Source organism: Ursus maritimus, unplaced genomic scaffold, assembly GCF_017311325.1.
Source record: "Ursus maritimus isolate PB19 unplaced genomic scaffold, ASM1731132v1 scaffold_35, whole genome shotgun sequence".
NCBI classification, from domain to species: domain Eukaryota; kingdom Metazoa; phylum Chordata; class Mammalia; order Carnivora; family Ursidae; genus Ursus; species Ursus maritimus.
In genome coordinates, this window is record NW_024426119.1 from 23,811,093 (window position 1) to 24,232,931 (window position 421,839).

General features: G+C 37.6%; 6 protein-coding genes across 19 annotated transcripts in view; 3 read left to right on the forward strand and 3 right to left on the reverse strand.

The window, feature by feature from the left end:
* Positions 1–13,120: 13,120 nt before the first annotated feature.
* DTWD1 (DTW domain containing 1) lies at positions 13,121–30,747 on the reverse strand. 3 transcript variants are annotated; one of them, XM_008705946.2, is made up of 5 exons: positions 30,623–30,747; positions 26,604–26,922; positions 21,754–21,897; positions 20,829–21,078; positions 13,121–13,428 (listed from the first exon to the last, which is right to left on the reverse strand). In XM_008705946.2, the coding sequence occupies exons 2-5, from the start codon at positions 26,865–26,867 to the stop codon at positions 13,181–13,183; spliced, it is 906 nt and encodes a 301-aa protein (XP_008704168.1). In that variant the 5' UTR covers positions 26,868–26,922; positions 30,623–30,747; the 3' UTR covers positions 13,121–13,180. The 3 variants fall into 3 exon arrangements, with proteins under 3 accessions (XP_008704168.1, XP_008704169.1, XP_008704170.1); XM_008705947.2 differs by having other exon boundaries at positions 30,329–30,720; XM_008705948.2 differs by lacking the exon at positions 30,623–30,747 and adding an exon at positions 29,249–29,271.
* A 144-nt stretch (positions 30,748–30,891) lies between these two features.
* Positions 30,892–226,385, forward strand: FAM227B (family with sequence similarity 227 member B). 5 transcript variants are annotated; one of them, XM_008705942.2, is made up of 16 exons: positions 30,892–31,031; positions 35,478–35,615; positions 38,154–38,207; positions 44,239–44,470; positions 45,807–45,874; positions 50,064–50,099; positions 50,565–50,669; positions 54,427–54,525; positions 61,670–61,771; positions 65,945–66,071; positions 78,099–78,236; positions 181,117–181,214; positions 191,337–191,499; positions 218,906–218,981; positions 223,085–223,154; positions 226,069–226,385. In XM_008705942.2, the coding sequence occupies exons 2-16, from the start codon at positions 35,568–35,570 to the stop codon at positions 226,183–226,185; spliced, it is 1,533 nt and encodes a 510-aa protein (XP_008704164.1). In that variant the 5' UTR covers positions 30,892–31,031; positions 35,478–35,567; the 3' UTR covers positions 226,186–226,385. The 5 variants fall into 5 exon arrangements, with proteins under 5 accessions (XP_008704164.1, XP_040476583.1, XP_040476582.1 ...); XM_040620649.1 differs by lacking the exons at positions 191,337–191,499; positions 218,906–218,981; positions 226,069–226,385 and adding an exon at positions 224,845–224,905; XM_040620648.1 differs by lacking the exons at positions 181,117–181,214; positions 191,337–191,499; positions 218,906–218,981; positions 226,069–226,385 and adding an exon at positions 224,845–225,613.
* FGF7 (fibroblast growth factor 7) lies at positions 96,229–149,348 on the reverse strand. 2 transcript variants are annotated; one of them, XM_008705941.2, is made up of 4 exons: positions 149,133–149,348; positions 147,990–148,228; positions 98,694–98,797; positions 96,229–97,372 (listed from the first exon to the last, which is right to left on the reverse strand). In XM_008705941.2, exons 2-4 carry the CDS (start codon positions 148,171–148,173, stop codon positions 97,178–97,180), a joined length of 483 nt encoding a protein of 160 aa, XP_008704163.1. In that variant the 5' UTR covers positions 148,174–148,228; positions 149,133–149,348; the 3' UTR covers positions 96,229–97,177. The 2 variants fall into 2 exon arrangements, with proteins under 2 accessions (XP_008704163.1, XP_008704162.1); XM_008705940.2 differs by having other exon boundaries at positions 147,990–148,366; positions 149,133–149,347.
* Positions 225,846–331,026, reverse strand: GALK2 (galactokinase 2). 3 transcript variants are annotated; one of them, XM_008705944.2, is made up of 10 exons: positions 330,882–331,026; positions 315,391–315,479; positions 313,315–313,438; positions 304,444–304,534; positions 301,325–301,471; positions 262,674–262,772; positions 260,850–261,002; positions 251,319–251,529; positions 234,112–234,313; positions 225,846–226,770 (listed from the first exon to the last, which is right to left on the reverse strand). In XM_008705944.2, the coding sequence occupies exons 1-10, from the start codon at positions 330,899–330,901 to the stop codon at positions 226,563–226,565; spliced, it is 1,344 nt and encodes a 447-aa protein (XP_008704166.2). In that variant the 5' UTR covers positions 330,902–331,026; the 3' UTR covers positions 225,846–226,562. The 3 variants fall into 3 exon arrangements, with proteins under 3 accessions (XP_008704166.2, XP_008704165.2, XP_008704167.2); XM_008705943.2 differs by lacking the exon at positions 330,882–331,026 and adding an exon at positions 326,246–326,428; XM_008705945.2 differs by lacking the exon at positions 330,882–331,026 and adding an exon at positions 326,208–326,394.
* A 139-nt stretch (positions 331,027–331,165) lies between these two features.
* On the forward strand, positions 331,166–361,723 carry COPS2 (COP9 signalosome subunit 2). 3 transcript variants are annotated; one of them, XM_008705937.2, is made up of 13 exons: positions 331,166–331,386; positions 343,056–343,169; positions 343,957–344,034; positions 347,616–347,741; positions 349,768–349,878; positions 350,006–350,083; positions 352,603–352,777; positions 353,535–353,713; positions 353,837–353,889; positions 356,658–356,755; positions 358,104–358,186; positions 358,716–358,774; positions 359,628–361,723. In XM_008705937.2, exons 1-13 carry the CDS (start codon positions 331,333–331,335, stop codon positions 359,770–359,772), a joined length of 1,353 nt encoding a protein of 450 aa, XP_008704159.1. In that variant the 5' UTR covers positions 331,166–331,332; the 3' UTR covers positions 359,773–361,723. The 3 variants fall into 3 exon arrangements, with proteins under 3 accessions (XP_008704159.1, XP_008704160.1, XP_008704161.1); XM_008705938.2 differs by having other exon boundaries at positions 331,168–331,386; positions 349,789–349,878; XM_008705939.2 differs by lacking the exon at positions 331,166–331,386 and adding an exon at positions 336,971–337,056.
* A 59,607-nt stretch (positions 361,724–421,330) lies between these two features.
* Positions 421,331–421,839, forward strand: part of SECISBP2L (SECIS binding protein 2 like) — a 63,388-nt gene continuing 62,879 nt past the window's right edge. For 2 of the 3 annotated variants that reach the window (XM_040620652.1, XM_040620651.1), the window contains exon 1: positions 421,331–421,616. In XM_040620652.1, coding sequence (XP_040476586.1) covers positions 421,593–421,616 — 24 coding nt within the window. In that variant the 5' untranslated portion in view covers positions 421,331–421,592. The remainder of the gene's footprint in view (positions 421,617–421,839) is intronic. The other variant, XM_040620650.1, reaches the window with a different exon arrangement.

Genomic DNA, 421,839 nt, shown 5'->3' on the forward strand with positions numbered 1-421,839 from the left:
TTTATTTATTTATTTGACAGAGATAGAGACAGCCAGCGAGAGAGGGAACACAAGCAGGGGGAGTGGGAGAGGGAGAAGCAGGCTCCCAGCAGAGAAGCCTGATGTGGGGCTCGATCCCATAATGCCGGGATCACGCCCTGAGCTGAAGGCAGACGCTTAACGACTGAGCCACCCAGGCGCCCCACTGATTGGAAGATTTCAACTAGAAATAAGGGAAAGAGTGAATGACTCCACCTTGAAATTGCCTTAGAAATTTGTGGGGTTTAATTCTTTTCTTTATTAAACATGAAATATTTTATGTGGTTGCTTCTATTTGCATAATTTTAGAATGGCTTTAAATTTACACTGTCATTGTTCCATAGAACAAAACTGCTGTTATGGAGATAAATTGTTTGGAGGCAATTTGAACATGGGGAGGGGATAGGTTAATGTAGTCAAGAAACTTGAGTTTTTTTAAATCAGAAAGACCTAAATTTAAATCCAAGTTCTCTTACTTATTTGCTTAGGTAACTTTCACCAAATTACTAACCTATGTGCTTTGTTTGGCTGCTTTTTGTCATTTTAAGATGAGGATAATACATAATCTAGGGATGCCGAGAAAATTAAGAGATTGCATTTAAAATCCCAGGTGGATAATTTCTCATTAGATGGCAGTTTTTATTATTATTATTATTACTTAGTTTGTTTTATATAAGCTTATGTATTTTTGACAGTGCACGTATTGTAGAAAATTTTTACTCTTGGATCTCTTTTGCCTGGTAAATCTCATGTCTTGTAGGGAAGAATCAGATCAGATATTCTCTTACCTAATTTTCAGAAAACCAGTGAGGACTTTCTATAGCAGACACAGATGGCTGTCTACTCAAGTGGCTTTCAAATTCTTTTACTTTGACCAGCACTAAGAAATTCATCTGACCTCACACTGAATATACACACACATAACTGAAACAAAAGTTTCACAAACCATGTTAGCACCTATTAAGTATGATGAAGTTATAATTTGTTTTATTTTATTTTGTAAAATGTTGATTATACTTCACTAAATTGATTTCATGATCCTCTAATGGGTTGCAACCTTCAGTTTGAAAAATATTAATCAACCCAATAACCATCCCCTTTCTCCTTACCTCTCTGTTTAAATAACACAATGGGACTTCATTCAGATATGTACCACCTCAAGGAAGTCGGTCTAGTTTAAAGGCAAATATTGACTGAGCTGCCCTTGTCAATGATTAGTTTGAGGTGAGTATGTGGTGTAGTTCTGACCAAAATAAGGAGAGTTTATCCCTCTGGTTTCTTTTCTTATAAACGTACTATTTCCATCCATGAAGATTCCATTGTCATGACCTAATCACCTCCCAGAGGCCCCACTTCCTAATACCATCACACTGGGAATTAGGATTTCAACATATGAATTGGGGGAAAGGGACAGAAACATTCAATCTACCTTGAAAAGAAGATCTTAATACAGGTAGATTGAAAAAGCAGCAGCTCTTGATTCAAATTCACTGCCTCTGTTATCATGAAGAGCACTGTGTAATGTACAGAACAGTTGAATTACTATATTGTACACCTGAAACTAATATAACACTCTATGTTAACTATACTGGAATTAAAATTAAGAACTTAATAAAAAAATTCACTGGCCTAAAAGACTCTGATTGGTTATCATTTAATTACAATCAATTGTTCACCAACCCATAATCAAAATCTTTTATATAGAATGATATATATACTATAATGATATGCCTTGCTTTCTAGAAAACTGAAATCTGAAATATTGTTTTCTTTTTATTACTAATAGATGGATATAAAAAAGGTGATGTTCAGCAATTTGCAAACCAACTTCAATGAGCAACATGCTACTCACTATTTTTAATGTGCACATTGTATTTAAAGACCTAGTGTTGGCAATCTTGGGGAAAAAAGCAATGACTGGCAAACTTTCAGTTTTCTATTCTCTTTCTTTCTTTCTTTCTTTCTTTCTTTCTTTCTTTCTTTTTCTTCTTCTCCTCCTCCTCCTTCTTCTTCTTCTTCCTCTTCTTCCTCTTCTTCTTCTTCTTCTTCCTCTTCTTCTTCTTCTTCTTCTTCCTCTTCTTCTTCTTCTTCTTCTTCTTCCTCTTCCTCTTCCTCTTCCTCTTCTTCTTCTTCTTCTTCTTCTCCTTCTCCTTCTCCTTCTCCTTCTCCTTCTTTTTTAATGTATGCTCCATTCCCAGCATGGAGCACAACATGGGGCTTGAACTCACGACCCTGAGATCAAGACCTGAACTGAGATCAAGAGTTGAATGCTCAACCAACAGAGCCCCAGGTGCCCCTCCAGTTTTCTCGTATATGGTAAAAGCTGTCAAGTATGGCTACTTTCATATTACAACAGAATTACTGACTAGACAATGAAAAATATTCAGTCAACTACCTGGTTGCCTAATATAAAGGTTATGTGGTACGCAGTTTAAATATTTTCTATAGCTCGTTCAAGGGATGTTAACTGGGTTTGTTGTTGTGGCTGCATTCGGCTAGTGGTTAAGCTGAGTTAGAAAGTTCAAGAAGGTCTCTCTAACTTGCCTGGGGCTTTGGTGCTATTGACTGGGGTACTTCAATTATTCCCTATGTAGCCTTTCTTTTCACGTAGTGCCTCCAAGGATCTGCCACATCTCCAGCAGGATAGCTTGGATTTCTGGAGATACCATGTTCCAGCTTTAAATACCTCTGTACATTGATTTCATCTGAGAGGTAAAATCAATTTACTTTTGGAATAGCATCTTAACTCCCATTGTTAAAATAAATTGAGGTGTCCAGACTTAAATTTGGAAAACATTTTAACTTTACAAAAGTATTTTCCAAAAGTTACAAAGGCTTCTATTTTTTAAATACAAAAAACGTGTTTTCAGGGAAATATGTCTTGGAAAGAAAAAAGGATTTTTCCCCCCTTAAGATTATAAAACATTAGGCCACTTGGTTCAGTCAGTGTATTTTTTTTCCTTCCTTCCTTCCTTCTGGACAAAGTCCTTTAAAATCAGAACTTATTATGTGTTAAAGTATTAAAAGTTTCTCTAGGGTTTCCTAAAGTGTTGTGAAGTATTTACTTGAGAAAGTGGAGGAGAAAAAGAGGTTACAATAGCAAATGTTTAGTAATCTATCACTGTGGCAAAAAATCGCCTAAAATAAGTGATCAAAAGAAAATTAGGTAATCTTCTTTAGAATAGAAGAAATCTAGAATTGCTTTTATTCCATTATACTTACAATCCACTATACTTAGACTTAAAAAACTCTGAAGGTAACAAAACAATTTATTTCTCAGATTCAGGGTAGTTATAAAATTCTAAAATGTATAATGAGTTAAAAAAGAAAAAGGAGTCATCAAATTAGAAAATTTAATTCAGTAATTTAGACTCTATCTGCAGCATTGCCAAGGATATATATTTGTTAAAAGAAACCATTGCCCTTGATAATAAGGTTGTAAACACTAAGTTATTAATTTTGGGGAGTAAATAAGATAAATACTGTTTTGTAAGTATTTGAATTGTTTTTTCAACTTCCGGCAGAGAACCAGAGGCAATCAACACTTTCATATAGGGCAATCAAACATAAAATATTTCTTATGCTAATAAATAATTCACTTCCACGTTAAAAATTTCACCAGAACTTTCACTCATGTTCTTTTCTGCTTCAGAAATGAACAGCTGTTTATCAAACATTTCATTATCATGAATGTTTATAATGCACTTAATAACAAAATAGATATTACCTCTCAGTTTAACCTATATTTGTTTTAAAAAGTACTACTTTCATAGTTCTTTATGATGAGTCTAGAGAGGAAAGTAAAAAAATGTAGACGTCATATCCTCCTATAAACTCACAGCGCATCCAGAACAGCCTCTGAAGTATTCTCTACCAGTTTGATTCCCAACTTGACCAGCCAGAAAAATATTTTCAATGTTATAAATAGTCTCAGGGCAAAGATAAAAAGCCCAAGGTGCCAAAATTAAAAAATAAAACATGGTCTCAAGGTTATGATAAATCAGAGGCTATAAGTCCCTTTAAGATTTTAGAATGATGTCAAGCAATGCCTCATAGGCCCTGTAGGCTAAGAACACTATGAGAATGTTCCACAGCACCCTGATTCTCACTCAGCCCATGGCGGAAGGGGCCTGTCTCAAAGAGATTTACAGAAGTGACTTTTGCCTAATGGAGTAGACTAATTTGCTATAGAAGGCTCACAGAGTTTTAAAGAAAATTGTATAGATGAAGATACCACTGGCCAACTAAAGGGGACAGAGGCAGGTCAAAATGAAAAGTGCTCTCTAGGCCCCCAGCTTTCTATAGGTTTTTTCGTCATGAGTCTTTTTTTTCTTATCCCCTCCTCTACAAACAAAAAGTTTGCTGCATCAATTATCTATTGCTGTGCAACAAACCATCCCCAAAACATAATGGCTGAAACAACGATTTCTTTTTTTTTTTTTTAATGATTTTTTATTATATTATGTTAGTCACCATACAGTACATCCCCGGTTTCCGATGTAAGGCTCGATGATTCATTAGTTGTGTATAACACCCAGTGCACCATGCAATACGTGCCCTCCTTACTACCCATCACCGGTCTATCCCATTCCCCCACCCCCCTCCCCTCTGAGGCCCTCAGTTTGTTTCTCATAGTCCATAGTCTCTCATGAAACAATGATTTCTAAATTTCCTATGGTTCTGTGGATTGACTGCTGGCTCTTCTGCTCTCAAATGGCGGCAGCTGGAATCACTCATGTGGCTGCACAGAGATAGTAGCTACGCTGGGCTAGGAGGTTCTAAAAGACCTCTCCCACTTGTCTGGGGCCTTGATGCTACCGACTGGGGTATCTCAGTTCTTCCCTATGTGGCCTTTCTTTCCCTGTGGTATCTTTAGGGACTCTCCAAATGGTCCCTCTCTCCATCAGAATATCCTGGAATTCTAACATGGTGACTCAGGAAACCAAGAGCAAGAAAGCAGAAACTGTCAGGGCTTTCTTTCACCACATTTTATTGGTCAAAGTAAGTTACTTGACCAGCCAAGATTGAAGAGGAAGGAAAATGGACTTCACCCCTTATAGGGAGGAATGGTATGCTTATAGAGGAAGTGAGGAATTGTTTGGGGGCCACCTTTGAAGACTCTCTTTCACAGTCCACCCTCTAGCCACAATTCTTGCTCAACCCACATGCAAAAATATACTCACCCTATACCCTAAAAATACCATCCCATGATGACATAAGTTTAAATTCAGTATCCTATTGTCTCAATCAGGTTAAAAGTCCTCAGGATACTGTTCCTCAAGTGTAGCTGCTTGGGAGTGGCTTCTCAGTCCAGGTTTTCTAGGATAGAAAAGCCACACAGACACTCCCAGTCAAAAGGCAAGGGGCAGGAAAACAAGAGCTAAAATTGTCAGAGCACCCATACTAAGGGCAAGGGATAGTCCCTGATTGTACTTCAGTTCATCCCTCTGGTGGCGATTTCCTCATCCATCACTTGCCTTGCCTCTTGGATCCTCCCTTCAGTCTGCTCTACCATTCAGTTATACATGCTTCCTTTTCTATAAGAAATGACAAGTGCTGGGTTGGAAATGTTCTAAATTCTTCTTTAAAATTGAACAGTTCCTTCTTTAGCTCATTTCTCTCTTCTTGTATATTACCATGAGTAGGTATAAAGTTAACTGATAGGGCATCTGGGTGTCTTTAGCCTGTAAGCATCTGACTCTTGATTTTGGCTCAGGTCATTATCTCAGGGTCCTGAGATCGAACCCCCTGCCAGGCTCTGCACTCAGCATGGAGTCTGGTTGAGATTTTCTCTCTCTCTTTGCCTCTGTCCCTCCCCCCACTTGCTCTCTTTCCCTCTCATGCTCTCTCTCTCTCAAAATAAATATTTTTTAAAAAGTTAATTGATACTTTCACCACTCCGCCTGGAAATCTCCTTAAGAGATCTGTAAGCTCATAAGGTTTATTTTCTATCTTTTCTTCGGACAGGCAAAAGTATTGCTAAGCATTCCTTCATTGCATAACACAGGTCCTATATTTTTTAGCATTTGATGATTTTTTTACTGCCTTTCCACCCTCTCGGGTTCATTTGTTACTCTTCAAGCCTTTGCTAATAACCTCCTAACCACCGGTATTATCGTTCTCTTGCTTCTGTAGCAAATCACTACAAACTTAGCAGGCTTAAGCGACACAAATTTATTATTATATAGCTCTGTGGGTTAGAAGTCCAACACAGACCTCACGGGAATAAAATCAAGATGTTGGCTGAACTGTATTCCTTTCTGGAGGGAATCTGTTCCCTTACCTTTTCCAGCTTCCAGAGGCTGTCTGCATTCTCTGGCTTGTGGTTCTCTTCAACCATCTGGGTGGAGTCCTCGTTTTCTATCACACTGACATTCTCTTATGTATCCCTTTTCCTCTTTAAGGATCCTTGTGCTTATATTGGGCCCACCTGGATAACCCAGGGTACTCTCCCTATCTCGAGATCCTTAATCACAACTGCAAAATTCTTCTTACCACAGGAGGCAACATATTCATAAATTCTGGGGATTAGGATGTGAACATCTTTGCTGGGGAGGGGCATTATTCTGCCTACCACACTGCCTTTTCTGCCTCAACTAACAGTATTCTTGCCATTCTTCTGATCTCCACCTGCCACCTTGTCCTAAAGCCAATACCACGTGTTTCAGCTTTTTGTTGGAATACCCCACCCTAGATACCAATTTCTGTATCTATTACTAAATAACAAACCACCCTAAAATGTAGTGTTGTAAAATGATTCATTATTTCCCCCAATTCTGTTTGAAGGCTTAGGCTTTTTGCTCCGCATGTGTGCTGGGATCGTTTCTGCAGCTGCATTCAGCTGACTTCTCTCAGTCACCGGATGTGGCAGGGGCATGACTGGCTCTCTGCAGTTGAGGCAGACTGTGAAGAAGCTGACAGCTGGAGGCTGTTGACCTCCTTCCTTGCAGCTAGGCAACAAGTCTTTTCTTGACGGTGAATCTGGGCAGCATATCCCTTTGCTTACCACGGTCACCCCTTGCTCCATGTAGATCTATTTCTCCATATCTGTTTAGGGAGCTGCTCCTCCAGGATTGAAGGGGCCACTTTTCCTGAGGGAAAGATGGAGGCTAGTGGAACAAACTACAATTCCCACTGCTGCAGTCAGAGTGGAGAATACAATCAGTACTCATCTCCCCCTCCAGTATCCATTCTAGATTTCTCTTACTGTCCACTATTACCTATACTGTCCTCAATGGCTTCACTGGTACTGCAATTCAACCCTCATTCACTGAGAGGCCTAAATTTCTGTCATGCATTTTCAGGGTGGGGTTGCTCTACCTATTCATTAGAGTTACAACTTGGTAAGTGTATCACGTGGGCTCCACACTTACTCCTTCCTGCCCTGATTGTATAACAGGATCTCTACCTCCTCCTGATAATCAGAGTCAATTATCCTTGGCAAGATGGTCTTTCCTTGCCTGCTGGTCTCTAGACGCAAGGAGCCCAGGGTACCAAGGAAGCATCTGAAGCTTGTATTTCAACGTGATTTTTGCTATACTGACAAAAGTGTGTCCTTTTAGGGACCAAGAACTCTCACTATGCAGACTTCAGAACTGTCAAGATAGGGAGCACAAAGTACTCTAAGGTTCATTAGAGATAATGTAGTGGGGGGCACTTCTGCTTCCACCCCTTGGTTCCTACACCCATATTGTATGTATTGGGGCACAGTGCCATACAAAAATCTCAGATCCAATGCATATAATACATTTTTGAGTATGGCATCCTTGCAGAGTATTGTTTTGGAACTGGTGTTCAGCTCTACCTTTAGCTGGTTGTTCCAGTGGTGTCAGTCTGACAGTTTCTGGGTGGTGAGATACATGATATTATCAGTGGATCCTGTGGATATGGGTCCACTCTTATACTTCCTTTTCTGTAAAGCAGGTTCCCTGATATTATGTGGAATCCCATGTTAGTGAATCTAACATTTATATAAGCATTCAAATGGTGGTACTGGCTGAGATTCTGTGGGCTGAAACAGCAAACCCATACCTGTAATATGTGTCTAGTTCTGTGACGAGGAACTTCTGGTTTCTCACTGGAAACTCAGTCTTCCTCTCTGTTGCTGGGAGGTTGGGCCATTCAGCAGCAATAAGAGCTAAGTCGGCCTTCATGCTGTTGAACCCAGGGTCAATTTTCATCCTTTCCACAGTGGACACTGCATTCATGTGCTTGTTGTGCCAACACTGGGTATCTAATGGCTAAAGAAGGAAGGATGAGGTCAGCGGGGCAGTATGTTCAGTCTTCTTTATTGTTAGTGCCTCTTCAGTAGTTGAGCTCGCTGGTGGGAGTTACATGTAATTTCCCTTTTTACAAGAAGCAATGACCAATATTAGCACTACTGTCAATAAATAACTTTCCTCTCAAGGTTTTTTTTTTTTTTAAACACAATGTTAACATGTAGCTTATGGTTTCAAGTACAACTTTCAACTAAGGTAGGACTTTATTGGAACTTAAAATTTTCTATTCTTATGCCGTATTTTATCTTCCAGCTCTGATACTGCATTTTTATCAGTATCATATTTTTCAATTTACAGGATCTCTTTTTTGTTTAGTGTTATACTATCACACAGCTATACAATATAATTGTTTTTAAAAAGATATTTAGTGGGGTTTTTTTTCTTTTGTTAGCAGCTTGTCAGGTTCCTTTGGATTTTCCCCCCTCCTCATTGATTGGGCCCCCTTTTTTTATTTGGAGGCTTTCATTTCACCAAGTGTCTAGTGATACCTGACTTTCATTTATGGGTGTTGATTTTTTTGGCTGGTGGTCTTCATTAAACTCTCATTAAGTGGTTAAGCCAAATTTTACGAGAGTATTTGTTAGTATTTGGAGGTAAAATTATTGCCCGTAGTAACATGGAAGACAGAAAATGTACCTAACGCACTCATGGCATTGTGTGAGATTTTAAGGCAGAATTTTGAAAAAATAAGCTGGCTGCTATTAACTGCAATTGATAAAGTACTTACTCTAAGAAAGAGATAAGTTCAAAAACAAGGAGGTGGGAAAGCAAATAGAATTGAAATGGAATACAGAGCCTAGGTGGGCAGGGCTGGAAGATGAAATGGCTTTCACCAAATCAAATGTGTGATAGTTAAATGTAGCCTTAGGACAAAGACCAAATCCAGAATATTGGCATTACCATAGACTCAAGAAAAAGACCCAATAAAGAGTCTAACAATATACTCATTTTTTAAAGACCTCTGGAGGGATGAAAAGGGATGCCTTTCCCTTGAAGTAAAGAAGTACCTGAAGAGTAAGGGATTAATTAATTAATTAAGACTAATAAGAAGATTGATACGCTCAATATGCACATGTCTACAAACCAAGTCATGAGTACTTGGAAGATCTTGGGCTGACCTAGTTAATGACAGTTTCTCCAGTCCGTTTCTGCTACAGTCTTCCAGATCTTTACTCCCACAGCAACTTCTATATTTAGGTGAACCCTAGTCCCTTTATAAACCTCTTTATTCATGTAATACTTGTAATGAATCCGCTTTCCTCACCAAGTGCAGACTAAAACAGGTGCCTGTGCTAGAAAAGAGAGCCTAAAACGAAAGTTTAATATATTACTTTATTAGAAGGGCAATCCATGCTGGTGAAAGTGAGGAAAAGACAAGGCTAGCAAGGATGAGAAGCAAATGCACACTGATAAGTTACTGTACAGCACTTGGTTTCTGTTTCATCAAAAGGCATGAAGAGACTGCCACTCACTTGGCAAGTACACTTGCTTAGCTACATGGTATATTTCTGGGCAGGAGGTTGAAAAACTGGGCCTCAAAGCAGTCTATCAGAAGAAAAGAGAGAAATGGATCTGACAGCTTCTTCTAGTTCATTGATCCAAGTTTTCCAAACAGTTAACTTCATTGTTCTTCCACATACATCACCTAGCCCTTCTGACAGTCACTGGGGAAACCTTGGGGCATGATACTTCCTAGAGTGCAGAAGTGTTGGGGTGGTCTGGGATTCTGAGCATGTGGCTAGTTGACTTCAGGCAGAGAAATCACACAGCCTGCTGGTGGTCTGTCACTATCTATGCAGGGTGGTAGCCATGGCAAAGTGAGTGGCCTGGGAAACAGTAAGGCCAAGAGTCTGAGAAGGCACTTGAGGAAGATGGGTCTAATAATGAATCTAAAGATGAAGTTATCTATTGGCACAATGATGCTGTATAATAAACAGCTATAAAACTTCAGTGGCACAACAATGGACATCCCATGCTCACACATCTGGAATCAGAAAGGTGTCAGGTGGTTCTGCTGATCCCAGAGGAGATCGTTCACATATCTGGGGGTTGACTGGCTATCAGCTAATCTAGACAGGATTCAGCTAGGGTAACCAATAACTTGGCTCTGCTCCATGCATGTCTAACCCTCCAGCAGGCTAACCCAAGCATGTATGTGCTTATAACAACAGCAGAAGCACAAGATTAAGTAAAAATTCACTAGATCTATAGAAATAAGTATGGTCCAGAATCAGAGTGAAAGGGTACTTCAAAGGAGAACAAAAAAGAACCATGAATACGGGGTAAAGAATTAGGAACATTTTTACAGTCTATCGTACCAAAGAAAAACAAAACAATTCATTGTTCTAAAAGGTATTATTATTGTTTTCTTTGGAAAAACTTGAGATTTTATCTGGCCTTAAGTTATAAATTAGGCTCTTACAAAGTACATGGGTCATCATTTTTATGCCAGCTGTGAGATGGGGGCAAATCCCCTCCCTCTTACCTGTTATGTTTAGTTAGTTTGTAGAGCCAGTTAAATGGCAATAGATTTTGGCTCAGGGAAGTCCAAATTTAGCCCAGAGAAATCCAACTTTGGCCCTGCTTAAATCAATTCGGGGCTTCCTCTGTTCCAAGAGCCAAGTTCTAAACATGAAGAAATCCATTTTAATTCCATTCTTGTAAAATAAATGCTAAATAGGCAAGCCAGTTGATTTGGCTAAGACTATGGGACTAATAATGTTCAAACCTTATATAATCCACATTACTTTTTATGAAATAGCATAATAAAATGGTGACTTCACTGAACCAAATCAGAAGTCCCAGATGCTAGACCAGATCCTACCACTAACTAGTTGTTTGACCCATGAGCAAGTTACTTAATCTCTTTAGGTCTCAGGGCCTATACAATCAGGGGTTGCTCTAAACTGTAATGTTCCTAGTATCCTATATCGACAAGATATGAGTAGGGATTACTTATTCAAATAAGTTAAAGAAATACTAACTTATGGGGCGCCTGGGTGGCACAGTCGTTAAGTGTCTGCCTTTGGCTCAGGGCGTGATCCCAGCGTTCTGGGATCGAGCCCCGCATCAGGCTCCTCTGCTGGGAGCCTGCATCTTCCTCTCCCACTCCCCCTGCCTGTGTTCCCTCTCTCGCTGGCTGTCTCTCTGTCAAGTAAATAAAATCTTTTTTAAAAAAATTAAAAAAATAAAAAGAAATACTAACTTAAAGTTCAAAATGTTTGTTTCAAGACTTTTCAGCACTTTTAAGCTGTACCTTTTGAATCTCTAAGAGGGGAATATAATGTGCAGCAAACAAATTTCACCAATGACTCACTTTTTCATAAAACATGTTATGTGTTGCCCTGAATATACTTTGGTAAATGTGCTGTTATTGCTAGCATCCACATGGTTGAATTTATCAGTCAGGGTCCCAGAAAGAAACAGAGGACAACTTCACACAAGGACATTGGAGAAGAATATAATAAAATGACTATTTACAAAGGTATAGGCAGGGTTTAGGGAAGCCAACAAGGAGTAATGAACTACTCTGGGACTAGTTACACCTGGGAGCTGTTACTTCCTGTAAAGGGATGGAACAGGGACCTGAAATTAGAGAGAGTAACCAAGATAACTGCCTGGAAAGAGATGCCTGATAGGATGGTCTTCAGTAGAGGTACACAGCCAACCCATGGTGACCTGGCAGGAAAGAAGCCAGGGAAATAAATAACACAATTTCATTTTCCTTCAGCCTCCAATCTCTTGCCAGTGCTTTCAACTAGAGACCCACCTCATAGAGCAGAGAGCAGAACGGAAAAGGGTGCAGAGTGAATCCAAACAGAAGCTACCCCGCACAGTAAGGCTCCATTCCTAAGCAGCTAGATTAGGTGATTAAATGATGTCCTCAGGAGTCTGTCTTCTCTCTCCACTCTGCTTTCCTTCGCTGGCTTCATTCTAAAGCAAGTTCCTACCATCTGCAACACAGATGCCTCCAGTAGCTCTAGAGTTATAGTGTGCTTAGTTTGCAATTTCAGATAAAATAGTAAGTATTTTCCAGGTGCTGTGGAAAGCTCCTTAGATAACATTAACTCAGTTAATCCTCATAATAATCCTGTAAGGGAGCTACCATCTCTTTAGAAAAGAAGAAACTGACATAAGTTGAAATTTACATTCAGGTAGTTAGCTCTAGAGTCTGTGCTTTTAACTAATGCACCATATTGATTTAAAAAAAAAAAAAAACAACCCCTATCTCCTACAGCATTCATATCACTTATCAAAAAGGATGCTGGGTCATGTGCTCATCCTTGGATCAATCACTGGGCATTTTGCTTGCTAAACTGGGTCACAGGTCCACATGACTGCCAACAATTTCTCCCTAAAAAAAGATGTCAGGCAAATGTGAAAAGCAACAGATGTCCTTCACAGGCAGTATGGACTTAACGAAATAACCCTAGGGACTGAAGCCACAATTCCAGTTCTGCCTGTGTTTGCCACAAACCTCCAGCAAATTATCTATGACTTCACTTTCAGCAAGGAGATTCTGACCCATCCTACCTTCAAATGTGGTAGTGGGTACAGAAGGAAAAATATGAAGATCCCTAAACAAATATCTAATTGTATCTAATTACACAGATATAAATATAAAGTATTACATTAAAATACAGTAATAAAATTGAGATATGACAAACTTAAGCAAATAACTTCTGTAATGAGTTTTTCAGTCAACACGATCTCTGAAAATTCCTTTAGAAATAACTCCCTTTAAAAAAATAGATAAATGAATGAAGTCTTATTTTCAAGTGGTCTTACAGACACTATACATTAATATTTCCTAAGAAACGAAGTACAATTATAGGTTTATTGATTTTTAGCAAAATAAAACGACATAAGTAGCTTCTTAAAAACTAATGGATAAGTTTTCTTGTTTCTTTGTCTCCAGAGCATTTGGCATTCTTTATCAACTGGTACATAAAAGAGTAGAAAAATAAGAGATTGTCATATTGTCCTTGGTATTTCTCTTTTAATATATCGGTATGGTAGTCTACCAGAAAATAGTAAATGGCTTCAATTGTGGAAAGGAAGGTATCTGGCTTTCCTTTTTGATGGCGCCAAAAGCAAGTTTTTCTTGTTTTCAACTCAACTTGTAACAATCCTGCCAAAAACAAATAAAAAAAGTATAAATATTTCTTCTTAACCACAGAGTCTGGCACAATAATGATAATTTAAAAAACGATTTTTTTTTGTGTCGATGAGTTCCTTCAATCCCAATTCCAAATAAGATATTTTCCTAAATGCATTAAGGTATATACAGAAGCAATATAAAACACAGAACAAAATCTTATACATGACAGTTACTTGTCTATAAATCTTAGAACTTACAACCATGAGTTAAAAGTAGTTAACAATTAAGATGTTCACCTCTTTCTATCTTCTTTTTCTAGTGGTTTTTTTTTATTTTTTTTATTTTAACCAGTGACAGGACTAAATTCACCAATATTCAGATCCTGGGATCAAGCCCCATGTCGGGCTCCCTGTTTGGCAGGGAGTCTGCTTCACCCTCTGCCCCTCACCCTGCTTGTGCTCTCTCTCTCTCATTCACTCTCTCTCAAATAAATAAATAAATTCTTAAAAAAAAAAATAAAGCAGCCATTAAAAAGGGGCAGATCATTTATAAAAGAAAGGTAATCAGAATGACAGGAGACTTTTCATTAGCAATAATAGAGTACTGAAGACTATGGAATAAAATCTCCAAAGTGTTAAAAGAAAAAACTAACAACTTAAAAGTGTGTACCCAGCAGAACTATATATTAAGAACAGGAGTGAAAACATTAGTACAGAAATAAAAATTGAACATATGCCAACAGGAGACCAAATGAAAAGAATTTCTAAGGAATGTATTTCAGCAAAGACAGTCTGGGTTAAAAGAATGGTCAGCAAAGAAAACGATAAACATCTATGCAAATCCAAATAAATGCTGCCTGAATGAAACAAAAACAGTAATATCTAATTTGTGGGCTGAAGATAAAGGACAGAACAAAAATAATGAAGAAAAAAACAGCAACTTGGTGAACTAGGAGAGAACTGAATCAAACTTAAGTGTAGTAAATCCTTAGAGTGTTCAAAAGGAGAGGTAAAAATACTGACTTTGAATTCTTCTAAGTCACATGTACACAGTCCAGTTTTCTAAAAGAACCAAAATAGGAATATTAAAGAATGAAATAAGAAAAAAAAATTTAACTCGATTGATCAAAGAAAAGAAAAAAAAAGTAAAAAACAGGACAAACAAATAAAATTTTAGATGGTAGAAATATAACCAAAAATATCAATACTCATAGCTAATAGGAATAGATGAAACCTGCCATGTAAAAAGAGATTCTCAGATTGAAACACAAGGATGACTTCTACAGGGCTTCTGCTCAATGCACTGGAGGTCTTAGCTGACATAGTTAATAAAAACAATAAATTAATCAGATGTATAATAACTGAAAAGGAAGAAACACAATTGACTTTATTTACACAGAAAATACTTTTAAAATCTACAAACAAATTTTTAAAAATATATTATCTTAGGGTAGAGAGGATATAAACAAGACACAAAAAGTGTTCAACATGAAAGACTGATAAATTCTACATGAAGAACTTCTGTTCCTCAAAAGATACAATAAAGAAATTTAAAAGATGAGTCATAAACTGCAAGATGATATTTCAAAATATTACTATCTATATTCTAGTAGACATGAGGAATTCCTACAAATCAATAAAAAAAAAAAACCACTAGAAAAATGCACATAGGGATTTCACAGCATAGGACATGTGTGACCAAGTAGGTGAACAAAATGCTGTTCAATCCAATTATTAACTAAGGAAAAGGCACATTGTGATCACAATGTGACCCCACTTTATATCCACTATATTGGCAAAAATCAAACATTTGACAATACCAAGGTAGGAGGCATCATGGATCAACAGGGAGTCTTACACATTAATGACAGGTGTGTAAGTTTATATACCCACACTTTGGAAGACTATTGGGATTATCTTGTAGAAGTGAGCATTCTCATATGCAACAACCCAACAATTTCACATTTCAGTATGTTTCCTTAAGGAACCTTGCTCATGCATATATGTTCATAGGTGCACTATTTGTAAGAGCAAAAACTATAAACAACTCAAGTGTTTCATCAGCAGGAGACAGGATCAACTGTAGTATATTCACGCAGTCAGACAAAACACAGCAGTAAAAATGTAAACTATAGCTAATCGTGTAACAACATGGACAAACCTTAGAAACAAAACAGTGACTTTAGATTTCAGGTACCCAGGAATACAATATGCAGGTCAAAATAAAGCAAACTAAATTATATAAAGATTCTGAAAATAGATGTATATAATAAAACACAAAAGGAATGATAAAAACATAATTCAGGAAAACAGGTAACTGTTGGTGGGGGGAGAAGCGGAGTGGTAGAGGTGAGAACACAGGTAGATAAGTTATGATACAATTCTGGTGCTTGGGTTCTTAATTATTCATTACCTCACTATGTGCTATAACATTATATTATATATATTCTTTTACATGTATCATAATTTAGTTTAAAAAGTAATATAAAAAACACCTTTGCCTATTTATGGCAGAACTGAGCTAGAAGTCAGGTCCTGGTCCTATTCTTTCCATTAGGCTTACAACACAAATCTAATCATGTCAATGTCTGGCATTAAATTCTCTAATACTGCCACAGCACCTGTGGAAAAAAGATCAAATTCCCAGGCATGATATTCAAGGGCGTTCATAATTTGTATTTCTTCAGTTGCTTCTTCTACCATTCTCACAGTACATACGCATTCTACACCATAATCAACTTTTTCAGTCTCCTGAATGCAAAATGATGTTTTTATATTTTTGTGTATATGCTATTCGCCTTGTCTGAAATGCCCAACTCTTAGCCCTTTATCCATCAAGATTTCAACAGAAACAGTTAATCCATTCAGGGACAACCTGAATGGGCAGAGCAGGGTTGTGTCTCCTCAATGCTACCACCGTACCCAAAACTTACTGAATTTTCTTACCTGCTTACCTGCCTGCCTCCCACAACAGATTACATGGCAGACAATGTCTACTGTCTTCTCAATATTCATTTCCCCCTTCTCTCAATATTAACAAAACAATCCTGTTCAGTGTGGCACGTGTGCAGCTAAAAACAATTTCCCAGCTTTATGTACGCCAGAGTGGTCATGTGACCATTCTGGCCAAACAAAGAAAAAATGAAATCTCCTAGGTGGAAATTCCAAGAAAGCTACTATTATTATTACTATATTTATTTTTTAATGCAAGAGCCAGACTCAATGGGCATGTACATATTGACCTTTGTCCTTTGTCTTGCCTGGAATATACATGGGATGTCTTGGGACCTGGCGGCTATCTTACAAGTATGAGAGTGAAAGTGATGGAGGCAGAAAACAGAATGAGTCTGAGTCCTTACAGGCATTGTGAAGTCCTTGTAACAGCTTTGGACTACCCATTTCTGGACTTGAACCTGTAAAAAGTAAACCCACTACTTGTTTTCAGATTCTGTCTGGGTTTCTGTTTCATGCGGTGAGACACAACCCTAACTAACAGCCACTGTTATCAACTGGAAGATAGCGATATTGTTTTATTCTCCTTCATATCCCCCAGTCTAGAACACCACCTGTCCAGGAACAGGTATTCAACTAATATTACTGAATAAATGGACAAATTGCAAAAGCTTGAAAGTATTCTATCTAGGTATTTTGAAAATATTCCAATTTGAGTAATTTTGATTCAAAGATACACAAAAAGTTTTAACAACCCAAACCAGACCCTTTTGAACTTTTTGTATTGTTAATTATATCCAAGAAGTAAAGGCAGACATTTGAAAATATTTCAAGTAATTAGTATAATTAAAATCTTAACATAGGACTTGACAGCACATGCAATTTCTAAAAAAAAACCAGAGTAACTATTAAATGGTCCTGGTTTCTAATACACCTAATATGTTCTAAAATGTTAAAAATAAAAATCAAGATTTACTGATTATTTCCACTAATCCATCCTGTTTGAAACATTTGCTTGCAAGTATATAGAACCTTTTAAAACACACTGAAATACATAGGCACGGGATTTATTTTTTAAAATTCAACATATACATTAAAAAATTCTTTTGCTAGCATTTCTGGCTGTCAGTAACTTTACGATGAATTCAGCAAATTTCTTTAACAGAACTGTAAAGCAGATAATTATAAATGGTTTTCTCTTCAAAATTATTGCCTGAATTTCTTCAACTGAAGAGTGAGAATAAAAATCTTGAGCCATTGTCGTACTGCTCCTGGGAGGACTAAACGAGGCAGTATATGATACTGCATTCACAAACGCCAAGTACAGTTCAGGCAATGCTTTTAATCTGAAAAAAGCAGTCACTTTAAACATCGTTTCAATATAGTCAAAATGAAGGGAGAGAGCTGGCTAATTTTTAAAACTAATTACAATATAAATTCATTTTTATCATTTGGACTGCCTCCATAACAAAAAGAGACCATCCTTCCCCACCACATCCTCCCAAGGCTTCCTATAGTGAATCTTCAAGAATGTTATGTCCCTCTTCACTTGTACGTTCACATTTAATGATTAAACTACACAGTCAACCTTCAAATGTTTTATTTCAACAGCAGTAAAACATTCAGAGCTATTTCTCTGTAAAATGTGGCAAAACACATTAAGGGGATTCTTAACCTCAGCATTCCTAAGATAACAGAAACAATTTCCAATACATTACATTTGAGAGTTTTATCTGAGGTTTAGAGCTGATTTGTTTAGCTTAATCCCATTAAAATGTTTTAAAACCTGAAGACAATGATTTATAGCAAACATGGGTTGTTTCTTGAGGAAAGAACTTGGTTTATCTGGAACCTGGTATATCACATACACAGAGACTATAAATATGTGCAGAGCCCCAAATATTCCCTATGGTGCAATAAGGAGCCAGGAGGGGTAGGGGTTGAGGTAGGACATGCAGAAAAGACTGAATCTGTTTATTTCATGACTTTGAAGGAATTAAGAAATCCCTTCTAAAAATTTTCATGTAGCACAGAATTGAAATACATGATACTTACTATGTAATCTGGGAAGGAATAACAGAAATATTTCCAAATCTGATTTTAAGCCTTAAGCTCAAATATGAACACTCTGAAAACAGATTTTGAATTGTGCCTCAATAATTCCTTTTACAGTTTTTTCTACTGTTCTCACTCGTGTCCTTTCATTTGATGCTTTCAATTACCATTTATGGTAATTATAAAGAGAGCGGCTCAGAAAAACCTTCAAACTAAGGAATAAGTTGGTGCTGTAACCATCCAAGGTAATATTGGCAGGTAGTACTCCAAAGAGCAGGGCCTTAGGGTTCCCCGTTTCTATTAAACATCAGTCAAAGGTTCTTCCAGGTATTATGCTCTATAGTTTCTCTCTCCCTCTCCCTCCCACATTCCTTGTCCCCCACTGTCTCTCTCTCTCTCTCTCTCTCTCACACACACACACACACTCTTTCTCTGTCTCTTTCTGCCTATCTTTCTCACATACAAACACAGATACAAACACACACAAGACTAGAATGACAAGGCAATCTTACTAACATGTATGTTGACCTCAGAGTTATGAACTATGTAAATTAAACTAAATCTAGTACTGTCACTAACTTTAGTTTGGGATTACTTACCATAAGTTAAACTCCAAAAAGTGTCATAAACTTTCTTTTCTAGTTGAAGTGCATTTTTAACAATAGCCTGCAAAAAGCTCTTTGGCAACTGCCGAAAACCAACTGGGTAGCTCTCTTGCCTTCTAATCATACGTGGTATACATACAAGGCCATCAAGAGCTGGAAATAAATCTAACATTTTTAGAGAAACTACTGAAAAAGCCTGAAGAACTGAGTAAGGTACAAGTAAACAAGAGAGGTAACATGAGTTTCTGTTCTTCATATTACTAGTTGTGCTAATTGGGCAAACAAAGCAACTCGTTTAAACCATTTTATTAGAAACTGAACTTTTCACTCTAAGAGAAAGAGTACAAAGGTAAAACAAAAGAAAGAAAATCCCTGTAATGTTCAATCTTGGAATTGGAACTATCCATGTGAACTCATGATATATATATTTTCCTTGGCTCTATGCACTGAAGCAATGACATCCAAATTGTAATAAATTTACCAGATCTTGGTTTCTAATATCATTCCCCCCTAAAAAGAACCCACAGCTCTATGCAAATTATGATTTGCATAATCACTGGTTCTATGTCTGGGAGAGGAAAAAAGTACAAGTGAACTTGGGACATCCTGTTGTACCAGAAAGACTAATGAGGCCATGCCACAGAGGACATGAAGGGCTCCCACTGGCAAAATTTGAGACAATTTGGACATGAAAAAGAATACAATCACAATATATTACATATGATGAACTAAAAGGAAATCTATAAACCCATACTGACCTCAAAAAGGGGACGGAGGAGAGAGAAAAAAAAAAAGAAGGGGGGAGAAGAGCTCTTTACATAAGAATACCAGCTAACAAATATAAAAGACATAATACATTAAGATGTCATCATTTTGCAATCCTCAGTGTATTTGCTGACTTGGGCAAATCATCAATGAATACTAAAACCACTCAGTGAAAAGCAGCTGGGAAATAGATAGTTCATAGTCTCGAGGCATCACCCCAAAGATTACTACTAGTTTCAAAGAAGAAATGAACTTTTATAATAGAGAGATCTGGCAATCATCACTTTAATCAAATAATTAAAGTTATTACCAATAATGGAACTTTTATTATATGCCTCCTGATTTGATGCAGAAAGTATACAACTTGACCTATGAATAGGGTCATCATATAATTTATCAGCTAAATAGCATCATTTCTGAGAGTGAAAGGGAATGCTATGAATAATTATATCAAAACAACAGGTATAAACAGGAATTGTCATGGACAACCCTAGATTGATCCTTATCTCTAAGTATTCTTACAAAAACACTAACCTGAATCTAATTATGATGAAGCATTCAGACAACTGACCTGTCCTCTTCACACAAGTCTAAGTCAACGAACACAAAAACAGGGGACTGCTCCACATTAAAAGAGACCGAAGAGGTAGAGTAACTACATGGAATGTGAGTCTCCATGCTGCATCAGAAGAAAAAAGCTACAAAAGATATTTTTGGATCAATTAGGGAAATGTAAATATGAACCGTATTAGATATTAGAACTTTTGTTAATTTTCCCAGAGTGATAACGGTATTGCGATTATGCAGTTATTCTTAAAAGATGTAGAGTTATGTATTTAAGGGTGAAATATTACAAAGCCTGCAACTTACTTTCAAGTGGTTCAACCAAAAATGTATATAATATCTAAGTACACACACACATATAATAGTGAAATAAAACAAATGTGGAAAAATGCCTGGGTATTTGATGCAATTCTTCCAATATCTGCATGTTTGAAGTATTTGAAATGAAAACTGGGGGAAGGAACAATGCACAAAAATTTTGCTCTTTTACCTTGAAGTCTCTCATCAGTGAATATTTTGTTTGTTTGGTTCCAGGTGCTATCTATAAATATAATTTTTTTCAGTGTCGTGTCTTGGCCCTTGCTGTCATTCAAATCCTGTTCTTCAGTTTTCTTGCGTTTAATGAATGGCTTGTCAGGGTCATCATTTTTGTCTTTAACATTATTTTGAATCCTTTTTTGCAGATGAAAAGAAATATCTTTTATTGAGACAGACTTAGGTCCAGGAAAAACAAGTGCAACCTAAAGCAAAGAAACTTAAGTTAGCAGTGTGCCGTTATGATCTTCAAAACGAATAAATTCTGACACTTTTTCCTAGTTTTTTGAGATCTACTACTTTTCAACAAGGGCAATAATATATCACCAATGTGACAATTTCAACTATGTGAAAATCAATTTAGACTGTAGAAATGATCAAAGGAAGGCCTCTGAGCAGCCAAAAGATGTTACAAAGGCCATATTTTAAAACTCTTAATTCGGTGATAATTCTTGAAAATCCTTCTAATTCAGACTTTCTTTTCTTCTTTTGGAGAAATTCCACCAATGTTTATAATACGGTTTTTTAGTTTGTATCAAATTAGACCATCTAAATGTAGTTATCGGCAGGAAAGCGGAGAAGAGAGAAAGTAAAAGCAGGCACAGTAATATTGGCAAAGAGTAAAAGCCTGAAGAAATAACGCAGAACAACTATAAAAAGTGGGAAGACAAAATTCAAAAAAAGCCTTAACAATCTAAGATCATTTGATCTTCGAAGATACCAATGAAGTATATAAATTGTATATTGCTTAGTGTTACATAAAGATAATCCTAGGTCATTAAGAAAAATATCAAATTATGTTCAAGTAAGTTCAGAAAGGCAATGGAATTTAAAACTCTTTTAGGTTCAATGAGAAGAGTTGTAAAAAATAAGCTGCCTACTTCATGGTCTTTTTCTTCATATTCTGGAATACAAGGATATGTGTAAATATTTACAAATTCAGGTGCTAATAGTTTTGCATGTATAGCAGTACTTTTGCCATCTGTTTCATTTGGATGTTTAATGATATCAATCTTCAGTGGAAGCTAAAATTAAAAAAAAGAGACAAATGAACACGACAAATGTAACAATTCTAATTTTTATGTTAATAAAAATGATCATTAAAGCTTAACAAGCTCACACTAAGTTCCTATAAATATGATTTGAAAGGCATACTTTTCTAAAGCAGAATACTAGGAATGCTAAGAGTCATAAAGCAAACCTAGATTTCTTCCTCGATATTGTTTATCATGTAACAGAACAATTATTTCCAACTTATTTAACATAGAATCTGTTCTTAAAGTTTCAAGGCCATTTTCATTTAAGCTACACAGGCATTGAGACCAATTCTTTGCATTTCAGCAAAGAACATTTTTTATAATTCCTATAAACTTTAGGATTGTTAATTTTATGACATAATAAAAGGAAATATAAGTTTGGGCAAAAACTTCACATCTAAAATTCAAGTCGAAATTTTATTCCCTATACATCCTTTGAGATCTAAGGTATTACCCTTCAAAGGGTTCACCCTTTGTCGTGAACATCACGATTCTCATCAGTGGCCCTTAACAGCACAAATGAAATAATTATCAACTGGAAAAGTAACAGGTCTAGGAGGCGCACACTTTATATAAAAATTAACTCTCTTTAGGGGCGCCTGGGTAGCGCAGTCGTTAAAGCGTCTGCCTTCGGCTCGGGGCGTGATCCTGGCGATCCGGGATCGAGTCCCACATCAGGCTCTTCCGCTATGAGCCTGCTTCTTCCTCTCCCACTCCCCCTGCTGTGTTCCCTCTCTCGCTGGCTGTCTCTCTGTCACATAAATAAATAAAATCTTTAAAAAAAAAAAAAAAATTAACTCTCTTCAAAATCATTTGTCTATTTTCCTTTAAGTTTCATTATGTTATGAATTACATTCTGCCTCTTTGCAAAAATAATGTTCTCTTGCATTTTTGAGTTAGATTTTTCTATTATTTCACTGACTTATTTTAGTTTTCTGTATAATGCTTGCACAAATGCTGTAGTCAGCCATGATTATGAAAATGAAAGCTGAGTCATATCCCCCCCCAAATATATATGAGAAACTCTGAGATGGATTCCTCACTGCAGATTATAAATGACTTATATATTATTACAAACACGCTTCCAGCTCCCACTACACCCATAATAGGCAGGATTCTAGGTATTTACCCTGGGGCAAACTAAATTTACCCTGGAGTACAAAACTATTTTTGTTTTTTTAAAACAGCTTTAATAGATAAAATTGATATAATAAACTCCACATATTTAAAGTGTACAATATAATGAATTTTAACACCCTTGAACTCATCACCATAATTAAGACCCTGAACATTTCTGTCACCCCCAAAAGCCTTCCTATGCCTCCCTCCTTCCACTTTCCCCATCAACTACCACCCACAGTCCTTAGGCAATGATTGATCTGCTATCACTATAGGTTAGTTTGCGTTTTGTAGGATTTCAAATAAATGAAATCATATGGTATGTACTCTTTTCATCTGACTTCTTTCACTCGGAATAATTATTCTGAGATTCATCCGTATTGTTGTGTGTATCATTAATTCCAGAGCTGTTTTTTTAAGGAGCAGCTGCTGCATGTTACTGAATGATCCCAATTGCATATACTTTATCTTTCTGGATGATTGTGTGGAAAAAGGATGGTATATGTCCCAGAAGGGCCATAAATATGTATCCCAAATAGTTTTCACTCTAGGGTTTCAAACCCCGTATCTCCTTCCCGCCCCACTTATGCCTAGTGACCCGTTAGGGCCAACGGCTTTAAATCATCAAACCAACTTCTAGTTATAGAAAATTTACCATTTAAGTAGGCAGTTCACAAATGAATTTACATCAGTCTACTTCTGGCTGAACTCTACATCAGAATTTCCTCATGATGCTCAGTCTCAGTTGACACTACATTCCCTTTCCCCAGGGTCTCTCAGTCCCAGGTCAGCATTATCTTAGCCCAGGGAAGATAGGAAAGAAGAAAAAGAAAGCACATCATGACAAAGTATTCTATTACTAATAAAACTGACTTTCTTACATGGCTGATGAGTAGAACTGAAAGTTCCAAAGACGACCATCAACATTTCTCATCAGCTGGCTATGCCTGAAGGGTATCATTTATACCAAGGACACAGGACTGAGTGTTATTCACGTATTTAAACGTCACATACCTTGTCTACTATGGACTAAATCCTACAGGTATAAGACAATTATGCACAATTTGTGCTCAAGAAGTATTCCTGGGACCCAGTCTAGCTACTTTAGTTCTCCCTGAGCAAGCCTGAAATTTCTGACACTAGGAAACAAAAGCACAGACACAGATCAAATCACGGAAACATATGCTTGTGTTCGAGTTCACACATTTTAAAGGAAGATACTTCCTAAATAATGACAGGGTACAGAGTAACACCAGAAGCGTTGACCAGACACAGTTCAAGTAGAGACGTTCTGTTTTTAAACATAAAGAACATCAATCTGTTCTCTAACACTTTTATTTCCTAGAAGAGATTTACCAAACCTATCTGCCCAAATTTATCAAAATGCCATTAGCAGGAAGTGCTAAATCTTTTCCTATGTGACCATCGACTTTCCCAAAGAGAGTCTTTTGAATTTTAGGACTCTAAAAAAGATGAAGCTTTCTTTGACCTTGTGTTTTGTTTTTTTTTTTTTTGTTTTTTTTGCTCCTCTTTTAAAAAATACCAAGAGCATCTTTTACCTTTACTCATGCATTTTTCATGACATTTTTAAAAATCATATTCTGCATGAAAAAATCGATATTTATGAATTTATTCCACAGATTAAAATTTAAAGCTTGGGAGGCACTTACTCATCATGTAGTCGTCTTCCCTTCCCAAGCAGGCTATCTAAAAGCAAATGCTAAATGATTTGTAAAGATAAAAACTAGAAAAAAATTTTATAGAGCCTTTATACTGAGTTTTATATATGGCCATTAAAATATAAACACTTTTAAAAACTCTGCATGCTCTGGTAGGCCATTTAGAGTTGATCAAACATTTGGCGTGGTGTTTTAAGTCATTTCTATTAAATAGTGGACATTAGATAACTGATTTGGAAAACAATCCTCTATTATAAGATAAAAACTAGAAAAAAATTTTATAGAGCCTTTATACTGAGTTTTATATATGGCCATTAAAATATAAACACTTTTAAAAACTCTGCATGCTCTGGTAGGCCATTTAGAGTTGATCAAACATTTGGCGTGGTGTTTTAAGTCATTTCTATTAAATAGTGGACATTAGATAACTGATTTGGAAAACAATCCTCTATTATTAAATTTCTATGAAAATAAATTTCTATGAAAAGTCAATATTTAAAATACTGACTTTTGTTATTCTGATCTTCAATCCTTTTGAACACACTACATCTTAAGATAAAACTTTTAAAGGAATACTCTATGTGTTTATGATATGAACAGAATAATTGTTTATACTTCAAAAACTGTACTTCGAAATGTAACATTCTTACAAGATAACAGGAAACTTAGAGAAGATTATTTTCCTCAAGCTCTAAGTTTTTCTAAGGTAACTATGAAGATGATTAGATTCCATGCTTATTTTTTCTTGTCCAGTAAACTTTCCAACAGCTTGTAAGGGTGATTTTAGACACTTGAGGAGACCCTGGACTTGCCAAGATGACATATAAGCTAAACTGAATTTCAAGTAACAAAATATAAATATTAAGGTGTTTTACTTCAAATTTAAATAATCTTAAAATCACATTAAATATATTTAAATATAGTTTTCACTTATTTTCTTATTAGTAAGTTCTAATGAGTCCATGTATAGAGTTTAGTCTCTAGTCTAAAATCCTAATAGGCAGCAAATTTTATACATTATTTGATTTACTCCTGAAGTTCATGTCAATGTTAGACAAGTTGACATATATGAAATAAATTCTTTGATTACACAGACATCAAGGTCTACAGACCTTTTACCTATGCAAGAGTAGTCTTGGTAAGCAACAAAATGTATAACGTAAGCAATCAATTCAAATCAATTTTTAAAAATCTGGCTTGAATCACTATAATTATAATATAGCCCAATGAGTAGGTCTTACTCTTTTTTTTTTTTTTTAAGTAGGCACCATGCCCAGTATGGAGCCTAACATGGGATTTGAACTCACAACCCTGTGATTGAGACTTGAACTGAAATCAAGAGTCGGACACCCAACCAACTGAGCCACCTGGGTGCCCTAGGTCTTAGTATTTTTAATTTTAGTTTAGTTTTGGTCACTGACATGAGCTCCATCTCCATGTAGGACGGGGCTAAGTCTGTTCTACAAAAGCCCAAGCAAAAATCAACCCTAGTTCCTTTAGGGTACATTTTCTTAAAAAGAAGTCCAAAGCCCTGAGGTAGTTTTTGAAGTTCCTTCAGGCAATCTATACACTTGTCTCTTGTAGTATTCATGTTTATGCCACATTTTTTCCTGTTTTAGATGAATTATAATCATTAAATGAAAAAGTAATTGATTTCATTCAAAACAATACCATTCATCTCAGACCCAAGTGTTTTAGCAGTGTGTGTCTCTTTTTCCAGAGACAAGGAAAAAAAAATAGGTTTACTAGTCTGTAAGACTAAATTTTCTATTAATATTATTCATTTCCATAATGATGCTATTTATCACACTTATCAATTATATTAGAGCAGGTATATATGAGATGTCTTTTTAAAACTTTTTTTCCTACTTTCAGATAATTAAATTTCTTACCAACCTTCACAAGCGGCATCTGTTCAATAGGTACATTTTCAACTGGGACATAACATGTATAGCAATAGAACATTCTTGAACCACCACATTTGAGACATTTTGATCTTCCACTTTGCTGAGCTTTTTGAAGAACTTCTTGAGATGCTAAGCGTAAGTTTTGAAGAGGATCTTCTGCAGCTATGGAAGTAGTTTGTGAGTGTTGTATTTCTACAAATTTTGAATTATTTTCCTCCTTTTCTTTGAGAAATATAGGTGGATTGAGAGACATTTTTCATTCAAACCAAAGTTTAACATCTATTTCTAAGACATAAATCATAGGTGCACTGCAAAAGATAAAAAAAAAAAAAAGTGGGGGAGGGGTGAAATAAAGACAGGAAATATTTTATTCCTTGTCTCCACAAAGAAAATTACTCAATTTAATTCACAACTGCATGCTGTTTTTAGTATTTATTAACAAGTATTAATAAGCTTTTTAAACCACTAAATTAGCACAATTTAAAATACAAAATTAAAAAGCATTAAACTCAGAACAATAAATTACCCTTCTGAGCCATTCCCTTCATAAAAATAAAAAGGTGCTCTCTTAGAAAAACTATTTCAAATGTAAAATTTAGTACCAACAATCCATTTTTCAGTGACTCTTCTTTTGTTTTATATTAGGAATACAGTGTTTTAATGTTTGTATCAGTCAGGAATGTATTCAACCCTCTAGGCTCCGACTTTAAACTGATGTTATATGACATCAAATCTCAACCTGAATCCTAATGAAAATACAAGGTTCCAGTGAAATCAGTAAAATTAAGTTGGTTATGTTCTAAAAGACATATTCTTCTCCAACTTAAATCACACACACACACACACAAATATAACTAAACATTCATTAAAATAGGACAGACATCTACTACCAATTACAATTTGTAAAATTCACAAGGGGTGAAATATATGCCCAGAAAAATAAAGTGTGATCTTATAAAATTAAAAATTTTACAGAGTAATGTTAATGTCCATTGACTCAAAGACTTCATATCACTTTTTAAAAATATAATTCATTCAGATTCTTCCATTCTAGAGATAAAATAGTAAAATAACTTTCCCATTTAAATATTTTCTTCCAAGAAGAATGATGTCTGTCTAAACTGTTATTCAAATACTCTGCAAGCCCAGTATCTTTTGAGGGAGAAAAGAGACTGGGGCCCTTTTGATTTGATATGCATTCCAAAGCTGTAAAATGAGTCTCTCATTATAAAGCTTATGGCATTGCGGTGTTTAACTATGAGGCCCCAGGCACTCTGAGTACAAACACTGACAGGAGAAATGCTGTGACTGCAACAGGAAACTTTTTTGTGGTATCCCAAATAGAAAGTGAACAAAAAGTCCAGTGGAACATAATACACAACGTAATTTACCAACATGAAGTTAGTGATACTAATTTAATTACTCAAGAGTTTTTTTTTTATAAATCCCAGTAAGCTTGAGACCCAAATAAAAATGCAAAGAAAAAAGATGCTTGTCACTGAAGGAAAAATAAAATATACTGGCCAAATTTACTCAAAGTAAATTTACCAAGCTGTCACCTTTTCTTGAGTCTCAGATCCTTCTAAGATCATGTGAGTCTTGGACCTTATCTGCAGAAAATGCATACAGAGACATAATATTTTGTACATAATTTCAGATGGTTTGCAGATCTGTAAGAGTCCAGATCCAGGTAAAGTAATCCTAACTAAGATCAAACTGTAATTCTAAGGACAAGAGCAGTTTTAAAAGTCTGGGAAGAGATCCTATGAGTCTCCACATATCAGAGCTACAACTCTCCTGCCGGACAACCAAAGGTCAGCTGTCACAAGCCAAAAGAGGTCTCATTACTGCACTTAGGAAGGTGGTTAAGTTGCCCCTTAAGTCTTGGTTTGGGTTTGCTCTGGTGTTGCCTGAGGTCCTTACAGAGACATTTTTAGGTTGTAATAGTTTTGAGTTATCCCATCATGGGACTCATCCTAAAAAAGAAACTGGACTGGACTAATTCAACCTGACTCCACTTTCCTGGCTGTTCTAGTAGCTATTTAGGGGGTTTGCCTATGCCACTGAAGGCCTCAGGCAACAATGGGGCTGAAGTACACAGTTCCTGGGGATGTCATGAAAGTCAATGTGTTTCCTGACATTCAATGGAAAACTACTGATGAGTTTCTCTAGGGCCCTCAAAGTGCACTCTGCCTCAGAAATATTCCCCCCTATTTCACTTGGCTTTCCATCCATAAAGCCAAATAGATATTAGTGAAGTCTTATATAAATGTTTTTCCTGTACAAAAATCAAACAACATAAACACCTATGAGGCAGTGAAAGGGAAATGTTTATGGCTCCTTTCCCTGCCTCACCTATACACTCTCTCTTATGGCTGTGGTGGCCACACAGAAGAGGCCAGAAATAGTAAGTCACGGACAGGTCTCTAAAACCATATGACAAGGGCATCTGTTCTGACCTAGCCAATAGCCTGCCTCAAATGCATACAAATAGTTTGTTGCAAACGATGGTTCACAACCTTCGAAACATACTTATTAACATCAAATTTGTACAGGGAATACAAGTGGAGCTGTGGGAGTTACTTAGAACACATAAAAATAATGTATTCCTAAAGAACTAATAAATATTTTTACCTTGATGGTACATTCATCACTCTGCAACTTAGGTTGAAAACACATTTTTTACTCCCCCTCTACCCTCTTTTCCCAAAAAAACCAATTACTCATCAAGTTCCATCAATTCTACCTTGCATATAATCCTCTATTTGTAGTCTCAAAGTCAGGACTCGGGATGACCTGTGGCAATCTCTTACATCTTTTTATGTTTGCCACTTATTATTGGTTCCACATATTGAGCATGGAAAAAATCTGCTTTAGTCTGGAGTTGCCTTTTAGCGAAGCTATATCCCTCCTAGCAATCAACTCTGCAAGAGCAGAATTCTTTACTGATCTCACATATCTCTCCCGGTATTTTATGAAGGAGGAATTCAACAATTACTTATTTAATCAAAAACATTCTGAAAAAGAAAACATAAGTATGCATCTCCCTACTGAAGGACCTGACAAACCACCTTTATGGGTCCTCAGCAGCCAGGCACAAGTGGCAGCATGGCAGATCTTTTTTTTTTTTTTTCCCAAAACAATGATGTTAAAACCTCCAAGGTACAAGTCACTTCCCAATGGAATACTATATAATACTATGTATGGTAGACCAATTCAGTACTGGATAAAACCCACTTCAAATTTTTTTCCTGAAGTATTTTTAAGAACCTGGTCACATAATATACACAGGTCCAACATTCATTTTTTAAAATCCAAGGTGCCACCTTTTCCATACAGGACCAACGGCCCCTACCACATCACCCATCATTTGGTAGGCAGACTGTCTTGCCTTAGTTTTTCATGGTACACTGGGATTCAGACAGAAATAATCCTTAAATGCTGTGGTTTTCACTCAAGCAGAGATTTTATCATCCAGCTCCGTGAATTGGCATCTTAAAGTACTAATATACTTCCTTACTTATCTTACATTCCCAAGAAACAATTTAGACAGAAGAAACAGACTCCCTGGCTTATTATGTAACCAGTATCTTAATATTTTAAATACACTGCATGGCACACTATGTCTGTACTAAGCTTCTCCTTCTGTGATTACCAATCCCCCGCAAACGACTCCAAACACTAAAAAATAAAGAATAGCTTCTAGGGGACTACCTGCCAGAACAGACTTTCCTTAGAGCGGAAACCACTTGAAAATGATTGTTAGGGCAAAGAAAAATTTTGAGGAAAAATCTGGAAGCCTTTTTCCCAAAGGGCCCGCAGGATCCTAAAAAAAGGCAGGCGCTCGAGCACAGGGACCAGGGCCCCGCTCACAGGCGACACCCTGCACGACCTCCACTAGGGCCCGGCCGAGCAGCGTCCTCTTCCTGCAGCCGCACGACTCCGGCCCGACCACTGGTCCGCAGAGGGGCGCGAGACCCGCACCAGGGATCGGAGTGGGACTCAGACCTGCACTGCCCGCGGGTCCTCGCACAGCTCCACGCGTCTTCCGCTCCGCCCGAGCCTGAGGCGCGCGCCCGGCCGAGGTCGCGCTCGAGCGCGGCGGAGCGCTTTCCGGGAGACACAGGAGGGAGGAGCCCGGCCGTTGCTAGGGCCGTTGCTAGAGCCTGGCGCCGCGCAAGTCCCGCGACGAAAGTAACGGGCGGGGAGGGATTGTGGGGCGTGGTTAGAGGGGGAAGTTCCGCCTCAACCTCTCGGCGGCGGGCGGTGTAGCCCTTGCCCCGGGAGACGCGGTCCGACAGCGAGGCCGAATCGGTGAAGCTGGGCCTCACACCCCGCCAGCCCCGGGCTGAGTTCCCTGCTGACCCTGGCGGAGGCCCCTTAAATGGCACGCGGTTCTGGAAATAACACTCTCAAGGTGTAGTTGCAGTGAGTTGTGAAAAATGCAGATCCTACAGAACACTTTTCCATTTTACCTTTTCCAAAATTCTGTTTCGTCGTGAGAACTTGGTTCTGTTACTTTTTCTATGGCTGTGTTAAGATGTAGTAGTAATGAAAGCTATCAGAAAAATTGTGCGTATCTTGATGGTTTGGTTTGCTGGAAAACTACACACACGTAGAGTTGGAAGTACATTGTGCACTTTTCCATTTGGGAATCAAGCATAATATGTGGATAGATGATAAAGCCATTTTCCCTTGCCCCACCCCAAAGAAAATCCAAACCTAAGGAGTGCACGTTAAAACTGTGAGATTCAAAAACACAATGGCCAGGTACTGAGCTTTGTATTTATTAAATGCTTTGAATTTAGCATAGGAGGGATAAAGGACAGAAGTTTGCCCTAGGGGAGCTTAGGACATCAAATAATAAATTGTAGGAATTTCACAAGAGCTCAGGAGTGGTCAGTGAAGGCTTATTGGTTGGACTTGGGTAAGGTCTTGGAGAATGATTATGGCTTAGAGCAGTGCTTTCAAGGGGATTGTAGGGGACCCATTTGTGGAGGTCCCATTTGTAAGCAAGGAAATATATTGAGTCAAAACTACACTTTTTTTTGTTGTTGTTAATTTTTTTTACAGTAAGCTCTAATCCCAATGTGGGACTTGAACTCACAGCCCTTGAACTCACAGCTTGTGATCAAGCTCCATCTACTGAGCCAGCTGGCCCCCAAAACTACACATTTTAAAAATGAATTAGTGTAGTGTGAAAATGTCAGTGCATGGCACTTGGTAAAGTTAAGTATTGCTTCATGGAGTGTTTGGGTTTTTTTAGTTTTTTTAGATTGTATTTATTTGAGAGAGACAGGGGGGGAGAGAGAGAGAGAGAGAGTCCAAGCAGAGGGGGCACTAGAGGGAGAGGGAGAGGCAGACTCTCCGCTGAGCAGGAAGCTCGATATAGGGCTGGATCCTGAGCTGAAGGCAGACGCTTAACTGACTGAGCCACCCAGGCGCGTCACTTCATGGAGTTTTACGTTACAGATGATCCACGACTTACCATTGGTTTGACTTAGGATTTTTCAATTTTATAATGGTGTGAAATCAATATGCATTCTGTAGAAACCATACTTTGAGTTTTGACTTGGTATTTTCCTGAACTAGTGATATGTGGTATGAAACTCTCTTATGGTAATGGGTAGCCACATCAGGCAGGCCACACAAGAGTAAACAACCAATACACTTAGAACTGTTCTGTATCCATACAACCATTCTGTTTGTCACTTTCAGTACAGTATTCAATTACTTGAGATATTTAACATTTAATTATGAAATAGGCTTTGTGTTAGGTGATTCTGAGCACACTTAAGGCAGATTAGGCTAAGCTAATTCAGTAGGTTGGGTGTACTATATGCATTTCCAATTTAGGTTGGTATGTGGAAACATAACCCCATCATAAGGAAGGTCTGTGTGAGCATGTGTGTGTGTGCACATCCTTGTGCACTAGGTTGTGTTTATAAAATGTATTTCTTTTGTGTATTTCTCCTTAAAAAGCTTGAAAGCCACTGCTTTAGGAAAATGACGAGCTTTCTGGGTGAGAGAAGTGATAGCAAGTCTCCAAGCCAAGAATAAATAATTTCCACCCTTTTCTTCTTTAACAGCTTTAGTTCAGGTACACAGACCAGGAAAGCAAATGATGCTATTTATTAATTGAAGTGATGAGAGTTTTGGTTTACTATTGCTGTGTAAGAAATTACTCCAAAATATGGCTTAAAACAACCTTTTGATTGTGTTCATGAATTGTGTGTTCAAGAGGGCACAGAGCGACAGCTTTTCTCTGATAACTCAGCTTGGAAGTCTCTGAATGCTAGCAGAGATCATATGTGTAGCCTCTCCACGTGGCCTGAACTTCCTCACAGGATGGCAACAGGGTAATCAGACTTCTTAGTTTAGGCGCAGTGCTCCAAAGTCAAGTGTTGCAATGAATAAGGTAGAAACTACATGTTCTTTTCTGACCTAGTCTTAAGGAGTAACACAGAATCACTTCTCACATATTCTTTTGGTTATAAGTATATTTTAAGGCCTGTCCAGATTATAGGAGAGGGGACATAGACAGATGTCACTTCTCAAAAGATTGTCAAAGAATTTGTGGCCATTTCTTAAAAACCACCATAATGTCACAGACAACTCCCAACATTGCAGTGGTTTAATACAATAAACTTTTATTTCTCACAGGAAATCCATTGAGGATGTTACTAGTCAGATGAAACATTAGATTCAAGGATGCAGGTTGTTAGTTTTTTGGATTTTGTTGTTGTTGTTGTTGTTGTTTTTAAAGTTTTAGTGGTTCTACCGTCTCCCAAGACTTGGGTCCAACAGCTTATCTGACAAAAAAGAAAGCATGGTGAAACATACAAAAGGTTTTAGAGGTCATCCCTAAAAGTGACATATATCACTTTGCCCACATTCCAAAGGCCCCTGCTTTAACTGCAAGTGAGCCTGGGAAATGTAGAGAAACATATACGTATTGGTAAGCACCAACAGTTTGCCCTATTCTAGATTTTTCACCAAAACCCCGTAGTTCCCACTTCCTCCATTCTATTCTCAGTTCTTCTTTCAAAAGGACAATTCTTTCAAGTCTTTTCAATATTTTTTGTTATTTTATTGCATATGTCAAAGTTACTTATATTGTAATTTTTTGATTGACAATTTCAGATATTATCCATTGACTTTCTCCTATAGAAGTCAATGATAAAGCTCTTTTATAACACCTCTCAATATAGTAATATCCCAATTTTTGTTTAAATCAACATTTGTAAATGTCATTCAACCCCGATATGTTGTGTTTTCATTATCTTTCGTTATCATTCAGTTAGAAATTTCTTCCAGTTTTCTCTGTTATTTTTTCTGTGAGCCATATTTTACTTAGAAATGGATTATTTAATATTTAAGATTTTTCTAGATGTCTTTTTGTTGCTGTTTTCTCTCTTACTGCTCTTGTTGTCAGACAACATACTCTGAATGATTTCAATTATTAGTAACTTTTGAGATTTGTCTTATGGTACGGCACAGGCCCATCTTGTTGAATGTTCTATGTTCCATTAGTTAAAGAGAGTGTGTGTTCTGTACTTGTAAGGGATAGTTGTTCTGTAAATGTCAATTAAGTTAAATTGCTTGACTTAAGTATTGTTCAGATCTTTTATCTCCTTACTGATTTGTGTGTGTGTGTGTGTGTGTGTGTGTATGTGTGTGTGTGTACATACTGATTCATCAATTACTCCAAGAGGTGTGTTAAGATCTCTAACTGTAATTGTGGGTATTGCCTATATTTTCCTTTAGTTTTATAAATTTCTGCTATATGTATTTCGAGGCTATTTTATTAGATGCAAACACATTTAGCATTGGTATGTCTTCTTAATGAATTGACCTCTTATCACTATGAAATAACCTTATTTATGCCTGGTAATACCTCTTGTCTTGAAGTCTATCTTATCTAATATTAATGTTGACACAGTAGTTTCTTATGATTAATATGTGCATGGTTCTAGAATTGCCATTTGTTTCTTTTTTAGAATTTCTATTTCTCTTGAAATACCCCATCTCTTCTGCACCATAATCTAACCTATATTGTAAAATCTTTAGCATATTTATAACAGATGCTGTAAAGTCCTTTTCTGCTAGTTACAACTAGGTTCTCAGTGAATTGGTTTGTATCAACTGTGCTTTCTCTTGATTATGGGTCCCATTTTCCTTCTTGTAATTGTTTTATTGTGTATTAGACATTATGTGGAAAAAAACTGTAGAGGATGAAGTGTTATTTAGTCTTCAGAAAGCAGAAGCCTATTACTCTCCTTGGCATTCAAAGTGAGATGTCGGGGGCGCCTGGGTGGCGCAGTCGTTAAGCGTCTGCCTTCGGCTCAGGGCGTGATCCCGGCGTTCTGGGATCGAGCCCCACATGAGGCTCTTCTGCTGGGAGCCTGCTTCTTCCTCTCCCACTCCCCCTGCTTGTGTTCCCTCTCTCACTGGCTGTCTCTGTCAAATAAATAAATAAAATCTTTAAAAAAAAACGAAAGATGTTGATCTTTTTATTCCTCCTAGACTTGAGTTGAACTTTAGGGTTGGCTTCAGCTTTAACTGGATTGAGTTCACCTGTGACTAACCCAGCTTCTAACTTCCCTCATCATAGCCAACTCATATCTCGTCAATACTGAATTGGGTAAAGTTGGGACTGAAGTTTTTTTGCATTTTTGCTTCACCTTTGGAGTCAACTCTGTCAGGGCTCTGGAACCCAAGTACTGTCAGAATGTGTTGGCCCATATAAGTTCTCTATCTTTCCAGCCCCTCCTCAATTGCTGCTTTTTAGACAAAACTCAGAAGTGAGGCGTAGGGGTCTGGGAAGGGATTGTTTGTCTGACTCATTTGTTTTTGTATTTAGGTGTCTTTCAGACTCCAGTTTGTTCCTCCAGCTCACGCCAACGGCTAAGGTCCAACTGATTTCTCTTCATCTCTAAAAAGTTACTGCACCATGGCAGGCCAACACTTCCCTCAGTGGATGGGCAGAGCTCACTGCCGGGTAAGGAAGCTGCCAGAGCTTTAGGCTAACTTATAAAGAGAATATTTCTTTTTGGATTTCTGGTCACTAAGGCTTCCAGGTAGGGAGGCTTTGAAGGCTTGCAGTTGCATAGGGCCTGGTGATTAAATAGACCCCAAACTTGGCTTAATGGTCTCATGTCACCATCTTAAAATTCTTAATTTTTGAACAAGAGACTGCAATGGCACAAATGATGTAGCCAGTCCTGCTTACTGGTACCCACTGCTCTTCACCAACCTCATAGAAAAATAAGATTTTTATTTTGTCTGGGTTTCTCTTGTCGTTACTATGGAAGCATAGGTGTTTTGAATTCTTCTACATTATACTGAGAGCAGAAGTCCATTTAATTTATACCTACCTCCTTTTAACATTTACCTTAGAGAACTTTTGAATTTTATATTGAAATTATCTGAATCTTTCTCGTGTTTCACTTCCTTAATATGTTTTTCTAATTTCCTTTAATTGAAATGCGGGTATTATTTTAATGGATAAAGAAGATATCACACACACACACACACACACACACACACAATATGGAATGCTACACAGCCATGAACAGGATGAGATATTGCCATTTGCAACAACATGGATGGACCTAGAAGGTATTATACTAAGTGAAATAAGTCAGACAGAGAAAGACAAAAACCATATAATTTCACTTATATATGGAATCTAAAAAGCAAAACAAATGAATAAACAAAAGCAGAACCAGAACTATAAAAACAGAGAACAAACTCGTGGTTGCCAGAGTTAGGGGGATGTGCAACATGGGTGAAGAAGAATGGGAGATGCACGCTATGGAATGAATAAGCCACAGGAATAAAAGATCCAGCATAGAGAATACAGTCAGTGATATTGTGATAGTGTTGTATGGTGATAAATGATAGCTACACTTGTGGTGAGCAGAGCATAACTATAGAGTTGTTGAATCACTATGTTGTACACCTGAAACTTACGTAATGTGTGTTAACTGTACTCAAATTTTTAAAAAAAGAATTTTTTAAAAAGAAATTGGATATTATTTTTAGTGCTTAAACTAGAAATGGTTTGATAACCATTATAAGAAAAAAAAGGCAACATTTAGATCGTTTTAATTAGCCTCTTTATATTCCATGTATTTCAAAATATACTGATAGCTTCCTTCTAGCAAAACTACTACACTCACTCTTTCTGAAGATATTGTATCCTGAACATTTTTTTTGTCTCTAAGCATTCTGTGCACACCATCTCTTATTTATTAACCTCTCAATCTAGAGTCCCATGTTTTCCCATTAAATTTTTTTGACAGCTCTATGTAGCTTGCTTTTGAATACTTATTTTTATGATTGTCACATATACCTTTTATTTTGTTGTTATTTGTTATATATTTGCTTATATTCATCATATATTTTAAACTATTAGAGAATGAGATATTCTCTTCAACCTCAAATGTGTAGCTATTTTTACAAAAATATGGTGATTTTGTAATCTTGATCATTTTATATGTTGATGTGAAATATGTGTTTTAATAAGTTAAAATATACTATAGTCTTTTCAAACATGTCAATATCAGATCATTAGGATATTCTGAATTCCTCTTATTTTTGCCTTCTTCTCACTGGTTTTTCACTTTCTGGAACTGGTCTTATTATTCTTCTAAGTAACTACATATTTCTCTGACATTTATCTACTCACTTATTCATTAATATATACACATTGCAGGTAGTTATTATGCACTAACCTTGAGCCAGTCACTGTATGAAATTTTGACAGTTCAGCAATGATTATACCATAGTTTCTATCCTCATATAGATATGAATCTGCTGTGTGTCACAATAGATAATCTTTTGGGGGAACCAAGGAACACTTCCTAGAAAAAGAGCTTTTAATTTGATGTTTAAAATAAGAGTTAAATAGGCCAGGAAGGGATTGGAGGGAGAGGGTTTGGGACAGGGAGCCTTCCAAGCAGAAGAAAGAATGTGTACACAGTCTCTAAGGCAAAGAAGAACGAGATGTGGTCTTGATTAAAATTAATTTGTCTAATGAAAGAATATGTTTTCAACTTATGAGGAAACTACTAATAAAAAATGGGATTATTACTTATTACACTGAAACATCCAAATATTTTCACCATGTCACTAGTGTGGCCTTTTAAATACGTCATCAGTAAGAGGGGCAAGTTAGTATATTTTTGGCTCTGGATTTATTTTAGACACCATCCAGGATAGCCCAAAATATCTCGGAACTCTTGTAGGAATTTGAAATGAGGATATTCAATAGGATTCTTGTGGGTTTTTTTCCTAAGAGCAATATATAAGAGGGAAGCCTTTTATGGAATTTGGTTTGGAGGCTTGGGATTTAAACATTGATCTCTGTACTTTTCCAAAGTGCAGGGACTTTACAAAGTGAATATTTTACAATGTCTTATGGCTCTGAAAATTATAACTTAAACCCAGTATCATTTACTTAAGTAAATTATATATAAACATCATAAACAGTCTGATTTTATGTTAATTAGCAATATTGATTTTACTTCATTAGAAAATGCAAAAACCTCCAAGGAACATTGAAGAATTCTTAAAGTTTCAAAATTGGGTGAGTAGAACATCTATTTTATGTGCCAATACATCTTTTAAAATATCAGTTGTGGAGGGGCGCCTAGGTAGCTCAGTCAGTTAATCACCTGACTCTTGATTTCGGCTCAGGTCATGATCTCAAGTTGTGAGATCAGTTGAGCCCCTGCTTGGGATTGTCCCTATGCCTCTCTTTCTCTCTTCTCTCCCTCCCCATCCCTAAAAAATAAAAAATTTTAAAAAACGTATCAGTTGTGGAGATGTGGAAGGCTTAGGAAAAGACTTTAAGAATAGAAATTCAAAAAACTGCATTTCAGTGTGGGAAATACTTATAAATATTTATCTCTTTTCAGTAGGCTCTATGTTGTAGCCTTTCCCTCTTGTCAATATTCTGTTTTCTTTATGACTTTGAGAAAATTCTTGTTCTATATCCTATCAGAAGAATTATACAGACATTTTAAATAATTTTGCTAATATAAGGTGTTTGTCTTAATATACCTTCAAGAATATCTGATAATTATGAGTACTTACCTCATTTATCCATGTACCACAGCTTAGACTCACAGGTAATTTGCAGAGGTGTTCAGTTTCCTTGATTGTTGAATCAGAATGAAATATTCAAAATGTGTTTTCATGTTGAAAGCTCCAGTTGCCGTTGTTATTTGTAAATACTGACTTCTGGGGTTATTGGGCTTGCTACATACAAGCTTTCCCTTGGGTCTATACACTTGTGAGTCTGAAGGTCAGGTTTGTTTTGTCTTGAAGAATGTCAAGAGCTAGGATAAAGATGTTAGTATGGAAAACAGAGAGAAAAGGAGGCTTTTTTTTTTTTTATGAGGTATGTACATAGTTTGAGCAGATTGGACTTTAAATAATTTGCACCTATTTATGCTTGTATATAAAGTTTGCTTTGACTAAACTGTTGAGAGGAGAATTTCAAAAATATCTATTTTTAAACATCTATTTTCTGTTCTTCAATTTTTTTATTTTTTATTTTTTTTTAATGTTTCAGAAAAGCACCGAGTTCCCTTTAGGAGCAAATAGAAAATGAAAATATTCCTAGTTTATAAGAGTTTATTTCAGTCACTGTGGCAGAGCCTAACTTTTTAAACTACTATTAGAACAAGCTTTTTGCAATTATTTTGATTTAAATAATGATCGAAATGTGCTGTAACCTAATCACAATATTTGAGGTCTTTTAATGCCAAGGGAAAAGAATTATAATTAAAATTAAGCCAAACTCAGCAAATAACTATGGAGACATTTGGGCTATACCATCATACATGTTTAAGGATCTATGATTTCAGATGAAAATTTCTAATTATTTCGAATCGGAAAATGCATAATCACTCTGCTTAAGGATAATGCTAATCAAATCAAGATCATAGGTTTATGCCAGCCCTTCACCAAAGATAGAACAAAATCAAAATCAAAGCATGTCTTATTGATGGCAAATAAGAAGCACTATCTTTGTATGCATTTATATTGATAGTCTTCAGTTTTTATCAGATGGCATTTGATAAAACAACATATATCCATTTGTACCATTTTATCATTTATAGATTTATCTGTAAAATGTTTCTTATTGTCTGGATTTCCCAACCAAATACTTGTATTTTGTAATTACTTTTTTTAAGGTATGACTATGTGTATGCATTGCCAAGCTGTTGGATATTTGAAAACATCCAGGAATAAAATGACTGGATGTTTAATTTTTTGTTTCCTGGACAAAACTTTTGTCTAGAGGCATTGGTAAGAAGGTAATAATAACTTCCTCAAATTCATTTGAGAAATATTTTTGAGGGGCGCCTGGGTGGCTCAGTAGTTAAGCGTCTGCCTTCGGCTCAGGGCGTGATCCCAGCGTTCTGGGATCGAGTCCCACATCGGGCTCCCCGGCTGGGAGCCTGCTTCTTCCTCTCCCACTCCCCCTGCTTGTGTTCCCTCTCTCCCTGGCTGTCTCTGTCAAATGAATAAATAAAATCTTTAAAAAAAAAAGAAATATTTTTGAGTACCTATTACCTGCCAACCACATGAATAATTAGAATATACCAGGCAAAATCAGGCAAAGATCCCCACCTTCATGGAGCGGTCATTTTTTTTTTTTTTTAGAAATGAGGCATATGATAAACAAACAAGTAAAACAAAACAGAAATTAAAATATATTCTAAACTGCTTATGGCTTCCTGGAAAGCCTATCTATTTAATTTCCCTTTAAAATAAAAAAGCAAAGGTATGTATCTGCATAGTGCTGTGGTGGTTAAGAACAGAGCCTCAGATCCCAGCCCTGCTACTAGCTAGCAGTAAACCAGCACCTGGAACCCACATGTTAGCTCTTAGTTCCTCATGTCTTCTAATTGATCTTTTGTCACATCATCTAAAGCTTTCTCATTTTGGCTGATTCCTACCATTTTTATCTTTCCTTTGTAATTTTAATATTTTATACTTTCTACTCCTATCTTTCCCCTCTGCCTCTTATTATAGTTCTGTGTACTTTTTCTTTTTTTTACCTTCAGTCATTTCTCATTTATCTATCTGATTAATTCCCACATTCTCTTCCTGCTTCTTTCCCCTTTACTCCATCACCATTCTGTTTCTATTTTTATTTTTATAAAAATATTTTATACTCTATTTTTATAACAGGCTCTTGTTCCACTAGTGTTGCATTATTATCAATTTTCTTACTTTTCCTATTCATTCATTCATGTAATGATTTTTATTCACTACCTACCAGATCGCAGGTATTGTTCTGGACTCTGGAGATACAACAAAGAACAAATCAGAGAAAAATCCTTGCCATCATGGAATGTGCAACACCCTCCTTCTGCACTATTTCTCTTTAGTGTCACACTTTTTTAGTCCTTTTGAGTTCTTTAGGTACTGAAGAATGGAATTCTTTTCTTTTTTATACCTCACATTTGATCTTCCCTGTTATTTAATTTTTATTCTGTGTCTTGTTTTTCTGTGATTTTTACCTAGGAGTGCTTTAATCTCGCAGTTCATCGGTATCAATTTTCAGTAACAAGTCTACTACATTTGTAATCCAGACCTAGAGGGTACTCAGATTCCTGCTGTGCTTTTTCGCACAGGATCAAAGTAACTTTATGATAGAATAATTATTTCAATCCCATTCTCTTTGTTGAGGGAACAGCCTGTTTGTTTGTTGTCTGTCTGTTTGTTTATTCATCTCTCCATCCATCCATCCATCCATCCATCCATCCATCCATTTAAATCCCTCCTTTTATTAAAACTTAAGGGAAGAACTGAAAGTCACTTCTTCTAACCTTAGTCATTCTTCGTATTTCTTACCCTTTTTTGGATACCTCAGCACTTTTTTTAGGGCTTAGGACATGGGTGGAGACCTAACCATATATTTAGTAAACAAAATCTCTTTTCAAACTTCACGGTCTCTCTTGTGGCTATTAGGCTCCGTCTCTAGTTGTGTACTAGTATGCAGTATTTTGTGCTTCTGCCACTGCCAAAGTTTAATTTCAGTAATTAAAGTAAACATAACAAATACGTAGCCAATTCTTGCTTCACTGACCTTTTAAATAAGATCAATGTTTTCCCGAAGTTATCACTGAAGACTATAGTGCCATAATGGAGAATTTAACTCTTCAGGGAACAGACATTTCCAGCCCAATTCTTTTGTCTCTTTAGAATTGGAATACATTTGTTTTTAAATGACTATACTTGCTGTGGACTCTGGATGTTTAAACGCTAGTAGTGCTGATTTTCTCTCTGGCAGTAATGACTTCACTTTTGCCTGTCAGCTTGTCTGCTTATTGGCTACTCCTGTATAGCTTCCCTAGGTCTGGCTACACAAGTTACTTTCAGATGATATTCTATTCAAGGAGCAACTGGCTGAAGGCAAAATAGAAAGGAATAAGAAAGGGAAGGAATCAGAGAAATGAAGGGGAAAGGCAGGTGTGAGCTAGTACAAGATCATCGTCTGGTATCCAGTTAATCATGCAGCCACAAAGAAGCCAGTAAAAGAATCAGGGCTTATTTACGCATCACCTTCTTCATGTAAATGGCTTTGGGACACCAGTCAATCCCCTTATTACCTTGGGAAAGTACGGAAGACAGAGTCCAATCAGGCTTAGAGGATTTCAGGATATTTTATTCCCCTCGTAATATACTTCAATATCTTAGGAATACGGATTGCGTTCTCTCAAGTCTGGCATAAAGGATATATTTTCATAAAGGTTTGTGTATATTGTAAAATCCTGTCAAATGCCATTTCCATTTTAGCCTCTCTCCTCTCTCCCAACACCCCTAGCAATAGCAACACATGACCTATAAGGACTGTGTTTCCGAATGTGGCTGTCATTCTGACTTGACAGTTTGTCTCCAGGGATTGTATCCTGTGATTATATCTGATTCTTCTGAGGTATTTATTCTTTTTGGCATATAACATCCAAATTTTAATGCAGGAAAACTTCTCTAGGTGGTTGTATCTTGTTTAAGGTACACATTTGTAGGATTTGGGAGATGGCACTTCTGTATCAAAGTATATTCTTTTTTCTGAAGTGACAGGGGGACCTAGATATCTGGGAAAGTTTTCCAGAATTAAAAGCTGTGTATTATTTAGGTACCTGTTATTATTAGCACAATTCATAAATCAGACGTGTATGATGGGTTTAGGGAACCTTCTAAGAAAGAAAAAGGCAGTGGAATAAACCAAGGCATGTTTATAATTCCCATTTAGCTAAATTCCCAGACTATCTCACCCAAATTCCATTAAAGAGTCTTATCCTCTGCAAATTTTCTACCATTCCAAAAAAATATTCTTTTACTCATAAACCTTTAGTTATGTAGGCTAACTTTGTTTTGCTATTAGTTGATTATATTAAAAGATAATCTTATATTTAGATTTACAAATATGGTTATGATTCCCCTTACCTTCCTTTCCTTTCATTTCCCTTTCTTTTCCTCCCTTCCTCTCTTTTCCTGTCTGAACAACTTAGTCCTAAAGCCATTTAGGGGCCCAAACGAGGCAGGTGTCCATATTTGCACTGGGGAGGATATGCTGTCATGGCCTTGAGCAAGCTATATGAACTCAATCATGATGAGGGGAGTGTTCATGTGACACCAAAGGTGTCTGAGCTCAAAGGAGTGAGGTGGTAGCCACCTGCGGCTGGGGACAAAGGGTGTTTTTCAGGGAGGTATGGAGTTAGGCAGTGGCTTGTATGGGAAGTCAGAGCCCAAGTAGGGGTAACAAAGCTGTCCCTGCAGAATTGGTAGCCTGGGATTGGATGTCAGAGTCGAAGCAGAATGAAAAGTGCATCTGCATAGAAAAGAGGCTCCCAGTGGATAGGAGAGATTGATTACCTGAAAAGACTGATCAAATAAGTATGTACATTAAAGATAATGACAACTAGATATTTCACTGTTAGAGATGATAATTGTGATATGGAAGAGAAAACTAGAATGTTTGGAATTTGAATTTCAGGTTGCAGTGTGAACTCATGGTTTTAAATAGATGGAGGTCAAGAAAAGACTGGGAAATTTTTAGACCGAAGGAGACAAAAGACATATGAAGCCCAAACGTAATACGTGATACTGAACTAGATCCTTTTGCTATAAAGGGCATTACTGGTTCAGTTGATAAGACTTGACCAGAGTCTGAGACTTAGATAAGAACAATGTATAAATGCCAATTTCCTAATTCTGATGGTTGTATTTTGATTATGTAGGAGAATGTTTTTGTTTTTGGGAAATACTAATGTATTTAAGGATGATGGGGCATCAGTCAAGTAAGCAACTTATTTTCAAATGATTCAGAAAAGTTTTTTGTAAAACATCTGAAACGTCCGAAGTTTATGATTGTTTCACAATTTTTTAAAAAATGCATTTAATGAAAAGTAATGCTGTATTGTACAATATGTTGGGGACTTGAAACTAATGCAACATCGTATCTCAATTATACTTCAGTAATATAAAAGAAGGTAATGCTGTGGAATTAAATCTCAATTTTAGCTCATTGATTTAGAACTCTAGTATTTAAATTTATTAAAAAGGACTTAGGTTATGTTCTGTCACATTTTTTGCAGGATTATTGGCCAAGGGAAATCCATTTTGGAGATAGTGATGAGTGGTTACACACCGTGAAGCAAATAAAAGAAGATAGTTCATTTACTTCAATTTATACACATCTGTGGGGAACTGTCCCTCGAATACATGATGCAGTCATGGCCATGGAGACAAGATTAGGGGAATGTTCAGTCCTTTTGAAAAGCCATGCCTCTAAAATATTTGAGTGGAGGAGCATAATTTTTGATACAAGTAAGCCTTATTTTTTATGAGTAAAGTAATGGTCAGTTGTGTGTGTCTGTGTGCATTCTCATAAAGAATGAAATCCTAAGGTATAAAATATCTAAGAATACAAACATTATTTTATTTTTAACACTTCTTCATTTCAGCATAGTTTAATCAAGATTTTTAGTTGAACATTAACAGGTGGATTTAATGAAAGTGTTGTTAGAACAAAGCCTAAAACAGTTGTGAACTTTGTTAGGCTGCAGCGGAGGTGACCAAGTATCAAGAAAACAGGATTGGATCAATTCTGTATTGGTACTAGAGACAAGCATCAGCAAGGGTCAGAACATAAGAACAGAAACACGTAAAACCCAAAGTAAGTTGAGCTCCATGAGCTAGGTTAGCTTGTAGCAAGTGTAGAATTCAGTGGTGAAAAACTGCAGACTGAGGAAAAAGCGTATCTGCCGTAATGATCATTTTTACTTCTTTTCAGCATTTATATAACATTTTTCTTATCTAGTTGTATTTATTAATACTTCCAGAGTAGTTTTAGATACTACTAATGGTGATTCTTGTATCATTCTTTATGTAATGGGCAAACTTCTCATAATACAAGCCTTAAAAATAATAATATTAGTGGTACTTATAAAGTATTTTCTATCTATTAAGTGCATTTAGTTAGTTATATTACTTAAATATTTAATATCCTTTTTTGGACCTTGGTTTTTCAAATTCTGAGAATTTGTTTAGTATACTACTATTAAATTCTCACTGTTTTATTTTAAATTTTCTTACTGAATTTTTAATCACTTTTTAAATTTAAAAAATATTTTTGAAATTATATAAGCTATATATAGATAGAGAGGGAGAGAGACATAGAGAGAGTGAGTGAGCACAGGTGTGCACTTTCAAAAAGTAATTTTATATATTCTTATTGTCCTCAGTATGTAAATATCTGAGTTTGGACTCAAGTCTGGGTTACCTGACTTCAAAGTCATCCCCTATAAACTTTCACTAGGCCTTGCTCCAAAGTACTGTACTTTATTGAATTTAAGGTGACCGTGAAACACCCAAACATAAGTAGCTGAGCTTTTGAAAAACATGGGCTTGTTCAGTAGGAAGGGATTGAGGTAAAACTTTAGATTTACGAGTAAGTACCAAAGATATATTAGTAGGAACATGACATTTCTAAAAGGAGGAAACGGAAGATACAATATTTATTCATTCATCCTAAAGGTATGTGTGTCTAGCATTATGCTTATCAAAATAGTTGATCTCATTGACTAGTTTTAGATATAATTTCTTTAAAGCATTTAAATTTTTTTCACTTTAAGATATATATGTTTGTCTCATTCTTTTAAAGGTTCTAAAGGAAATTTGGAAAGATACAAGGCATTTCTAAGGAAGTATCGTAGGAGAAAGAAGATAATGGTATGATATTTGTTTTCAGCTTCCTTGAAAAATTATATTTTCACAGAAAATTATTATAATTTCACAGATAAGCACTTTTAGAATTTTTTAAATTTTCCTGTTAGTCTTTTATTGTCTATTTGTGTATTTATCTGTGTTTTTTAAAACAGCTAGATTCATATTCTTTACATACTCAATATTAGAATGTTGGCATTTTCACATTACTGTAAGTTACTTGAAGACTTAATTTAATGCATACATTCCAACCTCCAGTTATTTAATAATTTATAATAACCTATACTTAGTAGTGCAGGTTCCATAGCAGTCCTCTTCCTTTAGAAAAAATTAACAATTCTTTTCGATTACCTTTAGAATTGCTTTGTCAATTTTTAAAAAAATCTCTTTGAGAGTTTGATTAGAATTATAATAGACTTTGAATTACTTTTGGAAACAGTCCTTTTCAAAAATACATTCTAAAATTATATAATGTTAAAGCTATAAAGACTTTAAGTGCCACCACTAGTCTATCTACCCATTAAGTGTTATTTTTCAAATTTCAAAATTATTTTATTTTTTCCTGATTATGACTAAAGTAGTCATTTTAGAAAATTAGAAGAAATAGAAAAGCAGTAGAAAGGATAAGTATCCTAATTCTATCATTTATAGATAAATAGCATGTAACTATCTAGTTGTCACTTTCATTTTTTTCTTTTCTTTTCTTTAAAAAAATAATTTAGAAAATTCAGAGTAAATTATATATTTGTAATTCATTAAATGTATTATGAAATTTTAATTAATAAGTAATCTTCTCCACCATCTTAAAAGTAAACTAATGTAATAGCCCTTTGGTTAGACATTTAGGTAGTTTTCGTTATTCACTATAATTTACAGAGCTGCTCTGAACATATTTGGAACTAAAGATTGTGCTTACCCATGATTATTTTCTTAAGATAAATTTCCAGAAGTGGAACCACGTAGGGAAAGAAATGTAAAAATCTAAGTGTTTTGATATGTATTGTCAAATTGTTCTCTAGAAAGGCAGTACCAATTTATATTTGTAACAGTAGGGTTTGTGATTAATCTCTTATCCATTTCCTTGTCAACATTTAATACTATATTTTTTAATGTTTGCATAGTTGATAAGCATAAATGATATCAGTTGTGTGTGTTTTATTAATGAAGTTGATACTTGAGGTTTTTCTTAGTCTTTGTGTTTCTTTTACTGTGAATTGCCTATTTATGAAATTCGGCCATTTTTTTTGCCTGTTCTTTTTTTTATTTCTAAGAGCTGTTTATGCTTAAAAAATATTAACCCTTTCCGTAATATATATTTCTTTGTTGCTTTTTAAAAGGGTTTTTTTGTTATATAGAAATTTACATTTTTATGGATCTGTAATTTTCTATTGAAGTTTTCTGCCTTAAGTGCCATATTTAGGAAGACTTTCTTTGTCACAAGATCATACATATATTCGCTTGTGTTCTGTTCTATTATTACAGATATCTGTGTGTGTGTGTATTTAATTCTTTAATCTACCTAGTGTTTATTTTTGTGTAAGAGAGTGAAACATAAGGATTTTATTTTAGGTCATCAGTAAATTTGTGATTTTCTTCATATAAGTTCTAAACATCCCCTGTTAAATTTATTCCTAGGTATCTTAAATTTTTCTTACTAATGTCAGTGAAATTGTTTTTCCATTATGTTATTAAATGGGTTATTGTTGGCATATATGAAATTATTTTTGGTATATGTTTATTATTCAAGAATGTTAGTGGTTTCTCATCTTATCCTTGATTTGGAAAGAATGCTGGTACTTTGCTATTAAGCATCATTTTAAATGTTTAGATAGCTATCTCTTTTTAGATTAATGAAATTTGTTTCTATTCCTAGTTTATTAAAGCTTTGTGGACATGATGTAGATTAGATGTAGATCAGTTAGAGATCTAGATACAGGTATCGCTGTGCTCAAACACTTGAAAAAGAATCTTCATGGTTTGAAATGGAGAGGAAAATAATCCACTGTGATGATAGCAGAAGCTACTTTCAACCTTCAGTCTTTGCGGCAGATTACATTAATAACTTTTCCAAAGTTGAGGCATTCTTATATTCTTAGGGTATACTTCTTTATTGCATTACTGGATTTGATTTGCTATTGTTTCGTGTGAATGTTTGCATCCATGTTTGAGAAGATAGGATTTTCTTTTGGTTTTGGTATCAAAATTATACGAACCCCAGATAATGAGTTACTTAGCTTTATTTCTCTTTCTAGTCTGTAGACTATAGAGCATAGTAGTATATAGGGATATCATTTGTTCTTTGGATGTTTGGCAAAAGTCAGCTCTGAACTTCTGTTGATTATTATTTATATTTTGCAGAGGGTAATAGGTTGGTAGAAAAGCTGTGTGGAAGTTAACAGATTTCATACATATCAACTTGGGTAGATTGTCAAAACATAATATTGAGTGAAAAAAGAGCAAATTACCAAATAATATGTACAGTTGATACCATTTCTTTAAATTTTAAGAACACACAAGAAGTGTTTATATTCTTTAAATATATGTACACATATATGTAAAAGTATGTTAATGGAATGGAAGGAATGCTAACCAAACAAATAATAGTGACTCAAGGAAGGGGAACACATGAATAGAACTATAGAAATTATGGTAAAAGGGGAATCTGAAGTTTACACTTTATTATATAAATTTCACATTTTATTTTATAACAGTCATAAGAAAATACTAAAATGTCAACAGTAATCCATTCTAGGTTGTGGGAACATGAAAACACTGGTAATTTCTTTTTTTTTTTTTTAATTTTGAAAATAATTTCCAAAATTCTGACTTTTGAATTTTATCAGATAACTTTTGAGGATCTATTGCAATGACCTTTAGGTGAATTATACTAACAAAGGTTTTAATACTGCTAAATGTGTTTTATTGATTTTTTTATTTGGACTTTAACACATATTATTTATATTTTTGTGGTATCTTTTCCAGGTTGTATGATCCTGAACTAGTTTTGTGTTACTATTACTGTGCTCTTTGAAAACTTACAGTGTTTCCTTGCTTCCTGCAGAATAAAGTCTGGACTTTGAGATTAACATTAACATCTTTCTAAATCTGACCCCATCCTCATTGATTAATGATATCTGTAGCTCTCAAGCACACAGCCTTCTTTCTTATCACAACTGATTTCATTTTCCCTAAATAATCTTTCTTTTTCTATTCCTTTGCATACTTTTTTAAAATGACAATAATGTCATTCTCTTTCCGTTAGCAATCTGTTATCATTCTTCAAATTTGTTACCTGTGTCGTTTCCTCTATGTGTATCATATAATGTGTGCGTGTATGTATATGATTTGCCTGAGCTTAGTTATTCCTGGAAGAAGTGGGGATGTGGAAATTAATAAACAATTTATCAACATGTCAGATGATCAAAAACTAATGTATGTAGAAGGCTACTTATTCTCTGTGTAAAGTAGTATGGTGGACATAGAGATGCCCCACCCAGATTCCCCGTCAAGGAAGAATCTGTTGTCCTAGCTGCTAAGGGTGCTGTTAGTGGGGTACCCTTCAGTTGTCAGCCCCTTCAGGGTTGCTTCACCTACATAGAACTTCCTCTTCCAAAGACATACCCTTCCAGGAACGACCTACCTCCAGTGACTGATCGAGTTGGGGGCAGAAAGGCCTGGCTCTTTCAACCCAATGCAGGACACCTATAACAGGCCCTTTCTGCTGTAGAGCCCTTTTCAGAGTCCATTGAGGCTGTTAGACTTGTATCATAGCTGATTTCTCCAACTTCCCCATTATGCCTTTCCGCTTGCCTTCTGTAGATGGTGATCCCAAAGGCACTCCCAGTAGACATTCTGAATACCAGACTCCACCTCAGAGTCTATTTCCCAGTGAACCAAAAGTGCAATAAGTAATTTTATGTTTATTAAAGCCCTTATCTCCCTGTGTTTGTTTGTATATGTATCTGATTCCCCTCTTGAACTATGACTAGCCTGAGGGCAAGGATCATCTTTGTATTCCTACCATCTAGCACAGTGACAGTATTCTAGGCTTCAGTAGGAGATACACACACACACACACACACACACACACGCGCGCGCACACACACACACACACACACACAATTAACTGAACAAATTTACAAAATATAAAAATTTAATTTAGAATTTTAAAGATTTTATTTTAAATGTTTTCCAGCTTTCAGATCAAATGGAGACAAAGAAGACTGTAGAGGTATTTAAAATTTCTGTTCTATAAGATTATGCATCGGAAATATTATATAGAAATAAAGAATGTTTACAATAATATAAATGTAGCTATAAATATAGATGGGGCTCTAAGAGAGAGAGGTGGGAACAGGCATAGAAGCGTTCTCCTTCTGCCTAGTCTTTCTTCATGGGTAGTCTAGCAAAAATTCTTATCATTTGAGTTGTCAAAGTTGGTTCTGAAATATGATTTTGTTTTGCTTTTGGATCTGACATATGAATATTCCAGGGCTCTTAATTTGAGAGAATCAGAAAATAGGAAGATTTTTTTTTAGGTAGGATAAATAGTTTTCAGTTATTCTAATAAATAGAAGTAAAATAATTATGTTAATGATTTATGGTTAAATATTTATCTGTCTTCTGTAGTCCTGTGAGACTACTATACTGGAAAGGGTAAAGTAATTACTGTTGTGTGATATTTCCCTCCTTCTAGGGTTGCAGCTTCTCAGGATTCAAAACAAATGAGCTTACTCAACTACCCAGACATTTGGATGCTGAACGAATTTATCTTTTTATTTTAAAAGCCCATGACTTTGATGTACGTAAACATTATTTTTATTGTATGATACATTTTGAGAATATGGCTTAATGATCAGACTTTTATTTAAAGCTATGACAAATTAGGTGATAAGCATGATTGAATTTTTGAGGGGATTAAGTCTGGCAGGAAAAGACCAGTGATGTTTAATACCTTGATCACCAGAAAAGAATGTATTAGATTCCGTGTTACTGCCTCAGGGGTCTGAGGTTGCTCCTGTGCATTGTCTTGGCCTGTGACTATAACAAATGTTTTCCCCTCCCTCTATCTGCTTTATCAGCTCAAGAGATTTTAGTCTGCTTATTTTGACCCCAGAATAGCTTATGAGAACCCTTCTCCACAATACCACCTTTTAAGCCTCCAAGTGTCTGGGGAATTTTTGAGTAGTGTCCCTATAAGACAGCCAGTTGAAAAACTGCAGGCATAGGACAATAACTAGATCATTGCCCATTGTTTGCCAAGGGTAGGATGAGAGTTGGGCGGTACCTGATATTGATTTCCTCCTTAAATATTAGGTGGTCACCTAGCAAGATTTCTATTTCCTGCAGGCTTCAACAATGTTCCTTATACCCCAGGAAGATTCCTTCCAGATAGTTCTCTGGGATGGATGTGGCCTTGGAATTACCTAAACCCCTCCTAAAAGGGGGCCAAGTCCATCCCTCACCTCCCCATTCCTCATCTCTCCATCCCTCCCAATCCCTCACCTCCAGCCTTCCTGTACCTCTTCATTTCTCAACACAAAATCCCTGTTGTTTTCTCTCCTACTGTAGTTCATCGGAAGGAACATAATCAACCATTAAACCCCCTTTTTTTCACTCTCTTCAAGATGTAATGTTCCAAGAAGTAGAGTGTGATTGACCTGATTCGGATCTTCTGTTTACCCCTCAGTTAGTCAACTACAGAGCACCTCAACTGACAACTGTATCTATCAGTAATGATACTCTCTCTTATTTTTCATACTAATACAAATGTTTTTCAATTCTCTTTTATATTTTGTGGGATTTTGGTGAGAGTAAAGGCTTAGTCTGCCCCCTTTATACAATCACCTGATCCCATTTTCGTACAGAAAAACTGTAGGGTTGCCTGGGTGGCTCAGTAGGTTTAGTGTCTGCCTTCTCCTCAGGTCATGATCCCAGCGTCCTGGGATTGAGCCCCACAACCTGGGATCGAGCCCCACATCCTGGGATCGAGCCCCACATCCTGGGATCGAGCCCCACATTGGGCTCCTGGATCAGTAGGGAGTCTGCTTCTCCCTCTCCCTCTGCCTCTCCCCCTGCTCATGCTCTCTCTATATATGTATCTCTGTCTCAAATAAATAACTAAAATCCTTTAAAAAATTCTTAAAAAGAAAAACTATAGTTGCTAATTCTGGTTATACCTGGATCATGAGTCTAGTTGTTTCTCTGACTACATTTTCCACAATTTCCTTAGGAAAAAGGTTTTATTGTTATAAAAAGGAATTGATAAATTATTGTTAAAATAAGTTTCTAAATGTTGTTCTCGATAATCTATAATATTCTTTTTAACATTCCATGTTCTAAGATGGTACTGTATTTTAAATATGGATGCATGTACATCTAACACAAATCAAAAGGTGATCACATAATCAAGGCATAGATATACAGCTATGAGGAATTATCAGTATGGTTAATTTGGAGGATGCTGGCATTACTGAAAGAAATAGGGAAGTGAGGCATGGAAGTAGATATGGGTAGAGGGTGGGTGGAGTGTGACAAGCATCTGGGTATATCTGGGCATGGGTACCAGTGCTTTATTTGTTAATACCCCTACCTGATTTCAAAAAAAGAATTTAAATTGGCTTACCATAGCATGTAAAATGCAATGGCATTAAAATAAATAGGTAATGAAATTAGAGTGAAGAGCGTATAAGTGTAGGAAAATAAAAATATCAGGAAAGGTTATTTCATAGAAATGCTTATAGTTACAGACCAAGAGATCGAACTTACGGATCTGAAACTTGGAAAGAGAAGGTTATAGGTTTACTGTTACATGATTCAAGATTTGGGAATCCATGGAATTGATGAATTCACCTGAACCCATCTAAACACATTTCCGTGCATACAGTCATTAATTCAGTTCCTTGGTGAGATAAAGTGTACATTATCCTCTGTACCACCCAGAACAGAACTGTGACTACAGGTGATGCTCAGTAAAAATTTTAGTGAATTAAATGAGTGAAAAATGACCTATATTATGAATAAGAGGAGAAAGCTAAGCCACAAGCATACTGATATATAGGAATAGAAATTCAAGAGAAAATTAGAAGTAATTTTGTCCAACCTAGACTCAATGTTAGAACCAAGTTAGATAATCTAGGTTTTAAGGTATATTTACATTTACTTGAATCAAAAAATTATCACAAAGTGGGGAGGGGAGAGGAGAGAACCATTTAACTTTTTAAATTGGGTTTGGGGTTTTTTAGTCACTTTTCATTTTTTGGTGGTTTTGACTAAATATTGATATACTTTAAAGAATTTGAAATTTTACTGAAAAAGGAAGTTAGTGATACTAAACATAACCAAACTTAGAATAGAAGCAATTATGCAGTTAGTGTACAGTTAAAAGCATCTTTGCTTGAAATTTGCAAATAATTTAAACAAAATTATTCAGTTTTCCTCCTGTATTTCAATTTTCTACTTTTTTCTTTATGTACTTCACATACGTTCTTTGTAATGAAAAAATATTAAATCTAAGCTGTTAAGTACTAAGTACTAAATTTAAGCAGTTACCAATGTACTCCATACTATAATTAGTGGCCTATGGAAGATAAGTGTCCCCACAGAATACATGATAATTAATCTTTTTGGTATAAAAGTCTGCATGATGTCTTTTTTGTAGACACGTGTTAAGGAACAGGAATTCATGCCTATAGATTTCATTAAAGTAAATCTTGAACTCTATTGAATGTGGTATTTAAAAACTTTTAGTAAATAAATAAGATAAAAATGATCTATTGAATGTACCCATTCAAACCAAGATTTATAGTCATGGAAAATGGATTTAACCTTATGTGACAATTTTTTATCAATTTCTTTAAGAGTACACTCTGTTTGGATGGGGTCTAGACTTATGATGGGGCTTGTTGGGATAGAATTCAAAGATACCTATCTTTAGTATAAAAGGGAAATTGTAGCATGTACCTTGGAGTTTGCTGTTCTTTGTCTAGCCTACACTGTCCTCTCAATAGCTATTAGGCAAATGTAATTTTGAGTGTAGGAAATGTGGTTAGTGTGACTGAGATGAATTTTTTTTTATTTCTTTTAACTTATACATAAATTTTAAAACTAATACTTGATTCAGTTATTGAAAACTTTGAATTATGGCTGGAGCAAAATCACAACTATGTATTTATGAAGTCTGAATACTGATCTAGTATTTATGATGAAAATTTGTTCAAATTGAGATGTGCTGTATGTATAAAATATGTACAATATTTGAAAGACCTATTCCCACAAAAGAGTGTAAAATATTTCGTTAAGAATTTAATGCCCATATATTGAAATGATAACATTTTAAATATATTTGATTTAATAAAATGTCATTAAAATTAATTTCACTTTTTATTTTTATAAAGTGGCTACTAGAAAATTTAGTATTACATATATGGCACAATTCAATTTCTTTTGAAAAGTGCCAGTCTGTAACCACTGAATGCATACTCTTTATAAAGTCTGTTTGCATTAACATGTTTTATAAGGGATTTTAATTTGACCTCCATGTATCTTTTGTTCCATAGGAAAAGGTTTTCAAAATCTGGAAGACCCATTTTCTCTCAGAAGCCTCTATTGCTCTTTTACATGATTCCTTCTGGTGGTGGTTTCTGCATAAATTTAAGGTATAATGTTAGTTTTTTAAACTTCTTTTTTAAAGTTGATTTGTGGCACAGTTAATTTTTTAGTAAAGGTGGCACTGGTACAAAAAAAAAATATTTTTCTAGATCCTGTCACAGAACTTGGATTTTTAGTATTCCATACATGTTAGAAATCCTGTTAAAAATCTAGAGTTCTTTCAGAGGAGTTAAAACTTTAATATGGATTTCAAAGATCCTGCGTCTTCATTAATCAGAAAAAGACCAGTGAAATCAAGCAGAAAAAGATCAGTGAAATTAAGCAGTGTAATGAATAATAAAGTTGTAGCTTAACTTAGTACTATAATGTGCTGACAAACAGCTAAACAGAAAACCCACTGCAAATCAGTGACACTGAAGGAGGTTTCATTTGGAAAATTGTCTACAGAGCAGATGGAGAGAGTGTCTTTACTTGATTCAGAAAGTTAAAAAACTCTCATTAGGATTAAGAAGAGAAAGACATCTGGATATTTGGGAAGGGTATCTGGGAAACAATAAGAGAATGGAAATAAGTAGCACATGAGTCTTATGTTAGAGAATGTGTGAGCCCAGAAAAAGTGGTGAATACCAATGACTGTTGGGTGGCTTCTGGATCTGGGAGAGTGGAAGATACGAGCAACCCCAGGGATCACAGTCTTACGCCTTAAGAATGTGTGCCACCCCATCAAGGAAGCCTGAAAAGAGACTCCACTGTCCACCTTTCCCCAGCTCAAATTACTCACACAAATCTGCTTATGGGTTGTCACAGGAGTTTTACACCATGAAGAAACTGGGTGTTAACCAGTTTTATATACGAACCATTCAGTTAGTGCTCTATCTTAGAATAAACTATAGGTTAGAGTAACTCTAGGTTAAGAATATCTGTCCTATATTTCTGATATTGTTACGTTCTCTGGATGAAGCACAGGAAACAGTATATCAGTAATACAAAGATAATTACTGAGGGAAATTTGTGAAATCAGGAGTTTCATTACCTTAAATTTTTTTTTCTAGATCTGGATCCTGAATTTGTGTTTTTCCATGAAAACAGAGAAACATTACATCCCACGTAAATCTGTTGAGATTATAAAAAGTTTTTGAAGGAAACATAATCTAGCAGTGTTCTAGTTACTGTCAGGCCGTAATAGTATTTTATTGCTTTGAACAAACACAGATTTAACACAAAAATATTAATGACTCACCACATTTATAAGATTATTTTTGGAATAACAAGGAATTAGAATTTTTTATCATTTCTTTCTTTTTTTTTTTTTTTTTTAAGTAGGCTCCATGCCCAGCAGGGAGCCCAACGTGGGGCTTGAACTCACAACCTTGAGATCAAGACATGAGCTGAGATTAAGAGTTAGATTCTTAACCAACTGAGCCACCCAGGTGCCCCTAGAATTTATTTTCTTTAATCAAACCATTCTCTAGAAACTAGCTTTCTGAAATTAAAATGTAATAATTTAGTAATAATTTTAAAACATTAAAATTTAGTAAGATTTCTAGTGTCATGGTTTTTGACATGTTTTGAGAAGCAATATATTCAGCTGGATCATTGCTCTGCTAGTGTTCTAGGGAACTGAAGGGGGCAGTTTGGGGGTCCAGATCAAATTGAAGCAAACTTACCATGATTTAACTAGAACAGTTCCTCTTTCATCTGTTTAGTTCATTGCATTTTATCTATGATTTTACTTCTAAGGGGGTTTGTTGTTAAATATATACATATGATACATATATAAATATATATGTTAAAATGGTTGCAAAATACATAAATTCTATTTACTTTGGAAGAATAAATAATACTGACTTTATACCTGGAATATAGTAAAACCGTGTTCAATTTAGTTCAATTTAGTAACCAAGAGTATAATATGAAAAAATATATAATCATACTCTAGAATATAACATGCTTCAGTGTGGTGGCTCTAAAACTTATTTCAGTAATTGTTATATGATTAATATAAAACCAAATTTCCTTGTTTATTGCCCATGATTTAGTGGTAACTAGGTCTAGTAGAAAAAAATACTGAACTTGGATCCGGAAAATGAGAATTTTAAATCTAGTTTTCCCAAGTAGTTATTTTGAGACTTTGGGCTAGTCAAAAAATCTCTCTGAGCTTCACTTTCTCATCTCTAAAAAACAAAACAGGTAGAAAATAACATATACCCTGCTTTTTTCCCTAAGGTTGTTGTATTAAAGGTGACACGAATAAGAAGACACCTAGTAAACTGTGAGATACTATATAAATGTAATATGGGATTCGATGTAATAGAGTTAAGAGATCTGGCTTTCAAAAACAAGTTTACCCACTTCATATATGATGGGACCTAGAATAGTTATTTACCTCTCTAAATGTTTCATAAAATAAAAAAATCACCTACTTTACATGTTTGTTGAGTTAAATGAGGAAGTACATGTAAAGTTGTTTGTTTATATGGAGCTGCATATGTAGTAAGTGTTCAATGGATGTATCTATCATCACCATCATCATCACCATCATCATTATTATTATAATTATTATTATTATTAATAGAGAGAACACAGTGTTCCAAAAATTGATGGCCAATGTATAGGCTAATGACAAAAGTTTCCCTGATGATGTTTGACTAGAAGAGCTTTAGTAATGATATTGCAGTATGCTTAATGTTTTTAAAAATTGCCCTTGGGACTTGGGCTCCCAAAAAAGATTCAGAAAGCTGGAAAGCACATCATTCCCACCCATATAAAATAGAAAATCCATATAACCTATAAAATTATAACTTTTTTGAACTCATCAGATAGAGTAGATTTCAAAGCAAAGAATGTTACCAGGGAAAAAGAGAGTAATTGTATGATGATAAAGTGGTTGATTCATCAGTATAACATAACAATCCTAAATATGTATGCACCTAATAAAAATGCTTTGAAACACATTTAATAAAAACTTTTAAAACCTCAAGGACAAATGTGAAGATTCGTAAGTATACTTAGGTGTTTCAATACCTCATTCTCAATAATTGGTAGACTATACAGAAAATCAGTAGTGATATAGAAAGACTTGAGCAACACTGTCAACCAGCTTAATTGTTCTAATTTGGCATTTATTAAATATTCCTCCCAACAACAACAGAACACATTAAACATTTACCAGCTACTTTCTGGGCTAGGAAAACATCCTAATAAATTTAAAACACTGCAAGTCAAACACAGAATGTTTTCAGACCAAAATGGAATTATATTATAAATGAATAACAGAAAGCTATCCAGAAAATCCTCAAATATTTGGAAACTAAATAACACACTTCTCAGTAACTATGGGTCAAACCAGAAAACAATAGAAAAATTGGAAAGTATTTTGAATTTACTGAAAATACACATTAAAATTTGTGGGATGTGGGGTGCCTGGGTGGCTCAGCCAGTTAAGCGTCTGCCTTTGGCTCAGGTCATGATCTCTGGGTCCTGGGATCAAGCCCTACATCAGGCTCCCTGCTCAGTGGGGAGTCTGCTTCTCCCTCTGCCCCTCCCCCACTGTTCATGTAATCACTCTCTCTCTCTCTCTTTCAAATAAGTAAACAATTATCTTTAAAAAAATAAAATAAAATTTGTGGGATGTAACTCAATCAGTATTTGGAAATTTGGAGGATTAAAATAACTATATTAGAAATAAGTAAAGTTCTCAAAAACTATGACCTCAGCTTCTGTCATAAGAAACTAGAAAAAGAGGAATGAAATAAATCCAAAATAAGCAGAAGAAAGGAAATAATAAAGATCAAAGAGGCAACTAATAAAAGGAAAAACTGAAAAACAAAGAAGGAATTAGAGAAAATCAATGAAGCCAAAAACTGATCCTTCAGGAATCCTAAAACCAAGGTGATTCCAGAGGAAATGGAAGTTTTAAAGTCTATTTTGTCCTATATTTAAGTATTGCTACTCTGGCTTTCTTTTGACATCCATTTGCATGATAGATGTTTCTCCATCCCCTCGCTTTCAATCTGCAGGTGTCTTAAGTCTAAAATGTGTCTCTTGTAGACAGCATATAGATGGGTCTTATTTTTTTATCCATTCTGTCACCCTATGTCCTTTGATTGGAGCATTTAGTCCATTTACATTCAAAGTAGTTATTGATAGATATGGATTTGTTGCCATTTTATTACTTGTTTTGTGGTGGTTTTTGAAGATTTCTCTGATCCTTTCTTGTCTTTCTCTTATGTTTTGCTGATTTTTTAAGTGATATATTTGGATTTGTTTTCTTTTATTTTTTGCATACTTATTAGTGGTTTTGGCATATGGTTACCATTAGGTTTGCATATAACCTCTTCTGCATATAGCAATCCATGTTAAATTGATGGTTGTTAAAGTTTGAACCTATTCTTCCCCCCACCCACATTTTAGGTATATTGTGTCATATTTTATATCCTTGACTGTTTTTTACAGAAATATTCATTTTTATTACTTTTGTGTTCCCTACCTTTATACTGTCACTTTGGTCTTTCCTTTCCACTCAAAGAGTCCCCTTTAATATTTCTTGCAGGGCTGATTTAGTGGTCACAAACTCCTTTAGTTTTTGTTTGTCAGGGAAACTCTTTATCTCTCCTTATATTCTGAATGATAGTCTTGTTGGATAGGGTATTCTTGGCTGCAGATTTTTCCCATTCAGCTTTTTGAATATATCATGCCACTTCCTTCTTCCGGCTTGAAAAGTTTCTGTTGTAAAATTTCCTGCTAACCTTATGGGTTTTCCCTTGTAAGTTACTGACTTCTTTTGTCTTGCTGCTCTTAAGATTTTTTTCTTTATCACTATATTTTGCAAATTTAATTACAGTATGTCTGGCGTGGGTCTGCTTTTATTGATTTTGGTGGGAATTCTCAGTGTCTCCTAGATCTGGACATCTGTTTCCTTCTCCAGATTAGGGAAGTTTTCAACTATTATTTCTTCAAATAAATTTTCTGCCCCCTTTTTTCTCTTTTTCTGGAACTCCAATAATACGAATATTATTGCATTTGATGGAATCATTGAATTCCCAAAGTCTTTTCTTATTTTGCATAACTCTTTTTTCTCTCTTTTGTTCAGCTCAATTACTTTCCATTACTCTGTCTTCTATGTCACTAATTCATTCCCCTGCTTCTGACATCCTGCTATTCATTCCATCAAGTATGTTTCTCATATCATTTATCGAGCCCTTTATCTCCACTATGTTATTCCTTATCTCTGTGTTAAGGCTCTCACTCATATCTTCCACTCTTTTCTCAAATCCAGTGAGTATCCTTATGATCATTGTTTAAATGCTCCATCAGGTGTGTTACTTATATCTGTTTTGCTTAGATCTCTGGCTATGGTCTTGTGCTGTTCTTTCATTTGGGATAAATTTCTCTGTCTTCTCATTTTGTCTGTCTCTCTGTGTCTGTTTCTCTGTGTTAAGAAAGTCAGCTATGTCTTCTCCTCTTGAAATAGTGACTTTATGAAGGGGAGGCCCTAGAATACCCTGAAGTGCAGTGTCCCCTGTTCACCAGAACCTGGCACTTCAGGAGAGTATCCTATGTGTTTTGCTTATACCCTCCTGTTTTATCTGCATCACCTTTCCTTTCTGTGCAGTCATCTGTACTGACTCTGCCTGTTGTGGGCTGTGCTTCTTCTCTGTGGTGTTAGTGGGACTCAGGCAGGCCAGTTCTGAGGGGACTTGCCTGCTGGAGAACTTGGAACGGGGGCGGGGGAGGGTGCAGCAGTGTTAGCAAAATTTGCATTGGGCCTCTAGGCCTATGCTGGATCCCCCAAAGTGCTGCTGAAGCTGGGGACTGTGTGCCAGGGCAACCGGGAATATAAGGCTGGGCCCATGTGATGGTGGCCAGGGGCATGCAGCTAGGCATGGTATGGTGGCTGGCCGTGGCATACAGCAGCAGTTCTGCATCTGGCACTTGGACAGGGCACACAGGCAGCTTTAAGTGTCTTTATAGCCTTGCCTCCCGCAGGTATTTATGCTAGGGAGTGGGGAAGGAAAAGGCACCTGCCAGCTCCCTCATTTTTGGAGAAGTCCACCAACACATTCTGAAGTCAGTATGAACAGATTTGTCTCCCATTTGCCTGCAGCATTGTGTAAACTTGTCATTTTTATGTTGCCTCTTTGCACAGGCTGCTGTCCCTTTAAGGGTGGTGGTGACTCAGCTATCACTTGACCTCCAGGCTCACCTAGTGCTGAGTCAGGTGACTTTTCAAGTTCTAAGCTCCAAATACCACTGGTTGTACAAACAGGAGGAATTCAACCCTTTTAGTTTTTAAAGCCAAATGTTATGGAGATTAGTGCCTGTTGTGAGGGCCCATTGCCCTCTTTAGGCAAGCAGCTCCTTTCCCCCTGAGGGCAGTCTCCCTCTACCTTTCTGACCTCCCTAACGTTTCAGATGCAGTTTCTTCTCTAAATTTAGTTGTGAAGTTTTTCTGCCAGTCTTCAGATTGCGCTCTGGTTTACTATCTTGTATGTGGATGATTATCTAGCTGTGAATGTGGCTGGGGAGAGCTCCGGAGCTCCCTACTGCACCATCTTCCCAAGCTCATCCAACAGGACTTTACTATAATATTGACATTATTATCTATACACACTTTCTTCTTACAAAATATTTACTGTGTCTTAGTTTAGCCATCGTGTCACAATTTTATTAGTTCTGGCTGTGGTTGTCTCATCCTAGTAATGGCTTTAATTTCATCCTGAGTTACTGATAATGATAGAGTTGGAGTAGATGCAGGACAACAGAAAGTAATAGTCATTGATCGCCTCTACGTGACAGCTTTAATGCAGGAACTTTCAGTAACTCATTGAATGTTTGAGTTTCTTTCAGTAACTCATTGAATGCCAGGCATTGTGTTAAGTGCTTGAAATACAAAGTCAAACTAAACATGACCCTTGTCCTTATTTTACTATGCCACTATAAGGTATGTATATTTTATACATTTGGCAGATGAGGAAACTAGGACTGATTAACTAGCCCAGGGTAAAGCAACTGATGACTAACAAACCCAGTGTTCAAATGCAGGTCTGCATGACACCAAACCCATGCTCATTCTCACTGTAGCAAATGATCTGCCTTTTAAGAATAAACTTACTGACATTATGTGCACAAATTCCAATTTTAAATTGTCATATTAATGCTTTTAATTTCATACATGTTTTATTTTTTAAGCCTGACAGAGAAAATCAAGATTTCCTGTTTGACAGAATTTCAGAAAGTTACGTGACACTTTTCATGAGTATCCCCGCAAGTCGAAAAGATGCATTCCTCCAGGTAAACATAGAAATTAACTGGTTGCACGAAGCATTTTTAGAGCAAATGAAATTTAAAAAATAGTCATTTTATTTAAACATCTATTAGAACATATTTTGTTACTTTGAAAGCAAATTTCCTGAAGTAAAGTAAGTAATGGTCCTGTTTTAAAAGTTATGTTTCCCCCTCATGATATTGTATCCCCTTGCCTAAAAGTCTTACAGAATCTCCTTAGTGTGGCATAGGTGTTTCGTTTGCATATTGATAATTTGAATACTGTCTAATTCTGTGTGTATTCTTGATTTTTTCTGTTTACCTATAAAATTATCATTTTTCTTTTACTTTATAATGTATCTTTTGATTTGTTTAAGAGGACTTGAGAAGTTTATGTTATATGTAAGGACCTTTTACAGTTAATGACAAGGGATATATTTATAATTAAATGTTTGTATTATGTTTTTGTTATTATAATAACTAGTGAATAGGATTGATTAAAAGAATTTGTGTTCTTCAGTAATGTGAAAAGAAAATGTATAGGAATTTCATTAGATTCTTTTAAATTTAAACATCCAGGGGCACCTGGGTGGCACAGCGGTTAAAGCGTCTGCCTTTGGCTCAGGGCATGATCCCGGCGTTACGGGATTGAGACCCACATCAGGCTCTTCTGCTAGGAGCCTGCTTCTTCCTCTCCCACTCCCCCTGCTTCTGTTCCCTCTCTCGCTGGCTGTCTCTATCTCTGTCGAATAAATAAATAAAATCTTTAAAATAAATAAATAAATAAATTTAAACATCCAGCACCTCAAAGCAGAAGTCACATTCAAATCCTTTGTTGTGTTGACATCTGTAAATCAGAAATACATTCATATTTTGGAGTTGAGAACTGTTTTCATGGTTAAACCAAAAACAGTAAAATGTCCTTCACAGTGAAAATATAAACAAACTTACATTGCCAGACAATATGTTCAGTCTTTACCTTTCTTTCTTACTCACAGCCATATACATACAGTGTCTATAAAAGGAAACCAGTAGTGGACTGGTCCATTCTGGACATGTCCAGAATCTGCTACCAGTTACCTGGGTGATCTTGGCAACAAATTTAGTCTCTCAGTTCCATAGCTGGAAGAGGTCGATTAGAACTGTGATTCATAAATTGTCATTTTGTAGAATAGTGGTGTTCTGAAAGATGAACTAGGATTTTCTCTGCTAATATTAAAATATTTTTTCTTATTTCCATGTAAAAGTTAGTTAATGATTAGGATTTTTGGCAAATTGTCTGGAAGTGACAAAACAGCTGTTTCTTCTATCCATGATCTTTGACTTAGTCTGTCCTTTTGTGGTGAGTGAGCCTAGCCTACCTACATGGTTTGATGATATCAAGCATGCTTTAACATAATGCTCTTGAGAAAAAGATAACAGGCCTATGTAAAGTGGACAAAAAAAGTACTGGCACCATTGCATATCCCCCATTCTCCAATTTCTAGCCCTATGCTTTTGGTCCAAATGTTTTCCCCTGGGATGGATATGCCTTTTGATAGATGTTATATTTATAACCTTTCTCAAATCATGACTTGATTTTTTTGAGGGCCCTATTTTCTGTGGCTTTTTCTGAGGAGAAATAAGAAGTTGTTTAATTAAGATTCAAAGCCTCTTTGAGAACAAATAAGATGTACATCTTGGTGATTTTGACCCCTTGGCCTGGGTTCAGTCTTCTTTTAATACTCTCTCTTTGTTTCGATGCTTGAGAATGAGGACACCTCCCTATACATCTATCTCTTCCAGAGCTGTTTAAGTAGAAATAAAGTCTTATCTCTTATTGACCAATTTCCATTATTTTTAACTCATTCAGATAAGTCGGGATTTGTTACTGCTTGCTCATCTGATTTACCTTACCTAACAAAGAGAAATTTATTAATTTTTAAGAATCAGAGAGTCATTATCATGTCCCACTATTCAGTACAAATTAGCTGAATCTAAACATATTTAGTGTGACTTGTACTTTTGTTGTCTTCAAGTGTCATTCAATGATAGACCTTCAGAAATTTTCCCAACACAATTTGACACTTGATCTTAATCATGAATACGAGATATTCACAGAAAACTTTTAGAAGTTCCCCTTATTCACCTTGTTCAACCTCTTAATTTTAATAGTATGATTTTTTTATAATAAAATATGTGTTTGTCTCTGGTATTGAAAATGTTCATGATTCATTTCAATAAAATTAAATATACCAATATGTTAATGCATTCCCCCCACCATCACCACCAAAAAAAATCATGGAGTTCTTCAAAGAATATTATCACTTACAGCAAATATTATCACTTATAACCTGGAGTAGTAGTATTAGTTTCTTATTGTTTTTTTTGTTTGTTTGTTTGTTTTTTTAAAGATTTTATTTATTTATGTGACAGAGAGACAGCCAGCGAGAGAGGGAACACAGCAGGGGTGTGGGAGAGGAAGAAGCAGGCTCATAGTGGAGAAGCCTGACGTGGGGCTCGATCCCATAACGCCGGGATCACGCCCTGAGCCGAAGGCAGACGCTTACCGACTGACTGCGCTACCCAGGCGCCCCTAGTTTCTTATTGTTGCTATAACAAATTATCACAAATTTAGTGACTTTTAAGACAACAAAAATTCATTATTTTAGAGTTATAGAGGCCAGACGTCCAAAATGAGTCTTACAGGGCTAAAATCAAGGTATCAACAGGGCCACTTTCTTTAAGAGACCCTAAAGGCAAATCCACTTCTTGCCTCTTCTAGCTTCTGGTGGCTGCCCACATTCCTTGGATTCTGATATTACTCTAATTTCTTTTTCTGCCATCCCATTGCCTTCTTCTCTTCTGTAGTAAAAATTTCCATAGCTTTCCTCTTAAAAGGACACTTGTGATTGAGGCCCACTGGATAATCCAATATAATCTCCCCATTTTAAGATCTTTAACTTAATGAAATCTGCAAAGCCCTTTTGCTGTGTAAATGAACATTTACACACTCCACGGATTAGGACAGTGACCTCTAAGGGACACTTAGATTACAAAATTTTACATTTACTATTAAGGGCTAAATGTGATTTTAGATATTTATTTGGTTGCTGAGTACAAGAATAATGAATTAATTTTTTTTTAATTTAATGTAAAAATGTAACTTTTATGTTTAGTCACTTCCTAAGAGGTATTTAGTAGTTTAGGGATTTTAAGTCTAATAGAATAATGGTAGAACCATATATTTGTTGATATCTGTTCATAGTTTTCATATGTAAACAATACAATAGTAATTGCAATATATTAACTCATCTATACCGACTTCAGTTATTTAAAAATATGCTTGCTACTCTTACCACACACACACACACACACACAGAATGATAATTATGTGAGGTGATAGAGGTGTTAGTTAATGCTATGGTAGTAATCATATTGCATTATGTAAGTGTATCAAATCAACATGTTGTATACCTTAAGCTTACACAGTGTTATATGTCAATTATATTTTAATTAAAAATACATAAACATACTTTTTATTATAATGATCTGTATAGGGGCGCCTGGGTGGCACAGCGGTTAAGCATCTGCCTTCAGCTCAGGGCGTGATCCCGGCGTTCTGGGATCGAGCCCCACATCAGGCTCTTCCGCTATGAGCCTGCTTCTTCCTCTCCCACTCCCCCTGCTTGTGTTCCCTCTCTCGCTGGCTGTCTCTATCTCTGTCAAATAAATAAATAAAATCTTTAAAAAAAAAAAAAAAAAAAAAAAAGTACAAAAAAAAAAAAATAATGATCTGTATATATTACTTTCTAAAAGAGGATAACAATATCAAGGTTAAATGAAATAAATAATCATCAAACTTTATCTTAAAATATAATCATCAAACCTAATCTTCATCCTTTATCCAAATTAAATTTTCTAAATGAAATAATCATCAAAACTTAAAATAGAATCATCAAACTTTATCTTAATTGTTAACTTCATCTTTTTATCCAAATTGAATTTTCTAAAATGCCAACAAATAGCCAAATTGATTTTATTTTCAACTCTTCTTTGTTCATGTCCCTCAATTAGAGGTACAAAGAAGTTATAAGTGGTCAAACGCAAGCTATAAGAAAAAAGGTACATGTATATTTCACAAACTTAATCATTTCTTTGGTAGTTGATAGATACTATATAAAATATAAAATTATTCTAATATGACTCTATTTTTGACAGGTGTATCCTGATTGTTTGGCACAGGCCATTTATGCAACATTCCAGGAAGCATTTCCAGAATCCAGTAATCTTTTTAATGATGAATTTAAAGAAGATCTAGGGAATAATATTTTTCTTTGGTTGTCAGGTATGAGTATATCATTTACATATTAGTCATTATTTTGATACCTAAAACTTCTCATATACAGTATCTCGTTTACTCCAGCTAAAAAAATTGGTAATTCTTTGCCTTACGAAACATGCCATATTGATGTGTATGTTTTTCAAGAAATAACAATTATTTATTTTCTTCTGAAAGTTTTGCTATACCAAAATTAATCTGTTTTTAGCTTTAGAAGCCAAATAATTTTATAAACAGTGGAATTATTATAGAAAATTGAATTTCCATAGAAATAAAATTATACTATATATATTCATATTTGGAAGATAAATAGTTTATGTGTTTCTTTGGAACACTACTGACATTTTTATGGCAAATAATATTGGGTAAATTCTAGAGTTAACTGAGTTCCTTGAAGAAATATAATCAATCACTAATCAAGGAAAAGTTGTTTTTTGAATCTTGGTATATGTGTTGGTGGGAGTGATAGGACTGAAAGGCTGAAGGAAAGTGAAATTCTATCCTAGAGCACTTAGCTAGACATGTAGGTACTTGAGTTTAAAACTAAGGTAGAGTTTCATATTTCGGAGTGACCTCCCCAAAACTTTTTTTTTTTAAGATTGCTTTACTCTTGTGGACTACCAGAAGCTACTGACAATTTTCAAATAGTTCTTCTTGTAAATCTTTGTATACAAATTTTGACTGATTTTTTAAACTATTTTACACCAGTTCTTAGTAACCAAATCACTTCTAAAAGAAAATGTTTCATATTTTAAGAAGGGAGCCCTTGAGAGGTAAAGACTAGAAAACAGTCCTGAGAAACCACCCCCCCACTTCAATCAACACACACAGTCAAGAGTCTCCTAATTATAGAGAAAAATCCAACTAATTCTAATATAAGAAATAAAAAGGGAATGTACATAGCATTCATACCAAGATACTATACAAAAAATATGTGATGATGAACAGGACAACTTTCCTACTGACCTATTCTAGACCGTATTGTGTCCCCCAAAATAAACATGTTGAAGTTCTAACCCCCAGTACACCTCAGAACATGACTGCATTTCAATATAGGACTTTAAAGACGTAATTAGGTTAAATGAGATCATTTGAGTGAGTCATAATCTAATAGGACTGGTGTCCTTAGAATAGGGAGACATCAGGGATGTGTATTCACAGAGAAAAGGCCATGTGAGGACACAGCAAGAAGTTAGCCATCTATAAACCAAGGAGAGAGGCCTTGCAAGGAATCACACCTGATGGTACCTTGATCTTGGACTTCCACCCTCCAGAACTGTGATGAAATAAATTTCTGTTGTTGAAGTCCTCCAGCCTATCGCATTTTTGTTATGGCAGCCCTAGCAAACTAATACAGATTTTAATACTCAATAGAAAAAATTGAGCAAAAACAGATGAAATTTTTAACCCAGCAATTAAAAAATGGAACACAGCAGATAAAAATTATTATCCAACGTTCTAACAAAAATTGTTGAGAATTAATGAAACAATCATAGTAGTGAGGGGAGAATACAAATTGGAAACATAGGAAGTCCATGGAGCTTCCTATGGGAAGAACCCAGCTATACACACACATATGTATACATGAAATCACTATATTGATCAAGAGATAGAGCATATCCAGCATGTAGTTGCAATTTTGATTTCTGTTTTACCCAAGAGTCTTTTAAGATAATGCCTTTTAATGGCAAAGATTTTTGTGTTTATATTTTAGTTATTAATGTCTACTTTTTTTTGCTTTATGTTAAATACTGTGGCTTGTATCATATTTGGAGTTGGGAAGTTACTGAGTTGTTTCTATTATATAATGATACATAGCAAAATATTATAAATGGTACCCAGTGGCTTGAAAGCAAAGATGTATTCCTATTTTTCAGAAATAGAATTCTATATATTCTCTGTGTGGTTGCATAGACTAGTACACATGTGTGTTTCCACAGGATATTATTTGTATTTCCAATGGTTTTAATATGTGCTATATCTTTAACCAATTAAAAATCCCTTTTCTCCTAAAAAAATATATGAGTTCACAAAAGAGAGAAAAATTCTTTCTAACATAAATCTTCACCTGATACAGTTTAGATATATCTTTATTCTTAAATTTACAATGAATAATTTTTAGGGGTTTTAGCTACCAGTATTCTAACACTGAATCAATTTTATAGATACATAAAATTAGATTTTTTTCTAGTCTTTAATTATAGTTCTGTTACTATAGAGGCAAACAGATTGATTTGACTTCTACCCAATGTTATCTAAAAAGAAATTAATATTATAGAAAGAATCCCTTTACTCTTGCCATGACCAAGCAAGGATCTATAGATAAGTTTTAGGATCATTGTCTTAACTTTATTGAGTCATCCACTCATGAAAAGGGCATATCTCCCTATTTATTGAGCATTTTGTTAACTTATCTCAGTATATTTTCTATTTTCAGCATATAGATCTTGTACATCTTTTATTATTTTTCCTAGGCATTTGGCATTTTTGGAGTGTTATTAGAAATACTTTAAATTTCATTTTCTTTTTTTTTTTTTTTTAAAGATTTTATTTATTCGACAGAGATAGAGACAGCCAGCGAGAGAGGGAACACAAGCAGGAGGAGTGGGAGAGAAAGAAGCAGGCTCATAGCAAAGGAGCCTGATGTGGGGCTCGATCCCATAACGTCAGGATCACGCCCTGAGCCGAAGGCAGACGCTTAACCGCTGTGCCACCCAGGCGCCCCTTAAATTTCATTTTCAAACTATTGCTCATGAATTATAATTTACCTTTTAATTTGTATCCAGAGATTGATAAAATTTGACCCATAGTTTATCTGTACATACTTTTGGGTTTTCTACATACAAAATCTTATCCTCTGCAAAAAAATTTCTATTTCTTTGTTTCCAATTATCTCACTTCATTTTTCTGCATTATACTGAATCCAAATTTATCATTAATGTTGACATTCCAAAGGCACCTCACACCTGTCAAAATGACTAAAATCGACAACACAAGAAACAACAGGTATTGGGAACCCTCTTATACTGTTGGTAGGAATGCAAACTGGTGCAGCCACTGTGAAAAATAGTACGAAGGTGCCTCAAAAAGTTAAACATAGAATTACCCTATGATCCAGCAATTGCACTACTAGGTATTTGCCCAAAGAATGCAAAAATACTAATTCAAAGGGATATGTTCATCCACAGTAGAAAAATTATGAAAATAGCCCAAGTGTCCATCAACTGATGAATGGATAAAGAAGTGGTGTGTATATGTGTGTGTGTGTACAGACACACACACACACACACACACATATACAATGGAATATATATACATACATATATATATATATATATACACACACACACACACAATGGAATATTATACAGCCATAAAAAGAATGAAATCCTGCCATTTGCAACAATATGGATGGAGCTAGAGAGTTTTATGCTAAGTGAAATCAGAGAAAGACAAATGCCATATGATATCACTCCTTTGTGGAATTTATAAACAAAACAAATGAGCAAAGGGGAAGAAAAGAAAGAGGCAAACCAAGAAACAGACTCAGCTGTAAAGAACACGCTGATGGTTACCAGAAGGGAGGTGGGTGGGGGGTGGGTGAAATAGGTGATGAGGATTAAGGAGTGCACTTGTGATGAGCACTGCATGATGTATGGAATTGTTGAATCACTATATTGTAAGCCTGAAACTAATACTGCATTGTATGTTAACTAACTGAAATTCAAAAACAAAAACAAAACCTGAAACAAACAAAAATCTTAAAAAAAAAATTCAAACCCACATTTTCTTAGAATAAAAGACTGACATGCTGGTGGGAGTTTAAGTTAGTCCAACCATTTTGGATAGCTATTAGTTTCTGTTAGTTTCTTCTTGCTGCTGTAACAAAATTACCACTTAGCAGTTTAAAACAACACACTGTATTATCTTACAGTCCTGGACGTCAGAAATCCAAAATGAGTCTCACTAGGCTAAAATCAAGATGTTAGCAGAGCTGTATTTCTTCTACAGGTTTTGTGGAAGAATTTTTTTTGAAGCATTTAGAAGCTGTGTACATTCTTTGCCTCATGGCCCTCTTTCATCTTCAAAGCTAGCAATGGTTCATCAGTTTCAGATAGGAGCTAAAAGGAAAAAAAAAATGGCCAACCAAGAATACTTTAACAAGAAAAGGTGTCCATCAAAAGTGAAGGTGAGATATTTTCTCTAACAAACAAAAGCTAAGGGAGTTCACCAGAACTGACTTCTAAGATATACTAAAAGAAGTTCTTCAAGCTGAAATGAAAGGACACTAATTAATAACAAAAAATTATATAAAAATATACAACACACCAGTAAAGGTAAGCATATGGTTAGATTCAGAATATTCTAATACTGTAGAATGGTAGTGTGCTAACCACTTAATTCTAGTATAAAAGTTAAATACAAAAATATTAAAAATAGCTACAGCTATAATAATTTCTTCATGGAGATACAACGGAAAAGGATGTAAACAGTGACATCAAAAACATAAAAGAGAGGGAGTAAAAGAGTAGTTCCAGGTATGCAATCAAAGTTAAATTATCAGCATAAAATAGAATATTATATAAAGTTTCATGTAACCCTCACAGTAACCACAAAGCAAAACCTAAGCAAATTCACAAGAGATAAAGAGAAGAGAATCAAAGCAAGCCATTATGGAAATCATCAATTCACAAAGGAAGGCAGCAAGAGAGGAAGAAAAGAACAAAGGAGCCACAAAGATGCCATAAAACAATTAATGAGATGACATCAGTAAATCCTTACCTACCTATAATTACTCTAACTGTAAAATATGAACAAGGAGATTAAATCAGTTTTTAAAAACCACCCAAGAAAGTATAGTCCAGGACCATATGGTTTCATTGGTGAATTCTACCAAACATTTAAATAGGAATTAATGTCAATCCTTATCAAACTCTTCCAAAAAAGCTGAACTCCCAAACTCATCTTAAGAGGCCAGCTTTACCCTGATACTAAAGGCAGATAAGGGCACTACAAGAAAACTGCAGACCAATATCCCTAATGAATATAGATGCAAACATTCTCAATAAAATATTAGAAACCAAATTCAACAGCACATTAAAAGGATCATAAACCAGGATCAAGCAGGATTTATCTCTAGGATGCAGGATGAGTCAACATATGCAAATCAACAAATGTTATACACCACATTAATAAAATGAAGGAGAAAAACCACATGATCATCTCAGTAGATGCAGAAAAAACACTTGAGAAATTACAATATCCTTTCATTATCAAAAACACTCAGCACATTGGGTATAGAAGGAACGTACCTCAACATAATAAAGTCAATATATGACAAGCCCATAGCTAACATATTCAGTGGTGAAAGACGGAAAGCTTTTCCTCTACGATAAGGAACAAGACGAAGGTACCCATCCTTAACCATTCCTATTTAACAGAGTAAGGAAGTCCTAGCCAGAGCAGTCAGGAAAGGAAGAAAAAAATAAAAAAGCTAAGTAAAATGCATCCAAAAGGGAAAGATAGAAGTAAAATTGCCTTGTTTTGTAGATGATATAATCTTCTACAGGCATACCTCATTTTATTGTGCTTCATAGATATGGCGTTTTTTGCAAATTGAAGGTTTGTGGTAATCCTGCATCAAGCAAGTCTATCAGTGCCATTTGCCCAACAGTATTTGCTTACCTCATGTCTCCATGAGAATTTGGTAATTCTCACAATATTTCAAACTTTCTCATTTTTATATTTGGCACGATAATCTGATTAGTGATTACAACTCACTGAAAGCTCAGGTAATAGCATTTTTTAGCAATAAAGTTTTAAAATTAAAGTATGTGTATTAAATTAGACATAATGCTATATAGCACACTTAATAGACTGTAGCATAGTGTGAACAAAATTTTTATATGCATTGGGAAACCAAAAAATTGATTCAACTTGCTTTATTGTGATATTCACTTTATTGCAGTGGTCTGGAACTGAACACTCAATATCTCTTGTGTTATGCCTGTGTCTAGAAAACCCTCAAGACTCCACCAAAAAACTGTTAGAACTAATCAGTGAATTCAGCAATGTTGCGAGGTACAAAATTACTGTACAAAATCAGTTGCATTTCTCTATACTAACAACAAAATATCTGAAAAAGTAATAAAACAATCCCATTCACAATAGCATTAATAATAATAAAGTACTTAGGAATAAATTCAGTCAAGATGAAAGATCTGTATACTGAAAACTATAAGATTTTGATAAAAGAAATTGAAGAAGAGACAAACAAATGGAAAGGTATCCTGTGTTCATGGATTGAAAGAATTAATTTTGCTAAAATGTCCATACTCTGCAGAGCCATCTATAGATTCAGTATAGTTCCTATCAAAATTCCAGTGGCATTTTTTACAGAAATAGAAAAAACTTTACCTTAAAGTTTGTATGTAATCACAAAAGAACCAATCCAGAGAAATACCAAAGCTGGAAGCATCACACTTCCTGATTTCAAATTACACTACAAAGCTCCAGTAATCAAAAATAATGGTACTGCCATAAAAATAGACATATATCCATGGAGTAGAATCCAGAGCCCAGAAATAAACCCTCACAAATACAGTCAAATAATACTCAATACTCTCTTCCGTAAATGGTGATGGTTAAACTGAATAACCACATGTGGAAGAATGAAATTGGACTTTTTAATACCACTCACAAAAAAATTAACTCAAAGAGGATTAAAGTCTTAAAAATAAGAACTGAACGGTAAAACCATAAGAAAATATCAGGGAAAAATCCTTGACATCAATCTTGGAAACAATTTTTTGAGAAATGACACCAGAAACACAAGCAACAAAGGCAAAAATTAAAAAGTGGGACTGCATCAAACTAAAAATCTTATGCATAGTGAAGGAAACCATTAACAAAATTAAAAGGCAACTCATGGAATATATTCACAAATCATATTCTGATAAAGGGTTAATATCCAAAATATATAAAGAACTCCTACAACTCACTAGCAAAAAAACAAACAAGAAAAAAACAAACAAAAATCTAATTTAAAAATGAATAGAGGAACTGAACAGACACTTTTCCAAAGAAGACATACAGATGGCCAACAGACACATGAAAAGATGCTCAGAATCACTAAACATCAGGGAAATGCAAATCAAAACCACAATGAGATCTCATCTCACATCCATCAGAATGGCTAGCACCAAAAAGACAAGAAATAAGTCTTGGCAAGGATGTAAAGAATAGGGAACTCTTGGGCACTGTTGGTGAGAAAGTAAATTGGTGCTGTTACTTTGGAAAACAATATGGAGGTTCCTAAAAAATTTAAATAGAGCTACCATGTAACCGAGCAATCCCACTTCTGGGTATATATCCAAAAGAAATAAAAATATATCAAAGAGATATCTGTACTCCCATGTTCATTGCAGCCTTATTCAGAACCACCAAGATATGGAAACAATCTAGGTGTCTGTCAATGGATGAATGGATAAAGAAGATTGGTATTTACAGACAATGGAATATTGTTTAGCCACGAGAAAGAAGAAAATTTTTCCATTTGCAACCATATGGATGGACCTTGAAGGCACTATGCTAAGTGAAATAAATCAGACAGAAAAAGACAAATACTATATGATATTGCTTATATTTTGCATCTAAAAAAGCCAAACTCATAGAAACAGAGAATAGTGTGGTGTGGTGGTTACCAGGGGATGGGGGAAATGGGTAGATGTTGCTCAAAGTGTACAGACTTCCGGTTATAAGATGAGCAAGTTCTGGAGAACTATATATAGCATGGTGATTATAGTTGATGAACTGTATCATATACTTGAAAGTTACTAAGAGAGTAGATTTTAAGTGTTCCCACCATAACAAAAAACTGGTAATTATGTGACATGATGGAGCTGTTAGCTAACTCAGTGGAGTGATCATTCCAATATATGTAAATGTATCAAATAAATACAGTTGTATACCTTAAACTTACACAATATTTTATATCAATTATATTTCAATAAAACTGTAAAAATGGACATTAAAATAAGAAATTAAAAACCATCAAGGCTAAAGATAAAGAATGCCTTCATTTGGAAGTTGTGGTCCTATATTAGTGCCAGTTTTTGCAACAGTCAATGTTTACTGATCAATTTGAAATTCTTACTTGTAAGTAATGATAGGATGGTGAAAAAAACCAAGAGGCAGCCCACGGAATGGGAGAAGATATTTGCAAACGACACTACAGATAAAAGATTGGTATCCAAGACCTACAAAGAACTTCTCAAACTCAATATGCAAGAAACAAATCAAAAAATGGGCAGAAGATATGAACAGACACTTTTCCAATGAAGACATACAAATGGCTAACAGACACATGAAAAAATGTTCAAAATCATTAGCCACCAGGGAAATTCAAATCAAAACCACACTGAGATACCACCTTACGCCAGTTAGAATGGCAAAAATTGACAAGGCAGGAAACAACAAATGTTGGAGAGGATGTGCAGAAAGGGGATCCCTCTTACACTGTTGGTGGGAATGCAAGTTGGTACAGCCACTTTGGAAAACAGTGTGGAGGTCCCTTAAAAAGTTAAAAATTGAGCTACCCTATGATACAGCAATTGCACTACTGGGTATCTACCCCAAAGATACAGACGTAGTGAAGAGAAGGGCCATATGCACCCCAATGTTCATAGCAGCATTGTCCACAGTAGCTAAATCATGGAAGGAGCCGAGATGCCCTTCAACAAACGAATGGATTAAGAAGATGTTGTCCATATATACAATGGAATATTACTCAGCCATCAAAAAGAACGATTTCTCAACATTTGCTGCAACATGGATGGGACTGGAGGAGATAATGCTAAGCGAAATAAGTCAAGCAGAGAAAGACAATTTTCATATGGTTTTACTGATTTATGGACCATAAGAGGTAGAAAGATTGGCAGGAGAAGGAAGGGAAGAATGAAGGGGGGGTAAACAGAAGGGGGAATGAACCATGAGAGACTATGGACTCTGGGAAACAAACTGAGGGCTTCAGAGGGGAGGGGGTGGGGGAATGGGATAGACTGGTGATGGGTAGTAAGGAGGGCACATATTGCATGGTGCACTGGGTGTTATATGTAAGTAATGAATCATGGAACTTTACATCAAAAACTGGGATGTACTGTATGGTGATTAACATAATATAATAAAAAATATTATTATTAAAAAAAATAATGATAGAATGAAGTCAGCTCAACTGGTGGTTAATTTGGAAAAGAAGCAATAGAGAAATTAACTTGTATTAAGTGCTTACTATGGACCAGGTACTGTGTCAAATAATTTCACATCTGCCTTGAGGGTAGGCAAGGATTAAGTTGAATTGAATTTTGAGTCTCTTATGTCAAACACATAGTTTAGTACATAGTAAGCCTTCAAAAGTGTTTGTTGAATGTTACCAGGATCAAGTAAGTTTTATCCCAGAAATGGAATGATTATTCAACATTAGACTGTATTAACCATGTCTTTTATTTTGTGTTCTGATACCTTGACATTTGGGACCTTGCTTTACCTTGAAGGACTGCTCTGCCATACTTAGCTAATTCCTAGAGATATTAAACAACTCATCCATAAATGTACTTTTTGAAATGTGATTTTCAAATAAAACCAACCAATACAGAGCCCACAGGACAACACCTCATTTATTGGGTTCTCACACTGTAGACCTCTATTCCCTTATCCTAATATTTCCAGGACCAGGTACCAAACAACTACGGACAGCCCCTATACCCCAGAGCCTGTTGAAATTATTCAAATTAGTCAATTCTGAGCCAGTTTACCCTGCTTCACCCCTTCCTTCCTCGGAAGCCACAGTAAAGCCTCTTGCTCACTTTTCCCTTCTTCCCCTCTGACCAGCCACAGTGTTTCCATGTATGGCCCACCATGGCATGGTGTGTCCCCTCCTCTTGGGAACTGTGAGTAATAAGATGTCTTTTCAATGCCATCATTTCTGGATCTGTTAGCCTTACTATACCTCAAATTTTCTGTTAATACACTATATTTTAAAACATAGACAATCAAGAAGCATTCAAGTGAATTAAACTGAAGTCTTCTGCACATTTTATTAGGGGCAACTAATGTGAAATAAGTGGTAGCCTAATCTAAAAACACTTAGAAAATTCTAATTGACAGCCAAATATATATAGCAAGTAATCCTCATAGAACATTCACTACTGAAAAAATATTGGCTATATTTACAAGTATATCAATGTATAGTAATATTGATAATAGTAATATTAGCTCATATTTTTCATTTACTGAACACTTTCACATGTTAACTCTCAGAACAACCATATGAAGTACACAAAGGAATTTATATTGTTCTCATTTTTATTGCTGGGGCTATGTGTTTCCAGTGTAATTAAATAAATTATTCAACTGTACACAGCTTTTGGAACAAAAGTAGAAATTTTAAAATTTATTTTTGTGAAATAGTCAGCAATACTAAAAGGCAACCTATGGAATGGGAGAAGATATTTGCAAATGTCTTATCAGATAAAGGGCTAGTATCCAGAATCTATAAAGAGCTTATCAAACTCAACACCCAAAAACCAAAAAATCCAGTTAAGAAATGGGCAGAAGACATGAACAGATGTTTCTCCAAAGAAGACATAACAAATGGCCAACAGACACATGAAAAAATGGTTAACATCGCTCATCATCAGGGAAATACAAATCAAAACCACAGTGAGCAGCCACCTCATACTGGTCAGAATGGCTTAAAATTAACAACTCAGGAAACAACAGATGTTGGTGAGAATGCAGAGAAAGGGGAACCCTCTTACACTGTTGGTGGGAATGCAGACTGGTACAGCCACTCTGGAGAACAATATGGAGGTTCCTCAAAAAGTTAAAGATAGAGCTACCCTATGACCTAGCAATTGCACTACTTGGTATTTATCCAAAGGATACAAACACTGATTCAAATGGGCGCATGCACCCCAGTGTTTATAGCAGCAATGTCCACAATAGCCGAGCTATGGAAAAAGCCCAGATGTCCATCAACAGATGAATGAATAAATATGTGGTATACACAGTGGAATATTACTCAGCCGTCAAAAAGAATGAAATCTTGCCATTTGCAACTATGTGGATGAAACTAAAGGGTATTATGCTCAGCGAAATAAGTCGGAGAAAGACAAATATCCTATGATTTCACTCATATATAGAATTTAAGAAACAAAATAGAGGAACATAAGGGAAGGGAAGGAAAAATAAAATAAGATGAAATCAGAGAAGGAGGCAAACCATAAAAGGCTCTTAACTCTAGGAAACAAACTGAGGGTTGTTGGAGGGGAGGTGGGTGGGTGAAGGGGTAATTGGGTGATGGTCATTCAGGAGGGCACTTGATGTAATGAGAACTGGGTGTTATATGCAACTGATGAATCACTAAATTCTACCCCTGAAATTAATATACAGTATTTTTTAACTAACTTGAACTTAAATAAAAAAATTTTTTTAATTTATTTTTGTTACTACAATTGATTCATAAATATTACTTAAAAATATTAGGAGATACAGACAAGGAATAATGATGATAGTCACCTATACTTGGAAGCAATCATGTTAACATTTAAGCTACAGCTACACATACACAAGAGGTAAAAATTCTTCTTCACAAAAAACATATAATGAAAGCCTTTCTATGTTAACAAATATTTACAAGATAACTTTTAGTGGATACTTGATAATCCATTGTATGGATATACTCTTGTTGGATATTTAGGTCCTTTCCATGTTTTTGCAATAATTAACTTCCTCTTATGTCTATCAATTAACTTAGCTTATGTCTGTGAGTCAGAAGATGATATTAAGTTTTATCTCTTTTCTAATTCACTGTTTTATATATAAGGCATTAATATTTCTTACAGAATTTCCCTCATATGAAACTTGGATTGTTGTGAGGCTGAAACATGTAATAGTCATAAATATGCTTTGACAAATTTAAAGATATTTTCAAATGCTAATTTCCTTGACTAAATGTACATTTTATATTAACAGGTTTAAAGCCTCAGAAAGGTTTTTGGGCTCACTGGAAACTAAAAGAGCTCACCACAACAACCATACATGGTACTAAGAAAGCACCTTCAACATCTATAAAGGACAGGATTGAAAGGAGTCAGACACGTATAATGGCTGGTAAGTAAGTTTATTGTCAACTGCAGGATGAAATAGCCAAAATCAAGTATATTAAGGTATTGATTTATCATAATTTTTCTAATGTTTAATTCTTTGGAGGGTCTTAAAATAACATTTGATTTGTAGATTGGTGTTATAGTAGTATGAATATTGCTTCACATTTTAGTTTTTCATTATAAAAGTGGTATGTGCTTAATTATGTCCTCCTCCCATTTGCCTGTTATATTTTTATATTGATCTTCTATCCTACAATCTCATTAGTTCTAGTAGCCTTTTTATAGATTTCTTAGGATTTTCTGCATAGAAAATCATGTCATCTGAGAATAAAGAGAATTTTCCTTCTTCATTTCCAATCTACATGCCTTTTGTTTATTTTACATGCCTATGACTAGGACCTCTAAGAAAATGCTAACTAAAAGCAGTGAGAGTGGACATGCTTGCCTCGTTCCTGACCTTAGAGGGGAAATGTTCTGTTATTTGCCTTTAAATAGATTTCGGCTGCCAGTTTTTATGCCTTTTGTCAGGTTGAGGTAGTTTCATTCTCTTCCGGGCTTGCTGAGAATTTTTTTTTTTTTTTTTTAATGCATGGATAGATGTAGGATCTTAACAAATGCTTTTTAGCATCTATCGAGATGAACCTATTATTTTTTCTGTTTTAGTCTTTTAATATAATGAATTACAGGGATTGATTTTCAAATGTTAACCCAACCCTGAATCTCTGGGATAAATCCCATTTGGCCATTGTGTATTAACTTATTCATGTCCTACTGGATTTAATTTGATAAAATTTTGTTTTATTTTCCTGTACTATCCTGTCTCATTTTAGTAATAAGCATTATGTTCCCTCTTCTTTTTTTTAAAAGAATTAGTATAAAATCAGTATTTTTTTTTCCTCCTATATATGGGAGAATTCACTAATGAAGTCATCAAGGCCTAGAATTTTTTTTTTTTTGTAGGAAAGTTCTTAACAACAAATTCAATTTCTCTATAATGTAGAGCTATTCAGTTATCAGTTCCTTTTTAAATGAACTTAGTTGTTTTGTATGAATTTTTATTTTATTCCTTCAAATATTTTTGAGTTTTTTTCCTGGGATGCAATCCAGTTACTTAGAAATATTTTGATGTATTTTTGAGCCTTGCTTTCAAGCTTCATTAGGTAGAACCAGTGAAGTCTTTCGTCTAGGCCTAACTTGCTTCCCCTGATGAGGCAATACCCTGCTCAGTATTCTACCCCTTGCTCTGCGTATAGGTTTCCCATCTGACTGTCTAGAACATGACCTTTGTGTGAGCCCCAAGAAGTGTTCTGCCTGCTCCTTCCTGTGGGTGGCTCTTTACCAACCTCAGGCAAAGATTCAAGGATAACCCTCTAAGGATCTTCAGAATGCTCTCTGTGTGCATCTGTCTCCTCATATTTATACTGACCTATGAACTGTAGCTTGCCGTTGCCTTCCTGAATGCTAAATTTTACTTTCTCAACTCAGTGAGACTAATGGATTCTGTTTGCACTGTGGGGAGGAGACAATTGAAGGGCTCCTACACTTGTTTCTCTTTTCTTGGGGATTACTAACCTGTGCTGCCTATTGTCTAACACATAAAAACCATTTTTTCATGTGTCTTGTCCAAATTTTTCGTCGTTTAAGAGTAAATCCAGTCCTTGTTACTCCATAAGAGCTAGAAGTAGAAGCAATCATATGTATTTTTAAAAGATTAAGAGAAGACTTAAAATAGTTTTCTATATTTATTCATATATTTATCCTTCCTGGCACTTCATTCCTTATTATAAATTCGAGTTCCTTGTGGTGGTCTTTTCCTTCAGCCTGAGAAACTGCCTTTTGGCAGTTCTCATGGTTCATTTCTTCTAGCAGTGAATTTCCTTGTTTACATATCTAAAAATAGTGTTCCTTCTGCCTCTATTTTTGAAGGATATTTTTGCTGGGTATAGAATTCTGGGTTCATTTTTCATTTGCCTTTTAGCAAGATATTGTACTATTGTGTTCTGGTTTCTATTATTTCTAATGAAAAGTCAGACTTTTTATTCTTATCATCATTTCACCATGTCTAGGGTCAGAAACTTCTCCTGTGAAGGGCCAAAGTGTCAATATTTTAGGTTCTGTTAGATACATATCGTCTATTTTTCTTTACAATTCTTTAAAAACATAAAACCCTTCTTAGGTTCCAAGTGATGTGAAAAATAGGACATGGACTGGATTGGACCTGCAGGCTGTAGTTTGTTGATTTCTACTCTATTCAGTGTGCCTTTTTTCTTCTAGCTGCTATTGAGATTTTTCTCTTTGTTCTTGGTGTTCAGAAATTCGCCCATGATGTGCTGACATACTTTTCTTTGTCTTCATCCTCCTTGGGCTCATTAATTTTCTTAAACTTGTGATTTGATGTTTTTCACCAAATTTGGGAAATTTTCTGCCATTATTCTTCGAATAAATTCTGTTCTATTTCTCTTCTCTGGGATCCAATTTAGCATGTATTATATTACTTAATGTTGTCCACAGTTCACTGGGACTTTGTTGGTTTTTTTCAATCTTTTTTCTCTATGTTTTATATTTTATAGATTTCATAGTTTCCATTTATTTCATTTTAAGTTCACTGACTCTCACTCTTAATCCCAATAAATGAATTTTTCGTTTCATACATTGTACTTTTCAGTTAAGAATTCCCATTTGGTCCTTTTTTAGTAGTTTCTATTTCTATTCTGAGATTCGCTTTCTTCATTATGACCATATTTTCTTTTAAGTCCTCAAACATGTTTAAAATAGTTTCTTTTAAGTTCTTGTCTGGTAATGCCAACATTTGGATAACTATGAGATTGATTTCTATGACTATCTTTTTCTTGACTGAATCACAATTTATTGTCTCCTTTCATGTCTAATAACTTTTTATGTAATCTTGGGAGTTTGAATGAAACTTTGAGGATATTCTGAATTCTGTTAACTTCCAATAGACAATGTTAATTTTTGTTCAGGTACGTTACTTTGGCTGAGTTTGAAGTCCAAATGTTATGTGTTCTGTGATGGTCAGCCACTAAAATCTCCACTTAGAACTTTTAGCCACACAGCTATTCCTTTCTACCCATCCTTCTGGAGCTCCCTCTTCTCACCCTATGCATGAGTAATGCAGACACCAGCCAAGGGTTCAGAGAGAGCTTATAATATTCAGATTCTGGGTTTCCCCCTCTGCAGCCACTTTCTTTCCAGAATTTCTAGAACTCCCTCATTTTTCAGCCCTCTGGCAGTCCCAAATACCAGCCTCTGACTCCTTAAACCAATAATATTTCCACTTTATGTTTGAATTCTATCCACTTACATGCTATGATGACTATGTAGTACCATCAGCGAAAAACCTGCAACTGCATGAACACAAATTGCATCCACTAGAGGTTCCTTTCTTATCAGGCTCATCTCCCCTCCAGTTTCTACCTGCTCTTGGTCATTCTCTGGTACCTCCAAACAGTTGTGTTTTTAAAAAATATTTTCAAGAATTTATAACTTTTACCTGTGGAAAGTCAGACTGATGTAAGTTAAATATTTTATTTAAAAATTAACTTTATTTTACAATTTAAATATCAAATTTTCAAGTCACGTTTTCCCTTTAAAGTGTATATGTTGCTTCATTATCTTCTATTAATTAGTCTAGTAGAAAAGTCTAAAGCCAACTATTTTATTCTTTCTTTACAGTTAATTTATCGAATTTTGTTTTACTTTTCTGTTTAGTTGTTTCCAAGATTTTAAAAATTGTCTCTAAAATTGGAGAATGTCACTGGAATGTGTCTTGATATGAATGACAAGTTTCCTAATGATAAATCTAATTCTAATCCTTGCATTTCCCTAAGCTCCATTGCAGACCTAGTAAAGGTCTTAGCCAAATATTTCAAGTGAGACAGAAACTTAAATGGTCAGACTGAAGAGGGAGGGAGGGTACCCCTGTTTCAGAGGTACCAAAAAGTTTAACCAAAAAGTTTCATTCTACCGCTGGAGGGTATCCCCCTAACACTGAGGATATAAAATCCTCTAGGGAAAGTTTTTCACATGAAATACTGTAACAGACTAACTGCTGCAGCATAAAAACTGAGTATATATAGGGATGATGGGAAAAAAATAAGGAAAAGGCCACTAAAATTTGTTCATTTGGTAAATGTTGTATAAACCTAGAACAGTTTTCTATTACAGAGTAAAAACTGAAAGGGCTCTGGAAGTTAAGCTGAAAGCAAAAAATCAAGTTCCTAGGAAAGACCACAATTTTTTACAGTATGTCTTAGCTTTTTCAGGAGATTACCAGGCTACCAGGTGCTCCTGTACTGTAGATGTAAAATGACTTTGAGTAAAGCTTCTCACTGGTTTCCCAACCGAACATCTCATTTCAGTGCAACTTGTGCTTTCCTTTGTTCCCCCATTTTTAAATTTATTTAAATTTTAGTTAGTTAACATGTAGAGCAATATTGGTTTTTGGACTAGAATTCAATGATTCATCACTTACGTAAAACATCCAGTGTTCATCATAACAAGCGCCCTCTTTAATAGCCATCACCCATCTAGCCCATCCCCCACCCACCTCTCTCCATCAATCCTCAGTTTGTTCTCTATCATTAAAAGTCTCTTATGGTTTGTTTTCCTCTCTCCTTTCTTTTTTTTCCTCCCTGTATGCAATCCGTTTTCTTTCTTAAATTCCACATGTAAGTGAGATCCCATGGTATTTGTCTTTCTTTAACTGACTTATTTCACTTAGCATAATACACTCTACCTCCATCCACATCATTGCACATAGCAAGATTTCATTCTTTTTGATGGCTGAGTAATATTCCTCAGAATATTGGCTGAGGAAATCACCTTGGCTATTGTTGATAATGCTGCTACAAACATCGGTGTGCATGTACCCCTTTGAACCTTCGTATTTGTGTTTGTGTATCCTTTGGATAAATACCTAGTAATGTAACTGCGGGATCATAGGGTAGTTCTATATTTAACCTTTTGAGGAATTTTCATACTGTTCTCCAGAGTGGCTGCGGCACTTTGCATTCCCACCAACCGTGTCCTCATCCTTACCGACACCTGTTGTTTTTTGCATTGTTAATTATAGCCATTCTGACAGGTGTGAGGTGGTATCTCATCATGGTTTTGATTTTTATTTCCTTGGTGATAAATGATGTTGAGCATCTTTTCATGTGTTTGTAAGCCATCTGGACGTTTTCTTTGGAAAGCACGTTAAGCTTCTGCCAGTGGGCATGTGGCTCTCTCAAGACCTGCTCCTGCGTACTTTCCCTTCATGTGATAAAGTATTATCAAAGACTTTTACAAATTTGGTTTTATTTCATAGGTTTCAGATATAATACCAGTTTTAAAAACTGTGTTCTGGGGCTGATGCAGATTTTCCTATTTATGTTTCATAGTTATTTAACTGAGGGTTGGGAGATAGACTAAAGTAGCTGCGTTTACCCCACCGCCTTATGTAGAAGTCTCCTCATAGGTGTGTTTTTATTATTATATTTTAGGCAAGCATGCAGAACAGTGAAGAACATTTCCCACATGTAATAAATATTTGTATTTTTCCATATTTTCCTTACAAGCCTTTTATTTACAGGCTTTTTTGGTACCATTTCTAAATCTCTTTCCCCCTCTCCAAAGGTAATGAATACTGAAATTTGTGGGCATCCATTCTGTCTATAATATGTAATATTGTTTTTATGTTCTTTACATAAGCAAAATACATGAAACCATTTTACATTGCAAAATTTAACAATGATCAACATTCAATAATTTAAAATAATCAATAGGTATTAGCCAATTTTTTTTTACCAGTATTTTGACCATCAAGAAAACATAGTCAAGTTACTCTGTGGATAGTCAAGAAAGTTTTTTCTCTTCTTCTAGGAAATACTGTTTGTGAACTTTTATTTCAATAATGTTTATTCCAAACATCCCTTATTTATATGTTGCTTCATGATAATCCTCGGTTTTTCAGAAGTTATTATTTCAGTATCCATTTATTGCAATCTAACATGAAGATTCTAGGTGGCGAATTACAATGCTTGAAAGAGCTTTTATACTGTATGATCATTTTCACTTGAATAAACATAAATATTGTATTTGGTTCAAATACACTTGATTTTAATAATAGGAAATCTTGATAAAATGTATCATATATTTTATTTATCCCTAAATATTTGAAAAATACTTTTTATATTTGATTCTAAACATGACTAGATTTTTCTGTTTCTGGATGAGATCTTCTAAGTCTGGGAAGGCAGATTAGGGGTTTAATGAGTGTTTCCTTTCATATACTGGTAAAAATTAAAATTTAATAATTTGTCTTAAACTTGTATAACTCTTCTGTTTGAAGTATGTACTTCATAACATGTGTTAACTTTTTAGAGCCTTATTAGTAATATTTTTATGTGGCAGTTCACTTCTATTATCCCTTATAAAATAAGAAAACTGAAGCATAAGAAATTAAGTAATAACTTACCTAAGGTCACATAACTGATAAGTAGTGGAATACGAATTCATATCCAGGAATTTTCCAGCCTTAGAGTCTGAACTCATAGCCTCCTCACATGCTTCCTCTTAGTCATTTAATTTGACAAGCTTATAAATATATTAAGGCTTAAAATTGTCATCATAGGATAAGAGTTGTAACTTATAATTGTGGCCATAGCCTTAATCCTTCATTCATGACTAATGTCAATGAGTTTTTAGATCCTTTCCTGGGATCAAATGTTAATACATGAGAAGGAAGGAGGGAGAGATGTTAGTAGACGGGTCAGAAAAAGAGCAGAAGACTAGGGGGGAAAATTCACTTATTTCCAAATTTTCTATAGGGATTTCTCTAGAAATAGCAGTGGTTTGGGGAACTGGAAACCCACATTCTGGGCCCAAAGTAGTCCAGAAGTACAATGATGGCAAAGAGTTGGAATTTCTAATTCTTTGAAAGTAACTGAGCCACCACTGGGAAAGCACAGGTCTGCTATGTACTGGTGTTTTTGGCAGGGGAACTCAAAGGGCTGTTGTACCATTTCAAAAAGTCAAGAATTGCTTAAAGAGGGTTTTGGGTGTTTTGTTTTGTTTTTTTACAAAGTAGTTTTTTCTGTAAATTTCTACTTAGATTATGACTGTTACGAAATCTATGTGTTTATTTGAACTTTGAGGCTCTTATAGTTTTCTTGGGCCCTAGCCTACCTTTAAAGGTACCTTGTTGAGTTTTTATGTTCGTTAGTGGTCAATGAGTATCTCTCCTCCATGTAGTGTTTCAGAGATCCAGGCTATTCTGCCTTGTGGGGTCATCAACCTATAGAACTGCATAGTCATTAGAATTAATCTGCACCAGGAGAATATAAGGGAAATAGGCACACAACCTTAAAAGTCTTGGCTAAAGTTATACATTTCCAGTTATAAAATGAATACCTCATGCAAATGTAATGTGCAGCATAGTGATTTAGTTAATAATACTGTATTACATATTTAAAAGTAGGTTGGAGAGTGAATCTTGAAAGTTCTCATTGCAAGAAAAAAAATTTATAATGATATATGGTGATGGATATTAACTGGACTTATTGTGATGATCATTTTGGAGTATGTACATATATCAAATCATATTGTACACTTGAAATTAATGTATTCTGTCAATTATACCTCAATTTTAAAACGTCTTGGCTCAGAAGTTATCCACATCACATTCATTCTGATGTCATTAAGTGAAAACAAGCCACGGCTATATTTAGATGTAAGAAGGGCTAGAAAATCAAAACTCTGGCTGGCAAGCTGCTACATAGTGACAACTCTGTACTATGAAATGGGGAGCTGCACATTTTGAAAGACAGCTAAGTGTCTCTGCTACAGGAATTCAGTTAAAAAATAGTGTAGTAATCCTTATGTATGGAATGCTTTTGCTGTGGCCAATAATAAAATTTGAGTATCAAAGAAAAAATTTGGAGAACATGCTTCTATCACCATGATCTTGACAGTTTTTCGATACTTAAAGACTGCCTAATAAGTCAGTGGTGATATTAACAAATGTGATTTTTTGATATCATATAAAGAAACGTGTCAACATTTAGAAGATCTGCAAAACTCACTGAACCAGTATTTTTCAAATGATCAGTACATTGCATTTTTAAAAATAATACATGGATTTTAAAAATGCAGTTTTAGATTCCATATTGCAACCCACCATGAAGAAGCTACAACTTGTCAAGTTTTGGTGTAGTATCAAAGAATATTCACAATTATATGAAAAGGCAATTCAAATACTAATTTTTCCAATTATATGTGTGATACCATATTTTCTTCATATACATCAGTATACAAATATAATCTTAAAAAATGTATCACAACAGAACAAATGCAGAAGTAAATATTGGAATCATGCTGTCTTCTACTAAGGCAGATGTTAAAGAGATTTTTAAAATGTGAAAGCAGTGTTACTCTTCACAAAACTTTTCTTGAAAATAGTTATCTTTTTCTAGGAAAAAAACAAGATGTGGTATATACACACACACACACAAAATGGAATATTACTCAACTATAAAAAAAAATGAAATCTTGCCCTTTGCAGTGACATGGATGGAGCTAGAGAGTGTAATGCTAAGTGAAATAAGTCAGAGAAAGACAAATACCATATGATTTCATTCATGTGAGAAATTTAAGAAACAAGCAAGCAAAGGGGAAAAAAGGAGAGAAGCAAACCCAGAAACAGACTCTTAACTATAGAGAAGAAACTGATGGTTACCAGAGAGGAGGTGGGTGGAGGGATGGGTGAAATAGGGGATGGGGATGAAGGAGGGCACTTGTGATGAGCACCAGGTGATGTATTGAAGTGTTGAATGACTATATTGTGTACCTGACACTAATACTACATTATGTTAACTAACTGGAATTTAAAGACTTAGAAAAAGAAATAGTTAGCTTTTCTAAAAAGATGCTATTTATTTTAACATGAAATGGGTTTCTTACCATTATTTTTAATGAACTAATGTTCAAGATTTCTCAGTTTTAATTTCTATTATAGGAAATACTAATACATACAAAATCCATAGAAACAAAAGTTCTTTGGTGTCTTCAGTTATTCTTAAGAGTATAAAAGAGCCCTGAGACCAAAAAGCTTGAGGACTGCTGCCCTACAGGAAATCACTGCGGAGGGGCTTGCTCTATGGCATTTGAGAGGGGCCATATCCTGCTTGTAGTTTTACAGTATTTGTGTTGCTTGTCCCCAAGCTGGAGTCAGTAATCACTATGGAGGATCCCCTAAACATAAGACTCAGATAATTTACTAGGCCATAAGTATGTTTTGATTTGGAAACTTTTCTGCAGTTACTAATATTTCTTCAGCGCTGACATATTTAACTTGCACATTAAAGACTTAAGAATTCCTTGATCATCTTATATACCCTTGGGCCTTATGTTTCTACCTGAAAAAACTGATGTGATTAGATAATTTTCTATATTCCCCTTCTCTAACATTTTATTACGCTATTACTTCTATTCTTAGATGCTGAATAATCTTCCCAGGTAGTTGTTGACTATTGAGATGGAATTAGGAATAGAGACTGGTGGCCTAGATTTATTATTTTAGAACTCTTCCCCCTCTGTAGTTGTGTGCGTGCATGTGTGTGTATGTGTGTGTATCTTCTGTGTGTGTGTTGTGTGTATAAATATATTAATCTGTGTGCTAGAGGAATGCTAAGGCAGGTCTAGGGCAGAACTGGGGTAAAACATGAGTGTATGTATATATGCATGTGTGCATATATATGACTTTCAAGAAATAAAATAACCTGTGCTCCATGTATAGTGCTGTCTCAGAATTGCTGCTTCTAATCCAAAACATATTTAGACCATAATTTCTCCTTGACATTTGAGATACTTATTGTTATGTGATCTTAACTTTTCTCCAAAATTTTAAACTAAAAAAATGTTCTGTTTTTGTTTTTAATGAAATAGACAGCAGATAGTTAAAAATTGCCTTCCAACCCAAATGGCGTATCTCCCTTTTTAGGACTGGAATGTAAGCAGCTACAGAATTTCAGTATCTGGAATGACTCAGGATTTACAAGCCAGCTCCCCTTAACCAGTGTATTGTTAGATTATTTACAAGACTAAAGTTTTAATGTTCATTTCTCTTATTGTGGTACAACACCATTTAACCTTTTAAATTAGATGAAGATCGTTTTTCAAAAACTATTTTTATGCCTCTCTCCTAGTTTTTAAACCCAATTTTTTTCTCTTTGGACTTGAAGGTTAAAAAATTAAAACACTTCATGATTTTTTATAAACTGTAGTTTAAACTACACGCAGTAAAAAATCCTTATATTCAGTTAACATGTAACTTTTAAGTACCTATGTATATATCATTATACTTAGTGCTGGGGGAGATAAGGAATAGAAAAGAAACATAGTTACTAGTATACTAGTAACTAGTTACTCCATACACAAGTGCTAGTTGATATTTAGCAAACGACATGTTCCAGAAATAGTAATAGCCCAATGAACAATAGCCCAAATAGCTACTTGAACTTTAATTTGTACCTCTGTCAATTGCTACCTCTTCGCTGTCAGCAATGCTTGGGGACAATAAAAAAAAGAACCCTTAAAACTTGGAAATAAAGTAGCTTTCTGAGAATTAAGCCAGTAAAATCTCAACATTGTGCTTTTCATTATATAATATTAAAAGAAAACCAAGGAATTTGCATGGCTAAAGAGAGAGGAAACCCCAAAACACTAAGATGGCCAGAGATATAAACTCTCAATGTGGTAGTAATTTAGTAAGTTGTATTATTGTATTGTCATTGGTTATATTTTATACTATGTGGAGAAATACTATATGAAAAAAGTGGGATAAACAACATGTGGCACAAGATAGATGTAGCCTGAGGAACCAGAAACCTGCAGTGTTTTTACAGAACTATCTAGATTTGACCTTGTAAATTAGGTTTTTATAATAATTTGGATAATATATCTTTCAAAACCATTTTACCTCCCTTTGCTTTGATGCCGTGTTTACCAAGCAACTTCCTAATTACTAATTTAGCTTTTAAGACAATCTTCCATGGTCTGCCACAGGGTGACTGGCAAATGCCTCCCCCAGGTATGTTGGTTTGTTGATTGGTGGTAGTGGTCAGAGGTGCTGGAGAGCATGGGAAAAAAAGTGGGTTCTCATTGCATTATGAAATGCATTAACATTCTTTATTGAATGATATGAAAAAGCCATGCTAAGGTGAAGTGAATAACAAGGATTTAAATTCTTCTGAGAGATTAGTCACTGGTTTGAACAAAACAAGGTGGTATGTTTCTACACATTTGTAACAATTACATTTTATCTTGCTTAAATATTGGAATCATGCTTTGTAGTGAGGTAGGCTCATTATTCTGTCAATGAATTGGAATTGATTTAACCGTTTATTTAGTGACTATTTACTGAGTGCTTACTCTATGCCAGAGACTTTCAAAGGTACTTGGAATACATAAGTGAACAAAACAGGTAAGATCCTTTTCCTTTTAAAACTTATGGGTTGGTGAGGAGAGACGGGCAGTGGGACAAAGACAGTGGACTAAGGAAACTGTAAAGTCTGTGTTGAGCAGTGAGAAAATGGAACAGGCAAGGTGGAGCCAATTGTTTGACAGCTTTTTAAAAGAATTTAAATCCAATAGGCAATGAAGAACCAACATGGCTTCTTCAGCTGGCAACTGACGTAGTCAAAATAGTATTTTAGGAATTAAGAATTAGGTAGCAGCTGAGTTGGAGAAGAACTTGAGACAGAAGAATGATTAAGGAATATTGCTAAACTCTAGACATGAGGTCATGAGGTTGTAGAAGGATCACGAAAGAGATACATCTAAAGAGGTTGAAGAAGAAGAAGCTGCCTGGGTTTTGGTAAAGTAGAGATGAGAATAAAAGCTGACTAAATTTTTACTGTAAATATTAGAGAGAATGTTTGTCTACTTCCATGCATAGTTGGTTGGAGTATATACTTGAAAAAAGCTTTCTGAAAATCAGTTTTTCAATTTGTGTTTTTACAGGATTTTTTTTTGGTCTAATCATTTTATTTCCTGTAATTATCTTAAGAAAATAATCAGGGATGCATGGGTGGCTCAGTCAGTTAAGTGTCTGCCTTCTGCTCAGGTCATGGTCCCAGAGTCCTGGGATTGAGTCCCTCATGGGGCTCTCTGCTCAGCAGGGAGTTTGCTTGTCCCTCACCCTCTGCCCCTCCCCCAGCCCTGCTTGTGCGTGCGTGCTCTCTCTTGCTCACTCAATTTCTCTCAAATCCTTTAAAAAAGGAAAATAATCAGTAGAGTATATACCAAGGAATTCGTATTTATGTTAGTGAAAGGTTTGAAACAACCAAAATAACCAACAATAGATCAATTAAATAAGGAAGAGTAAAATAGAGGTGTTTTCATCTATCTAGTCTGTCAGATCCATGATTAATAGAAAAATTTTGTTAAATTGATATATGCATGTCTTCAATATTTTTTCTTTTACTTCAGACATAACAATGTGCTTCATTTATCAGATTTTATATGGGGCTATGAACTCTGAGTATGATTCTAATAATTATCATGCCCACTGAATATTTCCTACAGTGTACAGTTTGAGTTTCTTTAAAATGGACTGAGAATTCAATGATATCTGCCAAGGAATCTGAATGCGTAATTCTGTATTGTTATTGTTTTTCTTTTTCTTTTTTTTTTTTTTTTAAAGATTTTATTTATTTATTCGACAGAGATAGAGACAGCCAGCGAGAGAGGGAACACAAGCACGGGGAGTGGGAGAGGAAGAAGCAGGCTCATAGCGGAGGAGCCTGATGTGGGGCTCGATCCTATAACGCCGGGATCACGCCCTGAGCCGAAGGCAGACGCTTAACCGCTGTGCCACCCAGGCGCCCCTGTTATTGTTTTTCCCTGTTGTCTTGCCCACACCTAATTTACCATCTAAGTTTTAATCACTCACCTTTTCCATTGCCACTCCATAGGCCCCTCTAAAAACTTTGATTTCTGTCCTGAGTAATATGGGAAACGATTGCAGCTTTGAATAGAGGAATTGCATGATCTGAAATACAACTTAACAGAATCACCGTGGCTACTCTGTTTGAGAAAGGACTGTGGTGTATGTGGGGGTACCCTTTGCGCACTTTTTACCCCATAATTGTCTGAATGCAAAAACAGTTGTAGCTCTCTTTCTAGTGTTGGCATTTCCTTTTAGCCTCAACTATGAATAGCAAAAATATAGAGGCATCTAGGAAAGCCGGGGATCCAAGAAGCACTGTAGACTTTGAAATCATATTGGAAAATATGGAATTAAGATGGGAAGCAATATAAGGCTTTTCAGAGTGTTTAAGGAAGAAACAAAGATAAAGAACCAGGTATAGTTCCTAAAGGGATTTCCTTTCCCACTCCCACCCCCCATTTAGCTAATCGGTTCTAAATCGCATAGGTACCGTAGAATCTCCTAGGGAGGTTTAAAAATATCGTTGCCTGTGCCCCATCCCATATATACTGATGCAATTGGCCTGGGCTGGGGCTTAGGCTTCATTTTTCTTTAAAAAAAAAAAAAAAAAAAAAACCCAGGTGATTCCAATATGCATCTAGCATTAAAATCGATTGTTTTCAAGTCTTTTTAGGTCTTCTTATCCTCACATGGTCTTGCTGAACTTGTGATTAATTGCCTTACCATCTAGAATAAAACTCTCTATGGCTCAAGGAAATTTCAACTGGAATATATGATTTTATTCTCTTGAGGCAGGGAGGTGGAGGGGAGGATTTTCTTCAGGTTGGGTCTGAAGGCTGCGTCATTTCCTTCATATAGAGGCAAAGTGATACTGTTAGTTTTCCAGCTATAATAGGAGTTCTAAGGAGGCACAACTCAAGCTAATAGGCAGTTTAGACTCTGGTTCCAACCTTTGCTCAATTATCCTTGTGAGAATGGGCTATACAGTTTCTCTCAGGGAAGTATTAATAATGTTGCCACAGAGAATATACCTATTTTTCTCTGCTGAATGGCTCCCCAGAGAAAGCCATGAATTACTCTTATTAGGCCCTGAAGAATCCTGTCTTGTGACAGTGACCTTAAAAACATCCCATTTATTATTTGTGTTAGGCAGCCTTTAAGATGGCGTCTGACGATCCCTGCTTTTGGTATTTATGCCTTTGTGTAATTTCCTTACCTTGTATAAGCAGAAGTAATGTGATAATCACTGTCAAGATTAGGTTCTAAAAATACTGTGGCTTCCATTTTGGGCATTCTCTCTGGTTCCTTGCTCTGTAGGAAACAAACTACCATGTTTTAAATAGTGCTATAGAAGGGCTCATGGTGTAAGAAAGTGATATTTTGAGTCAACCACCACTGAGGACCCAAGGTGAATCCCTGTCTAAGTTGAGCATTGGAATAATAGATGTCCACAGCCCTGGCCAACATTCTTGATTGTAGCCTTATGAGAGATTCGAACTAGAGACAACTAGCTAACCCATGTCCAGGGTCCTGACCACATATGAGACAATAACTATTTGCTGTTTTAAGCCATTAAGTTTTAAGATAATTTGTTACATAACAATCTATAACTAATACATGGCTGGATTTGTCAAGAGAAAGTCCTGCCATCTTTAAGCTCAATGTTATTATTCATCTCATATTTCAATTGTTAGAAGTTCTGACGATATGAAAGAGAATAAATTTGTATAGGTTCTCATAAATTCAATGATGAGGATTTGGAAACCGGAACCACATAATTATCAGGAAGTAAAAGGAAAATGTAAGAGGCATCCTCTCGGGGGAGAGTAAATACAGGGATTTGGGGGAAGAGACTAGGACTTTATTACTTTTTGGTTCCTGTCAGAGAAAGTGACAGCCCAAGAGAAAGTGAATTTTCTTAACAAACCGTTCAAAGTTAGAGGATGAATGGGAGCACATGTGGGCCTGAAGGAACATCAACCTCATTGAAAGCAGCAGCTTTGTTGAATAAATATAGAAGTGGAACAAAGAGCAGCCTGACAACAATGCTGAAAGAGTTATAAGTTTTAATGAACTATTTTATGTTAAGATGAACATCAAGAACTCAAATCATAGAGACCAATTAAGAGATATTCTCTAAAAACTGTTTTAGAGTGTTCATAGAAATGGTCACAGCTAATCATCTCATACCCACAAGTCAGTCACAGCGGCCTGCATATTTTCTGATAGATCAGTGACATTCTAATTGACCAGTAACCACTCATACTGGTCGTTAAATATTTTTAATATCACTCCTATTCATAGTGAACTTTAGAGAAAGTTTTGGTTTTCTTTAGCCATGTGTCATCAGTGTGTAAAGTTGGATAAGACACGGTTCTCCTGTGTCTTCTTCATGCCCAAGTATCAGGCAGTAGGGTAGTGGTGTGAACAAAGCTGCATGACAAACCTTGTACATCTTTCTGATGTATCGCTTTTGCTTATTGGTGTGAATCTTAGAGCAAACACAAATGTAGTGTGGAGTAAAATGCAAAAATCACATGAGTTTTAAGAGAAAAAAAGATTTTCAAGAAATTTTGTGTGCCACCTTTGGCATTATTCCTTAGACTCTCATTCTCTACTTCTATTATTGTTATTTCAGTAGACAGTTTTGAGAGACACTGTTTTAGTGCATTTGTGGTTATAGAATCGCTTTTACTACAGTCGGGCTTGTAGTCCATCTGTATGTTCATTGTAACTCTAGAGAACCAGCAGAGAACCAGAGGAGCAAACTCTTAAGAGATAGAAACAAAGAATTTATCTCCAGCACCTCTTCTATCATTAGGTCAGTTTATAGCCAACTCAAAGGCTGATAATTTATACTTCAGCTTTTTTTTTAATAGAAAAATGTTTTAGTTCACTAATTGTTTTGAAAATATCTTTTTATTACTTCTTTTGTTAACAGCTCATATTCTTTCATTTAATTTTCTCCTTCCTTGTTGTTGGAAATCTATGCATTTAACCAATTTTCCCTTTCAAAGAACATTTAGAGAAAACCTCTGTTTATGTGCACATTTTGCTTACTGCCCCCCCCCCCGTTTACCTCCCCATAAAGAGGTACATGTAAGAGTAGAATAGGAAACAGGATTAGAAATTGCAGTCTTTCTTTCCTCCTCTTGAGTCAAATCATCACAGTATGGACTGATTATTGTGTATGAAGTGAATTGCCAAAACATAAGTTGCCTTTGCATGCAAACATAAAGATCATATCTCAATAGAAAAAAAATTTTTTTTGAGAGAGAGAAGACGAGTGGGGGTTGGCAGGGGCAGAGGGATAGAGAAAATCTTAAACAGGCTCCACACCCAGCATGGAGCCTGATGTGGGGCTTCATCTCCAACGCTGAGATCATGACTCAAGTCCAAATCAAGAGTCAGACACTTAACTGACTGAGCCACCCAGGTTCCCCTCAATAGAAATTTTTTAAGGAGGGAAACTACTAGCTAATAATCCTGATAATCTAAGCGTAGGAAGTACATGCTAAGTGACGTAGACTTTTGTGACATCTCTGTACCTAACCAGCTACTTTGGATGTATCACAATCTCAGTTTCCTTGTCTACAAATGAATACAAGGGACAGTTTTAAGATACTAGAATTTAAATGTGTGTAACTAGTACTGATTTTATTTTCTAAAATTTGCATGATAGATTTTTTAAAAGGGGACGGATAAACAATGAATTAAAAGTGTTTCTAGAAACACTACCAGATTGGATTTACTGCTAAATTTGTTTTGCTTAATTCAGCATTTCTGTGTAATTTGATTGTAACTCCGTAGACAAAGAGTATTTGGTCCTGACATAGTTCATATTTTATATTATGTACACTATTTCTGTTCAAATTTTATATCATCATTTTTTGCCCTTTTAAAAATGAAGTAAGATTAGTCTCAGTCTGAATTTTCTTTAATATTCAAACATTGAATGAATTCATATAAAAATTGATTATGGATAGACACTCTGCTAAGCACTAAGGAAACAAATATGAGAAACATAGTTTCTCCTCTGCTCTTGATATTTTCACAAGACTCCAGCCATAGAAGCCTGATCTAGGAACCTAGCCTAGCAAGGCCCGTAAATCAGAGAACAGTTCAAAATATCATTCATAGTACGTCCCGGAGTATATCTGAGGAAGGGCAATTCTTTCTAGCTTCCCTGCCACTTGAACATATAAGTGAGCCACAAGAATGAAATGAATCTGTTGTTCCTGTTGATTTAGCCTTTTTATGTAACTTTTGCCTATAAATGTATTAGTCGAGAATATTTATATAAAATAAAGGGACTTGATGACAAATATTTTGAAATTAAAACCACAATGATAAGCGGTCCAATAGTTTAATTTAGTTAAATGTTGGCCTCCAATTGGTGAACACATAAAGTATTACCAAATCTGCCAATCGAAGAATTATGAAGTGGAATTTATCTTTCTGATAAGCCTATTATCTGTAGCCTCATCTCAAGCCGTCATGACATTCAGGTCCTCAAATCCCTAACTATATGTTCTATTTTGGGCATTGTGCTCTTGCCATCTAACAGGAAAACAACGTTCCATGTGGCAATATTTTGAATGGCAGAAATTTCTAGACATTAGAAAAATTACTGACTCTAAATATGCATATTTTAAAAGTATGGCACTTTTCTACTCATGAACTCAAGTATATTCTAAATTTAAAATCCTTTAAGTTCTTGTATCTGCAGTGATTTTACTTATATGATCCAATTTAATTGACAATATGTGGCAAAACATATTTTACATTTTTGTATCGTTCCCTGTGGGACATCTATTGTAAGAATTGCCGCGGGCTGTCATTTTTGTCTGCCATCCAGGATTTGCTGGCCCAAGTGCTGTGTACTAGACTTGGTATTGGTCATGAGGGGGAGGGGAACTTGCAGTTGCGCCAGACGGTTTTGTTATTGCTTTAGAATTAAAAGCATATGAAACAGATACAGCTTATTAAGATTGTTGTTTTTTTTATAAATAACATAAACTTAAATAACAAAACAATAAAGTTCAAATACAACTTAAAATAGAGTTTAATGCTGTAACCACAGAGAAAAAGCATGATTATTTGTGGGAAGAACATTACTAAAAGTCATATTCCCAAATATGAATTATACAAAAGATAGGTTATATTACTTGAAAAAAACCTTAAAGCTTTCTCAATTTTACTTTTAGGGATTATAAGATGTTATTTTGTGGCAAGTGAGATGAAATACAGTATTATCATCATTATTGCTATGTTATATACAAGATTTTTGAAAACATCCTTTTAGCAATACCCTTTCAGTTTGAGCAGCATTAGAAATTTTTTTCTTGTTAATACAAGAAGAGTACAAGCATTTTCTAATATTATACTTTTGTAAAAAACTACCTATTTGATTCCATTCCGTAGTAGAATTTTTGAGAATATTCTTTCTCTTCTGATTAGAATTTAAGTGGATTATAATTTTTCACTAAAAAGTCTTTCAAATACTGCTCATCTTTCATAGTTAGTATTGGCTTGATTATCTGACAAATCATTCCAGCAGCCTTTAGGTCTGACATATCTTATATAACATCATCTGCATTATTATTATTATAGCAGCCATTTTATAAGCAGATAGGAATATTTAAATAATCATTATCAGATAATCAAATCTAACATACTCTTAAGGGTAAATTAATTTAAGAAAAAACATTACTATTACTAACATCATGATTGTACAACCAGTTTTACAATTTTTTACAACTTTTAGTTACTAAATCTGATTTTTGTGTATATTTTTCAAATCTTTCTTTAATGCAGTCTCTTAAAATAAACATACATGCGCAAGTCCAGCTTGATCAGTTTTTCAGTAGTTTTCCAGCCTTTCTTGGTTACTTAAAAAAAAAAAAAAGAAAAGAAAAGAAAAGAGAAAAAGAAAGAAAACAGTCCACTTAAAGAAATCTCCCTGCTGGAACTGGTTTCTTATATACCATATATGATTATGTTATTGCCATAGGAAGAAAGTGGGCTGTTTTTTGTTCTTTCTTCGTTTTTTTCCCCCTTACAGGAACCCCCTTTTGGTTTAAAGCAACAAACATTTCTCCTCCGCTGTGTGTCCATTTAGCTGATGCATATGTGTTGTAATGGTTTTCCAGAATTAATTCTTTGAAGTTGCAATCTTCATTGCATTCTTTCTGTTAAAACAACAAACAACATTATCCGAATGATTTTCAGAGGGACTCAAAGAGTAAACGGTAATATTTAGTAAAATTAAAACATATATGACCTTTTCTTTTTTTTTGAGTGGGCCTAATGCAGTCTGTTAGATATAAGTTAGCATATTTGCAAAAAAATTAGACATCTTAAAATTTTTTAAAAAGATAAAATGATACATATTTAGTTATGAAACATATTTCCAAATGTCTAACTTTTTGGCCATTGGTTGCTACTATTCTTTCGTATTAGGAGCTATTTCCCTCTAAGTAGCAGCTCTCATGTTACCATCCCCAAGTCACTCATTCCCTGACTGCTGAGATTTGATATGATTAGCAGAGCATCTGCCTCCCTCATTCAAAGGATGTATTTCACAACTTTGATTTACTACTACACTGCCTGCAATTGTGATAGAAAATTAAGCTTATTTTCATCCATCCAACTATTCATTCAGTCAGTCATTCATTCAGTTAAACCTATATTATTATGTAATTAGCCTGTGCCAGGTATCCTGCTGGGCTGTGGAAATACAAAGGAAAGTCGATTATATTTTTTTACGGTGGGATGAACTGTTACATATTTCACATTGTAATAAAGAGGGAACAACATAAACGCGCACAGTTCAAAGCCCATGACTGTGAGATTGATGTTGATAAACAAATGTCTGAATTTTTTTCCCAAGAATTTTCATGTCAGCAATGTACAGATTGGGTGAACTTTAACAAAAAAGAGCTTTAATACTCTCAGAAGGAAATTTTAGATTTTAAGTATCTAAAATGCACATGGACTTTCAGAGATGGAAATATCCTGAGAGGTCTGTTAATCCAACTCATTTTGCAAATGAAGACATCCAAGCCTGGAGAGCTTAAGTAATTTGTCCAAGGTCCTGCAGAAAACATTTTCTCAATGCTTGAATATAAAGTATTTTAATGAAATAATTAAATTATATAATTGGAAAGAAGTTAGTTTCATCTTACTTTTCAAAAAGGCAAGATGTTTTGGGGTGCCTGGGTGGCTTAGTTGGTTAAGTGTCAGACTCTTGGTTTAGGCTCAGGTCATGATCTCAGGGTCGTGGAATCAGGCCCACACTGGGCTCTGTTCTGGGTGTGGAGCCTGTGCTTGGGACTCTCTCTCTCCCTCTCTCTCCGCCTCTCCCCCTCTCCCTCTGCCTCTCCCCTGCCTCTTCTCTCTCTCTCTTTTTCTCTTTCTGTCCCTCTCCAAAAAAAAAAAAAAAAGAAAAGGCAAGATATTTTGACAAAAATAAGTTCAAAAAATTAAATCTAAATTATCAATTATCAATACCTTTGCATAGAGTTTTCCTTCTTTATTCATTGCAAGATAGTATTCACTTTCCACCCCTTTGATTGCCACAATTCCAACTGCCACTGTCCTGATTTCCATGATATCTGCAAGAAATCACAGAAAGATAAGTCAGTTATTCACTCAGCTTTGCAGATTATCCAAGAATGACCATTCGTTCTTATTTCTTTTTCAATTGGAAGTTATTAACATTATTAATTTGATTATTTGTTAGCCTGAGGCCACCTACCCATAATGCACATACTAACACCAGAGTAGTCCTTATTAAATATGGGAAGTGCAAACTATTGATTTTTTTTAATAGAAAAAGATATCTGGATTCAAAGAAATAGGTAAATATTTGAATTTAGCTTTTTCTTCCCTAGAATTACACTTCTAATTACTATAATAATAATCATCAGGATAACAGCTAATGTTTATTGGTCTCATACCACATTCTCAGAATTATTCCAAGGCTCCTATGTATTAACTCATCTACTCATCACCAAGGCTATGAAGCAAATACCCTAGTTATTCCCATTTTACAGATCAAGAAGCCCCCACACAGAGAAGTTTAATTTGCCCAAATTCTCTCAGTTGGTAAATGGCAGAGGTGAAATTTGAACCCAGACAATCTGGCTTTTAATCATCATATAGTACTATGAAAGTATATAATAAGCTAACGTCTTTACTTTTCTCTTAAACTTTCTCTTAAAAATTATTGCTAACAGAAAATCTCTTGAATTTACTGAAATTGAATAAAATTCATTTAAAGCAATTTTAAATAATGCTAACAGGACCTAGTGCCTTAAAAAATTAAATATTTTATTTTATTTTATTTTTAAAGAATATATTTATTTATTTGACAGAGAGAGACAGCCAGCGAGAGAGGGAACACAAGCAGGGGGAGTGGGAGAGGAAGAAGCAGGCTCATAGCGGTGGAGCCTGATGTGGGGCTCGATCCCATAACACTGGGATCACACCCTGAGCCGAAGGCAGACGCTTAACCGCTATGCCACCCAGGCGCCCCAAAAATTAAATATTTTAAACTGATGACAAATTTTTTGATACATGAAAAGATAATTTAAAACCAAATTATGGGGGTACCTGGGTGGCTTAGTCAGTTAAGCATCCGACTCTTGGTTTCACCTGAGGTCTTGATTTCATGGGTCATGGGATAGAACCCCAGTGTCAGGCTCCTCATTCAGCATGGAGTCTGCTTGAGATTCTCTGGCTCTACCCCTCCCTCCACTCATGCTCGTGTGTGTGCTTCTCTCTCAAATAAATAAGTAAAATCTTTAATAAATTTTAAAAAATTATGAATCCTGCTTATATATTTTTATAATTTTATACCTTTCTAATTTTTAATCTTTGTTGAAATTGTTTTTACAAAACATAGTTACCACAAGAATGTTAACCTTTATTTTCTTTTTTATGTATCTTTTCCTTAAGTGCTATATTTTAATGACTCATATAAATGCAGTAGAATCTCAAGAAATTTTTAAAAACAATGTAGGAATTAAAAGTTTAGTGAACCTTTTTAAATAACTGCTGTTAACTATACTTTCAACATGAAGGTGCAGCCATGAGACTTTCTCTTTCCTGTGCCTAACATAATGCAAAGAAAATTCCAAGTGAAAATTATCTGCATAAAATCAAGTCTCCAAAAGCTGTTTTCCAAAATATTCCCTGAATTAAAGGAAGATCTGGTTTTTTATTCCAAGCCTTTGCTTCATCCTCTTACTTACTCTTTTTGCTTTAGTTTTCCTATCTGGAGAATAAAATTGATACCCACTTCATCAAGATTAATGTAGCCTAGCTAATTTTTGTTATTTTTTTCACATATATGCCACATATAGGGCCATTTTCCCAGTAAACTATACTTAGCACTAGCCAGAGGCATCCAGTTGAGAGTTCTAGAGCTGCTCGTAGAAACTGAGGTCTATGAAGGAAATGCAAAGGAATGGATATTAATCTTTTTAAGTATTTATGAAATATTGTCAGAATGTATAAAACCTTAATGGAATTTGAGGACACGAATTAAGGAAAACAGCCCTGATTTCTGAACTTCAGAAGTTAATATCAAGTATAAATAGCAAACACATCTTAATTAAAAGAAAAGAAAACCTTTTGATTCTATTTGTATTTGAAGAATGTGGAGCATTAAAATTAGTTTTAATCATGAAAATATTTTATATTTAATTCTAATAAATTATGTATGATTTATGATTATTTTATTTCATTCTAAAATTTCAGACCAACAGGTTATTTGGTTTTAAACAGCACAATTTCTATTCCCTTTGTTAGAGTCAGAATAGGAAAAATTGCTTTCTTTTTGTGTTCAAGATGTAAACAATGACTTATGGATTGAATTATTAGGTGTCATTAAAAATTCAATAAACTATTTCATTAAATACCCTAATTTTACTAAAAGGCAGATGAAAAGTAGTCAAAGACCTCATAACAACTACTGGCATCAATGAATGAAATAATCTTAATTCTCAAGATTTTGGTCACAACTAAGCTATGCCTTTATAAGTAGTTAATAATAGCAGTAATATGATTGAGAAGCTGCTGGATAAAATATATTGCCATTATCTCTCAATATTTTATGATACTGGGAAATTTATGACTAGCAAATTCAAAATGAAAAACAATGATAAGGAAAGAGAATCGAGGAACTATCTATCCACATCAAACCAAAGAATTCTCACTTCCACAGTACATTCATAGAGTTCAGTGATTCCACTTTTATCAATAGAGGAAGGTAATAAGTGTAAATAATAATTATGCTTCAATACCTATCGTAATATCATTCCCACTAGTAAAATTTAAGCCCTGCATACAATCATAGTCCAACCAGAGCATTCTGACTTGCTACATCTTTTGAAGACCTCAGTATTGTGATCAGCACATGGTAACAGTGACATCCTAGGATGTGATTGCAGACAGTAGATTAAAGAGGGAAGCAGTGGCAGGGGAGCACATGTGAGGATACTTCAAGTGACACCTACAGATATTCCTCTTTAGCCCTGGGTGTTCCCAGTTTTCAGAGTATTCTATGTAAATATTAAATATTTTAAAAAGTGAAACACATTATCACCAAATTTTTAAAATCTGATATTTTCTGAGATACTGTGCTGCTATGCAAAACTATTTTTTATTGTTAACAAACAATTCTGTTAATCATACACATCTAGCACAGCTAGAATTTCATTGTGGATTTGGGTCACACAGTGGTTTGTATATGCCAAACTTAGGAACAAGATATAGAAAACTGCCATCCACTGGAGGAGATAATGCTAAGTGAAATAAGTCAAGCAGAGAAAGACAACTATCATATGATTTCTCTCATCTATGGGACATAAGAACTAGGATGATCGGTAGGGGAAGAAAGGGATAAAGAAAGGGGGGGTAATCAGAAGGGGGAATGAAACATGAGAGACTATGGACTATGAGAAACAAACTGAGGGCTTCAGAGGGGAGGGGGGTGGGGGAATGGGATAGGCTGCTGATGGGTAGTAAGGAGGGCACGCATTGCAAGGTGCACTGGGTGTTATACACAACTAATGAATCATCGAGCCTTACATCGGAAACCGGGGATGTACTGTATGGTGACTAACATAATATAATAAAAAATTTTAAAAAATTAAAAAAAATTAAAAAAAAAGAAAGAAAACTGCCATCATTTTCAACTCAGTATCTTCATAAAACTCAACCACATTATTAGTCCCAGCCAAGTAAAAAGAGCATCTTCTTAACTTTTCTTCTGTACTCATTCTCAAAATCAGCTAGGTTTAAAATGATGCTTGACTTTTCCAGCTCCTATCCTTATGCCTGAGCCTCAGCATCATTGGGCCTAGAAGTTGAGGAAATGGGCATAGCGAAAGGAATGAGTAAATGGGATAGAAATAATGTTGCTGTCAAGTATATGTTGAATATCTGTGTTCTATCATATTTGCTGCAAGCAGCTATGTTTGGTATTAAGGTGGTTCATTCCAGTATTATGCTCCACTTCCTAAAAGATTAACAAAATATAGAAGCAGGGAGAAGGGGATCAGCCAAAAAGAATTAAAAGAAATGCTTCCCGGAACTTAACAGCTTGCTGGGAAAAATTTCAGGATATAAGGACACCAAGGGAACTATTTGGAGTGACTTGGGACATACTTGTTGTGTTTGTCCTTCTGTCTGAATGGTCAATAATCGTGTAATATAAATATAAATTGTTTTTCTTGGCTAGATGTGAAAGTGAAAAAGCTTGAGATACTCTTTTCTATGCTACAGCTTATTAGAGAAGATAACCATTTTTAGAGGGGATAAAAAAAAAACTAATTCAGAAGGGAAGCCAGGAAGAAAAAAAAAAACTCAAGAGTCTAGGGAATCCAAGCTATCATTAAGAATATAGCAAAAGGAATAAATTGGGTAGAAGAGAAAGAAAACATAACTGCAGAGTGCTGAGCTTAGTTAAGTGGCAATAAACTGTTTTCTTTAGATGTGAATAGTTACGCTGTTCTAACCAACAGTGGTGAGTCTGGCTGTTCAGAAGCATTGGCAGCAGTATCACATGCTTTATGTAACAATAAGGAGAAGAGCTAAGTTGTTCCCTGACAGGAAAGCAGTCGAACACAGGTTTGAGACAGCTTCCTAGGGGGCTGGATATTCCTGACATGTATGTCAAGACACAAAGAAGGGTTGGGGCAGACTCATCAGGCTGAATGAATGCTGGCCATATGGGAATGAATGGCTGCACCCGAAGACACAGCAGATCCCTAGCAACACTGCAGTTCTGAATAGGAAAATGAAAGACATGAGAGCGCAGATGTGGTTTTTCATTTCTTCTTCTTCTACTTTAATCTCATGACTTTAGAAGTGGGGGAAAAAAAAAAGCTATGAAAGTAAACCCCTGGCTATTAACAATAGTGTTGAAAACAGGACTTGCCTTTTCCAGCTGGTACTTTAGAATAACTGAAAAAATGGGCTCCTGGAGTTTTATGTGCATTTTATAAAAAATGCATCTGACAGGAAAATGAAATTGAGGTGCATAAGTTTAGTTAAGACTAGGTTTGGTTTAAACAAAATGATTTGTTTCTGCATCCAATAAACATTGGGAGAAGTGACGACTTTGCTCCACAAAAGCATTTGGGAATTTCCGGGCCCCATTCAGCTCAGTGTTCCACCATCACTTTGTTCTTCTAAGACAAGGTAGAGCACACATTCCAGTTGGAGGATGGAATAAAGGAAGGAATGTGGGTAAAAAGGGATTCTGCTGGCTGCCTCTCATGGAAGATTTCTGGGAGAAGATTCCTGAGAATGTGCAATAGTTGCAGAAAATTTATAGCTAATGGTAAATTCAATGAGTTACTTTTGGCCAAATAATTTCAAAAGAAAATGTATATAAAATCTTCAAATAATCGTTTAATATTGTATCTAATGGGGGATATGGATGTATTTCAATGTTTGATCTGTATATGGTAGTTTTAGGAAATAATATACATTATATAATGGTGTATATGTATAGTACAATATATGTGTGTATACACACACACACCATTATATATATATATATAATATATATATATTATATATATATATATAAGATTTCCCATTCAACAATAAAGGCTTGACAGAAAATCATAAGAATCATTTAACATTTTTTTTAAAAAACTATTACTTGCTGATACCAATTCTTAGTTTTAATGTGCCCAAGAAAGTATATTTGGTCAAGGACATAATTAAATGTTCCGATTGGCCTAATAACCATTAAACCATTGCCTCCCTTCATTGTAAAACTTTAAAATAATTTTTAGTTATCATGCTAGCTCACCTATATTAATGTATATCCTCTCAAACTTTAAAATATAAAGCTCAAAAGGTTCAGGAAAAAGAAATATTAAAGGAACTGGGATGGGGGGATTTCTGTGTGATGAAACAAACTTTTTTCATTATCAACTCATGAAAAGACATGGAGGAAGCTAAAATCATATTACTAAGGGAAAGAGGACAATCTGAAAGGCTACACAATGCGTGATTCCAACTATATGACATTCTGGAAAAGGCAAAACTGTGGAGATAATAAAAAGATTAGTGGTTGTCAGGTTGGAGGTAAGAGAGAGGAGTAACTAGGTAAAGAACAGAGGGTTTTTAGGGCGGTGAAAAATACTCTGTATGATAACATAATGGATATATGTCCAAACCCATAGAATGTGCAACATCAAGAGTAAACCCTGATGTAAACTATGGACTTTGGGTGATAATGATGTGTCAATGCAAGTTTATTAATTGTAGCAAATGTACCACTCTGGTGGGGGTTGTTGATAAGGGGGGAGGCTATGCATATGTGGGGGTAGGGGTATATAAAAAAATCTCTGTACTATCCCCTCATTTTTGCTATGAACCTAAAGCTGCTTTAAAAATAAATTCTTAATAAAAAATTTTTAAAGAGTAAAGCTGAAACACCTTAAAATCATAAATGCTATTGGTAACAGGAACAAAGAATTAGCATTAATTATTTTTTTAAAAGATTTTTTTTTATTTGACAGAGAGAAACAGTGATAGAGGGAACACAAGCAGGGGGAGTGGAAGAGGGAAAAGCAGGCTTCCCGCTGAGCAGGGAGCCTGTTGCGGGGCTTGATCCCAGGACTCTGGGATCATGACCTGAGCCGAAGGCAGACGCTTGACACTTAACGACTGAGCCAGGCGCCCCACCATTAATTATTTTTAAAGATTTTAAAGATTTTATTTACTTATTTGAGAGAGAGCTCAAGTGGTGGTGGTGGGGGGAGCAGAGGGAGAGGGAGAAGCAGACTCCCTGCTGAGCATGGAGCCCAAAGCAGGGCTCTATCCCAGGATCCTGAGATCATGACCTGAATGCAAGTCAGATAACCGGTGATCCACCCAGGCGCCCAAGCATGAATTTTTAAAGTACATTAGGGGAACACCTAAAATTCTGAAAGTAGATGCTGGAGAATTTTTTTTTTTAATTTTTAAATTTAATTTTAAATTTTAAAAAATTTTAAATTTTAAAAAACAATAGCAATTTTTACCAAGGTTCCTCACTTACTGCAAGCGTGATAACAGATTTAAATAATAAATAGGCAAACATATTTAGATAAACTTATGAATGATTAAACCACAGGAAAAAAATAGGTAAGTCATTTTGGGTATATTCCCTAGTTTGTGAGGGTATTAATTGTAATTTGTAAGTAATTAATTGATTCTATTGTTGACAATATTATTGACAAAAATATTAACAAGGCTAAATGGCCAATTTACTTGACATATTGTTTCATTTTTCATGTTCTATTGTGTGAGCTGACCTTTATTTTTTTTTTAACTGTATCATTCTGCTACCACAATCATTATGTTAACAACTTGATGTACTCATGTAATATGTCTTACATCTTAGGGAACAAATTTACTGTCATTTTTACACATAACTTCTCTTATAAATCCAGATCTACAAAAAAGACAAACTCTTGTATTTAGTCTTATATAAGGCAATAAATATACTGTAGACCAAAAAATCGTGTACAGTAAGTTTGGTAGCTAACTTAATATGTGCAAGCTATATATTTTCATATTCTATTTTCTGAGCAACTCCCTGGCTTTTGGTATGGAGGTCAGGATTTCATAAGCTTGCATAGTTCATTCTTCCACAGATCTTTGTAAATCTATAAAAACATCACTTCCCACTCTGTACTTGAACAAAAGTCATTCTTGTGCTTTTCTGGAGTAAGAGAGGGTACAACACATAGGACAAAACAGATTAGAAAGTCAGGGTTGATAGGATACTGATTCTGCCGACGTTAATGCATTCCCAAGCAATCTACTTTTAAATCCGTTAATTTCCTTGTGAAAGATATTTTTGAGGTACATCAATTAAAAAATATTACTCATTCAGGAACCTTGCCATTTTCAAGTCTATCTTCATCACAGTTAGAGGTAGAACCTTCAAAGATTGAGCATCTTTTCATATACTTATTTACCATCTGTATATCTACTTTGGTAAGATACCTATCTGTTCATATATTTTGCCCACTTTTTAATTGGGTTGTTAAAAATTAAAAGTTTTGGGGTGCCTGGGTGGCACAGCGGTTAAGCGTCTGCCTTCAGCTCAGGGCGTGATCCCGGCGTTATGGGATCGAGCCCCACATCAGGCTCCTCCACTATGAGCCTGCTTCTTCCTCTCCCACTCCCCCTGCTGTGTTCCCTCTCTCGCTGGCTGTCTCTATCTCTGTTAAATAAATAAATAAAATCTTTAAAAAAAAATTTAAAAAAATTAAAATTAAAATTAAAAGTTTTTTATATTCCTAGCCCCAAAATGTGGAGGGATAAGATTAAAAATATTCTTCACTTGGGGCACCTGGGCAGCTCAGTCAGTTGAGCAGCTGACTCCTGATTTCAGCTCAGGTCATGATCTCGGGGTCCTGGGAGGGAGCCCTGGGTCGTGTTCCATGCTCAGCAGGGAGTCTGGTTGAGGATTCTCTCCCTCTCCTTCTGCCCCTCCCCCATTCATGCACTCTTGCTCTCTCCCTCTCTCTCTCTCTCTAAAATAAATAAATAAATCTTTAAAACACAAACAAAAATCCCTCCAATGTTCTAAACTTAGTGTCAGAATGCAGCAAAAATCTGGTGGGCAATGGATGGGCAGGGGCTAGGAGAAAAGTTTGGAGGTTGGACAAATATGAACATACTGTCATAACTGGACCTGAATGGGAGGATGTTTACATATAATTAACAATACATCTATCATTTAACAGTTATATTTTGTGGATAGTTGGTCCATAAAAGAAAAGCCAGCAAACATTACAGGTTTTATTCCCTAATTACAACTGAGCATGAGAGATACCCTAAACCTGTGCATCAGTATTCTCCTTTTCATGTGATGGAAAATATAATATTGAATAAAGGCGAGAATAGCAGGAGTAAAAGGGACCTGAAGGAAAGGAAAACATTGACTTCATACAATTTTACAGTGGTAAGATCTTTGAAAACCAACTACTCCATATGTCCTTAAATAGATACATTTACTCCATTTTGAAGTATTGCAAATATGTTGAATCAATGAATTTCTTCATCATTCTTTATTGTGTTAGCACAAATTTAACCTCATTGGATTTTACGGCAAGTTAATTTATTTCCCTTAGATCTTCCTTTAATGAACATGAAGAAGAGTTAGTTGCCAGTTACAGTGCTCCAGGAGGACAGGGCTTGTCTCTAAATTGAGCCTAGCAAGGATTTGGCTCACAGAGAAGATTTGTTGAATGTTGCATGAATGTATCAGCATCACATCCTTCATATGCTTGTAAGCAACTGTTAAAATTTCCCTTAGTCTCCTCTTCAGGCCTGTATTTTCCGTTTAATTTTAAGAGTATCTCTGGAAGAAGTAGCCGTTTTGTGTATAGAGAGATAGACGGTACTCTGAAATAAATGACATATTTACCTTTAACTGAGAAAGGGTTCTTTAAAGCAAATATGTTTGAAAGAAGAATAATATACGTTTCACATTGACCATTGTAGTTAAATTGCTTATGAGACAATGAATGCTCAGGTACTATTTAAATCTGTTTCAGTCCTATATTTCTTGTTAAGATAGTTTATGGGTCATTTGTTTTCTTGTAAACAGCTTCTATCATGAACTTTTATCAAAATTTCAAAATTATGTAAGATAGATTTACTTAATAAAATCACGTGGCTGCCAATATCTTATTTTAAGTTGCCCACCTAGACTATAAGGAGGTGACCTTTAGCAGTGTATGCGTATTATTCAAAATTGACTCCTTCAAAAGTTATAAGGAAACAGACAAACACCAAATTATCTTAGGTTGAAATAAATTTGTTCCATCATGTAAGCAGAGTGATTGCTTAACATGGAAGAAAAATCTCTATTTTCAGGCTAGTGTTGGATTAGGACCATTAGGTGGATATTCCGTGCACATGCTGGACTTTGCTGCCTGGAGGCAATGATTCACTGTTTGAATTGGGAAAGAAATGAGTTCACTTGCCTCACATTTCTTTATTATCTTTCACTCGGAGTAGGTGACACAAAGGCCTTTGTGGAGATAGAGACCTCCAGCAGGTCCAGGTTCTCTAACTTTTCCCACGAACCCTAGAACCCACTATTGTAAGATAACACAATTAATATATTTGGTTGATAATGCTAATCTTATCTTTGGATCACTCTACCCTTAAAAAGCATGCCCTGTAACTGTTAAATAACAGATCCAAGACAGAACCTTGGAATATACTAAAAGAAATTAGAAGACCAATGAAATCAAAGCCAGCAAGAAAGAAACACAAGTAGATAAATTATTACCGAAACCCAGGAAGTATAATTCCCATCAAACCAGCATGAAACTCAAAACAGTTACACATGATTGCACAATTGCTGGTATCAAATATAACTGAAATGTCCTGCATAAGAGAATTGATTCCACACCATCATTATCATGGGGGAAGGATAGGGAATAAATCAGTTACAGTTCTTATCAATCCTATATCTATTCTGTAATGATGTAAAAAAACCACTTAAGTGATTTGTCAGGTTAAGTAAAAAGAATCATCTCATTCATTTAGAGATTTATTCAGAAAACAAAACATTTAAAAATCTTTAGAAAGTACATTAGTGTGTGGTACAGTGATGGCAATGTTTTCTTTTGAAAGAATTTAAGTTGCAACAGCTTATTTCAGCAGGGTTAGAACCATGCCAGAATTAGAAACAAACTACTCAGTTGTGCAACAAATAGGATGATTCCAGTGGCGTATTACTAAAGTATGTCATGGGAACATCATTGAACTGTATTGAACAGAATTATATTTCTATGCCAATTTCCTGACCTTTTCCTTATCATTTATGGCCTCTCTAGAACACAAGGGGGCCATTTTCTCCTTGAATCAGACAGGACGAAAACTCTGTTTGCCCTGTAATCCCTGCAGATTCTAAATTATTCAAAAAGAGTTTTTTATCTGATCTTGTAGAACATTTACATCTGCTAAATACAACACTTCAGTACATTTTAAAAATGGCTCCAAAATTATCACAACAGGTGCAGATGATATAATCCCAGAATATGTGGGAAAAATATCTCTTACTACCACCTAGAAAATCTCTCCCCTTTTCTGGCTTTTCCCAAAGTCTAAAGTATCTTCTATAGGAAAGCAGAATTTTCATCACATAGGATTAGAGATAAGGTTCAAAATACAAATATACCTGGGAGAGGTAACATATAGACATAAATGTATCCATGTATACATTACATAAATGTGTACTGTGGTATAAGTGACTATATCTTCTCTGAAAGCAGAATTTGATTTTGCTTGAAGGGAATGAGCACAATGGTACCAAGAATGAAACTGAAAGTGGAAAATGGTCATAAAAGGAAGAAGATACCGAAACTTTCATTAAATTTTACTTACAGCTAGCTCTAGAAGTCAAGACATTTAGGCTTCATCTTATCTATAAAGATACCAGTTTAGAAGATAAACCACACATCCACTTCATCCCTCTATTCTGACTATTAATATGTCCTGTGAACTTTTGCTTCGTGGTAGATACTTAATATAGTCTTTCCTCTTTTCCTCTTTAACTTGTATTTAACTGTTTTGCCACCAGACAATAGGATAATTCTAAACACTTTGGTTTCAGATCTTGCTGGTAATCAGCATTGAAAAATTAAAGCATGATTTAAAGCCATTTTGCCCATTTGGTTTTCTTAAGAATTTTTAGGTACACATTCTTTGCTACCAGTCTAAACAATGTGTTCTAATGCAGAGTAGTTATATTTTTTACAGAAATTAAAGTGAAAGGAAAAAGAAGAGGAAATAAAACATCTGAGTTTACAGAGGAAATATTTAAAATGTTAAAAAGAAAATCCAGACATCCCAAACTCTTACTAGAAACTCCCAGTTGCCCTTTCTGTATTACCAAATATGTATCTAGCACTTCTCTTCTGTTCCCATCTGTTGCCATCACATTAGGCCAGGTCCTATTAATTGTACCTCAACTATTATCTCAGTTTCTTGCCTAGACTCTTGCCCCCCGGGAACACATTATAAAAGTTACTGTTCTGCTCCAAAACTTTCAATACACTCTATTAAAAGGCAAAACAAATTAAAACCTCTTGTACTTGGAATTCATAACCCTCCAAAATCTGATCCAGTCTACTTTTGCAATTTTCTCCCATTGTTCCTCTACAATTTGCATGAGCCACTGGCCCCAAAAGACACTGATTTACTCGTCTTCCTCTCCCAAATTGCCAGGCACTTTTCCTGCTTCTGCCCACCAATACCCGTAATTACATAGAATCTCTATTTCAGTACTTTCCAAACATTTCTTCATGGACTGGCTAAATGAAATCATGTGATGAATTCTTTTAAAAATTTTAAGTGCTCATTCCTACTTGTCAGAAAGTCAGATCCAGGGGCGCCTGGGTGGCTCAGTCGTTAAGCGTCTGCCTTTGGCTCAGGGCGTGATCCCGGAGTTCTGGGATCGAGCCCCACATCGGGCTCTTCCGCTGGGAGCCTGCTTCTTCCTCTCCCACTCCCCCTGCTTGTGTTCCCTCTCTCACTGGCTGTCTCTCTCTCTCCGTCAAATAAATAAATAAAATCTTAAAAAAAAAAAAAGAAAGAAAGTCTGATCCAATAGGTCTGAGGTGAGACTTGGGCGTGAGTATCTTAACAGCTTCGATTTACTGGAGTGACACTTTTCTTTCAAAGCCAAACTGAAATTCAAGTTTCTACATAATGTTTTGCAGAGTTTTCCGATCTGTCATCATCTATTTAAGGGCAGCACATTGCTATACTATGAGTTAGCCCTCACCTCTATTCTTCCATTGTTATTTAAAAGTTTAGCCCTTTTTTCCATCTAAATTATAAGCCATTTGAGGAGACTGTCTTGTACTTCTACAAATCCCTAGTACTTGGTATAGGATTTTGTATCTGTAAGGCTTTCATTAAATGCTGAAGTAGTTAGAATGACACATAAACCCATAGTAACTAGTGTGTCATATTATAAATCAGTAAATGAAAGTCATAAATCAGTAATTCCAGGATTAAAGAATTAATGAGTTTCCTAATCATACTAAACATCAGAAGAACTAAGATTAAAAGATTAACCAAAAGTATTTGTTAAATTTCCTTCTAATTTTCATTACTTTTTTGGAGTTTATCTAATTAGGTAAGAAAGCACTCAGGGAGCCTGGTTGACTCAGTCGGTGGAGCATGTGACTCTTGAACTTGGGGTTTGAGTTTGAGCCCCACGTTGGGTGTAGAGATTACTTAAAAAATTAAAGTCTTTTTTTTTAAAAAAGCACAAAATTCCATGGTTAATTCAAACAACAGTTCATCTCAGATTACATTTCATGATGCCAACTCAAAACAATTAAGACAAACTCCAAACATCTCTACTTCTCTAACCAGTTGTAGGTTTTTCTTTTTAGTTTTGGCTAAACCTTTCTTCAACCTATTTGTATTTTTAGCATGCAACACTTCTATGCCTAACAACTTTCTCATGTTTTCTGTTTGCTGTGTTATATAGCACATCTATTTATCTACCTTGCTTCTAGCGCATTAAGACTTTTAAGAAGTGCATGCTAGTCCTAATATTTCATGAGATGACTAACAAGTCTCTGTTCTTCTTATCCATATTATTATGATTTCATAAACATTGAATATGGTTCATCTTAAATAAACATTTATTATTCTAGATCATAGCCCCAATTTTTTAAGTCTGTCATATATGTCTTATATCATTCATTCATTCTAATTCCAAAATGTTTCCATTGTACTGGGTAGTCTTTATTAAAGCTAAGCAAAGAGGACATCTGTATTCCAGATGTAGATATATCATGTTGTTTACACAGAACTATTATATGTTCTGTTTTGTGTCTTTCTTTCTTCCTGATGATGCCCATTTCTTTATTTGTCTTTTGGCTACAATTGCACATTAAGATAATATCTTCAGGGAAACAGCCAAAGTGATTTCTTGGTGCCTTTTTTGTGAGGAAGTTATTATTCAGAGCCCTTTATCTTGTAAATATAGCTTAAATTTTATTATAAAATATACTGTACTCAAACTTGTCTGCCAGTTTTCTGCTTACCTATATATGTATGTTCTGTCTACCAGCATTTTATCATCATTAGCTTATTTCACTAATTTAAAGATGTTAACATAATCCGCAAACTTGTACTTTTCACTGTATATTCTCACCGTTAGGAAATGTTGACTTGGAAAAACAGACTAGAAGGAAATAGACTTTAAAAATGCAGGAAGTAGGGGGAGGAGCAGCATGTGCAGGGGAAGGCTGGCCTCACTGGATTAAACAACATCCCTCCTTTGTGGCCTACAGGATGCCAGCTATCAACCCTGGGTTTTGACATAGTAGAATTTGGTTTGGGCAGTAGTCCTTTAAAAAAGAAAGAAAAACCAAGAACAAAACCAAACAACTTATGCAAAGAAAACAACAACAACAACAAACAACTCTCTTCTTTGATATTTGCTTCACATACAAAGACCACACAGCTTTGACCTATAGTATGTCTCTTCTCAGGGCAGAAAAAGTCGTATTGCCAAGACAGAGAAACTCCACAGTGCAAGAGGGATTTTTACAGTGCTTTTACAAGTGCAAGAGGGATTTCAGAATTGTTTAATCATTAATATACATGACTGCTATCAAGAGTTCTATTTTTTTAGAATATAATGAATGCAATGTGTGTGGGTTAAAATACTTATTTTATGACTTAGCTGTTGCTGGAACATTTTTGAAATTCACTAATACTCCCACCTCGAATATGTGGTAATGATTGCTTGGACTGTGAAGAAATGTCAAAATATAAGTAGTAAAAACAAAGGAATCCTGGTATTACAGATTTAGAATTTGAGCTACTTTGAGTACATGCATTCCAGACTTTGAAGTTTACAGTCAGAAATTATATTTAAACACCAAACATATACCTGAAACAAGTAAAATATATTTCATTCCACTAAAAAACTTCACTTCCCATAAGCATGACAGTATGTGTGTCTCAGCACATTGTTATCTGTGTCGATCAGTGATCATGTATGATATAATTAAATGTACAGTTTATTTGTTTCAAGGGCATTGAGTTTTTCAGACTTTGTTTTTCCTTCCTGAAAGCTTCAGAAATAACTTGAGTAGGTACCAGGGAAAAGATACCACTTTTGTTCCTCTCCTCAGAGCCCGGGGCCTGCCTCTTCCATGATATGTGATGTTCTGGTCTGACTTTCTGTGCACAGGTTGCCATAACAGTAACAAAGATGTGCAGTCTGTTCTTGGTAGAGACAAAGCAGGCAGGGGTGAGGTGTGGTGCCAAGGGAGGAGGGCGATGGCTGTGGAAATTTCATCTATATGCAGTGGGTGTGCTTGTAAATATTTAACAACTGACTCTCCAGAAGAAAAGATTTATAGTATTTGCCAATTTCCATAGTGTAAATACTCCCACATGTCCAATTTCATACCCTTATCAAGCTACCAACATGGTTTAAGAGAGAAATGTGGAGCTAGAAAAAGATGCATACTGTTGGCTCTCAAGAGCCAAGATGAACCGGCTCCAGCACACCCCTGCCTATAAGCCTCAAGCACGGGGAGCTCTTGCCTGGCCTTGGCCCCTGAGAATGTGTAAGATCATTTTTTAAAATAATAACATACAACGGTATACAAATATTAGTTATAATTATGCCCCAAACTCTATGAATTTACTTCAGACCAAAGTTTGCGAAATAATAGAAGAGATGTAAAAGAAACAAGAAGATGTTAATATATTAATTAAGATAAAGATATAGGAAACTATAGCCCCTTAATCAGGAAAGGAAAAGCATTTACCATGATGCTGAAATGCAGGTTCATTTTTAAAATCACTTTTCACTCTTCCTCTCAAAAAAAGAAAAGAAGAAAATAGCTCTCTAAGAATGTTCAATACGTGGGTGAGGAGTTTCAGAAAGTGCGCTGAATAGATTTACTAAATATAGCTGTTACAATTCTAAGAGAGCTTTTGATTTTGCTGCAAGCTAGCGTGGTTGAGAGCACTGACGCAGGGACATGTGCATTGTGCCAGTCTCTCCTTTGGACAATTTACACCTGCAAGCCACCCGTGGTGTTGTAGGAGAAACACGTACACACACAGGGTCTCTCCTGGACAAAGACTGAGAGCACTTTGAAACTTCCCAGGAAACTTATAAGTATAAGTATAAGATACTTTATAATGTTTGTATTCATATCACCAAAGAAGGAGAGGATATGGTCCAGTATTAATTACGTAAGAGTAGCCTTTTAAAAATAAAACAGAAAATAAGGATAATCACAGGAATTGTCTTATGGATCTGCATAGCAGTGAATATTTTTTGCAATCAGTGGTAATTTTTCTCAAATAGCCCCATAAAAATTAGTTAAAATATGAATTAGTAATTTAAACTAATTACTAATTATAAATAATTAAAATAATCGATTACTTACAATACGAGATGTTGGGTAACCTAATAAGAAAATAGACAAAATGCTTGTGCAGGAAAAAAACCTTGGAATTTATGTGCAAGGATTATTTTTTTCCTCTAAATTGAATTTATAGAATAAATTTCTAAAAGACAAGATTTTAGGAACTTCAAAAGTATCCACAACTTTTTTAGGAACTTCAAAAGTATCCAGTAACTAATCCCATTGCTATTATGAAACACTATCATAAAGTTGATTTTGAGTTTTGTTGTCTGATGTGTTACATTTTCACTTAGTATGAGAGTCAGAAATTATGGGAACATAAAGTTCACTCTGATTTCTATAAAGACAAGAGCCTGGCAATGGTAAAAAGCCATTTCTAGTCATTGCATTCTTAAAGAGTTTCTTCTAGTGAATATTATCTTAAAATGCATGAAGTGTGTTGAATCTTAAATTGAGAAAGAGGGAACAAGAAAATCTTGGATGAAAAATAATCCAAATAAAATTGAAACCTCTAAATGATAATTAATTAGAAACACAAGTTAACTAGGCTGGAAGTGCATGTTTATGAGTTTAAATGACCTTTAAAGATGACTCAAAGCCAAATAATAGCTTATTTGTGGATTATGACTATAAAAGTGTACTGTTTTTTGGTTTTTTGGTTCTTTTTTCCTCAGGGAACCAATTGTTAGTAATTATAAATACCTTAACTTATCCGTCCTATCAAGCTGAAGCCGTATCTCAGCAGTTTTCACTAAGTTTTTAGGGAATTTTTACATATTTTATCTCATTTGATTTCCCCAACAACACTTTTGCTATGAGGTGAATATTGGGATTGAAAAAAATCACTTCAGAAAGTATTGCTTACCCAGAGAAAAATACCACCAGTAATAGGTTTAATACATTCGATGCTATCTTTAGCACACATTAATTGGATTATTTTAATCGTTAGGGGTTTTTTTTCTTTTCTTACTATTATAAACCCTTTCCAAAAATACATCACTTAATTGAGGACTACGGAAACTCCTAGGTTTGTTTAATATAATACATTTATGAACCCTCTTAGTTTTAAGTAATATAATAAAGCCTCAACATTCACCTTCTATTTTCTAAATATTGAATCAATAATTCATTGGAAATCTGTTGTTGGTACCTTGGGACCACTTCAGATACTCTGAAGATCACACTCAATTAATAAACCCATGTTCCTATACTGTACGGTTTCCTGGTCTGTACTCTGTGGTTTCTCTCCTCTTGAGAAATGGAAGTGGAAAAAGTTTCTGTGGTTTAAGGAATTTGACAATGCATTCATTCTTTAAGAACCTATTGCTATAGATTTTTAAGAATTGACATAAGTAGTTATATTGTAGCAAATTTCAAGTTTAGTCCTCTTGAGTTTCCTGTTTTAGTTAATGGCATCACAGTTTTCCCAGTCATTCAACTTTTAAATTTAAATGCTTTTTAAAAAATTCTTATTTCTAATCTCCCACATCTAGTTTTCACTCTCCATGAATTCCATCTATGGGAAGGTTTGCCCATTTTTCTCCAATTTCTATTACAAACACCGCTGTTACCACTTTTGGAATATTATAGTATTGATTAACTCTCTTCTCTTACCCTACTCTCTCCTATTCCAATCCGTCCAATAAAGGGCTTTCTGCTTTCCTAGAGAAACAACATGTTCTATAGGTTTTTAATAATTACCCACTGTCCATGAAACAAAATGCAAAGTCCTTGCCTTGCATTATAGAGTATTTATATTTCAGCACCATGTTGTAGTAGTAAAAAACAACATGGCTTTGAGACATGGCTTTAAATCTAGACTCTTCTACACCCCAGCCCTGTACTCTTAGGCAAGGTACGTAACTGTTTCAATTCTGAGTTTCCTTCTCTGTAATATGGGTGCAATCCTATTGATTTTTTAAGAAATTAAAGTAGATTAGATGATATATGTAATACACCTAACACAGCACCAAACACTTTGTGGGAATGGTTACCGTTCCTTCTCCAGTCTTATCACCAGTAACAAAGTTAGACTGTCACTGATTCTCACAACTCTAAAGCTTTTGTTCACTCGGCCTGCAAAGTGGCCTTCAACCTTACATTCTTCTGTCAACATCCTGTTCCTCTTTCAAAGCTAAGCTCAAGTGTCTGATCCTCCCCATTTAACCTTTTCAGAAATTCCCAAAATATATCTCTTACTCTTTTAAAAAAGAACACTCACCTTGTCCTGACTTAGTTTATAGTTACTTGTGTAGTTATGCCATCTTTCCTTTTAGAACCTTAACTTCTTGAGGAGGAAATAGCCAAAAAACATAATCCTTGAGTGTTTGATAGATAGATAGACAGATAGATAGATAGATAGATAGATAGATAGATAGATAGATGATAGATAGATAGATAGATAGATGATAGATAGATAGATAGATAGATGGATGATAGATAGATAGATAGATGATAGATAGATAGATAGATAGATAGATTATATTTAGAGAGAGAAATGATATATTAGTTTATAGTTACTTGTGTAGTTATGCCATCTTTCCTTTTAGAACCTTAACTTCTTGAGGAGGAAATAGCCAAAAAACATAATCCTTGAGTGTTTGATAGATAGATAGATGATAGATAGATGATAGATAGATAGATAGATGATAGATGATAGATAGATAGATAGATAGATGATAGATAGATAGATAGATAGATAGATAAGAGAGAGATCTGAATGCTTGCCCATGGTAGAAATGCTACATTTATTGAATGAATGGAAATATGATTTTAAGAAATTTTACTCCAAATATGTTACCTTCATAGCATGGCAGTTTACATTAACCTTTCTTAACCCTGTCAAGTAATTTTAATTGGCAGGTACAACTTGGCATACAAGACACTTTCCAGCTGCTTTCTCTTTCCATTATTTCTTTCAACTCCTAAATATAACTCTCCACTTCTTCTTTCACAAAAGGTGCTGTTATGATCATCAAACACATTATGGGGATTTAAGTAATAATTCAGGTCTCAGGGTGAAATAGGATTTAAAAAATGAAACTCTGAAAATAAAATGTATTCAGCTCTAAAATATAATGGATTTAGAATAATAACTTTAAAAATCGCCATAAAATATTCTTAACAAAAATAGAATGCTGTACTAGAGTCTAGATTCAATTTAAAATTTTAGAATATCTCATGGGGTGCCTGGGTGGCTCAGTCAGTTAAGCGTCTGTCTTCAGCTCAGGTCATGATCTCCAGGTCCTGGGATGGAGCCCTGCATTGGACTCCCTGCTCAGCGTGGAGTCTGCTTCTCTCCCTCCCTCTCTCTCTCTTTCTCTCTCTCACTCTCTCTCTCTCCCTCCTTCTCTCTCCTTCTGCCCCTCTCCACTGCTTGTTCTCTCTCTCTCAAATAAATTTTAAAAATCTTTAAAAAATTAAAAAAATAAAATTTTAGAATATCTCAAGTCTTAAGGAGTAGTTATAAAAGGCAAAAACACATCAAAGCACATAACAGCATGTTGCACTCTTATTTACGTTAATGGAAAGCTCTTCCAGAGTTTTCTTGATATTCCCCTACACAATATAGTTTCTATTCTGAAATAGTTCCCAACACATTTTAAGCTGTACAGTGAAAATTGGAAGGAGCATATGTCTGGGTACCAAAAGTAAAAAAAAAGAATAAAGCCATGGTTCAATAATCAATATTACCCAATGGTGAAAGGAGGGCATACTTGAGACAAACTGAAAATTTTCTCCTGTTGATTGTACCAAAAGTAGAGCAGTTCTCCTACGAGTTCATTTTCTTATTTCTCCGATGTTGAGCAAGAAAGTAGCATGCACATCTACTTAAAACACCAAAAAGCATTTATTTGTTTTAAATGCTACCATTTAAAAATATATATTTTTAGAAGTACGAAATGTTTGATAAGAAATTAAATGATTAAAAATATTTCTGAAGGACTTTTTTTTCTTTTTTTAAAAATTTTTTATTATGTTATGTTAGTCACCATACAGTACATCCTTAGTTTTTGACGTAGTGTTCCATGATTCACTGTTTGCGTATAACACCCAGTGTTCCATGCAATATGTGCCCACCGGCCTATCCCAATCCCCCAACCCCCTCCCCTCTGAAACCCTCAGTTTGTTTCCCAGAGTCCATAGTCTCTCATGGTTCATTCCCCCTTCTGTTTACCCCCCCTTCATTCTTCCCTTCCTTCTCCTGCCGATCTCCCTGCTATTTCTTATGTTCCATAAATGAGTGAAACCATATGATAATTGTCTTGCTCTGCTTGACTTATTTCGCTTAGCATAATCTCCTCCAGTCCTGTCCATGTTTCTGCAAATGTTGGGTAATCGTTCTTTCTGATGGCTGAGTAATATTCCATTGTATATATGGACAACATCTTCTTAATCCATTCATTTGTTGAAGGGCATCTCGGCTCCTTCCACGATTTAGCTATTGTGGACAATGCTGCTATGAACATTGGGGTGCATATGGCCCTTCTCTTCACTACGTCTGTATCTTTGGGGTAGATACCCAGTAGTGCAATTGCTGTATCATAGGGTAGCTCTATTTTTAACTTTTTGAGGGACCTCCACACTGTTTTCCAAAGTGGCTGTACCAACTTGCATTCCCACCAACAGTGTAAGAGGGATCCCCTTTCTCCACATCCTCTCCAACATTTGTTGTTTCTTGGTCTAAGGACTTTTCTATATATTTTTGTTTATCACTGACGATGGATTTAACCACAAATTCAGTTTAAAAAATATTTGTCTTCTATTTCTCAGAGTGTTGCGTTTAAGCACCTGTATAGTAAACACTTTACCACTTTAACATGCCCTTACTATACTTGGATTACTTAAGAGAACACACAAGTTGTTTTGAAAAACACTGGCTTTTGATGCTCTTTTTTAAAAAGTACATGGTGTTCATCAAAAAATATTTAAAAGATGAAATTGATGTAGAAATACAAGTTGACCTTGCTTTTCATGCTAGATGAATTTGTGGCAACTATAATAATCTCTATACATTAGGGATGCCATATTTGCCTGTTAAGCCTGTGTATTCAGCATCTGGCAAAATGATGACACATACATGAACAGGAATGTCACCTAGACTTCAAGTGCCTAATCTTTGGCATACATACAAATCACCTGAGAAGCCTAATACCAACAGAGATTTTTTGTTATTTTATTTTTTTATTCAGTGGGTGAGGAGTGAGACTTAGGAAGGATGCTTTTAACAAGTAAAATTAGTGATCCTAGTACAGGTGGTCTCCAAACTACTCTTTAAATTATACCGCTCTATATAGGGCCAGGGTCCTTGTTTTCAGTCCCTGGAATTGGCTGATAAGAGGGTGGTGCAACTGTAGTTGAGGAGTACAGTTGTTGTGGGGAATATCTAGATCTTGAGATCTCATCTCTATTAAAAGTGCAGATAAGGGGGCACCTGGGTGGCACAGCAGTTAAGCGTCTGCCTTCGGCTCAGGGCGTGATCCTGGTGTTATGGGATCGAGCCCCACATCAGGCTCCTCCGCTGGGAGCCTGCTTCTTTCTCTCCCACTCCCCCTGCTTGTGTTCCCTCTCTCGCTGGCTGTCTCTATCTCTGTTGAATGGATAAATAAATAAAATCTTTTAAAAAAAAAGTGCAGATAAGTTGCAGGGAACTAATACCTTCTCATTAATAGAGAATTTCAAAGAAAAACTAAAATTACTTAAGGATATGCAATTAGGTAAATATCTTCTATATAGAGAGCAAGGACTCGAAAAATATTGGCTATCAAGTGTCATTAGTAGGATTTGTACATAGGGTAATATTAGTGTTTCTTCTCCCATTCTGTCTGTGCACACTGCTTTTCTGGGATTAGACTGGAAATGGAGAAGAGGAGGAACTACTACATGGGAGAGACCTGACAAGTACCCCTCCTTCTGTGAATCTCTGAGTGATTTATGATACGTTTCACGAATTCCAAGGCAATGTATTTAGTCCTTATTTCTGATGACAACATGCTAACTCTACTTCAATATGATATGCCCTTTTTTCTGTAAAAGTGTACCCTATTTATGTTTTGTCTTCTTACTCAAAAAGAAAGGGGAAAAGATTAGCCAGTGGAAATATAGAGAAGTGTGGTGGGCCTTCCAGCTGGGTCAATCCGGTGAATGATGGCATAACTCATATGTAAGGAATACAAAACAAGACCAGATTTAAGAAAGAAGACTTTGAATTCATTTGGGAACTTACTGAACTTGCAGTGCTTAGAGGCTATCAGGACAATTATCTAGTAGCCATTAGATATACAGACCAAGAACTCAGAAGAGAAAGAGGAATGGAATTTCAGATTTCAGAATAATCAATATGTGAGTTATAATTGAAGTCATAGGTATAGATTCAATTATCCAGGACTATATGAAGAGAAAAAGACAATTATAATAGAGAATATAAAATGGGGATGAAACATGCTACAACTTTTCATTGACCTCAATGCAATATTTTAGGATGATTATGATTTTTTATAAAAACCACCACAGTTTTTAGAGAAAGTAAAAAGGTCATTATATTAGCAGCACAATTTTTTCACTAGAACAACATTTTATAAATTTGGGCCATCTAGAAAGAAAACCAGTTTAAACTGATAAAAATCCCAACTTTGGAATATTTAAAATATTCAAGGAAATTTAGTTTTGTCATCTTTTCATTAAATATACCACGGTAAGTAAGGCTTATAATGGCCAATGTTTATTGGGTGCTTACATGTAGTATACCCTTGTGCTGTGGTTCACATGTATTCATCATTTTAATGACCTTGTAATCCTGTAAGTTAGATGTTATTATCCCTGTTGCTCTAGTGAAGAAGCCAAGATTCAGAGAGCTTAAGTAATTTGTCCAAGTCTAATAATGTTTGTGTTTATTCTTGGATTTGAACCCAAACTATACTCTCTTTATTATACTTCCTAAAATATCATATCCAAGAGAGCTCTCTTTAAGGTAGTTGCTCAAATGAAAACTAACAATCCTATGTGGACATTTCCCTCAAGTGTCGGAAAATAATATTTCACTTTCTCTAGTAGCTTATGTTACTTATTAGTTTGTTTACCAAACATCTTTTTTTTCACAGATAGTATAAAAAAATGTGAACCAGGGATCATTTTAATTTTTATGTATCAAAATTAGTAAAGTAATTCGTGTTCAAAATTCTGACTAATATTATTAAATCAAATTTTGGATCCATGTCAAGTGGTGAAATAGGCTATCATATTGACAGAAAGTTTTCCCAGATACCTTTTTTCTCTAACGATTAAACACAATCTCTCAAATTCTGAAAGAATCCTGGATCCTGGACTCTTGAACCATGAGTTGCAATTGGAAGGACTATGTATAAAATAAGTCGTTACCTGAGATATTGAAAAATAGGTCTTAGTTTATTCTCCTAGGCAAAGGGTTTACTTAACTTCTATTGATCAATAGATAAGTATGGCTTTTAAAAGTTACTTATCAAATAATTGTGAACAGACTTGTTTATGGCATAAATTGTGATGACGATTTCACAGATGTATACTTATCTCCAAACTTACCAATTTGTATACATTAAATATGTACATCTCTGTACATCTGTGTCAGTCATGCCTCAATAAAGTGATTTTTTAAAATTATCAATCCTCAGGAAAGGCTTCAAAGTCAGAACATATGTTTCATGATTTGAGATATACTTAAAAATTAAGATGAGTTTAGGCTTATGATTATGTTTCACTTTAAGTTTACTCAAAATATCAATGTAAGTGAATCTTCTGGATAGGCAATACAGATAAAGGTAAATTGTGGAAGAATTATCACAGGATTTGGGGGAAAAATTACAATATAAAGACTCAAATTTCAATACTATTAAGATTTCAGAATTTAATCTTATTGATATTATGACCTGACATATATAACTGAGTTATGGTTATGGTTACAGTTATGGTTATGGTGATGGTTATAGTTATGTAATGGATCAGCCTTTGCAAATTTTATTAAACTTAACTATTTCCTGCAATGAGTAGACTTTTTCTAATTTGAATGTTGCATAAAAAGTATTTATTTTATCCTTGTTTCAACACTTCACAGAAAAAAAAGCTTCATCACTGTAGTACTAATTTTGTGCCTAATAAAACTATTTTGTTTTTTATGACTTATCTTCTTACAAAATGTTAGGTGCTATGATATATAATTATATTAAGAAATTATTATTTTGAATGTTAGAATTATGATAGTTACTGAATTTTTTGTAGAAATTGGCAAGATCTAAATTGGTAAGAATTCCATGACAGTATTATTCAATTCACATATAAGTAACCACACTCTTAGTTAATATTTTGGAAGCAAATACATGTAAATTCTACAGAAAATTGTTTTCTTATGTACTTTTTCTAAAAGTCATGGGATTACTATCTGGCTCTTAAAATTTTGGCACAATTAAACCATCTCTTAAAAAAGTTTTGTAGAAATTGAATATTTTTCCCCGCATGCAGATGGCACTGACCAAGGCAATACATTTTCTTGGTGTATTCAGAGGAGTTGATTAGCTGTAGATATGCTAACTACATCTTTAGCTGTATTTTCCAAACGTAGTCAGCCCACATGTGAGAAGGAATAACAAGATAGATCTCATGAACCTCGGCTATCCAGTTACCTATATCAGGTTTTACAGAAAAATAAAATGGGCCTTATTTTTAAATGCATTATCATAACAAGTTCCATTTAATTAACTTTTGGCTGAATTGGATTTAAAGATCAAGAAAATAATTGAACACCTATGGTATGGGATTCAAGAGGCATAAAGAAAGTTTTTCTTCTCCAATATACATCCTTTATCCACACTCTTGCCTGCTGCATCTCTGAAATTGCACTAATGGAAATGAATTGCTCTTCATTAAGCATCGTATCTCCTGGGGCACACAACTAAAGGGGAGATATTCCTGAGAAAGTTTATACATTGAGCTATTAATTATTATAAGATCTAACAGTGTGGTTGGCTGAGAGGGGGACCCTGAAAAAATGGCATTCATTAAACTCTTGAAGGATCAGAGTAAGGGAAAAACAAATCTGTAACAACGTAATTTGAGACAAAGGCTCAGAGCAAGGAGTTCTGGACAGTCAGGAGCCCAATAAAAGTTCCAAGATTTGGAGGAAAGGAATGGCCTATAATGATAGACAATTGCCTAAAGGTGACAAGGAGATCAATGAACATACACTTTCAGTTAATGTCTTCTGTCAGCTCTAAGTCTTGACATATATACTAAATTCACTTTCTGCCATTCTAATTTCATTATGGTGAACTGTCTTCTAAGAGAGCGTGTTTATCCTACAACTTTATATTTTTCATTTATTTCTGAGTCCTAGGGACTTACACAGCTGGCACATGCATTGCTGATCCATCCCTTATGAGTCCATGCAGCTGCATTTGTATGAATGTGCAGTGTCACAGTCTAGTTTGTGATTAAGCGTGACATTGTCCTCTTTCCATAAGTCTTTGGACTTATGTGATTCCATATGTTTCTAAAAAAGCCTGTTTCCCAACTCAAGAATTACAGTAGAAATTCACATGATGACAATATCTCTAAAGTTAAATAATCTCTAGGAATATATGACCTCTTTCACATGCAACATTGTATTTTTTAAATAATTGACTAGAATGTTGAAATGAAGGTAACAAGATAAAATTTAAGAAAGATAATGTTAAGCTGCTATAAATACAGGTTTGAAACAGCAATTGCACAAGAACCTGACTTGGTGACAATTCATTTGAAAGCGACTTGGAACTTTTAGTAGACAAGCTTAAGATGAGCCAACAGGATAGCACATTTTTTCCAAAATGGCAAGCTAGGCTGCCTTAATAGAAGTATAGTTTTGCTGAGGAAGCAGTAATCCTGCTGCTCTTGGCCTCACCTTGCTCAGTTTAGAGCATTGTGTTCTGGGTCTCTCATTTTAGGTGCTATCCAGAGAGGACTGGTGGATGGTGAGAGATTAGGAAATCATATTTATGAGTAATGGTGGAAGGAATTTACATGGTTTAGCCTAGGAAAGATAAGCTTAAACAGAAATATAGATATCTTGGGGCGCCTGGGTGGCTCAGTTGTTAAGCGTCTGCCTTCAGCACAGGACGTGATTCTGGCGTTCTGGGATCGAGCCCCACATCAGGCTCCTCCGCTATGAGCCTGCCTCTTCCTCTCCCACTCCCCCTGCTTGTGTTCCCTCTCTCGCTGGCTGTCTCTCTCTCTGTCAAATAAATAAATAAAATCTTTAAAAAAAAAATAAAGAAATACAGATGTCTTTATATACTAAAATTACTGTCCTATAGAGGATAACATAAGTATATGAGTAAAAAACATTTACCAATCTGTGGTTTTACTTTGGATTATTAGGTAGATTGACTTTATGATAGTTTTATTCCATACGGAAATGAATAACAGTAAATATTAGAAACTCAATATTAGCCTGTGTAGATGGAAATTACTTGTATTAGCAAGAAAAACTTGGACTTGGTAATACAGTCTGAGGTAGTGCTTTCTAGTAATAAAAGTAATAAACAATTTTGTGCAGACTGGAAATATCATTCAAGTATCTATTCAAGTTCCTATCTATTAGCCAACCCAGGATTTTAAATAACCAAAAACCACTGAAAATTTTATGGGAACTCTAAGATTTTACTTTAAAAAAAAAAAAGGTGGGGGAGGGCAGAGGAAGAGGGAGAAAGAGAATCTTAAGCAGGCTCCACACCCAGCATTGAGCCCAAAGAGGAGCTTGATCTCATGACCCTGAGATCATGACCTGAGCAGAAATCAAGAGTCAGATGTTTAACTGACTGAGCCACCCAGGTGCCTCAGGAACTCTTAAGATTTTAAAACTAAGATCCTAGCAATAAGCTGGTTTAATCCTCTTATAAAGAATAGAGACTGAGAAAAATTAAATGATTTGCATAGTTCATAATACAAACTACAGGTAGATCAGGAACCAAAATTCTGGTCTACTGCTTCCTGGTTCAGTTGTCAGGTTTGTTCATTACACTAGCAAAGTAATTATTTAAATGATATTAGGGGCACTGTTTTCTCTTTGCTGTATAAAATATTAATTATAAAAATTCCTCATTTATTTTGAAGTCACTTAACAAATTATAGGGAGTATCACCAGAAAGTATGCATAAAGGCTTGTAAAGCACAAAAACAGAAGTCCTAAAAACTTACATACTAGACTCATTAACTGTATGCATATTAGAAGTTCACTCAGGTCACTTATTCAGACATTAAGTCTATTCTAAGTTACCTAATCGTTCTGAGCTTTTATTTCTTCATCTGTAAGAGAAAAATAATAATGGATGCTTCTTTCGATTATTTTGAAGATGAAATTAGGTGTCATATGTGAATTGCTTAGCTTTGTGCCTTATAGCAAGAAAAGTCCCATAAATGTCAGGCATTATTACTATTCACTAGCCAGGTACTGGAGAAGTGACATGATGCTCCTGGCTTCTACAAGAGAACAAGAATGGACCTTTCCTATTAAGGTCCAGAATCAAGTAAGGGCCTATAACTTGTTTATGGCCAACTATCACCCATCCAAACAGTGGACAGTGATCCTTGCTTCCATAAGCGAGAAGTGGAAGTATTTTCTAACCTCAACATTGCTTACCCTACACAAAACAAATATCTACTCATAGAAGAAGGGGAAGAAAGGATCCGGGTCTACCCTAATCCTTACAACACCCTGTCACTCGTTTCTTGAAGTAGCTTTTGCATATTAACCAACTGTCCTTCACCTCAAATACATACACACATTCCTAAGCGTAAAAATGCTTCACATGAACTCTGTGCCTTCATATTGCTATACCATATATTAACTCGGGAACAAAACTTGTGCATAATGCATAGGCTATATGTTTCATTGATTTAACCACAACTAAGGCTCTAATCTTGTTATGGTGAAATTACAGGGGAATTATATATTGGTCGTGGTTTAAGTAAGTTAAGTCATAGAACATAAAACTTAGGCAAATATAACAATAATATTTTGTAAATTTATAGCTGTGTTTTATATTTTCTAAACTACTCTTCCAAACATGTCTTTTGATTATTTCCAAAAGCCTTTTCTCCATATTACTTTTTCAGAAAGTGTTATTCTCCACATCGTTATAATGGGAACAAGTACTGCCTTGGACTGCCAGAGCAATGGATGGATTCTGGTCTTGGCTCTGCCACCAATGAGCTTGAGCAAGACCCAGCATTCCATCTACTGCATCTGAGCTACACTGTCTATCTCCCTCTGACGTCTGACTCAGACTATCCAATTGTTTGAATTCTTACTGTTTCCTTATAGATAGAAGTCATGCCTTTCCCTCAATACCATATGATATTAGTCATATAATATACCTTCTAAGTGAGGCACAGTCACCTCCCCCATCACACCCCCGCAGGTCAGCAGCCCAGGAGCAGCATTGGTTTAGTTTAATCTCTTGGATCAGGCAACTTGAATTTGAATCAGGGCCTTGCCAACTACTGCCTCTGTGACCATAGGTACTTCTCTTAATCAATCTGTGTCTCTGATTCCTCATCTGTAATATGAAGATAATACTGCCAACCTCATCATAGTTGTTTTGAGGGTTAATACTGTACCTGTGAAGCACTTAGCAGAATTCTTGGCACATAACAAAAGATCTGTATATATTATCTCCTATTTTTATTACTGGTATTGGAAATACATGTGTTTTTATTCATTGAGTCATCCAGACATTCAATTATTCAATTAACATTTATTAAATATCTGTAAGTCGTTCTCCCAAGGATATGCAGTTGTAGAAAAAGTACTGTAGTCTATTTGTTGTAATTCTGACAGTCTACGTGAGAATACAGATTAGGATGTTATATGAAGTTTCAGATCTTAAATCTTTCAAACCCCATTTTAATATTTGAAAACCACTTTTGTATTACCATCTTTTTATTCTAGTGATTTTTCTAAAATGAAAAATAGGGAAACATTTTTGCGAACATTGTATTGTTTCCAGAAAAATTAAAAATAGGTCATTTAGAAGCCAAAATGATTCTGATATTGGTTACAGATCAGAGTGATTTGAATGTGCTAAGATCTTAAAGACCAACTGATAATTCTGAGTCATTTAACATCCCTAAATTCAGGCAAATGCACATACCTAACCACGGTGCTTTAAAGTGAACTTAGTATTGAGCTGTTTTTAAGTTGATCTGTTCATAATTCCCTCCTTCTTGTGTTCAAATTTTCCCTGACAAATTTCTGTATTTCTGTATTTATTTATTGTCATCCCCTAAGCAGTCGAACAAGGGTAACATTTTGTTGTTGTTGTTGTTGTTCTTTCTGCTATCCCCACTGCTTGGCCCAGTTAAATAGTCAGTAAAATTTATGAAATTCATCCATTCATCCCCTCGACAAATGATAATTGAGCACCTACTGTGTTCAGGCACCATTCTAGTTTCTGGATATGTAGCAGTGAATGAAATGCCTTTTTCTTCCAGTCAGGGAAACAATTTACACAGAAGATAAATAAAAACAATATAGAGTATGCCAGACAGTGATAAATGCTTAAGGGGAAAAATAAAAGAGGACAAAGGATAGAAAGTATGCATGTTGGGTAGAGGGAATAGAAAAGGTCTCAGTGAAAAGGTGGCATTTCAGTAAAAACTAGAAAGAAGTGAGAGAGTGAACTACCCAAATATCCAGGGAAGGAAATTCTTGTGGCAGGGAAACAGATGATGCAAAGGCAGGATCTTGCCTGACTTAGTCCTAAAAGCCACAAGGAGGCCAGTGCAAATCAGACAACATGAGCAAGGGAGATAGTTGTATTGTGAGTTGATGGTGAGGGCTCCAGATCTCTTAGGGCTTTGTGAGTCATGGTAAAAGTCTTAGATTTTACTCTTAATAAATTGGGAAAACATGGAGAGAACATTGGAGAGCTTTCTGAGCAGAAAGTGGCACGATCTGATTTTTATTTTGAAAGAATCCCTCGATTCGGTATTAGGAGTGCAAGGGCAGAAGCAGGGAGACCACCCGATAGTAGCTTAGACTAACGTGACAGCAGTGGGGGTGGCAAGAAGTGGTCAGGTGTGGAGGTGTTTGGGAGAGAAAGACAATAAGATTTGCTAACAGACTGAATGTAGAATGTGAAGGAAAGAAATATGTCAAGGATGATTTCAGAGCCCGGGGCTCAATTGACACAAAGACTGGCACTGTCATTACCATTTTTAAGAAGCATTGAGGGGAAAATACTGAGCTCTGTTTTGGACATGTTACGTTTGGGATACCTAATAGCCATCCAAGTAGAGACGAATTTTTGAGTCTGGAGTTTATGGGAAAGGTCTAGACTAGAGACATAAATCTGGTGGTGATTAGCCAAGAGACTAGATGAAATCATCAAGAGGTGAGTGCGTACAGAAAAGAGATGCATCATTTCTCTAAGTATCTGAAAGTCTTTTAGTGGTCATGTAAATTCATATGCAGAAAAACAAGAACATAATGAGAAGGGCTTAAATTAAAGCAGGGATAATTTCTCTAAATATGAGAAAGTGTTTCAACTAATACTGGAATGGATTGCAAGAGGTTCCGTTTTTGGAGAGCGTTAAGAAAAGGTTTGACAGTTGTATGTCTTGGATTTCTTAGACTGCTGGTGATTGGGGTCTTACCCAGTGTGTGACCGAAAGAGGATAAAACAACATAGTTTATTATAATTAAATGCATACCCATAAATATATACACATATGCTCATGATCATCAAAAAATGAGTATATGCTCATCAAACACTATTTGGACACCACTAAAAAAAAGTAAAAAAATTTACCTGAATATATCACTGTTAAAATCTAGTGTATTTATTTCCAAACATTTTTCCTGTGCATTTTGGTGAAGTTGTAACTATAAGTAGTTTTTTAATGTGATAAATATGTTATTCTTTTTAAATTTATTTTAAAATTCAAGTACAGATAACTTAGTAGCTTTAATGCATATTTCATCTGTACGTCAGTTCTAGAGTACATCTAGTTTAAGCAAAGAAATGGAGAAAAAGAGCTCAAAGAATAAGAAAGGAAGGAGAGAGAAAAGAAAGAGGAGGAAAAAGGAGGAGGAAGTGCAGGAAGGAGAAGTGTGGGGAAACAGGAGTTGGGGGAGCATCAGTGATGAGATGCCAGAGAGGTTGAAAAGGAAGTTTTAGTAATTTATGAGCGAGTTCCTGAACTAATCTCCGTTCATCTTGCCTTCCAACACCGTAACTACACACAGGAGCAAAATGTGTTGTGTTATATTTCTGCCCTTTGAACTTCAGATTAGTTTGTTAGTCACTGGTTACAGTTCTTTATCTGCTCTTCAGCATTAAAATAATTTTAAATACTCAAATCAATAGGATAGCTGAAGCAGCCTGTGAGTAGGTCATTCTTCTCTAGTTGCAGAAGCTAAAGCTAGATCCCTATAGGACAAGAGCCTGAGGGTTCTACCTCTGCCAGAGATATTAATGTGCATGAAAAGCAAAAGGCAAACCAGCTGTTCATTCAATTTATTCCTGGTCTCTAAGTCTTTGATTTTATGTTTTCTTCATCACATTGGTGGTAAGTTAGCTGAATTCGTTTGGAGTCATTAGTAAGTGAGGACAAAATCATTCCAACGTAAAAATTCTCTCAAGCACTAACAATTTTCCATGGACGGACTGCAGTTTTACCCAAGTCAGCTTTTTAAAAAACGGTTGTGATTGTTTGAAAGTATTACACCATAGAAGATCATTCGTCTTTACACACCCAAGATTCTATATTTCTCTCTCTCTCTCCCATTAACTAGTTTTGTGGCCTTGGCTTGCTTCTTAGGGAAACTCAAAATAGACGTAGCCCCTAAGTGAGCTCAAAGCGATGAGACCGTATTTTGCCAGCAGTGTACAAAAGGAATTTCTCAGTTAATATTCTTAAGATTTTACACTTGTCAAAAGAAATAACAATACAATGCAAGATTATTTGTAATTATTTACCATGGGCCTGGTGAGCCGTCTCCATAAATTATTACAAGGATGAGTTTGTGAAAGACTTTCATCAGAGTGGGAAACCACAGGCTTGCATATCTGACCTTTCGTGTGATTTCATTCAGTGACTAGGGTAACACCAGTCGGTTCACAGTCGATTTATTTATTCAAGAAGATAAATCCCCTATCCTCCCTAACTCTGGCGGGCTCTCTGATTATACATGCCAAGATCTCCGCGGACCGCAGGACGTCCAGAGCAGCCCTCTGCCTTTTCTCTCTCCTGCTCCGTGATTTATCCGTGTATCCCTTTTCCTTCTCTTTCGTGTTCACTCTCCCTACTGCTTCCTCTGCTTGTGTCTTACTTTGTTACTTCCTCACCTCCTTCCTTGCATTCTGTCTCCACCCTTTCACTCTCTTTTTGCTCTCCTGTCTTCTCCTTGCATAATATGAAGTTAAAATATGGTTTCAAGCATTTCGTTGGTTTACTAGCTCTGCATTACCACTTCCTTGCACCCTATACTCCAGGACTCACCGTTCTTTACAGTTGCCCTACTGCTTCCATGCCTTTTGCACGCTTTTTGTTTGCTTGAAAACTCTTCGCTCTCTATCAAAGTCCTCCAGCCAATTCCCCTTTGTTCAAATGCACTTTTTCCACGAAAATTTCTTCTCCTGATCCTTCTCCTCTGTCCTTTTCACCTCTTTGGGTGCACCCAAATGTACTCACTTTCATGCTTCTGAGCTCTCCCTTGCTCATATGAAACTTATTAGTAATTTTGAGAACTTAACAAATTATTTCGTATAAAAGCATATTAACTACATAAGTTATATTATTTATCTTTGTAGCCTTTATTATACAGTGTTACCTTGCATGTTAAAAGTGCTTCATAAATATTAAATTGACTTGCATTCTTTTTTTTTTTTTAAGATTTTCTTGATTTATTCGACAGAGATAGAGACAGCCAGCGAGAGAGGGAACACAAGCAGGGGGAGTGGGAGAGGAAGAAGCAGGCTCATAGCAGAGGAGCCTGATGTGGGGCTCGATCCCAGAACGCCGGGATCACGCCCTGAGCCGAAGGAAGACGCCTAACCGCTGTGCCACCCAGGCACCCCTTGACTTGCATTCTTAATTTAAATCCCAGGGAATTAAATCAAATTGCCTCCTAGCTCCATGTGACAGTTCAAATTTTCCATGATTAGTGGCTTCTGACTTTAAAAGTATTCCCATTTTGGGGGGGTGCCTGGGTGGCTCAGTCGTTAAGCGTCTGCCTTCGGCTCAGGGTGTGATCCCAGGGTCCTGGGATCAAGCCCCACATCGGGCTCCCTGCTCCACTGGGAGCCTGCTTCTTCCTCTCCCACTCCCCCTGCTTGTGTTCCCTCTCTCACTGGCTGTCTGTCTCTCTGTTAACTAAATAAATAAAATCTTTAAAAATAAAAAAGTATTCCCATTTTTATCAGAATTCTTCTTTAGTGAAATTGTTGTCAGCCTGCTCCCCACTGTAGTATATCCATTTCTTCATCTTTATTTTTAAAATAGTAAATAAAGTAAATTAATAAAGCATTGGTACTTTGAAATATACCATAGTTTTTTTTAAAGTGTATAAAAATTTAAATAAAAAATAGTCTTTATTCCAGTAAGTGAAAAATTCAGGAATTTATGTAAAATTATAATGTCACACACATTATATGGTTTCCTCTCTACCTTTGCAGTAAGAATGACTCCTAATGAGACCTTAAGCCAAATTAGCAGCTTCTGTAAGGACAGCTCTCTATTCTTCAGGCTGATTTCACAAATGTGTTGCTCTGTTATTGCTTTAACTTACTCTTTCTTTATACTTTGATTCCCAACTTGACTAAAAGGTCTTTAGATGCAGAAACCCTATGTGATAGCCAGCCTTTGGTTTGGCCTATAACGATCCCCACCACTTGGCATTCACATCCTTGTGTAGTTCCTTTCCACATTTTACTGTACGGTCTGCATGACAAATAAAATGACACAAAATGATGATGTCACACTGCAGCTTCCGTCTTGAACGTGCCCTCGCTCGCTTCCTCTCTTTCTCTCCCTCTCCCTCCTCACTCTGTCTGAGAGAGGTCAGTTACCACGTCATGAGAGGCCCTCATAGGGAAGAGGAAGTTTCTGGCAGACAGGCTCTCAGACAGAACTGAGGCCTGCCAACTACCATGGGAGAGAGCTTGGAAGCAGAGCCTTCAGCCCTAGTCAGGTCTTGACAAGACTGCAGCCCCAGCTGACAGTTTAAGTCCTGAGGGACCGTAAGCTAGAACCACTCAGCTCAGCTGCTCTCAGATTCAGGACCCTCTGATCCTGTGAGATAATTAATATTGTTTTAAGCTGCTGAATTTTGGATAATTTATTATATAGCAATAAACAGCTAATACACCTCTTTCTCTCACTCTGTTGCTTAGTACTCCGGGTAACATTTTACGGTTGAAACCTATTCAAACAACCTGGTCTAACCCCCTTTAAACAAAACAGAACTGAGGCCCAGAATAGTTAAGTACTTGCCTCAGGTCATTCAGTTAATTCCTGGAAGGAAAAGGATTAAAGCCCAAATCTCATAATACCTAATACAGTATCTCTCTCACTTTCTATTCAATCCAATCTACTCCTAGGTGATAAATAATATGTATTAATGTTCACACTAAAAGAGAACTATTGGTATGATAAACTAAGACTGATAAATCATAGTTGGATTGTTCAAACCTACTTTTCCTGCCCTTTGTCTTCTCCAATGGACAATCTAGTACATTCATAAACTCCTATAGCAGAAAGTTGATAGTGAAAAGTAATGAATATTAATTAACATGAATTAATTTTGCCATTTGTGGGTGGTTGTGGTAAGAAGCTTTGGTAGGAAAAGAGGCTAAATTTTCTAATAAAATAAATCTTCCAACTATTAATAAATATTAACCATCCAGGTCATTTTTGTGAATAATGAAAATAACTGACTATTTTTTATTAGTTACTGATTCTACATTCTTTTTTGATAGCTCCTCATTACCTGTAGAATAAAGTTCATGTTCCGCAAAATGGAAAATAACTTTGCAAGAAATGAGAGTTCACTGGCTACCTTGAAGCTGATATTCCAGAAACATTAATTCCCGTAATTCCCATACATACCTCCTGAAACATTACTCAGCTTTTCCTCGTGCGCTACTTTCCAGGAAGGGATGCCCTTCCTTGACTCCCTTCCCCATTCCCTACCCACTTCTCCTAGACTGGTTTACTTCCACTAGATCTTGAAGATATAGTTCAAACATCATGTCCTTCAAGAGTCTTGTTCAGCCTCTCCTAGGTTATGTCACCTGCCCTCCACTATGGTCCCTCCCTGAACATATTTTTATCACATACTTACCGTAGTCTATTAAAATTGAGTTTTTGGTGTTGGTTTCCCAAACAGACTGAAATTTTTCAAATAGTGGGTCTCTTCCTATACATCTATGTATCCATAGTACATAGCATAACAATGTATGCTCAACTAGTCTTCTAGTTGTTGAAAAGAGCCCCGCAACTTTGAGAATAAAAACCTTCTAAGATATTTTTAAGGTATTGGAAAAAAACCTAAGGCCAGTCAGGTCACAAATAATGTATATGTCTAGTTTTCAAAGGTACAATATGATTTACAGAGAAGCACAGAAAAATTCTTAAAAAATAGAATCCCAGGTATACTGTCTTTGCACTAATTCATCATTTTTGCCCCCTTTTTTGCCTCTTTTTTTTTATTGGGCAAGGTCCTAAAAGGATTAGAAATAAACTGAGAACATAGTAATCATGGACAAAAGAAAGAACCAATTTGCCAGTAAACTATTTCTCTTTCAACCTATCCTTCAGAAGTGCTTATTAGAACAAACTCTCTGCTGTTTCTTTTATTTATTTTTGTGTTTGTTCTGTTTGGACTGAGTGGCCTTTAGAGAGGGAAACTATTTGGCGGTACTCCTAAAATTGTCTGATTTGTTTTCTGAAATTAAATTGTATATATGTATGTATCCTATAATAATTATGTAGGCACTAGTGAACAGAAGTATAAATATTTTAATATATATCAGAAATGTGTTTAAAATACAACCAAATTAAATTTTGCAGCATCTTTAGCAATTTGTACACGAAATAAACTGAAAGTTTCTATGCCAATTCAGGGGAAGACAGATGGAGATGTTTTGTACAAGGAACGTTGGAGTAGAGTTTTTATTTAATAATAAGGAAATAATGCCAAGTACTCATTAGGTCATATTACAGAGAAGAAAATTTCAGCTGTTTATAGTTCTTCATATGTAGATTATCCCACTGCATGGTTCAAATTCATGTGTGATGTTTTAATAACACCGGTGATGGTATAGTGATCATGTGATGGTAACTAAAACTATGCTTTGGAATTGTCCCATCTGCAAAATGAGCATAACTGCCAATTTTATAAGTGCTCTGTGAAGATTAAATGAGGTGATATACCTAAGTGTTGAGCACAGTGCCAGGCACATGGTAGTGTCTTGGTCAATTTACCTCTTTCACTGCAAGAGAGAAAATGTTACTTAAAAATGCCTCAGTTTTGCCCCTTTAAAGTCTCTTAGTAACTTGTGTTGGCTCTAAGGAAACTGGAAGGTTTAAATCAGTATTCTGAACATGAACTTTTTACTCTTCAATATTGAATGATGTTAGTCACACAGTGAACTCACCAGGCTTCCTATTTAATATCTACTCTCTGTGAGTTAACTGACTACCCAAGAATTTCCAGAAAACGATCCAATCATTGCACATAGAGGATTTTGTTATAATCATTTCAATCATCAGCTAATTTTTTAACACCAATCTTTCTTAATTAAAATGAACAACACCTAAATAGTCCTACATATAATTTTAAAACTAAAAGTAATACATGAGCAAGCTTATTAGGCTGACCAATTTCCTAAAAGTCTTTCCTTTCTTTCCGTGAAATGAACTAATAGCATAACCGCAAGCTTACAGCAAAGAGGTATTTTAAGAATTAATTAGAATGGAATGGGGGCGCCTGGGTGGCTCAGTCGTTGGGCATCTGCCTTCGGGTCAGGGCGTGATCCTGGCGTTATGGGATCGAGCCCCAGTCAGGCTCCTCCGCTAGGAGCCTGCTTCTTCCTCTCCCACTCCCCCTGCTTGTGTTCCCTCTCTCACTGGCTGTCTCTCTCTCTGTCAAATGAATAAATAAAATCTTTAAAAAAAAATTAGACTGGAATGAAGTGGTGTGCACCAATTTCAGTATTGACATACATATTTTAAAAGAATTAACATTGTTTCAGTGATCTACTTAGTTTAGTCAGGCAATAAAAATGTTCCTGGTTGCACGTTGTACAATTTTATATAAACTAAATTAGAAGATTCATGACAATAACAAACAAAATTTCTACATTGTACAGTAATTTAGTAGTAATATTAATGTAAATACCTGATAAACTATTAAATAATCCTTTAAAACACCATGAATTTTAGGTCTAAGTATAACTTAATCACAATGATAGAGATTTATGCTCATCTTCCCCAGAGATGAATTATTATTCGGTATCTGATCAACTTTAAGCCAGTTAAGAGAAAATTTCCAGACTAAATTTGGCCAGAATGTTTTCAAAGTCGACAGCACCTCCTTATGTCTATTAAATATCCAACATTATTTTGTAATGCGTTATTTGTACAAGGAGTCGAGCACAATTTCTCAGAAACAGAGACACCTTGATAGGCTTATCTGAGTGGGAAAACACCTCGCTTCAGTGCCTGCTTCATGATTTAGAGGAAATAATGCTACGCACGGCTACGTGACTACTGAGTGCACTGCTTACATAATTATAGCAGGAGATGCAGCTCTAATGGTCGTAAAAGTTGGCTTATCTTAAAGAATGTGGCAGATAGCCTCCATAATTTTGTCCTTAAAAGACAAACATATGCCTCAAAACTGTTGTTTCTCTCACTTTTTAGAAACTTCATAATGATAAGGTAGCTTTTACAGTGAATATTTGTGGACACCTGACTTAAACAGGTTGCAATTATGCTCAAAGATTGAAAAAGCATTAAAAAGAAAAGTATGCAGTCATACAGAATAACAATATTACTCCAATCAGCAGGACTTCAATTATGCCTTCAAAAAAAGTTACCCTTTCAACAAAAATTACCCTTTAAAAGAAATAGTTATTTTTAGTAAACGGAGCAATCAAATCTGACAACTCATAAAGGGCAAATGTTCTCATACTTTTAATCGAAAAAAAAGGTTACTTTAGTGAGCTTAACATTGATACCTGGCAAGATACTAAGTCACTTTCCATTTCCTGGCCTTGCAATACTGTCTACACCCAGGTATCTCCAAAAGTATCTCCTCTGAAGGTAATATATTTGTCCTCTCTCTTTCATTCTGCTCATCCTTCAGGTCATTTTCTCCCAGAGAAGACTTCCATACCCATTTCCTCAAGTTGAATCAGGCAACCCCCTAATTGCTCTGAACTTGCCCCCTCTAACTTGTATTTCACCCTCCACCCCCAACTAAACCGTTAATTCTCTAAAAATATGGACTGCGGAATTGCTTACTATTGTAGCCCGAGCCTGGGATAGGGGAGGTATCAATGAATATTTGTTGAATTAATAAAAGAGTGAAAAAAAAGAAGTCATCTGTCTTTCGAAGTTTTGTATGATGTCTTCATTATTCGTGCAAACAAGGGAGGAAACTGTCCGCTGCCTACAGGTGATCTCCCCATGAAGGATGCCACAATATAAACCAGACCAACCAGGCTCTTATCAGAAGTACAGTTTGAGACACTACAAAACACCAAGATTATCCAAGGATCAGGCTACTGGCACTAAAACAGAGTATATTCACCAGCTTTCCACCTCTCCCCACCTCTTTCACCCTATACATACATATGTCTTCTCTACCCTTTGACACCAGTCAGTAAGTCCAGAATCAATCTCATATGTGCTACTAATAAGTAGGCAGATTTCCTATCCAAAAATTATCAGCCCACTGCTTTGTTTTACTAGTATAGCTCATTTAATTCTTAAAGACTTTTTCTCTCTGTATCTCCTTTTAATGCAGATATTCCTTAAACCAATATCAACTAATTATCATTTTTTTCCTGCATGTAGTTTTTGATATGCAGGAATTAGTTGACGGTCAGATGAAAACAAGAATGGGTGTTGAGGAGGCTATAACTTTTCCAGGATCGGTCTTCTCCATGCCATGTCAGTCATCCTTGTATTATCACCAGTGCTACCTGTGTCTGCTTAGATCACTGGCCTTTACAATTAAACTTTTCCACCAGTCCCTTGAAACTACCCAGAAAAACATTAAGTCAAATAGGTTCTACAGGCCAATACTTTCTTTTAATGATAGAGAACAAGAGAGAAGAGGGAAATGAGATATACTTCTTTTTTATTTCAGCAAACTTTTAATTCTTGTCTGCATTAAATTTTCATGATCATTTAGTAACCTATTTCTTATCTATAACTAATTTTAGATGTGTAAAAACTTAAGGGAGAAATATGTTGAATGACTGTCAGTCCTTCTCCCTTCTTCCACCTCTTGCTTTGGGCTAAGTGCTCCTCCTCTACCACTGGGAGACAAAAGGAGGAATAAGACATGATGCTTATCTTTCCATAACTTACATTTTTTTAATGGCATTGCCAAATGCGAACAGAAAGAATCCTAAGACAAGGTAAATGTGCAGTGTATGGCTGGAAAAGGCAATTCTGTTTAAGATCTCGAAGAAGTGATCTCTTCAAAGGGTACTGAAATTCATTCATTAAATTTGCCGTTCTCCCTTCAGTTTATGCTAAATTTCAAATTTCTAAATAGTTTTTGGTCAGTAAATAAAACTTTTTCTTTATTGATATAGTTGAAATAACTTCAAACTTTTGCTTAAACCACTTTTTTGAAAAATCGAACGTTTATTGTTTTTAGGAACATAAGTAAGAATTCTTCAGTCGTGTTCTAATCCTAAAACATTTTAGGTTAATGCATAGGAAATGCTTTTGGTTAGTTTCTAGGTTGCCTAATTAAAGGTATTGGACATCATTTCAAATTAGGAGAATGGTCCTATAAAGCTGCTCCAAACTCAGAAAAGAGATTCAAGCTAGGCTTAAATCTCATTGCAAATCTCTGGATTTCAGCCCAGCATGCATCTATACCCAAAATACTACACTAATTGTCCAAGATCATATTCAGGCTCCTGACTTTGGCACAGATTCTTGGTTCAAGGTTATTCTTAAAATATTGCTTCGGGTCCATTTGCCTTTTTATTTGGAACCAAAAAAATGAGGGGAAGCTTGGTTTAGTTCTTCACTGCACCACAGAGAGATGCCTAGGCAATAGTTTCAAATCGCAATTTTTTAAAAAGATTTATTTATTTATTTTAGAGAGCAGGAAGAGGGACAGAGGGAGAGAGAGCATCTCAAGCATGGGGCTCAATCTCATTACCCTGAGATCATGACCCGAGCCAAAACAAGAGTCAGGTGTTCAACCGACTGAGCCACCCAGGGGCCCCTCTCAAATTACAATTTAATGAAATTTAAGTGTTTTACCCAAATCAGAGAGGAGTGTTGGGAGGCAGGAGCATTGTACTCTGTTGTCAAGTAAGTTTGGGAAACTATATATAATCTCCTCCTGGAGTTTTGCAATTTATATTAGTATAAATCAGGCTCAGAGTTTTCTTACTGTGAAAACTTGTTCACTTTTATTTAACCTAATATTTCCCAGTCAATTAGCCACAGGAACTGTGCTGCAGGAAACACCATTAATATCTCAGGGGACACCAGTGTCCTAAGAAACAAAGTTTGGAATTGCTGCCTTAAGAAAAATCTGCATGCTGAGTTGATTCTGAATTTGTTCCAAAAGCAGTTGCTCAATATTATCTACAATTACATCTGAAGCTCAAATAGGCAGATAAATGGAAAATATTACATGATAATTTTAACTTGATAAGTATGGTATTTAAGCATATTGAAATACACCTCTTTTGCCCTGTCTTATATTAATCATAGAAAATAAACTCGTTTGCCTTTGGTCCTGATAAATAAACAAAGATTATTGCGATTTTAGGCACAGATTTAACTAATAGATTCAAACCTCCGATTTGACTATCATCTGTAATTATCTATTATTATTTCAACCCCTCTGTACACTAGTTTAGTTTGTTTTGATCCAAGAAGTTCTCCCACTGTATCAGAGTATTGCATTCCATTGCCCTTATTCTTTAAGTGCATCAAAAGAAGTTAATAGAGCCCTATTTTATGAGGATCTTTTGTGTTTAAATCCACCCTAAACTTAAAATGCAAAATCTGGGGTGCCTGACTGGCTCGGTTAGTGGAGAGTGCAACTCTTGATCTCAGGGTTGTGAGTTCAAGCCCCAAATTGGGTGTAGAGATTACTTAAAAATAAAATCTTTAAAACAAATAAAATGCAAAATCCATTTATTTTTATATAAAGTCCTTTTTTTTTTCCCTTTCCTCTCTTGCCAATTTCTTGTCCTGTTTACAAAGATGTTGCCATCCTATTTATTCTCAGAAGGACACTAGCTAACAGCTCTAGCAAGTATTCATACTCAACTCTACTAGAAGTGATTACATTCTTCTGCAGGGAAGTTGACTGGAACAGACAACCTCTAGAGCTTATTCTCCCCCTATATACGTCAAATCTTTTCCCTCTGAGAATGATATTATCTGCCTAAAAGGCAAATTTTACCTGGACGTGGATATTAAATAATTATTTTTTCTGCTTCCCCACCCTAAACCCTTTGTCTTTATATATTACTATACAAACCCTTTTGTGCAACTAAGGTAAATAGGTAAATTTGCTTTGTTAGCAAATTAGGTATGACTTCTCTTCCTAAGTCAGGTGCAGATATAATTTTAAATGTAGTAGATGTGAATCTTGGTCAAGAAACAGTTAAGTGTTCAGTGACTCTTTAATTTGGCTTTCTGAACTATGTGAAAGGCAGAGGATTTTCATTTTCCAACCTATTTCATGTGTAGAAAGACTGGATATGAACCTGGAGTACATTATGCTAAGTGAAATAAGCCAGACACAGATGGACAAATACTACATGATGCCACTTATAGGAGGAATCTAAAATAGTCAGACTTGTAGAAGCAGAGAGTAGAATGGTGGTTGCCAAGGGGTGGGGGTGGGGGAGGGAGACATAGGGAGGTATTAGTCAAAGGGTACTAAGTTTCAGCTATGCAAGGTGAGTATGTCCTAGAGAGATACTGTGCAGTGCAGCGCCTGTAGTTTATACTGTTGTTATTTGCTAAAAGGATGCATCTTATGTTGTGTTACTATCACAAAATAATTATAATAAATTAAAAGGCAGGAGGGCACTTTTGGAAGTGATGGATATGTTTATGGCATAGATTGTGGTGGTAGTTTCATAGCTGTAGAAATTGGTCAATTTGTATACATTAAATAAGTCCAGATTTTTGCATGTCAACATACCTCAATAAAGCGGGTGTTGCTTTTTTTTTTTAAGAAAGATTGGATATGGTTCAGAAAAGGAAGGAATTCATATGGAAGCTCATTTCATTTAATGAGTTCTTTTCCCTCCATATTATTTAGATATGCACAATTCCTGCCTTTTCTTCTGTGTGCCATATGTGAAATTAAAATATAGAAAAGTACTGTATTCTAGTAGTGATGTAAAAGAAGTTACTGTGCTACCAAAAGTTTTTGATACAGAAAAAGAAAGCTAGGATCCTTAGAAAAGAAAGAAAGCTTTGCTTTAATCCCAAATTTACAAAGAAAACCAACTTCTGGCTTCATATCCTTTTCACTAATCTGGATAGACCCTCTAGGCTTGTGTTTTCTTCCCCTATGGGTTTTCTAGACTTGAGGCTGTCTCTTTAAATCACCGCCTTGAACTCTGTGAGGTGGCCATAGGAGATGAGACCCTAATTTGGGGGCATCTGGGTTCATAGTCATAAGTGGCTCATTTAAGTGCCAAGTAAGCTGGCATTGATGTCTGTACTCCAGGTCCCCTGCTGTGTCACCACTTGAAAGTGCCAGAAGAGGTTCAGACCTGCCTGTCATTGTGAGACTGTGGCACAAGACCTATTCTTCCCTGCAATGAACTCATTTGTCAAAGAAGCCTTCTTACACAGTAGCTGCAGAGCTGTCATCGCATGCATTTGCAGGCCAGTTCTCCAAATGTTGGAGCCACTGAGATTTGTCAGAGAGGTCACCTGGACCCAGAAGAACTTCATCAATGCATAATTCAGAGAGTCATTCCTGATAAGCCCATTTTGAAATCCTCCCTGCTATAAGTTACCTATGGAGCCGTCTAAGGGCTCTAAAACATTCCTGGGACCTGAGGGGATCCAGGCTGAAATAGAACCCTTGGTCCCACTAAATAGTGGTTTTCAGCCTTATCTGCACAGTAAAATCACTAAAAAGCTTTAACAAACATTGATGCCTGAGTCTTCCCCACCTTCTCAGGATTCTGATTTAACTGAACTGTGATCTCCCAATAATCTGATGTGATCCTGTGGTTCTCAGTTTTGGCAGCATGTCAGAATTATCTGGGGAGCTTTTTAAATTCCTGGTGCCCAGGCTGCACCCCATATCAATTTAATGAGAGTCTTCGTGGGTGGGACCTGGCATCAGTATTTTTTTTTAAAGTTCCCTAGCTGATTACAATATTTAGCCAAAGCTGAGCAATAGGAAAACATGGAAAAGGGAACCTAGCTGACTAAAGCTGGCTTCTCGCATTCTCTCCAGTTCACTTGGGTCTCCGAATGCTCTAAAACTCTAGGCTAAAGAGTTCTAATACAGTCAAAAAGGAAAGTACATATTCAGATGCTCTGGGTTGTTATAGAAAAGGAAGTGATGGTCAGTTCAAATGAGGATTTACAAAATTAATAAAGAGACGCACCTGTGGCAATATATCATGTGCACTTTGTAAGTGCCAGACACTTGTATTAGCCAAAAAAAGAGGATGGGGCGCCTGGGTAGCGCAGTCGTTAAAGCGTCTGCCTTCGGCTCAGGGCGTGATCCTGGCGTACCGGGATCGAGTCCCACATCAGGCTCCTCCGCTAGGAGCCTGCTTCTTCCTCTCCCACTCCCCCTGCTGTGTTCCCTCTCTCACTGGCTGTCTCTCTGTCACATAAATAAATAAAATCTTAAAAAAAAAAAAAAAAAAAAAAGAGGAGAACTATACGATGAAAAATCATCTTTATTATTAGAATTCTCAAAGACTAGCTAGTATTTCCAAATCTGCTCACCAGCAATTTATCCATTTTCTATAATTTAAAGCCTTGACGACTTACTTAAGGGAATGCAGGTCGCCAGTTCTAGAGGATTGCATTTTGTCAGTAATGCTTGGATTTTGGTTCAGTTCCATAGATATGTTTCTCATTGTCTCTTTTTTTAAGGTGGGGTTGCCCTGGTTTTCTTATTTTTGTTTTGATAATGTGAATTATTGTTCTTTTATATAACTTGCTAAGAACTGTCTGTAGCATAAGCAAGTTTACCATCTCCATATTTGGAGGTGGTATGTATATTTGCTAGCTACTAGCAGAGATTATTGCTGAGTAGGATCTTATCCAAAGAATTGTTGACAGTTGGGTTGCTGAGGATTTTGTGGCCAAAGTCAGATCCCACAACGTTGTGTTTATTTGCTTTTTGCCAATTGTTAGGCCATATCCCGTCACAGTCTAACAATCCAAAAGAGAATATTGCCAAATCGTTGGCTAGTTTTCAGAATGGCTAACCCTTTTCTTGCTATGGAACTTACAATGCTTAATTCTAATAAGAGAGGCATGCTTTTGCTTGAGTCAGTGGCCTATCACAATCAAGAATTTCTTCTTAAAAGAAATGGGTGATATTGACCATCGTGGGGAAGAGCAAAACTTTCTAGTAATTGGATCCCCAAAGCAAGAAAATCGTCTTGCAGGGCTGAGTTCTTTGTTCCACATCTGTGTCTCAGGGCAGTTGTCAGTTGCCCAGTACACTGCTGCCATCTCTCACTTGGCACCTCAATTCCCAGCTTAAACAGCAGTGTTATTTCTGTCAGTGTGGAGTGATTGACTCTGTCTGTTGATGGAGTGCCTGGTCCAAAAATTATCTAAATTCACCCTCTCGCCCTTCCCCAAGGGGAGAGCTCTGGCAACAACAGAAGTATTGACCATCCATTACCAATCCCTTTACGATGTTATTAATGCTCTCCTTCTGCAGAGAACATGAATATTTATTTCATTTTAGAAGGGCATATTATGCTTTTATTACCCTTATTATTAGTTCAGGTTAGGTTCCAGTTTTGTCACTTGCAAGCCTACTATAAAGCTAAATGTGGAACGACTAGAGAGGACAGGCTTTCTTGCCTCCCGGGTGAGAACACTATGCAATCTGAGGACCAGTTCTCCAGTAACAGCTTCTCTTCCCTCAGCATCAGCAACGTGGTCCAGCATCTCCTGGCCTCTCATGAATTCCTACATTTACATACTTGGGTCTTACTTCATGTCTATTAGTACAAGTCTTATTTTTGTTGGGTTCCTTGGTGTGCTTTTTCTGCAGTTTACTCATTCTAGTCTAAATTTAAATATTTCACAAGACAACACTAGAAGACTGAAGTGAGGTCCTCACAACTCAGGATAGCTTAAGTAATTTTTTTAATTCCCTAACGACATGAGACATGAGCTATCATATTCACCTCCCTGCCACTCCCCTTCTCTTCCTCCAGGCCCTCAACCTACCTACCCTAGCCCAGTCTTCTGGAAACAGAATTGTATACCCAGATTGTTTACCTCTTCTACTCACTCCAGTCCATTATCTTAGCAATATCTTATAAGTCACATTTTTATGAAGAAGTTATCCTTCTGCTAGTAAAGTATGCAGTCCTTCAAAACCTATTCATTTCATCAGGTAACTTTCCCCTTCATTCCAAAACAAAGCCATGAGAATGAAGTGGGCACCTTCTCATGGTAATTCAGAGAACAACTGTGTCTCACACGAGCTGACATCTAACTTTTCACACAAAATTTTACCATCTAAGACATTTAAATCTATACCATCTTAAAATACCTCCAAAGAAGGGTGTGCAACAACCACTGAACAAATTTAAGGCATCAGAGTACAGAAAATGAAATGCAAGAGTTTGATTCTAATGTGTCACACTTTCTGAACTCTGCTGCATTTCACTCTAGTAGACAATCCAATTACCTTTTACTCTCATTTTATATAGGAAGGAAACAACTTTTGTTTGTTTGTGCATTCATTCAATTGATTATTGAGGTTGTAAATAGTCTTCATATTTATAATTTCAAGTTTTTATTCTTCTTTGACTTCTTAAACAAATTTTGTTGAGCACTTTCTTTGTACTTAGAGATAGTAGCTTCAACTTCACATGTGTCCATTTGCACATTGTATGTATGGGGCATTCACAATTAACATTAGTAAGGCTGCAACCAGAAATAATAGGAAATGACTACCAGAATTCTCTTCTAATAAGTTATTCTCCATTTATTTTTTGGTGAAGTATTTCCTTTGTGTCTTAGGATTTCCTAACAGACAACTGGGAATTAGCTTCTTTTTAACTATGATGAAACTTGACTGGCTCCTTCTTCAATCAGATAGCAATAAACCTGACAAGAATTTTAGGGTTTACTTAAAGCATCCCATTGAAAGTTTTTCTTTCCAAGAGAATTCACCATATCAAGAAAGTATACCTCTATATACAGCCTATGAAAAGCTTATAGAAGTGAAGATTGTTTACATGATATGTATCCTGTCTTTTAACTACATTGGTATTGTGACATTCTAATTAATGATATAGAATGAGTTTCTTTCTTTCTCTCTTTCATTTTTACTGTAGAATTAGAGTAGAGGAGGAATGGTGTACCAAATTGGCTTTATGGTTACTCAGGGTTAATGCTAAATTGTGTTTCAAACTGTAAAATAAGTTTGACATTTTGTGTATGTTTACAAACACCTGAGTTTCATGGTTTCAAGAAATTTTAACACAAAACACATATGTGAATGTGTCCCACTTGTAGATATTTTTTATCCCAAATAATTATGCATATGGTTCATTTTCACTGGATTTTACATCTAATTTTTCGATTTACATTATTTGACAAAAGCATTCAAGAGGAATTAGTTGGCATACAGAAAAATTCTACAGTGTTTAGGTTTGATAACCATATTGCTACAATTTAAAATTAGCTCTGACAGCTCATTTTATCCTTGAGATAATATTCACCTATCTCATTCAAAGTATGTGGTAATTATATAATGAGTGCTTAGATTTGTTCGCATTTATGTGATATATTCTATGGCTCAGAATAGGATAAACTGTAAGAACTAGAAGGTATATTGGAGATCATCTTTACATATCCCACATCTTAGAGATGAAAAAAGCAAGAATTGGAAAGAATTAAAAATTTTTCCAGAATATTCAGACAGGGATTAGACCTATGTGTCATAACTTCCACCTGGGCTCTGTCTCCTCTACCAGTTTCCATTATCCATGATAAATCTCAATAACTTTTTAAAAAATTGATTGCAATCCAAATTCTTTTGCTCACATAGAAGTGATTATCCACAGAACCTTCCTCCAAATAGTTATTTCTTTACCTAAACTTTAGCATAATCGGAACAATATTCTAAGACTAATGTGATAATTTTATTAATAACAGTAATGATTAAACTATAGCTGTTAATAATCCATTAAAATGGCCTTAGCATTCTATATCAATTACAGTTACAAAGAAGATCCTCTTATTTTATTGGAAACATAATTCCCCAAATTCCCACTTATTGGTTCATTAATTAAGAAGCCTAAAAACCATTCATTAAACAAGCAACAAAAGTTTCAAGTACTCACTGCAAGCCAAATGTACTGCAAGTACTTAAGCAAATGTTTACACCATCAACCCCATGCATTCTTTTTCAATTGACTTTTACATACATAATATTATAAGATGATATAATAATAACATTGTTCAAGTGCTAGTAATACAAACAACATTTATTTTCATTTAGGAATTTTAAATTCTTACTACAGATGTTGAGTATTTTACCCCATTAAATTTAAAACTATTGAAATTGTTTATTAATCATAGCTGCTAAATGATAAGTCCAACCCTGATATTTTAACATGAAAAAAAAATAACTGGGTTTTGAAGAAAATGTAAGGTACACTAACAGAAAATCATGGACATCACTTCCAAATCACTTTTATTTCCTCCTTCACATTTACATTTCTCTTAAAGTAACATAGAACTATGGCATAGAAGATTTAAAGAAAAGGTTAGGAGGAACCTTTTTTTTTTTGGCTTAGGTAAATAAACAATCTAATACAAACTCATTACAGTGTGAACAGATGAGGATACCACAGATTCCTTTCTATTTTATAACTGTATACAATTGCACAAGTCGCTAGAAGCATTTTTGAGCACAGATTAAGTATTTCACACCACAGAAATATTGTTTCAAAGAAAATCAAATTACTTTTTAAAATAAATTTTCTGTTCCTCAAATGAATAAGTAGGTTTTGGTGAACATTTACTGAGTACTCTTTAAGAGTTCCTAATGAATTTTGCTAGAAGACAATGAGTCACATTTCAGTTTATAAGCATTAGTTTATAAGCATTAGTTTATAAGCATTTTGAGCTTAGGACATGGGGATTATATTTTCAAATGGGCTTGAGTTATCAGTTCCAACTCTAATATTAGTAGATTTGACCTGTTGCAGGAGATGTTTTTGGAAACATAATTCAGTGATCCCAATTTAGAGAAACTAGAAGATGATAGTTAATTTTTTCCCCAAAAAAAGGAAACTAAGAAAGCCTGTCACTTGAAAAATGATTCTTTCACAGATTAAGGTTCATATGCAGTGCATAAAAAAAGGACATTACTTACTGTAACTGTTCTTCATCTCTTGGGTTCCTTTGACTTTGCCTCGTTTATCAATCCTCAGATACCACTGTGTTCGACAGAAGAGTCTTCTCACTCTTATATCCCCTCCTTCCATGTAATCATAACTTCTTGTATGTCGCTCAGGGCTGGAACAGTTCACATTTGTAGCCATTTGCTCTGGAGTCATGTCATTGCAAGCTAAAGATATAGTGCCCACTAGACAGATAATGTGAAAGCATGATCTGTAGAGCAAAGTTGGCAGGATCCATGTCAGTATCCATTTGCGCATTATAGTGTAGTGCTCCGGGTGTTCATGAATAACATAATGAAAATTAAATCTTGAGTTGATTGTTGCTCCTAGGTCATTGACCTCTTCCTATCTGTGAATTGTAGATTGATTTAAGAAAGAGTAGTTGTTGTTTTCCAAATTGTTATCCTTATCCTTTTAGTTCCTGATAACAATACAGGATTCCTCCTTAAATAACTCTCTGTTGCTATTTCCTTATAAAAACAGGTTGTAATAAGCTCAGTTGCTGCGACACTGTTTACTACTTGACTGCTGTTTGCAATGAGAGATTAAGAATAGGGAAGGGAAGGAGGGGAAGATGAAAAATTGTATAAATTTCAGTGGTAAATAGTAGTATAACATGCAGTGCCGTCTGTACTGTGAAGGCACATTTAAAACAGCTTTCACAGAGGATGTCAACATCTTCATCTCCCTCTATGTACATTTATAAAAGTTATGCATTACTAGAGACAAATCAGAATATGATGGTACCATTTATTCCAATGGCTGTTTGGTAGGAAACATCCTGCAGTTAGAGCTATTGATTTAAATTAAGTCCTAAAATCACTACCAACAAAGTATAAATGCTTTCCCTAGATTTGTTTGTATGCTTTTATGTTTGTGGTTAATCAGTTATTTTCTCCTGAACTACCCACATTTCTCAAGTTAAATGCCAGCATTGTCTGGAAAACTTCAACCTTATCTTTATGTAAGTTCTACAGCATAATTACTATAGATAATTACATGGCTCAAAAGTCTGGTAACTTTACTTTTCCCCTCAGCACTAAAACCAGAGAAAAGAGGCAAACTACTAGAAAACCATTCAGCATGATTTTTAAAGACAAATAACAGCAACTTACTTGTTCTGTTGATAACAGCTGGACGCACAAGAATTCCATGTCTCTGGTCTGCCTTGTGCAACTTGAGCCTTTCTACTGTAGCTACAAACTATTTCTCAGCTGAGAAATTCTCCAGCAGAATCATAATTGTTTCCATAAATCAACAGGCAAGAGGATTTGCTCTCTGTGTGAGCGCGTGTATGCTTGTGTGTGTGTGGAGCCTTTTTATTCAGGGCTTTTCGATAAATACCTTTGCTGACCTCATTGGAAGCAATTAAAACTTAACCAGTGAGCTGTTAGTTGAATACAACAGCGAGAATAAAGGAGGCTTATATAGTATTCATTCAATGGTCATGAGAGGGAGCTATGAACATGGTTTATGCCTAAATCTACCAGTGGGTACCTACTTTGTAGAAACAGATCTCTGATTCTGAAGCAGTTAAAAGGGGAAAGGGAAGTTTTTATACCATCTTTACGACATAGGAGTTGTATATAAGTTGAAAAAGATTCCTTTGAACGTATATAAAAGGGATTTTTGCTAGTTAGAAAGCTTTTTCCATAGCTTTATGATACATGCATTTCTACTATTACTTCTTTGCACTCAGAATTTTAGAACAAAACTAGCCCGTGTTAGTTAACTCACATCTTAGTGTTCTAAAGCACTATGTGGCCGAGTTAAGTGCATATCTTTTCATACAGAGGTATTTTACCGTGGTATATGAGTATAATTTTTAGATTTTATATTTCTAGACTGAAAGTAAGAAGACCTAGTTTCTTATCTGAGCTGAGCCACTAATTACCAGTATGACTTCAAGTCACTTGGCATTTCTGAGTCTCAGCTACCACATTTGAAAAATTACTGCATCAGTCTAAATGATTCTATGGTGCCTTATAGTTTTAAAATTCTGTGACTTTGACTTGTACTAACTACTAATATAACGAAGAGGATGCATCCTTTTAAAAATTATAATCCTTAAAAATTAGAAATAAAGAAAATGGTCTTATACTGGTTATCAGTGTTTGACTCTTGCTTCAATAAGAACATTGGCTCAATAAATAAATGTTTATCTAAGTATGGAATTATAAGAGCTCTAGTTAGCATAAATAAGAGAAAGCTATGATACTTTCCAACATGAGTTACTCTCTCCTTCCTATTCTGGCATATATATATATATATATATATATATACACATACATATATATATATATACATATATATATATAGTGTTCTAGTGTTTTATTAGATATTTGCTGCAAAATAATTGCATTGTTAATCGAAATCAATATTTAGGAATGTATATTGAAATTTTCTTTCCCATGTTAATATCCCCAACACACACACACACACACACACACACACACGCACAAACACACCACTTGAAATGCACTATTTTACCACCAGGTGGTGCATGTAGACCAAATAGGAAAAGGAAATTAAGTCCTTTCAATCAGATTATAGTGTATGTGATTTCTGTGCTTTGGGGGAATAGAATCAAGAGCATGGAATAGGCTAAATGTACCCAGTTACTCTTTAGGCACCAGATATTGAAATTCATAAGTTTACTAGAGCAGAGGAGGGTGGGCCCTTCTCTAATTGTATCTATTGAATAGGTCACTGTAAAATACTCTATCATGTATTTCTCCAAAAGGAGGAAGAGAAGGGAAAGAAAGTATGATGCTTCTGTGTTCCGAATCATAGCCCCATAGGCAACAATAAGGAACAGTGTCAGAACTCACAGAAGTTGGATATTCCTTATAAAGAAGTAAAAATTATTAACAGTCAGTTCACATGTATAGATATTAAAGAGCTACTAAATCCATCTGTTCCACACCGACCCTATAGATTTTAAACTAAGAAATCAATAGATTAAAAGTCAAAATTTCCTAATTAAATGCTTAAGACTTAAATAAAAGAAATGGATAGTTTGTTGATAAAGACTGCTAGTGCCTCCATAAAATCTGCCCTATAGGGTTAACTGTAAAATTGGAAACAAAGCACAAAATTGTGATCTATTCACTTTAACTTAATTAGATGCCATTGCACTCTGTGATTTGAAAATATAATCCCCATAATATTAATGAGTGACTTGATCTCAATAAAAGAACTATATTTAAATCTTTTGAGTATTAGAATGCCTAGGTGGCTCAGTGAGTTAAGTGTCTGGCTTCGGCTCAGGTCATGATCCCAGAGTTCTGGGACCAAGTGCCACTTCGGGCTCCTTGATCAGTGGGGAGTCTGCTTCTCCCTCTGCCCCTCCCCCCCCTCATGCTCTTGGGCATGCTCTCTCTCTCTGACAAATAAATAAAATCTTTTAAAGAAAAATTAAAAATAAATAAATCTTTTGATTATCAGTTTTCCTAATGAAAATTAATTAATTCACAATAGCCCCACAACTTGTTTCACTAACACCACAGCTGTAATGAAGACCTCACTTATGCCCTTGTTATAATTATACTTCAAGAGGTGTTCTCCAGAAACCAAGAGGAACCTTAGGTACCTCTAGATGGGGTAACACTCTGGGTTTTTTTTTTAATTTAATTTTATTTAAATTCAATTAATAATGTGTTATTAGTTTCAGAGTTGGAATTCAGTGCTTCATCAGTTGCATATAACACCCAGTGCTCCTTATGTCATGTGCCCTCTTTAATGCCCATCACCCAGTTACCCATCCCCCCACCACCTCTCCTACAGCAACCCTCCGTTTGTTTCCTATAGGTAAAAGTCTCTTATGGTTTGTCTCCCTCTCTGATCTCATCTTATTTTATTTTTCCCTCCCTTCCCCTATTATCCTCTGTTTTGCTTCTTAAATTCTACAGATGAGTGACATCAGATGATAATTGTCTTTCTCTGATTGACTTATTTCGCTTAGCATAATATCCTTTAGTTCCATCCACATCATTGCATATGGTAAGATTTCATTTGGTGCCCCTTCAGATCATTATGTTTGTATCCTTTGGATAAATACCTACTAGTGCAATTGCTGGGTCATAGGGTGCTCTATTTTTAACTTTTTGAGGAATCTTCATACTGTTCTCCAGAGTGGCTATACCAGCTTACATTTCCACCAGCAGTGTAAGAGGGTTCCCCGTTTGCATCCTCGCCAACATCTGTTGTTTCCTGACTTGTTAATTTAACCATTCTGACTGGTGTGAGGTAGTATCTCATTATGGTTTTGATTTATATTTCCCTGATGCTGAGTGATGTTGAGCATTTTTTCATGTGTCTATTGGCCATCTGGATGTCTTCTTTGGAGAAATGTCTGTTCATGTCTTCTGCCCATTTCTTGACTGGATTGCTTGTTTTTTGGGTATTGAATTTGATAAATTCTTTATAGATCTTGGATACTAGCCCTTTATCTGATAAGACATTTGCAAATATCTTCTACCATTCTGTAGGTGAGCTTTTGGTTTTGCTGACTGTTTCCTTTGCTGTGCAGAAACTTTATCTTGATAAAGTCCCAGTAGGTCATTTGTGCTTTTGTTTCCCTTGCCTTTGGAGATGTGTCTAGCAAGAATTTGCTGTGGCCGAGGTTGAAGAGGTTGCTGTCTGTGTTCTCCTCTAGGAGTTTGATGGATTCCTGTCTCACATTTAGGTCTTTCATCCATTTTGAGTTTATCTTTGTGTATGGTGTAAGAAACTAGTCCAGTTTCATTCTTCTGCATGTGGCTGTCCAATTTCCCTAACACCGTTTGTTGAAGAGACTTTTTTACACTGGATATTCTCTCCTGCTTTGTCGAAGATTAGTTGACCATAGAGTTGAGGGTCCATTTCTGGATTCTCTATTCTGTTCCATCACTCTGGGGTTTTTTAAAGTTCTTAGTGGTAATTAAATTGATAAGCATTTATTGTTCTAGATTTAACGTATATATAGTGATAGGCTAAGCACAGAAATACTTTGAAGAATTGTCTCTCTTGTTTCTGGATTGTGTTAACTTCAGCTTTCATTGGAAACCTCCAGCTCTTGAGCTTCGAATTTGTAAAACAAAGGTTTAAATCTGTAAAACGAAGTATTCTTGTATCTATTCCTAAACACTGGCTTTTTAGAAAAATGTCTTTAGAAAGTAAAGATTAGCATCTGGGATTCTTCAAAAAGAAACAGTACCTAACTCACCTAGTTTGATTTGGGAATAGAATACGTAAAAAGAATACAGTGAATCTATTTCAGTGACTATCATGAAAACATAAGTGGTCATTAAAGTAACGATTAACCACCATCTAGTTTTGCTTAAGCAACCTCCACTATATTCCTATTTCATAAAGAGGTAAATGATAGAAAATAGCTTTTGTTTAATGAATTTTACATTTCAATAATTAATTTTAAACCTATGCCACATTCATAAGTATGTATAATATAATCAGTAGAAGGGAACATCATTAAATATTTTCATTACATTTTTACATCCTATCCTGTTCCCCATCCTCTTGGCTCCCATTCTTTACCAAAAATATAGATAATCGTTATTAGTTTCTTGTGTATTTCCAGAGTTTTCTATGCATATATAGGCAAATTGAATACATATGTGTGTGTGTGTGTGTGTGTATATATATATATATTACTTTTCCTCTTTTTGTACAAAAGGTAGCATACCATACGCAATGTGCTGCATGTTGCATTTTTTACTTAATAAAAATAGAAGGTCTCCCCATTAGTATTTAGGAAATTTCCTCAATTTGTTTTACAACTGCATAGTACTCCATTGAATAGGACTATATCACAGTGTATTTGCCTAGCCTTCTATTGATGGACATTTAATTTTTTTCCAGTCTTTTTCTGTTACAAAAAAAAATGCTATGATGAATACAATTATAAACGTGTCATTTTTTTACTATGCAAATATATTTGTAGGATCAATTTCCAGAAGTTGTCCGGGTCAAATTGTATATGTATTTATTATTTAGATAGATATTGCCAACTTAACCTCCACAGAAGTTGTACTAGTTTTATAATCCCACTAGCAGTACTGAAGTGTGACTTTTTGTTCAGTATAGTATATTACTAAACTTTGGGGGTTTTGCTAATCTGACAGGTAAAAATGGCATTCATTATAGTTACCCCTTGCATTTCTCGTTTTATGAGAGAAAGTCACCACCATAGAGTACCATAAAGAAAAGTTACATGGTGCTATGAGTGTCCACAACAGGTGGCAGTAGGGAAACTTTCCCTGCAGTAATGCCAGTAGAGCTGCAATTCAAAGGGTGAGTGGGAGTTAAGCAAGTGAAGAGGTACCTGTAAATGTACAAAGACCCTGTATTGAAAGAGAACATGTTTCTTCAATGATGAAACACCAGTATGGTTTTATTAGAGGGAACGAGAAGGACTTTGGTGCATGAAGAGGCAGGAGAGGCAGGCAGGGTCCTGTTGGGCTATGTTAGGGAGTCTGATCCTCACCCTAAAGGCAATAGGAAGCCATTAGAGTATGTTAAGCAAAAGGGTGACATGATCTGAATCACACTCCCTACCTCTATCGTGGCCCAAACTCATTTAATTCCTATTAGCAGAATGAGTTTATGTAATATTAAATTATGTTCATGTATCTTTTTTATTCTGTTCTTCATATTTTCAAAAAGATAGACAAACTTTGTAATTGGAAAGGAATGATGGGGGAGAAAAAAGTCACATACACTTCCTGACTTAGATAAAGCCTGAATCCACTCACTTCACAGGGTTGTGCTAAGTACTGTGAAAGGAGCATAGAGAAGTCTATTTGGGGAGCCAAGCTCCTATATTTCTGGAAACACTGTAGCACACAGCAGAAGCAGCAAAACTTCAGAGAGTAAGGACTCCCTCATATGTCTAAACAGATGCGGCCATAAGCACCCCTCATAAAGATTTCCCATGTTTCGAAAAGAAATCTGAAAGCAGCAGGAAGCCCATACCTGAAGGAACTGTGTGAGCAGAGTCAGGGAACACCCAGAAGAAACAAAAGTAGACAAATGGCTCAAAAACCAGAGGGCCTTGCCTTGTCCCTGAATCCTACCACATCTTAAGGCAGAAAAGGGGAGCCCAGGAACAATGGAGGTTAAGTTTTTTATCAATGGGGGGGGAAGGGACATTCTCAAAGTTGAAGCAAGATTGATTTATAAACATAAATCATAAATTTATGTTATTTGTTGCATGTTTGAGATTATGGTCCAGGGTCTACTTCTACTATATTCCCACAGCTATCGCCACACTATGGATTTATCTTCATCTTTTCTCCTGTCCGTCCCTTTCCATAATTTATTTTCCATTCCATAAATTTAGCCCCAACTTTGGATCATGACGTACAACGCATATTACGTACTTCCTTGATCTACACACTAAACAAATATTTATCAAATAGCTACTTGGTGCCAGATGTTGTCCTAGAGTTTTGGAGATACAATGGTGAATACTCTGAAAGGAATATTCCAGGAGAATACTCTGACCTTACAGAGTATGCATTCCAGTGAGGGAACAAACATAAACACACAAATCTGTGGCGTAAGTTGGGGGTGGATATTAGGATGCAAAGAAGATATTCAAGGACATAGGGGTAAATGGGTAGAGGGACCTACTTTATATAGAAAAGGCCTATCTGAGGTGGTACATTTTAAGCTTCCTGGAACTTCCAAGAACTGAAAGAAGGCCAGCGTACATGAAGTACATGAGCAGTGGGGAGAAGAGTGAAAGATAAATGAAACTGAAAAAGTAGGCAGAGGTGAGACCCTAAAGAACTTTGAAGGTCATGGTAATAGGAGTTTGGGCTTACTCTAAGGGTAATAGGAAGTTGGAGTATAGGTGTGTCTGCTCCAAACTTGATGGACCTGGTCAAAGACAGTGGTTTAAACTCAGGAGTAAAATCTCAAAAGTAATTGAACAAGCCTGGGGTCCCTATAAATCCTCAGTTATGTAAACTTTGTGGTTATCCTTGGCATAATGCCCTAACATTTTAAAACTAATTGTATATAAGGTACAAAGTCTGAGTCATACGTTCAAAATTGTGGTGTGCCTATGACTCAACTATATAAATATCTCAGTTTACAAATGTAACTTGACATTTTGTGTCTCTGTCTATAAAAGTTTGTTTTATTTAATTTAATATTTATAAAAAGTTCTCTGAAATGCTAATCTAAAGTTAAAGTTCTTCAAAATATATTATTACTTTTCTGAATTACTATGCAACTTTAGACCTAGAGCCAAGATCTCTAGAGTTATTAGTTCTTTTTTGTTCAATTTGGAAATTTCTATATAATGAAGTTATATTATGCAATTCACTCTTAATTGGCTTGACTCCACTTAAATTAATGCTTAACTTAACAAAGAATCCGTCTCCTTGATTCAGTGCTATACATTAGTGCCTAGTTTTGACAGCATAGTGCCACTCTAACAGTTGAAAAGTATTACAATGGGTAGGGAGAGAATTTTGCTTCACCCCTAAGAGAATATCATGAAAAGCAACAAAGACCCTGGGCAATTAGGGTTATTACATTCTTTGCTTTAAGTTGTCATTCTTTGGTTCCATATTCATTGTCTACATAGCAAGGCAGCAAAATAAGGGGTAAAACTAGCAACAAAAAAATTTTTTTTAAATCTTTCATAAATGTCAATGTGTTAATAACAAAATTGGTTTATTTTTTTAATTCATTAGCTTTAAAACCAGGACTTTTTAGCAGCAAATGAACCTTTTTTTAAAAAGATTTATTTAGGGGCGCCTGGGTGGGACAGCGGTTGAGCGTCTGCCTTCGGCTCAGGGCGTGATCCCAGCGTTGTGGGATCAAGCCCCACATCAGGCTCCTCTGCTATGAGCCTGCTTCTTCCTCTCCCACTTCCCCTGCTTGTGTTCCCTCTCTCGCTGGCTGTCTCTATCTCTGTCAAATAAATAAATAAATAATCTTTAAAAAAATAAAATAAAAAAATAAAAAGATTTATTTATTTATATGAGAGAGAGAGCACGTGCACATGTGTGCAGGGGTGAGGGTGGAGGGGGAGAAGCAGAGGGAGGAGAGATAAACTCAAGCAGACGACGAGCTGGCACTCAATATCATGACCGTGGGATCACAACCTGAGCTAAAACCAAAAGTCGGCCACCCAACTGATTTTGCCACCCAGGCACCCCAACAGCAGATGAACTTTTCAAAAGTAGCAGAAGGAGGCAGAATAAAGATAATTATGATAGCAAAGAAGGAGAAGACTGTTATGGAGTTCAACATTTTTAGTATAAAGATACATCCATGAGAAGCCATGTATCCATTAAACCACAGGTTCTTATCAACCTAGTGCCTAACAAATTAACTCATGGATAAGAGAAGGGGGTTAATACTTCTCCTTAGGCTTCTCTTCAAGCTAAACATTCTTGCTATCTTTAAATATTCCTCGAATTTTCCTCTCGGTGGTATTTAATATTAATTTAGTCATAGTTAATCCTCCTTCTTCATTTAATCAATTCCAAGTTATCAATTCTTCCACCACAACTTCTTCCACACCTTTATCTTCCTATCAATTATCACCTTCATATCCTAAAGCAAGTAATTGTTTTTTCTCATGTCAACTCTATTCCTAAGTCACCTCCTTGCATGTCCTCCTTCTGACCTCCAATCCATTTTATGTATTGCTATCAGGTTAATCTTTCTAAAGCACAGTTGTAATCATGTTATTTTTCTGCTCAAAAGCCCTCAGTAACACCCCCATTTTTCCTGAATAAGTTTCTAGCCTTCTTTTTTTCATATAAAATCTGTTCCCAACATCCTCTGAGGTCCTCAGTATTCCTCAAATACTCCTCTCTCGCTAGATTTGGGGTGAAGGGAGATGTACCTGCTCCCTACTTCTCTTCTTGGTAGGGAAACGGACTAACAGAGAAGAAATCCTCCTCACAGAAGCTCTCTCTCTACCTTCTCTCCTCATTCTCCCTTCCTTCTTATTCTATCTTCAGACTGCATGAGGGATCCAAGAACGCTGTCATCAGATATTTCCTTTGACATTTTACATATTGAGTTTTTTCAATGATGCAATAAAATCCTTGATCCTATTTATTCTGTTAACTCAGCTAATTACCTCAAATCATCACTTACTATGTATTTACATAGTATGCAAATATAATAGAAGATAAGCAAAGTCCCTGACTTCATGGAACTTAAGTTATGGAGGAGGGGACAGATAAGAAACACATAAAAAGAATTCTGATGACATTGCAGGAGGAAATAAATAGGTTTCTATGGTAGCAAATAACACAAAAGGAAAGGGAAGAAAGGGGTTGTTGAAATCTGGGCACAGAAGGCCTTTCTGACAAGGTAACATTTAAGCTGAGATCTGAAAGATAGGAAGAAAGGAGAAGTGGCAGCCCAGGGGTGATTGGATAGCCCAGTCAGTTAAGCATCTGCCTGCAGCTCAGGTCAGGATCCCAGAGTCCTGGGATCGAGCCCCATGTGGGGGCTCCCTGCTCAGCAAGAGCCTGCTTCTCCCTCTCCCTCTGCGGCATAGCTAAGGAAGCCTGGGAGAGCGATGGATGGGAAAATCAGGCAGTTGGAAAGTCTAGCTAAGAGGAATGGTATAACCCAAAACTCTACTCAGTCTGGATCAGAGGGATCTACCTCTTACTCCCTTGAAATGAAAACAAGTAAGCATCTTACAAATCTATTACCAGAAAATGTGGAAGTAGAAACAGAATCTCTTTTTAAGGAACTCTGGTATAAAAAGAAAGCTTTTCTCATGGCAGTATTTAAGTATTTTGATGAAAATGTTAAGGGCCATCCTCCCTCATTTTTCTTATTATGAATGTTTCTGACACTCAAAATATCATAGGCCCCATGAAATGATCAGAACTCAAGCTATGTTATTGTAAAAGCCTAAAACAGTTTTATTCTTTGATTTCAGCCATAAATGGGTTTTAGATTTGTCAAAATGTAGTTTGGGTACAGTGTTCAGTCAATTCTTGTGACACTGAGAAAGAAGTGTGTTAATAACAAAGTTGGCATTTTTAAAACAAATCAATACTTAGTACTTCTCTGATTATGTTACCTAAAAGAAAATTGCTTCTATACTCTATATTTCCTTCTGTAGAAAAAAAAATATGCTAATAGAGGAGTGTTGAAGTAGAGTAGTTCAGATCAGCATGTAGATTACGCAACAAAAAGAGTATGTTAAAATTTTGCCTAATGGCAATAAAAATAGGTTAATTTCGGGGGGGGAAAGGGCAACTATATCATTCAATAGTGCCAAAAGAACAATAAAACAAGACTGATTTCTTTCTAATAGAAGTTTTTAGCTACACATGATTATAGCTTTGATTTCCTAGCCTAAGTAGCTTGGAAGTTGGAAACGTTGTATCATGAGTTTAGAAAGGTGCTGAATTAGTGAAAATCCAAATTATAGCATATTTTAAAAGCAATACTGTTTATTAATGCCAAGTACTATATTTGTAATAAATCAAACTGTTACCTGGCTTAATTGTATCCATAAGTCAAATATGGAAATAGCCTATCAGCTTCTGCAAATGTCGATATGAAAGTACTGAAAGATATTTGAGAATTGCTTTCTCTCTTAAATATTTTTAAATTTCCCATGATAACTGATTTCTTATTAATTTGCACTATCTTGGAAATTTCTGCAAAGCAAAAAGATAAATTTCAATCCAAACTCATTTTGAATGTTATCATATTTTGAATTTAGGGACTCCAAATGAATGAAATTTTACTATATTTTAGAGTATGCTGGGGCACCTGGCTGGCTCAGTTGGTGGAGTGTGTGACTGTTGATTTGGGGGTTGTGGGTTCGAGCCCCACATTGGGTGTAGAGATTATTTGGAAATAAAAATCTTAAAAAAATAATAAGGTATTCTAGGATAGGATGTTTTATTAGGATAACGTTCATTTTATTATTTTTCCCTTCAATAAATAAAATTAAAAGAGGATAATTCTAGTTCTCAGTACAACTAAAGGGCTAATTAAAGACTAATTCATAAATGGTAATGAAATTATTTATGATGTACTCCTCCCTTCCCTTGAACGCCTCCTTCCTGCCTTCCATTTCATTTTATTCCACTCAGAATGTTGACATATTATGGTAATAAAGATACTTTATTTCTAACAATCAAATATAAAACCAAGAAGCAAACTCAAAAGCATCAGAAACATTATTGTTCTTTTTATCCCTTGAAAAGGCAGGGAAGGGGTAAAAAAAAATATAAAATAAAATTTCTGGATTATTTTACTGTACCCAGATCATGCCTATTTAAGTTTAAAGGGGGATTTTTTTTCTTTCCACAATGGTCCTCATCTCATGAGTTCTTATTCCCTTTAGACTGAGAAACCATCTTACCCTGTTTTTTACTTTCTTAGTTTATAGGTGAAATTAAATTATGCTATTTCCTTGGTGATACCACAGACTTACAGATATTTCAATTTTTTTGGTACTTTTTTGAATTCTGAAACTGTTTCTTAACCTATTCATCCTCCTTCCCTTTCTCTCTGCATTTTTCTGCTCCACATTTTTTTTAAAGGTTTTATTTATTTATTTGAGAAAGAGATAGTGAGAGAGCACACGAGCAGGGGGAAGAGGGAGAAGCAAACTCCCTGCTGAGCAGGGAGCCCAATGCGGGGCTCCATCCCAGGACCCTGGGATCATGACCTGGGCCAGAGGCAGATACTTAACCCACTGGGCCACCCAAGTGCCCCTCTCCTCCACATTTTTTATTCTTTCTTTCCCTCTCTCTTTCTGTCTCTCACTCTTTCTCTTTCTCACTCAAACACGCACACACGCACACTTTTTCTGTAATACTTATGCTTCAAGTTTATGGAAACCTCCTTAGGTCATTCTTATATTAATTTTCTACTTGTTTATCATTTTCAGTAAAGTCCTGAAAAACACATCTGGTTTCTATTCTAATCATACTCCTCTGAGAATAACTTCGTATTATAGAAGACAAACAATTCTCAAATAATAACCCATAATGATGCAACCTCTGGTGATTTAAACTTTTATCCAATAATTTTAAAAGAGCTATTCATCCAGTCTTACTTGGCAGGCTTTTTTTTTTTTTTTTCAGGTTAAGTTTATGGAGGTAGGATTTGTATGAGCAATCATTTAAAGCAAAATAATATTTGGAAACCTAATTTTTCAAATGAGAAATCTTGGAAACTAAACATAGAAAATGATTCACTCTTCTCATTAGCAATTCATTTTTGAGTGTCCACAGCTAAATGACACATATACAGTGTCACGGGAGTGAGAAGATAGCAAAATCTGTGTACCAGTTACCAGCATTACACCCCATGTTCTCTGCTTTCCGTTCTGTGATCCTAAGTTCAATGTTGCATAGCACTTCACAATCTCACTTACCCCTCCAGTGACCCTATGACATTGGTGTTCACTGTCCATTTTACAGCTGAGGACACAGGTTCAAAATCACATTGTTAGAGAGGAACTGTTGCAGGTCTGTGTTATTTATCCCCTTGTTATTCAAAAGACAATTCCACAGACTAGTAGCATCACCAAACCTGTGATGTTGTTAGGCCCCAGACCTAATAAAGTCAAAAACTGCATTTTTAAAAGATTCCCAGGTATTTCTTATGTCCTTTGACATCTGAGGAACACTGCCATATTTACCATTCTGTTCTTTCCCATGTACTTTCAACTGTAATACAGTGGTACCAATTATTTTAAAAGTAAAATTGGTTCTTCGATCACATTGTAATAGCACTCAGTCTTTCTCCCTGAGGAAGTGTCATTAAAAAGGACAGGTCTTACCGAGGTACTAACTAATTCAAACCTTCCATAAATTCTATTAGTGTCCTGTGGTCTTGCAAATGAAACTTTTGGTGGTGTTCCTTTTCTTGGTATGATTGATTTGATTAAGTTTGGATTCAGTTAGTCCCAGCAGTCAGGGTAGGAGCTTAGTGGTAGCCAGTTCAAAGAATTTGGCATTACCAGCCTTATAGAAGACAATTCTTATTCTAATCATTCATTTTAACTATTAATTTCTCACTCACTTAGAAAGAGTTTCGTTTAATTAAAAACAGAACCAAATTTTGCAAATTTGATCTTGGGATATGGACTTATTTTAAGGCATATTGTTAGTGAGAACCCACCCATTGAAGAGGTTTGAGAGCCTATAATTTATTTTTTTAAATAATGGAGTAATATGTGAGTTTCTTTGTTCAGTACAGAAGTCTAACTTATAGTAAATGTTCTGATGGAAAGATTTTGGGGAAAGGGTGGGGAACTGACACTGCGTCACGAAGACTTCCGCGAGCATTTTTCCCGTTAGGGTACAATGACTGCAAACAAAGAGGAAATGATGTGGGTGACCCACAGCACCCTCCGCTTAACATTAACATGAAGAGGAAAACAGAATGAGCCCTTGCAAAAGTTTTCTCCCCACTACATTTGATTCCTCCACCCACATTTTGAAAGAAACATATGTATCTCCTATAAATCGCCCAGAACCCTGATCTCACCAAAATGTGAATTCTTTACCACTTTGATTTCATTACTTCAAGACTTTGAATTTTTTCATTAACAGTACTCCCCTTTATTCCTCTATAGTGACAGGTAACTATGCATTCCTTGGCTCCTCTTTCCCCCACCATTTCACAGCAGTAGGGTTGGTTCATTCTTACTTCTACTACAAAGGACTGCACTCGGCTAAAAAAAAGTTTGAAGCCCTTGGCAAACATTTAAAAATTATTCGATGACAATAAGTAAAAGAGACATAATTGCTTTCATCTTTGATAGGCTATCATGTTACCTTTCTTTTCTACCAACAATCTGTGGGGAAAAGAAATTTATGATAATTTGAAATAATTGGGCTCATTAGCAACTTTATGACTTAAAGGGTAAAACCACATCACTCACATTATTTGTTAAGCAACTATAGTATTTAAATGAACTTATAATTACCCACCAATTATTTCAATCATCCTCAAAGATTTGAGTTCAATGCCTTATTTCCTGACAGACACATAGTAAAAATCTGTTTACGCTAGGATAACCGCTCCATCTTAATCTCCTTTGCTCTTTTCCTTTTCCATATTCTCAGGACATTCCCCAAGGTAACCCTTTGCTGCAGCGAGGGTGGTCTTCTCAAGGTCCTGTCTAAATGCCTTGTTACCCGACCTCATCCCTGTGTACACTCTATTGGTCTGCATTCTTTGTCCATGCCCTGCAAATCCAATTAGTGTTTAAGAGAGCCTTCTCTGACAACCTTATCCCACAGTCTCTGTCTCATCCTTAAAAGTTTTATTTCTGATACAACCTTTGCCTCTTTATCTCATATTAACTTTTAATAGATGGTGAATTTTTCACAAGTATTACCTGCATATGTTTTATCAGCCTATTCGATCGTAATTGACGGCTGCAGCCAGGAATTGCATCCTTTGCTCCTCCGTGACCTTGTAGTATCTTTCTTTCACATAGGCTACAAGAAATATTTCTTGAAGGAATGCTTGAGTAAATGGCAAATAGCAAATTTAGTCCCAGGAAATCACATTCGTGTTGTTTGTTTTTTTTTTTAAGATTTTATTTATTTATTTGACAGAGATAGAGACAGCCAGCGAGAGAGGGAACACAAGCAGGGGGAGTGGGAGAGGAAGAGCAGGCTCCCAGCAGAGGAGCCTGATGTGGGGCTCGATCCCATAATGCCGGGATCACGCCCTGAGCCGAAGGCAGGCGCTTAACCGCTGTGCCACCCAGGTGCCCCCACATTCGTGTTTTTTTTCCCCACTTAATAGAGGTAGGTAGATTAATCTATCCCCTCATGCCTTTATTCATATAAATTGAAAAACATAACTTGAACATAAATTTAAAAACTTCTTTAAAGCTCTCACTTTTACAAATGAGGAAGTAGAGACTCAAGCAGAAAGTGGGTTGCTGGAGATTACATATGCACTTTGTAGTGAAATAAAACTAGAATTCAGATTCCTGAATCCTAATCCTGTGTTCTTCTGAAGAATCAATGAGCCCTAGGAAAGACACCAGAACAACAGTGATGTCTGAGCCACTAGGCCAGTTCAAGAAAAGCAAAAGTGAAAGATAAGGTGAAGCACCTTGCATATCACATGTTTCAATCCTTTTTACTAAAACATTAGGCAATACTTGTATATATTTAATTATATATATATGTCCATCTTTTTCCTGTAGGGATTTTGGTAACTTTACATAAGTGTGTTCAATATGACAGCATAAAATAACATGCTAAATAAGCAGATAAGAAAAAGAAGGTTTAAGAAAAATGAGATAGAACAAGAAAAGTCTGAGATGAAATTAGAATGTAAAATCCTACTGAGAGATCTTTTACTTTTGCTACACTTGGCTCACAAATAAGGTTGGCTTAATGCTTTCTCTCTGCCAAGGAAAGGAAATGACAATGTTGCTTACATACTTGGGCAATATCCATAAAATAAAAACAAACCATTTGTGCACACGAAGTAGATCTATTCCTTATACTAAGACTAAATAGTACTTTTTCCCCTGTGAATCCCTATATCAATCAGGATAGGCTATATTATGATGTAGTCTTGGTGGCTTATACTGACAAAGGTTTATTTTTCACTCACCTCGTGTATCCATTGCATATAGGCTAGAGTCTCTATTAGTGTAGTAACTCAAACATCCGAGCCAAAGAAGATTTTATCTCCATTCAGCATAATCACTGAAGCAGGGAGAAGAGAACTCAACGAACTGCTTTGGCCTTTAAATCTTTCTCTCAAAAAAACAAACAAACAAACAAACAAAACCCCACACATTATTTTGACTCAAATTTCATTACTTCATTGCTGAGAGTATGCCACGTGGCCATGCTTATTATTTGAAAGAGGGAAGATGTTACCATGTGCCTTGGAAGGATAAAAAGGTGAATATTTATTCCAAACAGCCCAATTGATTACCACACACTCCCTAGACAAGTTCTGTATACAATCTAATGAACTATGTTGACATAGTGAATACAGCCAGAGTTGAATCTATAACATTGTACTGTGTTGGCCAAGGACATAAAGACAATGCATAATCTGGTAAAAATGGATCTGTAGATGGCCAGAAAAATTCAGGTCTCATATATAGTTCTTTGTGGTCTATCTTAATTGGAGAATGTCTCCATTCTCTAATACAGAAATAAACAAAACTCAATCACACCTCAATATTTTCAATATTTTCTCTCAACAGAACTTCTGTAAGTATGAAGTAAAAGTGAGTTTGACTTCATACTCCTTAAGAAATAATATTGATAACAATATTTACTAACATTTTTGTAACCTTTACAATGTACCAGGTACTGTGACCTGCATATGTGATCTCATTTTTATTCAGTTAATAGTCTGTAAAGCAATTATTATTACATCCAATTATATTTGAAGAAACTGAAGCTTAACAAAATTAATTTGTCCAGGGTCACTTAGTCTACAAATGGCAGAGCTGGCATTTAAATCTGTGTCCATCAGACTCCAAGGCCTACATGTTTAACTAACACACTAGTCTCCTTTGGGAGTACAAGTTAAGTTATGTGTGTGCTTTAAGCTATTTGTCAAGTGGAAGGTAGATCTCCTATCCACTAGGAGAGGAGAAGACCTGCCCCGGATGAGAAGCCTCCCAAACTCTGAGTGAAATTGTCTCAGATGTACTTGTAGAGAGGGCTTATATACTTTCAGAGTGAGGAAAATCAAGTTTTCAAAATTCTCTGCCATTGGTGAAACATTCACAGAGAGCTGTGGCATTTTTCAAAGAAAAACAGGAGCCATGGTTTGAAAAAAAAATTTCTAGAATAATACAGGTAAAATATTATCCCAACAAATGAGTGTTCCAATAAATAAAAAAACACCAGACAGGATTTATAAAACACAGCAAGAAAAGAAATGGAGAAATATTTAAGAAAAATATTAACACTTCAGTACATACTATTGTCTTATTTTTTAAAGTCTCAGATCCAAAACCTAGCAGAACAGTTTTTTTTCTTTTTACTTTTTTTTTAATTTAAATTTTAGTTAGTGAACATACAGTACAACTTTGGTTTCTGGAGTAGAATACAGTGATTCATCGCTTACGTACAACACCCAGTACTCATCACAATTGCCTTCTTTAATACCCATCACCCATCTAGCCCATCCTCCACCCACCTCCCTCCATCAGCCCTCAGTTTGTTCTGTATCATCAGGGGTCTCTTATGGTTTGTTACCTTCTCTTCTTCTTTTTCTTTTCCCCCTTCCCATATGTTCATCTGTTTTCTTTCTTAAATTCCACGTATGAGTGAGATCATATGGTATTTGTCTTTCTCTGACTGGCTTATTTCAGTCAGCATAATACACTCTAGCTCCATCCATGTCGTTACAAATGGCAAGATTTCATTTTTTTGATGGTGGAGTAATACTCCATTATATAGATAGGTACAGAAAGATATAGATTATAGATATATAGCTATAGATATAGTGTATCTAATCTATATATACACACACCACATCTTCTTTATCCATTCATCAGTTGATGGACATTTGGGCTCTCTCCATAGTTTGGCTATTGTTGATAATGCTGCTATAAATTCAGGGCGCATGTACCCCTTCGAATCTGTATTTTTGTATCCTTTGGGTAAATACCTAGTAGTGCAATTACTGGATCATAGGGTAGTTCTATTTTTAAGTGTTTGAGGAACCTTCATACTATTCTCCAGAATGGCTACCCCAGTTTGCATTCCCACCAACAGGGCAAGGGGCTTCCCCTTTGTCTGCATCCTTGCCAACACCTGTTATTTCCTGTGTTGTTAATTTTAGCCATTCTGATCTGTGTGAGGTGGTATATCATTGTGGTTTTGATTTGTATTTCCCTGATGCCGAGTGATGTAGAGCATCTTTTCATGTGTCTGTTGGCCATCTGGATGTCTTCTTTAAAAGTGTCTATTCATGTCTTCTGCCCATTTCTTAACTGGATTATTTGTTTCTTGGGTATTGAGTTTGATAGTTTCTTCATAAGATTTTGGATTCCAACCCTTTATCAGATATGTCATTTTCAAATATCTTCTCCCATTCCGTAGGCTACCTTTTAGTTTTGTTGATTGTTTCCTTTTCTGTGCAAAAGCTTTTTATCTTGATGAAGTCCCAATAGTTCATGTGTGCTTTTGTTTCCCTTGCCACATGTCTGGTAAGAAGTTGCTAGGGCTGAAGTCAAAGGGGTTTCTGCCTCTGTTCTTCTCTAGGATTTTGATGGTTTCCTGTCTCACATTTAGGTCTTTCATCCATTTTGAATTTATTTTTGTGTATGGTGTGAGAAAGTGGTCCAGTTTCATTCTTCTGCATGTTGCTGTCCAGTATTCCCAACACCGTTTGTTGAAGAGACTGTCTTTTTTCCATTGAATATTCTTTCCTGCTTTGTTGAAGATCAGTTGACCATATAGTTGTGGGTCCATTTCTGGATTCTCTATTCTGTTTCATTGATCTAGCTGTCTGTTTTTGTGCCAGTAGCATACTGTCTTAACGACTACAGCTTTGTAATATAGCTTGAAGTCCAGAATCATGATGCCTCCAGTTTTTGTTTTTCAGAATTGGTTTGGCTATTCAGGATCTTTTGGGGTTCCATACAAATTTTAAGATTATTTCTTCTAGCTCTGTGAAAAATGCTGGTGCTATTTTGATAGGGATTGTGTTAAATGTGTAGATTGCTTTGGGTAGTAAAGACATTTTAACAGTGTTCTTCTAATCTGTGATCATGGAAAGCTTTTCCATTTCTTTGTGTCTTCTTCAATTTCTTTCATAAGTGATCTACAGTTTTGTTTTGTTTTTAGAATACACATCTTTTACCTCTTAGTTAGGTGTATTCCTAGGCATCTTACTGTTTTTGGTGCAATTGCAAATGGGATAAATTCCTTGATTTCTTTTTCTGCTGCTTTGTTATTGATATATAGAAATGCAACAGATTTCTATACATCGATTTTATATCCTGCAACTTTGCTGAATTCATATATTAGTTCTAGCAATTTTTTGGTGGAGTCTTTCAGGTTTTCTACATAGAGTGTCATGTTCTCATAGCAGAACAGTTTAAAAGGCATCTTTATACCACAGTTTCTTTATACTACAGTTTCCTTAGACTTTGAATGGTGGAATGAACGCAAAGCCAGTCTGGTATAATGTGACTTTTTGAGTGATTCAGAAGGATGGAAAACAAATTTTTTCCCCCAGTTCTTTGTATTTCTCAATTGATCTGCAACTACAAGAATCCCTGTGTTCTTGTGATACTTCCATCTTTTCTTTTACTATACCTCTATCATATTGCATTGCAATCATATGAGAATATGTCTCAGACTTATTCCCTGATCTCCCACACAGACAATAAGCCCTGTTGTCTTCATCTCTGTATCTCAGGCCTTGAACATGTAGTTGAAACTCAGTAGACATTTGTGAAATGAATGAATATGGGTAAGATGAGTGATAATTTTAATGCATAGCAGTTTTTTGTTAATAGTACCCAATCAGAGTAAACTACCCTGGAGAAACTGAGGAGTTAATCCAAGCATCTTAGTCAAAGTTCTTTTGGTTGTAACAGAAATCCACTCAAACTGTGTAATGGAATGTTAAAATGGAGACTGTTTCTGTTGCTTCTGAAGTCATAAAGACTGATGACATCAATAGATACATCTTAAAGACCTCCTTGCAGGACATTATCCTATCTCCAACCTATAAAAGATGGTGAGGAAGGAATATTGAAGAATCAAGAGAATCCCTTAAGAGGAAGTTATTAGAGTATTCCTCCTTCCCTCCAGCCCAGCGGGAAAGAGCTTGGGAAGTTAAAGAGATCAAGAAACAGAAGTTGCTGCCAACTTCATTCAAACCCAAGTGTCTCCTATTCTTGGGGGAGTATGAGAACTGATAGGGAAGACTGTGGCCCATCATTGACACTTGAGATTACATATGAGTCCAACAACATTGCACATTATCATTCTTTTTATTTTTCAATTAAAAAAGAGTATATCAGTGGTGTTGGAATTTCTTTGATTACTGATGCATTGAACTTTTTTTCAAGATTACCTGCCAATTTTATTGTTTTATGACTTTTATGTCCTTCATGCAGTTTTTAACTAAGATTTTTGTTTCATTTGTCATTTTATTAGAAATGGTTTTCCCAGGTTTTCTTTTGTAGTACTTTTTGGCTAGCGGGAGCTTCAAATTTTTACACAGCTAAATATATTAATATTTCATTCCACACTGTCTTCTTTTGTAGCCTTCTCTGCCACCTATCCCTGTATTTTCTTCTTCTTCATTTATGGTTCTGTTTTATTTTCTACATTCATCTCAGTCCATCAGAAATTTATTTTTTGTTGAGGTAATTAGATTATATGATAATGGGATCTTTCAAAGTGCTTGAGCTAAATTATGCTTTGCTGTTCATTGTGTTCTACATGTACCTAGGATTTTTTTTTAAGGTTGTGATCTCCCTATCCTTCTGGTAAAGAACCTTTATCAGCTAGTCCATAGAGTGCTTTCTTTATAAGGCCTCCGTCAAAAAAGAGAGCTCCATCTGACCCTAGTGCCAAGAAAAGGTAGAAATCTCCCCACAGAAATTCTTCTTTTTTTTTATCTCACAGACTTTGTAAAGAGTATGATGATTATGATGTTCTTGTTTAAGTTGGTTGTTAAAGGCTGAATAATAGTGCACTGTGTATATATACCACAACTTCCATATGCATTCATTCACTGATGGACACTTAGGTTGTTTCCGTATCTTGGTTCCTGTGAGTAATGCTGCAGTGAACATGGGAGTACAGATATCTCTTTGAGATAATGATCTCATTTCCTTTGGGTATATACCCAGAAGAGGTATTGCTGGATCATATGATAATTCTTTTTTTTATGTATATAAGTATAATTAGCATATGGTGTTATATTAGTTTCAGGTGTACAATTTAGTGATTCAACAATTCGATACATTACTCATGCTTATCGTGATTAGTGTACTTAATCCCCTTCACCTATTTCATCCATCCTCCCCACCTCCCCACCAATTTGTTCTCTATAATTGAGAGTCTGTGTTGTTGTTTTTTTGTTTCCTTCTTTCTTTGCTCATTTGTTTTGTTTCGTAAATTCCACGTATGAGTGAAATATATGATATCTATCTCTCTCTGAATGACCTATTTCACATAGCATTTTACCCTCTGGATCCATACATGCCGTTGACAAGTGGCAAGATTGCATTCTTTTTCATAGCTGAGTAATACTGCATTATATATATTTACTACATATTCTTTATCCATTCATCTATCAATGGACGCTTGGGTTGCTTCCATTTCTTGGCTGCTATTATTATTATTATATTATTATTATTACCATATTATTATTATTTACTAATAATGCTGCAATAAACATAGGGTGCATATATCTTTTTGAATTAGTGTTTTTGTTTTCTTTGAGTAAATATTGTAATGGAATTACTGGGTTATATGGTAATTCTATTTTGTTTTGTTTTGTTTTGTTGTTTTGCAAACTCAGTTTTTATTTTTTTGTTTTTGTAAGTTTTTAAGTTCTAGTTGGTTAACATATAGGGTAATATTGACTTCAGGAGTAGAATTTAGTGATTCATTACTTATATATAACACCCAGTGGTCATCAGAACAAGTGCCCTCCTTAATACTACTTTTAATTTTTTGAGGAACCTCCATACTGTGTTCCATAACAGCTGCACCAGCTTACATTCCCACCAACAGTGCATGAGGGTTCCTTTTTCTTTCCACATCCTCACCAACACTTGTTATTTCTTCTGTTTTTAGTTTTAGCTATTCTGACAGGTGTGAGGTGGTATCTCATTGTGGTTTTGACTTGCATTTCGCTGATGATCAGTGATGTTGAGTGTTTTTTCATGTAACTCTCGGCTGTTTGTATGCCTTCTTTGGAAAAATGTCTTGCAGATATTTTCTGCCAGTCCGTAGGCTCCATTTCCATTCTGTTGATTGCTTCCTTTGCTGTGCAATTATAGTGTTTGGTATAGCGTTTGATGTAGTTCACTTACTTATTTTTGCTTTTGTTGCTGAGTATTAATTGTCATATCCGAAAAGAATAATCGCCAAGGTCCGTGTCAGGAAACTTTTCCCCTACATTTTTCTCTAGGATTATTTTAGTTTCATGTTTTATATTTAAGTCTTTACTTCATTTTCAGCTGACTTTTTTGAATGGTTTAAGATGGGAGTCCAATTTTTTTCTTTTGCATGTGGATATCCGGTTTTTCCAACACCACTTATTGAGGAAACTATCTCTTCCCCACTGTGTATTTTTGTCATGCTTGTCAAAAGTTAGTTGATTATATATGTATGTACAATATATGATTGGGTTCATTTCTGAGCTCTCTTTTCTGTTGTATTAGTCTATGTGTCTATTTTTATGCTGGTACCATACCGTTTTGATTACCGTAGCTTTGTAATATAATTTGAAATGAGGAAGTGTGTGCCTCCAACTTTGTTCATTTTTGTTGAGATGCCTTTGGCTGCTAGGGATCTTTCGTGGCTCCATACAAATTTTAAGACTGTTTTTTCTATTTCTGTGAAAAATGCCACTGGAATTTTGATGGGGATCACATTGACTCTATATTTCTTGTTTAGTATGGACATTTTGACAATATTTCTTTCAGTCCATGAATATGAAAATATTTTTCCATTTACTTCTGTTTTCTTCAATTACTTTTATCATCATTTTATAGTTTTCAGTGGACAGATGTTTCACATTCTTGGTTAAATTTATGCCTAAGTATTCTTTTTGGTGCAATCGTAAGTAGGATTGTTTTCTTCATTTCCTTTTCAAGTAGATTATTGTTGGTGTGAAAAATGTAACTGATTGTTTTTGTTTATTTTATATCCTGCATATTTACTGAATTTCTTTATTAGTTCTAACAGTTTTTTTAATTGCATCTTTATGGTTTTCTACATATAAAATCATGTCACTTCATACAAATAGCTAACAGACACATGAAAAAATGCTCAACATCACTCATTATCAGGGAAATACAAATCAAAACTACAATGAGCTACCACCTTACACCGGTCAGAATGGCTGAAATTAACAACTCAGGAAACAACAGATGTTGGCGAGGATGAGGAGAAAGGGGAACGCTCTTATACTGTTGGTGGGAATGCAAACTGGTACAGCCACTCTGGAAAACATTATGGATGTTCCTCAGAATTTTAAAAATAGAACTACCTCCAAATATAGGGGAAGTGAAGGAAAAATAAAGTAAGATGAAAACAAAGAGGGAGGCAAACCATAAGAGACTCTTAACTATAGGAAACAACTGAGGGTTGCTAGAGGGGAGGTGAGTGGGGGGATGAACATTAAGGAGGGGACTTGATGTAATGAGTGCTGCGTGCTGTGTACAACTGATGAATCACTAAATTCTACCCCTAAAACTAATAATGCACTACATGTTAACTAAATTGAATTTAAATTAAAAAGTGAAATCAAATCAAATCGTGTCAGTTGCAAACAGAAATAACTTCACTTCTTCCTCTACAATTTTGATGCCTTTTATTCCTTTTTCTCATCTGATTACTCTTGCTAGTACTCCTAGTACTGTGTTGAATAGAAGTGACAATGTTAGGCATCCTTGCCTTGTACTGAATTTTAGAGAAAAAGTTTTCAGTGTTTCCCCATTGATTATGATATTAGCTATGGGTTTTTCATAAACAGACTTTATTGTTGAAGACATTTTCTTCTATACCTATTTTATTTAGAGTTTTTATCATGAATGGTGTTGAACTTATTCAAACGTGTTTTCTGCATCTGTTGAGATGATCACATAGTTTTTATCTTTCATTCTGCTGATGTGGTGTATCTCACTGATTGATTTACATGTTAAGCTAATCTTGTATCCCAGGCATAAACCCTACCTGGTCATGGTATATAATCTTTTTGACATGTTTTTGAATTTGATTTGCTAGAATTTTATTGAGGAATTTTGTATCTATGTTCACCAGAGATATTGGCTTATAGTTTTCCTTACTTTTGGTGTCTTTGTCTAGCTTTGGTGTCAGGGTGATACTGGCCTCATAAAATGAGTTTGGAAGTATTACCTCTGCTTCTATTTTTTGGAAGTTTTAAAAGGATTGGCATTAATTCATCATTGAATGTTTGGTAGAATTCAACCATCATGCCATATGGTCCTGTGCTTTCCTTTATTGGGAGATTCTTTTATTTCCACTCCAGTCTCCCTATTTGTTATTGACCTGTTCAGGCTATCTATTTCTTCTTGATTCAGTTTTGCTAGATTGTAAGTTTCCAAGAATTTACTGACTTCTTCTAGAGTATTTAATTTATTAGCATATAATTGTTCACTATAGTCTCTTATGATCCTTTGTATTTCTGTGGTTTCAGTTGTAATGTCTCTTTTATTTCTGATTCTATTTGAGTGAGTCCTCTTTTTTTTCTTGATGAGTCTAAAGGTTTGTCTATTTTATTTATCTTTTAAAAAAATCAGTTCTTAGTTTTATTGATCTTTTCTACTTTCCTATAATCTCTATTTCATTTATTTCTGCTCTGATGTTTATTATTTCCTTCCTTCTAGTAACTTTGGGCTGAGTTTATTATTCTTTTTCTAGTTCCCTGAGGTATAAAATTAGGTGGTTTATTTCAGATCTTTCTTGTTGCTTAATGTAGGCATTTTTCATTATGAACTTCCCTCTTAGAGCTGCTGTTGATGCAGCCCATACATTTTGGTATGTTGTATTTCCATTTTCTTCATCTCAAGATCTTTTTTTATTTCTCTTTTATTTCTTGTTTGATCCATCAGTTATTCAGTAGCATGTTTTTTAATCTCCACAAATTTGTGGAATTTCTAGTTCTCTTCTTGTAATCAATTTCAGTTTCATACCATTGTGGTCCTAAAAGTTTCTCGATATGATTTCAGTCTTCTTAAATTTATTAAGGCTTGTTTTGTGACCTAACATATGATCTATCCTGGAGAGTGTTCCACATTATTTAAGAAGAATGTGTATTCTTTTGCTTTTGGATGGAATATTCTAGAGACGTTTGTTGAGTCCATCTCGTCTAATGTGTCATTTACAGCCAATGATTTTTATTGATTTTCTGTCTGAGTGACATATCCATTGATAAAAGTTGGGTATTAAAGTCCCCTCTATAATTGTATTGCTGTCCATTTTCCTCTTTAGGTTTGTTACTATTTGCTTTATATATTTAGCTACTCCAATATTGAGTGCACAAATACTTACAAATGTTATATTCTCTTGTTGGAGTGACCCCTTTATCATTATATAATGACCTTTGTCTCTTTTTTACAGTCTATGTCTTAAAGTCTGTGTTGTCTAATATAAGTATAGTCACCCCAGCTTTCTTTTAGTTTTTATTTGCATGAAATATCTTTTTCTATCCCTTCACCTTCAGTCTGTGTGTGTCCTTACATGTGAAGTGAGCGTCTCGTGGGCAACATATAGATGGGTCTTATTTGTCTGTTTATCCATTTGCCACTCTGTCTTTTGATTGGAGAATTTTAGTCTATTTACATTTACAGGTAATTATTGATACACATGTACTTATTGACATTTTTAAAATTGTTTTCTGGATGTTTTGTAATTTCTTTGTTCTATTCTTCTCTTGCTCTCTTCCATTGTGATACGATGATGTTTTGTAGCGGTAGGCCTAGATTCCTTTTTCTGTATCTATTGTGTATCTACTATAAGTTTTTGCTTTGTGATTACTTTGAGACATACATCAAACAACTTATATATATTTTTAAAATTTTATTTATTTATTTGTCAGAGAAAGAGAGAGAGCAAAGGCAGGGGGGAGGGGCAGAGGGAGAAGCAGGCTCCCCGTTGAGCAAAGAGCCCAATGTGAGACTCAATCCCAGGTCCTTGGGATCATGACCTGAGCCGAAGGCAGACACTTAGCCAACTGAGCCACCCACACATCCCTAAAACAACTTATAACAGCCTATTTTATGTTGATAACAACTTAAGTTTGAACACATTCTAAAACTTACATTATTATTCCTCATATAATTGACATATTATTATGTTTTTGATGTCACAATTTTTTTACCTTATGTATCCATTAACAAATTATTGAATTATAGTTATTTTTAATACTTTTGTCTTTTAACCTACATACTAGATGTGTAAGTGATTAAGTCACCACCTTTACAATATTAGATTATTCTGAATTTTGCCATATATTTACCTTTACTAGTGAGATTTATACTTTCATATGTTTTCTTATTACTAATTAGCATCCTTTGGTTTCGGCTTAAAGAAGTCCCTTTAACATTCTTATAACGCAGTGATGAACTCCTTTAGCTTTTGCTCATCTGGAAAACTCTTTATCTCTCCTTCAATTCTAAAGGACAACTGTGCTAGGTAGAGTGTTCTTGTTTGGCAGGTTTTTTTCTTTCAGCACTTCGAATACATCATGCCACTGCCTTCTGGCCTTCAAAGTTTTTGCTAAAAAAATCTCATAATATTAAGGGAGTTCCCTTATGCATAACAAGTTGTTTTTCCCTTGCTGCTTTTAAGAATCTCTCCTTGTCTTTAACTTTTGACAATTTAATTATAATGTGTCTTGGTGTGGGTCTCTTTGGGATTATTTTATTTGAAACTCTCTGGGCTTCCTTGATCTAGATGTCTGTTTCCTTCCATAGGTTAGGGAAGGTTTTAGCTATTATTTTTTTCAAATAAGTTTTCTGCCCTTTTTCTCTCTCTTTTCTCCTTCTGAGACCCCTGTAATGCAAATAATATATGATCTGCTTGAGATTGACTCATAAGTCCTTTAAGCTATCTTTACTCTTCTTGATTCTTCCTCTTTCCTCCTCATCCTTTCCTCCCTCCTCCTTCTCTCCCTCCTCCTCCTTCTTCGTCCTTTTTCTCTTCTTCTTTACTGCTCTTATTGGATGAATTTCACTGCCTGGTTTTCAAGTTCGGTGATCCTTTCTTCCACATCATCTAGTCTTCTATCGAATCCTTCTATTGTATTTTTCAGTTCTGTTATTGTATTTTTTAGCTCTGTGATTTCTGTTTGGTACTTCCTTATATTTTCTATCTCTGCATTGGAATTCATGCGTTGTTTGTTCATGCATTGTTCTCCTCACCTCAGTGAGCACCTTTGTGATTTACTTTGAATTCTTTATCAAGTAAATCACTTATCTCTATTTTGTTAGGTTTTTTTTCCCCTGAGGTTTTAACTTATTCTTTCATTTGGAACATGCCCCTCTGTTTCTTCGTTTTCCTAGACTCTCTCTGCATTAGGTAACACAGCCACTTCTCCCGGTCTTGAAGGAGTGGCCTTTTGTAGGAGATGAACCTTATCATTGAACCCTGCCCTACCTCTTGGTTTTTCTCAAACCTTTGTGATTTGGTAAAGCAGCCTACTTTGTTCTTAACCGGCTCCTAGTAGTGAGGGTGTGTCAAGAACTACCAGTATCCCAAAGGGAAGGCTCTCAGTTAACACTTAGATTCAGGCTGAGTGGAAGCCAGAACCTCAGGCAGTAGCTTTGCAAATATGCAAATATATGTCTTTAAAGAGAACATTAGGAGATGGACATTTCTGTCTGTTCTCTCTGCACTGAGCCCTGGGTGATAGCCAATTAAGAGCTGTTTGTTTTTTTTTTTTGTTTGTACTGTCCTGTAGAACCCATGAACACAAACCTTGCTGGCTACCAGAACCAGGCTGTCAAGGGATGGGTCCTCTGGGTAGTAGCCACAAAAGTCTGTGCCCTAGCCTTCTCTTCTGTAGAACATTTTAAGATATGGGATGGTGGGAACATAGTTTCAACATACAACCCATCAATAATAAGTTCATATAATCACTAATCTGAAGAATGTAAAGAATTTTTATGACACCAGGCAAGACTGTCAAGGCTTGGTTATAAAATAAAGGTTATCTTAATTCCTTTTAATTTTATTGTTTTCAACAATTATACTTTGTATTACCATGTACAATAAAATTAGTCTTAATTTTTATATCTTTTTAAAAGTTCTTATGTAGATAAATTTACACATAATATGGGGGAAAAAAGAGTTTCCCAGACAATATGTTCTAATTTTTGCTTCAGAACCCATTTAGTAGTTAGTTTTTTAAAATGCTTTCCATTCTACAGGAAAGACTTAAAATTGGTCTAGGTTCTTCCAAAACACCTTTGATCAAATCAAGCTTAAAAGCTATTTTCTTTTATATTTGTAATGTTTGGCTCCACAGAGAGTTCATAAATATACTAGTTCCTTATTTCAGATACTTGTCACTTAGTTCTTTATACAAAACTATAGAAATATTTAAAAACTGATCACTTGCACCTATAACTTCTCTAAGAAATTATTTTGTCCTTAAAGACACAGATATAATTCATAGTAAGAACTAATAGAGGGGCACCTGGGTTGCTCAGTCAATTGAGCATCCAACTCTTGCTATCAGGTCAGGTCATGATCTCAGTCATGGGATCAGGCCCTGCACCAGGCTCTGTGCTCAGGGTGGAGTCTGCTTCAGATTCTCTCTCCCTTTCCCTCCTGCTATGTCTCTCTCTCTCTCAAATAAATCAATAAAATCTTAAAAAAAAATAAAAAAGAAGTAATAGAGAGAAGTAAACTCCCAAGCCAAAATAGAGTAATAATATTGTATTTGCCTTGGGAAACGAATGTGATATGGATCACTATCTTATTACACATAAAATCTTCATGTTCTTGAATATATTAAATTTAGCTCAAAGTTGGTGAAACCCAAGGATGCTAGGGATACCTTACATACATTTAGCACTTTATAGTTAACAAAGTATGTTTGTAGCACTTAAACTCTCTAACTTCTCTGTGAGATTATTCACGTATATACATATGTTAATATTACTAGAAGAAATTTAATTGTACATTAGAGCATTGTGAAGAAGTCCTTAATGTTTCATTTTGCCAATTTAAAACAAATTGCATATAGAGAGTTGGGAGGATGGTTCTGTAAATAGCTATGTAGACAGATATAACTTGTTTGAGGTCTAATATCTAAGCAAACCAATGAGTAGATCTGCAGATGCTAAGATTGAAGGGACTTGGGGAAATATTTGTATAGGGATATGAAAAAATCTGGGAAGCATGATAAGAAAATATATGCAATAAGACAGTTAGAACATACTCATGGGTATGCAATAACTTTCTTCAAAATAATTGTATCGTTTTCCTATATTACTGAAACAAAATTTTGTTTTATTTCTTATTTGCTCAGATCATGTATATTTTGCAGAATGACTACCTGTGTTTTCTCTTTCCTTTGTTTGCCCTTATACTTCACCACTAGATAAAAGTCTTTCTAAGAGTAATTCTAATTTAAGTTAGATATATTCTAAAATGGGCCTCTGAGTAACACTTTGTTTCTATAGTTTATTCAATAATTATTTTAATGTATATGGCCTGTATGATGTTTAATTTTGCCAAGATATATGAGTTATTTGCATCTCAAAAGGACTATTAATGAAAACTACAAAAGTGGATAGAGATAACCATACTACTTGCCTAAGTGTCTCCCTTTTAAACATCCCTAAAATAGGGGCACCTGAGTGACTCAGTCAGTTAACTGTCCAACTCTTGGTTTTGGCTCAGGTTGTGGTCTCATGAGTTGTGAGATCGAGCCCTGCTTCAGGCTCTGTGCTCATCAGGGAGTCTATTTGGAGATTCTCTCCCCTCTGCCCCTTCTCCTACTTGTGCATGCTCCTCTCTTTCTCTCTCTCCCTCTCTCAAATAAATAAATCTTTTTTTAAAAATCCCTAAAATAAAAAGGGGATAATTATGGGATTGAATTTTTTTCCAACATAGGTGGAGTAAGAGTAGACTATTTTGTCACTAGTGAAATTTCTGAAGCCTAGTGAGAACAGTTGAGACTTCTTTTTGAGAGGGAGAGAGAAAGAGAGTGGGGGTGGGGGAGTGCAGTGGGAGAGGGAGAGAGAGAATCTTAAGCAGGTTCCATGCCCAGCATGGAGCCCAACGTGGCACTAGATCTCACAACCCTGAGATCATGATCTGAGTTGAAATCAGGAGTCAGACACATAACCAACTGAGCCACCCAGATGCCCTGAGACATTTTTTGTTATGGTTTTATCAAATAGAGTCACTTTTGGTTTTTCAGATGATCTTGTTCTCAAGCTTTGAGAGCTATGAGCCATGAGAACAGAGGATATATATAAAAACTGTAATCAGGGGAAAATTAATATTCTCACCTAAAATAAATTATGGATTAGGGGACTATAGGAGGAAAAAAGCTAATAAACATAGTCATTTTAAGCTTATTCATTACTCTTATCATATCTGGGTGGGGTTTTTCTTTTTCATAGGAATTTTTTTGCAGATTTTTTCTTTGAAACTTTTACTCTTAAAATTTCCTTGCTTTGTGTTTTTTATGTATCTCTTACTTCTTTGTCTTTTGCTGTTACTACCAGCTGGGGATTTTTGCCTAATATTGATGTGTATGACGTTCTATTGACTGATTTTACAACCAGGGTTAAGTATTCTGAAAAGTAAGGTTTTTATTGTAGGGACAGTGGACATGAAGTAGAGGTCCTTTTATTATTAATATTATGTCTGTTCATAGAGACCAGAAACTAAGTAATATTACCTAAAGATGTATTTAAGAATGATTCAAAATTGAACAAGTTTTGTTTTTTTAATTATTCCTCCCAGAGAATATTTTTATTGGTTTTTTACTTATCTTGCCTGTGTTTCTTTATACGAATGAAGGCAAATGCAATATATTCTTATACTAAAGGTAGCATACTGTATATATTCGATCACATTATACACTCTGTTCTGCACCTTGCTTTCATCACTTAATGATATGACCTGTAGATCTCTTCAAATCAGTATAGGGATCTTCCTCATTTCTTCTCACAGCTGCATGGTATTCCATCAAATGGGGGTGCCTCAGTGTTTTTAACTAGTACTTTACTATTAAATACATGGGTTGTTTATAATCTCTAAGTTTTATATATTATGTCACAATCAGTAAACTTGTACTTGTGTTCTTTCATACTTACGTAGGAGATTGTGTAGGATATAATCTCAGAAGAGCGATTGCTGGGTCAAAGAGAAAATGTATCTGTATTTTTGTAGATATTGCCAGTTGCCCCTCTATAAGAGATTTTTTTGCTTTTGAGCATGTTTTAAAGGAAATAAATCATATGGTTTATTACATTTCTTGCTCCTAACTTCAACTTAATCTAACGTTGGTTCTACTCAAAATTTTAAAATTCAGATTCCTAACCAATTCTTTACTCTGTCAGAGATAAATGCCTACTTACCTCTAGCATTTCAGACTTATATCTAATATCTTTGCATGTCTAGTGTCAAAAATCAATCTGAGTGACTTTCCTTAACTCTTCAGAGCTCTATCTACAACCTGTAGATGCTATTAGTCTACCTGACACCTGATAATAAGTGCTACAATCTAGTACAAACCTCAGATTACCTATTTTCTCTGCTCTGTGTTAAGATACCCTTAACAACTAACTTGTTCTTTTAGGCTGATTGACATGATTAAACCATACAGTTCTTCTTTTCTTTAAGATATGGCAAAATTCCCTTGTTACCTTCATGTATATTCATGCTGGTTGCAAGGAAAACTTAGCAAGTCTTTCCTTATTTGGGTTTGTTGTCAGTATATGGAAAAGGTGGACCCTAACACGTAGAGGCCCAAGCCTCCTATTGCATTAAACTAGAGGGTCATGGACAAAGCTCTGGGCTCTGAAGCAAAAGACCTAGGCCTGTGTCTTAAAGGATAGCTTAGAGCTGTAGCTTAGAGTCATACAATTTCCTGAACTTAGTTGTATTACCTGTACATTGTGGAAAATCTTACTTAGCTCACAGAGTGGTTTGTGATAGTAATGTGAGATAATGTAAGTAAATAAGTTTTATCAATTCTAAAGCCCTGTTAAGTAAAAATGAGACGGTATATTTATTTCCTCTAACTGAGGCAAGCTATAACAATATCCTAACCTCTATCTCATCCATTTTGGGTTCTTTCTGTGCTTAGGGTACATTGCTAGAAGAAAAAAATATTACATATTTTTGTAAAGAAATAACAGTCAGAATTTAAGTATTTTGTTTTCTCTTTTAGCTGTAGACTTCAATATGACAAAAATTTTAAAGAACCCAAGAGCATATACAATGCCCACATTCAAAGAAGAATCAAGTGTATCAAGACTAACAATAAAGGTTTGGAGCATAGTAATTACTAAAAATGTTCTTACTTCTTTAACTTGCTATATAATTTGCTATATTTTAATTGCTATATATGAACAGCTTCATATATACACAATGTTCATTATTATATTTCTTTTATTTTAATATTCAGATTTAATTTATTAATGCAATTAAGCAAATCACAGAAACAGATAAGTAGAGATGGCAAATTCTTTTTTTTTTAATGTTTTCTTATTATATTATGTTAGTCACCATACAGTACATCCCTGGTTTCTGATGTAAAGTTCGATGATTCATTAGTTGTGTATAACACCCAGTGCACCATGCAATACGTGCCCTCCTTACTACACATCACCAGTCTATCCCATTCCCCCGCCCCCCTCCCTTCTGAAGCCCTCAGTTTGTTTCTCAGAGTCCATTGTCTCTCATGCTTCATTACCCCTTCTGATTACCCCCCCTTTCTTTATCCCTTTCTTCCCCTACCAATCTTCCTAGTTCTTGTGTTCCATAGATGAGAGAAATCATATGATAATTGTCTTTCTCTGCTTGACATTTCATTTAGCATTATCTCCTCCAGTGCCGTCCATGTTGCAGCAAATGTTAAGAAATTGTTCTTTCTGATAGCTGAGTAATATTCCATTGTATATATGGACCACAACTTCTTAGTCCAGTCATCTGTTGAAGGGCATCTCGGTTCCTTCCACGATTTAGCTATTGTGGACAATGCTGCTATGAACATTGGGGTGCATATGGCCCTTCTCTTCATTACATCTGTATCTTTGGGGTAAATACCCAGTAGTGCAATGGCTGGGTCATAGGGTAGCTCAATTTTTAACTTTTTAAGGGACCTCCACACTGTTTTCCAGAGTGGCTGTACCAAGTTGCATTCCCACCAACAATGTAGGAGGGATCCCCTTTCTCCACATCCTCTCCAGCAATTGTTGTTTCTTGCCTTGTCAATTTTTGCCATTCTAACTGGAGTAAGGTGGTATCTTAGTGTGGTTTTGATTTGAATTTCCTTGATGGCTAATGATTTTGAACATTTTTTCATGTGTCTGTTAGCCATTTGTATGTCTTCATTGGAAAAGTGTCTGTTCATATCTTCTGCCCATTTTTTGATTTGTTTATTTGTTTCTCGTGTATTGAGTTTGAGAAGTTCTTTGTAGATCTTGGATACCAGTCCTTTATCTGTAGTGTCATTTGCAAATATCTTCTCCCATTCCGTGGGCTGCCTCTTAGTTTTTCTGACTGTTTCCTTGGATGTGCAGAAACTTTTAATCTTGATGAAGTCCCATAAATTCATTTTATCTTTTGTTTCTCTTGCCTTTGGGGATGTGTCATGAAAAAGGTTGCTTTGGCCGATGTCGTAGAGGTTGCTGCCTATGTTCTCCTCTAGAATTTTGATGGATTCCTGTCTCACATCGAGGTCTTTCATCCATTTGGAGTTTATTTTTGTGTATGGTGTGAGAGAGTGGTCAAGTTTCATTCTTTTGCATGTAGCTGTCCAATTTTCCCAGCACCATTTATTGAAGAGACTGTCTTTTTCCCACCGGATGTTTTTTCCTGCTTTATCAAATATTAGTTGCCCAAAGAGCCGAGGGTCCATTTCTGGGCTCTCTATTCTGTTCCATTGGTCTATGTGTCTGTTTTTGTGCCAGTACCATGCTGTCTTTGTGATCACAGCTTTGTAGTACAGCTCGAAATCCGGCATTGTGATGCCCCCAGCTTTGTTTTTCCTTTTCAACAGTTCCTTGGAGATTCGGGGCCTTTTCTGTTTCCATACAAATTTAAGGACTGTTTGTTCCAGTTCTTTGAAAAATGTCCTTGGTATTTTGATCGGGATAGCATTGAAAGTGTAGATTGCTCTGGGTAGCATGGACATTTTAACTATGTTAATTCTTCCGATCCATGAGCATGGAATATCTTTCCATCTTTTTATGTCTTCCTCAATGTCTTTCAAGAGTGATTTATAGTTTCTAGAATATAGGTCCTTTACGTCTCTGGTTAAGTTAATTCCAAGGTAACGTATGGTTTTTGGTGCTATTGTAAATGGGATGGATTCCCTAATTTCTCTTTCTTCGGTCTCGTTATTCGTGTATAGAAATGCAACTGATTTCTGAGCATTGATTTTGTATCCCGCCACGTTACTGAATTGCTCTATAACTTCTAATAGTTTGGGAGTGGCTTCTTTTGGGTTTTCCATATAGAGTATCATGTCATCTGCAAAGAGAGACATTTTGACTTCTTCTTTGCCAATTTGAATACCTTTGATCCCTTTTTGTCGTCTGATTGCTGTTGCAAGGACTTCTAGTACTATGTTGAATAATAGTGGCGAGAGTGGGCATCCTTGTCGAGTTCCTGATCTTAAGGGAAAGGCTTCCAGCTTTTCCCCATTGAGAATAATATTTGCAGTAGGCTTTTCATAGATGGCTTTTATGAGATTGAGAAATGTACCTTCTATTCCTACACTCTGAAGGGTTTTAATCAGGAAAGGATGCTGTATTTTGTCAAATGCTTTTTCGGCATCAATTGAGAGGATCATATGGTTCCTGAGTCTTTTCTTGTTGATATGATGTATCACGCTGATTGATTTGCGAATATTGAACCACGCTTGCATCCCAGGTATGAATCCCACTTGATCGTGATGGATAATCCTTTTAATGTACTGTTGGATTCTATTAGCAAGTATCTTGTTGAGGATTTTGGCGTCCATATTCATTAGGGAAATCGGTCTGTAATTCTCCTTTTTGATGGGGTCTTTGCCTGGTTTGGGGATCAAGGTAATATTGGCCTCATAGAATGAGTTTGGTAGCTTTCCTTCTGTTTCTATTTTTTGAAATAGCTTTAGGAGAATAGGTATTATTTCTTCTTTGAATGTTTGGTAGAATTCCCCAGGAAAACCGTCCGGGCCTGGAGTTTTGTTATTTGGAAGGTTGTTTATCACTGACTCAATTTCTTCATAATTAATTGGCCTGTTTAAGGAATCAATTTCTTCCGGTTTCAATCTTGGTAGTTTATAGGTTTCCAGGAAGGATTCCATCTCTTCCAGATTGCTTAGTTTATTGGCATATAGCTGTTGATAAAAATTTCTAATAATCCTTCCAATTTCATTGGTGTTGGTCGTGACCTCTCCTTTTTCATTCATAATTTTATTAATTTGGGTCCTTTCTCTCTTCTTTTGGTTAAGTCTTGCCAGTGGTCTGTCAATTTTATTGATTCTCTCAAAGAACCGGCTTCTAGTCCTGTTGATCTGCTCTACTGTACTTCTGGTTTCTGCTTGATTGATTTCAGCTCTAATTTTGGTCAACTGCTTCCTCGTGCGTGGATTAGGCCTGTCCCTGTGTTGCTGTTCCAGCTTCTTGAGGTGAGAATATAAAAACTGCATTTTAGATTTTTCTATTCTTTTGAGTGAGGCTTGGATGGCTATGTATTTCCCCCTTAGGACTGCCTTTGCAGTATCCCATAGGTTTTGGACTGTTGTATTTTCATTCTCATTGGTCTCCATAAATTGTTTAATTTGATTTTTGATTTCCTGGTTTATCGAGTCATTCCTGAGCAGGATGGTTCTTAGTCTCCAAGTGTTTGAGTTTCTTCCAAATTTTTCCTTGTGGTTGAGTTCCAATTTCAAAGCATGTGGTCTGAGAATATGCAGGGAATAATTTCAGTCTTTTGTATCAGTTGAGACCTGTTTTGTGTCCCAGAACATGGTCTATTCTTAAGAATGTTCCATGGGCATTAGAATAGAATGAGTATTCTTTGGTTCTGGGGTGTAGTGTTCTCTATGTATCTATGAGGTCCAACTCGTCGAGTATGGAATTCACAGCCCTTGTTTCTTTGTCAATTTTTTGCATGGGTGTTCTGTTTCTGATAGTGGAGCGTTGAGGTCCCCTACTATTAACATATTTTTATCTATATGTCTCTTTATTCTGGTTAAGAGTTGGCTTGTGTATCTTGCTGCTCCCCTGTTGGGGGCATATATATTTATAATTGTCATATCCACTTGTTGGATACATCCCTTAAGAATAATATAGTGCCCTTCTGTATCTCTAACTATAGCTTTAGTTTAAAATCCAATCTATCTGATATGAGAATTGCTACTCCAGCTTTCTTTTGAGGTCCATTGGCACGAAAGATGGTATTCCATCCCTTTCGTTGAGACTGATTATTGAGAGATATGATTTTAATGATGCCATGTTGCCAGTAAAGTCTTTGTTTCTATAGATTGTGACTTTCTGTTCTGTATCACTCTTGGGGCCTTTTTACTTTTATAGAACCCCCCTTAATATCTCCTGTAGGGCTGGTTTCGTGGTTACAAAATTGGTCAATGACTGGCGATTCTGGAAGGTCTTTATCTCTCCATCAATTCTGAATGACAGCCTTGCTGGATAAAGGATCCTTGGCTGCATGTTTTTCTCTGAAAGAGCTTTAAAAATGCTCCCCCAACCCTTTCTCTCATTCCAGGTCTGTGTAGACAGGTCTGACGTAATTCTGATACCTTTGCCTTGGTACTTGAGAAATTTCTTTGCCCTGGCCACTTTCAATACTGTATCCTTGGATCTAATATTTGTGAATTGCACTATATGTGACGTGGCGTAGGTATGTCATGGTTGAGCTTGGGATGGGTCCTCTCTGCCTCTTGGACATGAATGTTTGTTTCCCTCGCTAGATTAGGGAAGTTTTCAGCTACAATTTGTTCAAATATCTCTTCTAGATCTCTGTTTTTCTCCACCCCCTCGGGGATGCTGATGATTCTGACATTGGAACGTTTCATTGAGTCAGTAATCTCCCGTAAACTACATTCCTGAGCGTGGATTTTTTGAGTCCACATTCTATTTTAGCTTTTTCTTCCTGTAACCCATCCTCCAATTCGCTGATATGTTCTTCTGCCTCATTCACCCTGGCCGTCAGAGCCTCTAGTTTTGACTGCATTTGGCTCATAGAATTTTTGATTTCTGCCAGATTCGCTCTCATTTCTGCCCTTAGAGATTCTATATTCTCATTAACATTTTCATTAATACTTTTTTCAAGTCTACACCTCATCTTGACCATTGTTACTCTGAATTCCATTTCTGATAATTTGGTTATATCCATATCCATTAGTTCTGTGGCAGAGGCCACAGACTCATTGTCTTTTCTTTGCTTGGGGGGACTTCTCCTTCTCGTCATTCTGATGAGGAGAGGTTGTGGGGTTGTCCAGAGCCCAAACTATTGACCGGGACCCAGGTGATGCGCCCTTGTTTTATAGGGATCTTAGGGATGTGGGCTTCTTGATTTTTCAGCCTGCCTTCTGGGGGAGGGGCCTGCCGTGCTGATACTTAGGCAACCCTGTTTGGGTAGAGTCTCTGTGTCCCCTGGGAGGGGTGATGGGGATGGGTACACTGTGAGCCGGTACTTCCAGGCTTTTGTTCTCTGGCAGCTTTCCCTGGCGGTTTGCTGTGCCTCTTCTGAGAGTCAGAGCAGCAGCGGCCGAATCTCAGCCTCTGTCTCAGAACAGAGGGATCGCGGACCGTTCTCCACTGATGTTCTGGCCACTTTAACTCTGTTTCTGTTGGTGCTGCTCAACCCTGCAGCGTCCCGGAATGTGCACCCCACACCCGGCGTCCCAGCCCTCACTTCCAGGGCCTGCCGTCTCTGTCCTTTGTGTTTCTAACACCGCCAGCCGCCCCCGTGCTCCCGGATCTCCCTGTCTCAGTCTGGATCCCGTGAGCACACCAGGATTCCGGAGTTCCGTGAGAAGTCTGGTGGCGCGCGCTCCCGGCTCACGGTCTCAGTCCGCTCTCTCGCGGGTGCCGTCCCCGAGTCCGCCTGCTCCCCCGTGCAGGTGGCTACCGCTTCCCGTTGCCCGAATGTGGCGGCTCCCTCCCCCTTCCGTTTATCTTCCGATATCTGTGCTTGGTTTCACGGCTCCCCGCTTCGTACCTCAATACTCAGCGCTGGAGATGTTCATTTGTAGAGATCCAGGTGTATCTTCCTGCATCTCAGGCTGATTCCGTGGATGTTCAGGATGGTCTGGTACCTATCCAACTCGACTCAGGGGACCGGCTGAAAAAGGGGTCCCCTACTCCTCCGCCATCTTAACTCCAAACCCATTATTATATTTCTGACATATATTTTAGAAGAATTTAATGATCAAAAGTGATTTATTGGAGAGGATAATCTTAATGCTAAAAAGTCTTTTTTTTTTAATATCCTCATCTCTAAAGAAAAAAAAAAACATAGCATTCATCTTTTCTCACACTTCTGGCACTGCTTGTCCTTGGGTTGATAAACAAACATGGCTCTGATCTCAATAAGTTCTAGTCAAGGTTGCAGGGAAAACTTCATAAGTGTTTTCATCAATGGCTGACCTGTCCCTATCTCTTAAGCCATGAGCCTGGGATAACTAGCCATATGTAGATACTATTACTGATAAGTTTCAGTTACTTAGTTTTTCCATGTTTCTGATGGTGCCTCCCTATTAGAGATCGTTATTGACTTTTCCATCTTGTGTTGCTTTAGCCAAGATTTGATGAGGTTACTGGCTTGATATTCTGAATTTTATCTCTTGTTAAGACAATTAGGTTTTAAATTTGTTGCAGTCTTTATTGCTAAAATTTTGTCTGAATTATCTATTCAAGTCTGACCATAAATTTTATGTTATGCCTATATAAAAACCACTTTCTGAAGTCAGTATTTATATATTTCCTGATCTTTAATAATACAGACATATAGAATGTTTTCCAGCATTTACAGTGCTTCCAAGGATGGTTTGTAAGTACTTAAAATAGAAACTAGTGATCTCTAGAAGTCAATTTGTGATCAATGATGATATCACACCATTGGGGGCAAGGGGCATGTACAATATTGCTGGATTTAGAAATCAGGAAATGTAATAGAAATTGTATATCTGATCTTCAGCACTCACTAAAAATGGCCCTTTATATCCTGTTTACAAATTGAAGAAATATGGACAGGTGGATTTATAACTGACTGAACAACCTTTTTCAGATGGCACTGTTAAAAGATGGAAAGCAAATTGCAGATACATTTTTGGTAATGCATCACATCACTGGCCCTGTCCTATGTAGATTATTTTTATCAACAACTTGGATAAAAATATGGTTGCCATTTTCATTAGATATGTAGATGTCATAAACCTTGGAAAAACTACAAATACATTGGATGATCAAAAGTTTACAACAATCGAGGCCTGGCTATCAAGTATCTTAGAAGATAAACTTTTATTATGGAAAAAGCATTAAGGTCCAAAATTACGGCTGCACAAGTATAGGATAATAAAGCCATGGTTAGAGGCATCTGAAAAGATTTGGGAATTGTCTTTTATAGTAAGCTCTGTATGTATCAACAGAGAATGTTGTTGGCCCCCAAATCTACTGCGTTGTTGAGCTATTTAAACAGACATGTGAGATCTACTCTATGCTGATTAAACAATTGTATATTATGTTCATTTTGGCGCTCCACATTGTGAAAGGGTGTAGACAAACAGAAATGTTCTGAATAGAAAATAATCAAGATGATGAAGGGCTTTGAAACCATATTTTTTGAGCAATCGCCAAAATATTTAAAGGCATTTCCACTAGAAAAGACTCTGGTGGCCATAATAACTGTTTTCAGGTATGTGGAGAGCTACTCTAGGAAAGCAGAATTAGGCTTCTTCTGTGTGGCTCAAAAATTTCTTTTAGCGATACAGACCACAAAGTTTTTATGTTTACCCATAAGTGAAAGCTATGGGAAGACTGTTTTCAGTTCGACATAAAGAATTTTCTGAGCACGGTGGTTGTCCAGATGCTGAATGGGTGCCTGTGGCTGCCCAGTGCCATTATGAGCATTGGCAGGACGCACATGCAAACCTCAAAAATCAAAGTTTCGCTTTCTAGTCAGCGTCAGCAATTATCCTTTAATAAATTAACCAAAAAAATTAAACACGAAAATCATCCCTTGGACTTTCTAGCTCATCTCTTGTGATGCTTCCAAAGTTTATAGGATTGCTTGGTTCTCAAATTTAGTACCAGGTTGACTCTTGGCTATGAAAGTCTTGTTTCATGGAATCTTTAAGTTTTCTGATAATATTCTGCCATTGTCTTTTGTGGGGTAGATGGAAGCAATAGAGCTTCTGCTAATTGTTTTGGGTATTTGGAATATCTCTAGCAAGAGTTATTTGGGCAACTTCAAACCTTCCACTTTAAAGTATCTAGTAAAATGGCTAAGGCTTCACCAAACACTGGATATGCATTTAACACATAGTTCTGCTCTTGTCACGTTGAACTACCCTTTAAAAATCAGGGGCCATTATAGAGGAAGGAGCAGGTATTAACTGAGGTTTTCCTATTTTAAAAAATGGATAATTGCAGAAAAATAACAGAAATGTAGGTTCTGTCTAACAATAGCCAAGGCAGAAGCCAGAAGGGTCATAAAACATCTTTCTAGACAGGCAGTATTTCCTTTTAATCTAGAAAAAGCTTGATCTGGTTTTGCATGCAATTTAAAGATTATTCAGCCATCAAAAAGAATGAAATCTTGCCATCTGCAGTGACGTGGATAGAACTAGAGTGTATTATGCTAAGTGAAATAAGCCAGTCAGAGAAAGACAAATACCATGTGATTTCACTCATATGTGGAATTTAAGAAACAAAACAGATGAACATAGGGGAAAGGAAGGAAAAATAAAATAAGAGGAAAACAGAGAGGGAGGCAAATCATAAGACTATAGGAAATAAACAGGGTTGCTGGAGGGGAGGTGGGAGGGGCGATGGGGTAACTAGGTGATGGGCATTAAGGAGGGCACTTGTTATGAGCACTGGATGTTGTATGCAACGGGGATGAATCACTAAATTCTGCCTTTCAAACTAATAATACAGTATATGTTAATTAAATTGAATTTAAATAAAAAACTTTTTTTAAAGAGAAAAGAGGAAAAAAAGATCAGGCTAGATATAACCTAATATGAATTTTCATGGAAGATTGAGATGGAGTAAATTATTTACATAATAGAAAATATGTCTGATTTTGACATTGAGTTTTCACCATCAAAGAATTGCTTTGGATTATGATAGTTCTACTGTTCAAAATAATTATGCAGCATTTCTGAAGGAAAGCAATGAAAAAGAAACACAAAGAGAACTTTTATGTATCAGTAAAAGCAAATGAGAATAAAATTTTATTTCCTCACAGGAAGTGGAAATAATAAATCTCTCATCCACACATTACAAAAATAGAGGAAAGACTTAATATATGAGTAGTTGCTATACTGACCTTGTATCCCACAAGAAGTCAGTAATAGAATCTTGGAACAATTCTATTCATGGTCACTTTCCCTGAGAGAGAATTCATGGTTGACAGTTTTTCCATCAGCACTTTGGTTACATTATCCACCTGCCTTCTGGCTTCCTTTGTTCTGATAAAAATTCAGCTTTTAATCCTATTGGGGTTCTCGTATATGTTGTTTTTCTCTTGCTGCTTTTGAGATTTTTCTTTTTGTTTTGGTCTTTCAACACTTTGAGTATGATATGTCTAGGTGAGTATTTTTCTACTTGGAGTTAAGCTTCTTGGATATGTTTTCCACAAATGTTTGGAGGTTTTGGTCATGTTTTTCTTCACATTTTTTCCTGTCCCTTTTTCTGGAGCTCTGTTCATTTTCTTCTTTCTTTTTTCTTTCTGTTCTACAGACAGAATAATCTCTATTGACCTATCTATCGAGCTGATAAATAAGAACGCCAGAAGGGCCTTACTGCATGAACTCATAGATTCATACTGTAGTAAATTTCTTTAATTAAGAAGATGCTTGGGGTGCCTGGGTGGCTCAGTCAGTTAAGCATCTGACTCTTGATTTTGGCTCAAGTCATGATCTCGGGGTCCTGAGATGGAGCCCCCCTGTGGGGCTCCCCACTCAGCAGGGAGCCTGCTTGGGATTCTGTCTCCTTCTCTCTCTCTGCCCCTCCCGCTTGTGCGCTCTCTCTCTCTCTCTAAAGTAAATAATATATTTTTTAAAAAGATGCTATAAGAGTTTCTTTTTATTTATTTTAATATACCAGAGAGTAACTTTATTTATAGTTACAATGCAGTTATATTTATTTACAGTTCTTTAAAAACACATAAAAGTAATAATTTACTTGATTTTTTTTCTTCCCTTTACAGTCCCATTATATTAGCCCTGGTCCAGAGTTTAACCGTGTGCTCTTCAATTTTGGAGGTCAGAGTCCACTGATTTTATATTACCTTAAGATGCATGAGTTAGCTGGTATTTCCAAAGCCCCTAGACAAACCAAGATCAAACTTACTGAAATATTGCGAGAACCATATCCTTTTTTAAGCTTTGCTTTAATGTGATCTATTTCTAAAATGTTCAAAACTTTTTACTAAATGTCACAATCAAGAAAAAAGTTTAATGCATTTTTTAACCAGTGTTTTTTTACTTAGCATTTACTTATATTCAAAACTTTCACAGCATGTTTAGCTAAAGTATTTTCTCTTTTAGGTCTAAGCGTGTGATTTTGCATGCAAGAGAAGTTAAAAAACATAAAACCCGGGAACTGGTATACGTAGCTCTTTAGTAAAAGACTTTTACTGTTCAGGGTTCAGTTTAAAGCACTTGTCAGACTGTGGAGCATGGGCTTCTAGGCTTCTCCAGAGGAAAGTTTCAAACATGTTTTAGCTGTGTAATTCTTTTTTCCGATGAAAATTTGTCAGAAAGGTTAATTATGTAAAATATAATAGAAATGAAATTGGAGCTCTTTCATTGCAGCAGGGGTGAGGGGCCCAGAGTTCTGTACGCTTCTACTCGTCTACCCCCTCCGCATAACCCATGCCAGCCCAGCCCCCACTGGGCCCTTGGATAAACCCCAAAGGGATCTAGGATCCTGGTCTCCAAACTGAAGTGGATACAGCTCTGGATAGAAAAATATATGTATATATCAAAACTCTTATTTATATCTATTTCTATCTTTAAAGACAAAAAAACTTAAACTTTACTAATATTTAGTAAGTGAGTACCTTCTTCACTCAGCTGAAGGATAATGATGGTATCTTTGCTCTTGTGTTGTTTTCTGGGTATCATGTGTTGCTGTTTTCCTTGGGTAAACAGATTTAGGTAACAGATTTTGGGTAAGCAGATTTATAGATTACATCATCTGGTTTAACTAAGGTAATACTCACAAGTGGACCAGTAGCTTTAAAAGGCTCTTGGAAAGAAACTTTAGATTGATGATAATATTTTTTTAAAAATAAGGAAAATGCCATAATGATTTTTCTCCTACTCCTTGAAGGAGATCCTTCTCGGCCCGCTAAGAAATGAAATTAATGGGGCACCTGGGTGGCTCAGTCAGTTAAGTGTCAGACTCTTGATTTTCAGCTCAAGTCATCTTGATTTCCCCTCAGGTTATGATCTCAGGGTCATGGGATTGAGCCCTGCGATAGGCTCTGCACTGGGTATGGGGCCTGCTTAAGATTCTTTCCCTCTCCCTCTGCCCCTATTTCCCCCACCCCTTTTTCTGTCTCAAGAAAAGGAAACGAAATGAAATAAATGACAAACCAATCAATTCTGCCAAGATGTAGGCTAAAAAAACAATAACTTTCAAAATGACTATTTGAAATGTGGATATACATAATTATTATAAACAATCAAGCACTAAGTATATGTTATGCTTTTCAGTATCAGCAAATGATTGTATAATGCCAGTTTAATTTGCAAGGCATTTATAAACCAACTATGTAGCTATCAATTCTCTACAATTGAGGATAAAAGACTTAGTATGCCATTAATAAATGTAATATTAAATTTTATTTTTTAAAATATTTTATCTCACTGTTTTCTATTTATAGACTGCATCTTTTATAATATGTATAATAGATTAATACAGATCGATATTACATAATTCATAAATTTAAAATTATACCTATATGGAAGTATGCTCACATAGCTTTTACTCATGGGATATATGATCAAAATCTGCTCTACCAGAGTCTCAGGACTCTTTCTAGGACACTTCCTCTCCCACATGTCAGTCAAGACAACCTCCAGTGCCTCACTAACCATATGTACATGGAATTAACTTGGATAGCTCTGAAACAAAAGGAGAAAGGCAAACTCCAGGGCTAAATCAGTCTGTTCAGGGACTTGTAAATTAAGTAATGATCCAAGGATTATCATCAACCTTGGGTTAGTCCAAAACAAAAATTTTAAATGTTTAGAAGTGAAATTTGAAAGGCTGTAGAACCATTCATAATAAATTGCTTTTAAGTAATTTTAATTATAATTATAAAAATGTTAGTCTTTGTGTTTACATTTCTGATAGGCATGGATTTGTCCAATGGCTATGCGAGGCTTTGTACCAGTCATTTACTGAGAATGTAGGGAGAGTGTGAGCATGTGTAGGGGTGGGGAGAGGAGGAAATGGATATCTAAAGCATGAAACCTATTAAGAGAGCATCTCATTCCATAACTATGTGAGAGAAATCACCCTTTGGAAAGTAAATGGAGCTTTCTGTGGTGCTTTTTGAGCTTGTAAAATGTAATGACCCCAATAAGAAAAAATATCCCTAGACCTAATGATGAACAAAATGAACATGATTCTTCGTTTCCATCAGCACATGGCAACTTCTCAAAGCAGGTATTGAACCCCCTGTGTATTATCACAGAAATGACCGCAGTCCTGCAGCAGTGGGCGTATCACAGCCACTTTACGCATAAGGAAACCAAAGCACAAAGAGTAATGATTTCCCAGGTGATTCATGCAGCAGAGAGAGCACCAGAATCTTCCACCATTTTCTGAGCTATGCCTGCTTTCCTGACATGGTGATCTAGGCTAGAATTCTGAGTGTGATACGAATGGCTGGTGGCCGAGCCCAGTAATGTTTTCTCCAAAATAATGATAGCTGCTCATGGAATTTCTGTCCAGACTTCCCATACTTATATGCAATGATTCTACAATCATTGAATTTTTCTCTCTCTCACTCAAATTTTACTTTGAAGCCATTCAGAATATAGAACATTTTTAATAGTTTTCCATGAGCTTATTGGAGTCCTGTAGCTTTCCTGAAGTGGAAAGATAATACTTTACAGTGAGTACATCTATGCAGAGTGAGGGAGTACAAAGAAAGTAGAGAAGGCAGAGAAGGAGATAAATAATAACAGAAAGATAAACATAACTCATTATTTTTGACGTAGGCAGACTCTAAGATGGGCCCCAATGATCCCCACCTTCTGGTGTCATAATTCAATTCCCTTCCATTGAGTGTGGGCTGAACCTATCACTTCCGTCTAACAAATGGGATATGGCTAACATAATGGTATATCACTTCTCAGATTCATTTGCAAAAAGACTGACCTCAGTCCTGCCTGAACTCTCTTGCTCACCCACTCAGAGCCCTGAGGCGGGGCGGGGCGAGGGGGGGGCCAGCTACCATGTTGTGAGCTGCTGTGTGGGGAAGCCCACATGGTGGGGAAATGAGGAACGCCTCCAGCCAACAGCCAGTAAGAAATTGAGACCTTTAGTCTAACAATCCACGAGGAAATAAATCTTGGTAATCAATAGGTAACTCAACAATGTTTGAGCAAAAGTCTGATGTAGATGAATCTCTTCAACAAATTCAAATATTTATCACATTGTAGTGTAAAGTTCACTTGTTTTTCTCACTCAGTAGAGAACAAAGAATCGTTTGCCTCTGTATCCCTGACATGGGAAAAAAGTATCTAGCATACAATACATGTTCAATAAATGTCTGATGGGTGAGTATAGTATGGTTTTATATGAAGATAAGGTCAAATTTCATTTTATTTTTCAAGAAAATTGACATTAAAGTTAAGAAAACTGAAGGACAGGGATAGGGATAGAAATTTGGGAGTTACTGGTACAAAGTTCATCTTTGTAGTCATATCAAAATGATGTTTTAACAAATTTAATGAACAGTTACTGTGTACCAAGCACTCTTTTAAGTACTTTACATTTATTAATTCATTCCATTCTCATGTCAACTTCCGAGATAGATACTATTATTGTCTCTATTTTAAGATAAATAAACTGAGGCACAGGAAGCATAACTTGCTAAGTGATGGCACTTGGAGTCTATCCTTGGTAGTCTGGTTTCATGGCCAATACACTCGCACTCTGGTACTTAATTGTCTAGCCGGGAGAACTGTGTAGTTCCGAAAGAAGATAAAAGTATATTCTAGTTTTCTAAGGATAATCACAGTTATGGTTTGGGGCAAGGATGGTAAGAGGCAGAGAAGTCAACAGAGGACAAAAAAGAAAGGATGCCATGGTGATGTTCCTAATATTTTAGAATAGTTATTTGAAACTTCTACAGTTGATTCTGTATTAAGTTACTTTATAAGTTTTTCCCCAGACCTGTAACATTGCATGACCATGCACAATATAGTTCAAAATCCTGTAAGTTATTTACTGAGAGATTTTTCTGATATACTTTCTTTCTTTTTTTTTTTTTTTTTTTTTTGGAGATTTGAATACTCTTCTTTTAATCATTGATAAAACAAGCAGACAGAAAATCAATAAGGCTACAGGAAATTCAAGTAGCGCTGTCAACCAGGTTGACTTGATTGACATTTATAAAAACATACTACCTAACAACAGAATCATATTCTTAATTTTCTTAATCTTAAAAAACATTCTTTTTTTACGTTCAGTTAGCCAACATATAGTACATCATGAGTTTCAGATGTAGTGTTCAGCGATTCATTAGTTGTGTATAACACCCAGTGCTCATCAAAGCACGTGCCCTCCTTAATAGCCATCACCCATTTACCCCATCCTGCCACCCCCCTCCCTTCTGTACCCCTCAGTTTGTTTTCTGGAGTCCAGAGTCTCTCATGGTTTGTCTCCCTTTCTGATTTCTTCTTATTCAGTTTTCCCTCCCTTCCCCTGTGGTCCTTTGAGCTGTTCCTTATGTTCCACATTATGAGTGAAACCATGATAATTGTCTTTCTCTGCTTGACTTACTTTCTCTTACTTCACTTAGCATAATTCCCTCCAGTTACATCCATGTTGATGCAAATGGTGGGTATTCAGCCATCAGAAAGGATGAATGCCCACCATTTGCATCTGATATACTTTCTTTTTTATTATTATTCTGATATGTTGTCACCATACAGTAGTACATCATTAGTTTTTGAGGTAGTGTTCCATGATTCATTGTTGCATATAACACCCAGTACTCCATGCAATATGTGCCCTCCTTAATACCCTTCACCGGGCTAGACCATCCCCGTACCCTCCTCCCCTCCAAAACCCTCAGTTTGTTTCCCTGGAGTCCATAGTCTCTCGTGGTTCATTTCCCCCTCTGTTTACCCCCTCTTCATTTTTCCCTTCCTTCTCCTAATGATCTCCCTGCTATTACTTATGTTCCACAAATGAATGAAGCCATATGATAATTGTCTTTCTCTGCTTGACTTATTTCACTTAGCATAATCTCCTCCAGTCCCATCCAAATAATTCCCTTAGCATAATTCCCTCCAGTTACATCCATGTTGATGCAAATGTTGGGTAATCGTTCTTTCTGATGGCTGAGTAATATTCCATTGTGTATATGGACCACATCTTATTTATCCATTCGTCTGTTGAAGGGCATCTCGGCTCCTTCCACCGTTTGGTTATTGTGGACAATGCTGCTATGAACATTGGGATGGATATGGCCCTTCTTTTCACTACATCTGTATCTTTAGGGTAAATACCCAGTAGTGCAATTGCTGGTTCATAGGGTAGCTCTATTTTTAACTTTTTGAGGGACCTCCAGACTGTTTTCCAAAGTGGCTGTACCAACTTGCATTCCCACCAACAGTATAAGAGGGATCCCCTTTTTCCACATCCTGTCCAACATTTGTTTTTTGCCTTGTCAATTTTTGCCATTCTAACTGGTGTAAGATAGTATTTCAATGTGGTTTTGATTTGAATTTCCTGGATGGCTAATGATGTTGAACATTTTTTCATGTGTCCATTAGCCATTCGTATGTCTTCATTGGAAAAGTGTCTGTTCATGTCTTCTGCCCGTATTTTGATTTGATTATTTGTTTCTTGGGTATTGAGTTTGAGAAGTTCTTTATATATCTTGGATACCAGCCTTTTATCTGTAGTGTCATTTGCAAATATCTTCTCCCATTCCATGGGCTGCCTCTTTGTTTTGTTGACTGTTTCCTTTGCTGTGCAGAAGATTTTTATCTTGATGAAGTCCCAAAAGTTCATTTTTGCTTTTGTTTCCCTTGCATTTGGAGACGTCTCATGAAAGAAGTTGCTGTGGCCAGTGTCAAAGAGGTTGCAGCCTATGTTCTCCTCTATGATTTTGTTGGATTCCTGTCTCACATCAAGGTCTTTCATCCATTTGGAGTTTATCTTTGTGTATGGTGTGAGAGAATGGTCAAGTTTCATTCTTCTGTATATAGCTGTCCAATTTTCCCAGCACAATTTATTGAAGAGACTGTCTTTTTTCCATTGGATGTTTTTTCCTGCTTTGTCAAAGATTAGTTGACCATAGAGTCGAGGGTCCATTTCTGGAATCTCTATTCTGTTCCATTGGTCTGTGTGTCTGTTTTTGTGCCAGTACCATGCTGTCTTGGTAATCACAGCTTTGTAGTACAGCTTGAAATCAGGCAACGTGATTTCCCCACCCTTGTTTTTCTTTTTCAACATTTCCTTGGTGATTCGGGGTCTTTTCTGGTTCCACACAAATTTTAGGATTGTTTGTTCCAGCGCTTTGAAAAATGTCATTGGTATTTTGATCAGGATGGCATTGAAAGTGTATATTGCTCTGGGTAGCATAGACATTTTAACTATGTTTATTCTTCCGATCCATGAGCATGAAATGTTTTTCCCTTTTTGTGTCTTCTTCAGAGTCTTTCATCGGTGTTCTGTAGTTGCTTTACCTCTCTCCGAGATATCTTATGGTTTTTGGTGCTATTGTAAATGGAATCAATTCCCTAATTTCTCTTTCTTCAGTCTCATTGTTAGTGTAGAGAAATGCAACTGATTTCTGTGCATTGATTTTGTATCCCGCCATGTTACTGAATTGTTGTATGAGTTCTAGTAATTTGGGGGTGGAGTCTTTTGGGTTTTCCACATAAAGTTCATCTGATATACTTTCTTAAGCTCAAATACAGAACAATATCAGATCACTATGCAATTTTTAAATCAGAGTTTTGTGAAACAGATACATTTAAAATAAATTTAACCTTATAGGTAATATTTCCTTTGATTTGGAGTGACTTGCCAAAGTCATAAGAGGAGAGGGAAGATTGCTTTTTTGTCAATGTTTTAGAATTCATATATAAATACTGAGAAGACTGGAGATGCTTGTGGAAAGGAGGAGGAAAGGGAACAAATGTAATTGTACTTCACGGGGTGCTCATGATTCTGACAGGATTTTTAATGTACATCCATAAGGAAAATAATAAACTTTTTTGCTAATGTATATTAAACAATTATTAGAAAATTTGAATATCTTTTATGAACTATCTTTGAATATTTTTTTAAACTTGATCACTTAGTATTAGAGTTAGGAGTAAAACAACAAAAAATTTTACTTCAAGGACTTCGGAACTGAATATGTAATGTGTCTTTAAATTGTATAGAATCACGTGCAACATATATTTGGAGCACTTACTTTTCCCTTCTCACATCATCTGTGTTTTTATACATCACCTCATCCTTTAATGTGCTGGAGTAGACTAACAAAAAAATACCTGAATGTCTGATATTTTTTTCCACGTGAAACACAAATTATTTTTTTACAAGATAAAGAAAACTCAGGAACACAGTGTTGGTGTAGTTGGTGTAGTCTGTGTCTCATTCCATTAAAAAGGAATGTCCAGAGGCTGTATCTATGTGTGGGTCCTGTTAAAAAGAAAGGTCAATAGACTGTAGTATCTGTATTTCTAACATGAATTTAGAAGGTTCACATTTTGTTGCAATTTAGAGAAAAAATCTGAACTCAGTGCAGTATCATAAAGAGTGCATTGTGTTACTACAACGACATGCTCCAACCTTCACATGTGACAAACTTATTAACATGTAAAAACTGTCCAGGGGCGGATCTACAATTGAAAATAATGTGGGATATAGCAAGACTTAAACCAACATAAAAATAAAAACCGTACAAAGAAATCATCTGTTGTGAATTATCTGTGATGTGGGAGAAGCAAGTAGTCAACAGTGGAAAAAAAAGGAAAGGGAGAAACGCTGAGATTCAAGAAAGGTCATCAGCTCTGTATAACACTTGATCTTCACACACTAAGAATCCAGTGGGAAACTCTTTAGAGCCATGTTCAACTTCTTTTCACTTTTATTTATAAAAACATTTCCAATAATCTTTGTCACATGTGCATACATAGATTTTTTCCTCTTTAATATGTAAATAACAACTTGCCAGTTGTTACTAAAATTATTATCAAATACATTTTTCATTTCAAGTCACTGGCATTTCAAGTAATTAACATATACTAAGGATTTGGTAATCACATTTTCAAAGGAATAAATTAGCTAAAAGACAAATGTTCGAAAAAACCTCTAATCCAGAACCTTCCCACCTAGTTATTTTTCTAGTAAAGATAAGATAAAATACTTTTTTCCCTCAGTCCTTCTAGAATTATCAGGGTGAAATGGATAGGAAGGCCTACACTGCTACAAAGTTTGTTCCATTATTTATGAGATTATACCCTAAAAATTTAACCCTCACTTCCCTTTAGCTTCAAAACTAGGGGTGTGGATATGACAATATTATCTTTTAATGAGACCTTTCAGATAATAGAAACCACATGTTAGCTTCCTGGAATGGGAAGTTTTTTAAAAATACATATTTGTTGAAAACACCCAGCCCTCAAACCCTGTGGCAACACAGACACACTCCACCAAAACATGATGGAGGACTGATCGTTCCTCTAGTTGTCTGTAAAGTGGAAGAACAGGGACAAGGTATTCCAAGGTTGGGGAAAGGAAGAGAACGAAGGAGGGAGACAAGGGAGTAGAGAGGAGTCCCAAAACCCTTGGTTGCACTGAAGGAATCTCTAAAATTTACTCTAATTTGAGCCCAGATTTGAGCTTCTTCTCCATCTGTACCAAGCAGATGGATTGGACTAGATAAATTTCAAGTCTTCTTGAATCCTGACATTTATGATTCTGTTGGAGGAATTTGACTTTCCATGCTGTCAGTGGCTAAACTAGTAAACAGCTCAGTTTTTTTTTCCTGAAATGACAACATTCTCATTTTGTCAACTCACTGTCGAAAGGGGTTCTTTGGAGTATGCATTCTCATTCTCAGCTGTCAGCTTCCCTAAAAGGACACCAGAATAACCAGTTGACCAAGTAAAGCTAAGACAGAATATCAACTTAAAAGAACTTTAGTAGTGGCTCATAATGGGTAAATTCATCGATGATATTTATAGGGTTTTAGGGCCTAAGTTGGATGACTTGGAGTCAGGCTATGCAAGGCAGGGAATTACTTGGGATTGGGCAGTGTTTAATTGGCTTGGTGGGCCCAGTGAAGCAAGGGTCTTGACGTGAGTTTTGATGAGCAAGTTACTGTAACTGGGGCTCAAAGTCTTTTCTTTCAGGAGAAAGCATTTCCTGGAGCAAGTAGCTAAGGTATTTTCATTCTGATTCTCAGCATTATTAAATATAGGGATGAAAAAAAGTATGCATAGTCCCCAAACTTTTTGTTTGGAACAGCTTAATAAGACATTCGTTAATCATTTTTCTACCACCTCTTAACAACAACAGTTAGACATCTGTCTGCAAATAAGAGTGCCTTTATGGGGAACTGTGGGAGCAGCACCACTCACCAAGAGAACTAAGGGGAGTCTTACCCAGCTGTGCATCAGGTAATAGGCATACAGACCTCAGTTCTGGCTGCAGGCCCCATAGTGGCCTCTGAACCAACTCTGGCCCCCTACAGTCTGGGGACCCTGGGAAGACATCTCACAGACAACCACCTGTGGACAAGAGGGCCTTTGTGGAAGTCCAGTTTTCCAGTAGAGAAGTTCCAGCATTACAGGAAAAAAAATTTTTTAATAAGTTTTTAATTTAGTTTTAATTACTTAATTTAGTTTTAATTACACACACACACACACACATATATGACACACTGGAGAGGGTAAGAACAGTTTGAGTTCACCCCTACCCCAAGGTGGCACAGCTTAAGGCCAAGAGAGATCCTCTCCGCCATGATATCTCACGTGGGAGAAAGTGAGAGCGTGTGAGTAAGCACTCAGCTTTCCTAATTGTGTGGGTTGCTGCCAGAAAGCCCATTTTTCTCTTACCCGATTTATCATTTATCACTGAATCATAAGCTACATGACTTGGGGAACAAGAAGAGACTGGAAGAGTGGCAGATTAGGACTCTCAGAGGGCGTTAAAGGGATACAGATTCTACTAACTGTCATAGACTCCCATCAAGAAGACTGCTGGGGACACATCACCCACAGATCTTCCCAACCAGCCCATGGGTAGACCACCCCTGCCCCCCCCACCCCCCAGTGCTCTTGTGCCTTACCCACACACACTCACACCCTGTGGACAGCTTCCTGTGCATGCTCCAAATGTCAGTGGTGAGAGCAAACTTTGGCAGATGCCTGGTGAGCACACACAGAAAACCTGTGCCAGCCCAAATCTGTGGTTCAGGGAGAGACCACAAACTCGAGCTTTAATCCACCTTTGGGAAAACAAAAGGAAGACTGTCAGCACTTGCCCTGGTATGCTACAGGATCAAGAGAAGGCATACAAGCTTAAGAATTCTGCCACAAGGGGGAGCAAGAAACATGGAGCGGCTGTATCCATAGAAGGTCTGAGAAAGCCTCAGAATCCCTAGCAGGGCTGATGGAAGGTATTTCTTTCCTGAAGGAAGTTAACAAAGACTAGAGGAGGTGACTGCTAATTGAAATGTGACGACAGCAACAAAAAATTTCAAGGTAGATGAAGAATCAGGGAAGCATGACATCATCATTAGCTCACAATAATCCTCCAATAACCAATCCCAAGGACATGGAGATCTTGATTTACCTGGTAAAGAATTCAAAATGCTGTTTTAAGGAAACTCAGTGAGCTACAAGAAAACACAGATAATTCAATGAAATCAAAAAAACAATACATGAATAAATGCAAAGTTTAACAAAGAGATAGAAATCATAAAAAAGAACTGAATAGAAATTCTAGAGCTGAAGATTATAATGATTGAAATGAAGAATGCAATACAGACCATCGATAACAGAATGCATCAGGCAAAGAAAGAATCTGTGAGGTAGAAGACAGGAATTTTAAAGTTATCCAGTCAGAGGAGAACAAAGAAGAAAGAAGAACAGTGAAGAAAGCCTGCTTGTTCTGTTTGATACTATCAAAAGAAATAATCTGAGAATTAATGGAGTTCCAGAAGAAGAGCAAGAGAAGGAAAAAGGGAGATTAATTAAAGAAAAAATGGCTGAGAACTTCCCAAATCTGGGGAGAGATTTGGATATCCAAGTTCATGAAGCTCATTGGTCACCAAACAAATTCAACTTAAAGAGATCTTCTCCGAGACACATCATTTTAAAACTGTCAAAAATCAAAAACAAAGAGAGAATCTTAAAAGCAGCAAGAGAAAGGAATCTAGTCACTTACAAGGGAACCTCCATAAGGCTGTCAGTGTATTTCTCAGCAGAAATTTTATAGGCCAGGAGAGAGTGGGGTAATATATCCAAGGTACTGAAAGAAAGAAAAAGCCAGCCAAGAATATCCAGCAAAGTTGTCCTTTAGAAATGAGAGACAGAGACTTTCCCAGACAAAGTTGAGGGAGTTCATCACTACTAGTCTTGCCTTATAAGAAATGCTAAAAGGAATTCCTCAAGATGAAATTAAAGAATGATAATTAGTAACATGAAAGCATATGAAAATATATAACACATTGGATGTATATTGTTTTTATACAGTGTTTTAATGGCATAAAAATAGACCCATAGGCCAATGGAATAGAATAGAGAGCCCAGAAATAAACCCTCACATATATGGTCAACTAATATTTGACAGGGGAGCCAAGAATATAGTCAGTGGGGGAAAGGTAAATGGTGTTGGGAAAAGTGGATAATCACATGCAGAAGAATGGAATTGGACCCTTATCTTACACCACTCACAAAAATTAACTCAAGATAGATTAAAGACTTAAACTTAAGATTTGAACTTGTAAAACTCCTGGAAGAAAACATAGGGAAAATGCTCCTTGATGTTGGTCTTGGTAACAATTTTTTGGATATGACACCAAAAGCACAAACTAAAAAGCATAAATTCTTACGTCAGACTATATTAAACTGAAAAGCTTCCGCACAGCAAAAGAAACCATCAACAAAATGAAAAGGCAACCTACAGAATAGGAGAAAATATTTTCATATCATATATATGGTAAGGGGTTAATATCAAAAATATATAAGAAACTCATATGACTCAATAGTAAAAAAAAAAAATCCAATTAAAAATGTGCATAGGAACTGAATAGACAGTTTTCCAAAGAAGACATACTGATGGCCAACAGGTACATGAAAAGGTGCTCAACATCACTCATCATCAGGGAAATACAAATCAAAACCACAGTGAGATATCACCTCACACCTGTCAGAATGGCTATTAACAAAATGACAAAATTTTACAATTAAGTGTTGGCTAGGATATGGAGAAAAGGAAACTCTCATGCACAGTTGGTGAAATATAAATTGTTGTAACCAATATGAAAAACAGTACGGAAGTTCCTTAAAAAGTTAAATATAGACAAATACCGTATGATTTCACTCATGTGGAATTTAAGAAACAAACAAATGAGCAAAGGGAAAAGAGAGAGGCAAACCAAGAAACAGACTCAACTAGTGAGAAGAAACTGATGGTTACCAGAAGGGAGGTGGGTGGGGGGATGGGTGAAATAGGTGATGGGGATGATGGAGGGCACTTGCGATGAGCACTGGGTGTTGTTTGGAAGTGTTGAATCACTATATTGTACACCTGAAACTAATATTACACTGTATGTTAACTGGAATTCAAATAAAAACTTTTTTAAAAAGTGAAGTATAGAGCTACCATATGACCCAGAAACCCTACTTCTAGGTATATAACCAAAAGAGACAAAAACAGGATCTCAAAGAGATATCTGTAGTCCTGTGTTCATTGCAGCCTTATTCACAATAGCCAAGATAAGGAAACAATCAAGTGTCCATCAGTGGATGAATGGATGAAGAAGATGGGTATATAGACAATGGATTATTCAGCCATAAGAAAGAAGGATATCTTACCATTTGCAATAACGTGAATGGACCTTGAGGACTTCATGCTAAGTGAAAGAAATCAGATAAAGACAAGTAGTGTATAATATTACTTATATATGAAATCTAAAAAAACCTGAACTCATAGAAACAGAAAGTAGAATAATGGTTGCAAGGGGCTGGAGGATGGGGGGGATAGGGAGATGCTGGTCAAAGGGTACAAACTTCCAGTTACAAGTTCTGGATATCTAATGTATAATGTGATTATAATTAACATATGGCATTATATACTTCAAAGTTGCTAAGAGAATAAATCTTAAACATCCTTACCACAAAAAAGAAATGGTAATCATGTGAGGTGATGGAGCTGTTAACTGATGGTACTATGGTAATTATTTCCCAGCACATAAGTGTATCAAATCAACATATTCATACACTTTAAACTTACACAATGTTACACGTTAACTACATCTCAATAAAGCCGGAAAAGGAAAAAGTTCTGGAACAGGAAAATATATATGGTGGATGCTCTGAATGCCCAGGTTTGCATCCAGAATAAGGGACTTATTTTTAGGCTGTGGGGGGTTACTATGGCAGAAAGCCCTCAGTTGCTAACACCTTACAAGGATTGCACCATTTAATGATAGCGGCCTCACTCAGTGTCCTGCCCTATGGCAGATTATATATATTTTTTTAAGTGGCCCCAACAGTATCTTCCTTCCTACACGCTGTTGTTACAATGTGACCTTGCCACTTGTCCCATCAAGAGGTAGCCCTTCTGTATTTGGGCAGACATTTATATCTTCCTCAACCAATGCAGTGTGACTTCTGAAGCTAGGTCATAAATGGCTTTACAGCTTCTGCTGTAATGCTCCGCCGTTACTCTTGGAATGCTCTCAGAAACATCTGCTCTGTGAGGAGGAAGTCAGACCACATGGAGAGGCCATGCTCCAGCTAGCAGCCAGAGCTGAGGCTGAGCCACAGTCATAATCAAACACCAGACATGTGAGGAAGCCTTTGAGATGGACTGCAACTACATGAGAGACCCCAACTAAAAGCCACTGAGCTGAGCCCAGTCAACACCCAAAACTATTGAGATAATAATAACAAATGGCAGTTATTGTTTTATGCCACTGAGTTTGGGGCTGTTTGTTATGCAGCAATACATAACTGTACCATGCCTCCTTTCAAAGGCAGCCCACATCCTTTGACTAATGTAATATATTAGTCGCTGAGGTTGGGGCCCCTTCTACCCCAACTCAGAATAATTCTGAGGGGTCATCCCAGCTTTGGAACTCCCTATAGGTCAGCTTAGACTTCCAGTGCGACTATTATCACAGTTCAAGCTCTCTCTCTGCTCAGTTTTACTTCCTTCCCTGGCAACCCAGAAATGTTAATCTCAAGAGCACTCCCTAATAAATCTTCTGCGCACTGATCTTCATTTCTTAGTCTGCTTCCAAAAGACCCACCTGGGATAGTATGTTTCTTCCCAGTATTACTTAACACAGGGGGAACAATATTGGCTTCAGTTCTCACCATTACAGCAAAAACAATCCATTGATTGTTCACTGTTTTTCTTCCAGATCCCCAGTAGTCCATGAAATTGAAGCAGAGAAAAAAAAAATGTATGGGAATTACATTTTTAAAAAATTCAGCGTTGTACCTTGGGTCTCATTTGGAACTCCTGCTGCAAGAGCTTGGGCAGAATTGACCAGATGTTTTCCCACTCTTCTAGATAGTTCTTTCTTCCTAAGGAAGGACTTTACCATGAGTGATTAAATGCTGAATTAGACTAACAGTCCCATATCTGGTAGTCATTTTTGCTTTGTCTAGAAGACATTTAAAACTCAAAATTTTGTGATCTATATAAGAATTGTGCAGCATGTGAGTGCCTACTGATACATAATGGCCTTGACAACGTGCTTTTAAGGGAAACGTGCAGTAGATTAGGACGTGTCTATCAGCAGTCTCTCCTTTTCACCTATTTATCTCTTGTCTTGCCCCTTGTCCGGCTTTCCTCTCCTGCCCCAATCCTGTTTTGGATTCTAGATGTGTGCCTGTTCTAATTATGATTTTCCAGATACTTCAGATCTTGCTTAAGTGTCTGATTCTGCCCCATTGCCTGAATATGCCTTCATTACCTGGTTCCAGACCCCAGACTGTTCCTTATGTCTTGTTTAACAAGAAAATCTATGTGCGAGGTGCTGTGCTAGGTGCTGAAGAGATGCCTGTCATCTCTGCTGTCAGGTAACTTATTGTCTACTGGATGACCTTGTCCACAAGCTTGTTGGCTTTACCCAAGATACAGCATTTTTCTAGCATTCCTCCCATGCTTACCTGAACAATTTCTGTTCTTCCCCATCCTCAATGTCTAAAAGCTACAGCACAGTGGCCTGTAAGAAAGATGACACCTTTAAATGTCCAAGAGAGCATACTTCCTTTGCCTGGAAAAGTATGCAGTCTTCAGTGAAATGGGTAATTTTTTGCTTATTGTGGAAGCAATCAGAGCAACATTTGAACGATAAATGACGTACTTAAGTATTGAACAAGGGTATGTTGAACAGAGACTTAGATGGAAGAAAATGGAAAGAAGGTTCACCAGGTAGCTCTTTTCCATGGAATGAGCACCGAAGGTGAGTCTGCTTCCTTTCTACAATTCCATTTATCTGTCTGCATAATCCAGTATTAAGACTTATGGAAATCCCACCGGAAGGGTGAAAAAGAAAGGGGGGAGTAGAATTGGGGAAAATGGAGTCAAAGAATGGAGCCAGAAGCATAGAAATGTGCTGAAGCAAAAGAGTCACCTATCAATGTCAATTTGACAGCCATCAAGGGTCACGGTAAGGGGCCAGTCAGCTCACTGTGTCTTTGGCTCCCATATCCTAGAGAGTACTGTTAGGGAAGGAAAAGACATACTCACCCTGAAGCAAATAAGAGAGAAGTTGCCCAAGTCTTGGGAATTATATAAGGCAGGGGCGCCTGGGTGGCTCAGTCTGTTGAGTGTCTGCCTTTGGCTCAGGTCATGATCCCAGGGTCCTGGGATTGAGCCCCGCATCAGGCTCCCTGCTCAGTGGGGAGCCTGTTTCTCCCTCTCTCCCTGCCCCTCTCCCTGCTCATGCTCTCTCTCTCAAATAAATACATAAAATCTTTTTAGAAAAACAAAGGAAAATAAGGAATTATATAAGGCAAAAGGTGCAAGAATTAATCAAGGTGAGAAAATGGACTCTGAAAAGGCAAAAGTCACAGCGCCCTCAGGGGCATTCTGAAGATAATTTATTTTCAAAGCTGGACCATTGGTTCTTACTCTGTATACTCAGTTTTGTGGAACTAGCCCATAAAGGATGGATTTCTTTTCCTCACTGTTCTTACGCCTTGATAACTTCTCCAAGTAAGAGTTAACAAACTGAGTAGTTTTGGCTAGATAAACATATAGTTAGAAAACCAAGAATAGATGCCCTTCAACAGATGACTGGATTAAGAAGCTGTGGTCCATATATACAATGGAATATTACTCAGCCATCAGAAAGAATGATTACACAACATTTGCAGCAACATGGACGGGACTGTAGGAGATCATGCTAAGCGAAATAAGTCAAGCAGAGAAAGACAATTATCATATGATTTCATCATTTATGGAACATAAGAAGTAGGAAGATCGGTAGGAGAAGAAAGGGAAGAAGGAAGGGGGGGTAAACAGAAGGGGGAATGAACCATGAGAGACTGTGGACTCTGGGAAACAAACTGAGGGCTTCAGAGGGGAGGGGGGTGGGGGACTGGGATAGGCTGGTGATGGGTAGTAAGGAGGGCACGTATTGCATGGTGCACTGGGTGTTATACGCAAATAATGAATCATGGAACACTACATCAAAAACTAGGGATGTGCTGTATGGTGACTAACATAACATAATAAAAAATTATTATTACAAAGAAAAGAAAACCAAGAATAGTATGTGATCTCTTCAATAGTATTTTACAATATTACATAAAGTGATAGTATATACTATTTAGAGCAAGATTGAAAGAAATAGATATATGTACATGAAGTTAGGTATTTATTCTGTTTTTCATAATTTTAGAACCGCACTGTCCAGTATGTTAGCCACTTGCCATGTGTGGCTATTTAAACCTATATTTAAATTAATAAAATTAATGGGGTACCTGGGGGCTCAGTTGGTTAAGCATCCGTCTCTTGGTTTTGGACCAGGTCATGATTCCATGGTTGTGAGATCGAGCCCCACGTCAGGCTCCATGCTCAGCAGGAAGTCTGCTCAAGGTTCTCTCTCAAGATTCTCCCTTTCTCTCTGACCCCCCCCCCGATAAATAAATATTTTTTAAAATTAATTAATAAAATTAAGTATAAATAAAACTACAGTTCTTCAGCTACACTCTCTCATTTCAGGTGCTCACTATCTGTGTGTGACTGTTAGATACCGCGATACTGAACGTTTCCCCCGTAACAAAAATGTTCTATGGCCAGCACTGTCTTGAGTAAGAAGGCAAGTTAAATCTCTTCACAGAACTTGAGATGTCACCTTGGGGTATCAGACAGCCAGCACGCACAGAACTTTCTTTTGCCTTGCCACTTGCAGCCTTCTAATTTTAGAAGTTCAGTGGCTTAAGATTACATATTATTTATTCATCCACTCATTACTCATCCATCCAACAAAATTACCAACAAAGTTAATTTCCCCTCATAGTTTTCTTTCTTTGGTTGGATTTTTTCCCCTTTTATCCTAGTTTTGTTTAATTTTTGGTTTTGCTCAGAGATAACTACTTTTAGCATCATGCAGAATTTTGCATCATTCCTCATGGCTTCAATCTGTAGAAGAAACCTTACCACTCTCTGTACAAGCCCCCAGAACAAGAACTTATAAACTTATTTCTAAAATAACCGAGATCTGTATAAAATTCTGTGATTGCCTTTTGGCGGTCAGGTATTTGATCCGTGGACCCCTTTTACTTAATTCCCATTGATGATAGTTTGTGTCAGTTACCAGAAGAAACTTGTAACTCCCCTGCTAGGCTCCCAAGGACTCCTTAAAGGACCAGGTTTTATATTTTAAAAAAATATATCTGACTCACTGAATAGAGCACTTTATAAGCAGAAAAGCATCAAAGAACATAGTAGGATAAACGATACCAGTATTTAAATTTTGCTCTCAGAAGAGAAAAGGAGGTTTTATTTTTATTTTTAGATGACTTTTAATTGAAGCTATTCTAAACTTTGTTGAGTAGGTTGCCAAGTTTCCTCCTTTCACAAACCCTGCCAGTTGAGAGTGTTGGCCAAGTTAAAAAAAAGGGGGGGGGTAGGGTAGAAAATGCACATCATACTTTTTTTTAAGAACTTGAGGAACAAAGGGGTTTTTGTTTTACATGAGTTAAGTATGTGTACGTGTATTGTAAGCATTTTGCAGCCACCTTGAGCCAAAGACAATTACAAAATTGCTTGTAAGATCCAGCAGTTTTTTTCTTTTTTTCTCATAGCCTCCATTTAAGTTCTCATTAGGGTTTTTCTTTTCCTTCCTTTTAATAAAATGCACAAGACACAAGCCACAATCCAGCAAACTTGTTATTAAACTAACTAATGAAATAAATAGAAGACTTTAGTGCCTTAGGTAATCAGGTTCTAGGGTGTGGGTTGTATCAATTTTTAGCCACAATTGGGATTTTAGATTATAAACATGGCTCAGTGGAAAATTAAGGGGAGGGGGTTGTGGAGCAGGAGGGATTTGCATCCTGGAGAGTTAGTACGAGTTAAGATTTTGGCTTTTTTTAACTTAGTATAAATGTGGTAAAGCTCAATTTATATTAAATAAGAGAAGAAAATTTCATTTTCAAACAGTTTTAAGTGATTTCAACCATTGAAAAAATGAATATTCTTGCTGTATATGTTACTGGTCAATTAAAAAAAAATCTGGTGGAAAAGCCATAGCTTTTTGAGTGCTTAGAATTTAAGACTAAAGGGGCGCCTGGGTGGCACAGCGGTTAAGCGTCTGCCTTCGGCTCAGGGCGTGATCCCGGCGTTATGGGATCGAGCCCCACATCAGGCTCCTCCGCTATGAGCCTGCTTCTTCCTCTCCCACTCCCCTGCTTGTGTTCCCTCTCTAGCTGGCTGTCTCTCTCTGTCAAATAAATAAATAAAATCTTTAAAAAAAAAAAAAAGAATTTAAGACTAAAAAGCAATATCTCAACAAATATAAAAATTGACTAGATTATAATTTTGTGTTCACCTAACCCACATCTCCTCCTAGAAGGTGGGCAGGCAAAGAGAGTGGACAAAACCCTCACTGTTACTTTGCATTCACCCCATAAAAATCACTGCCAGTTTATGGCTCCGAGTGATTCTGAGAAATGCTCCAGGATTTCCGAAAGTAGAAACCCTATCCTAGCTTAGAGCTGAAGTGCGCATATTTAAGAACAAACAAACTGGCTCCTTTGGTGGTTATCTCACATGCATTTGTTTCTGCTTTGTTACTAATAATCCAGTTTGGCCCATCGCAGGGGAATAGGGTCTCTAGAATTTCTATCTTTATAAGAGAGGTTTAGATATTCAATCCAGTTACAAGCAAGGCGCTGTATTTGCAAAGCAAATCCACAGTTTGTATGTTTATTTGCAATAGATTTGTGACTGGAGGAGGGGTTGATGGACATAATGGGGATGACTAAATTCCTTCCAAACAACCCTTGGAGCTGTCTCTGTTCAACGGCATAAATTATAAAAATCATGGAATCTCCATAAATCAAACAACTTGTTTATTCCGTCTTATCAGGGAGTGAACTGTTGCCATAACTGAATTTTCCAGATAACTAGAGCCGACCATCTAAACACCAAAATTTATGTTAACCACGTTAATGAAAATTTTCCTTGAAGTTACATCATACTCCCCCGATTTCTTAAACAATATAGCAAAAAAATAATTATGATGATGACAAGGCTTCTGTAGGTGAAGCCTATGATTCAGCTACACCAGGACACGGTAAGAAGGCTTGCTCAGGAGGCCAAGAACAATGAACACCTCCTGGATACCCCTTCCGTGCCAGCTGGTACCCGCACGAAGGTGCTGAGCAGCGGCAGACGGGAGATCGTGTCCTCCGCAGCAGAATCCTACCGAAGTTGCCGTAGCAGCACAGAGGCCCACCCTTGCCAATTCAGACCCTCTGCCCTAAAGTAGAACAGGATGCAAGACTTTCACAGTCTTTATGCCTATTTGTTATAGCCCTTCTGTCTTCTACTTGAAAACCTGCCTGTTGTTATTTCCCGTTCCTACTCGTTATTCCTGTAAGTCAAACACCATGTCTTACTCATCCCTGTGTCTCCGTGCCTAGTAAAAGCCCCAGCAGATTTGTCGAATGCTTTCCATTAAATCTGTGTATTTCTGGTAGCCTTATTCCCTCAATTTTCTCAACTATGGTACAATGTATTCTCATGATGTATTAAATAATGAAACTTACTGAAACCCCTATTTTCCACGTAGTACCAGGCCATATAGAATCTGGGTGGCATTCTAACAGTGGCACTGTCTCCCATTGGTAAGGCATAGTAATAACTTTTTTAAAAAATTTCTGGATACACGGCTGTGTTGTGGATGTTTGACACTCTTGCAAATCTGACAGTAAAATATTTGAAGTGTAAGCAAAGGTAAACGGTAAGCAGAAGATAACTGTTCTAAGATCAGTTTGGGCCCCATGCTGTTATTTTAAGAATTTAGTTTTTAGGATTAAGAATTAAATGAATTCTGGGGCATAAAGGAGGAGATTGTGGCCGCTGTTTGCTGCCTAGGTTCCTTTTATTTCTTATACAATAGCGTTAGGTGTGAAATGGATACTTAGGCCTTAAACCTGGTACTCTCACTAGCAATTCTAAACATCCTCCGAGGAGCGTATCTAAGGGATATGGGGTGGACAGCAAAGCCTCCTGCAGCTTCGTCCAGAACAGTACTTTTGGCAGACAGAAGCAAAATTTGCCCCTGGGACAATCTTTTTCGGAGTCTCACACATTCCCAGCTTCTCCAAGGCAAGGTACTTCCTTCCTAGAAGCCTCAGTTTCTTCAACTATATTATAATCAAATCGGACTCTGCAATTTCTAAGGTCCCTTGTTTCACTACTACTCTGTTTCTAAAGGGAGATCAAAGCCCCCCGGAGTCTAAATTGAGGCCTTTCGGATGTCTCCAGGTTTTAGTGTGTGGTATGCCAACCGCAGCTGTTGGGAAGTCTCAGAACAGGACTATTTTATTTGTACCCAAATGGCTCCTTCTCTGTTCAGCGGCTTGCCGTGTAAACTCCGTGTAGCGTTGCCTGAGAAAACGCAGTAGCGTGAGGTCAGTTCAGACAGCGGATTTGGAAAACATGTTGCCACAGACATCCCCAAGGAATAAAATATAGCCATTCTTCATAATTTGTAAGCTGTAAGTACTCTAATTTTCTACAGTTGGGGAAAATTGATGACTTTATGTATCTGATGAGAATAAAAATTAGGATATTCATTAACAGACATTAGCAGAAGTCTACCAAAAACCATCAGACTGAGCAGTGCAAGAAGATGCTGAGATCTTAGCAGCAACATCATACAGCCCAGATCTCATCACATAACACAAATATACCACTGTGACCCCCTTTTGTGGGCAATGAGAACGACTTTATAGAGAATGTTACCCGGTTCATTTTAATAATGACATATGTTCAAAATTACTAATTTATAAGAAATGAAACATAGTTCTTTGTCTTAATACCAGTAGTATGTAATGAATGTTCAAGGGAGAACATCCACTTAGTTCAGAGTGACAAGCACCATCTCACTCATAAATCCTTCATCGTGAGAACCATACTCAAGAGCACAGTGTAACTTTGTAGAAGGATAAAATCTTTGCAATTCTAGAAGGCACTCTGAGAGAGAAATTATATGTTACCAGGAAATAGCTGCATGCAAATTAAATTGCAGCGGCTCAAGACCGTGGACGCTTTAGGGGAAGCATGTAGTTAGTTGTGCTAATCATTTTAGAAGAAGAATGCTATTCAACTTTCTGTGATTTTTACTCCGGAGAAGATCTTAGAGTTTCAGTCACTAGATGTAGTGAGGAGAGCAAGACAGATGTTAAAAGTAGCCTGATCTCTTCAGGTGTTCTTTGTTTCAGGAAGATGGCAAAGCCTTCTCCTCTAAAGCTGCTGGATTTCATCACAGTCTGTGACAGGCAAAGGGGTAAAGGTGGAAATCTGGCATAACTGAAATTGCAGCTTCTTACTTATGTAACAAACAGGACCACAACCTCTTTTTTTTTTTTTTTTGGCCGTGAGCATCACACCAGTCCAAAGCCAAGCAAGAACCAGGCTATCTTTTCCCAGAACTCAGAGGGATTTGAATTTGGAGAGACAATAGGCCTCCCTTGCTAGACTTGAACGTGGGAAGGGCCGGAGGGGGATGTCACCCTGGAAAACACAATTGGGGAAGAGGGAGAAATTGATTATTTCATATAAGAAAACCCAATGAAATTTTTGCATCAGGGCAGTAGAGCCCTCTGGTACAAACACTCTGAAATCTTTTGCAAACATTAAAATAGTGACTATAAACCCTGGATGCATGGGAAAATTATGATAGTTGGGTAAAGAAAGTAACCATGCCATTATAACAAATAACATAAAATATATATTTTTATATGATAGATGGAAAGGCACATAGAAAAATGAAAATAGTTTTATTTTCTGGAAAGTAGAATTACGAAAGAATTTTTTTCTTTTGCTTACATTAATGCTGCTATAATAATCTTTGTACAGTAATATCTTTTTACTTTTATTAGATATAATTGACATATGGCATTGTGTAAGTTTCAGGTGTATAGCACAATGATTTAGACTTTTACGTATATTAAGAAATTATTACCACAGTAACATTTTTTAAATCTTGCTGAAATATTTGTCAAAATGAGTAGATTTTGTGAGGTTTCATTTTTCTCTGCTTTAAATATTTAAAGTGAGGCTTTCACCACTTCCCTTTTAGATTTGAGGACTGATCTGTCCCTAAAGTTGTCATTTACTGAATAGTCAAAAGTGTTACTTACACGGAATGAAATCTCAAAGCGAAAGTTTGAAAGTAACTTAGATCCAGCTTAATGAAGTTTTATTTTAGAATTTTACCATTCAGACTTGATTTATATCAAGAGAAAACTGTAGTTCATGTGGACACTTAATTCCAGTAATGTCAGTTAGAAGATCCCTGAAGACAAGGTAACTTGTACAGTGTGATCAGAACTCATGGATGTCTGTAATTCCTGAAGACAGTGCTGTGTTTCTGACCATAGGTTGGTTGCCAGAACAATCGGCTGAAAACAGGAAATTCCATTTGATACATTGGCTGTTCCATCACAGCTACTGTTTGGATATAACCTACGTTGCTATGGGATGTGTCTCCCAGAATAAGCCACACTGCCCTCAGAAGCACACTTAAAACTTGGGGCGCCTGGGTGGCTCAGTTGGTTCAGCGTCCGACTCTTGATGTCAGCTCAGGTCATGATCTCAGGGTGGTGAGACTGAGCCCCACATCAGGCTCCGTGCTCAGCGGGGAGTCTGCTTGGAATTCTCGCCCTCTGCCCCTCCCCCCACCCATGTGTGAGCGCATGCTCGCACTCTCTCTCTCAAATAAATAAATCTCAAAAAATAAAAAAAAGAACAAGAAGCACACTAAAAACAGAATTCCAGTGCAAAATGAGGCTCTGACGAGGAGGAGTACTCTTGGGATGTCCTCTGCCAGGCAACAAACAGGACTGTGTGGGGTAGAACTATTTCCACAGAAACAGAGACATGAGTCACAAGAGTCTCACGCAGAATTCCGGAGATACTCTAAAGATCCCGTCACAGTGTATGGCCTACACTGATATCCAACAAATGTTAATTTCTTTTTCCTCCACTCCATTTCCAATTATTGCCCTACCCCCTCACCAGTGCCTCAAATACAGTATCGTTGAGGTCTCTTAGTTAACCACAGTGTGTGATATACTAATCAAGAAGCAGGCTAACGTGGATATGCTGGTACAGCACTGTCCTGGGCCCGGGTGTTCAACTGTTAGAAGTGCACTGTCAGCCTTCTGCACAGGCATTGATTAGACCTGAGATAATTTGAGGGCTGGCCACCGGGCAGGACTCCCTGCCTCAAACTGTCACCCCTACTGCCAGGTTTGGTGCCCAAAATTGTTTTGTTAGAAATTCCAGTGTCTATTACATCTTTAGGATACCTATTTTAAAATATCCCTGAGTTCTAGCAGCTCTGCCTTTAAAACATATCTTGAAACTGTCCACCTCTCTCCGTTTCCACTGTTACGACCCTAGTCCAAGCAGCGGGACCCCTCTCGCCTCAGCTATGGAAGAGCCTCCAAAGAACGGCCCTTTTCTCCACTTTCCACAAGCCATTTGTCACATAGTCAAGACATAATTCAAGTAAGTCCCTCACTTAAAGGCTTCCAGCAGCTTCTTCCACACCATGTCGCCATGGACTACAAAAGCCCCTTAGAAGCTCCAGCCCCACCTAGCTCTCTGATTTCATCTCCTACCACTCTGCCCACGCTCACTCTGCTCCAGCTCCATTGCCCTTCCTCCTACTCAAATGTGATAGCCAGTTCCCATTTCTCCCTGATATTCAGGCCTTCTCGGGCTAATGTGCCCCCCATACACATTCCCAGCCACTCTCTTCTCATACACGACTTTACTGCCCTCACAGTATTTAAAAGAATCAGTTTCTTTGCTTCTTATGTCCCCCTTTAAGCAGGGGATTTATCTGAGTATAAATCCTTGACTTCTCTGCGGTGAATGGCTTCTGGAGGCTCTCGAATATGAGCCATATGAGAGTGGAAACCTGCTCAGTCTCCAGGGTCCAGACGAGTGCCCGGCACATAGCAGGTGCTCAGAAAGTAATTGTTGAATGAGTAATGGTATCACCCCATTAGGTGGCCCTTTATTGGTTTTCAGATTGACCTTTATGGCTTACTTGACCCTTCTTCTTAAATAGCTCCTCCTTTGGAATGTGACACTGTGTTATACCAGTTCCTGGCTCCTGCTCTCCTTCTACTACTAATCCCTAAAATCTTGTCTTCGGGTTCTTTCTTTTCTGTCTGCATTCTCCCTCAGAGTCTCATTCATTCTCGTTGTTTCAACCATCACCTCTGAAGAGAGTCCCTGTTTTCATATCTGCTCCCACCGATCGCTGTCTGCATTTAATGAGAGTTTATAATTGAACGTGGCCATTATTAAAATACCTTCTCATCCTCTGTAGTACATCCTTCGAATTGACAGACTTCCCCATCTCTGTAAAATGACTCCGCCATTATCCTAGCCACATTTGATCTCTCCTCCTCCCTATCTCTCATCCAGCCCCCATATTAGTAAACCAACTCTCCTTCATTCCTTTGCAAAATCTCAAATTCCACCCCACACTCTCTAAGCGTTTTGCCATTACCTTACTGATGAGTCTGAACTTCTGAACTTAAATAGGCTCATATTCTAGTTCATAGAAAATCAGAATAGGACAGGAGCCACATAACCGTCTAACTAAACCCCACACCTTACGGACAAGGAAAAGGAGGGAGGAGGCTACCATAGTACTAGATGGGGAGTGCTGAGCACAGTGCCAGAACCCAAGCTCAGTCTCCAGGATGGCATTCCTTCTATAATCTTTGGGAAATGGCCTCGGAGCGCCAGCCAAGAAGAGAGAAAGAGCTAAGAGAGTCCTGAAAGAAAAGCACCAAGAGAGAAGACGAGTAAAGGACATGAAGACACACACTCTGTTGACTTCCCAATTTTGCTTCATGCTGCCCTGAAGAAGGCTGTATCTTGAATGGGTCCTTAAAGTTAATAATGATTATTCATCCTGAACACATGCAGTTGTCACTACTGGTCTCTCTCCTAGAGGTGCCAGATGCTATCAAAGCACTGATTTGATTTTCACCTACACAGTACAAATCAACTTTTAAATCGTAAATTCAGGAACCATATGCCATTGTGACATTAAACAGTGAAGTCAGGCTCATCTCTTTCTTTAAGGAAAACCTTATTCTAAAACCCAGATATGATTAAGGGGAAAAAGAAATTTGGATTGTATCAATAAATAAGCTTCTCTAAAATTTATTTCAGAGAATTTTGATTCATTTTAGAGTAATATAGTCACCCAGATCCTCTCAAACTCCATGGTTGGTAGGATGGAGTGTGTTCTGTTGTCAACACGGCTTCCCTCCACAGTCAGTGATGCGTGTTAAAAGCCTGCTCAAACAGGTTCTGTGACCAGTGCAGAGAGCCTGTCTCTTCTGGCATTGCTGAGAAAGTGGTCTGGAGGGCACAGAAAATCAGGTGTTCTTTTCCTTGGTTCTAAGTCCTTGATGTTCAAGTTATACGTGATCGAAGATAATTCCTGAATGGTTTAGAGCTCCATAGGAAAGACATAAATTGTATTCAAGCTCATTGGAAGCATCTTTGTTCCGGAGCCGTTCATGTTTTTCGTTCTGGTTACCTCAGTGGGCATACTCAGGAAGTTCAGGTCATAAAGTTAAGTACCTATGTAGTCCCGCTCCAGGGACCAAATCCACTGGGCTGCTTCTTTCTTATGCCAAATAAATAAGATTAAAATGAGCATCGAGGACAGCCTTGAAATGGACCCTAAATTTGCATTCAGAGAAGGACAGAGGTAATACTGAAGTGTGCTTCAGGAGGGGAAGTGGGGCCGCACCAAGACAGTCTCATCTCATGATTGCAGAGGTGTAAGAGCTCCTAGTCTACCAGTGAGGGTCAGGTCTTCTTTTTAACACAAGCTGACGGCTGCCTCCTGGAGTCATTTGCCACTTGCTGTCTCAGAAGGGAAGTGTCTGCTTCGTCAGACACGAATGTGGGTGTAAGACCAGGGTTAGGAGCGCAACCACAGGCTGTACCAGAACCAGATGGGACAAGAGCTCCAGGCTCATTCACAGCACACTGACACCTACATATCATCTTTCTTCCCTGCAGTTAGAAGAGGCCACCGGCCTAAGGCAACCGGCATATACTGCTAGTCACCTCCAGAGCCTTTCAGAAGTCAAGAGACCTTGAGGTTCTCAGCATATGTAGAAATGAAGAAATGCCTAAACAGGGTTACAGAAATTTTGGTACAGTTTAAATATTTACAGTTAACAAACTGCTGCTTTTAATGTACACACACACGTACACATAAAGCACTTACACACACACACACACACAACACCACAAAAAAGGTAACTACAGACTTTATGAAACTATTAAGTCCTAGTGCACTGTGGGTGGGGTAGTCCAGTTAATGGGACACCAGTTTAACGTGGTCCAATGGGTACTGTCTTCTTTCAGTCCTCTCAGTGTAATTTGGATGTAATATTCATGTCCACAATTGAGACCCTTCATGACTGGGAAGCCCAGGCCAGACGGCCCTCTCAGTCCCCCTGTGTGGGTACTGTCCTCCTCTCCCAAATGTTCCTAATTAAAAATCTTTCCTTGACCATAAGCCAATCACACCACCTGCTCCGACTTACCGTGATATTATAAAAGAGGCAAAAAGACAATTCGCAAGGAACCAAAAGGAATTTCGGATGTAAGTTGATGCCATACTATTGTTAAATAGAAAATCACAAACTCTTTTCGAGCTGGAAGTAATCACAGAAATCGTCTACACTAGCTCCTTATTTTACCAATGAGGAGAGTCACTTCTGAGTGTCTAACAGACTCGGAGATTCTTTTCCGGTGAGTGTCAAGGATGTATGTGGGAGCCGTGGAGCCATGGCAAGCGTCAGGGATTGAAGGAAGGAAGAAAGCTTTGCTGCGCTGTGGTTGGGGGGATGCACCCCAGCATGGAGAGCCCAGAGGAGAGCTCCAGGGACTAGACACTAGAGTACAGTTTATTTACAAAGATGAGCCCTAGAAGAACAGCAAGGGTTGTTTGCTGCATGAGTTCCCTGGTGGCAGTAGGGGCGTATTGAGGAAAGCACAATCAAATACATCAGAGAGAGGTAAATGGGAGAGCAGCCAGGTGGGTCTTATCCAACAGGCAGGGCAAAGGTTTGAGCCTCTGCTTTCCAAGGGTCCCTGTTCCCCTCCCACCTCCTTCCAACCCCCCAACCCCCACCACACATGCACGTGCACACACAGCCCTTAGATTTCCTGTGCCCGGTGGGAAGAATGGGTACGGACACTTTGTGAGAGGGCCCCTGCGGAAGCAGCAAGGCAGAGTCCAAAGCATACTCAGGTGTCATGGGTGATGTCTTTGGTATACATTTATAGGAGGGGATGTTCTGGGGGGATTCCTCACACCAAGTAGTGCATGGGGGGGGTTGCTGAAGATTTAGTTTGTAAAGGACTTTTACTGATGTGGGGAAGTCAGTAAACTGTTAATTTATTCTTTCCCAATTAGAAATCCTGCTTTATTCTAAAATGTAACTCGAAATTTTGATTTTATAGAGAAAAGCACAGAATTAATGAAGAAATAAAACTCCTAAGACAGCGGCAGGAAAGAATTAACAAGGAGCTTGATAGGTTTGTTCCTTATTCAACTTCGTAGTGATTAAAAACATTTTAATTGAGGGGCACCTGGGTGACTCAGTCAGTTAAGCGTCCAACTCTTGGTTTTGGCTCAGGTCATGATCTCGCAATCGTGGGATCGAATCCCGTGTGGGGCTCTGAGCTTCCGCTTCAGATTCTCTCTCCCGCTCCCTCCCACTCATTCTCTCTTTCTCTCAAATAAATTAATGATCTAGGGGCACCTGGGTGGCTCAGTCGGCCTTCGGCTCAGGTCATGATCTTGGGGGTCCTAGGATTGAGCCCCACATTGGGCTCCCTGCTCAGTGGGGAGCCTGCTTCTCCCTCTCCCACTCCCCCTTCTTGTGCTCTCTCTCTCTCTGGCAAATAAAATCTAAAAAAATAAAAATAAATTTAAAAATCTATTAAAAAAACCTGTAAAACATTTTAATTGAACAAATGTGTTACATAAAACTACAATGGGCTTATTATGTAAACGTACATGAACTCAGATATCTGCAAAGAGATTTTCTACTTAACAGTCCCTCTGAAATAACTCTTTGACCTTCTTTGTCCACAGAACCAACGACTCTGCTAATTTAATTAATTGCTAAACATCATCATCTCCTTTACTCCTCCAGCTATAGGACTTAAGCTCAAGGCCTTTTTAAAAATAAACCCATAACCATGCCCTGCCCTAGGGAAGACGTACTAGAAAAACAACCTATTTAGCTGGTCTCCCTTGGGCTAGTTCTTTGTTCCCCTTCTGCCCCTACACACACAAACATTTTTTGGGGCACATTTAATTTGTTTATTTTACAAATTGGAGTGTAAAAAGGAAAACTATAAAGTATTGGGACTAAGCTACTTCTAGCATACCCACATGCACTAGAATGTGTCAAATGAGCACAGCCCTTCAGACGAGTGCCTTGCAGGACCACAGCTCTGCGCCATCTTCTAATTACTATTTTGGAACTTAAAAAGCTAGTTTCCTATAGAATTGTCAAATTGCTATGTTGTACACCTGAAACTAATGTAACATGATACGTATGCGATACTTCAGTTTGAAGGAAAAAAAAAAAAGGTAGTTTCTGGGCTCCTGGTTGGCTCAGTGGAACATGCAACTCTTGATCTTGGGGGTTGTGAGTTCAAATCCCATGTTGGTTGTAGAGATTACTTAAAAATAAAATCTTAAAAAATAAATAAAATAAAAATTAAAAAGCTAGTTTCCCAGTCACATGAGAAAATCCATTACTTTAGAATCTTATCTCACTTTTTACCAAATAGCTTATCACCCAAATTTCCCCTTCACAATAACCTAATTATAAGATCTGATTCCGGGGCGCCTGGGTGGCTCAGTCCATTAAGTGTCTGACTCTTGCTTTTTGGCTCAGGTCATGATCTCAGGGTCTTGAGATTAAGCCCCACATTGGGCCCCGTGCTGGGCATGGAGCCTGCTTGGGATTCTCTCTCTCCCCCTCCCTCTGCCCCTCTCTGCCCCCCATCCCCTGCACTCTCAGTCTCTCAAAAAAAAAAAAATCTGATTCCAGGTGGATTTTATAAGTTCCCCAAAATTAAATCTATATGGGACAGGATTTCTCATATCATATATCTGAGGATATAACAGAAGAATGTAGGACAGTAAGAGCAATGTGCAAGAAGCCCTCAAATATGTTTATGCAATTGGACATTGTTGGAGAAAATAAAGGGAAAATACTCGTACATATATAAATCTCAAGTGCCTGTTAAATCTATAGGCACGGCATGCACATTTCTGTCTGTAATCTTCAGAAAAGAGATGCTCTGGGAGAGGAAAGGAAAGATAAGCAGAACAATGAGGGTTAAGTAGCAGTGGTGGTTGCAAAACTGTGAATGTACTGAAAAACCACTGAATTGAACACCTTAAAACGGTGAATTTTATGGTATGAGATACATGTCAATAAAACTGTTATTTAAAAAAAAAGAGGCACTGTAAATTAAAAGGGTGAGCAGGAAGATGGTTTGATTTTAACAAAGTGAAATGAACCAGGGTCTGAATATGACTCGCATCTCAAGGAGATTCTAAGAGGGTGTTACTGAGAAAGGGCATGAGGGCTATTTTGGAGTGTGTTTAAATAGGACCATAAGAAAGAGACCCAAACTATGAGAGCCAGATTTGGGAAAAGCAGGAGAGACCCAGAAGGTAATCGTAAGTGAGGAGAAAAGCCAGTGGAGGTGAGAAAATGGGCAGAAATAAAGCAGAGAATGAGCGAGACCATCTGTCAGTGGCAGAGCACTAATGCGGGGAGCCCTGAAGAGCTAGCCCTCTTGTGCCCCCACGGGTGCCCAACACTAAATTCTAAAGATACCAAGAGGCCGCCTTGCAGGGGGCTAATCTAAACCTCATGCTTTAGCAAAGTATATTTGGAATTTTCAGAAATGTTTACTTCCTACAAATTCCATGGAGGAAAAATAATTTTAAAATGTCTCACTTGAAAATTGCCAGCGAAATGAACAGCCATATATCCTTTTTTCATTTTTGTTTCTCTTGCTAATGTTTCTCCCTCGTCCCCAGTTCTTACTGATCCTAGCCTTAGCCTAACACTGCCTCTTCCCTCATCCACAGATCTCTGGAAAGGTTTCTGCTGCCTCCTGAATTCAGCTATCCAACTCCTTCGTAATATTTCTTGAATGAGTACTTGATGACAAAAATCAGATAGGTTCCTGGATTCCTGCCTCCATGAGCTTCCAGACTTGTCTCTTTCCCCCTAGATCTTTCCCCTGCTGGTCCCTTGTACTCTTCTGTCCCGTGGACACTCCTTAAAGTCTGCGCCAGAGCCAGACAAGTGAAATCAGTTCAGCAAAAATTGTGCAAACCACCTCACTGAAGAGACTGCTTCACTCCAGTGGTTGAACTGAAGGCTTGAGTCACACTGCTTGGGTTCACATCCTAGATTACTTGCTAGCTCTGTGACTGTGGGCAGGTTAGTTAACCTTCCTGAGCCTTTTTCCTCATTTATAACACTGGATAATAGCAGTACCTACTTGATAAGATTGTTGTACGGGTAACTGAATGACTATCTGTAAAATGCTGGCAAATGGCCAGCATATTAAATTTTGTATAAATGTTAGCTCTTAGTTGGTGTCAGTATAAAAACAATTGGTTTGGCTACTGATTTTTTTTTATTATTATTTTTTTATTAGACTCCAGGCAAAGGCTACCAAAAAACCTTACGAAGTTAAGAATGACTTTGAGAAGTTTCTCCATAAACTGGTATGTTTCCTTTTTGAAGATAAATGAGAATGCTCTATGTAGCTTCTCTTATATGGACTGGACAATATTTAATAAGCAATATATGGTTTCACATCCAAGTTACAGAGGCAAGGTAGAATACACTATTCTCATTTAGTCATCCACATGCTCATTTAAGATAATCTCTGGTTCTCATACTAGTGACAACCTCATGCCCACTTATCTTCATCCCTGGCTTCCGACCACGGGCAGTTTATGCAACTGAAAACCTCTAAATGCGGTCAAAATTTCAAACTAATAGAAAATTATCTGTGTGAAGTCATATTTTATTTTCTGTTAATAATTCAACAAATATTGGATTCTAGTGACCATGTTAGATGAGTGGTCCCTGCAGAAACTGGAAGGTTCTAAACAGGACTCAAGTGAGAGAGAGGAAAAGAAGAAAGGAGCCTGCTCCATCTTTCCAGTTTTCTCTGTCCCCTCCTCTTACGCTCCTCCTTAACTTCTGGGCAGTTCTGTTAAATCTGAAGGTTCTTCTTCCCTTCCAGCAGGCAAGAACATGTAGAGAAAAAGGTGCAATAAATCTGGGGGTTGGGCAATCTGAGGTCAGGAACAGGAGAGAGCTTTTTATTTGTAGCATGTCATCTAGAATGATCCTCATTGGCTGCTGGTGTAATGTCAAAAACAGAGGTCAAATAATCTAATCAAATTCCTGTCTGAGCCAAAAGGTGAGAGAAGGGAGTAAAACACCAGTGTATTTAATATTAAACAAGTAGGACTATTCTTCACCTCCACACTAAAACATTCTTTCTCCCATTCTTCTTGGTCTCCCTTAACGACTACTACTAGAGACATGGGTTCAAGTATTTATGAAGTGTAAGAAACCACTGTGCCAGCGTGCTGGTGAAAGGCAAGGGACCTCAGCTGGTCCATGGTACATGCCTGAGTATCAGGGAAAGTGCGAGTTGTGAAACCTGTAGCACGCTGAACTGCCCATGCCTGTCTAAACAGAGCAGCTATACCGCAGCTCTAGTTCACGGCCATCCCCTAGCAGCAGAGGCCAGGGGAGAATCAGATCTCCTGCCATCAGTAATCCAGATTCTTCTGTAGAATTCCTGATTAGAACCCCAAAGTTTTCAATACTCTGGGGGCCAAACTAAATGTATCTGCAGACCAGATGTTTGCAACCCCTCCTCTAAATCCTAGACCTGGAGCTCTTCAAAAGCTACCTGTCTTCTCCTCCACTGTATCCCAGGGCAAACTCTTCACCCCCACTGGGCCTTCTGAACACTCCATGTTTGCTCATACTCATATATTCACCCATCTGCAGTGCCTACTCCCCAGCTTTCAACTTCTACTCATCCTTTAGAGCACTGCTCAAATTCCATCTTCTTCATGAAGCTTTTTCCAGTTGTCCTAACCCCATCCTTTCCAGAAAATTTTGGTATCTCTCATAATTTCTAGAATAACAGTGATGGTTTGAAAAATAGTTCTTTTCTTCAAGCCAGACATTGAGACAAATACACAGTAGATCCCTGGCTTAGAACAACTGTGTCCTCCAAAGCAGAGGGCACAATGGAAATTTTTACTCACCTGTTGCAAGAAGGAATCTCATGGTGGAAAATTTAAACAGAATAGCGAAGCAATGGAAAGTACCACATGTTTTGTTTTTGGGAGTTTGGGGTTTTTTGTTGTTTTTTTTTTTTTACAGTAATCCAGGTACCAACTGGATAGTTACGTACCAACCACAGATCTTCTGCGTAAAATGGAAAGGTATTTAAAAACAAATAAATATAATCTGGGGTACCTGGGTGGCTCAGTCGGTTACGAGCTGGCCTTTGACTCAGCCCAAAGTGGAAGTCAGGCTCGTCGCTCAGTGGGGAGCCTGCTTCTCCCTCTCCTTCTGCACTTCCCCACCCCCACCCTGACTTGTGCTCGCTGTCTCTCTCGCTCTCTCTCAAACGGATAACTTTTAAAATCTTAAGAAACAACAACAACAAAGAATTATTTAAAATCAATTCGGATTTTGGATTATCGGGTATTATAAAACTCAAAATTCAACAAATTTGACTTAAGCTTTCTCAAGTGTTTACCTTTCTTTTCCTAGTACTTTATAGGACTGCTGTCCTTTGAGAAATACTAGAACCAGCTTTGCCTTAGCCTCTCTGAAACTGAGATTCAAAATGATATGTCCAGTCTTTAAGTTGTACATAACGAGCAAAACAATCCTAGAATAATACAGAATTGTAATTTTCTGGATAATTCATACCATAAGACTGCTCCTGCTTCAGTTATCTGATAGTATCAGCAAAATGCTTTTTGGTCTAAATCTTCCTGTAATTCAGGAAGGCCCTCTTGCGAGAAAGCCATTTACTTACCATCGCCACATGGCCAAAAGTTTCTGACTACTTTGGATAACATATACAGGACTCCAACACCCCTACCCAATCCCAGAACCTACTCTTAGCCACAGGCCTGCACACCCGTCCCCCCCCCCCCCCCCACAAACGAGACCTGCTAGACGCCCAACCGAGAGTTGCAGGGCATGGGTGGGGTCGCCCAGAACAGTAAACATGCCTTTTGGATCAGAGCAGCATTTGAGAAAAGTTAGCATAGAGTGGGAAGTAAATTCAATGAACAAATGGAATTATCTGAATTATCATCCAGATAATTCTCTATTTCAATGGAATAGAGATAAAAATGGAAAGCATCTTTTATCTAAGTTTCTTTATTAAGTGATACAGAAAGCTCAAGGCCAAAAGAATTGAAAGTGATTATTTATGTGATATCACATAGTTTTTAAAAGTAAATGAGCCTAAATCCATCTTTGCTTTAAAAAAAAAAAAGTGATTCTTCTCATCTTGGTAATTGGTGTAACCTCACATCAGGTATCCAGGAAAATGTACGAATCTTTACTCATGTGTTACTTTAATAGCGCTCTGAAGCCCGAACCAAGACAGAGCTTCTGGCATCGCTCTCATCACCATCATCAACAGAAGACTACGACTATGAAGAAGAAGGTCAAGAGAAGCCAGAAGGGAACTGTGTTTAAGAATACTGCGTACAATGCAACTGTATCCGTTTAATTGTAGCAGTATGTTTAATTCAACTCCAATCCATGGGGTCAGTATTGAATGTCTTTTATCGTTCATCTTTAAAAATCTTGAAATCAATAAATCTCAGTAAATCATCCTTAAGAGATCTGTCCAAGCATAACTTTGGCTCTTATTGGTAGAAACATATTTTAAAATGGAAAAATAATCATTATGAAGCATAGAGAGCTTTCAACCGTTTCTTTGGAAATACATCTTGATAATAGCAACCGTTCATCATAATACAAAACAGAAAGAGGATTAATTTACTGTGGCATAAGAAGTTCTGCCAGTTCCTAAATGCCCTAAATAGTTTCTCTGAGATTTTTTACATTGTTTAGGCCTCAAGGAAAACCAAAGCCCCGCCTCCAGGTTTGGTAGCAAACAAACTCTGCTTCTCGAATGTTCCGTTCCGGCCGCTCCTCTGGTAATAGGCTTCATGCACGTGTGCTAGGAAGCTGGTCAGCTTGTCTGCAGGTACTATCGACACTGTGCAGCCTCCCCATCCTGCTCCAGTAAGTCGGGACCCCTGAGCCCCAAACTTCCTAAAACAATGAGAAAAAAACACATTAGAACCTGTAAATGAAAATGAGAGTGGTTTGCCTGGTGCTTATAGAGAACAGACAGCCGACCCACGTTCTAAGAAGCGAATGTGTGGGTTTCTTTGTTGGGTAGGGAGAGGGTAGTTTAGTGTGGCCAAACATTTTAGGACATTAGATATTTCAGAAGGTGATTTGAAACTTAATTGTATCTAAAACTGGGCCATGATGGTGGCTCTAAGCAGGGAAAGTTAGCAGGACTGTTTGGTGAGAGCTGGCAATAACCCCCCACATAGTCCTGATTCCATAAAGTCACCAATTTAGCACCTGTATACAGCAGGCTTACAGGTGATCAAGAAGAAGGAGTAAAAAGCAAACAGGCAACAGACATGATCGACAGGATCAACACTATGCTCCAAATGAGGTCCCATCAAACTCGGAAGTGCAAGGCTCCTGCAGGTGAGGGCTTCCGCCAGTGGCTGTTTGAGGCGTGTTCTTAAGGCCTGGCTCTTCCACATAAAAGAATCGTCCCCTAGAACAGATAGCCTCGATTTGTGCTGAATAAATTTATCCACAAAGAGCATGTTACTAACTCTAGATCAGTTTATCTGTTTAATCTCTAATGGGAAGTCATGCAGATCTTTCCACAAAAAGGACGGTGGCCTCTACAGGTCCATACGCATCTTCCCTGCACCTTTGCGAGCTGGTCCAACCACTGGACTCAGAATTTACCATTAGCCAAATTGTGTGATCGGGATGGAAACCCCTATTTCAACCAGCACACAAAAAGAGGTCATTTTAGTCACCATCAACAAGGCACAGTTTCAAACCTAAGATTTGTACCAAAATGAGAGGCCCTACGCAAAGCACAAGGGTCCCTCATCTTTAAAAGCTGTAATTTATTCTGATAATAAACGTTAACATGTACTTCCAATTCTTCCTAATAAAATTTACTCCAAATTCATAGCAGATTAAAAACTCCATAATTAGTTTAGCACAATTTTGTCCCCTTTTTTCCATCTAAATGAGCTACTTTACTTCCTGGAAAATATCAATAGAATATTAACCCTCCTCTAGGACATCAGATTTATGGCACATCAGTAATTCATTTTCCCCTCAATGATTTTCTCAATTGATTCCTTTTCATCGTCTGTTTTATTCATCAAAATATATTTTTCAAATGAAAATAGATGTTTAAGGAAGAAAACAAGATGCTTGCAAATAATAAAGACTACTCATCTCCTGCTGTCCCTCAGACATTCAGCTTATAGCCCAGTAACTCAACTAAGCCCAGACTCCTATCTTCCAGGCTGAAAAGTTTATCTGACTGTGGGATTCTAGGAGATTCTAGGATAATTCTGATTTCTCAGGCTGGCAAAGGGTCACTTTGCAACTTAGTGATTTGAAAGAAAAAGTTAAAAAATAAGTTGTGACAAGCAGTCACATCAGACTGTCTTTCCTGTGGAAGATGCTGGAAAAAAGGAGGTGTGGCCAAGGCATCTCTGGAAGACCCTAAAATCGGGGCATCAGAGCCAACCGGGGCATGGTCTAGAGAACAACAGGGTGCCCTCCTATGTGATTCTCTAAGATCCAAGCTCTGCCATTGTGTTGGACTCAAACCCACCAGGTCCTTTATGGTCTTCAGTGGACTTCCAGGGGTATTTTCTTACACTTTCTCATTTGAACAGTTTCTGAAAGCTGTGGTTTCAGAACTGAACCTAAAGCAAACTAAGCGTTGTTTCTAACTGGCTACAAAACCCATAGGAATTGTGCCAAAGGGCTTATTTTCCTCAGGATCCTGCCAGTTTCCAGAAAGCAGAAGCTAGAAGTCTTTCGAGGTAAATATATTCACTTTTGAGTCTCCAGAGGTGCTCTGTCACCACCCTGCCTGCTGCAGAAGAAAATGCACAAGGCTGCATGAGCCACATGATCTGAAATCATCCGGGCTCAAATGTCCCAAACAGAGAATGATAAAGGCTGTTATAAATAGCCTTCTGCCCCTGAGTCAGTGGCACTTGTGGTCACAAATCAGGGGGCTGCCCCAGTAGGTGGTCAGCAGCCTGCCCAGCTCTATACATTGACAAAGGCAGAAAGGTCCTGTCTGCAGTGTTCCAAACTGGTCCTTACTATGCTCTTTGGCATATGCCATAGAAATTCAGGGAGAAAGTCAAAAGTTAGGAGACCAGTACAAGCTTTATATTAAGAAAGAAAAGTTGGTGAGCCATGTTTTTCCCATGAGAACAGTAAGACATTAAAAATACAGATTCTTGGGGCGCCTGGGTGGCACAGCGGTTAAGCGTCTGCCTTCGGCTCAGGGCGTGATCCCGGCGTTCTGGGATCGAGCCCCACATCAGGCTCCTCCGCTATGAGCCTGCTTCTTCCTCTCCCACTCCCCCTGCTTGTGTTCCCTCTCTCGCTGGCTGTCTCTCTGTCAAATAAATAAATAAAATCTTAAAAAAAATAAAATAAAATAAAAATAAAAAAATAAAAATACAGATCCTTGAGGTATTGCACATCAGAGAAGCACTTCTTTGTGGTGACGGGAAATAACGCGGAAGGGTTAGTCAAAACAACACAAGCAGCCTCTGCCTTCTTATAACCATGATGTACAAAATAAAGGCTAGGGCAGATAAGAGATGCAGATTATTAAGAATGTTCCCTTTGATCCTTTTATCACTGAAAAGTACATTCATACAACTAATTTTCCGGGCATCTAATATAGCCCGACAAAAATGTCCTACTTTAAGTGAACTGATTGGACCATAAAACACTTACTAAGACACAGGCACAGAAAAAGGCAAGGGAGGGGGGAGGGAGCTCCAGTAAGACCCAACTTTGCTATAAACTACAAAGAGGGAAAGAAGCAAGGAATTGTACCTTGTGTTTCAATTCAATTTTATTTATTTCAAAATATTTATGTATCATACAAATGGGTATTAAGTTAATTATTTCAGCATATTTTGGATTTAGAGACGGGTTATATATATCTCTCTAACCCCAGCCCATCACAATTCCAGACATTTGGTAGCTTCTAATAAATGCTTGTTGGATTATTATATTTGTTTTAAAATATCAAAATATAAATCTAGGCTGTTTGTTATTAAATGTTAGAAAACTTCAATTATGTGAAACAAAGTATAATAAAGAGATGATGTCGAAACAATTATAAAATATCTCTTTTGAATGAACAAAATATGTATATTCTTAAAGATTTTATTTATTTATTTTTGCAAGAGAGAGAGAGAGAGAACACAAGCAGGGAGGGGCAAAAGGAGAGAGAGAAGCAGACGTCCTGCTGAGCAGGGAGCCCGATGTGGGACTCGATCCCAGGACCCTGGGATCATGACCCGAGCCAAAGGCAGACGCTTAACCATATGAGCCACCCAGGGGCCCCTGAACAAAATATATTTTTTAAGAAATAGCTAAATTTTAAAACAGAATTTTCCGAGGCACATAAAACAATTTTCAGTTATACGTGAGACAGCTCACATATGTATATTATATATAAGTATAAGCTGTTAGTAATATTTTCTATATGTGGAAAGACTTCTAGCTTCTGCTTTAAAGCCTAGACTCTTCTGGCTACAATCTCAGGAAAACAGACCTTCCAGAACAATTTCTATGATTTTTGTAGCCAAGTTAGAAACACTTTCAGATTGCTTTAGATTTAAGAAACCACAAACTTCAAATACTGTTCAAATGAGAAAGTATAAGAAAATATAACTACAAGTCTATTTGAGAAATGTAAGCCACTGAAGCCTATGAAAGACCAGCTGAGTGGGTTCCTACAATGGCACATATATATATATATATGGATGGTGGAGAGGACAGTGAGTGGAAGACAAGCCCAAAGAGAAGTGAGCCCCTAAGTGCAGCTGAAATGGACCTCTCCCTTTATTGGTCCGAGTGTGAAGATTAGCCTCACGTTCATGGGGGAAGGAACATACAAATATGGGTTTACACTTCATTCTTCCCTGACATGGTCAGGAGAATGGGCACAAGAGGCTGAGCAGCATAGCTGTGGAGTAAAGTTTGAAAAGACTTTAGGAAGACAGCAAATGAACTTCTGTAATCTTTGTTAGCCTATTAACATTGTCATTCATCTTCCTTAATAGTTTGGACAATGATGCAGCAATGAGGTCTCTAATTTCAGCAAGTGTCAAACAGAAATAAAAGGCATTAATTATTATTTCTTAAGTATAACAGGAGAACCGGTAACGAATGAGCTGTCTCACATATAACTGACTTGGTTTCAGAATTGCTCTGTGTTTTTCAATGAATCCTACTTTACAATTTAGCAGTGTCTTAAAATTTACATTTTGTTCATTTAGTAGAGTTATTTTATAATTGGACAAGCTTCATCTTTTTCTTTCATTATTATACTTTCACATAATTGAGGTTTTCTAACATTAATTTAATAAAAATAATAAACAGTCTAACTGCATAAATGTAGTTTCCTTCTCCCTCCCTGGTCCCTTCTTTGGATGCTAAACTGATTTTCTCCTAAAGAACAGTAAAAGGCTCAACTGAAAAAATGTCCTTTCTCTTTCCCCCTCTTCTCTCCACTTGGGTCACAGAGTAGCTTCTTACACATTGTCCTTATAGGCTAGCTACCTAGAAAGGCCTTTTGAATGTAGTCTAGCTCAGATCACATTAAGATTTCAGTTTGTATGACAGATGTTGGTGAGGATGCGGAGAAAGGAGAACACTCCTGCACTGCCGGTGGGAATGCAAGCTGGTGCAGCCACTCCGGGAAACAGTATGGAAGCCTTTCAAAAGGTTAAAAATAGAACTACAGTCCAGCAATCACACTACTAGGTATTCATCCAAAGGATACAGAAACACTAATTCAAAGGGATGCATGCACCCCAATATTTATAGCAGCATTATTTTACAATGGCCAAGTTATGGAAATAGCCCAAGTGACCACCGATTGATGAATGGATAAAGAAGATGTGGTATATATATCCAATGGGATATTATGCAGCCATCAAAAAAATGAAATCTTGCCATTTGCAACAACATGGATGGAACTAGAGGGTATTATGCTAAGCAAAATAAGTCAGTTGGAGAAAGACAATTACATATGATCTCACTGATATGTGGAATTTGAGAAACAAGGCAGAGGATCACAGGGGAAGAGAGGAAAAAAATAAAAAAAGATGAAACCAGAGAGGGAGACAAACCGTGAGAGACTCTTAATCTCAGGAAACAAACTGAGGGTTGCTGGAGCGGAGGGGTGTGGGAAGGATGGGGTGGCTGGATGATGGACATTGGGAGGGTATGTGCTATGGTGAGCACTGTAAATTGTGTAAGACGGATGAATCACAGACCTGTACCCCTGAAACAAATAATACATTATATGTTAATTAAAAAATAAAATAAAAAATAAATAAAAATTTTAAAAAAGAAAGGCGTTTCCAAAAACAAGTGAAATAATAAATAAAAGGTACACTTCTAAACCCTTTTAAGACATGGCCACTAAATCTTTCACTGGAATCACATTTTTAAAAATATATAGACCTGGAGTGCCTGGGTGGCTCAGTCAGTTAAGCATCTGCCTTCGGCTCAGATCACAATCCCTGGGTCCTGGGATCGAGCCCCGCATCTCAGGCCAAAAATCCAGGAGTCATCTCGATTCCTGTCTTTCACCTACACGGCGATGTTTTGAATCTTTCTTCAAAGTGCATCTGGCATCAGATACATTAGCACTTCACTGCCACCTTTCTCCACCCAAAGCCAGAGTCCTTCCGATGGCCCACGAGGCCCAGGTGGTATGCCTCCCCACTACCTCTCTTACTTCATCACTCCCCGCTACTCTCTCCTTCTTGACTGTCCTCCAACCTCACTGCTTTGCTCGCTGTTCCTCACATGTGGCAGCCACGTCCCCACCTCGGGGCCTATGCACTTGCTATTCTCCTTTCTTCACTTCCTTCAGGTTTCTGCTCAAACATCATCTCCTCAGAGAAGCCTTCTTCAACCAATTCCTAGAAAGAGTATCCGCCCAACCTTGGTGCTTTCTATCCCTTCTATGTTTTTTTTCATAACACTTATTACTACCACTCAATTTATTTTTAATTGTCATCTCCCTCTTTCCCCATGGGAATGTAGGCTCCAAAAGAGCAAGAGCTGACTGGCCATCCCAGGAAGAGAAAGTTCTTTAGGGAATTCTAGGAGGCTGGCAGATGGCCCTTCACTGACTTTCAGGTGGGATTCAAACTATCCCGCTACCATCCAGGCAAAGACACTTCTTCCTGATTTCTGCACAAATCATTCCACTTCCTCTCATTTCCAGAACTGAATGGTATTTGTCCCTTCCATTTACTGGGCCCTTGATACTTTTGGAAAAGAGCATTTCTAATGGAACAAGCTCTGGAAGGCTTTTTGGCAATTAGTGAGCAAACTCTGACGTCAGCAGAAGGATTCTCATCAATGCTATGTTCAAATTGCTCTGCAAGTTGGGTTATACACGCCATTTGTGATCACTGGAGCCAGCTGATTCAAACTTTTCAGGCTGGGAGTGTGGCAATGAGTGAGGCAAGCCATAGGCGCCAAGTGGTTAGTTATATTTTTATGACTAATTGCAGGCAATTCTGTATCATCTTCTCACAGTGGAAATAACATCTAGCCATCGGAGAGTTCTCCCAACTTCCCTTTCAGTTCTCCCAAGGTCAATGAAATCCCTTCTGGGTAAAGTGACCATTCTTCTCTATCCATTATCCCCATTCTCTAACAATTATAAGGAAGCTCTTCTCAGGCTTTGTGAAAGAGTTTTCCTCTTTACATTTCTGTTTCAACCAACCATTTATAAAATAGGCTTTCATCAGATCCTTATTTTTCCAAATTGCCTAACCTAAATCTGGAAGGCAGGAGATGCTGGCTTTCGGAGTAATTCCTTCAGCAACTTCCCCTGCCCCTGAATACACTTGATCGGGGTTGAGGCCCTCTCTCTGTTTTCTCCCTTCTTTTCAATAAAGCTACTAAACTCAGGACACCAAAGAGAAGATGCTGGCAGGGCCACCGTTGTAGTGGATACCACTGATGAAAATATGAGAGAGTCACAACAGGGTCCATGTCTCAGAAAAGCTCCCTGAAATACCAAGTCATCCCAAGATGTTAAGATGGGAAGAACAGATTTCCAACCTGGAGCTTCATCAATCTGTGGGGTCAGGGCTCCAATCTTTCTCCCTCAGAGATTTAAGAGGGAACAAGTTCAGCTCTGTACACAACCCCTCGGACAGGGAGCGGGGAAGGATCTCCTTTCACTTAGAAGGTTATGAAAATACTGCATTGTTTTCATCCATTTGGACAGTTTCTGAGCGAGCCATGCTGCTCTCTCAGCCTCACCGACAGATGTCCACCAGCTGGTCCAGCTCGGGGCAGCTGCACTCGTACAAGTCCCGGCAGCTCGCGTGGCTCTGGTTCATTAACTCCCCCAGCAGCTGGACCGTGTTGTCAGGTGCTTCCTCACATATCTTCTTAAACTGGAGCACCCGCGCGGCCTCGCTGTACACGTGCTTTGCCCGCTGGTAGAGTTTGAAGACTAGCACTTAGGAAGAAAGGGGACGGGGACCAAGGTTAGAAATATTTACTTGGGGGGCGCCTGGGGGGCGCAGTCGTTAAGCGTCTGCCTTCGGCTCAGGGCGTGATCCTGGCGTTCTGGGATCGAGCCCCACATCGGGCTCCTCTGCTGGGAGCCTGCTTCTTCCTCTCCCACTCCCCGTGCTTGTGTTCCCTCTCTCGCTGGCTGTCTCTATCTCTGTCAAATAAATAAATAAAATCTTAAAAAAAAAAAAATATTTACTGGGCAACCCAGTGCAAAGAAAAACAGTCATTGAGGACTTCCGTTTCTATCTTCATTATCAATACCTTAGACTTTAAATAGGTCTCTCTTTCACTGAAAGAAATCTTCATAGTCTACCTTTGTCCCTTTTCAAGTCAGTTTTACTTTTTTCTCCATACGGAGTACCGTCTCAGAAGTACACTTTGCACCCTTCATTCTACACACCCGGATGTGTGCGCGCACGCGCGTGCAAACTAACTCTCCCGCAGGGAGGGAGACGTAGCGTGTATCGGGCACCCCCTGCGCGTCGGGCCCTTTAGAGACACTGTCTCGTGTAGCTCTCCTCACAGCACTGGGGGGTGGCAGCACGAGCCCTGTGGAACAGAGAGCAGACTGAAATGACACGCCTACCGTCACACATCCAGAAACTGGAGAAGCAGAATATCAATCAGGATGTCTGATCTCAGGGCCACGTTCTTTCCACTGTGACCCACCTGAAAGGACCACTGAAAATGCTTACGCTGGCAATTCTATTTATAAAAATGTATCCTAGAGATAAGCATAAGTACCTACATATGTATACACACGTATGTACAGCAGCGTTATCTATCATAGCAGAGAATAGGGAACAACTTATATGTCTAATTAACAGGAAACATTTTAAAAATTAAGCTACATTCTGGGGCACCTGGGTGGCTCAGTCTTTAAGCGTCTGCCTTCGGCTCAGGGCGTGATCCCAGGATTCTGGGATCGAGCCCCGCATTGGGCTCCCTGCTCTGCTGGGAGCCTGCTTCTTCCTCTCCCACTCCCCCTGCTTGTGTTCCCTCTCTCGCTGGCTGTCTCTCTCTCTAATAAATAAATAAAATCTTTTTTAAAAAAAATTAAGCTACAGCCATTAAAAATCAAGTGAAAAGATACAAAACTGTATGTATAACTGATACTAATTTTGCATTCACATACATACATATTTATATAAATTTTAATTTCTAAAAATTCTAAGAAAGCACCAAAACATTAACAGTTATTATCTCTGTGGTACATTATGGGTGTTTTTATTTTCTCCTTAACACATTTCTATACTTTCTAGATTATCCACAATGACTCTAACTTCAGTTACAGAAACATGTCCTACGACAGTGGCTTTATCTAAAATGCTTACACACTCCCTTGAATAACAACTGGGACGTCCTTACCGTTTTCAGCCTTGCTGAAGTGGCTAGGCTGGTGCCGTGGGCCTGGGGAATTTGTGATTATATGGAAGCTACCTAGCCTACTGGAAAGAGCCAGAGCTGTGACTCACAAGTTCTGATTTCTTCTCAGCTCTGTGACAGTTAGCTGTACCCAGTTAACTGTACCCCTACATGGTTCTATTTCCCCATCTCTAAAACGAGGTTGAGAATTACTTCCAGGTCTAACATTTTATGATTCTATGAAAATCTCCTTCCAAGCCTCCTCCCCTCCCCCATGTTGTTAGGTGTTGTAAAGAGGATGCTGTGACTGTCACCTTCTGTCTGCACCTCCAGTTCTACTCTCTGCTCTTCTCTACACCGCTATCTGCCTCAGGAGGCTGACCCGTAGGATTACACCCTTGGGTTCCCTTGCCATCTAGATTAGGGAAAGGGAGATCACTGAGAAATGGGAGGGAAGAGAGCAGGTCAGATTTATTCCCCAGCTCCCTCTTTGCAGCTGGTTCCGCCACTCCACTGAAGGACAATGAGCGGCCATTCAAGGTAGCCTTTTCTACATGACTTGATCGTCCAGTGTCGGCCTCCGGGTTCCTCTCCCTAGACTTTTACTACTTTTTCAGAGGTGCTGTCACATTTCACTTACGAACCAATACATTTTATTAAAGTTTCAGGTCACATTTTTTTTTCCCTTCCACAGCACTGTCCAACTCTTGGAGACGGATAAAAGGGCAGCCATGGCTAAAGGAAGTGAAGCCATTCTTAGGATTTGTGTAAAGTTCAGTAATTACAAGGTGGGGCTACCTTTTGATAAATTAATAAAAAACTAAAGTTTTCTTTCAAACATTCTCAATTCAGTCATATTAGGGATACTAAACTTACAGTTAACTGCTTGCATCAGTGAAATGATGCAAAATTCATATGAATTTTCCTGTTCTCTTTCAAGGAGGACCAAATTCCGTCATCAAATCTAGTCAGTTCTTTTGCAACATGTCTTGTAATCATCCCTCCCTTATATTGCCACTGTCATCACCCAAATTTGCACTTTATTCCTTTTCCCACTTGAACTATTTTGCAGCCATTTCTAAATTGATATCGCTGTCTTAATCTCTCCTCCCTGCAACCTCCCTTGAGGACAACACTGCCAGACTGAGCTCCTGACACACAGCCATACTCCGTCCCAGCAGGAGGTCTTCCCTCCAGCCAAAGTCCCCTACTTAGAGTTACCCTAACACTCCTTGCTTGCTTCTCAAGATACTCGGTAGCCACACAAAAATAGTTCCCTGTCCTTTCTCTCCCTGTCAAAATTTCACCTGTTTCAGTTTAATTTTTTCATGCTCCAAGAAGCCATGATGGCCCCAGCTGGAAACACTCTCTTGACTCCATACCACTCTTGCAGTCCATCATCTCATATGCAGCCCATATTAAATTTTCCCAGTTGTCATTTAAATTTCAGTAGGTTGATACCAGGATCCGAACAAAGCCCACACATTATATTTCATTGTTCTATCTAATAAAGTCACTTTATTTTATTTTATTTTTTTTTTTAAGATTTTATTTATTTATTCGACAGAGATAGAGACAGCCAGCGAGAGAGGGAACACAAGCAGGGGGAGTGGGAGAGGAAGAAGCAGGCTCATAGCAGAGGAGCTTGATGTGGGGCTCGATCCCATAACGCCAGGATCACGCCCCAAGCCGAAGGCAGACGCTTAACTGCTGTGCCACCCAGGTGCCCCCTAATAAAGTCACTTTTAATCAAGAATTTACAGTGACTTTTGATAGTCCGGATTCCCAATGTCACGTATATAAAATACACACACATTTTAGGGCCATATCCTAGAATAAAACTCAATAGAGTCGATTAGGGACAGTACGTTTTAGTTTTTTTTTTTAGGATTACATAGTCCTTTAGGACGAAATATTCTCCACTAGGATTAAATATTCTAAAATAGAAACCGTCCAGAAAGGTGTTGTTTTTGTTTTTTTTTTTAAGATTTTATTTATTTATTTGAGAGAGAGAGAGAGAAAGAGAGAGAGAGAAAGACAGAGCACAAGCAGGGGAGGGGCAGAGGGAGAGGGAAAAGCAGACTCCCCGCTGAGCAGGGAGCAGACATGGGGCTCGATCCCAGGGTCCTGAGATCATGACCTGAGCTGAAGGCAGACACTTAACCGACTGAGCCACGCAGGTGCCCCCAGAAAGGTGTTTTATACTAAACCTTAAGACTAGTGTTTTGCTTTATGACAAGAAACATTCAGAATGTACCAAGCAGATGACCAGAACTTCACAAACCTGGCACCTTCTCGTATCTCTTCATTGCAGAGAGTTTCACACCGACTTCTGAATAGGAACATCTACTCCGAAGGTCTGCCATGCACCTTCAGAGCTCCACGGCTCACACCCCCCCAACGGTAGTAATTCCAACAACAAGGGAGAGGGCAGAAAGGGCATCTGGTTTCAATTGTGATATAAAACTCTTGCCAAAGGCTACAGCAGATTTGGAGACCACCCTTTGGGAGGAAAAGCAGTTCTGTGTTGGCTGGACATCACAGATGCTCTCTGGATCCAGGATTCTGGCTTGTTATGTGCTGGCAGCTCGTCAGGTCTCTTGTTACACAGATACCAAAAAATCCAAGAAAATCTGAAACTTTGTCCACAATAGCTTTCTTCCCTGTCCAGTTAACTTTAAAACCGGATGCTCCAACTGTCTATAAGCTCTTACAATCCTTGAGAGCAATTATGATATTAAAAGATGAAGGAAGTTGTCTCTTGCTATGTTCACCACATGCATGATTACTTCCAAGGCAAATTTAATTTAAGAATATAACCAGACACTATTAGTGTCCTATCCTATCATGGCAAATTCGAGGCTTCAAAGCAGGATATACCACATAGACTTTAAAAGATTGACTTTCTCCAGTGTGAATCTTAGATAATGACTGAGTCTAATCCTGAAATCATAACACAGATTCCAAGATCTAAAGGATCACGACCATAAACATTTAAACTGCAAAAGCCATTGAATAACTTCACTTGTATAATAATTCTGTTAGCTCTAAACTTCCCCTTCCCTCTGACTTCCTGGGTCAGTACACTGACCACACAGGCCCCGTGCGGGAGCTATTTTGTTGGCCTGGAATGCTCCTCCCCACGATCTTGACATGGCTGGCCCCATTTGTCATTCAAGTCTCAACTGTCACAGCTCAAGGAGACCTTCCCTCAACTCCAAGCTAGAGTAACTCCCTCACATACATATTCTCTCCATCCTATTTTATTCCGCCGACACTTAACTACCAGCTCAAGTATCTTGTGCATGTATTTGTTAGTTGGCTTGTGGTTATTTCTCACCACTAGGTCAGCCCTGGGAAAGCAAGGGCCTTCCTTATCTACAGAATTTCACTTCTATATCTTCAGCAGCTGAAATAGGGTCTGGCACACCATAGGGGCTCAATAAATGTTCACCGAAGGAATGGTCAGTTCCTTGTCTTTGTAGCAAAACCGCACTGAAACCTGGCAAGATAAACAATTATGGGACAAGTGCAATAGAGAAGACCTACTATTTTGGCAATTTATGCTTACTAGCACCTTCACCAAAAAAGTGGGAAAAGTTGACTAAAAGAAGGTTAAAAGAAAATTAGTAAGCTCCATGTCCAAAGTGTACCTAATACCCATTATCACAGATGGCAGAATTGTTTATATGGTGTTTTGCTTCACAGATGTAGAAAAAAGGAGATTTCTAAAACAAACAAGATGTGTTTCACATAAAAGGGACGGAAGAGAAATAGCTCATCATAACCAGTTAAAATAATTTTTTTCTCTTAGACAACCTTTGTAACAAAAACGGTGTCTGCTCACTTTTACCTTAAAAAGATGGCCACATAGCTTATGATCAGAACCCATCTATAATCGATGGATCTGAAAAGGGGAACAGATGAGTGGTTCTTTTGCGGTATCTTTAGTGAGAAAGGGTGAGAAAGAGCCTGTGACAGAAGTAACACACTAGGCACCATTTTCCTCATAAAAGCTCTAACAGCAGCAGGTCAATAGGAGATGGGCGACATGCCCATTCAATTTCTGAAAGAGCCCCCACTGATTCAATTTAATTTTATTTTTTTACTTAAGAGCCTTTTTATTACCTCATCTTCTACTACGGGTGATGACAAACACCCTGAGAAGATGGCCACCTCGCGTTCAATCAACCAATCGTTCTTATGGAGCACCCGCTATGTGCTCCGCACCAGGTCCACATGATGGTAAACACATGGGAAATAGAAGCCCTGGATGTGAGGAACTCAACAACTCAGGTAAACAAAGAAAACAAACTCTGAGCCCACTGGACAGTGATGAACTGCAGCAGATATCCAAGTGCTAGAAATGCTGAGGGTGCGCCACGATGACAGGGTTTGGTGGGGGAAGAACAGTACTGGGAAGGATCAAAGAAGAGCCCGAACAGCAGCGTTTCCTGGCTGCGAAGAAAGGATAGCCAAAGGCCTGAGCTGGGAACAGGCAGAGTGTGTTTATAGACCTGAAGAGAGCGAACGGACCAGAACCTGGGGCAGTCTCTTGAGGAGGCTGTCCTCACATCCAAAGTTTGAACATCCCTTGCTACACACGCTACACAAAGGTTGCAAACGAACAACGCACGTTCCACACCCAGCCACAGCGATGCGCTCTTGACCCATGTATTGTTTTCTAAACTGGGGATTTTTATGTAAGAATCTGGATGTCTGCTATTCCTTGAAAAACTGAAGTCTGGCAGCACTGAACCTATATTCTTGCACAAAGGTCGTTGACCTTTCCACACAGTTCCCTCCATTCCCAATTACCTGACACTCAGCTTGCCTCACAGTTTACATGCCTGCCTGGTCCCTGTAGGCAACTACATGAGGGACTCTTTTTCCACAAAACCCTCTATTACAGGAATTCTTGGCTAGAGAGGGAAGAGTGGGCAAACCAAGTGGGTCATCATGCCATAATGAGCCACTGTTACTAACAAGTACCACCTCTCCTCCTTTAGGTGCCTTGATAGCTCCATATTGAACGAAACTCTGTTCCAGTAACTTCTGTGTTTGGTCTTAGTTCTGCTCCCCAGAGATACATAAACACAGACGGCCCTTGAGAGATTTGAAGAAAGCTCTCATGTCTTATGTTTTTTCACACATTGATGAGGATACAGTTTTCTCTGTCAATACTGAGGGAACACTAATGAATAAGATGACCTCTTTACCCTCAAGAAGTAACAGTTCAACAGAAGACAAATGTTGGAGAGGATGTGGAGAAACTGGAACCCTTGCACACTGCTGGTGGGAATGCAAAATGTGCAGCCACCATAGAAAACAGTACAGAGGTTCCCCAAAAAATTCAAAATAGAACTACCGTTGATCCCATTTGCTCAGGGGCCTCTCCGAAGAACTATGTAGAAGGTACCTCAGAATAGGCCCATCAGCAGATGGGAAGCCTGAGGCATTTGTCCACAGATATGCCCACTGTTGCCCCCAAAGGGGGTTAACTTCTCCACAAAGATGTGCCCGGGCAGCGCACCTACTTCAGTGACTTTGGAGAATGCCCCAAGCTGACGAAGACACGCGCACACCAGCTGCTAATGTGACATGGCCTGCTGGCAAAGCTGGAATCAGATGACTTGGATGGAGCAGAGACTATGACCTTCACAGAAGAGGTGAGACCAGCTGAATTTAAACGATGAGTAGGTGTCCAGAAAACCAACTAAAAGGTGGGATAAAGAGCCAAGAAAAGCACTGGGAACTTAAAGCAGAAGGAACATCATGAGCAAAGACATGGATTAAAAAACATGAAGTGCTTTTAGAAAATCCACAGTACTTAGATGTGACCTGCACGGAACGAGGACCAAGAGCAGAAGCAACAGGAAATACAATGACGGAGAAAACTGAAGCAGTAGACAGAGGCCAGATCATCAAGGTTTGGTAAATTACCCTAAGTAAGGTATTTAAATTGTACCCTGTAGATAATGGTTCTTGGCCTTTTTAGAGTTACAGAAACTTTCAAGAATCGAATAAAAGCTAGAGACCCTCCCCCCATCTGAATGCACAAATATCCAAAATCCTACATGTAGCACAACAGACACGCAAGACCCCGTGAAGCTACCCTTGGTTCCAGGTTAGAAATTCCAGCTAGAAGTAAGAAATCATTACAGGCTTTTAGCAATTATGTCAGTCAGGATTCTTGTTTGTAAACAACGGAGACCAACATGGACTAACTTAATCGAAAAAGGAATTTATTTTGAGATATTAGAGAGCTCACAAAATCCATTAGAATGACAAGAAGTCCACATACTGCTTCTCTATTAGAACACAAGAAAACTAGGCACAAATGAGTCAGAAGCCAAGGGAAGAGGGCAGCAAACACTGTCACGGTCACGTCATAAGTCTCGATAGGACATGAGACTCGAGATACCTTATCAACAGACCCTGTGCCTGGTAGACTCAAAGCCCCAGACATAAGCACATGCCAGGACACCAGGAGGAACCGAAGGTGCTTGTCACCTGGTTGTGAGGTGTCCAGCCACCTGGGAGAGGTGTCAAGCCATCTGACCCTTTGGCTTCTACCATAGGAAGCAAGACCCACCCTCTCATCAACATGCACACAGATTTCCCTAAGAAAGGGGCCTGGATGCTACGAAGCTGAAACTATGGCACCCACCCCCAGCAGCAGGGAAATACCGTGACTCTATCAGCAGTGACATTTTCTCCTCTCCAGACCAACCACCCAGCTTCCCTCACATGATTGGACTTCAAGTCTCCTTCACTGGTCATTCCTTCTAAAAGGATGATGCCCCCAGTGTGCCCTAGGAGTCAGTCTGAGGAGTGCAGAGTACGGTTAGACCATGGTTTCCCTCACCCTCAATACAAAGAGGTTCTTCGTGTAGCCTCATATCACCAAACTGCATAAAGGCTGTGTGGATATGGATGAATGCAAAGCACTGGTCTTCGGCTAACAAGCTCAAACGTGATAAATATTTGGGGAATCAGGCCTGGGTAAAAACTTCATCTCAGGATCATTAATCAAAACAAAATAAATAAATACGCTGGTCCGGGAGAACTGGAAATCTTTCTCACGTTATGTATATAATTAATCTTTCTGAGACTCTCATACCCCAAAATACTTCCCCAGTGTTTGGGTGAGGGGCTGAAAGCAGTCGAGTCTTTAGTTGTCTTTGCACCCCCATGTAGCTGCACGCTACGGGCCAATTTCTCTTCAAAACAAAAGGCTCCACTGGGCTAACCCAAGAGTTGTTTTCCAAGAACAGCAATCCAGAGGTGGATGGGGAAACCACTTCAGAATCTACTCGGGAGACCTCTGTTTTCCTATGCAGCAAAGTTATAATAAGTCCCTGCTCTGAGGCATAGAAGCTTTGGACTATTTAAGCAGTAGAATGGAAAAACACTATATATTCCTCATTGAAGTTGGACTGTGGTTTCAAATTTATTTTCCTAATAATAATATTTTTCAGAAATGTGACGTTTCTGAAATGGTCAAACCCACAAAAAATGAACTGCTGTTTTCAGCCACATTAGCATCCCATTCCCATGCTGCAAACACTAAATTAAATTAGCATTTTATATTTAAGAGGAAAAAAAAATCTCTACCTGCTCTTAAAAGCAAAACCACAGATGAAAAAAAAATATATATATATATGCACTTTCAACACAAACCACATTAATCCATGGAAAACTAAATTCCAACAGTCATTTGTGACTATTTTCAAATCCACAGCATAATGCCATCGTGTCTGCGGAGAGTAAGGGCATCCCATGTGTTCATAACTTCCCTTGCTCAGACTTCCAAGAGCAGCAAGAGCCAGCATTGTGTGTGTCATACTAAACCCCGCCCCTCTGACCTTGAAACCTTCACCTCACTCTGCTGATGTCACCCTCACCTGCACTTTATACTGTGGCAACACACGAAGCCCTTGTTAACTCCAGGGCCAGTCAGATGACAAGACGGGGCCCATCGCTCCCTAATCAGTGTGTTCCCTTCTAATTACAGTTATCACATGCTGCTTTAGGAGGGCAAGGGCTGTGCTGTCTTCATCTTTATAGCCGTGAAGAACACTGTCACAGTCACGTCACAAGTCTAGATATGAAATCGGACTCGAGATACCTTATCAACAGACCCTGTGCCTGGTAGACTCAAAGTCCCAGACATAAGCACATGCCAGGACACCAGGAGGAACTATGGACTCTGGGAAACAAACTTGAGGGCTTCGGGGGGGGGGGGGGAATGGGATAGACTGGTGATGGGTAGTAAGGAGGGCATGTATTGCATGGTGCACTGGGTGTTATACGCAACTAATGAATCATCGAACTTTGAATCAGAAACCAGGGATGTACTGTATGGTGACTAACATAATAAAAAAACATTAAAAAAAAATAAAAGGACACCAGGAGGAACCGAAGGCGCTTGTCACCTGGTTGTGAGGTGTCAAGCCACCTGGTAGAGGCATATCTGACCCTTCGGCTTCTACCATAGGAAGCAAGACCCACCCTCTCATCAACATGCACACAGATTTCCCTAAGAAAGGGGCCAGGATGCTACGTAGCCGAAACTATGGCACCCACCCCCAGCAGCAGGGAAATACCGTGACTCTATCAGCAGTGACATTTTCTCCTCTCCAGACCCTAGAACCTAATAAAGAGTCTTGAATGTAACAATAAATTCTCAATAATTCTCAACTAATTCTCAATAAATGTCAACTTCTTGCTCCCATCCCATCAGCAAAGGAAAAATCTAAAGCTACTTCCCAGATGAGCCACATTTTTATGTTTCCCTCTCTTTCTTGAGGAAACTACTTTCCCATGAACTTCCCTAAAACTTTGTTCTTGGAAAAAGTGAAAGGACCAGGCAATTTCAAGTCATCTGACAAGGAGCCTAGAGAGTTGGAAAGGAGTCTTGGTCAATGCAGAACTGAGTGAAGGACTATGGAAAACAAGGGTCACACTTACCTAGAGCTGACCTGTCCTAATATTTTAGCATAAATGGGAATGAGCTCTTGTCTTTGTTTTCTTCTGTTAATTGAATTACCGAGGGGGGGGGGATGAAAAGGAGCAAAAAGGACGAGGAGAGGCAAAGGGAAACTCAGTGTTTATCTGAGAAATAAGTAGTATGTTTTCACCAGAACACTTCAGCATTTATTTTATTGCTGTCTTCCCACAAAACGCCGAGTAAAGGAGGCAAGGATTATGGCGGTCTTGCTGATACACAGCCCCTAGCTCAGGGCTTGGATAGTTGCCCTTCAGTCGAGTACTTATTGAATAAAGGAATAAACATTTACTCTTATTGACTTATATTACTCATTTATTTGCCATTATGATCAAAAGGTAGGAGTTGGCCAAATTACGACAATAGATGAAGTGAGAAGCTGTGTCATCCGCCAAGCAAGAGCCACTAGCTTGCACAGCTGCCGCCCAGCGTTCGCTTCTGGAAGGGATGCACAGCCCAGACCAGGAAGGTGGCCTGGGCCTGGCACAAGAGGGGAGAGTGAGGGAGCTCTGACGCGGGCTAAATGGGGCCCTCCCCTTAATTTCCTCGTGGCAAGTAGTGAAGACAGTAGACCCTCTCTACACCTGGACTTTCCAGAATGCGGTGTGATATTAGGGAAGAGAAAAGGGGCGCACTTTCACAAACATCTCACGAGATGTTCCTATTCTCGAGGGGCTTACAACATAACCGGTCATATCCTGCAGACAGATGAGGAGGCTGCTATTTCCCAGAAGCCCGCGATTCCACACGTGTTTATGGAGTGGAGCCCCCCGGGGACCAAGGTGGGAAGGGAATGCGCACGGGCATGAGTTGGTTTGTGGTCTGTGTTCATGTTTATGTGCTTGTCCATAAACCAGCTCTGTGTACATATCAGACTCTCTCCCGTTATCAGATTCTTTTTCCCTTTCTCTTTGTCTATCTGACGGCTCCCTTTGGATTACCATCCTCTCTGCCCCTTTTCCCCTGTTGGACTAAAATACAGAAATGAAATGTATACCTTGCTATTTGGTGTTGAGTAGAATTTTATATTCCTTGTTCTCAGAACATTTTATAGTTTCCCATTGAAACTATCACTGCTATTCCTAGCGAGCTGGTCTCTGGTCTTTTCTGCTGCATCAATAACCCAGCGGCACTAATGGACTGAAGGTGTTCATTCTTGTGCTCTCTCCTACCCCATTCCTGCCTAAAGACAATAGCTTTAAAACAAACAAACTATGCAGTGTCTCTGCCTTTGAATGTAAAGTGGTGCCATGTCACGTTTCTGTCAGGAAACCTGCAGCTTATATGAAGATCAATCAAGATCTCGTGAGACTAAAACTGTGAAGGTCTGGACAGATACAGTGGGTCATCATTTTGTTGTCATTACTATTAAAATTTGGCAATAACCCGCTCAAAGTCCCTACATCCATACCTAGTTACTTCTCCTGAGTCGTGGAAAAAAACTAGACACAAACTCATGTGGAGAGGAAGTGCACAGTTTCTAATTTAGAAATTCTTATGAGGAAATTTCCTACCACCTGAAGCTAGGTGCTCTGAAAAATAACAAGAGATGTTTCCCTGGACCATAACCTAAGATTATAGAATAACAGGCTCCTGAAAAGAGTCTGTGTGAACTCTATAAGACAAGGGAGAACCAAGAACTAGGAAGGATTTCACCAAAGTGCAGATAAAATGCCAGTATGAGAGAGATACGCAACATAAAAAGAGATCACAGTATGTCTAATTTTTAAGTGAAAATACTTGGAATTTGGTCAAGAACAATATTCATTGTCCCAGATGTCTGGAAAGAAATGCCAGCTTCATAATTTTACATGAGAAAGTAAATTAGTTCTCATCACTTAGATTTGACAGGATGAGACTCATAGCTACACAGCACAGGGAAGTGTGGTTGTCATTAGGGCTGTTTCCAAAATGTTCCCCGTGCTCTTTACACATGTTAAGACAGACGGCACTTCCCCACCCCCCCCCCCCCGAAGTTCTTCACGTTCACGTGACTTGCTTGAGCCAATGAAATGAGAGTAGTAGTGATGGTGTCGCTCGCTAGCGGATGTTAAAAGCCACTGAGTGATTAGCAATAGTCCCCTCCTGTGGCCACAGGAATTATGGACAGATTGAGATAGATGCCCCCCAAACCTAGGTGCCTGTATGTCTCAGATGAACAGACTCCTCTGCTGCTTTGTGTTGAATATGCAGAGTGGGCATGTTTTTCAGGGGTCAAGCCACTGAGACTTAGGACTTGTTACAGAAGCATAATCAGCCTGAATACACCAATATAGGAGATAATCACTTTGACCAAAATAAACAGATTTAACTATAAGGAAAGCAGCTTTGTATACAAAGAAAATATTTACCTTCATGGAAACCTAAAACTGTGAAAATGAAAGCAAAAATAGCCAAAAAGTAAAAGAAGAGTGGCAAGATGCTGTCCTCTTAGGTAGATGAAGACTATAGAAGGTGTTCTCTGAATCCAAACCAGCAGAGGGGCAAAACGGGACACAGTGAGACATCAGCTGTGGCTCCACGGTGGCTCAGGAGCCGTCATTAGCCTGGTGGGAATAAGGGGAGGTTCTGAGCTCTAGCCTACCTGTCAGTGGCATAGGCCCCGGCCCGTACACAACACGTATCACTGGCGTTGATTCCAACACACAGATACTGGGTTGTGCCTACAGAAGCTGAGAGTTTTAAGATGCCATGTCTTTAAAATCATACCTAATAAAGTATGTTCACATTCATGTTTAGTTCCTTAAATATCTGAAAAGGGAACGTAAACCAATGAATAGGGGGTATATAATATGCACACAGTTGAAAGAGGAAGAGGAAAACCCACAAAAGAAGCATTATCCCCAAGTGATCGGAGATAAAAGTTTTATTTCTAGGAAAAGAAAACCCTTTACTCCTGGCATGATCCTGCCCTCTGTGGCCAGATAGCTGAGAAGTCAACAGGAACTGAGCAACAAAACAGAGAGAGGGAAGAGAGGTATAGAGGGAAAGGAAAAAGGACTAAATGAAAGCTAATTTTCCTCACACTTGACTTCCAAAACAACTTAAAGCATATCTTTTGTGCATAACAAAAATAGCTACTTGATTTATCCTTCTAATACTGTGTTTCATAAGAATTTATTATAAAACTGAAAACAACAAACAAAACTGAAGGATTCATTTTATTTGGCATTATTAGAAGTCCATCACCAGATTGTACGGATTTCTGCTCAACCAGTATCTGTAAACCCTAGAAAGGTCTATATTATCCTTTGGAGTTTCTTCTAGACTCTTCATAGAAAACTTTTCTTCCAAAATTCTTACAAGAACAATTAAATGCATTGAGGTCATAGAATTTAGTGCCTTATATCTTATAAACTATTTTTAAATCCATTTCCTTAATATCTAAGAACACTTAATTAGAAAATGAAATTACTGACCAACTTTATATTTCCCCATCACATAAAAACAAACTACTTTTCTCCGGCCTAACTGAGATAATCTATGAGGACCGCACTTTTATCTACTAAGAAATTCCACAGCACTTCTCACAGTTCGTCTGTAACACAACAGCTCACGCACATGCTGGCTAAGTTGAGTTTGCTCCTTAAATTAAGCAAGCTACATGATTTTACACTTCTGAGGCCAAAGCACCGGAATCGGAAAGAGCCAAAAGGAAACTCTTTAACCACAAAGAAACCTATCTTCATCACCTCTCTTTAGTTTCAAGAAAAAAAATCAGAGCCAAGCAAAATAAAAATCCAATATTATCTGAGTTGGTGCAGGTCTGCTAAGGCCAGCTTATTAATATGCTGAGAAAAAAAAATCAATAGCCGGAAGAGAATTGGATTAAATCAGAAGACTAGGATTTGGGGTCTGCTTTCGTACTTACCACCTGTAAATCTTGACAAATCCTATAACTCTGTGACCTTACTTTCTTCACCTCTGAAATGAAGACAACCGTGTGACCCAGAGTTGTTGTGAGATTCAAACTATATGATGCAAGTGAAGAGAAATATGTGAACCATAAAGCAAATAAGTTTTTTGTTGCCTTTTTTACTGTAGGTGTCTTCTCTAAGAGCAATCCATGTCAGTGCCTTGTGGTTGCTCAAATGCCTGATTATTGCTCATGACTTAGGAAATCACAGGCTCCAAACAAATCAGTCAGCGACTGGCCAGCACTTTGTCAGCATATGGTCCCAGGCAGTTACTGAGCTCAGCACTGAGATTCGTGTCCACCCCAGCACAGTGCCTCTGAGCACAGGGGCCACCCCTGCACCAGCTGTATGCGCCCACCTCTCCTGGGTCTGACCACAGCTTCATCTTTTCCTCTTGGCCTTTTGGTTCACACCTTAGGAGACAAACCCCCCAAACCAGCCTGGCCCCTGAACTTCTAGAAACCCATATATCATATCACACCCTTAGACTCTTCCTACCTGTGGGCAAGGCCTGACAAATAATACTTAAATTACTCCTGGCCAGTTCCTAGTGATGGACTGTAGCCATTCTAAACAACGTCTAAAGGATTTGAGGATTTTCCTTTGTGTGTTTAATTTTAATGGCCTCTGAGCTTTCCAAATCTAATTATTAGAAATTTGGAAAGAGAAAACAACAATTGTACATGAGCCTTTGGAAGTCTGGCTGGCTTAGCAAAGGCTGCAAACCACAGTTTGATTATAAACATTTCTCCTTACACTGTCACCTCACAGTCCACATCTCCCAGCTCACACTCATATCCAGGTAAAGAAAGCAATTTTGGTTGAAAGAGAACATTGGATTCCATATCCCTTTGAGAAACGCATGGATCTCCCTGATGGGAAAAATTAGTTCTAGTCAAAACTAAGCATGTTAAAGTGTATGCACCTGGAATAAGGGGTGGAGGCACCCTCTAGAGTCCCCTGCTGGTGGCATATGTCACCTCTGCACCTACTCATACATTCTAAGTGCAGCACCACAATTAGTGAGACTCTCATCTTCTAAAGGGTTAAGAGAAACGTTTGCTTAAGGTCTTGGACCAACCAAAGCACAAACTCAGAAGGAACAAGGCAAAGATACAATAGGATCTTGATCCCCAAAGTGAAAGCTGAGTGCCAAGAGAATTCAGCTGGAAATTTGGCTGAAGTTAGATGGCTAGATTCAGAAAGTAAATCAAGTGACACGAATCTAGGAGATCCTAGAAACCCACAGACTGATTTATGTTCATAGGTTTGGTTTTGTTTTGTTTAACTTACTAATTCCAATGGCAAAAGAGGAAGAAACCCTTTAAGGATGGCAGAATTACAAAATGGATTCATTCATTCAACATAGATATATTGAGTACAAACAAAACATAAGTAAATTATAGCATTGCAAGTGGGCTAGCAGGGTAGTTATTTTAGATGAAGGGGTAAGATTAAGCATGCATCATTTTTATAAAAACAATGAAATCATTATTCTTTGGGGGAAAAACCTTAAATATGTACGTAAACAGCAATGCATGTACTATGATAAGAAAAGTATCTTTTGTGTTTTCCAGGGTTTTTTTGGAAATTAACTTGTTGGGGTTTTTTAATGCTAAAAAAAAAAAGAGAGGTTGGAAAGATGGGCAGATGCAGAGAAAAAGGAATGTGGATACAGAGAAAGAGAACAGCTGTGGATTGAGAAGGATATGGAAAAGGTAAGCATGACACTGAGCTTTTAAGAGAGATAGGAACCGCATTTCAGAAAAGAGGACAGGTCCCATCAGAAAAGGGCAGTGATGTTTAGGATGAAAAGTCCAGAGGCAAGACCAAGATGCAATCTGTAAGTGGAATGGTTCAGCCAAGACAATACAGTCCGAGTGGGCATGTATGGACTCAAAAGGGAGCCGGGAGCTGACAGGCTTAGGCCAAACTGAGGACAAAGTACACATCCCCGTTAAGCAGCTTGGGCAATGCACTGAACTGAAACAGGGCCCTGAGGCTGGCCTTCACAAGCTCCTACCCCAACTCTCCCTCCGTAGACAACTGGCTCTTAGGTAGATGTCCCTGCTCCCCAGTGCTGACTGCCCACACACAGATAGACAACCTTTACTTCTGAGAAGCCGCCTTCACCTCCAACCTTTCCCTTCATCTCAGGGAGCTGATGTTAACCAGTGTGAAAACAACATCGCTTGAAAGCGGCAGGCAAACAGAAAAAGCTTTCACACTAATGTGGGCAATAAGTTTCAAGCTAAGCAGTGACCTTTCTGGTGTTCCAGGGGGTGTCTGAGCAGTTACAAGCATGGCTCAAACCTAGACCTTTTTGTGTACATAGTATAATAATCAGAAAAATGCACAGAGGAAAAAAAGAGAAACATCCTGAAATAGGAACTTCTCGAGGGCAGGAACCATGTTTCATCCACCTTTGCCTCGCCAGAATACCTGGCATATAGCAGATCAGGAAATGTTTGTTGATGAATGAATCAATGAATTTAATGCAGCCCAGAATCTAGATAATTAAGTTTGCCAAAACACACACATTCTCCAAATACCCTCAAGTATGCTTCAAAATCAGTAAAATCCATGGGGAAAATGGAATCTTTCCAGCTGTGAGTAGAACAACCCAAGGTCTTCACGATCTTCTGCGGACTCACCATCTTGAGTGTTTGGACTCAGAATTTGGGTTCGAAGCTCCTGCAGGCTAATTCCCAGACAGCTGCAGACCTCCTCAGGGCTATAGGGTTCGGGGTGAAGGGCGTGCTCTGTGATCCGCAGCATTTCTTGCAGACTGACCCCGAGTGTGGCCTGCACCTCCTCTAGCCGCAGCACTTTATCCCACTGCAAGCCTCTGTACTTAGCCAGGAGCTGCAATTCGAACCAAGATAATGCTTAGCTTCCATTTCAGAAATCGACATGTACACTTTTAATTAGCCAAATTCAACTGTTTTCTTTTTTTCCATTCAACCTATCCACATTTCCCATCATTGCTTGAAAATGCGCACTGGTTCAGATGTTTGGAATTAAAACATGCTTGTGTGACACTCACAGACTAAACATTTTGCCTTAAAAAACCTAATATCCCGCTGATTTTTTTTTTCTTTTTTTTTTTTTTTTTTTTTTTTTGCCTGTCACCACTTTCCCTCAGGGCTATTGCTTTGAATGATTTTGTTCTTTTATCCCTATTTAGTTCATCCCTAATCCACCACTCTCTATAAAGTCTACAGAAAACTACTCAACTCTCATGTGATCTGGGTCCTGAGGTGGACACTGTATGCCCGATTTCATTAGGGCACTTCCTGTTTACCACATGCCTCTTTGAAAATGGCTAATGAATTTAAGTATCTGGGCATTTGGAGTAAAGTCCCAGATTTTAAATGAAAACCTCATTGGTGACCTTATGAAAAACCACTTCATTAGGTCGCTGGTAGAACTAGAGCTGTATGTTTCTCCACCCTCAAGAAAAGAGTTTGGCCTCCAACCGTATCCTGAGGCATCCCTCAGTCTGACGGAGAGGGTTAAGGACAAACAAAACTTTTGTGACCAGGTCCACTCATGGCAACCTCAATCCGGAATACGTTCCCGTCATTCTCCCCAAACCACTGACTGAGCCCTTTAGAGCAGGTGACCATCAAAACGTGAAGATATCTCTCATCCTGAGGTCTATAAAATTCATTCCCTGGGTGTGAGGCAGGTGCAGACAATACAAACAGCAAAAAGAAACAAGCAAAAGAAGGGAAAACTTGTCTCCCTCTTCGAGGAAATGTGCATCTGATTTACTCTCCTATTATGCTGATGATTTCATTTGCCTTTCTTTTAGACAGGAAGCAGGCTGTACCAAAGACCAGTGAACTTTGGTTAGGGCCACTCACTTCTGAAGAATGTTAATAACAGAAGTTCTTATATTCATTAATCCTCTTTTTAAAACTCTGGCTCATACATTTGAAAGGAGTTAATGATTTTAAGGCAGAACAGGGAAAAAGAGAAGAGCTGTATTTTTCTGTTCAATTATTTCCCAGAACATGGTACCATTCTTAAGGCAAGGACTAAAGCTCAGATCTTTCTTCTGACTTTGTTTGCTTAGCCCCCTTAGTGTTCACAAGCAGTACTAGACTGAGACCTCCACAGATCCGCTCGTTCGTTTAATTCATTCACTCATTCATGGTCTCTATTCTAATGTAGTCCAAAACTAATTTGAGAAAACTCATGAAGACATACATAAAGCAATATATTTATTTTATACAGAAAAAGAGCTGCAGTTGATAATTTCCTGGAATGATACTTTCTTGAAACACAGATCCAAACCAGATGAAATAAGCAATTGAAGCAGACGGAAGTAATCAATAGCTGTATAGTGCTGTATGGTTTAAAATGCGCTTTTTATTTCTTTTAATCTTCACCAGCCTTGTGAGGTGGGTATTATTACTCTACTTAAGAGGTGAGAGTAGATGACTTGCCCAAGGTCTAGTAAGAAACAGAGCTGGAAATCGAACCCCGGTCCTCTAACTCCTTCTGTCTTCCTCAAGGTCCCAGTGTCAGTGAGTTATGGCTAATACTTCTACGGTGCCGCTCACACTAGTTCAAATTGCCATTTAAGGCCTACAAATGGATTTCTAAGCACAAACTAAGATTTGTGTTAGAAATGAACATTCTAGTGATTTAAAAACAAACATTTTGATGGATAGGTTCCCTCTAAAAAAAAAAAAAAAAAAAGAAGGAAAAAAAAAAAAAAAAAAAAAAGAAGGAAAAGAAAAAAACATCAAAGAATGGCCCCCAAGTGATGACAGTGGGCTCTTCCTAAGAACCTTTTAGTCAACATCAGTCTTCAAGTTTCCATCCCCAGGCTCACTTGAACAAGTCACACTGCCTCAGGCATTTGATCCAAGGAAACTGGGCCAAGGATGTGTGAGGAGAAACTCTGGGAGGAATGCCTGCTGCCTACAAGGTTGTTTTTCAAAGGCAGCCTCCCTGTGTGCTTTCCTTCCACAGACAGAGGCACTAACATACAGAAGCTCACGTTCACTCCACCAATATCCCAGTTCGCTGTCAGGTCCACTTAGCCCCAGCTGGAGGGTCCACATAAGCCATTTGGTCTGTATTTCAATGGAGGCTGAAATGTACCACATGCCGTCAGTGACAGCTGCACTGCCAGGAGCCACTGAATAACAGCACACTGCACTGTGCAAGTAAAATAGGAAAGCTGCTTAAGCCCTTTGAAATCTGGCTCAGGAAACAGAAGGATGACTTGCAGATGAGGGAAGTGGGTGGGTAAGATCAGTGTCGCTCCAACACAGAACTTCATGAAGGAATTTGCCACTTGAGGCCTTGGTGATTGGCCTATTTCACTTTTGTGAAGCAGGGCTATGAGTCAGGGCGATGGGTCATTTCATCACAAGTTCCTCACTTGTAGCAGGGTGGGGAAATAAGAGAAAGCAGTTCTTTGTCAACATTCACCACTTCCTTTTTGCCACTGGATATATTAAGTATTCACATCAGATACCACTTCTGGGAGGTTCCTGAACCTGTTCCATGCTCTGTAGGCAAGAAGGCAGGCAACAAATGTTTTGTCCACAGACATGGAAAGAAGCAGATAAATAGTGCTAGGATCCTGCCTCAGGTTGGTGTCTCTCAGAAGCAGGCTCTGAGGCAAGGATTTAGGGGCAAGGACAATTCCAAGATGCTGGTACAGGAGTGGAAAGTGAGACAGGAACAGAAGCCAATGCAAGGAACAGTGACATGGACAGGTGAGGCCGGGCCTGCTGGGCCCTCTGGAACCTGTGTGCAAAAACTTCCGATGTGTCCTGCCTATGGGCAAGAAAGCTGGATTACTGACCCACGAACTCTCATCCATCGTCCACTGAGGGCTACTTCCAAGGATATTACCTCCCTAGCACGTCCAGGTTGTCTCAGGTGCAAACTCAGAGCTTGGCTGCTGCCAGAAAAAGCCCTCAGCCTGGGAGAGTTGCTGGAGCTCCCAGGAAGAGGACATGCTAGGAGAGCGCTCAGAAATGGACCCTAACTCAGGAGCCTGACTGTCAGAATCCACATCTCTTTGACTTTCCCATTGCATTTAGCAGTATTAACAAAGCAATGGGAAAAGGACCAAGTCTTGTCTTCCCCTGGCCAGCAAAGGCTAAAATTTCTAATCCCTTCTCTGAGTTACCTCTAAAAACAACAATTCATTCAACAAGCTGTTTTCCACACAATAAAAGTGGCTATGTTGTTTTTGTTTCTGGTTATATAAGTCACACATGCTTATTTTTAAAATTTCAAAAAGCACAAACCAGCTCAAAGCACAAAAAAATACAAAGTAAAATAAATCATCTGTTATCACTCCAACTCCAAGATAACCACCAACCACTATTTTCATAACTATACTATTATATATTTATGCAAACTTTCTGCAAACCTACAGACATATAGTTTGAGATAGATGTGATCATACGTAGTTGTTTTTATCGTGAAGACTTTACTTTTTGCTTATGTCCCCCATACCGTTCTCCAGTATTTCATAGTGGCTGGTGACTCCCATGTGCACGTTCTACTCATAACCATTATGAAAACACTACGATGTTGACCTTCCCTGATGGTCAACTGTCTGCGCTCAGTGTGCAGGCTACAGGATAAATCTGAAGAAACCTGCACAACTGTGCAGAACGGATCGACTACAGTTCTCACTGCTCCCTCAGCACATCCTGGCGTCCCCAAGCATGGTGTCTGGATCTCATCCACGCCTAACTCCCACGGGCACAATGGAAAGAGCAGGGGTGAAGGCACACGTGAACTCGTGCACTTACTTAAAACAGGTCACCACCTACCCCGGCCTGACACTCCCAGTGTGTAAAATGGCATACTTAAACCTACTTCACAAGCTACTGTGAAGATTCAATGAGATAACAATAAAAATATCTAGCACCTTGCCTGGCCCAGAAGAGGCACTTTTGTGAAGGGCAAGTTTCCTTCCCTCCCCATATTCCCCTGCCTCTCTAGCTAGTTCTCACCCACCTGACCCCTTTTTCCGTGCTTTCAAACATATACAGATGTCTGCTGTCTTAAAATCCTTAATGCTAAAGCTACTGGTCTTCATCTCTCCCACCTTTCACTAACTACCAGTGGCCCATAGTCTAGGCCTTCGGTAGCCACTCTCACTATTGAGTGTGACCACCCAGAGGTCTTTCCTTACCTCCCAAACCACTTCTGAAGCCACTGGAGTTTTCTCAGTCCTTTTAGCACTGAACAAGGCAGTGGCTTCTGGTACTCTTCAGTACTGACCTTCTTCCAATTCCCTGTTTTATTGCTTCTGTAGTCTTGAATTTTCCTGGTTTCTCTCTCACCTCTCTGGTCCTTCCACCATTTCCTTCCATGACTCGTTTTTCCTCTTTCATTACCTACTTCCTAATTAAAGTCACCTTCCAAGTTTAACCCCTGGCCTTCTGGTCTTTTCCTGACACATTCTTTCCCTCAGCAAACTGAACTTTAGCTCTTGGTTTCGACTATTGCCTCCAAATGAATACATCTGAAGGCTGTCCCCCAAGTGCACAGATACATGTGAGGGCCAGGGGGACAGCCTTCAGATGTATTCCTAACCACGGAGGAGAAAACTCCGTGGGGAAACGTCACCGCCTCTCACTTTCCTGTCACCTTCCATCCAACCTTCTCTAAACCTACCAGTGACAGCACTATGCTTTCTACCCCATCATTTCAGCTTGAAACTACAGCTTACCAACTCAACATTTCTCCTTCATTGATGCATGCCTGCATGCAATGAGTGTTTGCTGAGTGCCCACCACTCTCCAGGCCCTCGGCACACAACAGTGGATAAGCACACGTGGCTCCTGACCACAGTGAGCTCACAGCTTACCAGAGGAGACAGGTGTTCCATAAAAATTACACAGTAAAGAACTTAATCTAATTGTGGTAAACTGCTATAATGGAAAAATAAAGGAGGTGGTAAGATTACATAAAAGGACATTTAACATAACGGGAGTGGGGAGGGTAGTCAGGGAAAGCTTCATGGAGAAAGGAGGACGGATACCCAATCATGGAGAGCTTTATACCGACCCTTTACTAGGTTCAGTCATAGCTTCTCTCGTATCCCTCCCTTTTTATCCCATCCTCACTTCTCTTCCACCAAGGCAAAAATTCCCGCTGCCAGGTTAACACGTCTAATACCTTGTTAACAACATCAGCAGCTGCCCACTGCTTCCGGAACCGAGCCTGGTGGATCCTTAGTGCAGCACTGGAGGCCCTGCCACAACCTGGTTCCACTAAACCCATGGACACTATCCCCCACATGCGCTTTCTCTACACTGCAGCTCGGACCCACCACTCTGGGACTACTCCACACTGGAGTCTTGGCAAAGTGTGCTCTACTGAACCAACAGTGCTGAGCGAAACTGGCCGCATTCTTTGGTTTTCCTCCACTTAAACTCAACGGAACTGCCAAAGCCTTGACATTATGCCCACTTCTCACGTTCTATCACTAGACAGAGAATAAGTTCCATGTTGACCATTAAGTGGGAGGAGCTAAAAAAACTGGGTGAGTGATGGCCCCTGACTAGACAGGCTCTGTAAAGAATCACATTATAAAATTTCCTTGAAGTTCCAAAGGACCGCATGAAACTCTCTCCTTCATTGCTTCACTTGTTGCCACAAGGAGCTCAGGGTATGCAAAAGCAATGGAATAATTCCTCTTCCCTTTTTGACTTCCCATAATACTCATTATCGGCATCACACATTTTATCCCCCAATAGAATTAAGGGATACTCTCTTTCAAAGACATAAAACATTTCTGGAAAAGTTTAAGCCACTGAATGTGTGTAAAGTATGAAAAATTTGTGCTCATTAAAGATTTCTGGCCACTTTGTTAAATTAAGAACATAAAAATGTGCTTCACTTAAAAGTATCACTTACGTAAGTAACAATTATAAATCTCTACTGAGTTTGCTTTGAAATGTTCTTAATTTTAGTTCAAATGGCTCTATAAGGCTCTGACTTTCAATGAATCTGCATCAATTAGTTTTTGGAAGCTACTAGAAAGAGAGGAGGAGGGAGAATGAAAGACAGAAAGGAGACTTGAGGATATAGGTGAAACTATCAACATTAAAGTAAAACAAAAAAAAAACCGTATTTGTTGGTTCAGTGTACTTCCCTGTGTTAAGTAGATACAAAAGGTACTCATTTTCGTAAGAGGAGCTTGGAGAGCTAGGAGGAGTGGGAAAATAAGTGTCATTCGTTACAGTTTTGCTGTGTAGACCTCCATCTGATCCCTGAACTCTCCTGATCAGTCATGTCTGCCCTGACACTTCATTTTTACTGTCTGAAAACAGAAAGTTTGTCCAGATCAAGACAATGTTCCTTACCTTTTTACTTTTTACATGGGAGGTTTATTTCCCAATTTAATGAGACCATTTCCAAACAAATATTATATTCATTCACATATAAATAAAAGAATGGAACCATATTGGAAGGAAAATATGCTTAGCAGAATTCCAACCTATGTTCTTAGGCAAAAGTGTATTCTTTTTTTCTTTTTTTAATCTTTCATTCTCTTTCCTTCTTTCTTTCGTTCTCCACACCCAGCATGGAGCCCTATGTGGGGCTTGAATTCACGACCCTGAGATCAAGATCTGAGCTGAGACCAAGAGTCAGACGCTTCACTGACTAAGCCACCCAGGTGCCCCCCTAGGCAAAAGTGTAGTCTTAACATCAAGGTCATATTAGCAGTTTTATCTTGATTTATTATACAGAAGCTTGGATTCTAGTGGTTTGCAGCAACATGATTTAAAAAACATTTTCCATCTTGATCAAGTCTTTCACTTTCCTTTCTTCCCTATTTTTAAAGACAGCCAAATTCAGAGCATGCACCAACCGGGAGGAGTGTGCAGCAGAAAGCAAAATTCAGATGCCAACTTCACTGAGCAGAGTACCTCTAAGACTCATATGGAGCTGTCTACTCCTGTTCTTGAGAAGGTTCTGCAGGGGATTAGGGTTTCCAGATACTACTGCTCCCAAAAGAGATGCCTTTTTTCCAGTTAACTCTCAGACCATTTCCCCATCCTGATAATTTTCTCTAGAGATTCAGCACCACCACCACCGCATTCCTCTCTCCTTGCCTCGCAGGAAGACAGTAGTCACAGGGTGAACCCATTTCCCATGGCCTACTTGTTTGAGCCCACCCATAGATCTCGTAGAGGCTATCTCATTTCGTGATAAGACTCTGAAAACAATGTTGTGTATGCTTGAAGTCTCCTCAGGAAGGCAACACTTACTCATTAATCTCAAAAGTAAAGTCGGCACGAATAAGCCCTCAAACAAATAAGACACTAATTTCTTCCATCTCCTGAAAGAGGAAGGTTGTCCTAAAGGAAAAAACAGTTCACTGAAGCCTTGATGTTGAAAAAAGTTTACTGCACTACTTCTCATATATGCACTGATCAGACACTGCCAAGAGCTTAATATTAAAACATTTCTTTTACATAATTTTTAGAAATTATTTGAATGAGTAAATTCCAATTTTAAACACTTAAATCATGATTTTTAAAAAACGTTAATGCCAAAATTTCCAGAAAAAAAAAAAAAAACTTTTGTTTTTCTGGCTCATCATATCTCTACTCTCCCTAACTTCACAACTTCAGGGGGTGGGAGTAGGGTGAAGTGGCAAGTCAGTCACAATGGATGACACCACACCTTACATATGTCCAGAGAATTTAGTCCAATATACACTTTTACAATATTGTGAAAGTGAGCAAAATAAATACGACAGGGCAGGCAACACAGGGAATAGTCATTCATTTATTCAACAAATGTTTATCCTGTGCCTATTTCGGCCTAAGCACTATGCCAGGCATTAGAGTTATGAAAGTTAGCAAGATGGGCACAGATAAAACTGGCTCTCAGATAAGACTGAATCAAAAGGAGGAAACAGACATTAAACAATTGTGATAAATTCTGTAACTGAGAAGTTCAAGAGCTATGAAATATGAAGGGAGACTTACCTTAGTCTGGAAGTAAGGAGGTCAATGAAGGCTTCCTGGGGGACATTTAGGCTGAGACTTCAAAGAAGGCTAGGGGAAGAGCATTCTGGGCATGTGCAAAGTCCCTGGGGTGGGAATGAGCATTACGGCTGGAGTGCAATGGGGGTGGGGGATGCTAAGACAGGAAGAGTATGAGCTGCACAGGCATCAGATCTTGCAAGGCTCTCTAGGCAGTGATAAGGACTTTTACTTTATTGCAATGCAATCAAAAAGTTTTGAAAGGTGTAAAGCAGAGGAATTATCTGATCAGATTTAAATTTCTAAAGCATCATTCTAGCTAGGAGAAAGCACGGTGTAGCTCCTAAGCCAGAGCCCCCCGGCTCCCTGCCTTAGTTATCTCTAACTTTCTGGTCATACCATGTACCCTTCTGGATCCTCCACAACATTTCATTTCTGTGTCACTTTGGGAACACCTGCTTACATACCACCTGATCACATACTAACCATTTCCTATTTCACATCCTCTAATTTTAACTCTCCTCTCTACTCTCTCTATTCTTATATCTTACATCCTTTTGTATATCTTCATGCTCCTAGTCATACAACAGATATTCGAAGAATAGTTCCTAAGTAGCTTTAAGGCTTGACTGGCAAGGGTCTTCTAAACTGTGGAACAGAGAGCTGTCAAGACTCCCTTCTGGTTTCTGTTTCCTTTGCACACATGTAAAAGTCTTTTAGGCACAAGGGCATTACATCAAGCCTGTATTCTTAGAGTGACCAGTGATGGCCCACTACAAAAATGGTGCATCTGAGAGGACAAGCTGTTGAGGCTACCATCACATTTGTCAAAGAAACAGGATCAGTTATGGTCACTTCCCATCAATCTCCTCCAACTAGCTTTCTCCACCCTTACCTAACCCATTGCCTATGCTTCACAGACATAAACTATCCTCTTCTCCCCAGTGCCATCCTAGAAGACTCAACTGTGAAGTTCGTATAACTTCCAAATACCTTGAGGTTGCAGGGCACACCTATAGGTTTATTTATCTCCTGAGTTTGGAATCAAATTGCTCTCTATCCAAAGGCCTTCGTTTAGAATATTGCCGCAGTCAGAATGGTGCCCTAAGCTTCAGGGAAAGAGACAAAGTAGCAGAGAAAAAGGACAAGAGAAAGCCTACTCCAAGTTTCACTCCAAGTTTGCCAAGTTCATACCTTTGCAGCCAGCCGACACTCCATCACCCTGACATTGAAATGAGAAGTTGCTGCCTTATTCATTTCCACACAACTGTTGGCAATCACAAATACTGCTCCACTTGGGAGTTTCACATCAGTTGCCCTCAGAGGACTAAATTCTATCAACTTGGCCTGTTGGAAGAAAAATGACAGGTGAGATATAGTGTATTAGAATTCAGAAAATGTTTAATCATTTATCTATTTATTTACCTTAGCAAATATTCTTCGTAAAAATTCACTCATTCAATTCAAATATTATTTATTGACTTTCAGGCACTGTACTAGGCACTGGAGGTGCAACAGTGAACAAAACAGACACTATCCCTGCCCTCATAGAGCTTACTATCTAGCAGTAAAGACAATCAAGTGCATAAATACATTTCTAGGTTGTGTTACAATGGTAGCAAAGTACAGGGTATTTTATAGACACATAGTTGAAACATCTGATCACCTAGTGCAGGCTCCTTTGAAAAAAGGGAAATCTACACTGAGTTTTAAAGAATGAGCAGGAGTTGTGTAAACAGAGGATTTCTTGACCCAAATAGGATATCAAAAAGAGGGAAGAGCATACACAAGTTCAGAGGGGGGAAAAAAATGAGGTGTTAATAAAGCTTTGGGTATTGGGGCGCCTGGGTGGCACAGCGGTTAAGCGTCTGTCTTCGGCTCAGGGCGTGATCCTGGCGTTAAGGGATCGAGCCCCACATCAGGCTCCTCCGCTGGGAGCCTGCTTCTTCCTCTCCCACTCCCCCTGCTTGTGTTCCCTCTCTCGCTGGCTGTCTCTATCTCCGTCGAATAAATAAATAAAAAATCTTTAAAAAAAAAATTTAAAAAAATAAAGCTTTGGGTATTGAAATCTGTCTGGAGCTCAGAGTTTGAGGGTTGAGGGTTGGTGAGAGGGTAGAATGCAGAGGTAAAGCAGGAGCCAGATCATGAAATGCTTTGCAAGCTCAAAGAATTTGGACTTCGTTCAGACTCTATAGCTAACTTACATTAACATTGGCACTCTTGCCACCATGTTTGCTTGTCAGGTCTCATCCAAAACACCCAGAGTATTTTCTTAACATTAAACCACATTTCCTCATGGTTGATGTCTTTGGCTTAGAGGAATCAACAATAAAGATTCTTAGTAAGAATCTATCCAGGTGTGCTCAGAAAATAGCCAAGCTTGTAGGAATCTGATGAAAAACTAAGAAAAGATTTTAGAGAAATGTCTGCTTCTATTATGGAAATGGGCAGTTTATGGGCAACAACCAAAACCTCTACTCTGCCTAAGTGAGTTGATAGCCAAGGGGAAGTGGTATCCAGCTAAAGAATTCATCCCTGGCTTATTGTCAACATTCTTTTGCCCACCACTGAAGCCCCAAAAATGTTGACAGAGAAAAGTGATACCAAAGAGTAAATTATAAAAAGAGGGATTGTGAATATATGTAGTAAGAGAAGTTAACATTTGGGTTTAAAACCAACAAGAGATTATGAAAATGCCATGAGATGAAGTGATTTGGGACAAGACCGGGAAAGGTGGTCCCAATAACTAGGGAGTTGAGAAATCTCATCTTAACAATGAAGAGAAATAGAAGGGGGAAAAAACTAGGCACAAGAGAAAAAGAGATCTGAGGTAGGATTCTGGAAGCCTAAGGAAGAGGTGATCAACATGAAACAGGATGGGTGAACTGGCAGCAGCCTTGAATTATAAAGCAGATGATAAATACCATTTACAATAGAACCGAATAGAATTGACTGCCCAGAACCTCTCCAAATGAACTTTCCCTACTTGATATTTCCAAATAGCTCAGTGTCACATACAGTTCCTTCTTCTGCAAGAAATGATATGGACTGGTCCATCCCTCCTCCTTCAGTGCCAATATAACGCTCGCTCTTGGCACAGATTTCCGCAAGTTCCACCTGAAAAAGTAAAAATTGATTTGCACTGTGAGTACAGTCATCATTTACTTCTCATTCATTTCTTACTCCAGGTGTGACAGATAGGTTTGAATTCCAGTGCCAACTCTGATCAATTGACAAAAGTTGCCTGAAGCACTGTGTTAACGAGGACTCTAAGACTACCACTGAGTTCAGTAGGAAAACAAACCATGATGAATTAATGTTTGCAGTGGGATGGAATGAAATACTGGCTGTGCGTGCCACACAGCTGCTCTCCATAAAAGACTCCACAGGGCAAGCGGTTTCTTCCGTCTTTCTATTTGCTCCATCCCTCTCTAGACTACTATCCCCAAAAATCTCATATCCCCAAAAATCTCATATGGGTACTCACTCATTTCTTCCTTCCTTGGTCTTCCTTTGTTTCCCCACAGTGGACTTTTCTAGTCTCCACACAGCCAAAGTGGGGTCATGCAACTTTACCCACCAGTCCAAAAGTAATGCTGTCTGTGTGGCATTTCCATTAAATGTAAGAATCATCATGAAATTCTTGTCATTTCACATCCCTTTCATCAAGAAAGATCATGAACTAGCATCATCTCCCCAGACGCATCTTCCTCCAACCATGATGAAGAGACCCAACACACAAACACAGTTCTAATCCAAACTGAATATGTCAAAATATGTGTTTAAGAATCTTTAATGGCCTCCTACTGATTAATGAAATAAATTTAAGCTCCTCAATCTGGCATTTTAAAGCCTTCTAATCTGCATATGAAATCATATTATCTACCACCCTTTTCCAATTAGATTTGTTTCCTTGACCATCTCACACATTTGTGCAACCTGGTATTTCCCTATCGTCTTTCATACTAATCCTACAGCCAGTCAATACCCAGCTTACCAACTACCTACTATGGACAAGTCACTGGGCTGACCACTCAAATCTTTTCCCATCATAAAGTCTTCCTCAAATATTGTTCCTACTATGGCATCCCCTTTCTCTGAACTTCTACAACATTAACTTACAGTTAATATCATCCATTTACTCGCTCTACTATTCATCCATCCATTCATTCATTTTAGTTTCTTCTAAGACTTGATTCAGGCCCTTATTATTTCTTACCTGTTTTTGCTGGAAAATCCTCCTAGAGTGATCATTCTGCAACACTGATCATCATCTCTGGCCTGCCTGGTTGCCAACACCTTGATGCTCATACTTCTCAACATGTCTTTAGTCCATAAAGACACAATTTCTTTAACGACATCTCTCACTCACTTCTCCGGCCTGCTCTCCTACCACTAACCCCAGAAACCCTAAGTTTGGACTATCAGGAATACTGAACAAATACTATTCTTTATCACCCTTAAGCTCTTTCAAAGTGTGATTTTTGGTCCTCACTCAATACTCCTCTCTCCGGCATCCCCCACTAATCTTCAGAATCAACTCAAGCATTGCCTCTCCCTGGAGCCCACACCACCACCTAAATGCACACACACCACATAACACCTCCTCTACCTCCTTGTATATTAATTATTCTATTTTCACTTATCAAATCATGCTTTAATTGTGGGTTTACTTGTCTTTTTACCCACCAGTCTATGACAGCCCACTTAACTAATGTGACTGAATCACGTAGTGTTTATTACTGTTCTTTAATTGTGTCAGGTTTCAATCACATTTGTTTTCCCTGGAAAACTGTCAGTCTTATAAGAGACAGACAAATTCTGGTGTTTCTATTATGTCCCCAACTTCACACAAGGCTGAGCAACATAGTAAACAATAAATACCTGCTGCTTTCACTTTCTGAAATAGCTGCCCCAATACCATCTGAGAGATTCTGTGTCATAGTCCTTGTTGGTCATATGGATTCACTAACATTAACTTCGCCTTGTGACACGAGGTAAACTTTGGACTTTGATGTAATGGGCGTTGCGCATGGCCTTGCTAAACACACAGCCAGTGACTTGCCCATAATAGGCACATTAAAAAAGAAAGTAACAAAAGGGTCAAAACACCTAGATTTTAAAGTGTAAAGAAACAATATACCCAGGTGAAGATGTCCACATAGCATTTGGATAAGAATGATGAGACCTGAGTCCCTCTGTCACCCTCAGCCAGTGTGAAAAGTTACCCCCCCAACACCATCAATAACAGCCACATTTACATGCTAAGTACCTGGCATGATCTCTTCTGTGAGCAGTAACTCCTCTGGTTATCCTCCTTACACAGATGAGGAAAATGGGACTTGGAGACATATAACAGAATATGGAAAAGCCCTTTGAACCTCATCTGCCTGACTCCATAGCCTATACTCTTTTCACACTGGCGTTCATTAGTCCTCTCCTGGCCCCACCCCCCTGGAGATAATAGAACCTATTTTTTCACTATCTCAAAGGGATGTGAAATGACAAATGAGATCACCAAAAGTTAAGTATCCTCCCTTTTAAGAGGAAAGAAACTAAAGCACTGAGAAATATATGCTTATTGATTATTTTTAAAAATGTCTTCCAGGGACACCTGGGTGGCTCAGATGTTTAAGCATCTGCCTTCAGCTCAGGTCAATCCCAGGGTCCTGGGGTTGAGCCCCACATCGGGCTCCATGCCCAGTGGGGAGCCTGCTTCTCCCTCTGCCTCTGCCATTCCCTCTGCTTGTATTCTCTGGCTCTCTCTATCTCTCTGCCAAATAAATAAATAAAATCTTTAAAAAAATAAAAAGTAAAAAAATGTCTTCCATGTGGCAATAATAGGATAATATTACTTTAAACAGGATGTAAATTTTTCCAGACTATCTATCTGGACAGAACTCAGAGGGACCCCGAAAGCCCCCAGCAGCTCTGTGTCAAGGAGAGTCCACCTGCAGGGAAGTGGACATCCCTACGCTTTGCTGAATTTTGACAGATGGATCCCATGACTGGACAGACAATACCCAAGAGTTCTAAATGTGAGGAAACAAAAGAAAATGAAGATAAGGAAGCCAAAAAATGAAAGAAAGGGTGATTCATTTTACAGTCCCCCCAAAGCTCATAAGGAAATCAGTAGTAAACATGGAGGAAAAAAAACCAGTACCTCCAAACCTTGGTTAAAGCCCCAAAGCTCGCCAACTAGCTGTTGTAGATTTCTTAATTTTTCCAAGTTCCCATTTCTTCATATACTATTAATAATAATAATAATAATAATAATAGTTTTAGCAGTTAAGATTTATTGAGCACTTACTATATGCCAGGCACTGTTCTAACTACTTTGTATGAGTTATTTACTTCTTATAATGACCCTATAAGATAGGTAGTATATACTCATTTTACAGATGAGGAGACTGAGCGGGTTAATTAGCTGAGACTAAGATAGCAATTACAAAAGGTGAAATTCAAACAAATCGCCTAACTCCAGAGCCTATACTCTTAATCACCATGCTATATAACTTCCCATCTATAACACAGAGAAAAAGACCCACCTCCCTAGCTACAGGATTACTGTGCTAATCCAATGAATTAAATAAAAATACTTCATAAGCTCTAAATTTTATTTAAGCTAATAAATTTTATTATTTGTACATAATGAATAAAGAACCATTTGATTTACACAAGTAGCTAAGTCCCAAGCCAAAAGTAAAGACAGGTATCATTATTCTGGAAAACAGAACCATTTTTTAAAGTGTTTAGGAAAAGACAGAATGTAGAAGATTCCAGATGCCCCCAGGAGAACTAATTCAACAACAGGTAGTAATAGAGCCTGAGACAAACAGGAGAGTGTGTGCTCCATTTGAAGCAGTTCAGTCTAACTAGGGTTGGGGTGGGGGTCCCTGCCTGCCAAACAAAACATGTTTGTAGTAGGAACTTCAACCGCAGGCCTGCATGTTTTCCAGTGGCCCTAGCCCTTCACCCCCATACCAAAAGCAAAAAGGTCAAATCCAAAATGGTTATGACAGGTGAAGAAATCTTTTTAAATCTCAAATCCTGATTGGGGGGGGGAAATTGCATTCTTCTGTAAGTCCATAGCCTTAGCCAGAGACGTCATGACCCAAACTCAGAAACCCATTAATAGAGGGACCTTAACAGCAGGGGGTATAAATGGGAGCAGAGAATACCTGTCATTTTGGGTAATGTGAGGGATACATATGAGCCAGCCATGCCTATTCTGTCTTTGGGGACCCTGGAAATAGAACTATAAAAAAGTCCTCCAAAAGTTATAATCCTTGCAAAGAACTAAATCAATACTCCACTCAGATTTGAAGTATGATATCAGGAGAATAAAAAGGATCTGTCAAAAACACATTAACAAAGTGTATGCAAAGAAACCTATCAGAATGTCAAAGAAATGGGGCGCCTGGGTGGCACAGCGGTTAAGCGTCTGCCTTCGGCTCAGGGCGTGATCCCAGCGTTATGGGATCGAGCCCCACATCAGGCTCTTCCGCTATGAGCCTGCTTCTTCCTCTCCCACTCCCCCTGCTTGTGTTCCCCCTCTCGCTGGCTGTCTCTATCTCTGTCGAATAAATAAATAAAATCTTTAAAAAAAAAAAAAAAGAATGTCAAAGAAATATCAAATAGGATTTGAGGACACAATTCAATTTAACAAAGGATAAAGTTATCTTTTTCCTAGATGTTTTGTTTAAGGGATTCTGAGGCTCCCCCACTTCTATCTCCCCACACATCAAACACACAGACACACACACACAAGCCCTGAGAACCCTCAGGCAAGAATAGCAAAGCTCTAAGTGGAAAGGGACTCATTCCCCTCCCCACCAATGTATTTTCTCCTGCCCTTACACGTCAGTACTGCAAGAACCCCAGGTGCCTCCCAACTATTCACTTGTAGCATTTAGCTCCATCCCTTCCTGCAAAATACTAATGTCTGAGAATCATTAGGGATGACAATTTGATTGCCTGATGAACTTTTCCAAAATGTATAGCTAATAAACTCATTTGTATTTTGCCTCCTGCTCTCTGGACAGTTAAGAGAAACCTGGCATTATTCATAGACCCTCTTTTAAAGCTACTGAAGAAGGTTAAGCTAATTTAGCCCTTTGTGTGTTCTTCTCTTGAAGCAGCCTGGGAAAGAATCAAAAGTCACACAGGTTCCCAAATTAAACAGCTTACCCATCTGCTGGCCAGTGGGGCACTGCTAAGACAAGAAATAACAGGGTTAGTTAATAGTCACTGAGAAAGGGGGAGCACTTGGGTGGCTCAGTCAGTTCAGCGTCTGACTCTTGATTTTGGTTCAGGTCATGATTTCAGGGTCCCAGGATGGAGCCCTGCGCTGGGCTCCCTGCTCAGCAGGGAGTTTGCTTGTCTCCCCCTTCCCTTGATCCTCCCCCCACATTCTCACTCGCTCTCTCTCTCTCTCTCCCTCTTTCTAGAATACATAAATAAATCTTTTTTAAAAAGTCACTGAGAAGGGCTAAAGATTCATGAATGTCTAGCTAAATCTGGATATTTACAAAAACAACAATAAAACAAAGACTCAAGATATTAATACAGTAAATTCTATCTTTGTTTAGCACTGTTATTAATATGATTGTTAAAAGTAGAGTAATTCCACAAGCAGGAAGTGCTAATCTCTATGAGTCAGTTAGCCATGACTATGAGAAGCCTTGCGATTGAGAACACAAGACCTTAACCAAGACAGTAGCATCCAGCTATTGTTGGCCACCCCAAGTGCAACTCAAGATAAAGGAAGGAAATGAACAGTCCCATTCATTTACTCAACAATCCTTTAAATAGTGTCCCACATATAAGAGGGAAGGCCAGTGTCCCTCAAGGAGTTCACAATATTGATATTGTCTTCAGGTGAAGAAGTCCTTCAAAAGAAAGTGTAAAACTAGTGTGCTAGTCAGCTCTGTTTGCCCCTCTCGGTCTTCTGTGCAAACCACCTTCCTCCTGCTATCAGCCGCAGGAGGCTGCCCAGCATGAACTGTATCAAGAGGTTCCTATGAGGGGCGCCTGGGTGGCAGAGCGGTTAAGCGTCTGCCTTCGGCTCAGGGCGTAATCCCGGCGCTATGGGATCGAGCCCCACATCAGGCTCCTCCGCTATGAGCCTGCTTCTTCCTCTCCCATTCCCCCTGCTTGTGTTCTCTCTCTTGCTGGCTTTCTCTCTCTCTGTCGAATAAATAAAAAAAAAAATCTTAAAAAAAAAAAAAGAGGTTCCTATGCACTCTGCTTCCCATCGGGTTCTTCCAACAGAGAGCTCTGGCAGGAAATGGGAAACTGAAAGTGTGGGGGAAGAATAGTGAGGTCAGGTCCCTCCCAGCCAAGGTCACTTTCAGGCCCTAGGGCAATAACAACTCAGCTACAAGTAGTCCTGATTTCCACAGACCTGCCTTTGTAAATTGTCCTTTATTATTGAGTGTGCATCGAGATAAGGTGAAAATATTAATGGCTCCTCTGATTTTTCTTTATATCAGATATTTTCCCTGTTTTTCTCCCCCTGCAATTCTTTTCCATCTTAACTTTCAAAATACCTGAGTTCTTATGTGGGACTATTTTCAAATTATTCCCCAAACTGGCAAACCTATTAGGTAGAGCCCTGCCTGGTAGGAGAAACCCTTCATGAAATAGGACCAAGGAAACCCTAAAAGAGACTGATGTAGACTTGCTTTGTTTTGTAACATGGCTGAGGACCAAGCTCTAACTTGTAGACACTTTGGAGTGTTCTAAAAAAAAAAAAAAAAAAGTTTGCTTTAATTAAAAAAAGAAGAAAAAGGAGGAGGAGGAGGAGGTGGTGGCATTATTTCTTCTCCACATCTCTAACTCAAAGGGATGTAACCCAAAGAGATTAGTCACCTTCGCATTTTTTACTTCAAGAAAAGTTGCCTGGGGACAATGAAGGTCAGTTCCTAAAATGCACACAGCAGATGCATCTGACCCTGATGATGGTTCAGGTTAAAATAAGTTCCACTAAGTAATGCAGGGAAGAAAAAAGAAGGAGTTAAAATATTTAAAAGATCCAAGGTGGGGTGCCTGGATGGCTCAGACCTGGATCAACTCAGGTCATGATCTCAGGGTCCGGGGATTGAGCCCCACACTGGGCTCCCTGCTCAGAGGGGAGCCTGCTTCTCCCTCTCCCTCCTGCTCGAGCTCTCTCACTATCTCTCTCTCTCTCTCAAATAAATAAATAAATAAAATCTTTAAAAAAAGAAAAAAAGATCCAATGCTACAGAGAAACAACAGTGAGGAGGGTTCTCAAAAGTAAATCTGAAACCCTGATAAAATCTAGAACCAATGAAAGAATATGCCATAAGCACTCACAAGTGTGTATAACCAAAAAAAAAAAAAAAGTAGACTCCTCCATCTGTGTGCATTGGAGAGAACATAATCTAATAAACCTGGAGAAGGCTAGTAGTTGGAACACATAGCTCTAAAAATATCTAAGGTGCTTAGTGAGGGCAAAAGCATAGTCTTCAAGTCAACTCCCTCCAAACTCTAAAGAGACAGACAGAAAACTTCCCCAACCTAACTGACCTGCAATCTGCATCATGAAGGGACCCAGATTCAGAAAGGAGGCCATCAACAGACAGAAGCACAGTATTTTATGGAACACAGTTTGGGATCCCAGATTCACGGTGATTCTAACAAAATGCCTAAGATTGGTTTCTCCTAGACCTCCACCATCGCTGCCTATGCTGGAGGAGGGAGAATGCTCTAAGGGGAGTGATAACATATAGTCTTTGCTATTTCTCCAAATGATGATCCTAGAAGTGCATGTGTGTGGTAAGACTATTAAAAGACTAACAGGACTCTAAAAGGCGATAATGAGATTCGAAGGGAGGAAATACAGAGCTGTGCTACTGTGAGGGTCTCAGACACAGCATTGGTGTCACCTGGGGACTGATAAGAAGCACAGACTCAGACCCCACCCCAGACCCACTGAATCAGAATCTGTAGCTTAACAAGTCCCCCCCCCCCACATTAAATTTGAAAGCACTCCTCTAAATTATTTCCTACATTGAGGTTTTCTTAATAAATTTAACAGACAGAGAAGAATCAGAAGAAAGGGAAGGAAGCTAACACAGCAAATGTCTTCTAAGGTCAGACACTATGTGGGGTATTTTACATATGCCTTATGATTTAGTCTCCAAAACATCCCTGAAATATCAGAATTATAATTGCTATTTTACAGAGAAAGTAATTGAGACTCAAAGAGGACAACAATCTAACCTAAGATTCAGAGCCAGATAGATAGGTCTGGATTAAAGTCCACGAGGCGGGGCGCCTGGGTGGCTCAGTCGTTAAGCGTCTGCCTTCGGCTCAGGGCGTGATCCGGAAGTCCTGGGATCGAGCCCCACATCGGGCTCCTCCGCTAGGAGCCTGCTTCTTCTCTCCCACTCCCCCTGCTGTGTTCCCTCTCTCACTGGCTCGCTCTCTCTCTGTCAAATAAATAAATTAAAAATCTTAAAAAAAAAAAGTGCACGAGGCTACCTTGTTCCCCTGCCTCAGGCAGCAGAGGCAATGCCTGGATACTGGGCTCTCATAAGCAGATGGAGCAAAATTTATGCATACCCAAATTGAACATCCCTTCCGTTAGAATGAACAATGAAGTTGGCCATGAGCCCTAGGATGCAGACACTTCTGTGTTATCATAATTTCACTCCACTTTATCCCCAGAGGAAAAAAAAATCCATCTCATTGGATGGTCTAGAGAGTGGGGTGCGGGGGGGGGCGGGGCTTCCCATTATCCACCTCCAAATAAAATCCCAAGCTCCTCCTTCCCAAACAGCCTCAACCCAGAGTGATCTCAATATAAAGGCTGACATCTTGGTATGATTTCTGCAGCCTAATAATAATAGCAGCTAACGCACTGAGACAGACACTGTTCCAAGCACTTTTCATGTACTATCAAATTTCAAATTCGTGAGGGAGGTTTTTATCACTAAATCTATTTCATAATGAAGAAACTGAAGCACAGAGAGGCTAAGTAAATTGCCCAAGATTATTCAGCTACTAAGTGACAGAGTCAAGATTTGAACTCGGAGTTTTAGCTCTATGCTTTTGACCACAATACTATTCTTTATCCCCAAGGGGAGCAGAATTTCAGAGGTGGGACCAGAGCCCAAAATTCAGCAGCCCCCAAAAAGCCTCCCCGAGTACTTTTATTACTCACTAGCACAATTAATTCACCCCCTTTCATTGTTTAAATTCTAAAAAAAGAAAGAAAGCAGCAAACACATACCAAGTAACTATTATGGGCGGGGGGGGGGGCAGTGAGAGCACTGACAAAAAAAAAAAAAAAAAAATGTGGCAAGATAGCAGAAAGCAGAAGCCCAGCCAGATTGATGGAATCAGACAAGAATATGACCCAAGTCATTGCTACTAAATACCAAAAGGGCCTCCAATGCCTGTGGTAAAGACTGGTGTCACTCACTTGGCTGACAGACCATTTATTTTGGCTCTGACCTTTGAAAGACGTTAAATGATGATGATGATAATGGATGGGCAGTAGGCCGGCAATCTCTGTGGTTTGGCAAGTGTTTCCTGGAACTGCACGTCCCTTCCCGTGGTCAAAAGGACGCTCCCATTCCCCAAGGGAGGGTTCTTCCTACAGAGTTTGGAGCAGCACAGGCCTGTCCCAACCTCAAGGTCCCAACTGCAGTAACTCTTACTCTAAACCAATCTGCACTCTCTGGGAGAAGGTAAAGAAGAAGCCCGGGCATTAAGTATGATTTACACCTCCCTCCCAACATAATCATAATTGTTAAAATTAACACGTGTTAGTTTTCCTAGTATGACTCCAACTATACAGAAATGGGCCCAAACCGAAGATGAAAAAATAAGTGCCATGGATCATCACCAAAATCAACCAAACCCATAACTGGGTACACACATCTGCCTTGAAGAAAGGGCTCTATGCGTACAATATTCAATTCACAAAGACTATGATATGAAGTGGGAAGAATCTTTAGCGTCAGGAAATGGTGGAGAGTGTTAAAAGAGTTGTTATGGGAAAGTAAATTGATTTTACTGAATTGTGCTCAAATGTTATGCCAAGAGCATCTACTAAAGGTCAGTATAAGAAATAGTCATGTGAACATCACTGTTGCATTTTTTCAGAATGATGGAGAGGTCATTCTCATTATGTTTTGGGTGCTATAAAGAATCCATGTAAGAAACACGTTTTAGAATTTAATACCCCCAGAGAAAACATAGCCTTTTCTGAAGACCTGCAATGATTTCTGTATTCTGGTCACAAGACCTACATAACTTACCATGTTTCCTTGTTGATTTGGCTTCCAGGAATCTCAGTAAACTATTAAACAAAACCCAATTACATTAAGTAACTAACAGTTTTTACAATTATATTAAGTAATTAGCAGTCATTAACAGGTGTGTTTTCATTTCTTTCCTTTGCCCTAGTTTTCTGTACCTAATTTATCAACCTTATTGAATATATATTCTTGGTCATATAATTCTTAAGATTTTCTTCAAAATAAATAGGCACTTGGAGCAAATAAAAGAAAAAATTGAGACGTAACACGCATCAGGTGGAATAGTCATGTTAAGAGGGGCAATGAAAGACAATAGGACATACTAAGAAGGGAAAGTAAAAATAGCAATGAGGTCCAGTAAGAAGGAACAGTTGAAAAAATACTGGATATGTGACCTAAAGAAAGAGTAAGAGGAACCAGAAGAACTTCCTTCAAACATTGAAAGACTCTAACAGCAGAAGGAGAAATAGACCCATAAATACAGAGAACAAACTGGTGGTTGGCAGAGGGGAGGGGAGTGGGAGGAAGGGAAAAGTGGGTGAAGGAGAGTGGAAGATCCAGGCTTCCAGTTATGAAATGAATAAGTGAGGAGAATAAAAGGTACAGCATAGGGAATATAGTCAATAGTACTGTAATAATGTTGTATGGTGACAATGGTAGCTACACTTGTGAGCACAGCGTAACACATAGAGTTGTTGATCACTGTGTTGTACACCTGCAACTGATGTGACATTGTGTGTCAACTATACATCAATTAAAAAAAGAAAGAAAGAAAAAAGAAGATACTTGTCTTCTGCCAGTCCACTGAAAAAGAAGGAAAAAAGAAAAAGAAGGATAAAATTGGGGATTCAGATAGAAAGGGTAACTTGTGATTAAATATAAGAAAAATCTTTCCAATGACTAAAGTGGTCCAAGAATAAAAAGGGCTAATTCGTGAAGCAATTAGATCACTGGGGATATTCAACCAGAGGCTAGAAAATTGTCTCCTATGAATGCTGAAGAGCAAAATTTTGCTCCGGTTGGCAGGTGATTAGAATAACTATGCACATAGGACAAAACCTTAAATGACTGGGTTTAGAGAGCTTTGGGTTGGTAAACACATCAAGGTGCTGGCAGGGTGCACACCCAAAGAAAGCACAGGAGCTCTTGCCACCCCCACATCCCATATTTCTTCTATGCATCTCTTCCATTTGACTGTTTCTGAGTTGTATGATTTATAATAAACTAGTAATAATAAGAAAAGGGCTTTCCTGAGTTCTGTGAGTCATTCTAGCAAATTATTGAAACTGAGGAGAGGGTTGGTGGAACCCCTGAATTTAGAGCTGGTTAGTCAGAAGTACAGGTACAATTGGGAGTTGCAACTGGCATCCGAAGGGCGGGGCAGTCTTGTAAAACTGAGTCCTTAATTTATGTAATCTGATGCTAACTCCAGGTAGATTGGAGTGAATTGAATTGAATTGAATTGAATTGAATTGAATTGAATTGAATAGCACCCAGTTGGTGTCTACAGAGTTGGAGAATTGGTTAGTGTTAGAAAAAACCCATACATTTGATGTCAAAAGTGATGTAAATAAAAATAGTTCTTACACTCTTCCTCCAAGGTCTTAGCCACTATTCTTAGTCCCCTGAATTTTCTATACTATTTCTAAAACTCAGTGTAATGGACCCCTATGAGATGTCTAGCCACCTACTTCCAGTATCTACTGTTTTTCTGAGGGCACCATCCCCTTTCTTCTCCCTCTCATTCCCCCAACCCAACTTACCACAAGGTTATAGTAATATAACTCTTGAATGCTAGATTCACACACTGTAATCCCCCATCTCCCACCTCCATACAAACATCCAACCCCCCCACCACCACCACCACAGTTCACAGATCCAGTTTACTGAAGGAAAACTAACCAGATTCCCTTCTAGATTCTAGATTCCCTTCTCCAAGGGAATCTTCCCAATGGAGAAAGGGACAGTCCGTTCAGGGATATCTGGATCTGTTCTATATGATCTTAGGGGCTGTCAGCAATTTTTTTTTTTTTTTTTTTTTTTTACCCATAGGGACCAGAGAAGTACAAGAAGCTGGTCCGAAGATACAGAATAATGACAGACAGGCAACAAGAAAGCAAGGCAGTGACAGAGGCAAATCTAACAACATTCAGATTTCTGTCCATTCCTGAATCCCAGCTATAATCCATTATTGTAGACAAAATGGCCACAAATCCTTCTTCTCCCTATTTCCAATCCCTTGCAATGTGACTTTGCAGCTCCTCCCATAAAAAGGTAGAATCTATTTCTCCACTTTTTGAATCTAGGATGTAACTTGTTTTGGCCAATGGGATATGTGGCAATGTGACACAAACAGCTCTGAAAAGCTTTCATAAATGGAGCTTGCCCTCTTGCCGTCCTTGGAAGCCTGAGATCTTCATTTGAACAAGCCTGGGCTAGCCTGGTGGATGATGAGAGACATGTGGCCCAGTTGCCCCCATCATCCCAGTTGAAAACCAGCCAACCCAGAAGCAGCACTGCTTGCCTAGCTGTCCAGCAGCTGAGAGCAGATGTGTGAATGAGCCCAGCCAAGACAAGCATAAGCACTGTCAAGCTGAACCCAGCTCAAATGGTTGTTGTTTTAAACCACTAAGTTTGCAGAGGGTTACACAGCAAAGGCTAAGTGATAAACCCACCTTTGCATTCCAGCACACATCCCTTGAATGCGCTTTTTATCTCGCAAGCAAGAGTTTTAATATCTACATTTGCATTTGAAAATATTTTATCATCACAAAAGCCCAAAGAATATTCAACCATTCAAACAGTTTTAAACATTTTGTTTAAATTAAGCAATTAAACATAAAACAATCGCATTTTATCCTTTCCTGGCTCCAAATCATCTCCTTTTTAGCTTATCGATTTTTATTACATATGTGCTACCAAAATAAGTACCCTATTGTATTTTCATAACAATAAATTCATGATCTGACCCCTGCTTATTTCTTCTACCATAAGCTCTTGCTACTTTTATCACATAGTCTGTGCTTCTGTCCAAGTAAACTAATTTCAATTTCCTGAATATACTCTCTATGCATCTATGTCTTTGAAAATGCTGATCCACCTACATTCATTCAATAAATATTTATTGAGTGCCAGCTGTGGGAAAGGCACTGTTATAGGTTCTAGAAATAAAGCAGGTGAAGAAATGACACTGGAATTCTATGGTCTTCTTGTCTTCATAACTATGGCGAATTGCTCTTTCACTGAGACTAAATTCAAGCAGCAACTCCTCAGGGAAATTTTCATGGCCTCCTAGAATTGAGTTACATACTCTAACTCTCCACTCTATCATAGTACTTACTCAGTATAACACAGTGACTAAAGCATATAAGTTTCCTCATCTACAAAATGGGAGTTATAATAATTACCCACTTGATTGGATTGTTGCAAGGATTTTAAAAGCCTAGTACAGGGGCGCCTGGGTGGCACAGCGGTTAAGCGTCTGCCTTCGGCTCAGGGCGTGATCCCGGCGTTATCGGATTGAGCCCCACGTCAGGCTCCTCCGCTATGAGCCTGCTTCTTCCTCTCCCACTCCCCCTGCTTGTGTTCCCTCTCTCGCTGACTGTCTCTATCTCTGTCGAATAAATGAATAGAATCTTTAAAAAAAATAAAAATAAAAAAATAAAAAATAAAAGCCTAGTACATAGTTAATGCACAATAAATATTGCTTAATTTTTTTAAATTCCCCGTTGTTCTATAATGAGAATACATTGTTTTATAATAAGAAAAATAACTTTCAAGGAATCTATAATCATTTCTGATGAAATCAGGAAAAACCTGGAGTTATTAAAAATATCTTTGTACCCATTTAAGATGGTATGCTGTGTTTCCCATGTCTATTCATGATTCTAGGAACCTGCAGCTCATGAACAGGCCTCAAAACTAAAACTCACACTTGAAAACTATTTGTATTCCTACTGCCATTACTTTCAGTCAATATGTACAAATTTTAACTATAACACTTCAATTAGAAAATATTTTATTGATCTTAAATTCCTGGCCAACGAGCAAAAACTCTTACTTTACCACTTTACAACAGCTTCCTTTCTCCAGTGGAAAGAAAATTAGGAAGCAGAAAATAAAAAAAACAAAGAGCATGAGATTTACACAAGTACAAAGATTACAATTAGAGATAAAAAAGATATTTTCACATTCTTCAAGGGAGATTTGCACCTTTAGAAACACCACCATTTTGGGTAGCCAATTATGTATTATAGGAGTATGTCAGTTTCATTGCCTCTTTTGTTCCTTGAACAACTCCCTGTGTAATAACTCCTTTGCCTGAAAATGTAAGAAAAATGAAAACTCAGAGAATTCTTGTTGGAGCTCAAGAGGGACAGTGTTTACGTCCCATTAGTGTGACAACTCTATGAATATGTAGGCTTGGATTTATGGGACATGCTTTCACATATGTATATGACAGACAAAGCCTATTGGCACGTAGGAGGAATCCAGCACCTGGTGCAAATGCCTGAAACTAGGGATTATATTTACATTTTTAACAACAGTATATTGCACAGACTCCAACTACTCAAAATGCACATTAGCTATAGGAAAGGAAAGAGAAACGGTGGATCAGTACTACCTAGGTATAATAACTCTTAAATAAATGTGGATAAATGAATAAATCCCCTGGATTAAGCCTAATTGTCAAATTAATAGAATCTCAGGTGTTGATCCTAAATAAAAGCCTAAGTAATTATTTACATTATTGCCAGCAAATTATCATGTTGCAAATGAGAGCATGTTTTTTTTTCTTAATTCAGTTAGGCACCAGACTATACACTGGGAATCCAGAGATTTAAAAAAGCAATAGTCTGTCTCTGCACTTGAAGACCTCAAGACAGTCTAAGGGAAACATCTTTGCAATACAAAGTGAGAAGCACTATAGTGAAGTCAGAGGTTCTATTGTGGTCACATTGACAAGGGAGCTTTAATCAAGAGGGGGATCCACTAAATGGTTTTACAGATTTAACCCACAGTTCCAGTTGGTCATCTCACAAAAGCAAAAGCATTCCACTGACAGGGATGGCACTAAATGGGCAAACACATGTGAATGATTCTGCAGCCAACAATACAACTACCCATCTACCCAACTACCAAACTCACAAGCCAGGGACATCACTGTTTATCTTTTCTTTCCTGTAATGTACCAATTAGATGACTAGAAAAACCTAAAAGATTAAATGATCTTCTATCAACATTACCCACCTGGAAAGAAAAAAAAAAACAAAAAACAAAAAACCCAGAAATGGACCCTCAACTCTATGGCCAACTCAACCTTATGGCCAACTAATCTTCAACAAAGCAGGAAAGAATATCCAATGGAAAAAAGACAGTCTCTTCAATAAACAGTGTTGGGAAAATTGGACAGCCCCATGTAGAAGAATGAAATTGGACCGTTTTCTTACACTATACACAAAGATAAACTCAAAATGGATGAAAGACCTAAATGTGAGACAGGAATCCATCAAAATCCTAGAGGAGAACACAGATAGCAACCTCTTTGACCTTGGCCACAGCAACTTCTTGCTAGACACAGCTCCCAAGGCAAGGGAAACAAAAGCAAAATGAACCATTGGGACTTCTTCAAGATAAAAAGCTTTTGCATAGCAAAGAAAATAGTCTACAAAACCAAAAAAAACAAAAAAACAAAACCCTACAGAATGGGAGAAGGTATTTGCAAATGTCGTATCAGATAAAGGGCTAGCTAGTATCCAAGATCTATAAAGAACTTATCAAACTCAACACCCAAAAAACAAGTAATCCAGTCAAGAAATGGGCAGAAGACATGAACAGACATTTCTCCAAAGAAGACGTCCAGATGGCCAACAGACACATGAAAAAATGCTCAACATCACTCATCATCAGGAATATACAAATCAAAACCACAACAAGATACCACCTCACACCGGCCAGAGTGGCTAAAATTAACAAGTCAAGAAACAACAAATGTTGGCAAGGATGAGGAGAAAGGGGAACCCCCTTACACTATTGGTAGGAATGCAAGCTGGTACACCACTCTGGAGAGCAGTATGGAGGTTCTTCAAGAAGTTAAAGGTAGAGCTACCCTATGACCCAGCAATTGCACTACCAGATATTTACCCAAAGGACACAAACATTGTGATCCGAAGGGGCACCTGCACCCCAATGTTTATAGCAGCAATGTCCACAATAGCCAAGCTATGGAAAGAGCCCAGATGTCCATCGACAGATGAATGGATAAAGAAGATGTCGTATCTATATACAACAGAATATTTCAGGCATCAGAAAGGATGAAATCTTACCATTACATTGACATGGATGGAATTGGAGGGTATCATGCTAAGCAAAATAAGTCAATCAGAGAAAGACCATTATCATATGATTTCACTCATATGTGGAACTTAAGAAACAAAACAGAGGATCACAGAGGAATGGAGGAAAAAACAAAATAAGATGAAATCAGAGAAGGAGATAAACCACAAGAGACTCTTACCTACAGGAAACAAACAGAGTTGCTGGAGGGGAGGGAGGTGAGGGGATGGGGTAACTGAGTGATAGGCATTAAGGAGGGCATGTGATATAATGAGCACTGGGTGTTGTATGCAACTGATGAATCACTGAACTCCACATCTGAAACTAATGATATACTATATGTTAACTAATTTAATTTAAATAAAATCAGTTTAAAAAAAAGAAAAAAACCAGTTAATACATGTAAGAAAGCAAGCACATGACAGACAGTTGTCGGCTTGTGTCAGGCCACTCTTAAGTCCACCTGTTCTCTGCAGAAGCTCTGGCTTAACTCCAACATTTATCTAGACAGGCTGCAGTATCATTTTTACAGTTAGATATACTACTGATCAACCTCTTTTAATCTAACAGAAAGCTTTAAAGAATTAAGCCTGTGTAGCATAAACCTTTTAAAAGACTACAATAATTAGAGATACAGAGACATATAAATATTTGTTAGTCAAACCAAATTCGTGTTGCCTGGTATTTTCTTTGGAGCCGGCCCATGTCATTACACTGAAATGTGATATATACAAACCCTGAGTGACTGCAAGTGAAATAATGTGACCCTATATACACCGTGACAGTTTAAAATTACATTTGCTTGGGTTATTTTTATGTTAGATATTTCAAACCGTTTATTCCAAGCTGAGTACATTTTGTTTCCTAAACAAAACAATGAAGGAAAACATAAAAATAGTTAAATAGCAGTGGAACAGTAGAGGATTTTAGTTCCTTGACGAAGCTGAGGATCTGTGATTTTTTAAGTCATCAGTATGTTCTTTCATTCAACAAATATGCAATTAGCGTTGTGTTTATTAAAACACAGAATAGACAGCTAGATAGTTTATAGTATATTTTTCCACTCTTAAAGGATTTTTTAAACTATGTTTAAACTATTATTAACCATAAGCATGCCTTTATAAAAACGGATTTATATTACATACCTAAACTAAGGCATTCTTTTGGATAGGCAGCAGAACTCTCTACCTACACCTATGTATTAAAAAATTAAGTATAATGGAATAGACAGAAATCATATGCTGTGATTCACTGAGAAGGATATCACCCATGTAGTATTGCTGGGGGAAAAAGGTTCATCTCAATTTAATAATAAGACAAACATCTTGACAAATCCAAATCAAGGAAATTTGACCAAAAAAAAAAAAAAATCAGTCTGGACTCTTCAAAAATGCTTATGTCATGAAAGACAAAAAAGCTGGGGAACAGTTCTAGAATAAAAGAAACTAAAGAAACGTGACAATTAAATGTAATGATCAGGTCAGTAAAAATTTTAAAAGAAAGAAAAAGAAGAGAAAAGCTGTAAAGGACGTTATTATTGGGACAATTGGGAAATTTGAATATGGGCTGCATATTAGATAATTATATTGTATCAATGTGATAATTTATTCGGTTATGTTGAACAATGCTTTGTTCTTAGGAGACGAATGCTTAAGTATTTAAGAGTGATGTCTGCAATTAACTCTCAATGCTTCAGAAAAAAAGTAGAAAGAGCAAATGTGGCAAAATGTTTACAAGGATCTAGATAAAACACATATGCGTATTTATTGCCTATTCCTGCACTTTTTCTATACCTTTGAAACTTCTCCACAATAAAAACTTGAGAAAAAAGCTTTAAGCGCTACATTAACAATCAATCTAATTCAATATGTGATATTTAACACTGTTTCAACAAGTAACAGTGTATCATACTTTACAATTGTATTATTCAAAAACACTGAAGCAAATCAATGAAAACTTCTAAATATTAAGGCATCCTGCATCAAAACAAACTTCTGTGAATTATTCCTAAAGGAATATACATTTTTTAATTTTTTCTGACAAATTATTTGCTTTTTCAGTAAACTTATCACCAATTTGAAGGATTAAAATATCTACAAAATCTGACAGCTGGAATATTTTGTCATGAAAATAAACATAAATACAACTTAAATTATAATAATAAAAAGAAGTACTTTCACCTCTTTACTGGGTAGAGGTCTTTACAGCATGTAAAATAAATTCACATTTAAATTTTTTTTAATTTTGAATTTTACTGATTGCTTGAACTTTTGCATATACTTCACAAAAACACCCAAAATTTTATCAAAAGAAGAAATATTAATCACATATTTTCTGGATGCTCTTGTAACCACAGAAGCCATGACCAATTTTACCTTGCCTGAGCTTACTTAAATTATAGGTGATTATGAGCTTTGATGACCACACATAAAGTTCCCCAGAGCCCTGCTTCCACTTGATTTAAATAAACACAGTCAAAATTAACAAGTGTTTAATAGCCTAGAATGTCTTCTTATGTGGGATGTTACCCAAGATCTTTGAAACAATTATATTTTATTTCCATGCTTAAAATAATTAAATCAGCATATTAGTCAAAGAGTAACCTGGGTGGCACTCATTAAAATCCACCATTTGATACCCAAAAAAAACAACCCCCTCTTATATTGTCCTTAGTAAAAGCCTACCGGTGTTGATAGAAAGCAGGCACCCGAGTGTTAACAGCACACAACCTGGGTTTCTAGAAGATGAATTTAAAGAACTTCCTCAGTTCATTATAAGAAACAAAATGAAATGGGATTCACCACTCCTGCTCTCACTATTGCTCCAAAGAAATTATGATATTCCATGGGAAATAATTTAATTATGAGATATGTTACTTTAAAATGTCAAACTGCCAACCTGCCAGTTGAATAGTCTGCATACGTGAAATGAAACTTGAGCAAATGTTACCTTTGCCGTGGAGACACCCAGAAAGAAAACCCTTCCTTCTTTGAAAGGTTTTAATTCCTTAAAATACTTATTTTTGAAGAAATGTATACAGCAAAACAACAGGAACTCTGGCTTACATGATTCATTTTAGTAATTTATCGTGGGATCTCTTCACATAGTAAAATGATAACAACAGGAATACAATGACATCGTGAAATAAGGCTTAAAAAGCATAAATTATACCAGTCTAGACAACAGAATAGGATTTGATATAAAAATTACGTAACTTGAGGCACCTGGCAGTATTAACGATACCTAGTTCTACCGAGTGTCAAAGGTCTGAGACTTTCTCCAGCCAGCTCCAGAAGAGTAGCTTCACAATCCAGTATATTATAGAAAGGTAGGATCTTCAAAATACCAAGCAATAACTTGATTAGAAAATTCAATAGAGAGTTTTTCCTCTTTAATTGTTTTTTCCCTGAATGTTAAGTCTAATATTGACCATCTATGATTCCCTAGACCAAGTGAGACAAATGATACTCAATTGCTCCCCGTGTTCAGCTCCAACTGGAACGCCCATGAAAAACGGGTAAGGAGACATACAAAGCAAAGTCTGGAAACCCAGTAGAAGACCCTGATGCAGAAACAAAGAAGGTTGCCCTTGAGGGGTGCCTACTGACTCTACTTTACCTAATCTTAGACATCCCACAGAAAGGAAAGAAGCCCAACCTGCCAGGGCCCTGGAGTATCCCACTCTACCATGACTCTCTGCACCTACAAATGGCTCCTTATGGCAGAATCAGCAGATTGCGTCCAATCCCCTTAAGAGGAAAATTTTGCAAACCAGCAAGGTGAACTTTACCCAGAGAAGAAAGGTTCAGAATAGCTAACAGTTAAATGTTTAATATACTTCAGCTTAAATGTCAATCCCTACGTCCTCATGTTATTGCTGCCCACAATAATACTCAACTTTACCAACAATTGGTATTTGTTTTAATTAGTAATTTTTTCTCTTCCTCCCCTCTCTTACTTTCATTCTTTGTACTAATCACATAAGCTAAAGGAGCCTTTCTCCAAGTCATTCTCCATCTTTGCCAGACTTCATTCTCCTTATAGAAGTTAACCTTATGTGAAAGTACCTTGCCCATTTACTTATTTCTTCTGTCTGTCTCTCCCTTCTAGAATATAAGCTCCTTGTCTACTTTACTTTTCCAGCCCCAATTCTGGAAGAGTGCCTTGTTGAATAAACACTGTTAAATAAAGGAATGAAAAGTAAGGTTCCTTTTACTACCCTAACCCATTTGGGGTTCATGGTGTCCCTGAACCTCAGAGTTACAAGGAAAATAAAAATGCTTCCGATAAAACTAGCCTAATCATTTTCCAGAGATTCTCCCCTGTAGAGAAAAATCTACATTTTGTTAATTTAAATGAGAATTATAGATTCTTACTACCATCATCATCATCATCATTATCATTATTATAAAGTGAGGATGACAGTAATGATCCTTACCACTTACTATGAGTTAGGTGTCGTACTTTATATAATTACTCTAATCTTCACAACAACTTTACTGGGTAGATATTATGATCCTAATTTTACAGACAAAGAATCAGAGAGGTTAAGTAATGTGCCAAGTCACACAGCTCTTAAGAGTATAAACTAAGAGTCCAAGGTCTTGTTGAATTGAAAGGACATGATCTTTGTACCGTAACATCCTGTAGAAGGCTGAACTAAAATCATCTTTTAATTCCATCCTTCAGTATTTATGATCAGGCCAAATTAACTTTCTATCGTCTGTTCCCTTACAAATTAAGATACTACTAAAATTAAGGAATTACACCCATTCATCTAAATTCTGAATAATCTCCAATAGTACTCAAGTGTCTGGTAGGAGTGCCTGGGTGCCTCATTTGCCTGGATGTCTGACTCTTGGTTTCTGCTCAGGTCATGATCTCAGGGTCTGATCTTAAGGTCTTGGAATCAAGTCCTGCCCTGAGCTGGGCTCTGTGCTCAGTGGGAATCTGCTTCCCCTTTCCTACTCCCTCTGTTCCTCTCCCCACTCTGCACTCTCTCTCTCTTTCTCTAAAATGAATAAATAAATCTTGAAGAAAAAATAAAGTATCTGGTATACTCAGTAACCAAGGAAAACTTAATTTGTAAATTACTCTTTGTCTTGATCATTCATTTCGCGCATACCTGGATAAATATCATTAAATTATTTTTATATGCCTATCTTTTTCACTGCCTACCAGCTTCACTAAAATGTTCCAAAAATATATTCATTTTATAGCCTGACTCCTAGCATTTTCACCTAGGATTTGACCCCAGCCTCTTGCTTTTATAATCATCAAAGGCCTTAGAATAATTGCGTTAGAACAAGTCACAATATACTTACTAAAATGCATCCCAACTCTGAAAAAGTATTACTTATAAATTGCTCAATATGCTTTTAAGAGTGAGCTACTAAAAATTTAGTAGGAAAAAAATACTCAAAAGAGAAAAATAAAAATTATGTCTATAAATACTAAATCTAGAAATTAAATTTGAGAAACAGGAAAACTTGATAAATGAAACTTTCTTACGAGTTTTTATTAGATTTTTCAAAGATAGTAAATTAAACACAATCATTTCAAGGGGTGTGGGTATTTGCAAATTAGATCAATGCACTCAGTTTTAATGGCAGGAAATATGCAGTACAGCTTTGAAATTCTTCACAGTGATTTATGGTGTATCTGAATCCTTCCTTGGAGCCATGGAAAGCTGAATTTCACTCTCAGTTCTCACCCTCACTTTTTTTGTTCTTTTCTTTTTCTTTTCCTTTTTTACTATCTCATTTATTTTAATTAAAACTAAGCGCAAACTACCCAAAGTAAAAATATATGCTGTCAGTTTGAGACCTTGGTTACCTCAGTATCTCCATCTAGTGGACATTGAGATTACAAAAGTTTATTTTATTCAATAAATTCCTGAATGCCAGTTATTAAACAAAGTAATTATGAGAAAGATAACTTTAAAAAAAGGTAAGAAAAAAGGCAACAATCCCCCCTCCCCAGCCCAAGGGATGGAACTGTCAATCATCAATACAACCAGAGTCATATTACATTATTATATTATAACAAGTACCAAAACGGCAGTATTCCAAAGTTTGGATATAGCTTTCCCAAGGTTTGGGTTTTATTCCCAGTAATAATTTTCTTGTCACTAGGATCTAGAATCTTGAAAAATCCATTAGAAGATTTAGATATAGTATAAGCAATAATATAATTTTGATTATTATTAAGCAACTCCTCAAAAACTGACGATCTTAAGAATTGCTTTACCTCTTAGATTACATAATCTTTTTTTTTTAAAGATTTTTATTTATTTATTCGACAGAGATAGAGACAGCCAGTGAGAGAGGGAACACAAGCGGGGGAGTGGGAGAGGAAGAAGCAGGCTCCTAGCGGAGGAGCCTGATGTGGGGCTCGATCCCAGAACGCCGGGATCACGCCCTGAGCCAAAGGCAGACACTTAACCGCTGTGCCACCCAGGCGCCCCTAGATCACATAATCTTAGCACTAGAAGGGGCCTCAAAGATTTAGTGGTCTAAATTCACTTATTTTACTAGTGAGGAAGCTGAGACCCAGAGACAGACTTCCCCTCAGCTATAATAGAGAGTAGGAGTACCAGAATTCAGACCCAGGTCTGTTTTTCAGTCCCATACTCTCAGAATAAAAATAAATGTATTCTCCTGGGGCGCCTGGGTGGCACAGTGGTTAAACGTCTGCCTTCGGCTCAGGGTGTGATCCTGGCGTTATGGGATCGAGCCCCACATCAGGCTCCTCCGCTAGGAGCCTGCTTCTTCCTCTCCCACTCCCCCTGCTTGTGTTCCCTCTCTCGCTGGCTGTCTCTATCTCTGTCGAATAAATAAATAAAATCTTTAAAAAAAATAAAAATTAAAAAAAAAATGTATTCTCCTAGAAGAAGATACCACTGTCTTTGGAACAAGTCATTCATTTTATGTTTTCCTTTAACTCATCCAAATACAATACTAAAAACAGGGGAAACGGCTATTATGCAGATGATGGTAGTGGTGATAACTCACTAATTTAATCCAACCCAATTAATTGTCTCCTTTATGCCAGGCAGTATAAAGTTGCTCATAAGAAAATGATACAATCATCTCTTTCTTTAGAGCGAGAGAAAAGTTTTAAGGTTATTTACCATTTGCCAGACTGGCTGCCCTTCTTTTATTCTCAATGGATTTATATGTCCTTCAGAATTAAAAAAGCATCTCCATTGTCAATTACCAGTGCCTCACCCAAGCTCCAAAAGGGCTAAATGAACCTGGGCCCATCCACATAATGACTGTGCCCTCCAAACAGTTTTGTTGTGTTGTGCTGTAGTTGTTGTTGTTGTTGTTGTGGAATGTTTTCAGAGCTTAAGGGGGAGTAGAAGTAACATTAACATGTTCTAAAAGTAAAACCTGCCATATCCCTTTGACATAACATAAAGTACAAGTACATAATCCTGGACCTAGGCTCTGAGAAGTCTGAGAGGCAAGACTGTCCCATGAAGCTGGCAGTTGCACCTTACTTTACAGAGTTAAGTGGCCTGGCAAAAGGAAGAGTGTAAAGTTCTTTGCATTTCTCCAAGTACTAAACAGATGTTAATTGCATTATTCATAATTCAAAAGTATATATATTTTTTAAAGATTTTTTATTTATTTATTTGACATAGAGACAGCCAGGATGAGAGGGAACACAAGCAGGGGGAGTGGGAGAGGAAGAAGCAGCCTCCCATCGGAGGAGCCCGATGTGGGGCTCGATCCCAGAACACCGGGATCACGCCCTGAGCCGAAGGCAGACGCTTAACGACTGAGCCACCCAGGCGCCCCTCAAAAGTATATATTTTACTGCACAGATGCTATTCGGAAAATATTCCTGCTTACAATACAAATCAGTTACAATTTTAGTTCCTCTGAGTAAGCTTCTAAAGATACTATGTCAAACATGTGGTAAATCAGCCCTGGGATCCATTTAATGAAGCAGGTAGCTCATTCCTGAGAAAGTCTAATTAAAAAAAAAAAAATCCCTGAGTCTGTCAGGCTATTTTGATTCCAAGTACTTTACTTCAAAATGAAATGAAAGGGTATACAGTACTTTCATCCGAAGGAAGATAAAAGTAAATGTATACACAATGATACCACCCTATGTGTTTGCTTAAATATGACTAAAGAGGCTTTTGCTTCAAAATTATTAGTTTAGGGTACCTGGGTGGCTCATTCAGTTAAGTGTCTGCCTTTGGCTCACTTCGGTCCTGGGATCAAGTCCTACATGGGGCTCCCTGCCCAGTGGGGAGTCTGCTTGTCCCTCTCTGTCTGCCCCTCCCCTGGCTCATTCTTTCTCTCTCTCTCTAATAAATGAATAAAATATTTTTTTTAAAAAAAGCAAATATAAAATTATTAGTTTAGAGGCACCTGGTTGGCTCAATCAGTGGAGCATGCAACTCTTGATCTTAGGGTCATGAGTTCAAGCTCCCCACTGGGCATAGAGCTTACTTAAAACAAACAAACAAAAATTCAAAACAGAATTATTAGTTTAACAGAAGTCAAACAGGAAATTGGTTAGTAAAGGGGTGGATGTTTGCAACATATAATATATGAATACTTAATATATAGAGTTCTTATGGAGTAATATGAACTGAGTAGATCTATAACAAAGTCCAAAAGATGCAAATGACCAATAAAAAACACGGAAAAGATACTTAAACTGTCTAATCATCAAAGATATGCCCAAGAAAGAATCTGTCAGTTTGGAAATGATTTTAAAGATTGATAAAGTGTTAGTAAGGCTGTGGGGAAATGGACTCTCATGTAATGTTGCTGCATATTATTGATAAAATCTTTCTAGATGACAACTTGACAATGAATTTCAAAAGGTAAAATGATCAGGAACAAGTCAAGAATGTCCCCCCATCACCACTGCTTTTCAACATCATTGTGGAAGTCCTAGTTGGTTCAATAAAACAAGAGAAGGAGATAAAAGATACACAGATTGGGAAAGAAGAAATAAAACTGTCTTTGTTCACAGATGACATAATTATCTATGGAGAAAATCTAAAGGAATTAACAACAACAACAACAACAAAAAAAAAATTCCCGGAAGCAATTATAACAAGGTTGTAACATACTAGATTAATATACAAAGTCAATCACCTTCCTATATACTAGCAATAGACAAGTGGAATTTGAAACTTAAAATACAAGACCATTTACATTAGCACCTAAAAAAATGAAATACTTAAGTATAAATCAAATAAAACATGTACAAGATTTATACAAGGAAAACTATAAAACTCAAATCAGGGGGCGCCTGGGTGGCACAGAGGTTAAGCGTCTGCCTTCGGCTCAGGGCGTGATCCCGGCATTATGGGATCGAGCCCCACATCAGGCTCTTCTGCTAGGAGCCTGCTTCTTCCTCTCCCACTCCCCCGCTTGTGTTCCCTCTCTCGCTGGCTGTCTCTCTCTCTGTCGAATAAATAAATAAAATCTTTAAAAAAAAAAACTCAAATCAAATCAAAGAACTAAATGGAGAAATATCCTATGTTCACGGATAGGAAGACTCAATATTGTTAAGATGTTAATTTTTCCCAACTCGATCTATAGATTCAATGCAATCCCAACCAAAATCCCAGCAAGTTATTTTGTGGTTATCAATGGATTCTAAAGTTTATATGGAGAGGCAAAACACCCAGAATAGCAACACAATATGAAAGGACAAGAATAAAGCTGGAGGACTGACAGTTTCCAACTTCAAGACTTACTATAAGGCTACAGAAATCAGGACAGTTTGGTATTCACAAATGAACAGGTAATTAGATCAATGGGACAGAATAGAGAGCCCAGAAATCCACATAAATAAAGCCTGATCTTTGACAAAAGAGCAAAAGCAATAAAGTGGAGCAAAGATAGTCTTTTCAAGAAATAGTACAACTAGGCATTCATATGCAAAAAAAATGCATCTAAACACAGACCTTACACCTTTACAAAAATTAAACCAAAATGGATCACAGACCTAAATGTAAAACAAAACTATAAAACTCCTAGAAGATGACATAGAAAAAAACCTAGATGACCTAGGGTTTGGCAATGACTTCTTAGATACAGCACAATCCACAGAAGAAAGAATTAATAATCTGGATTTCATTAAAGTTAAATATGTCTGCTCTGCAAAAGATGATATCAAGAGAATAAAAAGAGAAGCCACCGTCTGGAAGAAAATATTTACAAAAGACATATTTGATAAAGGACTGTTATCCGAAATATACAAAGAACTCTTAAAACTCAACAATATGAAATAACCTGTTTAAAAAATGGGCCAAAGACCTTAAGAGACATCTCACCAAAGAAGATATACAAGTGGCAAATAAGCATATGAAAAGATGCTCCACATCATATGTCATTGGGAAAATGCAAATTAAAACAACAATGAGATCTTAGGACACACCTACTAAAATGGCCAACATCCAGAACACCAAATGCTGGTGATAGTGTGGAGCAACAGGAACTCTCATTCATTGCTAGTGGGAATGCAAAATGATACAGCCACTTTCAAAGACAGTTTGACAGTTTCTTTCAAAATTTAACATATTCTTTTCATACATTTCAGCAATCACACGCCTTGTAATTTACCCAAAGGAGTTGACACTTATGTCCACACAAAAACCTGCACACAGATGTTTATAGCTGCTTCATTCATAACTGGCAAAATTTGAAAGCAACCAAGATGTCCTTCGGTAGGTGAATGGATAAACTATGTAATATCCACACAATGAAATATTATCCAGTGTTAAAAAGAAATGAGCTTTTATGTTCATCTTTTAGTTATTTTCTCTGCATACAGTAAATGTGGTAGGTAAGGACTACGTACATATGTGGTATACTTGATATGATGGGGATTGTCCCAGTTGATTCTTTAAATACTAGATAACATTTAACTTATTCCCGGGTACAAGTCAAAGTTTGGAGGCCTTGAAACACAGTGACCTAATAATGATAAGGATCTAAAGATCACAGCAAAAGTTCAAACACAACCAAGGTATACGCATGAATTTTCAGCAATAATGGTTTCATTTGAAGCCACTTGGAAACAGTGAACCATATTCCTCCAATCTGTTGCTCCTTAATTTGTCTTGTTTGCCTTAGTTTATGCTAAAGGTAAACATGTATTTAGCCTAGTAAAGGAAATGGAAAAAAAGAAAAACCAGAGGTGACCTAAACAACCTCTGCAAAGCAAGGCTTCTAATCTGCAAATAGCTTAGTCACGGCATCGAAGTGAATCCAAATTACTCACAAATCCTACTCCTAAAAAAGAATATAACGAGCGATACAAACACAATGCTACATAATTGAAAGAAACTTGGGTTTTTTTGATAAAATGATGTGAATGGTTTTATATTTACATATTAACAATATTAACTCAAAATTTCAAACATTTTTAAACACAGGCCACCCAGTGCTAACGCTCAGCCCTCCTGGTTTTTGTACCAGTGAGCACATGGCTTTAGTCCATGTCCAACACTTAATTAAGAGATTCTTTTCCAAGACTGTATTCTGGATTTACCATCTTCTTAGAGGCCATGCTGCTGCAGTTCATTAGCAGTCCACATCTGGCTGGAATGTTTTAAACTACTATTTTCCTTAACCATTATATGGATGAGGTTTTCTTTATTCTATACAAACTGAAGCAACGTCCTTCTATGGACTTCAGTCTGGCTCAGAGAACTGCTATAATACACTTCAGGGTTCACCCTGCCCCAGGCCCCTCCCAGTATTTTGTGTCAAGACACAGCCTTCCCTTGGTTTTTTAGACCTTACCACTTATTTGAAAACTTCCCAATTTGATGACACCAAGTAGCCATTCTAATAACCTGTTCTCTATTTACACATAAAATACTTCATACCTTGTATGAGCTAGATGCCCAACTAATAAGTCTTCTGTTAGTACCCCACTATGTGCATTTAAGTTCCAAAACGTCACTGGCAATTCCTTTTCTTTTCTTTTTTTGTCTTTTAGATTATTTTCTCCTTGGTCAGTATAGGGTACAGTATACTACTTCCAACTGCAAGAAACTCAAAGCAATGTGAATCATTCTTGACACCTCAGCTCACAGCCCTCCAAAGGCTTTCTATTATACTTGGAATGAAATCCAAAGAAGACTCTATACAATGTGGTAATGTGGCCTCTGATCCCCACTCTTCAGCTCACCTCCTGCCACCCTGCCCTCTCCCCACTCACCACACCTCCCCACACTGGCCCCTGCTATTCCTGGGACAGGACCAACATGCTTTAGCCTTACGGCTTTTGGATGTGCTGTTCCTTCTGCTTCCCTTTTGTGTCCACTCCTTAGTGTCTGTTAAAATGTTTCCTCCTTAAAGAGGACTTCTGACTCCTCATCTAAAATAGCAACTTCCCTTCACTACAGCCTATTTTTCTTCATAGTCCTGGCTGATATTCTCTATTTATTTAGATAGCTGCTCATTATCTCCCACTATCACCACATACACCAGCATGTAAGTCCCATGAAAGCTGGGGCTGCACTCATTTTATTCACGGATGTATCCCTGGTTTCTAGAACAATGCCTGGCACCTGGTAGGTGGTCAATAAATGTCACTGAATGCTACTTCCGAGACTTAGGATAGGAAGTTTATACTGTGGCTGAAAAGCCTATCTTCTCTGGGAAGCACTCCCTCATAAATCCAGTATTATTCCTGTTCTTCCAGGCTTCCCAATAACAAACAGGATTTTTGATGTCTAACCATGAGCTTCTCCAGTTTCCTCAGTGGACAGCAACCCTCAAGGGAAAGTTTTATGCCTAAACCATACTCCAGGTTACTCAGACATCACATGAATTGTATTTTTGACAAATGCACACAGAATGCCCTCTGACCCTACAGCAGCTCCCTGCTGATCATTTCAGCCCTCATCAACCACGGCCATAGGGGGTTTCTCCTCCTTAGACTTTAACATGAGGATATAGTTCAGCGCTATAGTCTTCTATTATACCCCTCACTCTTCCAAAGTAGGTCTTCTGAACATCACTTACTCAGTCCACCATCTCCTGAATTCAGAGTCAATACCCTACCCCACCACACCCCAGCAGAGCGAAGAATTTGTGGGTAGAAGTCCACTTAACACACCTTACTATCCAAGGCTAGCCTCCAGAGTTGCGACCTGTTTCCCAAGCCAGCCCCCTATCTCTAATCTAAGATCCTTAAAAGGAACTTGGTCCTTCATTCTTGGCCTCCAAGGACAATTCAAGAACAGACAGAAACTGAACACAAGTCTACAGCAACTTGAATCCTGACCTAAAAAGTATAGACATACCTTACAGAATGTCTCACTACCTCACATTTTCCTGATAGAACACTTGGTTTTTGACACTCAAACTTCATAAACTATATATATCTCTCAATACAACACTTTTTGAAAAGTGTTTATTTAAAATGCATATATTTACACCCTGAAGCTTAAAAACAACATTGTTAACAAAATAGTGTATAGAATACTGGGTTACCAGGTGTCCTCAGAGAAGACATACAGTGTACTACTATGTACAGTAACTGCTTCTTAACAACCAAATTAATTGTTTCATGTTCTAGAATATTGTTTTAAGTATTTTTTCACTGTATTTCTGTGTTACTTACAGAAAGGAATTTTTACTGTGTTTTTGTAACATTGTAGGAAATTAGGTAGCGGCTCTGAGTTGAGGAGTAATGCATTATAATTTCTCCTACTCAAAATAATAAGAATTAGGCCTATGATTTTTTACAGAACAACTGATTTTTGGAATGGACTCATGTTAAGTGGACGTTGCCTGTATTTTCTTGGACCCTTTCACCCAAAACCCATCAGCAAGCCTCTCCCTAGGCGGTTCTGATTTGGTCTGGCCCCAACAGCTCATCTGTTCTCAATCTCGAACTGTGACGCCTTGAATCCCTTCCTGCATCTTCATATCCACCCTCCAGTGCCCCCCTCCTTACCTTTTCATTCCATTCACCCCTTCTTGCCATCTTTTTCTTTATTTTCAGTTAATTTTTACTTTTGCAGAAGGGATATATGCACATAATCTAAAAGATCAAAGCTACAAGGCTTAAAACAACAAAACCAGTCCATAACTCTCCCCGCTTTCACCCCCACCCCCAATGCAGCGTGCCCTGAGTCAAACATTTCCCACTCTTAGCTCTTGCTTTAAATTACCAAATAAGCTGAGTAAAATGCTGTCTCCTCGTTATTCCATTTTAAACTTTATCTACAGCCTTCACATTAGGGTCAGTAAGGATTTTAGCTCTCTTAGACTCTCCTTTCCCTACCTCCCAATCTAAATTTAGGTCAAAATTTTGGTTAAATCCGTATTCAGTGTATTGAGACTAGAGTTATGAGCCAAGTCATGAAAAATTACTGATTTCCTTTCTGGAACCATTTTTTTTTTTTTACATTTTTCCTATATTTAATAATTGCCTTATTTCCTCATTTGCTTAGTCGTATTTGCATGTCTAGCTAAGCCTTCCTATCCCCTACAATAACGCTGTAAAATCACTCTCAGCCCATTTTCCATATGGTCAAACATGTCAGATTTATCACTTTTTTTTCCCCTGATAATATTTATCAGTTCCATTTTTTCCCTCCGTCTTCTGGTTCTAAACTGTACTGTTCCCTAAAGCTTCCAGGTGTCATGGGCGGTATGTTGGATTTCCCCTAACCAATGTTCTATAAATACCCAACTCCTCTCTCCCGTATGGATTTCCCATTTCCTAGTCCCCATGTCATCTTTCTTGGTTTATTCCCTAGTTTTGGTGGATTACCTTCTATAGGCTTTAGGCTGCATGTCTGAGACTGTTTTATTCTATCTTTATACTTCATCAATTCCTTTATTCTAAGCTAGAATTCATTTATATTTTGAAGATTATAACTCAAAAGATGATAATTCATTATATTACTCTATTGCCTTCTGTTTTCCAAAACTGTTTTGGATAAATTAACTTTCATTCCCTTCTTTTCTCTTCTCTCCTCTTCTCTCAATCAGCTGTTAGTGTGTTTTCTATTAACACTCAAGTTTCAAAATTCCCAGATGAGGTACTTTGTTTTTTCTCTTTTCTTTTTTAAAAATTAAAAAAAAATTGTGGAGGTATAATTTGTTTATTTTCATTTATTATACTGAACACCCAATCAGCACCTTTCAATTTGAGAATTCATTTTTCACTTTACAGAAATATTATTTTTTTTAAATATAGTCTTCTATATTTTTCTCCTGACTAGTTGGATACTGAATTTCTAGAAGTGATCTACAAATTTTCCTATCTTTCTCTCTCTTATTGCCCCTCTCTTTTTTTCCCTATCAGAGAGTTCTTCAAATCCTTTCACTGAAACTTTTGTTTTAGCTGTCATATTTTTAATATTCAAAAACTTTCTTATTTTTGTTCCTTTTCAAAAAATGAAACTCTGTTCTTTTTTCAACATTTTCTTTGATCTCTCTGAGAATACCATGGCTTCTTTGAAGCATTCTTCTGCTCTCAGCATTGTCTCTGTTTTCTCTGAGTACCTTTTTAATCCTTGTTTCTTTGTTTGTGTGCTTCATGTTGGAGGCTTTCTTCCAAAGTCTGATTATCTTTTGATACCCTATCATATTTAAGAGTGAGTCACTAGAAAGGTGATTTATAAGTGGGCCTCTAATTGGGTCATAGAGTAGCTGGAGAATTTTTGTGCAAGGAAGTCACCAAATGTCAGTATCTATAGGTCTCTTCTCCAGGATGGTTCCATTTCTTCTGAGAAGAATCTTTCAGTATTCCTAGTGGGATATGGAATGGTAAGGCTGCTGGTATGACAGAGCTGAGAACAGGAAGGGAGTTGGAAATTTCACTGTTCAGATGTAGAATGTCCTTTAATCCCCCAGTTTTCAATTCTGTTCTCATCCGGCCTTTCTCAGTGCTCAGTGTGGCCAGACTATCTCTGATTGTTTCTCCAGAGATTCCTGCAAAAGTGGGAGGAAATGGTCTCCTTGCTGAGGGAGTTAAGAGTAGGCTCTGAAGGTCTATCTTCTCCTCACAAAAGCTTTCAAATAGATTCCCACCCACCATGTCACCCTACTTTCTATGGTACTGGGTGCCTCGAATTCCTAAGCCTTTCCAAACAGCTGTAAGTCAACTTGCCTTCCATCTGCACTTCCTTCCACAGGCACTTGGCTCTGACCTTTCTTCATTCTGCTAAGTCATGCACCATCCTTCCACCTACTTTCCATCTTTGTATCTTGTGGTTTAGGGTTATTTACGTCTCCTTGATTTATCAAAGATGAAAACTGTGCCTCTGTTTTCCTGCTTTCCCTATTGTTTGGGGATGATTTTTTTTGAGAAAAGAAAAATAAATGAGGGCTGGAGAAAGAAAGAGTAGATATGCTCTTTGTTCTGGCATCTTGAAACCAGAAGTCTCTAGCCTTTTCTATTTCACAGGTCTTTTTATTACACCATATTCCCTTCTGCCAGTTTCCTTCTCATTCATAATTTCGGTCTTCCAGAATTTCTGGGTGACTAGCCATCTTGTTTTAGTGGCTTCAGACATACAACATTTCATTTATTAACGAGTTAACAAATTCCGTATCTACTTGTATCTCATTTGCAGCAATTATTATCTGCAATTTAACAGGACTACTGGATGTACATATTAATTGGAAGGGGATTATTCATCAACTGGAAGAGATTAGTCGCCAGTCTCTCTTGTGGGACTTATCTTTCTTATCAGATAGGCTGGTTATTCTCCATTTGCCTTTCCGTCCCTCCATTGTCACACTTTTCTATACCCCAGAAGACTGATCTCTATGGACAACTCCCCTCGCCCATTTCCACTCACTGCCATTCCTACCCACTTCACTCTACCCCTGCCTCATTGCATCTCTGGCAACGTTACTCTACAGCCATAGCTCCTAAGTATAATAGCTTCTGGTTTCACAAGGGAACTCTTCCTAGTTGGTTCCCTTGACCCTGCTCACATCTCTGTAAATAGTCTCTTTATTAAACTGTCTTCAGTTATACCCTCTGTGCCATTTGTTTCTTTTTGGACGCTGACTGATACATCAGTTTAAAAAAAAATTTGAACTAGCTCATCTCTAAAGTCCATTGAGCTCTTACGTACTATGTCAACAACTGGCACTTAACTATAAAGACTCTGAGGAAATCAGGCTTCCTTTCAATTAAGATTCTATGTCACTACAGCAAAGAAACTCTCCTAAATAATGATGCTAAGACCCTATGAAACATAAGCATTGTCAGTGCAACTTAGACTAGCAGGGAAATCTAGGATATACATATTGTTCCCTTTAGGCAATGGAGTCAGTTCTGATAAAAGTATATTTACTATTTTTTATTCAATTTTTTAATTGAGGTAAAACTAACACACTTAAATGTTTCAGGTATGCAACGTAATGATTTGATATCTATATATATTGTGAAATGATCATCACAATAAGTCTAGTTAACATCCATCACCATACATAGTTATAGAATTTTATTTTCTTGTGATGAGAACCTTTAAGATTTACTCTCTTAGCAACTTTCAAATATGCAATGCAGTACTGTTAACTCTAGTTACCATTCTATACATTACATCCCATGACTTATTTATTTTATAACTGGAAGTTTGTACCTTTTGATTCCCTCTATCCACTTCGCCTATCCCCCAACCACCACCTCTGGCAACAACTAATTTGTTCTCTATATCTATTAGCTTGGGTTTTTAAAAAAATTTTAAGGGCTCCTGGTCGGTTAAGCATCCAACTCTTGATTTCAGCTCAGGTCATGATCTCACGGTTGTGAGATCAAACCTCACATTGGGCTCCACACTGGGTGTGGAGTCTGCCTGAGATTCTCTCCCTCCCTATGCCCTTCCCCCCACCTCTCTTTCTCTCTCTAAAAGAGAAAGTAATAAAATAAAACATTTAAAAAATTTTTTAGATTGCACAAGTGAAATCATACATATCTGTCTTTCCTGTCTGACTTATTTCACTTAGAACAATGCTCTCAAGTTCCCTCCATGTTGTTGCAATTGGCAAGATTTCACTCTTTTTTATGGTTAACTAATACGTCATTGTACATATATACCACATTTTCTTTATCCATTCACCCATCAACAGACACTTAGGTTGTTTCTGTACCTCTACTATTGCCAATAACGCTTAAATGTATATAGGGGTGCATATATCTTTTCAAGTTAATGTTTTCAATTTCTTCAGATAAATACCCAAAAATGCAATTGCTGGAGCATATGGTAGCTCTATTTTTAATTTTGTTAGGAACATCCACACTGTTTTCCATAATGGCTGCACCAATTTACATTCCCACTAACAGTGCACAAGGATTCCCTTTTCTACACATCTTCACCAACAACTTATTTCTTTTTTTTTTTTAAGATTTTATTTATTTATTTGACAGAGACAGCCAGCAAGAGAGGGAACACAAGCAGGGGGAGTGGGAGAGGAAGAAGCAGGCTCATAGCGGAGGAGCCTGATGTGGGGCTTGATCCCATAACGCCGGGACACGCCCTGAGCTGAAGGCAGACGCTTAACCGCTGTGCCACCCAGGTGCCCCTATTTCTTATCTTTTTGATACTAGCCATTCTGACAGGTGTGAGGTGATATCTCATTGTGGTTTAGATTTGCATTTCCCTGATGATAAGTGATGTGGAACATCTTTTCATGTGTCTGTTGCCTATATGTATGTCTTCTCTGGAAAAATGTCTATTCAGACACTGCCCATTTTTCATCATATTGTTTGTTTTTATGCTATTGAGTTTTATGAGTTCTTTATATATTTTGGATATTAACACCTTAGCAGATAAATAATTGTCAAATATTTTTTCCCGTTCGATAGATTGCCCTTTTCTTTTGTTGGTGGTTTCCTTTGCTGTGCAAAAGCTTTTTATTTTGATGTAGTCCCACTTGTTTATTTTTGCTTTTGTACTTTTGCTTTTGTTGTCAAATTCAAAAAATCATTACCAGCACCAATGTCAAGGAGCTTAACACTTATGTTTTCTTCTAGGAGTTTTATGGTTTCAGGTCTTAGTCTAAGTTTTTCATCCATTTTGAGTTAATTTTTGTGTATGGTGTAAGACAGCAGTCCAGTTTCCATTCTTTCGCAGGTGGCTGTCCAGTTTTACCCTACATCAATTATTGAAGAGACTATCCTTTCCCCATTGTATATTCTTAACTCTTTTGTCATAAAATAATTGACCATATGTGCATGGGTTTATTTCTGGGCTCTTTACTCTGTCCCGTTGATCCATGTGTCTCTTTTTATGCTCATACATTTGCTATTTTTTACTTTGAAAACACAGAGACAGCCAAAATTAATTCCAAAGTTTCTTTTTCTTCATCACTTTTTCTTCTTTTCCCTTAGATATTTACACCATTAAAGGCCAAAAAAAAAATGCAAAAAATTAAGTTTCACTAATCCTCTTATTAATAAATAAATGAATTCCTTGACCTCACCCCCACCACAGACATCAGATTATCTCTTTCACCAGGCACGACCAGATTTTTTGTATCCACTGAACTTTTCCACTTTCTCACCTCTCACAGACCCTTTAACTCATTCCTATTTTAAATTGTTCTTGCCAAGATTTCTTTAACTTCTCTGATGCTAAATCCAATGGATGCTTCTTAGTCCTTGTCTTACTTGACATCCCAGTAGCATTTGAAACCACTACTTTCGGGAGTGCCTGGGTGGCTCAGTCGTTAAGCAGCTGCCTTTGGCTCAGGGCGTGATCCTGGTGTTCTGGGATTGAGCCCCACATCAGGCTCCTCCGCTATGAGCCTGCTTCTTCCTCTCCCACTCCCCCTGCTTGTGTTCCCTCTCTCACTGGCTGTCTCTATCTCTGTCAAATAAATAAATAAAATCTTTAAAAAAAAAAAAAATAAAACCACTGCTTTCATGAAATATTCTCTTCCTTGTCTTTGGTGTTGCCTCATCTTTTTTTCCTCTTATCTATCCGATTACTTCTCAGTCTCTTCAGTGGACATCTCTTCCTCAGCCCATCCCTCAAATGTTCATGCTTGTCAGATCCTCGTCCTAGAGAGTTCCTTATCTTCCTACCTACACTCTTCCACTGGTTGTTCTTCTCCACTCCTATGGCTTAAAAACCCAATTATATATTAATGACTCTCAAATGGACCATCTCAACTCCAGATCTTCCTCCTAACCTTCAAGGATATTGTTTGTGACTAAATACTAGATAACTCTATCAGCGTGCCCACAGAGTCCCCCTACTCAACATTTCAATTTCTATTCTATATTCCTTATTCCAACAAATCACACCAAGCCGGAGACCTGGGTAAAATCCTTGACTCTTCTCTGTCCCCCATCCCCATACCCAATCAATGATCAAGTTTTACTGATTCTGTCTGAGATGTACTTTAAGTCTATGATCCAGGTCTCTCCATTCTCACTGCCATTTCCCTAGACCAAATCATTTCCCTACTACTGACATTATCACTACCCTCATATCTAGATTTTATAATAGAGCCAGAGTGATCTTTCTAAAATATAGGTGTGATCATGTTACCCTCTTCCTAAAAGCCTGCAATGATTTTACACTGCTATCAAGATAAAGCCCAAATTCTTCAACATGGCTTACAAGCCCCAGCATCTGGTCTCCTGTCATCCAAATTACTACAGCCGAATTAAGCCCCTTTTAGTTCCTCTAACAATCTATGATCACTCTTATTCTAGATATTCCCACATAAGGTTCCCTCCACCTGATACATGCCTACTGATGTTACCAGTGTTTTCATGCTATCACTATTTCTCAACAAACATCTACTAATCCTTGTGTCTCAGCTTAGATGCCCCATGCTCTCTGAATCTGCATTTAGTGTGCTCCCATAGCACACTACTTATCCACTTATCACACTCTATTATAGTTGCCTGTTACTTGTCTCTGATCCCCTTTCAGATCATAAGCAGTGTGAGGGTTAAAACGGGACCTATTATAGCTCCAATGCTTTGAATATTACCTGGTACAAAGTAGCCACTAAATAAATAATGGTTGAATGATGACCAAAGGAATAAACAAATAAACCATCAGATTAAACATAGTACCAGTGGAACCACATTTCACATATGGACTTTCTTTCCCTTGCTTTCTTACCTGTCAATCACAAAAAACAAGTTGCCCTTCCCACCAAATAAGCCATAGCTTACAAAGGGCTAACTAATATATATTTACACATGACAGTCGAAGAGAATTCTATCTGAGACTTTGTCTTCTCCTTTATTTCCTTCTTTCCTCTTACATATACAATTTTCAGACTGAAAGTTTAAATAGATGGAAGACAGACCAAGCATGTGGCTGACTTTCTCTTGATCTGCCTGATGCCCTCCCCACACCATCTATAAATGTGGTAGTACGTGAGCATGGGATAAAAAAGAACCTATGATAACATTTTGTTTGAACCAGAACTCCAAAGCATTAATTAAAGCTGAGCACACCTGCTCTGAACTGCAAAGTCAGAGATTTATGTGAACTTGTAAAGTTGAGGCTTTCTGACCTTTTGTAGGATTTACGTCTCCTTTAAATAAGCATTTCCTCTTTGTAATGCAATATTTTTTTTTTTAAAGTTTATTTCAGTGACTAACCTGCTGGTATAAACAGATATGCTGTTCAGTTCCTTTATTGCCTCGTCTTTACCCTTTTACCCAGTGCCTGTCAAATATTTAATTTAAGGTTTTGGTTGAAAATAAGCAGGTCCAACTATGAGGCCTACAATTTCTTGGTCTAAACTGAACTTGTTAGTGAGGTGATCCAAAAAGATATCCATGCACTCCACACTTAATGTTAGAGCATAAGAGCATTTTAATACAGTTATTCATAGATCTGCTCACTATTTGCAAAGTATCAGATACTTTATAGTAGTTAACCACAAGCAGCACTTATTAATTTGTTGGGCTACAGTGCATGCCCATGTGTAGAGTCCTTTCAGGTAAGACAAAGGTTTTACTCAAAGGAAGACATTATAATTTTGAAATTCAGATACTAATGGCTTTAGAAAGAGAGTTCCGTGAGGCTAACACATTGAAGCTGGTTACCTTGGATAGGTTCATTCCCAGCACTGTGAGTGTCACCAAGCCAGCACAACAGACCAAAGCACTGGAGCTGGAGAGTCCAGAACTTGGTGGGATGTTTCCATCCACCAAGCAATTCATTCCAGTCAGGTTGCTAAGACCAAAGTGTTCCTAAGAATAGAAGGAAAAACAGTGCTAGTAACTTCGGTGTCGGATTCGAGGGGTAGCAAAACATTCTTTCATTCCCCAGAGAGCAAACATTTATCAATGGACTTATTACACTATTTGTAGAAACTACTTGTGCAATTCAATTGAGTTGAGTCTATACATGACATTTCATTTAATGGTTCTTGGCCACAGGGTTCAGTAATCTGAAGATTATTTTTTGGTTTGTTCAACAAAATGCTATTGATCCATTTCCTAAAATTGCCTTGAATGATCTTTTTCTTGAACATTAACTGATTTGAACAAATATTAAAAAAAATTAAACAATTATGATTCAATTTCTCAAGTAGCAAGAAAAGAAATACACAATATTAGCGAGGCAGGTTAAATCTCCATGTAGCACAGCCCAACACAATATGACTGTAAAAGTCTAACACCAAGCAGTGGCTTGTTTCTATTGAGTATTTTTTTCAGAAGTTTCTCTGAAGAAAAAGTGTTCTCAACCACTTCGGTTACATTTTACATATGGAAAAACCTACGTACCAAAAGATTAAAAAATTTTTCCAACATTACATATAGGGAGCTGGAAGTAGGACCCAGGTCTCTGATTTCTGGTTGAGAACTTCTCTACTGCAGTCAGAAACACGGGCCAGCATACTGTCACTATGATTTAACGTAAGTCAGCTATATGAGGAAATCCAGATTTTTACTAGAGTTTATAGATACAGTTAAGCCATATGGTAGCTTTCAAGACAGCCAAATTAGAATTCAGCCACAAATGAGAACACAAACTCTAAACAAAATAGAGAAACTCTCATTTCTACAACTAGGAAAGTCCAAAGAAATAATGAGACTTCAATCTAAAGATGGAAATCTCTAGGATACTTAGATGAATATCTAGGATGACACTTTAGATGATATTATATCATAACCTTTGTGGTTTAGGATTAAAAATAAATTCAAGGCCACGTCCTCTTCAAGAAAAAAATACCATCATGTCTGCAAATTACTCAAACAGCTCAAGACCAAAGTACAAAATACTATTATATTACATAATTATGCATTTCATCATATATATTATTCTAGGGAGAAATTTCAATAAACTAGTTAGAATAACCAAAGTAACAACAAAACTCTGCAAATTAAAGGCTGCTTTTTTTCCTTAATTTTTTTGTCCTTTTTTCCTATGTTGGCAAAACTCACACACCACAAAAAAAGAGATTCTGTTGGATGTACTTCTCTTCTTGATTTCAAGTCATCTAAAAATTTCCTTTCCAGAAATACAAACAAATTATAAACTGAAACACTGCTGCTGCCAATGCCCTTTCATACAGAACATCACACAGCTTGTTTAAAAAAAAAAAAGAATCCTTGGAGAATGCTATATATTTAACCATAAACTAATCCACAGTGTATCTTGAATGTGAATCATACTCACAAACTTATCACGCAGTGTTTAAATTAAAATGTACAACAGATTCAAAAACGTAAATGGATTTTGCCAAATTCTGTAATAGCTCTATTCCAAAAGGATAACATGTTCAATTTAATATAAACAGATTATCCTCTGATATTTTCTAGTATTTGAATTTGAAGTTTTCTAAACAGGCTAACATTTAAATTACTTCTCTGCCCAAAAATTCGCTCTACAAACCTACTTTTGCACATTAAGTTGTCAAACCAAAAGGAACGCTTTAAGACCCCAAATTCTCAAAAACAACACAAAGCAACAAGCAGTATTTAGGTCATTTTACCCATATGTTATAAAAGGCATGTTGCTAGAAGGACGATCAAATTGCATTTGCCAGGCAAATTCTTCCAAATACTGTAATTCCCACTAATGTATATGATAAGCCAAATAACTTGAAGATTTACTAGCTGCCAATACCTCCTCCCATAAGTTATTACCATGTGTCTGGATAAAGAAGAAAGAAAAATAAAAAAAGAGAAAGAAAGAAGGGAGAAAGAAAGAAAGAAAGAAAGAAAGAAAGAAAGAAAGAAAGAAGAAAAGGAAGGAAGGGAGGGAGGGAGGGAGAGAGGAAGGAAGGAAGGAAGGGTGAAGGAAAGGAGAGAAGAAATGAATGCAGGAACTCTAAGACCAGAATCACCATAATTCGAGTGCAGGACTACACATCAGAAATAAATGTGATGCTTTCCTGGAATGGATATGCCACTGAGTCAGTCCTAGGCTACTTGTGACAAAGCTTCAGATAGGACCACCAGACAGTAAGGAACACAAGCTCTCTAAAACCTGGGTTTTAACAAATCAAACTGATTAAGCAAATCAATTTTCTTTTTGTCCTTACACTTTTTTAATTTGGAGAAAAAGTAGAAATATTTCATTTTCTTGTTCTTGCCCATGACATTAGAGATATCCCTGATAATTACTCAATGTTTCTAAGGAAAATACTTATTCTAACAAACTTCACTACATCTTTTTAACCCTACCTGAAGTGGTAATAACAATACTAGTTGTTTATTTATTGAATGCCTACTATGTGTCAAGCACTGTGTAATCCTTGTAACAACTCTTTGTTGGAAAGCAAGGAGATCATTACACGGATAACAAACCTGACACTTAAAGAGGTTGAACTGAATTAACACGGCTGAGTAGAGCTCACATTCAAACCTAGGGCTGTCTGACTAAATCCTATTACAGTACATACCTACATATCATTAGAACAAATGTATTACGAGACTGTATCCTTCAAAAGAAAATTTGAACAAAGACTTTAAAAAGAGAAGGACTTTTGTCAGATAAAACTGGTTTATGAACTGCCATTACTGCCCCCTGTGAACACCACACAGGAATGGTCTTATCTACCTCATCCTCTAAAATACGTAAATTAGCAAAATAGAACAGAAACATCAGTTAGCATTGCAAGGTGACAAAAAATACATCATAAATAAAATAAAACTTGATATATAATACACAGCGTAAGTTCAACAGCTAGTAGTTGCCTTATAAACTGATTTACCTGAATTCCTTTAAATCCACATAGGAAATAGTTGTGCCATAGAGGCTTGGTTTTGTCAATCTGAATATTATTAGCATTAGTACTGAAGTCCCTGCAAAAACAAAAGACACCATTAATTTAAGTCTACAGGCTGCAAAAACCCACGGCTGCAACATCAATGGCTGACTGCTGCCATCTTGTGCCATGAGAGTGACACTGAAATTTCATTCTCCATTTATTTTCATCTATGTACTTTACAGTCTACCCCAAAACAACAAACATCCCCACATGCTAAAAAGTAAGGGAAGTTGTAGTGACCTTAACAATTAACCTACTTCCGACTGACCCTTTTTATTTCCGGAAACTGAGAGGAACCAATATATTTCAGCATGTTCTACACCACTTTTTATTTCATGATGGTCCTTGTTAAGCTGATGTAAACATAAATGCTTATCCTTGGGGTTTGCTGTTTGGCATACCTCTAACTATAACGGTACTCAAAGCCTTCTCTCCCCACACTCTTTGCCACCCTCCAATTTTACCATCTGCACAGTTTAAGGAGAAGATGGAAAAAACAAAACAAATAACGATGATTCTAATGGATCATAACTCGTTGAATAAGATTCCATGAATCTTATACTGATATAAATTAACAAACGAAAAACTACCTAAATGAAGGAGAAGGAAAACCTCTTTCTTAGAGTAAAATGTCAAATAATAGATGAAGTAAAAATGATGGAAATCAAAAAATCACTATGTGGCAAACTCCATCATAATTGTTTCAGGGAAGAATCATCAATGGATGCTAAAGTTAGGGAGTAAAAATTTGATAAGAAACAAAATATTTACATTGACCCCAAGTATTTCCCCATCAAATACTTATTGCAAAGGGAAAAAATAGTAACTTTATGGCAAAGTAATCTGGCAGACACCATCTTAACCAAATGATCAAAATTAACATCAATAAAGGTACATCATGTGTCTCCTTGATATCATGAACTGAGGACATATCAGTTGATGTGTGTGAATTCCTTGTATTATTTTTGTGAGTTCTTTGTTAAGTCAAAAATTATCTCAAAATGAAAAATTGATAAAAAGGTTTCTAAATCAGCCAAAGGACAAAATATGTGAAATGGAGGAGGAGGGGGTCAATCAAAAAGTGAGGAAATAAGCAACGTTCCCCATATTGACTGAATGCTCTTCACATGGTTTACTAAATACCTATTATATGCCAGTCACTGTAGAAGGTGCCCTCCATGAATTATCTTAACTCAATAACATGCATACATCATGTCCTAAGAAAAATATTTAAGCATGCAAGGCATTCATAGGATTATAAAGGTAAAAGGCAAAGGGCTTATCTTTTCATAAGCTAAGCTGCGACAACATGAACACAAATTATGATCACACATTACTGTCACATGATGGTGTATAATATGGAATGGGATATGAGACCAAGAGGGCATCATCTCTATAATCAGCATATTACAGTGAAGAGAGGAGGCCTTCCTGGCAGCTCAGAGAGGTTTAGTGACTCCCCAAGGACATACACAGTATGACTCTAGCTCACAAGCATTTTACTGTACCTACCGAAGTTAAAATATATTGCCCACAGTCAACAAGAGTTCACAGAATTTGTAAAGCAGAAAAAATTATGTTAGCAAAACTGATCAGGTTCTTTTCCTAGCTAAGTAAAGATCTTGAAAGTCACCACAAAGAAAAGAAAACCAGAAAGCAGTCAGGGGCAGTGGTATATTGAAAAAAATAGAGGAGGAAATTTGTACAGATGTAGGAAGCTACGTGAGAAATACCCAGGAAAAAGCTGAAAAGTGCCAGTTCCTACAGAATTAGAAACATAGCTTAAATGTCATAGAAAAAACTTCCCTTTGATTAGTGATTTCATGTCTGTTCTTTCAAGCATCCCTGTCTTGCCTCTCTGCCCTACCATTTTCAAAGATTCAAAAAAACAAGCACACATTTTCCCACCAATTCCTACATTGTATCACCCATCTGCTTTCTCCGCTCTTGCATCCATGTTACAGAATCTAGGGGAAAGTCCTGAAAATGAGCAATTATGACTTACTACATTGATAATTTCCACCTATACATTTTATTCATTGATTCACCTGTTCTTCCAAAAAACATTTGCCCAGTGTCTACCCTGTGTGTGACGGGCACTGGGCTAGATCATTTACAAAAACAATATTATAAAAAAATAAATATTTAGAGAAAAGTTTGAGAAAAATGTACAAGACAGATACCCTTACAAATAACAAACTATTTCTAAGAAAAATTGAAGAAGACCTAAATAAATGGACAGATATACATGTTCATGGATTGGAGGAGTAAATACTATTAAGATGTCAGTTCTTCCCAAATTGATCTCTACATTCAGTACAACCCCAATAAAAATCCCAGTGTACTCTCACAGAAGTTGAATATCTGATTCCAAAATTAATAAGGAAATGCAAAAGATCTAGAATAGCCAAAATAAATTTGAAAAAGACAAACAATGTTAGAGGACTTACACAACGTGATTCCAGGATTTCTTATAAAGCTACAGTTTTCAATTAGCAAACCACATTCACCAATACATTAAAAGGATGTCCACAATAGCCAAACTATGAAAAGAGCTGAGATGTCCATTGACGAATGGATAAAGAAGATGTGGGGTGTGTGTGTGTGTGTGTGTGTGTGTGTATACATATATACATATATGTATACATATATACATATATGTATATATACATATACACACAATTGGAATATTACTCAGCTGTCAGAAAGGATGAATACTTACCATTTACATCATGGATGGAACTGGAGGGTATTATGCTGAGCAAAATAAGTCAATCAGAGAAAGACAATTATCATATGGTTTCACTCATATGCGGAATATAAGAAACACCACAGAAGATCATAGGGGAAGGGAGGGGAAAACAGAATGGAAAGAAATCAGAGAGGGAGACAAAGCATGACGGACTCTTAACTATAGGAAACAAACTGAGGATTGCTGGAGGGGAGGCTGGTGGGGGATGGGGTAATTGGGTGAAGGGTATTAAGGAGGGCATGTAATGTGATGAGCACTAGGTATTATATGAAACTGATGAATTACTGAACTCTACATCTGAAACTAATAATAATAAGTTGGCTAATTGAATTTAAATTTTTTAAAAAGGATCATTCGCCACAATCAAATAGGATTTATTCTGGGGATGCAGGACGAGTCAATATTTGCAAATAAGCATCATAAACCACATCAGCAAATCTAAGGATAAAAATCATAGGATCAATTCAACAGATGCAGAAAAAGCATTTGACAAAATTCAACATCTGTTCATGATAACAACTCTCAACAAAGTGGGTTTGAAGGAACATACCTCAACGTCATAAAGGCTATAGATGAAAACCCACAGCTAACACCATACTCAATGGTGAAAAACAGAGCTCTTTAAGATCAGGAACAAGACAAAGATGTCCACTGTCCCACTTTTATTCAATATACTGCTGCAAGTCCTAGCTCCTAGCCACAGCAATCAGACAAGAAAAAGAAATAAGAGGCATCCATATTGGTAAGGAAGAAGTTAAACTGTCTCTATTTGCAGATGACATGATGCTACATACAGAAACCCCTAAAGACTCCATCAAAAAACTATTAGAAGTAATAAATGAATTCAGTAAAGTTGCAGGATATGAAATTAATACCCAGAAATTGGTAACACTTCTATATACTAATAACAAAGTAGCAGAAAGAGAAAGTAAGAAAAAAATCCCATTTACAATTGCACTGAAAAGAGTAAAATACCTAGGAATAAAATTAACCAGGAAGGTGAAAGACCTGTACTCTGAATGATAAACCACTGATGAAAGAAAATGAAGACAATACAAACATATGGAGAGATGTCCTATGTTCATAGATTGGAGGAAATTAATACTGATAAAATGTACATACTACCTGAAACAATCTACAAACTCAATGCAAACCTTATCAAAATACCAAAAGCATTTTTCACAGAGCTAGAACAAATAATCCTAAAATTTGTATGGAATCACAAAAGATCCCTAGTACCCAAAACAATCTTGAGGATGAAAAACAAAGCTTGAAGTATCACAATTCCAGACTTCAAGATATAGTACAAATCTGTAGTAATCAAAAACAGACACAGAGATCAATGGAATGGAGGAGAGAGCCCAGAATTAAACCCACACATATATTGTCAATTAATCTATGACAAGGGAGGCAAGAATATATACCATGGGAAAAAGGCAGTGTCATCAATGAATGGTGCTGGGAAAACTAGATAGCTACATGCAAAAGAATGAAACTGGACCACTTCTAACACCATGCACAAAAATAAACTCAAAATGAATTAAAAACCTAAATGTAAGATCTGAAACCATAAAAGCCATAAGAGAACACAGGCAGTAATTTTTCTGACATCAGCGGTAGCAGCATTTTTCTAGATAGTTCTGCTCAGGCAAGGGAAACAAAAACAAAAACAAACTATTGGGACTACATCAAAATAAAAAGCTTTTGCACAGCAAAGGAAACCATCGACAAAACAAAAAGGCAACCTACTGAATGGGGGAAGATATTTGCAAATGATATATCTGATAAAGGGTTAATATCCAAAATATATGAAGAAATTATACAACTCAACACCAAAAAAACCCAAAACATCCAATTTAAAAATGGGGAAAGGATCTGAATAGGCACACAGATGGCCAACAGACACATGGGAGGATGATCCACATCACTAATCGTCACGGAAATGCAAATCAAAACCACAAGGATATATCACCCCACACCTATCAGAATGGCTAGAATCAAAAGGTCGGGATGTGGAAAAAAAGGAACCCTCACACATTGTTGGTGGGGAAATAAATTGGTACAGCCACTGGGGAAAACAGTATGGAAGTTCCTCAAAAAATTAAACATAGAAACATCATACAATGCAGTAATTCCACTACTGGACATTTACTCAAAGAAAATGAAAACACTAATTCCAAAAAGATATATGCACCCCTGTGTTTATTGCAGCATTATTTACAATAGTCAAGATATGGAAGTGACCTAAGTGTCCAATGATAGATCAATGCATAAGGAAAATGTAGTATATATACAACAGAATATTACTCAGCCATAAAGCAGATGAGATTCTGCCATTTGTAACAACATGGATGGACATCGAAGATATCACAATAAGTAAAATAAGTCAGACTGAGAAAGACAAATACCATATGATTTAACTCATATGCGGGATCTAAAAAAACAAAACAAATGAATAAACAAACAAAAAGCAGAATCAGATCTATAAATACAGGGAATAAGCTGATGGTTGCCAGAAGGAAGAGAGTGGGGGGATGGGCAGAATGGGTGAAGGAGAGTGGGAGATACAGGTTTCCAGTTATGGAATGAATAAGTCACCGGGAAAAGAGGCACAGCATAGGGTATATAGTCAATGATATTTTAATAGTATTGTGTGGTGACAGATGGTAGCCACACTTGTGAGAATATAAGGTACAGAGAAGTTGAATCACTATGTTGTACATATAAAACTCATGCAACATTGTATATCAACTGTACTCAAATTAAAAATTTTTAATTAAAAAAAACGATGGTTTTCATATAGTGTGATATTGGCATAAAGATAAACAAATACATGGGGAGCCTGGGTGGCTTAGTCGGTTAAGGGTCTGACTCTTGATTTCGGCTCAGGTCATGATCTCAGGGTCATGACACTGAGCCCTGAGTGGAGCTCCGTGCTCAGCGGGAAGTCTGCTTGAGATTCTCTCCCTCTCCCTCTGCCCCTCCCACTGCTCATGCACATGCTCTCGCTCTCTCTCTAATGAAGAAATAAATCTTATTTAAAAAGATGGACAAATTTGGGTGCCTGGGTGGCGCAGTCGTTAAGCATCTGCCTTCGGTTCAGAGCGTGATCCCGGCGTTCTGGGATCGAGCCCCGCATCGGGCTCCTCTGCTGGGAGCCTGCTTCTTCCTCTCCCACTCCCCCTGCTTGTGTTCCCTCTCTCGCTGGCTGTCTCTCTCTGTCGAATAAATTTAAAAAAAAAAATCTAAAAAAAATTAAAATAAAAAAAATTAAAAGACGGACAAATAAAATACCTCAATAAACAGAATAGAGTCCAGAAACAGAACACACATTTATTGCCACCGGCTTTTCAACAAAGTTTGTCAAGATATTTCAATGGGAAAAGATCTTTCCAACAAATGGTAGGAAACAATTGGATATCTAAGAGCAAAAAAATAAACCTCAACCCTTACCTCATGCCACATATAAAAATTAATTCAAACCGGATCATAGACCTAAATGTAAGTGCTAAAATTGTAAAATTTCTGGAAGAAAACACTAGAAAAACTTTTAGTGCCTTGGGTTTGGCAAAGATTTCTTAAAAAGTCAAAAACTATAAACCATGAGGAGTACCTGGGTGGCTCAATCGGTTAAGCATCTGCCTTCAGCTCAGGTTATGATCCCAAGGTCCTGGGATTGAGCCCCATGTGGGCAGGGAGACTTCTCCCTCTCTCTCCGCCCCTCCCCCTCCACTCATGCTCTCTCTCTATATATCAAATAAATAAAATCTTTTTTAAAAACTACAAACAATTTAAAAAAATCAATAAATTGGACTTGATCAAAATTAAAAATTATTCTTTTTTTTTTTTTAAAGATTTTATTTATGTATTTATTTATTCGATAGAGATAGAGACAGCCAGCGAGAGAGGGAACACAAGCAGGGGGAGTGGGAGAGGAAGAAGCAGGCTCATAGCGGAAGAGCCTGATGTGGGGCTCGATCCCATAATGCCGAGATCACGCCCTGAGCCGAAGGCAGACGCTTAACCGCTGTGCCACCCAGGCACCCCTAAAAATTATTCTTCTTCAAAAGACATGGTAAAAAAAATGAAAATCCAAATCACAGACTGGATGAAAATATTTGTAAAACATTAATCTGACAAAGGACTTGTATCTACAACATACAAGAAAATCTTATAGGTCAATAGTAGAAGATGAAAATCCTGCTTAAAAATGGGCAAAAGATTTTAACAGGCCCTTCAGCAAAGAAGATATCTAGGTGACAAGTACATGAAAAGATGTTCAACATCATTAGTTAGAGAAATTAAAATAAAAAACCGCAATGTGGTACTAGTACACATTTATGAGAGTGGCTAAAATTTAAAAAGACATGTTAGAAAAATGTAGAGCAAATGGAACTCTCATATACTGGTGGTAGGAATGAAAAATGGCACAACCACTTTGGAAAACAGGCAAGTTCTTAAAAAGGTAAACCAGATAGTCCTAGATATTTACCCAAGAAAAATGAAATACATGTCCACACATAGATTTGTCTATAAATATCCACAACAGCATTATTCATAATAGCCAAAAGCTGGAAATGATCTAAACATCCATCAATGGTGAGTAGATAAATTATAGTACCTCCATGCAGTGAATGCTACACAACATGTGGACAATTCTGGGAGGCAGGCTGCACGCTTCCTAGACGTCCTGGTAGAATGAAGCCCCTTACCTAGAGCAGGGGCCACCCACCTTAGTGATTCATCTCTGCTTCCCTAAATCATTCTCCATGTTGTTTCAGTACCACACCTGGGATCATATCCCAAATACTCTATCTTCATTCGAGTCTGTGTCAGGCTCTGCTTTTGTGAAAAAATGAAACTGAAACCACACATTCATGATGGTTAAGTGAATCTGAGTAAATCAATATGACAAATTATTATGTAGCCAGTTTTAAATGTTTACAAATAATGACACAAAATTGTGTTTGAGACAATGTGAAGTTTTCTTTAAAGGATTCAGTATAGAAGTCAGGTGTTATATGCAAGTAATGAATCATGGAACTTTACATCAAAAACTAGGGATGAACTGTATGGTGACTAACAGAATATAATAAAAAATATTATTAAAAAAAAAAAGAAGTCAGAAATTTCTGTATTTTGCACAGCCTGGTATTGTGCCTTATTAAAGGCACACAAAAAACATTTACTGAATGAAGAAACATTACTGCAGGCAAACTGGCCAATGAACAATAAGCCAAAAATAAAAGGTGCCAATCCTATGCCCAAATCTTTTTGTGTAATTAGCAAATCAAGTCCATATAAGCAAGTAGGACTCATCCCAGGAACCTCAAAACAGTTCAACATTAGAAAATCCATCAGTGTAACTCATACTTTTTAAAACTGTTCTTCAAAACTGAATAGACATTTAATAAAATTCAATTAACAGATTAACAAATTTCTTTTTATCTTAGCAAACTACGAATTCAAAAACAACAGGAAGCAAAAAAAGTACGTCCTTAACTTGATAACGCGTATGTACTAGAAACTTCTATCTATTATGCACCAGACTCAAAGGCTGACACTGAGCCTCCCAGCACTGGAGAGGCTACAGTAATGCAGGCACAGAGTTTACAATCTACTGGGGGAACACAGGCAAGTAAGTAGGTAATTGTAATACAGCGGGAGAAGATGTTATGACGAGAGAATTAGAGGGTGCCCTAGTAACATAAGAGAGGCATCACCACTGACTTTGCTGAAGACAGCTACCTAAACAGATGATAAATACCTTCTGGACAGGACAGAGTTATTTTCATTCTTGTATGGCCTAGTATCTAAAATAATGTCAGACACATGGTAAGTCTTTAGGAAATGTTTCTTAAATGAACGAGCGAATGAACAAAAAGGAACAAATATTAAAGAGCAGCCTTAGACTCTTTTGGAAGTCAGATATAGATTTTCAATAAATTCAATGATTACAAATTTGATTTCTTCTAAAGAGTTCATTTGGATAAGAATACACACACACACACACACACACACACACACACCCATTATACACAGGAGCAATCCTAAATACTCACGGGTACAAGGGATTTGTATTGGCTAGTTGAAGAGTTTGTGTTTTCACAGGTTCCACAGCTATTAACATATCTTGTTCTACAGCCATAGGAAGAACAGAATATCCGCAATAATCTATATGTTCTCCTAGAGAAAAAGAGAATTTTTAATATTGCTAGCAGATGAAACAGGAGAAACTCAAGTAGGTTGACATACAGGAAAAACTTGACCACAAGCCAGGTTTTAACAGAAAATAAAAATACAATACACAGGAAATGATTCAGTTCTCTTATTCTCCCAGACACCCAAGCCAGAAACTTCTGCTAGAATATTAATTCATTTCTCTAATTTTTAGATTTCTGTAATTACATCGTCACAAGTTTTTTTCTACTTTCTAATTCATAGTGATCATCTTCAAATATTTTGTTTTGTAACTAGTTATGCGAAGTATCAAAAAACATAATATCACCTTTCTCTGTTGCTCTTTCATATTACCTTGTTAAATATGAACAATTGAAGCCTTTAGCACACTCTGCTTATATTAACATTACGTGAGTCTCACTCTCTTCCTTGTTAAGCCAACACACCCACTAAACTGAGGACTTTGCTTTATTTATATTTGTGGCCTAACTAAATGTCTAAAAATTAGACTGGCATTGATAAGTTATGCTGAGTGTGCTAGACGTAGCTAGGATGAAGAAAAAGAAGCTAGAAAAAGAATTTTAATCTGCAGTATTTTATATATAATAAGCAAATATGGGAAACAAACTATTCCCTCCTATGCATTTTAATTCTTCTATGAATCATCAGCAGGAATTTTATTTCCTATTACACTATAATATTTTCTCCAAGTTGCTATTTAAATTCAGGGTTGCTATTCATAAGATTTAGATACAAAATAACAATCCAAGAAAGAAATAAGCACAATAAGCAAGCTCATTTATATTTCCCCAGGACAGGTTTTCATGCCTGATTGTTCCTATGGCAAACACTGCCCAACTAATAAGAAACACAAACTGAATGGAAGACAATTCAACAGCATAATTATAATTATGTTTTTAAATAATTATTATTCTACATATTATTACAGGTAGCAAGTCTCTTTCTATGTTGATGTGTCCTTTAAAGTGAAATGATAAAAGGTTTTTTTATGGATTGACAAAGACAAATGGAGAAGTGGTTTTCAGAGCTGTCTTTCTCACCAATTTCCTTCAAAAAAACCAGTAATATAAAATAGTGGTTCACAAGGAGAAAGTTATACATTTATCTACATGAACCTGCATCATTTCTTTTTTCCTTGCCGGCTGTTAAAAGAGTCAAAGTGGCCCTCTTCTGGTGCCCTAAATACCAGCCTCTCTTGCCTTCTCGGGAAATCTGCTCTACCAGTTCCTCTCTCTCAGTTATCTATAATCTCTCTCTCTCTCTCTCCACTGGCTTTACTCCATTCCCCCTCTCTCCCTCATTTAACCATGCTCAAACATCCCATTTTTTAAAAAATCCTCCATTCTTTGCTTCAAAATAAAATAAGTCGCCTGAGTTGATAATAATTGAAGCTAGATATTGGGTACACGGGAGTTCATTATATCATTCCAATGACTTTTTTGTATGTTTACATTTTCCCTATAGAAAGTTTTCTTTTTAATTCTCCTTGACTCCTAGTTTTTCCTCAGTTCCCCAATGCCATTTTCTCTTGATAGAACCTATTGATTCTTCAGGTCACCACACTCTTAAAAGGGCTTCCCAGTACTCTTCTAATCCAATGAGTAAATGTAAAACCATCAAGATTATTCATCACTATCTACAAATTTAACGTGCAACACAAAAAAAATCTTCTCATCTCTCATGAAAACAATATTAACAACAAAAATTTCAACAAATTTTTAAAATAAAAGGACAAAATTAACATTAATCACATGGATTGGGAAAGAGGAAAATATAGTGTGTTCCTTATGCAAAAGCTTAACTTGCTACAGTAGATACATGTGAAATACTCTATTTTTTCAGTTCTCTTGGGAAAAGTTAAGAAAATAAAGTGCATTAACAAAAATTTAGATCTTATCAAAGGAGGAAAAAATTAAGAGAAGGAACTTTTGCAATACCTATGATGTTGACTCTTCCTGGCGCTCGAACATAAAACTTGGGAGTGGATCCAAACTTAGAGTTAAACATCTCCTTTAGCTTCAGCAATCTGAAAGCAAGAGGATACTTCAGAATATTTGTATAACAGAAAAATCTATAAGCCACATACACACAAACATATTTCATATACCTACCACCATTATCTCTAAAAAGAAAAGCAAAATTTTTTTACTGACATACTTCTTTGAAAATCCTAGGATATGACAATACAGTAACTTCCTAGGTGACAAAAGAGTATAGCTAAGCACACAAGTAAAAAAGATGAATATACACAAAAGGAAAAACTACTTCCTTCAATTATTAAAGAATATAACTTTCTGTATAATTCTCAACAATATTCAGAGAAGAATCTTTATACTAAAAGAAATAGCATGGGGTAGTATTTCAGTTTCCTAGGGCTACCATGATAAAATACTACAAACTGGGCGGCTTAAAATAATAGAAATTCATTGTCTCACTGCTCTAGGGGCTAGAAGTCCAAAATCAGAGTGTTAGTAGAGCCATGAGCCTCTCCTTGCCTCTTTTTAGTTGCTGGTGGTGGCCATCCAGCCTCGGCATTCCTTGGATTACAGCTGCATTGATCCAAATTTTGCGTCTATCACCACACAGAATTCTCCCCATGTGTCTCTATTTGTGTCTCTGTTTTTCCTTCTTATAAGGACACCGGTCTTATCAGATTAGAGCCCACCTTCATTCACTATGACTCAACTTGATTACATAAGTACATAAAAATGCTAGTCCAAATAAGGTCCATTCTCAGGTTCCAGGTGGACATGAATGGGGTGCAGTTGGGGAGGCACTATTTAACCCAGTACTAGTCAACTGAAAACTAGAGTGGATATCAGGAGACCACGGTTCGGGTCAAATCATTTTCCCTTAGCCTCTCTTCTGTGAAATTAGAGAGTTTTACTAGATATTCCTTATAGGCCCCTTCTAGATCCAAAATTCTTATAATAGATTTAATAATTTTATAAGAATTTTATACTGTTAAATCATCTCAAGGCACTTCTATGAATACCCCCCACTGTTTACAGTCCCACACCATAGTGTATCTGAATAATAACACCAGGACAATAAATATCTTTTAAAGTCTACCATATTCAAGACACTCATTCACTAACCGATTGATCTTAAAGATTAATTCATTGTAAGAAACAGATAGTCACACCAAAAACAGCTCAAGGAAAAAGGAAATTTATTATAATGATAGAAAGATATGTTAAATATCTTTGGAAGTTATTCAAGATGGTCTCCTAAGAATTGGACAGTTATCAGAAACTGTTTATATAAGTGTCTTTGGTTCTCTTTTCATGTCTCATCCTGTCATCACTCCAAAGACAACAACTCTACTTCTCTTTGCTCAGTGCTGTTCACATTTCAGTTGCCTCTGTGAGCGCCTTGGTTTCTGTTCCTCCACACCTTCAGTTTTCATGACACTGTGGCTTCAAGTCTACAAGATTTAATAGCTCCAATGTCCTATATTATCTGATTAAGTCTCTGTGTCCATTAATTCAAATTCTCAAAAAAGATAATCTGGGTGGCAGAGTTTAGGAAACAAGAAGAAAACAGAGGTAGTAATCCTGATATCAGACATCGTAGAATGTGTGCCAAAGAGCATACAAGGAAAATTCTTAATGCTGACGGCTGCAATTCAAAATGAAGGTAATAGTTTAAGAAATGCTCCCAAATAAAACTACAACCACTTTTATAAGGCAAAAACAATAGGCAATGTAAGGAAATACAGATAGGAATACACTAACAATAAGAGTCTATAAGATACCTTTCTCAGTATAAAAACAGAGCAGGTGAACAAAAGGAAGAAAAGAGAGACTCAAACAACAAAACTGATAAAGTAGATTATGGATATGTACATATATTTAGCATTGTACCTGTTAATGGGAAATATAACTTAAGAATGCATGGAATATTCACAAATATTGATCATATCTTAAATCATAAAGAACACATCTGTAAAGTCTTATATATATATACATAAAATATAGAAAAAATGATAAAGCAAATACAGTAAAATGTTACCATTTGGAGAATCTGGGATAAGAGTATACAGTAATTTTTTTTTTTTTTTTACTATATTTGACTTTTATGTAAGTGTGAAGTTATTTCAAAGTAACCAAAAAATTTTAAGGGGTGCCTGGGTGGCTCAGTTGGTTAAGCATATGACTCTGGATCTCAGCTCAGGTCTTGATTGCAGAGTCATTGAATTCAAGCCCCTCGTTGGGCTCCATGCCCAACATGGAACCTACTTAAAGAAAAAAAATGTGTTTGTTTGTTTGTTTGTTTGTTTGTTTAAAGAAGAATTGACTGGTGCTTTACTAACTACTCTACTTATAAAGGAAGTTAATAATAGTCCTTGGTCTCTAGGACAAATTTGGCAGAAAAAAAAGATAGTTAAGTGTAAAAGTACAATACAGAGAGACAATAGAGTGATAAGCCAGACAAATACAGTCCTTTGGGAGCACAGAGAAAAGATATTTCATCCCTACTGTAGAAGAACGTGGGTGGTAAAATAAATCCAGAAGGGGGATGATAAGTTAAAGAAGGCTCCCCCAAAAGACAATAGTTAAAATGAATTTTAAAGGATGATGTCAGACAAGTGGGATGGGGTCATGCATTCTAGGCAAATGGAATGAAAAGGCCCAGTATGCTGCATTCAGAAAATTGTAATTAGGGTTTAAATACTTCAGAGGAGGAGGCTGGTGGTAATCAAGCCCCAGATATTAAAGGGCTTGGTATGCCATGTTGAAGAACCTGGCTTTTAACCCATAGGCAATGGATGTAAACACACATTTACAGATGGAGTGATATTAATCAATTTCACACTTGAAAAAGCTCACTGAGAGGTGTACGAAAGATGGGTTGTAGGAAGACAAAGCAAAAACAAAGAAATCTAAAAGGTGGCCATTTGTAGTAGACCTAGAGAGAAAGGCTAAAAGGTCCATTAGTGATGGGGATAGAAAAGGGTGAAAATTAAATTAAGGTGATATTTAAAAAGCCAAATCCATAGGAAATAGTAACCAATTAGAAGTGAGAAAATGTGAGAAAGAGGGAGAAGCATATTACTCCTCTTTTTCTGGCTTCCATAACTCCACTAGCCTCAACAGAGGTTTATGTTGTTTCTGCTTGGGGAAATCATATGCAGACAAAATGCAAGGTCTGCTGAATTTGAATCCTTATTAATTTGCTTTCATAAGCACTGCAAACACAAATAAGGTGAAGTGCTAACAGCAGAGTTAGAATGAGCCTCCTAAAATGTGCTTTAATGAAATGATTTGGGGGTTCTCAAATGTGCCCTTTTCCCAGACTACCTCAGGAAGGCAGTCTGTCCATGCTTTTTTGTAAGTGCTCAGCACCGGAGGCTTACCATTCAACATTCCTCCCTTTGAAATTCAAATGCATGGAGGGTATAAAAGGAAACAAGAAAAGTATTTCTAAGAATAGAAAGAACTGAAGTGTATAGTGTTTTTCTAAACTTCATACCTAATCCTCTAATAATGAAGCGGTATGGCTATAATTGGGGGAGTAGCCATACTTCACAGCTCTGGGCATCACCAGCAAGACTCCATCTCTTAAAATGTAGTCATTTAAAGTATGCGCCCCACAAGAGTACAATGAGCATTTTCAATATGAAAATAATAGCTCCTAATCACAGACCTGCACCCCTGAAACAAATAACACATTACATGTTAATTTTTTTAAAAAGAAGGATGCAAAACAACAATCTAGTGAAATTAAGAAGATAATTCCGTTCACAATAGCATGAAAAAGAACAGAACAGAAAACAGTCTGGTGTTTCCTCGAAAGGTTAAACTTAGAATTAGTATATGACCCAACATTTCCACTTCTATGTATATGCCCCCAAAGAATTGAAATCAGGGACTCAAACAGATACTTGCACAAGAATGTTCATAGCAGCATTATTCACAATAGTCAAAAGGTGGAAACAAGCCAGCATCCAACAACAGATGAATGAATAAACAGAATGTAGTGTGTGTGTATATGTGTGAATATTTTATTGATCCACAGAAAAGAATCAAGGTCTGATACATGCTTCTATATGGATGAATCCTGAAAACATTATGCTAAGTGAAATAAACTAGACACGAAAGGACAAATACTGTATGATTTCACTTATATAAAATACTTAAAATAGGAAAATTCATAGAGACAAAAAGTAGATTAAAGGTTACCAAGGGTTCTCCAAGGGTGGAGAAAATAGGGGAGTTACTGCTAATGGATATAGAGCTTATCTGGGATGATGAAAAATGTCAGAAATATGTAGCAGTGGTGATTGTACAACAATGTAAATGTAATTAATGTAATTATGTAAATGTGATGTATGCAAATACATAATGTAATTATGTAACAATGTAAATAATGTAATGTCACTGAATTTTACACTTAAAGTGGTTAAAATGACAATTTTATATTTATTTTACCACAATAAAAAGAATCAAAAAAAAGAAAAGAATAGCTCCTACAAAGATTATACTTTTAAAGACAGAATTGGCCAAAACATCACCACACAAATTGCTGAATCTGGTGCTCTGAATGTTTTTGACTTAAGATATAGATATATATCTCTATATTTTTTATAGCAGTTTTAGTAACAGAACTTGAGGGAAAAAAATTATGACTGCAGTAAATGAAGTGGATTTTAGTCTAAGGATTGATTCTCAAAGGACACTGGGGTGACCATACGGCTAACTGCAGAGATGAAAGAAATAACATTTGAGGAGACAAGACATGTATCTTTGGTTTGTCATTGTGACCTTAGGCAAGTCTCCTATCCTGTCTGGGCTTTTGTTTTCTCTTCATTATCAAGACACCTAGTCATGGCATTACAGAAAATACTAATTTTTACTACTAATTTAAGAATAATTGGTTAAGGGGCTCCTGGGTGGCACAGCGGTTAAGCGTCTGCCTTCGGCTCAGGGCGTGATCCCGGTGTTATGGGATCGAGCCCCACATCAGGCTCTTCCGCTATGAGCCTGCTTCTTCCTCTCCCACTCCCCCTGCTTGTGTTCCCTCTCTCGCTGGCTGTCTCTATCTCTGTCGAATAAATAAATAAAATCTTTAAAAAAAAAAAAAGAATAATTGGTTAATATGTATTTTTATGGTGAACGGGATCAGAATAATGCCACTCCAAAATATGCCATTTAACATAGGATTATTTTGAGCTGAAGGCAATCAAGAAACAGCAGACACAGGAGGAGCTCTCTACCCTCCCTCCATCTGCCTAAAAGCAGAGCATACATTTTCCCTTCTCTTTGGGAAGGTGTCTCTCCTCCCCTCTCCCACACCAAGAGATGACTCATCACTAGAGCCCTCACTGACTGGAGTCTGCATAAACAAAACTTACTAAAATAACCCTTACCTTCCATTGGTTTTCCCCCGTATACTCATGTTCCCACTACTTACCACCCCTAGAAGCCCAAACTGCTTTCCTCCGTCTAATCATTTCTCATTCTCCTTTGTCTAGTCATCATCCTTCATTAAAATGGTATAAGTCCCCAGACCCAACCACTTCATCGGATTTTACTGCTTTTCTGTGAAGCCCCCTTGTGCATGTAAAATAAACCTTTTCTCCTGTTAATCTATCTTTCGTCAGTTTAACCTTGAGGGCCCAAGTTACTAAACCTAAGAGGGTAGAGAAAAAGTTTTTCCTACCTTATAACGGTAATTTATGTGAGTTCTATGCCTCACTTTCCTCAACTATAAATTGAGGATAATAATGGAACTCACTGGAAAGGTTTGTTTTGAGGGTTTTATAAGAATGCAATAATTATTACTCATTAATTATAACTGTTAATTTCAAAATTTAACAAATGTTAAAAATGGCAAAGTATAGATAATTGTCATTGAGGGAGAAGGGGAAATTTTAATCCTACTTTGATCCTTCCATCACAATTAATTCTTCCTAATCAGAAATTCAAATGTAAAAGTGAAACAATAATTATATTAGAGATCTTAGAAAATAAAATCATCATGGTAACAATAAAAATAGTAGATGGCCTGAATAAAAGAAGAGGAATTGAAGAACAAATTAGTGAGCAAGATAAAGCTGAGGGAAAGTAGATATTAAGAACAAGATTACAATTATTTCAACTACAACAAAAATGAGGGATTTATATTTCAAAACTTGTAAGATGCAACCATAATGATAGTCAGAAAACATTTTCTAACCTTCAATGAACATAAGAAAACAAGAAATAATGGAAATAAATGAAGTATGCATATAGCACAAGAAGCAAGAAATAGAGAAATTAGAAGAAATGAATTAAAAGATAAAAACAGAATTTACTGAACTGGGGGGGAAAGAGCAGATACGGTTAAAAAAATTACACACTGGTTATTTGATAAAAACAATAATACAGAAAAAATTTGAGTGCTATTATGTAACATCAATATGAGAAATAAGAGACTACTACAGATTCATAAAGATTTAAAAAATTTTTAATATAGACAAAGGTGGTTTTTCTAAGAAAATATAAATTTCTAAAGATTGACAGAAGAGAAACAGAAAAAGTAGTCAGAAATTATCTCCTTAACAAGGCTCAGAAAATGTTGAGTTAGTTCTGCCAGACCTTAATGAAAAATGATCCTTTGCTTTTATAAATGGTTCTAACAGTACAAACTGGAAAGACTTTCTGATGTGGGAAACAAAGTCAAAAGAAAAATTAAATTTCCTTACTCGTCACAGTCCATTGACAAGTCCAGGCAGAGTGACATTCCTCTAGAAACTCAGCTGCCTCAATGTTGACACTTTGCTAAGGGCAAAAGGCAATCTTTGCCTGACCCCCCAGGATCCCGTAAACCACTTCAAATAAAAATTCCTTTGGAAATTTCCTTTATCTCTGAACCCCCCCAAGATATTTGTTAGCAATCATCCCCCAAGCTTATGACCCACTGATACACATCTGAAGGGTCTCATGACTAAGGTTTTATTGGACAGTAATATATTACCTTTCCCTAATAAGAGCTACCCCCCCCCCAAGATCCTGGAAACCTTGCTTCCAAAATTCCTTAGAGACTTACACTATCCTTAACCCCCTCCCAACTTGAAGGTATATAATCGCCACCCCTCACAGCCCCAATGCAGCTCTTTCTGCCCACAGGTCCTGTCCCTGTGCTTTAATAAAACCACCTTCTGCCCCAAAGATGCATCAAGAATTCTTTCTTGGCCGTTGGCTTCGAACCCTAACATCTTTCCTGTATCACTTTCCATCTCATTTTAGGAGGCCAGAATAACCCAGATGCTAGAACAATGATAGCCCTCAAAAGTAAAATACAGGCTATTATCACTTGTGAAAACAGAGAAAAACTAAATAAAATATTGGTAATTTTAATCCAACACACATTATTTAATATTTGTAACCAAAGAGAGTTTATTCCAGGAATATAAAGATAGTACCAGGAAATCTCTTGATTAAACACACTATTCCAACAAAATAAAAGGGGAAAACTCTATAATTCCATGATCCTCTCAAAATATGCCAAAAAAAAAAAGATTCAATAACCATGACTAATTTTTTTTAATAAAATTTAAAATTATAAAAAAAAAAAGCCATGGACATACTAGAAAAGAAAGTAATGTCCTACATTTAATAAAGGCTATTTATCAGAAATAATAAACATCTTATCTGATGACAAAATTTTAGAAGCTACCCCACCAAAATCAGAATAAAGACAAGGGTGATATCATTCAACACTGTACTATAATGCATGAAGTACAAAATGTCTACACAACAAAATACATCATCAAATTAAAGGGAAAGTGCTAGACTGGGAACAATATATAATATATACAAAACAACAAATGGTTTATATCCAAAACTACCATTCATACCAAAAATAAATACATAGAGTTCCTAAAAACTAACAAGAAATAGACAATATAATAGCATCTTTTTTTTTTGCAGGGCCATTTGGCAGGAACTATCAAAATTTTAAATATTTATTAACTTTGACCCTGATTCCATTTCCATTAATGAGCTTAAAGAAATATCATCAAAAATGCTCAGAGATACATGTACAAAGATGTTTACTGAAGCACTGTTTATGAAAGTGAAAAATTGGAAACTTAAATGTACAGTGTAGTTGAGTGGTTAAATAAATAATGGTATTCATACTATGAAATACTCTCAGCCCTAAAAAACAATGATATAAATCTGTATAGACTGAAATGCCAGGACCTCTGAGAAATATTGTTAAGCGAAAAAAGTAAGTAACAGAAAAATAAATATGATTTCACTTTTATGACTATAATACCATTTTTATAAAAAACGGTAATAATGATATAAAGATACAGTTATACTATAAAGATAAAATGATATTACAATAATGTGAGCCCTATGGATAACTTCTAAGAAGGGAGTAAGAATTGGCAGCATAGGATAGCAATCAGAGACTATAATGAGGAAAGATCTGTGGAATTTTCAAGTTTTAATGAATACATTTTTAAATAATCCAAATCTTTCATATTAAGAATGCAATTCATGCAGCATCATTATTCATAGAACCAAAAGGTGGAAACAACCCAAATGTCCATCACCCAGTGAACAGATAAACAAAATGTGGTTCATCATACAATGGGATATTGTTCAAGCGTAAAAAGGAATGACATACTGATAACATGTTACAACATAGATGAACCTTGAAAACATTACATTAAGTGAAAGAAGCCAGTCACAAAAAAACCACATATTATATGATACCATTTATTTGAAATTTCCAGAATAAGCAAATCTATAGAGATAGAAAGTACATTAGTGGTTGCTTAGGTGGGGTAGGGGAGGGTGGGGTGGGAGTGGTGGCGATGGTTTAAGGGATACAGAGTTCCTTGGGGGATGATGAAAATGTTCTAACTTTGATTATGGCAATAGCTGTACAATTCTGTGAATATACTAAAAACCACTTAATTGTAAACTTTAAACAGGCGAACTGTATGGTATGTGACTTACATATCAACAAAGCTGTTACCAAAAAAAAATAATCCAACAATTTAAAAGTTCATTCCAAAGAGAAGAAAAAGAGAAGACACACCACTCTTAAGAATGCAAAGAAAGCTAGAGCAGTGGAATTTGAGTAGTCATACAGTACAGGGAGTATGCAAGATTGAAATGAGAAAAAAAAAATTAGAGCTTTTATTTCTATTTGACATTTATATAAAAGAATAAAAAGACATTAAGCTTTCTGAAATTTTTAATACTATTGACTAGGGGCCTTACTCGGATGATCATGTGCCCTGTGAAGTCGAAGAGGCATTCTAAAGAAACAGTAGGAATTCCAAAGAAGACAGTCTGGCCGTAGGGCCCTTATGCATTTTTTTTTCCCCTCAGCATATTGCAACACATGACCAGTTAGGTAGGCTTACAGATACACTATCTAGATTTAACTGAACTCTTTCCCACTAAAATGAGTAAGTGGCTGAAACATTGCCTGAAACTTATTACTATATTTCATGCACAAGTGAAAAACAAAAAAATGGCAGAGCGCAATTATCTGACCACTATTATGATCTCTTCTGCGGCTAGCACAGAATGATAAATATTAACAATAAATATCTGTTGCATGACTGAATATTGTAAAATTCATAAAAGGCAAGAAACAACTCTAAGGAAACCTAGTAAACAATTTTTCACTTTTAGTACATGTTACCACTATTCCCCTTCTCCCACACAGTAATTATAGAAATACTAAGCATTATGATTAAATCATAAGAAAAAGAAACACAGAAGAAATTTATACATGGATATGGGCCAGATTATTTTCACATAACGAATTTATGAATTTTATTTAAAGCATGTCTTTCACAATGTGCCCTAATTCATTCAAGTATGTAAGGGCAACAGTACCTCCCAAGGACCTCCAGAGAATATACGGATATCCAGAGACCTGCACAAGTAGTCTAAAGCCCTGCTTGTCTCCATATCCAAAAATTATGTTTCTTCCAGGTAACTAAAGACCCACTGTTTGATTCCTTAAGAGCGAAAAAAGCATTTGCAAGTTTTAGTAAGTTGTAATATTATCAACCGTCACATGACTGTGAAAAACCAGGAAGTAGGGAGAGCTTGAAGACTTAATGTTAGAGAAAAAAATTAACAGGGAAAAAGTAAAAATTAGAAACAGCAAAGGGGGAGAGAACCCAACCTTAGAAAAGCTGCACGGCTAATATGTAGCAGGTTAGAGACTTCATGCTATGAGATTTCCCTCCTATGTCAGAACTAAGTATTTCTACAAAGTATCTGCAAGATGCCCTCAAATGAAAAGATCCTCCACTAGGTATCACTAAAGTTATTCTGTAGCTACTTACTGGCCGCAGATTAACTCCCAAAGTGAAATGCATAGATTTTATGGTTTAAAGAGATGCAGAGACCAAGGGGGTTTTGTTTGGGTTTGGATTTTGGTGTGTTTGTTTTCAATGAGTATTTTAGAAAGGGGACTTTAAAAAGCACCACCAACTGGCAGACAAGACAAAGAAAGAAGGGGTTCAAAGTTAATCTGGGCACTTCTGCTAAAGCCCAGCAGAAACAGTGTACCACCTTCAGCACCAATCGGAAAAGACGTATCTGCACGGATGAAGAAAAGCACTCAACCCCTGGTAGGAATCAAGGTGTAAAGTGTTTGCGGTGTGGTCTTTCTCGCAAGCGCAGCCATGCGCCCTTATAAAATCCCAAGGATTCTGTCCACTCCCGGGAGCAAAAGAAGCACCCAGCGAAGAGCCAGAAGTCCTGGACACTACCTTAACCTAGCCTACCTAGGCGATCCCAAAGCGCGGCATCTCCTCTCCCCCACCTGGGATGTTCTGCCACTTGGACTCGACGCATGGCAGGGCCCTCCGTAGCCATATTTCGCTAGATCCTTCTTTGCTTCGCAGTTTCAACTGGCGAAACAGAGAGCTCCCAAGGTAATCACGAGACATCTGCGGCAGGAGCCTTTTCTTCCGGGCGACAGCAGCCCTCACCCTGCGGAAATCCTGCCGCTTTGCTGAGGTGGCTGCCTCCAGTCGGCCCCGCCTCTGGCTCCTCCTCCCTGGGGCTCCAGGGCCTGGTGCCCTCCTAGCAGCTGTCAGGTACAGCCACCGTGCTGCTCAGAGGGCACTGGGACCCGCTGGGGCCCCTGCGCGTGTGAAGAAGCTAAGGAAGTTTATTTTCTGCGCCCTGGGACATAAGTCTGAGAACACAATTATAGCCTGGCGCCTCAGGTTGCTTTTTTCCTTTCTTTTTTTTTTTTTTTCTTTTTTTTCTTTTTTTAGTTAGGGTGTTTCTTTTTTTCTTTCGTGACCAGCAGCTACACCCCCAAATAACACTAAATTGTTTAGTTATTGCCTTAAGGGCAGTATAAAATTGATGCAGCTTTTGATTTAAACATATTTGTTTATTTCCAGAATGGAGGCTTCAATGGGCCTTCCCAGAACACAATTAATAGTGAAAAGAAGAAAATACATGTCTTTCAAACTACAAGAATCCTTTGCATCCAGTTCAATCCCTTCATTTTTCAGCTACCTAGACAAGTCCCAAATGCCCTACGAAAAAAGCACACCATTCCCATCCCATCATTCTAGTATATTTGTTTTCTTTCCTTCAGGGTTCTCATAACTTCTGCATATTTCTTTTCTTTAATATTGTCTGTTTCACCATCTCCACCATCACTACCACTACAAAGTAAGCAAGTTGAGGGTAGGAACTGTGTATCTAGGCAGCATCTAGCAGATTATTAATAGGTAAGATGAACTGAATGAACAAATGAAAGCTGAAGTGACTTCCTAAGGTCACACTGTTAATTGGTAGTAAAACTTAAATTGTCAATTGAGCACTGTCAGTGCTGTGTTAGTTCACAGGGGAATCATGGGATGATTAATGCAAAACATAAAGAACTTACAGATTTCAGTAAAGGAAACAAACAAAGACAAATTTGGAAGTACAATATAATTGTGTCTGCTCCCTACTTTGCCTCCACACCATACATCGTTCTGAAAAGTAGGTGGTTCATTTCATAAACCTAGGGATGAATGGGCACCATTTTGGGTGACAATAAAAACAAATAAGCATTAGAGATACCAAAATGGCAAACAACAATGATATTGCTAAAAGTGTGTAACTGCATTTTTACAAGAGACATTTTTACAAGGTCAATGTCAGTGTAAGGAATGAAAACTTCCAGCATGCCTAATCATCCTCCCCCCCCCCCACATTCCTAGTATGGCAATTTTAGAGATAAAAGAGGTAATGCAGTATAGACCATTCTGAAGGATCAACATGAGTAGTTGATTGAGTTAAAGGTGATACTGTTTATTAAGTACTTTGTAGGCACCATGCGTTTACATCATTTTATTTAAACTGAAGAGACTGAGGCAGATTAAAAGGAGCACTAACTAGGCTAGGCCATTAGTCTATATGGTGGAAACGTAAGGAGATGATGCAAATTGTATTTATCAGAACCCCTCTCAAGAAGGAGTGGGTATTAAATGTTGGTGGAAATAACATTTCCATAAGCCACTTAGGTTGGTTGGTAAGATCAAGGGATATGCTCTAACAACAGATAGTCATCAATTTGCCTTTGAAGGAGAGAAACCTTCTCTGAGTGAAGTATATAACTTAGGCTACAGCCAAAGTTGAGGTATTTATCACCATCCCCCTCCACCCCACCCCCACACCACACCTTCCTTACAGTTGTGGCAGTAGCTGCATTTCTCGTTTCTCTACAACCACGGCTGCTGTTGGGCAGTCCATCTTAACTTTTACTAAATCCAGTTGATGTTTTTTTTTAAGTAAGCTCTATGCCTAATGTGAGGCTTGAACTCAAAAGCCTGAGAATTAAGAGTTTCATGCTCTACCAACTGAGCCAGCCAGGCACCCCAGGCCCCTCATTAATTTTAATTAACCCCCCTGAATACACCATGAGTTTCCTGTCCAGATCTTAACTAATAAAAGGAGTCCTCCTTTTTTGCCTTCTAATATATGGTGTTCAGCCTCTCTAAATAAATGTTGTAAAAAAAATTAAATAAATAAATAAATAAATAAATAAATAAAGATAATCAATCTGAAGGGATGTCAAATTATGAGCCTATTTGGCATAACTATATGTCTCAACCCAGACAAGTAAGGGATCATGAATGCTAGAGTTTACTTAAACACATCAAATTTTTATTGAGCATTTTCTATAGGCAAAGCACATGCTTAGTTTCAGGGTAAGATAGTTGTGTCTTCAAGGAGCTTTCAGCTTAATAAAGAATATAAAATAACCATAATACAGAGTAAGAAAGCTATCAAAAATATACTTTTAAAGGGTAAAAGTCTATTGGGAATTATATGTCAATTATTTTTGACAAAGGTGCCAAGACAATTCAACACAGAATGGATCATCTTTTCAACAAAGCTAGAACAATTTGATATCCATATGCAGAATAAAATAAACCTCCACATTTACCTCATGCTATACACAAAAATTAAACTTGAAATTAAACTCTTAAATGTAAGAGTTTAAACTATGTAAAACTTCTAGATGAAAACATAAAAAAAAATCTTAGTGCCCTTGCTTTTGGCAAATATTCCTTAAATACAACATAAAAAGCACAAAAAGCTCTTACAACTCAATGGTAATAAGACAACAAATAACCCAATTTAAAAATGGGCACAAGAATTGAAAAGATACTTCACCAAAGAAGATACATGGATGACAAATAAGCACATGAAAAGATATCCAAAATTCGTCATTAAGGAAATGCAAATTGAAAACAAAATGATGGGGCGCCTGGGTGGCACAGCGGTTAAGCGCCTGCCTTCGGCTCAGGGCGTGATCCTGGCGTTATGGGATCGAGCCCCACATCAGGCTCCTCCGCTATGAGCCTGCTTCTTCCTCTCCCACTCCCCCTGCTTGTGTTCCCTCTCTCGCTGGCTGTCTCTATCTCTGTCGAATAAATAAATAAAATCTTTTAAAAAAAAAAAAACAAAACAAAACAAAATGATATACCACTATACTTCTGCTAGAGTGGTTTCAAATTAAAACAACTGACCATATTGTGTGTTGACAAGGATGTGGAGCAACTAGAACTCTTATACACTGCTGGTAGATATGAGAAATGGCAAAACCACTTAAAGAAACAATTTGAGAGTTTCTTTAAAAGTTAAGCGCACACCTACCAACCATTCCATTGCTAGGTATTTATCCATATTCATATCTATTACCACATAACAATATCACCACAAACAGCAATATAAAACAATACACATTGATTACTTCACAGTTTCTATGGTTCAGAAGTCAGGGTATGGCTTAGCTGGGTCCTCTGTTGTAGGGTCTCACAAGGTCTTATCTGAGGTTCAACTGGGGAAGGATTCATTCCTAAGATCACCTGACTATTAGCAGTAATCAGTTTGTGGGTTGTCAGGGTGAAGGCCACAGTTTCTTGCTGGCTATTGGCCAGATGTGACCCTCAGCTCATTGCCACATGATCCTTCATAACATGGCCACTTGCTTTCTCAAAGCAACTAGGGAGATAGAGTCTCTCCCAGCAAAATGAGTTTACAATCTTGTGTGATGTAATTATGTTCACATAATCACATATATCACCTTTGCTGTATCTTATTGGTCAGAAGCAAGCCACATCTATTTGTCAATTACACCTCACTAAAACTCTGAGAAACAAACTGAGGGCTTGGGGGGGGGGGATGGGATAGGCTGGCGATGGGTAGTAAGGAGGGCACGTATTGCATGGTGCACTGGGTGTTATACGCAACTAATGAATCATCGAACTTTACATTAAAAAAATTAAAAATTAAAAAAATTAAAAAATTTAAAAAAAGAATGGCCAAAATAAAAAAAATCGTGCTGTTTTTGCAATATTCTAAATGTATAATATTAATGGCATGCTTAGGTAAATCATGGTGCACTGGTACACTTAATGAAGGGATTGCTACACAACCGTTAAAATAATCATTGCCAAGAACATATTGCATATATTGTCCTATGCTGTTACATAACTAAGTGCAAAAATAATCCGAAATTATATCTGTGCTACAACTATATAAAATTTGACTCAAGTGGACAGAACTGGAAGTTTATATGGAAAGTGCTGTTTAAAACCCAGTTGCCCCCTGTATTTCATTTTCATTTTTCATTTTGAATTCTGCTAATGATTTTGTGCAACAATAATGCATATTTTAAAAACCAGTCGTTACCTGTTACGTTAATTTTAGTTAAGGGCAGTAAAGGTCAGTTTATAATTCGGTGAAAAACTGAGTAAGATTTTAGGTGCCTCGATGGATGCTTAACTGGTTTGGGATAGCCACAGCATCGTTTTGCCGACTACAAATAAAACAATCATTATGTGTAAACCGTGCTGCTGAAAAGGTCTGCAAACATCACAGGAACACCCACCACAATGTGTGGGCAAAATGCACATAGATAATCAAGGCAGAAATACTACTACCTGTCAAATAGGACGGGCATGTCAGCCTTTTCTCCGCGAAAGGCTTCTGATCCTACGGTGCCTCTTAATTTCACCAGGATGAGATGGTTCCAGAGTCCCAGGCAAGGGAAGAGACTGTTCCCTTGCCCAGGAGGCTGGAAACTGCTCAGTGTGAGCGCAAGGTTTCCAAGGCCGTTCAGCAGAGATCCTCAGCACTAGAGTCCCCAGTTGCTAGGTTTAGTTGCTAAGGCACCAACCGACTCGCAGGAAGTGGGGGCAGTGCACTCCCTTTTGGCGTCGTAGCGAGCCCTCTCGATACGCAGCGCATTCGTTCCGGGAGGAAACATTCAGCTCCTCTAAGACCGACGGGAAGGCGAGGAGAAGCTGGGAGTGACGCCTCTGAGTCGTGGAGGATTGTGGGAGGAGGTTGTCTCCAGTTTCTCCTCCCTCTCTCCCCCCCGTCCCGGCCAAGATGTCTGACATGGAGGATGATTTCATGTGCGATGATGAGGAGGACTACGACCTGGTGAGGCGGAGGGGACGGAACTCTGGGGTTAAGGGTGGTGCCTGGCTTTAGGGGCTGGGACAAGGGCGACCGCGGCCTCTCCCCGTAGAACATGTGCTTCTTCCAGTCTCTCCCGGTGCAGTGACAGGACGGGTTTATCTCCTCCTCCTTCACGCACCGGGCCGGGCCCTGCTTCTCCAGAATGGGGGAGGGGAGGGTAAAGGAGGCAGCGAAGGGGGTCCCGAGCATTGCGCTCCAAGTCTGAGCGCCTCCTCCGTTTACATGGACACCCCTGGCCTCCGGCGTCCGGTTTTCGGTGCCTCCTACCTCCCCCCACCGCGCGAGCCGCCTCGGGGATCGTGCAGCGGTCTAGGCCCTGACTCTGCCCTTTCGGGCCCAGCTTTCTGGTCCCCTCTTCATCACCCTGGAACTGAGCGAGTGCGAAATGCTGAGAGAAGGGTCTGAAAACTGGGGGGCCTTACTGCTCCCAGGCCTGACCGCGAAACGCCGCTTGTAGGTCTCCTGGAAACAGCTTAATAATAAGTCTTGTCCAGGGTCGGTTTTGGTTTAAGGTAAAGGTGCAACGGAGCATTCAGGGCAAGGATAGCTGTTAAAAAAAGTAGTTAAACTACTTGTTTTGAGAAAAGCTGGGGAGGAGGTTTTGCTTTTTTGTTTGTTTTGGTGTGGGGGGTGGGGATAAGGGGATTGACCCAGTGGATTTCTTTTTTGACTTAGAGATTTCCTAGTATTCAAAGTTAAAAATATCGACAGTATATAAATGAACGAATTTATGTAGCTGAACGGTGATCTGTAAAGATTCAAGGTTGAACTTAAACGGATTTACAGGTTTTCAAAAAAAATTAACTACCATTTCAGGTTGCTATTCAGAAACAATAACTGTGCGGACTAAGAAAAATTATCCGGCCCAAGAATTAGCATCAACTTTCCTTTTTTCTTTTTTTTTTTATTTGGGGGGCGTTTTTGTGGCTGTTTCTTGTATATTATAGTGATCATGCATTATCATCAAGTTATGAAGTAGATGCTTAGGGATATTTGGCTCATCTTTTATGTTTTAAGTGCCAGATATTTTTGAGACATTAATATATCGTCTTGAATTCGTGTAAAACTTCTTTGTATGGTCGTTTACAATTAATCTTTCTATTTTAAATGAAGGCACATTTGCAAAAGGTAGAGGGAAGTGCTTGCTCTTACCTGAAAATCATAGTAGAGGTTTTGATAATTCTTTTTTTTTTTTGGTTTTGATAATTCTTAAAGCTGAATGTAGAGTTTTGTTAATAATGATTTCTGCTTTACATTTTAGTTTGTGCAGATCAAGCCAGTTGTAGGCAGTGCATTGAGAATGTATTACTTGTGATATGTGCGTTTTTATGTATTGCATGTTTATTTGTATTACAGGTATTTTCATAACTGTGGAAGTGTCTCTCTTAAAAATGTCTGTATTTTTGATTCTTGTTTTTAAATGTTTCTGCTTATCTTTCCTAAGCAGTAGTTTATTGAGTGCATGACTTAGCACTGTGATAAACTTGAAGATCATCATTGAGAATGTAATATAGGAGTGGCAATGAGAATTTTGTTTTCCCATAAAGTACTCAATTTTTGCAAGAACTTTAATTAAACATGCATTGTTTAACTTGGCTAGGTTTTTCCAGCCTTGTAGAGCCTACGCTACATGTACAATATAAAGTTGAATATATAGTTGTTTTGACTTTTTCTTCTTAACCAAAAAGAGTAAGATTTTACACTATTACATAATTAAATGAAATCTTCCCTCCAGCATTCTGTTAAATAGTCCTCCCTCCTGCCCTCCCCATATCTGTCCTATGTAGACACCATTCTGGATTCCCAACCAGATATCAAGTAGCGAAAGCTTTTTTTACTATGAGTTAGTCTTTTGATGGCATAAAATTTATTTAGCAATTTATTTTTTGGTTTGTTAATTTTCTTAAACCACTATATGTATTAAAAAAAAAAGATGAGGGGGCGCCTTGCTGGCTCAGTTGGTAGAGCATAGGACTCTTGACCTTGGGGTTCGAGCCCCACATTAGGTATAGAGATTACTTAAAAATAAAATCTTTAAAAAAAAGATTAAGAGGGCTGGTTGCCATTTCATGCTTACATGTTGTTAGAAGAGAAGTTGAGTGTTTTTCCATAGTTGTTTGCCTAGGACTTGTTTCTTGGCATTAAAGAGTCAAAAGAATTGACTTGCTGTTTTAAGGAAAATTAATAAACATTTTTTTTTAATAAACATACTGTTTGTTGGAAAATTTGCAATTTCATTTTAGTCAAAATATTAGCTAAAGCCAGTATTTCTGACCACAGATATATTCAGCATATCTTTTCTAGGTTGTCTATTGATAAATTTTAATACCCTAAATCACTTTTTGTACTTGCCCAATCTAGTGGAAATAGGTAGTACCATCAGGAAAAGTAAAAATCTGTTTCTAAAACTATACTGTTTTTATATAAGAAAGTAATTAATGGTTTGTGCCCAAGATCTAGAAGAAAAGAGAACCAACTTGATTTTAAAAAGAAGAAACAAACGTGAAAGAAATTTAATTTGCTCGAGCACTTACTTCTAAGACCTATTTTATTTTTTTATTAGGAGCAGAAGCAGGCGGGTTTTTTTTTCTTTTTTTTAAAACTAGGCTCCACACCCAGCATGGAGCCCCACATGGGGCTTGAACTCACAACTCTGAGACCTAGACCTGAGCTGAGATGAAGAGTCAGCAGCCCAACTGACTGAGCCACCCAGGTGCCCCAGAAGCAGGCATTTTCTAAGCATAGGAATTTATGTAGCAGTAAATGGAGAAGTAGGAGATGGTACTGGTAAATGTCTTGATTATTTGCTGGTCTGATAATACTAAGTAATAACTGTACTACCATTCATTAAGTTAATAAGGCTATTGATATGTTAACTGTATTGTAATTCCATAGTCCAGCCATTGTAGCATGAAGTTGCTTAGTACTTCGAATAATCTTTTAAGAAAGGACTTAAGACAGACTGACTTCATTCCAAAAATTATTCTTTAGTAGATCCCGTGATAGGTAGGGCATGGTATATTTGAATTTTTTTTTTTTAAGATTTTATTTTATTTATTTGACAGAGAGACAGCCAGCAAGAGAGGGAACACAAGCAGGGGGAGTGGGAGAGGAAGAAGCAGGCTCCCAGCAGAGCAGGGAGCCTGATGCGGGGCTCGATCCCAGGGCTCTGGGATCACGCCCTGAGCCGAAGGCAGGCGCTTAACGACTGAGCCACCCAGGCGCCCCTGTATATTTGAATTTAAATGTATTGCTAGGAAAAAAATTGTCAAAAAGGTAGAGTAATTCTACTTGGTTAAATATATTAAAGCTGTGAACCTCATATTCCCCTAGTCAACCTCATAGTTGTGATTAGTGAATGAATGCTTACTAGTTTTGGGGTTTTTTTTGGTCTTAATATATTGCAGTTTTAATCCTCTAAATATTTACTTCTTTTTTATCTGCATTTTTGCGGGGGAGAGATGAGTTTTAGCTATAGGATATCTTACAGAATCTCTCATTTGTCACCATTTTAACAAGATTAGCAAATAATGGCTTGAACTTTACTTTCTTGTGTTATAACGAATCCTAGAACATAGTTTAGCAAATGAAAAAATAACATTTCTGTTTTTTAAAAAATATTTTTGAATGACTACAAAAAGAAGTGGGGTAATACAGAACAAGGGCAAAAGAATAGCTCTAGGAATTTGTATATTTAGTATAAGGGCTGTCACTTATCATTCATTGTGCATATAAGGAGTTTGGAAATTTTAGGTTATTACCCTCAGAGACTGTTGTGCCAGTAACTTAACTATTTGACAGAATTTGGGGGACCTTTATAGATTTTCAAACAATATACTGTTTATGGTCTGGGCCAGTGTTTTCTATGCTGCACACACATTTGGAATTCTGCATGTACTCTTCGTAAAGATGAAATTTGATTCTATACCTGAGGCTTTTAAAAGAAACTTAACATGTTTAATCATAAATAATTGGCAACAACTCCAAATTATCCATAGTAGGAGAATACTAATACTATTAGTACTAATAAGGTAATGACGGATAAATTATGGTATATCCATGTGATGGAATGCTATGTTGGCATTTCAAACCATGCACTAAACAATATTCAGTGATATGAAAAACTTTTGATAAATTGTATTGGGTCAGGACTCTTGGGCATAGGAGACAGGAATATTGTCAAACTAGCTTAAACTAAGAGGAGTATGTGTTGGCACACATCACCAGGAAGTATCAGTATGGCTGGATTCATGGCTCAGATGATGGTGGTGGGTATTTTTCTGTTTTCTCTCTCTTCCTAGTCTGCTTTCCTCACTGTATTGGCATAATTGCCTTCATATTACATCACAAGATGTAATGCAGCATCTTCCTGGTATTATAACCCCAAAGGCAAAAGGGCGTTCTTGCTAGCTCTAACAGCAAAGCCCTCGGAAGGACTTTTACTGACCCAGCTGAGGTCTGTGTAGGCTTCTGTGAACAACTGTAGAAAGGGAGATGGATTGCTTGCCTTCCTCTGTGGGTAAGGGCACTGTAATTGAAAACCCTCATGTGGGAGAGGAAGGGTTTATCACCAATGCTATGCACACAGTGAACACATATACACTATAAATGTGTAATGTGTATTACAGTTTTACTGGGTGGGAATAAAATTTATTTTGTTAAGTGAGAAAATATGGAAAAAATGTCTGGAAGATTTGAAAAGTGTGAGGAAAACTAAAATTTGTTTATTTCTGCAAACCTTTCACAGTGAACCCGTATTACTTTTGTTGCTGAGGTGAGAAGGGGCAGATTCTAGGGTACAAATGATGTATAAAAATCTTACTTGGATGAGAGGCTAAACAATGATTTTGTCATGCTCAACATTTTTTAGACTTCTTCTTACAAATTGTCTTCAGAGAACCTGTAGCATGTACCTTATCACACATGCACATAGTTCAAAAACAAAATATAAAAAGTTTTCTTTCCATTCTCGTTCCCCATTTGTCCAGTTTGCATTCTTCCCCATACGTAATCAAATACACGTTAATATCCCCCTCTTTGTTTTTAAACCGGGATATAGCCTATTATATGTATATTGTTCTAAACTTTGTTTTTTAATGTGCCTTTGAGATTATTCCATGTAAGTATGCAAAAAGCTCACTTCTTTTTACAGCAGCATTGATTGTATGGATGTGCCATATACTTTATATAACCAGTTCTCTCTTGATAAGCATTTGGCCTGTTTTCTTTTGCTATTATAAACAATGTGCAGCTGCTTTTTTTTTTTTTTAACTTCAGTGGTAGGTTTTATCTTCTTTTGTGGATGTCAAAAACTATATTCTGAGACAGGTTTGATAAATAAGTTGGGCCATCGAACTGGCTGATACTCTTTTAGGTTAGAAACATCTAGTGAAGTTTTTCTTCGGAATTTCAGAAACATTACTTAATAATCCGTGTCAGTGGAATAACTTTACTAGCTATTGAAATTACTACTTCAAAGATAAGTATTGGTTTGGAATATAATTTTCAATGCATTTCTAAAAAGTCCTGTTGCATTACCTCATAGGTGTACTCTGTGTAATGAAATTGGAGAGGTTCAAACAAGAATAACTAAAATGATAAGTAACGGGAGACAGCTCTTCCATGCTAAGAGTAAGATAAATTTAAGACTTTTTGCCCCTATAAACTATGAATTAATAATTAATAAGCAATAAACTGTGAATATCCAGCAGTGTGAATTTTTACTTGTATCTTTTATCTCAAACACTTGGACTTCAGTGGGAATTAGAAAGTTCCTAGGGTTCAACCCCCCACATTTGATAAGAGAGAAACTAAAGGATCATGTCTGAGTGTCTTACTTAAATTTACAGGACAAATTAGTGGGAGAGTCAAAAGGATATCCCAGGTCTAATGACGTTTATGATTTCCCTCTTTGGAAGATTTAATTTAAAGACAAAGTTTAGGGGGCGCCTGGGTGGCACAGCGGTTAAGCATCTGCCTTCGGCTCAGGGTGTGATCCTGGTGTTGTGGGATCGAGCCCCACATCAGGCTCCTCCGCTATGAGCCTGCTTCTTCCTCTCCCACTCCCCCTGCTTGTGTTCCCTCTCTCGCTGGCTGTCTCTATCTCTGTCAAATAAATAAATAAAATCTTAAAAAAAAAAAAAAAGACAAAGTTTAGGACAAATAAAAGAGTGTTCTGATTTACACTGTAAATGAATTAAGACCCATTAACTTAAGTGAAATTTTAGAAACTTAGGACAACTTTATGAATGGCTAAACCACAAATGACTACCTAGGACTTGTATTGTATCTAGTCCTTAAGGATAATGAGACTTGCCCTTTGCCTCTCTGTGCCCGACATCTAGTAAGCTGTCAGGACATGGTCAAGGCTTGGCAAGCATTGTTAATGGTGAGTCTTGTGTTGTAGAGCACATTTCAAAGACCTCTGTTGACAAGGGACACAGGAGTAAGTAGAAACTATGAAACTGACCCTGTTTAGCAGTAGGTGCATTCCAACATAGAGTCAGTATTGCCCTTGGCTGTTGTATTCTTGTATGTTATTTTGGAACATTCATCCACTTTTCGTTTCAATTAAACAAACATTTGTTGAGCAGTTTGCATTATACCAGACACTGGGGATGCCAAAATGAGGAAGAGAAAGTTCCTGGTTTTTGAGATCTAAGCACCTCATAGTAGTGAGGTGAGGAGAGGTAGGAACAAAACACTCAACAAGCCTCCATGTTAAAGAGATGCATGTCATATAGAAGTGTGACTAAGGAGAAAATTACTTTTGCTAAGTAGAGTTGGAGGAAGAACCACGAGGTAAGCCTTGATGAATACATTTTCCAGGACTGTTAGGGCTGGGAAGCATCATAGGAGAAAAGTGGGAAGTTTGTTAAGAGGGGAGGTAATTTAGAATTTCTAGCCGAGAGAACAGTTAATTCCAAGACAAAGATTTTGAATTGTGTGGCACATTTGGGGAAGAAAGAATAGATTTGGGTGTGTGCATGGGTCACATTGCTTTGGGAAGTGTAGTACACGTTGTTATATAAGTAGGTGGAGCTTACGAACTTCAGTAGGTTTTTTAATCCTTTTAACAATGTTCATGTGCTTTTCATATGTTGCTTAATTTTTTTTGTTTTTTAAAGCATTATTAATATATTGAAATATCAGTTTCTCTTTTTAAAAGCATTTTCTTTAAACATTTACAAAGTATAGTTCTAGCCTTCTCTGACATAAAGGAATTGAGTTCAACAATATTTATTTAGTACTTTCTGTAGTCTCTATTCTTTTTTTTTTTTTTTTTTAAAGATTTTATTTATTTATGTGACAGAGAGACAGCCAGCGAGAGAGGGAACACAGCAGGGGGAGTGGGAGAGGAAGAAGCAGGCTCCCAGCGGAGGAGTCTGACGTGGGACTCGATCCCGGAACGCCAGGATCACGCCCTGAGCCGAAGGCAGACGCTTAAAACGACTGCGCTACCCAGGCGCCCCTGTAGTCTCTATTCTGATTAACAATGCTGTTTGTAACCAAGTCATCAGTAGTTATTAGAGATAACTTTTTAAAAAAGATTTATTTATTTATTTGAGAGTGAGGGAGAGGGAGCGTGGCGGGGGGGGGAGCAGAGGGAAAGGGAAAGAGAGAATCTCAAGCCGACTTGGTGCTGAGTGTGGACCTGACGCAGGGCTCGTGACCTGAGCTGAAACCAGGAGGAGGCCACTTAACTAACCGAGCCACCCAGGCACCCCACTCATTACAGATACCTTATATTTCCCTTTATCCTGTACCCATGTGGTGGGTCCTTTTTATTTTACATCCCGAACATCACTTGACATCTCCTATACTTACTCTATTTCCTTCCTTTTCTCCCTGTTCTACTACTTGGAATCAAAGTTCCATCATCTTTTAGCCAGACAGTTGTAAGATTATCCAGCGGGCTGCTTCATTATTACCAGAGTACTCTTCCTAAAACACAGTCTGATTATTTCTGTAAAAAATTAGTGGTTCCACCTGATCTAAGCTCCTACTATTGCCCTGTTCCTCTGTCTGATACTAGTTTATCTCTTATCATTTCTTTATACACATCCTGTGCTTCAGCCCAGTCTGACTGTTCGTGCTTCTTTGAATTATGCAGTACCATTTGAAGCTTCCATGCCTTTGCACACGTTAACTGCTTTGTTTCAAATGCCTTTCCTTATCCGCAGGCAACTCCTATTCATATTTTTAGACCCGCTTCAGGTAACTTTTCCTTCCTCTCCTTTTTTTGAGCTGCTAGTGTACCTTATATGTGTCTTTATTGTGTTAGAGCATTGCCGTTTCATTTGCATCTCTGTCTCTGACCATGAATAGCTTGAGGGGAAGGATTTAATTTGCCTTTTCGTGAGCAACACTTCATTGCTGGTACATGCTAAAGATCATTATCATTGAGTATCTAAATAGGTATCTAACAGTAGCTATCTAAACAACAGAATTATTCTAAAGACTTCTCAAAATATCCATGTAGTAACGGAAGAATAGTTACTGTAGTACACAGCTTGTCTTGATTCATTGAACTGCGTATGACAGGTTAGTGATGTCACAGAGGCTGGTTCAAACCCTCTGAATATGCTGTTGCAGATCATAACAAGGGACTGCCTAATTATAAGAATGCCAGTCAGTAACATCAGTTCTTACGTATTTATACATTTTCGCAATACCATTTAAGAATTGAATTGCAGTTATGCAAAAATTGTTATACATTCCACTTCTTCATCTATATGCAGTTGACCTTTGAACAACACAAAGATTAGGAGCACCACTACCCCCAGTTGAAAATCCATGTATAACTTTTTATTCCCAAAATTTGAACTATTTTTATTTGTATTTATTCCCCAAAATTTAAACTAATAACCCACTGTTGACCAAAAGACTCACTGATAACAAAACAGCCAGTTAACACATATTTCATACATTATATGTATTAAATTCTGTATTCTTACAATAAAGTAAACAAAAAAAATGTTATTAAGAAAATCATAGTGAGAAAATAGATTTACCGTACTGTACTGTATTTATCTGGGAAAAAAATCCACGTGTAAGTGGAGCCATGCAGTTTAAACTCATGTTGTTCAAGGGTCAGCTGTAATATGAAAAACCAGAAGAATATATTCACTAGTGTTGAGTACTTGATTAAGTTTTATCTTGATCATTGTGATTTGGAGGAGTTATAACACATAAAGTTTAGAAATTTTAGTCTGGAACCAATCAGAAGTTGTAGATAGCCAGTCTTGTACTATAAGAAGCATTCAGTGATTGAATGATGAGGAACCGTGTTAGACATGGTAGAAAATGTAAAGGTTCCTGTCTTCAACAATGTTATAATCAACTCAGTCATTTCTGGGTATTTGAGATTTTAATTTTTTAAGTATTACTTTCTCTATTTCCCTCTACTCACTCATATCCTGGCCTAGTTGTTTTATTATAATCTGTTAAAGGCCAAGAAACCAAAAATAAGTGGACTTTGAGTGAGAATCCAAATTCTTAGACTTTGTGATAGATACAAATTTAAAAAAAATACATTTCCAGGGTCAGGGATGTATTCTGAAGATTTGAGTTGCAGAAAAATCATTTTCTGGTTAGTTAGCTGGTCCTGTGTGTTATGTAACAGTTAGCTAGAGAAGAACTGATCTCCAAAGGTGTAGAGTAGGTTTTATAGCTGTGATGCTTTACTCCCAAGTCTTCTCTGAGGAGGTGACACTATGCAGTAGTTAACCGGATTGGGGGGGAGGGGAGAGTTTTGGCCACTTGTGTGGTAAGGTCAGGTACAGCAGAATGACTCAGGAAGAACTTAATTAAGAGACATGATTAGAAGTATAGTCAGGAGTAAGGTTTTGATTATTTTTGAAATTAATTTTAAGAGCAATATGAAACCATTTTTGAGAAAAGGAATGTGCTAATTTACATTTTATGAAGATTATTCTGGCTGCTTACTACAAGAAGGTTGGAATTTGAAGGTTAAAAATGACAATGGGAAGTCTGTGGAAAGATGAAATAGCTTGGTAGACTAGGGGGGTGGCAAAGGAGAGGGAGGAAAGTGCATGAATTTGAGATTTATGTTGAAGTTAGAATCAATAAGGACTTTTTATGTTGCAACAGTGTGACTGCTTTTAGTTCTTTAGTTACCTCCCATGATGCTGTTTTGTATCTACTGTTCTCTTTCCCCTCCTATTTCCTCTAGCAGGCAAACCCCCATTTAGCTTTGAAAACCTAGTTCAGAAGCCTTCACTATCACAGCATTATTTGATATATAATTAGCTTGTTTATTAAGTTTTTATTAATTGCTTTTCTGGTTTGATCAGTTGTAGTCAAACCTAGTTTACAGGGTCAAGAAGTGAATGATTGATTATGAAATTTATTACCCAGAATTTGATCTCATCCCGAAGAGAAGTGTTGCAAAGGATTTTCATGTTAAACATAACAGAATTCCCAATCACATCCGGAAGACTGCATCCATGCTTCATGTCCTTACACAGGAAATAATTGTCCTCTAGAGGGTGCACATTACAAAGCCTCTGTGGTCAGATAAAACTGGTTCTACTAATACCAAACATCCCCCTCCCATCTGCTGGTCACAGGAAAAATTCATCTTGTATTCATGTATTTTTGAGCTAACACTGCACTCACTATACTTTTTTTCATTCTTCGAGTACAGATTTTTCATGAATATCTCTAAAAAAAATTTTAAGTATTTGGATTTAGAAATAACTCTGTAATACTGTTCTTGTCTTTCTGTGTTTACTTCGAGATACTGTTCTTGATTTGACATAAGCTTGCCTTTTGCAATGACTTGTAGCTGATGGAAATAATTTTGTGTCTTCCTAAAATAATGATTTTCATTATACTAACCTATGTGTATTTTATAATTCTCATCATTAAATTGAATATCTTGGAACTATTTTAAGCTCATTTGTACTACTCCACAAAATAGTTATTTTATTCCAGTTTTTCCTTTCTACTATTGCTTCAGTACTAAGAACTGAATTTTTGTGGTGAAAGTCAAATAAAATATAAATTCCTTTGCTCTTAGTTTCATTTGTTATAAAGCTAGTTAAAGTGCATTGATATAATAATAGCTACTGGGTAATATGGAATGCACATAAAGCTAATATTCTTATTAACATATAATTATATTTAGCGATAAACTAGTCTGCCATATATAGATTATCATCCTAGGTAGTCAGGCCATATTAGAACAATGAAATTTAGACTTAAGGAGTAGAGAAATTTAAATTACAGAACTTAAGATGAAAAATTCACAGTTATGTAGTAATTAGCATTTATGGTGATTTTTCTTAGGTTCTGTGACCAACAAAAGGTTAACCACTGCAGAATTGGGGGTCATTAACCAATATTATTTTTTGGCATTTTGCATTTCTGTTAATTCAGTGGAAATTGTAGTTTTGATCTGAAAGAACAAAATGATTCTATTCTCCCCACTTGATTTTGGCTTTTCACTTGTTTTTTAAATAATGATTAAGTATCAGTGGTGTTTTACCTATATGTGCAAGGTTGTTTTGTATAAATGTATAGTTTTTCCATCTTAACAGTATTCACTTTTTACAGGGCAATGTGTTGAATTCTTTTTCATTTTAGTATCTCTTTCTAACACACAGGAATACTCTGAAGATAGTAACTCCGAGCCAAATGTGGATTTGGAAAATCAGTACTATAATTCCAAAGCGCTAAAAGAAGATGACCCAAAAGCAGCATTAAGCAGTTTTCAAAAGGTTCTTTTTTTTTTTTTTTTTTTTTTTTTTTTTTTTTTCTGATTGATTCTGTGTCTTAAAGTCTGTTTTTTCAAATGATGGCTCAGAATTTTATCTCAGAAATGGGTTTTGGATACTGAGTGATAATCCTGTAAATAAGTTTGCATTTTGCAGTACAAGCAGATCTTTTAAAAGGGATAGCCTATTGCTTTTTTCTTTTTTTCTTTTTTTTTTTTTTTTTTAAGATTTCATTTATTTGACACGATAGAGACAGCCAGCGAGAGAGGGAACACAAGCAGGGGGGGTGGGAGAGGAAGAAGCAGGCTCACAGCAGAAGAGCCCGATGTGGGGCTCGATCCCAGATCGCTGGGATCACGCCCTGAGCCGAAGGCAGACGCCCAGCCGCTGTGCCACCCAGGCGCCCCCCTATTGCTTTTTTCTAATCAGGCTATTTATAAAGCAGGGCCATTGTCCTGAAGAGCTAGTATGGTTCTGCCAGAAGGAAACCAACATGATCATCGTAGGTATTATCCCTGCAGTTTTGTTCCTTCTTTGGAGGACAGATCACACAGGTGTGGTTCCACATTAAATAATGTGATTTCTTGACCGATAAATTTTGGATTATTCTTACCAGCAGATTATTCAGAGGGGAAAAGGGGACTTTTAAAAAATGGCATTGAGAAATGGTGGAGTTCTTGGGGAAATGTTCATCGTGCATATGATGTAAAATTAATTAAAAACAGACATTGGTGTCATTAGAAAATAACATTAGCATTAAGTTAGATTAAAAATGTCTTCTGTTTTTTAGGTTTTGGAACTTGAAGGTGAAAAAGGAGAATGGGGATTTAAAGCACTGAAGCAAATGATTAAGATTAACTTCAAGTTGGTAAGATTTGTTCTGAGGGGAATTAAACTAATAATGAAATAAATTCTGTGGGTAAAAACCTCATGGCAACAAAATGCCATTCTGTCTACCTCTTTAAAATAATTCTGTTGATATATTTCTATACTTAGCCTACTTTTTATTTGTGACTACAGTAATACCAAGTAAAAAAAAAATCTGCATAGGAATCAAACTTTCCTGGTTAAGAAAACTTATCCTATAGATACATAGACAGTATCTGGCTGCATTATTAACAGAATGATTTTTCCACAAACTGTTAGTGCTTATTTTGGAGTTTAAAAATTCTACTTTATATGTCAAGGAATTCCACTTCCACTGATAAGAACCAAAACTAGCATCGTTCTTGACTCCCCTCTTTGTCTCTCTCCCCTCAAATAATCCATTGGTAAATCCAGATGTTTTTAAATATCTTTAAAATATATCTAGTATCTGCTGCTTAACCATTTTTATTTCTGCTACTCTGGTCCAAGCCAACATTCGTTTCTCATCTGGATTATTTCTGTAGCTTAATGGTATCCTTACTTCTATCCTTGCCTTATTTACAGTCTGTTCTTCACAAGTAGCAGAGTGATCCTTTAGTTTTTGTTTTTAGAGTGATCCTTCTAAAATATGTCAGATTATGTCATTCCTTTGCTCTAAATCTTCTAATGGTTGCTACCTTCCTTAATAAAATCCAAATCCTTATCATGGCCTGGGAGGCCCTATAGCAACTTACCCTTTGCTGCCTTTCTGATATTATTTTCTGTTCTCTCCTTTACTGGGTCCCTTGCTGTCCTCATGTCATCCTAAGCATGCTCCTACTTGTAAATAGTTGTATTTGCTGTTTTCCTCTGCCCCAGATTCTCCTCTCAGATAGCCACATGGCTTTTTTCCTCATTTGATCAGATCTCTGTTCAGTGTCACCATATATCAGGATGGCCTTCCTCTGACTGCCTTATATAAAATCACATCCTTCCCGTCATCACTTACATTCATCTTAACCCTGGTATTTTTCTTCTTTTGACTCTATCACCACTTAATCTGTTAACTTACGTATTGCCTTTCTGCTGCCCTCATCCTCATGGATTGTAAGCTCCATGAGAGCAGGACTTTGTTTTATTCACTGTTACATTCCTATCATCTGTAATAGTGGCTGGCATTCAGTAGGTTCTCAGATATGTTGTTGAATGAAGTCATAGATAAGTTGGGATTGTCATGACGTTGTACTCATAGAATTGCTAGTCTTCAAGAGTGCAGGCTAGAGGTGGAGGGGAAAATAAATGGTTAGATGAGAGGACTAGGGACAGATACGAACCTTAAAATCACTAAGGATAGAGGAATTTTCGAGAAAAAGATAAAGTGGAGCTTAGGTAGCAGAGGTAAGCAGTTGCTTCTATGGCAGATGGAGGGATAGCTGGCAGTCTATCTCTATAGTTTTCATATGTTTCCTCCCTTTCCCTGTTAACCTCTTATCCCATCTATTTGAAATTGAACTCCCTGAATTGACTGTTACCTTTGTCCAGTTAATATCTACTAATCTTTCATCCTGTTCTTGACGTATTCTCACTCTGGCATCCTCACTTACCTTCACAAGGAGGGGCCCTCATAACATCTACAAAAACTATCCACAAAATATTTTAGCTCATTCTTCCCCCCAAAAATATCAAGACTATTCAAAACATGTTAAACGTTAATAAGCATATTGCATATTGCATTTAAATACAGTTAAAGAAGGAAAAATGTCTATCTTGAATTTACCTTTTCCAGTTCTGCTCTGTTATTCTCAAAAAGTATCTCTGTTGCACAAAGAAAGCCCTTGTGCTTTCTTTCCATTTATTATTTGTGAAAATACTAAACACACACACATACTATATTTAAATTAATAGCTTAGAAGGATATGGGAGAAGCATCAGGTATCTCAAGGGACAGAGATTTTGACTAAACAATTTTAGTGACATTAGAAGCCCAATGTTCAACTCTTAAGATTCTATGATTTGAAATAATATCAAGAGACTCTAGAAAACTGCTATCTTAACATACTGGCATTGGTTTAGTTTTTGAGCCCATTTAAATATATGCCACCCATAAGACTTGATTTTACCGTTTTACCTTGAACCAAGATGGGAAGTAAGTAAGGGAAAGGATTATTTGTAGTTTGTGTTACTTTGCCTACCTTCCTTCTCTACCTTCTATTTGCTCAAACAGCATCTGTGAATAGTAGTTTCAGCTTCCATCCCTCATTTTCTAGTTGGATTCAGGATAGGACCCATGTTGCTGTGTGAAGGTTTTGAGCAATAAAAAGTTGGAAGGATTTGCTATCAACTGCTCTGTGTTCACCACTGTAATTTACCTAATCTTCCCTTAGTTTTTAAATATAGTAACATAATTATTGAAAAATGAACTTTAAAATTACTAGAGCATAAGAAAATTAATTCAAAGCTATAACTTTTTGCTAAAATTCTCTTTCTGTATCCAGATACAATCTCAAAATTAGGACAGTCCTATTTCTGATTTGCCTTTTGCCATAAGATATGTTCTGTAACTTGGGTTTTAACAGTTCACTGTTAGGATATTACCTGTTATTTACCCTTACATGGTACTGGCATACTTGGAAATAAGGTAGTTTGATACTACATATTACTAAGGCTTTTCCCATTGTTCTGTCCATTTTTCCCCACCTGTCCCAACTATTGTTTTCTTTTTTGTAAGTCCACACATTGTCTGTTAGTCAAGAAAAACACTGTATCTGCCAGTGCTCTGCCTCCCTGATTAAAAGTAGAGTAGAACCCAGTGAAAAGAAGGATTAATAGCAATTGGAGATTGTGGGGACTGTGGATGCAAGTTATCAGGTTCGATTCATAAATTGACTCACACGATATACTTTGAGGGAGGATAGACCATCCACCAGAATACTTAAGTGTTGGAAGTTTGACTGGTAGTTCTTTATTTCCTCAGATCTCTCGTGTTTCCTGGAATAACCACAGCAGTGCAAGTAGTCCTGCAAGGAAAAGCGACATTAGCCACATCTACTATTGAGGAGAGACTTGGGTGGGAGGACTTTCCTTGATGGTGGGATGAGTACCTGGGCTTGAAAAGATTCCTTCGCTTCACATTTTATCATTGAGCCAACCAATAATACAGGGAGAAAAGAAACACATCACTATTGTTAGAGAGCTTTCTTATCAAGGGGTAAATCTTCAGGAGAGGATATAGCTGATATCTGCATAGTTGGTGCCCAAGGCATTTGAAAAGTTGGATTTATTTATATTTTTTGGTCTGTGAATATTTTAGTAGTTCTTACGATTTCAATAAATGTTTGTTGTGCAATGAGAACAATATCTGAAATTTTGAAAATCTGTAAATTGTACTTTTTCATAGGGTAACTTCATAAATTTGGCTCATGTGTCAGTAATCTAGAAATTTCAAATTTAAGCTAAAATGTTTATAGTGTTTCTGCCATACGTACTTTCTCTATCATAAAACTTTATTTTTCCATTATGTAGTAGTATGTGCTATGGTCTTAATCATGTAGATATTTTAGCACGTAAATACATATCTAATACTGCATTTTTCTTCCCTGACAGACAAACTTTCCAGAAATGATGAACAGATATAAACAACTATTGACCTATATTCGGAGTGCAGTCACAAGAAATTATTCTGAAAAATCCATTAATTCTATTCTTGATTATATCTCCACTTCTAAACAGGTTAGATTCTGATTTTTCCTCTTGGTACTTGGCAGTGTGTAATTTAAACTGTTATAACAAACCCTTCCAACTTTTTATAATTATTCATACTAAAGGCTTTTTTTTTTTTTTAAGGCCTAGAGATTTCTAGTTGAGCAGTTATGCCAGGCATTAATGTGTTTTACAAATAATATATACTATTTTATTAATTGTAGTACTAATCATACAACATTGAAAGGCAATAACTAGCTATAGCTCTTCAAATAATATCTTGAGGTACATAATCTGTACATAATCTGCACACAACTTTTACAGGCTTAACCTCCCATGTAGTTACTATCATAGCTCCTTCCAATAAACTCCATCACGACTTCCGTTAGATTTGTGTAGATTTGATTAAAGATCCGTGAGAGGAGACCCTTCACTCATATTAGTACTTGGCATTACTCAATAAGTGTTCAGTAAATGCTTTTACAAAGAACAGGTGAATGATGGATGATGAAAGAAAGGGCTAATGATGAAGAAACTACAGTGGGCCTTGGGAAGGATACAAGAACTATTCTGTATGTCATTTATTCTCCATGTCATTTAGGATTTCTTAAAACGTTTAATACTCTTTATATCTAAAATATATGTAAAGAAAATAGAGAAAAATAAACTTAAAACTGACCCTTGAACAACATGGGGGTTAGGGTGCCAAGCCCCTCCCCTCTGCCCCCCTGCTGTGCAGTTGAAAATCTGTGGTATAACTATTGACTCCTCAGAAACTTAACTACTAATAGCCTGATGTTGACCAGAAGCCTCACCTATAACATATAAACAGTTGATTAACATATTTTATATGTTATGTGTATACTGTATTCTTACAGTAAACCAGAGAAAAGAAAATGTTATGGAGAAAATCATAAGAGAAAATACATTTATAGTACCGTACTGTATTTATCAGAAAAAATCCACGTATAAGTGGACCCACTCAGTTCAAACATGTTATTCAAGTGTCAGCTGTATACGTTTTGTTAAAACATTAGTAATTAATGGTGCTAATTACAGAGTTGTTACATATTGGGGGAGGGCTTTTTTATGTAGGGAAATATATTCCGAATTTTATAAACAAGTGTCATCAAAACATTTTTGGTACACTATTTATAAATGTTATGCCAGATGTTGGTTGGGGGAATTAATTTCAAGCTTCAAGATTGTGTGTTGCTTCGTGCTCTTATATGTACGCTTTTTGTCTTTGAGAGTAAGGATAGATATTGGGTGGGCGGTACTCAACTTATTCAATATGTCATCGGCAGTCTTGAATAGATAGGCAGCCTGTTCTGAAAGTATTAAACTTTCCTGTCGTCATAGCCCTCTTACCTTTTGATCCTGTTAAGTAGAGATCTAGAGAATCAGGTCCTCAAACAAAGGCAGAGCCGGACGGGGTGGGAGGATAGGTAGCGGAGCTTACTATAATGCAAAATAGAATGATTTTCCACGAAAAAATGTCACACTCAGATTAGTGAATTGATGGTGTTTAGACACAGCTAAAATTGTGCTAGACTTTACCCTCTACCTAATTGTAGCAGCTTACCAGTAACTCAAGAGCTGTGTAGTTCAGTTACTTGATTAATTACATTTATAGAAGAATTTTTGAGGGAAGCTTATTGTTTCTTTAGCTGCTTGCCTACTGTTTGCCACATAGTAGATACCAACTGAGAGTAGAGTGAATAAGATACGCGCTGTTAATAACAGCACATCTAGTTCAGTGTGCATATCATTCACTTCCATCAATATAAAATGAGTTATTAGATTGGAAAGGACAAATCACACTGTTAGAACATTAGATATTTTCTGGGTTTTATTTTTTAAAAACACATAAAAACAGATCTTGGCACTTTTTATAAATTTGTTCTCAGTTTTGCTAAGGTTTTGTTAAATTATAGACTGACACACATTCAGAAACAGATAGTGTATCTTATGTGTATTAAAGTTCAAAGATGCACTTTTAGTTTGTTCAAATTAACTTTATTAACAGGTACAAATTTGCTGTTTACAATTATAGAATTCTGATTTTTTATGTCAGATGGATTTACTGCAGGAATTCTATGAAACAACACTGGAAGCTTTGAAAGATGCTAAGAATGATAGACTGTGGTTTAAGACAAACACAAAGGTAACAATTACAATTACTTTTTTTTTTTTTTTTGAAGAGTGGGAGGGTGTCCTTAATAAGCTCTCCTAAAGAATCATGCCTTTTCCTGTTGAAATCTTTTGATTTTAATAAGTATGTTCTTTTACAGCTTGGGAAATTATATTTAGAACGAGAAGAATATGGAAAGCTTCAAAAAATTTTACGCCAGTTACATCAGTCCTGCCAGGTAGCATTCTCTTATTTTTTCTTAATAATTCTTCATAATAAAAGCATAAGAAAAAATTATATTTGAAACTTACTTAGGGATGTTTTTATTCAGAATTCATCCCCAAGGGGTGCCTGGGTGGCACAGCGGTTGGGCATCTGCCTTCGGCTCAGGGCGTGATCCCGGCATTACGGGATCGAGCCCCACGTCAGGCTCCTCCACTATGAGCCTGCTTCTTCCTCTCCCACTCCCCCTGCTTGTGTTCCCTCTCTCGCTGGCTGTCTCTGTCTCTGTCAAATAAATAAATTAAAAAATCTTAAAAAAAAAAAAATTTCATCCCCAAAATAAAATTTGGCAAATAAGATACCAGAAAGCTTGTTTTTTTCTGAGTATTACATTTCTCCTTCTTAATCATTATTTTTATGGATTGAGGCACAGGTATCCATAAACAAATAGGCTAGTTGATAATACTTACTAAGAATAAGCCTTTCATATTTAGTTATAGACCCTGTGAAAATTAGAAAGAATGTTAGAGACATGTAATAAAGATATTTCATACCTAGTTTATCATATATGAATCTTCTGTAACAGTCTTGTCTATTAGAACTTCATATGATGCTAGAAACTAGAAATATTGTGCATTTGCGCTAATATGATAGCACCAGCTACATGTCATCAGGCAGTTGAAGTGTGCATGAGCTTTTAATTTTACTTAAATTTGAATTACCGCATGATCTGGACAGTACACCTCTATAACTTTTTAACTGTGGTTATATTTTTTCTTGATCAATACATTATTTCGTATTAGTTTAAAATTTACGTGGAAATACTGTTTTAAATGTTTTTAACCTCTTCCTAGGCTATGTACTATTTTTTAATTGTATATGTTATTCCTGTGAATGGGAGAAAAGTTGATGGGGAAAGTGTTGTAAATTAATCACATGCATGTATTTTTATTTAACTTTTTTTTTTTTTAGGTTTTTGTTTTTGTTTTTTTTAGATTTTTATAAAAGAATATGTTTTTATTTCCTAATAGTTTTCTTCGGGGCTCCTGGGTGGCTCAGTCAGTTAAACTTCTGCCTTTGGCTCAGGTCATGATCCTGGGGTCCTGGGATCAAGCCCGCATCGGACTCCCTGCTCAGTGGGAAGTCTGCTTCTCCCTCTTCCTCTCCCTCTGCGCCCCCCCCCCACCACCACTTGTATTCTCTCTGTGTCTCAGATAGATAAATAAAATCTTAAAAACAAAACTCAATAGTTTTGCTTCATAAAGCAGATTAGTTATTTATGATTTGTTTCTTATCTACACATTCTTAGAAAAGCTTAGTCTGATGCATAAACAACTGTGAGTTCAGTTCCACATGAAGTGGAAATAATAGAAGAGCCGTTTCTGAATGGAAGAGGGTCTTTCAGCATTTATATAAGGAGTAAGAAGAAACCCTCTAGTGAAGGTTTTGCCCAGTTTATTTTGGAACATGAGAAAATTCTGTCTGATTGCAGATAACATTATAGCAGAGATCTGTGATCATCTAGATGTACAAATTGTGTCTTACGTATCATACATTTTACCTGGTTGTGATTTATTAGTGAATGACCAAACAGAATTGTGTTGGAAGACCAAATAAATAATAAATTTTGGCTTTGTGTAAGGGCTTGATACTTGTGATTGTCTGACTGTTGCCTATATTCTGTTTTTCACGGCCTGTATTTTGTGGACTGTTGGTTGTTTTTCAAAGATGAACTCAAATGTTACCATCTTTGTTATTCCTTTGACATACATCAGCAGAGTTAGTCAGTTTCTCTTCCATTCTTCTGGGCACTTGCTTCATGCTTCAAATAGAATCATTATTTATATTGTATTTATCTATTGACAGATTAATCTTCTAGATTGTGAAGTTTTGGGGGCCGGGAACATTAGCTTATTTAACTGTGTGTTTCTCCAAGGTAGACCCAGTGCCTGGCACTAGGAAGGCGCTTGGAAGTGCTTTTTGATCAAATCAGTGGATATAAAGTGGTTGTGAAGATTTGGGGAAGACCATAAAGAAACTCCTAGATAAAAACAAACGTTATAACATTTTGTACATTAAAAAATACTTCTGGTCACTTTTTCCTTATTGAGTGACTAGAAAGTACAGAGAATGTGTGCATTCCTTTTTGTCTATTAAAGGTAGTATTCTTAGGGGCGCCTGGGTGGCACAGCGGTTGAGCATCTGCCTTCGGCTCAGGGCGTGATCCCGGCGTTCTGGGATCGAGCCCCACATCAGGCTCCTCCGCTATGAGCCTGCTTCTTCCTCTCCCATTCCCCCTGCTTGTGTTCCTTCTCTCGCTGGCTGTCTCTATCTCTGTCAAATGAATAAATAAAATCTTTAAAAAAAAAAAATAAAGGTAGTATTCTTAGATTCCTGGATCTTAATTAAAATTTGTAGTGTGTTTTCACACAGAATTAGTATTATAAATGTAAGGATCTCAGGCTAACTCAAATAAAAATTACTAGGTCGACTGTGAATTCTTTTTTAACTAAAGTTCATTATTTGTTTTCTTAGACTGATGATGGAGAAGATGACCTGAAAAAAGGTACACAGTTATTAGAAATATACGCTTTGGAAATTCAAATGTACACGGCACAGAAGAATAACAAAAAACTTAAAGCACTCTATGAACAGTCACTTCACATCAAGTCTGCCATCCCTCATCCACTGATCATGGGAGTCATCAGAGGCAAGTTTTATTTGGAGAAGGGTGGGCAGTGTCACAGGAAGATACCAGGGTGTCATTGTATATGGCTGAATGACTCTGAAGGTTGTTTCTGTTTTAGTGAAAATAAATGGCAAAGTAGTAAAATCAGTGAAATGATGTAGTCTTAGAAAGAAGTTAGAATTAGAAATTGAATTTTTTGTCTTGTAAAATTTTACATCAATGACCTACTTGAATAGAAAATTTACCATCAGAAGTTCTATTCTCAAGATTGGCGGTGGGGGGAGAGGGGGGAAAAAAGAAGTTCTATTCTTGAATTGTAACGATATACACAAAATTATTTTCTGCCTCAACTGAGAATAAAGATTTGCAAATGCTTGTTTGATGTTTATAATGAAGAACTTGCTTTTTAGAATTAAAGTGAGTACTGGGGCACCTGTGTGGCTTAGTTGGTTAAGCATCTCACTCTTGATTTTTGGCTCAGGTCATGATCTCAGGGTTATAAGATCAAGTCCTGCATCCAGCTCCATGCTGAGCGTGGAGCCGACTTGAGATCCCCTCTCTCCCCCTCTCCCTCACCCCTCCCGCCACTGTCTCTTCTCCCCCCCCCCATTGCCCCCAAAAAAAGGAATTAAAGCGAGTACCTTGGGGCTAGTGCTATTCAAGCTATAGAATTAAAAAAATGGAAAGCCACTATCATAGTTTTCATTTGATTTTTATAAAGTGCTCAATCTTAGTACAGAACTGCAAATACCCTTTTACTCTTTTTTATTCTTTATAGAATGTGGTGGTAAAATGCACTTGAGAGAAGGTGAATTTGAAAAGGCACACACTGATTTTTTTGAAGCCTTCAAGAATTATGATGAATCGGGAAGTCCAAGACGAACCACTTGCTTAAAATATTTGGTGTTAGCAAATATGCTAATGAAATCGGGAATAAATCCATTTGACTCGCAGGAGGTATGTGTGTTCTCATTGTTCATTTCTGTTGGCTATCTTTTCTGGAAATAAATGTTACTCTTGCTTTGTACATATAGCATAGTTAATTTTTCTTTTTTTTTTTTCTCTCCTTAATGTCCTTAGGCCAAACCATACAAAAATGATCCAGAAATTTTAGCAATGACGAATTTAGTAAGGTAAGATTTTATATTCCGGTTAAGGTAAAGTTCCTTAAAGCAGTGAATTTTTAGAGGGGAAAGAGGGAGAGAAATTTTGAGAATTCAGTTAAAACTCCAAATTTACTCTTGTATTTTGGTTTAAAATATTCCAGAGTTTGTGAAATTTTTATCTTTTGAAGTCATTTATTCTGTTTCCGTTAGTCACAAGATTTTGTATAGTATTGACTTATAGTATAGTATTGGCTGGTTTTTTTTCTTATTCTCTACATGTTTGTGTGTGTGCTGTTTTTCAGTAGAAAACTGATTGTAGGTATTTTAAAACAATTTCACAATGTTTGCTGTTTCTACTGCCTTAATCCAAAATGAAATTATGAATTGGTCCACCACATAAGTCAAAAATGTTCAACAAGACAATGTCTTTATTCACATGTTTGCTCAGTTGACAAGATTTTAAAAATCATTTATAAAAGTTTACCTCAGATAATATTCTGAGGTGAGGAGGAGAGGGGTCATACTGGTAAGAAACCGAAGGATTTCTTGATTATTTCCACGGTATGATGCTTAGCAACTGAAAAACCTGCTACGATCAATTAATATTAAGTAAAGTATAGAAGATAAAGGGAAAAGCCTGGAAAAGAAGGCCTACTTTTGCAAAAGAAATCAGTGAGCAAGAAAAATTTACCTCTGGGCTGGGAATAAATGGAGCCTCGGTTTCTTCAAGTCTTTTGTTTTAGATTGTGCAGCTGAGTTTACCAAGGCTGGAAGAATATTAGGGACATAGAGTAGGATGGGGTTTTTTGCATATGTGTGTAGATAATGGAAGTGATAAGGCATTCTTTTAACAGTCTTATAAGATTTAAAAGTACTGTTAGATGATAAATTATGAGTCACCCATATATAAATTTTATATACTTGGAGAAAATAGCTTATTACATGGTATTGTTTGAGTTCCTATGTAAAATGTCGTCATTTACTTTGTTTTCATCTGGCTATAGGTTTTCCACATTACTAGGTTTGTTTGTTTAAGGAAACTTTAATTTCAGCTGTAAAATATAAGAATGATTTTATCTTAAGGGAACTAGAAATAGTTAGGAGATAACTCTAAATTACAATTTTAAAAAATCAATTTCTTTGGAGCGCCTGGGTGGCTCAGTTGGTTAAACGTCCAGTTCTTTTTTTCAGCTCAGGTCTTGATCTCAAGGTCGAGTTCATGGAGCCTACTTTTAAAAAAGTATCACTTTCTTTTATTGTTTATTTCTTTATTCTAATACATATTTGTTGAATTAAGTTGATTTTAGTTATGAAAGGAGATTTCTCCATCTATATTTCAAATGGTTTATTCCTCAGCATTTGGCCGCATTAACTACAAGATGATTTGGTTAGAGATTCACTTCATAATACTTTAGAAAAACGTTTATAAAGTTAAGTTGTTAAGCAACAGTTTAAACTTTTAAAACTCTTAAAGAAAAATTGAGGGAGTGTTTTGCCCTAAACATTAATATTTCATCTGAATTAAAATAAATACATTAAAATGGAATAAAGAGCTGATTTATCAGACCTTTAAAAGGTAATGACTGCATTTATATTTTACTATATCATACAGTTTACTCCAGTGAAACCTTTTTATTGGAACTCAACTTAATGGTAAATTTTGACCCAAGCAAGTGGTTTGTGGTGTCCCACATTTTGTATAAGATTTTTTTTTTAAGTCAGTTAAATAGTGGAAGAATGTCTCTTGGTTAAAATATACACATGTGCAAGTGTGTCACTACTTGAATATATCCTCCTGTAGTATATTTTGCAATAATGTATTTGGGGTAGGTGAGAAAGTAATGCTTCCTAATTTTATCTTCCTAGTCAGTTGCCAGCAGACTAGAGGAAAATAATTCCTGTTGAAGCACTTGAATCACCTGCCCCTAACATGAAGTTACATTGCGACCCAACAGATGGAAGCACAGCAGAGGGCGTGCCGAATGGCTGATGATATGTCTTACATATAAAGCAGACAGTGGTGCCATATCCAGAAGGTTGGCTTCTTCCTTCTCAGCACCTTTAGCAATCCCCATAGTGCCCTACAGAGTTATTTAAGAGTAGATACTAGACGCCTCAGAGAATTATGAACATAAATCAGCCTTTGGCCTTCTGCAGCAGGGTCCATCACTCTCACCTTTGTGTGTGTGTCCCATTTGGCACTAATTACCTGCCACTGATATTTCTGCTATATAACTCAGTGGAATTTTAAGGCTAGAGAAAATTTAGAATCAAATGTTCGCTTTGCAGAGTTTTAGCAGTTGCTGGTAGCTTTCTAGAAGATAAAAATTAGGAAGCTGCATTTCTGAATAATCTTCAGAGAGAATGTAGTATCTTATTTCAGAGACAAGGCCAAATTCCTCCATACAATGTTATGCATGAAACCTCATTTCTTAGGGATTAAATGATAAATGCACAATGTAACTTGAAAGTATCAAGCATTAAACAGTTTTTAAATTTGTCAGTTTTTAACAGTGTTTTAAGATTTTGAGAAGAATTTAATGAACTATATATAAATATAGTATATGACCCCAAAAGAAGATTTATTTAATCTTTATAAAACTGAAAGCATTAAAAAAGAAATTAATTTTATTTGGAGAAGGATGTGTGTGTTGTGTTTAACTCTGATTTCTATGACAGAAACTGTAATGTAATTTAGATTTTTGCATATAAAAATTGAGAAATAGGCTTTTTGAATTACTTGGGTTAATACATGACTTCTTCATGTTTGACAAGATTTATACTTTTTCTTTTAGTGCCTATCAGAATAATGACATCACTGAATTTGAAAAGATTCTGAAAACAAATCACAGCAACATCATGGATGATCCTTTCATTAGGGAACACATTGAAGGTATATTCTTTCTGCTAATTGAAGTCAGTTACTTTCTTTGCCACTGTCAAGCAGTGCTCCTTAATGGAGCCGCATGGAATTTAACCAGTTTTCTTCTGTGTGTTGCCAAGTATAGAAATGTTTCTAAATGCTGTCATAGAATAGGATATTATTTAAAATTATGAAGCTGTTTTAAAGAAATCATTGACCAGTTTCCTGCTATTTATTAAGATCATCAAATTCTTATATCATGTCCATTTCACTTAAGGTAGCTGTCTGTCCCTTTTACCTTTTTATTCTAATTTAGATATTGTTGCGTGTTTATTACTGATACTTAGGTTCAAGGTTAATTTTTAGGATTTTGGATAAGTAACAAAAACTTCAAAAATAGTCTGCTATAGATGATGCGGCGATGCATTACTTTGAAGGGTGGCTAATGTTGTACCAGTAAGTGTATGAGATTTTTAAAAAGTTCTGCTGGATTAACAAAGACAAAAATCATTCCTTGTTCCGGGGCCTCTTTTGTACCTCCAGTGTTCCCACCTGTTATGGAGCTATTTGAGGGTTTTATAAATGACCATTTGGAACACCTCATTCAAATACTTAAATTCCAGATGCACCAGGAAAATCCGAAGAATACTTTGGAAGTAATGTTCTTTTTTCCCCACCTTCCTTTCTCTTTCATTCAGCAGACATTTTAAAAGTTCTTGTATGAAGCTAGAATGATACTACACTTGTGGCTATAGAAAAATTTAGAAGCCCTGTGCATGAACTCCAGTCTAGTTTTTTGTTGTTTTTTTAAGGCTCTTGTCTGTGAAGAAATTGGAGAAAATTGCAAGATCATTGTCTAAAATATAATACTCTAGATTTTTCAGAGAGCATAAAATAAGGGACTTAACTGGCAGGAATCAGAGTTTCATGAAAAATGTTAACTGTAGAGGAGATGATGAGCAGTGTGTAGTATTATTGAGAGGACAAAAGGGTATTTTAGGTAGCATCACAACATAAGCAAAATCAGGGAGGTGGGAGCACAAAAAAATTATGAAAAAGGCAGCCTCTGATCTTACTGTGTGTCTGTTGGACCCAAATATTTTTAGATCCAAATACCTTATGTCTGGGGCACCTGGCTGGCTCAGTCAGTAGAGCATGTTACTCTTGATCTTGGGGTGATGAGTTTGAGCCCCATGTTGGGCATAGAGCTTAGTTAAAAACAAACCAGAAAAACCAAATACATGATTATGTCCTTGCCAGGCAGAAAGATTTTGGGAAAATAATTGATATAGTTAATTAATGTGATTTAGAAGTACATAATGTTTCATGCAGATATACAAACTGTTAAATTTATTTTTGTTTTTGCCTTTCATTTCAGAGCTTTTGCGAAACATCAGAACACAAGTGCTCATAAAATTAATTAAGCCTTACACAAGAATACATATTCCTTTTATTTCTAAGGTACTTATATTCGTGGATCTTAACATTTATAATTTGTAGTTATAAATGCAGTGTATTTAAAAGTGATTTTTTTGTAACATTTTATAATACATTTTCAAATTACAGCATAACTTAGGTCTTCCCTTTTAATGTAAATTATTCTGTGTTTTCTTGGCATAAATTGAGTTTAACAGTAAAGAGAAATAAGGAATCATTACATTTCTTTTTAAAGATTCTTTCAGCCTCAGAACGTTATAGAAGACAAAGTAGTGGCTAAAATATATAACTAAAATATATATAAAATATATAAAGTGTTAACCCAACCATGATAAACTTTTGGTAAGAATATACTTTAAAAATTACAAAGTTAAATTTGGTTAGACCTGTGTTCTCAAAAATATGTAAGTGATAATATTAGAAATTTGTCTTAAATTTTCTTTTCACTAAAGTTCGTTTAAATGGTGAGAATGAATTTAAAATCAGAATAATTATTTTCATAAAGTCTTTAAAGAAGTCAATTACTAGAATTATAATGAGTCTTTTGTCTTAGGAGTTAAACATAGATGTAGCTGATGTGGAGAGCTTGCTGGTGCAGTGCATATTGGATAAGTAAGTACTTGGCTGTTTCTTATCACAAAATGTTTAGGACCATAACGTTTGAATAAGGGGAGCAAAGGTAGCAGTGTAGTTCTTAATTTTTCACAAAAAGCACTTTGGCTATGATTTTCTATTAAAAGAGATATATGTGTATGCCTGGTAGCTTTTTGTGGATAAGTGAGCATATTAAGCCCTTGATCTCTGAAAAAGTTGTAAATGGTTTTCAGAAAGATTTCTCATTCTATGTGTGACCCATATCCAGCTAGTGAATTAATTAATGACTAGGATTTTTTTTATGTTTTTGAAGTATAAGGTATGGTATGTAATAGCTTTGAAAATTACATTTTTCTTGAAAGCAGTATGGTATTTAAAGCTTCAGAGGCATGGGGCGCCTGGGTGGCACAGCGGTTAAGCGCCTGCCTTCGGCTCAGGGCGTGATCCCGGCGTTGTGGGATCGAGCCCCACATCAGGCTCCTCCGCTATGAGCCTGCTTCTTCCTCTCCCACTCCCCCTGCTTGTGTTCCTTCTCTTGCTGGCTGTCTCTATCTCTGTCGAATAAATAAATAAAATCTTTAAAAAAATAAAAATAAAGCTTCACAGGCTTACATTTGCTCTTGATTAACCAGGTAAGTGTCTGCCTGCTGGGTTCTTTTAGTGAAATTGATAAAATGTAGCTGAAATCCAGTTTCTGTGTAGAGTTTTAATAAGGCAGTGAATGAAGTAAGTAATTCTGAAATTGGTCACTTAGTGGAGGCCGCAGTTTCTTCTTTTGCATTTATTGATATTGTAAATATTTTATGAAACATAGTCCAATAGATACACTCAGTGGAAACGGTTTGTAGACATGTCTTTTATTTATTTCCAGCACTATTCATGGCCGAATTGATCAAGTCAACCAACTCCTTGAATTGGATCATCAGAAGAGGGGTGGTGCCCGATATACTGCACTAGATAAATGGACCAACCAACTAAATTCTCTCAACCAGGCTGTAGTCAGTAAACTGGCTTAACAGAGAACAAGCTTTCACAGACGTACTTAATGCAACAGTGCAGAGATGTAATCCTTAAAAGAACTGGGAATGGCAAAACTACTGTCGGTTGATGTGTCCTGAAAATTATTGGAGTTATGGCAGAAGTGCTTTTTTTGATCAACTGGTTTGTGTTTTGCTGCTGCATTTATCCCAAGAAAAACAGCTTTAATCTCCAGAAGAAAACCAAAATGCCATGGGATTTATGCTGTATTGACATCTTGCCCTAAACATACAACATCATAGTAATTTGTCACGGGCAACATGACCAGAGAGAAGATTTTTGTCATGATTTTAAATACACTGACATGTTACTGTTGGTTAAATTTAAACATGTTTTACCTGCAGAAATTCTCTCACAAATAACCTGCAATAACTTGAAATGCATACCCTTTTGAACACTTCCTTTTCTCATGTATAAATTAAAATGTTTGCTGCATTTTGCAAAATGTCAATTCTCCAAAAATGTGTCCGTATATTTCTGTACCTGCAGTGTAGTAAAGGTTTAGATGAAACCCCATAATTATAGTGGCATACTGTCACTTAGGTTTCAAGCAGCAAAATAAACAGTGCAGCTCAGAAATTGTAGTTTGGTTCTTGATGTGTTTTTATTACATTTGGGGTTTTTGTTTTGTTTTTTAGTACCTTAGAAATTTCAAATTATTTTATCTTCAGTTAATGATTTTAAAAAGCCTGGGAGCAGATAAGTTGGTTATTTGCTTTCAAGTTTTTTAAAGTAGTCTTCATTGATAAAGTAAGGAGAACTAGTTTCCAAAAAAACACTTGCATAGTACTTACTTTGACAGTGATGCTTTAAAGGAATAAAATTCTTTTTTTTTTCCTAAGAATGATATTCCTTTTTAAAAAGAAATTCTAACTCTCAGAATGTTCACTTTAAACAAATATGCCAGAACATAGACAGCTAAATGAATGTTACCCTGTATAGTGATCATGCTGGAAGATTATTTCCTAATTCCAGCAATCTACCATTGCTCAAAACCTCTTGGGTTTTGCTCTTTTAGAATTGTATTCAGAGCTAATTTAAGTCATACACACTTTTAACTTTATGATACGCATTGTTTAAGAAAACAAAAAGTATTATCAAGCTTGATTTTTTTTTTTAATGGTTACCATCACTTGGCACCAAATGACTTTGGACAGTTTCCAAAAACTAATCTCTCTTTGAGGTAATAGTAGAAAGTATGCAGCTGGCTTTGAAGGCGATCCCAAAAGAGTTTGAAAGTTTTGAGCAGTGGTAGCGTAGTTAGGATAATGAACTGTGGCCTTCCAAGGTGACCACCTTAAAGGAGACACAGCTCATTTGAATGTATTGAGTTTTGGATGTATTTGTTTCATTAAAAAAAAAAAATCACATTATTTTATAGTGTCAAAAGGAAGAACTAAGATTAAGATAATTTCTTTGGTTTTTCTATTGCTTGTTATTATGTAAAAAGGAGTGGCAGTTCAGAAGGAAGACTGTTGTAACTGAAGAATGACAACCAAGAATTTTTGATCATTAAATCAGATTTTATAAACAGTGGAAGGAGCATGGACTTAAAACAAGGCATGCTTATTCGGTTTTGTCAAAATTTTACGAAAATATGTGATATATATTTATACTAAAACTATATAATCCTTAGATTTAGGAAAGCAATCAGTTAATGTCTTTAGCAGATTAAAGCAGTGTTAAATACAGGTGCAACTTGGAAATTGTAGAAAACTGAAAGAAAACGGAAGACAAAATGTCTGGTAGGGAATAAAAAAGTTTAAGATATTATAAAATTATGTGTATTTTCTTCTCTTTTACATAAATCATTTGTGAAAAATGTGCTAAATTTTTTTTACAGGAGTGATAATAATTAGGACTTATTTTTCAATATAATTTGGAGACCCTTTGTTACCCAAATAAAAATGACAAGTTTCTGTGCCTGTATTCAAATATGTATGCATGTGATAACTGTGGGAAAAGGCCCTACTTAACTCTGAGTTGATGGAATTAGAATTTAAAGGATTTGAACTATGTGATTTAACCTTTACATTCCAATCTTCAGAATGGCCAGTTCACCTGTGATATCTTTGCCCCGTGGCAATAGTGCATCTTCCAGTTTCTAGAGGGAAAGCATGCACTTATTCTTTGGGAAACTGGGCGAAGCATATAATTAATATCCAAAGTTATACCGTAATCTTTAATTTAATGTAATTGTATGTATAATATAGGCTTTGTCTAATATTCCCTAAATATAAGTTCTTTTTTTAAAGTCATTTGCCACATTTGTATTAGGACACAGGTTTTTGATACATCTCAACAGTCTGATTAACTTAAAGCTATTTTTATTTTTTCCCATTAAACATGTTCCATGTTCCTGTGCATCTTATAGAGTTGAAATCTTTTTTTGAGATTGCTTATCAAAATATAAATTTAAGGGAAGTAAAAAGTTAATTGGCAAATTCTTAGCATTTTGAATTACTGATTAAATCTTTCCTTCTGTGAAAACTATAGTAACAAGTAGTTTACATCATATTGTGACGTGTTTATCTCCTTTTTCTTTTACCCCAAACCTGGAAAGACACTCCACAGAGAACTCGGCTGCTATTTGAGGGTAATAGATAAATGTCTGCTACAAGAGCTGGATTTCCACCTACTCATTCTAGCTCTTATGTTAATTTTTTTTTTTTTTAAGTAATCTTTATGCCATGTGAGGCTAGAAATCATGACCCTTGAGATCAAGATTTGCATGCTCTACCAATTGAGCCAACCAGGCGCCCCTAACATAACTTTTTTTTTTTAAGGTGAGATGAATATGTATGTACTAAGAACTGCTTTCATTACATGAGTCCCTTTAACTAAAGATTGATACTGTGTCCTTGGCGGATCTGATTTCACATTGGGGTATATAGTTTTAGTGAAGCTTGTTTTAAATGGGCAACACTGCCGGGGGTATAGTACTTTTTTATTACCTTATAATAAGATAATGGTTTGTTGCAGACTAGAAGACAGCTTTTCTTGACATTTAAAATACCTATGATGGTAAATTTTTTTTTTAATTTTCTTTTTTAATCATTAGTCTTTAATTCTTCAGTAAACACGGGTAAGTAAACTTTCCTTTTGGGGTGGTGATGGGGATGAGGGTATCTACCAGTATACAAAGCATATATGTTGGTAAGGAACGATAGTTTAGTCCATAGGATAAAAATGTATTTACCTAGTAGATTCCCTCTTACCTTTTTTAAGGGACTCAGAGATAACGATTTTATTTAATTTTACCAAGGCTCCTTTTTAAAAATAATAACCTGTTTTTAAAATATTTTAATTATTATTATTTATATTTAAATAAACCGGAAGTTTTCATTTGATTCAGTTCTTTAAATTGAAACTTGTGCTTAAAAAACTAGTAAAGCTAGGAGTTGCATTCTTTATATGGGATTTATAAAATATCCTTTTGAACTGAGATAATTTAACAAAATACAGAGGGAATTGACTTATAGTTATTTTGTTTCAAAGTGTTAGTGAATATTATCCAAGTACTTAGATCTGACACTGGGTGTCAGGTCTCAGAACTTGAAGCTCAAGGACTTTGGTCTTCATTTGTGTGACCGAAATCAAAACTTAATTTTTTGGAGGTTTTACTTGTGTTTGCATTAGGTTCCTTCCCACACATACAACAGGAGCATTGTATATTTTGGTACAATTACAAGTAGGAATCCTAAGAACTTCCTTAATGTAGACATCAGAGATTCTTAACTTTTTGAATGCAAGTATGTCAGATTCTGTTAATTGAAGATTATTAGATTTTCCTGTATTGTCTAGCTAGCATGTGCCCTTAATAGAATGGATTAGCCAATAATTTAAAAATTGTGTTTACTTCTCTTTTAATCATTCAATGAGATTTGAAAAGGTTTCACTTTTGGAATTTCAAGGTAAATTAGAATAGTAATGTCATTTGGAGAATTTAAGTTTTATGATGTTAAGCACCACAATACAACTGTCAATGATTCTAAATTACTGATTCTGAGTATTTCTCAAAAAGCTAAAATTCAGTATCGATTTGCTTTTGAATCTTGAAAATATTTATTTAACTTAGGTAATGTCCCAAAAGAAACCAATGTGTGGTTCTCTAAATTTTTGCTTCTTTAGGGTCATGTTATTTTAAAATCTGCCGGAATAATTAAAAAAGCTGTCAAATCATATGGCATCAAAGATAGATGCCAACTGTACCTTAAAACCCTGTGATAGGCAAGGAAAGAGTAATTTCTTACATACTTATCTTTCTACTGGAGACAACTTTATTTCCTCTTGGCCAGGACTTTAAACCTTGGTCATGATTTCCACGTTAATGGCTGGCCAGTATTAGTGTGTGTGTGCGTGTGTGTGTGTGTGTGTGTGTGTGTGTGTGGACACTTACACATGTGAGTGTATATACAAGTGGGAATACAAAATCTCACTCCCTGATCCATCATGATGATTTTTTCCAGTTTCCATTACTTTATCACTTACTTCTGGCTCATATGCCATGAAAAGAATTGCCACTGTACCAATAATTTCTTTGTCATGACTAAGTTTCTCATGGAAGTCAGTGTCTAAAGTTACAAAATAATCTAGGGGAATTAGGTAGTTGGGTGTGGGGTTTTTTTTTTAATTTCTTAAATGGGGCATTTAAAAATCAATTGATAAAGGTTTTATTGGACATTACTCATTTTAACATAAATTTAGAAATTATAAAATAATCTGGAAATTTTAATTATCCCATAAGTTTGTCAAAAGTTCTTGGATGCTTAGTTGTAGTACATATTAATGCTGTGTTGACTAGTTTTTGTTAACATGTTTGCCAATCTCCTGTTTACTACAATACTAAATTTTTATGCATCTATATTAAATAACAGTTTGGGGATAATTAAATTTTCAATTATATGTCAACCAAGAAGTAGAGCAATGAATGATACGGAAAATGCAGAATCATTTGGCTTTGCCACATTACATAGTTGGCTGCATTGCAAGTCTTCTCAGTGTTCTTTTTTTTAAGATGTTATTTATTTATTTGAAAGAAAGCATGAGCTGCAGAGAGCGGGTGGGGGGGACGGTGGAGAGGAAGAAGCAGGCTCTCCACTGAGCAGAGAGCCCAATGCGGCTCTCCATCCCAGAACCCTGGGATCATGACCTGAGCCAAAGGCAGACGCTTAACTGACTGAGCCCCCCAGGCACCTGTGTTCTAACTAGTTCTTAACTAGTATTAAAAATGACAAATTCCTTGAGCTCATCCTAATTAGATGGTAGAAAACAGGTTACTAGAAGTGTGGCAGAGGATGTCTGCCTATAATTAGAAGTCCCACAAGTTAATACTGAGAATTGACTATTATGTGCAGGATAGGGTCACGAGATGCTTTAAGACTTAGGTGCTCAGGGGTTTTTGACTGGAAGTACACATTCTTTGTTGGTAATAAAAGTTACATATTCTACCTCTTAAATATTTACTGTGTAAATACTAGTCTCGGCGCAAGACACCGTGGCTTCAAACAGTACACTTTATATATTTGATGGAGTAATTATACTTCTCTGAAATAGCTTCTAAATGTTTTATTTCTCTGAAAATCTTGCTCATTTTGTTTGAAATTCAGGGTTTAAATATTTTGCACTTTTAAGATTACGTTCTTGTTCTTTGAAGCATTCACAGAGAAGTTGCCCTCTCCTGAACCCTGTTTAATGATCTATCCTGGAACAATTCATGTTGCAAACAAGTGTCTCAGGAATTACTCCTTCAGTATAAAATTAAACATTTCTAAGCAGGAAATTAAGCCAAGGAAGTTAAGTGGAGGAAAAGTGTACTCTCCCAAATCCTTGTTATGGTGCTTTAAAATGAACCCATTAGGGCTGCAGCATCTGAGAAAACACTTGTGAATTTATTATGTATCCAAAAAATAATGGTGTCAGGTGTAACCTTCAACCTAGTGGAATGGGCCAACCCTAATCTCAAAATATGATAAAGAAATCAGACAGCTTTTGAAAGTCAAAGGAACTTCCAGGCTAAGCTTTGTGGCCAAGGTTCCAATGTAAATTTATAAAACCAATGTTCTTGGTCCTCTAAGTTGTGGAAGTACGAGGAAAGGAGTTGGGCAGATCAACTACCATTTCGGCTACATTTCAAACAGCAGTGGTAGTTGGTATGTTGACAGAATTCGCCTAGGAAGGAATTACAAAAGCAATATATACATCGAATATCCTGAGTTGTATTTTTGTTTACTTAATAGTAAACAGAAGTTTATGGTCCCAGGGTGCCTGGGTGGCTCAGTGGTTAAGAGTGACACTTGTCTCAGCTGAGGTCTTAATCTCACCGTTGTGAGTTCAAACCCCTGCCCAGCATGAAGCCTACTTTAAAAAAAAAAAAAAAGTTTGATGGTCCCAACTCAATTTTTGGAATAATAAATGGAAGCTTATAGTTTTCTTTCTAGAAACCTATTTTTTTAAATATTCATTTATTTGAGAGAGAGAGAGCACAATCAGGGGGAGGAGCAGAGGGAGAAGCAGACTCCCTGCTGAACAGGAGCCTGATGCAGGGCTTGATGCAGGGCTCAATCCCGGGACTCCAAATCATGACCTGAGCAGAAGGCAGATGCTTAATTAGCCAACTGATGCTTAATCACCCAGGTGCCCCTCTGGAAACCTATTTTAAGTTTTGTTATATAATGATGAATCCACTGTACATTAGTGGCCTTCAACCAAAGAAGGATTACCTATCTTGGACCTGTCAAAAGTGGCTTGTCAACAAGCACAGACTACAAACTGATGTACTTTATTGGATAGGGCAGGATTGATATTTAAAACCTGGTCCTAGGGCGCCTAGGTGGCTCAGTCATTTAAGTAGCTGCCTTCAGCTCAGGGCCCTGCATCAGGCTCCCTGCTCAGTGGGAAGCCTGCTTCTCCTTCTCCCATTCCCCCTGCTTGTGTTCCCTCTCTCACTGTCTCTCTCTCTGTCAAATAAATAAATAAAATCTTTAAAATAAAAAAAAATAAAAATAAAACCTGGTCTTTCCCCCTTCTCATTATTGTTGTCTTTACCACCAAGAGGCAGTTAGGAAAGAAATCTGAAAGTGCTAGAATACTAGAAGAAACAGACTCTTTCTCTAACCCCTTCATCTTTATTTAACAGGTATTTATTGTTGCCTGCTAAGTCCTAGGGACTATGTGCTATGTCCTAACGTTGAAGACTACTATAAGGCACAAATTATCCCTGTGTTAAAAGAGCTTAGTGCTATAGGAGAGGCAGACAAACATGCTAATTTTTGATAGAGAAAAACTCTACCAAACAATAAATGAAGGTGGGAGAGGCACCTCTGAGTATGTGTAAGTTGATTTCACACATGATTGAGGAAAAGTTGCTAGGGAAAGAGTAGTCTAGTCAGAGGTTAAGTCCATCTGAGGTGGAATGGGCATATCAAATTCAGGCAAGGTGGGGTATGCTGTTCAGATGGGAGAGGTGGTCAGGAACTCGATTATGGGTAGCCTTACGTTTTTCAATAATGAGTTGAGATTTTATTCTAAAGACAATGGGAAACCAATGGAAATTTAAATTCTGATAAAGTATTTTAAAAGATGATTCTGGCTATTGTATGGAGAAATAATTATATGATATAATACTGTGCCCAGGCAGAAGTAAGAGCCCATTGCAGAAGTTTATGATGGGTAATAGAGGCTTTTCGATTAGGATTTGGAAGGAAGTGCACAGAATCCGGATAGGCCAACAAGACTTGCTTATGAATTGGAATTGAGGGTTGTAAAGGAAAGAGAACAAGGTTCCTAGGTTTATTACTGAGCAACTTGTAGACAGGTGTATCATTAAATAAAATGGGAGGGGCGCCTGGGTGGCACAGTGGTTAAGCGTCTGCCTTTGGCTCAGGGCGTTATCCCGGCGTTATGAGATCGAGCCCCACATCAGGCTCTTCCGCTATGAGCCTGCTTCTTCCTCTCCCACTCTCCCTGCTTGTGTTCCCTCTCTCGCTGGCTGTCTCTCTCTCTGTCAAATGAATAAATAAAATCTTTACATACATACATACATAAATTAAATAAATAAATAAATAAACAAACAAACAAACAAACAAAATGGGAAAACTAGGAAAGCCTGATTTTGACCAAAGAGGCAGAGTGAGCCAAAGACACCAGAGTGGAATAGAAACTTGGAAATAAATAGTTGTATCACAGAAGCTAGGTATTTTAAAACAGTGATCAACTGTGAAGGTTGCTGAGAGGTTAAAGAAGATAAGGGGTGCAAAGGCCCTAGGATTTAGCAAGATAGTCTTTGGAGAGGCTAATGCCTGATGGGTATTTTCCAGCTCTTCCGGAGGATCTGTGAGGAACTTTTTTAACAGCCAGTGTCCTTTATTTCTTATAAATTGAAGGTTTAAAGAAAGTCTATTTTTTACAACTTTTATTAAGCAGGAGAACTTAGGAAATATTGAAAAGAACAAGCAGACTTCTTACAAAATGTCTCTTCCTTATAAAATATTTAAAACCCATTTTCCCCTTTCCAACACTATATAAGCATTTAATTTAAATTTTCTCTTTGACACCTGTAACTATGAAATTGTCTCAAATCCATGGCTTTACTTAACATTTTTCTGTCCCTACAAAAGCTGTCAAACCTTTCTAGTGTTTATGAAGAATGGATTCGTAATATATGTAAACAAAGCCCTTTCAGCTGATCAACTTTCACTGTACCTTGGGATATCAGTATACCTGGACGTTAATGTCACCAAAATCATGAATTCTTGAAATGTTTGGATTTGTCTCCAAGGAACTTGTTCAAATAGAAACAACACTGTGACAATTAAGGGTTGGTATTTGAGTAATCTCAAACTGTCAGTGGAACAACAATATACTTTATCAAGAAATTATTTTATCTGAAAGTACACTTTGCCTATATATTTGAATGCTCATAAAGCAAGTAGAATAATTAAATTTACAGATTATCATATCTCAGAATAATGATAGTCATTTTCCACAATTAAAAATTAGTGAAGCGCCTGGCTGACTCAGTTGATAGAGCACGCAACTGTTGATCTCAGGGTCATGAGTTCAAGCCCCACATCGGTCATGGAGACTATTGTTTAAAAAATGTTTTTAAATAAAATCAGGAAACAATTGACAAGTAGGATTCTACTTCTGAGGATAAAATACCTGAACTCTAGGACAGAGGTTGCCGTCTTAAAGATGTCTTTTGCAGCTTCCTAGCAGAGAGGAGTATAGTAAAGTTGAAAGATCTAAGGAACAGGGGATCTGCTTTCCTCAGTTGGCCTTGAATTGAGACCTTCTCACTTAACCTCTCTGAACTCCCAATTTATTTAGTTCAATGAGTCTTTTTAACCTCGGGTATTCAGAATTGAGAAAATCATAATCCTTGGCATATGGTACACTATCATGTCTTTTCAGTCTATTTTCCATGTATTTAGATATGCATATATCTTAAAAAATAATTTGCATATCTATTTTTAATTTCCATAAATGATATAAATTTCATTCTCTTTTATCTACGTTATTTTCAAATCTAGTTCATTACTCCTGTTTTGTCTCTTCTATCTCATACACATGCCACAATTTACCTACTCATTTCTCCAGTGAGAGACATCTGTATTCCTTCCAAGTCCTTACTACAATGATAATTCTATGATGGATATTTTATACCTATCTTATTATGGACTTGTGCAGAAATTACTCTGCGGTGTATTTGTGGAATACTGGGTCTTCGGGCTTAATACTTAGTTTCGCCAAGTACTGCTGGATTATTCATCAAAATGGCTGCACCATTTAAGTCCCAACCAATAGTGCATGAGAGTTCTGGTTTTCTTCTCTCCTTGACAGCCCTTGATAATATCCGACTTTCTAGAATAACATTTTAAAAATCTCTTGATTTTAACTTACATTTTTATAATTATTAATAATATTAGCTTGAACATCTCTTCATACACTTATTAGCCATTCAGGTTTTCCTTTCTATGGACTATTTACTCTTCGCAATTGGCTTCCTATTTTTTAATATTTTGGATGTCACTGTATATTCTAGATATTAACTCCGTATCTGTTTTATTTTAGACTTGCAAATATACTCTGAAGCTCTGTCTCTGGTTTCCTTCATTGAATAGAAATCTTTCATTCTGATGTTACATCTACCCATCCCAGCCCCCCATCAACCATGCTTTTTGGGATCTTAAGTCCTTTCTTACACTAGTATCACAAAAATGTTCTTTTATAGTTTTATAGTCTCCTCCTTTATATTTAGTTCTCTTTATGGAGCTTATTTTGGTGCATATGATTTGAGATAGGAATCAAACTTTATTTTTTCTGTGTAATGAGCTGATTTTCTCAGTACCATCTACTAAATCATTATTCCATATTGATTTGTGATGCCGCCTTTTTCAGCTACCCAATTTTTACATACACAAGGGTATATTTCTGGATTCTCCAATCTGCTAACTGTTCTATTTGTTTCTTCAACCATGTCACCTTGTGTTTTTATCACTGAATTGAGTGATGTCTTAATTACAGGAGAATCCCCACCCAGTTTGCTGCTCACTTTGAAATTAGTCTTTGTAGACGTTTGTTTTTCTGTATCAATTTTGGAATACCTTCGTTGAGTCCCTTAAAGCCTGTAGAGTTTTAATTGGAAATGCCTGGATTTGGAGATTAATTTAAGTCTCTTTTTATGCCATTTAAGAGTGTCTTCAGTTTCTCTATAAAGATCTTGAGGGGCGCCTGGGTGGCACAGTGGTTAAGCGTCTGCCTTCGGCTTAGGGCGTGATCCCGGTGATCTGGGATCGAGCCCTGCATCAGGCTCTTCCGCTATGAGCCTGCTTCTTCCTCTCCCACTCCCCCTGCTTGTGTTCCCTCTCTCGCTGGCTGTCTCTATCTCTGTCGAATAAATAAATAAAATCTTTAAAAAAAAAAAAAAGATCTTGAGCCTTCTTTGCTGTATCATCTTCCGAATCTTTATAGTTTAATGCTATTTTATTTACTAAAATTGGCTGGTTATTGTTGGGGTAGAAGAATGATATTAATATTTGCATACTGATTTTTTTAATCTGTCAGCCTTGCTGAACCTTATTCTGTCGTTGGTTGGTCTGCTGATTCATCTGGGTTTTTTATGTAGATAATTCTATTATCAAGAAAATAATTATATTTGTATGCATTTCCTTCTATCCCTATACTTCTTATTTCTCTTATCTTACTGCATTGCTCAGGCTCTCTAAAAATATATGGAACAGAAGGGATGACAGCTAACCTTCTCGTCTCAAAGAAAAAGCATCTTGAGTTTCTCCATTAGGCATGAGGTTTATATCAGTTTTGGGGAGTCAGCTTTCATTAACTAAAGTTTCCTAAGAGGCATGTGTATTTTTTTTTTAATCATAAATAGGTTTTGAGCTTTATCAAACGTTTCTGTACCTAGTAAGATGTACCTAAATCCAGGATTTTTCTCTTTTAGTTCATTCATGGAGTGAATTACACTCATAGATTTTCTAACATTAACTCATCCCTACGATCTAGGATAGATGCCAACTGTAAATTGTATATTCTTTTTCAGTACAATGTTGGATTTTCTAGCCAACATTTTATTTAGAGGTTTCCCATCTATGTTCTGAAAAATTTGCCTATAATTTTCTCTTCTTAAAATATCTTTTTTTTTAAAGATTTTATTTATTTATTTGACAGAGAGAGAGACAGCCAGCGAGAGAGGGAACACAAGTAGGGGGAGTGGGAGAGAAAGAAGCAGGCTCATAGCGGAGGAGCCTGATGTGGGGCTCGATCCCATAACCCCAGGATCACGCCCTGAGCCGAAGGCAGACGCTTAACCGCTGTGCCACCCAGGCGCCCCTCTTCTTAGAATATCTTTAATCAGTTTAGTTATCAATATTTTTTACATCATAAAATGAATAGGCACATTTCACCTTATTTCTGTTTGTTTAAAACAATACGTATAATCTGAGGATAATCTGTTCTTTGGAAGGACTCACTTGCAATGCTGTTTGGACTGAGACTTTTTAGAAATAGTAAGATTTCTAAGTTACTTTTTCAGTCCCTTTAATGATTATTCATCGTTTCAAATACGATGATTCATCTACTCCAGTGTTCTGCTGTACCTTATGCTATTGTAGCACTTCATTTGTTTTCAGAAATACATCTATTTTGTCTACACCTTCACATTTATTAGGATATACAGTTGATCCTTGAACAACATGAGTTTGAACCGCATGGGCTCACCTAGGTGCAGATTTTTTGTTTATAAATCCAGTACCGTACTGTAAATATATCTTCTCTTTCTTATGCTTTTCTTAATAACATTCTTTTCTTTAGCTTACTTTATTGCAATAATATAGTATATAATACATATAACATACACGGCATGTGTTAATTGATTGTTTATGTTATCAATAAGGCTTCCAGTTGAGAGTAGGGTATTAGTTGTTAAGGTTTTAGGGAGTCAAAAGATACATACAGATTTTTGACTGTGGTGGGTCAGGCTTGGCACCCCTAACTCCCATAGGGTTCAAGGGACAACTGTAGCTTGTAATTTTCTTTTTTAAATATCCATTATATTTAGCTTATTTTCTCCTTTTTATTCTAATATGTGTTCGTCTATCTTAGCCTTTCCAAAGTACCAGCTTTTGGTTCGTATTTATTATTGTTTTTATTGTTCTCTCTTTGATTTCTGCCCCAGTATGTATTATTTCCTTTATTTTCATTTCTTTGAATATCTACGATGACTCTCTTTATAGCTTCTTGAGTTAAATGATTTTTAAACTTTGTCAAAGTTTGCTCAAAACTGTTAACAAAGTTTTAGTTCCTATTCATTTCCTTTTTTAAGACAAGAAATTTTAAGCAACGCCCCATTCATCAGCATAGGGTTTGTTTTTAGTTGCCAAACGTGGAATATTTCCTACTACCATTTTAATACATTCTATTTAGAGAATATAATCTGTGTGATATTGTTTTTTCTGAACATACTGAAATTCACTTTGTAGCTTGGTAAAGACACATTTTGTGATTTTTCCATTTATGCTTTAAAATAATGTATATTCTGGGGGCGTCTAGGTGGCTCAGTCAGTTGGGCATCCGACTCTTGATCTTGGCTCAGGTCTTGATCTCACAGTCCTGGGTTTGAGCCCCACGCTAGGTTCCATGCTGGGCATGGGTGGAGCCTACTATAAAAAATAAAAAATAAAAAATAAAAACAATGTATATTCTGTAACATTCTTCTCCAAACTGTTTCTTCAAGTGTGTTGTTGTTTGCTTGATGTATCCATTTCACAGAGGAATTTATTAAAATCTTCAATGATAACTGTTGATTTATTTATTTCTTCCTGTAATTCTCTCACCTTTTGCTTTATATATTTTAATGCATAACTGTTAACTGTTGAGAGACAGTTGAGAACATATATACAGCTTTCACCAGTAAATATTTTTCTCATTGTCATGATTTTTTTCCTTATGGTCTGTTTGTCTTGTATTACAATCACTCCTTTAGCTTTTGCTGTTGTTGCTTATATTTACCTGGTATATTTTTCTCTCTTTTATCTTCAACCTTTTCATATTTTTTTTTCCCTTTGGACAGGTGTGCTCGTAGACAATATATTAACATCTTACTGGGTTTTAATATCTTAAAATTCAATTGAGGGTCTCTGCCTTTTCACGTTTATTTAAAAATTTTTAAATTAGAGTTATTTTAGACTTGTTTCTGCCATCTATTTTTTTGTATTTTTTTCTTCAGTAGTTTTATTTTGAAATGATTTTAGATTTCTAGAAGAGTTGCAAATATAGTATGGAGAATTCCTATGTACTCTTCACCCAGCTTCCTCTGATATTAACATCTTATATTATCATGGTACATTTATGAATTTTAAAGACTTTTCTCAATATCTATTTCTTTTATGTCTTTTCATCAACAAAATTAGGTACCTTCACATTTTCCCCCACCTCCCTCTGGTTTATCCCCTTCTGCCCCACCATCATGCTGGAATCCTTAAGAATTTTAGTTTCAGAATACATTTGAACACATTGATCATGGCTTAGACAACAACAGCAACCAAAAGTCTTCATTCATTTCTTTCTGAGTACATTCAGACAGGATCTTGTGTGATAATTATTCCAAGTCCCTGATATGTTGTGGATATCTTGACTCATTTTTATATATAAATTATAATTTAGCTAAAACTAGGTTCAATTTTTTTCCCTCGAAACTTTAAACACATTATCCTGTTGTCTTTTTCCATCTAGCATTACCAATAGAGAAATTTGATATGGTCTTTTATTACTTCACGAGTAATCTGCTTATACGTTCTCGAAGTTTCTTTAATGTTATTTTATTTCATTTCAATATTTTTAGGTGAGGGGTTTTCGTCTGTTGTGTTTTTATTATCCATTCTGTTTGGCATTCTTTCAATATAAAGACTTATATCTGTATTTAATTCTAGAAAATTGTCATTACTTCTTAAAAGATCTCTTCCCTAGCATTTACTCCTTTCTTTCATCCCTGAAAACCTATTAAGTGTGTGTTGACACTTTTACTCTTGTCTTTCATGTATTTAGCTTTTTTTAAAGACTCGTTTATTTGAGAGAGAGAGAGAGATCACACGTGTGTGCAAGCAAGCAGAGGGAGTGGGAGAATCTCAAGTAGACACTGCACTGAGCATAGAGTCCGATCTCACAACCCTGAGATCATGACCTGAGCCAAAACCAAGACTCAGACGCTCAAACTACTGAGGCGCCGAGGCACCCTCATGTATTTAATTTTTTTTCTATTCTTTCCAACTTTTCCCTCTTCTTGATCTGTCTGCCTTTATGACCTATATTCAGTTTACTAATTTGTTCTTCAGGTATATTTATTCTATTATGTAACCCATTCATTAAATGTTGCAGACTTATTACCTCTCCTTAGTGTATTGTTTTCCTTTTATCTTTTTGGAAGTTATATGCACTTTGACCATTCTTTTAGTGGTTATTCTAGAGATTACAGCATGGATTCTTGATTTATGAAATTTTAATGTCTCTGTACATTGCAGAGAACTTTGTTGTCATTTTATATAGTCAGTATTTTGTTTTACCTGCATATTTTCCAATAGTCTTGCTCTTATTTATTTATTTATTTATTTGACAGAGAGAGACAGCGAGAGAGGGAACACAAGCAAAGGGAGTGTGAGAGGGAGAAGCAGGCTTCCTGCCGAGCAGGGAGCCCAATGCGTGGTTCGATCCCAGGACCCTGGGATCACGCTCTGAGCAGAAGGCAGACGCTTAATGGCTGAGCCACCCAGGCGCCCTTACAATAGTCTTGCTCCTTATTCCTTCTTGCATTTCTGACTTTCCATCTGGGATCATTTTTCCTTCTGCCTGCAGAACACTCATTGGTATTTTCTTACTAAAGAAATAAGCCTAATACTAACTAGACCTGATGATGATGAATTCTCTTGGTTTTTGTTTATCTGAAAATATCTTTATTTCATCTTCATTTTTGAAGGGTATTTTCACTGGGTATAGAATTCTAAGTTTGCTGTCATTTTATTTTCCTTTCAGTACATTGATCATACTTCAGTTTTTGTGCTTTTTGTTATTTCTTCTTTTCCCAGTTTTATCAGATAAAATTGACATATAACATTACATTAGTTTAAGGTGTACAAGAGGAGCGCCTGGGTGGCTCAGTCGTTAAGCGTCTGCCTTTGGCTCAGGGCGTGATCCCGGCGTTCTGGGATCGAGCCCCACATCAGGCTCCTCTGCTATGAGCCTGCTTCTTCCTCTCCCACTCCCCCTGCTTGTGTTCCCTCTCTCGCTGGCTGTCTCTGTCAAATAAATAAATAAAATCTTAGGGAAAAAAAAGTGTACAAGATAATTATTTGATATATATATATATATATATATATATATATATATTGCAAAATGATTACCACAATAACTTTAGTTAACATCTATCACCTTGCTTAGTTACATTTATTTTGTGTGATGAGAATTTTAAGATCCACTCTCTTAGCAACTTTCAAATATACAATACAGTATTATTAACTATAGTCACTAGGCTGTACATTAATACCCAGAACTTAATTATTTATAACTGGAAGTTCGTACCTTTTGACCATCTTCACCCATTTTTAATGTTTCTACTGAGGAGTCAACTGTCAACTTCATCTTCATTGTTTTGCCTTTGAAGATTATCAGTCATTTTTCCTTTGGCTGCTTTTATATTGTTCTCTTTGTCTTTGATTTTCTACAGTTTTACTATGATGTTTCTAGATGTAGACCTCTCAAAAAATAATTGCAATTGGCTTTTATCAGGTCTCTTATATCTGTGCCTTGACATCTTTCACCAGTTTTAGCAGAATATTAACCATTGTCTTTTCAAGTATTTCTTCTGCCCTGTTTTCCCTCTCCTTTCCTTCTGAGACTCAAAAAAGCCCACAAGAAACAAAAACAAAAAACAGAGTTAGACCTTCTCATCTGTATCTCTTACCCTAATTTTGATTTTTATTCCTTTTTTTTTTTTTTTGGCCTTCCTACACTTTATCTTGGATATGCTTTTGCCCATTTTCCAAGGCTTTTATTCTCTCTTTAACTGTATGTAATCTATTATTAAAACTAATGTAGTGAGTGGAATAGTATCCTCCTAAAACTCAGGTACACTTAGACTGCAGAATGTGACCTATTTGGAAGCAGGGTGTTTACAGATGTAATTAGTTAAACATCTCAACATAAAAATGTCCTGGATTTAGGATGGACCCTAAACTTACTAACTGGGGTCTTTATAAGCAAATGGAGAAGGACCTCTGGACAGAGAGAGATACACAAAGAAGTCGGCAATGTGAAGACAGAGGCAGACATCGGAATTATGCTGCCACCTGCCACATGCCAAAGAATGCCAAGAGCCACCAAAAGCTAGGAGAAAGGCAAGGAAGAATTTTCTCCTAAAACCTATGGAAGACGTGTGGCCCTGCTAATACTTTGATTTTGGACTTCTGGCTCCAGATCTGCGAGAGAAAAAATTTCTGTTGTGAGCCGCCAACGTTGTGGTAATTTGTTATAGCTATTCTAGGAAACTAATACACCCAACCATGAAGTTATTCTCTAAGAAGAACTTGGAAGAAATATAGGGCGAGGTTCCCGTGAGCCAGTTAATTAACAGATCAAAACATAATCTTGTTTTATGTGTGTTTTGTTTAAAGACATCTTATTTAATTCATATTAGTTCATTAGCATTGAACTCATGGCCAACAGCACGAATTCAGGCCTGAACAAAGCTTACCTAACATACATGTTTCCTTTCAAGGCACATCACAGCCCTCTTGGACTTAGGAACACAAGAGAGTACTTCACCACTGTGCCTGGGATCATTTTAAATAGGGAAGTCACCAACCCAAAGCACCGAACTACAAAAAACATGGGACTAAATATGCATGTCTATGAATGACCATGAAAGCACCAGGAGTACTGATTTTCAAGCTACAGATAAATTTTAGCAAGCAGGTGAATTCGCGAATACGGACTCTGCAAACAATGAGAATCAACTTAAGAACTAAATCCGGGGCGCCTGGGTAGCGCAGTCGTTAAAGCGTCTGCCTTCGGCTCAGGGCGTGATCCTGGCGTTCCGGGATCGAGCCCCACATCAGGCTCCTCTGCTGGGAGCCTGCTTCTTCCTCTCCCACTCCCCTCCTGTGTTCCCTCTCTCGCTGGCTGTCTCTATCTCTGTCAAATAAATAAATAAAATCTTTAAAAAAAAAAAAAAAAAGAACTAACCCGTGTCCACTTTAACCTTTCCATTGGGGAACACAAGGTAAGGAGGGGTTTCATATAATTTCAAATGTGAAGGTACAGTGCTATACAGGGTTTGAATATTACTCATTGCAGATAATCGTCTAACATTCTCATAAAATTGACTAAACTTTCTGTGGTTCCTCATAGCCAACTGGTACCAGCTGCCTAAAGCTCCCACTGTAATGTGTCTTCCACATTATGCTGTCCAGATCCAAGTAAAGGGACATCTCTGGTTCTTCCTCTGTTTGTTTCTCTCCCTTCCCTGGTAAGTTATTCCCTTACCTCACCGCCTCCCTCCCCCCGCCCAGCTTCTTTTAGCAGGATCACCAGCTCTTCCTAGAGTCCTGCCTCTCCAGTGGTACAGACTTGGGGCCCGCCATCCCCACCACCAGTTTTGCTTGTCTGCTTACAATACGGGGAAGAAAGAAAAAAGCTGGGCAGATAATCTAGCGTAAACTAAAGTTGGGACACCTATGATCAGAATAGTCAAAAATGGAAACGAATCCAAGCAGTTCAATCACTTTACTGCAAGTCTTCTCTCTCGTTTTTTTCTCCAGGCACTTATTGATAATGTATACTTTGTACTTGAGCCACGAACAAAATCCAGCCAGTTTCCTCTGTGTTGTTGACTTTGAATTAACATATTTAAGGGTTTGGTTTTTTACAGTGCTACTCTTCTGGGAAATCAGGCATAGAGGGATAGATTGTAAGATGGCGCTGTAAGATACGGACAGGGTCAGATGAGACCGATAGGTTCACAATGACAGAAGAGAGATTTTTTGCTATTTTCTTTTGAATCTCTTTACAGAAAGTCTTGTCCTCATTCATCCCAAACCATCCTTCTAGGAGAGGGTTTAACAGACTCTGTCCTGTGAAGTGAAAGCAGGGAGTTCATGTTGGCCATGTGGTCTCTTTCTGTTAATCTGAACAAAGTAAGGCTTTTTCCTCCATAAACTCTTCTCACACTGCCCATATATAGGCTCACTATCCATGGAGCAGTTAAAAATGATTACTGTGTGGGTAGAGGACCTACGAGTTTCTGCATCATTTCATTTTGTATATTTACTGAAGACATTTGCAGAGAAGATCGTAGCTATCTGCTTACCTTAGAAGGACTCTATCAAAAACTGGCGTTTTGTCATGTCTTAGCTAAGACTCCTGCTTTTTGGAAGGTTTTTCCCTAAGCTTTAAGAATGCTTATTCTGATTCTAATTTGGACTTTGTTTGTCATTCAGTTTTAGGAGGGAACTTGTGACTTCATCCTCTGGTTTACCCCCATATACCCTCCCATATCAAGCAATTTCTTACCAAGAAATTTAAATTTTTCTTTAGTTAAATGTCCATCTTTATTTTTTTTATTTTTTTTATTTATTTTTTTAAAGATTTTATTTATTTATTCGACAGAGATAGAGACAGCCAGCGAGAGAGGGAACACAAGCAGGGGGAGTGGGAGAGGAAGAAGCAGGCTCATAGAGGAAGAGCCTGACGTGGGGCTCGATCCCATAACGCCGGGATCACGCCCTGAGCCGAAGGCAGACGCTTAACCGCTGTGCCACCCAGGCGCCCCTAAATGTCCATCTTTATATAAGAATGCAGACAAATTAGGTTATAGAAGTCATTTGGCTCTTCTGTCACGATAGTTAAGAGATGGGGTGTGGGTGCAGGATAAAAAGCAAAATGCCCAGGCAACATAGGGGCAGGGAATCCATTCCCCTTAGGATACGGCTACAGCCCTTAGAGTCATTATTCTGACTCAATGAAGGAAAAGTGTTGAGCAGAATTGAATGAGGCACCCAGGATATAGCCAGATGGACAACTAGGTTGAGACAACCACATGGGCATCCCTATCACCAAGAAGTATGGCTGGAACCTTTCTTCTGGACTGAACTCCATTGGGTTGCCTCATTTTAGTGAAACGCTGCAGCTCGACCGCCCACATTTACAGAGTAATCATGAGAGTGCTTGGAGGTACTTCTTAGTGGGAACTCCTTGTTCTCAACGTGTATTAGGCTATAAGCAATTGCCATAATCAATAGTTATGTGGACACACACACACACACGTACATTTATTTATCTTTGTCTTTTATTTTGAAAGACAATTTCAGATGACAATATTTTATCCTTTCTCCCTAAATTGCACCTAGAGCATTGAAACCTACTCTTAATCTGGCAGTGTGAAGTTTTTTCTGTATACATTTTCATATGGCTTAGGAAATTATTCTGCAAATACTGTATGTTCATTTAAAAATTAAACTCAGGAGTACCTAGGGGTATGTCATGAAAAGCAAGGGAGTCCTGACCTTAGATAGAATTGCTATCAACAGGTTATGTTCTGCCCTTCCAGAAATTATCTGTGCATATAAAGGCATATCATTTTTGCATAAGTGGGGTCCAAGTACTGTTCCACTTGCTTTGTTCCTAATATGCATATTTCAAGCCGATATAAAAAAGGCACAGCAAGACAGTGTCCACCATGCTACAGGATGACATTTCACAGCATTATGTTATTTTCTTTTGTTCTTGACTGTAACATAAAGTGCCTGTAAAGTGACCTTTTGTTTTGGTATGTATGGCAGGAACACAGGGGTTTTACAATAAACAATATCTCACAATAATGACTCATTATTTGGGGACAAAAAAATCGAGCAAATAAATATCTTGGGAAAATGTCATCATGCATCTGGTGGTCAGCAAACTCGGAGCGGGATTCCTGTCTAGTTCTGCTGCATTCCATATGCACTCTCACAAAGAACAGGATTGTGAGAAAACTCATTCTACCAGTGGGACGTTTGATGAAAATTTTTTTTGACCGAGATACTCCCACCATTCTAAAGACCTATAAGCTGGTTAGATTTTTTAAACTAAACTCCACAGAAAGCTTAACGCTTATTATTTTTAGCGCTGTGAAGGTTTTCTCTTTTGGATATTAAGGGAAAACTTCCAACACTTAATTATTTTAATGCCTATTATGGACCATGCTACACTGAATGCTTTGTACACATTATTACATTTAATCTTCACAGCAACCTGTGAGATAAGTAGTCTTCTTCTCCAGGTTCCTTTCACTTAGTGGAACGTAGGGACATGAAGGCTAAATAGTGTGTTCAAAGTCACACTGCCAAGTGGGGAAGCTGAGATTCAGACCTAGGTCAGCCTGACTCCAGAGGCCAGAGGCCTACCTTTACACTACCTGACTTCGACTCTGCGCAACACCCGTCACTTCTCTTCCCGCACATTGCCCTTCAACTCTTGGTACGCCCGGGTCAGCTTACCCGCGGTATTAGCTCAAATAGCATATTGCCTGTCTTACCTTTTAGTTGTTTCTTTCGAGTCTCCCTTCTGGAGAGTCCTATCCATATTCGACCCAGGCTACTCTAACAGAACAGGGTCAGCAGACATTGTCCATCGCAGTAAAAGCCAGGAGCTCCCCTTGGCTGGGTGACTTCTTCATGTAAACCTGAACAAAGATGATACCTCTATTTCGTATGCCACATATGCCCGTTTATACAACACTGGGTTTTAGTATGATCTGTATCCAGGGAGTAGTGGAAAATGTCTGTAACTTGGTTCCCACAATAGGATGAAGAGAAATTCATCACATGTAGTCATGGATCCTCCCCTGGGCTTCAGCAATCCTGACATTACCCTCTCTCTTAACTGTCACACTCTTTTTTTTTTTTTTTAAGATTTTATTTATTCGACAGAGAGAGAGACAGCCAGCGAGAGAGGGAACACAAGCAGGGGGAGTGGGAGAGGAAGAAGCAGGCTCCTAGCAGAAGAGCCTGATGTGGGGCTCGATCCCATAACACCGGGATCACGCCCTGAGCCGAAGGCAGGCGCCCAACCTCTGTGCCACCCAGGCGCCCCAACTGTCACACTCTTGACTCTCCCTCCTCCCTGGCAGTCTTTTCTCTCACAAACTCATATTTCGAACTTATTCTTTTTCTTCTTCATTTGCATCCTTGAATTACTATTTCGTAGATGAATACAGGTATGCACAAGTGGGTGTTGGGGAGTGAGAATACATACAGTTGAGTGCGTGTGTGTGCACGGAGATCTGTATGCCTAGTATACTCTTTGGTATGTGCTCTGTATATGTTCAATAATAAAATAAATGGGAATAAAGATGCAAAAGTCCTTTTCTGTAAAAAAATGTGGTAGCAGAGCGAGGAAATTCCACTTCAGCTCTGGCCTGCTGGCTAGCTAACCTCTCTACCCCTTCAGTCAAGGCTTGCAATATCCCTTGTCTTCATCGTCACGGTATAGCTTCTAAATCCGTCTCCTAGACTTTTCTCTTTCAGTTCATGCTGGTAGCCAGTATCAGATTTGTCTCCCTGGAACTCTCTACTTAGGAACCACATTGCTGTGGCCTGAAGGGTGTCTGTTGCAAACTCACAAACTGAAGTCATAATCCCTAACGTTACTGTGTTTGGAGATAGGGCCTTCCAGGAGGAATTAAAGTAAAATGAGATTATAAAGGTGGGGCACTAATGCAATACTACTGGTGTCCTAATAAGAAGAGGAAGAGAGCCCTAAGCTCTTTCTCTCTAGCGAGAGCAGAGGAAAGGTCATGTGAGGCCGTAGTGAGAAGGTGGCTGCCTACAAGCCAGCAAGAGATTTCTCACCAAGGACCCACTGGCCAGCACCTAGATATCACCCTTCTATCCTCCAGAACTATGAGAAAATAAACTTCCGTTATTTAAGTCACCCAGTCTGTGGTATTAGTTAATGGCAACCCAAGCAGACTTATACCCTAGGGTAAGTCCCTATTTTTCTGACTCCAGTCTCCTTTACATACCCTACCAAATTCAATCCTACCATGATTACTCAGCCTCATCTCTAACCTTTCCCCATTTAGCATTCTCTCTACTAGTCAACTATGGTTCTTCAGTGTTCTCTGAACACCTGTCTTTTGTTCATGGAGGCTCCTTGCTTCAAAATACGACCATGTCAGGGGCACCTGGCTGGCTCAGTTGGTAGAGCACACAACTCTTGGTCTCAGGGTCATGCGGTCAAGCCCCACAATGGGCATAGAGCTTACTTCATTTTTTTTTAATAAAATAAAACTAGAGAGTAGCCATTTATGGTCCAAAAATATGTATTTCTTTTTTTTTTAAGATTTCATTTATTTATTTGACAGAGATAGAGACAGCCAGCGAGATAGGGAACACAGCAGGGGAGTGGGAGAGGAAGAAGCAGGCTTCCAGCGGAGGAGCCTGATGTGGGGCCCGATCCCATAACACCGGGATCACGCCCTGAGCCGAAGGCAGACGCTTAACCGCTGTGCCACCCAGGCGCCCCCCAAAAAATATATTTCTAAAAAATCAACCACGCCACCACGGCAACCATCCTGTTTCAAATCCCCATTGTCTCCTGAGAGATTATTTCAGCAGCCTCCTAATTGATCTCCACGCTTCCAACCCTCGGTTTATCCTCAGTCTGCTCTTAGCACACTGCCACAGTGATTCTGTTAAAGCAAGTCCATTATCTCACTCCTCTACTCAAAGCCCTTCATTGGATTCCCCTCTCACTCAGGGCAGAAGACACCTTCTTAAAATGATCTGCCAGGCCCTGCCCAGACGGTTCCCCCATTGCCTTTCTGACCCAATCACCGGTATTCACTTCCTTGCTCCCTTCAGCCCAGCTACACTGTCTCTGCAGTTTCTCAAACTTGGCAGGCACGTTCCTCCTCAGGCCACCGTGCTTGCTGAATCCTGGGCTTGAAGCACTCCTCTGGAGGCCACAGGACTGAAGCCTTCATCTCCTCGCTCTTTTCTCAGAGAAACAGGCTCCTCCTGCTCTCTGAGAGTAGAGTGTTCCTGTGAAACTTTTCATGAGCTGAAATGGCATAATGTGAAAAGTATCCCCACTTCCCAAAACTTTGTTTTATGCCACTTTGCTTTCACGAAAGACTGTTAGTAAGGTAATGGCTTTTCTTTGTAAAAGCAAAAATTCTCTTTGAGGGACCCCTGGGTGGCTCAGTCAGTTAAGTGTCTGCCTTCAGCTCAGGTCATGATCCCAGGGTCCTGGGATCAAGTCCCATGTTGTGGTCTGCAGGGAGCCTGCTTCTTCCTCTCCCTCTGCTCCGTGCTCTCTTTCCGTCAAATGAATAAATAAAATCTTTTTAAAAAAATTCTCGTTGGATTTCTTTTCGTTAGTGAAAACAGGCACAAAACAGGTCTTTCGTAAAAGCAAAATGGTGTGATGCCAACTTTTGGAAAGTGGGCGTACCTGTATAAATACCGCCTTCTAAGATGTATGGTCCCTGAGCACCCCATTTCATTTAATTTTTTAAGATTTTATTTATTTATATGAGAGAAAGAGAGAGAGCATGAGCAAGGGTGGGGGGCAGAGGGAGGGAGAAGCAGACTTTCCCCCTGATTGCAGAGCCCCATGGGGGATTCATTCCCGGGACCCAGGATCATGACCTGAGCCGAAGTCAGACACTTAACCCACTGAGCCACCCAGGCACCCCTCTGACCACCTTATTTTAATTTGTATACATATGCCCAACTCCCCTGTCCCATTTAGTGTCACGTCCTCCCAGAACGTAAGGTCTCTAGAATGTAGGAATTTTGTCTACTTTGTTCATTGCTATAGACCCAGGAACTAAAAGAATGCCTGACACATAGTAAGTCCTCAACAGAAAAATAAATCCCAGAGCCTCTGCCTTCCTTTTCTTGTATGATTTACTTTTTCTAGTTCATTATCCCAACCCACACTACTGTCATCCCCAATCTGTTGAGTCCTCAATTGTTCTGTAGTATGTATTTAGTGTTGTTTTAAGTTTTTATTTAAATTCCAGTTAGTTTACGTACAGTATAGTATCAGTTTCAGGTGTACAATATAGAGATTCAACACTTTCATACAACACCCTGTGCCCTCCTTCATCTCCAATCACCTATTTAACCAATCACCACCCCCCCACCATCAGTGTATTCTCTATAGGTCAGAGTCTGTTTCTTGGTTTGACTCTCTCTCTCTTTTTTCCCTTTGCTCATTTGATTAAATTCCACGTATGAGTGAGATCATATGGTATTTGTCTTTCTCTGACTTATTCCACTTAGCATTATACCCTCTAGATCCATCCATCCCAATCACCTATTTAACCAATCACCCCCCCCCCACCATCAGTGTATTCTCTATAGGTCAGAGTCTGTTTCTTGGTCTGACTCTCTCTCTCTTTTTTCCCTTTGCTCATTTGATTAAATTCCACGTATGAGTGAGATCATATGGTATTTGTCTTTCTCTGACTTATTCCACTTAGCATTATACCCTCTAGATCCATCCATGTCATTGCAAATGGCTAGATTTCATTCTTTTTTTATGGGTCAGTAATATTGCAGTGTGTGTGTGTGTGTGTGTGTGTGTGTGTGTGTGTGTATCTCACATCTTCTTTATCCATTCATCAATCGAATTTTTGTATCCTTTGGGTAAACACCTAGTAGTGCAATTGCTGCATCATAGGGTAGCTCTATTTTTAACTTTTTGAGGAAATTCCATATTATTTTCCAGAGTGGCTGCACCAGTTTGCATTCCCACCAACAGTGTGAGAGGATTCCCCTTTCTCCAATATCTGTTTAGTTTTATCTTCACAGCCAGGTTGTAAGATTTTTGAGGGGAAAGACAACCTGACATTTCTTTTTTATAATCCGCAACACGTAGCAGAGTATTGGGCATATATTCGACATTCGTACATTCATGATGATAAGATTCTACCCAGAGTGAATCAGAGTCTTTCAAGGTGAGGCTGCCTACAGGATGACCATGAAAAAATTTCCAAAGTGGCCATGCAACTGGGCCAAAGGTAGACTTCCTTCTTGAATACAAATTCTTTATGCTAGAAATTTCCACAGTTCGGAAAAGCCAAGTAGAGAGTTCATTGTTTATTGCGAGCTTAAGGAAATACGGAGTCTGCATGAGAATCTTCCATAATTTCTAAAATGGGGGCGCCTGGGTGGCACAGCGGTTAAGCGTCTGCCTTCGGCTCAGGGCGTGATCCCGGCGTTATGGGATCGAGCCCCACATCAGGCTCCTCCGCTATGAGCCTGCTTCTTCCTCTCCCACTCCCCCTGCTTGTGTTCCCTTTCTCGCTGGCTGTCTCTATCTCTGTCGAATAAATAAATAAATAAAATCTTAAAAAAAAAAATAATTTCTAAAATGATGCCATGGGGCAACACAAGTATGGTTCTAACTTTTGTAATCCTACCCCCTCAAGTCACCAGCTAGATCTGCTGAGGAGAGGATGGCGGAGCCAGATCCAGGGGCGCATCTAAATGCTGAGAGGTGAACTTTAAGTCCCGCGGTGGAGTTTATAAGAGTTAATGGAGCCACTTTGGAAAACACTTCGCAGTTTCTCAAAAAATTAAACATAAAGCTACCATGTGACCCAACATTTCCCTCCTAGGTATCTCGAGAAATGAAAACATATGCCCAAATAACGACTTGCACGTGAATGCTCATAGCAGCATTATTCATAATGGCCTCAAATGGGAAACAACCTAAATGCCCATCGGTTGATGACTAAATAACCAAAATATAGCATATTTATATAATAAAATCCTGACTAATGAAAGGGAACAAACTGGCGCATGCTACACGGATGAGCCTCCAAAACGTTCTGCTTAATGAAAGAAGCCAGACATGGGAAACAGCGTATCGTGTCATCCTATTTACGTGAAAAGTCCAGGAAAGGCAAATTCATAGAGACAAAAAGATTAGTGGATGCTTGGGGCCGAGGGTGGAAATGAGCATGAACTGTCATGGGTATGAAGGATCTCATTGGATCTAAAACTGACTTGTGGTGATGATTGCGCCACTGGATAAAGTTACTAAAAATCATTGAATCGTACACTTGCAATGAATAAATTTTATGATATGTAAAATACACTTCAGTAAAGTTATTTTTCAAAAAGGTAACGTACCCTTTTTCTGATTATACAAGGAATACATTGGCACCTGGACGGCTCTGTCTGTTAAGCATCTGGCTTCCCTTCAGGTCATGATCTCAGGGTCCTGGGATTGAGCCCTGCATAGCACACCACCTAGGGCTCGACTCTCAGCGGGGAGTCGGTCTCTCCCTCTCCCTTGCCCCTCCCACCCCCAAATAAATAAATAAAATCTTTTAAAAAATACCAATAAAAGGAATACATCCTCATTTTACAAAGTACAGAAAAGCATAGAAACTAAACAGTATCTATCAAGGGATAGCATTTTATTTCTCTATGTGTGTTTTACATATTTGAGATTCCGTATCTGTAATTTTTTTTTTTAAAGATTTTATTTATTTATTTGACACACAGAGAGAGACAGCCAGCGAGAGGGGGAACACAAGCAGGGGGAGTGGGAGAGGAAGAAGCAGGCTCATAGCGGAGGAGCCTGATGTGGGGCTCGATCCCATAATGCCGGGATCACGCCCTGAGCCGAAGGCAGACGCTCAACGACTGAGCCACCCAGGCGCCCCCTGTATCTGTAATTTTAAATCCTGATTTTCAACCAAACGTTATAAGCATTAACCTAATCATTAGAGGCTTTTAAGCAATAGCTGAGTAATATTTCATCTTGGAGATATATCTTAATTCATTCAACTACCTTCCTTTGCTGGATATTTCAATTTTACTAATAACATATGCAAAACATCTTTGTACCAAAAAAGAATCATTAAGGCTTATTTTTCAAGCTAGTTTATCCCTGGTTCTTAGTAAATCTTACAAGTCTTGAATTTGGAAGCAATGACCTTTGAAATATGGGCTTCTTTTTCTTCAGCTGAAGAGAGAGCCCTGCTTAAGTGCAGAAATCACTCCTGATTTCAAAACAGGGTGTGGGTGGCAACAGATGACACTGATAAGCTGGGGAGAGGGCCAAGCAGTGTCAGGGGCTGGGACCTGCAGCGGGACGGACGGTGAGGGCTCCAGTGCGGCTAGAGGTCAGGAGCAGGTCCAAGAGGCCCGGCCAGGAGGCCAAGGCGCTGAACAGACACCTGGCTCTCAATGGGTTACCCGGAGGCAGGAGTAAGCTGGGGTCTGGAAGCCAACAGAGACCCGAAGAGAAAGAAGTCATCTCGGGGTGCCCGGCTAGCTCTGTTGGTGGAGTATGCGGTTCTTGATCTTGGGGTCGTGATAAGCTGGGGAGAGGGCCAAGCAGTGTCAGGGGCTGGGACCTGCAGCGGGACGGACGGTGAGGGCTCCAGTGCGGCTAGAGGTCAGGAGCAGGTCCAAGAGGCCCGGCCAGGAGGCCAAGGCGCTGAACAGACACCTGGCTCTCAATGGGTTACCCGGAGGCAGGAGTAAGCTGGGGTCTGGAAGCCAACAGAGACCCGAAGAGAAAGAAGTCATCTCGGGGTGCCCGGCTAGCTCTGTTGGTGGAGTATGCGGTTCTTGATCTTGGGGTCGTGAGTTTGAGCCCCATGTTGAGCATGCAGTCTATTTAAAAAAAAGAAGAAGAAGAAGTCGTCAGCTCTTCAGACTCATGACAGAATTTAAGGTAGATCAAAGCACAACACCAGCAATGGGAACCCAGAAGTAAGCCTGGCCCTAGGGCGAAGACGATTTGCTATCTGCTCTCTCACACCAGCCAAAAGGCTGTATTGCCTGCGCACTGGAACCTGGTAGCCCTCCCACCTGGCCAGGGGTAGAAGCAAGGAGTTTCAGGGTATTACTAACACACCGTCTTGGTTTGAAAAACATTTTTTTTTAAGATTTTATTTATTTATTCGACAGAGAGAGACAGCCAGCGAGAGGGGGAACACAAGCAGGGGGAGTGGGAGAGGAAGAAGCAGGCACATAGCAGAGGAGCCTGACGTGGGGCTCGATCCCATAACGCCGGGGTCACGCCCTGAGCCGAAGGCAGACGCTAAACCGCTGTGCCACCCAGGTGCCCCTGAAAAACACTTTTTAAATAAATAATTGTAAAACTAATAAAACACTGAAAATAAAGGTATTCACTTTCTAATCCCTCATAGAAATTGACCATTATTAATATTCTAAAATTCACTACGGTGATGGTTACACAAGCTCTGTGAATATAGGAGAAAACTACTGTACCCTTTAAATAGGTAAATTCTATGGTGTGTGAATTATAGCATAGTAAAGTCTGAAATTAAACAAAAAGAAAAAGAAGTTCATTATAATGGGCTCCCCTTTAACATCTAGAAGATGGGGCCCATGAACTTTTACCCATTTCAAAATCTCTACCTCGTGTGTTTCCCAGTGCATGTAAGTTCTTGCCACTGAGCAGTAATCCCTATGTGTCATTCCATTGCTTCACCCAGCCCTCAAAGGACCTGGGAGCCCCAGCTTGGAGGAATGGTTGTTAAAAAAAAACTGTCATTTGCTCCTGGGGGGTTAGCACACAGCCATTAAAGGCTATGTGAAAACACAGAAAAACAAGATACGAAGCCATATACTATAGCATTAGAACCACATAGGAAAAACATACGCAAAGAAAAAAGTTGAGAAGAAACTAAAATGCTAACAGCAGTGTGAGAGGAAGGTGAGAGTAAAAGTGATTTTTCTCTGATGGTTTTCTTTCTGTTTTCTTGCCTATCAAGAGATAATATTCTGTGCTTTTTTATGATGAATTACTCTGGGAAAGACAATACCACTTCTAGTTCTGTTCAAAGAACTTCCTCTATGAGACCTGTCTTTTTTTTTTTTTTTTTTCTGTGACAAAAGGAGTCCAGGGAAATATGAAAACTCAGAGTTTTGAGCGAGGGCTAAAAGAAAAGATGTCACAGAGGGAAGGGGGAGAGAAGGGAGCACACAAAGTCGCCCTTTTTTGTTCTTATTTGGAGTTTCTGTTTTAACTATATGCAAAAAAAAATCAATTGGAGATTATAAACTACATAGGACAACCTGGTTTCTCTTTTCTCATCTTGGCTTCTTCTACTTCAAAATATTTTGTTTGTGAAGATCCCAAATACTGGCTGCTAGTCTCTTTCCTCTTAAAGAGATACCCTGTACCAGGTCAGCTGGTGTGAATTCAACTGTGTCTTATCTGTAATGAGAACAGCAAAATAATACAGATACAAATAGAATAAACACAAATACAAGCCTTTACTTGGACACCATAAGTAACTCGATGTGAAGACCGGTGTCACCTTATGCTCCATCTCATCGGCCATTTGATCCACATTGGGAAAGGTATGGTATGGTGCAAGGTGGTTTATTTGGTTCTCAGGCTGATAAGTGGTTTTAGGTCTACTTAGAAAGAGCCGGTGGTGCAATGGAAGGATCTAGAAAATTATCTAGTTGACCTGTTATTTCTCAAATGAGAAAACTAATGCCCCGAGAAACAATAACCTATCCAAGGGCAGGTCAGACTCAGATCTAGGATCAGATGTCCTATCTCCTACCTGTGGCATTTCCCCTTCTTGATGCTTTTGAAACAAACCTGATCTAAATCTGGGTTTCTCTTCCCAGGGCTGCCTGGATTCAGAGGAGAGCCAGATCCAGGCCTGCATCTCTGGAGCCAGGCCAGATCCCAAGCACTTGGGGTTGTATGCTAAGTGCTGGCGGAGTCAGGGCTCAGGCAGAGCTGGCTAGTTAACCAGCTAGTCACCGGTTCACTCTTCACTTTAGTCTTCAGGGGACACCACCACCCATTCTCCTCAAAAGTAGCAAACACAAAATGCGAGGTGGTGAGCATAACGCTCATTGTTCCAAGGATCGTTGTCAGACTTATTAATATAAACAGATGGTTTATTTCAAAGTCAGGGCTGGGGAAGACCCTGGGCCATTCTCTGACAGCTTCGTGTCAGGGCGTGATCCAAAGAAGGAAGCATGAGCTCAGGGAAGACAAAGGGGCCCGTGTGGTAGCTGGAAATATGGCGTCGATGTGCCCATGGAAGACCTGAGTGGCTTCTGGGAGCCAGGCTGGGAGGTGTGGCCAGGGGCACATTAGTGGAAAAGGCTTTGAAAGAGAAGGTGGCCAGGGTGCATCAGTAGCCTCCCGGCTCTACTTCCGGTATTCATCAAGCTCAGAGCAGTCAAGTGTTCGACAGCCCCAGCGGTACCTCTTCCAGCGCATTTGAGGTGTGTCTTATGGAACATCATCAAAATCAAATTCCAACAACAGCAACAACCCCAAAACAAATGTTTTCATTCTGAGAATCAGAAAGGTTATATTAGGGGCGCCTGGGTGGCACAGCGGTTAAGCGTCTGCCTTCGGCTCAGGGCGTGATCCCGGCGTTACGGGATCGAGCCCCACGTCAGGCTCCTCCGCTATGAGCCTGCTTCTTCCTCTCCCACTCCCCCTGCTTGTGTTCCCTCTCTCGCTGGCTGTCTCTATCTCTGTCGAATAAATAAATAAAATCTTTAAAAAAAAAAAAAAAGAAAGGTTATATTATTTCACTAAAGAGTTGAGCAGATTCTTCTGATCTCTTGCTAAGGTGTAACGACACATTCATAGATAACTGCTGAATTATGCATATTTAAACAGAAACTGAAACCTGAAAAGTAATCATTTCAAACTGTTTTCTTAAAGGGGGTACATGAACTCTCTCCTGAAGGTATACTTCAAGGGAGAAGAGAATATTTCTCTACTGGATTAAAATTAAAATAAAATACTTTGGAAATAACCTTAGAGATTACTTCAACTAACCCCCTTATTTTATTTCACTTTATTTTATTTATTTTTAGTAATCTCTACACTCACTGTGGGGCTTGAACTCACAACTCAAGAACCACACGCTCTTCTGGCTGAGCCAGCCAGGCACGCGAACCCCCTTATTCCAAAAAAAAAAAATTTTCTGAATAGGAAGATTTAGCCTAAACTATTCCTGCAAAAATTATATTAGCATTGTTTGCTAAAACCCTAAAACATAGTCTTCACAACTTAAAGATAGATGAAGATCTTATATTAAAGCCATGATACGGCTTGACTATTTAGCATTAAATTTTTATCACGGGAAAATTGAATTTTTTTCATTATTCTGACTAACCAAAGTAGTTTATAAAGTTTCAAGAAAAGAAACCATCTCTAATTCATGAGCTTAATCTGATTATGCAAAAATATTTTTGTACAGTATAACATCTGTCACTGTGTAAATTATCTTATTAGAACAAAAAAATATGTTTCAGGTATTTTGAAAACATGTATGTACAAATATATATTTGACTATTTTATGTAACAATTAAAAATAAAAGTTAAATACTTCTAATGGGTCCACATGAGAAATTTTAAAGATGGATTCAGTAATTTTATCCTTACATCCTCTTTTGATTATTCATAAACTGGAAAGTAACGACGACTCTTGCTTTTATAATTCTTTAATGTTTTTCCAGTGTATTTCAAAGACAGGAAGACATAAACTTGGGAGAGGCATTTAATGTCCTGGATCCCAGAATAAATATTTGGATGTCCTCACAGAGTGAACTAATTGATGCGAGTAATACAGTGAAATTTAACAGGGATTGATATAAAATCTTATGTTTGAGTTAGAAAAAAAAAAAGGTGTATCACTTGGAATTCTTAGCTTAGACAAGAGAAGGCTTAGTGAGGTGGAAATAGCTGTTTTCTTTTCAAATAATTTAACACCTATTCAGAGAAAGAGGAATTGGCCTTGTTCCAAAAGTTAGAACTAGATCGGTGGGAGGTAGACATGGGGCTATGATGAGAAATAATTTCTTTCAATTATAACTGAAGGCCAAGTAATGGCTGCCTCAAAATATCTTTGAGTAAGTAAACTCCTGAAAATGGCCTAAGGCTTATTGTTAACATATCACTAAAATATAACAAACTAAAATCAAAGTATATAGTTAATCTTATAAAAGTCTTCAAAAAAACCGGCCAAGCATTTATAATCCTTTTAAAGGTGTTAAGCATTTCTTTTAATATTGAAAAAATCTGACTTCTATGTATCCACAGTGCTTTGAATTTCAGGCTGTGTGTGGTTTATGAAGTATAAGCCTACATACAGGGAATGCTTGCTGGACTGCAAAAGAATATTTGTTTCCCAACAAAGCCGTATTCAGTTTGTTGACTCTAAGAAACCCATGTAAGAAACCAATCAACCCAGAGAGCACACGACACAGTTTAAAATACTTTGTACTGGGGTTGGTACTTTTACTACTGGAAAAACATAACCACGTCGATGATCTGTTTGAATTCTTTAAAAACAATGCTTTCCCCCCAATCATACAGGAAGGAAAAAATAATAGTCTTCTGAATACATCCGTCCGTGTATACATGGGTACGCACATAGGTGCATTCATACATAAAGGAAAAAGCATTCAGAGGTCATCACCATGTATTTGTATACTCCAAACAAGGAAACAGTATAGAAATTCGGTTGTACATTCAATTATTCTCTTTTCACTTAATGTGATATATATATATTGATTATATATAAGTTTTTATACATACATAATGTTATGTTCTAGTTAGGTCTTTGACATTTTGTAAAAACAAAAGCTCTTTCCTGTTCCTGTTGTACTTCACCCTATGGTATTAGGGCATTCCTGACTTCTTTCCCATGAGCCACCACTTTAAACAAAAAACCCTTAAAGGCATGTGTCCATCCTGCTTGACGGCATTGTTTAAAATCACAGACTGAGGATTTTGCAAATTCCTTAAAGTGGAATTTAAGAAAATTTTCAACATTTCATAAGTCATATCCTATTCAATGTCCTATTTTCAGCCTTTTTTCCCCCAGAGCAGACAAATTCCCCAGAGTTATGCAGCGTTCCAGAGCATCCTCCTTTTTATTTAATTATTTTAGAGGAAGAAAAGCTTTTTCACAGCACCCCCACAAAATCTGTTACACCAAGCACCACACAGTCACAGAGCACGGAGCCCAACACAATGCCTGTGATTGTGACTCTCCTCAGTTTCTTGTCTCTCTCCATTCTTTGGGCCTGCAGTTTGTACACGTTTTGTCTTCTGAGTGCGGGTTTAACACTAACATACCCAGTAACCACACATTTTCCGGTACCCATTTCCAAGTGTGGGAACGTTGTTCCTTCAGCACCCAACCACGAAAGCAGGAGATTAAGTCTTCTCTCATCACATTCGAAGTGGTTCTGTTGCGAGAGGAAGTGAGAGGGCTGTGGAGCCAGTAACTGCCAACTACTCTTTGCCCAAAGCCATCCACGTTGGTAATGAACTCTCAAGATAAAACTGGCTTAAACTTAACTACACCCAGCAAATGACTCCATTTAGACACCTACGCAGAAAGACCTTTGGTAAAAAACTTAATCCAGAAGGGACTGCTCAAAGTTAGACTTGGTATGGGGGTTTACTGAGAGTTGTTTTTTGTGTTTGTTTTTGGTGAAACATGCTCCAGACAGGTTCCCCAGTTGTGCTACCGTGGCCTCACATTCCACCTCACGTCCAACTGTGCCACCATGACACAGAATGCTAGGCCTTGAACCATCAGTTTGTCCCAGTGCTGACTGAGTGTGATCCCCTCAGTCAACCCGTCCTGTGCATCTGAAGCCAGGTGTCAACCCCTCAGGCAGGTCTGAGTGGCTGTGCTTCACCTGAGTGAAAGGTCAGTTTCTCACAGATTCCGTGAACCGTGTTACTGACCATGTCTCTTCACTGCCTGAAAGATCAGAGCCATGTTTGGGGCCCACCTCTAGCAAGTATGTAGAACTTGAAGGCTGTTATTTCTTTTACTATGTCTTTGTTACAACTCTATCATGGGTTTTATTTATTTATTTATTTATTTATTTATTTATTTATTTATTTGACAGAGAGAGGGAGCCAGCACAAGCGGGGTGTGAGGGGGTGGCAGGCAGAGGGAGAGGGAGAAGCAGGCTCTCCGCTGAGCAGGGACCCCAACAGGGACCTGATTCCAGGACCCCAGAATCATGACCCAAGCTGAAGGTAGACAGACCACCAACTGACTGAGCCACCCAGCTGCTCCTATCATGGGTATTTTATATGTTTTTGTCAGTTGCCTAAAATTCTTTCTTGAGGTATAAGTCAATAGATAATTTTAAATCCTACAAAGTAGAAAGAGCTCTGACTGATCTCAAAGAAGCATTCTTATTTATGGGCATTTATTTTAAAAATATATAGACTGCTGCTTTCTGGGAGCTGACAATCTTTAAAAATCCATCATGAATGATCTCCCCCTGCTATCCCTTCTGTGTTTTGTGTAGAAGTAGGATTGTGGATAGAAAAGGCAATTGGGAGAGTCTGCATTAAAAGGAAAGAAAAGAGAACAGTAGACATACAAACTCAAATTCATTGAATTTATTTATAAATATAAGCCATGTACTTTTAAAAGAATATACATGTTATTTTATTAAACTAGGATTCTATTATTCTGGGTGAATTGCTAGAATTCTTACTCAAGTTGATAAGAACTAGAGGCTAAACAGACTTGACCCGCTATCTAGTAAATAAATTAAAAGTATTAAAATATCTTAAATGCACAGAGGAAAGTAGGCTATGTTCTATATAGAAATTAATCTCAAGTAATTTTCTCTTTTAATTGTCTGGACTTCCTTTAATTGTCTGGACTTTTATTTATTTATTTTTTAAAAAAGATTTTATTTATTTATTCGACAGAGATAGAGACAGCCAGCGAGAGAGGGAACACAAGCAGGGGGAGTGGGAGAGGAAGAAGCAGGCTCCTAGCGGAAGAGCCTGATGTGGGGCTCGATCCCAGATCGCCAGGATCACACCCTGAGCCGAAGGCAGACGCTTAACCGCTGTGCCACCCAGGCGCCCCTGTCTGGACTTTTAGAATACGATTTTGTTTGGTGAGTGGTTTAAGAGTTTAGATTTACTTTTCGTTAGGAGGCTACTGAGATATTTAGTGGACAAAGGAAAAGAGTAACCAGGCATTGCTATTTTGATGGTGAAGATTTCATCAAAATCAGACATTTTTATTACAGAAGAAGAATGCTTTTGAAAGATTATTTACTACCAAAAATATCATTGAAGAGAATGTTTTGTAACCAGATGAACAGAATAGCATTATTGAGTATCATCTATAATATTATTTAGAATCTATAAGTATTTCCTTGCACACAAACGTATCCTTAGCCTGCCCTTACTTACAGTGATAAGTGGGGGGCAAATTAAATAAATAGGATGACAGTTTCATGGACAATAAAAACTCAAGGCGAATCTCAATCTCTCTCCACCTCACACCCTAGCTGTCTGCTCCCACCTTCCCACCTTCTCGCTGGCCACCTTGGACGATGAGGCCCTGACGCATTTGAATTTAGAATGAATTAAATGTTGGTTCTCAGCAGCTGCTTTGGGACTTACTAAAATCTTCTGGAGTAGCTGGCATCTGGACGGTGTTGGGGAGATGTAGCACTGCCAAGACTAGAATTTTACTAATCTCAGTGTTTGCTGTTTTCTGTTATTATAACCGATTACTCTTCTGAAGGAAGCAAATCTCCATTTCCCACATTCCCAGGTTTGTTGACAAATCTTGACTCTGGTTTTCTATGATGTCTCTGATCCAATTACTTTAGCTCTTTCCTTCACTTCTTGCTTAAAATCAAAAGCTTTACCGTTGTGTAAATTGACGTTGTGCAATGTTTTTTCCATTTCACAAAATAAATTCCCTGTTATCTTACCTTCTTATCTATTACAAACTTTGCTGAAGGAAAAACAAACATCTCAACAAAGTGCTTGAAAAGCAATGCTCCGTCCCTTTCATGCATTTTAGTGCAATCTAATTTTATTACCAACCATATTTCACATAAAATCTCAACTGCTATTCCTTTCTCAAGAACCTCCAGTTGTTCTTTCATCTACAGACCCTGGCGCTTACTTTTGATAAAAAGGCAGCATTCTGTGGGCTCTAATCGCTTGGCTCTACCCATTAGCCACACTAACAATAGCCCGATTGTCAGTGAAATTAGCCTTTTATCTCTCACCCCCACCCTTCCCCCACTTTCTAGCGCTAAGTGCCACAGCAAAGACAGGTCCTGCTGACTTGAAGCAAACCATTTAATCTGTCCGAGCCTCCGTTTCCTCCTCAGCAAAACGAGCATGGTGACACACACATTTTGGGTTGTTGGGCAAAATGGGTCCAATTCCTCCAACAGAGTCAGCGCTCAGTAAATGTGAATTTCCTTGCTCTCACGGGAGGAGTGCGTAGGAAACCACAAACGTGTATAGGCACACGAGGCATGTTGTAGGTCACTCTTCCAAATGATCTCAACATTTCGAAGCAAAGAAGTTAAGTCCAAACTGAAGCTTGAAAAAAAGTTTTAAATGTGTCCCCTCCTTTAAGGTTAACCTCAACTTAACATTCCAAGGATGATAAATGTATTCTTTAAGCATTTTGCATTTCTCCTTGATAGTATTCGTTGTGATTGTAATTAAACGCCTGGGGCCCTGGTGGCTTTGGAGCTCTGTCTTGAAGAGAGGAATTGGGGCTGTCTTGGTTACCTCTTTATCCCCAGCCATCACGGTGTAGGTGATCTCAATAAATATTTTAGAAGGCAGTGAGTTATAGAAGTCATTATAGTTTGTGTTTCTTCTTTTTTAAAAAAATTTTTTAAAAAAGATTTTGTTTATTTAGTAGAGAGAGAGAGAGCGAGCGCGTGTACATACATGAGAGGGAGGGAGAGGGAGAAGCAGACTCCTTGCCGAGCCGGGAGCTGGTTGGGGGGGGGCTCCATCCCGGGACCCAGAGAGCACGACCTGAACCGAAGGCAGAGGCTGACCCGACTGAGCCCCCCAGCCGCCCCCCCCCCCGTCTGCTACTTTTAAAGCAGTGCTCCTGGAAGGCTTTGAGAATCCACTGTGAATCCACTTCTTTCTTTTTCTGAAGACTTACGGTGAAATTATCACTCATGCTTTCTCCCCATTTCACACTGCTCATCATTCGGCACTATGTCTTTAAAAGAATTCGTTTTTCACTGATATTCCTTCTGCTCTATAAATAAACACTTTAATAGTTGGAGGAAATAGACTAAAAGGCAAAGGCTTCTACTTGAAGAAATGCTATTGTAAAATCTTTGTATTAGAGCAAGAATTTTTTAACATGTGAAAAATTGGCACTTATATTTTTGTGTAGTAATGTTAGATTTTCGCCTGTTACAATTTCATAAAAAATGCGCACGGGTGTTTCGTCAGGACACTCAATTAAGTGTTCTTCAAATATTTTCCTAAAGAGCAAAAAACGTATTTTAGATAAATTCCATTTTAGCTTCTCTCTTATTCTAAGCATAGAATCAATACTAGGCACTTTCCATTGATTATTTAACTAAAAATTAATTGGAAAATCTACCTGTAGAAAAAAGGAAAGAATTGAATAAAGCTGGGGACAGAGAATCGGAAGAATGTATCACGGGTTTGAATTCCTCAACTGCTTTTTCCCTGGAGGTGGGGGGCTGAGGGGTGGGAGGCCTTTCTCTAAGAGTTATTGTGATAGGATCTTTTGACAAAGGCAGCTCTTTTTTTATTGTTTTTCAGGCCCTCATCCCTTCGGGCTTGGGAGGAGGACCTAAGGGAAGGAACGGGCACAGACTACACACATGAGCTGGAACTTTTTATATTCCAAAGAAATTTCTGAAGATCTGTGAAACAGTTTGAAAAACACTCCTAAATCTGAATATGAACAGTTCCCATCTTACCCCTGCCCTGAAAACAAGATTCTCTGTGTGCTTAAGAATTACCTTGGAGTTTGTGAAGGATATCTATTCGGTAGGGGTAGGGCTGAGCTTGAGGACTGTGTATTCACCAGCAGGCTGTGGGATTCTTATGAAGATGATCAGTAAAGTATGCTTCGAGAAACAGTATTTTAGGAGAGCAGTAGGCCACTGGGTTTCAAATGAGCTCTCCACTCTTCCTGTTTCTCCTTCCCCATTTCCAACCAGTATCTCGGATTACCTTCCCAGACATTCTCCATCTGCTTTTCACCAGGATCAGCCTATCCAGGGAAGGACCATAAAGGATGTTGTCCCCAAATCCCATTCGTGTCCTCACTTCTCAGTCCCATCCCGCACTTCGTTTTGTGGCCCACTTGCTTATGACGGCCTTCGAATGGTTCTCTATTCCACTCATTCCTTTGTGTCCACAGGCTCACCATTAATAACTGTCCAGGCATTTTGTCCTGGATCTCTATGAACCCCAATAACTGTCTAAGAGTGAGGTCACTACTGAAACCATATCCGTGAAGAACAATGATAGGAAATGAGGTATTGAGCTCAGAGAGGATTTAGATGTGATTTGATAGTTACCACTGAAGGGATGGATGTCTGGGGAGGTTAGCTTAGACTCGCTGTGTGGAGTTCTACAAGTCCAAACTAGCAGCACTTAGGAAAAGTCACACAAAAGTAGATGTGGGCAACGGACAAAGAAAAACCTCCTAATAAAGTCGTGGCCGTGCAAAGCTATAAAAATCCAGTCCCTAGGAGTGTTCAAATGGATCGTTTCCTACCAGGATTCGGTAAAAGAAAAGATTCCATTAGTGAGGATCAGAATTCATTCATTTGTTTCTTTTTCAATAAACTTTTATGGGGCACCCACTGTGGGGGCGGCATCCCAAAAGGAGGTGATACAAAGATAAATAAGCCAAGGTTTACGTTTGGGAGGAGCTCAAGTCTGGCAGAGAATCGGACGTGTGAGCAAATACACTGCAATACAGCAGGCTGAGCGCAAGCGCAGAAGAGTAGACATGCGGTTGCGGCGCACAGGTGGGAGCCGTGCAGGCGTGGGCGTGAGCAGGCTTCAGAGCTCTGGCTCTCCCACCCTGCGGCACCCGTGGAGTAGTGAGAGGCTTCGCCCAACCTGCAAGCCCTGCCCAATGCACAGATTTGGGAGCAAAATATATATTGCAGTTGTTTTAAGCACGCAGTTTTAGGCTGATTTGTTACTAAGCAACAGATAACTAGAAAAAAGATGAAATGAATTAATATGTGTGTAAAGCAGCAAACAGTTGCCTGGCGCATAGTAATTACTCAGTAAATACCAGGTCATCATGGTCTTATTACTTATCACTGATATGAAAGCGATATTATTTCAAAGCATGCTATTGTATGATCTATGTCAATGTATTCAGATTTGTCACTCCGTTAACTGCCTGCTTACATTTCCTTCCTTTCCACATGCTTTTCCTCTTCTCCACTGTCTTCCCCCACTATCCATGTCCTTCATGGCCACATGGAGCACGTCGGCAAGGAGCTAAGTAGGTCACGTTGGCTAGAGGCTCATCCACACTTGGACTACGACAGTATTCTCCTTTCTGGTCCCGTCACTTTTAGAGTATCCCTTCTGATCCATTCTCAGAGAGATTTTTTTTCTTAAATTCCAATCTGACCATATCGCTCTCCTATTTAAAATCTTTTTATCTTTTTTAAAGATTTTATTTATTTATCTGACAGAGAGAGACAGCCAGCGAGAGAGGGAACACAAAGCAGGGGGAGTGGGAGAGGAAGAAGCAGGCTCCCAGTGGAGGAGCCTGATGTGGGGCTCGATCCCATAACGCCGGGATCACGCCCTGAGCCAAAGGCAGACGCTTAACGACTGTGCCACCCAGGCGCCCCTCCTATTTAAAATCTTTTGATGACGTCCCACTGCTCTTAGAACACAGCTTCTAATCCTAATCATGGCTTTAAGCCCTATATGGTCTGCCCTCTGCTCACCTCCTCAGTCTCATCTTCTCAGCTCACCATGTTTCAACTAGTCTGGCCTGCCTGTCCCTACTCTCCTCTCTGCCTCATGGTCCTGGAACGCGCTGTTCCATTTTGGTCCTTAGGCCCTTTGAATAGCCTTTCTGTTGGATTAACTCCTCCCTGTCTTCAGGTATCATCTTAAGTTGTCCTTTCTCAGGGAAGACTCTGTGCTCCCTAGCATTTCTTAAACGGTAAATAAATGATAGTTTGCATAACCATGTTTGTTTAATATCTGCTTCCACAAAGGCAGGAATGACTGAAGTTTTTCACAGCGGCATCTCCAACACCGAGCACATAGGAGGCATGAGTGTCAAACTGCTTCACTTCACGGGATATGCTCAGGCACCTCATTGTGTGGGGGTGTGTGTACTTTTTTTAAAGAGCAGTTTTAGATTCAGCAAAATCGAGTGGAAAGTACAGACCGTTCCCATGTATCTTCTTTCCACGCACATGATAGCCTCCCCAGCTATCAACATCCTGCACCAGACTGGTACATCTGTTTACAACTGATGAGCCTACATTGATACATCGTCATCACCCAAAGTCCACAGTTTGCATTAAGGTCGTTCTTGGCATTGTATACTCTATGGGTTTCCAGAAACATCTAATGATATGCGTCCATCATACACTACAGGCTAGAGCAGTGAAACTGCTCTAAAAATCCTCTGTGCTCTGTCTACTCATCCCTTCCTCTTCTCACATCAGTGGCAACTACTCATCATTTTCCCACTTCCATAGTTTTGTTTTTTCCAGAATGTCATTATTGTTGGAATCCTACAGTATGTCAATCTCCTAGTTTTGACTAACACTTATCTCCTCCTGGGACTTCTTGGCAACAAACTTTTTTCAATGCTACAGGTATCATCCTCGCCTTTAAAGAGTTCATCATTAATTAGTGTGGATTCAGAAGCATAGTCATAATAATACTAATAGCCACAAAGTGTGATAAGCATCATGAGAGAGTACTTCTGCAAGGCAAAGCAGCTGTTCTCTGGCAAGGAGAGTAGGTTAATCCAGAAACCTCTCCTGAAGGAGCTAGCACTTCAACTGAAATTTGAAAATAAGTAGGATTTAGCTCGATATGGCAATGTCCAGGAAAGGTTTTCCAAACAAACCAACCAACACAAGCAAATTACATGGATATTAAAAAAAAAAGATAATAAATATTTTTTGTAAAACCAGGAACTGTGCTAAATGCTCCACATTTTTTTTTTTAATTGCATTTAACTCTCACACCAATCTTCGCGGGAAAGTACTTTTAATTGAAGCACAGAGAAGTCACTAAGCTGGTAAGGAGCAAACTGGGGTTTGAACTTGGTGCCTCCAAGAAGGAGGTATTTAGCTGTTGTACCATGAGCAGAACCTTCAGGATCTGCAGGGATCGGATAACAGTGTCCTGCCATAGCGCTTAGCGGCAGAGAAGTTAAGAGAAGTGGACAGATTCGAGCACTATTAAGGACTTGGGAGTAAAAGGACTTTGTGATTGACTGAAAGAAGTGAGAAAGAAGAGGAGAGTGTCAGTCAGGAGGCTTTGAGCCGCAAGAAACAGAGGACTCAACCAAAAGTGACATAAAACAGAGGCCAGGCGGCTTGGGAAGGTTTGGGGCTCCAGGATGTCATTAAGGGCCATCCTCAGCGTGCTGGTGCTGTAGCCCTCATGGTCCCAGAATGTCTGCTGAACTTTCTGGTGTCACAGGCAGACTGGAGTATCCTACATCTCACCTCTTCTGGGCAAGAGTGCTAGGGGAGCCTTCCCAACTCTCCTCACTACAGACTGCATCCCTCACCGTTAGAGACCTTACACATGTGGGTGTGGACCCCTCAGAGCATCTTCCTCTGCAAATGGCCACCCCTTTTGGAGTCTAGGGAAAAGCTGGCCAGCAGCACTGTCCGCCATCAAGGGGCAGACAGAAAAGAGGCCCTCTAAAGCTGCGGCGGTGCTTGGGCTGGTGAAGAATTCAGGGCCCTGCGTACACAGATTCATGCCGAAGGGGGCTGCAGACTCGAGGGGGTGTGGCCCCTTGGTTCCCTTCCCCTGCAGAAAGGGGTGTCGACACAGAAGTACCAAAGGATCTTTCTGTTACATCCCTATCCCACACCTCCAGTCGACTTCCTTCAGGTCCCTGCACCCAGGTGGAGCCATGTGTCCAACTGTAGCCGCAAAGGTGCTGCTGGGAAAGCAAATGTTACCTCTCAGCTTCTGCCAATGAGAAGGCGATGAAGAGTAGGAAGCAGAGGGCGAGACGTTGGGAAGTTGGCTAACCATGTCTGCTACAGAAAGTCAGACGTTTCTTTAAAAATTAAAATGAAAAAGTCCGCTCCCAGTGAAATAATAATAATAATAAAATTGTATTAAATTACAACACACCTACCAGGGGCGCCTGGGTGGCTCGGTTGGTTAAGCATCTGCCTTAGGCTCAGGTCATGATCCCAGAGTCCTGGGATCGAGCCCTGCATTGGGGGGGGGGGGGTCCCTGATCAGCAGGGTGTCTTCTTCCTCTCCCTCTGCCCTTCTCCCTTGCTCATACTCTCTCTCTCTCTGTTGCTCGCTCTCTCAATATCTCTCTCTCTCTCAAATAAATAAAATCTTAAAAAAAACAAAAAAATAAAAAAAATAAAACACACCTACCATACAACCCAGACATTCCCCTCATAGAAACTGAACCAAGAAAAATGAAAGCATATGTCCATATGTACATGAATGTTTATACCAGTTTTATTTATAATAGCTCCAAACTGAAAACAACCCAAATGGCCATCAACAGGGCAAAGAATAAACAAATTATGATATATCCATAAAATGGCGTGCTACTCACTAGTGGAAAGGAATGAGCTATTAAAACACATAACACATGGATGAATTTCAAAATAGTCATGCTGAGTGAAAGAAGCCAGATGAAAGAGTCATCCTATATGACTCCATTTCCATAAGATTCTGAAAACCTAAAACTAAACCATAGTGACAGAAAAGCAGATCAGGTAATTATGTGCATTGTTTGAGGTACGTCTGTTACACCTCAATAAAGCTGTTTTAAAAATAAAAGACATTGCTCACGTGTTTCTTTGTTTGGGTAATTATTGGTGGTTCACCAAAAGGAGGACCCCAAGTTTGGAGGAAGACCACGGGTTCTATTTGGAACATACTGAGTTTGGGGCAACCATGGAATACCTAAATGGAGAGGTCACCAAAGGTTTGGAGATGAGTCTCTCTGAAGAAGACGACTATCTGGGCTGAAGCTGTTATTTTAACAGCTGAAACATGCACATTGAATTTTGTGGTATCAGCCATTCATGATGAATGATGGAAGAGCCAGACTGGAGTAGTTTGAGGGAGAAGCAAAGAAATATAAAGAGAAAAATAGGCAACTCTTGTTAAGGTTGGATGCTCTGGAAAAGAGAAAAATAGGGTAATTACTGGAGGAGGTGTCTGAACTGAGGGGTATGTGTTTGTTTGATTTTTAATGTGGGAGATATTTGAGTTCTGTTTAAAGGTGGAGGGCAAAAATTCAGAAAAGAGGTGGAGATTGAAGATACAGGAAAGAGAAGAAATGATTGCATTAAGAGCATTAAAATGTAAGAAGGCCTGGGATTCAGAGTGTGCTCTGCTGTACCAAAGGGAATGAGAGACACATATCCAGGAGTCGGTGTATAGGTGGGACAGTCAGCTTATGGTTATTGGGAGAGCACCTGCTGATAAAATAGCCAGATCTTCTCATAATTGTTCTAATTTTTTTTAAAGATTTTTATTCACTTATTTGACAGAGAGAGACAGCAAGAGAGGGAACACAAGCAAGGAGAGTGGGAGAGGGAGAAGCGGGCTCCCTGCCGAGCGGGGCTCGATCCGAGGACCGAAGGCAGATACTTAACGACTGAGCCACCCAGGCACTCCTGTTTTAATTTTTTCATATATTCTTCTAGAGTATGTTCACATATTAAAATTGGAAGCGACTTCAATGTCTATGAGTATGGAATCATGAAATTCATACAACCATTAAATATAATGAAGTAGATTTGTATATGTGTACTTATTATGTATAGTCAAAGTTTGCTTAAGTCAAGGCTTCTCAAAGTTTAGCATGCATCAAAATGACCTGGGGGCTCTGCATAATAATAAAATGGGAGAAAATCTGAATTCTGACGGAGATCAGGGGAGAGAAAAAAGAGGGGGAAAAATTGTGAGAGAAATGGCAGAAGGGACTTTAGAACTGACTACAGTATGCAATTTTAAGTTATTTGATCTCCTGTCCTGCATTAGAACCTTTTCAATTGCCTCTAAACATTTGGATATTGCTTGATCAGTTGCATTTTGGGGAGTGGAGAGATCAGATGTGTCCAATATGGGATGATGTGGTGCAGAAAAGATTCAGTAAGTACAAAGGGTGAAACCCAGGGCAAGGATTGAGAATTCAGCAGAAGCAGGGCATCAGAAATCAGAAGTGACTAGGAGAAATGGAAGACTAAAATTTCTGAGGACAAGGAGAGATGAGGATGGTACTCAAGAGCTGTTTTTATTTAAATATTATGAAAATGTGTGCATAATGCTACAGACTTGGTGATACCATTAGCTGCTCTCCAGCGTGAGACTGACAACAAGGCCATGTGTGATAACACACGCATGTTGCAAATAATGGGGGCAGACTTCTAATTGTAGTAGAGGGTGAGACAGAACATAATTAAGAGAACACACTTACTCTTAGAATAGAGTCCCCTCAAAAGTGGTCATGAGTTGAAGGTGTTAAAGAGTTTAAGAAGAAAATAACTCTTTCAATACCAGCAAGGATTTCCAAGTCAGTCAATAAATGTCTCGTTCCATACAATAAGGAGTGTTATCCTAAGTTTGCAGTCCCTGTTTCAATGCCGCTTGGCATCGATGGCTAAACAGAACACTAGTAATCTAAGGAGAAGTACCGATGGTAACATCACTCTTTATGACAATAAGTTAAGACAGTCTCCAAAGTCAACAACCATTTAACATTCTGAAAAGTATTACCTCATGTTGTATAAAATCTGCTCTTTCGGGGCGCCTGGGTGGCACAGCGGTTGGGCGTCTGCCTTTGGCTCAGGGCGTGATCCCGGAGTTCTGGGATCGAGCCCCACATCAGGCTCCTCTGCTGTGAGCCTGCTTCTTCCTCTCCCACTCCCCCTGCTTGTGTTCCCTCTCTTGCTGGCTGTCTCTATCTCTGTCAAATAAATAAATAAAATCTTTAAAAAAAAATCTGCTTTTCCACTAGCAATACAATGACTCAGCCTTTTGTGGAAGAAAGATGGAGTGAAAGGAGTAGCCCTCCAGCATCCCCTATGGGGATAGGTACTTTCACATGTGATCCCATGATACCCTGCGCTCAATTGAGTCACAGCACTTACTGCGTTGTATTTTAATGTCTGATCATTTGTCTTTTTTTTTCTTTCTCCAGTGGACTATGGGAAGCTTGAAGTCAAGACATATGTCTTTCATTAGGCTCTAGCACGTTATACTCTCTCCTCAGAGGAAGTGTTTTGTAATAAGTGCATCAAGGATTGTACGTACTGCATCATGGCCCAAATCTCCGGATGTCCAGGGCATCGTTTGTCTCAGATACTTGATGTGTTAAAATGAGTTAGAACGTCCTGAGGTTTTCCCAAGAGTCCATCCACTGCTAATCCAAGCATTTCTTTAACAGAGGACCGAATCTGAACTGCTAGAGACCCAGAGTCTCCATCAGGCATTGGAAAATTCCAAAGATATCAGAGATGATGGGATGATGGGATGGTGAGTCTTCGGGGATCTGCAATTTCAACTTCAATAATAAGTCACTTGGAGTGAAAGAAGCCAGACGCAAAAGGTCACATGTTATATCATCCGATTTATATGGACTACCCAGACAGGTAAATCCACAGGGATAGAAAGCAGTTTAGTGGTCGCCAAGGTCTGGCGGGGAGGGGAATGGGGAATGATTGCTTAATGGATAGCAGCATCCTTCGGAGGTGTTGAAAATTGTTTGGAACTCGGTACGGGCGATTGTTGCACCCTATTGTGAATATACTAAGTGCCACTGAATTGTACATTTAATATGGTTAATTTTATGTTATGTAAATTTTACCTCAATTTACAAAATACAAGTCACTGGGAGCAAGCCTTGAGCTAGGTCAAGCCTTATATCAAACTTCATTCTCTGATTTTGCAAATAACATGGTATTAACTAACTGCAGAAACTTAATGAAGGTCTACTTAAATGTTTTATTTGTATCGGATCTCTATTTCTGAAAAAACCTCTTTGCCAACAGTCTTTAAAGATAACGAGGCTAATAGGAATAGCAGCTAACGTCTATTGTGTGCTTTCTATGTCCTAGGTACACTTCTAATCTCTTTAAGGGCTTTAACTCACCCAATCCTCACAGTAATACTGTGAAGTGAATACTGACATTATCCCGATCTGACACTTGTGTAAGTTCACCCACCAGAGCAATAAGTGGCAAATCTTCACTTAAAACTCTGACCTTGGGGCACCTGGGTGGCTCAGCTGATGAAGCATCTGCCTTCAGCTCAGGTCATGATCTCAGGGTCCTGGGATCAAGTCCCACTCAGGCTCCCTGCTCAGAAAGAAGTCTGCTTCTCCATTTGCCTCTGCCTCTCCCTCTGCTTGTGCTCTCTCTGTCTCTCTCAAATCAATCAATAAAATCTTAAAAACAAAACAAAACAAACCTCTGATCTTGCCCTTTCAAAACGTAGGCCCGGTTAATGAGTCCAGGTATATGACTGATACATACCAGGGTGGCCAGGGTGGTACACGCAACTGATTTGAAAAGGCCTTGTTTGATAAGATCACCAAGTTCTTCTTATGTTTTTCTAATAGCAAAACTACAGCTGCCTGGCTTTCAAGTGAACGAGTGCAATAACAGGGCCTAGTTGGTAGGCAACTCCCTTGAAGGAGGAGATGCCAAACAGGCTTGAACCAATTAAAGGGGACAAAGTCAGAAGGAACTTGACAAGTTCCCAGTTTCTTGGGAAATACTTTGAGAATTCTGCTGCCACCTTTTAAAATCAGACTTTCTAATGCCCCAGGTCTCTGGGTTCCTTCCCAGAAGGCTTTACCTCTAGAAAAGATGAGCGATAGTATCTGCACAAAGAAGTCCTTGGCAAGATCAGCTGTGTGGACACTGTAATGTTAAAGAACTCCAGGCTTATTTGGTAATTCTGGCAAGACACCTCATGAGAAAATATTGTGCGAAAAGTCTTTATTGATTCTTGAAATGCCATGGCTGAGAAAAATCTCCCATTTTGGTGTGCATGGCTATTTACTAGTCCTGTTAAATACACTGAAGTATCCTGAAGCATATAATCTCAATGCGATGCAATCCTTGGGCCTTACAGTTCTGTGAATGATCCAGATCATCTAATGTCATGTGACCCTATGGCATAAGTTTTGGGCTTCCATCCAGCATTGTGTTTTGAATGCTATGCTCTCTCAAGGTGCCCTTTCCTCATCCCAAATCCATGCTCCACACCGTTAAATCTGTGACTCACCACATTCTCCAAAAGTGGTGATTATGCCTGAAAATGATCAGCAGATGTTATGGAACATGCATTTCTTACGCTCATCTGCTTCTGTTGGCCCGAATTTCTGTCTAGGTTATGGACAACATTTAAAGGAGCACACGATCATCTCTCTAGCTGGGCCCCTTTGAAATGTCAAATATTCATTGCTCACGAGACAGTCTTGGAGGATTTGATTGTGAACTCCATAAGCCAAGTGATTCCTTACTATCTCATTTAATACTCCGAAACAGAGAGCAAGGCTCTGCAAGGTGGACTGCAGTGAACTTGATAGGAGGTGAATTCCTTTTTTGAAACTCAAATGTCTAACCATTGACTAATAGTGGTGGTAAGAAATGTGTCTTACTCAACATTGTCAATGTCACCGCTCAATTTGCTCCAGACTCGCTTTACAACTGCCTATTTGGCATCTCTACTTGGGTGTCTCAGGCAATCTCAAACTTAATCTCAAACTTAATAAAACTGAACACTAGGTTAACTACCTTTTCCCTAAATTTTTCCCATCTTGGTAAATGGCTCTATCATTTACCCATTGCTCAGGCTAAAAACCTAGAGGTGATCTTGAATCTNNNNTTTCCCTCACAACCCACTTCCGAATCCATCATCAAGTCCTCTTCTCTTTACAAAATATATCCCAAACCTGAGCACCCCCATCCTCTCTTACTTTGGCTACCCTAAGAGCCTAGTGACTTGTTTTCCTGCTTCTACCTGTGTTCTCCTCTACTATTCAACCAGAGGTCAGAGTGATCTTTCTAAAACAAATCCTTCCAATGATTCCTCATCACGTTTATAATCCAATCAAAATTATTTATTATAGGGGCACCTGAATGGCTCAGTCAGTTAAGAGTCTGCCTTTGGCTCAGGTCATGATCCCAGGGTCCTGGGATCAAGCCCGCATCGGGCTCCCTGCTCAGCGGGGAGCCTGCTTCTCCCTCTCCTGCTCCCCCTGCTTGTGTGCTCTCTCTGTCAAATAAACAAATAAAATCTTTTTTAAAAATTATTTATTATAGCCGTACAGGCTCTGCATACCTCTGTGACTACACTGCTCTCCTCCTAAGTCTATTCTAATTTGACTGGCCTTCAAATTAGAGCTAGTTGTTCTTTAAGCTCTATCTCAGGCCCCTTGCACTTGCTGTCCTTTCTCTGAAACATTCTTTCCCCAATGTTTGCACGGTTCACTCCCCTCCTTTCAGTGCTCTGCTCAAATGTCACTTTTTCAGTGAGGTCTTCCCTGACCAACCTATCTAACATAGCCCTCCTGTATACATTATCCCTTTACCAAAGTTGAGTTTTATTTAGAGCAGGCATCACTGCTGACACATTTAAATATGTGTTGAATGAATGAATGGTCTAGCACTGTAACCAACAGGGCTAGAGAGTGAATTTTACCACCTAATATCTAACTTTCTATATAGTAACATTGCATCTTTTCCCTCTGAACATAGTAGACTTCCCTCAGAACATACTTTCTTCTGGCAGTAAAACAAATATTTTTAATGCTTTGAAATTAAGTCCAAACTTAATCACATCAACATACAATTCCAAGAACACACAGGTACAAAAACAGCAAACTAGATCTTGGGAGGAGTAACACTTAATGGCGCGGAGCCACAGATTCCCAGAGCAAGCAAACATCCTTCCCCTGCAGCAGGGGAATTGCAAGATGTTACGCAAGACATCCTTCAAGGGTCTCGCAGGGTCCTGGGTGGAGTAGGAGACTCAGAACTGACTTACACCTTTGGAAGTGCTGCCATGCTATCAACTGCTAACCCTCAGGGCCTGACCTCAGCGAGCACAGCAACGCTGCATGCTTTGGACCAAAATGTCCCACACATCTCATTTCCCAGGATAACAACACGTGTCCCGCTCCAGAGCCAGGGCTACCAGCTCTTTTAGCACTGCAGGCTTCTGAGTGGAGCATTTACAGAATGAGAAAATGGGCAGAGGAAAAGAAAGTAAAGCGTGGAGAGATGGAGACGGGGAAGGGATGCCAGAACGGGGGAGGAAAAGCAGGAGAGAAAGCAAGGGAGACTGGAGGAGGTGGGGTGGAGATGGGAGCAGGGCAGGTGTGTGTGGGATGCCCCCATCCGCCTCCGGTCCTCTCACCGGCTTCGGGCTGGCTCTGCACTCGGGCCTTGGTGATAGGCATGCAGAGAAACTAGGAAGACATCATACCATCCCCATCGTGCCTCCTGAAGCCTCTTTCTGTCCCTGCTTCAGTTCCTACTCTGATTTCTCCTGTCCCTTCTCTTCCCCTCACTGCGCATTTCCTATCCCCCCCTTTCCTCCTCAACACACGGGTTTCCCATCTTTTGGAATGGATACATTTACTGCCCGCGAAGGAGAGTAGCTTTCCTTGTGCCCCTGGCAAAGCATATTAACAGGCATGGGGACATCGGAGTCTCTGGAGCGGCTTCCCTGTGGCAGCTGCCGTTCCTGTTTGATCCCAGCTGGCTGGGTCATCCCAAACCACTTCCTGGTGTTCGATGCGGGAACCTGCCAGAAGGACCTTTCCCCTGAAGTCTTAGCTCCTCTTTCCGTCCCAATCTGATTGCTCACTAGGTTTGAGGTTATTTTCTACCCCAGGGCATTTTCAGGCTGGAACGAGGACTCAACAGCATGACTCCAGTCGCGGTCAAAAGTCCAAGCACACGTGGTGAGATGCAGCGTTTTGGAGGCCTTGCCGGGCTCTGCGCCTAACCGGCCTCAGTTCCAAAGCAAGCTGGTAAGCCTCCCCTGCACGCATCTCATCAGCAGGAAAAGTGGTCTCCTTATGTCCAAGCTCCTTTGCTTGCTGTGTTCAAATTCCAGTTCTGCCACATGCTCACTGTACTGGCTCTTATGGAAGAGTTTCCCCTCTGGAAAAAAAAAAGGGCAATAATTCCCGTATTGTTGCGAAGATCAAATGAGATACTTTCTGGAAAGGACTCAGCACTGTTTCTGGCGCAATGGAGGTAAGCATATTGTTACTATTGCTATTCCATAAGGGGTCATTGCGGACAGCCTTAACAGAGATGGTTACTTTTGACTGCCCCGGGCTATAGCTCCTATTATCTCTCCTTCAGAGACCTTGACCAATTCAAAGCCTGTGAAATGTAACCTGTTAGGGCTCAGCCCAGCTGGGAATCCAGAGACCTCGAGGCGACTGGCAGGTGAAGGGCTGGTATGTTACAAGACCACGTGAAGAAACAGAGTGGGTCAGCCAGAAGCAACCAACCGAGGATTGCTACAGTTGTCTTCCTAAGAGTTCTGCCAGATCCGGCTGTGGAAGGACTAGGGAAGAGGCTAGGGTTTTAAAAGCAAGTAAGACAATAAAAACACTTTGTGTAGTTTCTTGTTAACTCTGGTGTGAATGGGTCTGGGGATGAAATCACTACAGGGATGTATTGATGCCTTTTAGGATTTTTATACCTTTTTCTCATATTATTACCTTTTTTTCTGTCAATATTCATCTAATACTGCCTTCTATCCACAGGCTGAGATAATGCAGGGCCTCTATAGTTTGGCAAGGAAGTATGGATTTGATATAATCACCAACATGAAGGTTCCAGCTATTGTTTAAAGGGATGGGAATGGTATTTGAGGTCTTACGGAGAAACCCTGTTGTGTTCTAGGGTCAGTGATGGGTCTCTGGACCTCTTGGGGGCATTAGGCTGAGTAAGAACCCAGAGCAGGAGGGGGGGTAGGAGGGTAGTGATTTCTTTCTAGAGAGTGGGCTGACACTTGAATGTGCAATAGGCCTGAGAGTCTCCAGGTTACATAAATAAAAACTGTCATGTAGGTGTTTATGCATAGAGATAAGCAGCAACTAGAAAAAGATCCATCATTTGTTACAAAGATGAGTTGGTGGGTGATTTGCTTTCTTTTCTATTCTGCTCTTATTGCTATGATGTAATTGATGTAAAAATATTTAAAACTCGAGAAAAGGAAAAAATCAAATTATCTCATCTACAACCTATGCTTTTTTTGACGGTATTCTTTGGCGCAGGAATTTTTTCAGAGGCTTTATCTCTGCCAGCTTTAGTTATTTAACTCCAGCTTCTTATTTTCCCTTCTGAGACGCATGAGACATGTCTCGTTCAGTCACGCCGGTTGGAAGCCTTAAGGAGAACTGGTAACATATCCAAGGTGAGGAAGAGTTATACATTCACGGGTTGAGCTTCAGAAATTCCTGGCTTCAAAAAATCAGGCCCTGCTGATGAAGCAAGCTTTTGCTGGTTCAGAAAGGACATTCCAGAAAGAACCTAGGTTTGGGGGGCTGAGGATATGAGTCACTGACCTGAAAACTCTAGATAGCTTGTTAACAAAAGTTTTTAAAAGCAGGGTGAAAAAACCAAAAACCAAAAAACATGAGTTTGAAGGAGATTTTTCGATTTTAGATTATACAGTACATCCAAACGAAGGGGAAGTTTCAGAGATTTCTTGTTTTCACTACCATAAGATGTGCCCTCCGATAACGAATGAGATTTGGAATAGTTCATGAAAATAATCTGAACGACAGCATAATGAATCTGGGAAGTTATTTCCTGTCTTTAGCTGGCTGAGGCTGAAGACCTGACTGCCATGAAAAATGAATGTCATGTCTAACTTTTTATCTGGCTCTCAGAGTCTATTTGTGCAATAAAATCCTTCCTCCTCAAGTCATTCTTACCTAAACTAGATTAGTCACATGGCGGTTCATAGGTGTTGATCTTTGTGTGATGGGTCTCCTCATTAATTTTGGCTGTTATCATCTGTTTTTATTTTACTCAACGTGCAGCCTGTATTCTTGTTGGAGCTAGGGGATTTGCCATTTAAACCTACCATTTAATTAACTCTCTTCTAGAAGGGCCATATGCACCCCAATGTTCATAGCAGCATTATCCACAATAGCTAAATCGTGGAAGGAACCGAGATGCCCTTCAACAGATGACTGGATTAAGAAGCTGTGGTCCATATATACAATGGAATATTACTCAGCTATCAGAAAGAACGAGTTCTCAACATTTGCTGCAACATGGACGGCACTGGAGGAGATAATGTTAAGTGAAATAAGTCAAGCAGAGAAAGACAATTATCATATGATTTGTCTCATCTATGGAACATAAGAACTAGGAAGATCGGTAGGGGAAGAAAGGGATAAAGAAAGGGGGGTAATCAGAAGGGGGAGTGAAGCATGGGAGACTCTGAGAAACAAACTGAGGGCTTCAGAGGGGAGGGAGGTGGGGGAATGGGATAGACCGGTGATGGGTAGTAAGGAGGGCACGTATTGCATGGTGCACTGGGTGTTATACGCAACTAATGAATCATCGAACCTTGCATCAGAAACCAGGGATGTACTGTATGGTGACTAACATAATGTAACAAAAAACATTAAAAATAAAAAAATAAAAAATAAAATAAAAAAATAATTACCTCTCTTCTTCTGATAAATGTCTGAGTCAGCTACAAAGGCAAGCTCATTCGTTCGTTCAACAAACACTGTTGAGTAACACGGTTCTCAAGGAGTGTACACTCCGAGAAAGGAAATAATTATATAAATAATTATACGTACTGCACAAATAATTGAAGCCAGGATGTGGCACAATAAGCTGGAGGAATTTTGAGGAGGCTCCTTTTTATCCAGGAAATGGAGGAAATGAGTTTCAAGATGAGAAGGGCATTGCTAAATAGGGAGAACCACGTGAGCAAAGTCGGAGAGGTAGGAAAGCACAGAATGCATTTGGAGTAGGCAGTGAGCTATCATTGACGTTTTTAGGCTGAGTAAGACACGTGCTCAGAGCGTCCATTTGGAAGAGCAACGATAATTATTTATTGTGGGGTTGCTATGGGCTAGGCAGTGTTCTAAGCCCTGGGACTACCCAGCAGTGGACAAAACAATCAAACAAAATCCCTGCCATCGTGGAGCTTACATTCTAGTGGACAACGATGGTCAGTAAACCAACAAAACAAATAAAACATACAGCGCTTCAGATGGTGATAAGTACTATGGAGAAAAAGGTGGAAGGAGGAAGGGATTGCGTGCATGCGTGCTGTGCTACAGTGGGTGCTCAGGAAGGCTTCACTCAAAGGTCACAGCAAAAGAGCTCCTGAAAAGAGGGCTTGAGCAGTATTAGGGTAACTAGGAGAAGAGTCCCAGGCAGTGGCAGCAGCAAGAAAAAAGGCTCCCAGATGGGAATGTGTTTGTAATGTTAGCGGAACAGAAAGGAGGCCAGTGTGGCTAGAGCCGAATGAGTAGGGTGAAGAGTAGAAAATGAGGCCGGAGGTGGGGGCCAGAACATGAGGCCTCATTTGCCACTCTAAGGATTTTGGCTTTCCTCTAAGAGGGAAAGCTCCGTTGGAGAGTTTGAAGACAGAAGGGGTACAGTGTGACTTAAATTTTTATGACTACTCTGGCTGGGATTATTTGCTCCAGAGACCCTGACTGTCAGTGGAGCGGCTGACTCTTGATCTCAGGTCCTGATCTCAGGGCTGTAAGTTCAAGCCCCGTGCCGGGTGAGGAGTCTACTTAAAATAAAATAAAATAAAATAAAATAAAATAAAATAAAATAAAATAAAATAAAATAGATAAAATAAAATAAAATAGATAAAATAGATAAAATAAAATAAAATACAAGGTAAGATAAGATAAAATACAGGTGCTCTACAATGAGAACGACTCTTTTAGAGCCTGCAATGTGTTCACCCATGCATTACCCTAACTTGAATCTCTCAAAAGTCCAATGCAATGTGTAGATGAGGAAACTGAGCCTCAGAGAGACTTTAAGTGACTTTCAAGGACACACAGCTTCTCAGGTGTAGAGTTAAGATTTAAACCCAAGTTGTTGATTCTTAGTCTAGTAGTCATCTTTCTGTCATACCACTATATTATCAACGGGACCTTTTTTCTCCCCGTCAGTTGGCCGCTAATATGTAAGAATTTGGATGGGTTTAGCTTCTATGCTGAAAAAATGCAGATGTTACCCGTAGTAATTTTTGGTTAATTCTATCTTTATGCGGCTTTGATCCTGTGGTCTGTCACCTTAACTCTCTTCTTGCCATTACAGCACGTTACTCTTAGCTGTGTTCTGACTTTGCTATTTGGCTAAAAGCTGCTTTTCAGCTTCGCCATCATTGCCATTGCTGTAGCCACTATGAAACACAGTACGGCGGTTCCTCAAAAAATTAAAAATAGGACTACCATATGATCCAGCAATCCCACTTCTGGATATTTATCCAAAAGAAATGAAATCATTATCTTGAAAAAAATAGCTACAGCACCATGTTCATTGCAGCGTTATATATAATAGCCAAGACATGGAAACAAGCTAGGTCCACTGAAAGATGAATGGATTCAAAGGATGTGAGATATCTGCATCTAGATATAGAATGCAATATTATTCAGTCATTAAAAAGAAGGAACTTCTGCTATTTGCAGTAACATTGATGGACTTTTAATGCATTATGCCAAATGAAATAAGTCAGAAGGAGAAAGACAAACACCATATGATTTCAATTATATGTGGAATCTAATAAAAACCCAAACTCCTAGATACAGAGAACAGATTAGTGGTTGCCAAAGGTAGAGGGAGGGAGGTGGGCAAAATGGGTAAAGGGGGTGAAAAGTACAAACTTCCTGTTATATGATAAGTCCTGGGGAATGTCAGGTACAGCATGATGACGATAGTTAATAACACTATATTGTATATTTGAAAATTGTTAAGAAACTAAATCTTTTTTTTTTTTTTAAGATTTTATTTATTTATTCGACAGAGATAGAGACAGCCAGCGAGAGAGGGAACACAAGCAGGGGGAGTGGGAGAGGAAGAAGCAGGCTCCTAGCGGAGGAGCCTGATGTGGGGCTCGATCCCAGAACGCCGGGATCACGCCCTGAGCTGAAGGCAGATGCTTAACCGCTGTGCCACCCAGGCACCCCAAGAAACTAAATCTTAAAAGTGCTCATCATAAGAAAAAAAGTCTGTAACTGTGGTGATAAATCTTAACTTACTGTGGTAATCATTTCACAATATATTTTACATATATCACAATATATCGAATCATTATGTTGTGCAACTTAAACTATTACAATGTTATGTGTTGATTATATCTTAATTTAAAAAATAATTGTCAAATCCCTATTTCACTTTCTGGCAACCCTAAACTTGATATGGCCGCCCATCGAGTGATCTCGAGGGAAGGTGTCATTTCTAATCAGCATACCATAAGTTATAAGAACAAGGTATGCCAGTCAGAGTTATGGTTAATATATGAGTATGCACCTTCAAATAGAGGCCAGCATTTTGGATGCAATCCTTATGTTGAAATTCTCTTAAGAGTTTAAATATAGAGTTTAAATTGCAGTATACTAATGGTGGCTGTGAAAGTTAATTTTGTATAAAAAGATTATTGAGAGCATGCAACACTGTGACTGCAGGAACATGTAGGACCTATAATGCCGAGAGTTTGTGGCTGCACTGGTTCAAACGTCTAAAGTTTGACATAACATTTTTAATAATAAAATTGTAATAATTCAGTTCTTTTTAAAAAAGATTTTATTTATTTATTTGTCAGAGAGAGAGAGAGAAGGAGAGAGAGAGAGAGAGAGAGAGAGGGAGTGCACAAGCAGGGATAGCAGCAGGCAAAGGGAGAAGCAGGCTCCCTGCTGAGCAAAGAGCCCCGATGCGGGACTCGATCCAGGACCCTGGGACGGGACTCGATCCAGGACCCTGGGATCATGACCTGAGCTGAAGGCAGCCGGCTAACCGACTGAGCCACCAGGCGTCCCTCAATTCTTAAATAAACATTAAGATTTGTCTTTATATCCCAGAAAGAATTAATTTTTAACATTTGACTCTTTAGCATTCAGCCAAAATGTGAATTGCATGAACCTCTTCAAAATCCTCCAAATTGCTTTTGAAATTAAAGTTACCTTAGCCTATGGATTTCTACATGATCTGGCTTGGCTTTAGTCTCCTGTTCAGTCCATTGTTCATACCACTCTTCCCCTCCCATCATTCTCTACTCACACCTGTCTCCTCCATTCTGTTACTCTGATGACAAGATTTTCCCCTTCAGGCCCCTGTTTTCCTTACCTCTTAGTATTCGTCAAATCTCAGGTCAGATAGCTTTACCTCAGAGGTCAGCCTATGAAAGTAGTCTGCATTAATCACATTAGCATGTTTTATTTCCTTCACAGCATTCATCTCTACAAGAAATTATCTTTTTTATATGCTCGTTGTCTATCACCGAGACTAAATTGTAAATTCCACGAGGGCAGTGACTTTGTTCATTGCTGCATTCTCACTACCTAGACCAGTGCCTTGCATAGAACAGGTGCTCAAAAAATATTTGTTAAATCAATGAACATGTAACATGACATTCAATAAGGATGCTGTCTGTTTTGACGGGGGCCTAAAGGACAATAGGTGCCAAGTACCCCTACATCCTAAAGGCAGGTATTAGTCTACCATGCAAAATATGCTAAGAAATTGTGGCACAGCATTATTCATCACTCATGCCCAGCCGAGAGAGCATGGAGGTGGGGTGGGGGACCGATGACTCAGGAAGAGTGTTGCTTTGGAGACACTTGATACTTACCCACTCCGCCCACAGGGAGAAGAGAGATGCTCCCCTAATCTCGGGATCTTTCAGGGAAACACTTGGAGAACTTGATATATGTCGCCCAGAGTCTTGGGGGGAATACAGGGACCTGGGATTGATACTTTCCTAAGAAAACCAGAGGCAGACTAGAGAGAGACAGAGAATACTGGAAACAAGCCACACTTTTCACCAACTATGGAAACATGAATTTTCCCAGAGGAAAGGGTACTGATGTAAGCAATTTACTTTGTTATACACCAAAAATAAGATGAATTAATGGGCTTATGGAGGGATGGATGGATAGAGAGATAAGTGATAAAAGAGTGTAGCAAAAATGTTCCCGGGGATGGTGGGAGAGAATTATACTCGAAGCCAGTTTATTTTATTTTTTATTTTTTAAAGATTTTATTTATTTATTTGTCAGAGAGACAGAGAGAGTGAGCGCAAGCAGGGGGAGCAGCAGGCAGAGGGAGAAGCAGCCTCCTCACTGAGAAAGGAGCCCAAAGCGGGACTCAATCCCAGGACCCCAGGATCATGACCTGAGCGGAAGGCAGATACTTAACCGACTGAGCCACCCAGGCATCCCTTGAAGCAGTTTAAAAGGGAGGCCAGCTAAGAAGAGTACTTTGCTGAGCACCCAAGGGATCAAGCAGATGGCTAAACCCCAAAACGTCGCAAGAGCTAAGACAAGGGTCATAAGTGGTTGCCCGAAAGTGACTTTGTGCATGTCATATATCTGAGACATCTGAGAATGTCTACCCTCCCTTGCACAATATAAACCTGAAGGAATTGGAAAGCTTAATCAGGGGGTAGTTAAGGCGGAGGAAGTGGAGAAGTAAAAGATAGAGAACAAAAGTGGCCTATACCACATAATCCCCTGCAGTCCTGAAGCAGGAGTGGGCTTGGGAAAAGGCAAAGCTTTAACTTGGAATAAAGTTTGTGTGACCTTCACGAGAAATCATCCAGGGCAGAATGAAGAGCAGCCCTCAGAGAATTTGAAGACTTAGTGGAGCAAAAGTGAAAGAATTTTGTGCTCCTACCCTACTGAATCCTGCTTATTCAATGAAATATACATGCCTAACAAAACCAGCCCTGAATGAAAAAATCCTGATTTAATATCATAGCACATGTTCATTTATCCAAAAAATATCTATCGAGCACCTGCTATGTGGCAGGCATTGGTATGGGTAGTAAGGATGCAGCAGTGAAACAGATAAGCATTTGATATAAATAGAAAAGCTTTATTTTATTTTATTTTTTAAAGATTATTTATTTATTTATTTGACAGAGATAGACAGCCAGTGAGAGAGGGAACACAGCAGGGGGAGTGGGAGAGGAAGAAGCAGGCTCCCAGCGGAGGAGCCCGATGTTGGGCTCGATCCCAGAACGCTGGGATCACGCCCTGAGCTGAAGGCAGATGCTTAACGACTGAGCCACCCAGGTGCCCCTAAATAGAAAAGCTTTAAAAGCCACTGGGGTTCATGGTAACGTTCCATATCTTGATAGAGATTTGGATTATGTAAGAACATGAATTTCTTAAAACTAGAGGTCAATATTTATAGTTTTTTCTTTTGATGTAAAATTTGTATGTAATAATGTGCACAACTCCTAAATACATGTTTGCTGAGTTTTAACAAGTGCACGATCATTACAATTCTGCTTCCCTCCATGGTCAGCAGATAATCTTGGCCCCCACCTCCCCAAGAAAATAGACACCATAGACAGGAATTCCTTCAACTTATAAATGTAACTGCAGTTATGTCCACCCTTTTGTCCTTTCCTTCCGTTATCATGGACAACATGTATCTACTCCCATCTAAGGCCAATTTCTTCTCCTGGTTTTACTTTGTCAGAGGCCTTGCTCTATTGGATTATTCCTCTCATCCTCAACTCTCATTTCAAGGAATGAGCTTGTTTAAGTACTAATGTTGGATTCTTTCACCCGAGGGTCCTCACATTAGCCATTTTCTTGGAACCACTTTCTTACTTCTTTTCCTTAACTCCTACTCACCCTTCAGGTCCTTGTTTAGATGCCATTTACTTACATAGGACTTCCCTGCCCTTCCATCCCACACCATGGTAGAACCTATTGAACTTCCTTTTTCATGACACACAGCTTACCTGTAATTACTTGTTCTATGTACGTCTTGCCCACAGGACAAACATGGTTTCTGCTCTCACAGTGTCTTGTTAACTACTATACCTCCAGTACTTAGCATAGCACCTGGCACTGTAAATATTTGTTGCTCAATGAAATGATTAATTAAAATTCAAACATATCATCCGTACGAAGCAGTATTTTTAAATGTCTTTTTTCTTCATATATGTTAATTTTTTATTCTAATTTCTATGTAATCCTTTCTAGGATTGTGTTAGATAAGAATGGCATTGTGACATTTTTGTTCATATAATTTCTTATAATTCTGTTCTTAAAATTTAAATGAATATCTTCTACAAAGAAGATTCTCAAAGAGAATGATTTTATAGTCATAAAAATCCTATAATACGGAAAGATCCTTAGAGAGCCTCTATTTCCATTTTCTCAGATTATTCCCTAGAACCAGGAAGGAAACCAAGTACTGTGGTATTTTTATGACTACATTGGTACGGAATTATTATTATCTTTTTACTTAGATCTGGATGTCTTATGGCTAGAGACCACCCGTGGGGAGACATTCTGAAAATTCAGAATTCTTTTTATCTTTCAATTGTGAAGGAGGGTGATCATGTTAGTTTACATAACTACTTCGTATAAATAGCTTAGCTTTTCTATGCAAACCTAAATTTATTCTGCATTCATTGATAAACACTAGGGGCTACATTACATGAATTCTTCCTGTATGTAACATCCCGACATGCATGTACAATTTAAACAAACATATACACACACACATATGCACATAAACACATAAAATTTGAGAATAAAAATATTTTATTTAGTTAAAGCTAAACCAATGAAAGATCTCTGTGTACAAATATTAATGTTTCTCCTTATAAACAGTTTCTACTGCCAGCCTTGATGTAAGTTTTGTTGACCCAATACAGCTCCTTTTACCAGGTCAAAGTACGTGTCAATATAAGTACAGTTAGAGGCTTCACAGAACAGCCTCTTCTTGGAATCCGATTCAAACAAAACCAGAATAACAACCTAGACTAGCAGAAAAGGCAATTCAAGTCTTCACTGATGTCTTCTGAAGCATGACAAAGCAAACTTCTTAAAATTCTCTTTCCCAGCTGTAAATCTCCATTCCAGTCCCTCAAACAGAAGCCACCTCCACTCCTTTCCTTCACTTCAGTATAATTTAGCTTATATAGCATTTTATTTTTCTTCCTCACCCTGGAGCCAACCAGCAAGCAAGAACTATTCCGGGAAGAGGTACCTGTTGGAAGGTTTGTCTAAAGAGATGCCCAGAGGGACTCAGCCATGCTTACCAAGTGCCCAGTTTCCTCAGGAGCTACTGAACTGGAGATGAAAGGAACAATTAATAAGCACAGGGAGGACAGCAAAATAGCAGAGTACATAGTTACCTGTTGGTTGGTGTGATACAGACTGAGTAAAATTAGGGATTCTGAAATAGGCTGGATCAGCCTGGAGGTTGAGTGGAGATGAGCGTGGGCCTGGACAATGAATTACCTAATCAATACGCATTTGTGGAACCTCCTGACTCGGTTTCTCTCCAGTGGCCCTTCTGTGGTATTTTCCTTTATAGTCATGACTTCCTTCTGCTGGGTAACATAGGGAAGGATCGCTATGTACAGTGGGCAGCTAAAAGCTCTTCCAACATTACTAAGAGGTGGCTTGGAATAATGAAGTAGTCTCGGAGGTCCCTGAAGACTGGAACCCTGGCATTCTGGCTCCCAAGTGGCCGGACACACCTCCAGTTTAACAATCCAGAGGGACAGTTAAGTCCGGCTCAAAGCGCAGAGTGGTTTGGGGGACCTGCTTACGGGAATCTCCACTTGGCCTCAGCCTCCAGGTCAGCCAGCCCAGGCTCCCGCTGCCACCTGCTCAGGACTTCTGCTGTCACTCCGCCCACGCCTCTTCTCGGCCCCTCCCCCCTTTCCCGTCCGCGAGCCGCCATTTTCAACTTCTCCTGTCGCCTCTTTGGGCCTTCCTCGGCTTCCGTCCCAGATGATCCCTCCCCGAGGCTGCCACCGCCTCCTTCTTCTCCGGGAGCTGGAGCCACCCCCTCGGCCAGTGGCGTAGCCGGACTCCGTGTCGGGGCCAGCCAGATAGGGGCGGAGGTCCTGAGCCCTGTCTCGACTGGAGCGGGGGGCCATGGAGAAAGCGGCCCGAGGCGCTTTCCACACCGACTAACGCAGGCCCGTTGCGGCTGCAGGCGCCATGGACCGAGCCCCCGCTGACCAGGTACGCGGGCTCGGGCTGGGCCGGCCGGGCCGGGTGCTGGGGGTCGCCGCTTCCTCCAGAGCGGGCCCTGGTCTCTGAGCGTGGGCCTGGACCCCCGGAGTCCTTGGGTTCCTGCGGAAGCAGACTCCCCTCGCCTGAGAGCCTGGCGGCGCCCCACTCCTGCATTGTTCCAGTTGCTGCCTCGGGGACTGGGGCTTTTCCAGCCCTGGTTACCCCCCCCCCC

Excerpts from the sequence above, each read along its gene's own strand:
- DTWD1 (XM_008705946.2), bottom strand. The coding sequence starts at position 26,867 with ATGTCTCTCAATCCACCTATATTTCTCAAAGAAAAGGAGGAAAATAAT. Across the intron at positions 21,898-26,603 it reads AACAGATGCCGCTTGTGAAG|CTTCCACTGAAGATTGATAT; the intron begins GTTGGTAAGAAA and ends TTTTAATTTTAG. Across the intron at positions 21,079-21,753 it reads ATGAAGAAAAAGACCATGAA|GTTGCACTTGTTTTTCCTGG; the intron begins GTAGGCAGCTTA and ends TCTTTGCTTTAG.
- FAM227B (XM_008705942.2), top strand. The coding sequence starts at position 35,568 with ATGGCAGGCCAACACTTCCCTCAGTGGATGGGCAGAGCTCACTGCCGG. Across the intron at positions 38,208-44,238 it reads TCTTAAAGTTTCAAAATTGG|GATTATTGGCCAAGGGAAAT; the intron begins GTGAGTAGAACA and ends CATTTTTTGCAG. Across the intron at positions 223,155-226,068 it reads AGAAGTTTCTCCATAAACTG|CGCTCTGAAGCCCGAACCAA; the intron begins GTATGTTTCCTT and ends TTACTTTAATAG.
- FGF7 (XM_008705940.2), bottom strand. The coding sequence starts at position 148,275 with ATGCGCAAATGGATACTGACATGGATCCTGCCAACTTTGCTCTACAGA. Across the intron at positions 98,798-147,989 it reads AGAGATGAAGAACAGTTACA|ATATCATGGAAATCAGGACA; the intron begins GTAAGTAATGTC and ends GATTTCTTGCAG. Across the intron at positions 97,373-98,693 it reads AAGGAAAACTCTATGCAAAG|AAAGAATGCAATGAAGATTG; the intron begins GTATTGATAATT and ends TTGTTTTAACAG.
- GALK2 (XM_008705943.2), bottom strand. The coding sequence starts at position 326,298 with ATGGCTACGGAGGGCCCTGCCATGCGTCGAGTCCAAGTGGCAGAACAT. Across the intron at positions 262,773-301,324 it reads TGGGAATGAACCTATCCAAG|GTGGAACTTGCGGAAATCTG; the intron begins GTAACCAGCTTC and ends TTACTTTTTCAG. Across the intron at positions 251,530-260,849 it reads AGTGTCGGCTGGCTGCAAAG|CTCCTGGCTAAGTACAGAGG; the intron begins GTATGAACTTGG and ends TTCGAATTGCAG.
- COPS2 (XM_008705937.2), top strand. The coding sequence starts at position 331,333 with ATGTCTGACATGGAGGATGATTTCATGTGCGATGATGAGGAGGACTAC. Across the intron at positions 344,035-347,615 it reads TTAAGATTAACTTCAAGTTG|ACAAACTTTCCAGAAATGAT; the intron begins GTAAGATTTGTT and ends CTTCCCTGACAG. Across the intron at positions 358,775-359,627 it reads GTGCAGTGCATATTGGATAA|CACTATTCATGGCCGAATTG; the intron begins GTAAGTACTTGG and ends ATTTATTTCCAG.